Source organism: Podarcis bocagei (assembly GCF_964188305.1).
Source record: "Podarcis bocagei genome assembly, chromosome: 8".
In the NCBI taxonomy this organism is placed as follows: domain Eukaryota; kingdom Metazoa; phylum Chordata; class Lepidosauria; order Squamata; family Lacertidae; genus Podarcis; species Podarcis bocagei.
In genome coordinates, this window is record NC_138133.1 from 54,896,682 (window position 1) to 55,453,199 (window position 556,518).

General features: G+C 41.1%; 5 protein-coding genes and 2 long non-coding RNA genes across 15 annotated transcripts in view; 4 read left to right on the top strand and 3 right to left on the bottom strand.

Moving 5' to 3' along the window:
* Positions 1 to 1,525, top strand: part of LOC308592637 — a 2,465-nt gene extending 940 nt beyond the window's left edge. Inside the window, exons 2-3 of the long non-coding RNA XR_014010591.1 lie at positions 827 to 956; positions 1,217 to 1,525. This is a non-coding gene — a long non-coding RNA (uncharacterized lncRNA). The remainder of the gene's footprint in view (positions 1 to 826; positions 957 to 1,216) is intronic.
* A 36,738-nt stretch (positions 1,526 to 38,263) lies between these two features.
* Positions 38,264 to 53,399, top strand: UBXN2B (UBX domain protein 2B). 4 transcript variants are annotated; one of them, XM_081204924.1, is made up of 10 exons: positions 38,755 to 38,831; positions 38,871 to 38,915; positions 41,070 to 41,173; positions 41,734 to 41,784; positions 44,187 to 44,352; positions 45,964 to 46,050; positions 47,605 to 47,714; positions 49,457 to 49,594; positions 51,978 to 52,139; positions 52,309 to 53,399. In XM_081204924.1, the coding sequence occupies exons 3-10, from the start codon at positions 41,100 to 41,102 to the stop codon at positions 52,469 to 52,471; spliced, it is 951 nt and encodes a 316-aa protein (XP_081061050.1). In that variant the 5' UTR covers positions 38,755 to 38,831; positions 38,871 to 38,915; positions 41,070 to 41,099; the 3' UTR covers positions 52,472 to 53,399. The 4 variants fall into 4 exon arrangements, with proteins under 4 accessions (XP_081061047.1, XP_081061049.1, XP_081061048.1 ...); XM_081204921.1 differs by lacking the exons at positions 38,755 to 38,831; positions 38,871 to 38,915 and adding an exon at positions 38,264 to 38,664; XM_081204923.1 differs by lacking the exons at positions 38,755 to 38,831; positions 38,871 to 38,915 and adding an exon at positions 38,267 to 38,593.
* A 10,461-nt stretch (positions 53,400 to 63,860) lies between these two features.
* Positions 63,861 to 71,518, bottom strand: CYP7A1 (cytochrome P450 family 7 subfamily A member 1). Its single transcript, XM_081204748.1, has 6 exons — positions 71,385 to 71,518; positions 69,559 to 69,799; positions 66,401 to 67,017; positions 65,286 to 65,416; positions 64,721 to 64,896; positions 63,861 to 64,167 (listed from the first exon to the last, which is right to left on the bottom strand). Exons 1-6 carry the CDS (start codon positions 71,462 to 71,464, stop codon positions 63,868 to 63,870), a joined length of 1,545 nt encoding a protein of 514 aa, XP_081060874.1. The 5' UTR covers positions 71,465 to 71,518; the 3' UTR covers positions 63,861 to 63,867.
* A 12,199-nt stretch (positions 71,519 to 83,717) lies between these two features.
* On the top strand, positions 83,718 to 96,877 carry SDCBP (syndecan binding protein). 2 transcript variants are annotated; one of them, XM_081204972.1, is made up of 9 exons: positions 83,718 to 83,874; positions 89,101 to 89,166; positions 90,044 to 90,122; positions 91,061 to 91,170; positions 92,149 to 92,307; positions 93,205 to 93,380; positions 94,575 to 94,746; positions 95,619 to 95,710; positions 96,218 to 96,877. In XM_081204972.1, exons 1-9 carry the CDS (start codon positions 83,719 to 83,721, stop codon positions 96,270 to 96,272), a joined length of 1,065 nt encoding a protein of 354 aa, XP_081061098.1. In that variant the 5' UTR covers position 83,718; the 3' UTR covers positions 96,273 to 96,877. The 2 variants fall into 2 exon arrangements, with proteins under 2 accessions (XP_081061098.1, XP_081061099.1); XM_081204973.1 differs by lacking the exon at positions 83,718 to 83,874 and adding an exon at positions 84,501 to 84,583.
* A 716-nt stretch (positions 96,878 to 97,593) lies between these two features.
* NSMAF (neutral sphingomyelinase activation associated factor) lies at positions 97,594 to 136,109 on the bottom strand. Of its 4 annotated transcripts, none has more exons than XM_081204452.1 (31): positions 135,961 to 136,109; positions 122,560 to 122,649; positions 122,380 to 122,458; positions 122,220 to 122,287; positions 122,082 to 122,118; positions 120,955 to 121,005; positions 119,208 to 119,279; positions 118,047 to 118,094; positions 117,902 to 117,954; positions 117,069 to 117,198; positions 115,347 to 115,418; positions 114,649 to 114,757; positions 113,327 to 113,503; positions 111,982 to 112,061; positions 111,279 to 111,369; positions 111,128 to 111,191; positions 110,882 to 110,933; positions 109,609 to 109,729; positions 108,752 to 108,883; positions 108,377 to 108,419; positions 107,591 to 107,754; positions 106,855 to 106,963; positions 105,974 to 106,038; positions 104,559 to 104,626; positions 103,190 to 103,257; positions 102,780 to 102,903; positions 101,701 to 101,781; positions 100,531 to 100,681; positions 99,412 to 99,514; positions 98,418 to 98,527; positions 97,594 to 97,944 (listed from the first exon to the last, which is right to left on the bottom strand). In XM_081204452.1, the coding sequence occupies exons 1-31, from the start codon at positions 136,014 to 136,016 to the stop codon at positions 97,850 to 97,852; spliced, it is 2,763 nt and encodes a 920-aa protein (XP_081060578.1). In that variant the 5' UTR covers positions 136,017 to 136,109; the 3' UTR covers positions 97,594 to 97,849. The 4 variants fall into 4 exon arrangements, with proteins under 4 accessions (XP_081060578.1, XP_081060579.1, XP_081060577.1 ...); XM_081204453.1 differs by having other exon boundaries at positions 106,855 to 106,954; positions 135,961 to 136,108; XM_081204451.1 differs by lacking the exon at positions 135,961 to 136,109 and adding an exon at positions 135,480 to 135,865 and having other exon boundaries at positions 106,855 to 106,954.
* A 34,211-nt stretch (positions 136,110 to 170,320) lies between these two features.
* Positions 170,321 to 396,218, bottom strand: TOX (thymocyte selection associated high mobility group box). Of its 2 annotated transcripts, XM_081204731.1 has the most exons (10): positions 395,347 to 396,218; positions 281,328 to 281,393; positions 260,207 to 260,449; positions 227,877 to 227,915; positions 216,945 to 217,223; positions 211,138 to 211,368; positions 187,900 to 187,980; positions 181,556 to 181,942; positions 174,671 to 174,822; positions 170,321 to 173,219 (listed from the first exon to the last, which is right to left on the bottom strand). In XM_081204731.1, the coding sequence occupies exons 1-10, from the start codon at positions 395,479 to 395,481 to the stop codon at positions 173,183 to 173,185; spliced, it is 1,650 nt and encodes a 549-aa protein (XP_081060857.1). In that variant the 5' UTR covers positions 395,482 to 396,218; the 3' UTR covers positions 170,321 to 173,182. The 2 variants fall into 2 exon arrangements, with proteins under 2 accessions (XP_081060857.1, XP_081060858.1); XM_081204732.1 differs by lacking the exon at positions 227,877 to 227,915 and having other exon boundaries at positions 395,347 to 396,216.
* A 49,331-nt stretch (positions 396,219 to 445,549) lies between these two features.
* LOC308592663 lies at positions 445,550 to 460,226 on the top strand. The gene is made up of 3 exons (XR_014010610.1): positions 445,550 to 445,783; positions 459,402 to 459,460; positions 459,824 to 460,226. It is a non-coding gene; the product is annotated as an uncharacterized lncRNA (long non-coding RNA).
* The last annotated feature ends 96,292 nt before the right edge of the window (positions 460,227 to 556,518 follow it).

Sequence of the window (556,518 nt, forward strand, 5' to 3'; positions counted from 1 at the left end):
TAGCGTGGGGGGGTGCAGGGGGCCGGGCGCAACATCTGGGGGGCGTGCTCGCACTCGAGTGCTAAAATTCACGGGTTAGGGGGCGCAAATTACTTGCCTTGCCCCTGGTGCTGACAACCCACGCTACGCCACTGATGGCAACCATCCCAGCAGCTCAAGCTTTTCAGCTTGTCGGGCAGAAAGATCTTCCCCTTTTTTCTCCCACACACCGTTTTGTGGTTCTCCTGACCTACCCAAGTCACTCTCAGAGTGCATGGTGGGAGGAGAAGCTCTCTTGCACTAGTGGAAGTCCTTGCATAGGCTTCTGCTGGCAGGACTAGTTAGCTGAATCCTGCCCAAAACAATGACACCGAGAAAGTAATTTTCTTGAAGTTTGCTTTTTTAAAATAATAAATTAATTTTAATTTTAATAATTAAAATAATGGGATGGTATTCAGCTAAGTTTTACATGAATAAGTTAGGCCCATTCATTTCAGGAGGTCTGCTCTGAATAAAACTTAGTTGAATACCACCCAGTGGAAGTATACTTTTCCCCCTCTAATGTTTGCTTTTATTAAAAACAGAAGTCATTGTTTTAAATTCATTATTATTCTCAGGCTATATAAGATATCTCCAGCAAGCAGAAGTGTCTGAAATTGTCTCTTAATTGTCTCTAGGAAAAGTCCCATCTAGTTAACCTTTCCCAAATGGACTGCAGACTTGGAGGATAATTGCAGACGCCAAAAGAGTTTGCCAGGTATTAGAGATATGATTAAAATTTCCTGTCTCCAAAGAGGAGTCTGTCAGGTTTTTTTCTCCCCCCTCCCTTGCTGTCCCCTGGACTCAGCTTTGGTATCAACATATGGGACATGACATGCAATCCATTTAAAGATGGAAAACTTGAAAATAGATTCAAGCCCAATGTTGGTCTGGTGCCAAGATGAGGGGGGCAGAATCAGGAAAAGATACTGGGCCAGGTACTCGGGGTTTCTTTCTCTCTATCTCTTTTCCCTTTTTTGAATTTGCTTAACTGCATTGGCTTCAAATGAATGAAAGCAACATGCGCCAGCTGAGTGCTGGCTCCTTGCACTCAGATAACCAGCTGTTTGGGTCTCCTGCAAAGACTGCAGAGCTTCAAGCGCTGTCATCTCCACAGTTAAATCTGATTCCCAGACATAAATTAAAACCACATTGCTTTCTCGCTCCCACAGACTAACCTTTTTTTTTTTTTTAACAGATCTTATCTTCTCATTTTTCACGGACAGGCCCACATCCTCTGTGTTTTCACCATGGCCCCTGAATCCCACTCTGGTACTATAATAATTTATGAAGATGTTGAAAGAGGCTTGGATGCCACACCCACCCCTCGTGTTTTCCTCTGGGAAGGGATCGGGAGCAGTGGCAGGGGGAGATAACTTCAACGTTTGAAAGTTAAGAATAGAAGAAGATCGAGGGATAAGCTTACTTTTAAAACTGGTAAAGCCAAATGGGCAGTTGTTTGTGTTGCCACTGAAGCAGAAGGTAGATTGAAAAATGTGGGATCATTTTTAAGGCATGCTCTCAAATGTTACCAAAATGTTGCATCCTTCTTTTTTAAAAAAAGAAAAGAAAAGAAAGAACACTTTTTTAATGGTGAGAAGATGACATGTTCCATCTTGATGCGCCGGATTTATAATGTTGTGGCATTTATATTCTACTGATAATGAAGCTTTGATCTTTCTAGAAATGTATGGAGATAAAAGAGAGATTGATTCACTCTGAATTCTTACCCCCTTAGGGAACGGAGAGGCAGGGAGCAAGCTTGATGAGGGTTACACAAACACAGACCAGAGTACAATACTGTCAAGAGGGACTGTTTATACTGAGTGAGTGTGTGTGCATTGACTTCATGGGAAAGAACTGTGTTAAAAAATTCTCAGTCACAACTGCAGTAGTATATCCACAATGAAAGTATGGTCCAGCCAGTGCAAGCAAACTCTGAATGGGTTCTTGTGTCAAGAATGGTAAGAGCAACATCCTGGAGTTGGGTTTCTCTCCTTTTTATTTGCATTAGTTCTTAAGAGAGGGCAAATTGTCCATGGCTTTTATTCCTTTAGTGTATGCAGAAGGGTGGGAAGTTTGGAAAAGAGGAGAGAGGGAGCAAGTTGGTATAGAAGAATAATGTATCCACTCACAAGGGATTGGAGTGGGGATGTTTAGAACTAATAGGATGTGGTTTGGTCTACATTGTTAGATCAGTCTCAAGCCTGTGCTGACCTGCCGTAAACTGCACAAGAAGAGCCCTGTTCGATCATATCAGAGACTCATCTATATCTATAATAATATAATATAATATAATATTATTTATACCCCGCCCATCTGGCTGAGTTTCCCCAGCCACTCTGGGCGGCACCCAATTGAGTTTTAAAAACAGTACAGCGTTAAATATTAAAAACTTCCCCGAACAGGGCTGCCTTCAGATGTCTTTTAAAGGTAGGATAGCTACTTATTTCCTTCACATCGCCACTGCCGAGAAGGCCCTCTGTCTGGTTCCCTGTAGCCTCACTTCTCGCAATGAGGGAACCGCCAGAAGGCCCTTGGTGCTGGATCTCTGTGTCCGGGCTGAACGATGGGGGTGGAGACACTCCTTCAGGTATACAGGACCGAGGCAGTTTAGGGCTTTAAAGGTCAGCACCAGCACTTTGAATTGTGCTTGGAAACGTACTGGGAGTCAATGTAGGTCTTTCAAGACCGGTGTTATGTGGTCCCGGCCACCAGTCCCAGTCACCAGTCTAGCTGCCGCATTCTGGATTAATTGCATAGGATAGATCGTCATCCTGCTCTGAGTGGTCTCCAAACTGTTTATGGCAACCAGCTAAGATACCAAATTGTCTGGAAAAACAAGATGGCTAACATATAAAGGACAATAGTTAGCCAAGTTTTGCACAGTGAAATTAATCAGTTTAAATAGTTATGTTCCTTAATTTAAATAAGCCTACTATGAATAAAACTTAGTTGAATGCTGCCCAATGGTACCAGTGTTGACTCAGGGGGAAAAATGTGGAAGAGACATGCCACGAGCCCAGCTTAAGATGCCACAGTAAGGTGTGTTCACATTACTGCCTTAGAGCACAGTTAAGTTGTTGGGTTTCATGCCTTTCCCCACTCTCAGCTGTTCACATTAGCAGAGCTTCATTAGTGTCAGACCAGGAGTTGTTGACAGGGTGGGGGTATCTGTATCCTATGCAAATGTGGGATACACACCTTATTAAAGGAGAATTAGGAAGTGACGCTGGCTTAAGAAACACTGCATCAAACACTAGTAGAGGATACATATACATATTGGATAACATTGTGTGAACACAAAAACCCAGTAATGGAAACTCAGCGAGTACCTAGTAAGCAGGAGTATGAACACAGCCATAGGCAAACCACAGCTTAGCTCACAGCAGTGCAACTCCAGCAGGAAAAGTACAGTGGCCACAACCTCCTCTCTGAGAATCATTGGTAAGGTTGGCTCCCACCAAGGGCACAGACCCAGGAGTGTGTGAAAATTGCACCACTGGTGAGAGAGTGCAGGAAGAGGAGAAGCCGCTTGTCTCCTTCTTTCTTTCTTTCTTGCTTGCTTGCTTGCTTGCTTGCTTGCTTGCTTGCTTGCTTGCATTTATATCCCACCTTTTCCCTCATGGTGGCTTACATAGTTCTCCTGCTCCTCATCTAATCCCCACAACATCTCCATGAGGCAGGTGTGTCTAAGAGGTAGTGACTGGCCCAAGGTCAGCCAGTGAGCTTCCTGGGCAAGTGGAGAACTGAACCCTGGTTTCCCAGGCCCTAGTCCAACACTCTCACCACTGATGAGGGAAACAATCCCTTTTCATCTTGCCTTTATTTTCTATCTGTGGTGACGATGGTTCCTACTTAACAGAGAACAGCCTATTTGAAAGCTCTCCAGTTCAAGTCTGATTTAAACATAAGGAACACTTAAGAAGGGAGAGCAGGAGCCTTGAAGCTTACCATCCATAGTTAACAGCATCTGGGCAGCAGATCAAGCAACACATAAGTCACCTGGTGTCTCTTCACTCCTTACTTCATTTCTATATACATCTATATAATTAAATAGTTCTATTCAAATTATGGTACTTTTTCTAAATTTGCAGCTCTGCAGACAAATTGCCATATGCAAATGTTGTACAAATTGGAGCTCTCTTTGGTTCTCTTTTTTACCTGCTGAGGCAAATCCTCTTTTTTAGCAATGCATAACTGGTCACTCTATTCCCAATGTTTAAACTTTTATATGGAGCATGGTGGAAAGAAAATTGAACATCTACACACAAAGAAAGAGAAGGGCTGGATTGCCTACATGACAAGAAAAATTAAACTGGGATTTGGAGACTCCACTATCTCCCCCTCCCCCCAAACTCCTTGCAGAATGAAAAGCATTTAGTGTTTTTCTTTAATTACCTTCTTGTTCAACCTTTTATTTGTTGTCTAAAACCTTCAACAAGGACTTTTGTCTTCCTTTTTCTCCTGCCAGAAATCTCTTGAGTAAAATTGCTCCTTTCAGAATAGACTAGGAGACAATAGCAAGAAATTATTGAGGAAAAAGTTCACATAATGGTGAACAGCGTGGAAGGAAGAGAAAAGAAAACAAGGAAAGCATGTCAGGGAACATGTCTTCCTAAACTTTATCTCTTATCTAAAACTGGGGTCACCAATGTGGCACCTGTGAGGACTTTCCCTGGTGCCCATGAAACCTCTGAGTACCAACCCCTGCCCCATACCCTTTTTGTCATGAGGTAGGGAGTTGCTTTTTACTCCTTGAAAGGGACACAGAGGTGAAGGAGAATACTGGAAGAATGAGGCAGTACCACAACAAATGAAATATATTAAAACAGTAAAAATATCCATTGAAACATAATCAAAAACATCAGTACAACATGAGTAAGTACTGGCTGGTTAAAAACAGAAATTGATATTGTGAAAATCTGCCTAAACAATACAGTTTCTAAAAGAAGGGATGGTTCCTGCTTGGTGATCCCAATGTTCTCATTTTTTTTTTCACAGGTTGCCTTATAGAATTTTATATCCTGCTATTTCCCCCAAAAAAGAAACTCAAAAGCAGCTTACAACAATCAAATATACAAATGTTAAGACCGAAATCACAAATTATATTAAACCAAAACAACCAAAAAATAATAACATATTGAAGACAAAAACAACTCATACAATCAAGCAAACACAGCAAGGAAAACATCATTAACATCATGAGAAAATAAAAGTTCTTTAGCTGAAGACCTTAATAAACAACCTGGTTTGAGCTAAAAACGTAACAAGTGGCATTCAGTATGTAGGCCTATTGAAATTTATGGACCAAACTTAGTCATGCCCAATCATTTCAGTGGGTTTATTCAGACTAAAGTTTAACTGAATGCCTTCCAAAGTGTCAGGGATTGGTAGATCTCCTCTGGGAAGGCATTTCACAGAGAGAGCATTACTTTCGAAAATGCCCTTTCCATGTTGGTACCTGCAGGCCTCATACAGCCATGATATCTGGAACAGGGCCTCAGATAGTAAACTGAATTTCTGGAAGGAACATCCTTAAGATGATATTTTTGCTCACTTTCAGATGGTTACGAACTATGTCTGTTCCTGGCATTGTTAGACTTGGCCACAATCATACAGGTAACTTTAGTGATTATTAAGCAGTTCTTTAATAGTTCAAATTCCACATGCCGTTGTTCCAGTAATGTTAGAAACAGAAAGGGAAAGCCACTGGCTGCAATATAAAATATGATTGAGTACCAGGCCTTCTGGAGTTCATTACAACTTCGTTCTGGATCACTACTTGACTTCTTTCTGTTTGTTCATTCTCTAGCCTTCTGGTGTGCCAAATCACATCATCACCATAGTAAATATTTTGCATTGTAATACAACATGTTCTGCTTCTTGTATGTTAATTCATTTCTAATAATGACCTTCTTGGGGGAGATGTGTGCATTTTACACCCCCCAAAAAATAAAACAATACGGTGTAATGATGACACACTAGAAGTGTTTTAGCACAAGGAAGTTGAGTTGAGAGAGTAAATATTTGAAATCTGGTTTTGTGTTCCAGAAGCTTTGCCCCTGCTGTCACCTGCCAGCTCTTTGCTCCCTAATATGCCATAATAGGAGTAAGTGGAAGTTCTTTCAGAAGGAATTCTAAGCAGCCTCATCAAGGGCTCTATGAAAGTCTTCCCCAACATTGTCCTCTCCAGATGTTGCTCAATTCTAGCTCCAATCAGTCCCAGCCAACATGGCCAATGAACGGAGATGATGTGAGATGTTGTTCAGTGACCAACAGAAGAGAAGCAGTTGGGAAAGCCTAGTCTTGGATCTCTAAACCACCCCCTCTTGTTCCTGTTTGCAGGGCTCCTTGAGAAGTAGGGATGATTGAGGATGCAGTCCTATACACACTTGCTTCTATGTAAGTCCCATTAGATTCAATTTTACTTTCTTCTGATTAGACATGTTTAAGATTGTGCTTTAATTCAGTTTTAACTTGTTCGTGTAGGTATGGCCAGAAAAAATAGGTCCTGGTTATAGCAATCTGTTACATTTGCCTGGTGGGATTTGTCTCATTCCAGAAACTATTGCCTGAAGGAAGAGGCTGGAGTCAAACCAATGTTTTAATCAAGTATGGAAAATCCAGTATTTAAAGTATAAACACGGCAATTGCTTCTCTCCCTCCCCCACCCGTCTTCTTACTGAACATTCTTCAGTGAGGGAAAACATGCCTTATCTGCATGGTCGTATGAGATCAACCTGGTCCACTGCCAAAAGGGAAGGATTCTCACACAGGAAAGTCACTTCCCATTGCTGGTTCTGAAATCTTTCTTTAAAAAATGAAATGAACAACTGTTTTGTGCCTTCCATCTTGGTATTCTTTAGGAGGGTTGACAGAAACCAAGCAGCTGGAGTAACTCCCTCCCCCCCCCAATCTTGAACAGCCGCTTATTCAGTGGGAAAGAGGAGAGGAAACTGACACAAATCTGTGCATCTAATGATGAAGCAGCCAAGTGTATTTATGTCTAAGCTTTAAGGAAATTGCAGAAACCCTGATTCAGCCCCCCTAAGAAGATTCCCGCTGTAAGGCTGCCAAGGTCACTGAATGCCTAAATCTGATGAGAAAGCAGCCCGTGAAAGAAAGTGGCAATTCTTTTGAGCAGCTCAGCATTCAGTTGGCCAGATGCATTTATATTTTTTTTGCCATGTCCAAACTGTGACATTCCTGTGAAAACAAGGGATTTAATTCTAGCTGCCATTTCAAGGTTTTACCAATAGGATAGGAAAGCTTTTTTAATTTGTACTGCAGTGGTGGCTCTCCACAAGGAAGCCAAGTTAAGGCCTGGCATTTCCTTGCCTGTCAACTTGAGGTATCCTGGTATTTGATGCCTCTAGGAGGAATTCTCTGTAGCAACAAGTCATTCTATTCTGCTCACCCTTCATTTTTCTAAGTTCATTTTTCTATATACCATATTTTTTGCTCTATAAGACGCACCAGACCACAAGACGCACCTAGTTTTTGGAGGAGGAAGACAAGAAAAAAAATATTCTGAATCTCAGAAGCCAGAACAGCAAGAGGGATCGCTGTGCAGTGAAAGCAGCAATCCCTCTTGCTGTTCTGGCTTCTGGGATAGCTTCACAGCCTGCATTTGCTCCATAAGACGCACACACATTTCCCCTTACTTTTTAGGAGGGAAAAAGTGAGTCTTATAGAGCAAAAAATATGGTATCTTGTCACTATATCCTACTAATGGAAAAGCAACATCACATAGAATCATAACAGTTGGAGGGGGAGCCTTGTAGGTAATCTATTCTGAATTGGAGCAGTTCCCCCATGAGGAAAGATTACAACATTTGAGATACAACAACATGTGTTGTTTTTTAGGGGAGAAAACAAGCACGGTAGAGACATGGTAGAGGTGAATCAGATTGCGCATTTTGTGGGAAAAGCAGAAAGAGCACATTTTTTCCTCCCTCTCTCATATTACTAGTATTTTGAGCTAAATGGCAGAAGATTCGGGGGGGGGGGAGAAGCATTTTTTTTCACACAGCACATAATTGAACTATGGCATTTGCTCTCACGGGATGTAGTGATGGCCACTAACTTGGATGGCTTTACAAGGGAGCCCGACAAATTGACGAAGTATAAAGCTACTAGCCACAATAGTTCTGTGCTACCTCTGCTGCTAGAGGCCTCTGAAAACCAGTTCCCAGAAATCACACGTTCATGTCCTGCTTCTAGGCTTCCCGCAGGCATCTGGCTGACCATCTGCTGAGCTTCTGTCAAAGAGGAGCTACCTGCAAAGCTTACATCCCTTTCTAACAACAGCCTCGGTGTTGCCAGTCTTGGGACTGCTGTACAGAATTCTGCAGACGAATGGCTGGAGGTAAAGTACTCATTCCTTTGAAAAGAAGGGCATCAAAAGCATCCATGTTTTATCTTGCTTTCATTGGAGAGAAAAAGGGGAGAATGAAGGGGAGGTTCCATTTCATTGGAACTGGAACTTGTCAACACTGTTTAAAGTGATGTAGACAAAGTTGTTCGAAAAGGCCTTACTACTGTTTTCAGATTAGTATGGCTAAATTAAAGGGATTGGCTTTGATTTATTTTCCCGATCGCTCAGCATCAACAGAAGCACCTTTGGAGCATGTCAAGCATCTCCAGTGAGCAGATCAGCTGAGTTGCTGCTTTCTGCTAAGAGCTCATGCACAGCAAAAAATAGATAAATCAATAACAATGTGAAGCTTAGGAAGGGTAAAAGTGGTCTCTCATCTTGCAGGAGAAATGCAACTCAAAGTGAAGTTATATTTAGAATTGGCAGCTCCCTGTATTATTGTGCAGGGGCAAAAGGAAGTGAGGTGCGCCCATGGGTGCAATCCTGAATACATTTCTTTGTAAGTAATCCCATTTCAATCTGAATGGAGTTTATCTCCAAGGACATCGGTTTAGAATGAGGCTGCATACACATGGTTTCAGCACCACAACTCCAACAGAATAACAGGAATAACCTTCCACAAAGCACCCTTATAGCATTATTCCCTTGGTGTCCACTATTGCTAGCTTGATTGCTGGGCAAACGTAACAAGGTAGAATCTGACTGCAAATGAAAAGTGAGGCACTTACAGCCTGTTGTTATTTTTAATCACAGCCTACCAAATTCAGTTTAGGTAATTAAAGTTGATTTGGCGCTGTTGTGCAACAAACATCCTTCACTCCTCACAAGTGGACTTTTTGCAAGAAGGAAAAAGCACTGGAAAGTGTGGTAACAATTGTTTGATCATGCAATGTTATCTAACCTTATTCCATCCATAATCAAACCAGAATAAATGCTCAATAAAAAGTTGTTGTCTAACCTGCCTGCAAATTTTGTGCCTAGAAATCAGGACGGATACTCAACAAACAGGTTATCTGCTTCCTTTTTATTGCTCCCTAATGCATCATTGCAACCACACCAGTTTTTAAACATCCTGGATTTTTCTTCTGCATTTTTCTTCTAGTATCCTTATTATCTGAAGGCTTTTCAGGCAGACAAAACAATGAAATCTGAAACAGTGAAGCTGCTGTTCTTTGTATTATTCCTAGAATTCCAATATAAGTGACAAGAGGGGGGTGTCATTATGTGTTTGTTGTTATTTTTGGAAATTGTAAACTAGTCCAGTTGAAGAGCAGTATGAAAATACTTGTAATACGGTAAATAAATAATAAAGGGTGGGATCCAGTGGTCACTATCTGCTTATGGAGAGGAATCCATCAGCAGATAAGGGAGAGGAGTCATTCTGGAGTCTCCCAATCCTCTGGAGCAGATTTACGGGGGCCACTGCAAGGAGGAAAATAGTCTCACGCTCTGTTCTGCTGACTGATCCCCTCTTGCATACTGTGTTCCATTTTAAGCGGAACATTCCAAATTTACAGAAGCCAGTCCCAATCCCAGATGTCCCATCTTCAAATTCCCTTGGGTTATTTCTACAGCCATGAATTTAAAGCAATAAATTCAAAGCAAAACATATCATTATGTCTTCTGAAGCAGTAACATAACAATAAATATTACAAGTCTCAGGTAGTTAACCCTCGATTGATTCCTATTTCAAGAAATAGTTCAAGAACACATGAACTACTAACAACATCAGATCCTGTTTGCTGACTGACAGGTAAATATGACTGCTTCCCACTGAGAAATTATTGCCCTGAAATGCATTTACCACAACGAATATGCTTTTTAAAGGTTTATTATGATTTAGGGACCCAGCCATGCCCCCTAAGTCACTTAGGAGCTTTTGAAAATCCTTTCCCCCTAGTTTAACAAATGATAACAGTTTTATCACTCTGCAGACTTTTAGGATTAAGGAGATGTGGATTTATGTAGTGAAAGCATTCTATACCTGGTGCTGCAAGGTGCTTTGTCATAAAGAGATTTCTTATGCTTAACAATAACACCATTACCTACAGTATTTGCGGCCTTGCAGATTTTAGTTGGCATTTTTAAAATTAAGTAAATGCCCAAAAAGAGCTGGGTATTTTGAAAGCAAACCATATCAGTGGGTGTATATACCCTGGTTCCACAGTGCCACCATCTGAATTACTCTGGCCTCAGCCTGACTTACATATGTTGCAGCAGATCTGGGATAATTCAGATGGCAGTGCTCCTGCATACTGTGTAACTGTTCCATTTTAAGCGGAACATTCCAGATTTACAGAAGCCAGACCCAATCCCAGATGTCCCATTTTGGCTCCCGTGTTCTAGAGGGAGTTTTTTCATTCCACCCTGTGGCGTGAGTCAATTGGTTCACACCAGAGCATGGGACAAAAAACAAACAAACAAAAACAACAGAAGCAAAACTGAACTTGCCCCATACGTCACCACTCTTCTTCCCCCTTCTGCCATGGCCTTTCCAGCCGACGTACATCTGGAAGCCGCCACCACACTTGTGGAAGTGGCAGCAGCATCTGGAAGTGTGGTGGCAGCCATGGAGGCCACGGAGGTGGAGGCTGAAAGCAAAGGCAGTGGGTGAAGGTGCGAGGAAGTGAGGGAAGGGTCAGGCATGCAAAGAGGAATGAGACCAGAATGAGAGGGGGCATGGTCTCTGTTGAGGTTGTGTTCCAGTTTCCCTCACTTCACTGTTGGAGGGCATGCTATTAAGTACCCAATGCAAACCCAGAGCTCCACTCAACACTAGTTCTATTTGAATAGGCAGGGAACTTACCTGGCAATTTTTAAGTGGTGTGGGATGAGCACTGCTGGTGTGGGGCACAATACCTCTAGAAGAGCCCTCTGAGAGAAGCTTACCCAAACATGGAGTCAGACTTGAATAATAGCATGAATAGAACACAAGAAAAGGCCTCCTGGGTGTGGCCAAAGGCCCATTTAGTCCAGCATCCAGTTCTCACAGCAGCCAACCATGGTTATTAATTGTTAGAATGGTTAGAAATGCTAAAGATCTTTGCAAACCTGGTTAAAAAGAGTCACAGGCTTATCCAAAGAACTCCTTCCCTAATGTGCATCTTCTTTCAACTGGAGCGTGAGCGTCTATTCTACCATTAGCAATCTGTGCAAATTTCCCTTTGGTTGATTGGTAGTACTGGAGTTCAGGTGGACAATAAGGTATTTTAGCAAGGCTTTTGTTTCCACAAGTCCATCCTTAAGGCCGTGGTACTGTCTTTTGGACCTACATGCCCTTTGTCATCTTGGCTGTCCCACCCTACAATTTGTTGCCTACAGGTGAAGGACAAATGAACACTGCCAGGTGATATTCTCCTGTTCCCCTTTTTTCACTTATTTATATTACAGAAAACAGAACAAAACAGCCTCTTCCTCTCATTTTTATCTAAACACTCCATTTAAAAAACGAGCCACAGCAATTAAATCTTCAGGCATTTCAAAGAGAAATGAAGACCTCTATTCTACATAATATTTGCTCAACACTGCCTTTTATGATCCCACTTAGATTCAATACCATCTGGTTTACTCAGTTAAAATTAATTGAATTACTTTGTGGTTAAAACAACCACTACCCAACTGGCAGAACTCCAGTGCTACAATACATTGCAGTTGACAAATAAGAATGAAAGTGGGCTCAATCATCCCAGCCACTTGAAAGGTTTTTTTCCCCCTCAGGGGATCAAGAAAACCCAAGGACACATCCCAACAGCTGGAAACATCATTATCCCCAAAGAGCCAACAAATGTAGAAATAGGCACTAACCCTTTAACTGGCTGGAAGGTAACACTCAAGGGGTGGGGCCTCCAGTCAATAACTACCTAGACTTGCCATAAAACTCAGCCAGTTGTTCTGGGGCCTTCTTTGGCCACAGCAGCAAGAGTACTATCTCTGTGTATGACTCTCCCCTTGCCTTGGGAGCCAAGAATCCTGTACTTGGTGATAGGCATTCCTGTGGGATCATGACATCTTTATATGATCATAGTGATCAACTTTTCAGTGGATTTATCTTATGTGGAACACATCAGTTTTAATTATGTGAAGCTGCATTAAGATAAACATTTATTTTGAGAATTTGATATTGCATAGGTGCAGACAATACATTATTATTATTATTATTATTATTATTATTATTATTATTATTATTATTATTATTATATCAGGGCAGTGATATATAATTATATATAGTGATATATTATTATATATCAGAGCCAGTGTGGTGTAGTGGTTAAGAGTGGTAGACTCCTAATCTGGTGAACCGGGTTCGCGTCTCCGCTCCTCCACATGCAGCTGCTGGGTGACCTTGGGCCAGTCACACTTCTCTGAAGTCTCTCAGCCCCACTCACCTCACAGAGTGTTTGTTGTGGGGGAGGAAGAGAAAGGAGAATGTTAGCTGCTTTGAGATTCCTTCGGGTAGTGATAAAGCAGGATATCAAATCCAAACTCCTCCTCCTCCTCCTCTTCTTCTTCTTCTTCAACATTAGAAACACATTACAAAACATCAGTGGTAAATACATAAGCAAACATCAATGGTAGTTGTAAGAATTTGGCCACAAACTATTGCAATTGTAGGACAAACATTTTGATGGGCCTACACAAAATTCCCCTGAAAAAGATCAACAACTTTTGTGTCCAGATTTCTTACTTCTTGAAATTCGGCAAGGTCAGATGGCTCATCTAATTTCTGAAGCGATCTGAATTTGACCTTGCCTCCTCTCAGTTTGACAGCCAGGGAGAGCCACTGAGGATCCCTGGCCATCAAATGACAGCTTTGTGTGACAGCATGAAACATCTGAGGTAAACAGGCAGCATTCTCAAAACCACTGATGGCAGGAATTCCACCCTCTTAGATGTCTCTCTTGCCCCAGTGTCTTCCATTGAGCTCCTCACGCCTCAGTAATTCTTGGACATGCTGCCCTTCTACATCCTCTTACAGTCAAATCTTGTACTTGGCCACTTAGAAGTCAGTTTCATTTACTTCAATAGAGCTTACCCCTAGGTAAGTGGGTATAGGATATCAGTCTTATTTAAACTTACAGAGTGACATCATTATATTTAATAAGAGATTTAATGAAGCTATATTGGGCGGGGGGAACTATAGCTGGAAGTCTATCCTCCTGGATGGGTGTGGAAGTGTTTTTTTGGGGGGTGCACCCATCAAGCCAAATAGACTTGCAAGCCTGCTGCTTTTAACAGTTTCAAGTAGCGAGGAGTAGCCTTGCTGGGGTTTCCAAACAGATCAGCTTCCAGGCTAGCAAGGATCAAAGGACAGCCCCCACCCACCCTGGCTGCCTTTCATAGTTTTGTGCAGACAGGAGAGATCTGGCAGGGCATCTGCTGACTGAGGCAGATTAGAAGTAGCTGGATGGAAAGCAGGTGAACTGGAGATTCTTTTCCAGCATGGATTTTAATCTTAACTGCATATGAATTTAGGAGTTTCTAACACTTGACTCTTCAGCGAGATGAACATTACAAGTCCCCAAAGTTTAATTCTGAGCTCAGGCCTGGCAAGCTTTGCTGACATTTCTAAATTTAACAAAGTGCACAGAAAAAGGTAGTGATATAAGAGTAACTGTGGGTGGATTCATTTACAGGCAACATCAAAAGAGATGATTTAGTTTCCCTGAAACCTAAATAACTTTGTAAAATGCCGCATGCTGCAATCTCAGAGTTTATGAATTATGAAATTATGTTTTCATCGGTGCAATAAAAGTAAATAATGAATGATGCTAAGATTTTTTTTCCTTTTAAAATTTGTGCTCTTGTTTTTAGTTCAAAGTGACGATAAACTTTCATAAATCTCTCAAGCAAGGTAATGAATACAACAGTATAGTTTGGCAGTTCAAACTCTATCAGCGTTTAAGTGCTTTTTCTCTTAGGTGTTTTTGTGGTTGCAAGGTTTTAATAATTGAAAATGGAGAAAAAAAATATCTAGATCAACCTTCATCAACCTGATGCCCTCCAGATATTAAGGACTACAACTCCCATCAACCCAGATCATTCTGGCTTGGGATGATGGAAACTGTAGTCCATAACATCTGGATGGCATCAGGTGGATGGAGGTTTGTCTAGATTAAGCTTGGTTCTCTAGCTGTTTTTGGCCTACAACGCCCACCATCCCTAGCTAGCAGGACCAGTGGTCGGGTATGATGGGAGCTGTAGTCCTAAACAGCTAGAGACCTAAGTTTGGGAAACCCTGGTCTAGATCACAGATGAGGGGATACTACTGTATATCTGAATATGGTACCCAGAAAGCAATTACTTTCTGGAACACTTGTATTATATCTATGAGTGATAAAAGCTAACACATAGAAAAAATATCATAGTTTTATATTTTTTTAAGTGTTCTGATAGCACATATAACACATCTCAAATTATCAATGCAGATGAAAAGATTAACTATAAATGTATTTATTATACTTTATTATATACTTTCTGGCCCCTATTGACTTAGACTGAATCAGTTCCTTGGCAAAAGTATGAATAATCTATTCAAGGAACAGATAGGAAGAGGGAGATGGAATCCAGACTCCCATTCCCAAATGCAAATATTATTCTGCCTATTACTGATGATCTGGCTAGTGCTGTGCATGTACAAAGAAAGCTGTTGGATTGGTCTAGGAATTTATACAGGTGTTTCCTCATCTAGATCGGGATATCTGCACAGACCACTTAACAATGTACAGCCGGTGATGACATCACACCTTATTTTATGCCGTGTGGAGTTTTAGACTAGGCAAATTACCAGCTGACACCGACCTTCTTCCATTTAATCAGTAATAAACATGACTCATGTTTGATATGGGTGATTTCCATTATTAGAGTGATCATCAGGGAACAGAGCTCATGGAAATGCTGTGAATGATTAAAAAAAATACATAACATGCTGACAAAGTGCAGCAGATTTTGCCATTGGGGGAAAAGGTGGAAATCAGCAAACCTTTAATCTTGTCCTGGAAAACTGTGTAGAACAGGAACTGGAAATGTGTCTGGTGGCTATGGCTTTCCCTGTTCCCTGCTACACCCACAATTTTAGATAAACATGTCAGGCGTTTCTACACCTGCATCTCTCATTGCACAGTTCTGTGCATGTCTACTCAGAGGTAAATGCCACTGAATTCAAGTTAGTGTTATAGGATTGCAGCCTCAGTTTCCTTCTGTCCCTTGCTCAGGGGTAGCTCAGGGGTAGCATGATTTGCATGTTGATGAACACCGAACAGTCATTTTGCCATCCCAATATGAAAAATTTCCCAAAGGAATAATGAGATTAAGTAGACTGGGTAATTTACTTAGGTCAGGTTGTTGTTCCTTCAATTATAAGACACAGAAATGACTCTAAATGTACTCATCTAACCAGACAAGCTAGGCAGGGTGGAGGGGGCGGACATATGTAAGATTGTTGGATATTATTATCTAAATGACTTTTATGCTAAACCTTTACATTAGAGGACTTTCTGGGTATAGAGGTTTCATGCTAAATGGCTTCTCAGACTTCACTAGCCAGGGCATGTTCTTTGCATTTTTTAAATCTTTCAATTTTAATCCTCTGAAGCTCTTATTTCTTCTGTTATGCTTCATTAATCTATATAGTGATATTCACTGTCACTTCTGGCCATTTCAGGCATCTCCAAGTAGACAGCCTAATTCTTAAGGTGCTGTGGGACTCTGTCTTGTAGTTGTCACACAATATACTGTTCCAGAATGTAGCCTCAACAGTCCATCCTACCTCACCACTTAACTCTTGAGCATTCAGTTTCTCTTTCAGTTATGTGCATCCTAATCTTAGATGTACCTGCTGAGCATTCCTTTCCACAATAGAACTTAGTCTGCATACACACCACACATTTAAAGCACACATCTCCCACTTTTAAAAAGCCTAGTAACTGAAGTTTAAGGGTGCTCAGAATTTCTAAGGGTGCTTGAGGGCTAACCAGAGTTCTTTAGGGGAAGTCATGTGCTTTAAGTGTTGTCAGAGCTGCCCTAGGTCCCAGCTCACAAAGGACCAACGCCACTTCGTTGTTATATACAAAAGTCTTTATTGAAGTTCAGTTTGTCTTTCACATCGGCAGCGTGCAGCTCTACGTCTGAAACTCTAGACTGCCGAAGCTCTGTCTGAGTCTCCTCCCCCCACACACCAGTTTAAGACTCTAGCCTTGCTCCACCTCTTCCTTTGCTCTTTCCTCCTCTGGGTCCGCCTGTCAGCTGGGGTCTCGCCCTTCCTAGACTCTTCTGACGCTGAGTCTCCTGATTCCTCTCCCTGCCTCCGGCGGGCTTTAGGACCTAGTTCCCGATCTGGGCTTTCTGCTGTCCCGCGCGCCTGTACATTTGAACTTGGCGCGCGCGCCCAGCCGGCAACCTTCCTCCTGACCGTTTCACTGCTCCTGTCACTGCTTCCCCCTTCGGGGAGGCTAGCTGGACCTGACACCTGGGACTCTTCCCCCCCACTCTGCTCTGGTGGGGAAGCTGGTCCTGATTTCCAGCTGCTGCTTTGGGAGTCCCCGCTGGCCACTGTTTCTGGTGTGTCCCCCCTGGGACCCCTCTTGCCCTGACCATCGGCGCCTCCTTCTGGGAATCTTCTGATTCGCTGGAGAAGCTCATGGAATCTCTCGGGTCACTGTCATACTCCCCTATGCTGCCCTCAGATCCTTCCCCTTCGCTCTCCATCTCCTCTCTCCCCTGTGCCTCTGTCCCTGAGCCCCTGACAAGTGTATATTGAATACATGGGGTATATGCAGCTTTGGTCCAAGGAGAGCGTGCATAGAATTAAAGCCAAACTGCACATCTTTACATCTCACATTGTTCAACATTATTGGTGTCCAGAACCAGTTTGTCTATTACTGATTTTAATTTGGCCTTAATAAATGTCTCTACTTTGTCCTGCTGTTTAATCAGCCACAGATGTGATGATAATAATAATAATAATAATAATAATAATAATAATAATAATAAATTTTATTTATATCCCGCCCTCCCCAGCCAAAGCCGGGCTCAGGGCGGCTAACAACAATCAGATAATCCAACATTCTAAAAACATCTTATTCTAAAAATTAATTAAAATCAAATTGATGGCAACCGTTAAGCAAAATTCTGTGCAGATAAGCAACACATGCACACATTTGTAAATCAAATAGCAAAGAGACAAGATAAAAGACAAGGGAACATATTATTTGACCTTTCTGCTTTGTTTTTTTTTAAAAAAGATTGCCCCACAAACTTTCAAAAAAGCATTACAGTGGTACCTCGGGTTAAGAACTTAATTTGTTCCGGAGGTCCGTTCTTAAGCTGAAACTGTTCTTAACCTGAGACACCACTTTAGCTAATGGGGCCTCTCACTACCACCACTTGATTTCTGTTCTCATCCTGAAGCAAAGTTCTTAACCCAAGGTACTATTTCTGGATTAGCGGAGTCTGTAAGCTGAAGTGTCTGTAACCTGAGGTACCACTATAATATGAAATGTTTACAGTGTAATGGCTATATATGTGTAGATAATTTCATAAACTCCTTGGGAAAAGTTGTAATGTTGATATCTGTTTTGCCATAGTCCAATTATAAAGAGAATATGGTTTATTAAAAAATTGATTAAGAACAGGACTTCAGGAACTACCCAGGACTGTTAATCTTTCAGAAAAAAATCTCTTTCCAAACCTCTTGGCAGATTACTGGCTTCTTTCTTCATTTGAAAGTAGTCTTTGTAATTGGCCAGTTAAGAAAGGCTGAAAAGATGTGACGTTGATTAGGATTTAGAGGGGTGGGGGTGGGGGTGGGGTTTAAAGGAGAGACGGGGAAGGAAGGGAAGGAGTGTGTGTCTAAGCCAGGAGCTGCTAAGGAAAGTAGCCAACACATTTCAGGATTTTTTTGGCAGGTTTTGTCCTAATGAATTATAGTATTTGCTCTCTCTCCCACCACCATATCTTCTACTACCATCACCCCACCCCTCACACACGTTTCCCCCAATTCTGAATGATTTTGAAAAGCTGCAATTACAGAGGTTACAGATAATTTGAATCAACACAGCTGGTCCTGGAACAGTTTCAGCGCATAATCACCTATCATGGATGCTAATTCCTGCTATGATTAAAACCCATGCTTTCCAGTAGGGCCGACAGCTCCATTGTCAGATATGCCACCCCTTAATGCAGAAGTCTTGGGCTTGTCTCCACCTGGCTTGCAGGGTTTCCTATGTTGGGTATGATAAAATATTGGGGGGGGGGGGAGGTAAGCCCTGTCAGGCATAATCGATCACATGACACAGTGCATGCACACCATTTGAATGGCAATGTCTATCAACTTGGGGGGGGGGGCAGGCCTCCTCAAGTATTGGGGAGGCTAAAGACCTTTCAGACCCTAGGAGTTGGCTTCCTATGAATATGTATGTACTTTCCCCAAACCTGCTTATGCGTGGACAGTGCTGTTTGGGCTTCATCTGCTCCTCAGAAAAGAAGGGCATGGTAATTGTGCACAGTCCAATAGAACAGGAGCACAGGAAATTGTCTTATTGTGAGCCAAATCATTGGGCTATCTAGTTCTGTCTACACCGACTGTCAGAGATTTTCCAGGGTTTCAGACGGGGGGTCTCTCCCAGTCCCATCACAGATAGAACCTAAGACCTTCTGCAAGCAAGACATATGCCCTACCACTAAGCTGTGACCCTTCTGAATGTACATGAAGACAGAAAGAGAATACAAGATCAATGAATAAAAATGAACGGGTGGAAAATAAACTTAATGTGAGTTGAATTTACATTTTCAGTTTTGAACTCTGAATATGATTTTGTTTGTTGAATTTAATGCATATTTTCACCTCAGGCTTTAAAAAATAGATATTGGGAGGAATGTGGCATGAAAAAGAGAGAGCTGTCTAGCTTCCCATAACTTCTTTTATACAAAACAGTGTAACAGGATAAGCAAGAAATGCACTTCATTTTAAAATTAGGAAACCATAATCGAGATTTCCCTTATTCAGTTACATTTTCACATGAGTCTGCCTTTTAAAAGTGTGTGGAAATGTAGAGAGAAGGGGATCTCTCTTATCTTAATTAATCTTCTTCTCATCCTCCCCCCTCTTTGTGACAACTAAGCCATCGTAGGAGTTGAAATTACGTACTAAGAAAACCTGGAATTTGATGACATAAGTGTTTGAAGCAAAAAGGAGTTTTGCAGTATCCAACGCTGATGAATAAGCTGTCAGTATCTGCAAAGGCAGCAGCTCTCCCACAGTAAGATGAGAGCTGGCAATGCAACGTAAGTGAACAGCACCTGTGAACGAGTGTTGTTCATTTGTCTCTTCCCTGTTGCCCTGAGACAGTTGTTGTGGGGAACAACTACAACTCCCATCAGCTCCATTCAATATGGCCAATGGCCAGAGATGATGGGAGCTGTAGTTCAATAGCAGCCAAAAGGATTCCCCCGCACCTGTCCTGAGGTTTTGATGTGAGAAATGTGTGTGGGGAGGTGTTCCTGGCTGGGTCTTCTTCAGGTGGCATCTTGGGGCAGGGGTAGTGCTATTATTCGAGAAAAAGAGGTGCCAGAGCTCACCATAAACACCTCCTTTGTTCTCTTCTAATGGCATTGGTGCCCACCTGAGAGGTGCCGGAACTGAGTTCCAGTGATTTCCAGCTGAAAAAAACAACTCTGGGGAGACAGGACCTGAAGCCTGAATGCTGCACAAGGCTTCTGACACTTTGGGCGCCAGCAGGGAGAAGGCTGCCATTGCAGCTTCCCTTTCTGCAGTAAAATGTCTTGACTGGTTGACACTGGGAAGGAGGTTGTAGACTCTCCCCAAACCAACCACTTTAAGTTCATGAGGAAGGACAAGGCTCAGTGCTAGAGCATCTGCTTTGACTGCAGAAGGTTCAGTCCTTGGCATCTCCAGGTAGAACGGGGAGAGACTGTTGTCTGGAAAGCTGCCAATCAGAGTGGACAATACTGAGCTACATGTATCAATACTGCATTGCAGCACGAGGTAGCTTCCTATGTTCCTAGCACATGCCAAAGCATTCTCGCAGGATTGTTTAAAAGTGATTTAAATGGCCTTAATGTTGCATTTCTGAACCTACTGTGATTTCCTTTTACTTCCTCCCATTACTCCAACCTCGCAATTCTTCGTGGATGCTTCTTCCTTTCATCTGAAAAATGGCACTTCCTTTCCTTGGAAATGAATAATTCCCGCCCCCTTTTCCCACTGAACATTTTACTCCATTCAGCGGTTTGTTGTGGCTTTACTTTACATTACAGCCTTTACCGTCAAACTGGAAACATCTTATTTTCCAAAGTGGTGCTATTCATTTTTTTCAACACTTTTAAACATCTATTTCAGCAGCATTGGTTATGTACGCTTTGCTCAGCCATGTTTAATCTTTGGAGCGATCTGTTTTCCCCTTAGAAAGTATCTTTTTAAATGCACCTGAATGAATGTATTCATTCCAGCTACCACCATGGTGACACTTTAATACCAAGGCCTTATTTTGTTAACAGGCTGTGTGGCATTAAATATGAGTGCTGGAGCTACAGAAGTAATTTCGTCTGTGAATGCCTAAGTATGGCTGAATGGAAGCATAAGGTGCTATGACAGAACAGAACATCTCATCTTTCTATTTTGGATGGCACCATATGCTAAACAGTAGCTTTCCTCTTCCTCTCTGAACTTAGCAAGCAAAGCCATTCACTGTCAATACTAGCTTCAATTTTGTTTTTTAATTACTGTTTATATTTACTATCAGACAGGATGCTATATAGGAGCTTCAAAAATGTACAAGGTCCAGGTGGTTATCTCTGTCTTCAGATTAAGATTATGCTTAATTACTTATCCCAGTAAAAGAAAGAGAGAGACAACCCTAGTTTATAGATTTTAGTGCATTTTTTAAAAAAATCCCAATTATTTAAAAGTGAAAGTGAGTGAAGTGGAATTGGGGGGGACCATTTTAGTATACAGTGGTACCTCGGGTTAAGTACTTAATTCGTTCCGGAGGTCCGTTCTTAACCTGAAACTGTTCTTAACCTGAAGCACCACTTTAGCTAATGGGGCCTCCTGCTGCCGCTGCGCGGCCAGCGTGCTATTTTTGTTCTCATCCTGAAGCAAAGTTCTTAACCTGAAGCATGATTTCTGGGTTAGCGGAGTCTGTAACCTGAAGCGTATGTAACCTGAAGCGTATGTAACCTGAGGTATCATTGTAGTAGTTTACAAATTAGATTGGTGTTAAAGCAGAGTCTCATATCTGTTGTTTTTCCCCCTGTGGCTGCATGCACACCACACATACATTTAAAGCTCATTGCTTCCCCAAAATAATCCTAGAAACTGCACCATTCAGAGCTTTAAATGCCTGGTGTGGAAAAAGCAGGAAAGAGAGTGTGTCATCCTTCTGTTCTAGGAAATGCCCAACACTTCTCATGAGCACAAACTGAGAAGATGTGGGAGGAGGCTTTCTAGAACCCTATGGCAATTCTTCTGCCCACAGATGCCTCTGCCATTAGGGTTTCTGTTCTTTTTTAAAAGCACAATCAGTGCCCTAGGATCCACCATGCTACAAAATAACATTTCTCTAAAATGTAATCAACAAATGAAGTCCATCTAACCTGATTGTTTGCAATAACTTCCTGAGTTTTCACTGAAAGCTAGCAAGCTACATTTCTTCCATCCTCAACTGTGAGGAGTTCTTCATTGCGATGTCTTGCAAAATAACCTCATAAGGGAAAAGCAAATGAGTTTATTTTTTTTTGTTTATTTTTAAAATTTATATACCGCCCTTCATCAGGAGATCTCAGGGCAGTTCACAGAATAAAATACAAGATAAAACACAAAGTTTATATCTCAAGCTCATGCATTAATATCAATTAAGGCTACTGAAATCAGGATTAAAATCAAAATAAAAGGTTAATTATTGATATTTTAATATGTGCTAAAAAGTACCATTATGTCAAATTGCAAAAACAATAGCATTGTGTCTCTTTTTCTTTTCTTTGTTTTAATCTAATTATCCAGATTCCTAAAGATTTTCATTTCACAGAAAATGTTCCTAAAGTGAGCCTTTTGATGCACATCTGATAAGGCCATCAAAGTCCCTGTTATTATGCATTCCAATTGCCCTTGGGAGTATTTGATTAGAGCATTTGCTTTGTCACACTGACAAACTAAAAGTTATTATCTATCTCAGGGGGCTAACGGGAAGACATAGGAAATAAAAAGATTGGTTGTTATGACATGCACAAGAGATCTGAAAAGCTCCATGGATATCATGAAGTGAGGCAACAGAAATGCAAATTAGATTGGCTTAGCAATATTTGCACATTCTAATTATGTCACCTAGCAAAGGACAAATATATAAATAAATCAGGAGGTAAACATGACTTGGTTTCAGGAATGCTCATATTATTTCCTATGCCGTAGTTGACTGTGAGCAAAGGGGATTTGGGCATTGGGATAAAGAGTGAAGGTGTGGGATAAAGAAGGGACAGGTTAAGCCACATAGGAATCTGCAACTTACGATGATGCTCCATTCTCTTTTCCACAGCCCAAGCTGAAGAGGAAGGAGAAATGAGTTTTAGTATTCTCGCCAGTTTCTTCAGGACCAGAGAATGACTGAGCTTATCTATGCACAACATTTCTATACAATCTATTAACAACAACAAAAATATTTTTGAGATTCACAAATATAATTTAAACACATGGAGCATAAACAAAAGAACAAAGACGTATGGGGTGATGTCCTGCTAAGTCATGCTCAATATCAGCATGCAGCATCAATATCAATAAAATTCTAAAATTCAGGCGTCATTTTTTTTTTGGGGGGGGGGGTAGGGAACCAGTCAGTAGACATCAAATGATCACCAGGGCTTACTGGCCAAGTTGGTCTACTAGGGCCAGCAAGGAGACCAGGGAAGAATTTAAATGTGGAGTCCCAGAAAGGGTTTCTTCATAGAAGAGGAAAGGGAATAGAGGATCAGGCTAATTCAAATTGATGGCCAGGCGGAATAGCTCTGTCTTACATGCCCTGTAGAAGGAGATCAAGTTCTGCAGGGCCCTAGTCTCGTGGGACAGAGCATTCCACCAGGTCAGAGCCGTCACTGAAAAAGCCCTGGCCCTGGTGGAGGATAGTTTGGCTTCCTTAGGGCCTGGGACCTTTAAGCCTGGAAACGCCCCATTCCACACCCGCGTCGCCCCATTCTGCCCCTTTTTGTGACATTTTTGGGTCACTTCTGGGTTTGGAGCAATGTGCATATGCATGGTCGTGGACATATTGAACGCACATAAATGGGGGGGTTGCATATGTGTGGGGGGGTTTCATTATACTTACAAAAGAACTTTTTTAGTATGTGCTCATAAGCTGTCATAAGCTGTCATCTTAGTAGATATGTAAAGGGTTGTACCTGCCCTTTTCTGCAGGGCAGGTAAATCTAAGTGCCCATTAATTTTGGGAAGAGTGTGGAGATGTCTACCAATTCCACACTAGAACTGGTAACATGGAGTTGCCTGTTGAATTAAAAAAATAACATTTTTATTCATAACCTGCATTTTGAAGAGTTGACCATTTACAATTTACTGCAAAATAAGAAAGAAGTTGGAAATAAATAAATAATAGTTCATATTGCTGTGATTTTAAAACATACATTAAATGTGTCCTAAATATGAAAATGGTCTAGATTCCGTATATATAAACACCAATGAAAGCAACTTTATTTTTTCCAGGTTTTTAAAATTTGTATTCAAAACCTGTTAATCAGTCATCTCTCTGCTGCTCTTGATATCCAACAGTGCAGTAATCAGAAACTTTCTGGGTTCGCTTCTTGCTGTGTGCACTGGAAGTTTGAATATACAGCTGACTACACATCAGTTCTACATCTGCATATAATTTCTGTTGTCTTCTTATTCCAGCCATGTTATAGAACATAATTAGGGAAAGGACAACTGTTTGCAACAAATCAGAACTAGGAAAGTGAAATCTGGCAAGCTTGGTCCAAGCAGAAAAGTTATGCAAACGTTATGCATTATGGAAATATTAACAATGCAAATTTGTATCTTGGCAGATAATCATTGACATTCTTTTATTTCGAGTACAATTTCAAAAAGAAAGAAGAAGAAGAAGAAGAAGAAGAAGAAGAAGAAGAAGAAGAAGAAGAAGAAGAAGAAGAAGCAGCAGCAGCAGCAGCAGCAGCAGCAGCAGCAGCTAATTTAATTTCTACAGTGCTACAATGGTAGTAGGACTTGACAAGGGCATATTGGAGCATATTGAGGGAAGCCTTGGACCCACATGATCTCAGCACTTCCCATATCCCCAGCAAGGAAGCAAAAACTTGCCAGCCTGGGACTGGTGTGAGGTTATTATATTCATACTGAAACCAATGTATTCAGCCATGCCTACAGAGGAACCAATGGCACAACTTCTCAACTAACCTGAAACCTGTAAGCATAGAAGTCAAGATTGGATGACAACAAAGGAATATGGCATATTGCTGAGCAGGATGTAGCCAAATTGAGGTCCAGTTGATTAAATGGGAGTGTTAAATTATGTGCTTAAATTTCTTCACTTAAAGCCAACAGAGCCTCAAAGTGCTTAACTTAGGGTTGTGCTTATTGTTGAGTCAATGGAGCAACCAATCCACTTGAATGTAATATCTATCTTTCACATACACACCCCAAAGTTTGGAGGGGTCATCCAAGCTCTCCATAAGATTCACCTAACAATAGGAATTGGTATGGTCCAGATTGCCAATAAAGAGTTTTCTTTTAAAGAGAAAGTGCATGTAGAAAGTCCTGTCAGACTTTGGAAGCAAAGAAAACAAGAATGCTGTGTGACAGGCATGTTCTATGATTCCTTTTGCTGCTCAGTGGTTTGTATCAGTCCTGCATGCCAAATAGAGTGTTTCTGACAGCATCACTTCCCTTGGTTCCTTTAAGTTACAGGCTGCAGATATCTCATAAACTCACTTTTCCTTCAGATCAAAACTATAGCTGAGTGAACAGCTGCCCAAAAGGATGTACACCAGTTATATCTGAACAATGATAATCTCAGATCCACCTCTGAGTTTAGTGTGTGTGCACGCGCGTGCGCCTAGCTATGGTTTTTTTTAGCCTGTCCAAAGATATGAGGAACTAGCATGAAATGGAATTCAGCAAACAAATTGGTTGCAGAGGGGGATAGATCAATTGCGGTAGAGTTTAGAACTTCAGAGTTCTAAAAACTCTCAGTGGGTTTATTCAGTAAATCAGGAACACCCAGAAACACATACAATTGAATGGCTTCAGTGCTGAACAAAGAGAAAGATGGAGTGGTGGATAAACAAACTTCAGCAGGCACTTAAGCACTAGGAAATGATGGTTCCACAAATGATTTAACAGAGCACTATAGTACATAACAATATGCATCCTCAGGATGAAGATCCTTCTATGAAGCCAGAAATAAGTCCTGTTCAACAAAGATCCTCTATTACGTTAATTATAAGCTTTCTCCATGTGGCTTCTACCTGTTTGGCCTCATCCTTAACAAGTAGGTTCTTGATTGCAGCTTAATCATGCAATTCCTATATTTTTTAAAGCATACTGTATAATGATTGATTTTGTCTCTTCTGCAATAAAAAGAACATCAAAAAAAGACTAAGGCTGCAGTCTGAACCCCACTTATCTGGGAGAAAGTCCCATTGAATTCAATAGGACTTCTGAGTAGACATTGTTAGCATTGTGCTGTAAACCGGCTAAGAAACCAGTCATAAGTAAGGCTGAACAGGAGGCTATTATAGGGGCAGAAGTCACAAGTAGGAATATTATAAGTAAAGGCACAGTAGCCTTAAAAAAAAAAGCTTGATAAAACTTCGTCCATTTTCTGGTGGCAAAATATATTGAAAACAATTACTATAATCAGTAATACCTAATATCAAGTTTAAGTCGTCATAAAATGTGTTATGGAAGATGGGATTATTGGATTGTCTTTGTACTTATTTTTATTATGTGTTTTTATGTACTTTATTGTACTTTTATAGTGCGAACCGCCCTGAGATCTATGAGTATAGGGCAGAGAGGAAACACTAGACTCATCTATTTTTCACCAGCAAAAGCCTGATCATTACCATAAAAGGGGGGTGGAATCAGAAATGGTCACAAATTCAAGATAGATACATGTGTGGTAGAATATGTATAATTAAGGCACCTGCAATTTCTGACATCTGTGATATGGATTCTGTAATTTTACATTTGGTTTTTGATTCAGTACAATAATATTCAATAGGCTCTGGAACAGCCCTGGATATACATCCTTGTGCAAATTAATTGAAACAAACAATGTAGTTTATTGTACAAAACTCACATATACATGTACAAAACTCACATATACATACATTAGTAACGGATATGAGCTCCACTATTTTTAAGCAGCATTTGAACATGGTTTGGCATGGAGTCTACTTGTTTCGAACAGTCACTGTTGATTTTTGGATCCTTGGACCACACTTGATCCAGCCCACCTAGCAGTTTGAAAGCACGTCAAAGTGCAAGTAGATAAATAGATACCACTCCGGTGGGAAGGTAAATGGCATTTCCGTGCGCTGCTCTGGTTCGCCAGAAGCGGCTTAGTCATGCTGGCCACATGACCCGGAAGCTGTACGCCGGCTCCCTCGGCCAATAAAGCGAGATGAGTGCCACAACCCCAGAGTTGGCCACGACTGGACCTCATGGTCAGGGGTCCCTTTACCTTTACCTTTACCACACTTGAATCAGCGCCTGAATGAGCTTCTCCATAGTCGTACAGTCTATAGCACGGAGGCGACTTTTGCATATAGCCCACAAGTTCTCAATGGGATTCACGTCCAGGGAATTCCCTGGCCAATCAAGTATCTGTATTTGCTGCTCTGTCATGAATTTCTTCACCACTTTCGAAGTTTGGAAGGGGGCTAGGTCCTGCTACAATATCCCAGTACCATCAGGACACGTCTTTTCCAGCTCTGGAATAACTCTTTTTTCATAGAACCTCAATATATTGTGGCGTGCACATCATTCCTTCTATTGGCTTCAGGCTTCCAACACCATAATGATCAACTGACTTTTCGTGTTTGTTTTGAGTACAGGATTATGAGTAAGATAGAAAACATGCTTTGTTTCAATTAATTTGCACAAGGGTGTAGGCAACCCTATATAAGTATACTTACAATCCACAAATTACTTCTGAACAGAACAGTTGAGTGATTTCATATGATTACGGTATTCATTTGATTGGATTCTGTATTTACTTGTGTTCTGCATAATCGTGTGATACACCTACAGCTATCTCTGGCATTGCTTGACCTTTTTGCCTCCATACACACATATGCTGATCACACACACACACGCACACACGGATAGTGCTAGCTATAAACAAGAAATAAATCACACTTAACAATGTTACATTTCACCTAAGACTAAAAGCAAAACTGTTTCAGTGATCATAAAGTGTTTATGTAATACAACATCCAATTATAGAAGTTTAACTTTTGTAGTCTCTATTGCAATTATTGCCTTATGGCCTTTGTTCTCCATTGTGCACCATTCATTTTTAGATGTGAATGTTGTAAATTAATACAAAGTACACTGTCTGAATTTGTGATGTGCTAGTTTGGTAGATCAGTTTTTCATGGCTATTACCCTAAGAAACTCATGCCAAACTTCCAGGTGCCTGTTTCCTTTAAGACACCAACATTGGCAATGACCCCAAGAGACCTAGCCAATGGAAAGGAAACAGAAGAGTTTCCTCTGGTGCACATGATGAAGAATTGGCAGTCAGCTATTAAAGATTTTGCAGAGCATACTGTAATACTTCTAACCTGTGCTGTGAGCAGCTTTTTACTGGAAACCCATCACAACCAGAGATCAAGAACACCCCATCTCTGCTGTCAGGTTTGAATGTTGTCAAACATCCAATGATGCTTTTACACTGAAGAGTGAAAGCCAAGAATGGATAGATTCTAGATTAATGACCTGGAAATGTGAATCCTGGGAATCTTCTATAATTAGTTCCCCAAACCCCAAGCAGTCAGAGCCTCTGTGTTACAATAGCTACATGGAGATTGCTTTAAACAGCCTCCTCATTGGTACTGCTTCATGTGGCAACTAAGACATGTGCAATGTTTCAGTACATGGACTGTTCTCCATCAGAAGGAGAACCTTTTGGTGGGGGCTGTAAGTGGCATACAAATGCCGCTGTACCCAAGGGGGTCAAGTCAGGAAGATGCTCAGCCTGTTAAAGCAGCTTCCATACCAAAACTATTTCAGAGGTTGTCCATGTGGCCTTAAACAATAAGGAAACTTGTCCTGGAGGGTCATGCATGTTATATAGTTAGAGGCTGCTGGAATGATGTCTACAGCAGCATTGTGTATATCCTTATTCCTTTTCATCCTTTAGCACTGCTAATTTTATGGTCCAATGTGTGCCTTTGTGTTTTCTTCAGATTGTGCCAGTACGTCATTTAATGCAGCTGTTAATAATTGAATTTGCCCTGATATATCTGTGATCAAGAAAGTGCTACTTGCTTGGGGAGAGTTTAGTGAAGTTGGTTACTTTTGCAAATCCTTGATTTCTTGATATGAAATAGAAATGTTTCATTTCCATCATGTTTTTTGGCTGTGCACTGTCACTTCATTCTGCCTTCATCAACATTATTGATATTTTTGGATACATCTTGCTTTGCGATGCTGACTAGCTAGTAGTGACTTAATCATCCTGGCTTCCACCAACTGTTTTCTGTCTGCTAATACTGTTGCCCAACAGAACTAATGATAACATTTTCTACAGTCATCTCAGCAGAGACTGCTCCATTGCACATAAGTCTGCTCAGTATATAAAACTCCCTGACATATTCTTGGAAAGGAACAGAACAGATTACTGTATATCTTTTCTTCCTTTGGTGAATGAGGATCACTGACAGAGGAAGAGGAGTGCGGGGGGAGCGCACTGCCCCCGGCAAGGCGATCCTGGTGGGGTGCCATCATGGCTGCCTCCCACCCGCGCTGGGCACCATCCCCTGCAGGTGGTGTGCCATGTCCCCAGGGCACATGCCAGCCCCTCCCCCACTGTTCTCCGCCCCTCCCCCTGGTGCCGGAGCATGAAGCTCTGCCATTGATGAGGATATGAGTATTTACCGGTAGGTGTAGAGAAACAAACAAGTTTGGCTAGAATTCTGGGTATGCAAAAATCGGCAATTTGTTCAGAGTTCCATGCAATCTTGTTGCCTTGTTTATAGGGTTCTTCATCCATGAGTTGGCTCACAAATGCATGGCATTTGGATGCCAGTGGTATGGCTGCGTTCTGGCTACTCACTGGTATGTAAAAGCTGCATGAGTAATAGAGGCCCATTGTATGGGATGCAGGACTGTACAGTGGTACCTCGGGTCACATACGCTTCAGGTTACAGACTCCGCTAACCCAGAAATAGTGCTTCAGGTTAAGAACTTTGCTTCAGGATAAGAACAGAAATCGTTCTCCGGCGGCACGGCGGCAGCGGGAGGCCCCATTAACTGAAGTGGTGCTTCAGGTTAAGAACAGTTTCAGGTTAAGAATGAACCTCCGGAATGAATTAAGTACTTAACCTGAGGTATCACTGTATGAGACACTACTTATTATTTTATATCCCACTCTTCCTCAGAAGACTCCAGCGTGGGTAGCACTCAAAATACCAGAACATTAAAAACAAATATCACAAATTTTAAAAGCTCTATTCAATTTGTACACATTAGTGTACAAGCCATTTGTTTTAAACATTTAGGTGGCCATTCAGAAGAGGAGGCAAGTTTTCAGCTGGAAGTGAAAGATGGGAAATTTTGGCACAAGCCAGCATAAGTGATAGGACACTAGAAAACACACACATATAAAGCTTTGAAAAACCACAACAAAAATACTATGAGCATGTGCAGTTTCAAATTTTAAAAACTTACTTTACTCATCATTGGTTTTGCTCTTAGGGCCTTGGTCCAGTCAGTAACTTTCAGCATAACTAGAAGGAGCAATGGCTACAAAAGGGGACTTGGTCCTTGTACTGTAGACATCAAATTCTACTTCCTTTAACCAGACTGATGCATCTTTGTTCCATGTTTTTCTGTTCCCTACCCCCACAAAAAACAACTTCAATCAATCTTACCAGAATCCTATACCCAATTTAACTGAAATCAAAGCAAGCCCCATTAAAGATAAAGTGACTTCCTTCCGAGTAGACATATATGTTACTGTACTGTACTATAAGTTAACTGCCTGGACTTTATCCATGTAGAGTTTTTTGCATTTGCCATGAAGGGGGGCATTCTTAAACAACCACCCACATGTTGTAGAATCTTAGAATTGTAGCATTGTATGGGAATCCGAGGGTCACTTAGTCCAACCCCCTGCAATGCAGGAATCTCAACTAAAGCATCCAAGACAGATGGCCTTCCAACCTCTGCTTAAAAGCCTCCAAGGAAGGAGAGCCCACAACTTCCCAAGGGAGACCATTCCACCATCGAACAGCTATTAATATCAGAAAGTTCTTCCCAATGTTTAGTTGGAATCTCTGTTCTTGTAACTTGAATCCATTGATTGCTATGAAGAAAGGAAAGGCAATGGAGTGGGGGGGTAAGGAAATCTCTTTGGAGATTGTAAGCAGATACAAAAGGGGGGGGAGCAAGAAGCCTGTTGTTAGGACTCAGGGATTCCTGTCACCTGGTGTCCAAAGCAGTTCACTCATCACTGCCTTGTTCATTCATTCACCGAAGACATGCAGAAGGAATGGCCAGCATATACTTTGAAGTTTTTCTGGACATGATTTCCTTTTTTTTCCTTTACTCTCCAGAGACAGAATAGCTTGCTTTTGTTTTTAAACAAAAGCTCAGAGTCCAGCAGTCTACCACGGGCCATGAGTCAAACCACTGTAACACTGTGGCTCCAACTCCCATTTCACAGAGTCATTCCAGTCCAAGAAGATATCAAAAGCTGCATAGAAATCAAGCAGATTTATCAAGCTGTCCTTTCCCTGACACTGGTTATCAATCTGGGCAAGAAAAACGGTTCAGAAACCACCCCTGCCTGAAGCCAGAATGACATTGGTCTAGGGAACTGGCTTCTGTTTACAACACCAACTAACATTTTCAAAGTTCTGTCATTTTGTATATGAAGCAAATCTTTTGTGTTCAATTCAAGTTCAACCCACTCTCTTTTAACATCTACAAGTGAAATAGAACTTTATCCTTTGCTGTAGGAAGAGCCATTGTGAAAAGATATTGAGACAGCTAAACTGGCTTAAATTCAAGGTAGAATTCTTGGTAGGTCTTCAATGCTGAGTGTTTCTGAAAAGGCAATCCCTCAAATACTGTCAAGAACAGAATTTTCTGCCATTTGTAAGTATAATATATTATATGCCATCTCTGGTAGTGAGAAATCAACAATTTTTCCAAAGGTCTGAAAAGCAGTGTTATCTACAGAATACATGTTTATGAATTTAACACAACAGAGATGCAACAGAGAAACAACATCCTGTTTGTGAAACAATCTCCAAATAGACTTGTGCAAGTGCCCCCGTATTTCTGGGTTAGGTTATTTCTCTTCCAATAATATCAGTGGCCAATGTGTACATAGCCTTGCCAATCTATGCCTCAAAACCTGCTTCACTATGCAGTTCATACAAATATATTTAGTATGTATTTAGCTTACATTCTGAGCACCACAAGCTAAGGCTCCTTTTCATATGTTATATTTCTAAAAATCAGCTACACTGCTCAGAAATAGTCACTTCAGCAGTAGACTGTATATATGATTTGGCTATATTTCTAAATATACTGTTCATAGTATCTATTGGGAAGCTCTTTCGATTCTAGTTCTATAGTGAGCCTTGAAACAGCTTTAGAAATAAAATTGTTTCATTTCATTCAAACCCAATGAATGTTTAGTGGCTTGATTGAGCAAGTCAAACCTGTGGTGATTTAAACAAAACTATTAATTCTCTCCTTTATGAATAAGTTAATTTTCCCACAAAGGTCCAAATGTACCTCTTTATTTGGTGATTTTGTCTGATTAAAACAGCTAACGGCTTCTTTCCACCCAAACAAGATTTATACCCATTTGATTCTATTAAACCACAACAGGCACATCAATCCAAAGTGATTCTAGTTAATTTACATGTCCCTGCCCATTGGTCTAGAAAACTTTACTTTCTGTACAGAAAACCTCGACTTCCAAATTGAATCCTAATGCAAACTTCCAAGGTTCACACCAAGGCCACAATAGATTGCTTTGTAATTGATTGCATTTAGTTCAGAAGCTGTCTCAGTATCAAATGTATTACTTTGGAGATAAGCACACACTCAGCTGTGTTCAAATCTATTTTATTGCCTTGCTTTCTGAATTTGCATGCTGTCTATGCAGCCCTCCCTCCCTCCCCTATTCCTCCTCCTTCAATGGGACTAAAAATGCCTTAAACCTGAGTTCCTTGTTTTAAAAGATTGGTAGTAAGAGCTATCTTCTCTGTATCTCACTTATTCAGGTCACATCTTTGGATCAATAGAATATGACTTATGTTTTTATATATGCTGGAAGCTACCCAGAATGCCAGGGGAAACCCAGACAGATGGGCAGGGTATAAATAAAATCCTCATCATCATCATCATCATCATCATCATCATCATCATCACTAGGTTCATATCTCACAATGCTTATTGATAAGTTTCTGGTGTTCAGAAACTATGGTGATGTAGCTACTAGGATGGTGTGCACTGAATATAAATGGTCAGGCATTTGTATTTTATTGTTTGATAGCTCCCTGATTGAAAAATGATACCACATTTGTGTGAATATGAAATAATGAGTCCTGATCAGAGACACGTTTGGCAGTAGATATATCAATTTTAACATAAAATATACTTGCTAAGAAATGGTTTTCTCCCACATGAAATCCAAAACTATTTGCAGCATTAACACTCAAAAATGAATTTCTGACAGTGCTGAGCTGATCAGAGTCATACTTTTTGAATGATGGTTCAATTTCTAGAGCCAGAAAGAGAGAGAGAGAGAGAGAGAGAGAGAGAGAGAGAGAAAGGTCTTCGGTGTTACTGAAGGATTGTACAAAATTCAAATAACTTAGATGAGTAGGTTATAGATTCCAACTATCACAGTAAATCCCTTGTTCTATCAGTTCCCATAAAAAGGTTTCTTTGATTGGGTGATTCAGCACTGCACATGTTAATGTGAGCCCACTGAATAGCTCATGAATATATCCCAACCCCATTCAGGGCTTTACTCTGAGACTTGTTTTACTTAATCATGACCCAATATACAAGTTGGGGATATTTGAGTCCCCACCACTCCTTTTATTGAGGACAATTTTGCTCTACTGCAAACTGAAAATTATGACATAGATGCTGACTTGTTTAAATTATATTATTACATCTGAAGACTTTACTTTCACCCTTTAAACCTCACATGTACACAAACATAATGAATGAAGTCTGACCTGTCTAATTTATTCAGTCTTATAATACAGCTTTGCATAAGATGTTCAGATCAAATATTAGCTTTGTTTAGCAACTCTAGACCATGGTGGAGTACATTTTCATTGTTTTAAGATTTAAACAATTTTGCCAGGGGCACAGAAACCTCTCGATCTCGGATAGATCAGTTGTATTTTTGCCATCTTGAATTACGTCATTTCAGATGTTAAGGACAAATTTCAACTCACAAAATTTACAAATTATGCAAATTGGGAAGAAATGTACAGATATGGGGAAAATTTAGCTGTATCGTATTATAATTAAAAACAATCTTGACAATTAAAACCAACAAAACAAAATCCAGGCTAGAGAGATACGGTTCCAATTTTATTCCCATTACATACCAGGCAGAGGGCTTTCTTGGCAGTGGCACCCACCCTGTGGAACGTCCTTCCACCAGATGTCAAGGAAATAAACAACTATCTGACTTTTAGAAGACATCTGAAGGCAGCCCTGTTTAGGGAGCTTTGTAATGTTTGATTTTTGTGTGTGTTTTTAATATCCTGTTGGAAGCCGCCCAGAGTGGCTGGGGAGGTCTGGCCAGATGGGCGGGGAATAAGTAAGAAATTATTATTATTATTATTATTATTATTATTATTATTATTATTATTATTATTATTATTATACAAAGGAAGAGCCAAATGTGCATTTATAAAATAGGGAGAGAAAGTAGGGGCAGATGGGGGCGTGGCATCAGGGGGGATCTCAGGAAGGTATGGGGGGCTGGAGGGTAGCACGGTGGTTGCTGGGCATCTTGGGCACTGCAAGGGGTGGAGCCACTGCCTGTCCCTCAAAACACCAGCTACGGAAGTTTTGGCAGCTCTGCTAAAAATAGCACAAGACGTTTGGTGGCTCCCCTAAAACAAATTTGGTCCGACCCAGGCGCTAGCAGGGGTTGCTATGCCACTGCAAGCTGAAAAGGATTCCCCACCCCTAGTCTAGAGTGTGTAACAGATTCCAAACTGAATTTAGACCAGGAGTGTGACATTGTTGCCACTAATGCCATGACAGGGCTGGTGCAAAATCCAGTCACACACACACACAGTTTACATGACTGAATGCAACAACCTTAGTGCATGGGAAGAAAGCAGCAGAGTAGCCGATGCATCTGGTCCATCTGCCATGCAGAGTTCCAAAGTAAAACACACACGGCGGCAGAATTCTTCAGTAACAGTTTGCTGAGGTTTAAAAGGTTCACAAACCCAGGATCCCCAGGAAGGTTCACAAACTTCAGCTCCTAAGAGCATGTCCAGTTACAGAAGCAAAGAACAGGAAAACAGAAAGAAAAAAAACTGACTGATAAACTGAGCTCAGAGGCAGGAGATATATTACCCACCGCTGAGTATATGACCTTGAGTCTCACATGACTGGCCAGATTAGTGACCCATAAAGCTCACAATCCTTAACATACCAATCCTTAAGAACCCCACTGTTTCTTCTCAAGCGTGTGTGTGTGTGTGTGTGTGTGTGTGTGTGTAGACTTTGCAGCTGGCTCTGGAGGAAGGGAGGGCAGGTACATTTAGCCAATGGGGCCAGACATCTCCCCCGACCTAAAGAAGACCCCTGGGAATGATGCTATGTCATGACAGAGCCCTCAAGATCCCACCAATTTTGGCAGTGGTGGAAAGAAGAAAAAAGAAAGAAGAGCAGCTCAGCGCACTGGTGGGGATGTGAACTGCCCTCACTGGTCATGAAACTAATTGTTTGATGAGTGGGTGATAGTTACCTATTCCTGAGTAGATCTGCTTGGATCAAATGAGGGCTGGGTGGCTGTGCCATGCGTGTGTGTGCATGTATCATAGCCACTTCAGTTGCTCACACACAGCCTTGGAGGGTTGCCCAAGTGTAAATTCAGCCCTTATGTCAAGAAATGTTCACTACCCCAGCTTAGTTTTAGCATGGTCCATTTATGGGCATCATCTGCTATAAAGGAGCCTTCACAGTTTTTAATTGTTCATTTCAGCCTGAAGTGTCTGGAACATCTTTTTCCAACCCTATTGGGTAAGCTCTAAGTAACAGAGTCTGCAGTCTGAAATATTTGCTATTTAGCACCTTTGTAATATTCCACATAGAGTTCATATTTCACTTGAACCCGATCACAAATCTTGGCATTCTTAGAGGTAGATGACATGAAGAGTTTTGTGAGTTTCTGCCACTAGGTAAATTTGGTGTTCACTTAATGTCCTTTAAGCAATTCAAAAGGCAATTTTCCTGTAAAAGAATAAGGAGTAGTTTATTAAGCAAACAGAGTTGTGCAGATTGCCTCTTCCCAGGGTTGTTGCTGTGAATAAGACCGACGCATACTCTCTTTTTCTACTGTGTTCATTCTTCATCTAACCCATTCCCTGCTCTTGATTGTTTTGATACTAGCAGACAAACAATTGTAACCCACTATGCTTCCCACTATGGTTTGGGTGTTGTCTTGATGCAAATGAAAGGAGGCAGGGAAGTTACGGCTGTGTTTGCCTCCAGAGTGCTTAATGCATCAGAAAATAACATGTTCTGTCTTTGAAAAAGAGGCTCTAACATGCTTCTGGCCAATGTAACACTTCAGGACTTTCTTGTGATATAAGGTTAACATTTATCACACAGTTCAAGTCAAGCAACCTCAAGAATAGGTAAGCAGATCATCAGACTTAGGGACTTCTGTTTCCAAATTGATCATCTCCCAAACATTTGGAATACCACTGCAGATTGCTTATCCTGTGTTCTGATTTTAAGCCAAGAGGACATCAAATAAGATGCTGATGAAGCATTGGTAATTAAACAATAGCCTCATCCACCCAAGGAGTGAGTATACCTTCAGAATGGAAAGTAGCCCTGAGTGCTGAACAAGAGCCTATTGATCTTATATAAGCAAAAGATAGTAATGCAAAAAGAAGCTATCCAGACCTCTGCAAACATACGGGCAAGTAGCAAGTGAATTGTGCCTCCTCAGTGAGATTTGAAAAATTGAGAATTGAGTAATTCCAACATCTCCACAAGCAAGATTAATTAATGTGGTCCATGGAGATCACATAGGAATGTCTAACTAAAAGATGAAATAATCAAAGCATCTGGTAGCCAGGGATGAACAAAATCGTTGACGAAATAATCAAGAACTGTACTGTGCCTTATGTGATAAATTTCAGGTGATGTTCACAACCCCATTAATTCCATTAATTCCAACAAAACGTGGGAAATATTAGCTTAAGATATAATGGGACACTTTCATGACCAAGCTGCAAAACAAAGATGTATTATTCTGATGGTGATTTACTATTCCAAAGGGCAGAAGTTTCATTTTCTGACAAAACTGCTAGACGTAATTAAGTTTATGTCTGCAGTCTTTCCAGAGAAGGTCCTCTCAAGGAATTAGTGTCTGGCAAAGGTCGACAGCTTATCTCATTTGAAATGGGATACACTTCTGCAACAATGAAATAAAACACAGAATTCTTTTTATGTCTGAAAAGTGTCCCCATGCTAGTAGTATCAGCAAAGACTTATGGGAAATCAGCTATCAGTTATTTGCAATACAGGATCCACTATTTTGGGCCAATTTCCTCTGGGTTTCTCTGTCCCAATAATTAAATGCCTCTCTGTGAAACACACCCTTTCCCCTTTGCAATGTGTCCCTTCAATTTATTTTAGGAATGGAAGCCTCCATAACCTGTTGGGTGCCTATCTGAAATTATTCAGTCTAACAACATCTATAGTACAAACAGACCAGAACCAACATGGTGTATAATTCTGAAGCAGCCTTCTGGTATTGAACCACCAAGAATTTGATTTGGCAAATATGTGTTCTTATTTTCAATGAGCCATAGGAAAAACAAACATGGTAAAGAAAAAAGTAAAATGGGTCAACACCATCAGCCATTTAAGTGCTATTTCAGCACCACCTAGTGGCAAACCGTTTCTCTGTAAAAAGGGTTTTAAAAAGATACAGTAGATGAAAGATATTTTATTGGAGAGAAATGATAGCAGTTTACAAAAAAACAAAAAACAGCAGTTATCAATAAAAACAGTTAAAAATAACAATATAAAACATTTGCAAAACTAATTAAAATCAACGATCAGCTAAAAACCAGTTTATAGCACCTGCCAACATTCTGTGTGTCTGAATAGACTTGCCTAAACAAAAATCTTTTCAGCAGGCACCGAATACAGTGAGAGCACCTGCCGCACGTCAATAGTCAAGGGAGTTCTAAAGCGTGGGCGCCGTCACACTAAAAGATCAATTTCTTACAAGTGCAGAACGAATATTCTGTGGCACCTGCAGCAGTGCCAGTTTCGCAGATGCGAAAGAATAATAAATATCATTATCCCTTAACCGGAAGCAAGATTGGCCGCTGCACCCTTTCTTCCCCTTTTTTTTTTTTTCTGGCACCACCTGACCCGATGGAGAGGGACGGGGCAACGAACGCAGACTGCGCGTGCGCACACAGAACGGCATGGGGCCAGAGTTCGAGGCTTAGCGAGGGGCGCGCGAAGAATTGGTCCAGCTCCTGAGATCTCGTTGCCATAGCTACACGCGCTGCCGGAAGTGCTCCTCCATGGTCCCGCCCAGCTCCCCGAGCCTCTCCGTAGAGCAGAGCTCGGGCTCCTGGGAGAGACTTCTTGGCCGCTGAAGATGGCGGACGGCGGGGCGAGCGCCGAGCAGGAGCAGCAGCAGCAGCAAGAGAAGGCGGAGGACGAGGATACGGGACCCGGCACGAGCGGGATGCGGCGGGAGAAAGGGCCCCGTGGAAGCGGGCGGCCCCCTACCGTCAGGGACCTGCAGGTACGGGGAGCGGAGTGGGGCGGGCGAGAGAGCCCTCGGTGTCGCCTCCCCTTCCTGGGAGTCGCTCCGCCTCGTAAACCGAGGGTGGAGGTGCTCCAGAATGGCCAGCCAGGGTTGTGTAAGAGAGCAAGCTGGGAGCTGTCGCTTTCTGGGAGAGTTTATAGCAAGCAGGCATTATTTCTTGGCAGCCGCCGTGTGCTGTCTCCGCACCTTCTTTTCCTCGCAACTGATGGCGACACGCCTTGCCTTAGGTAAAACCTCCGCCGAGCTCACCGTGTTGCCAAACACGGGTTGTACCGGGGGGGGGGGGACTGTTAAATATAGGTTAAGAGCTGGAAATGTCGTTTCCTCATCAGTCTCTAGTGAAATGAAATGGCATGGGGAAACTGCTCTGACAGTGCATTCCTCTGCATGCCTTTTCAAAAGTAAGCGTCGCTGAGCTCAGTGGGGCTTGCTCCCGGTAAGAGAGTGCATATGGTTTTGGCTGGAGATATTTGCCTCAGCGATTCAAGTTTGTGTGTGCTTTTTTTGCACACCAGGTCAGACACCAGGAACGATTTTCCGAAATAAATCAAAGTAACCATATAGAGTTGCCTGTTGATGTCAGAATCTCTTATCTAAAGTCTCAAACTGTGATATGTTATTTGTGGCTTCACAATTCTATGGAGCATTAAAATGTTTATGAAAAACATGTTCTTGTCCTAAATTTTGTGCCCTCGCCCTGAAGCAGCTTGTCATTGAAATGGCATCTGGCCCTCTTCATAGAAATGATGTTGTTTCTAATCCAGATTTTAAAAATACATTGCAGTGAAACATCAATACTCAGGGAAACAAAATTAAACTATAATACTTTAGGTTTTCAGTGTAGAAACAAACCATATAGCATAATTTACTTTAAATTTTGCTTCTTATTCTTTGGGCCACTTAATTGATATTAATAAGATCTATTATGTAAATTACATGCAGCTTTTTTACTCTCACATCTTTGCCAAGTGCAAACCCACATCCACCATTCATTGAAAACAACAGAGAGGGCAAAAAATACACATGCAAAAATACAGCATGGACATCTCTGTGTACTTTAATAATCATGAAGTTAATCTTCATAGGCTTTAAATCAAAAAGTATTTTGATAATTGCCTAGTTCGTGAGCTGAGATAGCTCAGTCAGTAGAGCATGAGACTCTTAATCTCAGGGTTGTGGATTCGAGCCCCACATTAGGTGAAAGATTCCTGCATTGCAGGGGGTTGGACTAGATTACCCTTGTTGTCTCTCCCAACTACAATTTTATGATTCTATATAACAAAGCTCATAATATTTCTGCCTCTTGCTTGGACTTCAGTATATATTCTGTAATAATTGCTTAGACATATCATTAACTTCCACTGTGTCTACAGCAAGAAATGAAACCTGTGGCCCTCAGATATTGTTGGACCATTGGCCCCACCCAGCATAGCCAATGGTCATGGAAGATGAGAGCTGTAGTCCCCAGTTCCTGGTCTAGAAGTCAGTAGAAGTTGGCCTAATTTGCTTGTCATGTTAAACCATAGTTTAAAACAAACTATGCTGAAAACAAACCATAAGCCCAACGTTAGACAGCGGCACACTTGTGGTCAGCTGGAGTTAGAAGAAGCACCATGCACCAACATGCTTCTCTTTCATTTATATTAAATTAAAAATGGTTTTATGTAATACAGTGGTGCCCCGCAAGACGGAAAACTCGCTAGACGAAAGAGTTTTCTGTTTTGGAGGTGCTTCGCAAAACGAATTTCCTATGGGCTTGTTTCGCAAGACGACAATGTCTTGCGAGTTCCTGCTGTTTTTTTTCCCTCCCCCCCCTTTTTCTAAGCTGCTAAGCCGCTTATCAGCTGATCCGATCAGCAGATAAGCCGCTAATAGCGCTAATCCGCTAATCCTTCAATGGGCTTGCTTCGCAAGACGAAAAAACCGCTAGACAAAGAGAATCACAGAACAGATTCTTTTCGTCTTGCGAGGCACCACTGTATGTGAGCTAGATCATTGTGTCTAAGCACATGCTTCTTGTTCACTTATTACATTATCCTTACTATACTGTTTTATTCTGAAAGTAAAATCATGTTCAGTCATATAAGGAAAGGATTTATAGCTGTCATGAAGAAATGTTATTAATTGTTGTGCTATCAAGTGTTGCTCTTTTGTGACATTAGTAATTTTTACTTGGCAAACAGCTGTTCTTTCAGCATGTGATTGGGGAAAAAGGTTATTTTTTAAAAAATAGTTCTCATAACCATGCCTGCCCAGTGATCTGCATATTTGACCGGTATGAATTAGTCACCTCTCTTTTAAAAGAGAACTACATGTAGAATACATGTAGTTAGTTTTTTGGGTCTGTAGACATTGACTAAAGCATCTGGTGTTTGGTATAGCTGGCATTGGCTGGATTGTATGAAGATGAAATGAAAAGACAACCGTCTCATTCTGAGAAACCAACAGCTACAGTAAGCAGTCATCCGAGATTACCAGTGCAAAGGTAAATAAGGGCTTTTATTATTTTTATATGACACTGTCAAACAGTTCAAATTAACTGTGAACAAATTTCCTATAAGTGTGCATTTCAAAAATGCAAATATTAAGCAAGCATTTTAAAAATGTAAAGGAGTCTCTTCCTAAATCCCTGAAGACGCAATCCTATGTACACTTGTATTGGAGTAAACTCCATTGTGCACAGTGGTACTTTCTTCCAAGAAAATGTGCATTGGATTGCAGTGTGAGTTGCTGTCTTTCATCAGGGAACCAAAGGGCCATGGAGAACCTTCTACATAAGCTCTACTGAAATGCATGAAAGTTGATGAGCAGCACTAGGGCAAGGTGATTATAATATAAAATTTGTTGTAGACTGGTTCTCGTACAGCATTTGCATGCTATTCCTTTATTATAACAAGAGTCTTCTAACTTAGATTTGACTGTCACAACCTATGAACTCTACAGAGGTTGGATATCACAAATTTATTTTCAATATAAAAAAAATTAAGATTGGTGGTGTAAAATTAATGGAAGTTTAAATGAATATTTCTTGGCTGACTTCTTCAGAAGCTTGCGAAAACCAGAAAGAAGTATGAGTGATGACAAGGATAACAAAAGGTACCATAAAATAAGCATTTAATTGATTTATAATATTCATAAATAGTGTGTTTAAGTTTTTATGTTCCTTTCCCCCTTGAACTTTTCTTGTCTTTTTATTATTGTTGTCATCATCCCCAGCGGTAATAATACAGTGGTACCTCGGGTTACATATGCTTCAGGTTACAGACTCCGCTAACCCAGAAATAGTGCTTCAGGTTAAGAACTTTGCTTCAGGATGAGTACAGAAATCGTGCTCCAGTGGCGCGGCAGCAGTGGGAGGCCCCATTAGCTAAAGTGGTGCTTCAGGTTAAGAACAGTTTCAGGTTAAGTACGGACCTCCGTAACGAATTAAGTACTTAACCCGAGGTACCACTGTAGTTGTCATCCTCAATTGTTGCGGATCCTCTCACGTTGAACATGGGGTTAATATCATAAGCTAACATGAGAAGAGACAGTGGAGGTATAATGGCTTTGAGGGCCTCCACAAATTAGTCTAATCCTCTTCTAAAGTCATCTAAGTTGGCAGCCATCACTACCTCTTGTTTGAGTGAATTCCACAGTTTAACTGTGCTGTGTGGAAAAAGTACTGTCTTTTGTCTATCCTGAGTCTTCCAGCATTCAGCTTCATTGAATGGCTGAGTTTTCATAAATCATGCACAATTTTATGCCCACCCACTCCCGGCTTATTTGACTATTTTTCTTGAAAACAAAACAAAAGTCCCAAATGCTGTAACCTTTCATCATGGAGTTGTTACTCTTAAGTTTGACTGGGTGCCCTGCAAGACACCCTTCCAACTCCTTTGATTCTAAACAATGATGCTTTTTCGTTAGTAGGAAATAGTGACACGATATGGGGTTGTTGGCATCTGTCTGTGTTGAAAGACAATGGAGTTCTCGTTCAGGGGTGAAATCAAATCACTGGAGAATCGCAGCGCCCGCTGTGGCTGCAGAGACTGGTAACTTGTAACTGCTGCCTCTTGCATTGTTTTTGCTGAGTTAGCAAGCCTGGGCAGTGTGCATGGAGAGCCAGGGCTGCCCAGACAGCAAGGCCTCCCTCTCAGCCTCACTAATGTGGTCCAAAGGAAAGGAAAGCATTACATTTGGCACCAGCTTGGCTGCAGGGGTTGCTAGAAGGAAGCATACAAGATGCCATCCAACTGTCTTAGGAACTCCATTCCAATTTTTTTTAGAGTTTACTCCTTAGCCTGTTCTTCCTCTGAAGATGCCCCATAAGGCAGCAGGTAGAATAGGTTATACACTCAGTCTTTATTTCTAAAATATGCTTCCGTAAACCAACATCCAATATAAGATGCACATCTTACATGTTGAAGGTATAAAATCAAAATATGAAATAATTAATCTATTTTTTCACCTTTCTTCAGTGTTTTGTTTTTGTGTGGTTTTCGTCTCTTCGTCCCTGGGGAAGTTTTTTCAAGGGCATGTCTGTGGGCCATAAATGATATCTCAATTGCATCTTGGAACCTGACACAGGTGCAAACACCCAGTCGTGATTTTTGCATGCTGTCAGATTTCTCCAGTTCTTCAGCAGCAACCTGTGCCCAATCACTTAGTGTTGCTGAGGATCTTCTGGTCTTCAGAAAACTTTAAGGACGGATGGGGTTCAGGGAATTCCCTTGTGTGAAACTCCCTTCTATTTGCATCAGGGTTGTGTGAGAACTTAAGAGTAGTCCTGCTGAATCACAGCAAAAATGTATCCAGTGCAGCATTCTGTTTCCACAGTGGCCAGGCAGATGCCTGTTAGAATCCCAGAAGTAGAACACGCAATAGCCCTCTCCCATTTGTTGTCCCCAGCAACTCAGATTCAAAGGCATATTGAATGCACCCTATTATTTTTATGAATATCTGGACATCTTAAAGAAGTACAGATAAATTTGGAGTTCCTGACTGTGTCAAAACTCTCTCAATCTTTTAACAGCACATAAGAAGTAATGTGGTTCTAATCAGAATATGAAATAGTCAGGAAATTAAATAGTATGGGAGGGTGGCTTTTCTTAAAATGAAGATATTAACCAGAATAATATTTTTTTCCTAACATTACCTGGTAAGGTTCTTCCAAAAATATTGATTCCAGCATGAAGTAAAAATAATTCAAATATAAGGCATTAAAGAGCTTTAGGGATTAGATATTGTACGTAAAAATAAAAACTTAATTTCTAAATTTAAAACTATATTTACTTGTTGAAGTTATTAAATGTCTATCTTGCCCTTTCTTCCAAAGGAAGTTCCTGACTTAGAGAGCTTACAGTCGAAAGCAGGGTGGGACAGCCCAAGCCACTTTCCCTTCTGAAACAGAGTGCTGTTTCTGGCACTGCACAAACTAATGGACTTCTGTTTGAAAATTTCTTAATACTTATGACCAACAAATGCTGTTTGCTTTCTTTCTTTCTTTTTTAAAAAAGTTTTTATTCAGGTGATTCAGAATACAGAGGGCTCAGTGTTGTTGCCTCATCCAATAATATAGCATCCAGTAAAATTGTCGCTGAACTTTTCAAAGAAGCAAAAGAACATGGGGCAGTCCCGTTAGATGAAGTATCAAGAGCATCGGGGGATTGTCATAAAGCTAAAGTAAGTACATGCAATCATTTTTTTATGGGTAAAGCACAATTGTTTTAATGCAAAAGTGCTTTTATTTAACAAGTATAGCACTTGTTTCCTTTTTAAAAATTACTTTTGATTACTTTCATTACAAAACGTGAGCTGAATTTAAAGAGGCAGCGGGTAAAGTGTACTCCAATTCATAATATTTGCCTGCTTTAAACCACTTTTCTGCCAGACAGGAATTTACAGCAATTAACGCTAGATGGGTGGCGCTGTGGGTTAAACCACATAGCCTAGGGCTTGCTGATCAGAAAGTCGGTGGTTCAAATCCCTGTGGCGGGGTGAGCTCCCATTGCTCAGTCCCTGCTCCTGCCAACCTAGCAGTTCGAAAGCACGTCAAAGTGCAAGTACATAAATAGGTACCGCTCCGGCGGGAAGGTAAACGGCGTTTCTGTGTGCTGCTCTGGTTCGCCAGAAGTGGCTTAGTCATGCTGGCCACATGACCCGGAAGCTGTACGCCGGCTTCTTTGGCCAATAAAACGAGATGAGTGCCGCAACCCCAGAGTCGGCCACGACTGGACCTAATGGTCAGGGGTCCCTTTACCTTTACCTAATGCTAGATGCTAGTGTCCCAGGTTGGGAGGTTATGAGAGAGGGTCATGTGAAAAGAAAAGGTGCGGCTCCAGTATCTTTTGTATGAAAATAGTATGGAAACACTGCCTACAATTGAACACAAAGTCTAAACTAGTCCACATGATATGGTAAATATCTCCTTAGCAACTACTAGCCATTTCATTACATTGAACAAAATGAAAGCCACCGGATGTAGTAGATGGTGACCACCCCCAGGTTCATGTTCAAACAGTGTGTGCTGGCACATGTCCCTGACAACTACTTTTCATACTTTGCCTGACTTGAGCCATTGCACCAGCCCATACTATATGCTAACCATTATTTAGAACTCAAACCAGGTTGTGGATTTGATTCCTCCTACGGGCCATCTACTGCATTGCAGCAGTGTTGGACTAGATGATCCTCAGGGCCCCTTCCAATTCTGCTATTCTATGATTTATTAATTTCCAGATACCCAACAAACAAGCCATAGTTTAGAGCTGCTTGACTGCTTTTTGTTTTCTGTCTGCTTAGCACTTATTAAATCTACTCCTATCTCTGTGGAACAGGAACTTCTGGAGGTGGAGTTGACAGCTGGGACACTGGTTTGCTTTTCAATTTGAGCATCATGCCAGAGCATACTTTGCAATCCAACTTCAAACTATGCTTTCAGATCCTGTTTTACTAGTTGATCAAAACAACATCATTTGGCATGCTTGAGTTTTTCTGTGTACTATAGGAAATTACTTTCTGCTCACCAGAAGAGAAGAGTGTCACTATCTATAAAAATATTGTTTTGAGTTGCTTATTACTTAATTGTGTGATTAAACCAGTTGTCACTGACTTTTGCCAAATCTTCCCCCCTGTGAAGACTTTCTTTCTAAGCTGCAGGGTGCATTTTTTACAAAGTATTTACTTAACTAAACAGTGATCTGTTAATATTACTAGTAGTCAGTTGGTTTAAAATAAATTCAAGTAGTTACTGCAGCTCTGTAACTCAGACCTGTATTTTAAATATTTTATTAGTCATTTTCCGGTGGTGGATACAGATTGGGGAAGTCAACTATGAAGCGCTCTGAATATATCTATGGAGAAAATCAGTTTGGACAAGATGTAAGTATAAATACGATGAACATAATTTCCTGTTACATGCAAGAGATAATTAACTTTAGGAACCCTGTGTGCGTAACATATGACATACCCAACTGCAAGAGAAATTCCTGATAGCTTGTTCCTTATATCATCAATATATACCTAGATAATTTTATAGAACCATAAGTTACATTTGACAATAATAATTTTTTTAACTCCAGTGATGCAAAAACAAATATTTTAAAGGGAATGTAATTATTTCTGTACTAAGGACTCAGAGTGAGTTTTAGAGCGAGTTAGGGGAAAGGAATCAAGGTGCTTCTCTTATTGATCAGAGCTCCTATTTGAATAAAAGCTTCACTTTAAGTGATATGTCCAAAATATAAGATCTTAATCCTTAAGCCAATGTATATGAAGTGAAAGATACAAAGTGATAACCTCTAACTCAGGGGTCAGCAAACTTTTTTAGCAGGGGGCCGGTCCACTGTCCCTCAGACCTTGTGGGGGGCCGGACTATATTGGGGGGGGGGGGAGAGATGAACGAATTCCTGTGCCCCACAAATAACCCAGAGATGCATTTTAAATAAAAGGATACATTCTACTCATGTAAAAACACGCCCATTCCCGAACCATCCGTGGGTCGGATTTAGAAGGTGATTGGGCCGGATCTGGCCCCCGAGCCTTAGTTTGCCTCCCCATGCTCTAACTAGACAGCATGCCGTATTTGTGGTTTCTTCTGAATGAACAATAGAATACATTACCATGTGTTGCCTGACCACATCATGGTTGGCACTAGCAAATACCATCCCATTGCCGTCCTTGTTGGTTAGTGTTCCACAAGGGCAGTGTGAATTCATGTGTGAGAATTCCCACGCAGTGAAGAGAGTGAGGCAGTCCTTTCTCATAAAGAGCTACAGAGGCACAGCAGAGCTCTTCTGGACACTGAGTTGGAGCTAATGTGTCTTTGATTACATTCTGATGGCATAAATTCATAGGCAAATTCCTTTTAAACTGTGGGTTGTACCCAATGTTAGTTCTACACATAGTACGCATAGTAGATGCATTGAAATTAATGGACATAACTCACTTGGGTCCATTACTTTTAATGGGTCTACTCTTTGAAGGCAGCCCTGTTTAGGGAAGCTTTTAGTGTTTGATGGACTATTATATTTTAATATTTTGTTGGAAGCCGCCCAACAATATTATTATTATTACAGTGGTAATTTGGGATGCAAAAGGATCCGTTCCGGAGCCCCGTTCGCATCCCGAACGGAATGCATGATGCGACGGCACGTCTGCGTGTGCGTGGGTCTCATTTCGCCGCTTCTGTGCATGCGTGCGACGTCATTTTGAGCGTCTGCGCATGCGCGAGCGACGAAACCCGGAAGTAATGCACTCCGTTACTTCCGGGTTGCCGCGGAGCGCAACTCGAACACGTTCAACTCGAGGTATGACTGTATAGCTGAATAGAATGTTTAGTATTGTAATACTGGAAAACAAACCAAGGTGAATATAATGATCAAACATCTGGTGTTACTTTTTTACATTTTCAAAGTACATCTGATTTATTCATAGGTTCAAATTTTACTTAAACTGTGGAGGAACGGTTTTAGTTTAGATGATGGAGAGCTGAGATCATACACGGATCCAGTGAATGCAGAGTTTCTTGAGTCTGTTAAAAGAGGGTAAGTTTACGGTATTTGTGGCTATAGGAACACATTGCTTCCTGTGCAGTGGAAGAAACTGCAGCTGGAGAGGAAATCCAAAAAGCCTCAGTAGCTAAGTAGAAGTCCTAGGGTCAATTAAAGAGATGCTGCTTGGTTTGGAATACTCCCTTTTCCACAAGGTCTTCTGTTTTAAGTGATGGCCTTAGCAGTACCTAGGTAAGGCTTCAGTGGTACCCTAGACAGATCCATGCAGGAATCAGGCTAGATCATAAGACCTGAGCTCAGATATTGTTTCAGCAACCAAGTCTCAAATAGAGCTGCAGCTTCTATTTTGTCTGCCTTTGAAGAGAGGAGCATCTTTGCTGTAGTAGTAATTGACTCTGATGGAGCGTAGGAGGCTGTGGGTCCACTAGGGCAGAGGTTGGGAAACCTCAAGCCCAGGGGCTGAACGTGGCCCTCCAGGCCTCTGTCTCCATCACCAGGCCGTGTCCCATACCAGCCCCATTCCTAGCCGTCCTCAAGTACTTTCTCCTGGTTGAAATGTGGCCTTAAGCTATGATAATGCATCCTGCTTACCTGGATAAAGAGATAAGCCTCTTAGCTGCAATATAGCCTACTCTACAAAGGTGAGAGCCGCATCTGTTTTTTCCAGCCTCACCCACAACTGGGATGCAGCTCCTTCAAGGTTGCCCATGAGGCAATGAAGCTGTAAAACGTTCCCCATTCCTGCACTAGGTCTTCTGAACTGAGTCTGAGGAAGGCAACATGGTGTCCTCACCCCGTAGAGGTATTGGCACAACCAGCTCTTCTGGTGAAGTGTTTCTGTTTGGCTGTTTACATCTTGAACTGGGAGCAATTCTCTCCCCAAATCTCCAGCTGAACTGCTTGAAGAAGAGTTGTTTTTTTAAAAGTGAGAGATTGGTCTCAGGATCAGAGGGTTTAGCATTTGGAGCACTGGTCCAGTTATCGTCAAGAGAACGGTTCTAACTTATGATAAAATGTAGGCTGCAATAGACCATTTTGATAAGGAAAGGATAAATATTTAGGGAAGGGATGGTAATTTGCAACAAGCTGGCACCAAAAACAGCTGTTTCTAGATCAAGGAAATAGATCACAATTACTAGAGAAGTCTATATATCCCATAAATGACATGTGAGGAAGCTTGTTTATTATATATGTTGCTTTATGGAAAGGGTTGGTTTTGATAGAGGACTTTTTGTATTAAAAATGTACCAAAAAGGATATTCTGTTACTAGGGGCTATATCATCCTCAACCACTGAATAGGATATGAATACCCAGCCCTGTAACATGGTGATGACTCTTCTAGACAGTCTTTTATTTTCAGTCTGCGGCTTCAACATGTAGCAAGTGAAGTACATATAATTTTGCCTTTCTCCCCCCGCCCCTTCCTGACCATAATTTTGCCTGTAGCATTTCTTATGTATGCCTGATTAACAGCACAATACTATACATGTCTACTGAAATTAAGTCTCTTTGGTTCTTATTCTGTGGTAAGCGTGTATAGGATTATATCTTAAACAAGCCATTTTATCTGCATTGTGGAATGTATGTGCTGATAACAGAGAAGACTAGAGGATAGTGGATCTGAACTATTGTTGTTATCATTATTTCATATTTTAATGACGTGATCCAGACAAAATTGAATACTTTTCAGTTTCATCACTTGTTCTTTATGCTCTTGCATAAATCAATAAAACTGCTTAAATTGGATATTTCCCCTTTTGTTTCTGCTGTTAAGAGAGATTCCTGCAGAACTTCAACGTTTGGTGCATGGAGGCCAAGTTAATCTGGATATGGAAGACCACCAGGAGCAGGAATATGTAAGGCCTAGATTGAGATTCAAAGCTTTCAGTGGAGAAGGCCAGAAACTTGGAAGGTTAATTTTTTTTCTAAATCCTTGGTTTATAAAAATACAATTATCTTGTATTCTTGCCATTGATATAGTTGATGATTGGAATATAAAATACCAAAGGCCATTCTATTATCTTCCCCACCCCGCTGCTGAAAACCACATTAACTCAGAAATCTATTGGGGACTTTATACCAGTAGTGAACAGGGCTCAGAGCTACAGTCAAACCTCAGTTCCCATACTCCTCCCTTTTGGAACGTTTCGGCTCCCGAACGCCGAAAACCCAGAAGTAAGAGTTCTGGTTTTTGACCGTTTTTCATAAGCTGAACGTCCGACGGGGCTTCCTCTTGAGTTCAGGAAGCTCCTGCAGCCAATCAGAAGCCGTGCCTCAGTTGTCAAACCTTTCGGAAGCCGAACGGGCTTCCGGAATGGATTACGTTTGACAACCAAGGTTTGACTGTATTTCCCTCTTGCTCATGCAGACCCATGTCTGACATGCATTCATTCCATTTTCTTTTGCCCCTCTTTTATCTGTGTCTCTCTTCCCCAACTACATCCTCCTTCTCACCTCTTGTTACCCCATGCAGCAATTAGACTGGAAAAATAGCTTCCACTGGCAGCTATGAAACCTATTATTATTATTATTATTATTATTATTATTATTATTATTATTATTTAGCCTAACTGCCATGTTGGGAGGAGGGGTGGCTTAACTCTCTCCTCATTGTGTCTCCTCACAAAAGTCTCCCCCCACCCAACAAACACCCATTGCTGAGTGGAAGGGGAGGCAGGATGAAAGTATAGGCCCTGCTAGCCACATCTGGCCTACAGGCTGCAGCTGCCCCACCCCTGCTATAGGTCTTCTGCATGCTATGCAGACTATATGCTTCTCACTTGCCACCCCATTCCAACAGTTTGTTTTAATCTTTTAAGTTAATCTTAGCATTTGAGTTTGGTTACTCTACAAAAGCAATTAGACTAAGGATGCTCAGTGGGACTGAGTAAACATGCATAAGATTGGGCTGTTCCTCATTTGGAGCTTTTTTCCTCCAAGCTAATGGTAATTATATGCCTGGTATTGCTAAGTGAAATACATTTCAATTGCTCTGCTGTTTTTCCTTTATTATTGAAGGCTGGCAAGTTATGGATGTTGGGTTGGATCTAGATTTCCCTGGAGCAGAGTTCTGCTTCAAGGACACTCTGCTGGAGGAAAGGGACTAGGAATTTATTTTGTCAATTTCTTCTTCCTCTTGAAAAACTGTTCCAGAGGATTGGGGGACCCTCTGGAACTATGTTGTAAGTATAGTGGTACGTCAGGTTACGAACTTAATTCATTCCGGAGGTCCGTACTTAACCTGAAACTGTTTTTAACCTGAGGTACCACTTTAGCTAATGGGGTCTCACACTGCCGCCGCGCCACCACTGCATGATTTCTGTTCTCAACCTGGGGCAAAGTTTTTAACCTGAGGTACTACTTCCAGGTTAGCGGAGTTTGTAACCCAAAGTGTTTGTAACCCGAGGTGTTTGTAACCCAAGGTACTACTGTAGTTCTTGGAGCTGAAGAGGGAATTGATGAAAATTGCCTTCCCTCTGCTGGAATGGTAGTTCTTCCATTAACAGACAGAGCCTTTTTTTCTGTTTGCAGAAGGGCATGTCTGAACATCTTTTTATGGCTGTTGGAAGTTTACATATACTGGTCCAGAATATGCAATAGCACTATGTTCTCTTTGACTGCATTCTGTCAGTGTTGAGATTTCTTACTGCTTTCTGACATATTATACAATAATTGACACTGTGCTTAATTACAAAATGCAATGTTAGAAGTGTGGAGAGGTGCAAAGAAGAGCTAATTTGTCCATGGCTGGGGGCACAATTTGGATGGGGCGCAAGATCACCTAGCTATGGGTCTGGTGGTAGAGCATCTGCTTTGCATCCAGGACATCCCTGATTCAGCATCTCAGGGTACTGCTGGCAAAGGCTACTGGTTTGAAACCCTAGAAAGCAGCTGTATATCAGTGTACACAGTACTGAGCTAGACGGACCAGTGGTCTGACTTGGCATAACAAGACAGTTATGTATGTTCTTATTCTATTTTATTTTTTGTGAGTGTAGATTTACTTATAACCAGTCCCTTAAGCGACTGAAATGTTTTTAACATCCAGTTCAAATCCTTTTCTTTGTATTAAACAAATACAAAAGCACAAAATTTAACGAATTATGTTTCGTTGAATTGTATGAGGTACTGAGGAAGGCAAGAGAGCATTTTTAGAAGGCACCCTTGCACTCTGTTTGTAGACACATTCATTTGCAAGTAAGCCCCATTGACTTCAGTGGTACTGGTTGGCTTGTAGATAAAGTCTTTAACATTTCAGCTGTCTTTCAGCTGTTTCACTTGTTTCTTAATTTTAGCCTTACGCCTGAGATTGTCAGTACACCATCTTCCCCAGAGGAAGAAGAAAAATCCTTCCTTGATGCTGTGGTTCTGATCGATGACGCTGTGCCAACAACTAAGATTCAGATTAGGCTAGCAGATGGAAGTCGTTTAATACAAAGATTTAATCATACCCATAGGTAAGCTTAACTGTACTGAAATATTGGATCTTAGTTCCAGATTATCATAACTTGTCATCTGAAGGTTATTGCCAGTATTCTGAGCTGATGAGTGGTTTGTTTTTAAAGTGCAGAGCATATTGTATTGATCCAAAGACTAAAATATACATTGTTATACTTTTGTCAATAGGATTATAGATATTCGGAACTTTATTATCCAGTCTCGCCCTTTGTTTGCCACCACTGACTTTGTGCTTCTGACTACATTTCCACACAAAGAGCTTACAGATGAAAGCCTGACACTACAAGAATCAGATATTCTGAACACGGTGATTCTTCAGCAACTAAAGTAAATCTTGAGCCTTTCAGTGCAATATCGCTTCCGTGAATGGATAATGTTGCATATTGTTCCTCAAAAATGCTTCCAAGGAGGAAGGGGGGGGGGGGGAATGACAGAGAGAAACTAGCCGTTTCCCACTTTAATGGATCAATTGGCATTTAGTGCTGTTCTGTCTTCCAGCGATAATTCGTCTGAATTGGAATTCAGAGATATGCTAATAAATATTAATTGATTTTTGTATTCTTTCAAAACAGCCTGTATAAACTGGTGTGAATTCAAGTACTTCTTTTATTGGGTGGGGGTGAGGTGAGGGTTGGGGGTAATTTATAAGGGTGCAGAAGCCATTTTTGTAGAAAGAGAAAGGGCCTCTTTTCTGGTAAGACTTGAACTGTGGAAGAATTTTATGCTGCATCAGCTAACAGCCATTAAGAATTTAGGGTTCCAATCCTATGCTCCTTTATTTGAGAGTAAGCTCATTAATCTCATTGGGATTTTCCTCTGAATAGACACTAACAGGATTGCACTATTTTATCAGCTGAGATATGTGTATGCCCCATCGTATGAAATATTGGAAATATTCTGTTATATAGGTTGTCTTCCACATATCTAGCATAATATAAACACATTCTTTAATCTAGTGCTAGTGAGATATTTGGCCTGTTGCGCAGCTCTTATGTCTGGGAATTCAACAATATATGGTGGGACACCACTGTCTCTGCTTAAATAGAAGTCCAATTTGCACCTTATCGTATTCAAATATCTGGCCAATATGTTGCTTAAAGTAACTTAAAGTTTTAACATAAAGACAATTAGACCGATATCATTTCTATACAGATTGTTAATAGTTGGCTTAATTTGAATCCTGAGACTCTTTTTAGAAAAGTAGTCTTTTTAGAGAACCTTTAGCTATATATCTCATGCTCAGTATTATTTGAATGATGGCACTTCCAGTATAGCTTGTTGCTGTTTTTCAAAGCAAAAATGAAGAAGGGGGATACATGAAGAGAAGTGTGTCTTACGTCAAAATTGGTGTGTGGGGTTTTTTTAACTATAAATATTTTTTCTGACTAATTTTGTGTTGGTCAACCATGTTTTTTCCCTTGAAATTCACACATGTGTATGTGTGTGTGTATATATATATATATATATATACACACACACACACACACACACACACACACACACACATTTCAGAGTTACAAACATTTCAAACAAATATTTGAAAAGGTTTAGTAGAACTTGGGGAAAGATTTTGTAAATCTAATGTCTGCATGATTGAACCAATTGCAAATTCTCCTGTGGTAATCAATAAAAAGAATGTTTTAACTATATGGCTTCTACATGTTTTTTATATTTCATTTTCTTAAAAAAAAAAGTGGAAATGTGCCTGTGTCTGAGTATGTGCCTGCTTTGAATCTGAGGAACAGGTAAGTGGAACCACAAGACAGCTAATGGGTTTTAAGTTAACTTTTTGAAGACAATGGTGCTTGAGTGTAACCCAAGTGTTACCATTCAGATGAACTAGGTACATGCCCAAGATTCCATGCCCCAGGACCTGACACAAGGGTAGGACAATATTGTGTGAGTGTGTGTGTAGAGGTCTGAGGCATTGTGCTGCTGCTGCTGCTCCTAACATCACCAAGTAAGATCTATTTTACTCCCTCTTCTGCCCATCCTCAGCCTACTGGTGCTTCTAAAGTGGGTAGAACCACCACCTCTCCCTTTTGCAATTCAAATTCCAGCCTTGGGGCTTTCTGAGGTACTTAGAATACAGCCCAGGTGCAGACACTTATAGGCTTGTGCTGTAATGTGATTGAGAGGAAAAGAAAGCAATGATTTCAAATGGCTGCTTGTGAGGTGGAACTGAAGATAAATTTGGGTGGGATTCCTTAACTAACAAAGTGTCTGTTTCAATTGGGGTATGTTAAAACATTTTTTTAAAGCCCCATGCTAACTTGAGTAGGCATGGCCTGTAAAATGTTAGCAACAAGCTCGTTAACTTTTCAAACAGTAAAGCGGTGAAAACCAGTCATACTGGAGAATAGTCCCTTTAACTTTCCCTTTAAATTTTCGTCTCCACTCAAAGGCAGGTTAGGAGAAAGAAGCTTTTGTAAAGGGATGCAAACAGGTAAAAGCAGACAGGACAGAAGCACCTTTAACATTTCATTTCTACTACAAGCCAAGCTGTGTGGTGAAGGCTGGAGATGGAGGACAGTGCAGGTAAAGTAAAGTTTTTGCTTTACATTAACCAAAACAAAATCTGTTTTTCTAAGTCACTCACTAGATATTTTATTAATGTATTCATTTTGTTTAAATAAAAATAAGTGTGGTCTTCTTGGTTTAGCAGCCAGCAAGCTTCTCAAGAAGTCCTTACCTTGAAATAACCCTTGAGGCCTAACTTCCTACCTTTCTCGCTTACCAAAAGGGAACTTTACCTCATATGCCTTAAAGCATTTCTCCCACAGAGAGCCTCAAGGTCCATAAATAGCAACACCCTAGTGGTCCCAGGCCCTAAGGAAGTTAGATTAGCTTCAACCAGAGCCAGGGCCTTTTCAACTCTGGCTCCGGCCTGGTGGAACTCTCTGCCTCATGAGACCAGGGCCCTGTAGGATCTGATTTCTTTCCGCAGGGCCTGTAAGACAGAGTTGTTCCGCCTGGCCTTTGGCTTGGAGCCAATTTGATTCCCTCCCTCTCTTTCTTTTTTCTTTTCCTTCTCCTGCGATGAGGCATTTTAATGAGGCATTTTAATATTTTAATGTATTTTAATTTTGTTTTAAGTTGTAATCATTCAACTTGTTTTTATTATTGCTTGTTAGCCGCCCTGAGCCCAGCCTTGGCTGGGGAGGGCGGGGTATAAAAAAATATATTATTATAATTATTATAAATTCATTTTGAGAGAATATCTTCATTGTCAATTATTGTAAGGCCTTTTGTTTTGGTCAAATACCAAAATTAGAAATAATCCAAATTACAGCATTTGTGACTTGCAGAATTTGGTGTTCATGATTTCTTCTGAGCTAAACCTGGAGAAGATTAACTGATAAATCAGTTAGTCGGGGATAGGAATTGTTAAGTAGCATTGGTCCCATGATTAACCAGTACTGCTTTACTTGGATTTAAGCCAATCTACATAAAAAGGTGCCATCCAGCTTGGAGGCTGTTTTCAACCTTTAGTCTCTTGCAAAACCATTAATATAGATGAACACAGTGGTGGCTGCAGCCCTTGTTAGTGCAATGAGCATAAAAAAATTAAACAGAATTAACTTTAAATTAGGCAGGCTTTTTGGATAAGAAGGATATTTCAGCTGAATTCTTGCTAATTATTTAACAACTTCAGTAGAATGTTGCATATTACTATCAATTTCAGTTTTTAATAAAGTTGATTTAGCATTCTCCCCTGTCCAAGGGGCCTCTTTGACAGCTGTGTCACTGTGATTTCTTATTCCTGCCACAGTGCTACAGTGACATGAGAAGTTACGTCAGCTGATCACCTCTCTGCCAAACACCTATTAACCATGAAACTCTTTAAAGCCACTGTCTGGGTACTTTAAAGAAGCTGCCTACTAATGATGGGCTATCATATGTGGCAAGTATGACTCTATCGGTGCTCATTCAAAAACATCCAGGAACTTAAGCTTGTGCTTTAAGATTGTACATGAAGCGCATACACAGGAATAAATAGCACGAGAGAGAGAGAGAGAGAGAGAGGGAGAGGGAGCAATGCTTATAATTTCCTGCATGTCACTCCTCCTTGATATTATTAGGTGACATGAAATGGCAGAATTCATAATCAGATTGGTGTGGTGCAAGATACAACACAGATTACTTAAATGCTTTTGATACTAGGAAAATTCATGAGGAATTTAAAACATTTTAGCAATCTTTATATTCTCCAGTCCCTACAAATTAATCTGACATAAAAAAACTTATATCAGTTACTATCTACAGAACAAAATATCTTCCTAAATTCTAGAATTACTGAAGATGAAATCAATAAAACTTGTGATATGAGATCATCTCAAATAATTTACAAAATTGTTGTCAACTCTTATAGACCATAGCTGTACAGTCATATCTCACGTTACGTCCGCTTCAGTTTGCGTGTTTTCGTCTTGTGTCCCGCAGCAACCCAGAAGTACCGGAATGGGTTACGTCCAGGTTTCGCCGCATGTGCAGAAGTGCCAAATCGCACTGCGCACCTGCACACGTGCGGCGCTTCGAGTTGCAGGCTTTTCATGTTACGGATGGGCCTCCAGAACGGATCCCATCCGTAAGACAAGGTACCACTGTACTTGCTAATCACTTGAGTACAATCCTACCATCATTGGCCCATCAAGATCAGGTGTGGTACATTAAGGGTAGGCAAATATCAGATCCAATTCACAGACTATTAAATATTATATGGCATAGCAAACAACATGGAATACATTTAGCTATTTTAAAATTACTGTAGATGCATTGAAAGCTTTTGATTCATTAAACTGGTCTTTTAAACTGCAGCATTAGAATGGTTTCATTTTAGAAGTATATTCTTAAAGACTATTCACAAGGTATATTATAAAAGCATAGCCAGCATTAGACTAAATGCCTTTGAAAATGGCTACATTAAAATTGGAAGAGGTACTAAACCAGACTGTCGTCTTCCTATGGAACCTCTGGCAACAGCAGTGAGGTTTCATAGTAAGAATTCAGGCATTAAGTGTTCTGAAATGGTTGGTGTACAACAGGGATGTCCAACTGGTCGAACGTGATTGACTGGACAATCCCCGGATGATGATTGCAGTTGATCGTAGGATCCCTATTGATCTGCAATAGTGATAAGCGGCGGAGTTTAAGTGCCTCCCCCCCGGCGTCAGTCTTTTCCTCCGTTGTTTCAAATGGGTGTTTTGCCAAGTAGTTTGAAAATGAAAATAGTCGTTACTGTTGCATCGTTGTTTTTTTAGGCGAGCAATGTCTCTCCCCCCTTGTAAAAAAAAAAGCTCCTTCTCCCTAAAAAAAAGCACAACAGCTTAATGGGTAGATCACTACTGGGAGTAGATTGCAGTCTTTTGAGAGTTGGATGTGCCTGGTGTACAACATAAAAGTTTGTTTGCAGTTTATGTAGCTCTTTTGATTTCAGATCCAATTTCATCCATCGCTAAGATTAAAACTTTATTAATTCAATATGTACATCTATCTGGTTTCTCAGTCAAATACTAAGAATTCCTCCATTTCAATCACCTGGCAACTACGTGTGGCTCAATAATCAAGATCTTTTTATATCTGTAAGGTGTTGCTTATATCTCTATTTCTTAACGTAATATATTTTGTACTGTAATATTTCTGGGCATCTATTTAATGGAAATGATTTCTGTTGTTCAAAGGTTCAAGGATAATTGATGGTTCCATTTACTATACAAGTGATTAAAGATACCTGGAGTACTGAAGGCCCTTGACCAGTGCTAGTCAAGGCTATATTTTCAAGGCTGACTGTTTATACTCAAGGCTGACTGCTTATCAGCTAGCTACTTACAATACAACTTATCTGGTATATTGTAAAATACGTGTTCTTCTGTAAAGCTGATGCTGATAGCCTGAGGCTCAAACTACACATGACACGGTGGCAGATTTCTATGTTCAAACTTGAATCTGCCCCAAGCACATAGAAAGCAGAGTTGGGAGAAAAAGCAATGGGGCCTTCCTCACCTGAGGCCTCACATGTCTGATCCCAGAAGTGAATAAATCTGGGATAAAAGCACATAGGCAGAGGCGCTGCAGAGGCTTAAGCAGCAAGCAAGGAGAGTGTTCCTCACATTTCACCCACAATCCCCCTTTCTGCTCTTTAAATTGGGCTGCCTATGCCATTGCAATAGATTCAGGTTAAAAGCATGTGTAGTTTGAGCCCGAGTTAGGGTGGTGTAGTGGACAGGGTGTTAAATGTACAGCCGTACCTTGGTAGTCAAACGCCTCAGTTGTCAAACAAATTGGCTCCTAACGTCGCAAACCCAGAAGTGAATGTTCCGGTTTGTGAACGTTTTTGGAAGCTGAATATCCGACGTGGCTTATGCAGCTTCTGATTGGCTGCAGGAAGCTCCTGTGCCTTGGTTTTCGGACCGTTTCAGACCGTTTTGGGAGTCGAACAGACTCCCAGAATGGATTAAATTCGAGAACCAATGCACTACTGAACCCGTGATGTGAAATGACAAAGAAAGCTAGAGTACTTGGTTTTAAAGGAGAATGTAAGAACAGTAAGCTGTTGGAATGGAGAGAATCTTTTGGACAGGGCCAGCCCAATACATTTTGGCACCTGAGGCAGACCACAAAATAGTGCCCCCCTTCCCACCAGGGAAGAAGGGTTGAGGGAAAATACACCAGGAACAAGCAGGGAAAGATCTACATTGGGATCTGCTGCCCCTGTGGATTCTGCTGCCTGAGATGGTCGCCTCACCTTGCCTCCTAAGTGGGCCGGCCCTGCATTTGATACAAAGTCTGTGACAGGGTGTGGAATCGTTTTCAGCCAAAGGCCCACAGCCCCTCCTGGGGAAGCTTCTGGGAGCTGCATAGGTAGGCAAGGTCAGAGGCAAAAGTGGGTGGAGCAGTAGCCTTTATTCTGGTCATCCTAAAGTCAGAGGTTTCAGCACATCCAGCCATGCCTGGATCACATGGAGATCCAGGCATGCAAAAGGCATTATCACAGTTCGGGAGCATAACCTAGCCAAGCAAAACACACAAGGAAGGTGTGAAGCAGGGCCAGCAGTCTGGTGTGGCCTGAGTGGGAGAGGTCTGCAGTGAGTCCCCTGAGCTGGCTAGAGAGCCCTGGAGGGTCATGTATGGCCCCAAGGCCTGAGGTTCCCCACCCCTGACATATAGGAAGAGCAGGGAAAATGTACTGGGTCTACATATACTACAAATTGTTCCTGGGATGGGAGAGGCTGACCCCTTTAGTTCAGGCACTGGGGACTTCAAAGTTGGATTATTGCAATGCACTGTGTGTAGGGCTTCCCTTTCACTTGGCCTGCAAACCCCAGTTAGTGCAGAATGCTGCAGCCCAGTGCCAGGCCTAATTTAGTGTGTGGGGTGGAGGTTCCCATTGCTGATTGAAATAAAACAAGGTAGGGTGCTTTAACTTTTCCACCACAGGACATTTCAAAAGTTGCCTGGGCACACGCCATTCAGCCACTGTAAAAAGGCAGTACATTCAAGTGTTTCCTGAGTTCAGATTTTTTCTGAAAAATGTTTGCATACTGTATGTCCCAATTCTCTTGAAGAAGCAATGAGCCCAGAGATGGCTTTAATGTTTGCTAGTCATACTTGCCATGTAGTGTTTGCATTCAGATAAAGACTGCTTGATAGAACACCTGCATAGAACAAACTTGCAAAAGGCATGTTCCAAGTTTTCACACTGTGTGTGCTCTGAGGCAGTTCTTGTAGCCTGTTTACTGTGCTGAAGTCCACAGGGGGTTGGATGGATTGCGCTCCTTCTCACTGCACATAGGTCCAGAGCACCTAAGTTCCCCACTGTGTGGTCACAGGAAGGTCATGAGATAGCAAAGTTGGTGGAGCATTAGAACATGGGACTCTTACAGTTGTGGGTTTGAGCCCCACATAGGGCAAAAGATTCCTGCACTGCAGGGAATTGGACTAGATGACCCTTGTGGTTTCTTCCAACTCTACAATTCTGTGATTCTGTGAGGAAGTCTCTAGCCAATCAAAACTCAAGGCCAGGTGACAGAGCTGACCCTCGTCAAAAATGGTTGTGATGTTTCCCAGGAAATGTAAATTTAGATTTAATCCCAATTACGAAGAGTCGGACACGACTAAACGACTAAACAACAACAACACCCATGGATGGAGCTTTCTGTTTCTTTCCCAGAGTTAATAGCTAGCTAGTGGTATATGCTTGCATTAGTTATAGTAAAGGTTCTGTAGACTTTTGTGGTAGACAATTTCCTACTGCTGTGGGAGGCAGTTCAGACAGTGTAGCTTTTCCTGGTCCCTTTGCAATTCATTGCTCAGAGAGCAACACATAGTTGTAGGACATGTGCAGTAACTGAGCTACAGGGCAAACTGGGTGCTCCCTGTGGCTTTGCTAAATCTGACCACCCCTGGCATATCTAGTTATTGCTCCTGTTATCTAGTTAATATGGCCTGCCAGAGGTTTGAAGGAAGTCCACAAGGAAGTGATAGCTCTCCTCCAATGTTTGCCAAGTGGTGATTGTTATTAATTAGCTAAGCAGAGCTTGCAAGTTCTGAGGCACTTCTCCTATAGACAGACAGTGAATGCATTATGCACACAAAATGGCACCATCTGCACACAAGATGGAGGTACCAGGAGGCTTTGGAGGTGGGGGTGGAGCCCCAAGGTTTGCAGGAGCACAAAAAAACATGTCAGGGTGGAAAACTCAAGTGGAGCAGGGGAAGAGACCAAAACCAGCTTATTGAGGACAGAACATGGTCCATGTGCATGGAATGCTGACTGACTAGGGGAAAAATTGAAGAGGAGGAGGAGGGATGTAATGGAGTATTCTGGAAGTGGGTGAGGTTTGCTGGCTGTAGCCCTGAACAGAAACTATCCACACTACAATAGTACCTTTTCACTAGTGCCTTTTGAATATCAGGTGGTAGGGGGCAGAAAAATGAGAAATAAATACAAGCCTGCTTCTGTGTTTCCCAGAAGCATTGGCTTGGGAATGCCGGGAAATAAGAAACATAACCCACGTACAAGGCTTGGGAATTTTCCTTCCAGTTGTAACTGGGGAAGTCAGTGTCCAGTTGAACTTAGGAAACATCTATGTATCAGTAACTAATAAGCAGATTATTATGGCCTATGTTGCTACTTCATAAGTTAAAAGATGAATTTGACACTGTCGGTCGTCTTTTCATGAATTGCACTGAAAAATCCTTTGTATGTTCTCGGGTAATTTGGACAGAAGAGCCTTGTAAACTGAAGTTATTGCAGGTTAAGTAAACAGGAGGGTTCCGTTCTTCATATTAGGCAAACTGGTGTAGTTCTGTTGACTTTAATGATGAAAGGGTCAGGTGCCAGATGGGAATTAGCCAGAGTGGGGTTACTATTGTCTATTGGTACTCTAGGTCATAGCTGTCAACTTTTCCCTTTTCTTGCGAGGAATCCTATTCGGAATAAGGGAGTTTCCCTTAAAAAAGGGAAACATTGACATCTATGCTCTAGGGAGAGAACATGGTACATATTTTTAAAATATTTTGCTGTAATAGCGTGCTCAGTTTCTTGTAATATCTAAGGTCACTTGCAGATGGGCAATTTCGGTTTGGTGGCTTTCTCACTTTACCAGTTTTAAATTCCTGTTTCTGTGCTTTGAAACACAGCTGCGGCCATTGCCACCAGCCGAGCAGCTTTAATGAAAATTAATCATTTCACTGCAATGTCTTTATTGAAACTCGTAAGTTTAATAAACACATTTTTGTATGTGGTTTTGACAAATATACACATTTTACAAGCCATTTGGAGAGTGACAGTTTTGGAGGAAGACTGTGTTTTAGATCATAATCATGTTTTGAAAATTGTGAATTAGGTAGATTTGCCTTTAAATACAAACTGAGTCAAATTTGTTCTCCATCTCATCTCCATCTCCATCCCATAAATAGTAAGCCTATTTATTGAGCATTTCATCTGATTTCAGTGCATCAAGGAACTGTTATACCACACTTTCCAGTGCTTTTTCTCATCACTTTCCTTATCGCAAAAAAACCATTTTTTTGAGAGAGAAGTGGATTTGTTGTGTGAGACCTCAAAATCAACTTTAATTGCACAACCTGAATTTGCCAGTAAGTGGTTGAATCCCAGCCAAAAATATGGTATTTTGTAAGCACCCTGTTTTTTGTTCTCTAACAGTGTTGCTACATGATTATAAGCAAAACATCCCACCAGCTGTTTGTTCATGAGCAAGGATAGCGCTTTTTCTGAGTTTCGCCCAAGATCGTTATTTGCATCCCCATGGCTGAGTTATTTATTTATTTGCTCGCTTATATATTTCACAAGATTAATCAGACACCTTTGAAAAGTGATTGAGATATTTTATTGAAGAAAATGTAATGAACAGAAATTAACAATGCACACATACACACCTCATTTGGATAAATGTGAAGGTTGGAACATGATACATTTAAGAATCTCGAATGCCAGCATATAGTAGCCTTAAATAAGCACCATCCCTGCCTGCATAAGCATTTCATCCTCTTCCAAAGATCAGGACAAGTTTTGTACCAGCTGCCCTGATGACGCTAAATCATAACCCCTTTTTGTCTGTTTGTCTGCAAGTTTTGTTTGCGGCATTATGCAACCAGCTTCTACAGAAAGAGATAAAGTAACCTCTCCGTCAGCTCAGAAGCTTGGTCACTTATTTACTTACTTGCAATACATATATACATATATTTAACCAAATACCTAAGGTAAAAAACAACACAGAACATTCAAACAGATTAAACAACCATTGGTTTAAGCAACAGTTCCCATCCCATTTTTCACCTGTTACAGCCCACTCACTCCCCCTCTGCCTCTCACGCAAGGGGGGTTCCACTCTGTGACAACAGACTCATGCTGGGACTTTTGAGCAACTTAAGACCTTTCATCCCTATTCTGCAATCCATTCAGGCTCTCATCCCGAGCAGTATTTTTTAATACTTATGAATGGTTGCCTACAGGTATCCACAGCAAGAAGCATCTCACCCCTTGTCTATACAGTGGTGCCCCGCAAGACGAATGCCTCGCAAGACGAAAAACTCGCTAGACGAAAGGGTTTTTCGGTTTTGCGTTGCTTCGCTAGACGAATTTCCCTATGGGCTTGCTTCGCAAGACGAAAACGTCTTGCGCTTTTTTTTTAAAACCGCTTGAAGAGGCGCAGTTGCGACGGACCATGCTTCGCAAGACGAAAAACATCACAAGACGAAAAGACTCGCGGAACGAATTATTTTCGTCTTGCGAGGCACCACTGTAGAAGCAACTGGGCAAAAAAGCAAACACAAAATAAAGAGATGGTGTCAATAAGGCCCAGATGCTTTTTCTCTCCCCTTCTCAATCATGACAAAAATCACAGGCCTCAAAATCAGTAGTGGTATATACAGGTGGATTTGCTGGTCTCTTCCATCTCTCTTGTCCTTACTAGCCAGCACAAAACTGTGTTCTCCGAACACACATTCCTCACATTGACACCCCTACTATGACTCAAAAGCTCCACTGGAGACCCAGCAGTAGCACATAGAGTAGATATGTATAGTATTTCTTGTTATTTTTGAGCATATAAAAAAGGAAACATTTTCTATACAACCATATTAAGCAACATAGTTTCTCCCAGCCCTCATTATTCCTCCTAATGCATCCCATTGCCATCACTGCATGAATTTTTTTACCCCTGTGGGGACCAAATACACAAACAACATTTTTCTTCCACACATTCATAGGCATTTTAATCTGTACTTGAAATCAATGTCACTTGCAGGTTGTAAAACACCAAGTCCGACCCGCGATTGGTCTAAAGACGGGCATGTCACATTCTTGTCAAGAAGCTCCACTTCAAAATAAGATAGCAATAAAGTCAAAAATTGTTTAATTTCATGAACGGCCAATAATCTTCCAGGACATTTTGCAAGTCCCATTCCAAAAGGCATATAATAATATTTTAATTTGCGACCATTGTAGTAAAAAGTGGTCTTTTCCTTTCCATTTTCCTCAAGATAGCGGTCATACTTGTATGTCTGCAAAAAAAAGTCCAAAATAATGCAGTTTTAAACTCAACATCATTTAGGAAGCATAGGATTATTTCAGATTTGCAAATGAAATATTAATGTGTGTTCATCTTCCTTAATACTTTAAATTGGATTTGTATACGAGTTCCTCCAAAAGCTTGAGTTGCCAATGTTCTACCATTCTTTTTCAATAAAGATAAAATAAATTCATCTCAGTTAATTATTGAAATACAAAATAAATTACAGCTAGCAGTTCTGTAATTATTAAAGTATTAATCAACTCTTTTGTGCTCATGAAATTGGAAAAGGAGAGGGAACATTTTTAATCATAATTTTTTTACCAAAGTTTCTGCTTGTTTGGCATACAACTGCTGCTGCTAAATGTTCCTTCCTTGCTTCACTCCAGAATGCCTCTTTTAAAGAGCTCTGGAATTTATCTAGCAAAAAACCAGCACTTGTGTGTAATAAGAGGCAACAATATTGATGTCAAGTGGTTGGCTGCAAGCACTAAGGCAATTCTGCTGATGTGTGCAGTTTTGTTTTGAAGCTGTCAGTTACTCACCAGGGGATCAGAGTAGATTTCTGGATCAAAATGCAACAGCTGGGAATAAAGAGCTATGGTGTCATCTTTGCGGATATTGTAGGAGTTGCTGTCTAATTGCAAAACGAAATCTTCCTTAGCAACTCTGACTGTCATAGATGCACTGGAGAGCCTTATTGCTTCATTGATAACACTATCTGTGTAGGAAAGAAAGAAAGAAAGAAAGAAAGAAAGAAAGAAAGAAAGAAAGAAAGAAAGAAAGAAAGAAAGAGAAACCTTCAACCTAGATACAGTATACACAGGTGTGCTGCTGCTCAGATTGCAAAATTCAAAGTAATGTGATTGACACAAATAAAAGAAAGTCAATGGGGAGAACAACAAAATTCCTTGGAATTTGTATGCTTCCACCAAACGCTATTGTAGTTAGAAAGAAACTGATTGTTGTCACATATTTAGGATAACGTGACTGTAACTAAGAGCATTAGAGAACTGATCAGTTTCAATCATATAATGGTTCCTAAATATTGGAATATGTTATTTTATCGTTAGTATGTAAAAGTAGAGGATTCAGGTTAAGCAACTATACCTAATATAGGCATGTCATCCAGCTGTTTGCGGTTCAAAGAAATAGGTTTCTTGGTCGAGTCTATCTTTATCTCAGCATCTTCTAACACCCGTTGCACCTCTTCAATAGCTGCTTCCATTGCTTTTGGATTCCTGAAATTAAAAAAGTACAATTTTTTAACTTTTTTTTTTACTTTTACTTTTTTACCTGAAACCGTAGTACAATTATCACTATAATCTAGTCCATGCAATTAGTGCAAGAAAAAGAAAGTGCAAGTCATTGTCTGCAGGTTCATCCAAAAGCAGGGAAGAGTTGCAGGCAGGCCTGAATTATCAAGGATGGCATGATCATCTAGTTGTATCTTGGAGGCTTTGAGAGATCCAAGCTGGGATTGCCTGCTCTAGGTACCCTGGCCCTAGCACTGAATGTTGTCTTTCATACCAACTCAGTATGAAATGACCACTTGAACCACACCCTCCAAACATGTAACACCTACCTAAGTAACTTGCTTTTGGCCGAACCCTCATGCCCGTCCCCACTCCTGGGAAATATACAAGCAGGACATCAGGGCAATAGCCATCTTCAATTACAGTTGTACCTCGGGTTATAGACGCTTCAGGTCACAGACTCCACTAACCCAGAAATAGTACCTCGGGTTAAGAACTTTGCTTCAGGATGAGAACAGAAATCATGTGGTGGCGCGGCGGCAGCAGGAGGCCCCATTAGCTAAAGTGATACCTCAGGTTAAGAACAGTTTCGGGTTAAGAATGGATCTCCGGAACAAATTAAGTTCTTAACATGAGGGTACCACTGTATTTGTTTGTCCCCGGAATCTAGTTTTTAGATGTGCATCGCTTCTGAACATGGAGCTACCATAACTAAGGACAACTCTGGGATAGCAGAGGGTGAGGTAAAAAGAACAAAAGAAATAAAGGTGCAGTCTTCATCCCACTCACCTGGGAGTAAGCCCCATTGAATTCAATAGGACTTACTTTTGAGTAGACATCATTAGGCTTGCACTGTCCAAGACCAGTGCAGGGAAATGCAGCTCATGAGCAGCGACATGTCCACCATGTTATGTTCCATCTGGTAAATGGTAAGCCAAAGTCTGTAGCATGGGAAATGTAGCTACTTACCTAATAAGAAAGAATAAAGTCCAAAAGGTTGCAGGTATTGTGTTAGACTGTGAAGCCCACAGAACTGCAAGGTGGGTCTTTGCTTTTTCCTTTTCATCAAAAGTGGAGAGAGTATCATTGAAGAACATGCGGAGGGAAATGAGCTCAGAGATGTTGTGTCTTTTTTTAAGGGTCTTGTGGAGCAGAGCATCAGCTAGCTTCTCTCGTGCACTGTGGGCACTTTTGAACAGGTGGATTGGTAGGCCTGCCACAAGGGCCGGAAAGACTTGGTCAAATGCCTTGAAGTTCTCCAGGGTACTGAGGATAAATGCTCTGTGGGCTTCTTGGTTGGCAGAAAGGCCCTTGTCATGGCCCACTGGGTTAAAATCTGTGCCAAACAGTGTTAGAAACCCAGCTTCAAACATCACACGGCAGCAGAATTCATAAAGTTTATCAGTTACCCAGTCACTGGAGTCAATTCTCAATGCATTTGGTTCTACCATGACATAGTGCAGGTTTTCCATCATGGACTCAGCGAGAAAGGTTAATGCATTACCCTGCAGGTTTCTGGTGAAGGTCTGGTGTATATTCTCAGTGGTGTTTCCATCATCTGGGTCAATACTACGATGTCCAAATGCCTGTTGTGAAAAAATGGGGAATGTTACAATTTATTCACAATTTATTATTTATCCGATCCCTTCCCCCTGCCCACACCTCTGCCTGCTGGCATGTGGGAGCAAAATAGTTATTCAGGCAGGCAGGCACAGCCCTTTGCATCTCATAGGGTAATAATAATAATAATAATAAATTTTATTTATATCCCGCCCTCCCCAGCCGAAGCCGGGCTCAGGGCGGCTAACAACAATAAAACAGTACAAAAGTACAACATAAACAACATTCTAAAATCATTCATTATAAAAATTAATTAATTCAAGCCACTGGCAACCATTGGGCCAGAGCTCTGCGAAGATTGCCGAGGGAGGGAGTCAGGCTGTGCCCTGGCCAAAGGCCTGGTGGAACAGCTCTGTCTTGCAGGCCCTGCGGAAAGATGTCAAGTCCCGCAAGGTACCATTTATGAAAAGCATTCCACCTCTGAGGGCCTTTGTTGGGAGGCTGCACCTTGAGATACAGCTGAAAAGCTGTGTCTAAGCAGAAAACTGCCTGCAGCGCTTTGGATGCTGCCCTAAGTGAAGAATAATTTACAAGTGAAATCAGAGGCAAAATATTTTCTCCATAATTTAGTACAGGAATAGAAATCATTAAACATGGATGTTGATGGATGTTGACAGATAAAGTATGACCACTTAGAACCCCTATCCAGTATCCATTTAAGGCTTTGTAATTGTCTCCAAGAGGAGTTGGAACAGGCTGTAGTTTTGCCAAGGAGGATGGCAAAATGATATTAAGTACTAAATTTGAGAGTAATCCTAAATCTTTTCTTCCAGATTTCGAAATCCATCATCTTAATAGCTGTCTGGTGAAGACGGTTTATGTTTTAAGGAGGACAGTGAAGCCAATTAACCGTACAAACTTGCTGTTACCAATACTGAGCAATGCACGCACAAACACACACACACACCCTGTAGAAATGTACTTCAGCTTTCATAATAACATTCCAAATTTCATAGAAGACAATAGATAAGGCTTGGACACTGAACCAGTAATCCAGAGCATACTTGACTGGAAATAAGTACCACTGAGGGCACCCTCTTTTCCATGCTTACTTTGAAGAAAGCCCTACTGGACTCATTGGGCCTTAATCTAGGTTAGCATGGATGGAAATGGAGCCTGAATCAATCAGATTTAGGTCATGGTAAGACTCATCTGGTGGAACGTTAATCTGTGCATTGTTGCTGCCAATATGTATTCATTTACTTCAAATTAAAATAAAACTTACCTAGACATCAAAACAAATCAATTCATAGCAACTATATTGTAAACTAATATCTATTCCAGCAATCTGTGGTTCACAATCCTATACATGTTACTCATGAGTAAAGCCTAGGAATTTAAATGGGGCTTGCTTACTGCCAAGTAAGTGCACAAACACTGCAGCTTGATTTTCTTAAATGGACCAATATTGATTCATTTAAATATGTACTTAAAATCAATTTTCATGTACATTAAGGAAGGATTTAAGGCTCATTGTGGAGACAGTTATATTATTGAGATATGAATATTAAGGGAAACTAATTACAACTTAATGAGAACCTTGGGCTCCACTTCCAATTGCACTTTAAAAAGGTAAGAAGGATCTCCCTTAGCTCCATTAGGATCTGGCATGGTTTGGCAGCCCCAGAAAGAAGAGGAGAAGGAGGAACACGGAGGAACAGATGGGGAGGGGAGAGAGCTGAATGGCTAACATGACTCCACATGAGAAAGAAGGGGTAGAAGATTGGCTGGCTCTCTCCACCATCCCTCTCATGGAACACAGAGCTTCAGCAGGGAACTGGGAAGATTTGACCAGTCAGAGACAGAGGCTGATCAGGGCAAGGTGACATTGAAGCTGGAGACAGAGGGGCAGGACACAGTCTTGTCTCCAATAACCAGGTGCCACTATCATAGGTGGGATCAGGCACATCTGCACAGATGGATCATCCGTGTGCAGACATGGTAGCATCATAGTGTGAGATAGTCTTGTGAGAGAGCTCACTCCAGATCTTTAAAAGTTGGTGGGAGGAGCACTTCAACTGTCAGGGCACGTTCATCGCTTCCATTCAGTTATAAACTTCTGGTCTCGCTCGTGTACCTTGGAAACTTGACTTCTGGAGCTTGGGCTTGCTGCCAAGCCTGCACTGTTACTAGTCTGAGTAAAGATCATTTCAAGTAAGAGTCAATTTCAATCTGGTGGGTGAGGAACTTCCAGGCCCTAGGCCAAATTTGGCCCAGCAAGTGCCCCAGTTTGGCTTGTGACGCAAACTACGTCTCACTTGTAATGTCGACTCAAATTTGCTGTTTGGTGGCACAACTTTTATATTGGGTATTTCTCCCTTCTTGGGGCATTTTAAGTTCAGTAAGCTGATATTTGTTTAGCTTGCTCTGTTGTTTTAAGATGCCCAATAGTCTATTTTCGCACATATTTTGTTGCTGCTGATTTTATTTCATATTCCATAATTCTGGTGTCTGTATAGATGAAGGATAGACCATGAATATTTTTAACAGGTAAAGTTAAATGCTACCTTTGCAGAGATTGCAAAATGGAACTTTTTCCAGTCCAGGTGTCTTCCGTGTCCCACCACTGCATGATATGAAAAGGGGTCAGTGAGAAAATGAACATATTTTCCAGCCAATTTGCAAGTAAAAATGGGACCATATTTTTTTTGTCTTGTCCTGAGGAAGTTGAGAGGATTGGCACCAAACTGCAAAGCACAGCCAAGATACGGCAGTAGCCCATTCTCCAAGGGTGGCTCACTTGGACGTCTGCAAAAGGCAATATATACAAGGTGAAGATTATGGCTGTAAATTAATATACGACCTTCAAATCTGCTGCGCAAGAATCTATTTATTACACACATCCATCACTGCTAGAAGGAATTGTCCTCCTCTGAGTAATAAATGCACTAAGAAGGCAGTAGATAACTGGCAAATAATGAGTTTGGTACAATACAGAAGCTTCTTATTGCCCTGATAATGAGAATGCATCAGACACACTGTAAATCAAATTTGATGAAATTTACCTTTGCTTTTAAACATATCACTTCTACCTTGTTTACTCTTGGTTGGTGTGTCTCTTTATTTTAAATAGAAATTGTAGTTCATGGCAAACTATGTTTACCTGGATAAGTTTTATTACCTAATGAATATTACAGAGCATGCATGTGTGTTGGGCAGAGTTGAGATATAAATACATATTTTTAAATGTATTTTCTATGTGAAAGAAGCCACCTCTGAGAGTCTGCTAAGCCCAGACTTGGCAGCTGGTTTGCTGCAATAGATGCAGTATCTGTTTGGTTTGAGTGCTCTGCCTTGTTTGCTCTTTGGAACAATAGATCTACTAGTATTGCTGCTGTGTGTGCGTCTGTGTAGAAATCAAGCCTGCCAGCTTTAACTGTGTTGACTGTTCTGCATATCTGCTACTCAACTGCTGCTCTGATTTCAGAGCGAAGATTCTTGTGCAAAAGCAGCTGCTTGCATGTATAGCCAATGCACATGTCCACATTCACATTTTATTGCTAATTCAAGCCTCCTTGAACAGCCTGGTTGAATCTTTAGAAGCCTACACAGATGTGTTCTCTCCCACATCCAGTCATCAATAGTAATGCACATGTAAAACAGCAAGTAGGGAAAATTTAATGCAGTATTGTGGAACGTTACTGATCATTAATCTCATGGGCAATCAAATAATCTGAACCCATCAAAGAAAGATAAACAAATTATTGTTGGCTTCTTTCACACTTAGAGCTTCATATTTGAACCAAGGTTGTAATTTGGGGCAAGGAACGGAAAGCACACGCTGAATTGCTATGTCTTTGGATATATTCCTCCATTTGGATGTCTGCTACAGATTACATTTTAGTAGTACAACTTCTTATCGTTCAGTAGAAAGCACACACATATAACATTCATCTCTCTCTCTCTTTAATCTAACGAGCAAACAACAGAAACAGTATAATGACAATGTAGGAAAAGTCATTAAGCATCCTGTTTACATTATGCAGACCAAACAAGCAACAGTGCTAGCCGCTTCTGATAAATTAGACATTATGTGCCTAGTTTAAGTAACTGGGAGCATCTCACCTTTTTGGGAAAGCATGTACACATAAAAAGTGAATCATTAAATAAATAAATAAACAAACAAACTAGATACCACTAAACCAGACTGTTTTTCTTAAACATACTAATTTTATAAAATTATACATATGTTATATAATTATACACATTACTAATATATGAAAATATAATATATATCATTAATTTTAATTAACAAACACAAATGTTAATGTATTGTGATTTTAAACAGAGAAGAAAACTTCATGAAATAATGTATGAAAACAATCCTTCTTACCTCCTCCTTATTCCCAGAACAAGCCATAGCATTAAGCACAGAATCACCACTATTCCCCATATCAAAAGCAATGAAACCATTTCAGACAATTATAGTGAAATGTCAAGTATGAAACAATGGTTTACACTGAAGCCCGAGACTGATATAGAAGACGACAAAGGGCCACTTTTTATATTCAGCAGGAACACCTATTCACTTAACTGTACTTAAGTAACCCATGTAAGCTATTAATTAACCAATTCTGGACAAAATTTCTGTGCCTGCTGTTGGACCAAAATCTATGTAAAGACCAAGAGAGAATTGGATTAGATATCTGAGATGGTGGCCTTGAGCTGATAACCACAGTGACAGTGAGTGGCCAAAGTAATCAAAGAGCTTTAATAACTGATAATGTAAAGGTCTCTCAGACATGTTTTGATCTATTATGTAGATTTAGCAAGTACAGTTTACAGTTCAGTTTTAGCTGTAAGTGAATTAGCTGTTTAATGACCTTGCCTCTGTTGTGTTGCCAAGTTTTGATTTCAATTTTTTGTTGTTATGGAAACAGGAGTGGCTAAGGATAAAAGTGATAGGTTGGCATGGGTCCAAGATTCAGTTTGATGAGTCACAGGAGGAGCCTAGCTGAATTGCTGATGCACTGAAATACCAAAGTCATTGCTAGATTAATGCTGATGCAGGAGAAAAACATTCTCATGTAGCCAATAGTGCTTATCCTGTTGAGTTTGTTCAGCTATTTTTTTCTGATTAATTTCTGGAGGTGTAGTGAAACTGAGGGACGCGGGTGGCGCTGTGGGTTAAACCACAGAGCCTAGGACTTGCCGATCAGGAAGGTTGGTGGTTCGAATCCCCGCAACGGGGTGAGCACCCGTTGCTCGGTCCCTGCTCCTGCCAACCTAGCAGTTCGAAAGCACGTCAAAGTGCAAGTAGATAAATAGGTACCGCTCTGGCGGGAAGGTAAACGGCGTTTCCGTGCGCTGCTCTGGTTCGCCAGAAGCGGCTTAGTCATGCTGGCCAATAAAGCGAGATGAGCGCTGCAACCCCAGAGTCGGTCACGACTGGACCTAATGGTCAGGGGTCCCTTTACCTTTACTTTAGTGAAACTGATGCTCATCATACTAGGAAAATATCTAGAAGCAACTAGGTAAATTATGATTACCATGAGCAATTCTCACTCCTTAGCATGCACAAACTTAGGAAGTGGCCATATTGTGGGGGTAAATATGAACCGTTTGACCCATGTGTGTGTGTGTGGGGGGGGTAAAATAACAAAAGAATTGGATAGGTGCCTGGATTCAAAATGCGGGCTAAACTCACTGTCCAGCAGAAGAGAGCCGCCAGTAGCACAGTTTAAACTCTCAAAAGTTTAGCAGTATTAGAACATGGAAATATAGGTTGTTAGACCCTTTTATCCCACTTAGTTGCATAAACACTCCCCTCTTTCTGCCTCTCCTGCAATGAACAGATCACACATTGTTAAGTAAGTTTAAAATTCTTTACTTACAAAACATTCCAAAGGTCAGGTTCATGCATTTATCTAAGCAGCAAGGAGAACACAGGCAGAATATACAGAAATATAGCGTCAAACATGTGGTCTGAGCTTGCTTAGACATGTCTTCCTTGGTCAGTTACAAGATTGGGAAACTAAGATGACCTTAGAAATCCAAACCCAGGTGCAGAAATTGAAAATATTGCTTTTAAAGAGTGATTTACTTACACAAAAAAAACAACCCATAAGCTTTACAGACAAGCTTTTTAGGAAGCATATAACCCTTTCCCTCACATTGGTTCCAATACAAATACCACAACACACACACACACACACACACACACACACACACACACACACACACTTGGGGGGGTCTGGGAAAGAGGAGGACTATTCAGTTGACTAAAGAGATTTCTAGAAGCAGAAATGCTTCTCCACTTTCTGCTTAAAGCTAAATAGCAATTATTGGTTGTTGCTCAATTGTTCACATCTGGGAACAGCACCCTAAGTAACTGAAGTAGTATTCCCCTGTCTTCGTCTGCCTTCATTTCCCACTTCCTCTGTAGTCTCACATGCATCTTTTTTCAATATTGTGAGCCCCTTTGAGTACAGACTCGCATTCTTTGTAAAGTACCATGTACATTATTTCATATACAAACATTTCGAAAGTCAAATGGTCTTTCTTCCGGAACAGATTACATTTGGCAACCGAGGTTCCATTGTATATGAGACAGTTACGGTTTCATAAGCAGTCATAAGCAGTCAGTTGAAGAGATATAATCTGTAAATATATGGTCCCCAATTATATATTTGGAGAATGATACTTCCAGCCTATAGACCAGGTATAGCCAAAGGTGTCCTCCCTATGTTGCTGTACTACAACTTCCACAAACCCATAGTTACAATTTCTCAGCCTAACTTGCCTCACAGGGTTGTTGTGAGGATAAAATGGAGAGGAGAAGAAATCGTGTCAGCCACCTTGAACTTTTTGGACGAAAGACAGGATATAAATGTAATAATACATAAAATAATAAATAACCCTCTACCATAGGCCATGGTGTTTAGAGTCGATGGGAGTTGGAGTCCAGTAATATCTGGGGGGTGGGGAGTGCCATATATTATACTCCTTTAAAGCCCATCAAATATATACAAGGATTTACACATTACACATACCACATTTATTGTAGGGTGGAGATTAATAAGTGAGAACAGGGTACATATATGTGGGGGAAATGAGGACAATGAGCCAAATGTGTCATTGTTTCTGTTGTTCTATATTTTAAATAATAAACATTCCTTCTCAGGACTTAAATGTAGTATGGAAAGGGTGGACAGCTGAAAGTTTTATAGACAAAAGAATTATGTGTACCTCTTCCAATTTCCAGAGATCCCCTCATATTTTTCTTTCATTTTTTATGTAAATGAACAGCTATATTGAATAATAAAAATGTTCCTTCAAAGTTAAAGTTTTTGAATTCTTCTTCCCCTCCAAACTAGCCCCTCTAGGTTCTACGAATGCATTTTCGATGGTTCCTCGATGAGATAATGAATACTAATGAAGCTTTTACTTGAAGTCTATTTCTTAATTCCCAATACACACTCCACCATCTGCCAAGTGTGGCTTATATTTTTAAATGATTTTTACTTTTCATAATTAATTTCCCATTAATAATACAGAATAACTAATTTGCATCTGATTAAGCAGCATTTTATTATTTATCATTGTGTGTAATTCACATTATGTAAGTCAAGCATATTCATTTTCTCAAATATTCATTTTCTCAAATATCAGATAAGACAAAACCCTAATCTCCAAGCAGCAACAGACTCCAGGGTGTCAAGCACTTACTCAGGGCACAACCTGAGTGTAAAATACCCCCCCCCTCTGGATATTGCTTTAGTTTACCAGGAAAGCTCCAAACCCCAGCACAGAGCAATACATGTCTTTATGTATCCAGCTTCCAGCCTGCTTTCAGCGCACTTGCACACAACTCTCACTGTTGTTCTTTTACATAGCAAGTAGGTAAGGGGAAGTGGAAGAAAGACCAACTCATAAGTTCTATGGCACAGAGCAACTTCTCTGGATATGCTAAATTGTGGCACTTAACTAGCCAGTCAAAGCCATTACCTTGACAACGGAATTGGCTTGGCAAGCTTCAACATTACACATTCTACCCTCACAAATACAAGATCACAAGGTTTGAAAGGAGACCCAGAGTTTCATCCAGACTGCCCCCCCCAAAAAAACCTCATAACACTAAACACTAATTAAACACAACTTTATTTACCTGCATTGTCAATGCTTTAAGGACATTTCCACATGTTCCCCTCCTGTAATATCATCAACTGACAGATTAAAGAGCAAGGTAAAGGAATGCTGCAATTCTCTCTATGTGAGCTGAAAAATCAATTTGGAATTTTATGTTATCAGTCATACACACACATATATCAAATAGCATGAAAAAAATGGGAAGATGTCAAGCTAAGATGCTACACACACCATAATACTAAAATATAATCTAAAGAATTCCAGTAGAGGCAGGCAGAACCCTAAGTGTGCCTTACCATCATGATCACTAATTTTATTTCACTAGCAGCTATTGGCCCCTTGGTCTTGACACCACTGTTGCATTTCCTGTATGCAAGTATACAGTGTCAAGCAAAAGGGAAAGGAAAATGCTTTACAATTTAACACTAAAGTATTTAGGAACAAAATTCCAGCAGTTAATAATTAAGCATTCAAAATTCACTGTGAAGAAAAAGGAAATGAAATCCCAGTGCTGCATCACTTTCTAGTTTCTAGGATTTCCACTTTGCATACTGCAACATGTGACTGCTTGTGTTGTGCTTGCTCCAGCAGATGGAGCAAGAAGTCTGAAACAGCCCTTTAAAAGCATCCAACCATGTATTTTAATAGAAACAGATTAGCCCATAGCTTTCAGTTTTAATGCTGTGTACGGACAATTTGCCTCTGTAACTAGCAAAGTTGTATCACAATACTGTAGTTTTAATTTATAGAATGAAGGTTGGAAGGACCAAAAATACTGGAAAGACCAAAATGTTCCAATACAGGAACATTTTGGTATTGATAGCTCAGTTGGTAGAGTATGAGACTCTCAATCTCAGAGTTGTGGGTTCAAGCCCCACAATGAGCCAAAGATTCCTGTATTGCAGGAGGTTGGACTAGACTGGGGTCAGCAACCCTTTTCAGCTGTGGGCTGGTCCACCAACCCTCAGACCATGTGGTGGGCTGGACTATATGGGGGGGGAATGAATTAATTCCTATGCCCCACAAATAACCCAGAGATGCATTTTAAATAAAAGCACACATTCTACTCATGTAAAAACACCAGGCAGGCCCCACAAATAACCCAGAGATGCATTTTAAATAAAAGGACACATTCTACTCATGTAAAAACACGCTGATTCCTGGACCGTCTGTAGGCCGGATTGAGAAGGCGATTGGGCCGCATCCGGCCCACGGGCCTTAGGTTGCCTATCCCTGGACTAGACATTCCTTGTGGTCCCTTTCAACTCAAGTCTACGATTCTATTTTTCTTTTTCAGCAGTGGCTATGTTCAAACATTGTTGCAAACCATATCTTGGTGCCCTGCCGCATCTCCTTCTCGAACACAGACTTGAAAGTTAACTAACCTCACCCCTGTCCACAAGGTCATTATAGACAGGTGAACCATTCCGTATTGGTTTTGTTTGATCCTGCATTGTTAAAAGTCAAAGTATTTATTGTTTTCTAAAATATTTATACCCTACTTTTCTAGCTTCTTTAGTTTCATGGTCTAATTTAGTCTTTAATGCACACCCCACTGTAGTCTTTTGTTTCATGGTGTTACAACATACTCTCATGGCCAATCTTTAATAAAATGAAAGTCAGCTTCTGTTTTGGAAATATAGTTATTTTTGTTGCAGCCTGCCATGAAATATTGCTTGATATCTTCCAGATGCCCGGGGGTGTCTGGCTGAACTCTCACGGAAGCAGAATGCTACATTCTATGAAACATGACCTGATCTGGAAAAGCAGTGATGTTGTTCTTATAGTCTTATATTATTAGATTAGGTGGGTTACTTAAATAGGAAACTAATTAATACTTGGCCCAGTAATTTTTATCATACTATGTTGAGTATCTTTGGGAGCTGAACTAGTGAGATATAAAATAATCAATCGATCAATAAACATGAAGTTCAAACATGCAAACAAAAATGTTAAGAGACAGGGAAGAATGATTGCGTAATCCCATTACTGTGTCTTGAGGTAAAATTCCACTTGAGGTTTTAGTTACGGTAATAGCATGTTTGCTCTGCCCACTTCCTGATAGGCCTTTCCTGTCTTTGATTCTCTGACAGGGTCCAAATTCCTGTTTCTTTTTATAGTGATGCAGAAAGCAGCAGTAAGTGCATTGTCATGACCTGCTGTGCTTTTCCTTTCTTTCCTCAACATGCTGTAATTTCTCTGCTGTGTGGCAGATGGAAACGGCAATTCATGACTATATAAATAATAGTTTGTGGGTGATGAGAAAGCCACAGAACAAATGAGCTATCATTGCTCCTCTGTAATAAACACCGTGAAGACAGGTCCACAGGCTTTTAGGTGCAGCTATGGTTATAGTAATTTAATTGACCCACTTTCCTAAGTTAAACAGCATCCATAAGCCTTCAGGAGCAACCATCTCAGTCCTGAACCAGTGCTGGACATTTGTGGACAATTGGATGAGGGAGAATAGACTAGGATGTGATATAGACAACATGGAGGTACGTAATACTGGTAAGGGCAATGTGTATTTTTTTCAGGGGGTACTGAAAAGGACGCAGTACTGGCACCTATTTTGGTGGTGTTGTTAAATAGTGTGGCATTTATTGTAACAACTTCATGGTGAGTACCGCCACCTATTTTTCTAGGGGAAAAAGCACTGGGTAAGGGAATGTTATGCACCTGATAGAAGCATGTACCTGATTCATGGAATCTCTGTGATCTTGATCAACCAAAGAATCTGGGGGAGCATTGAAAACGAAGTTAATGTTGTTCTGAAGTGTATCTTCTTCCATCTTTGGCTAATAATAGTCCCCTCCCCCCTTCTCCCTGCCAAACTTTGTTACACTGGTTCATGTATCTGTATATTCCAGACTTGGTTACTACAATTCACTCTGCATGGAGTTGCTGCACATTTCCAATGTGCTGGGATGCAGGCACATATTCAAACCAGTTTGTGCTAGTTACTCTGGTTTCCAATTTGCTTCTAGACCCAGTTTAAGGTATTGGTTTCAGCTTTCAAACGTTACACAGCCGGGGATGCGAACACCTAAAGGACCTTTTCTTCTCAAACGAGCTCACTTACCAAACCAGATGGATATTTCTGGGAACCCTGGACTTAAAAATGTGGTATCCTACAAAGTCATTGGATTTCAAACTTTTTTCTCTGGCTACACTTTCAGAATGAAAATTTGCTCGTGCCACACTGATTTATTATTATTATTATTATAGGAAATACATTTGGAAACAAAACAAAGAAAGAAAGAAAGAAAGAAAACAACTCCCAACAGTGGTTAAAAAGCTATCTATCCATATTCTGCAATAATTTTTTTTATATACTATTCTACTATACTATACTATACTATACTATACGTTTCAATGTTCCTTTGACTGTCCTTGAATCTTCATGCCACACTTGCCATCCTCTCCTGGCAAACCCTTTGAGAACCACTGTAGACTGTATCACAGTAGACCCCCTATTTGGGGGGAGGGGGGGAATACATTCTCAAAAAAGAAAAGGAAAAGACCAGGGCATGTGGTGCAGCCTGATTTTCAATTGGCTAAAAGAAATGAAGTGAATGCGTGCAATTGTACGAAGTCATTATTCTGATGTTCTTGAAGTACGAGAACTGAGGGTGCATTCCGACATGGAGAATATTGGGTTAGTTTTCCTGTTTATAGGGCTAGCACTTCTGTGCTAGCTTTCCTTTCACACTGCAGTTGACCTGCTGCTTTATGGAACTGTGGCTTTTTGACAAGCATAACAGCATCTTGCACTAAATTTCATTCACAACAGTGGGCGTGATGTGACACAACAACAAATATCATTGGCAGTGGTGTGCGGTCAATTGACTAGGGGACTAGGTTAGCCCCCTAAAGGGTCCAAGAGCACTCCTGCCACCTCCTCAAAGCCCGCCTGGCTTTGGGAAGGTGGCAGCAGAGCTTCAGCATCCTGTCAAGTGGCCTGGTACCTCCTTCCCAAAGCCCAGGAAGCTTCTGCCCGTCTTAGGGAGGGAGGTGTGATGCTCACACATGCAATGTCTGCCCCCAACTCAGTCAGCCTTGCAAGCTGCTGCCTCTGGCCCTAACTGTTCCCCTACAAAGAAAAGTTCCCCGCACACCACTGCTAATAACTTTCACTCACATATAATGCACATATAATATATGGGCAGCATTATCGCTCTTTTTATTGCTTCATAAATAGAATATTTTGAGTATTCAGTTGTGTTTAATATTAGTAGTTTTAACAAGGCCTAGTTTTAGGACAGCATCTAAGTAAGTTAGCTTGAGGAACTGTATACTTTTGTGTAATTCTTTTCATAGAATCATTATCTGGATTGTCTTAGAGACCTAGGGTTATTTTTGGCCTTTTCTATGTATGAATATCCAACAGCATTGTTCTTTGTTTAACACTGTATTTACATTTCTCTCAGGTTGCTAAGTCACCTGTCCTTGTGCAAATATTTTCAAAGCCTACATGATAAACGATTGCAAGGAAAAGGTAGCGGAAGGTAGTGCAATGTCTACCTCCAGCCATTTTTGTTCCTCCACTTTTTCACGTTTCTTCCTGTCTTCTTGTACACTTAATGCCAGGCCAAAATAACATTAGAAGCAATTTAATGGAAACAGAAACTAATTAAGAAAAGCACAAACTATCCTACCGCTGAGTGTATTTTGTATAGGTTAAAAGGTAAAGGGACCCCTGACCGTTAGGTCCAGTCGTGGCCGACTCTGGGGTTGTGGCGCTCATCTCGCTTTATTGGCCGAGGGAGCCGGCGTACAGCTTTCGGGTCATGTGGCCAGCATGACTAAGTCGCTTCTGGCGAACCAGAGCAGCGCACAGAAACGCTGTTTACCTTCCCGCTGGAGCAGTACCTATTTATCTACTTGTACTTTGACGTGCTTTCGAACTGCTAGGTGGGCAGGAGCAGGGACTGAGCAACGGGAATCTCCGTCATGGGGATTCGAACCGCCGACCTTCTGATCGGCAAGTCCTAGGCTCTGTGGTTTAACCCACAGCGCCACCCGCGTCCCAGTTATAGGTTAGTGAGTGTATAGGTTAGTGAGGCCTAAAACACAAGTAATTACCGTAGGTTCTCTGTGACTCACAGCAACAGACAGGGAAGACTTGTTCTGTGAGTGGAGCTAGAACATCAAAATGTCCCCTATAGCAGTCAGACTATCTAGCCATTGAGCACAGTATTGCCTACTCTAGCAGCAAGCAATCCAAGGTCTCAGAACCAGCTCTTTCCTGCTTTCCCCAGGCTGGTGCCCTTCAGCTCCCATCATGCCTGACCACTAACAATGCTGGCCGGACCTCACGCGAATCCAACATCTCAAGGATGCCAGCTTGGGAAAAGCTGTATGATCCTGGAGATGCCAATGATTGAATCTGGGGTTGCTTGCATGAGTTCTAACATTCAGGTTGTCTCCCTGTCCCTGTGGGTAGATAGGGAAGAAACAATTTGGCATAGATCCTGTTTGCATTTGTCCTTGATGTTTTTTGTTTCAGTGTTTCCAGCTTCAGGCTGAAAGTCTAATCATACACCCAAAAGTCTCGTTGAAAAAACTGAGATTTAGCAAATTGAGATTTGCCTGCAATTTTTTATATATATACACCACACCCCCTCAACAGTATTTATAGGAACTCAAACACTGAGATCCTGCTCTGTTCCAGTAACAAGAAGCCGAAAGCACCAGCCTGAAGATGACGAGTGAGACCTCGTCGAAACGTCGCCTAGACACCCCAACTCTTACACGGGAAGACACCCGAAGACACCAAAACCTGCATATATATATATATATATATATGGAATATATATGTGTTATATTGTGTTCTTTTTCACAAGAAACAGCAGGCTTTTGTTGCCCACCTCATTTGCATGTTGTTTATATATAGAACACATCTATAAATTTAGCATGTAGCTAAAATATCGAATAAATATTTACACAAGCCTCCCTCAGACTGTGGGTTTACTAAACAGACTTTTAAAAATAAACCATCTACAAGTGTCCTGAATTCACTTTTGTGGTGGTAGAATAGTTCAAATGTGACATACTCAAACCACAAATGTTACAATGTGTCGGTGGTGCACTCAAGAGCTGCAAACTCATTGATGTGAAATATTTAACAGAATGCATTATTAAATAATGGGAATGGAAATAGAAACACCAGAAATTTCTTAAGCAAAGAAAACTAGTTTCAGAATCAGAAGGAAAGAAAAGGGGTGACAGGACACAATAAAGAAGAAAGAAAATATGTAAATAGGTATCAAATTGAATTCCACAAGACTTATAGTATTGAAGAGCATGTAAATACCAAATTCTTTCTGACCAAACATTCCCAATAGATTACGGTAGTTCAGATTTTTATCATGATGATGATGATGATGAACACTACAGTTTCTAGTGTGACAGAGATGCACTGTGTCAGAGGTTTCTGAAGGACAAGAAAGATGTTTAGAGATACAATTTCAAGTACTGAAGGCAGGCAAGCTAGTTCTCAGGATGAGTCACTAGGAAGGCTGATCATAATGAAATAGTGCAGTATCCAGCAAAGTCATCCCATCAGCACAAGGACTTCCGACTGTGCAACGGAAATTCCTTTCCTCTCTGTGTACCCTCTTCCACATCTGTTCTGGAGAGTTGGGAGAACCCCAAGAACAGAATTGGGGAGTGCACAGGGAGAGGAAGCCCCATTGCATGATGGGACAATTTCAATGGGTACAACCCAGAGTTCCGTTTTTGTAAGAAAAATCCAGATTCTTCTAAGAAAAATGTAATTCTGTCTGCAATATCCAGTAATGGATTAACATAAATAGCATTTTCTCCTGACCCTCAAAATTGAATATCATCACTTCGCCATCAAATACAACTGATATCTCCTGCACAAGAACATTGGTGCCCCAGAACTGTGATATAATTTGATCATGAAGGAGGTTTATTTATTTATTGAATACACTTCTACAGCACCTTTCATTAAATTGATTCCATGAATAATACAGAACAAATTAAATAAAATCTGCCATTAAATCTAGAGGACAGCAGTATCTACAATAACCAACAACCATCAAATGCTTGGGCCAAGAAGTATGTATTTTAGCAAGCTGGTGCTTATCTTCTTTCCGAAAGGAGAGGATTCTACAAGCTGGGCAACAACTCAGAAAAGACCCTGCTCAATATGAACATCAGCAATCTGCAACACAACAGGAGGGCCTCATCCAAATCACTTAATGAATGGAAAGATATATCAGGGAGGCGCCCAAGTTGTTTAGGGCAGATGTTTTCAACCTTTTTTGAATCCACGGCTCCCTAGACCAACTACATTCTTTCTGCGGCGCCCCTGTGGGACTCAGGAGCCCAGTTATGTCACCCCTTGCCTCCAGAGCTGGCAGCCTCTCACCCTTTTCAAACACCCTCCCTTGTGGAGTGTTCCCTCAGCCTCCTCTCCCCTCTTCTTGGGAGTCCTCTGAGCTGTCCCTCCTCCGTTGCCCCAAATAGAGGCTCTCTCAGAGGCACCATTCGCCTGCAGAGCTTACAGCCAGGGCTGATGCAATAAACAGCTGTGCAAGCCTTTGAGAGGCAGAGATGCAAGAGGGTGTCAGGAGGGAGGGAAGGAAAGAGGGACAGTGTTGCTCATGGCATCCCTGACCATCATTCAAGGCACCCCAGGGTGCCATGTCACACAGACTGAAAATCACTGGTTTAGGGCATTAAAAGTCAATAACAAAATTGTAAACTTGGCCTGGTAGTAAATTGAGATGCAGTATTGTAAGTATGAAATCAATTTTTTGTTTCATGTGTGAAAAAGAATTATCTAAAATGGCTATACTGTGGAGATGAACTGACATCAACAGTGGGCTGCTTCTAGAAATCCATGACCTTTAGAAATCAGCTGCTGTTATGAAAGTTCTTATTTGAATGATGCATAACACGCATGAAATTTGAGGAACTTTGCCGCTTGTCATGAGACTGCTTTATAGAACTTATGGGAAATTGCAGAACCTTAGTCACACTATTTTTCTAGTGAGTGAACTTGCCAAAGATAAATGCTGTTCAAAATATATTCATGTGATTCAAAGACCAATGTTGCTATAAGGTCCCCCCCTTTCTTTATGTTCATGTACACCTTTATGATCTATAAAGCAAGTCCATTTCTACATGGGGCACATTCATCAGCTGAAGTGACAAACTGTGTGTATGAAAGAGCTGAGCCCCAGTTCAGCACTCCATTGGCAGCTAGACATTCACACAGGGCCAGCCCACCCATGAGACAAGCTGAGGTGACTGCCTCAGGCAGCAGTATCCACAGGGGACAGCAGATCCTAATGTCAACATTCTTTCCTGCTTTGTTCCTGATTCCTCACCCCTTCTTCCCTGGTGGGGATGGAGCTGCAATTGTGCCAAAATGTCTTGGGCCAGCCTTGCCTTAACACACATACACAAAGTGAGTCCCGTGCTTCGAGATAGCTGACTTGTGCTTGGGGGGGGGGGGGTGCCCCCCTGAGTCCAGCAGGCCTGATCAAACAAGCCTGCCTAAGACAACCACCAGCCCGTCCGCCCCCTCCCGCCGCTGGTGGCGCATGCGCGCAGGACTCTCCGCCAGCTGGCTTGTGTTTCCCCGACGCCGCCTCCTCCTCATAGAGGAAACGCCAGGACCCGAAGCAAGAGCCTCCGCCTCACAGCCAGCCTTGCGCTTAACGGTCCGGGAATCGAAGCCGTCGCACTCGACTCGTTCGGTGAGCATCTCATCTTTTAGGACACCGTCGGGGGAGGACGCGGGAGAAGCGGGGCGGGCGGGCGAGAGGCCTGAAGCAGGCTGGCCCGGGCCCTCTGTTCTCCCTTGGCGGCTGGGCCGGGGGCGGCCCTGAGAGGCGCTGAGGGGGCAGCAGCGTCTCTCTCCCTCGGTAAAGCGGCGCGGGGGCTTCGGCCAGGCCCGTTTGAGACGGAAACAGCCCCCTCTCCTCTGGCTCCGGCTGAGCGGGGCGGGTCATGGGGAGCGCGCTCTCCGTATGCTCAGAGGCGCGCCTCGGGTCAGAAAACGGGCTTCGGGAGGCGACGCCCCTGGTTTCTGCGCGGGTGTTTCGCCCCCCCCCCCCACGTAACGGCGGGGGTGGCGGGGCGGGAAGCCTCGTCGGAAGCGAGCCCCTTTCCCCTGAGTCTCGCGAGGGCGAAGGGGGAGCAGCAGCTTGGCGGGGCTCCCGGGCTTTTGATCGGCGTTGCCGTGGGAGGGAAGGAGGGCGGGCGGCCCACACGGACCTCCGTCTCCCTCGAGGGGCGGGGAACAAGGTTGAGATTGGAGGGGAGGAGTCGGGCCAATAAAGGGCAGGGGGTTTAGCGCGGGGACGGGGAGGGTTGTCTTTTGGCTCAGAGAGCGAAGTTGAGGTCGGCGGAGGAAGCAAGACACGGGTCCATTCGGTTTCGTTACGTAGACTGTTTACTTTAAAGGTGGGAGAAGGAAGTATGTAGTCCTATTTCTGTGAGTGGCGCAGGGCTCTTTCCACTCATGTGATTTACATCCTCTGAAAGTCGGGATCTGTTTTGATATTCACAGCAAACACTACAGGTCTCGAACCTTTATTTTGCGTTACAGTATTTAATACCTACCTTGTTCTTCATCTGCGTGTGTGTACCCCACACGACGACAACAACAAAACAAAGTCTTGAGACATTTTGAAAACTTAACAGATTTATTGTGACACACAATAAATTTTCATGAGCCACAGATATGTTGAATTTAGTGGGTGTTGCATTCTGATGGGATGTACTGTAGTCCACAAAAGCTTAGGCCATAATACATTTGATTGCCACGAGACTCCTTGTTGGGTTTACTGCAGCAGGCCAACACAACTACCCCTCTGGAAAAATGAATGGGAATTGTTTTCTTTTTGAATTCTATCTAATACAGTCCTATATGTGAAAGTGTGTTTTTAGTAGCTAACTGTTTAGTATGAGTGTTCAGGATTGCAGCTTTAGAGGATCTGTGCTTTCTGTTCCAAATGTATACTTAGATGAAATACACATACAGTCTTTTTGAATGAAGTTGTACTTCATATTTTGGCAGACTTTTCTTCTGCCCATAACCCCACTTTTTCTCTCTCGATATAAATTGACACTTTGGCTGTATTTGTTCAGTCATTTTTTAAAATATGCAAAATCCAGCATCCTTCTCTCACAGCAGCCAACCAAATGCCTGTGGGAAACCTGCAAGCAGGACCTTGGGCACAAGAGCATTCTCCCATCCTGTAGCAACTGATATTCAGAAACATCACTGCCTCCGACTTTGGAGGCAGAGCATGGCTATCATGGCTAGTAATCATTGGTAATCTTATTCTCCATGAATTTGTCCAGTCTTTTTAAAATCATCCAAGTTGATGGGCGTCACTGTCTCTTGTGGGAGTGAGTTCCATAGTTTAACTGTGTTGCATGAAGAAGTAATTTATCTATGTTGAATATGCATGCACTCTTGTGATATGAGAGAAAGAGGAAACATTTTCTGCTTTCACTTTCTCCATACCATGTATAATTTTTTATAAACATCTCCTTCATGTCATTTCTGCTCAACCTTTCTCTAAAAAGTCCCATATGCTGCAACCATTTATCATAGGGGAGTCACTCCACGCCTTGATCATTTTGGTTGCTCTTTTCTGAACCTTTTCCAACTCTACTGTTTTACTGATTAATTGATTGATTGAGGTTAGGCGGCCAGAACTGTCCACAGTATTCCAAATGTTGTCACGCCATAGATTTGTATAATGGCACCATGATATTGGCAGTTTTAATTTCAGTTTCTTTCCTAATGATCCCTAGCATGGAATTTGCTTTTTTCACGGCCTCTGCGCATTGGGTTGCCATCTTCATCAGGCTATCTATTGTGACCTCAAGGTCTTGTTCCTAATCAGTCGCAAGTTCAGACCCCATGAGCATATATGTGAAATTTAAGGGGTTTTGCCCTGACACTTTACACTTGTTTACATTGAATTGAATTTGCTATTTTACTGCCCATTCATTCAGTTTGGAGAGATTCTCTTTTGAGATCTTCACAATGTCTTTTTCTTTTAACAACCCTGAACAATTCAGTGTTATCAGCAAACTTGGCCACTGTGTTGCTCACTCCTTACTCTAGATTGTTTATGAATAAGTTAAAAAGCATACATCCCAATACTGACCCTTGAAGGACTCCCACTTTCTACACTTCTCCATTTGGAGAATTCTTCATTTATTCCTACTTTCTGGTTCCTGCTACTTAACCAATTATTGATCCACAAGATGACCTTTCCTTTTATTAAACAACTGTTAAGGTTACCCAGGAATATTTGGTGAGGTAACTTGTCAAAAGCTTTTTGAAAGTACAAGTACCCAACATCAACCAGATCACCTCTATCTACATGTTTGTTGATGCTCTCAAAGAATTGTTATATGTTAGATAGGACTCACCCTTGCAGAAGCTATGCTGGCTTTGTTTCAGGTTTGTTCTTCTGCATGCTTGGTTATTTTATCTTTAACAGTATTTTACACCAGTTTTGGGGGGGGACAGACGTTAAGCTAACTAGCTTTTAATTTCTAGGATCCTCTCTCCCTGCCCAATCTGTTTTTTTTAAAAAGTGTTACATTGACTACAGTCCTCAGGAATGGAGGCTCATCTGAGGAATAAATTGCATACATTTGTTAGAAGATCAGCAATTTCACAGTTGAGTTATTTGAGAACTCTTGGTTGGATGCCATCCAGACCCAGCAATTTGTCACTTTTTATTGTGCCAGTAAGGGTGAGAACTTCATCTCTTGTCACCATTATCTGCCTCAGTTCCTCAGACTTGCCTTCAGTAAAAGTTAGTTCAGGCACTGGGATCTGTCATATATCTTGCATTGTGAAAACAGATGCAGAGAGTTCATTCAGCTTCTCTGCAATCTTACTATCCTTCTGTAGCACACCACCTCCCTAGACTCTCCTGCTACTGATATATTTTAAGAACCTTTTGTCTGCTTTCACTTTTTTGGTCAAAGTTTGTGTTCCTTTTTGTTCTCTTAATTTGGACGATACTTAAATTTTTGAAGGAAACCTTCTTGTCTCTAAGCATGCTGGCATCCTCTTGGTCCTTGTGGTACATTTCCTGATTTGCAGCTTCTAATATTGAGCTTCTAATATTGTGTTTTTAAACAACTTCCAAGGTCTCTTACGGGGGCGGGCGGGGTGAGCGCGCACATAATCCAAGCATTTAGCTACTGGCTAATTATCTCCTAGGTTACATGCAAATCCTGAAATATTTTAGAAGCTTGGCTTTTAGTGTGAATTTTTTGTGTTTCTTTTCAAACATAAGTTGTTAGTAATGTTAATTGAACCAAGTAAACCAAGCCAATATTTGTCCATATCCTGGGGTATGTTGAGGGCAACTCTCTTTTTGCTCCAACCTAATAGGGAAAGGGGAGGAATAATACTTCCTAATAAATGGTTGTAAAACTTATGTAGAAAAGAGTAGAAAAGTAGAAAGAGAGAATAATAGAATCATAGAATTGTAGAGTTGGATCAAAGGTTTTGGAATTATTAGTTCACATCTATTATAGTCATACCTTGGGTTGAACGTGCTTCGGATTGAGCGTGTTCGAGTTGTGCTCTGCGGCAACCAGGAAGTAACGGAGCACATTACTTCCTGGTTTCGCCGCATGTGCAGACGCTCAAAACGACGTCATGCGCGGAAGTGGCAAAACTCGAGCCACGCAGACGCACAGTCGCGTCTTACGTTGCATTCAGGATGTGATTGGGGCTCTGGAACAGATCCCGTTCGCATCCCGAGGCACCACTGTATACTGTCCCTTTGACTCCCAGTGCAGTCAGTTTGTATTGGATGAAAAGATGGAGAGGAGGGAATCTGTAAAATTAACCCATTAAAAAGATGGATTCATTTGTAGCTCAAATTGACAACCTTGGCTACTATTCAGAAAGTGAGGATTCCAGTATGCAATCAAATATTCCCTTCTAGTAGGGTAGATGGGAAAAGATAACAACCTGAACTGTAAAATAGTGTTTTAAAACAAATTTCAGCCTCCCCAGTGCTCTTTCAGTACTCTTTCATCAATGACAACTGATACGATTTCTGCAAGATACATTTGTGCCTACAAATGGTGACTAGCACTCAGAACATCTGATTTCTGCTGGACTGCTGAAGAGCTGCATATTTGCATTAGATATTGTAATGGAAAGTGCATGTTTCTAGTGTGATATTCATTCTAGGATAGGATAACCAACTATATATTAAAAAAACTGAGGCTCAATTTACTCAAGTGTAGGTGCAAAACACGTATGTGAAGGAATCCCAGTGGTTACAATAGAGCCTTACTTTCTCCATACAGTCATACCTACATGTTGCTTCAGGTTGAGCATTTTCAGGTTGTGTCCCGTGGCGACCTGGAAGTACCGGAAAGGGTTACTTCTGGTTTTCACCGCATGCGCAGACGCGCAAAATGACGCCACACGTAGAAGCGGTGAATCGCGACATGCGCACGCAGAGACGCGGGTGGCGTTCCTTTCAGGTTGTGAACGGGCCTCCAGAATGGATCTGTTCGTAATCAGAGGTACCACTGTACTTTTGTCAGTGTGAAAGCATATTGGTATGCATAGAGACAGCATAAGAGGGTCTTGCAAGGAATGGAAAGGCTATTCTTTCCCCTGTGTCCATCAAGACTGTCTTGTGTGCCATGCAAGTTCCTTGTGCTGTAAAGCATAGGTAACAGTGCAGTCATCTTGATGTTTACCTGGGAGCAAGACCTGTTTTATATTGCTGAACTTGCTTTTGAGTAAGTTTGCATGGAATTGTGCTGTAATTTGCATGGTGCACAGATATGACTTGAAAAAAGTTAGTTTCTGAGGGATTAAAAACATAAAGCTATGCTAGGCAATTCTGTACCCAACTTGCATATAAGTGCTACTTCCTCGTTCATTTTAAGACTTTTTGTTTTATTTCTTTCAGGCTAATTCTGTGAAAATGTCGCTGTATCCTTCCCTGGAGGATCTCAAGGTGGACAAAGTAATTCAGGTATGTCAAAGTATATTTTATGGGGGAAACCAGTGTTTGCTGAAGGTCAAAACAGTAACCATTTGAAAATTCTATTTCTGAAAAACATCTTTCTGTATCTTGTAGACCAGCACATAAAAATATATTCTTGTATAAAGATTAAATTTTAATTATGTGCAAAGTTTCTGCTGTTATAATAATTATACTAAGTGTGAGCTCCGACAGTTTAGGCCTCTCCAAGTATGTGTGTGTGTATGGATGGATGGATATGCAGGCATCCTGTGAACCTTTCTGATGCAATACTTGAATTATTTTTGCTGCGGTTCCAAACACTGTCACAAATTGCCTTGAAATTCACTCTGTTTGAAAAGTAACTTTACCATGCACTGTTTGAATGGGTCACAAATCCAAAGCCTCTTAGGTGTATGGAACTAATTCTTTAGTATAGTTCTTTAGAGCCTGAACTGTTTTTATTTATCAGATAAATTTCCAAATTTGTATTAAGGAAACTCAAAAGTAAAGCAAAGGATAAAGAATAAAAGTATTTGTAGTACACATTCAATATGTGTTTTGATAAAAGTAGCTATTATAGAATAAGGCATGTGTTTCCTCGGCATTAAGTCCCACTCCTCAAACAAAGTTACTCCTAAACAGGTTAGAAAATTGTTTTGAAAATAAGTTCCCCATTTTGAAATTCACATATTTTTGTGAGCAAGCAAACATTGTAATGTAACTTGTTACTCTTAACAACTGGAACATATTGGCTTGTAACTAAATATTTATGTAACCTAAAGGCATAATTAAAAGTTTTTGGCTATGCAACCCACATGCCTCTTGTATTATAGAACTATGTCTGTTTATAAACTTTAAAAAGTTTTTACTTTATCTTCCTGTGCAGGCACAGACATCTTTTGCTTCAAACCCAGCCAATCCAGCAATTTTATCTGAAGCCTCAGCATCCACCCTTCAACATGGAAGTAAGTTACTTTAGTGCTAAGAAAATATGAGGTAGCAGAAGCTAAATATGTATAGCACAAAAAAATACAACCTTAACAAAAGTCAATAGACATAACACAAGTTCTAGCTAAACTATTTATTTCACTGGTTTGAAGTGAGAAGTTTTTATTGATCTCTGGAAATGATAAGGATAGGCTGTATAAAGATAATTGCTTTAAAAAGAATTAAATGGAGTCGGGTGCTTGTAGGGTGCTTGTCAGTCTAAATCTATTTGAATTACTTTTGCATGTGTTCATAAGGATTTCTGTTCCATTCTCCTCCTGCATTAAATGTGTGAAATTATTATTTTTTGGAGGGGGGAACCCTGCACAATATTGTTTAAAAGTACTTATGAAGCAGCCTGAGGACTGCCTTTTAATGAATGTTGTCTTCTTCTTACCTATAATACCCTTTCCAAGTGGCTAGAAAGTCTGGCTGCTGCTGCACATATTAACAATGGGAGCCTCAATTGCCCCCGGGAGCATTGGGATGTGATGACAGGGCAGGGGTGTTTTTTTTGCATATGTTGTTCCTGGGAGGGAAGGTATGTCACTGCTCCCAGTGGCATATGAAACCCTATTTTCAACATACCTGGCATCAGCTGTGCTTTGTGGCCGCTTGAAGCAGCTATTAACTTTTTTGAAAAAGTTTTTTTTTCCTTTAAAGGCAGTCCTTGGGCTACCTTGTAAAATCCTTATGTGGATTTTCTAATCTGAGAGCTGCTGGTCAGTGATCCTAATAAGCTTTCAATATGTAAATCCAGTAGCTCCAAGTGCAGTGGTAACTGTCAGCATGTTCTAAGGGAGGATAGGATTGCTCCAGTCTGATACTTGACTTCTCACCTGTGAAATTAAGAATCATCTCAACAGGCTCTAAATAATAGTAATAGTTTAACATTATTTTTGTTTACTTTCTATAGACTTGTATCCCAAACTGTATCCTGAACTTGCCCAGTATATGGGTCTAAGCCTAAATGAAGAAGAGATACAAAGAAACATGGCAATGGTGCCTGCTGTAAATTCTCAGGGGGTAAGTATCAACCATATAAGTAGGACTAATTTAGGTTTCCTTGTGTTTTGTGTTTTGCTTAAATAAAAGAAAAGAAAAGATGCATGCTGCTTCTTTGGGGTTCTTTAAAATTTCAATCTTCTCCATATTTAGAACATTATAAAAGCAAGAGCTGAAATATTAGGGGTGTGCATCCTCTCTGTACCCCAAATGATGATACAAATTGGGGTGATTCAAGTCCTGAGTCAAATTGTGGCCTTAATATATATTAAGTCATAGCAGGGGGCTTCAAACCTTCCAAGAAGCACTGTTGCAACATTTTTTTTAAAAAAAACCCACACACACCAGATTTACCAAGCTTTTCTGAGAAACTAAACCAAACTGACTGAGTAATCACCCAGAGCTTTGAGGAAAGTGGGGAGATGGGAGATACTTTGTTTGCTTTTAGTTGCAATGAATTATTTCCCAGTTTGCTTCAGGGCTAAAGGAATCCAACAACTTTGAAATAAACCCCCAATCTACAGATTGGTGTGCATCAAATGAGTCTGCCTTGGAAACCCAGTTTGTTGGATTCTGCTCCCATCAATACCTGTGATCCTAAGGATTCTAAAATAATATAACTTTTATAAAGCACAAAATTGTTGTCCTGAAGTCAGTCATGGGTTTGTCCCATTTAAAAAAAGGCCTATACAGTGGTACCTCTGGATGCGAATGGGATCTGTTCTGGAGCCCCGTTCGCATCCTGAAGCAAACGCAACCCACGGCTGCGTGGGTCGCGATTCGCCACTTCCGCACATGCGCTTGACGTCATTTTGAGCACCTGCGCATGCGCGAGCTGCAAAACCCGGAAGTAACGCGTTCCGTTACTTCTGGGTCGCCGCGGAGCGTAACCTGAAAACGCTCAACCTGAAGCACATTTATCCCGAGGTATGACTGTAAATGAGACTTGATTCTGCCAGTTTGTAAGGTCTACTTATTTTACGGTCTTCTAATTCTCAGCTTGTTGCAAGCCCTTCTGCAGTGAATTACATGGTGGCTCCAGTAACTGGAAATGATGTTGGAGTTCGCAGAGCGGAAATTAAGCAAGGAATCCGTGAAGTAATACTGTGTAAAGATCAGGATGGAAAAATTGGACTTCGTCTTAAATCAGTGGACAATGTATGTATGATAAATCTGATTTTTAAATTATTATTTTTTTAAAGTGACCCATTAATTTCAGCTATCTAGAGCTGAACACAGTCAAGTTGCTATATAATTGCTAATCCAGGTGTTAATTTTATGGCTGAATCTGCATGTTTCACTAAATGTTCTGTTTATTTTTATTTCTTTATTTGGTCATGTTAAAACTGTTAATCATATAAAATATTGTAAGATGTGCAAATAAAAATATAATAAAAAACTTTTCATTTAAAAACATCGAAGTATTTTAAATAATCAAAATACAGTGTGGATATTTATCAATTTGGATCATTTCTCAACATTGAGCATGTAGGAAAACAGATTTTAAGCAAGACATACAGGGTAAGATTCACCTAATGAGCCCCATCGACTGAAGCCATGCACAAATACCATCTACATAAGATTTTAGCTTGCCAGATGAATGATTCCTAATCTAATACATACTCATAATGCTGTGCTGAAAGTATATGGCAGGTGTGGAAAGCTGCCTGCATGTGGCTGTCAACATGTTGCTGAACTTCAACTCCCATCAGCCTCAGGAAGCGTGCCAAAAATCATTGGCATTCTTAAACAGAGCCCTTCCACAGACAGTCAACTTTGCAGTTTACTCAACTTTCTTAAGAGAGTCTAATATTGGCTGGCTATCTTGTTTATTAATTATTAATTATATTTCTAGAATAAAATGAATGTATGTGCATGTTAATTTAAACCACAACTGCCCACCCACCCCTTTTTTAATGGTAGCTGTTGCCAAATGTGTATGTGATGCATGTGTTCCGTTTTTCACTGTGCTGCTCTTGCATGTTTTCTCTAAATGCATTGGAAAGATACTGGATGTTAATTTACTTTCATATGTGGACATATCTTTGTGTTTAGGGTATTTTTGTCCAGTTGGTTCAGGCCAACTCTCCATCATCACTAGTTGGCCTGCGGTTTGGGGACCAGGTTCTGCAAATTAACAGCGAAAACTGTGCAGGTTGGAGCTCTGATAAAGCCCACAAAATTCTGAAGCAGGCACCTGGAGAGAGAATTTCAATGATCATCCGTGACAGGTAAACCCTCCAGAAATGTTACACACCTTCTTAGACATCTTTGGAGTTTCATAGTTGTTAAGGAGTGCCTAGTTGAATGTGTTGCCCCCCCCCCCCAAACCTCAGTTTCCTAGTGTGACTAGCTTAAGGTCAGGGCCTAAGGTTGTGCACACAAAGGTGTGTTAATATGCCCATAGGTCACACATATCTGATTTTTCCATGTACACATTCATCTGCCCAAGCGCTTTCCAGTCCACACAAGTGACTGGTGCTTGATGGGATTTGCACTATGTGTTGTCTCCTCCCCGAAATTAATATTTACCCTCCCTCCCTGAATTCCAGAAAACTCAGGTCCATTGTGGGCATGTGTTCAGATATTTGGTTCCCTGTGCATTCGGCCAATTTTATTTCCAAAATACCAGACATGCACAAAACACCTGATAAAACTATTGTTTTTTTAAAAAGTCATGGGTCATACCTGGCTCTGCCAGCAGCCTACCAAGTAGTGCCTTGCTAACAGAAGTAGGACGTGTGGCGATAGATAGCACCCAGCAGAACAGCACACACACACAGACACACACACACACCACACACAAAAAAGCCCAACTGCCCAATGTGCTTCAGTATGTCTGGATTATACATTGGATTACAGTGGTACCTTGGTTCTCGAACTTAATCCATTCCAGGAGTCCATTCAACTCCTGAAACCGTTCGCAAACCAAGGTGCGACTTCCGATTCCTGCATTCAAGTGGAATCCGCGTCGGATGTTCAGCTTCTGAAAAATGTTCGCAAACCGGAACACTTACTCCCCTGTTTGCGGCGTTTGGGAGCCGATTTGTCCGAGAACTAAGCCATTCGAGAACCAAGTTGTTGTTGTTTAGTAGTTTAGTCGTGTCCAACTGTTCGTGACCCCATGGACCAGAGCACGCCAGGCACTCCTGTCTTCGGAGAGCCAAGTTACCACTGTGTATATTAACTACAGATAGGGGGAATCCAGATTGGATTGTTGCTTGGATGATGAGAGTGTCACATGGATGACACAAAAGGCATGTACACATGGGATGTATTGAATCTACTTTAAACTGCCGTGTCATAGAATCATAGAATCGTAAAATTGGGAAGTGTACACAGCCTAATACCTTTGGATACAGGTTAGTGATGTAGGACATTAAGTAAATACTCCAAACAATAAACTGTGAACGTTTTTCTTACAGGCCTTTTGAGCGAACTATTACCATGCACAAGGATAGTACTGGACATGTTGGCTTTATATTCAAAAATGGAAAGATAACTTCAATAGCAAAGGACAGTTCTGCTGCTAGAAATGGACTTCTGACAGAACACAACCTCTGTGAAATAAATGGTCAGAATGTAATTGGCCTGAAGGTGAGTAACATGCAAGATAACACACACTCAGCAAGTAATGCATTTTGAAAAGTGGAAGTGATATTGTTCTAAATGGGCAGAAGACACATGCAAAAGCTTATCCATATAAATTTATTTGATTGATAGAAAACAGGACTTGCAATCCTGTGGTTCCTGGGAGTGTGTGTCAGGGGTCATTGCACCTTCAACCACCTTCCATGGATCTCTGGGGAAGAGAGATTCAACAGCAGCTAAAACATCCTGATCCTTTTGCCCTACAAAGTATTCTTGCTGCTAGACCTGCATAGATCAGGCTCTCTTCTTTCAAAAAGGTTGCTGGTTCCTCAGGCTAGTGAAAGGAAATTAAACAGAATTATACATTCACTTCCCTGTTAATGACATTAACACATAATTTTTGTCTTACTAGTTGTTCTGCTGCTTGGAAGAACCAGTAGCATGTAGTATGAAGGCAATGATGGCAGCAGTGGGATAAGCTGTGGGTCTGCTATAGGTGATTAAGTGAGAGCTTAGACTTTTAATTTAGCAAACTACATTTCAGAATATAGTCCATCTTTTTATGAAAGGGGCTGTTTTACACTATCTGCTACCTCAGGGAATGGGGAACCTATGGCCCTCTAGATGATGTAGGACTCCCATCTGCCCCAGATGGTATAGCTAGTGGTCAGGGGTATTGGGAGTTGTAGTTTAGCAACATCAAGAGAGTCACACATTCCCCAGACCAGCTCTACCTGTATATGTGTATAGAATTTATCACCTCAATAGTGCTTAAGACAGCTAATAACAATTAACTATTGTGGAAGCTACATCCACAATAACATCCGTAAGTGCCAAGTTTCAAGTCAGAATTCATGACTTTCTATCTTGCTTCATAGGATGCCCAAATTGCAGACATACTTATATCAGCTGGAAACGTGGTGACCATCACTATCATGCCTTCTCAAATTTTTGAACACATAATCAAGAGGTACGTGTAAAATACTTCTCCATTTAAATTAACAATCTCTTAAAATAGGCATGCTTTGATTGTAGGATCTTCAGAATAAATATCAACAAATGTAATATGCATGTGGTGTTAAACTCTTATACAAATGTGGCTAACAATGGCAGAGAGTCTGAAAATCTTTTAACTATTCTTGTCAAGCTGCTTCCTGAAATTTCAAAACGAAAAGGCAAATTTCAGCTTAGAATGAAGCTTATCAATGCTTCATACCATTATTGATTTTAAAGTGTTATTGGCACTAAAAGTAATTGTAGGAGTGAAGGAATGTAGAACTTAATTTTTTCTTTTGCTGCCCAGAAATGGGTTGAGAAGCTGCTGCAGTAAACTTGCCCTCAGCTTTTGAGTTTACAGCATATGGTCTTGTGCCTTGTAACAAATGACTCAAATGTTGCACTCCTTGCTGTGATATTTTTGCAGCTTTGGAATTAATCTGCTTTTTACACATTGTTAAAGATTCATTATTATTTTCAGGATGGCTTCAAGCATTATGAAAAACCTGATGGATCACACCATCCCTGAAGTCTAGAAATCTGTTTTTGGGTGCATCTGTAATGAGAACCACGCTAAACATGGGCTACTTAGTCTGCAACTTTTATGTTCTGCACATGAGCCTTTCTTTAAGCCCAAAGCAGATATACTGCCTTGAGTATTTACATTATTATGGCTGGGAATGTCACAATCCAACATATTACCTTGCTCAAACTATGAATTTTGTAGCCTTATACTTGTCTCACAAAAACCAGTATAACTCTTTTTCATAGAGTTATACTGTTTAATTCAACACTTTATATAAGCCATTGGAATGAAAACTAATGTATCTTGTGTCTTTTGCTATCTGTGATCCAAGCACATTGCTGTCCTTTGTACTTTTTCAGACGAATTAGTTTTTCTACTACCTTCTGCTAGGAAGGATATTTACATTTATGACTTGTAGTGCTTGTTAACTGCTGATTTTAGTGTTTACAAAGCATGCCAGTTAAACTGAGCATAACGTATCATTCCATAGACATTTTAAATAGCACAGGTGAGCATTTAGGTTTTGTCTTACTGCTGCTCTTTTACAAGTTGTTCTAATGTGCTTAAATTATGTTGCCTTAACCATGTTAAACGGAAATAAAGTCTGAAAAACAAGGTTTTCCTTTTCTAACTATACTGATGAAGGTCCCTAAATTTCTTTCCCCCTCCCCCTTCAAAAGCCAATAATTTAATTAGTAGCGGAAAGGGGGGTGAGCTGTCTTGAGGTGTGGATCCTAGCTTGGAACAGTATGTACAGTAACATAATTCATTTTACTTTTGAGAGTGTGTTACCTTAATTTCTTGCCTTTCTGAATTTTATTAGTTTGTGTACAGCTATTTGGCAACTGACATTTTCTTTGAAGGCTGCTGCTTAAGACTTTAAAGCTTTCTACAGTGGTTGAAGTTGTTTACATTGCTGGTCCCTATTACACAGCCATTTCAGTCTGCTGGTGAGGAGTTTTAGAAGGTGGGATTCTATAAACACAAAGGCCTTAACCCCCATTTTTACAGGTAAGAATGCTGCTATGTTCCTATTAAAAAGTACTTCTCTACATAACTGAATCCCGATGCTTTAAAAGGAGCATTAGAGCAGGGCTTGCAGATGCCGTTGGACCAGCCAGCAGTCCACATCTACATGGTCAAAGGCCAAGAATGATAGTTGTAGTCCAGCATCTGAAATGGCAGTGGTTCATGCTGTATGTAGCAGCAAGGATACAAGTAAAGAGATAGGATACACTTGTATTTTGGCTAAGGCCTGAGGTTTATCTCCATTTTGTGGAAAAATATAGACAAATAATGTTAAGTAGATTATCATAGAATCATAGAGTTGGTTGCAAGTTAGAACTGCTTTGGTTACTGAAAAATAAGTCTTTATTTGACAAGCATTACAGGCAATAATAACATTCATAAGGAAATACAAGTGCATACTGTAGTTCAGCATTGTAATATTTGCAGTTTTCAACTAAACAGTGGAGCTAGACCCAATCTCAGCTCTTTGAACTTCAGCAGGCATTGCTACTTGCGAAGAAAGTCCTTTAAAAAGTTCACTTTAAAATATCCATATGTGTTTGAGTGAGAAGGCACTTCTTAGTATTGCTGTTTCCAGAACATGATTTGTCTGTCTTCCCCTCCTGTGATTATGCTGCTGCATCGTTCATTCATCCACATACATGTTACAGCACCTAGGAAAGAGACAGGTGTACATCAGATACTTGTTTCACTTACCATTTATTATCCTCATCTTTAAATCTTGGTCTTATTTGGTCAATGCATTGCTAGATTTGCCCATAATCATCTAGAACTGACTCCACACTATTGCAGCTATGCACATATATTATACTCATAGGCCGTGATCCAGAGAGCATCAAGTCGCACATCACTGCAACCAACTTTCAGGTGCCATTTCAGATTCTAGGGCCACAGCTATACATCCATATTCTGATGAATTCTGGCCCTTTGTTTCTCAAGCTGTTGCAACGGAAAATATGAGCAAGCTCAGTTCTTTAATACTTCACATTAAGTTCTAAGGTATAAAACAGAGCCCCAGGGTATGATACATTCAAACACATCCTAACCAGGATCAACATATTAACCCACTACTTAAAAGATTTCAAAGTATGCTTGCAGATTTTTAAAAGTTAAGAATTTCACATACCAGTATGTGCTGCAATTCTTTCTATTATCTTCCCTCCTACAATATCCCAAACCAACAATTCTCCTGATTGACTTCCTGATAAGATGGTGTTGCCATCCCATTTGAAACATCTGCAAAAAGCAAGTTGTTAGATCACAAGTGAGTCAGACAGTGCTACTTAACACCAACCCTCACCCTCGTTTTTAGCCAAGCAGCTGCTGTGTGCCCAAGTTCAGGAAGACATTTTTATAAAGACACTGATAAAATTCTGTATCTCATAACCAAAAGAATCAGTTTTCAAATTACATTTTTGTAACCCACCCTGTGCCCGTTAGATGAAGGGTAAACTGTATTACTATTTGTACATAATTTGCTTTAGGTACCCATGTATAAGAAGGTTAAACCCATTATAAATACACTTGGTTACTCAAGAATGCAAGTCAAATTTTGAGTACTTGAAAGATTCCAAATGAGAATACTTTTAGCCTATCCCTTTGAGATGAATAGACTACTTAATTTTGATTTCCTTGATTGGTCTTTAAGAAAATACTATTTGCCCGTTCTGCAGTTTGCTGTGAGCACCACTGTCAGAATCAGAATTGTAGAGGTGGAAGTAACCTCGGGGGTCATCTAGTTAACCCCCTGCAATTTAGGAATCTCAACACATGGTTTCCCATCCAATCGGAAACCATACTGGACATATTACATTAAACCCTTTGAGCATATGCTACACACAAAATTCATTCTTATGTAAGTATCCATGCATGCATGTGCACACACACACACCATCACATAAAGTGATGGAGCTCTTTGGAGTAACTTGATCTAACACAGGAGCAGCCAACTTAATGCCCGCTAGATGTGCTGGATTACAACTCCTACCATCCTTGTCTATTGGCCATGCTGCCCAAGACTGATGAAAGTCGCACAGAATCTGGAGGGCATGCATGTTGATGGCTATCCATGATTCTACTGCAAATCCCTATATGAAACAGAAGTGCATTCCAAAACTTACCTTTGGGGTTCCTCCGAGCGCATGGAAGAGATGATCATTCCAGTTTGCACATCTGTCACTTTAAAGTAGCCATCTTCTCCTGTGCTTAGTAGGTGCCGGCTATCTGTGAAACAAGGTAACTGCTCTGGATTATTTAAGCCAACCCCACAAAATACATGCAGTCCATTCCCATGCATATTTAAAACAGGCCCCATTATGTTCTATGGATAGCTACTAGTGAGCAAATCCCATTGCATGGCACAATATAGGCTGCAATGCCAAAACTCAACTCACATGGTGCAACAGGAGGCTTGTTCACATAGTACACTGAACACAGATACAAGTTGTCTTGACACATGAACAACTGTTTATATGAGTGTACATTGATTTGTACAGCTCAATGGTTGTACACAATAAAACAGACTCTACACTTGAACATTACATGGTAATAACTGAGTGTACAGTTCCAGTATTGTGTTTACAGTTTCACTAACACTCTACTTGCTCAATGTTATGTATGAATACCCTTTCATTAAAATAGGCAGCTTTATCAATTACTTGCTTGAGTAAACAACCAACCATCTCCTAGGCATCAGCACAATTCCTCTTAAAATAATCTAAACTAGCAGTGTTTTATTCTTATTTTTAAACTACCATAGGCAACTGGATGGATGCTTATAAATCCAACTTAGCTGGTGGCTTGCTTTACCAAAACATCTCTACATGACTTGGCAGAAAGGTTTCTTTAAGCAAACAAAATTATTTGGATGGCTTTTTTGTTTCAATCCAACAACGCAATACAAATAATTTAACATTAGGATGTTTTGGTAGGCAAGCTACTCCCAATTTTCATGGGTTACTTCATTTCCGGTCTTTTGTATGACTGCAGAGTGAGGGTGGATACACACTAAAATTACAAAGCCCTAATCAGAGGGGAGCAAGTTGGTTGCAATCCTACACACACTTTACGTAGGAGTAAGCCCAACCGAACACACTGGAGCTTGCTTCTGAATAAACATGCATATGGTCACACTGGATATAGTAATTCAATACGAATATCTCTGAATTATCTCGCAGCAGACTGAAGTATTTTTCTCTTCACAATGTATATATTTTAGAAGACATTAACACATAACATACCGGGACTAAAAGCAGCATCAGAGACAGTCCCTGAATGGCATGGAAGTTGATGCAAGATACAAGCAGTAGTAACATCCCAGATACTAATGGATCCTTCTTTTGTTCCTGATGCCAGCAGGGTATATGCAGCATTCAAGTTGATTGTATTTACCTAGGTAATTAGGCATATGTATGAGATGATTAAAGAAGTAACAAGCACCATGAAGCAAGAAAGGCAAGCAAGCAAGCATCTAAAAGGCAGTCAGTCATGACTAGAGCACTTAAACATTCAAGGCAATATGCACAGTGGCCTGGATCCTATGGTCTTATAAACAGTCAATGTAATGGCTTTATTGTAATGTATTTTTTTGTTTTTATCCTTTGATTCTTAATTTTTTTAAAGCTGCTTAAAGACTCTTGTAATGAGATGCTAACAAGTCAAATAAACAAATCTTCTACATGGTCCTTTTTGGCAATGCTTCGGGGAACTATTACTGAATTCTCCTAGTGTTACAGATCTATATTCCAGGAATACAGGCATAATTTGTTAAGATGCAGATAACTGCATTTTCAAAATTTAAGCTCAACATGTAAATGATTAAAAAAAATATACATTAGTTTTTCTTCATGAAGATACATTGCTGGGTTAATCTAATCTAGATACACTTGCTTTATGTATTAAACAAGTCCAAATATACAGACACTGCCAACATACCTATGCTGAAATCATCAAGAGGAGTGGCTTTCATATTGCTTTTTGAGACCGAGATTGTAAACCCATAAGAACCTGTTGTCTCATTCTACGTAAAGCAGCAGATATATAGATGGTAGTATGTAAAGATAATCAAACATAGAGCATTTTCCACAAGTGGAAAACTGAAATCAAGTTTTCATTTAAAAACAGGAAAAAGGCTTCTCATATATGTGTGTATGCATGTGCACATGTGTGTGCCCCTCTTCCTACTTCCCGTGGTTTCTCAAACCTATGTCTAAATAATCACTGGAATATGAAGAAAACATCACATTATATTTGCAGATTGCTGTTACCAATTCTGACCTTTCAGGCAATGGCAATACATCTTTAAAATAAGCCTTCACACAGACTTCCCTCCCGCCCCACCCCCAAAATTTGTTTTGCTGAAGTTTGATTTGAAACAAAATATATGTGCACACAAATATCTTAATACTCACACTAACATCATGTTCCAATTCAGCAAGCAATTCAAACCGCTTCTTGGTGCCCAGTAAGTCTGCAGGAATGCACTGCCACACCTAGAACACAAATATTTGAACTGACGTAAGCTTCTCCTTTGGCCAGATATGACAATTTAAGTAACCTAAAAGTAAGAGCTAATTTGTAATATTTGGGATGGAGAGCTTGTGGCTTTCCAGATGTTGCTGGACTCCCAACTTCCATCGGCATCGGCCAGCACTGCCAGTTGTCAAGGATAATGGCAGATTAAGCCAGCAACATGAGTCAACGGTGTGATGCAAACCAAGCCTTACAGTTGGGGGAGTTGCATATGTTTGGCCTGGGTAAGAGGAGACTGATAGATATTTGAAGATGGCTATCAAATCTCCTAAGGGGCTGTCACACGGAAGATGGAGCAAGCTTGTTCTCTCCTGCTCTGGAGGGTAGGACTCAAACCAATGGCTTCAAGTTACAAGAAAGGAGATTCCAACCAAACATCAGTGGGAACTTTCTGACAATAAGAGCTGTTCCATGGTGGGAGGTTGTGGACTTTCTTTCCTTGGAGGTTTTTCAGCAGAGGCTATCTGTCATGGATGCTTTAGCTGAGATTCCTGCATAGCAGGGGGTTGGACTAGATGACTAGAGACCTTGGGTCTCTTCATCTATAATTCTATAACAGCAGCATCTGGAGGTTGCCCAGCCCTGTTTTAAAGTCTCAGCAACAGCAGCATAGAAAAAATGGGGAAAATTCATGGATGAACTACCCAACAGGCACTACAGGAAATAACCACCACATAGAGATTATTTTAAAATATTTAGCCCAACGCTTTGAATCTAGGGATTCAGGCAATTCTTTTGTTAATTACCCTACAATGGTGATCCTACTGTATTTTTTACCCCATGCTTCTCTCACTACTTCCAAATAGTTGGAACAGTCAGTCCTACCACCACAAACAGGTGACTTACATGGACAACCGGAGCAGTTTCTGACAAATCTAGGATACAATGGCAATCCTTGATCAAATGATTAAAAGCTTTCATCACAACAAATTCATATCAAGTGGAGAACTCTACATACTTTTACAGTTGAATCCCAAGATGCAGAATATAAACGATCATTGTGCCAACAGATCTTGCTGACAGCATCATCGTGTCCCATTAATGTATCCTGCCGCCTTGCAAAAGCTATTGAATAGAAATAGCTAACAGAAATAATAAAATAGATATCAATATTTTAAATACTTCTATTTCAGAGCACACATTTTTATTCAGTTCATTTATTTATTTATCAGTCCACGTTTCCAACTTTGAAACAGTGCTTCCAATATAAAAAGGCCTTTTCGGTGGTAGCTCCCAGTAATGGAAGTCACCTCCCCAGTAAGGCAGTTAGCAGGTGAAATATATTCATTTTTAGCTCTTTAATATAAAAGTATAAAGCAGCTACCAACTGGTATTATATACAATTGGGTACAAGGTAAAATTACATACATATTGTTGTCCCATGAAGAACATACGACAGTAGTATCGCCCGGTAGGATTAAACAAGATGACAGAGCCTATGACAAAAAGATGACAATGTTCAGTTTAATGATAGACTTGCAAGAACACATTAGTACATTACAAGCCCGTCTCATCGCAAGCACCATCTGTATCCTAGGAGCTCAAGATCTGATTGTGCAGCGGCACAAACCAATTGTGCTATTGCGAAAAAGAAGAGAAAATAAACACATTTGAACAAATATCTATTACCAGAAGCTTATAACACAATTTGTTTGTGTGCAGAGATGAAGCTCTAAGGTAATGGAGCTACAGAAGGAGTAGAAAGCGTTTTAAGCTCTGTTGCACATGCATGTTGGTGGGTCCGGGGCTGCACACAGAGGTACAGCACACATATTCTTACAAGCCTCTCCCTTTCCCACCCCCACTATATTGGACTCCTGAGTGATGCTCTTCTGTCTCCCAAGTTAAAAAGAGAATGGTCATTAACAGAGATTGCCCTGATTCATCCAGGGTGGAGAGAAGAGGTGCCTCCTTTCCCCAGAAACACACTAACATACACACTCTCCAGCTTCTGTTCTCAGAGACTCTACTGCAGCAACTCCAGCTGGTATATCTGAATGAAGTATTTGCCAGTCATTCCCCATCCCCCAACACCGCACCCTGCCACTATTGCCTTCCCAACGCTTCCGTATCAAATGGTACAGCTTCAGTGTTCAACAACAGAGTACACAACACAAAGAATCCAGAAGATGCTACGGGAGCCTATGACCTGAATCTTGTTGGACTTCCAACTCCCTATCTTTCCAGATCTCTTGTCATGCTGCCTGGGGCTGATGAGAGTCGGGAGTCTTAACATTATCTGGTTGTTATGAGTTGCTGTCAGAGCATGGAAGGAACCTGCAAATGGACAGGGAAAGCTGCAAGATTGACTGCAACTGTGGTAAATTTCTGTAGGTTGACGAGGGGTTAACAGGGTTAGGTTCTATTTCAATCATGTGCCCTGCTGTAGGCAGGAACAATGATTTGTGGGAGGTCAGCTTGCTCTACTCAGTTTTTTCCTCCTGCCTAGATCTGCTCCATCATCAACTGGGGGACAACACAAGGTGAGAAGCACATATGGCTGTGCGATATTCACTTGCGAGTTATAGGTTTACTACACAATGTCTGTTAAGAGTTGGAAGTAGCTCTCTAGACATTTGAGCAGCAAAAAAGTCCAATTATAGCATACCTGCTAGAATTAAACTGGTAAGCTACAGTAGATACCTGGGGGGCGGGGCAGGGAATACGTAGTAAATTATGGAGACATTCCGCAAGATCAGCTGCAAGATTACCATTATACAAGCCTGGAAGTACTCACCATGTTTGAAAAGGATATACTCCGCTGCAGCATTTTTGATTCGGCAGAAAACATCTTCAGGGTTGAATCTAATGCAGATTTTGAGAGAAGAATGGAAAGCAGCACCATATCAGTGATTTCCAAATTGTTTTATCAAATCAACAAGATACAAAGATCCCATCAGCAAACTGCTGGAGTATATTTCTATGCAGAGCCAGACTGAGCCATGTGTGAGGCCACACACACTGAAACTACACATGGAACTGCTGACACATGCAAAATTAATCTTTGCACTATGCTTTTATTTCCTTTGCACAAGGAATGCATCATGGTTCCCCTGAGGCAATCTGTCCCCAGTTACCAAAAGAACAGCAGCAGAGTGCTGCGGGCAGCCAAACAACCACTAGAAACAGCAGCAAAACTTTTCCCCCCTATTAGAGAAAACCTAGAAAAACAAACTTTGGCCACCCTGTCTTCAATGGTAAGCCCATCTTCCACCCAAAAGTTATTGCATTTGCACCTCTCCCTGAGAATCACCATTGAACTCCACTTTTGTGGGGCTGAATGGTGCTGCAATGGGTAGGATATTTTGCCCAGCCTGAGTATAAACACAAGTCCCCTCCCCACAGGGGCAAAAAAAATTTCTGTCCTCTGGATTGTCCCCCACGTCTCTCTCTCTCTCTCTCTCCATCTCTCTCCTGTGACTGAGCCACAGATCAGGCCAGCTGTCTGAGCTTTCAAAGAACCTCTGCAGGTGGAGGGGCTGCCAAGAGCAAGGAGAAGCTGCTCTGGAAGGGATGTGCTGATAATAGTGTCCCTTCCTGCCCAGTTCTCCTCAGAACAGAAAGGACACTTTCTTTTTAGCAACATAAATATCAGCACTCAGATTGATTTTGCTATTAGTATATGTGCATGAAAACTTGCATAGATCATCCTGTTCTGCATAATTTATGCTGTATTTTTTTCCTCCCGTCATGGGGAGAGGCAATAAACAATGTGGGATACTAAAATTCAATTGCCAACCTTTTAAAAAGTTGCTTTGTAGAGCTTCCCTAGCATATGAAATGTCAGTAAGCATTGATGTGAACTGGGAACTCTGTCACAGTAATCAGAGATAGAAACATGATGTGGGATACTTTTTTAAGAAAAACATCAAAAGCTGTTTTAAAAAGAAGAAAAGCCAGCCAGCTTCTGAACGCATACCATACATACCCTATGCTTTGTCTGCACACAACCTACAACTCTGACCCAAGGCTTCTAGGAATATAGTGTGGGGAAAACCCACCACAAATACTGCTTTTACAGATCATAGGTCTCTGCTGAGTCTATTCAAAGAGGAATTCTATGCTGACCATTGGAAAGGGGCTACACAGTGTCACTGAATAATGTTCATATTACTGAGGCTTGACAGCAGCCAGCCAAACAACACGACTCACCTTGAGATGTAGTGAAAATAGAAGACTGGTTGGAACTGTAAGGCACAGCAATTCCAGTGATTGCCCTGTTCAAAACATAGCAAGGAACTGTGATTAATATCTGGCAGTGTAAACCTAATCAGGTCTACTAAGTATTAAGTCCCGCCAAATTCAATGGTCAAGTGTGCTGTTTGCATCCGAAAATGTTGATATACTTTTACACAGTTCTGGAATGGCATAAATCACAAAATTCCAGCAATCTGTTGCCCAAGACACCCCTACCGAGGCAAGTAGAATATTCTGATGTCAAACTAGTAAGTCATCTGTGCTTCCTGATGGTGGCTGGCTAATGCTGGTATGTCGGCCATAACTATGTTTGGTATCTGTGCTGGCTACGCATTTGTTTCCAGGCTCATCTAATATGCTGGGTTTGGGCTTTTAAAGTCTTAAGCTGCCTGGGTCTAATGCGCTTAAGATGCCCACAAGGCTTCTCTTTCCAAATAGGCATTGCCTTTTGAAATCAATATTTGACAGCAGCTGCTTTTGTATTATTTTCAATCTTGTAACTGAGTATCGTTTTTTAATATTTGATTATTTAAGCACTTTAGTTTATGTATATTTATTTGCTGCTCTGAATATTTTATAAGAAGTCGGGATAAAAATATGCAGTAAATAAAAAAAACCCAACTGATATCAATAAGGACAATCATGTCATTTAGCCTAATCCTTGCATTGCACATCCACATATTTGACCCCTGCTCCAACAAAGCAAAATCCCCCTCCCTCAAAATATTGCGTTTTTCTTCCCATTGACTAGGCTGCACCGTGTTCTACAAGGTTCAAAGGGTTTTACTGTCTCTTTCTAGACCCCTCCTCTGTATGCTGTATGCTACAAAGTTTACCCTCTGTGAATCTTGTGTTGCCCATCTATCTTTAATCTGGTCATGTGGTTCCAAGCAAGCGTTATACTTTCTTCTGTTAGGTCTTCAAAAGATTCTTCACCTGGAGAAACTAACAGACAATCAAATATGTCAACTAATAATGAATCCCTCCCCCCCAACGAAATACAGTAGCAGGGAAGAGATATATTACAGATTTCATATAGTAAGCCAACTACAGTTTATTCAGCCTCTTTCACATTCCCTTCTGTCTCCGTGTTGCCAACTAAAGAGCATTTTATGATACCCTACCAGTTTAACCAATGTGGAGTGTGTGGTGTGAGACATGGTTGAAACAACGGAAGGCCACACTAAGTTAAAGTGCCAAAAGAGCACCAAAGCTTAAAAAGTAGACTGAAACTTGAGGCATCAAATTAAGAAACTGTGGTTTTTTTCCTTCCAAGGAAGGGCCAATTTATCTCTACATACCCCCTTCCCCCCGAATTGCAACTTCCTAGGCAATAATAACAGCATGCAAAAGGCCCTTTCCCACTCTGACTGCTGGAAGGGATTTTTGCAAACTGATACACCACTATTTTTCAGAGCATCTGACCTAAATCTTTATATTGAACTTGTTGGACAAAGAAACACAATTAAAGTCAGCTGCATTATCAAATACAGTACATAGACCCTCAGGGCCCCTTCCAACTCTGCAATTCTATCATTCTAACAGCAATATCTGTAGCCCCACCAAATTTACCTGGAGACTCAGGCATCGAAAAATCGTGACTGGATGCTCGAGGAAAACTTTTGAACTTCGGGATAATCCTCCGAGGATGAGGGATTGTAAATAACTGTTTTGGAGTCTGTCCAAACTCTAGGATTTGTGTCAACAGCGCTACTCGCTCATTTGGGTCCATAATACTTCATGGAAAAAGAGAAGAGAAACGTATGGATATCAAATTTGGTTATACCACATTAATCCATCAAGAACAGGAAGTATCTATAACTCCAGTTTATATGTTATGACAACGACAGGCATACATTAACCAGAACTGCTTTTTCTCTTACTTGTGTACGCAAATGGATTTTATATTAACTCCCCAAATATGTCATGCATGTATGCAGTAAGCATCGTTCCCACTGACATGCACATCAAATTTATGGACCTTACAGAACAAAAATGGAAGCCACAAGACAATTGTTCAAAACAGCTGACAAAGCTACTTTATCATGAGTACATAGTAAGCCCTTAGAGAAAGAAATGATGCTTGTAATGAGCTGATAGGGTACAATGTTCCTATTTTCATAAGCATTTTTGCATTACCAGCTTATGTACACTAAGTGTTCAAAATAGAGGTTCCCGGGAGGTTAAGACGGTAAAAGATAAAGGACCCCTGAATGATTAAGTCCAGTCAAAGGTGACTATGGGATGCCTTGCTCATCTTGCTTTTCAGGCTGAGGGAGCCGGCGTTTGTACACAGACAACTTTCCGGGCCATGTGGCTAGCATGACTAAACTGCTACTTTACCGTTAACTCAGTTACCTGTTCAAGTCTACTCCTCCTTCATAGGTTAATGGATGAAATACTAAAAAGAAGCAGAGAGCAGACACACAAAGTGAAAATGTTTCAGATTACAGGACTGTTGGTTCAACAAAACAATACCACAACACTGTGTCATTCTCACAACCCTGTCACCTCATACATAGTAAATTTCAACTAAATTGATTTTTTCAAAAATTCGCACATCTGGCTTTATTATGGCTATAATTTACAGCATACATAGAAGAATTTCCTAACTGATATGCTCTGCACACCGTGTTCCTTTATGAAAAACACTGATATTACCACCACAGAGTTTAACAGTTTAAAGTAGCCATTTGCATTTTCTTTTTATAAAAGTGAGGTAGGGGGAATCACCGTTCTGAGCTGCAATGGCCTCGTTTCCCTTCTGCTTATAGCCAAACACTAAGTCAATCCATTCATGGAGATGTTCTGACACATACTGGCTTTCTAAAGCGTCTTGGCTCTTCTGGAGAAAATCGTCAGCATCTGAAAGAGATGGTGCCAATGTTTCCTTGTTAAGTGAGAATAAAACCCCCACTCCCTCTTCCCTCTCAGCTTTTTTTTTAAAGAAAGCACTCACTAGAAGCGTTGGGTGATAATACTAATCAGCACTTCAGACATGTTTTGAAGAATTATTTTTCAGGATACAACAACTTTTTATTAAACGCACCTAGTGGAATCCTTTTGGTGGCTTTGCAGTAACAGAAGGATTTTTAAAAATGTTTTTATTTATTTTCATGGTACAGAAGATAAATTTTGAGAAAACAATTGTTACAACAGTAAACAACAAATAACTTGTCCTGACAAAATTACAAACTTTTATCATGCCATGTGTTAAAGTTTCATTTGATTGCTCTTTTTGATCCAGTGGACACCTGGAGGAAGGGGATTCCGGCTAATTTGCCCATCGTCTTCCCCCCTCCATGTCACCTTCCACCCTGATGGTTGCAGGTGGGAGAGGGGAACTGGCAAAAACTGCCTCTTTTTTTCTGTTACTGAAGTCATCAGCTAGATCAAAAGATCCTTCTGTGAGTGCAAAGGCACAAACCGGATTTCACCCATCGTATTTAAATTATGAAAAGAACTACTCTGGATACATGGGAGAAGGAATGGTACAAATACACCGACTATTTCCTAAGCTCTTGAGATGAATGAAAGCGGATCTCCAACGCAGAAGTGAGATTATTAAGTGCTTCCAAAATTCTATTTACCAGATGCCCAAGGGGGAAGTTCTACATTGTCCACAATCTTTCCTCCTTGCGTCTTCCCCAAGTCCAATTTCAGACTATTCAGTAGGAAACTGGAATCATTTTCATAGAACTCAGGAATCAACTAAAAATAAATAAAAAGTGTGGAACAAGATTGTGGTGTTATTATTATTACTGCTGCGGTACTTAAAAACTATAATCGGTGTTTCCAAACTTAGCACACGGGGGAGGGGGGATATTCATATTGGATGTGGTCACATAACAGACTTCAGTGTTTCAAAAGGTATCTCACAGCTTGACTTACGTTCGCTGCTCTGGGTTTTGATTTGAAAAACGAAACAGAAAACCTACGCATCAAGCAGAACTGGATGACTCAGCTCCCTTGCCAAGTACAGACCACCACTTAAGAGGAAACAAGCATCAGCACTGGCCACTATCCAGAACCTAATTGGGTCCCATTCAGCATAAAGGTTGCCTTATAAACATGGACTGGAACTGCAGATTGTGGGCAAAATATGACAATGCTGCCAAAGACTGCATCCCTGGCAAGTTCTTCCCGTCTCCTCTGCAATATTTAGGAACACTTATTGATGACACATTGCACAAGTTTCCCACTATAGTTCACTGGCCAGCAGGGAAAAGTATAATGCAATGCCACAATACAGGTATGTACTGCTACAAATTGCGGAGGAAAAATTGATGTCAAGATGCCCTTATATTGCTGCTGGTTTGCGCTCCAGGCTCACCTGGTCATAAGCAGACACCTAACCTAGATCCTGGAAGTGCACTCAGACCTAAAAATAGATTCCAGGTGGCCTGCATGGTTTTGCCAGTGAACCTACCAGAATCTAGTAGATTAAAGTAGTCTAGAAGGCTTATCATAAACAGCAGCCTACACATAATATGTCAAAAGACACCACTGAGATCATGAAGGTGCTCTGCCAGGTTTCAGGTTTAAGCAGCTGCGTTCTGCCAACTTGGGACACGTGTCCATGTAATTCAGTATTATTGTCTGACTACAGATCAGTCATGAAGACGTCCCACATAATCTGATCCTTATAACCAGAAATGCTGGGATTCAACATAGGACCTTCTGCATTCAAAGCATGCGTTCTACCATTGAGCTGTGGCCCCATCCCAATGGTTCTGATAAGGCCCTGAACTGATTTATTGTAAATTGTTTCTGGATTCTGTACTTTTAAAAATGGAATGCTGCAAACTCTCAGTAGGCAAGAGAGAACGGTTAACATAAATGGAAGTATTGAAGGCTCTTTACCTCTTTGAAGTCTGTTGCTCCATCTAAACAGTTCTTCCAGGTTTCTGCAATACTGGATATGAATAGCAGGAGAATAAAACAAAAATAAAAAGTTTCAGATATGTCTTATTTCAGAGCAAGATTTTGGTAGCAAAATAGGTTATTTATTTATTTTATGTCACCTAATAAGCTAATCTTTTAGGAGCCAGTACTAACTTAGATACTCAACAAAAACACAGCAATGCCATTAAAATACAAGAAACAAACCTGTTGAACATTCTGTCAGGATGATCGAACTTTCCATTTTGTAAGCAAAGCATGTATTCTGGTGCTGTGGAAGCAAGACAGCTCAGATATCACACCAGATGAGTCAAGCTTGACGACCACAAACTCAGGAGAACCTTGGCAGGTGACTTACCAACTCTGACAAGATAAAACAGAACGTAACCTGGTGACGAGTAGTGGCTCCCATACATAAACTTTGGTTCTGGCATTTCCCGATAACGTATCTATCAGCAGAGAAAGAGAGAGGGAGAAAAATTGCTCAGTGACAATTTCCTTTGGTGGTTTGTTCAGAGGCTGGGAATCAGGTCCAGCCCAATACAATTTGGCGCCTGAGGTGAGCCACAAAATGGTGCCGTCCCCAGCCAGGGAAGAAGTATGAGGGGTGTATGTGAAGCTCTACACTGGATACAGGGGTGGGAGGTGAGGAGTTGGCAAATCCAGCCTCCAAAGAACATGTGGATGTTATTGCCACTGAGGGAGCAGCAGCGGGCGATGCATCCTTGGAGGCCGGAACTGCTGCCTCTGGATCCTGCCACTCTTTGTGCAAATGTCAAAGCATGTCAACATTGGGCAAACACTTAATGCTGTTTAGATCCTGCAGTTTGATAGGAACAGGTGGCTTAACTGCTTTGGGTAGACAAGGGAAGGGAAGGGTCAGAGCCAAATAATTCTATATACTAAGTTGCAGTTCAATGGGAAATACAGGGAACTTTACTGAAACATGAAATATTTCTCATCCATTATAACATAACTGTCCATATTTAGAAATGCACTAGATCGACTGTGTTTTTTTAAAAAATACGAAGTGTAAAAAACCACAGAAAACAAATACATACCAACAGTCTTTCCAGTCTTTCTTTATTTAGTGCACCTACTGGCTTACTGAGGTCCCGAAAGGTTTCTGGCTTTGTCAAGTCTACAAAAAAAGTTCAAAAGAATTAATCTTCTGCAACAACTACACAGCAACGGCCAGTGATTTTTTTCTCTCCTTTCCAGTGCATTTGGAAAAGTACTACCATGGCAAATCTTACCCAACTGCCAACTTTCTCATATTAGCCCTTAATCTTTTAAAATCACAACTGCAAGTTTCATTTTGCAGGAATTGGGACAAAACAAGACACACATGTGTTCACTAACATTCACTCACTGGTTTGACTATGAACCGAGAATAAGGATCCACTTTTACCACAAAATGGAGTGCAGTGGAATGGGAGCAAAAATATCCCTCTCTCCCGCTTTCTCTGCTTTTGAAGACTCTCCACCCCACCAAGTTGATGGACTCCTGGAATCAGAGCCAGTCTAGAGAGAGGAAAGACTGAAGCAGCAGAGTACCTGAAGATAAAGGGAGGAGGGCAGGAGAAAGAGGGCAGATTCCACTTTCATCCGCAGCATACTCCATTTAGTGAACAAAGGAGATCCCCACACTTCTGCTTTTTGCCAAACTTGCCCTCAGTGGTTTGGCTATGCATGCGTACATCTGGGTTTGCCTCAAGTTTACCAAATCAGGAAGGCAGAGAAGTCAGATACTCATGTTACTTTTGGAGCCATTTTAGTTCTGAATGGTAGCCTGTCTGTGAAATTGTAAACTCAGTTATGCTTCCTTCAATATCTCAAAATAGCATTTATATTAATCAAGTTAACAGTTCTCCAAAATGGTTTGGCAATTGTTGTACTCTTCCTGAGATAAGCAAATTGAGGCAAAGGCAGATCTAGCTTAACATACATGCTTTGAAAGTTATACACACAGGTATCCCCAAACTGTTGATAATGATCTCAAACTCCACTGGATTTTGTGCAAGCCTCGCCGAATGAACAGAGGCTATGCAGCAATGTTTATTGGATTACTCAAATTCTGTTTAGCTCCATGTACTATGATCATTAGCATTTGACCCTCACCTTTTCGCTGATTCCGTTTCAAATTTTCATGACACAACCTGCATATTCCTTATATGAAGTACACTAAACCACTGAATGCCGAGCAACCACTTAACTGAGTGCTATGCACCACTGACACCATGGACAGATGAATGCAATGCAACGAAGAGGCTGGAATAAGAAGCAGCCTCTGGCAACGCAAGAATCAGAATTCACAAGAAGCATGCTCTGCACCATCCTACTACATTCACTCTTGAAAAAGAAACTAGCAATTCCTTGCTCTTGTTCTTCTACACAGGTTCTTACCCAATTCTGAACTAGAATAATCAGCTATGATCCATGGAAACACGGGATACTGGGAGAGGTCATTGCAGCTCCGATCAGCCAGATTGTTGAGGTGAAGGAGATACTGGTAGTTGGAAATATGCCCTCGTTGCCATTGTAACATGTAACTTTCTGCTGTGTGCTCTGTAACATGATTCTCTAGACACCAGACAACAGAGAGCAGAGGAGAGATAAAGGCCACTTGAAACGACTCTTCTGGAAGCATTGCATACCTAACGGGCATAACGGGTGCACTATTAGTTTTCTCTACACTTATCCTTCAAGGCATCTAGGGCTTTCAGTCATCACTCATGAAGCAAGGCAGACCACCGGCCTGACAAACTGTTCACTGGCCACCAAGATGAGTAGATTAAACAATCTCCCTCAAATTCACTAGCAAGTCTTTCCTGGTCTTTCTATAGCATGTGCGCCCAGTTATGAAATGGGGGCAGGGAAGAAAGGAACCATGACAGTGAGAACAATATATTGTCGGACAGTGATTCCACTCCCTTAATTTTTTTTTTGCAAGGGCTTCACAAAGTAGCATTTAAGGGGAGCTAAAGAAAGCAGACACAGATAGGCTGAGATGGCAATACTTAAGGACAGAAGAGAGAGGGATAAAAGGCTACAACAGGGAACAGAAGCCGGGGGCAGCACTCTTGCAGGACAATACAAGTGAGGAGTTCTGTATGTAGGAACATGTTTGTTGGTGATGAGTAAGGGAGTTTTTCCACTTTCATATGTTCATGGATAACAACGCATGACAACTGCAAATAAATATTAGGCAGGCTTCGCATTATCAAAGTTTTTAGCTTTGTTTATGTTTACTAAATACAAGTAAAATAAACATGCTAATTTTGATCATTCTCTTAGGTAATATGCACTGGGGGGAAATCGGTTTGCATTGGAATTTTTTCTGATGCATACTACCCTAACCTGCATTTAAAAAAATCAAATGCAAAATTCTCTATGAAACCCACATTACTGTCACTTACCCTGCAACGTAAGGCAGCATTTGACCAGTTGCAAATGTCCAATTGCTTTCTACTACTTATCCTACACATTACTGCTTTAAGGTGGTCTCTGAATTTTCAGTTCTAGATCTCCACAAAGCCAAAAACAACTTCTAATTCAACATGTTAGCATTGATTTCATTGCAACTTCACATTCATTCCAAAATAATACACACTTAATTTTCCCTCAAGTTTAAATCTATACCAAAACAAAAACAACAACAACAACAAAACGGGAGACAAACTTTATCTCACACATCCCAATTTGCCAAAGAGAACAGTTATTTATACCTAAATATGTTGCCATGAAGAAATAGGCATTGTCTCTGTCCTGAGTGTTGTAGAACTTCAAATAGATGTCCGAACACAAATTGTTCTCAGTGCAAAATACTTCGAGACCCTTTCAAAATTGGAGAGAGACAGAAGTGAAAAAGTTCATCAGGCAGCTTTATAATTCAGGATACTAGCACAGTATAGTTCAGGTAAAACAAAGCCTCTGGTATTTTTGTTGTTGTCCTCATAATATTAGAAGCTGTTTGTCAGAGGAATACAAGCTATTCTCTATACACCAATGAAAGGTACAGCATATAGCGTAGTTTTAAACCTACTATGCTTTTACTAGAAGGACAATTGTTGCTACTTTCAATTTTTTTCTGTCAAATTTTCTCTGCCCAACACATTTGTTCACAAGAGCTATCATAGGTTTTATAGAAATGTGCAAGACAGATATGAATGTTGCAACATGATATGACGTGTTTTAATCCATGATAGGACTTGCTATGCCATAAACTACTGAGCAACTGCACTGTAACCAGGTACCTTTATTCCCCACTCATACGGCTGACACAGGTAAGCCAACATGAATGTCAAACTGGAGCCACAGTTTGAGGGATGGCACAAACAGTGTTCTTCTTGGAATGTCAAGATGCAAGTTTAAACAACGAAGCACATTTGTGCGACCAAGGGACAAGAGTAAAATTTAATCTTACCAACGGCAATAGACCGTGCCTTCTTTTATAGATACGTCTGACACTATGCAGCATCACCTGAACCACCGGCTTCTGTAACGAAACGCACAGAACAAAAATATATATAATACTCCCAATTTTCTGTATGCATTGTTTATAGTAGTGGCGGGGCTGCCTTTCCACCACTCAAGCTTCTAGGGGCCACATGGGTGGGGCCTGAGGCAAAACTAGGCAGAGCAACAAATGTGAATTTGGGCTTTGTACTGTGTAATCTAGGTCCTTAATTATAGAATCATAGAGCTGGAAGGCACCCTGAGGATCATCTATGTAATGTAAGAATACGCAGCTGTCCCATATAGGGATTGAACCTGAGACCTTGGTGTTATCAGCACCATGCTCTAACCAATTGAGCTAGCCAGTTCAAGCAAGAAAATACTATTTAAGGACTCATTTGAAACAGGCAAAAACACCCAAGGAGGCTGCAAAGCAGAACTGGTAAGGGGTGTGGCCCGGGAAGAAAGGCAGTGGGTGTTGTCTGGGAAGTCCCAGAGGCCTGGCAGAGAGGCCTTGAGGGCTGCTTCTGACCCCTGGGCTTAGGTAAACCTTCTCCATTTTACAGGATTGGGAATTTCCCTCTATATTCCATTGTTATCCAGAGCCGATTTTACATGCAAAAAATAAATAGCTGAATTTAAAAATCAAATCAAAATCAAAGCCTATTAGTTGCAAAGGAGTTGCATTTGTAATTAATTACCTAGGTTACCTATATGCATTCCAAGAAAGGCCAACTTGAAATAGTTTGATGGATAAGCTGTTTGTTGGCTGGGGAAATCAATCTTGTGACTAAGGATTAAGAATCCATTTCCACCATTTTACACAGACTCCAAATCTGACTGTAATTTATGAAACACCCAATGGAATAAGAGAACAGCTCACTACACATACTGATTTGAAAACGAAGAAACAAAGCACAGTGTGCCTCATTTATGAGGAATTGTAGTATTTTATAGTTTGCTAACAGTCTCAACTTCTTTAACATTCTGGTTGAATCAGTGAACATCAACGACAGACAAATAAAAAGTTGCAGGTAATGTTCAATAGTGAAGCATCTGAAAATGCGACATTTCAAAGTGGATCCTGAAATCTATATCCTAATTTCAACTAGTAGTAACCCAACTCACAGCTCAAATAGAAGCCAGGGGTTTAGGATTCCCCACCTTTGCACACTGCAAAAAGATTCAAAGGGTGGAGGAGAGACAGGGAGGGATGAACTTCAGTAAGCCACCAGTGAGTGGCAGAGCACTATTTGCCTCCATAGTGGAGAACCTTTGAGACTCCAGATGTTGAACTCGCTCCCATCACTGCCAGCCAGCATGGCCAACGATCATGCATGCAAGGCATAGTTCAACAATATCTGGAGGCTCAGAGGGTCCCCACCCTTGTTCTGCCTGAAATATAATGCCTGGTATGATTCCCCAACTGGAAATTCAAAATGGGCACAGTGACAGCTTTCATTGGAGAAACTTAACCCTGGCATGTGAATTTTGAATTATGGAGAAACAGAACTGAGAAGTTGGAAACTTCTGCAGAGACTCAAGCTAGAGATCCATCAAGGTTGCCCCTGATGCTCACTTGTGTGGCTCATAGGAAAACCTCACATAAACACTTTGAGACACTTTAGACAGTTATTTGCTCATGGTTCAAAGAACAGGAGGATGGAAATGTTTAGTGCAGGTTACTTACAGGGTAGCCATTAAGAGGCTGGAAATACAAGTTTGCATCAGTGATGCATACAAGTCCTGGATTAGTCACCAACGGAGTGACCATTTCAGCTTTGCATTCCATATGCAACGTTTCAGAAACATTTTGAAATCTAGAAGAGGAACAAACTACAATTATTTTGTTCAATGCAGGCACCTGCTAAAGGTTAGCTGGGTTATTTCACACCTCTTAATGTGTTTTTTAAAAGACAAAGTTCACTTCAATTTTCTAATTTCTATTAACAAATAATAATTCTCTTTACCTCACCTTTATAATCTGCAATAACCCTGAAGACTCTTCGGCACATAATGCATTGCAGAATTTATAGAATTTTTTTTCTCCTTTCAGAATAAAACAAAGCAACAAGGATGCCCCACATTTTTCACATTTAGGCATATTTGGACATTTTCTCTGGTATCAATAACTGAATTATTTTACTCCAGCATTCATAAGAAATTTGTAGAACTTAAAAAATATTGAAAGAGGGAAGGGGAACAGAGGAACTCCTAGGGCAGGCTTCCTCAAACTCGGCCCTCCAGATGTTTTTGGCCTACAACTCCCATGATCCCTAGCTAGCAGGACCAGGAGTCAGGGATGATGGGAATTGTAGTCTCAAAACATCTGGAGGGCTGAGGTTGAGGAAGCCTGGCCTAGGGTATAACTGGTTAGGGCAGCATTAAAGGAAGCAGATGACTCCTGCTGCTAGTACACTATTTGCCTTAAATCATCCTATGCAGATGGTTTCTAAAAACAGGAAATGAAATTCAAAAGGAAGGAATTTTTATGATGTGAATTATTTATATTAAGAAGCATACCTGTTCTTATCAAATGGTGTCCTGGCCAAACGTGACTGCAATATAGCAGTTATCTAATTTGAAAAAAGGAAATAATATATTACGTTTTGGACATGAACCTAAGACATTAGTTTCCACTAATACAACATCCATAGTATATATTTACCATAGCAGCCTGGTCCCCCAGTTTGTCCAGGTGAGATGCCCTGTACAGCTGTTTAAAAATAAAAGCAAGAAGATTAAAAAAGAGTTTCTTTAGATATATCTAATGCACCTGAAGTCCCCAGGGATAGGTCAGGCCTATAGAAAAGCATTCTGCACCAGATTCATTTCCACCTCCAGGCATCTGTCTGTGGAACAGCTGCCCCCACAACCACAGGAGTCACTATTTAATACCTATATGAATCCTCTGGGAGCGCTCATTCTAGGTTTGAAGGCAAGGCAGCATAAGTAAGCTTGTGACACTCAGCTTTATTTCTCTTTAACATCTGAATCAGGAGACATTGTCTAGTCCAGGGATGGCCAACTCCTAAGAGACTGCAATCTACTCACAGTTCAGGTCAAAGTTGTTCAGCTTTTTTTAGGGAGGAAAGTCCTGGTTTTTTAGGGGTTCAGGGCAAAGTTGCAGAGCTTTATTAGTGAGAAACAGGAAAAGCTGCTCACCGAAAGATCGCTAAGGAAACAATCAGCCTAAGAAAACTCCGTCTTCTGTTCTGGAGATCGTGCAACAATAGAGGACAGTGCATGGCCGGATTCTATTTTACCACCGCTAAGGAAAGGGAGTCAGCGATTTACTGCGATCTACCAAAACCTCCCAGAGATCTATCAGCAGATCGCAATTGACCTGTTGGACACCCCTGGTCTAGTCCATGGGCCAGTGCTTCGCTGCATCTTGGATGCAGTGGGGAGATGGACGAGGAAAACAACCTGAGATTGAATCCTGGTAAGAATGAGGTACTGAGGGTGAGTGGTCCCCATTTCCAAGAAATTGGCCAAGTGCCTATTCTGGATGGGGACCCACCTTCCTTGGAGGTTTGAAGTCTGTAGATAACTTCTGGATCTAGCTCTGTCAGTGGAGGCCTAGGTAGCCTCAGTGGCGAGAAGTGCCACATACAGCTGCGGCAATTTCCTGGACCAGGAAAGCTTGTAGTTCAAGATTTGGTTATGGACAAGAACAAACTTGAGCCTTTGCTGAGGAAGAACTATTTGCACCTGTATGAGCTATCTGCTCAATTTTTTTTTACTACAAAGGGGATTTTATGCTCCTTTGTAGGTACCAAAATAATGCACAATTGCCATTTGCCATCATGTCAAATTGAATTCTCACCTGGTGAAGGGTATGCAGAACATCGTCAACTTTCCCAGCAACGTCCAGTTGAAATAGGTATTCAGTTTTACCCTAACAAAGAAAAGTGAACCATTAAAAATTACACTGAAACCCAGGGGGCACACCCACTTGCTGCACTTTTAAAGAAAAACAACTGTTAAAATAGGCAAGGACTACAGTGGTGCCTCGCAAGACGAAAATAATCCGTTCCGCGAGTCTCTTCGTCTAGCGGTTTTTTCGTCTTGCGAAGCAACCCTATTAGCGGCTTAGCGCTATTAGCAGTTTAGCGGCTATTAAAGGCTTAGCGGCTAAAAGGCTATTAGCGGCTTAGCGGCTTAGAAAAAGGGGGGAAAGCGAAAAAAATCGCAAGACTCGCAAGACGTTTTCGTCTTGTGAAGCAAGCCCATAGGGAAATTCGTCTTGCGAAGCGCATCGAAAAACGGAAAACCCTTTCGTCTAGCGGGTTTTTCGTCTTGCGAGGCATTTGTCTTGCGGGGCACCACTGTACAGCTCAGTGGTCCAGCACGTGCTCTTTATGAAAAAGGTCCCAGGAATCTGCAAAGACTCCTGCCTGAAATGTCAGAGAGATGCTGACACTCTAGATAGAGCAGGGATAACCACCTCGGTGCACTCCAGAGGCTGCTGGACTACAATTTCCATCACCCCTGACCACAGGCCATGCCAGTGGGAACAATGGGAGTTTGAGCCCATTATGTCTAGAAGGCACCAGCTTGGCCATCTCTGCATAGACAATACTGAGCTAAATGGACCAATGGTCTGAGTCTGTCTATTCTTTTTAGAAAAGCATGCTTGTCCTCCAGTCTGTGAACTTGTTACACTTGCACAGCAGTGATGCTACCCACTGCATTTGCGAGTTAAGGGCTGCCCTCTTCTGAGGATTTCCAGGCCGTTCACATTAGGATATGAACTGCAAAGCAAGAGTTTTCACGAGGTTGCGTATGATGTCATACGCATAAATACCCCTTTGCAAGTAACCTGACATGAAGCTGACTATGCCATTCAAATGTCAGAGAATGGAAGTTTCCGGATGAGAAGATGTACAAGGGACTCGTATATCAGCTTTCTGCACTTCATGCAATAACAGACAGAATGGGGAAGTTACAAATATCACCTTGTGGGTAACATGAACTGCCCTTAAAACTGGTTCTAACATATTTGAAGGTTTTTAAGGAGAGGTTGGGTGGGCATCTATCATGGATACTTTAGTTAAGATTCCTGCATTGGAGGGGTTGGACTAGATGACCCTTGGGGTACCTTTCAACTCTATAATTCTATGATTTCAATTCAGATAAAGCAGGCACCCAAGTCACCTTCTATATTTCAGTGTAATATTTTTATTTCCCTGAACAGCAATATAGGATCTATATTAGCTGTTTTACCAGCCCCCTAGTTTCTTCAAACTCTTTCTCATGCTTGCAGTATTTGGTGAACAAAACAAATGCCTTTACAAACACCATTCATCTATTTCCCCAAGAACATTTTTTTTAAATAGGCACCAGCATCTGTTTAAATTTCATATTGTAATTAATAAATTAATATATAAGAATTCACAAAGGCAAGTGCCATCTAATGCTACATATCTGCGTTCTCTCTCGCTCAAACACTAGTCTTTGCTTTCTTTTAGTGAACTTCCTCAAATAACTTACTGCTACTGTTCTTTCAGGAACAACAGGCTTTATGACGTTAAGATATTTGCATGCAAGTAGCAGGGTAAATATATACTCACTCTTTCCATTTTAAAGGGTGCAATGACATTTTGCTCTTTCGTAAGAAAAGCCTAAGAAAGAGGATAGTTTATTGAGAGTGCCTTTGGTTTTTTGAATTTTTAAAAAACTATATTTAGAATAAATTTTCGTATTTGTCTTTCTTCGTTGTTCCCCAAATGCTACTGTTTTCTGTCCTTAAATGTTCTTTCATCTTTCTCTTTCGTAATGTAAAATTACATCCATGTTTCAACATCTCATCCCTCCCCCCCCTTACCAAACCCGATTGTTTTATTATGTTTTTATACGTGTTGGAAGCCACCCAGAGTGGCTGGGGCAGCCCAGCCAGATGGGCGGGGTATAAATGTATTGTATTGTATTGCATTAATTATATTTATTATAATTATTCCTCCTTGAATTTTTCCCTTCCTATTACTTGAAATGCACCTCCCATCACCTATCTTCTTAAAGCCATTTCTAAAACCCATCTAATTCAGAAGTTAAAATTGAAATAAATTTAAACAAAACTTTTAAACCATACCTTTCCTTGTCAAGAGACCATCTCAACAGGTGTTAGCCAGTTGGTTATTTTCCTCTTGAAGTCTCATAGCTCAGGGGTGGAGCAACTGCTTTGCATGCAGAAGACTTCCCATGTCCACCCCCACATCCTGCCACTCCTGCTCAATCTCCTCCCACCCACCATTTTTGTTTTTCAGTTATCATAGTATTAGAAGACTTTTAATGGTTACATGAACTGCATTTTTTTTGGATAAGTCATCTTACCTGTAGCTCTAATGTGTGCCCTCCCATTATTCACAACCACAATTTATCTGATATCTCTGTTCAAATATATTTTCTGTTAGGTTTATTCAGCAGCAGAGTAAACTCATTTGTATGTCAATGTTACCTAACAGCTAACACCCTATCATTAAAAACATTGCTACGGGTAGGTTTCCCCACAAATTAACATGATGGACTGTGATTGCAATATACTATGTATATGTATTTTTAAAGCCACACAACAAGCAAGTCCCTGGTTAGGCTGATTTTCAACTAAATGAGTTTAGGTGCAACAGAATCCTAAACTAAATGAGTTTAGGATTCTGTTGCACCTAACCCTTTACTAAATTCTGGAGAATGAGGAACTTACCTGATTGGATAAAATAGAAATCTGTCCAGGGAGTGGCCTAAAACACAGATGTGAAAACCAATCACCACACCAATTAAAACCACAAGCTAAAAAGAAAAGGAAAAATTATCTATAAACGCTTTCAAAAAAATCACATACCCTGCATAGAAATCATTTGTATCACTATCCTCTGGTGCTTCTATTTTAATGCAGTCTCTCAATGGAATCTATATGAATTTACATAAATATACATTAAATTATTTTGTTTTGAAACTGAAGCTGACCACAATCCATTGTCATCACTTACTAATGTACTTACTTTAATAATGGGGTGGCTTATTTCATCAGGTTCAAATATCACTGATTTTGAGCAGATTTTTAATGACCCCCTGATTTTCCTAAGAGTCGAAAAAACATTTAAAAGTTATTGCAGAATTCTAAGCAGATGTAACACCATAACTTCTCCAGTCTTCTCAGTTCTATGGAAGTGCTATTGTACCTTCTTTCTCTGCCATCCTTGTTAAAAATGTAATTAGCTGTATGCTGTTCGAAGTAGTATTCCTCCAGATTAAGGAGTAGCAAGGAAAACCTGCAAACAATAAAAGCAAAATTATTATTATTTGACTATCACAGCACTTTACGCTTTACTAAAGGAGTGAGGAACCTGTGACCTTCCAGGTGTTGTTGAACTACAGTTTCTAAGATCCCTCGCCACTGGCCATTTTGCACAGGTTCCCCACCCCAATTATTCAGACAATATTTACTTTGTCCACAACTTTCATGCAAACATGAAGAAAAATGTTTTTAGAGAAAGAGCTAATCTATAATTTAATGGCATATCTGTTTCGTATGCATTTGTTAACACACACACACACACACACACACACACACACACACACACACTGTTACCCCTGGGGCAATGGATTCCATAACTGTGAAGTCCTCTGCTAATGGGGGATGCCAACCTCTGGCCACTCACGAAGACTTGACGAAATATACTTCAGACCCTCAAATCACCATTAGCAGCCTTGCGCTCTCCTGATATCTTTTTGCCATAATTGCCATCGGCCCCAGCTAGCTACCACATTTCAGAAGGAGCTGGTGGGAGTTACAGTTTTAAACATCTGGAGGGCACCAGGTTGGCAAAGTCTAATCTAGAGAACAGAGCAGCTCCCAAAAAACAGGAGCAGGGCCATCCTTCAGTCACATATACAAAATTAAGCCAGGCAAGTCTGTAAAAAAAGAAAAGCTTGTAGTTAACCACTATCTATGATCTTCATAGGTGGGGAAAGTCTATTGTCCTTTTGATCCCTTCCCATTATGGCTGGTAATATCTAGTACAAAGGGCTTGACTGGATGGGCACAGGGTATAATTAATGCAGTCATGTGAGGGAAGTAATTCTCACTGCCTTGAAAGAGGCAGAGGTGCATCTTCCTTTGAAGAGGTCTGTGGGAAAATTTATTGGCATGTAAAAACCATAATCCAGAAGAAGTCACACAACCATTTCTGCAGATACAGGAGCCCATTTGCTGTAAATAAGTCTGATGTATTGCTCCTTGTACTGCTGAGTCAAAAGTCCAAGCCCAATGAAACGTGGTGACACAGATGGGATGGTTGCTATTAGGAGGCAAAACCCAAGCGATGCCAGTCCAGCATTTTCCCCCAGGGAAAAGGGGGGCCAATGCAGTAGGGGTGAAGATGGCCTTTCAGCGTGCCAGGAAACACTGGAACAGCTGTGGAAGAGCCTCTTCCATTGCAGAGGTGACTGTGATCTTGTCTGCTGGATCCTTATGTCCTTTAAGGGCAGAAAATAGTGGAGACAAAGTGGAGGTGGGCAGGTCCAAATAACTCTTTATCCGATTCAGCTGTCCAAGAATTTGTTGTAAATCCACCAGTCTAAGATAACCAGGAAACTTTAGTTGAGGCGTAACTGGAATGGCTGCAGATACTGTCAGCTTGTGTCCCAGGTATGTAATAGGTAAAGTCCGCTGGATTTTCTCTTTAGCCACTGTCAATCCTGCTTGCATCAGAATATGGATTAGGTCCTCGAGAAGAGCGTCAGGGATGTGTGATGATGAAATTAAAATATCATCCATGTAATGACAACAGATGACCGCTAGGTGGCGCTCACGGAATGGTTGAAGCGCCTTATCCACAAAATACTGGCATAAGGTCGGAGAATTTTTCATACCTTGTGGGAGAACCGTCCATTGAAAGCGCTGGGTTGGCTTGGAGTTGTTCAGGACCGGCAAAGTGAAGGCAAAACGCTGTCTGTCTTGTGGTGCCAAAGGGATAGAGAAAAAACAGTCCTTGAGATCGATGACTGCAAGCTGATGGTCTTGTGGCAACATGTTGGGATTTAGGATGCCAGGTTGCAAGGTCCCCATAGGGTGCAATTGGTTGTTAACCTTTCGCAGATCGTGCAAAAGACGGTATTTTCCAGATGCCTTTTTTCTGATGACAAAGATGGGTGTATTCCATGGGCTGGTGGAAGGTTCAATATGCCCCAGTTCAAGTTGTTCCGCAATTAACTGGGCTGCCACTGCAAGCTTCTGTCTAGGCAAAGGCCACTGATCCACCCATACGGGGGTGTCTGTGGTCCAGCAGAGAGAAAGCGCAGTCCGGGGCATGGCAGGGGCAGCCCTCAGCATAAATTTGTAGAGATTGTAGTTTCCGCTGCAGCGAGCAGGTCTCGCCCCCAAAGGGAGACGGGAATGTCCAGAACCAGTGGTAAGATAGTCATTTCAAAGCCTTGTGAGCCTTGAATCAAAATAGGGTTCCTGCTGCGCTGGGCAGCTGCAGCGCCACCAACACCAGTGACAGAAGAAGCTGGCTCAAGTGGCCAGGCGGAGGGCCAATCCTTGATAGCAATCACAGAACAATCTGCCCCCGTGTCCAAGACCCCTTCAATTGTGCGACCCCCAAGGGTCATCTGGATCTTTGGACGCTTCTCTGTGACTGGGAAGGTAGCAGCAACAAGGGGGTCATGGTCCTGGATTGGCCTTGGGACGCATATGAGTTTTGCTATAGGAGAACCTGATTGCAAGCGTGCCTGTCGATCAGAGAATACAGTCACATAGGGGTCATTTTGTTGTAATCCATGTAAAACATCTGGGACGAGGTGAATCCCTTGTTGCAAAACCTCTGACAGTGGAAAAACAAGGCACTGTGCTGAAGAAGAAAAACCAGCCCCTATTGACACCCTTACTTGGTGTGGTACATAGGGGACTGGCAGGTATAAATCCTGAATTAAAAGGAGGCGAGGCAAGGCCGGAGGTGGGATGGCTGGAGAATGCGCTGGATCCCCTATTGTTGAGCCTGGGCCCGGGGTGGGCCCGACTGCCGGTTTCCCGTCGGCTGATTTTGCTGGTTCTGCTGAGGCGTGGCGGCGCGACACTGATTGGCCCAGTGGAAACCTTTTTTGCAAATGGGGCATTTTTTGCTAGGACGACATTGCTCTGTATTAGCTCTGCACTGTGCACGAAAATGGCCCACTTTGCCACATCCAAAGCAGGTTTTATCCTTTGCAGGATTCTGGGACACAGTGGAGGACAGAGTCGCGGCTAGCAAGCGAGCCTTATGCATCTCAGTCCCCACCGATTGGCAGGCTTTAAGCATATCTGCAATGGCTATATTGGGAGTTGTCAACAGAGGACGAAGAACTTGTTTACAGTCCTCATTAGCATTATCAAATGCAAGCTGGCGTACTATCACTTCCTGGGCTGCTACGTCCAGAACTTGCCGTTTAAGAGTGTTATACAAGCGATCAACAAATTGTCCATAGGGTTCTGTAGGGCCTTGTCTAACGCTCCCCCATCGGCCATCGCGCTCAGTTTTGTCATCAGGGACAGAGGCCAAAGCCTCTTGGGCAGCAGCCGTGGTGGCCTCCCAATATTGAGGATCGAGAGTTAGCTGTTGGGCAATAGTAAGAAAATTGCCTCCTCCCGTTAACCCATCGAGGACATCAGCTTGGGTTAACATGACGGGGGCTGGGGGTGGGGCGGCACCAGCAGCGGCAGCAGCCAAAGCAGCCTGATGATTAGCCAATGCAACATTATTAAGATTATTCCGAATCCCATCAACACGACGTTGGCAGGCCCAGTGCCAAGCTTGTATAAACAAAATCATTTGATAAGGCTGCATTACAGTGCGGGCCAACAGCTTAACATCCTCTGGTATCAAATTTTGTTGAAAAATAGTGCCAAACAAGCCCAGGGTGTAAGGAGATTGTAAACCATTGTCCTTGACAGAGGAATGCAGTTCCTTTATGAATCTCAAATCAAACTGTTCGTGCCGGGCTGGGCCTCCCCCTGGCGCGGCAGGAGCAATCACAGGGAAGAGATTAGGAGTTACACAGTCAAAACCCAACAATGGGGCAGCGGCACGGAGAGATTCTTGGAGAGGAGTAGTAGAAGCGGTGCCAGAGGCCTTGGGTGCAGGAGGTGGAAGAGCGGGAGGTGCTGAATGCGAAGATTCTTGGAGAGGAGTAATAATGGGAGGTGCAGGAAGTGAAGAATGCGGAGAATGCAGGGGAGGGACGACAGGAGGAGCCGAAGGGGAAATGTCCGGCGGTTTAGGAGGTAGGTTTGAGGCAGGCAAAACAGGTACCGGGAGGGCGGGCGAAGAAGCTGTTGCAGCAGCCAGAAGAATGTTTGAAGGAGTTAAACACGACATAGCTTTGTAGACGTTACCCCAGGCATGCAAAACCTTGACATCAATTTGTGGATGATTTTGAAAGAAGTGTCCAATTTTTTTCCAATCGTCTAACTCCCAATTTCCGTCCTGGGGGAACCAGGGACAGTGAGTGTCCAGGGCTTTTATAAGGGACTTAAGGTCAGCTTTCCGAACAGCAAGGTTGTTACTGGCCAAAAGGAATTTAAGGTCTTTAAAAAAAATTTTCTGTGGTGCAGAGAGAGACTTTCCCATGATTGCAAGAGTTGCAAAAAGAGCAGGGAGCACTTACCGAGGGATCCTTAGGAGGATGAGGGAGGCGCCTTTTTGCCCTGTCTGGGCGGAGATAAGTGCTGATAAGTCCGTAACGTAGTCCAGAATCACATTCACACGGGAGCTCTCACCAGGGATCCACTACGTGGATGAACGACGCGTCTGCAGCCCTTGCGGGGCGAGGTGAGAGCTGAACGTTGTAAAACAGCATGAAGTCCGAAAGAAATCACACGGGAGCACTCACCAGGGATCCACTACGTGGATGAACGACGTGTTGGTGAGTGCTGAATAATGAAAAACAACGTGAAGTCCGAAGGCAGTCACACGGGAGCACTCACCAGGGATCCACTACGTGGATGAACGACGTGTTGGTGAGTGCTGAATAATGAAAAACAACGTGAAGTCCGAAGGCAGTCACACGGGGCACCAAAATGTCGAGTTGCAGCTCGGCATCCAGGGAAAAATCAGTCTCACACCATGAGGGGTTCCGAAATATGGCTGCTCCTAGGGCTAATGCAGCACAGCTTTTATTGTGTGAAATCAGAAAGATACAAAATACAAGCCAAGCAATTTGTTCTAGCCAGCAGATAAGAACATTCGCACTAGACCGTGCGAGCAATCAGGCTATGTTAGTTGACCAATCATGTAGGACAGCACGAGCTGTTCACGCGCTGTTCATGCTCCAAGGATGCTTCTAGCTATGAGATCACCCTGCAACAATAAGAACTTTGCTCATGCTCTCATGTACAAGCAATCATTTTCCCACAGAGGTCTTCTCTGGATCCAGAATCATAGAACTGCAGAGTTGGAAGAGACCCCAAAGGTCATCTAGTCCAAGTCCCTGCAAAGGTCCATTCTGTCTCCAATGCTATTCAAGATCTATATGAAGAAATTGGGAGCAGACACATCTCTCTCTCTCTCTCTCCATTCCATCTGACTCAGGAGATGCTCCAGAGCTGTTAGAATTGTCTGAATCCTTTGCTCTTGTCTTTCTTCTCAGGTCAGATGGTGTCCCATAAACACTGCAAAGCTCAGCTTTGGATAATTTGAGCAAGAGAAAGCAGAAATTGAACAACATGGGTTTATAATATGACTGAAGCTTCTCTCACTTCTAATCACAAGATGAATAGACAATAATAATGCAAGGTACTGAATAAATCATTGCATGGTAACGAAGAGTAGCTTGCAGAGAATCACTAAGTGGTTCCTCCATTTATCTGTGTGGTGAGATGCTTATCCTCTCTTGAGATTCTTGGGAACAAACACCCTATCAAATTACTTGAGGAATTATTCAGCACTATGTTCCTAAAACACTAAAATGACCAAGTCTTACTACCAGTTGAATTATCATCTTGCCACCCGGTGATCATCGTTCATTAAATTTGCTTCCATCAACAGACATATCATTCCGTTGCAAGAAGATGAATTATAATGACAGGCCCATTAACACAAACTTCAAATAACAGAACTATTACGAAAGTGGCAGTAAACATGTGATAGATGAGATTACATGAATTAGTCTTAAGGCTTGTAGAATCAGAAAGGTGAAAGGTAAGGAAGTAAGCAAATGTTGGCCAAGTCTGGTCTAACACCAGACCTCCTCCCAACTCCCTCTCCTCCCCATGCTGATCATATTGAGTTTCAAAAGTCCAAGCTGTACCAAACTACTTCAACTAAAAGCAAGATATACATCAATGGAAAACATGCATGGATTTTAGTGGAACCAATTTCCAACCGTGCTACTTAGCCTGCAGGTAAACTCAATTAAACGAGGTACACTTCAATAAAAGCTAGGCTGTGGATTGGGCTCTTGGCTTTAATTTAAATGTTAATCAATATGCAGAATCTAAAGCTTCAGTGAATTATGAAATTATCTTCATCCATCAAGTCTCCTTCCTTTCTAAGGCCTAATTTAACACGAAGTATTATTTCAGATCTGAAAATTGGACAAATCCAATTCTCTCTTTTTAAAGCTGTTTAGTATGAGCCAATATATGGTACCTGCACTTAGGGCCATTCTCAAGATTGCATTCCAGTTCTGGCTTCTTAAAGACATGAGTTATAGAACCAGGTGAAAATACTATGGAAGATGAAGTGCATCAGAAAGGTAAAACAAATATGATGAACTCCCTTGATTTAGTTTAGCCACATTATTTATTTAAAAAGCAGATTATGATGGAAATTTTACTTTCTATACTACCAATTTCTTGTCATATGTCTTGACAATAGATTTCTGAACTTCTGTTCATGGCATTAGGTATGGATGATGAAGTGTGCATGTACACCAGCCTTGTATTTAACACACATACCCAATAGCCATAGGCAATAAGGAAACTCATGCAGCCCAAGTGAATGGATAGGCAAAGAAGGGACAAAACACTTTGTCCCTCCTCTGCACCCAGCAGGGAAATGTAGCAGGCTGCTGGAGGAGGGATGGAGCTCTCCATCTCTCTTCTGCCAGACCCCAGCAAGCAGGAAATATCCATGCCATATATATAAAGGACAGAGCTTCCCTCAAAGAATCCAGGGAACTAACTATAGTGCTGCGTGTTGGGAACTGTAGTTCTGTGAGGGGTAAATTATGGTTCCCAATATATATTTTTTCAGGAAAACGGTGGAAGCCATGTACTTTAAATGTGTGATATAGATGTGACCCTATTAAGTTTTGTGGGCCTGTTTACAAGGCTGGTGAATGCATGCACACACACTCACATTGTGCTTTGCCTTTTAAGGAACAAGTGGCACTACAGCTGCAACACTCAACGTGAAAGAATAAGCCGTTGAGGTTTCTAAACAGGAAGCAAAGCAGCAGCACGGACCAGTACAAGTTAATCTGAGCACGGCACAATCGTTTTTCATTCAAACCATAAGCATAAAGGAAACAATGACTGCATAATATTATCAGTTACATAAATATACAAAACGAAGAACTCCATTTGATGGATTTAATAAAGCAAATCTCTTAACAAAGTATGTTTTTCAGGATACTATTCACTGCACTTACAGAATTTCCAGGTCATTTTAAAATTTGCTTTTCCAGTTAAACTACCAATCATCCAAAGCAATAAACCCTTTAGGGTAGACTGAGATAAGGCTACCTGCAGCAGTACTGGGGCCTCCAAGAAGTTCTGACTCTCTCTATCATTAGCTAAATGAACATTCAAGGACACAAGGACAGTCAGGCCAATGGCCCATTTAGTCCAGCATCCTGTTCTCACAGTGGCCAACCAGATGCTTGTGGGAAGTTTGCAAACTAGGCAGTATTCAAAAGCATGATGACCCTGACAGTAGAGAGGTAAAACATAGCAAACTTGTCTTCCACCCACTGTTTCCATACCATGAAAGGAACAGTAAAAAACCAAATCTGCACATTGGACTGGAGCACAACTTTCACAAGGATCTGAGATTATAGATCAGGCATCCCCAAACCTTCGGCCCTCCAGATGTTTTGAGACTACAGTTCCCATCATCCCTGACCACTGGTCCTGTTAGCTAGGGATCATGGGAGTTGTAGGCCTAAACGTCTGGAGGGCCGCAGGTTGGGGATGCCTGTTATAGACGCATGGATCCACATCCTAATTCAAAACATTGCTATGTTGAACTGACACAGCAATTGGCAAGTCATCCTCTAATTGCCACACATTGGCACATGAAGTATTAAGGAAGCAGCTAGATCAGGGGTTTCATGGGGTTTCAGCAGCTGACTACTTCGCGCTGAACACTGGGTGTTGTTTCTTTTAAGCAGTCTGTTGCCAAATGTCCATCCTGCTCAAATATAAAAACTTTCCTCCACCAGCAACCAGATCTTGAAATATTATGATTAATCTGTCAGGAAACAGAACACAAATTACACCATCTGGCAGTGATAATCTATCGTTAGTGATCATGTAAGAGATTTAGAGGGGAAAGTGTGGTAGCCTATTATCATAAAAAAAACCTGTGTACAGCCGCAAAGAGCAAATACAAAAAAAAGTATTCTAGACTAATAGACTTATTATGGTATAAGCTTTCATGGGTAGAACCTGTATGTGCATGCTCACATGCGAAAAACTGTATACCAACACATTTCTAGGTGATACTTATTACTGTTGTTTATTAAATGCTCTCACTGCAAGCAACTCAAGGCACCTTTACCTACAAGCTGTATATTTATTAATATGAAGTCAACTATTTTGGGTTCCACCAAAGGCTATAGCACCTCCACTACCTTTGATTGCTGTTGTTTTTGAGGATACTATCAGGGGGAAGAATGACTGTAAGTGCTCCCTAGGGAATGCAAGTGAGCACCAGGGATGGGAAGTGTGTAATTTTGCCCCACCTTTTATTGTGAGTTTAAACTGGATATAAAACAACAGCAGAAGTGAGATTGCTACTGCTACTTACAAAAGGCAGGCTTGCATATTGGACGGGCAGGGATAGAAGTCTCTGCTTTCTTTCTTTAAGTCTGCTGGCAGTTATTATTAATTATTATTATTATATTATTATTATTTTAGTATATCTTTATGTTTTAAGAGCATCTTATCTGATTGTTCCATGCTGCTTCAAAATGTGGAATTTTTGTTGTTGTATTTTTTTGGCATGTTTTATAATACTGTAAACCACATTCAGACTTCTTTGGGGCATAAAGCAATACAGAAAACCACCTAAACAAATAAATTTTAACAGTGTGTATATAAGGCATCTGAAAATCTCAAATATCGGATTTAGCTTGCCAAGTAAGAATTAAAAGGACAGCCCTCTAGGCATTTGTGGCTACACAGACTCTATTACTTCCAAGGGCACGATTCTTACACAGGTCTGAAATGTTGCTGCATGGCCTCATGCTCTCTATTTGATGATTATGATTTGAAAGTTCTTCACTAGATATTATAGGTTAGGTTATGGATGTACTGAGAGCAGACTAATTCGCTGAGTGGGCATCATCCACACAATAGTAGGGTACATGCCGTGGCTTGGGGAACCCCTAGGTTTGAAGAAGTACAAAAATATGTTGGAGTGGTTTTTCTAAGGAGGGACACACACACACACACACACACACACACACACACACACACGATAAAGAGGGTTAAGCATGTTCAGTGGCCATAGGATGTTAAAGGGGAGGAAATGAAAAACGATGGATGGTAGGGAATAGAAGGGAGCTTTCTGGAAAAGGGCACAACTGGTTAGCCCCAATGCAACAGGCTGCTGCAGGTCACATATGTATGAAAGATATACAGCTGGCCGGACAGTGCCAATGCCCAGTTCATCTTAGGCACTTGGTGACCTTAGGCAACCCACAACCCTTGCAATAGGAAGATAGTAATGCAGGGAGCTGTTGTAAGATCGTAAATGTAACAAACACTTGAAATACATTGCAGAAAATGCAATTAAACTCTGCTCAGAGCATTTTACTTTCTATACTCTAAGATATGTAAGATTTCAAGCAAAATAAGAATTTTTTTCAGTCCTAAAAACTTTCATTTAAAAAACCCACAACTGTCAATAACTTATGGCTCTTTCCAGAAGAGATCTACTAACCCTTAATCCCACCCACCCCACCCCATAGTGTTTTCTTCTGGAGTTGGGTGCAGAAAATTAAACACATATAAAAGGATAGCCCACCCCCAAAGCAGACAGCTAACTTACTTTTCATAATGTTCTAGCTTCAGCCTACCTATCCTTTTCTTCCTCAACCATTTCCACTGTCTCATACCCATGTGATATTTCTTCTAAGGTTGAGCAGCTGGTGACCTCTGTGTTAACGCTAAGAATGCAGAGATGCTTTTGCATCAGAAACTTCATCTGTGAAACATTTGCATGTGACCAGTGCCGTCGCCTCCTCCAGCATGATTGCTCAGAAAGGAATTGCAGGGAGTATTGGAGTCTTCACACAAAGGCATTCCCCAGCGTAGGTGGGGAAACCACAAACAGTGAGGCCCAAGCTACAAACTGCGATCTGCAGTGAAAAATCCCCCTTTAGTACAACTATGGAATTACCCACAAACAAAACACGAAAATTCAGGCTTCAGCCAGAGTACAGATTTTCCTTTTAGTCTGCATAGATTCATGGAACAGAGTTTAGGCAGCAGTCTATTCAAGTAGTCAGTAAGAAGTAAATGTGGTCCTAGGAAGCTGATTACAGAGTCAGACCATTGATTTATCTACTTAAGCATCTACTTTAAGCAGTAGCTTTGCAGAGTTTCAGACAAGAGTCTCTTAGAAATGGCCCTTCTCAGGACTTGCTCCAATGGTTCCAATTTCACCTGGGACAGAAGGGGCTTTCTAAATCCCATCCTTGATAGCCCACTGCATTACACAGTGCTTCTTACCTTAAGCACTGAACCATAGAAGGAATGTTTGAAATTCGCCAGGCGCCAGATGTATTTTGCACCTATTGGCCACTTGCAACCAAGTGAATATGCCTGGGCGCCATCGTCTGGAGGTGCATGCCTGAGGATCCTTAGATCTTGACTATTTTCACACACTAGCTACATACCTTGTAGAAGTCTATCTGTTATATTTTATCTGCACAATCAAAATGAATTTCAGGAACCAAAAAGTCATATTGAAAATACAGTAAGCCATGATGCAAGATACAAATATGGAGGATGTGTTTGCAGTTAAGGAGCTAAGATATATGTTCGTACTTTGGGGTAACCTGAAGTTTGTACAGAAGTATGAAACATACTAAGCTTGCTTTTTAAAGAGAAAGTGGAAAAGAAGAAAGTGCGGTAAGGGAATAAATTATTCCATTGTACCATTTTTTTATTATTTTCTTTAGAAAAACATCATAGATTAAGCATGACTTGGAATTACACTATCTGCTCTGGAAGCCTTGCATCTTAAATAACCAAAGCATGTTTATAAGGCCCATGGAAGTTAGTGGGACTTACGTACTTGCAGGCAGAATCACATACCAGGCGCTGGGAACAGAACAATGTTGCATAGTAGTGAAAGAGACACACAATTAAGACTGCAACTGCGTGCAGATTTCGAAGTCCCATTAAACTTCCAAACAGCTGCAAACCTCTATCATTATACCATATGCTGCCAATTATGCAAGCGGGACCTGCAACAAAGAGTTGCAGTATGGAGTGCTCCTGTTTAGGGTCCCACCACCATGTCAGCCGACATTTATTTAGCTATCTACTGATTGCCCATTAACCATGCCCTGTGGGTGGTTCACAAACATTAACACAAGAGTCTAAACTTTAAATATTAATATAGCATATAAATATTAACACGATAAACATAAGATCATTCTAAAATACGGTTTAAATCCAAGAGAAAATACCCTATCCTCCTGTGGTGCAAGTGGGTGTGCCTGGCTGTTAACTAGAAGGCTGGTGCTTCAAGCCCACCCAGGGACGGCTGTGGGCAGGATTCTTGCATTGCAGGGGGTAGGACTTGATGACCCTTGGGGTCTCTTCCAACTCTACAATTCTAAGATTCTTTTTTTTTGGTCATAGTATCTCGGGTATGAGAAAATTCAGACTGAGGGAGCGGGAAGTGCAGGAAGGCAGTGATCCGGAGGTGAATGGAGAATTAATGGAGGTACAGAAAGTTTACCATCCCCGTTAAATGACAGTATGTATGAACCCTAAGAAGACAGGAGTGCCTGGCGTGCTCTGGTCCATGGGGTCACGAAGAGTCGGACACGACTAAACAACAACAACATGAACCCTAAATGCCCAGTTGTGCCTGGCCTGTGCCTGGTTCTAACTCTCCATTCTCCAACTAGGGCACACTATGGACCCATCTCCCTGACCTTACCAGACGGTACCAAAGCCCTACCCAAGTTCTCGGCTATGGGAATAATTGTTTCCTCTATTCATCCATGAAATGTTGAGAGGGTACAATCAGTGCCAATGTTTTGGCCAGTATGTGCAATCAGGTCCTAGAATAGCCGACAAGCATTGGGCAAATATTTTCACACTTATGAAAAAGGTAATATCCAATACAACTAAATGTCCTAAGCCTGATGTTTCAATCTATATTTCAGCTATGGAAATGTATCCGATCCTCTCATGCCCCTCACCCCAAAAATGCCTGCCTGTGAGCCATGATCCTAAGTTTATAACACAAGTTGCAGCAGCTACTCAGTGACGAGAGGAAATGCATTCTGCACATGCTCAAATGCTTCACATTCCTTGCATGACAGTCCCGGTTACGGAAGTCAGGTCCGGCACAAACTAAAGCCGGGGAACAAATTGATCACACCTGGAGCAATACAAACACTCAAAAGCTACACCAGTAAATACAACCGAAAGTTTATTGGCCTGTCACTTTCTACTCAAAGCACCGCCGGGAACACCCGTCCCAAACGATAGAAAGTGAGAAAGTTGCTCTTTTTTCGTAAGCAGAAAAAAAGCGAAGGCGAGTGGGCGGAATTTTACGCGGCCGGGGTTTGCGCGCGAGAAGGGAAGCCTATTCCAAACACACCGCGCCATCCGATGCCCTTGCAAACGCGCCCCCCCTTGCTTTCGCCGCACCTTGCGCATCCTTTGCAGCTCTCGGAGCCGAGCCGGCAGTGAGCAGGCACTGCGGTGCCCCAAGAAAAGCAGCCCCGCTCGACTTCCGCGTCGCAGGGCCGCCTTCGCAGCGATGCAGGACCAGCGGGCGCGACGCGCCCCTCGCAGCTCTGCCCAAGCGGGCCGCTTTCGCTCGCCCCAAAGGAGGCAGCCCTCCTCGCCGCCCCCTCGCATCTTGGTCGCCCCCCATCTGAGCGGCCGGGAGGGCGAGGCCTAACCGCGGGGCAAGGACCGAGGTAGCTCTTCTGTCGCAGGCGTCCTACCCTCGCCAGCCCGGCTTGAGCTTTACTGGGACTCCGAGGCGCTTCTGAGCAGCCGACCGGTGCGCGCATTACGCCCGAGCCGCCCCCCGAGCTGCCCCCTCCAGGCTTGCGAAGGGCGGCCCCGCTCCCTGACAACGGGCCGGGGGAGGAAGCTCGCCCCGCCGGGGCGCTTCACGCACCTCTCCTTGGAGTAGAGCTGCTGCTGTTCCTGCCGCCGCTTCCGAATGAAGGCCATGGAGGCGAGTCGGCGCCGCTTCCGCTGGGCAGCTCCTTTGTAGCGCGCACGCCGCGCGCTCACCGCCAGGGGCCCGCGCAGCGCCAGCGCCGGCCATTTATACTGCAGAGGCCGCCGTCCCAGGCGCTCGGCTCGGCCTGGGCTGCTGCCAAGCGTCGCCTGCCCTCTCTCGGCCGTAGCGGGCCTCTCCGCCTCCTGGGCCGCGCGCGGGGATTTCAAGGCAGCCACAGCGTTGCGCTTTCTCTTGGCCCTCGGAAACCAAGAGCCCTCCGGTGGGGAAAGGCCGGAGGTGTCTCAGCGTTACGCTGTCGCTGCGCCCTCGTCTTCCCCCTCCGCCCTGGCCAGTGACTTTAGGCCCAAGCGCTGCGCTCTCCAGAGCAATTGGGAAGAGGCAGGGAGTGATCCTGCGAGCGCAAATGGAGGCACGTCGGGGCAAAAAAGAACACCTGTTTCGCATACAGGTTGATGAGGTCTGAAATGGCACTGGCTGAGCATCGGGGTCGCAGTGGATGGCGCAATGAGGATGCTGACCCAATGTGCTGCAGCTGTGAAAAGCCGAAATTCCAGGCTAGCGGGTGTTCGTAAAGGAATTGAAAATAAAATGGCTGATGTCATACTGCCCATACACAAGTCTGTGGTGCGACTGCATTTCTAATGGTTGGGGCCCAACAACATCCGGAGAGCCACAGGTGCCCTGTGTGCTAGGCGTGTGTTTACAGACAGGTGTATTTTCCAGAGCTCTGGCTACAAACCAGCCTGAAGGAAAATGTGACCTCTAGTTTCTTCATCAACAACTCATAAAACGCTGTTCTAGAGCACAAATCATTTACTCTGGTAGAAGGAAAGTTGTTATTCTATAGTATGGTGTGTGGGTTGCATGCAGTCATGGACCATAATTAAACTACCCATACTTTTGAACCAACAACGGTTTGTTGGTTTGATTTTAATGTAGAATAACTTCTGTTACAAGAAAACATGTTAGCATGTTGAATACACACGAAAAACCCAGATTTAGAGCTCCTCCTTGTGGTCATGTATGGTTACAACACATATCGTCCTTAAATTAAACACAGAGCAGGTACTTCATCTTGAAGTTATTTAATTAGAAAGTTAGTTCAATAAAAGCACTTCATTAAGGATTGACTGCCGCAGAAACAAGTTCTCTTAAGCAATTAAAATTGGTTAGCTTAGTGGCTAATTGAAGACAAATGTCTCCTTGCAAACAGAGATTACTTGTTTTTCTTTACAGTCATAATCCATTACCATGAGATCATGGGTTGCTGTTGGCTTTAGTTCAGTTCCCTTTTTAACCTTTGGTGATGGAGGAATCACATGTTAAACAATCTTATGAATGTAAGAAGATGCCATAATTTATTTTTAGTCTAAGATGCCCAGGGCCATCTTTACCCGGGGGTCAGTGGCGTAGCGTGGGGGGTGCAGGGGGGGCCGGCCGCACCGGGCGCAACATCTGGGGGTTAGGGTTAGGGGCGCAAATCCACGGGTTAGGGGGCGCAAATCCACGGGTTAGGGGGCGCAAATTACTTGCCTTGCCCCGGGTACTGACAACCCACGCTACGCCACTGCCGGGGGTGCAAGGGGTGTGGGGCACCCGGGTGCCAAATTTTTTGGGGGGGTGACAGGTGCCCACTGCTGAAGCAGCCTAAGCGTATTGTATTGAGCTGCTATGTGGCAGCGGGGTCAGAGGCACCTTTGACATGACTGATCTCGCTCTGACTGCCTGCCACAGAAAGGCTGCCTGAGATGGCTCTCCCACGCATGCGCACAATGCCCGCTCGTCCCATCTTTCAGGCACCTCCCTACAACCGTAAAGTGGAGTATTTATACCAACTCCCAATGTGTTCTATGTCTTCTTTAGAAAAGCTGGTTTTAAACAAACAAACAAACAAAACCCCTCCTTTTGGAGCCGTGCAGGCATGAGCACTATTTATCAAATGATAATAGTGACATAAGCATAATAAAAGTTTATTTGGGGGGTAAAACTAAATTTGGGGGTGCTGGGCAGATCTTTGCACCCCGGCAGCCTATATGCTAAAGACGGCCCTGAAGACGCCACAAGACTCTGCTGATTAAAAAGTTATGTGAATGACCAATCTTTGAAGATTTCCATGTGTGGTTCTGCATGGAATCACTTTCAAAAGGGAAGCATTGGTGAAAACCAAATGTCTCGTTGGAACATGACCACAAGACAAATCCAGACTGTAACCCTTTTAAAGTGACATTTTGGTTTGGTTTGCTATACTAACAGTGCAATCACATGTGCACATATACATTCACTGGGAAGCAAATTCCATGGGATTTACTCCCAGGTAAGTCTGCCCAGGACTGCAGCCTAAGACCACAATCCTGAACACAATCACAAGGGAGTTGGTAAGATTTGTTTTTGAGTAACCATGATTAAGATGGCAACTGCACAGCGCACTATAACATACTGATTTTTCTAGATATATATGCTATCCTTATAATGTTAGCTATCTAACATTTCAATGGAGGAAACAATGAATTGTTGTGAAGTAGTACGTGCTGAAGACACCCAAACACCTGAGCTACATTTTGACTGGATGCAGCCAATGGAACCATAACACTTGAAAGGCATAAATAGCTTTGGGTCGCAGCAGGAGCACTTCCACCATGCAACGACAAGGTAAAAAATGAAGAAATGGGTTCCCAAATGCATGTTTGGGTTGGAAAAGGTTGAAGATCCCTCATCTACTGTAGGTCATTATTGATTACGCTGACTTGGGTGTGTCTCTCCAGGATTTCGGGCAGAGTTCTGTCCCAGTCCTGCCTGAAAGTGCAGGGAACTGAATCTGTGACCTCCTGCATGCAGTGAATGAATCTTTATTTGTGTCAGCCATCAGCCATAGCAACAAAACAGCAATGCAATATACAAAGAACAGAAATAAAAAGTCGATTATATAAAACACACTTTAGGGTCCTGAATAGTGGACCTTATTCTGATTGCCCCAGCTGAAAACCTTGCAACCTTTGCAATGTGCCAATCTGCATGCAGTGACACTGAGCTACCCCTGTTCCCCATGATCAGTACAGTTTTGTGGAGGCATACAAACAAGCACACAAGTTTCCATAGCCACACGCTGGTTAAACTACATCAGTGGAAAAATATTTATTTGCACACATGCTGATATTGGCTGGTAAAGTAGCTGAGGATGAGTTAGCATCATAGCAGGACCAGAATCAATGTGGCGTCAGGGTCACCAGGGATGTCCATGGGAATAAGGGCAAGCTTGCAGCTTCTGTTGGAAGGAGGCTGAGAGATCAATGCCTCCACAGGCATGGTGTTTTACAAAGAAATATTCAGAGCCTTTTCTCATTTCTGGACACTTGATGGCACTAAACTAACACAATATACATCTTAATACAACATTTGAACGTGCTATGCCATAATGTAAACTGGTAATGTTAATGTTTGTGTTTCGTGTTCTTTGGGGCTAGATTTTGGCAATGGAAGAATATACTTAAAAATTCATCAAAATACAGCAGGCAAGTCCTAATCGGAAATGAATGAACAAATTACAAAACCTCCACCAACCCCTTGATATCGACATGCTTAAAAAACCTATTTGCTCAGTTTTTGTATTGTTAATCTGGTGAAGCCTCATCTTGTTTCCAGCCTCGTTTCTTTTTAACTCCCTCGTACAAAATTATGTGAAGACTCTAAGCAACAGCCATTTCCAGTGTCCTGCTAGGCTTCTCTGGCAAAACTGAAGACGGAGCACAATTCTTGTGCTGCCATTTCCCCTCAATCCCATTTAACAACATTTCTGTCTAAAGATATATAATGGTGGCACCAGGCAAGCCTCTGGTGGCGGATTTTGGGCTTTAAAATTTCAGAAGCACCCTGTGCAACACCAAAATTTATTTTCCCCTCACCTTTTGTTCTAGGCCATTGTTCCAGTGGCCCTGCAGGGCCCTCTTGGCTTGGTGCCCAGTGCAGGTGAACTGGCCATGCTCCCATAGATCTGCCTCTGAAGCCCCCCTGGGGAGAGCATTTGACAAGCAAGGAGCCAGTGCAGAAAAGGCCCGTTCTCATGTTGCTACCCTCTGGACCTCTTGTGAAGAAGACACATGAAGAAGGGCCTCAGATGACAATCTCAGGGTCTGGGTTGCTTCATAAAGGGAGAGGTGGTCCTTGAGGCATTGTGGTCCTGAGCAATTTAAGGCTTTATCGGTCAAAACCAGGAATTTGAATTGGGCCTGGACACTAATTGGCAGCCAGTGCAGTCAGACCAGGATCGGTGTAATATACTCAAACCATCTTGCCCAGTGAGCAACCTGGTTGCCAAATTTTGCACCAGCTGAAGCTTTCAGAACATATAACATGTTGCAGTAATCTCATTTACAGGTTACCAGAGCATAGACAACAGAAGTTAGGCTATCCCTTTCCAGCTGAATGTAATGGAAGGCCACCTGAGCCTCAAGCAACAGTATTGGATCCAGAAATACCCATAAACTACATACCTATCAACGGACACAGGTGGCGCTGTAGTCTAAACCACAGAGCCTAGGGCTTGCCGATCAGAAGGTTGGTGGTTCGAATCCCTGAGATGGGGTGAGCTCCCGTTGCTCTGTCCCTGCTCCTGCCAACCTAGCAGTTTGAAAGCGTGTCAAAGTGCAAGTAGATAAATAGGCGGGAAGGTAAATGGCGTTTCCATGCACTGCTCTGGTTCACCAGAAGTGGCTTAGTCATGCTGGCCACATGACCCGGAAACTGTCTGCAGACAAACGCCGGCTCCCTCGCCCTATTGAGCAAGATGAGCACCGCAACCCCAGAGTCATTCGCGACTGGACCTAACAGTCAGGGGTCCCTTTACCTTTTTACATACCTATCAAGTGTAATCCCATCAAGAGCAGGCAATAGAAACATCAACAATCTGGCATCCTTTATTGTTTTATTTGATCATGCTTCAGTGTGACTTTAGGTTGTCTATGGCCAGTTTATTCTTAAACTGCTTTCCCCTCTCAGCTTCTGCGATGATGATGTTAATTCAGCATCAATCTCTAGAGAACTGTCTGATCATGTTAATGAAAAGAAGAAGAAGAAGAAAATCTAAAGCTAAGTGTTTATCGGGAAAGCAAGATTTGTTTAATATGAAAAATCTCATGGGAAGATTCCAGTATTGTCAAAGAAAAGAAAAGAAAAGAAGGGGAGGAAATATTTTGTACAAAAGGAAAGAAAGGTCTTTTAGTATCGTTGTTTTTGGAGTCCCAGTAGATTATGAGCAAGGTTCTATTTGCTCAAAACAAACTCTTTTCCCCTCCTACCTTGCTGCTTCCTATAATATGTTTATTCCCTTTCCTTTACTGCCTTGCCATAGGAAGCAAGAAGGTCCAATCAAAAAACTGGGAAAGGAAGGAAGAAAATAGGCAGTTTGGGGATCATTTTAGCCCCACCCCTCGTTCTCCAGGGAAGCAGCGTAACACAGGAGCTGTGCTTTTACCATGCTTTATGAAGCCATCAGAAATCATTAATGTCTTATTTGACTTGGTAGAATTGGACAACACAATTACACAATGAGGATATCTGGAAACTTTTTCTGAAGGTATGTCATGCCTAATATTAAGACACACTCCTTAATGGGCTTGACTTCGTGTATGGTAGCTCTATTCTTTGCATGATAATGATTGATAACTGACTGTAATTATCTCAATGCTTACGTGGCTATAAGGAGGGTGAATCGATCATAGGCTAAATTGAGTCTGGTCTAAGTTGAAATGAAACCATGCAGTTATTTCTCCCCACCATAGCTGTCAACGCTTCCCTTTTTAAAAGGGGAATCCCCTTATTCCGAATAGGATTCCTCGCAAGAAAAGGGAAAAGTTGACAGCTCTGCCCCCCACCCCCCATTTTGCTAGGAAGTGTTTAAATCCTCTTGTGATGGAACTTTTACATTAGCATGAACATTCCTGCATCCAGATTAAATATAAAGCTCCTTTATTCAGGAGTAAGAAGTATTTATTTGGAAGAACCTGGAAACATGAGCTCCACCAACTGAATATTAAACTACCTTCTATCTGCATGGGTGGTTTTCCTTTGAAAAGGACTGGACAAGTGAATGGGATAAGAAAGCTGGTTTTTATTAGCCCATAACTTTCTGTTCCAACTTCAACTCTCAAACAGTTTTGTGAAAAACTTGACAAAATGCACATGTTTTCCCCAATATGAGTCAGTCTGGTTAGAAGGGTCTGCACTAAACTGAACATGAAAGACAATCACAATACGCTGATAATGTTATTGCTTATTCATTTGTACTAGGCAGGAATTTCAAACACCATATCATCTTTCCACAAGTATTTGTGAGCATTTTGACATTCCAAATGGGAGATAACTAAGAATCTAGCAATAAGATTTGTTGTTGAAAAATGAAAGATAAATTTTTTAAATGTATCTCTATATTTGTTTTTAAAACAGTTGGTTTCATCAGTATTTTAATAATTTTGTTATGCCTACATATTTTTTAAGTATGTTGATATGGCTGGTATTTTTATGATTATATATTACATTATGTAACTATTTAGAGGCTTTCTAAATTAAGTGTTATATAAATCTTGTTAAATAAATCATGGGAATTACAAGGCGGAACAGAGTGTGACAAAAACATGAATTCCTCCTCCTTCCTCTTGCTTTTCCTCAGTAATGTCTAAGTAAAAACTTGTGAAATCATCCCCCAAAGGGGCAGCCAATAAAGTGTGAAAAAACCTTAGATCAGCAAATGAGGCCCTCCCTAATGATCCCTGCATTGGATGAGAGAGAAACTGCAGGTACCCAAGAAAGGGCCTTTTCAGTGGCGGCTCTGTGTATATTTTAGATTTTCTTCAGGAAACTGCTTGCACTCCTGAGCTTTGACAGCTCTCCCTCCACCCCCATATATTCTGGACTCCTTTTTTGTGCTGTAGTGAACACTTGAGCAGATCGGAGCTACTGTTTCATTTTTCCACAAATGCTCCAAAGTGGCACTACATCAGAGAATGGGAGCAAGAAGACTCAAAGCTGGTGCTGTTCCAGTGGGAGAGAAAATGATTGGGTTGTTTCTTCTTCTAACAACTAGCTTGGCCAGTTTTTCTTTCTTTGGGAAGGCAATGGTAACTCCAATTCAAAAGTGCAACTTCCAGAACAGGGATAGAGAACTTGTGGCATCCTAGACTCTCATCAGCCTCAGCCAGCATGGTCAATGGGGAGGGATATTAGAAGTTGTAGCCCAACAACAACTGGAGGATCACGTTCCCCAGCTCTGCTCCACTCTAGAACATGCACTTGTTTTCTCTCTCTCTTGTTCACTATGGTGAAATATGAAGCTCGACTGCTTCAGGTGTACTGGAGCCTCACCCATTCTTCTCACTGCCCAGCTGATCAGTGGGAGGGTTTGTTGTGCCCCAGGCAAGGTCAAGCAGTAGGTTAGAAGCAATCCAAGTGGTGCAGATTGCACACTTCTGGACTAGAGGTAGAAAACAAGGGCATGTTTCCTGGAGACTGTGCATACTGACTAGATAACATGCTTGGAGAATGTACAAAATGCAGTTGACATATGCACCCCCCAAGGCTTTCTTGAGATTACCCAAAGCCTATTGAGGATTATTCATAATGGTTGCATAACCTACAAAATTCAGTTGACACATGCACATTCACCAAGAGCTGTTGGAAAGCATGTATACAGATCAGGTGATATACACAATTTCTTGGACAGATTTCATGCACGTTGTTCATAAGGCCTGGTGAATGTGCACAATGACCAGCTGTTATGCACCTTAACCTCTCAATTTACATTGCCCCTAATTTATGCACTGTTTGTGGTTCTTTTGATAATTTATAAGTTTCACCTTCATGCAAAGGTGGCTCAAGTTTGTAAGAAAAGGATAATCCACAACTCAGCAGTAATGGGGTTTGGGAAAGTGACTGAAACGGAACCCAAGCTGGGCTAACTCTGCTGGCAAGCTTTAGTTGAGATGGCTTAGCAAAAAGGAAAAATGAAGCTTTAGAGATTGTGCGTGTTTCCCTTTTAGAGAAAGAAACACACACACACAAACACACACACACACACACACACACACACACACACACACCCTCTAAAGCGTCTTTTTTCTTTTGCTAAGCTATCTCAACTTTTAGAGAAATGCTGCTCTCTTGAAACTTGGAGCTCTGTCAAGAAACCAAGTCTGGCAAGAGTGGTGCATAATGTTTACATGTCTGTAGTGTTTAATTTATAAGGAGAGTTGCCAGGGCACAAAACTGTCTCTGTTACTCAGTGGTTACTCAGTGATGAAGCAATAACATACTGCTGATGCTCACAGGCACACTGTTTGCTAAGGTTTCACATATAATATCCAGAGCTGATCCCTGGTCCAAAATTACCGATATGTATTTGGCCATTAAAAAAACCCCTATCAAGTGGTCTTGGTGCTAATTTTACTAGTGCACTGGTTCTCGCTCCCACCCTCGCCCCAGGCCACCTGAAAATTGCTAACCAGAAAAGGACTACTTAATGACTTCCTGTTATAGCAATTGTAATGTGCTTTGCTAGATTTAATTATCAAATTGTAATACAATAAAATGCAATATAGGGAATTAAAAAAAGCAGTAAAATACAATTAAAATCAACATGAGTATTTAATGCAATGGACCTGCCATCTCCCATCTTCAACCACAAATCCACTGACACACCATGGATCCCCTGAATGAAGATCATGGACCACAGTTTGGGAGAAGCTGTGTTAGTGTATTAATTGTAGCATTGTTGTGAGTATGTTGTTGCTTAATGTATCACTATGAACCATATCAGGTGTTTCTGCTTATTGATGAAGTGGCGAACTTTAGTCCATGAAAACCTATGCCACAATAAAATTGGTTAGTCTTTGAGCTACCACTCACTAGAGTCCATGTTGCATTTTCTGCAGCAGACTAAGATGACTATCCCTTCGGAAACAGTAAGGGTAGGGAGGAGATTTTTATCAGGACCACAGCACAAGGGGGTGGAATGTTTTACCCTTCCCTCCTCAGCTGCAGTCTCCAGGAAAATAATCCTCCCCACCTCTGTGATGAAATCAGTGGTAGGAAAAAAGGCCCTGGTGTGATAGAGAAGAACAGATTATATGTATTGAGTTTATTTTATAAATGCATGCCCTGCCTTTTGATCAAATTATCTCCAAGGCAGAATACAACAAATTACAACCATATCAACAACAACAAACAAATGCCGTAAGAGCCCTTGTTCCTCTGGCCATTGCCACAGGCTAGGGTTATCTTCCCATTGCTTCTGTGGTCTCAGGGCCAGAGGCAGATTTAGGACAGCACAACCAGTCCCGTCACAAGGAGTACCGAGCATAGGGGGCGTTGCAGGGCACCGTAACTATGACATATTCATAAGTATTCATTGTGAATTGAGCAGAACAGAAGGCCTCACACTGGGCGCAGCTGAAATTTGGAAGACCAAAGTCTACCCCTGGCAGGGGGAGCCAGAGTTGTTCTTGCTAGGATGGGGAGAATGGAGCTTCCTGCGGCTGTTTGTTCTCTGCTTGGTGGATGGGGCCAGGTTGACCTTTTCCTTGCCATGATGCTTTTCCAGGTAGGCACAACTTTCCTATGGTCCCATGATCCCCTGGCTGAAAGCAAAGTGTCCGTCCTATACAAAAAGCTGGTATAGCAATGGTGCAATGCTGGTAAAATGTTTTACACACAATTTCTACTCCCTCTTCTCATAATCATTAGTATTTTTGAAGTCAGAGCAGTGGAATGCAGACATCTGTAGCATCCTATAATTGATCTCTAGGGACATTGCTACATTTCATTTCTTTGCAATGCCTTCTAAATTATATAACCTAGAAATGGGATGAAGAGATAAAAGCTGCTTAGCAAAGCCATTCTCAGGTTTGGGGAGGTGGGACTCGACATGTATCAATGACATTTGGTGAAGTCTTCTCTGACCAAGTGATGTTATTCGCCTGCAAAGGTAATCATCTGGATTTAATTGAAGTTTCCAACAGTTATTGTACGGGTGGGGAAGAACCTAACAGTCCAATCTCATACATGTTTACTTCGTAGTAAGCTCCATTGAGGTCAATGGGAATACTACCAAGTAAGTGTGGATAGGATTGTAGCCATAGAATCAGGTCTCTCACCCATGAAGGCTTAGCATTACTGTCCACCAGGAAGTGAGGTTCGCTGCCTCTTATAAACAAAGATATACCCACTATGCAAGTTTGCTTTAATAATACAGATATGAAGCAGAACAATCTACTGTACTATCTATTTTACAAAGTTATTTGTCTGCTCTGCATTTGGACTTAAGACATCACATTTGCACCGCTTAAGATATCACAACCAAATTTTACATGATGTTTCCGAAGACCAAGGAGAAGTTCTTCATCTATGTTTGGAAGTAAATGGATGTCCTGAACCCCTGGCCTACCTGGCAGCAAGTCCAAAGTTCAAAGTCTGAGTGTCAATCCACACAAGCAAAGGCCAGGAAATGCAGTCCAGGGTCAATCCAAGTAGCTAAGTCTGAAGTCCCCCAGTCAAGATACAGTCCAGAGTCAAACCTAAAGAAGAGTCCCCTAGAGGTGCAGGGGCATCTGAGTCAAGGTTCATCAACATAGGCCGTTGAGCAGATACAGCACCTCAGCTCTGTGCCCCTTCTGTACTCTGCATGCTGATTGCAGCACCTGGGCTTGATGAGACATCTGACCCTCACCTGTTCCTAGCCAACTCCAGCTGAGGAATCACATACCTCCTCCCAGAGCTAATGAGCCCCACCTGGCCCCTGCTTGTCTCAGCCTCCTAGAGTGCTTCTCCTGCTGCTCCCTATGCCTTGGAGTCTGTTGTGTCCTCTGGTGATGGGTCCTGCTGCTCTGGTTCCTGTGCACTGAACTCCATCCCCATGCCATCCTCCACCACCCTGTGAGTATTTCCTCCCCCATCTCCTCGCCCCAATGTGTCCCAGTCCCGGTTACACCCTTTGCCGGGATCCTCTTCCTCCTCCCTGCCATCGTAACAGTGAATGCCATTCTGAATCAAGATGGAGAACTGAATCTTTCAAATATGCACTGGTTTTCATTGCTGATTTCAAAACTGCACAGATTTCTTGGCTTCTTAGAATTCTCAAGCAAGGTTGGGTGCAAGGCTGCTAGTGCAGAACACCAGTAAAAAACACAGTCTCTCCATGTCTTTCAGAGCCAATTGCTAAAACAGGCTGAGGAAGCTGCTGTCACTAAAGGCATAGCTAGCTAGCTAGCTAAGTTACAGCTACAGATCCTATCAAAGACTCTGAAGTTGACTGCTGCTGAAACAACTCTTGTCCTTTTTTTCTTATGGCACCTCTGGCCTGCATCCTGCATGGATGTGTCTAGGGTGCTATTGAATCCTCAAACCTTTGCCATGCGCTAACCTAACACACAAATGTATATAACACAATCTCATGGCCTTCTAATTTTGTAAAGAAGAAATTGTATTCAGAGGGTAAATTTTGATTGTGGCTATTCTTGTGTTGTGTCTGAAAGCTCACCCAAAATGCATTTCTTTATCTTCATGGTATCAAAGGGCACCTTTTTCTTCTTTAAGAAACTAAACATGGCTATTCTTTAAGAAACTAAACATTTCTCAGGTGACAAATCAGCTCAACCTGACCACATGCCAGAAACATTGTTGAGTAGACAGGATTCAAGTGTTATTGGAGAACTGTAGTTTATATTTCGGTCCTGTTTGACATTTATGAGCATTCAGTCTGTTATATTTTAATGTGTTGTTGTGACCTGTCCCAATCCTGCAGACTAGAGTGCTATAAATTGGCAGATTAACAAATAAAGATCTCTATAACTTGTGATCTGTGCAGCTACCAGCAGTCTTGATGTTTGGGAGGGAGGGAGGCCCAGGAGAGTTAAGGCGAGCTGTGGAAAAAGAGCCTGTCTGGAAATTAAGGTGGAAAGAGAGGTCCTTAATATTAGAGAGACAATTACATATTTGGGATAACTACTACTTATCTTTCTCAGCCAGAGACTGTCCACAGGAAAGCTTTAAAAGCTTCAAAAACCAAGGAATCTCTACTTTTAAGGGGGGGGATCTTTATATTCTTTACTGTCTTCTTCTGTCTTATAATTCTTTTTATTTTTAATAAAGAATATAAAAATAAAACAAAAAAACCCAAGGCACCTTCTAGTCAACAGGCCTGTTAAAACCATCTTATAGTACATCAAACCAACTGAAGCGATGAATCACAATGTGGGTCGAATTCATCAATATTATGAGGCAATAAAAAGGACATAAAATGCTCTTTTTCTTAATGATCAAAAGAAGTTCTATTAATAGATGCTGAGCAAGATGAAACAAGGGCCAATTCTCTGATAATTTCTGAGAAGAAGTGTGGCTTGAATTGGAAGGGGGTGGGGAAGGAACCCAATATGATATGAAACGTTCAAGAGAAGTAACAGCCATCTGAAAACAGCAGGCATTATCTTCTTTTACTTAACAGGATAATACTCAAGAAACTGGGAGAGCAAATGAGCTGGAATACTATGAAAATGGCAGGTGGTTCTAGAGAATTGTCCACTTTGATTTGATTTGAACCCTGGTTTTCAGAGTTTCCAGAAGATTTCTCTGCGCAGTGAGACAATTAAATCTCCACATTCTGCTGTTGTTAAGAGTCTCTAAACTTAAATCAAGAAATGCCATAACTGGCCCATGTTGTGCAGTTCAGTATGGAAGAGAACTGCCAAAGGCCTCCAGGTGGCAAGTAATCCATGTCCCTTTGGAACTCACTCACGTTACATATCAAGCTGGTGCCATCTTTGTTGTCATTTTGGCATCTAATGAAGATTGTCCTCTTTCACCAAGCCTTCTGAGTGGAGTTTTTTGTTTTTTGTTTAATAGATACCTCAGAATTTCTATTGCTGGGGGGTTATGCCTGCAGTTGTTTTAACCGTTTTATAGTATTTTGAATCACTTCAAGGTGCTTCTTAGGAAGAAATTCATAAATGAAAATAATAACAACCCCCCCCCAACCTGTAGGAGATAATTATTATTTGGGCATTCTTTACACTGCATCCAGCTGTCCTCAATAAGTCCTCCAAACCATACAAGCCCAGACATTTGTGCAGTGCAGCAAACTGTGTTAGATGTTATAGCCACAAGATGGATTATTTGCCAGGTTGAAAAACCAAATAATTTAGATAAATTCCAGTGATAATTTTTGCTCAGAAAGGAATATTACATAGCTTTGTGGCTTACTTTTTGATATTTTTGGAGTTGGAACCAGGGAAACTGAAGACGTAGACTGCAACTAGAGATGACTGGACTCCATATCTTTACTGGAATTTACCAAACAAAACTTTGATTTCATGCTTTAAGTAGTTATAGATGCCATAGGTGAGTGGTAGGGCACCTGCTTTACATTCTAAATTTCCAGGGTTCAACCCCCAACATTTTCAGGTAGGGCCAGGAAAGACCCCTTTCTAAAGAGAGCCACAGCCACTCAATGTACACAATACTGAGCTAGACCCAAGTTCCGGCTCAGGGGCTCTGTTCACATGCAAGTCAAACCATGGCTAAGCATGAACAAGCAAGCATGGAAGTGCTCAGAGCAAAAATCACAGCTGCTTGGCTCCTCCCCTGGCCTTGCTGCTATGCTGCCTGGAGCTAAGCAATGGTTTGGCTTAGTGCTACACCTGAGCCCAAGCTTGTGGTTTATTTTGTTCTTGGTTACACTCACTATTTATAGTTAGCCATGGGCTTGGCTTAGTGCTATGTGCAAACTGAGGCAGTATAAGTCACCTTTTAAAGAAGATAAGGTAACTTCATGGATGATAAGGCTAACTCTGGCCATTAGCCATGATAGGCATGTTCTGCCACCACTGTTGGAGGCAGTGTGCCTCTGAAAACTGGTTAATAAGGAACAAAACTGTGGAGAATAGACTTCCCCATGGCATCTGATTGTCCTCTTCTCCTCCTTCTGCTTTCCTATAGGGCCAACACATTAAAAAGACTTGCTGCACCATTCAGACACCAATTTCTGCCTTCATTTTTCTCACTCTCATTCCACACATTGTGCTGCCTGAAGTAGGTACATTTACCCTCTGCATGCAGACTCAGCTCTGTACATAAGGACCTATAAACATGTTTTTTTCCACCAGACAAAAACCAGTGTGCGTGATGAACAGTCATATTTAAGAACACTAAATCTTGACCCAAGAGAGGCTGGAAATGTTGCCATAAAATGAGGTCAAATTAATATTGAAGGCTGAGTAATAGTAAATATATTCTGAGGATAATTTTGTATATTATACATATGTAACATTTGACTTTTATCTTCTCTGATGTCTCAAGTATATATATAACCAGATGTACATATATATATATATATATATATATATATATATATATATATACCCTCTCTATCAGTGAAACAGATGGTTTTGGGGAGTAGAAGGAGACCAGAAGGTGATATTGCAGATTAGACAAAGGCATCTTTCCAATAATAATTCCCATATTGCCTATTTTTTGAAAGTATGAAACATTCTATAAATATTGAAATTCAGTTTTCATAAATAGGCTCTGCATGTTAGAGCATTATTATTTGAAATCAGATATAATTATCAAAATTTAGTGCAGCTTTTATGAGAGCGGTGCATCTGCTGGGTCTATCTAGGCCTAGCATCTTGCCTTCAGTATGGATAATTTCTTGTTTGCTTCTAGGAAATATATAAAACACAAAACAAAAGCCAAGGCATGTGGCACCTGGCCAATTACACTATGTCGACTTTCTAAAAGCAAAACTAACAAAATGAACACCCTCAAAAATATTTAAGGGGCAATCATTGCTTAGCAAATATATCTTTATCCGTGAGAGGGTTTGTGTTAGATTGAGATGTCTCCGAGGACATAGTAAAGTCTAATGACCAAAGTCTTGTCTGAGTGCTACTTTTAGATGTTTCCTTACTACACATCCTGTATTCTAAGAATGCAACCATGTAGCAAGCTCGGTCCTTTCCCTATGGTTGCATACACAGCTCTTACATTTTTGAAGCTCTCTAGCATCGTTCTGTACTTGACCACTCCCATAAAGCAGCAGTTATTGTTTTTAATACTAATGATGTCTGCACTATAGTTTGGAGGCGAAAGAAAGCTCTTTTAGTCCTTAAGCAATTACCAGATCCCACCTTTGACAGCTGTTAACGGCTATGGTTTTGGTTCAAGCATGTTTTATACCCCAGAATAATCTATATTTAGCAGAATTTGGGGCACTTTTCAACTAGAAGCACCTGAGGTGCAGAAACACGTTCACAAGGCATTTTTGCTTTCTGGGGAACCTCCAGGCTCTCCTACAACATTCTCCACCTGCAGGATGAAGTTCTTGGCAGTTGCACCAGCTACAGCACATCACATAATTTGCTGCTACATAAAACAGCTATCACCTATTCTTCATGGGTGGTCTCTTTCCAGATCGGTCCTATAATGACTCTGGTTGCCATCCATTTTATCTTTCATCTCCTACCACACCCTGCTTGGCAACAGTTTCCTCGCTGTTCACAATGCTGAATTATTGCAGAGTTTCCTTAATGATGGGCGTGGAGGCAGTAATGTCCTTTTGTGTCAAACTATTCCTGAACATTCATGATGAGAAATGGTTCTACTGCATAAAATATTCTTACTGTGCCAGTTTTTAGAACTTCATTGCTTCTAATTGCTTCATTCTCTCCATGTTAGTGCCAGTGAACAATTCTTCTCTGTGGCAGTACTTTATGTGGAAGCAGTAATGTCTAAAGATTTCTTGTGGCTGCCCTAATTCATGCCATGCAAGCCCTGTATTTGCTGGGCGTGTCACTGGCTCTGGTATAGCATGGCCCAGCAATAAGGTTTTGCATGAAGAGAATAACCCAAGAGTCTGTAGCTGCTCAGTTGGAGCGGTCACCATTGTTTTGGGCTTCCTCCATGTGAATAGGAGTCCACTTTTTGAATAATAAGGATTATATGCATTGGGGAGGAGGGCAGCAGGATTTTAGAGATGCTTAGGTGGGACATGGCCAAGAAAAGGTTGGGAATCACTGGTTTAGATAGAAAGGGGCAGGCTAGCAACGAGAATTCTTTGGCGATTAAGGAGGACAGGTGGGGAGGATGTTTCTAAGCCTCAGAGGCTTTCAGAATCTAAATTGAGTGGGGGAAAGCTCATCCATCTCTAGTTTGAATAGTGTTTGGACAATCATAGGCTACTTCAGGTATTACAGTTTCCTTACATGTGAATGCACAAGTTGCAGGAACCCTGTGCAAGTGTAAGCACTCACCTTGATAAATGTGTGGTTGTGCCTGGCTGGAGATCTATGAGCTTATATCATTCAGCCCGGACAGTGCCGGACAGTGAGGTCCAGCGCCGACGGCCTTCTGGCGGTTCCCTCGCTGCGAGAAGTGTGGTTACAGGGAACCAGGCAGAGGGCCTTCTTGGTAGTGGCACCCGCCCTGTGGAACGCCCTTCTAGGAGATGTCAAGGCAATAAGCAACTATTTTAATTTTAAAAGACATCTGAAGGCGGCCCTGTTTAGGGAAGCTTTTAATGTTTGATGCTGTATTGTGTTTTTAATATTCGGTTGGAAGCCGCTCAATAATAATTCTTATTCTTATTCTTATTGTATTATTATATTTGCATCTTACCAGGGACCCTAAACTCCCAACACGTTGGATTTGCACATTTCCCTACATATGGATGTGTTTGTATAATCTGAGAAGTTGCCCTCAGTTCTGCGATGGTGCATTTTGTTCTAGTTAGCAGCGATGCAATTAACACATTTGGTGACGATGCTTCTCTACTAGCATGAAGTTCATTAATCTCTAAAGAATGCAAATCCCTTTATTTGGACCTGATCTGGATTAATTTATCAAACCAAGCAGACAGAGCAAGTTGTTATCCTTTGTGGAAGCTAGCGATTAGATCTATATGTATGGGGGGGGGGTGAGGGCTGTCTAATCAGTCTCTTTATACCACAATAATAAATATTATAACCTTCTTTGCTGTATGTTTTTCGAGCTGTGCAATCTGTCAACCAGTTTATCTTCACTAATTAGGCTGAGGGCTTTGGGGGATTTATGTACTGTAACTCCTTAGTCTCTTTTTCCTATTAGCACCACATTTACATTCATGAATCGCTGCTGCTAATATATTTTGTGTATTTTTGCTTATAGGCTATAGTTGTGAATCAAACTATTAGAATATGTATCCACTTACAGTAAATTCTGATGTCATCTTTTTGAATTGTACGCTGGGGCACCTCACTTCTCTATGTTTCTAATACTGATAGTGATTGAACTAAAGTAGATCATTCTTATATTTACTCATCATGTATCATTCTTATTGTTCACATTACTGAAAATCCAGTATACATGATAGAGGGGCAGGCATATCCATGGTCCTTCCCCTATATCTACAAGGCAACCCATGAGGAGTAGGCCTATTCTTGGAGGATCTCATTATTATTATTATTATTGCATCCTTTCATCTAAAAAAGTGTGTTAGTGGGAGGGTTGATGGATATTTAAAAATGGTTCCCCTGGTGATTAATTTCATTAGTTGTATCCAGTCTTGTCTGTCCTGTAAAGCCATGACTATAAAGGCCTGGGTCACCTGACATTAGTGGATTCAATATGAGCTAAAACAACTATTGCGGATATTAATATTGTTCAGCATGAAGCAATTGGATGCATAAAAACTGAATCCTTTTGGAATAAAAATTGTCCAGGCCCATAATTATTCTTCAAACCCGAACTTCTTCAAAAACAGGCACAAAAACATCAATGACACATCTAGAAAGTTGTATAAATCATATGCATATGGAAGCATAGATTTTTTTTCTTAAATGTATAACATAATTATGATCAGAGCTGAAATAAATGCTCTGTCTCTCCCATAGTTTGCATTAGCCTGTATCCAGCCTAAAGCGATGCAGTTCCTGGAGAGGCATCTTATCACCTCTTTCTCTGACTGTGCCTTTGAACAAAAGGCAAAGGCAACTACTTTCAAAACGGTGAATTTGTGAATAAAAACCTTAGTCACATGTTCTAAGGTTAAACACTCAAGTGAATGCTAGCAGAGAACACCAGTGGAATTTTCCACAGTCAAACCCTTAGCAACATACATACAGGAATTCTCCATTTCTGTGTGAAATTAAACAATTATACTTAACAACAACTTCATTTGGGGAAATAGGTATCATTGATATGCATTCTGTCCAAAATTTCATAGGCATATACTAGTGTTACATGTATTGTCTTACCAAGATATGCTGTGCAAGGCGCTACCATCTTTGAATAGTGCTGAAGGTTCTACAGCTCTGTCCTATATTCATTACCATGTCCTTCAGTGATTAAACATCTAAGCAGGCAATGGTGGCCCTAGAGTTTGGGAGCCCTTGGACAAGAACTCATTTGGGACCCCTTAAAGGTATTAAAGCAAGTCAGGCATAAAATTTCACTTAATTCTATACAGGAAGCTGCAATGAAAATATAGATAAATGCCCCACAGCACATTCTTTGAGGTCATTTTTTATTGCACCTGGAGTAGAGAATATTACTGAATACATTCCATCAATACTACACTGTAAATATATGAGTACAAGTCATAAACAAAAAGAAATAACTCTGGAAATGGGACTGAGACCTCAACAATAAATTTTGTAACTTCAAAACTGCACCTGACATTTATTGTGTCAGTTGCCCTTGAGTTCAGTACTTTTCTCCCTAAAGTTTCCAGCACAGGAGGAGCAGCTGGTTCAGGACCCTGTCAAGTGGTGGGTAGTAGAGGGGCTTTGGCATGGGGCAGAAAGCTGCCAATGCCCTCCCCCCACCATCTACATCAGCACAAGAGCAGTGGGGGAAAGTTAGATGTCAGGTGGTTGAAACATATGCAGCTTGAGTTGGGTAATTTTTGAATTTGAAGCCTTTTTCTGTCTCTTGGGGTGCGTTCCTGATTCTTCCTTTGCAGCCACAGTTTGAATTCCTCTTATGAACTTTCTCGTCTTGTGCACACCTGAAGTCATATGATGGTCAAGCATAGGAAAGGTGGATTTGGTTCACCAAGGCAGCCTGTTGGCCAACCACAAAGGCTTGGCTGGCCTGCTTTGGCCCATGGGCCCAAAGTTGCCCACTACCGATGTAGACTTGATACCTCTAGGGCTAGAGAAGAATGGTCCACATTTTTAAGTGACCTGATCTAATTCAAACTTTCCAGGCAAATGTACAGATCAGAACATAATTAGCCTTCAGTTTTCACACTTCCCCAATTTTGTGATACAGTTTTTGAATCAAGAAAGTACCAAAAAGCGTTTTAAAATTTTGTATTTAGGATAAAATAAGTTTTTAAAGCATTCACATTGAGATAAAATGGTATATTTAAGTACATATTTTGTGATAAAATGGATATTTAAGTACATATTAAATACAAATTTAAATATGAATTCCCAAATATATATATTAAAAATTCAAATGGAAAAAAGAAATGGACTTATGAATAAATACATGTGAAATTGATGTGGACCAGAATAAACTGACCCTTCCATCCCTAGAAACCATTCATAAGTTTTTGATGTTGTAGAATTCTTTGAACAATCATTTGAGTTTTCACAAGCTTCCATTCCTTGTATATTGTCTCTTTCCTAATTTGAAGCTACCTTTCTTTGTGAGACGAAAAAACAAAACAAAACCTGTTCTCTCTTAGATGTTGGACATACGGAAATGCATGTGGTTAGTATATAAACACCTCTAGGTTATAAGAAACATACAATTAAACCCTTGAATGATAATGAACAGATGCTTCCCTTGCACAAATTATTTTCTGTACCAAACATAGGCTGGCTTGAAGATTTTATCAATTGTAAGAGTTTATCATTAAATTGAGAGAAAAATGCAACCTACCTTGACAGTATCCCATCTGGTTATCTTCTCTTCTTGGTGTTTACCTTTTGTGAGCTGCTTGCTTATTCTATTTAACTGATTCCCTCCCCGCCGGCAAAGGGAAAACATAAAGCAACATGGGCATGTGGCTTCTTTTCAGTCTTATAATAAACAACCAAGGAATGATGTGCTCCTGATACAGAATATTCTCCAACCAATCAGAAGTCTCTTTCATCGTATGCTGTTGTAAGGCCAGAACTACTCCGGGATTAATGGCACATAGGGCTAATCTTAGACCAATTTCATGCCTTGTGTATTTGACAGAACACATGGCTAGCTACCATTTACTCAGATGGTAATGTAGTGGCATGAAGCCAGAGCAACCTATTTTTCTTCTACTGCTGCATGGCCATTTTACTAATACAGTTGCTGAGGTTTCCAAGCACACAGAGAGCTATAGGTTACCAGATTTCAAAACAGAAAGGGCTTCTCATCATTTAGTGCTCTGAAACTGAGCCATATTTCCAAGGAAGCATTTCCCCTTCCATTGCAACACAGTAGCCCTATCCATGAACTGGATATGGAACAACTGATTGGTTCAAAATTGGGAAAGGAGTAAGGCAATGCTATATATTGTCCCCCTGCTTATTTAACTTATATGCAGAATTCATCATGTGAAAGGCTGGGCTGGATGAATCCCAAGCCGGAATTAAGATCGCCGGAAGAAATATCAACAACCTCAGATATGCAGATGACACAACCTTGATGGCAGAAAGTGAGGAGGAATTAAAGAACCTTTTAATGAGGGTGAAAGAGGAGAGCGCAAAATATGGTCTGAAGCTCAACATCAAAAAAACGAAGAACATGGCCACTGGTCCCATCACCTCTGGCAAATAGAAGGGGAAGAAATAGAGGCAGTGAGAGATTTTACGTTCTTGGGCTCCATGATCACTGCAGATGGTGACAGCAGTCACGAAATTAAAAGATGCCTGCTCCTTGGGAGAAAGGCAATGGCAAACCTAGACAGCATCTTAAAAAGCAGGGACATCACCTTACCAACAAAGGTCTGTATAGTTAAAGCCATGGTCTTCCCAGTAGTGATGTATGGAAGTGAGAGCTGGACCATAAAGAAGGCTGATCGCCGAAGAATTGATGCTTTTGAGTTATGGTGCTGGAGGAGACTCTTGAGAGTCCCATGGACTGCAAGAAGATCAAACGTATCCATTCTTAAGGAAATCAGCCCTGAGTGCTCACTGGAAGGAAAAAACGTGAAACTGAGGCTTCAATACTTTGGACATCTCATGAGAAGAGAAGACTCCCTGGAAAAGACCCTGATGTTGGGAAAGATGGAGGGCACAAGGAGAAGGGGACGACAGAGGACGAGATGGTTGGACAGTGTTTTCGAAGCTACAAACATGAGTCTGACCAAACTGCGGGAGGTGGTGGAAGACAGGAGTGCCTGGCGTGCTCTGGTCCATGGGGTCACAAAGAGTCGGACACGACTAAACGACAACCACAACAACAGCCCTATCCATCCTTTTGGGGCAAATGCATGTGGCCATAAAGTTGAGAGAGGCTTCATGAAAAGAAGCATTGTACCCAGTGTCCCAGCATGCACTGGCTCCACTTCAAGTCTTCCTGTTCACAGCATGGGAGGCTGAATATGCCTATATATGTTTGACTGCTAATGCATAGCATCTTCTCTGTGGCCAGGTACCCTGACAACAAAGGGTTTCTGATTGCTGGAAGGATTCTAAGTGTGATCACCTCAATACATTTAGAAACGCCTTTGGACTTCCATACTGAATGCAGGTAGGCGTACGTGGAGGCAGTATGTGCTAGGACATTAGTGAATAGGCTTTTCAGTGGCCTTTAGCCATGCTAACTCAATGGACTCTCCATATTCAGAAGTTGTGTACCTCTGAATACCAGTTACTGTGGTCAATCATTGCCTTCACTGTTGACTTCCCAAAAGTCTGGTATAGTGGGAACCATGATACTAATGCAGGTGCCCTCTTGTTTTGATCCAGAAGACTTCTCCTTATGCTCCTGCTGTGACTACACTGACCATGTGAAAGCACCATTAGTGTGTGTGGACATTGTACGTACTTGCAGCTCTTATCCCAAATTAAAGTGACTTTACTCCAAGAGTCTAAAGTGGTTTCCACTCTTGTTTGCTGTCGAAATGGGCTAGATTTCAGATGTTCTTACTTACCAGTACAGAGTTGCTTTCAGCCACAGCTTAAAAATGTAGGGTTGTATATATGTAAATTCAGGTGACCATTTTACAGAATAACAGAACGGATGGAGCAAATTTGTTTTCTGTTGCTCTGCACCCAAACCAATGGATTCTAATAAAAATAAAAATTCTTTAGACTAAAGATTAGGAAGAACCCTCGGATGGTATAAGCTGTTTGACAGTCGAATAGGTTGCCTCGGAAAGTAATGGATTCTTCTTTATTAGCTGTTTTTAGGAACAGCAGCTGGATGACTGCCTATCAGGATGCTGTAGTTGCTGTAGGTTTCTCACATAGGCAAAGGGATGGACTAATTCCAGCTCTATGAATCCAAGTGTAAAAAACAGTGAGCTGAAAAAAGATAGTTTCTTGTGTTCCATGGGCCTTAAATACTTAATGATCCCACCAATCAGGACTTAGGTTTATTTATATGCTTCTGGACTGGACCTAAAGTTTGTAATGTCTTTGATACACACCACTGTATGGCTGCTTTATACATTCTTTGGAACACACAAATATACCGTATATGTCAAACAACCATATAAACTGTTATTCCCACCAGGGCTGCAATGTGATACCCAGGGTGGATATCTCAATATCTCTTATTTGGTCTGTGGAGATATGCATGCCATTGCTCAGTGCAACCAAGTACAGAGTAGTTTTATATACGAAACTGCTGGGCTAAAGCAATATTGGGGCAGGCAGGTACGCAATCATAACATCTTTTTAGATTTTATATGCAGGGACAGCTTAAGTTATTTTGCCACCTGAGGCAAAGCAGAAGATGGTGCTTCTTTCCCATTCAATGTATGGAAGCTGACCAGATTGGTGCTGCCACAGCACCTGCGGGCAACAGGCAAGCTTAGAGGTCACAAGCCCAGACCACATGGCACACACAGCTCCGTACTCCAAGATCTTGTCACCCCTCAGCAGCTGCTGCCTGAGGCACCTGCATCACTCTACCTAATGGAAGGATTTGTATGAGAAGCCTATGGGTTATGTTTCACAAGAAGGGTACAGGGTGAGAGTGGAAAACTTCCATTTCCCAAACATAACCCTGAGCTCTACTGCGTTAGAACAGATTTGATTTTAGCTTCATGCCTATAGGCTTAAATACTCATGAACTAAATAAGAACATAGTTCAGGCAGAATAGAAGAAAGTGTCATGGCAATAAGCCAGCACACCTGCTACCTCTGATTCAAAATCTACTTACCCTGGGAATAAGGCACAATGAATTCGATAGAACTTACTTCTGAGTAGATATGGCTGGGGTCAAAGCTGAATTCTATGTTTCACTTGATTGTCTTCCAAGGCACAGCCTTGATCTGTTTGCTTATTGAGATCAAGTTCCTGGTTTTTCCTAAGAAAGCAAACTTCTGAAATCAAACATCCATTGGTATTGAGAGGATTCTAACTTTGAAGTGACTTATCATATATAATTGTGGGGTGTGGTTTCTGTCTTATAAGCCAGATCAGTGATAGAGTTGACCCTTGCTTGCTTAACCCAACATAGTTACTTTTAATGGAATAAATATAACACCCTCTCCAGTTTTAATGTAACACACATTAAGCACATTGAAATCAAGATAACTCTAGACTAGTAATTCACCATATGAAACACAGTTTAAATCAGAAATTACTTAGGAGCTGCATAATTTATGTTGATCAGTTTTCAAATATATCCTTTTTCATAATACAAAATGAAGCATAACTAATATGAAGACAATCCACATGACTGAACATAAGTGATATTGATTGTAATAATAATGTACAGCAAGAGGAAACTGCCCTGGTGCATATCTATTCTATTTTCCCACCAGATGCTTTAGTTTATTCCAACCAAGTTTTGTCTAGCATCGGTTCCATCAAACAAAAAAGTTTCCATACACCTGCATAACTGAAGAGTTGATATCAAGGTTGTAATGCCATTAGGCAGGGTGAAGTGAGTCACCTCCTGGCATTAGATAGGGTTGAAAATAAAGGGCAGCAAATATCAGTTGTGCAACATCAGGCATGCACATGCTAGTGCCATTTTGATCTTCCAACTCCCACACTGCAATCCAGTGCATATCTACTCAGAAGTAAGCTGCACTGATTTCAGTGGGACCATCCCTGGCTATTGGGCATGCTTGCTAACTGATGCTTGCTGGAGTTGTAGTTCAGCAGCATATGGAGGGCTAAACGTTCCCCACATCTGGGCAAGAGGTTTTCTAGCCCTGTACTAGCTTAGTAAGTAAAGCTATGTTATGTGGGATGAAGCATTTTGTCTTGGTACAGTAATAAACCCATCCTGTTTTGTTGTTTTTTGTAAAATGCCAATTTCCTTGAAAGTTTTTGGACTCCTAGAATATCTGTTGCAGAGCAGGATTTAGAGTCAGCTTTCAGAGCCTCTTAAGTCATTAAATTCTAGGATACAAAGGCAGACACAGAGCAAGCCACTAGGAGGCATCTGATTTCAAAAATAGCAGCCCCTTCTAGGAAACTGATAGCCAGCTATGATATCCAAATAACATCCATATTTGAAATATTTTAAAAGTCCTGGCATATCCATCCATACAGCATCAATGATCTATTCCGTATTTTGAGTACAGATAGTGGGAAATGTTGCTACTCTGTTCACACATTGCTTGTTTCCTTTTGACATTTAGAGTTCTGTAGTTGCAGCTATTAAAATCCCAGCTATGCAATTCTAAGAAGAAGGATGTTCTTCTCATTATAGGGGATTGGAATGCTAAAGTAGGGAGTCAAGAGATAAAAGGAACAACTGGCAAGTTTGGCCTTGGAGTTCAAAACGAAGCAGGGCAAAGGCTAATAGAGTTCTGCCAAGAGAACAAGCTGGTCATCACAAACACTCTTTTCCAACAACACAAGAGACCAGTGGCGTAGCGTGGGTTGTCAGCACCCGGGGCAAGGCAAGTAATTTGCGCCCCCTAACCCATGGATTTTAGCAGGGGCAGAGAGCTGTGAGTGCGCCCCCCGATATTGCGCCCGGTGCGGCCGGCCCCCCCTGCACCCCCCACACTACGCCACTGCAAGAGACGACTCTTGGACATCACCAGATGGGCAGCATCGAAATCAGATTGATTATATTCTCTGCAGCCAAAGATGGAGAAGCTCTATACAGTCAGCAACAACAAGACCTGGAGCTGACTGTGGCTCAGATCATCAGCTTCTTATAGCAAAATTCAAGCTTAAACTGAAGAAAGTAGGAAAAACCACTGGGCCGGTAAGATACAATCTAAGTCAAATCCCTTATGAATACACAGTGGAAGTGAGGAACAGGTTTAAGGATTTAGATTTGGTGGACAGAGTGCCTGAAGAACTATGGACAGAGGCTCGTAACATTATACAAGAGGCAACAACTAAAACCATCCCAATGAAAATGAAATGCAAGAAAGCAAAGTGGCTGTCCAACGAGGCCTTACAAATAGCGGGGGAGAGAAGGCAAGCAAAATGCGAGGCAGATAGTGAAAGATACAGTACAGGAAACTGAATGCAGATTTCCAAAGAATAGCAAGGAGAGACAAGAAGGCCTTCTTAAACGAGCAATGCAAAGAAATAGAGGAAAACAATAGAATGGGAAAAACCAGAGATCTGTTCAAGAAAATTGGAGATATGAAAGGAACATTTCGTACAAAGATTTCCATAATAAAAGACAAAAGTGGAAAGGACCTAACAGAAGCAGAAGACATCAAGAAGAGGTGGCAAGAATACACAGAGGAATTATACCAGAAAGAAATGGATGTCTCATACACCCCAGGTAGTGTGGTTGCTGACCTTGAGCCAGACATCCTGGAGAGTGAAGTCAAATGGGCCTTAGAAAGCATTGCTAATAACAAGGCCAGTGGAAGTGATGATATTCCAGCTGAACTATTTAAAATTTTAAAAGATGATGCGGTTAAGGTGCTACACTCAATATGCCAGCAAATTTGCAAAACTCAGCAGTGGCCAGAGGACTGGAGAAGATCAGTCTACATCCCAATCCCAAAGAAGGGACGTGCCAAAGAATGTTCCAGCTACCGCACAATTGCACTCATTTCACACGCCAGCAAGGTTATGCTAAAATTCTACAAGGCAGGCTTAAGCAGTATGTGGACCGAGAACTCCCAGAAGTGCAAGCTGGATTTAGAAGAGGCACAGGAACAAGGGACCAAATTACAAATTGCAGTGAGAGATTTTACTTTCTTGGGCTCCAAGATCACTGCAGATGGTGACAGCAGTCACGAAATTAAAAAACGCCTGCTCCTTGGGAGAAAGGCAATGGCAAAAAAAAAAAGCATCTTAAAAAGCAGAGACATCACCTTACCAACAAAGGTCCGAATAGTTAAAGCCATGGTCTTCCTAGTAGTGATGTATGGAAGTGAGAGCTGGACCATCAAGAAGGCTGATCGCCGAAGAATTGATGCTTTTGAGTTATGGTGCTGGAGGAGACTCTTGAGAGTCCCATGGACTGCAAGAAGATCAAACGTATCCATTCTTAAGGAAATCAGCCCTTAGTGCTCACTGGAAGGACAGATCGTGAAGCTGAGGCTCCAATACTTTGGCCACCTCATGAGAAGAGAAGACTCCCTGGAAAAGACCCTGATGTTGGGAAAGATGGAGGGCACAAGGAGAAGGGGACGACAGAGGACGAGATGGTTGGACAGTGTTCTTGAAGCTACAAACATGAGCCTGACCAAACTGCGGGAGGCAGTGGAAGACAGGAGTGCCTGGCATGCTCTCGTCCATGGGGTCACGAAGAGTCGGACATGACTAAACGACTAAACAACAACATGCAATTCTAAATCACTGCCCTGGATTTTGTTAGTTCTTTCTACTTCGTTTTCTACTGATGAACTTTGAAATTCGCTAATAGCAACCTCATCATGAACATTTTTCCCTTTGGAGAATTTAATACAAACAAGCATGCTGATGCAGGGGACTGGGCTGGTGGTCATGGGGATGGAGGGCTCTGCATTTTCTTCTCAGAGGCTCCTGTTCTAAGCCCATTGAGAAATCCCGTTTTCCCCTATAACCTACTCAAAGCCCTGGGAACAGTTCAATTTAGAAAATGAATAAATGCAATTTGCCTATTTCCCAAAGAAAACAGGCATCATCATGCAAGCACAAGTTGCCATTGGGGCTCGCCTGGAAAATGTGCGTATGTGCAGTGGCGTAGCGTGGGGGGTGCAGGGGGGGGGGCCCAGCCGCACCGGGTGCAACATCTGGGGGTTAGGGTTAGGGGGCGCAAATCCACGGGTTAGGGGGCGCAAATTACTTGCCTTGCCCCGGGTGCTGACAACCCACGCTACGCCACTGCATATGTGGCACATTCTGGCAGGGTCTGAGTAGCTGCTCACTTGGTGATGCTCCTGCCATAGCTTTGACTACACACATCAGCAGTTACTACCATTCTGTCTGTGAGGAGACAGGTCCCTATGGCAGTTGCCTTTCAGACCTGGACATCTGAAATCCACTTTAATCCAAAGGTACCTCTGATGGTGGAGAGAGAGGTGAGACTCCCAATAATGCTTACCAGAATTGGGAAGCAGTTGCACACGTGTTCAATTGTCCATTGTAATCTATCTGATTTTAAAGCATTTAATTGCACCTGTAATCACATCCGTAATGACAAATTCAGTGTGTGTGTGTGTGTGTGTGTGTGTGTGTGAAGGCTGTTGAGTTATAACAGCTACAGTAGTGTAATATCAGCAGGAATAGAAAAGTCGGTCCCATGTGGTAAATCCTCTGGCCTTGGTGTTTTTGAGCTCCTGCAGAACACAGTTCAACACCCATAAAAGCCATACTTTTGCTTTTCATGGCAGCTATCCAATAGGCTACCTTGTCAAGAAAGGACTCAGAGATGTTGGAAGTTCCCTTAGGAGTAATTAGGTTTCCCCAAGCAGTCTTTTCCCCAGCTTTCATTCACTGATCAGATCCTTCCCAGCAATGACACTTTTTTTTAATATAACAACAACAACAGCAAAAGAAGAACTTGCCTCATTATGCTTGACAGAGCAGATACTAACTTATTCTGAAGCAGAAATGATCATAACAAAACTGATGGGAAATTGCAAACATGTAAAAGAGTGTGTGTGTGTGTGTGTGTGTGTGTGTGTGTAAGACACATAAATCAAAATGTACAAAGACATTTTAATGCCCTTTTAAAAAGCATAAATTTCCTTTTAGAGTCCCCGTCTGTTACAGAAGCCTATTATCTGATGACAGGTATGATGATTAACATAATAGACACTAGTAAAATTTTCTCCAACTTCTTTGAAAATGTTAACTTACAGCTTCAAGCAAAATGTGGTTTTTAAAAACTGGATTTTGTTTCTGGTATGGGACCATTTGCCCAAATGAAGTTAACAGATTTGTATCTAAACCATCTGTTGGTGCAAACGCATTAGAATGTGAAGTCACGTATAGGAAGCCTCAGAGACATCTTCTGACTGCTATACATAAAAGAAAAAGAAAAAGGATGCTCTGTCTTTCCCCTCGTCTGTCTAAGGTCCAGCTCACCAGAGAGCCAATTCAGACCAATTACCTTGTCTTTGTCAACAAAAATACTCTAGTTTCCAGAGTTCTCTGGGCATAGAGGTTAAGGTCCCAGAAAGACAAAATAATAAACAAATTCATTTCAAGAATCAGAGTTGTGTGCTTGGCTGGGAGGATATGTTTGAGAAAGGTTATTTCCTTTTAGATAAACCTCCACAGGGAATTACACTCGCAGCAACATCCACTTTTGCTTTCTTTTTAAATGCAAAATCCAAATGGAACACACTAAAGTTAAAAAATAAAAATAAGCTAATGCAAATAAGGTAATGACCTGCAACTACAATTCTTTGAGTTGCAGGATGTCCACTTTGGATAAAAATCTTGAATACAATTTCAGAGTTGGTACAACTTTGGACCAAAGTAGATGTGATGTTTTGTCATGTAGTTTTGTCTTGCATAGTTGCTTTTTCATTAACCAATAGCTGGCCTGGTGTGTGGGGTGGGGTGGGCGGGCATCGCCAACAAACTGGATTGCTCCATGGTCCTGATTGGAATCAGATCCCCCCCTCCATGTACAGACACACTTGCAACTTGTAGTGGAAAGAAATCTCCCATTGCAAACAATATGGATGGGAAGTGAGGGGTTGGTTCCATTTGGGACTATAGCAAGGGCAAAAGTTCAAAGCTTTCTGCCTTCAAATCATAGTCCAGATCCAGCGATTGGCCCTGCACCACTGTTTTTCTTTAACCAAACTATGTGACCAATCACATAGCATGTCCAGAAGCATGTTGGGTGAATGTGGAAGGGAAAGTGAGCTGTGTGGCCTTGTTTTGTCTCTGACATCTTGTACAGCGACTAGTGCCATCCACTGGTGTTCATGCATACGTACAGCAAATACTTATCATAGTATCATTAGTGGTCAGTTTGGTGCATCGGCAGCTGCCCTTCCAACACTGGTGTCCCTGCAGCTTACTTGAATGGGGACTAGGGTGGGGTAGTGGTGAAGTTCGGGCTGCACAGACGCACTGATGGCAGGGCTGGATTGGTTCCACTGGTGCGTCCAGGTGACCAAGCTTCTCCCTAGAACCACTTAGATAAGTTGCAGTGACGCTGGTGTCAGAAAGGTGTCTCTGGCCCTCTACACTAGCCAGGGCCGGATTTAGGTTTGAAGAGGCCCTAAGCTACTGACCCTTTATATGGGACCCTTTATATGTCCAGTTGTTCTTTGTCAACAACAAATTGTTGCTGTTTTTTGTGTTGAATATATGCTATATGGTAATTTATGGGCCTAATAGGTATCTAAAGCCATTTGCACATAACAAAATATGATTTTTATCAAAGTAATTGATACAGACATGAGCAAACCAGTGATATTTTAGGGAGCAGGCTAGCAGGTGGGGCCCATTACTTACATCACAGGAGCCTACACAACACAAAGCACTGTTGCTATAGGTAAGTTTTATTTTATTTGTTTTTTATCTTCTATTTTGGAAATGTACATCCAGGTTTTTTTTCCCTTTAATTTTTTTGGGGGCCCCCAAGAGAGTGGGGACCTAAGCTGTAGCTTGTTTAGCTTATATGTAAATCCGGCACTGATACTGGCTGATTCCACTTAGGAAGCAAACTTGATTTAAATTTACCCCTCTCCTGAAAATCTTGTCCCCACCCGTTTCCAGCATCTTGAGACTGTAATCAGCACATTATTCAGATCTATGCAGATAAAGGGGGCATTTTTTCTTCCTGTGGAAATGGTACTGCATGGAGATCAGCTCTATCAAAATCGTACAAACCAAATGTTAGAATGGGATGGGGGAGGGAATAAGGAGAAGTGAAGCTTGACATCCTCATTGAAGGCTGCAGTTGTATACAGTGGTACCTCGGGTTACATACGCTTCAGGTTACAGACCTGAATCCAGAAATAGTACCTCGGGTTAAGAACTTTGCTTCAGGATAAGAACTGAAATCGTGCAGCGGTGGTGCAGTGGCAGCGGGAGGCCCCATTAGCTAAAGTGGTGCTTCAGGTTAAGAACAGTTTCAGGTTAAGAACAGACTTCCAGAACGAATTAAGTTCTTAACCCGAGGTACCGCTGTACTCATTTCTCTGGGACTAAGCCCCATTCAGCCTATGTAAGTCCTTTTGATTTCAGTGGTATGCTTACAATTGTAGCTCAACCCTGTGCTTGTTTATAAGTTTCAGTGGGCTTAGTTACAATTATATGCGTAAGATTGCAGCCTCATTTTTGGCATCTGGTGGTGGCAGCACTTCTCTTCTTCTGTAAATTTCTAAATTCTGTAATATAATTCAGGTTTTTCTGCCTAAAGGATTTCTTACTTTGTGAATTGTTGCACAGAGACAGTGTTTGAATTATGGGGTTAAAGGTATGGTGGGGGAGCTTTAGTGAAAGCCACAATTTCCACCCAATTCTCCCTAAATTGAGTCTAATGAATTGAGCTTCCTAGACTTCCAAAACTACATAATAGGTAAAAGATCTCATAACAGGGCCAGGGTACCCCCCCTCAAAAAAAATTCATGGAGATATGATAATGCCTGTGTGTTGAGATCTCAGCCATATTACAAAGATATACAAGGGAAAATGTCTCAGTGCTGCAGAAGGAAGCAGTCATCCAAGGTAAACACATCCACTGTGCATCTTTCTTTTATGAAAATTAAAATCATTATCATCTTTTGACATGGAAGGATTTTGCTCCATGGCTACAATTATCAAAATGTCCATGTCTGATGCATTCATCTGCCAGGCAATCTGGAGAACATTGGCCCTCTAAGGGTTACAACATTACAATTGTTCTTTGCAAATAAAATTCACATCTGTTCTGACAACTTATTTCAGCCTGATGCAACTTGAAAAGGTCGAGATTAATCCCAGAAAATCAGACTTCTATTGGAAAGGCCAAATCAACTTTAATTGTAGCACATTGCTATTTATATTGACATTTAGCCACAGTGGAGCATTATTCTTTTCATTGCTAATGTTTGTTTTACTCCAGAATCTCTGTGATTGCTTATATTTGATGCTAAACTGTGCTTTATGTTGCATAACTTAGCAGCTTATATACCGGTAGTTTAAGGTTAGTTTCACTGACTGAGGATATTCTATGCATATGTTTAAGAAAGATCTGTGCCTGGCTTTTATATGCTGTGTGCTGGTAATACAGTACCCACCTGTGTTTAACTTTGCCAATAGAGTGTACAGCAGATGGGTACGTTCTGAGAAAGCATAAGGTATATATGAATATATACCTTAAGGTATATATGAATACCATCAAACTAGTTCCATAAGTCTAAGGGGCTTTAGATTTGTCCCCCCCCCTTGTTTGTTGGCAATCTGCTTTAGAAACTTGGGGAGCAGTATGATCCTATTTACTCAGAAGTAAGCCCCCAAATCGGTGAGGCTTCATTGCGGGTAATAAGGCTGCACAGGATTGCAGTCTGAATTTCAAAAGCAGACTGTGAGTGTGTCAAAAAGAACAAAGAAAGTGTCAAAAAATGCAGTAGCTTTGCTCAAGTCCATTGCAGCTCCATGAATCTCAAACTATATGTTGTTATTGCTTTAAGCCCCTTCATGAAACAGTTACTGTGGTTTTTCTGACTTTTTAAGGAAAGAAACAGCGCAACCACATTCAGCAGAGGCAACCTGAGTTTCAAATACCATCCTAACCACCTACTGGCTTCCGGTACTTGTTATCAGCTCAGCCATGAACTGAAAGTTTAACTTTCGGTCAGATAAAAGACTCTCAGTTGGCAATACCTTGCTGTTTAGCCTGGAGAACAAGAATACTCAAAATGGTGTAAGGGTGCTTTAAGTAACAGCTGGCAAGCAACCACGTCTGAGCCTTATACTCTGATATGACATGCACTTGCAGGAATGCTGCCAAATGCAGCTGCTAGACAGCCTTAACAAGTCAATTCTAATCTTAGCAAGTCAATATTAATCTTTGCCAAATTAATATTTGCCTTGACAGCCCACCAGGACAATTATGCTTGGTTTCAATGTAAATTTGAATTAAACGATGAACCCTTTGTTCTGGAATAGACTGGAGCTACGTACATTTGGGAGCCAATGTGGTGTAATGGTTTGAGTGTCGGACTAGGACCTGTGAGACCAGGATTCAAATCCTCATTGAACCATGAAACTTACTGAGTGACCTTGGGCCAGACACTGCCTCTCAGCCTAACCTACGGTACCTCACAGGGGCACTGTGGGGATTAAATGAGGAGGAGAAACCATGTACACCAACCTGAGCTCCTTGAAGAAAAAGATGAGCTATTAACATAACAAATACACCATAAATGCACGTTCCCTTATGCTCTGCCTCATGTTTGCTGGTTCAACTTTTAATTTTCTAAATCCCTTTTAAAATGTAGCATATCATGAATGAATTGATGTTCCAAGTATGAAGTCCTTGGCAAAATGCGATCACCAGTTAATATCAATTTGTGCTGATGTACATAAAAAGTGGTGGGTTTCTTTTCATTTAGCAGCAACCTTGACAGAATTCTAAAATGCCAACAGTAAAGTTTGGGAATTTTTCTACTTCCATAAAAGGACTACATTTCACTTATGATTTGGCATGTCTGAAAATAGAAAAATAACCCTGCCAAGGAGGATACACTGTGCCATTTGTAGTGATAAGATTACAATTTTTATTCTTTTTGCCAGAAGTCCTGTAACATTATACCAGTGCTCTAAGATAAGTGATGAATCTTGATGAAATCCTTTGCCAGCATTGGGTAAATGTTTTACTGGTTCCTGTGCATTCCTGCCCATGTTTGCCTTTGGTGAAATGAACCACATGTGCTGCTTCACACCTGGCAGGATACTGCATGAAAACCCCCAAAGTCTCAAGTTGTCAGTGTTGATGACAAACATTTTTATCTCTCCTTACAAATGTTCTGTTCTAGCATGGGGGGGGGGGGAATTTCCACACCGGGTACCAGCTAACCTTGCTACGCCACTGCATGTTGGGTCTCTTTCTTTGACATGCATATGTGTAGCATTGGGTACCGAAATTTGAAATGGTTGCTAGCTTCTTTTATAATTTGTGGATATCTTTCATATAACTAAACTATTTTCATGGTTGCAGTTTGAAATATATGTTTTAGTCCTCCACCTATCATTTAAAATATTTTACCAGTGATGCAATATTTAACATGCAAAATGCTTTAAATGCATGGTGCTTTCCAGAAAGGATATCCTAAGCTTGATAACATGGGTATGGCTGCAATCTTATACTCACTTCCAGGTACATAAACTCAGTAGGACTTATTTATGGGTAGATAAATATAAGATTGCACTGTATAGAAATCATATTTAAAAGTGGTTGGTGTGCAAATATGCACTTAGTCGGACATTTAGGTGAGTATTCAGAATGTTATTATAAGGGCAGTTGATTGCTCTAGGCAAGTAAATAGCTACTCTCATTTTCAAGACTGCAATTTTGATCTCTAGGCTGGACATTTGCCTGTGCAGTTATAATGTGAAATAGCACATTGCACTAATCAGGCCAAATTTCCACAGAATGTGTGTTAGGGAACAACCACTCATGCAGTTATGTAATGTCCATTTGCTCTATGGAAACATGACTAAAATATCTCCAAGCAGTGTAAAGGTGTGAGGTTTTAACCTCCAGTATATACTTGAACAGCAACACCACAGCAACACCACACAGAAATTCTTTAATTATGACATACATTTTATTGACATTGATATTTGCTTCTAGTTTGAACCTTGGTTGGCTACTGAAATTAATAAATGGTATTCTGTGACAGCACAGCCTCTCTAGCAAAGATATTGATAACACAGCACTCTCCCATCAAATCCTGTTGAAGCTGATTCCCATAACTGCCAACTGCTTCTCTCTTTGTAGAATTATTCTGAGTGGGAAATGAAATTTTACTATAACAGAATTTAATGGGAAATATTAGCTAATTGTTAGTGCTGGTTTATTTCTAAAGTACTCAACATAAAGACAATAAAACCGTGAATGTAATTGCGACTTCCTATATGGATTCAAGACAAGAAAATTAGAACTCAGCTATAGCCATTTGAATAATCACATCTGATCTGCATTATTTATTAGTTATTACATGCTCAAGTGATTCAAGTTTGTACATTGCCTAATTTCATTTCAAAGCAAACATAATGTACTTTTCAAGCATTTTACATCTTTTTCTTTTGGATTGGATTAACACAATATCTCTATTTCACATATGAAATAGAAGCCAGCTGATTCGCAATTTAACCAGTACAAGTTTGCCACCCTGAGCATCCCTTAAGATGAGAATACTAGATTTTCCCAAACAGGAGATATGAATTGCCTGGCAGAGCTTGTAGCCAAGAGTAAGTGGACAAAAGGAAACAGAAATTGCACCAGCTTTCTCAAAACATAATTTGATGCTCTGTTTAGATGAGGAGAAGGAGAACTCTTAAGGAAACAAAGATAGGGTCCAAAAATTAAGAGTGCTACCTTCAATGTTAATTGGAGAATGATTGGTTAACTCTGTCTCTGGCATAGTCAATATACAGATGGGAGAACTGGCAGTGTTTGACACACCTACAACATCCCTTATTCATCCCTTCCTAAGTAGGCCCATTCCCATTTGGAGGACCGTGGATGGATTCATCTCAGAATGGGTTATTCATAACTATTCATGTTCTAAACCAAGGGGTAGCCAATGTGGTTCTTCCAGATAGTGTTGGACTACAACTTTCATCATCCCCAATGTGACTAATAGTCAGGGTTTATGGGAGCTGTGGTCCAATATTATCTGGAGGGTGCTATGTTGGACTTCCCTTAATCTAAGTGGTAAAAATACTCAGTTTTGGCCTCTCTTAATCACTATTCTACTCTTGGGCCATTCAGTGGTTACTGAAGAATTTAGCCCTGTTCTTGCTACTTCCTACTCATAAAAATTATGACCTAGCCCTTTTTGCCTTCATAACTGAAGTATTTTTTGGTAACTTTACATTTTGGTTTCTTTTTTCCATTATAATTCACCTTTGTTTTTGGGGGCAAATGTTCTCTGAATGCCAAAGGCATCCATTTAAAACAGTGGCACTGCTCCAGCTGCCCCAATACATTATATGGAGCTGCACTTATGTAGGGGCTTCTTTGCTGTTGCTTGTAGGCACAGGAATGACCTGTGCATGTAACACCATTCCTACCTATGTGCAGAAAGCTTCCCTTCACAGAAGAGAATGGGGAAGTCCCTGTGCACATCAGACTTTTGACATACTCTATATCTCCTTATTTAGTCTTCACTAGTGTGATCTAGGTAACTTGTGACTAGAGATACAGGGAAGTTTGTTAAGGATTTAGCTCCCCCCCTCTACTTTTTTTTTGTCACAGATCAACTTAGGAAGTATAGAATAAATGTTGATTACCTTCTTTTTCTGTCATGAAAAGCTGGTTTGGCTTTATTCATATCACTGTAAAAACTAAACTAAAAGTATTCACACCAGCAGCAAATACATTGATGCCAACAAAAGTAGTTTTAAAAAAATCTTCTTTAAGATGCTAACAAATTTACTTACAAACACCTATATTTATTATTTCATAAATAGGCGCAACAGCTTCCATAAAAAAGATTAAATACAGACACAGTATGAAGAAACAATAATACATAGCTGTATGTAAAGGTTATAATTTAGATGTTTCCAATCTGTTTCAGCATCTAATAAAATATCAAGAAAGCATTTGGCCATTTTATACATAAGAGGACGTAAATGACGTTTACTAACCATTACACATAAAGTGATAAAAAAGCAGTTTTAGGCAGTACAAAATAAATGTGTTTGCTCTTTTCCCAACACTAAACTTTTTTTTTTGTATAACTAATGACAGAAAGCCAATTTCTGTTTAATTAAATTCATTTGGGAATAATTTTCCTTTTTTCTTTCAAAGAGTTTGAAAATATAGAACTATTAGTCAGTTGCTTAAAAATGAAGTAAAAATATGAATGTTTGCCAATTTAACCCCCTTTGTGAAATCAATAAACTGGAATGAGCCAGTTTCAAATTACAATTAGCTACAAAAACATTCACATTTTATACTCTAGGAGAGTGTAACATAGATGCTATTTACAAACTTGCTATGACTGCTACATCAAGCCATTTAAAAAGTCTTTAGTAGTTTCATATAAACACCCATTATGAAAACCAATGGAAAATCCAGGACTTTTATCCAAGACATCTACAGTTGCTAAGGCAGTTACTAGCGCAGCACTTCACAGCAAAAATAAAAACCAACATAAAATCTGAATGGTCCAAGCCTCCTTCCTAAATGAAAGAAGAAAAGCAACGTCCATTTAAAGGATGCTGAAGGAGAAAGAAAAAGAAACAAGGGGGTGGAGGAAGGAGCAAGACTATTTCCCCCTCCCAGAGTGAATGACCCACCAGCTTAAATAGTCCTAAGTGCTTAGCAACTTATATTTTCTAAATAAATGCAGAACTGCCTTGACTGCATATAGCAATCTGGGATGAAAAGACTTCCCTGCATTCCTCAGTGGAAAGAAGAGGCGCTTTCCCAAACTGTTCAGGTAAGGTACAAAGCTTTGTCCCTCTGCATGGCCCTGTTCAGAAAGAATTTGGGGGAGGGGGAGAGAAAAGAGAATTACATTTAGTGTTGACATTCAAAACCACATGTTAAGCCTTGAGATCAGTGTTTTGATATCTTAAGCAAACCAGAAGTGTTAGCAAAGTCCCCCAGTTTGGGCCAAAGACAGGCATGCAATTCTATCCAAGAATCCAGGGAGCACCTCAGCCCAGCAGAGAGTAAGCCTGTGCCCCTTTATAAACCAGCCTGTCTGATTGCCCCTTCCCATCGGAAGTCTTTGAACATAAATGCTCTGGACACAAAGCATCTTTGCTTGGCTGTGCACATGTAAACAGAAAAGCACAGGCTCTTTCTAATGGTGGGGAAACTCTGGCCCTCCATATGTTGTTTGGACTAACACCCCCATCACCCCTGACCAATGGCCATCCTGTCTGGGGTTGATGGGAAAAGCACCCTGGTCTGCATTTAGGAGAGTAGAGCGTCCAACAACGTCTAGAGGGCTACAGCTTCCCCATCCCTGTATTAGATATATTTAATATTCTTCCTTAGTTAAGCAAGTTGACCAATATCCCAGACACCCTATCGCTTTAGAGGCAGGGATGGCTGCTGTGAGGAGGAAAGGGCCATGAACCCCACCAAATTTGTAGATCTTCATTTACAGTGGTACCTTGGGTTACAGACTCTTCAGGTTACAGACTCCACAAACCCAGAAATAGTGCCTCGGGTTAAGAACTTTGCTTCAGGGTGAGAACAGAAATCGTGCTCCAGCGGCGCGGCGACAGCAGGAGGCCCCACTAGCTAAAGTGGTGCTTCAGGTTAAGAACAGTTTCAGGTTAAGAACGGACCTCCGGAACGAATTAAGTACTTAACCAGAGGTACCACTGTATTGGATAAGGAGTGTGTAGTCTGCGACCACTAGGAGAAGTGCAGAGAGAAGAAACGCCATGGTGCATCTGCAGCAGCACAACTAGGTGCCTTCATCTGCCCCAGCTGAAACAAAACATGTCTCTCTCATATTGGTTTCTACAGCTACTGTAAGCTTCCAATGGGTTGACTTCATCCCCAAATGTTCACTCCTTCATTGTCCTCCCGAGACAGACAGCTGCCAACAAGTATATGGCTATCAAGATAATATTCTCTTCTGTTAACTGTAAGTGGCTGACACAATTTTCCATTTCTCTCATTGATTTCAGTGGAGGGTGAGTCTTATTTGCAATTAATTATGTGCAGTACTGCAGCCCTTGTTCTCTTAAATAGCAGTCTCCCTAATAGTAAAATATACTGGTCTGATGTAAAGCAAGCCACTGCTTGTTTATTATTATTTTCACTAGACATCTGTTAGTAACCAAAGGCATCAGAACCCTGTAATCTGAGCTAGATGATAAATATAAAATAGATACCACAATTGTTGCCCAGCTTTTGTCATAAATATTACTCAACACAAGGTGGCATTCACTGGCTGCTCACCCATTACTGCAGTAATCATTATTCCAGTCCACACTCTGTGCTGGGGGATTTCTGCACCCTGAACGAACATACTCCATCGCTTGGGTAACAACTTGTGCAGCTGTAGATGTTGGGTTGATAATATTCTGGTAATCAGGCTGGAGAGTAAAACCCTAAAAAAACAAGGGGGGGGGGAAAGAATTCAAAATAAGGTTTGCAGATCGAAGTTAACCTCTTAACTGAAAGTTCTGACAAAGTACCAATGTTGTACTTCTACATTTTCAAACTTGAAAAAAGAAAAGAAAATAGAAGGATGCTTGTGCTTTTCCAAAAGGGAAAAAAACCACACATTTTTTTTAAATTGGTTGAGAAGAAATGCTAGATAACACACTGCAATAGTGTAGAACTCGGAGACAAAGAACAGAGACATTTTAAAGCCATGAAAAACAACTCATTCAACACGGGAAAATAAAAGAAAGGTCTGTGTGTTTCTTACAGCTCGTATTTCGATTCAACCCAAGGATACACTATTAGTTAATTCCAAGAATATGCAACAGAATCTTTTTGAAGGATGCAGGCAGCAGGTGGCTGAGTGTTTTATTAGACTACACCTATTCACAATTATTGTTCTCAAACCCCTTTTATTTGGTTCAGTCACAAAAGGACCATCTGCTCCTTCTTTTATTTGCACTTCTTTCTCAACTACACAAAAATTCAGCTAAGGCTTTTTAACAGTTGTTGGACTAATGTAGCAAAAGCAGCATAAAAACCCAACTTGCTGTTGTTTTCAGCCAAGAGTGAGAATGCCTAAATGCTGTTTGCCAAAATCAGCAGAGTAGATCAGATTTTCAAGAATGGTATGCAATGATTTGCAGTACAGTACTTAGCTTAAATATACAGAGAGCATTGCTGAAAGGTTAGAAGCACTTTTTGCGCAGAAACACTATTATACACCCACCAATTTTGACTAAAGAGAACAGAGATGAACATCAGAGGTGACATCAGAAGGAGGCACACTAACTAAAATAAAGGTTTCATTTTGCTACGTAGAACCTATCTGGTTGAAATAGTACATTTTATGACCTTTGTTTGCATTTGGCAAATACAATAAATGCCTAGTTCAAACCAAGAGGTTAACATATAAATGGAGAGTTGTTAGAACACTCTTGCTTTTTCTTTTGAAATCCTATTATTTAAGCCTGTGTGATGTAGTGGTTAGAGGAGATGGTAGACCAGGGCACAAATTCCCATGGTCAGTCACGGTCTCTCACCCTAGCCTACCTCACAGGGTGGTTGTGAGAATAAATTGAGAAAGGGAAGAAATATATGCAGCACTTTGAGATCCTTGGAGACAAAGTTGAAATATACATGTAATAATAAATATTTAAAAAATAAAAAGGAGTTCATTATTAACAAACTTGGATCCACTTTTCTCCCGTAAGTTGAAATCTAATGTTGCTACCTAAAATATAGGATTGGTGCAGATGTAACTGTGGTTCCTAAGCGATATTCAGAAACCATCGCTGAGAACTAGCACTCCCATTTCGCAGATCCTCACTTCCCTTGAGCAAATTCTCTCTTAAATAGTTCACTGGCACTAAAGTCAAAGTAACGTTATGGCTGTTTATTTATTTAAAATATTTTTAGTCCCACCCTTCATCCAATGATCTTAAGGCAGGTTATACTTCTGTTAAAATCACAGTCAATAAAACAGAAAGTGAAAAGAGCAGATAAAAGCAGCATAACAGAAAACCTCAAAGAACATCTCATTAGAAGCCGCCATTCTGTCTGACCTGGGTGGCTTTCAAGGGTTTCAGACAGGGAATCTTTCTCAGCCCTACCTGCAGATGCTGGGAACTGAATCAGGGACCACCTGCATACAAAACAGATGTTCTACCACTGAGCTATGGCCCTTTTCACTGCAGTGCCAGACTAAAATGCCGGAAAGGATTTGTGAAAGAGATATATGTTTACATGGCACTGGAATGCTAACAAAATCAGCACCCGTTGTGCTTCCAGGAAGAGGGCATTTCACAACCACCACAGAAAAGGCCCTATCTCATGTCACCACATGGTGTATCTTCCTTTGGTGGGACTCTAATGGTGGCACCTGATAAAGGAGGCTGATAGAGGGAGAAACATGCCTTCAGATATTTGGGTTCCAGTGCATTTACTGCTCTACATGTTAGCACCAGCAGCTTAAAATCAGCTCAGAAACGTATAGGCAGGCAATAAAGATCTTTCAGTATTGGTGTTACATGGTCCCTTGTGGTTGTCACAGACCACACTCTGCCAGACGTATTCTGCCCTAATTGAAGTTTCCAGGTCATTTTTTAACGATATCCCCATGTAAAACACATTACAGTAATCCAGATGGAAGGTTACCAGAGCATGAGTCACTTTGACTACATTATCTATATTCAGGAAATGCCATAGCTGTTAACCAGATTTTCCATTTGACCAGTTTTTGAGATTGCTATCTGAAGTGGGTCTCGGAAAACTATGTTTCTGAAGTTTTCAGAATACAAATCTGCCTATCTCATAACACACTAATGTCTTGCAAATTGAATGTAATTTGTCTGAGAAGTCCTCTTGCAATTCAAAATGTAAAATGAGATTCTTCACATACACAAAAAAATGCTTTCCGTTTAGTCTAAACCCTGAGCACTAAGTACTGCTCAGGCAGAGCTAAGCATTGTCTCTAAAGGATTATTTTTTAGGATTTGGGGTGGAGGGCTGTGGCCTCAACCAAGTACATGGAAGCTCCCGCAAGCCTAATGACCTATAGATACGCCTTCTCTCTCTAGCCTCTATTTTCTCCATCTTTTAAGCTTATGGTGAGACCAACAGATCCTTGCTGGTCCAGAACCCTATTTCCCACAACAGCCAAGCAGAGGCCTCTGCACATATAATCTAATTGCAACACTTGCCTTTCCCCCAAAGCACCAGTACTTCCCCATGATTGCCCATAGTCCAGGAAAAAACACCCTTTGCTTGCTTTGTCTAAAATGTCACTAGTTCACAGGACATGGACACTAGTGACATTTTAGATAAATGAAATATTTTAGATAAATGAAATAAAACCAAGTGTTCAGGCGGTTAAGGCAAAGCCAACATTATGGGTCAATTGAAAACCCTTTTTTTTTTAAAAAAAAAAAATCAGTTTTAAAATATTCTCCAGTGACCCTATGGAACCAAGTGTATGGAATACTTTGTCCAAGGCTACAAATGAAGTCAAATGGACTAGTAACCTGATCCAATGATTCATTGCTTCAAAATAAATCCCCAATTTCAATTAGGCCTTAAACATGCAGAAGATACAGCCTAAATCAGAATACTATGCTGTCCCTGCTTTGTTGACTTGTCTACAAGCTTCTACATGCTCATCTATAAGCTTCAACCCTCAGACAAACAACTGTCTCACTAAATTGTGATTTTAGTATTCTTAAGTCAAAGCATGTACTAAAGCTGACAATGCAAATGGAGCCTATATTTCGTATAGTATAGCTCCTTCAGCTGTCAAGTGTGTGATTTGATGTTTATATTGGAAGTGCTTTGGAACTGTCTAATTTGAGGCTTATATTGGAACTGTCAGCTCTGATTAGTGGCTTTTCTTGAATTTCGACTAATGGCTCTTTCTTTCGTTTGTTTTTCCTATGTACAAAAGCAGTCACAGTTATGGATACTGATTGAAAACAACAAGGAACAAAATATGTCATACCATAATTAATAGTTCTTTGAACCTTGGGTTATCAGGATTCCTTATTAATGAAGGCTCCCTTCTCCCCTGTTACAAGCCAACAGAACAGATGTAGGAGCTTCCCACAACCCAGGAAATCATGTTGCTGTTCTAATATTTGCTGTAAAGGTTTATGCCAAAGCTAACAAAATATAACTGAAGAATTTTAGAATTGCAAAGCTAACAAAAGGCCAAATTTCTTGGCTACTGTTTCAAACAGTCTATAATATTCACTGGACGCTTGTGCCACTCTGATGCAGAATGGCTTAAATAGAATTTCATGTAAGGGTTTTGCAAACAACAATGCAATAAAAAATATCAGAAAATGGATGCTCTGTGGGCTAATGAGACAATGCCAAATGTTTTGCTTTGTAATGCTCAAGATAAAATCAGCAACTGTTTTGCAACATGCCTCGAATTTTAAGTTTCATTTTCTTGCGCCAGATTGAAATAAAAATAGGGGACTTGATAAAGATTAATTTGATGTCAGACGGGACATTTGCTCTTTAATTAGATTTCTGTATCCCTAGCTGGGGTTTTTGTGTGCGACTGTAGCAAGTACTAAAAAGCCTGCAGCAGAACCTAAAGTGCGATCCTCATCTCTACACTTTACCGGGAACTAATTTCATTTCCTGCCTGTCTGGAGAGGTATTTTCAACAGGCATCAATGTTTTTGTCTTCACAACTGATTTATTCATCAATCTCAATGTGATGTTTTTTAAACCTTTAAATTGCATCCAAATCCTAAAGCATCTGTTTATTACACAAGGAAATTGAAAATATGTCTGTGTGATATCATACAAAGATTTTCCCTTAAGGTTATAAGGACAGTTGACAGATATTAATGATTCCCTCTCCCCATGCCTGTTAGCCACATTCAGAAACATGGTACGTGGGGGGAAATGGAGGGCAGGGGAAATAATGAGTGGTGAAAATGCAGCATGCCCGAGAACTGACGGGATAAAAACAGATCGGAAGAAGTGAAGCTGCAATGTCTGAAAAGGCCACCCATGTGATCACATTGCAACGGAAGTGATAAAAATAAAGAACGGAATTGCAGGCCTTCTATCATGGCAATATAGAAAAACAACAGCTTAGTAGATCGGTACTTCTATCTCTTGTTCAACAGAGCCTTCCCCAAGCTGGTGACCTCTGGATGGTTTGGAACTACAAGTTCCCTCATCCCTGACCAAACTGGCTGAGGCTAATGGTGGAAGTTACGGACCAAAACATCCAGAGGTCACCAGCTTGGGGAAGGCTGGTGTGACAGAACAGGAGAATGAACAGCATACTAGCACTATGAGGATAGAGGTATGTGATAGTTACCACTCATGTAATAAATGACAAAAAACTGTATGAAAGAAGTCTTTCGCAGGGCAGGCAGGCAGTTTGGTCTTACTGGGATGGGTGAGAAGGGAGTTGGCTCATAGTCAGATCCATGAACTTCAATATTCTAGGAAGTTAACCAGAGTACTCGTAAATCTTTGCAAACACACAGTAGACATTCAGTAGGTAGACTTTGGGTTCCCTATACACGACTTTTGTTCTGTTTTATTGAAAACAGCAATGGAATTTCATTGGGACTGTTGATTCGTTTTATGAGTATCTATCACTCATTTTAGGAGTATCTGTGTTACCAAAAACCAGACAGTTACACACAAAATGGCAACAATGTTTCTGTTACCAAATTCTCTAGAAGATGTGGGGAAATGGTGTGGTGCGTGTGTTTTTTTTAAAGAATTGTAGTGCTTTTTGTTTTCAGTGTGAACACAAAATTCCTGTATAAATGTCTTGTTAGCCTATGAAAATCAAAAGAAATGTGACTAATTTAGCTAGACTTCATTTAGGTTGCATTTTTCTAATGAAGCTCATGATTTAGAAGGTAATATCTGACAGGTGACCTGTGAGAAACTTCTGAGAGGGGCAATGAATCTAAGTGAATGAGCAACATAATGGGTTCATTATAACATACATAAGTTAAAGCACATTGGGGGAAATAATTGGGGGAACCTTCATATATTGAGAATCTAAATTAACTGACACCGCTTAGGAAAAAGCTCTGGTCACCTGAGTGCACACTAAATGAAAACATCTGAATAATGCCTAGCACTGAGGGCGGGGTCACAAAAGTCCACAAACAAGATGCTACTGATTTCATACTGGAATTTAAATTGATGGTATGCCTCTTATAACCTGTCTTTTAATGTTAAAAAAGTATCTCAGAAAGAAAAGACTAAGAGAATATTAAGTGAAAATAATGGAGTTCTGTCATTTTGGGACCAAGGAACAAGTACTTTGATATTCTAGTTGAAATAACACAATGCGTAATAAGACCCATCTGAACTCTACTATGCATTTCCCCCTGACTTGGTGCTTTCCAGAATTTTTGAATTTCAGCTGCCATCAGGCCCAGCTTGCACAGCCAATGGTCAGAGATATGGGAATTGTAAGCTTAGGGGAAGACTCCTCTTAAGTGTTGTTGATGAATAAAAAGAATAAAACACAGTACTGGAATTCAGAATGATTAATGGCATGAATTATGGCTCTAATTGCCACAACATTTCTCTCCTTTGTTTGCATAAGCTCTAATAGCATTCACATACACACCAGAAATGGACAGGGGAAGCAAGAGCGCAGAACGCCCTGGCATCTCCCTACTTCTATGCAATGAACTAGCTCACTTGTTGCTATCACAAAGGAAGTAGCATGGTTGTGGGGCATCAGGACTTTGGTACATGCATTGCATGCAGAAAGTCCCAGGTTCTGTTCTTGGCATCTCCAGCTGAGGGTCTGGAAAGGCACTGCTAGTCACAGTGAGCAATACTTAGGTAGACAAACCAATGGTTTGACTCAGGCTAAGGCAGCTTCCTGTGTTCAACAAGGCTACGAAGTGGCCACAAGCTTGGAAGAAGATAGGTTCACATACAATAACCAGCTAAGCTTCTGCCTTACTCATGCTAGCTTGCAAGTTGTCTACACGTGTGTGACTTTTTATATGGTTAGAGAACAGGAACCACCTGGTTTTCCTACATAGGGAGAAGCAGATTTCTGGGGATCATAACTCGTAGCTGCAATATGAAACCTGGAACTCTGAGCCAATGCAAAAATTGAAAGTAACACAAATATTAATGCATCATCAGAGATTAAAACACATAGGTAGGACTTACTTGTTGCATTGTAGGTGAATGCAAAGCAGACTGGACCTGCATTGGTAGCTGGTTCCCAATGGACTGCTGCATTGTAAGTGGCTGGTGTTGTTGTATACTGAGGTGCGGGTGAAGAGGAGGACTCATCTGAAGGGATGGAGGTGGAGACACAGCCATATTGGCTATGGAAACAGTCACTGGCATTTGGCTGTTAGGCTTAGGTGCTATATTCCTAGGAATATTGGGATGTATGGCTGTTATGTGAGGATTCATTCCTCCTTGTTGGTGGTAATGGGAACTTAGATACAATGCCGAATGAGGCTGTGTAGATCCATGGAATACTGACTGCTTTGTGTTCATCATCTGAGGTTGCTGGGATACCTTAACATCCACAGGTTCATTGTAGCTCTGTTCAGAAAAAACAAACAAAAACATAAACACCAGACAATATTTAAAGGCTGTTAGTGCTGTTAACATTATAGCCAAAGTGAATGAATGCATGACATGGTTACGAATGTACAAAGGGCCCTGCTGAATCAGAGCAAAGGGCCGTCTAGTCCAGCATTCTGTTCTCACAGAGGCTAAAAAGATGCTTATGTAAAAACTAAAGCAGGACATGACTGCAACAAGTTCTTAGTTTCTTCTGCTTGCCCAAATATAAAATAATAAAAGACACAGCAATGGAAACCTAAAGGCAAGTCAAAACAAGAAGTGGTACATGACCTTGAAAACAAGAGCCAGGAATTAGACAAACATTTTCCTGTCATGAATATGTCCAGTTATGTAACATACCACTTACTGACTTGCATGCATGATGTGGTTACTACCTCTGGGAAGGCATGCAAATGCATCCTTAATACCGTATTTTTCGCTCTATAACACACACACGACCATAACACGCACATAGTTTTTAGAGGAGGAAAACAAGCAGAAAAAAAAATCTAAACGAAACAGTGGATGTATGATTTTTGTGGTTCATGCTGTGGCCACAGACATGTGATCTGACGGTGAGTTTGGGGTAGCCCAATGCAAAAATCCTGAGGATCCATGTGGATCCATGCTTTGCAACCACGTTTTTGCACCACTGCGGCCCCAGGCAACAGTGGGTGCATGATTTTTTTGGTGCAAGCTGTAGCCATGGACATGCTATGTGATCTGATGGTGAATTTGGGGTGACCCAGTGCAAAAATCCTGAAGATCCATGTGGATCCGTGCTTTGTAACCACGTTTTAAGTGGGGAGGGAAGGAAAAGCACTCAAGGGACAAGGAGCACGCGTGGGGTTGTGTGGAGAAGGATGCTGCTAATAATGCAGGAGAGGGGTTTAAGGGGAGAAGGAACACGTGTGGGGTGGGTGGGGAAGGATGCTGCTAATAATGCAGGCGAGGGGTATAAGAGGAGAAGGCTCCTCTCCTCTCCCGCTTTGCTCCTTTAAAGCAAGCAGGCTCTGCTTCTCTCCCACCTCCCCGGCTTAGCGAGCTGAAAAACTTTGCTGCTATTTAGCCAGCTGAGTGGGGAGGAGAGGGACAGAGAGCCTGCTTGCTTTAAAGGAGCCAACCGGACAGGAGCCGCTTACACTTGTGTAAGCGGCTCCTCTCCTCTCATTGAGTTGAAGTCTTAGGGCTCACCCATATTTCTGTTTGTGCCGAGCCTAGAAAGCACAGGTCTGAGCAGTTTTCTGCTTGAGCCACACTTTCTAGACATGGGTCCGAGCAGTTTCCCCTTCTCAAACTCCCTCTTTAATGACAGATCAAAACAAATGGCAATCTGGAGAAAACTGGAATAGCTGTTTGCTCTGACTGATCACTAAAGAACAGTTTTCCCTGGGAGAAAGCAGTGGAATAAGAGGAGGCATGGCCAAGTCCTTACTGTTGTTTCTACAGTTCTATAGCTGTTTTGCATATGAATCCTTGCTCATTCCAGATGGCCCATTGAGAGGTATTGAGTGGTAGATGGAAATGAGAGAAAGGGTGGGACAAGAGCAGATGAAGTGCCTAGGTGAGCATCTCCTCCAAAGTATGGCCAAGGACACTGAGAAAGGAGGGGCACATGGCTTTTATTATTATTACTTTGAAAAGAAAAGTAATGAACGACTGTTCAGTAACTATCACATCACTATTTGTGAATGACATTGTGATACTGACTACACTACTGTTTGTAGACCTCTTAGAGGTTCTATTTAGAATCAAGCAATATATAAATTTTGTTAAATAAAACAAACAAACCGAGACTTGTGTTTAGACGGCTTTTCTGCAGCTACACAGAAAATGCATGACCGAATGCATGTGGAACTGATATGGGACATGGGACCTGTGGCCTTCCAGGTGTTGTGAGACTCCAACTCCATTGAGCCCAGGAGGATGGGAGTTGCACTCCTCATCTCTGCCTTAGAGAGAAGTCTATGCAAGGTCTCAGAAATTACCTGCAGCAGGCTCAGCTCTACTAATTCTAGGTCATCAACCCAATATACATTTATGAACACAAAGTTATCCAGCAACATTTCTTTAAAAAAGAAACTTTTTGGAACAATCAGTGGATAACTGTGTTTCCTAATAACTTCCATATAACATATATATATTTAAAAGTTTATTTACATCAGTTTTCCCCACAGTCATTTCATCAGAGCTGACTTATAAACTAGATGTGCTCACATAAATGCAGCAAAGAGCAAGAGATTAACTCCCCCGGGGCTTGCCAGTGGATATGTACCTGAATAATAATTCATCTCTTAGGGAGAAGTTGAATGAATAACTAGTGGAAGGTGAAACATGCCAGGGGAAAAAGAGAGAGATAAAATGTTCCTTTGAAAGAAGGCAGTACTATGTCAAAACAAGAGTTGGAAGATGCATATATGCCCTTATTCTATAACCTCCATGTCACATTTCCTCCATTTACAAGTCAAAATAAGTTTAACGTTACTCCAGGCACTCTGGGGTCACTGGAGCCTGTGAAGAACCATTTGTATTCCTTTTGATGTATGCACCATCACCACCAATCAGCCAATATGCACATTACAGAAATTGGTTCATTATGCGCAATGATATACAATGAAAAAGATGATAACTTCATTTGCCCAAGTCAAGCTGTAGTAATGATGGCAACAAAAACGTATTTTCTCCAGTAAACTGAGCAAAATTAAATGGAAATGATAAAGGGAATTCAATTCTCGGCGCATAGGTAAGAATATGCGTTCCACCTGCACCCAATGTGATATACTACTCCACTTGCACACAGAAAACCCAAACACAAGGCAATAGATTTAAAATGTAGCTCTCTCTTATGTTATTATTATTATTATGGTGGCATAAAAGAAAAAAGAAATGTTGGACCTTACTGAGGGGGAGTCATTTTCTTTCTCAATGTGAAGGGTTTTAACGTTCTCTAAAGCTCTCTTAAACTGGATGGGGATTGACTAATAGCATTTTTTCGCTGTTCCGGTGTTATGTACCCCACTAGGGCGGGGAACCTTCTTCAGCCTCAGAACTGCATTCCCTCAAATGCAACCTTATTGGTGGGGTGGGGGCACGCACTTGTGGTGGGTGTGGCAAAATAGGCGTGGTCAGACACACTCCACTCTCCATACAGGCAAGCAAGAGTAATTATCACATTCTAGCCAGGTAAAAACACTAGAGGAGGAAACAGGTGAGGTTCAGTGAAGAGTGCAGCCTGGCAGAGGCGTGGCCTGGGCAGGGTCTCAGGGGCTAGAGCAGGCTTCCTCAACCTCAGCCCTCCAGATGTTTTGAGACTGCAATTCCTATCATCCCTGACCACTGGTCCTGCTAGCTAGGGATCATGGGAGTTGTAGGCCAAAAACATTTGGAGGGCCGAGGTTGAGGAAGCCTGGGCTAGAGATAGAGAATTACCAGCCTGCCTGGTTGGGGTTGGAGGTTAATTGTTCTCTGTGTGCACTGCAGGAATTTGGACAAGATGACCCCTGGGGTCCCTTCTAATGAACCATTCTATGATCCTAGACCTCTGCCTCTGTTGGCTGCAGCCAACAATGCAGGGCTGAAGAAAAAGCAGGGAGTGGTGGTGGTAGAGAGGAGATGGGGCTAAGAATCCAGACTACCGGAGCTGGGAAGTGACAGATTAAGGATGCTGGGACCCAGGCATTGGAAGTGCAGCATCAGTGATGGTGTGAGGACGTTTGTTTGAAAGCTGAAAGGTTTTACCAGCTTAAGGGGAAAGACTTCAGTGGTTCGGAAAGTGAAACTTGTTACTAAATTTGGAAGGAAAGACCTGTCTGGTTTATTTGTTCTCTGTCTTTCAAAGACAGTCTAATATTTGTAAAGTGTTTAAAATATCTGTGCCAAGTCCTGGGATATCAGACTTGTAGACATGGACAGGGAGGCAGCTCTGGCAAAAGGACAGTCATAATAACAAAGTGCAAGACTTAATTAATTCATATTCTTTAGAGGACATATAGTAATATTTCCTTATATTTTTAGCTATCTAAATACTGTTATGATAATACCCTTTATTCAGGTTTCAATGGGTATTTTTATGTGTCTGCAGATTTGAATAACGATAGGGTTTTACAAGGAATGAAATTATCTACATACATGCTTTTATAAACACTGGTTGATTTATATTTTTACCTGTTTATATCTTGGATCATCTCATATATCTATTTTCTTTTATTCATAATAATATATGTAGTCACTTATGTAAATATTTGAATAAACAGATTATAATATTTTTAAAAGAGACTTGATGCCAGTTGGAGTGTGGACTCAACATCCTGCACCTGAGTCCCAAAGTAGCCCCCTAACAAATGTAGCTGTTCTCCAAAGGAGGAGGCGTAATGCCTAAATCGTTCATGAAATGAATGTTACATGTTAGATACTATATTTGATTGCATGTACTGTAGAAGGGCCCCCAGTCTGATCTAAATAGCACATTATATCTTTTGAAATAAAATAAGCCATGTTTTATATCCTAAGCTTCTAGAGCTGCCTCCATAAAATACTTTATAAATATCGACTCAACAGGTAAACTAACATATCTACTATCAGCTTGAACACAAAAGTGCCATGTTAAGCAATAAAAGTGCTTGTTTTTTTAAATTCAAAATTGCAATTCACAGCATTTTAAATAAGGCTATACAATTTGCTATACAAACTACTAGCAAAAGTAGTAAAAGTTGCAACTAAGGGCAACGCAAAAGCTTAGTCAGTATTATAAATAATATCATAATCTGAATAGCATTATAAAAAAAGCTTTGTAATGTGATTTTTTACTTTATATATTTATTTCCACACACATCAAACAGCTTGACTGTAGCCCCATTAATTTCAATAATTCTAAGACAGGAATGGGGAATAGGCTTTGAGAAAAGCTATAGCAAACATTGTAATATATTTAATGGAGACTAATGTACATTTGTATCATCAATTCCAAGTGAACAGTGGTCACCTTTTGGCAACTGGTAATCCTAACAAATAAAATAAAATAAATCTAGAGTATTGAAATATCAAATTTTAGACTCATCAGCATGAAAACACTTCTCATTTCAAGCCACTGTAGTTGAATATATAGGACTTTCAAATATGTTGTTAAGACTTGCTGCACCAGCATAGGGATGCTTACAATGGGTTACATAGATAAAGGATAACATATGGGTACATTTATGGGGGGTGAGGGAGGGAGAGCGAAAAAGAGAGAGAGAGAGGAGAAAAATGGATTGGATCCAAACTGGAAACACAGCTTCTCTTGTACACCAATCCTCCTCTATATACCCTCTGCACCCCTACTCCTGAAGGTCAAGGAACCCTTTGGAACAGCATTGGAAAAGGCGCAGAGGGCTGCAGCAGGAGGAAGGTATTGGCAGAAACTGAAGGGTGGAGAAGCTACCTTGCCTTTTCAAAAGTGGCTTTTCCATTAGTACAAGGCACTAATCCAAGCCCACGCCATATACAACTAGTCCATTTGTCACCTACAAGGTGGTGCTCATGTTGTACAAGTACACACAAACTACTGGAAATCAAAACAGCCAGTTACTGGTTGCGGTCCAACTTTCCATTGGCAGATGTAAGATTTATCAATAGTCAATTTTATATTTCATTTGCGGTCCTGCTCATGCCTCTAAGCTATGGAAATGAAAGGGGGATAGGGTTTGCCATCTAGCATAAACAAACAGCTGTTTGTATTAAGCAGCAATTCCCAGAATTAACTTAAAAGCTTAGAGAAGCAATAGTTGTTTTTACATATTACGCAGCTGGACAATAAAAAAATATGGATGGAACACCTATAACCCACCCAATGCCTATTTATTTATTTATTTATTTATTGTTAAGGTTTACACCCGGCCATTAAAAAAACAACTTATCAGGGTGACTTTCAATATTAAATATTAAAAACATGTTACCTTGGATACAAGGCTTGCTCTGTATGCAGCTAACTGCTTCAGATATTCCTTCTTAGCAGCTTCAGTTTTCTTTTTATACACCTGAAAAAGAAGGAAGAGTGGCAAATCAGCAACCAAGCTTGTTGGGCTATAAATTAAAACATCATAACCTGCAATGTTTACACAGCAGCAGCAAACTTCCCTATTCCCTTTATCATTTTTACCTTGCAAACTTTTGCTTGTTTGTTAACTAAGCAAGCAAGATAGCAGTTGAAATGTGAAAAACAATGCTCAACACTATCCACATGACAAAAACACCATGCCACATGACAAAAACACCATGATCCAATTAAAATAATAATAATAATAATAATAATAATAATAATAATAATAATAATAATAATTTATTATTTGTACCCCGCCCATCTGGCTGGGTTTCCCCAGCCACTCTGGGCAGCTTCCACAGAAACAAAAAATACACTAAAAATAAAGCTAAAAAATGAATGGAGAGTGAATAATTTTTTTTTAATGTGGTTGATCAAAGCTACTATATTTTGAAAATCTTTTATTACATTAGGATGAACATAATGTTCTCATATATTTTTGATGTATATTACATTCTGTATTATGTATGCTTTTGTAGTTCGCCTTGAGACATTTTATATTGTAAATGATGAATAAATGCAGTAAGAATAATAATATGCAATTAGGATTAGTTTCGTTTACTCAAACTCTGCTTTTATGTTACTGTCATCTTGTAGAAGCTCCTTGAAATGTTTCCTGCATGGGAGGTGCTCTGTGGAGTGGCAAGAGACACTTGGGCTGACCTACAGTTCACTCTGATCACTTGGAGCATGTATGTTTTCATGCCACATATTCCTGGCAGTGGCCGGCACTGGTATATGGCCATATAACCTGCCACAGTGAAGTATTTCCAGCAATTACTATATGGTGATCATAATGAAAGAACCTCTCTTGGGCTGACCTAAATTAAACAAGTCAGATCCTGACCACATTTAACCTCACATTTAGTCCTACATAAATTTCTGGGATGGATTAGTCATGACTAAATGAAGTCCTATTGATCTCAAGGGGACTAATGTGTAACCAGCTTGGTTACGCATCCAGTGAGATGGGGTATGACATGTTGACTTGCAAAGGCAAAGAGGGGAGAGTTCACCATGTCTCTGCACCTTCTTCTTTCAACAAGTCAGAACAGAACTAGCTGCCCTAAGCACCATTTTGAGATGCTAATTAAAAAGTGGTAAGATTATCACCTGAGGTACTCACTCATCTCCACAGAGTGGGTACTGCACCCATGTAATAAGGAAGCCATGGCTGTTGATCTATGGTAGCTATTTTGCATCATAAGTCACCTATCTTATAAAAATAGCAATAGGAGCTGCTAATGTCAGAATGAGAAACGTCTCCAATCTAATTAGAAACTTGCAAATCATAATACTGAAGTTATCTGTGCCAATTTATGTTGGAACTTAGTCATGGCTATCTCCTGGTTGATTTTCATTTATTGGCATTATCAACATGTAGGACCTACAACAAACTGTTGCAGTGTACAGAGCTCCTGATCAGTGATTCAGCCAGCCAGCAATGCCCTCCACCAGACTCCATTCCACTCCTTCTCCCATACATTCCTGTTTTCCTTCCACAATAGACAGTCAGAATTCTATGGCCAATGAGCTTTTTACTGTACTTTTGTAAATGTTTGTATTTCTTAGAAACTCCCTATTGTGTAGGGATACAGTGGTACCTTGGGTTACATACGCTTCAGGTTACATACGCTTCAGGTTACAGACTCCGCTTACCCAGAAATAGCACCTCGGGTTAAGAACTTTGCTTCAGGATGAGAACAGAAATCATACGCCGGCGGTGTGGTGGCAGCAGGAGGCCCCATTAGTTAAAGTGGTACCTCAGGTTAAGAACAGCTTCAGGTTAAGAACGGACCTCCAGAACGAATTAAGTTCTTTTTTTTTTTTTTAATAAAGTTTTATTGCTTTTTTCCAGGGTAAAAGAAAGGTATATCATCCATAGCACATCAAAAGCAGTTTTACAGAAAAGAAAAGAAGTTATAAGAGAAAAAAAAGAAAAGATTCACATTTTTCACATCCATTTTCATGATCGATCAGACTTCCCCACGTCCCCCATCCCCTGTTTTCTTTACAATAAAAATAAACAGCAAATTAGTACCTTATTTCATATGTTTTTGTGTTTTCCTTTAGTTATATAGTCCACAATTTATACATTTCGAAATCTTAACTTAATTTTCAACATTTACCAAATTCAATACTGAAGCATGTTTTTCCAGAACATTTAGCAAATTCTCAACATTCATATAGCTTATAATATTTTTGTAAATAGTCCTTAAATTTCTTCCAGTCCTCTTCCACGGCGTCTTCTCCCAGGTCTCGGATTCTGGCTGTCATTTCAGCTAATTCCATATAGTCCATCAGCTGCAAGTGCCATTCTTCCAGCGTGGGTAACTCCTGTGCCTTCCAGTGTTTAGCTATAAGAATTCTTGCTGCTGTGGTTGCATATAGAAAGAAAGTCCTATCTTTTTTTAACACTCTCTGGCCCACAATGCCCAGGAGGAAGGCCTCTGGTTTCTTGTGAAAGGTGTATTTAAACACCTTTTTCAACTCGTTATAGATCATTTCCCAGAAGGCCTTCACCCTCGGGCATGCCCACCAGAGGTGAAAAAAGGTTCCCTCAGCTTCCTTACATTTCCAACATTTATTGTCAGACAAATGATATATCTTTGCAAGTTTGACTGGGGTCATGTACCACCTGTATACCATTTTCATGATGTTTTCCTTTAAGGCAGTACATGCCGTAAATTTCATACCGGTGGTCCATAACCTTTCCCAGTCTTCAGACATAATGTTGTACCCGATGTCTTGTGCCCATTTTATCATAGCTGATTTAACTATCTCATCTTGAGTATTCCACTTAAGCAGCAAATTATACATTCTTGAAAGCACTTTCGTCTTCGGTTCAAGTAATTCTGTCTCTAATTTTGATTTTTCCACCTGGAAACCAATTTTTTTGTCTTTTTTAAAAGTCTCTAAAATTTGGGCATAATGAAACCAATCTCGCACCTTTCCTTTCAGTTTTTCGAAACTCTGCAACCTCCAAGTGTCACCATCTCTTTCAATTATCTCACAATATTTCAACCAGCCAGTCTCCATATTACGAAATTTTACGGCCTTAGCCTCTACCGGTGATAACCACCTCGGAGTCTTACTTTCGAATAAGTCTTTGTATTTAGTCCAGACAATAAGTAGAGCTTTCCTGACAATATGGTTTTTAAACAGTTTATGAGACTTTGCCTTGTCGTACCAGAGATATGCATGCCAACCAAAAGCATTGCTATGCCCTTCCAGATCTAGGACATCAGTGTTTTCTAACAAAAACCAATCTTTCAACCAGCAGAGGGATGCAGCTTCATAATACAGTCTTAGGTCCGGCAGGGCAAACCCCCCTCTTTCCTTTGCATCTGTTAATATTTTAAATTTTATTCGGGGCTTTTTGCCCTGCCAGACAAACTTCGCAATGTCCCTCTGCCACTTTCCAAAACATTCCACTCTGTCCACGATCTGAAGGGTTTGAAACAGAAACAACATTCTTGGCAATACATTCATTTTGACTGCAGCTATTCTGCCCGACAAGGTAAGTCTCAGTCTCGACCATGTTTCTAAATCCTTTTTGATTTCCGACCAACATTTTTCATAATTATCTTTAAACAAATTCAAATTTCTCCCAGTCAGGTTAACCCCCAGGTATTTCACTTTTGGAACAACATTTAATTCTGTTTCCTTCTGAAACCCATCTATTTCTGAAGGTGTCAAGTTTTTAGCCAAAACCTTGGTTTTTTGTTTGTTCAGCTTAAATCCCGCCACCCGACCAAATTCAGAAATTAGTTCTAAGGCTCTTTTTGTACTAGCTTCTGGCTCCTGTAATGTCAAAACCAGGTCATCTGCAAAGGCCTTCAATTTGTATTGTTTTTCCCCGACCTGTATTCCTTCCACCCGCTGGTCCTTCCTAATCATATTCAGCAACACCTCCAGGACAGAAATAAATAACAAGGGTGATAAGGGGCACCCCTGTCGTGTCCCTTTTTCAATTTTAAACTCCTCAGTCACCACGTTGTTTACTATCAATTTAGCTTTTTGCTCTGAATAGATTGCTTCAATACCATTTTGGAACGCCCTTCCCACTCCCATCCCTTCCAAATTTTTCTTCATAAATTTCCAAGATATGTTATCAAAGGCTTTCTCGGCATCTATAAATATCAAAGCTGCCTTCGTGTTCAGATTTGTCTGTAATAACTCCAAAACATCAATGATATTCCTAGTGTTGTCAGACATATGCCTGCCAGGGAGAAAGCCTGCTTGGTCTTTATGAATTACTTCATTCAAGACTTTTTTCAATCTGTTTGCCAAAATGTTAGCAAAAATTTTGTAATCCACATTTAGGAGTGAGATAGGGCGATAATTCCTGAGTTGAGTCTTTTCAGATTCCAATTTAGGAATCAAGGTGATGAATGCCTCTTTCCACGATTCGGGTGCCCCCTTTCCTTCCATAATTTGGTTACATACCTCCATTAATGGCTGAACCAAATATTCCTTCAATGTCTTGTAGTATTTGGAGGTAAGCCCATCTGGACCTGGAGATTTGCCTAATTGCATGTTCTGAATGGCACTTTCAATCTCCTGTTGTGTTATTTTGTAATTCAGGGCTGTTTGCTTGTCTTGTGTTAATTTTTGGAGGCCATAACTTCCTAGAAAATTATCTATCTCAGTCTCCACTTGGGGTCCTTGAGTAAACAATTTTCTAAAATATCTCTGGAAGCACTTTCTAATATCTTCTGGTTTCTGAATACATTCTCCCTCAACCTCTAGATTGGTAACAAAGTTCAACTTTTGTCTCTTTTTCAGCTGCCATGCCAGCAGCTTCCCACATTTATTTGCCGATTCGAATGATCTTTGTTTCATTTGTTTAATTTTCCATTCAACTTCTTGATTTATCAATTTTGCATATTGTGCTTGATGGAATTTTATTTCTCTTAAAACTTCTTTTGATTTTGGGTTTAGTCTCAACTTTTTCTCGCCATCTCTTATCTTCTCCAAGATCTTATCCTTTTTACCATTCCAGAGTTTTTTCTTGATAGAGTTCTGCTGTATCAGAAATCCTCTCATCACAGCTTTACTTGCGTCCCAGATTGTTTTCTTTTCCACCAAAGTATTCAAATTTATTTCGAAGTAATCTTTCAGCGTTTTTTGGGCCTTCTTCACAATCTCCTGATCTCTAAACAAATAGTCATTCATTCTCCATCTGAAGGATCCAGCTGGTGCCAGTCTTAAATCTATTTTCAAGGCGTTGTGGTCAGAGCAAGTTTTAGGGCAGATCTCGACTTTTTTTGTCTTAGGTGCCAGTCCTCTAGATGTCCAAATCTGGTCGATTCTTGTCCACGAAAGATGGGCCTCAGAGAAAAAAGTTCCCTCTTTACCTAGAGGGTTCTTTGTTCTCCAGATGTCAATCAAGTCCATATTGTCTGTAAGTTCAAAAAAAGTCTTTGGGAGTCTGCCATCTTTGGTCAAGTTCTGATTTTGAGACTTATCCATATGTGTGGAGACAACTCCATTCATATCACCCATCAGGATGATGTTAGTATAGTCAATATAGTCCAACATTGTCTCATGTAGCTTCTTATAAAATTCCGATTTCCCATCGTTTGGTGCATAAATTCCTACAATCAAAAATTTCTCTCCTTGTGCTTGAATTTCAATCGCCAAAATTCTTCCTTGTTCATCTTTAAAGATCAATTTTGGTGCTAGAGTCTCCTTTGCATAAATCACTACTCCTCTTTTTTTTACCTTATCTGATGAGATAAATTCTTGGCCTAGTCTCTTGTTAATTAGTACTCTCCTATGGAGCCTAGTCACATGCGTTTCTTGAAGGCAAATAATGTCTAATTGTTCTTTTCTCAAAATATGAAAAATCTTTTTCCTTCTTTCGGGAGAATTTGCGCCATTAATGTTCCAACTGAGAAGCTGTAGAGACATCTTGGACTAATTATTTACCTGCTGGGGTGTCTCCTTTTTCGTTTTTGTCTGGAGGTGGAACCGGATTCAATCCAGGCGGAGGAGGTGGCCAGGCACCTGCTATTCCTTTCCGAAGGTCTTCCCCGTGGTCGTTTAGGAACTTTTCTTGCTCCTCTGCTGTTCTGATTCTTACCCTCACCCCTTTCAAGGTAAAAGATAATCCTTGAGGGAATTCCCACCTGTATGGGATTGTGTTGTTTCTCAGTAAGCTTGCTAGGTCTTTATATGTGGCTCTTAAGTCCAGAAGTTGTTTTGGTATATCTCTAAAAATTTCTGCCTTTTTTCCCTGGATCACCAATGGATTTTTAAAATGCAAGCCGAGTATGGTTTCTTTTTCTTGCCTAGATCTGAAAATGATCAGGCAATCTCTTGGTTTATCCTTCCTAGCCACTCTTCCTAGTCTGAAAGCGGTGACAATTTTAAAGTCTTTTTCCTCTGCCACACCCCAGAATTTGGATAATTCTGTTGTCAAAAATCCAATCAAATCCTCCTTTTCTGATTCTGGAATGTTTCTAATTCTGAGGTTATTTTCCCTATTTTTCAGCTCTGCAAGGGACAGGTACACTTGTTGTTCAGTCACCTGTCTACTCAGTGGTCTGACTTCGCCTCTTAATTCCTCTATCCTCTTTTTATTTTCGTCTGCTTTTGTATTTGCTTCCTGTGCCAGTTTCCGATTTTCTGTTGCAGTCTTTTCAATATTATCTATGGCCTGAGAGTTTTTAGAAACTTGGTCTGTCAATTTGTTAATTGAGGCTGTTACCTGGTCAAGTTTAGCAGCTTGTTCATCAAACCTAAGTGCTTGTTCATCCGCTTTCTTGTTCAGTGCTGCCAACTGCTCCAATATTTCTTTAGATACGGAGTCTATCCCTCCAGCAGCCATCTCTCCAAGAGTAGGCTGTATAGCTTGTCCTTCCTGCAGGCCTGTCACAATTGGGACAGATGATCTGCGTGGCTGCACAGGCAGAGTTAATTGCAAAAGTTCAGTTTGTTTTGCTTTTTTTTCTTTCTGCAGCCCTTGTTTTTGCTGTGCCACTCATTCCACAGCTGTCCCAGTATCAAGGTCAAATTGTAAATCCCATGGGAAAATTAATTCCAGAAAAAATAAACATCCGGGCAGGAAAATTCCAAGACTAGTAGCAGTTCTCAAATACTATTAAATCCACAATCCAGCAGGGGGAGCTCCCTAAAAATTAGGGAGAAGGATAGGAAATTTCCACCAAAAGTTCCCTTTACACACAAAAGAAAAATATTATCCAAAACAAGGGGGGGGAGCCCCTCTCCTTAAGCTTAAACTGCAGAGAATAAAAGTTCTTTACCAAGGTGCTTGCAACAGTTCCTTTTCCCGGTTACAAAGTAGCCCAATGTTACTTCTAACTTTGTCTACAGTTACTGCAGACCGATGTTACTTGTATCCAGTCAGACCGAGAACAGGGTTTCAAAAATTTGTAATCCACAAGGTAAAAGAAAGAGGAACATAAAATTGTCACTTATAAAACTGTTATGTCCTTTCTTTAACTTTTAATCAATCAAGGTCGAATTTGCAGATAAATTCCAACTCTTTTAAGATTCCTTTCAGCGCTTCAGCTTTAAAGGGGCTTTGCTCAATACTTTAAACAGAGCCGGGAGACTGACTTCCTTTTTAGCGTCTCCCGCTTTCAGCCAAATTTCTCCAAATTTAGTTCGTACAAAGCTTCAAATTTCCTACTCACGAGTAAGTTGTTTCAGTTCGATTGTTGAAGGAAGAAAGGTCAGCGCTGATCAGCAGCAGCCGCGCGGCTTCACTTCCGCGGAAAGAGCGATGGATCCACAGCACCGCTACCCCCTTCACGTTCCGAAACCCCTTACGGGGTCCCTTCTGCGTTTCGGAGGTCGCTCCTGGTGCCCGCCGAATCCCACGGCCACTGGCTCACTCTACCAGTGGTTTTTCTTCATGGGTCGTCGCTGTGCCGCAGCGCACGACCCTTTTCCGCGGAGCCCCTCTTCAGCAACTGAAGAGGACCGCCATTGCTGAGCGCGCCGCCTCCGGAAGTCCCAGAACGAATTAAGTTCTTAACCCAAGGTACCACTGTATTGCCATTTTGGCTATATAAGTCAGAACATTCGCCTCTGAATGTCAGAAACAGAGTGAACTATTAATTATTATTAATATTTACTATTTCTACTAATATTATCATTTATGCATTACCTTCAGTGAACACAGATTCTTACCGAGTTACATGGGCAAAAAAGACAAGTCCCTGCCCCCAAGGAGCTTACAATCCCAAAGAGATAATAGGGCAAAAAGCAGAATGAAGGAACAGGACGCAGGCATAGAGACCGAAGGATGTGGGCAAATGAAGCAACCTGTACTTTATTTCAGTTGGGAATGAGAATTAAAGGAACAGGATACTTCATGTGGAAAAATGGAGTCGGACAATGTGGAAGAAGGGCCGTTATCCTGCTTACCTCTATTTGTTACTGGAAATAAAGCAACAGAGCTCTTTCTACATAGTTTGGGGGTAGGGATAACAACCTACCTATTGATACTTCCAGCTACACATCTTCTCTAACTAATTATTCCCAATTGTTTTGAATTTGATGGGAACAGTGAATTGTTGTTGGCATTCATCTGTCTCATGAGACAATGGAGTGTGCCCATTGGGCTAAAGGCAAACCACTATGTTAGTAGCATTGAAGTGAGCTCCCTGGGATGCAAGCCTGAGAAGTGTGTATGGAGGTACTGGGCTGTTCAGATGGCAAGACACACACCCTCTTGGCCTCGCTGATGTGGTCCAAAGGAGCACAATCATTTTGTGTGTCCAAAAGAAGGTCATTGAAGAGGGGAGGCAGTTTCATGATCTCCACAAAGACTATAGTGTTCCCTACTCATGTTTTAGAGTAAGCACAATTCCTGCAATTTTAAATTGATCCCTTCTGATATTCTTATTCCATATTATTTTAATATAGTGCATGCATACATGGAGTCAGAGAACTAAAGAACACCTGGTGGATAAAAAAACTCAAGAGATCCAGCACTTAGCAGGCACTCATGATGCACAGAGTTTCTTTAAAGCCACAAAGACCATCTATGGGTCAATAAATCATGGCATATGCCCCCGATCCTCAACAGATGGTACCACACTTCTAAAAGATAAGCTATTGCATGAGCTGGAAAGAACATTAACAGCATCTCCTTAACTGCTACTCCCCTATAGCTGCTGAGGTCTTCTCACAAATTCCGCAAAAACAAATTAGAGATGAGCTTGCAGTATCTCCAGATCTGGGAGAGTTGTGTACAGCTATTAACCAATGAAAAACAACAAAGCCAGTGGACCTGATGGGATGCCTTCCGAAGAGGGCAGAATTAAACGTACACAACAACTTCACAAGCTCATAAAAAAAATCTGGGAGATCCCAGCAGACTTTAGGGATGCAAAAAATATCAATTTCTTTTTTAAGAAAGGTGATAGAACAGATTGTGTAAACTATTGAGGCATCTATTTATTAGCTGCAGCAAGCAAAATTCTGGCAAGGATCTTAGCAAACTCTCTTCCAACAATATCTGAGGCTATGCTTCCTGAATCCCAAAATGGTTTTCAACCTTCTAGGGGGAACAGTGGACATGATTTTCACCACTCGACAGCTTCAAGAAAAATGCAGAGAACAAAACCAACCCCTGTATATTATGTTTATTGACCTGACTAGGGCCTTCAACACTAAATTGTAATGCCCTGTGGACTCTCCTTCTGAAATTTGGCTGCCCAGATAAATTTGTGAACATCCTTCAGCTCCTTCATGATAATATGACAGCAACAATCGAAGATAACAATGGCTCTCAAAGCAAACCATTCACAGTGGGATCAGGTGTTAAACAGTGTTGTGTTATCGCCCCAACTCTATTTATTATTTTCATTGCCATGATCCTAAATTTTGTAGAAGGAAAATTCCCCACCAGACTAGAAATCAAACAGATGGAAAGCTCTTTAATCTGAGTGGGCTGAAAGCAAAGAGTAAGGTTACTATAACTTCCATCATAGAATTTCAGTATGCTGATGACAACGTAGTGTGTGCACACTCAAAGGAAGACCTCCAAACTATCCTAAATATATTCGCAGAAGCTTATGAAAAGCTTTGGCCTATCTCTCAACATCCCAAAAACCAAAGTGCTGCACCAACAAGCACAAAACAACCGCTCTGCAGCGCCACAAATCCAACTCACTGTTGTAATGTTGGAAAGTGTTGATCATTTCTCCTACCTGGGCAGTTATCTTTACACAAGGGCCGACAATGATGCTAAAATCCAGCATCGCCTGAGCTCTGCGCATGTAGCTTTCTCTCAATTGAAGTATAGAGTGTTTGAGGACTGGGACATTCACAGGGAAACCAAAATGTTTGTTTACAAAGCTATTGTACTACCAACCTTACTATATGCTTGTGAAACATGGACCACTTATAAATGCCATCTCCAACTCCTCGAAAGATTCCATCAACGGTGTCTCCGAAAAATTTAACATATCACTTGGGAAGACAACCAAACTAATGCCAGTGTACTGGAAGATGCAAAGATCACCAGTGTTGAAGCAATGATTCTTCAACAACAACTTCATTGGACTGGTCATGTTGTTCAGATGCCTGATTATCGTCTTCCAAAGCAACTACTCTATTCTGAACTTAAAAATGGAAACCGTAATGCTGGTGGTCAACAAAGACTCTCTCAATGCAAATCTTAAAAAATGTAGTATAAGCACTGACAATTGGGAAACCCTGACCTGTGAGCACTCCAATTGGAGAACAGCCTTTACAAAAGGTGTCATGGATTTTGAAAATGCTCAAACTCAGGACGAAAAGGAGAAATGTGCTAAGACGAAGGCACATTTGGCAAACCCTCACCATGATCAACTCCCATCTGGAAGCCTATGTCTCTACTGTGGAAGGATATGTGGATCCAGAATTGGCCTCTACAGTCACTTACAGACTCACTGTTAAGACCGTGTTCATGGAAGACAATCTTACTTGGCTACGAGTGATTACCAAAGAAGAAGAACACATACATACTCCTAAGTAGATTTCTAAACTGCAAAATTATTTGTGAAGTGGTGCCACATTATTCCTATGAAATGTGCTTTATTTTATTCCATCAAAGCTGTGTTTTCAAGAGCATGCAGGTCCCTCTGATCTCTGCTGGGAAAACCCAGAGGTTGCTTAAAAGGATTAAAGATTTTGCATCCCAGGGAAACATAAGATCATAATGGAGAAACAGGCATCCTAGGATACTAAAGCTGTAAATATCGAGAGAGGAATAAATATAATAGATTGGTTCTAGCTGTGCAACGGCATGTGTGCATTCTTTTGCAATTTCTTCAGATTACAAAGCTGAGCTCATTTTGTTTCACAAAGGATTTATAACAAGTTGCGTTTCTGAGTTGATTGTTTGTGGTTATTGCTAAAACGTATTGTTTGTTTCAAGGAAATGAAACACCCGTTAGCTGACAGGTTTTTCCCCTCCCCAGCAGCTAAAATTAAATTTGCCTGACCTGAAAGAAGAGGCAAGAATGCAAATTGCACTCTCTGTTTGAATACATCTGCATAATTGTGTTATTTCATTTTCAAAACAAAAAATAGAGCCCAATAAGAATAAAAGATCACAGAGATTTATTCCTGGCATTTCTCATTTTGTAAGTCCAATTAATGGCATTTCTATAGAGCTTTTTATGCAAGCATGATTATGGCACCCTATCATACAAACATAGTGCCATTTCCCCTATCCAGTCATGCACAGTCTTAGGTGCTAAGCATTTCTAAGCACCTTCTGGGTTTCTTTTAAGATTGTGGTGCAATAAAACTAGTCTTAGTCTTATAGTTTAAACAGGACAACCGTGACAGGAAAATATTATGACTAAAGTGGAATAATCCTGTAGACACATGGTAGGCTCAAGTCCCAAGATTTAAATATCATGTGAAAACTCACATTTTACCACACAGTGGCGGCTTTATTTTGATACGGGTGCAACATTCACAATAAAGGGCTATTGACTATGCAGAGTTCAGTTTTGATTGTACTTCCATGTGGTTTTGAATTGAAGGAAGTTAAAAAAAAACTGTTGAGTATCAGGGGCCTGACAGTAACTGCATTAGAAATTCAGACTTGGGAAGCCATCTCCATTTAGCTATATCCATGTACTGCAAGCATTAGTAAAACATAAAGACACGAGAAGACCAAAGGCTGATCTAGTCCACCATCCTATTTCCCACAATGGCCACTCAGATACTTATGAAAGCCCAACAGCAGAATATGAGCTCTATATTGCTTTGCAACCGCAGTTTCCCTGCAACAGGTATGCAGAGGCATACTGCCTCTAATGCTGATGGTAATATACAGCTGTCATGTCACGTAGCCCAGTTTGAAAGCAGCTTAGTTTGGTGGCCATTACTTCATCTTCTGGAAGAAAATTAATTATGAGCTGTGCAGAGAAGTACTTTGTGACTCGTGGTCTATCCTACCTCATTGCATTAGCTAAATCTTGCTTAGTGTCCTTATACAGTGTCCTTAAACAAATAATTGATTTCACAAGTGCTTTCTTGTCTTTAAGCAACTATGATGGACAGATCTATACTAAGTTAGATGAACTAGATCCAACTAGTTTCAATGGGAATTACAACTTTCCTCACTGATTTCAGCTAATTTAGCCTGAATCAAACCTCAAATCTATACAGCAAAAATGAATGTTAGAAGTTAGAAATGAATAGTTAAAATTTTTGGATTACGTTCTGAAAAGGCTCAATTCAAATATAAACTTGGGTGCTTTAATTAGTGTAAAAACCAATTAGCTGTTAAAGTTGCTGAGGAAATATATGAACCAGAAGATTTAGATCACTAGTAGTTGAATCACGATTCACACTGTCCTGATTTAATCCAATTCACCTTAAGGTAAAGGGACCCCTGACTATTAGGTCCAGTCGTGACCGACTCTGGGGTTGTGGTGCTCATCTCGCTTTATTGGCCGAGGGAACCGGCGTACAGCCGGCCAGCATGTGGCCAGCATGACTAAGCCGCTTCTGGCGAACCAGAGCAGCGCATGGAAACACCGTTTACCTCCCTGCCAGAGCAGTACCTATTTATGTACTTGCACTTTGACGTGCTTTTGAACTGCTAGGTTGGCAGAAGCAGGGACTGAGCGGCAGGAATTCACCCCGTCGCGGGGATTCAAACCGCCAACCTTCTGATCGGCAAGTCCTAGGTTCTGTGGTTTAACCCACAGCGCCACCCACGTCCCCACCAATTCACCTTAACCCTCCCCAAACAATTCCCTTCTGGAGCATAGTTCCTCTTGGCAGGCTAAACCATGTTATCCATGGATACAACAGTAGAATCAATTGAGTTTAGGGCTTACTAGGCCATTTGCAAGCACCCGGGTAAAGGTGCTTGAAGAATTTCTAGTGTTATGTCTGAGCTGCAGGTGGGAAGTGGTTGGCTGTATAGGCCCATCAAAGGGTTGGTATGTACAACCAATATTGACTAGAACACAAGTCTGAATGGGAATGCAGTCTGTTGGCAGCAAAAGCCAGATCTTCACCTTTTGCGCCAGCCTCAGCATGCCCCATAGACTGCAGGCAGCTGGAGACACAAGATGGGTGGCAATTGCAGCACATAAAATACTTACGAAAGACAGTGTGTTCCACCCATATTCTTTTTGCAGATGCCAAATATTACAGCCCTTTAGGCATAAATTGTAGATTAAAAGACTTGCAGGTGAGAGATAATATTCACAACTGCACTTTATCAATGTGAGAATGCCTCCTTCCACTTTTAGAGAGGCTAAGCACAACCATGGCCCATTAGTGTTGTAAAAAATAGAGAATTGGAAAGACAACTAGTTAAGGGCAACCCAAACACTTGTTCTTCTCTTACTACATATGGAGTTCAAGCAGCCTCCTGTTTTTGTTTATCATATTACTCAGAAGCATGAAAGTGAATACATAAGTTATTTGTTCTGCTTCTTTTTATGTGCTAGGCTAGATGTTTTGCTTTTAATATTTATTTGTAAGTCACTTTGGGATGCCTTGGGCAAGATAAAACGACTAACTACTACTACTGTACTACTAATTTTAACTAACATAAAATGTAGCTCCTAGTCATTCCACATGCTGCAAGTGGGAAGGATTAGGAGTTTTTTTGGGGGGTGTAAAATCATTTCTCAACATAAAGGAAAATCTGTTGAATCCTGTAGTTCTTCACTACAACTACTCAGGTTTTCTGGAAGGTCTCCAATCTCTCTATCTCCCTCCTGACCTTTATCTGAGTGGTTTTTGTGGAGAAATTTTGTTATGTAGCTTTGGGCTAACACTCTTAAATCAGGGAGGTATAACCTGTGCTCCTCCAAATTTTGTTGCACTCTTAACGCCCATCAGCCCTAGTCGACATGGTCAATGGTCAGGGGTGATGGAAGTGGTAGCCCAGCAACATCTGAAGGGCCACAGGTTTCCCATTAGTGTCGTTGATGGTTAGGATTTGATATCTGTATTCTATTTCTTGGATAAACTGGGCACTATATACAAACCATAGGGACGCGGGTGGCGCTGTGGGTAAAACCTCAGGGCCTAGGACTTGCCAATCGCATGGTCGGCGGTTGGAATCCCCACGGCGGAGTGAGCTCCCGTCTTTTGGTCCCAGCTCCTGCCCACCTAGCAGTTTGAAAGCACCCCTAAGTGCAAGTAGATAAATAGGTACCGCTTTCTTGTGGGAAGGTAAACGGCGTTTCCGTGTGCTGTGCTGGTGCTGGCTCGCCAGAGCAGCTTCGGCACGCTGGCCACGTGACCCGGAAGTGTCTCCAGACAGCGCTGGCCACCGGCCTCTTAAGTGAGATGGGCGCACAACCCTAGAGTCGGACACGACTGGCCCGAACAGGCAGGGGTACCTTTACTATATACAAACCATAACCACATGCACTGCAACCATATACAGTTGTGCCTTGGGATGTGAACAGGATCTGTTCCAGAGCCCTGTTCGCATCCTGAATGGAATGTAAGATGCGCCGGTGCGTCTGCGCGTGCACGGGTCATGTTTTGCAGCTTCCGTGCATGCACGTGACGTCATTTTGAGTGTCTGTGCATGTGCAAGCGGCGAAACCCGAAAGTAATGCACTCCGTTACTTCTGGGTTGCCATGGAGAGCAACCCAAAAGCGCTCAACCTGAAGCACATTCAACCCGAGGTATGACTGTATACTATAATCACATGCTCACACATTATTTGCTGCCCCTCCCATGAATATGATTTAAAAAACAACAAAAAAACCCTCTACTTTTGTTTCCCTGACCTCCCAAGTCTAATTTTGTGTGTGTGTTTAATTATTCTGGAAAGTTCAGCTACGGAGGAAGAATTCATCCTTCCCATCTTTAATCTTCAAGAATATTGGGGGGGGGGGGAGCGCAGGCAGGGAAGCTTTCAACTGGAGCCAATGGAAGGCTTTTTCAAGCCTCACTGCAGCAGCAGAGAGACATTTTAAGGGGATATAGCTGAAAAAGGAAGGGTTAACACCCAGCTGCAACCCTCGGCTGATACACCTCCGCTCCTGAACCACAATAAGCTGTGGATTATTTTTTTTAAGCCTCATTATGGTGAACCCGAGAATTAGGGCCTGGCGAAATGGAATATGAAGGCGGGACTCTTCTCCATGGGATCTCACCAGGTCTCTCATGGGAAATTAAGCTGCAAGAAACTTTAAAAAAATTAAATTGATGTTCATAGTAAGTATGTTAAGACAAATCACGTTTCACTTATTGGTTCATACAATTTAACCATGCTTACTGCACTTGGTGAAGCTACTAAAAGCAGAGTCAGTGGTGGTGCCTTAAATGTGAGTTGACTAATGAACCTGATGGTGATTGATGGAGAAATTGCACAGCAGTCTCACAAAGAGCTGAATTCTCCACACGTCTATTCAACACAGAAATTTAATAGGACAATTTGGCTCTTACTCAGGCAACAACATGACTTTTGGGCTTCTTAAATACAGAGACTGTGTTTAAGGAAAGTCATCCAGGACAATACTATCTTTCTTGTAACCTCTTACTCTGCTACTACATTCAAATTCAGAGGGTTTGGCAAGCTTTCAAAGACAGATAGCAGCCCCTCATGCCATGGCATTCTTGAGGGTTGTCAAGTGCTAAGAGTGGATTTTCATGGGGCTGCAAAGGAAAGGAAGACATTTGGAGAAGAAAGCCCATTCAATGAACTGAGTTCCACTCAGTTTATGGAACTGAAGAGTTTCCATAGGCTAGAGTTTCCAGGCAGTGTTCAAGGAAATGCTTAGACCCAGGCCAGCAATCTTGCTCAATCATGCTTTGAGACATGTAGATAATTAATATGCTCTATATTGGATCAATAAACTAGAAGGTATTGAGGCTAAATATTATACTTGCTGTGTGATATTATTGAAGAAACAGATTAAGAAGTCAATACATAATTTTAAAAGGGAGATAAATGCTCACTTTAATAAACACATTACTTCATAGCAAGAATCAGCAAGTGATTTGTTGATAGCACCAGGATTTTGCATCAATGGTGTTGGGGTGTAGGAAGTTTCAGACAGGCTAAACATAACATACTTATAATAATAATTTATTATTTATACCCTACCCATCTGGCTGGGTTTTCCCAGACACTCTGGGTGGCTCCCAACTTAAATGTGTCATCTTTCATGGAAACTTATTACAGGTGGAAAGAGTTAACTGTATTTTGATAGACATTTGAAAGAAATATGAAAACAAATCTCAAATGTAATTGCTCAAAATTGCTGATAATTTTCAGTCTATGAATCCTCTTGTAGATGTTGAATCTGACTCCCACAGAAATTATTGGGAACATCACACAGGACCCAGTGGGAACAAACTTAGTTTGCATAGAAGACTTCAGTATTGATATTTAGGTAAATATGCTAGTATCTCACCATCAGTTGACATTTTATCAAGCTACTTGGGTTGCAGTTCATTAAGCACAGTTGCATCCAAAAGAGTAGAAAGCAAAGCAGTATGGATGTTTTTGTATCTAAATGAATGCCGTTTAGAAAAAGTGGTTTATTAAACTATTTTATCAGAAAGAAGTCTTCTTGAAATAAAATATAAACAAATGATACAGCTTCCTCTTGCCCAATTTTCTGTGATTGCCTCTTCCCACTGCAACCTCTCATGCCAGGCCCTTCCTGATGTATGGACAAGATGGATGCAAGGCTTCTCAGGGCTGGCCTGGGAGGGAGGGAGAAAACATATCGCACAAACAGATTTCAATTCACACAATGTTTGGACACAACTCATTCTTATTTCCTGTGTGAGTGTCTGAGAAGATATAATGCTTTCATTCTATGAGCAATAAAAATAATAATTAAACGTGTTGATGATGAATAAAAAATGAATAAATGTCCTGGAAATGAATATTCATAGTTAAAACTATGACTGTTGTGTCAGTGTCTGGCTGGTTTTTACTAACATTATGTTTTACTGTAGTTTATTTTGGTGCTGGTTCTTAGGCTTTTAGTATTATGACATTAGTATTCTTAAATGGTTTTGCTTACAACTTAGCCTCTGCACACCAATATCTTTCCTTGGTCTTTCAGGCTCCATCCAGATGACTGGAGGATGATAAGTCACACAGTTTTCTTGGTCCTGTTTTGCTGTCTGAGCCTTAACTGTATTGCTAGAGGAATCGCCCTGTGAATTTATCTATGTCTGAACATCAGTAGCTGGCTTTGGGGAGCTTGATCCAACACAAGGTAGCCTTAGCTCTGGTCATAAACCATAAGGTGTTTTTTTATAATTGAATTTCCATGGTATTTAAAAATGAAATGGATTAAATATATTAAAATTTTAAAGAATACTATAAAATACAACGGATTAATAATATATTAAAATATTAAAAACTATTTTAAGATAGTGTTTAGAAATTCTGCTATATGTGCTATTTACCTGCATGTGTGGGAGCGGGGCTGCAGAGACAGGTGTTGTGAGGCAGGGAACAGGTTGTTTGTGCCCAAAGATAGGTCACCCCACATCTAACCAACGCACCACACGGTCATATCCCATAACGAAAGGAGTAAGCATTACATATAGCCTCTACCAGAAGGTCAAAGCATCTATTTTTTAAAATAATGCTGTACCTCCGGCCACTTTTAAAATTTGGCACATTCATAGACCTCATCAGGTAAACCATATGACAAATTTCAAGTCATTGACTCAACAGGTTGTCATTGTTACAAAAAATAGAATAATATATAGAAAAATAATGAATGGGGTTTACCCCCCCCCTTGTACTTGTTTCAAATAAAGGTGCATTCCTGTACTCCTTAATTACCATCCATCAATATGAGCATGTTTTCAGGTTGCATGTGTTTACGCAATATGAGAAATGTTTAGTAGCCATGTTTCAAACCATTGTAAGCTTCTAGTTTGGTAAAGAAGAAGCAGACAGCAACACGAACGTTGACAGTATCATCAAAATGCTTTTGATTTCCTTAAGTATTGGCAGGATAAAATCTGAGTTTCATCCAATGATACAGAATAAGCTGCAGCATTTGTCTAGTGGGTGTTTGAACACCAGCGAGGAGTAAATGATTTGATTTTGTGGGCTCAGAGGATTTGTCAGCTGCCTCAGAAGTATAATTCTAGCTCTTCATATCCCTGCTGCTTCTAATTTAGCAGGACAGGCTCATAATTGAAGCAAATTAACTATTTACACTTGCCACTTCTACCAGGGGGAAAGAGGACATATCAGCAGGAAAGACTGAGTGGGAAATTAAATCCTTCCCACTTGTGTCAGATCTGCCCTTATATAAACACATTAACAGTAATTTCATGAGGCGTCAAACATAGGAATAAATACTGAGGGATAAAATAATGAGGTGTTGCTATTGAGCTGAACTGTTGCAGCTAATATTACTGAGAACAAATTATGCAGCCTGTAAGAAAGCATATGTTACAGCACTCCAACGGTTCCCTGGCATGTCTTATCTGATCATTAAGCAGTGGGTCCCTAGGAACATAGACTGGTCTTCCTCCTACAAGGTCCACGTACAAGGTTTAAATAAACATACACGTGCAAATGCACATATATTGGGACCAGGCCATTCCTGCTTTGACTCAACTGACAACAGTGGCATTACAAATAAGAGGTGAACTTTGCGCAGCACACTTTGGAGTGGCCATGCCGTTCCATTTTTAGCATAATGGCATGTTTTACTGAGCTCTTTTGGCTGAAGCCATGAAGTCAGTTATATTAATGTAAACAAGAACATTTTGTTTGTAATTTGTTCATTCTATTATAGCTTCACTGGGTCTCCAATTAGGAATTTAAGTTTCATTTTACATTTACATCTGGTTTGGATTTAAGTTGTTGGTTTTTTTCTTAGACTCCCAGAATGGGGAAGAAAAATTACCTACACTGCCTTTTAACTCAGATTTCTGTCTGAAAGCCAAGGAAAGCTCCATTTATCACAATACTTTTAACTCTTAATTGCCACGTGCATGTTTTCCACGAGCAGAGAAAAATGGGCAGTGTAAGTTTATTTAGAAAGAAGCCAAAGGGGCACACCAAGTGATGTGGAGGGGGGACAGAGGGCAACATTCCTAAAACCAAACCACAAGTGGCTAAAAGATTCAGTGGCAGAGCTTAGTACCCATGTCGTACAAAGAAATATAGGGATAAAATGGGGGAAAGATGACCTAAGCCAGTCTTGTCTTGCTCAGAGATGTACATGGAAGATGCTAACACCATAAGAGTTGCAAGCAATATTTCTTTCAAAAATAATGCGGGAAGATTTTATTTTATTTTATTTGTTTAAAGTATCTTTAGGCAGCTTGCCTGTCCGAACCAGTGTATAAATAAACAAAAGATTAAAAGCCATAGAAAATTTAAAACACTGCAAATCAACACTTGAGTTTAAAAAAATGCAGAACAGGGGAGAACATAATTGAGTCAGACTGTCACTCAGCTAACAAGCATCATGCCTGGAAGGGCAGTTGGAAAAGATTCCTTTTCAGGGCCTTCAGAAAAGCCAGCAGCATAGAGATTTGGTGCAGGTCCAACAATAAGGAATACCATAGTCATGGTGCCACCACAGAAATGGACCTTTCTCTTGTGGCCACCCACTTTACTGACCATGGGGATGGGGACAGCAGGAAAGTCTACAAAACAGATCATAAGACATGGACAAGGAAATATGAGTGCAGGTAGTCAAATAAACAGCTTGCAGGGAAACAGCTTAGGCCCTTAAAGGTCAAAACCCATGGAATTGGTTCAGAAACCCACTGGTAACTAGTGCAGCTGATATAATAAAGTTGTCTAATAGTAGTCAGGCAGCTTCATTCTGAACCAGCTGAAGTTTCTGAACCACCTTCAAAGGCAGCCTCCAAGTAGAGCACTTTGCAGTAGTCTAGCCTGGACAGGACCAAAACATGGATTGTGGTGAAAAGTAATTATTGCCATATGAAAGCCCATCCAAAGGACCTGCAGATTCCTCCCAGATCCTACATCCAGCAAGGATATACAAAGGCCACTCACATCTTGGTCTTGACAGATTGTCTTTTCCGAAGGAAAATATATTTCTGGAAAAGTTTTTGAGGCTTCTTGAAGTTCCATGATTCTATCATTTTAATGCTGGCCTTGGGAGAAGAGGGTGGGAGATTAAGAAGGCCACAATTTATTTTGCTCCTGAGCTTTAGTCTGAACACAGCATGTACTTTAGAAGCCTGAAGCAAGCAGCCACTCACATGATACTGAAATATAATATATTCACGTATTATAGAAAAAAATCCTGTATTGAAATGGACAAATAGTCCATTCAACCCAGCATGTTACTTCAAGCAATAGACATTGCTGTATACATTAGAGTATTGAAGGGGGGGGGGGATCCTTCCTTAATGCACCTGGACAAGCTATCCATTGCCCCAGTGTTTGGCCCACTAGCCAATTTAGTTGTCCTTATAAGCCACACATAAATAATAATGATGGCTAAGAAGAATAACCTTTCTCGACAGATTCCTAGGGCAAAATCTTGTTTTGTTGAAGATAATGCCAAAGTGGTCACTGACTTGAATTAGGCTTGAAGGTTTAAGACTTACATGACAATAGGTAGCAACTTTTCAGATGGCTGTACTATGTGTTCTTTAATGGAATACACATTGGTTTCTCTGCAATTCACAAAGAGAAACTGCCAAAGCCAAGTGATTAACACAGTTTTCCTTTAATAATTTGCATGCTCCCATATGCTAGTCAAATAAACACAGCTGGAAAATGAGAAACCCCTGGATGTTTCCGTCAATTAATGTAACATGTCTGGCAAATACTCAAAAGAAAATAATTGTATGCAACCATTTCTGTGTAAATTCTAAACAAGGGACAAATTTGTTCATCTCAGCTGACTGGCTTCTTGTTGTGAATTCCCTATAATGGGACAGGAGAAGGTTTTTTTTTAAGGGGTGGAGGGGAGTGTATTCCTAGTAGTTCTTGGGCTTCCACTACCTTCTGTCTTTTCAGATTGCAAGATCTCTGTTACCTTTCCTAGGGGAACTAAGGAGGGATATAGCCATGGCCTGAGGATGGGACAGCATTGTATGGTGGTGGTAGTGGAGGGGAATTAATTCTTTCTGTGAATGGTAACAGGGACCTTCTCTTGTTGCATTATAAAGTTGTGAGGAACCTGTGGCCCTATGAGTGGTGCTGGATTACAGCTCCTATCATCCCTGGCTGGGATGGATCATGCTGGCTGGGGCTCATGGAACATTAATATCATTTATAGCCTGCCATTCACCATGCAGCCTCAAGTCGGGTTTCATTCAGCTTAAAACAACAAATAAGCCACACAGTACACAGCAAAACTCGACTAAAATTTTAGACTGTGTCAAAAAGCAAGCAGAACCAGCAGCAACAGTGCAGAGGGAATAGCTAAATAGCAGACATGTGATCAAGAAATGCATTTTTCTTCTGTATATGGAAGATACTGTTTCTATTTTTAAGTTTTTTTAAAAAATGATATTAGGAGTCTAGAAATTGTTGTATTCCTTATCATTTGATTTCACAGGTCTCATTTATAGTTTCCCCTCACCATTCACTTGAAGAAAGTCCCAAAGTGGTTGGAAGAGACAATCGGGAGGAATATAAAGAAGTGCTGAGAGTTCCTTTTTGCATTTGTGTTAAAATAATACCCCCCCCCCCCACATCTGAAACCACAGACTTTCACTTCTCTTTTCCACAGAAGGGCTACATTACAAAGGTAGCTGCTAATTCTTTCAAGCCCAAGACATGGCCTGGGCCCTTCTAGACATCTTTTTATTATACAATAATTTCACAGTTATTGCAAAGTAATCCAGATATCTTTTCTTAAAGGTTTCTTTTGTGATGAGGAAATCACACTTTCCTACCACTTAAACAGAAACACATTGTCATTTGGGAAATGCAATTTTCTCAAACAATAGCCATTCCAAACACTGTCTGGAATGGGACTGCATGTGTATCATGGGCGCCTATTACTTCTCTTCTGCTGACAAGGGCCCAGGCACACAACATATAGATATGTTAAAAACAGAATAACACTTTGCACATCAGTGTGCTACAGCAATCATATTCTGCTGGAGCCAGAAGAATATCAGATATTACTGGGAAGGGCTTCCTTTGATGGACGACTGGCACTGACTAAAAGGGAATACAGGCTCTCCTATAAAAGAGCAAAGTGCACGGCCAGTCATATGGAAGGAACATGCAGACCCTCCTTTGGTATGATCCTGCGGGAATTTTCAAACCAGCAAAGAAGGATAGGCTAGAAGAGGCAAGTCCTGAAAAGATCAACAGATCAGAATCAACTTCTAAGGTGGAATGTGCCTGGGATGAGCACCAAAATTGCAGCTGTTTGGTCATATCTGTGCCAAAACTCTCCTAATATAACAGCAGTTGAATCTAGGCCCAGAGCTCGTGCAATCACAACAACACTGTCAAGATATAGGCAAGGATGCCAATGCAGCTGATCCAGCTTTCCTCTAGCAAGTTTTCCTTTTGTGGCTCATATTCTGATGTGGCACATTGATTCTCTTTGGAATCAAAGAAACACAGTAGCCAATAGACCCATTTCTAATGGAAAGTTAAATCAACTTAACATATGTATATGTGTATTGCTGTACCTGTTTTTGTTCTTCTCCCAAGCCATCCCACATGGAAGCGACAATTTTAGAAACTTCGCCAAAGGTAGCATTTGGGTTTTGGCCTTTGATGGCAGCCTGAGTATCTCGGAAAAATAATGCATAGGCAGAAACAGGTTTCTGTGGCTCATTAGGGTCCTTCTTCTTCTTCTTTTTGGGAGTTTTGGGCTTCTTTCCCATATCGGAGGCAGGTCTTTTTTCTCCCCCATTGATCTGCAAAGAAAGCAAAGACTATATTACAATACAAACTATCATGATCGTAGAACAAACTAAATCCCCATTTCTCAACCAATATGCATCTGGGGTTCTGCTGCTTGAAATTGTATTTTAATTAGAGTGCTTTTCATAATCCAAATTGTTGGCATCTTACATGATTTCATCTATAAAATGCATTTTAGGTATTTTTGGTTATGTAATCTTATTTTGATAATTTTATTATACATTTACAGTTTGCTTTCATTTCATTGCTGCATCTAAGTTCTGGCTTAGCTTTTCATCTTTTTCAAGTCTTACTGCTAATGGCATGACATCACTGCAAAGTGTTTCATAACACATTATACACTGGCTTATAGTTCAACCACAGGGGCAATCCATGTGCAGTAAAAGTTACATTCTCTCTGATGGAGATTTCTTCCCTCCCTTTTTAGTACTGGCATCAATTGTATGCATGCTTTAAAAAAACACCTAAGAATCAATGTGTCTTCCTCCTGATTTAATAGGGATGGGATTGGACATGAATTGTATATGATTGCAATTCAGCTGTATCGAAAACCATGAAACTATTTTTGAAATCTTGTTTGTGTAACAGTATCTGAAGTTGGATACTTAAAAGAATCTCTATTATGTGGCTGCTGATCAACATAACTGTATGGCCAGGGGTATCATTTTTTTATCACTTTGCCTTTCAAGGTCAAATGTCTATTGTGCTTTTCCCTAGAGGTTCAGTTGCCAGACAAGAGAACAGAAAACAGCTTTATTAAAACTTTGATACTGGTGCTGGGGTAAGATAACTCCAACAATTCATTTAGAAGCACAATGTTATTTATGTTCTAAATGCCACTCCCACTGAAGCCAAGAAAGAATCAGAGAGCAAGTATAAAGATGGTGTTGCTGACAAATAGGGAAAATCTTCCATATAATTCTTCTTCAGATCTTCAAATATCAAAGGTTTAGTGAGAAGCTTTTGAGTTTTCCAAAAACATTTCATCAGACTGGTTATTAAGAAAAGCAATGTGTGGGGTCGAGGGGGAGTGGAGAAGAGAGACAAAGCAAGCAAGCAAAAAGCTGGCTTAGACCATAAAGTCTTCAATGGTTGCAGTCTTAAAATAGTTGTCACTGTAGCCAATATTACACAGGCCCTGTGAACTGTAAGCTAAGAAGCTGGGGCACACAGTTTTGTTGCTTCCAGTTTGCTTCACACTGCGGGAGGCATCATATGTGAACCCGGGATTGTGGTTTGTTGCTGTCTAAAAAATCAGTAACCATAAACTGTCAACAAATATGACTTAAGTTTGGCAGGCGTTCATGACTAGATAGAAACAAGTCATGATCCTGAGTTTGGACTAAGTGCCCCCCCCCCCGGTTTGTTTGCCTGCTTGCATCAGAGGGGGAATGAAATGGAAGTACTCAAGCTGCATGCACAATATATTAAACCAAATCTGTTTGCCTACCATTACCAAAAAGTGGGAGAAACCTCAGGAAAAAGAGCAAGGCTCATTCTGCTTAAATCTTGTGGTTTAAATCTTCCATTTTATGCCGCAAATTGATTACTTATGTAATAGCTGTTTCTGGTCTAATAGCAGCATTGTAGTGGAAACTATGCAAGCCTAACAATCTATCTGATGTGGTAGCTTTTCACCTGCTGGAAGGTTTTGGCCTGGGCAAGCACCCAAACATGTGGTCTTTTTCAGCCCTTAGACTCATAAGAACATAAGAAACCTGTTGCCAAAGGCTCATCTGATCCAACATCCTGTTCTTACAGTGGCCAAACAGATGTCCATAGGAAGCACCATAAGCAGGTCATGAGTGCAACAGCACTCTCTGCACTTGTGCTCATCAGCAACTGCTACTCAGAGGCATACTGCCATCCAGAGTGCAGGTAGAACATAGCCACCTTACCTAGTTGTCAGTGACAGCTTTATCTTCCATGAATTTGTCTAATTCTTTTGGTCAATCCAAATTGGTGGCCATTACAACACCTTGGGGTAGAAGATTCCATAGACTGTCTGCCCCCACCTTATCCCCTAGCACTGTGGGAAGCAGCATTGGTGATGTAGTGGTTGCCCCACTGGAGCGAGTTGGGATTGTTCCCTAAATACCTAAACACTAGAGTGCTTTCACAGTTGTCAGGCTGCCATCTTCCCATGTACAGCTCCGAAGCATTTCCCCTGCTGGAGTGGTCGTGTTCAGATGGCAACGCATTATCATGCCAGAAATATAGCACTAAGGGGCAATTCAACTTTTTCAAAAGCATCTAAATAATATCTTACATATTTGGGCTACAATTATAACTCACTGCTTAGCCTTGTGAGTAACTTTTAATGTTCACAAAAGGTTAAGTATGGAAACGGTTATTTGTGGTTCGAGGACCCGATCCCTGCAAAGTGGAATGAATACACAAGGACACGTGTTATAAGGTTAATGGGCAAGAAAAGGCCACAACTTTATTGATTACAGCAAGTGAAAAGGTATTGACTTAGGCATTGGATTACGTCAGCTGACTCCACCCCCTCAGAGAGGGGTGAGTCTAAAACAAGGGGGGGGTTTATTCACCAGTAGGTGGAGCCTGTTGATGCTAATCCAACTATAGGCTCTCCCCTGATGTCACCGAGGGTCGTGCCATGGCCTCCCGCCAAGCAGGCATCGGACAGAATACACGACCGCCAGATTCCTTTAACGGAATACCCAAAAATTGAAGGCATAGGCGATGGCCACACCTAGCCCTTCGACACACCACAACACATTATTCCAATGCCTAACCTACCCACCAATACCACGAAAGTTGTGACGATTGCTACGAGGTAGGCGAAAAACCCAAAAAGCCTAATGCCAAATGGAAAAATTCCTACCAGGCCCCCCGACAACCAGGGCGACCAACCTAAGGTCCATAGCAAGGCCAAAGAAAACTAAGACCCTGAGCTCAAAGGGAGTGGAGGGTGGGTGACTTGCGACAGGACGACAAAGAGTGAGGCCGAGGAGGGGCTGGCGCCGCAGCATTTAGGCTGCTGTACACGTCCCCTCGGAGGCACCTGGTTGGGTGCCTGCTGATGGGCGTGGGCGCCAGCCAGGTGAGTGGGAGGCAGAGGGCAATGCCCCCTGCTAGAGGCGGAGCTCGGCTCCCGCCCACAACCACTCCCCTCTCTTCCAGGAGGAGAGTCTTTGGCAAATTGAACATCTCTGAAGGAGTTTAAATGATCCATTGGCTTTGACTTGTTTCTCTACCACACTGCAGAGTGAATATTCCTCGGGGAAATTCTCTTCTTTCTTTTCTTTTTTCTTTTTATAACGTGGAAATTAAAAAGAATTCCACAACTAATAACCTTGAAAATAATGGGGATGATGTTCTACCTTATGCTTACAAGCATCTAGCAGTTACACAGACTTTTCTGCTAACCACCAAAACAGAGACAGATGGGAAATAATTAAAAAAAATCCTCATACTTATTCTGCTAAGCATAGACTTGTGCTTCAAAATCCCTAGAGGTGTAGTTAGCTCATGGTAATCCACCTCCTGTCAGGCCTTATTGCTTAATTATAGTGATGTATTTAACTTATTTATCACAAGAAAGCAATAGTCTCTCACTTTAAAAATGTGTGTATTAACCATGTTGCACAAATAATAGATCACAAGGATATATAGTAGAGGATTTAAGACTATCAAATAAGGCACATTGTTGATATCTAAATGTCCCCTGAGAAGTTAAGGAACGCCTATAAGCATATTTAAAATAAACTGCAATAGTTCCAAGGCCTTTAATGGCAGTAAGAGAGCTGTTTCGTTCACACTATCTCGCAGTAATCACCATAGTTTAAAATAGATTTTAATCAAGTACCATCTGCATAATAGACTGAACAAACAACATAAAATTCTACTTATAACTTACCATATAAAGTAAAAATGGTAAAGCCTCTGCTACATAAACAGAATAGGCTGCAGTAGTACTTTAGTGATCATGTTTCAGTTAGTTAACATTTGCTGTTTACAGTCCTCTCATTACTCTCTGTTCTCTAAATTCCATGAAATCCTTTCATAAGTGAAATTCAAACAACCATGCAACACACAGTCATCTGTCTAGTTAGGAATACGGATTTGTGATCATACAAAGCATCTAATGTGTCACAATTATAAATAGCAATACAGTGGTACCTCGGGTTAAGAACTTAATTCGTTCTGGAGGTCCGTTCTTAACCTGAAACTGTTCTTAACCTGAAGCACCACTTTAGCTAGTGGGGCCTCCAGCTGCTGCCACTGCATGATTTCTGTTCTCATCCTGAAGCAAAGTTCTTAACCCGAGGTACTATTTCTGTGTTAGCAGCGTTTGTAACCTGAAGCGTCTGTAACCCGAGGTACCACTGCACCAGAAATATACATGTTTAATGAACCAATAGGATGAATTGTTACATTTAACTGGAAGGCAGTGCTCACTTAAGTGGTCAAAATAAATGTGAAGAAAATGGGGAAAGTTACATTAAATAATCTCAAAGGTACATAGAAGTGGCAACTGCAAAATTCTAGTTATTGCTAAGTCCTAAAGCTTCATCCATCACTAACAAAAATGAATGCAGCAGAATTCTTTCTTCTAAGGACTGTGCTTCTAGGGAAAATCCCCAAAAAGGGAAATTTGGACAAATTTGGGCTTGTATCCAGCCTTCCATAATTATCAACATTTGAGTCTCTCTCTCTGTGTGTGAAATTTACCGTAATTTTCCCATAAAAATACTATTTTGTTGTTTGAGTTGTGGTTTAACAACTTAAGCTAATCAGGTAATAATAGTACTACAGTAATGCCTTGGAAGTTGAACAGAATCCGTTCCGGAAGTCCGTTCGACTTTCAAAACATTTGAAAACCAAAGCGTGGCTTCTGATTGGCTGCAGGAAGCTCCTCACGCCGCCGCAACTGCATGTGGGGGATCCTCCGTTTGCAGCTGCAGCTGAGAGCAGAGGATCCTGGCGCCAGTGGCAAACCGCTATGTATTGTGCGGTATTGCCCACATGTGCTGTACGTAACGATGACACACATGCGCTGTACATAGCGGTTTACTGGCGGCACCGCTCCAGTGCTGTACGGATGGCGGTGGGATCCCTCCGTCTCCACTACAGCCGCATGTAGAGAATCCTCAGTTTGTGGCTGCAGCCGCAAGCAGAGGATCCCGGCACATAGCAACGCTGCACGTGTGCCCTACGTCGTGATGCCCCGCCCCAGGTGTCACAACGCCTTCATTCGCCCCTGAGCTGGTGGCCATCATTACATATTGTTCGCGTGAATTCACATTCCCTTTCTGTGCTATTCTCCTGTCCTCTTCTGCTTCTGTCAACATGTCCCCATGCTCTCATTCATTAAAACAAACACATCGTAAGAAAAATCTAGAATTCTTTCTTGCTTAACAGCTCTCCTGCCATACTTCTTACTCCAGCCTTGAACCTCATCTTTCTTGTTAGCGCATTTCAGAAATATGCTGTTTTGATGGAAATAACTTCTAAACAATATCATACAACTATAGAATCGCTTACACTGTGATGTTCTGCTGGTTGCAAACCTTGAAAAACAAAAGTATGTTGCTAGTCATACCTTTGAAGTATCATCTCCTTCATCTTCATGAACTGAACTGGATGGTGAAGGAGTTGCAGACTTGCTTCCAGGAGGAGATGGGGAGTTATGTGGAACATTGTTTCCACCCATGTTCAAACCGAGCTGAGCACTTAGTTGTGACTGGTTAATGGTTGTCAGCTGACCATGTTGCAGCATTCCAGGCTGCCTCATATCTCCGGGTTGAACCGTTGGTCTCATGGCTGCTATCTGGGGGTGGGAACTATACTGAGCTCCTTCTGTATTCCGTAATTCTTGCATCTAAAAGAAAAAGGAGAATTTGTAAAGTGAGAGTGTATCATTATTATACCACTATTGAAAGTATTCTGTCTCATTAGGAGTTTGAAAATATTTTGCTTAACCTTTAAAACAACATTGCAGCATTTAAGAACAACAGTGTTTAATAGCTCAGTGCTTAAGGAAATTCTAATGAGTTCAGTGAAGAATATCCCTTCATGTATCATGCCTTGAAAAACACTCCAAGCACAGAAAAATTATGAGCTGCAATTGTATAATTAGATTTAAATCTTAACTTTTCCTAAATCAATGGGGTTTAAATATGAGGCCTGCAGAATTCTTCAGTAGATGGTATTGTAGTTCTAATATACCCCAAACTGCCTGAGGAACTATTCTGATTTCAGAAATGCTATCATTGAACTGACTAATCATAAATGAATGCAAAGAGCTTTAAAGTTCTGAACCCAACTGTCAGAGCTGCTTCAAGATCCTAGCTCACAGAGGATCACGCTAGCCAGCGGTCATTAAGTAAAAGTCTTTATTGAGTTACAGTTTCCATTCCCAAGCTGCTGCGTGCAACTCTACGTCTAATGGCTAGATCGGCGAAGCTCCGTCTGAGTCTCCGCCCCTTGTGCACCAACTTAATATCCTAGCCCTGCTCCACCTTTTCCGCCTGACTGCTCTCCTCTGGGTCCCTCTGCCCCCCGGGGTCTCTTCCTTCCGGGATTCTTCTGACGCCGACCCCCCGGAACTCCCTGTCTCCTTGCGCCGGGCTTTAGGACCTGGCTCCCTTTCCTGGCTGCCTACTGCGTCACTTTCCTGTGCATTTGAACTTGGCGCGCGCGCCCAACCTTCCACTTTCCGTCTGACCGTTTCTTCGCTCCCCGATGGAGGTGTGGCCACTCCTGACTCGTGCCCTCCCCCCTGTTGCGAGCTGCCAGCGCTTGATCTCTGGCGCTCTTCCTCTTCCCTGCTCTCTGGCTGTGACGCTGGTCCCGATTTCCAACTGCTCTCCTCGGAGTCCCCTCTGGCCCTATCTTCCTGGGGTGTCCCCCTAGGCTCCCCCCTTGCCCTGACCACTGGTGCTCCTTTCTGTGAATCTTCTGATTCACTGGAAAGACTCGGAGATCTCGGGTCGTCGTCATCACTCATCTTTTCTTCTGCCTCCTCCCCCTCGCTCTCTGTTTCCTCCCTTGCCCTTGCCTCTGCTCCTGAACCCCTGACATCCATCCCCCCCTCGAAGCCCCCCGTTCCCTCCTCCCCTCCTTCCGGTGCGGGAACTGGGTGCTGCTGTGTCAGAGGGACGAACGTCGGATACAGTTCGCTTCCCGTGGCGGGCCTCCATCTGAAGTCTCCCGGTTCTGCCTCCCTGCTCTCGTCGACGACGGTCACCTCCGCTTCCATCTCTGTGCCGCCGTGCTCGAAACCAGGGTCGTCCCCGAAAACGTCCATGTCCGTCTCTCCCTCACTTCCTCCTGGCGGCGTTGCTCGTCCTGGACCTTCCAGCCACTTCTTGCGCCACTGCTCCTCTGGTCTATCGTCCCACCAATACGAGGGTTCTGAGGCAGATCCCGAGGGTGACCCCTCCGGGGAACGGGCGTCTCGTATCGGGTCCTCGTCCGAGTCGAACCCCCGGAACGTGCTGGCAGAAAGCGTTGGCGTGAAAAGCCAGTCGTCGAAAAAGTCTGCTGGCATTGGTCTATGTGGGAAGAGGGCATGAAACTCGTCTTTGAGCAGAGGTTCGTCCAAGGCGTAGCCCGGCACCCAGCTGTTCGCACTGGCCGGGGTGCCCTCCTTGGCGAGAAGGTATTCTACCCCTTCTTCCCCCCATCTGGAGTCCAAAATCTCCGTGACTTCGTTGATGCGTTCCTTCTGTGCCACTCCCGCGTGCCCGGTTCCTTCTCTGAGCGGACTCGGTGCCGTTCCGGGTTCCTGAAACCTGTGCGGTGCCTTGTAGGGAGTGAGCACCGATCTGTGGAACACCGGATGCATTCTGGAACCCTCCGGAAGCGCCAGCCTGAAAGCCACCGGGTTGACCTGCTCTTCGACTTGGTAGGGCCCCAGTTGCTTATGCCCCAGCTTCTTCTTGGCCAACGACCTGGCCGGCACTGCGTGGGCTGCTAACCAGACCCAGTCTCCCACATGGATCTCTTCGCCAACCCTTCTGTGTTTGTCCGCTTGCACCTTGTATGCATGTTTGGCCAGCTCCAGGTGTCGCCGCAGCTGATCGTGGACCTCCTGCAACTCCGACGCGAACGCATCTGCTGTCTGCGGCTCCCCCTCCCCCATCCTTTCCAGTCCCGGGAAGGTTCTGGGGTGCCTCCCGTTGTTAGCGAAGAACGGCGTGACCCCCGTGGACACGTGCTTCGTGTTGTTGTAGGCAAACTCGGCGAGCGGCAGGTAATCCACCCACGTCGCAGGCTGTTGATTCGCATAACATCTCAGGTACTGCTGCATGATGGCATTGACCCGCTCCGCCTGCCCGTTGGTCTGCGGGTGTCTCGCCGACGCCAGCTTGATCTTGACGTTCAGGAAGCCCATCAGCTTCTGCCAGAAATTCGAGATGAACTGTCGCCCCCGGTCGGACAGAATAGACCGTGGCAGACCGTGAACCTTGAACACGTGGTCTATGAACAGTTTGGCGGTTTGCTCCGCCGTGGCCACCTTGGCACACGGAATGAAATGTGCCATCTTGGAGAACAAGTCCACCACCACCAGCACGGCCGTCTTGCCCCTCGAGCTGGGCAGATCCGTGACAAAGTCCAGGGCCACTCTCTCCCATGGTTCGACCGGAGTTTGCAGCGGTTCCAACAGTCCGGCCGGCGGTTTGTGCACCGGTTTGGCCCTCTGGCAGGTGTCACACCTCGCCACGTAGTCCGCGACCTCCCCTCTCATTCCGGGCCACCAGAAGTCCCTGGCGACTAATTCCACCGTCTTCTCCTTGCCAAAGTGCCCGGCAGTGGGCGCGTCGTGCAGCTGCTGCAGTACCTTGGCGCGAAGTTCGTCTCCCGGCACGTAGATGGCCCCTTTACGGATGAGCAATCCATCTCTCAGCTGGAACTCGTCGGTCGCTGCCGTGCCCCTGTGCACCTCTGCCATCTTCGCTTGCGCGAAGGAGTCATCCTGCAACGCTCGCCGCACCGCCTCCAGGTCCACTGTTGCCGCAGCGCACGCCCACACTGTTGGTGCGAAGATGTGCATGGCGGCCGCTGGCTTGGCGTCCTCCAGATATTGTGGCTTACGAGAGAGAGCGTCCGCCATGATGTTGGTGTCCCCCGGGACATACTCTATTCGGAAGTTGAAGTTCGCAAAGAACTCAGCCCAACGTATCTGCCTTTGGTTCAGGAACTGTGCCGTGCGCCAGTGCTCCAGATTCTTGTGGTCCGTGCAGACCTGCACCGTGTGCTTGGCGCCGATCAGGAAGTGTCTCCATGCTTTGAATGCTGCATGAATGGCCAGCAACTCCCTGTCCCAGATGGTGTAGTTCTGTTCGGACTTGCTGAGCTTCCTGGAGTAAAACGCTCCCGGCCGCCAAACCCCCTGCGGGTCTTTCTGCAGCAGGACTGCTCCCACGGCTCTGTCCGAGGCGTCTGTCTCCACCCTCATCGGCCTGCTGGGGTCGACATGCAGCAGCTGCTCTTCCGACGCGAAGAGACGCTTGAGTGCCTGAAAGGACTGCTCCGCCTGCTCTGTCCAGATGAACTTCTTTTTCTTGGAGCTAAGCGTGTCCGTGATGGCCGCTGTCTGCATAGCGAAGCCTTTGATAAACTTGCGATAGAAGTTCGCGAAGCCGACAAACCGTTGGACCTCCTTCCGGTTGCGTGGGCTCTTCCAGTCCAACACCGCTCGAACCTTGGCGCTGTCCATGGCGAGCCCCTTGTCAGACAATTTGTAGCCCAGAAAATCCACCTCCGTCACGTCGAATTGGCACTTCTCCAGCTTGGCGTAGAGCCTATGCTGCTGTAGCCTGCTTAGCACTTCTTTGACGTGTCTGTCATGCTCCTGCTGCGATTCCGAAAAGATCAGGATGTCATCTAAGAAACAGACGCACGTCTTGTAGAGGAGCCCTGCTAACACGTGATGCATGAACGCTTGAAAAACGTGGGAGCCATTTTGCAATCCAAAAGGCATAACTCTATATTCGTAGGTGCCCAGAGGCGTGAACATGGCCGTCTTCCACTCATCCCCTTCCCGCATGCGAATGAGGTTGTACGCCCCTCGCAGGTCTAACTTGGTGAACACGCTGCCCTTCCGTACCTTTGCGAGGAGGTCGTCGATTCGGGGCATGGGGAAGTCCGATGGCTTGGTCACACTGTTTAAGATGCGATAGTCCACCACAAGTCTTTTTTGGGGCGTGTCCCGCTTCTTAACAAAGAATACAGGACTGCCCCCCGCTGCCTTGGACTCCCGGATGAAACCGCGCTCCAAATTATGATCTATGAACTCTTTGAGTTCCTGCAGTTCGTCCTCAGACATGGAATACAGCTTCCCTTTAGGCAGCGCCGCCCCCGGCAGCAGGTCAATCTTGCAGTCATATGGTCTGTGGGGGGGTAGCCTGTCTGCCTCCTTCTCGCAGAAAACCTCCAAAAATTCTGCGTACTTGTGGGGAATCGCTTGCAGCGTGCCTAGCAGCAGCTGTGACTCCTCTTCCTCTCCTTCCTGCCGGGGAACGATGCAGTGTTCAGCACAAAAGGAAGAGCCGAAGGTCAGCTGCCTCTGGTACCAAGCCAGCGTTGGGCTGTGCTTGTCCAGCCAACTCATGCCCAATACAATGGGCGTGTCCGATAGTTGAGTGACGTTGAAGCTGATGATTTCCTTGTGATTCCCAAGGCGCATCACCATTGGTGGCGTCTGCTTCACCACTTGCCCCCCTAGCAGCTCCCTGCCATCCACCGTGACCACCTGCAGGGGCAGCGTGGCCGGCAGCAACTGTATAGCGTGCCGGTCTACAAAGTCCTGCCCTATAAAGTCCGCATTGCTTCCCGAGTCAATGGTGAGCGGCACGTCCATGGTGATTCCATTGGGCAGCTGGAGCGATGCGGTGAGCCTCACTACTGGTTTGGGCGGGAGGGGGTCCATGGGCTGTGAAATTTCCGGGGACTTCTTCACTGACACGTCTGGCTGGGCCCCATTGCCTCTTCCTCCAGCCAGACATCGTCGTTTCCCTGCTGTGGTCCTCCTTGTTGCGTTGCTGCAGTTACCATTGCTGAGGCTGCAGTGTGCTTGTGGAGCCTCCGGGGACACTCTTTCGCCATATGCCCTGGATCCTCGCAGATGTAACACTTCCTGTTCCCTCTAGGAGGCTTCGCTTTCACTGTTGTCGGTGCTAGGGCTCTGGCTGCTGATTGAGCCCTTGCACTTCCAACCTCCATAGGTTCCACCCCTCCTCCTTGTGGAGGCGTGGATTGCGCACGCGCTGCTTCTCTGGGAAGGAAGGAGGAGCCCCTGGCTGGTTCGCGCCCTCCACGCCCTTCGTCCCTGCTCCACGGACGTTCTTCCAGCCGCACCCCCACGGCTAGCGCCCTCTGAACGATCTCCTGCGTGGTCCGGGGTCTCTCCCCCCTCGCAATTTCATCTTTAACAGAGCCGTGCAATCCCTCCCAAAACAGGTCTCTTACAGGAGCCGAATCCCTGTCCCATTCCAGAGCACTGACCAAAGCGAAAAAGCGGGCATGATACTGCCTTACGCTGGCCCTCCCTTGTTTCAGTCCATGTATCTGCTGCCGAGCAAGATCCACGTCAATGCTTGATAAGAAACACCCATCCATCGCTTTAATAAAGGCATCCGCATTTTGGAGCGCCGGATCCTTATCCCTCCACAAATTGCGCAGCCATGCTTTAGCTTCCCCATGCAAATGGGACATGATGAACCCCACCTTCTCTTGCTCATCTCTAAAGTCTTTTTTCAGCAGTTGCAGTGCGCACATTACATCTGCTCTAAAGTTGGGGTACTGCTGCAGGTTCCCATCGAAGTGAGAGACCAGACCGCCTGTTTGTCTCGCCAACCCAATTCCCTCCTGTTTGGGTGTCAGTTGCCCGTGCTTCGTAAGCATGTCCAACCTGACCTGGAGATCCCTGCAGGCGGCAGCTGCCTCCTCCTCTCTCTTCCTGGATGCGAGAGCCTCGGCATTCAGTTGTGACACTGCTTTTCTGAGTTCCTCTATCTGCTGCTCAGCCGTCATGTTGTCTGCCGTTCGTGAGCTAGCTAGTGGGCACCTGCTTCTCTCCTCTCCTCGAGGCTGTAGATGCCCACAATTATGAGACGGAGCTTACTGTCAGAGCTGCTTCAAGATCCTAGCTCACAGAGGATCACGCTAGCCAGCGGTCATTAAGTAAAAGTCTTTATTGAGTTACAGTTTCCATTCCCAAGCTGCTGCGTGCAACTCTACGTCTAATGGCTAGATCGGCGAAGCTCCGTCTGAGTCTCCGCCCCTTGTGCACCAACTTAATATCCTAGCCCTGCTCCACCTTTTCCGCCTGACTGCTCTCCTCTGGGTCCCTCTGCCCCCCGGGGTCTCTTCCTTCCGGGATTCTTCTGACGCCGACCCCCCGGAACTCCCTGTCTCCTTGCGCCGGGCTTTAGGACCTGGCTCCCTTTCCTGGCTGCCTACTGCGTCACTTTCCTGTGCATTTGAACTTGGCGCGCGCGCCCAACCTTCCACTTTCCGTCTGACCGTTTCTTCGCTCCCCGATGGAGGTGTGGCCACTCCTGACTCGTGCCCTCCCCCCTGTTGCGAGCTGCCAGCGCTTGATCTCTGGCGCTCTTCCTCTTCCCTGCTCTCTGGCTGTGACGCTGGTCCTGATTTCCAACTGCTCTCCTCGGAGTCCCCTCTGGCCCTATCTTCCTGGGGTGTCCCCCTAGGCTCCCCCCTTGCCCTGACCACTGGTGCTCCTTTCTGTGAATCTTCTGATTCACTGGAAAGACTCGGAGATCTCGGGTCGTCGTCATCACTCATCTTTTCTTCTGCCTCCTCCCCCTCGCTCTCTGTTTCCTCCCTTGCCCTTGCCTCTGCTCCTGAACCCCTGACACCAACAAATTAAACTACTGCGTTATTTGGGTCACTGATTTTAACCTTAATGGACTTCTGATTTTGTTTTTTTAATTCAAGCAATGAATCCAAACTTTGCTGAGATGAGGAGTAATCAATGGACAATGAAGTGCTTTACTTCTCCAGAAGACAAATATACTTGTCCATGGATATCCCACAATGTCCTACTGTAATTCGCTGGCACAACTGACTTCTGAGCACGCAGCAGGCCCTCCTCTCCTGTCACCTCCAGAGCATATTCTGTGGGCACGCAGGGGAAGAAAGGAAACAAGTCCTGTTCTACCAGTGAAACTCTGCTGGCACAGCATTGGACACAACCCTAGAAGTTCTAGGAGATCCAAGTAAACAAATCGGTGATGTAAGTAATGATAGAAGTGCTTCTGTATTTGACTATATGAGGATAGAAGGCTGGAAATTGTAAATGTTTTTATTTTCAAGTGTTGCACAATACAGAACAGCTCTAGATATTTAATGAAGGGGCACAGTCTGGAAGTCTGCCCAACATATATAGCAGAAAGTAGTAATGTCAGTCTAATCATAAACTAATTATTGCAAATAATTAAATTTTCTCTCAGATTTATATTTTATCATAATATTTAAATTCCAGGAAGTTTACACATTTGGTTATGAAAACAGAGGCCCAGTTTAGCTGTGAAGGAGCCACGTTTCCTGCATGAGAATGAAGCATGGAGAGCTTTGGGCTTGTTTACTTCCCTCTGCTTATTCATGCACCAGAAGCTAACCACAGTTCCCTATGATGTCTGAGTTTGGGAAAGTGAGCTTTGTTTAAAACTTGAATTGAGAACAAGCCAGGGTCTATAACCATGATTTTACCTTGGCTTGATCTTAGCTCATAATTTTAGCAAATCACAGTTCCCCAAGTTTGAACATCATGAGGAAATGTGGATAGTTTAAAATCAAAAGCATTAAATTTCATCTGAAAGAAAGGAGGGAAGGAAGACGGAATAAAGAGGGAGAAATGGGGAGCCTGAGGTTCACTGTGGTTCAGCATCCAAGCAGGAAACATTTCTTCCAACTATGTCTGAACTAGGTTGGACACAGACATGCTTGCATCTCATACAACCCTTAGAGATCATCATATTGACGACAGGTAGGATATTCATTATAATATTGTAATATTTCCATCAAGAACTAAAGACTTGACTATCGGTTATGAAATGCTATGGAGATTAGGTTTTGATCTGCTTTATTTTAATTTTTTTGGCATGCGCATGGATTGCAACACATTCATGCCAGCTGTATCTAGAAGTCCCAGAACATGCACTGTAGTTTTAATTTTCACCCAAACATTTTAATGTGGAATACTGCAATATGAATTATCACTTTTAACAGGCTTTGTACAGATTTGTGTAATAAAATTTCTGGCATGTGTAGAATTGATACTTAGAGAGGGGGGAGGGGGAAAGGAAAGAGGAGAGGGGGAAATCAATGTATACTGTCAACCAATGGCTTTCATTTGAATCTTGAAAAACATTTTGTGATTGTTACTGGCACTTTAATCTCTTCTTTCAAACACCAGCTCCATCCTAGTCAAACATATTAGCCTTGAAAGCTATCATTATCTCTGCCTCTAGCAGACAATCTATATCTGAACAGTTGTACACATAAAACTCTAACTACTTCTTGGCTGTATCGCTTCTGATCCAGCTGTTTTGCTGAATAGCAGTTGGTGAATGAAGAACTCGAATATGGGCAGCCCTGAGGCCTTATTTGCTAATGTTAGTCACCAGCTGCTGCTTTCTGCGGTGTTAGCAGGAAAGGCCTGGAAGTGTGCCAGATGCAGCAAGAACAAGGAGAAGTGAGGCATCTCTGAAGCCCTTCCATTTAGCCCTGCCTGCTATCGTTTGACCCTGAACGCTGGAGAGAGTTTTCCTCAAGGCTACTGAAATGCATTGCAGGAGTTAAAGTGTGACTAGAGCTTATACTGTACAATTACTCAGCAAAGTATTTCCACCCACCCCCAGCACTTATCTACAGGGCCTTTTGGATACATTGCAGGGGCACATTATCATAGCATTTTTTATTAATTTTTTTTTAAATGAGGCAAAGTTAGAGCTGAGTTTTGTTAAAATAGATAGCTGAAATTGTAATCCACACCTTAACACCACCACATCCTGTTTCCTGCAATTACAAAACAGTACAGGTAGAGAATGTGTTTGTGTGGAACTTCAGGCCCCAGGCATCTCTATCTGGCCACCTCTCCAGCCACAACTCCTTCTCTCAGGCCCTTTCCCCCGTGGGCCCTGCCTTGCATTCTTACGTGGCATTTCTGGCTGGCTGGAATGTGTCAATGAACACTGATAATGCTTCTTCTTTTCCTGGATGAAGGGCAGTGTGTGTGCATGTAGAAAGAAGCCTACTGTACAAAGGTAAAATTAGCAGTCTTTTATCCAGCCACATTTGCTTATTGCCCTACCCACCACTAGCACCTAATTAGAAAACTACCCACGGCTGGTATCTGTGCAGTTGAAACATAGCACCATAGTGAACTAGAAGGAAAAAGGAGCTTGCATGTAGAGGAAGAGGAAGACCACACTGTGTAAGAAATGAGTAAGACAGCTATTGGGGCAGCGAGTGAGGCAGTTTGTTAATAGGTTCAACCTAGTAATGCTGATAAGTGATCAAATATGGAAAGAAATACTGGCAGCAAATCTCTATGGCAGTATTTGTTTGGGACTGCAGTCAGCTGTTCTTAATTTACATAAATATGTGAAAATGTCTTATACTGAATTGGGTCAATGGTCAACCTAATTCAGTATAGTCTACATTGACTGGCAGCAGCTCTCCAAGATTTCCCAGTCATACCTGAAGATTCCAGAGATCGTTTGCATGCAAAGTACATGATCTACCACTGGGCCTTTGCCCAGCCAATTGTTCCCATTGCACAAACTGACTGAATCAAGAAGAAAGCATAGAACTACACAAGGATCAGATAAGTATGAATTGTGAATAACTATGGCTTTAATGACATTAGTTATTAGAGCAAAGAACAACCAAACTTGTTCTTTTGATTTAGATCGCAGTAATCATGCTTACATGAATCATAATACCTTGATTCCAAAGAAAATGGCTTTCCCACCCCTTCTTCCTTACTGCACGTCTCTGCAAATACTCAAATGCCACTGCCAATTGTTGGGAGACATTCTTGAACAATGTGAGATGTAGTGTTGAGCTTCAATGGAAGGAGTAAATTGGTGGAAATTTGGGAGTACATCTTGTGTGAATTCAGGTACCTTTCCATTTCCACAAGGCATCCAAGTTAGAGGTGGGTAATGTTTGGGGCAATTTGTCATGAACCTCACATCAGTTGTGTGTGGGGCCAAAACTGGCTGTTGGTGAGGCTAGAACTAAAAATGGACACTTTTTCAACACCTTCTTTCTCACTTTTCTTCTTTACCCAGCAGCTGCCAGGGAGGAACAGATGGCTCTTGTCATGAGGTCTGACCTGACCACTTGCAGAGGGCTTCTGAATTTGGTCAAGGACCACATAAAATAAGGCTAAGGGCCACAGGTCGCCCACCCCTGCTATACATGCTAGCTGAAGCAAGATGAAAATTAACCCCAAAGCCAAGGGAAAAGACAGATGTAATATAAAAACAGAGCTCACAGCAAATTCTTCAGCTGCCATGTTAGTCCAGTTTCGCAGCTGAAATAAAAGACATGCCTGTGATTAGTTTTGCCCTTCTGTATTCTCCAGGTGAGCTATCCATCCTTTAAAGTTTTTAAGTGCTACATAAGCATTCCTTTAAAAATCCATTTGTTCACTCCTTATTAACTTTTAAAAGTTGCATGGATGGCTAGTGGCAGGATGTGGTAGGACAGTTTTCAGTAATAACAACAGGGAATCTCACTGTTCAGCACTGAGCACAGCAAGCTTCTTAAAACAGGCATCCCTACCTCCCACCCAGACCTTGACAAAGAGGTCATATGGGCCAAATGCAACAAAGAAACTTCCACTGCTCTAAGAATGTCATGTTTTCACCCAAGGCTTGCAATATTTTTCCAGATCAACAGTCCTCTTGTATCGAGGAAAACACTTTTTTGAAGGCCCCACAAACCTGCCTGTGCATTTTAGTCACAGCAGTAATGATTGAAATCTGTAGCTGAATTTTGCAATTTGGTCACTTGTTACAATGGACTGCAATAGAATAATTCAAAAGGATGAAATAAAAAAGTGATCTGAATATGATAATTAAAGATGCCCATGACAGGTGCAAAATATACCCTTAATATAGGAAATATTCATATATTTGTTAAAGGAGTTAGTGATTTACTGATAAAGTTTAAGTAACAAAAGATGTACATTGCCTGGATCTCTGGTTTATAGCATGCTGCAGTTTAAATAACCTCATCTGCTTCAGGCTAGAATCAAAATATAATTCTAAGTTCTCATTTGATGAGAAACTAATCTTATTCTTAAGTAACTGAAATTATAAGGCTTAAAATAATTTTCTCAGTAATAAAAAAACAAGAAAAAATAACATTCAATTATTGGTTTCTACTATTAACACTGGGTAATGCTCTCTTGAAGGAAGCCATCTTGTCTTTCACCATATCAGCTCTTGTAAGTGACCGTAAGCTTCTTTAAAACAATTAAATACTCAAATGTTAACGGCAGGTTTTTTGAGCATGATCATGTAATGACACAAATGTACTAGCGTAACATTTCTTGGTACACACTTAATTTTGTGAATATTAACATTCTCTTCTACTTGATGTGTTAATAACCTTTTGAGTCACACAGGGCCAAGGTCTCAAAACTAATAATAAAAAACACACTGACTGCTATTCACTCTAATATAATAACCCTTTATTTAAAACAACCTCCAATAAATTTCATTATAAGAAGTTATTAAAAGGGTTAAAACCTATTAAATGTCAAAGAATTTGCCTGACTCAAACTTCCAATAAAGGAAGAAAATAGGCTTTCTTTCTGAATTATTTAAATCTTTACTGACTGTGCACTGAACCATTAAATTAGAAAAGTGTTATTAGAAGTGTTCTCTGGTTTTTATAAAAGTTGCAGCCTGGAATGTATCAAGCCACAGCCTTTAACCTGACTAGTTAAAGAAATAGGTTTTTAATCCCAAATACATGGTTTTCCTTGATATATAAAAAGAGGTCATAATTAAAAGTCTGGCCTGCAAGCTGAAGATAATAAAAGTATTATTACAGGAGCATACATGTTCATTTAGTATATTCTTCATGCATGCTTCCATTTTAATTTGGACAGATGCCTTTAATTTAGTTTCATCTTTCAGGGTCCACTCATTTGGACCCTCTTAGCAATCAATAAAACTTCTAATTGTGACTCATTTTGAAGAATTAATGGGGAATCTTAGAAAAACCAAACCCAGTGCATCCTAATTCTAATAGGTTAATATTTTAATACGTGAGCCTATATACTAGCATACTTGCCTTTATCAACACTTTACACTTAATTATAACTTAAGCCTGAATCACAGGTGAAAAGGGAACTCCTTATTTCATATTTTAAAATCACTTTCCTAGAACTCCTAAGCCAGCAGTATATTGCATTATAACACCAAATCAGGTATCCTTCATATATGCTAGAGCTGCTTCATTCGGCAGTCCAAGTATTTAAAGGCTTGGCACCATGTCAGAAGGACCAGTCATGCAGCCCCATTGAACCATCGCCTATGGTTCAATATGATGATACAATGGAAAAGACATTTGTCCTACCGCATAGTGCCAGGCCTTTCAATGTTATTGTGTGTTCAGACCCAGATACCTCCCCCCTAAATAAAAACACAATTTGACTCAAATTTTAGTTTTGGTTTTTGGCAGAATTTAGGCCACAACTTTATTGATTACAGGAAGTGAGTGGTTGCATAGGCTCTGGTTTGACTAGCTCCCTGCACCCTTGCAAGCAGCGCTGACCCAGGGCACCAGCATAGGTCAGCCAAGGGTGAACACCTGGGTAGGCAAAAAGCCAGGAACAGACTATGGCTCTGGTTTGACTAGCTCCCTGCACCCTTGCAAGCAGCGCTGACCCAGGGCACCAGCATAGGTCAGCCAAGGGTGAACACCTGGGTAGGCAAAAAGCTAGGAACAGACTATGTTCACCCTCTAGATGCTCCCCTGGACTCAACAAACCAGTTGAGTCCCTGGGTTCCTTTAACGGAATACCCTTCACATAGGGATGGCGAGACCATTCTCCCATCCCTATCACCTGAACCAGTGCCTATCCGCAACCTTACAAGTTGTGATGATTTGCTACGCGGCAGGTGAAACCCAAATGGCAACAGCCAATCAGCCAAGCAGGGGAAATTCCTGCCGTGCCCCTGTCCCAACGACAGACGACACACGACGGCATAGCAAGGTCAATTGCAAAAAATGCCCTAAAAGTAGGGAGAGGTAGGCGGGTGTTCCGAATGCATGAGCCGAAAGAGGAAGCTCTGGGTCACGTGCATGGGTATATATAGGTCCCTCGATCCGTTTGGACCCATTGGCCAGATTAAACCCAACATCAAGAGACCTACCAATTGGGTGTTGTGGCTATCCAATCTTACCCACCCACAACACAGGAGGTCGGTCTCCAGGTCTCACCGCAACACGTGTCCTCTTTTTGGGAGGATACGATCTGCAACAATAGGGGTGAAACCATAGAGAAGTAACTCTGAAGCACCTCCTATAGTATGAAGATGCATTTCATTAAATACTTGAGAAGAAAACATATGCAAGACCATTTTGCTTTTTATTTTAAGCAAGTTATCAAACGATTTAAAGCTAAATGGCCTAGTAACTGAAGTTTCTTTCTTAAACGTATTGATTTAGGAGTACTGGTTATTTCATTCATCAACATTCCACTGTCCAGTGAGGTGGTGGGAAATTATGGGCACTATAAGACTCTTCAGAGTCATCAAGGGGGTTTATGATTAACTATATAACATTCTATAATTAAACTACATAAGAAATCACAGATATTATTACATGTAACAATACTAAGGTAATTACATTTCCTCCCAGAATTATTAACTGAAAACAGTGCTCAAATACTTATGAGCAATAACAATACCCTAAATGTCTTAAGTTGCAATCTTATACTTGCTTACCTAGTAGTAATTCCCTCTGAATTCAGTGGAACTTGCTTCTGAGTAGACACGCATATGACCGTGCTGATATTAATAAGAATAGCAGCAATTTAAATATTCTGACTATGTCTTTTTATGGCAAAATGAACAAGCTACCCAGCATCCCAGTCAAATGTTGTGCCTTTGTCAATTTCATATATGTATAATTATAAGGCAAGACACTTCTAGTAAGTGATAAAAAATGGGTTTTGCTCTGGGGACTAAAGTGGTTTAATGATATGCTAATAAGTCTCTCTTTCTCCTGTATTATATTATTTACAACTTTGTCTTATTAATATATGCAGGATAATAATGTGACTGCAGTTTGCCACCCCAAGCACTGTATATTTAAAAACAGGAAAACTTAATGATTTGGTTTTGCTGTATTTGGAAAAGAAATGGCCACAGTCTTCAAAGAATAAGGGAAATCATGGCATATCTCATTAAACAAGAGGATATGAAGACATTAGGTTATTTCATACGCATTTGCTATTCACAAATTATATATATATATATATATATTATGATGCAAATAGAGATTCTTATTATCATTGTCATCTTGCTGACATTTTACAAATGACCCAACGTCTCAAAAAGAATGTACCCATTTCCAATTAACTGATATTGTGTTGAAACCAGTTTTGTAGCACTTCCTTCATCCTCTTGCATCCCGTACAGTAAAATCAACCATTCTTAAGATAAAACGCATCTCCTCTTTATATGTACTGCCAAAGCCTAGCCCTGTGAACTACAACTGGAGAAATCTAACAAAAAACTAGCAGAAATATTCTACCCATCATGTGGATAAGATGTGCTTTAGTTTTAAAGTGAGACTGGGGTACTGACAATGAGTTCTGAAAGAGGAGCAAGAAAAATAAGAGGTTGCAGAATAAAATAATTTGAAGCTTCAATGGCTGGGGACAGAACAAAGAGGGAATAAAAGACAAGTAGTTTGGAACAGGAGAGTAAGCCAATGTGAAAAGGTTTGATTTCAGAACGACGCACTGAAAGATCTGCATTATTAAAATAAAAACAGCTATTAGTTACATAATTGAAAAAAATCAATACACAAGGCCAAACACAGATTACTTATTCATTATATGAGAGGAAAACCAGGATTAAGCTTGCAAAGCGGGCCCATACCTCAATGAATGTGCAATAAATAAATAAATCAGTGGCTTTTTGAGCCAGTTTTGGATATGGGGTGGGGGTGGGGAGAGAATCCCTTTCAAGCCTCATAATGAGCAAACGGTATCACCACAGCAACTTGTTTACAGCTAGCAATGTCTAGCTAACATCACCACTGCCAATGTGTTTCAATGTAAGTCTCTATCAACAGGACAGATAGACCAATATTCCCCACAAATGCTCATTGACAGAGTCCAACAAGGAAACGAACTACATATAGACATATATATCCTCAAGATTCTCATTCACAGCTTACAGCAGTTGGGAACTCCATGAACATTCCATAACCAAACCAGCAATGGCAATTCTTCTATGCAAGAACACAGGCTTGATTACCAGAACCACAGCCATTTAAGGGCAAGTTCAAATCTTTGCTATTTGGCCCTCCCACTTACTTATCACCCCCACTTTCATGCAAATCAAGCCCCATCATTCACCCAAACTTTCCCCTTGGAGAAAAATGGCTAAATTTATTGCCAGAGCAGCTTAAGGCTTCGGTCAACGGGGCTTACTTCTGAGCAGATATGTATAGGATCACATTGTAAAACAGATAAAACAGCCCATGGCGATCTAAAACAACTTATCTAATCTCAAGTGACATTTATGCCTGTCTTAAGAAAAAAATATACTTTGCTCATTCAATGGCTCTCTGAAAGAAAATGTATCAAAGCAATTCAGAGTGAAAATAAAGCAAGGAATGTCAACCTTGGGCAAGCTATTTAAGAACAACACTAGAATTGAATATATAGGTTAAAATGATAAAACAAAGAATACACTAACATACTTAGAAAACACACTTCAGTCTAGAGTGCCCTATACTGCATACATAGCTCTACTTATAAATCTTAATTCTCAGTTTTGAAAAGCTGTTCTCTCCTGGGCTTATCTATATGGAAAGGTATCCCTGTTTCTAGGGCGCAACCCACAGTAATGTTGTGTGGTGATTCTCTTCACATCACAGTGTACTCATTTCAACCCAAACACAACCAATGTTTCCTAGGTGACAATGTAGGGAATCTAAACTGGGATCATATACATGCTTCCTGGCAAGAAGATCTCAGAAGCCCCAAATGAGAATTCTGAAAAATTCAGCATGTCAGAAAGAGAGAGAGAGCAATCTCTTCATCTAATGTATCTATTTATTCAATGGCTGATGCTTAATCTTCTTGCATGATAGGTAAAGGTCTTAATCCTTTCTTGACATCACTTGCTGTAGTTTCCTTGCTTGGCTACTTCTTCTGCTCCAATATTTATGTAGCATCTCTTTTCCTGCAATCCTTCTTCAACCTCTTTCTTAATACTTTGTTCACTCATTTTTTCTAATAAGTCCAGCCATGTAATTTGATACCTGTCAATGACAAGCAGTAATTGCAATGTAATATTCAGTTCTAGCACTGTTCCAAGAGTGACAATTCCCATCACTGCAGTATCTCATTTTACTCTTGCTATGCTAAGTCAGAATCTGAAAGAATCTGTCCCCACCCATGCTCTGCCCTCAGGTGCAGTTTCTACGGGGAAATGCAGTGATGTGCCATTTCAGATGAATGCACCACTCACTCCCCTTTTGCCTTAGAAAGTTTATACAGTATCTAGTATTTCCAAAGATTTTTAAAACCTTAACATTTTCTGCATGTCCATTCTCTTCAGACCAAACTAGCCATCTGGTACTCTGCAATGGTTTATTAAAGCAGATCTTGAACGAACGCCACACCATCCTCAGGTTCACCTTGGGCCCCTAAGAATCACTAGAAATAATAAATCTGTGTTGCTGTGCAACAAAGGCAAGGCAAGAAATTTGTCTTTTATTCAGAGGTTGGACCCCTGAACCCTTTGAAACTCTACAATTCTATGTCATTTAAAAAGAACATTGTATAATTCAGCAAGAAGCCATCACTTATACATTATAAATCTCTACAGGTCTTAGTAGTATCAATGGGGTTCCAGGTTGATGTAAAACTGAAACAGTTGTATTAAAACTTCTATAGTTGCTTAATGATCAAAAAGATTAAATCATTATGCTTCAGTTTTCCTGAAGAAGGGCCACAGAATATATGATATGCATGCAGAAGGTCCCTCGTTCACTGTTACAGTTGCAAGATGTCAGGATGGTAGGTAGCACAAATAAGAGTACTCTGAAACAAGAGTAGAAATGTTTTACAATGCTTTCAGTCTGATGCCCAATTTGCTGCTTTACCCTGCAACAATGAATTTGCTTCACAATTGCTCTAGTATACCACATTTTGTAGCATTTTGTGTACACATTATATAACTGCAGGTTGTTTTCTTCCACAGCATCTGTGAAACTGTAACACTGGCTAATTAACTTGTGAACACATGCCAAATCTGATCTTGCTCTTCATGTTATATATCAAAAGTCTAACATCACTGAACTGTGCACTGATTAAGAAATCAAATTATTTTTCTTTTCTGCTTCCCAGCATTATTGTGCTTTTTGAAGCTGCATCATTCTGGTATTTCCTCCACATGACAGATGATGTGATACTATAAGTATAGCTTTTGTAGTTGTGGAAGAGTCATAGTAACAGATACGTAACAAAGAAAGTACCGTAATATTTAATTCCACTTATCTCAAAGGTCAGAGCTGGAGAAATGTAACCCACAAGTTATCTTCAAGACACAATGGGCCAGTTTCAACTAATGAGTCCCGCTAGCAGAAGCCACTGCAAGGACTTCTGCTAGCACAATGGAACTTCCCCCTCTCTCCTTCCCCATGCTCCCATCTTCCACAGATTGTCTCAGGGTGGTTGGGAAAACCTCCAGAACAGAGTGCAGGGAGAGGAGGGAGAGGAGACTATTCCATCTGGTAAGCTGAAATGTTTGCACTGACAGAACAATTTCTATAGCACTATGTTGAATTCCTCCCAATAGGTCTGATGTACATAATGAGTGGTTTATTTTTATTTTTTTGCTGGGCAGATCCATAAATCCAGGAAAGATACTTTTGTAGGCTAACACATTTTATTCCCTGTGAGCACGAACACTGCATCAACTTATGATGTTTCCTTACATCTCTCAGCTGAATAATAGCAGCAGACCATTTCTCTAACAAGTCTTGGCCTATGGAACAGTTCATAAAGGGTAATGCTGCTGCCTATTCTGTACAAATAACTTTAAGTCACACAAATATCTAAACGTGTGGTAAGGACTGGGTGCATCTGCAACTACCATGGCCCAAGACAGCAACATAACAGGATGGATCAACTTTCTGCATGCCAGTCAGAAAATGTCATTTGCACATGGACATAAGAATAGCCCTGCTGGATCAGACCAAAAGTATATCTAGTCTACCATTCAGTTTTCACAGGGGTCAACCAGATCCTTATAGGAAGCCCCTAAGGCAACACATGAACAGCACTCCCCATTCATCCTCCTAAGCAACTTGTATTCAGTGGCCTCTGTCGCTGGAGGCAATGCCAGCAGCTGCTAATATTCCTACCATCTACAAAGCTGTCTAACCCTTTTAAATCTGTCTAGATTGGTGGCCACCATGATATCTTGTGGTAGCTAATCCCATAGTTTTACAATTCACTGTTGCAAAAAGCAATTCTTATTATCTGTGTTGAATTTCCCAATGTTCAAGTTATTTGGTGAACCTTGTTTTTTTTAGTATTATGAGAAATGGCAAAAAAATTATGTAAGTATATGCCCACAAACATATATAAGTATATGCCCACAAACATCATTGCTGCTGAAATCTGGACTGACCTCAGCTTTCAAAAATTCACCAACAGCAGACTCATGAAGAGTGCATCGAAGTAACTGATAATGGAGGAATGAGTGATATGCCAGCCTGATGCAATCCTGGCCACTGCTGCTACCTGGTCAAATGTAAAGCTGAATCCAGAAGAACTCCCAAGTGGAGTAGAATTCCATCCAAAACAAGTTCTGTTTACAAGCCTGTATTCCTCCAGAAAAGGAGCACATGTCTTGTTTGGAGTGAACTTCAGTGTGCTATTCCTCATCCAGATCCTTACCCTCTTGAGGCACTGGTTCAGAACCCCCAGTAGCTTACTGGTATTAAAAAAAAGAGGGGCAGATATAGTGGGTGGCACTAAGTAACAAACAAAAATAATAATGTGGAATCCATGCAGAGTAATATGTCCACAACCATAGTCACACAATCACTTGCTACTAGTGGGTACAGACAGCAATTACAACTCTGCAGATGGCTGTAGGATTCAGATCCATCTGTATTCATATCCCATATCTAGGTGTGATCACTTTCCAGTAGTAAACAAAAGAGTCAAATAGAGCACACAGAAAAGTTCTAGAATGCTGTTCCAATGCCAGTATTTTTATCTTTAGTAGATTACAAATCTGTTTCCTTTAGGGAAACAAGCCACCAAAACACTGACTGACTGAATTCCCACCCACCAAAGATGTAGGTTATTCTGTAAATCTCAGAGGCAGAACTAATGTTTTTATTTGCTTCCAGAGGCATTGTTCACATACAGAGCTGAGAACATTTTATCATCGACTGCATAAAAGACAAGTCTGATATATTTATTAATTTAATTGGAGAAAGCACGAATTTTGCATAATTAAATCTCAGAACTCTACTGCAGAATGCACTCTAATTGCTAACTATAACTTGGAAAGTAGTCTGAGTTGTTCATCTTTGAAGTGCTATAAAGGGCCAGAAATTGTAATCATGGGAATAAGAAAACTGATGGAGTCTTAAAATGACAAGATTGGCATGATTTATAATTGGTTTGTTTCTACTTAATCTACATTAATGTAAACAATAAATCTTCACTCACACCAAGATTGTGTGAATCTTCATTTATCTTTTATGACAAGAGAGCAAAAGGGGATAGCTTAATGAATGGAAAGCAGCAATGAGGTCATGTTTAAAAGCTATGCAGGTCAAATGTCTGACATTTTGGAACACTGGAAAGCAAGCAACATGGTAATAACTATTTTGGTCTAGTCACTGAGGTTTATTTGTGACACTCCAAAGGGAAGAAGAAGAAGAAGAAGAAGAAGAAGAAGAAGAAGAAGAAGAAGAAGAAGTTGAATAAGTAGTTAACTGTATTCTGAACAGTAGGTAAGGACAACTGAAAGGAACATTTGACAATCCATTTATTCCTACAGCTACAGAAAACACAGTCCACAGGTAAACTCACAATAAACATTGGGAAAACACCACAGAAGATTTCATACACTAGAAGTACTTACTTTAATGACTTTGTTTGAAATTACAAATCTATATGATCAACAGCATTGATAGGAAACAAAATGCTGGGAAACAAAATGCTGCATTGATTCTTTCTCTCTCTCTTTTTCCTGCCCAAATGGAAGACCTCTGTCATCTAACAGTATTGCTCATAGATCAAGAAAGCTGGCCAGAGTCATTAATAACAAAAGTAAACTGATCAGGCAGTCCAACAAGATTTGACAATGGCTTTTTGTCAAAGTAGATACTAATCTGTTGATGCCTGTGAAGTTCATTACAGCAGTAATAAATCAACCACTGGTAGCTTCATAAATGTTCAGACATAATGGGGGAGGCTTGCTGCAGGCGAGAAAGCTTGTTAGTTCATTTTTTTTCCTAGTTTCTAATTGTAGTTGTTTCTTTTAGTCCCAAGCACCTCACTGGAGTGGTGAAATCTGACCAAACCAGAGTTGGAAAAATGTTCTGTTCTATCAATTTCACACATAAAGGAAATCAAACTATATATACACTCTAATCACCTTGCATTTAAACACCCTTTTCACTGACTTTAAATATGTATGAATTTTTTTAAAGAAAGTATTTTGTACGTGGAAGATAGGTATGCATTTCCTCCTTATAAACCGTTTCCAGAGTCATATCCAAATTAGCTGATGCCTATTGCAGCAAAGCGGGTCATAATTTCAAGAAGTGAGGCTCATTGGAGTTTTTTCACCATTCTGGAAAGCATGAAATTTTAAAATGACCAATAAAACCAGTATGATTGGAGATCAAGATGGGACACACACTCAGTATCTGTATCTTGAACAATGATAGCTTTACCCTTGCAAAATCAATCAATCAATCAATCAATCAATCAATCAATCAATGAGTCAGTCAGTCAATCAATCAATCAATCAATCAATCAATCAATCAATCAATCCATCCTGCACCACCAACCATGTGTGAGAGAGAAAGAAACCACACAGGTGCACAATTAATATTTATTAATAAAAAGTAGAATCTGTGGTCCTCCAGAGGTTGGTGTGTTCCTGCTCTCATCAGCCCCAGTCAGCATTGCCAACAGTCATGGATTATGGAATCCACAACAGACGTTCTCCATCCCTAGTATAAAGCATAAGATAACTAAACCAGGAAGAGAGATTTAAAAAACCTTCCTGACACATGTAAGGGTACCTTAGGGGATTGCTAAGAACTTTCTCCAGTTTAAATGATGATGATGATGATGATGATGATGATGATGATGTTTATTTATACCCCACCCTCCCCGGCCAAAACAGGGCTCAGAGCGGCTAACATCAAATGTATAACACGTTAACATAAATTCATACAATCTTTTAAAATACATCCTAAAATCAGATCAGGATCAGAATAGTCAGATGACAACCCACAAAATGGGGTTGGGGACCTTAAATGCTCAGGGTATGGGCCTTAGAAAGGATTTAAAACGTAAGGTGTGCTGGTAATTCAATAAAGGACAATGCCAAAGGCAGTCTTGTAAGTACCCGCACGAGTGTGAGAGATGTGCGGGGGCTCACCCAGCCACAGCGTGTTACAAAGGGAAGCGGCCCTTTTGGGGAGGTCAGGGCTTCCACCACTCTAGTTCCAGACGAGCCCCCACAGCAGGGAACCATCGATAAAGTCCTTCTGGGTCTAGCATTTTCTCCAATTCAGCTTTCTCCTCTCCTCAACCTCTTGTCTATCCAAGTGCAGCATCCTATCTTTGGAAGGGTTTCTCAGAGGGTTGCAGAATCCCAGTAGTGGCTCCTTAACCGCGAAGGACTCTCCTAATCAGAAGTCAGTAAGGGGAAGGACGCTCGCCTCACCCAACGGGTAGCTACAAAATGTATCATTCCATAACACCTCATACAGGAATTATTTATTTATTTATTTATTTTTCCTGGGTAACCTGCCTTTTCTCCCAGATTAACTACAAGAGCAAGACCACAGCTTTAACAAAATGACAGCCCAAACAGGAAGACACATGGGAGCAATGGTACTGCTTTGAAGTGTTCCAGATCCATTTCCTGTTCTCCCAATGAGCAGGGCAGCTGTGGGCAAAATTGCAAAGAAGTACAATAATGATTTAGTCCTTAGTCCTATAATCTAGTAAGCCTTTAAGCCCAACAGTCGAAATCGCATAATTTCAATGCTTTAACTATATTAGGGAACATGTATAGTTAGTAAACAAATTGCTAGTTTGGTGAGAAATAACACTTCACTGAAGTGGATAACGCTTTGGCCAAGAGCTCATCTTTGGCAATCTTCTAGAACATGTTGCATATGTAGCAGTTCTTTCTAGCTTGAGTGAAACTCAAACCTGACATTTACAGTACCAGATAGAAGTGTTCTGGAATGTCCTGGCTGAGTCTGTAGTACAACAGTTTTGGGAAATCTGTAGGAGAGCATCCCACCAATCTCTTGTCATACTAACAACCGTGTTATCAGCTAACAATCAAAAGTGCTAAAATTTTAGCTACATTGGCAACAGGATGTTGGCTAGAAGCAACTGGTTTTCTGAAGCTAAAACTTACAATTTTGTTCTAGGAGTTACTTGATCACAATATAGAACTATTTGTTTATTCATTATAAGTTTTACACATGATGAAAACGTATACTCAAGCGGATATTTTATAATCACTGTACTATACTATGATACAGTGCATAATGAACATCCACATTCAACTAGTCTGTGTGCCAGCCCCCTTCAGATTCAGCACAGAGAGCACCAAGTGACTCAGAAACAAATCAGAAGTTTAAAAGTCATGATACAAAATGAGGCTTGCGGCCTATGTGCATATCTAACCTTAAAAATAAAATAAAATAACAAAAACAAACAAACAAACAAACAAACCGCACCACAGGGTAAGACTCCCAAAATCAGTTAAGACAGACCTTGAGATCTGGATCACGTTTCTGCAACGCTTCAATGTAGTCTCCTTATGGCAGGAAATCCTCAACCTGTCCTCAAATTGCCAGGTTCACTGATGCCACTGGGTCCTTGGGCTTCAGTTTATTCTTTAGGGGACGCTGGGGTGCTCAACAATGGCCAGCAGAGGAGCAAGGCGAAGCTATCACGTGGGATCTCACTTTTCTGGAGTTTTTTCCCCCTTAGTTGTGGCTGTTCACATTTGGACTGAGGAGTTCCAGAATCGCCGGGTGTGCTTCAGATCTGAAAACCAGGCAGTGGTCAACATACTGGCTAAACAGTCATCGCGTTCCGAGAGGGTGTCGTGCCTACGCCAATCATTCGTCCTCCAGTGCCTCGCTTTGAGCATTAGCTCCCAGGGCTCAGCCACTGCCAGAACCCGTTCCGGAGCACCTGTGGAACCTTGGAGATGTGAAGTGATTAAGGGAGTATTAGCATCTGTCGCACCCTCTACGCTTAGATCATATAAGAAGGTCTGGTGTGATTTCATGGGGTTCAGGTCCAAAGTATCTTCCCTTTCCACCAATGTTACACCCTCCACAGAAAACGTTCTGCAACAGTATTAGCGTCTGTTGCACCCTCTACGCTTAGATCATATAAGAAGGTCTGGTGTGATTTCATGGGGTTCAGGTACCTGGAGCACAGCTGTTGACCGAACCCTTTCCGGAGCACCTGTGGAACGTTGGAGACGCAAAGTGATTAAGGGAGTATTAGCGTCTGTCGCACCCTCCATCCTCAGGTCTTACAAGAAGGCCTGGTGCGATTTCTTGGGCTTCAGGTTTGGGTCTTCGGGGCTTTCTGCTAGCGCGTCTCCCACCATCGATGACGTTTTGCAATACCTTTCACACCTTGATGACCTAGGGCGCGCACCTAAAACATTAAAAATACATGTAGCCGCCATTAGCTTCTTTGCTAAGGCCACGTTCTCATCCGATCCATGCAGTGACTTCCTGGTCCGTAGAGCTATCGAAGGCTGGGGCAGGTTACAACCCCCTAGGGTTCAGGGCCGTAAGCCAATTTCTTACGGGTTGCTCTCTCAAATACGCAAAAAACTCCGGTCAATTTGTTGGTCCCGGTTTGAGGCCCGCCTTTTTTCTGCGGCATATGCCATCGCCTTTTTGCCGCCCTAAGAGTGGGCGAGGTCGTAGTCAAAGGTAGTGCGAATGGTGTGATGCGGGGCCTCCTTATGGAAGATGTACAGCTGTCTGAGGCGAGCATGTTGGTATGGATATGACAATCCAAAACTGATCGGGCCGGTAGGGGTGTCCTTCTAAAACTCACAGCGTCCGGGGGGCAGGGCCCTTGTCCGGTAAAGGACACCAGGCAGTATCTTTGCCTCAGACCACCTGGTCAGGGTCCGCTTCTGCTACACGAGGACGGGTCCACCTTACTGAGACACCAATTCACCAGGGTACTCCGCAAAGCTATTGATGCTTGCGGTTTAGCTTCCCGGGCTTATGCCGCCCACTCCTTTAGGATCGGTGCTGCCTCAACTGCCGCGTGCCTGGGCTTGCCTGCGGACAAGATTAAAGAAATGGGCCGATGGAAATCCAATGCTTATAAGGGTTACATACGTTAGTTTGCGCTCCGCTACACTGAATCGACTTACCCGCTTTCTCCTTTCTTTCGTTCTCAGCTGTTTCCGGGGGCACCGTGTGGATTTGCGGCCACAGTATTGTTCATTGGGCCCACGTTCGGGCTGTCAGCAGCGGCCTTACCCATCATCTTGGTTTGCCTCCTGGGATACGAGTTGCCTGGTTGTCGCGACGCGGCATGCGGTGGGAAGAGCTTATGCCATTGCTGATTGACAGAGTTGCCATGTTTGGCCCTCCTGACATCCTTATCATTCACTAGGGAGAGAATGACCTGGCCAATAGGTGAAGCGGGGATTTGTTTTGGTGCATAAAAAGAGACTTGGAGTCGATTGCGGCCTTGTGCCCTGGAACAATGGTGTTCTGGTCCTCTTTCTTGAAAGAATTGTCTGGCGCGGTGCGCAGAACTGTATGGCCATTGAAAAAACCAGGAAACTCCTGAACCGGGCGGTAGCCCGTTGGGTGCGCTTTATGAATGGCCAAGTCATTTGTTGTGGCGCATAAAAAGAGACTTGGAGTCGATTGCGGCCTTGTGCCCTGGAACAATGGTGTTCTGGTCCTCCTTCTTGAAAAGAATTGCCTGGCGCTGTGCGCAGAACTGTATGGCCATTGAAAAAACCAGGAAACTCCTGAACCGGGCGGTAGCCCGTTGTGTGCGCTTTATTTATGGCCGAGTCATTTATTATGACCGTATCCGGATTGGCGACCAAGCCATGTACCGGAATGACGGAGTTCATCTAACGGACATTGGGAATGATATTTGGTTGGACAGTGTCATTAGCAGCATTAGGGATTGGTTGCAGCTGTGAGGGTATTGGCGGCGAGCCCCTTTGCGGCTCGGGTGGCGGTTAGGCATTGGATTCATGTGTTGTGCTGTGTCAAGGGCTAGGTGTGGCCATCGCCTATGCTATCTACCGTGGGTTATTCCGTTAAAGGAATCTGGCGGTCGTGTATTCCGTCCGATGCCTGCTTGGCGGGAGGCCATGGCACGACCCTCGGTGACATCAGGGGGTGAGCCTATAGTTGGATGAGCATCAACAGGCTCCACCTACTGTTGAATAAACCCACCACCTATAGTCATCCAATGCCTAAGCCAATACCTTTTCACTGCTGTAATCAATAAAGTTGTGGCCTTTTCTTGCCCATTAACCTTATATCACGTGTCCTTGTGTATTTATTTCACATAGCGGGGTCGGGCCCTCGATCCACAAAGACTCTCCTCCCTGGAAGAGAGGGGAGTGGTTGTGGGCGGGAGACCGAGCTCCGCCCCTGGTAGGGGGCATTAGCCCCCTCCCCTCCTACCTGGCTGGCGCCCACGCCCACCGGAGGTGGCCAACCAGGTGCCTCCGGGGGGCGTGTGTAGCAGCTTAATGCTGTGGTGCTAGCTCCGCCTCCTCCTCATTCATCGTCGTCCCTCAGCGAGTCACCCACCCTCCACTCCCATTTAGCTCAGGGTATAGGTTTTTGGCCTTGCTATGGACCTTAGGTTGGTCGCCCTGGTTGGCTGGGGGGCCTGGTAGAAATTTTCCCATTTGGCATTAGGCCTTTTGGTTTTTTCGCCTACCTCGTAGCAATCGTCACAACTTTTGTGGTATTGGTGGGTAGGTTAGGCATTGGATTCATGTGTTGTGCTGTGTCAAGGGCTAGGTGTGGCCATCGCCTATGCTATCTACCATGGGTTATTCCGTTAAAGGAATCTGGCGGTCGTGTATTCCGTCCGATGCCTGCTTGGCGGGAGGCCATGGCACGACCCTCGGTGACATCAGGGGGTGAGCCTATAGTTGGATGAGCATCAACAGGCTCCACCTACTGTTGAATAAACCCACCACCTATAGTCATCCAATGCCTAAGCCAATACCTTTTCACTGCTGTAATCAATAAAGTTGTGGCCTTTTCTTGCCCATTAACCTTATATCACGTGTCCTTGTGTATTTATTTCACATAGCGGGGTCGGGCCCTCGATCCACAACAGAATATTCTTATTGTGTTCATCCTCTGAAGAAAATGTACCCTTGGAACAAGACAGGAAGCTTTTTATTTTTCTTTCTTTTTTTAAAAAAAAACCTCATACCAACTTATACAGGCCAGTTTTTCTCAACTTGCTTCCCTCCAGCTGTTTCGGAACTACAGCTTCCAATGGATGTACCAGATGGGGGTTGTAGTTCAAAACACCTGGAGGGTGCCAGGTTGGGGAAAGGCAGTTTAGACAGTTTTTGCTTTATAGAGATAATTACTAATCCTGCACCTGTGCAGTTTTACACATCATACTTTTTTTTCTTGCTTATAATTCTGTCTCCAATCATCTGTATACCATCTTTATGATCATTGGCTAAGCAAATTGTTAAATTGCAGAGATCAAGTGTTGCTCTGTGATTATACCTGCAGCCAAAAACTGCATACTGTAACTATGGTTACACTTTGAAAAGGGGACCTATTAGAAGTATACAAAACTTTTCTTTTGTTGTGTTGGTAAATATGTGAGCAAATCCATCTATGTCACATGAAGCCTAACCCTAAGTAAGTATACCTGGAACTGAGTTTCACTGACCTCAATGACACCTACTTCCAAACAAGTTTGATTATTTTAGCAGTGTCTTAAGCAGTATCTGCTTACTTCTTAGATGTTTTGACTGTGCATTTTAATATGTTGTGCGCTGTGACACTGTTAGGGGATGGCCCAGTGAGGCCTGAGCAATGGGTCTCTTCTGCTGGGTTCCAAGTTTCTTGCTACTTCCTCCATTTTGTTTTTTAAAAATAAGCTTTTTAAAAATACTTTGCTTGTAGGGTGGCTCCACATTGCCACAAAATGCAGTGCCAGCAAGATCGGCATGCACTATCTTCTCAGAAGCACACATGTTTATCAATTCCATATGAATTAGTATTTGCAAATTATGCACAAATTTGTGTAATAGCTCTGGACACTGATTCTTTTAAGTGTCTAGCATGTTTGGGAATAAGTTTACTTTGAGGCAGGAAATAATTTTTTCGCTGCCCCCTTCTCCATGCCTCTCTCTTTGCTTCTGTTACTCTCTGAATGTTGAAGGTACTGTATTAATGTAAATAGATAACAGACCATTGCTCCATCTAGCTCAGTACTGTCTATACCAGGGGTCAGCAACCCATGGCTCCGGAGCTGCATGTGGCTCTTTTACACCTTTGCCGCGGCTCCGGGGCGAATACTAGTGAGGGGAGGAGGCGCATTGTGCGCCCCAACACTCCCCACTATAGCGGGTGCTGTACTGGCTGTGACATCGCATGGGGGCGGTGTGTGTGTGTTAGTCACGCACCGTCCCAACATCACCTTCCCACCCGCCCGCCCGCTACATTGTAAGGGGCATGTACGCTGGTCACTGCATTGAAAGGGGGCATGTACGCTGGTCACTGTTTTGAAGGGGAGTGAAGAACACACACACACACACACACACACACACACACACAAAGGTAACTTGTTAATTTAATGTTTATTTCTATGAGGAGTAATTCTGAGGGGTCAAACAAAGAAATAATAAAAAAGTGACAAAAAAGTTATTTTTATAATGACGAGTTTTGCGGCTCCCAGTTGTTTTTTTCTTCGGAAACCGGTCCAAGTGGCTCTGTTTGTCTTAAAGGTTGCAGACCCCTGGTCTATACTGACCCTTGATTGTCAGTAGCTCTTTAGGGTTTCAGACAGAGAGCTCCTCCCAGCCCTACATGGAGATGCTGTGGGGTTGAACCTGTGGTCTTCTGCTTACAAGGCAGCTGCTCTACCACTAAGCTACAGTCCTCAATAAATAATGTTATAGTATACATTCATTTCTAAAAATACCTAGGTATAAGGGATTCCATAAGAACTTAGGAAACAATCTAGTATCAGCTTAGGCAAATGTTCCTCAACCTTGAGCCCCCAGATGTTGTTAAGACTGCCATTGCCATCAGTCCTGCCTGTTGGCTAAGCTGTCTGGGGATGGTTGGAGTTGTATCCCAACATCTGGAGAACCAAGATTGAAGAACACTGGGCTACTAGTTAGAACACCAGTACTATCTGCTCTGACATGTAATAGCTCTCCAGGATCATTGAACCTGGAGCCTTGTGTGTGCAAAACATGTGCCACTGGGTTATGATCAGTGGTGGAGGAAGAGGAGTATGGGGGGAGCGCACTGCCCCGGCAGCGTGATCCCGGTGGGGTGCCATCATGGCTTCCCCCCACCTGCGCTGGGCGCCACACCCCTGTGGCCGGCGCGCCATGCCCCCAGGACTTATTAAGAAATTATTTTTGTAGTGTTTGTTTAATTTTGTTGTGTATAGGAGGCATACAAATAAAATGAATGAATGATGAATGGATGAACAGTATCTGTGTTAGTATCTATGGGAGACTTGGAACTTGAAAGAGGACCATGCTTTCTGCTTTAAGTGCTATACCTGTACCTGGAAATAAAGGTAACTGGTTTCAGTGAAATTTACTTCTCTCAAAGTGTGGTTTGGTTCTGAGGCTCAGAATTCAGTCCTGCATCCGATTATGAATTTTTCAGGCTTAAAGGGTGAAAAACAGCAGGTTCTCTGCCCTTGAATACTTTCCTTTTTTTTCTTGGTGATGTAGTTATGTGAACCAGATGCTGCAAGGTATGCTCCCTTAAGTTCCTGCTACATCATAAGCATTTTTTTCAACATTATGTATAAAGTTTATTTCCTGATCTGCCTTATTTTGCACACAACTCTTTGCAATATAACTGAATAGTGTAGATTCTATTGCAACTCCTTTAGTTACAGCGCATGATAATGAACAACACAAGAGACAAATAAAGATTTGGTTCAACAGCATGCTGCATACTGTCATGTTGTTACTATATTATCTGTTTTGGCAGACCCATTGTTTAAATTTGGCTGTGGGTAGTGTTTATGTATCTTTGTTTCCATCTATTAGGATGAATGTTTGAGAAATACTTACAACCACATTTAGCTATTTCTTTACACATTTTTATCTACCATATGTCTCATTCTGACTGTACACTCCAGAATGGTATTTCTAGCCAATTCTTTAAAAGACTTGGCTTTGATAAATAGAATAAATGAAACAAAAGGCATAAAACGTTTTGCTGAAATCAAAGCATTCAAACAGCTTGGTCAGTTGGTTTGTGAACAGCAACAATAAATAACCATGTGGACAAAAAAAAAATTCCAGCGATTTCTGATCTTATATTCATGGTTTCTAAGTCATGTAGAAGTTAAAGTAACCCAAAGAGCCCCTGGCCCCATATCTATGAATCAAAACTGTATGCAACCAGGAAGCCCTTTAAAAGCTATTCTTCAGAAGAACATATGCATCATATTATATATATGCATTGTCAAATGGTAACGTACCGGAAAACAAGCCACATCATTTTAAATGAGGTGTTCTAATTTAAACTTAGCTATTGCTATGTAGGTTTTCCCATACAAAGTCTTATGCCTTTCCAAAAAAGATTCAGAATGCAATGAAACACAACAAGTAATAAATAATGTTATGGTTAGCAAAGCATTGGAATCTTCAGAAAAAATGTTATGAACATCTGTCTTCTGTAAGGGGGAAAAACAATGAAACAGCAAATTAGTGTGAAATGACTTCATCTAGAAGCAGTATTATTAATAAACTAGAGCTGACAGAATAATCTTCTTGTAACACCTTAAATACTAATAACATAATAAATTATCTGTTTAAATGGAATATTTTGTTTGCAATCAGTATCAATCTGTTGCATTGATCCACAAAGTTAATAAAAGGTCCAGTACTAAATTACAACACCTCAGCATGTAACCTAATGAAGAACTGTTTCAAAATGGTTTAAAATAAATCACACGCACTTTATCTGTCCTTTATAATGTGACATAAGACTAAACAATTTCCACTATGAAAGACTGCAATCCTATTAGTTTTCCCTTCCTGCTGAATTCAGTGGAACTTAATTCTGAATGTATATGCATAGGGAAAAGGACTTTAAAAAGTTAGAAACAGGATCTGCCAGCAATTGAAGTGTGTTGCAGTTATCTGTTAAAGTAAATTTTTTATTGAATATTGTTAACCAAACTGTCCAATAAGACAATCCAAGCCTCCTCCAAACAACAATAGGATGTGACAGCCTGGTGGAGCCACCACCTCGTTCACAGCCCCATTGCTCATGTCAGCCAGGTTGGAAGCTTGGGGAAGGCAAACCACTGTGTCTGCCTGGAGGTGGTGCAATAATTTGGGATACAACCTACTTGCCCCTTTGGTGGGCACAATGGGGAGCTCTGTACCAGTGGAGTGATGCTGTCATCACTTTGTGGGTGAAGGTAGGAGGACTGGGTAGAGAAACACCTCCAGGCAATGCAAACCCCTCCAGTATGGTGCAAAAGGGGGATCACAGACGAAAATATCAAATTTTGCCTTAGTTGTTGTCTGATCTATCATTGTATAGCATAAGCCTTTCTTAACCTGCAGAAATTATCTTACCTTTAATTGCAAGCTACATTATTTTACTTGTAAAATGTTATGTACTATTAATAGTTTTCAGACCATGAATTCCCCCCCCCTAAAAAACCAGGATGAAGCTTGGACATCAGGAAATGGGACTGGAATATATGGAACTGAGTATGATTTAAGGAAGACATAACAAGCAAATAAGTATGTACTATTACATAATTAAGAGCTGTTGGAACCCTTGGGGAGAAATCCGTCATATTGGACCAGAGAAAGACTATTTTGGACACTTAATGACAAAAGAACCATAGAATTGTAGAGTTGGAAGGGATCCCCATCTAGTCCAACCCCCTGCAATGCAGGAATCTCAGCTAAGGCGTCCCTGACAGATGGCCATCTACCTTTGCTTCAAAACTCCAAGGAAGGAGAGTCCATAACCTCCCAAGCGAGACTGTTCCACTGTCAAATAACTGAAGAGTTACTTTTGGACTTTTTCAGTGGAAAAGGATGCCCAGCAGATTGAGAAAAAGTTAGACACTAACACAGCTAGAGTTTTCTGGAGTGCACACTTTGAATATAATTAACTGGCATATCCTATTTTACTTCTTTTTTATTTCTTATCTTCTTTTTCTATAATCATCTTTTTTTTTTGCTTTCTCTCTATATTTATGCTTTGTTTTTTTGAAGTTTCCTATCGTGGATTAATGAAGATACACACAGGAGGGTGAAGGGCCCTGCGTGAGAGGCATGGTAGAGAGGATCTCCAAGGGTGGGAAACTGGGGGGAAGAGGAGGAAGCTCACAGGTGAGAGCTGGGAGGGTTCACTTTTCTGTGTGTGGAATAAGGATTAAGATATAATTGTGACAGAAGGCCCCGTGTTTATTCTCTCTTCTTTATACTCTCCTCTTTCTTTTTCTTTATTCTCTGCTTATTCTTGCTTCTTTCCTATTTATCTTCTTTAGACTAGTTTGACTTTTATTGTCTCTTACACTGAAAATTCTTAATAGAAATTGAAAGAGAGAAAGAAAGAGAGAGAGAGAGAGAAAGAGAGAGAAAGAAAGAAAGAAAGAAAGAAAGAAAGAAAGAAAGAAAGAAAGAAAGAAAGAAAACAATGTAATGTTTACTGGCAACTAAAGTCTGTATTCTCTGTTGTTGTTGTTGTTTAGTCATTTAGTCGTGTCCGACTCTTCGTGACCCCATGGACCAGAGCACGCCAGGCACTCCTGTCTTCCACTGCCTCCCACAGTTTGGTCAAACTCATGCTAGTAGCTTCTCTACCCATGCTTATTAGCTTGCAATCCAAGGTCTAGACCCTGTACCTATAGTGATTCTATGAACTTTGTCAAGGAAGGAAAGGGGAGAAAAGTTGGAGCTCATGAGACTATTGTAACTTCCTATGCCACTTGCTAAGGGCTGCTAGACTCCTAATACAGGCATAAACTCAATCCCAACCAGGGACCACAGGAAGAATACTTCTTCCCTATTCGAGGCCAGCACTGCCCACTTGCTACACACAGGATGACTCTATGGCTATTACAGAGAAAGTTTCTGTTTGTGCCATGACTGCTACAGATGTTAGATAAACCAGATACAGTAAGGGAAAACAATATAATTTAGAGATTATCCTAACATATAATCTAGTATAGGTGCAGCCAGTGATGTTGATCTACAACTCCCTCATCCCTGCCTACTGGCCACTAGGGATTGGGAATTGTACCGCAACATCCAACAACATATGGGGGGCACTAGATTGGCTACTTGTATCCTAATAAAATGCTTAAAAGAAAGCTGTTCATATTTTATATGCTATGATTTACTTGTAATAGCTAAAACAAAGCCTATCTACCAGATGTCATATCCTCTCTCTCTCTCGAATACACATTTCTCCAATACTTATGGAAATTTAAGATAAAAATAAGCATTAAAGTAAACTGTAGACATGAATAATAGTCACAACTGTTTCTTTATTTCAGGCTTCTATAGAGACTGATGTACCATGTAACGAAGCAAAATCAGATTTTCCTCATGTCAAACCTACAACAGAACTGTTTGCCTTATTCACCACATATTGCCTACTATGTCAAACTTTGTCCCTCAAAGAAAAATCTAAAAGTTTACTTTTGTTGCTACTTAATGTCACTCTTAATTAGAAATAAGTAATTGCATGCCCGATATAAGATTTTATTTCTTACTTCAAAGAAGCTACCTAGAATTGTGCGGTGTCTTTACTTTGAAGAAAATGTCTTTTATCACTTATTTTAGTACAACACATTAAAATCAAATATCTCCTGTAGCAAAATGATTCAAGTCTCTGGAACTCAAATAATTTTCTAATAAAAAATGCATGAGACAAATAAATGCACTTTATGTTCCACAAGAAAAGGCAGTTTCAACAGGCTAATGCTCAGAGAAAATTCATTTTATCAACCAGCCATTTCATTCTGTGGTGCTGTTACAAGCTCTTTCCTGTTGCTAGGCAACCATAATTCATAGTACCTTTTAATGGATACTCTGCTTCTGCTGAGAACATTAAGGTGAAGAGAATAAATGCCTTGGGTGAATCTTGAAATCTTTCATTATGCATGTCATTCTATTTTTGTAATGCTATAATGCTGAAATGTTTCTGTGGCAGGCAACTGAGTTGTGGTAATTGCATATTCCACTCATATATGTTTTGTAAGCAGAGCAGCACGTACTTGTCTAAAATGAGGTATTTCAAACGTGATTGAAATAGGACTTTTCTACTACTAAGGGTAGTAAATAAGCCCCCACAAAAGGGGAGGGGAGAGTATGTCTAGAGTAAGTCTTCAAATTTCCAGTAAGGATCATATAACATAAACTGAAAATAATCAGAAGCTTAGGATTTATTACAAGGGTGCAAGGAAGTACAAAATGTAACACGTAAACACAAAACTATTCTACTGTACTTGGCTGTTTGGTCATTTCTCTCTCTTCCTGTGTCTCTTTCCTGCCTAGATTTAGTATTGCTCAGACTAATAAATGGTACAGTAAGATCAGCCATATCATTGCCTATTTGGACCCGTATAAATTTGTCAAATTCAAAGCCAGGATCCAAAGATCTATTCATCTAGTTCACAGCACATTGATGCATGCTAAACAGCTTTGTGATGTGGCAACGAGGAGTGAGTAGCTGTTGTTTAAAGAAAAAGGTGAAGCCAAGAATCCTAGTGACTGAACTCAAGGCCTTTCATAAGCCTAAAGTAGCTTTATAGAACCTGGTTTATAGAACATACCGGCTTGTCTGGGCAGTGGATAATGACTGAAAGTGAATAGGGTAAATATTTCCAGCTGACATACATGGAGCTGCCTCATATCAAATTGCTGGTTTATTAGCTTCGTACACAGACTGACAGTGGCTTTTGAGTCCTTCCCACTTAAGCATGGAGATGTCAGGGACTGAACCTGGGGCCTTCTCTATCACTGAGTCATAAAACCATAGAACTGTAGAGTTGAAAGGGACCCCCAAGGGTCATCTAGTCCAACCCCCTACAATGCAGGAATCTCAGCTAGAGCAAAGTCCTTTTCCTTATTCCTCAATGCTCCAATCTGTGGGTCTTGGGTTAATAGAACCAACAGGAACAGATAGGCCAAGCAAAGTCAATAAGCTATTGGGAGTTGTCAGGGTTGCAAGTTGGAAGTCTTTGGTTGTGTTTATGTTTGGTTGCCCATATCAAAACTGCTGCCTGCCACATCTCCCTGTCTGTATAGTAGTCTAAGGAACCAGCGCTGCATCTGCAGCCCTGCCATTCACAGGTGAATGGCAGGACAACCAGGCCTGATGTTGTTGTGCGGCAACAGTGGGACCAGCTTTGGATCAAGTGGACCCTGCACTGGCTCTCATAACACCCTGTTTCAAGACTTTCTACTTGCGCCTGCCAGTGAGGAACTGGCCAGTGGGTCTGCCATCCATTGCCAGGAGGTCAGCTGAGCCAGGAGAGTTGGGCAGAAGTACTCCTCTGCCTAATCCACCCCCTGGACTTGTTGGGATGGTGGTGGTTGGATCACCATGTTAAGCTCTACACAACTAGGCTGGCAATTGGACATTCATTGATATTTCTGTTTGTGCTGGAACCTTTTTGGAGCAACAATGTCTTCACCTCTATGACATGTTTCCATGCATTCTTTAGCTCTGACTATTGGCTTGTTCCCTTTCCTCTGGAATCCCTGGTGCAACTCCTGCTCCTGGTTTGTGGCTCCTGGCTGAACTTTGAGTGTTGTATATGGCTCTGTTATGGCATAAGCACATGCAACATGAGCCATAGTCTCCCTGGTAACCTGTGATTCAATGGAACTGCCAACACTTCATTTCAGATCTCCTTTCACCAAGGAGTAGTAACTAGTTACCTTTTCACAAGCTATTTTATGCCTTAACATTGCAGGTCCTATTACATGACCCATGGTGAAAGTAAAGCCAGAGAAAGCAGGGCACATAAATTAAATACCTGCCTTCATTTTAATTCTTTTTATATATGCTAAAAGCAAACAACAGGTGGCTCATCTTGCCAAACATTACGGCTGTACCATAGATCATTTAAATACGCCTCAAAATCATGAATCTTGCAGAATGGGATGGCTTGACATGTTGTTTTCAGTCTCCACTCTTCATCTGTACACTGTGGGTGCTTGCTTGATGAGAATGCTTGTTTGAACTGGATGAAATAAAATAAATGACCAAGATCCGAAGAACTGAGCAACTACCTCTATATGCTGAAGAATGAACTACAGGCAACTCCCCATTTACACAGGAGTTACCTTTCAAGGCATCATGTGTTTAAGTGAAATTGCATATATTTCGAGCAACACTGAAAATATCTGCAAACACTCCATTCTGCCCCCGCCACTCCCCACCCTTGCCCTACTCCACCCCTTTTTCAGATGTTTTTGTGATTTTTTGGGTCACTTCTGGATTTGGTATGATGCACATATGCATAGTCATACACATATTGAAGACACATAAATAGGGGGTTGCCTGTATTCGCTAAATAGTTTTAATTGATCGTTGTTGTTGTTGTTGTTGTTGTTGTTGTTGTTGTTGTTGTTGTAACTGACCCCGGGACTTCACGGTGAAGGGCAGGTAAGAATACTGACATTCCAGGATCCTATTCTCATTGTGGCCAACCAGCTTCCTATGGGAAGCTAGCAGGATATTTGTGCAACAGCAATCTCCCTACTTTGCTCCGCAGCAATTAGTATTCAAAGGCACAGTGTTTAGTGCTGGTCTTTCATAGGTAGTAGTTCCCCATCAAATGAATGCAGAGGGCAGGGGAAAGGAGGCCCAAAGAAACTGAAGCTGGCGAAAAGACTAAGCAGGTTAAGGATGCAGACCAACGAATAAAGCATGTGTGGCTAAAGCACATGTGAATTCTAGATTTTTTTCTCTTGATGTACTCACTCAGAATTAAGATTGAAATGCCATTCCAGTTGGCTTCTACATGTGGAATCATGGGGTACCATCTTATCCTTCACCCCAGGCAGCAAAATGTATTATACTGGGCCTGCTCTCTCTTCTTCCCACATATACTAACTTTTCTTAAGAAATGTATGTGGTGATCCAGAAATAAGATGTCTATATCAGTACTTTGGATCAAATTTTCCACTGTATAGTCTCTATAACACAAACCCACAGAAAAAAATAGGTTTGTATTTATTCAGAAGGCAGGATATAGAGCTACAACTCAAGCAGTTCTTTTCTATAAAGATCATCTAGCAAGATACATTGCCTTAAGATTTCTGAAATGTGAGCTCTCTTGCTCAGTGTGTGTGTGTGTGTGTGTGTGTGTGTGTGTGTGTGTGTGTTTATTCTCCGAAGTATCCTTCACTGAGTGATATTAAATGATTTCCTAAGTTGAGCCCTAACTGCTATTTTTTCCTATTACTCTTGAGTGAAACAGATTTAATAGCAAATTGGATAGAACCTACTATTTGCAAAATAAATCCAGAACATTAATTCTACATCAAGAGAATTCAACATTTCATTTCGTTTGTTTTGCATGTTCCACTGTAAGGGTCAAAAGGATCTAATGTAGACATGCTATATTTTCAAGTGCATTGTGAGGCAGGCAGAGAGGGAGAGAGACAGGATGCTCAATATCATTTATCAAAGAATGAAAAGAGCAGCAAACAGAGACCCATCCAGTGGAAGGTCACAGCCAATAACATTTCTGCAAATAGAAAGGGGCTGCAGAAGCATCAAATGCAAATTACTGTTTGCTGGAGAATTTTAATGGAGTTCTACGTCACATTATAAAATGTTTAATTGTAACCCCCTTTTTAATAACACCATCTGATTAAATGAAAAGATGCCCTGCTGATGGCAATTACAATCTGTCAAATAGCATATTTATTTACAGTTTTGTTTCTAAAGCTGCAAGATAAAAAGGGAACTCTCTTCAGCTTGTCAACGAACTATAATTATTGTGTATCCTTCTGTCAGTTTGCTACATAAAACTTTTGGTCCTAAAATGGATCTAATTATATCTACAGCAACAATTTTATAAATGTTTGGTTTCTCTTTTCCTTCAACCTCTATGGAATCTCTGTTAAGAGGCGAATAAAGCACCATATTGCATTAACATCAGGCATTTCTTAGATTATTTCATGATATTTTGCAGCAAGGTTTGGGAGAGACAATCAGATGGGTGGGTTTCTTTTCAGTTTTCAAAAACTGAAGAGATTTTGCATCTACATATCCTTCCTAATATTGCTGCTTGAATGAAGTGAATATTATCTAGGCAGTATCATCCCATATTACCCAGTTGTACTCCTCCATTACTGAATGAGAAACTGTGAGTGTGTATATACCTGCACATGCGTGTATTTTTGAGGAGGCAACTTTGTTCATTACTTTTTGGTGGGTTTCATATGTGTGTGTGTGTGTGTGTGTGTGTGTGTGTGTAGACTTTCTATGGACTCCATGAGGAGGGACATCAGTATTTTCTTTTTTCATATAGTGTTATCTCAGCATAGAGAAATAGCTTCCAAATCAAGTCATCTGGGGTAGACAGTTAAACTGGGAATTATATATTATATATAGAAAGTGCCTATATATAAAGCACATTATATATAGAAAGTGCCTTTTGTATCATTTGGTGGTTTTGGTAGTATTTTTAGGGTGCAGTCCTATACACCCTTATCTGTAAACACACATATCTGGAGATACATTCCACTGAAATCAGTTGAGCTTCATTCAGAATAGATATGTATAGGGTTGTGCCATTGGGCAGAAATTAAGTCTAAGTATGGTCAATTGAATTCTCTCTCACATGTTATTCACATTATCCTTGTGCAACTATTTTTTTGCTCCCTCTATCTACGGCTACCCTCTATCACTCTGTTAAAGTTTAGACTATAAGCTTTGTGTGTGCAACTCAGTAATGTTCTAGTTCTGGAAGAATACACAGATGGGTCACAGCAAGTTCTGCATGTGGGAAATTGCAGTCAAACATAACTATGTATGAGTACTAGTTAGTGTATGATGGGGTTGGGACAAAAAAGCTGGATACCTAGACTCGGCTAGGTCACATGCCCTCTTCTCTGATGAGGCAGGAAGCGAAGCTTTCTCTTCCTGTTCCTTCTCTCTCCCCACTATGTCAATGACAAAGGAAGACGTATCTAAGCAAAATCCAAGCTTAGATCACTTGTTTGAAACTATCTTTATTTTCTACCCAAGCGTATTCTGCCTGTGTTCTCTTTGCTGCTGCTTGGATAAATGCATTAATCTGCCTTTGGAATGTTTTGTAAGTAAAGCTTTTAAAACTTACTTTACAGTGTGTGGTCCTGTTCATGCTAAGAGGGGTAGAAAGAGGGGAGTGCTGTTTGCAAGACTAAATGAGATAAAAGTGTCTAACAAACTATATTCCTAATGTTCTACTTCTGCTTGACTTTAAACTCTGCTACTGGGTGCTCTCCCCTGCTGCAGAGTTCAGCCTGTGTTTAGCCCTGTGTTTTGAATCCAGGCACACAGCTGATTATTTTGTTATTTACCCCACACATTTGGGTCACAGGGATTCTGTTTTCTCTCACACTGCAAGCCCTGGTTTTCAGCATGACACAGCAATCAAATGTAATCAGCCAACACCAGGTGAAGGTATAAAGCACTCAGAGTTCAGCTCACACTTATGTGACACACAGATTCGCTTCACATGAAGTGGTGGAAGATGAGAGAGAGAGAGAGAGAGAGATAGTCAGAAGTTTTTGATGTGTTAAAGGGAAAGTGGTACTGAGAAGGGAGAAAGTTAAAAATCCTTCTGAGTACATGCAAGCTGAGATCCACAAGTAACTTGAGCTTAGCTCAAACTATAAAAAATGCTGCTGTCATTACAGACAGCTGGCTTTTCTTACATAAGGTTCACTACCACCAGTTACAAAAAAATAAACATGTTACATGATACAGAAAAATGAAGTAGAGGTGTTCCATTTCCTCCAGTGTTTTGTAAGATGCTTTCTTTAGTCCTCTCATGAAAATAAAAAATAGGCTTCAGCTATTGGTGCAGAAATGTTATATAACAGTTTGCAGCCTTTATTGCAGCCAATATGATGGAACGCTAATGCTGTGATATTGAGTTTTTGTATGAAGAAACTGAATCCCTATAATATTTATTTTATTTTAAATAAAGGATTTTGTTATTCTGAATCTGGTAACTTTATCTGACTTTGGTGTTCTATAGATTTTAAAAAAATCAAATAACATTCTGACATATTGAAAATTTTATATAAAATAAATTAATGCAAACATTTAAGAATATTTCAGAAATGGAAACAACAATGGTCCTCTTTGAAAGTGGTATTATTCAATATGTCATTCTTTCCTGTAAGCAGTAAATTGGAAATGCTACAGTGAAAGCATTTGAATGTATTGATATGCTGCATTTGCTACAAACGCATAGAAACATTTCTACTTTAGTTTCATGTGTCCTCTGTTCTACCTATTGATGTAATCATTGTCAAAACACTTGTTCAGTAGCCTTTAGAATGCAAAGGGAGCTTTGAATATATGCTAAGCTAGATAATAAACCTGCATTATCCCAGCTTTTGTTGCTAGTACAAAAAAGAGCATTTCAGAAATAAATCCATCACTTTTACTGCCTTTTACTGTCTTTTTTCACTTTAAACTTCACAATTTAAAAATTTAAACCACTCAGATAAAGTGAAATCCACCTTATCTTTTCCTTCTTTAGTTTCCAAAATATGTCATAATGTTGAAAGAATATGTGCTCTATTTTAACTGCCATGCAGATAATAGACCTTTAAAAGAACATAGATGTTCTTTGGTACAAAAAAAAATTAACCTTGGTTTCTTACTTTACAATAAAAAAAAACCCCCAAACCAACCTTTTCCAAAACAACCATTGTCAGTGAATGAGGTCTTATCTCAATACAATCTAGTAAGTGCTATATTGAATTGATCTGGACTGATGAGCTCCCAAGAACGAGCTCAGACTGCTAAAGAAAAAGGAAAGGTGTGATGGATGATGGATTCGGGACCTAGGCGGGGAAAATGAGGTTTAGTTTTAGGCAGTATAAAAGAATTTTAAGATATAGAAGGAGCACTTGCTGAAGAGGTCAGCTAGGTCATTGGAGACTGTAAAGAAAAAGTGTGGAAGAAAAAAGTTCCGCCGCAAGTTTGGCCAGGATACAAGAAAAAGAGTAGTGACAGAATTGGGGCTATAATAGTTATTACGACTCAGTAGTTGGCAGCTAATTGCCTACTTCATCTCTGGATTCCCCCACCCCGCATAATTAATCAGATGATGTGGGGCACACAAACCACTTGAATGGCAATGCCCATCAACATTTTTTTGGGGGGGTGCTCAATTATTTTATTTGGGGGGGGGGGGGCAAAGGAACCTGGTCCCCTAGGAGTTCGCTCCATACAGTTTTGTGTGTTATAATTGGAAAGGAAGTTGCTTGTGTGAGTCACTGATGATTCTGCCTGTACCCTTTCCCGTAATATCTGTCACTAGTTCCAGGGGGCTAGTCCCTATCTCCACTGCTTGATTCCTGCCTGGATGACATTCTCGTTGATGTCCACTGGCCGAGACTGAGGTTTTAGCCTTCTGAGAAGTGTTAAGGAAGGGCTCTGATGAACACAGAGAAAGAATGAATTAAACAAAGATTTTGCTGTTCTACATTTTATTTATTGTGCACCGCCTAGAGATTGACTTAATATGAATGATTTGATCCATTTCCTAAAATAAATAAATACCCTGTGATGAAATAACGATGACAACACATAATTCAAGGGAAAACAAACTATTTGAGTCTTATTAAATCATTTTTCTCCCCTTGAGTTTTGAGTTTCTCTCTGCCCGGCCTACTTTAAGATCTCAAAAGAAGGTTGGCTACTTGCATCCCTTGGCCTCGCTCTCCTTTCCCTTGCTCCAGTTGCTCAGTGCAATGATCTATAAGCTCTCAAAGTTCTATTGTTCCCATTTCTTTGCAAGAATCAGATATGAAGCTTCAATACTTAAGGGAACACTCAGCTTCCAAACTCTAACTTCAGTACAGAAGAGGTCATATCCATGAAGCACTGCTGGAGCACTTTGTTGAAGTGTCAGATGCTTACCCTTACCTTCTCTGGGTACTTTTACTTTTTTATTTTTAAGACCCTCCATATAATTCAGATCGCTTTCCTTTATGTAAAGCTGGGGTAGTTTATTTTATCTGTAAGTTGAAACTGAAGCAAATTTGAAGTAGTTCCCAAAATTACTAAAAATAACCTTTCACCCAGTAGAATAGAAGGACTATGGTCAAGCTCTGACCTCAAAAGAGAACAGAAAATTCAATGGACTGTCTAGTCCTCAACTATTTTCCAACACTGGAATGAACAACACAACACGTGTGATAATAAGAAGCAAGAAAAAGCAGGGCCAGCTGTGGATTTCTTGCCACGGGTACAAATGTGATCTACGGTTTTCTACTGTAGATAACTACTTTGGACCATATCCAGTCAAACTGAAAGAACTCTACTTGTGTCTCAATGTAGGTTTAAATCTAAGCAGGTGATGTAACCAAAAATTTTACAAGCCTGGTTTGGAAACTATAAATATTTCCAGCTCACAATGCTTAGCTTAATTATAAATCAAATACATTTACCTTCAAAGGTTCCACTATGAAGCCTAAACCAGGGTTTTCCCTCCCTCTCTCCCTTGTGTTACAGGTACCAGGAAGCCTAAGGAATAGCTCTCTACCATATACCCAGTATATTTGAGGGAAGGAGTGGGAGGCCTGATATTTGGGCCTGATTCTGCTCATCAGGAGAGCAACACACCCTAAATGTTTCTGGACTCAGGAAGAGAAACAAATATTTTCTGATTCGAGTCTAATTCTTAACTGAATCAAGAAGAGTTCACCAGCCACTAGCTCAAACCACTGCATATCAGACATAATCTATTAAGAAAGCTACATATGCAAACCACAAAACAGTACTAGATGTTTAAATCCAATTACAGAAGGATATAAGGGCACTTGAAACATGCTTTGAAAAATATGTAGATAAAAGTCTTACCACCGACAGTGAATTTGAAAGCAGTGTTCCATCTTGGCCAAGCATATTGGAGACTGTGATTTCAGGTAGGTCCATGTTTTGTGGATGGAATGGAAGCAGGCCATTATGGTTGATCGGGTGACACAGTGAAGGATAACCAGATTCTGTGTCATTCAAATGTACCAGTGAATGGTCAGGTAATGAAGGTGGAGTGATGGGAGGTATGTTAAAATCTTCACTTTCTAGACTTGGGCCAGGAAAAGACTGTGGAAAGATGAAAAGCAGAGTTTCAGTTAAAATGTCATGAACCTTAAGATAGGGTTATCCTTAAGATAGGCAGCAGATAAATAAAAACACCGCAAACTTTAAACAAAATGAGCATATTCCCTTTTCAAATCCTATAGAGTATTAAGCAGTCATTTCTGCATTGGAAAAGAGACCATTTTAAACACCCTTACACTGTAATAAAGCAATTGCACTACTGTGTGTAGAATAAAAATTGCCTCAAAGGCATAAAACCTTTGATATTTTCACAGCTTCCATTAGATAGAAAACCCCCTCCCCAGCAGCTGAATTCAAGGACCCCATTACAATTTTCTCAGAGTCTTGATCAGGTTGAATACCTTTTTCATGGGAACTTTGGAAGTGGAATGCAATTTATGAAATTAACATTGGATCAAAAAGACCTCATAAGATTCCCTGCCACTCAAGCACTCAAGAACAAAAATAATAGAAGGGAGGGGGGGGAGAAATATTGTGCTTCAATGTTACTCTAAGATGTACAAGAGGAGAATACATTCATTCTGCTATACTAGAAGAACCAAATTAACCTAGAAACAGAATGTAAGTCTGTTTCTGATACAGTTACATGGGTATCTACAAGTAGATTCAGCTCTATGCACAGTTGTGGATGCAAATGTTAACCTTACACACATATACAACAATCAAGACTGTTAGTGATATCAACTTGGTCACCCAGGGCCTACAATCTGTGAACCGCCCTGAGATATTATGATGAAGGGTGGCATATAAATCAATCAAACAAACAAACAAAAAACAAACAAACAAACAAACAGTTTTGGGAGTGAATGTGAATGGTGTTGACAGTACTACCCATTGTCCACCCAACAAATTAATGGTGCTGGCAGCTCCTACCATCTGTTTGGAGCAGTAGCTCTCATGACTTTCAGTCCAACAACAGAAACTGGATGCAGCCTGGATCCATGTACAAAGTACTGCTTCCATGCCTGCATTATCCAGCTGGATCAAGTTGTATATTTGTAACCACATTCCAAATTACAATTATTATTATTTTTACATACAAATTAATGTAAAGTCATCCACCTAAACGATAATTTGATTGCATAAGGTTTTTTTTTCCTTTTCTTCCTGCTGGCTGGTGGTGTTAATTAGGCAGATGGTAAATATCCAACAGAAGCAGAGTAATAATTTTCTAAATAACAGTGAACCAACTGAATTATGCTGGATGTCAGCAAGACAAAGGAAAACTCGTTTCTTTTATTCTTCAAGTGTTCAGAATTATGCTGTGTTTGTTTTCATCAGCACAAAGTCTTGTAAGTGTATTCTTATAACTGAACTATTTTGTTAAAGGGGCTTGTGCATGAGAAAGAGAGTTGGGTAAGACAGTAGCCTTTGAAACTGTTGTAGCAGCATTAGAACACCTGAAATTATTCTCCCTTCAGGAGCATGTTTACTGAAGCACTGTTTAAAGCAGGCTTCCTCAACCTCGGCCCTCCAGATGTTTTTGGCCTACAACTCCCATGATCCCTAGCTAGCAGGACCAGTGGCCAGGGATGATGGGAATTGTAGTCTCAAAACATCTGGGGGGCCGAGGTTGAGGAAGCCTGGTTTAAAGCCACAGCAACGTGGCTTATAATGCTCAAGTATTCCTGAATGACTAGAAGAACATATACAGGTATAATTTGCTTTCTCCTTTAATTCTCCTATAATACTATCTCCTTTGAATCTCTTGCTTCCAATCTGCCTACTTTGTTTCTATTCTGGCCATATTGTGGCCAAGGGGAAACTGCAATGGGCAAAGCACTCCGATACCCCACAGAGGGTTGTTGTTATAATTGCTCTCCTTTACTAGCTTAGAAGGAAATAATAATAATAATAATAATAATAATAATAATAATAATAATAATAATAATAATAATAATAATAATAATAATTTATTTGTACCCCGCCCATCTGGCTAGGTTTCCCCAGCCACTCTGGGCGGCTTCCATAGAAACCAAAAATACACTAAAATATCACAGATTAAAAACTTCCCTGAACAGGGCTGCCTTAAGATGTCTTCTGAATGTCAGGTAGTTATTTATCGCTTTGACATCTGATGGGAGGGCGTTCCACAGGGCGGGCGCCACTACCGAGAAGGCCTTCTGCCTGGTTCCCTGTAGCTTTGCTTCTCGCAATGAGGGAACCGCCAGAAGGCCCTCGGCTCGGACCTCAGCGTCCGGGCAGAACGATGGGGGTGGAGACGCTCCTTCAGATATACTGGACCGAGGCAGTTTAGGGCTTTAAAGGTCAACACCAGCACTTTGAATTGTGCTTGGAAACGTACTGGGAGCCAATGTAGGTCTTTCAAGACTGGTGTTATGTGGTCTCGGCGGCCGCCCCCAGTCACTAGTCTAGCTGCCGCATTCTGGATTAGTTGTAGTTTCCGAGTCACCTTCAAAGGTAGCCCCACGTAGAGCGCATTGCAGTAGTCCAAGCGGGAGATAACTAGAGCATGCACCACTCTGGCGAGACAATCCGCGGGCAGGTAGGGTCTCAGCCTGCGTACCAGGTGGAGTTGGTAGACAGCTGCCCTGGATACAGAATTGACCTGTGCCTCCATGGACAGCTGTGAGTCCAAAATGACTCCCAGGCTGCGCACCTGGTCCTTCAGGGGCACAGTTACCCAGAGATGCATTTTAAGTAAAAGGGCACATTCTACTCATGTAAATACATGCTGATTCCTGGACCGTCCGTGGGCTGGATTTAGAAGGCGATTGGGCAGGATCCGGCCTCTGGGCCTTAGTTTACCCATGCATGCCTTAGATGCTCTAACGGGGGGGGGGGCACCACTGAGCTATTCTCCAGAAATTTGTAAGCAATACTGTCAAAGTTGCAATGGGAGAAGGAAAATACATGTGTGCCAAGTTCTGGGAATACATGTATTCCAATCAAAAAAGAAGAAACTAGGATATCCACGAAAGACTGAGAATGCCTTGGGAAAGTCCAAGATCCCCACATTCTGGAAAAGAGAATTGGTCTTCTGTGGGTCAACAGGAGAAGCCCATCAATCCTACCTATAAGGTACAAGGTATGGCTTCAGTATAAAGTATGGCTGCCAGGTTTGACTCAGATACTTGCTAGTAAGTTTGGAGGTGAATTATCAGGATATTCTACTGAAAATCTGTTATACATGCCTTGGATGACTGAGTGGCTTGGAGATTCTAACCCAAACAACCCTTTGCCAAACATATAATCAGTTTGCTTCTTACTGAAAAAACAGCAGGGAAGCACAAGGAATTCTTAGCAACTTGCACTGTATATCAAGGTGAAAGAGCAAAATGACAACCTTAACATTGTATCTTTTTTAGAGCTGCCTTATGGCAACATAGAACAAACTAAACCACAAGTTTTAATGCTCTCAGCAAGCTACCTGTGACTATCTCACCTTCACCTTGCTACATGTCATACAGGGCTGGATCCTGAGAATGAGACTCATTATTGGAATGTAGAAAATGAGGGGTATAACCTATTCAAAAGGAATAGACCAAACAGGAAGGGAGGAGACCAGGGGAAAGAGACGGCGGATGAAGATTGGAAGAAATTCAAAATTTATCTTAAGAAATATTGTAAAATTGAGGAATGCTAAAATGTTCAGGTTTTAGAAAAAAAAGGGGATTACAGCTGTAAAAGATTAAGTAAAAGAAATTGTCAGGGGTTCAGGAGCAGAGACGCAGAGAAGGGAGGAGACAGAGAGCGAGGGGGAGGAATACGAAGGAAAGATGAGTGGGGATGACGAACCGAGATCGCCGAGCTTATCCAGTGAGTCCGAAGATTCCCAGAAGGGAGCGCCAGCGGTCAGAGCAAGGGGGGAAAACAGGGGGACACCCCAGGAAGAAGGGTCCAGAGAGGGATCAGAGAGCAGCAGTTGGAGATCGGGACCCACGTACCCAGCCGGGAGCAGAGGGGAGGAAGGGGACCAGATATCGGGTTCCGGAGGCTTTCAGAAGGAGGGAGAGCATGAGTCAGGAGTAGTCACGCCCACCTCGGGGAGCGACGAAACGATCAAGAGGAAGGTGGAGAGTTGGGCGCGCGCGCCAAGTTCAAATGTAGCGGAAGCTGGCGCAGTAAGCAGCCCAGAGAGTGAGCCAGGTCCCAAAGCCCGCCGCAAGGAGGCGGAAGGGTCAGGGGGGTCCGCGTCAGAAGAGAGTAGGAAAGAAGAGACCCCGGGGGGCAGAAGGACCCAGAGACGGAAGGAAAGGCGCAGGAGGTGGAGCAAGGCTAGGATATTAAGCTGGTGTGCTAGAGGCGGAGACTCAGACGGGTCTTCGCCGGTCTGACCTAGAAGAAGTAGGGCTGCACATTGCAGTTTGGAAATGCAACCTGTAATCCAATAAAGACTCTTTTAACCTGAACGCTGGCTAGCGTGGTCCTATGTGAGCTGGGACTGAGTGGCAGCCCTGACAGTAAGACCCGTCTCCTTAAAGCTTCGGACACCTGATACCTCGCAGCGGAGGCAGAAGCAGGGAGAGGAGGAAATTGGTGTTTGGGAGCGAGCTCACAACGGTTGGCAGAGATGACGGAAGCAGAGAAAATTTCAGCGCTGCAACAGGCAGTGACCCAATTGAACGCGGAGGTACAGGCATCCAAGAAAAGAGAGGAGGATGCAGCAGCCGCCTACAGAGATCTCCACGCCAGGTTTGAAGCCTTGGTTAAGCAGGGGCAGCCAGGACCCAGACCGGAGGGGGTTGGGTTGGCACGGAGAGCAGGAGGGCTTGTGGCTCACTTCGATGGGAATTTACAACAGTACCCCAATTTTCGAGCAGACGTAATGTGCGCACTGCAACTGCTAGCGAAAGACTTTAGAGATGAGGAAGAGAAAGTGGGGTTTACACTATCCCATTTGCATGGGGATGCGAAAGCGTGGCTACGCAATTTGTGGAGGGATAAAGATCCGGCGCTTCAGAATGCAGATGCCTTTATCAAAGCGATGGATGCGTGCTTTTTATCTACCATTGACGTGGATCTTGCCCGACGGGAGATTCATGGACTGAAACAAGGGAGGGCGAGCGTACGCCAGTATCACGCCCGCTTTTTTGCGCTGGTCAGTGCCTTAGAATGGGACCGGGATTCGCCCCCAGTCAGAGACCTCTTCTGGGAAGGTTTGAGCAGTGCTGTTAAAGACGAAATTGCGAGGGGGGAGAGGCCCCGGAGCACGCAGGAAGTGGTCCAAAGGGCGCTGACTGTGGGGGTGAGGCTGGAAGAACGTCCATGGTGCAGAGACGAAGGACGTGGAGGGCGCGAAGCAGCGAGAAGTTTCTCTTTCGTTCCCAGGGAAGCTGCGCGTGCGCAATCCACACCTCCGCCAGGAGGGGGAGTGGAACCTATGGAGGTGGGAGGCGCCAGGGCTCAGTCAGCTACCAGAGCCCCTGCACCGGCGGCAGTCAAGACTAAACCTCCTAGAGGGACCAGGAAGTGTTATATATGCGACAGCTCTCAACACTTGGCGAAAGAGTGTCCCCAGAGGAGCTCCAAGCACACTGCAGCCTCCGCAACGGTGAAAGCGGCCACGCAACACAGCGAACAACAGCAGGGAAACGACGATGTCTGGCTGGAGACAGAGGCACTGGGGCCCAGCCAGACGCATCACTGAAGCAGTCCCCAGCAATCTTGCAACCCACGGACCCCCTCCCACCCAAACCAGTAGTGCAACTCACAGCATCTCTCCAGCTGCCCGATGGCGTCACTATCGAAGTGCCGCTTTCTGTGGATTCTGGAAGCAACGCAGACTTTATAGCACAGGATTTTGTGGAGCAGCACGCTATACAGCTATTGCCGGCCACTCTGCCCCTGCAAGTCGTCACAGTGGATGGTAGAGAGTTGCTGGGGGGGCAGGTGGTGAAGCAAACGCCGCCAATGGTGATGCGCCTTGGCAACCACAGGGAAGTCATCAGTTTTAACGTCACCCGCCTGTCGGACACACCCATTGTGTTGGGCATGAGTTGGCTGGACAGGCACAGTCCGACACTGGCTTGGTACCAGCGACAGCTGATCTTCGGCTCCTCTTACTGCGCAGAACACTGCATCCTGCCCGAACAGGAGGGAGAGGAGGAGGAATCACAACTGCAGTTGGGAACGTTGCAAGCAGTCCCCCACAAATACGCAGACTTTCTGGAGGTCTTCTGCGAGAAGGAGGCAGACAAGTTACCACCGCACAGGCAATATGACTGCAAGATTGACCTCCTACCAGGGGCGACGCTACCGAAGGGGAGGCTGTATTCCATGTCGGAGGATGAACTACAGGAACTCAAACAGTTCATAGATCACAATTTGGAGCGCGGTTTCATCCGGGAGTCCAGGGCAGTAGGGGGCAGTCCTGTTTTCTTTGTGAAGAAGAAGGACACGCCCCAAAAAAGGCTGGTGGTGGATTTTCGCCTCTTGAACAAGATGACCAAGCCCTCTGATTTCCCCATGCCCAGGATTGACGACCTACTGGCGACGGTGCGCAAGGGACGCGTGTTTACCAAGTTGGACCTGCGAGGGGCGTACAATCTCATCCGCATGAGGGAGGGCGATGAGTGGAAGACAGCCATGTTCACGCCTCTGGGAACCTACGAGTACAGAGTGATGCCGTTTGGATTGCAAAACGGTTCTCACTGTTTTCAAGCTTTCATGCATCATGTGTTGGCGGGACTCCTCTACAAGAAGTGCGTCTGCTTTCTGGATGACATCCTGATATTCTCCGAGACGCAGCAAGCGCATGACCAGGATGTTCGGGAGGTGCTGGAGAGGTTGCAGCAGCATAGACTGTACGCCAAACTGGAGAAGTGCCAGTTCGACACGACGGAGGTGGATTTCTTGGGTTACAAGTTGTCGGACAAGGGGCTAGCCATGGACAGCGCCAAGGTTCGAGCGGTGTTGGATTGGAAGAGCCCGCGCAACCGGAAGGAGGTCCAGCGGTTTGTCGGCTTCGCCAACTTCTATCGCAAGTTTATCAAAGGGTTCGCGATGCAGACGGCAGCTATTACGGACACGCTAAGCTCCAAGAGAAAGAAATTCATCTGGACGGAGCAGGCGGAGCAGTCCTTTCAGGCACTCAAGCGTCTCTTCGCGTCGGAAGAGCAACTGCTGCATATCGACCCCAGCAGACCGATGCGGGTAGAGACAGACGCGTCCGATAGAGCAGTGGGAGCTGTCCTGCTGCAGAGGGACCCACAGGGGGTCTGGAGGCCGGGAGCGTTCTACTCCAGAAAGCTCACCAAGTCGGAGCAGAACTACACCATCTGGGACAGGGAGTTGCTTGCCATTCATGCAGCCTTCAAGGCGTGGAGACACTTCCTGATCGGCGCCAAGCACACGGTGCAGGTCTGCACGGACCACAAGAATCTGGAGCACTGGCGCACGGCGAAGTTCCTGAACCAGAGGCAGGTACGTTGGGCGGAGTTCTTTGCTGACTTCGATTTCCGAATAGAGTACGTCCCAGGCGACACCAACATCATGGCGGATGCACTGTCCCGAAAACCGCAATACCTCGAAGAGGCGACGCCAGCGGCAGCCATGCACATCTTCGCGCCAGCTGCGTGGGCGTGCGCTTCAGCCACAGTAGACCTGGATGCGGTGCGGCGGGCGTTGCAGGACGACTCATTCGCGCAGGCGAAGATGGCCGAGGTGCACAAGGGCACAGCGAAGAGCGACGAGTTCCAGATACGGAACGGCTTGCTCTTACATAAAGGGGCCATCTACGTGCCGGGAGATGAACTTCGCGCCAAGGTACTGCAGCAGTTGCACGACGCACCCACGGCCGGGCACTTTGGCACGGAAAAAACGGTGGAATTAGTCGCAAGGGACTTTTGGTGGCCCAGACTGAGAGGGGAAGTCGCGGACTACGTCGCGAGGTGCGACACCTGCCAGAGGGCCAAACCGGTGCACAAACCACCGGCGGGACTGCTGGAACCGCTGCAAACGCCGTTTGAACCGTGGGAGAGGGTGGCCCTGGACTTTGTCACGGATCTCCCCAGCTCGAGAGGCAAGACAGCTGTACTAGTGGTGGTGGACTTGTTCACCAAGATGGCACACTTCATACCGTGTGCGAAGGTGGCCACGGCAGAACAAACAGCCAAACTGTTCATAGATCACGTGTTCAAAGTGCACGGGCTGCCGCGGTCTATACTGTCCGACCGCGGTCGCCAGTTCATCTCGAATTTCTGGCAGAAGCTGATGGGCTTCCTGAACGTCAAAATCAACCTGACATCAGCGAGACACCCGCAGACCAACGGGCAAGCGGAGAGGGTCAATGCCATCATGCAGCAGTACCTGAGATGCTATGCCACTCAACAGCCTGCGACGTGGGTGGATTACCTGCCGCTCGCCGAGTTCGCCTACAACAACACGAAGCACGTGTCCACAGGGGTGACGCCGTTCTTCGCCAACAATGGGAGGAATCCCAGAACCTTCCCGGGACTGGACAGAGTGGGGGAAGGGGAACCGCAGACGGCGGACGCTTTCGCGTCTGAGTTGCAGGAGGTCCACGATCAACTCCGACGGCAGCTGGAGCTAGCGAAGCACGCTTACAAGGTGCAAGCGGACAAGCACAGGCGGGTTGGCGAAGAGATCCGAGTGGGAGACTGGGTCTGGTTGGCAGCCCACGCAGTGCCGACCAGATCGTTAGCCAAAAAGAAGTTGGGGCACAAGCAACTCGGTCCATACCAAGTCGAAGCGCAGATCAACCCAGTAGCTTTCAGGCTGGTGCTACCGGAGGGTTCCAGGATGCATCCGGTGTTCCACAGGTCGGTGCTCACTCCCTACAGGACACCTCACAGGTTCCAGGAACCAGGAACAGCACCGAGTCCGTCTCAGGAGCGGACGGAGGCGGGGAGATTGCCACAGCAGGACCCCATCAACGAAGTCACGGAGATTTTGGACTCCAGATGGGGGGAAGACGGAGTGGAATACCTCCTAGCCAGAGAGGGCACCCGGGCCAGTGCTAATAGCTGGGTGCCAGACTACGCTTTGGAGGAACCCCTGCTCAAGGACGAGTTTCATGCCCTTTTCCCACACAGACCCATGCCAGCAGGCTTCTTCGACGACTGGCTGTTCACACCCACACTTTCCTCCAGCACGTTCCATGGCTTCGACTCGGACGGGGAGCCCGCACAGCGCACACGTTCCCCAGAGGGGTCACCGGAGGGTTCGGCGTCCGACACCTCGTATTGGTGGGACGATCGGCCAGAGGAGCAGTGGCGCCGGAGGTGGCTGGAGATGCCAGGTCAAGCGACCGACGCAGAGACTGACATGGACGTGTGCGGGGAGGATCTCGGTTTCGAGCACGGCGGCACCGAAATGGAGGCGGAGCAGCTCAACGTTGACAAACGCGAGGAGGAAGACTCGGAGATCTTCAGTTGGCGGCCAGCGACGAGGAGCGAACTGTATCCGGCATTCACTCCTGTGATGATGGAGCACCCAGCAACCACCCTTGAAAGCGGGGAGGGGGGAAGGGGGGGCTTCGAGGGGGGATGGATGTCAGGGGTTCAGGAGCAGAGACGCAGAGAAGGGAGGAGACAGAGAGCGAGGGGGAGGAATACGAAGGAAAGATGAGTGGGGATGACGAACCGAGATCGCCGAGCTTATCCAGTGAGTCCGAAGATTCCCAGAAGGGAGCGCCAGCGGTCAGAGCAAGGGGGGAAAACAGGGGGACACCCCAGGAAGAAGGGTCCAGAGAGGGATCAGAGAGCAGCAGTTGGAGATCGGGACCCACGTACCCAGCCGGGAGCAGAGGGGAGGAAGGGGACCAGATATCGGGTTCCGGAGGCTTTCAGAAGGAGGGAGAGCATGAGTCAGGAGTAGTCACGCCCACCTCGGGGAGCGACGAAACGATCAAGAGGAAGGTGGAGAGTTGGGCGCGCGCGCCAAGTTCAAATGTAGCGGAAGCTGGCGCAGTAAGCAGCCCAGAGAGTGAGCCAGGTCCCAAAGCCCGCCGCAAGGAGGCGGAAGGGTCAGGGGGGTCCGCGTCAGAAGAGAGTAGGAAAGAAGAGACCCCGGGGGGCAGAAGGACCCAGAGACGGAAGGAAAGGCGCAGGAGGTGGAGCAAGGCTAGGATATTAAGCTGGTGTGCTAGAGGCGGAGACTCAGACGGGTCTTCGCCGGTCTGACCTAGAAGAAGTAGGGCTGCACATTGCAGTTTGGAAATGCAACCTGTAATCCAATAAAGACTCTTTTAACCTGAACGCTGGCTAGCGTGGTCCTATGTGAGCTGGGACTGAGTGGCAGCCCTGACAGAAATGAATAAGGGAAAAATTTGATAAAACCATGGGCTAGGATTTGCTGAAATAAGTTTGGAAATTGGGATGTAGAAAGGGGAGGTATGGGGAAGTCGGTGAAGTAAGGTTTAAGAAAAAAGGATATGAAATTATACATGTTTGTTTGTGTGTTTGTTTGTTTGTTTGTTTGTATTGTGTATTGTGTTTATAAAAACTGTGAAAAACCAATAAAAAATTTATATTAAAAAACAAACAAACAGGAAGGGAGGAGAAGCAGTATTATATGTAAAGAATATGTACACCTGTGAGAATATCCATGATTTGAGGAATGGAGGGCAGGTTAAGAGCATCTGCGTAATACTTAAAGGAGAGTGAAATGATGGTGACTTCACTGTGGGAGTCTCACACGCTCACTTATTACATGAAACTCAATCTATGTTTTGCTGGAGATGGTTTAGACATAATGGAACTGTGTTATAAATATTTCTCTCGCAACGTAATAGTAAATAAATGTACACTATGTGGAAACTAACAAATTAGATAATTTCTATTTTTCCAATGCTCACTGGAAGGACAGATCCTGAAGCTGAGGCTCCAATACTTTGGCCACCTCATGAGAAGAGAAGACTCCTTGGAAAAAGGCCCTGATGTTAGGAAAGATGGAGGGCACAAGGAGAAGGGGACGACAGAGGATGAGATGGTTGGATAGTGTACTCGATTCTACCAGCATGAGTTTGACCAAACTGCGGGAGTCAGTGGAAGACAGGAGTGCGTGGCGTGCTCTGGTCCATGGAGTCACGAAGAGTCGGACGCGACTAAATGACTAAGCAACAACAACAACATTTTTCCAACTGTGTCAATGAACTTATGAAAGCCAGAACCCTACATCCCACCACTAATTTAAAATACAACTGAGATATGTCAATGTATCTGCCTACAATGTCAGGTCTTGGGACAGAACAGTATGCTATATCCTATAGGATCCAGTCATTTACCTTTTAACAAATTATCAGGTTCCAGTATGTACTGAAGGTCAGCAATGTGAGTGAATTGCCTGACACAATACCAGCTAAGTGAGTCTAAACTATTGTCTCTTAAATGGACTGTAAAATATGGCCAGTAACACTTCATGGCAAAGCATAGAGCATGACTTAATAAGTGAAGCTAATATATAATAATTATAATGACATCCTGACTATCATCAAAGTATTTGAAAATGAAAAGATAGCAATTAAGTATAAATATATGCCACCTTTCTCCTTTGGGTTACATGGAAATGGCTTTGTTTCCTGATGCTTGTTCAGTGACTAATTCTAGCTTGAATTCAATCACTAAAATTTGACTGCTTTCCAGCAGTTGCGGTCCACCTCTCTTTCCCCACAAATCTATTAGACACGAATATTATTGACCATACTTTACAGAAAGAATGATGATCTTAATGTGGTAGCAAAATGCAACCTATTCATTAGTAAGCTATTTAGCACCTTCATTGGGTCAAGCCTTGTAGCTTATACCCAATTACACATGCTTACATCATAGTGACTTTAATGGAAATGAGTATTTTTGTAGCTAGGAACAGACTACTGTAGACATAATTTGTTAAAACAGAGGGAAAGCCACAACATGCATCTTTCTGAAAGTTAGGAGTATTGAAGAACCAGCAGTGGTCAACATTTTTCTACTACACATAAACTAGGATAGCGTGGATCTAAAAAATCAGGGTTGGGGAATCTATGGCTCACCAGATGTTATTGGACTCCAGCTCCCATCAACATGGCCAATGGTCAGGGATGATGGGAGTTGTAGTCCAGCAACATCTAGAAGGTGACAGATTCTCTTCCCCCGATATAATACATTACTGTACAGCACTTCAATCTACTTTATAAATCATCTTAACACTCAACAAAAAATGTCCAACAGCATCACTGATATGGCTAAGTCAATGATCCTGTAAAGAATTTCTTATATTTCTTTACTGAACAGACAACAGCAATGTCACAATCGTTTAAAAACACACACAATAAATTAAGTCAAGCAGAAGTCATCAAGAGCATATTGTTACAGAAGGTACATTTTCCCTGTGAAGTGTTCATCAGTTTCTTTAATTCACATTAGATAAAGGGCAGTGCTTCAAGCAAAACATTATTCTTCCACTACAAGACCAGGAGAATGTTGACTGCTGCATAACTGATTTTTAAAGCGGCAAATTCAGAGTCCCCTAAAAGGAAATAGGTGTTTATTAATTAAACATGCCATTTGAATAGCTTCCCCAACTATTTTTGTATAGGTAGTGACCCAACCTTAAACTGGTTCATCACAATCCTATGCATGCGTATTTACAACTATGTCCCATTCAATTCAATGGGGGTTACTGCTCGTGTGTATAGGATTGCTGCTGGCAGCAAAAGGAAAAAGCCATGCCAACAGATAGAACCCCATTTCCATGGAAATTTAAGGCAGCTAAATGGCTGAAGATGCAATAATCTATTCACTGATTGTACTAGGTAATTAGTAATTGTTCCTCAGAAAGTAACCAAGCAGCATCAGCTCCTTGTGGTCGTTATTACAACCCATGTGTGAACTGGACCCCTCACCATGCCCTCATCTTTTCAGTGTCTGATGAAATACCAGTATGGTCCTATTGCTGCATATGTGCTACCTCTCTCCAAACAGCAGAAAATGCACACTATTGACAAAGATACTAAAAGGCATGTTTGAGTCTTGTGGCACCTTAAAAACTATCAAATGTCTTAAGCAATATATACATATTAATATCAGATTTGTATCCATTTACTCCTTTGTGCAGAGACTGGCCTGTTTGTCCAAGACAGAATGCAGAAGGACATTGCTGCCAGATGATGATATATATCACATTGGAAGATGAACAGGTGAATGAGTCCTTGAAGTTGTGGCTGACATTATTAGGTTCTGTAGTAGTTTTGCCCAAGTAGGTAAAAGCAGTAATGGCCACTGGGGAGCACTGGGCCCACAAAGCTGCCTCATAGCAGTAGTAGCAGGGTGGGGTGGGGTGAGATTGGGGCAGTTTGACCTCACTGCCACTGTGCCCTGCCCCTCACTGCTCAGTACATGTCAGCAACACAATGTCAGGTGATTAGATCTGTGGTCCTCTTTGCTTCTTCTTAACTGTGATTTTTGGTTGTCTTTTATTCTATATTTAAAGAGATCAAACTGCATCCTGTTAGAACATGTGAGGTTCATGATGTTCCACTCCATTCCGAACGTCCTTTTTTTTACATTTTAGAGTATTTTCCCCTCCTCCTCTTTTCTTTAAAATCTTTACTTCACTTTTCACCTATCAAAGTGGCACATATAGATAAAACAAGATTTTAAAAACCCATTGAAAATGATTTCCTTTTGCTCCTCTTCTTCTTTCCTTACATCAGCCATGCAGTCTGCCACGCATTACTTTTATATTTTAGTGTTTGTGAAGCATAGAGCTTTAGTATGAAAATAAATGTCCAAGTGATAATTTTCATCCCTCAACCCTGAACACAAGTACTTGAAAGTACCGGTAAGTTTTGCTGGAATCAATGACGCTTGCTTGCAAGTACTGTTTTATAGACTCGGTTGTCAGATAGCCTAAGTTATACTGGAAATAAACGCAGTAGAATTAATCAACGCCATACCATTAAAAACAATGTAGCAATCAAACTGCAGCATAAAAATATGTCTTAATATTAACATTGCTACTACACAACAATGTATATTATACACCACATTTAACCTGTCAGATGCTTCATTAACATCTTTGATTTTAAAACTGGCAATGAAGATGCTGTGCTTTTCATATGTTCTCATTACTGTGATAGTCTTAGGCTGCAAACCTAAAGTCGCTTACTATGAAAACATTCCGTCACAATGCATATCAGAACACAACAAGGTGTACTATGCAGAAAGAAAGGAAATTGGGTTTCCTAGGGTGAAATCCAAAATTACTCTTACTAATTCTCTATTAATTTTTACAGAACCTATTTTCTAGCTGAATTAATCTGATGGTGGGGGAGGGGGAAATGCACACCAGTATGTGAATAGGTGACTCCCTAATATGACAAAGACAGCTGTATTTTAACACAGTCAAATTTTGCTTAGTATTATTTCCCTTTTGAATCTACCTCTATTCTACTATATACAGTAAGCCTGCAAAGTACACACATTTAATTTGTGCGCTTTCAGTTTTACAAGAGTAGCATAATAATAATAATAATAATAATAATAATAGGGGCGGGCGGATATAAAGGGTAAGGAAAGAGACTGGGATTCTGGAGAAAATGACTTTGGTAAACCTACTCCCCATTTAACCCAATGTGTTTTGACTATACACAGTTTTAGCTTTAGGCATGATACCATATGTAAATTGGGGCTTACTGCACATTAAAACACACACACACACACACACACACACACACACACACACAGAAAAACGAGTGTTGGAACTAAAGGTGACTTTCCACTCACAAACCTTCCTATCCTGACAAAAGGGGCCTCTGAATGGAAAGAGTGGGGGCGACTGTCACCAGTTCCATCTTCCTTTGTAATCCCACATGTTACCTCTTATGCTGTTTTTCGGGGTGAGGGTCATATGAGCTGCAAGCAGGAAAGTAAATCAGTAAAAATCTCTTTCCATCTTAGGATGCGACCCATTAATCCAGAATTAGAAGTAAAACTGAGCCAAAAGGATTCAGTTTTCATTCTGCTATTGTCAAAAGAACTTCCATTTTCTGATTTTGACTGCTGCTCTATACAATTCTGTTGTATTGCTTCTCCACTGAGCACCACTCAAAGGGAGCTGAAAAGACTACTTAAAAACAACAACAACTCAAGGTGGCCACACAGTCCCAAGCACCTCTTGGAGGAGAAGGAATCTGGTCTTGGGGACACAGTTATTGGAAGGAGTATTCAATTTAATCTGCAAAATTAGGGTGGATGGGAAAATAAATAAATCAATAAAGACTCACAGGATGGGTAAGCCTTGTGTGAGAGTCCAGAGCAACATCTAACAGCTGAGACTTAGGACTAGATATGCAATCATTTGTACTTACAGTATATAGACTATTATGAGTACCTCTGGTAGCTCTTCAGACATTTTTATAAACTGCAAGAAATATGCGAGCTATTAAAAGATATAATTCTGAAAAACAGACTGCTGTGTGAGCCGCCAATTTAAGGCAACAACATAAACAATAGTAACTTGTGTGCTCAAGTGAAGCATCTTTTTAATTTTGAGTAATGAAGATGTCAAGCCAAATGCTAGAGTAGTTTAACTTAATTAGGTGTCCTATTTTTCCAGGCAGCCTTTCATTTCCCATTGAAAACTCAGCTTGTATGCAAGGCAGCAAGAGCAATTTTGTCTGTAATGAATACCTCTGGGATTGCACAGAGTAATCATTTGAATGCTATGCTGAAGATGGGTTTGAGTAACTAGTTTGGGCTTGTTGAGATGCCAGACATTGTGAGATTAACTAGATTAATTTGTATCCTCCTATCATTATTGTTTCACTGGGTCAAGGGTCAACAGGTCAAGCTCACTTTACAGAGGGAGCCTTTGCAACAAGGAACAGGTCCATAGTTGTTTGCCTAATAAGTTGTTCAAAATACTTTAATGCCCACAGATAGACCTAGATGGTCATCTTCATTCAATATTCCCCATGGTTGTTTATCTTTAAACTGCTGCCCTAGAAAGTTTCCTAGAAAGGAGCCTACATTTTATGATACCTGCAGGGTACTTTTTACACCTGAAAAGGAGCACATACAGTGCATATTTTAAGGGGCATTTTATACTGGGTATGAACCATCCAAGGGTATGTTATCTCACGCAGAAAATAAAAGCAGGCATTATGAGCTGGGAGGAAATAACCTGAGCACTTTCCTGAAAATGTATCATTGGATGATTGATTTTCTGTTTGCCTTCTGGAAGATAAAATAATAGCTTTTGTTATTTTTGTTTTATTGATTAACAGAGAAACCAGCTACTGCAGCTGATAAAAGTTGTATAACACATTATAGCTAGCATACAGTGTTTAAATTAACATATCTTTTTAATGAGGTATAGCCTTGCACAAAAATTAATAATAACTGTAATCCAGGCTTATATTTAACTATAAAGGGAAGGCACCAGACTGCCAATATCAAAGCTGTTTAGGATAACAAAAAAGTGTGAAAAATAAAGGGGTGCAATATCAGGCCCGGAAGACCAATTCATCAACAAAAAAATTAGAAAGCAAAATGCAAAGGTCATGTCCTATCACATGCAGTGGGGAAAAATAAAAAGGAATTTACCCCATCTTATCAAGTAATTATAGAGCCTTTCAGATGTGTTTCACTGATTTAGAGGCTGGAATTGGTGGAAATTAATTCATAATCTCAAATATAGCCATCATTATATGTTAAAGCACTAGATCTTAGATACTTACGGAAACAGGCAATGCCCATTCTGTAGGGCATCATGTCTGATGTGTTCTCCAGGGTGATTATTCCATAATCACAACCAAGGGACTCTTGATAAAATACTATGGTCATCTTTTCAAGTTTCTAGAAAATACTCAACTCTAAGAAGTTCCATGATATGTCACATGGAAAATACTATCAGGAGATGCACACATATGACCATGGAAGATTGCCATGAGGCAAAGGCAAAAGAGTCCCTAATGGGTGCACATTCCATGCTATTTTAAATATTATCACACTGAAGTTCAATTATTAATGAAAACGTCATCATTTACTGTGTGATAATGAATATCTGAGCGTCAAGAATATTTTAAAAGCTGCCTGGGATGCATAACATTACACCAGATATTTGTCACCAAGAATACAATATTTACATATATAAAATATACACAAGCTTAGCAGCATCAAACAGTCTTTTGGGACAAACTAAAAGAATATCATTATTTTTTATGGTATAGTTATACTTCTGGCTCATTTCCAAGAACGGCTTTCTGTGGAAATCATTTCAAGTCTGGAATTATGCTGTTTGCTTGCAGCAACATCACAGGAACTGTAGTGAGCCATATGTTGCTACTTAGCAACTTAGTACATAAGTCCCAAAGCATGTACTGATTTGAAAATTGAACAGAAATGATAATTGTCAAGTGATGCTGTGAGGCAAGTTGTCTTGGATTACCAAGATATGCAGATGTTTGATGTTATACTTTTTTCCTGATTGACAGTTGAGTTTTTACTTATGTTAGCCTAAAGGTGATGAATTGACTTTTAAAGCCTTAGAATAAGGCCCTAAGATGCCTCCATGAATATGAACACATTCTAGTGAACATAAGGAATTTGAAGTTCAGCTTTCTTAGTACATTCATCTTATTTCTTGTTGTGAAGTATAAATTCATGAGAAGCAGCATAAACATTTTTCATCTGTGGAATTTTCCTATTTTGAATACATGTATTTAAAGTTTAAAAGTATAGACTGTAGACAACATTAAGTCGTTTTCAGAGTATACCTGCTGAAAACAATGCACATGACAACCTCAAGTCTACTAGTTTCAATGGATCTACTCTGAATAAAATCAGAAATATAGATTAATCCTACAACCAATAAAGAGCATTTTAGCATCCTTTTGGTAAATATTTGAAATGGTCCTGTGGCATAAAATGTGTAACCAACTTCTAAAAATACTTTAAAATACCCCAAGGAAGTGATACCTGGTGTTTTAATATGCATAGTATAGACATATCAGCAGAAGGAAAATGGCTCAGTTGGAAAATGTGGAGGTACATTCTTTGTTCAAAACTATTTAAGACAGACATAATGATTCTCTGAAAGGTAGCAGCTGCTTTGTAACAGCAATCATTCAGAGAGTTTGTACTTCTACAGTTTCAAACAAATTCAATTAGCCCTTGTGCTTCAAAGCCCTTAAGGCATGAACAAGATGATGCCTGGTTGCTTTAATCTAACACAGTACTGCTAAACTTGTCAAGACAGTTTTTTGGATGTAAAGGTTAAAAAAGAATATCCCACCCCCAATTTTTAATCAAACAGTTCTATTCAAAACTACGTGCAGAGTTTATAGCAGTCTTAGCCAAGCAAGTTCAATCATAGAAGTTCCAAAAGGCACTCTAAAATGAATTCAACAGGCAACTGGGAAGTAATCTTCTGGGAACACTCTCTTTTTAAACACAGCTTTAAAAAAAAAAATATTTAACATCATGGCCCAGTCATGTTAAAGTTTGTTTAATTACAGAATGAAGGGTATGTGGGTGTGTGGTAATATATATATATATATATATATATATATATATATATATATATATATATATATATTTGCTTTCGTAGATTTTCACGGGTACAGGAATGCAGGTTTTGGTGTTTTCGGGTATCTTCCCGTGTAAGAGTTGGGGTGTCTAGGCGACGTTTCGACGAGGTCTCACTCGTCATCTTCAGGCTGGTGCTTTCGGCTTCTTGTTACTAGAACAGAGCAGGATCTCAGTGTTTGAGTTCCTATAAATACTGTTGAGGGGGTGTGGTGTATAGCCTCCAACGTTCTGGGCAGAGAGGAAGTTCCCAGGTTATTGTGCCTTTTCTTCTTTTGTTCATTAATTACTTGAGGGATATCTTGAGTGATTTCTTGAGTGATATTCTGAGTACCACTTAGGAGGGTCATTAGGTGTGGATTAGTTGCTAAAGCTTTCGTGTCTTGACCTCTTGAGCTTGTGAAGAGTTTTTCTGAGTTTTTCTGAGAAGAGTTTTTCTGAGAAGATGGCTGTACTGCACTTAGTTGTGCTCTGGCTTGGCTTCGTGTATAGGGGCGAGCTGTGGTTTTGTGCCCTGTGCCAGCCAGATCTGTGTAGGGATTGCAGGGGGGTGCAGCATCCGGAGGTGCCACTATGGTTTGGCTACTGGATGGTATCTGTAATTTATCTGTGGAGAGGGTCTGGGTTTGGGTCTGGTGTGGTTGATTGGAGATGGCGTTCTGTGTGCCTCTGGTTCTGGTGTCGGTTTTTGTGGGGAGGGCTAATTTCCAGATGTCTGGCAGGCGGGACGTGTCGTCACGCTTGTTCATGTTGTGAGGGTGTTTCTCTATCTCGATGGCTTCCATGATTATTCTCTTGTGGTGATGTTCCATGTTAAAGAGCAATTTGGAATCTGCAAAATTAATTTCGTGTCCTGTTTCTTTCATGTGTTGGTAAAGAGAGGAAGTTTTTTCTTCTTTTTTGACGGCATTCTTGTGTTCTGCGATACGTGCATTTATTCGTCTGTTTGTATGTCCAATGTACGTGGCTGGGCAGACTTTGCAGGGTATTTCATAGACCCCTTGGTTTTCTAACTGGATTTTATCTTTTGGGTTTCTGAGGATATTGGCTATTTTTTGGTTGGTGCAAAAGGCTGTTTTGATATTGTGTTTATGGAGGATTTTGCTAATTTTATCTGTGGTGCCCTTGATATAAGGAAGGAGGGCCATGCCATTGTTTTCTTCTGTGTCTTGGTTTTTGGGGGGTGTTTCTTTTTGGATTAGCTTCGTAACCCTGTTTTGCTGGTATCCGTTGGCGATTAACACATTTGAGAGATTCTGTAACTCAGTTGTCAAGTGGTCTTCGTCAGCCAGGCGTTTGGTTCTGGAGATGAGAGTCTTGGCTACGGAGTTTATTTGTGCAGGGTGGTGGTGTGATTGTGCATGTAAGTAGCGGTTGGTGTGTTTTTTTTTCCGGTAGATAGTGTGTCCTAGGGAGCCATCAGGTTTTTTGTAGATTAGGACGTCAAGGAAGGGAAGTTGGTTGTTGGCTTCTATTTCCATAGTGAATTGTATTTTGGGGTGTAGGCTGTTGAGATGTGTGAGCAGCTGCTGAGGGAGTAACAAGAAGCCGAAAGCACCAGCCTGAAGATGACGAGTGAGACCTCGTCGAAACGTCGCCTAGACACCCCAACTCTTACACGGGAAGACACCCGAAGACACCAAAACCTGCATATATATATATATATATATATATATATATATATATATATATATATATATATATATATATATATATTTCCATACTAGGTTACAACATATATATATATACATATATATATATGAATGAAAGTTGTAACATACTATGGATTATTACCTGCCAGCATCAGAAACAAATGTCTGGACTAGCCAGACCTGATTCCACATGAACTTTTGTTTGCTTTTTAGTATTTTATTGTCTGGTCTGTTTTGTAACTCTGAAGGTCTAAACAGGCCATGTGGTGGGTTAGAATTTATTGGGGGGAATAAGGTGCCCTTGCAATTGAATACACCAGTTCTTAGACCAAACAGACCTGAACGTGATAAGTTAAGCAATTTGTGGCACCTGTGGCTTATAATGATGAAGTTGTCTGTAGTCAGATAAACAAATAGCATGCACCTGTAAAGAGGATTTCCTAAAGGTAAAACAACTGCTTGGGAATGATCATGCTGGCAAAACAGCTGCTTGCATTCTGGAGAGCAAACGAGGTAGTGTCTTCAACAACTGCCAACTCTGGCGTTTTATCAGTGCTATCTCATTAGCTGGAAACAAGGCTTAAATGCTTTGTTTATAAATTATGATTATTTCTGATTGCAGCAGTTACTGATAGTGCCACTCATTTGCAATGCAACTCTTTGAATTTGTTTAATTACAATTTGAAACAAGGCAGAGAAGATTAATTAACCCACCTGGCTGGCTGGCACGTACTCCTGGCTCGGCTCTGACATACTCATATACATGTTCTCACCGTCAAACTGCAAATGAACAAGAAATAAATATACATTTATTTATCTATCTATCTGTGGATTAAAAATTAGCAACTTTGAATGCTTCTAGCGTCAAGTGACAAACGGTCGCCATTAAAAAATTATAGCCTGGTTTAAAAGATGTGTAACTGCAAGTGCACGTCTTGTCTTTGATGTTCCTGTTGTCATCCTTATTGACCCTGGATGCCAGTGATTAGGAGTAATTAGTGCTCTAGTAATTACAGCAGGCAATGAATGGTTTCCTTTCATCTGCAATCTGATTTAAAACAAAATGGCTCATTTTGTGCACCATGTATACTTATTGCAGTAAGCGGTAGAGAAAAGCAGAATAATGGAAAAGTTTAAAAATGGCTCTTTACAGAATCTATGTTTCAGTACTGATAAATAACAACTTATAATTAAATATATTAAATACCCATTTAAAAATAAGGAAAAATCTTTAGAAATTTAAGGTGGTAAATATATGTAGCTAAACAAAGACATGTTAAGGCAATAGTTGACTTGATAGAGTGAAAATAAATTACTCTCTGCTACCTTAACTGAAATTACCATCCCCAAACTGATAGAATAGATATACATTTCATGTTATTCAATACAGTTGTGTGATAAATCTCTTTGACAGTGTAACATTACATAACCTATTATATAAATACCACCAAGTACACAGAACTATGAAATGAAGACACGTTTTATCGCCAAGTTTATTTCATATTTTATTTATTTCATACTCTTAAGTATGCATCTAAATGTGCATGTAATTCTCATTGTTTTCCTACTTAACTTTAGAAGAAGATTAAGAGACAAATCCTGAGAATTGTACTATGCTTGTTAAAATTGTTTCTCCAAGGTATTGTTGGGTATATTTTGTGCAATTTACTCACAGGTGTAAGAGATCATATAAAGTTAGAGCAAGGAAGTAATGAAGTTTTTGTTTTGTTTTTTAAGTATATAACAAGGAGCCAGGATTTTATCCCAACAGCATTCAAGTTACAAAACCTACCTTTTGTACCAAATCACTTTCCTGTATCATGTTATTTTAGAGTACTAAACAATGCAATCCTATACAGTCTAATTAGCATTAAGCTCCATTGAGTTGACTGGAGCACAGTTCCAGGTGAATGTGGGTAGGATTACAGTTTTAATTAAACTAGGTTTTTTTGGAAGCCTCTCTGGCTTGTTGTATCCAGTGTTTGACTTGTGCAAAGCTAGCCTTTTTAGAATGCAATCTTATACCCACTGACCTGGGAAACACCACTGGACTCAATGGGATTTGCTTCTGTGTAGACATGTATAGGATTGCCCTGCTATCATCCTTGACAAGAATTAAAATGACAGGAGTTAAAATTGAACTCTTTCCCAGCTTCCTCCCCATCCTTGTTCACTTACACTTTTCCTGAAAACCATTTGCAGTAGGAGAAAGTAAAATCATTTTAATCTGCTGTATCTACAAGACAATAAACTGCCTACTACAAAACACATCCCTAGACAGCCCAGAGAAAGTCCACTGACTCTGGAGTGAGGTTTTCTGACTCACAATTGTTTAACAATAGCAACAATAAAAAAATTCCTTCCAGTAGCACCTTAAAGACCAACTAAGTTAGTTCTTGGTATGAGCTTTCGTGTGCATGCACACTTCTTCAGATACACACGAAAGCTCATACCAAGAACTAACTTAGTTGGTCTTTAAGGTGCTACTGGAAGGAATTTTTTTATTTTGACTATGGCAGACCAACACGGCTACCTATCTGTAATAGCAACAATGTCTTTTTCCTACCTAATCTACACTGTTGAAATGAAGGTAGCCAGGAGAGAACTTTTGTGTGAGAGAGCTGTGAACTCAGTTCTAATACTGAATAAAATAATAATCCCTGGATTTGGAATGTGCTCAGAGGCACCTAGTTCTTCACTTCTAGCTGTATGTCTTTTGCACCACACTCTGTTTGGTAGATCCTGGATTTCTAAAAACAACAACCCCAAACCCCAAACAAGCCTGAAGTCTGCCCATATATAAATGTTCAAATTCAGATTCTTATGTGACATTCTTAAGCCAAAAACCATTCCACTGGATTTAATGGAATCTACCTCTCAGTATGGGACTGTGCTGTTAATTTCCTAGAATCAACTCATCAGCCAAACAGATGTCAATCCAAGAATATTTATAGTCCTCTGGCTTAACTGGTTTGACAATCCTTTCTTACTTAGCCTGAGCTTATATATCTGGACTTCCAAGTGCCATGCTAAGGCTAGTTGAAACCCATTGTTATATGAAAATTAATATGATACTTCAAACATGATAAATTACTTCTGACAAATTTTCTTTTCACATTAAATTGGTACTGCATGAGCAGTTGGGTGAAACCAACAAGAAGAGGAAGAAGACTGCCAGGATTCTGTAGCATGATTCCTAGTATGACTTGAAACGAATGAAGGATTCTATACACCTTGTAAATGAAAGAAGTAGTATGCAGTTAACACTGTACCCTAACATTGCAGTAGGATTTTTACCTGAAATTTGTATGGCAGAAAGTAGTCAACCCTTTCTGCTCAAATCAAATCACTAAATATTTAATGTGGCATAGGAGTGGGTGGTTGTGTCTGCAACTTCGATTAAAATATTATGCACACTAACCCAGTAGCTGATTTTTATCATGGTGCAAACCTGATCCTTCACAAATTGCCAGCACGATGGCACATGGGAGGTGGAGCCTCAGAGCTGCCCTCCTGACACCAGAGTCACTGCTGCTTAGCTGGATGGGCCTAGGGCAGGATGGTGATGAGGTTATGGCTATCTCAGTGCACAGGTTGACCACTGCAGAGATTCCTGCCATTACACTCATGTAGTCCTCTTCTTGCTGTGTCTCTGCCCTAGCCCAGCCCTGCCAATGTCAGGAGGGTGACTCCACCCCACCACTGCTGGTGAGTTGAATCAGGTCATTAGCATGAGAGGAACTGAACTGCGCCTCCTCAACGCCTGCAATTTGTTTGTGTCTGGAAAGCTTCCTTTTACTCTGATGGGACAATTTTGCCAATCCAAATTGTTGGTGTGTAGGTGCACAATCCAGATTGGAAGCACTCCGGGGGAGAATAATTAAAGCCTCCCTACCCTCACTGGTCCCATCACCTCCTGGAAAATAGAAGGGGAAGAAATGGAGGCAGTGAGATATTTTACTTTCTTGGGCTCCATGATCACTGCAGATGGTGACAGCAGTCACGAAATTAAAAGACGCCTGCTCCTTGGGAGAAAGGCGATGGCAAACCTAGACAGCATCTTAAAAAGCAGAGACATCACCTTGTCAACAAAGGTCCGTATAGTTAAAGCCATGGTTTTCCCAGTAGTGATGTATGGAAGTGAGAGCTGGACCATAAAGAAGGCTGATCGCCGAAGAATTGATGCTTTTGAATTATGGTGCTGGAGGAGACTCTTCAGAGTCCCATGGACTGCAAGAAGATCAAACATATCCATTCTTAAGGAAATCAGCCCTGGGTGCTCACTGGAAGAACAGATCGTGAAGTTGAGGCTCCAATACTTTGGCCACCTCATGAGAAGAGAAGACTCCCTGGAAAAGACCCTGATGTTGGGAAAGATGGAGGGCACAAGGAGAAGGGGACGACAGAGGACGAGATGGTTGAACAGTGTTCTCGAAGCTACAAACATGAGCCTGACCAAACTGCGGGAGGCAGTGGAAGACAGGAGTGCCTGCCATGCTCTGGTCCATGGGGTCACGAAGAGTCGGACAAGACTAAACAACTAAACAACAACAAACCCTCACTCCCCAAATGCTAGGTTTTCAGTCTGAATCTGATATGGCAATCTCTTAAAAGAAAACAATTGTAGTCAAGGGCAAATTATATGATGAATGTGTCATGTAACATGGCTGTAAGACCCTTTAAGTACTGTGGAACATCCAAGCAGACATGCATTAACAGGATATTCCTCCTATACATGCCTACTCAGAAGTACCATTTAGTTCAGGGAACTGTGTTGAGAACTGTGGCCCAAAACAGGCTGCCAAACCAAGTTATTTGAATTAAAGACAATTTAGTACCATGTAATCAATGACTTGATTAGATTGTGCATTTTTGATGTGTACAAGTCCTTTAGAATATTATCCCCTCTAAAAACAACTAAAAACAAAATTAATTAAATAAGAAAAAACAGCTAGTGAGAGAAGCACTACTAATAGCAATAATCCTTATCTGTTTTCAAAAATAGTGTGTCTGAGAACTAAAATCCAAACTGAGCTATTTATATATTTATTGAGCAATTTGAATGTACCTGGTCAGCTAGAATGCTACATCTCAAAGACTTAATAGAAGAAATGTCAAGCTAGAATGTGAAGGACATGAAAGGTCTGCATATACTAAAGCTTCCTATAATACAGTCAAGCAGAAGAAAATTAGGTGTAGGAACTATTACAGTGGGAGACCACCCACGGAGAGCAACAGAAAATAAAGTGTAAAACCAAGACTGAAATAAAGAAAGAACATTATGAGCAGAATAACACTTAACAAATAGCTCTAGCATTTTTCCAGTTGGAAGTTAAAAAAAAAGTTGTGTGGATAAAATTTAGGGATTTTGATTGCTATAGTAAGTGAAATTCTGATACTTTGTGCAATCTTGCCTTCTAATGGTTCCACCAGCTCAAGTTTTCAGGATCTGCACCAGAGTTCCCCCCCCCCCAAAAAAAGTTTCTGCTATTTCTCCCCCATCAGTAAATTTTATTTCACTTCCTTGATAAAAAGGTCTAAAATGCTCAATTTGGGCTGCTGATCATTTTGCCAAACTGCAATATTCTATTATCAATGCTCTCCATTCACTGCCAGCTAAGGGATCAGAAAAACTTCAGTGAAAACTAAATGTGCCCATTTGTATTACATGCTTGTTACTAGATCACCAAACAAAGGATTTACGTTTGGCTGACCAACATAGGCAGGCTAGCACTTACCCAGCACAAACATTACTTAAAGGATGCAAGTATCCTACCAAAGACCTTGCATTCCTAAAATGTACAAAATGCCTTTTCAGTGGCAGCCCATTTGTAGAATGCTCTCCAAAAGGAGGTTCACTTAGCATCAACATTGTCAGCTTTTCAGCACCAAGCAAAAATGTTGTTGTTCACCCAGGCATCTGGATCTTTGTGTGGTTTTTGGGTTGTTTTCTTTTTGGGGGGCTATTCTTGATGTTCCTTTAGTTCGGTGGAGAGTGGTATTTTTCTTATTCTTGATTACTGCTGGATGAACACTTCTAGTACAATGCATGCTTTCATTGCTTTTGGCTATGTTATGGAATCTTTGCATTCTCAACTTGTTATAAGAAACTTTGAGACTTTTTTCAATAAGAAGTGATTAAATAAAGTTAATAAATAATATATTACCCTTGGTTGCAGTGCCAAATGGGAGAGGAAAGCCAACATTAACTCTCAAAGACTCAACTCCTACATCAACAAATGAAAGAATATTTCAATTCTACCTGAGCTAGAATTATCAAGGTCACATATCTCATCAAGACTTTTCCCTTTTCACTGGCCATGACAGCTGAAAACTATTCATTAATGTTATTATGGTGTTGCATTTGTGTTTGTTTGTATTATTTGAGTTGTTGGAACCTGCCCTGGGACCTTAGAGTGAAGGATGAGTAAAAACCTAATACAAATAATGAAAAAAATACATTGTTACCAAGGGTATAGGGGATGTCAGGTTCATTGAACAGATGTTTCTCAGCACTGTGATAGATAGGATGGAGATAGTTTCTAGGATGCTATGACAAGGGCTGTGTAGTTCCATAAGTTGAGTAAGGTAAAAGGAAAATAAATACAGTGGTAACTCGGGTCAAGAACTTAATTCATTCTGGAGGTCCGTTCTTAACCTGAAACTGTTCTTAACCTGAGGTACCACTTTAGCTAATGAGGCCTCCCGCTGCCACCGCACCACTGCCACGTGATTTCTGTTCTTATCCTGAAGCAAAGTTCTTAACCCGAGTACTATTTCTGGGTTAGCGGAGTCTGTAACCTGAAGCGTCTGTAACCCAAGGTACCACTGTAAGGGTAATTGTAGGATTATTGTCAGAAGGAAACATAAACTGTGATGGCTTTCACATCTCTGAGGAAGAATGTTATAATACAGCAGCAGGAATTCAAAGGTTTGTGAATGGTATTAAGGATGGGAGGGGGAGATAAACCTGAATAACTCCTGTGACACAAGAAATATGGATGTGGAAAACATTAGCAGTAGAAGAATTAAGGGAAGGTACACATGAGATCCAGCTGGGTTGAGATATGTTCCACCTGGGTTCAGACACTTAAGACTGGAATGGCCTATAAGTGAGACTCCTCACAATGATTGTGATGGAATCAACAGGTCCTGCAAAAAGGTCTTCCCACGAGAGAAACTGGCAATTTCACTGTGAACAAAGCTATAGTGGATGACATCTCATTTGGCTGTCCACACCACTGAGATAAATACAGTGGTATTCTTATGTTATTTTAGACCCCGAGCTTAACAAGGGAATGGGGCTTCTTTTGAAATGGTAATATCTCTTACTTCACTTACTTAAAAATGTGTTAAGGGAGCCCTGTGTCTTTGAGGATCCTCCTGCTCTTTATGCAGAGTGGGAACCTAGATGTCAGCCAGGGCACTTACCCTGCTGGAACTAATGGCCTCCCAATTTTATATGTGTGTTCCTATTCACTGGAAGTAGGACAAGAGAGGTGTGAATTGGGAAGGTTCTCTGCCTGAGTTCCTGTTAGGTGGGATTAACTATTTTCTTGTGTATTCAAGCGAAGTTTAGCATCTGACTTGCTTTGCTATCATGAAAGGGTCTTTGTGGAGAGTTTAAAATTCTTAAAGAGACAGAAGGGTATGAGCTGGCTCTCCTTTGCACATACAGTATTGTCAAGTGATTAATGTTGATGTGACAACTGGCCCCAAGCACACAGGTTCTCCTAAAAGGTCACATTTTCTTCTCAACATAAAGTGATCAACTTCCATTCTGCAAAGTTGCTATAGACATAGAGCAAGCAACTCAAATAAACCTATTTCCTGGAACATTATACTTTTCCTTTTATTTTATTCCTCCTAGGATATTCTTCTTTAAATGGCTTAAGAATTCTAAACAGTCAGCACATTTTGATTGCTTATGCTGACCAAAAGTAGCCATTTTCACAAGTTTTAGACATAACTACAATTTTTGGCCTTCTAGCCAATATTATATTTTGATTTATTAGCTGCATATAATTTTCTTTAAAAGAAACACAGGAAAAATTTTGTTCTATAGTGCAATTTGTTAGGAAGCACAGCATTACAAAATTCAAACACACACACACACACACACACACACACAGAGAGAGAGAGAGAGAGAGAGAGAGAGAGAGAGAGAGAATATGAACCATAACCACTTAGTGATCCTTTGTATTTTAATGTGTTTGGGGAGGGTTACTAATGTTTTTAACCTATATTTTCTGTAAAACACTAATCCCCAAAAAGCTTTCAAAGTGCAGTCATTTAAAAAACAAACCCAAAACCCAGATCCAGAAAGAGCAATTTCTAGGGTTTGCTAGTCAGAAATGGAAAAATATGGATGAAGCAAAGGTAGATTACAGAAGTAAATCATCTACTGATTAGGCTAAAGGGGAAAAATTGATCTTGTTACAGAAACCATTATAGCTAAAAACAGAACGGCTCTGTAAATGATATGTCATTATAAAACTGAAACAGAATCTTCTCCTAACTTGGCAATACTTCATGTGATTTACACAGCAGCATGAAATTTCCAAGTGAAGGTAAACAAAACAAACAAAAAACCCTAAAAGTCATGAGATGTATTGTTTCTGACAATACATCTATATCTATCTATCTATCTATCTATCTATCTATCTATCTATCTATCTACCTACCTACCTACCTACCTATCATCTATCTATCTATCTATCTATCTATCTATCATCTATATCATCTCCTAGGGTTCATCTTAAAGGAGAAGTGCCACTGTATACAACTCTATGTGCTTGGCTTTTGTGCCGTATGGAACCCTGATCATGCAAAGTTCAGATGCCTGTGCTCATTGTGTGGAGGGACACATTATGCCTTGGGCAAGGCCAGTAGTGTAGACTCCATTCCCCTTCTATTCATGGAATGCTCTTCTCCTATAACACACCCTAGCCTACCTCATGGTGCTGTTGTTGTGAGGATGAACTGAAGTGGGGGAGAAATATGTTCACCACCTTCAGCTCCCTGAAGGAAAGGTGAGACATAGATGCAATTACCGGTAATAAATCAATAAGCCAAGACTGCTGCATTTCCCATGTCTCATGACTGAGGCATGTGTGATTGGGATCTTTTCCTTTTTCTTTCAGCATTTATCAATTTTTAAAATTTCAGAAAATGACTCCAGAACAAACATAGAGTCTTTTCTCAGGAGCATGCTTGTGAAAAATAATATTCAGATTAAGAACCCAATCTCATGTTCAGCTGCTCCACAAAAATAAAGATGTATATTTAATAGTTTTACATGAATTTAAAAGCACATATACATTTTGATCATTAAGTAAATTGTTGTAATGCTGACAAAATTCTCCAGATCTAAACAACATGATCCAATTTATGGACTATCGATACTATTGCTCCGCCATACTTCCATTTTTATTGTGGTTGCTTTTTAAAATTAAAGATCTAGACTTCTGAGCAAATACAAATTATATACATAGCATATAATTTACATATTTTTCTTACAGATTACCATTATGTATGATCATGTATGTGCATTAATTAAAAACAATCAGAAAAAGGAATCCTGATTCAATATTAAAATCATACCAACATTCCTTTTTGCCTTGCAATTTAATCACTTGATTATGTATACATAGCACAAAAAAGAATAATAATCTCCTGAACTGAAAGTGATCACCAGTGGGATTTTACCACTGGTGCCAGTTATATGGAAAATACCGTAGAAGCTGCTTCCAGTCAACCACAAAGGTCGTATTATAGCACTGGTGGTGAAAACAATCCTTAAGAAACATAAATATTATTTAAATTATGAGTGTTTATTTCTCACTTAATTTGTTCTTATAGTACCTGTGGAAATATAGAGGAGTTGAATGTTTGGTTAAATGTGCAATACAAACAGAATGAATTTTGAAGCCATAGAACAGAGGTCAAGCCTCCATTTCATTCATTTCTTGTACCTCTGACAGAAGTTAATGCAACACTTTAAGAGAGGTTGTAAGTCTGTTTAGCTTTCTGCCTTGAGCTGCATGTGTCAGTGCCTGGCTGAGTCTCAAAATTATTGTCATCTCTCTCTGCAGTGAATGAAGATGCAGCACTGAGCACAGCAGGCTAGCAAAAGCAGGATCAAACTAAGTGGTGGAGAAGGAGAGTCCAGACAGAGACATGGTGAATATACCAGACACCACAGGGTGGGCTACCATATTGCTTAGTGTAAGGCTGGGGGCATGCAGAGGTGAACTATGCACCCTCTCTGTGGGATTTCATCTTCCTTTGACCTTGTGGGTTAGATGCATTTTTAAAAGACCACTGAAATCCTGAAACACTGAATAAACTGTTTATTGAATATAGAGATGAAAGCAATCAGACACATCTGAAGAGGACAGGGAACACTGAAGCTGCCTCCCAATTCTGGCAGATGTGCTCAGCCTTTCAAGGATAGATTAGTTTTGTAGAATCCAAAAAGCACCTTGTTGTAAACATCTTAGAGCAATAAATATGATCATTCATTTAAAAACAGAATTCACGGGAAGAGAAACTATTGCATTTTAAATGAGCAGCTTTTTTAGGTCTGTAAGTTCTGAAAATAAATGACAAGGACTGTTCCTCCATCTTTGCTTGTAAAACTAGGACCTGCTTCATGGTACCATCCATCTGTGTAATGACAATTGGCTGCTAGAAGGAGAACCTTTTCTGCTATGGAACAACCTCATTCTGGAGCTGAGCAAGAATTCTTCTTTGCTTGTCTATCTGGAAGGAATGGGGAAACTTCTGGGTTGTGTGTGTGTGTGTGTGTGTGTGTGTGTGTGTTTTTTCCATCTGGCATCTGGGATTTCCATTCAGGGGCATGGCTTTCAATAGTATTAGTTCTTTCATTTATCTTAGTATCTTAGAAAAATAATCACAATGATGACTCTAGTATTACCCCTTCCCCCAGTTGTGAACCATTTAGAATAGTCATACCTCGGGTTACAGCCACTTCAGGTTGCGTTTTTTCGGGTTACGGACCGCCGAAACCCAGAAGTACTGGAACGGGTTACTTCCGGGTTTCAGCGGTCGCGCATGCGCAGAGGCACCAAAGCGTAACACACGTGTGCGCAGACGCGTGTAGCAAACGCTGCGGGTTGTGAATGTGCATCCCGCATGGATCACATTCGCAACCCAAGCGTCCACTGTACATGGTGGGAAAAGTGGATATGCACTTCAAGCAAATAAAAAATAAGTCAGTGATGGATTAATTAAATGCTCTGCATCTTGGACCAACTTGTTATTTTCTTATATCACCTCCTTTTGTGGGAGATATCACCATACAGGAAAAAATGTGGGTGACACAGAGAGGGACAGAGGCAGCCACCAACCTCCCATTCACCCAGAAGCAGAGGCCCATTTACAGCAAAGAAAGTCTGCTTGCAGAACATTGAGCTTTGTGGTAGAGACAGCCATTAGCTTCCCAGCTGCACTAGCTTGCAAGCAGATATACCTAGATAGCAGTGGTCATTCTGCAATGGGCCACCGCCATTGGATAAAGTCAACTCACAAGTATGCAAGTAGGGAGAGGCCTAAGTTATGGACGGCACCTGGGTGCCACCATCAAGGGCAGCCTGTCCAGGTTCCCCCATGCCAGAGCCAAGTCTGTGTTAAACCAGCCAGATTACTCGCTGCTTTTGCCTTTACAAGATCTTTCCCTTCTGTGTATTGAATTAATAGAAGGATTTCTTACAGATCTACAGTTCTGGGGCTTCACTAGGATCCTCTTTCAGACTACTGTACTACACGCGCTGGGAACAACTCAGAAAAAGATAGAAATCCCACAGTGGCCTAATATTGTCTTACACATTTGCAAGCAATATGGGGGGTAAAGCAGAAACAACAGATTAAGCTGCTGTGTCCTGACCAACAACAGGGGGCCATTTTAACTGCAGCATTTCACTTTTTCCAGGTCAAGGCATTCTGAATCATTTAGATTTTTTTAAAAAATGCTGCAAGCATCTCTCCACTAACCAAAGTGTTGAAGCTTAGCGTCAAGAACTCTCATTGTATCTCATCCCCACAAAAGTCTAAGTATTTCAACAGTCAATAACTGTGTGTGTGTGTGTGTGTGTGTGTGTGTGTGTGTGTGTGTAAGCACAAAGCTTTACTTTGCCAATTATCCATATATCACTTCTGTCATTTTAATCCAGAGTTTCAGGTTTCTGTGCCATCTGCTGATTATATTCATATTGATTTGGAAACGGCCATAACGTAGTAGCAGTGCACATGCAGAAGATCCAAGGCTGAATCTCTGGCATCTCAAGTTAAGAATAAATAAATGATGATCGAGTAATGAGAAGGAACTCTGCCTGAGACTCTTGAGAGCTGCTGCCAGTTTGAGTAGATGGTACTGGGATAGATGGACAAATAACCAGACATAGTATAAAGCATGTCAGATTATCTGACATGTGAGAAGGAGAATGTAATCTACAGAACATCCCCAAGCTACTCCACTTTCCTGAATAAGTATGCAAATCTGGTACCTCATTAAAAGGAGGACAAGCTTGTTCAATGGTTTAGGATAGATGTCTAGCAGAGTCTTCATGTGGGACATTAGCTTGTCCAACATCCTTCATTAACAGAGTTAGCTTCTTTCCTTTAACTGTGAATTTGTACCACGTTCGCGCAACATGCACCTAGATGTCTAGTAAATTTTACACACTTATTTATTTTAGCAGAAGCTGAACCGTCGCTTTCTAATCCGCCAAAAGTCAAAACAACCTGGCACCAAGCATCCTCCCTTGGCACTTTGCATTATGTTTTAGGGGAAAGAAAGTTCAGTGGTCACATGGTAGATGAGAACTCTTTATGAGTGAGAACTTCTTCATGCTGCCTATACTACAGTCTGGGATTTAATGAATGAAAGAAAAATAATGAATTTAAGAAACGCCAAAGGAAGAGCAGGCAATGTTTTGTTGAGAATAGCTGAGCTACGTCTTTCTTCTCTTCTAGATTTTTATCTTCTCACAATCCAAACCATGGGAGAGGCTACAGCCAGCATAGTTCTCCCTTCTGTGCAAAAATATATTGGAGAAGGGTTTTTTTTGGTATTTATATATTTTAATTAATGTTATGTATTTTGATATTTTTACACAATGATAAAACCTATCTATGTTTATGTTTTTAAACGTGTTGCAGGTTGCTTGGAGACATTTGGGAAACCAAAACCAGAAAAGTCTAATAAATAATAATACTTCACTATTATGGAAACTACATTCTCCACAATCTCAAGTTTCTCCACTGCTACATATTTTTTTTCAAAAGAGTAAACACAATGTACAGGTGCAATTATGGCACACTACAGTTCATGGGTGCACTGATATTTATTTCATAGATTTATATTCTGCCTTCTCAATCTGCAAATTCAGGGTGGCATACGTAGGATTCTCAAGTATGCATCTGTTTTCTCACCAGACTTGGCTTGTCAGTTGAACCCGGTGGCTGCATAAAGTACGTTGAAGGTCATATACACATTAAACAATTTTATCTTTTGTATGCAAAAGTGTGATGTAGTGGTTAGACACTTATACACTCCCCCCTGCCATTTAAAATGTAATAAACGCAGCGATATATTGATTAAAAAGCTACAGTATCATAAAGCAACCATTAACACAATATATAAATTGTGCAGCAGCACTACCGTTATAACCAGGAAAACTAATGCAATAATCCTGTCTGAAAGCACCCTCTCTTGGGTAGATTCCTTGAATTTGGTGTTCCATTAATATCTTTAACTGACTCATCATGAAAGTGAATTTGTTTTTGTTAGAGGATGAGAAATGAGAAAAGGCTGAGGAAGGATGCAGTTCAAATGACCTGCTTTCCCCAGTATCTATGTGGATAGTTAGTAACACAGAATCCATCTCACTAATTAAAACTTAACCACATACATGTATCTAGTTTCCTAACTTTGGGTTTTTCAGACACTTGAGTTAGCCACAATGAGTAGGATTTCTTGCAGACTGGCCAATATGCAGGGTAGCAGCCTAACAAGGCCACAGCAAGAAAAGTTCATATTCTGGCTTATTTTCCATTGGAAAGTCTTTCTCATCCTCAGTTATGAACCAAGAATGGTGCAAAGTCTTTTTTTTTCTATTTTCCCAGAGGATGTGATTACTTCACCTAGAAAAATAAGACTGTTCTCTAGCATTGTCCTACAGCTTCATTCAATGTGACCTTCAAGTGCAAGGGAAATATATTTCTGAAAACAATACACATTTTGAAATTCACAGAATTAGAATATATAAGTACTTGACCTCCATACAAAAAACTACAGAACCTGCATGGTTCTATCTAGGAAAAAGTAGTTCAGCAGTCACGTTTATCTCTGAAGCAAGCCTGGCAAAGACTGCTCATGTGACAAGTATACGCGAAGAGTTCAGTTTCCCTGTTCTTTCCTCTCTCTTTTGGACCTTGCTTTTTGAGGTTCTGTAAACTGTGGTCATACCATTTTGTGGAACATGTAACAGTGACAGGTCAGTGAAATATTTATAACTTAAATATTACTAAAGGTCTGAATAAACAAAATGGTTTACACTAAATATCAATTGGTGTCACTATCCATCAACAAGCTTGATGTGACTTTTTCACAGAAAACAGATGTACATCAGCCCCACACCAGGGCTGGGTGATATATCGTCCGAAACCAGTTTCAAGTCCATATCGTGATGTTGGTTTCATAAATTTTGACCTGGCAATACATCACGAATCATGATGTGTGAGAGTGCTATGCAAAAATCACAATGTGGGAAAAACTGTGAAGCCAGCCAATGCCTCTACATAGCTCCATCCTTATTTCAGATATTGTGTATATTGGTGTATCACGATGTTTAGCTGGTGATATATTGTGATGTTGGAAACCAGATATGACCCAGCTCTATCCACCACCAAGAAAGCTCTACCATATACCACCATAAATCTTACACAGTTCCATAGGGGAATCTAAAGCCGGGTCCTCTTCTGAAGACCTCAAAGGATCTCCTTCTCCCCCTCTCAAGTCCCCCTCTCACTACACTTCCTTAGCAGACAGTTAAGTCACACACTCTTTTTTTACTAGTTTTATCGGAGAAGATGTGAGGCTGTGGCTCCCAGCAATGTGTAGTTCCGCTTACAAACACCCATCAAGTTGTGTGAGACAGATTTCACAGATAGGTAAGAACAGAATCCATCATGTGCTACTTCAGTACAGTCTCTAAGTAAATGGGGCTTACACATTTGGCAAATTGTCTTCAGTTTGAAGTCATAAAACTTGGAAGATTCAAGAAGGGTTCCCTACTTAAGCCTACCAGAGGCAGTTCACTACCTAATTCTGCCTTAGAAACATCCCAGAAAGATAATTCGCAACTTTATTGGTAACTTATTCTAGACTAAGGTCCATTATTTATATTTTGAGAGCTAAACTAAATTTTCTTTGTTACAGATTGAGCCCTCTAATCTTCATTTCCTCAGATACTGTGATAAACTGTCACCTTTTCCTTCTTCATAAGAACCCTCTGGATACTCAAACTGCCTTCTTTCTTCCAGGCTAAAAACACCTGTTTCCTTTGCCTCACTCAAATAGTTTTCAGTAGGGTGACCCTTTACAAGCCAGAACAGCCAGAATACTGATTTAAAAAGCTAAACAGATATTCACCACATTACAGGGCATCACAGTGGAACTCTAGGTAATGCAGAAAGCAGTGTGAATTATGTATCTGATTTTATTTCATGCTGCCAGACACAGCCCACTGAAAATGCGCAACCAGGTTTCTTTCAGGAATACAAAGTAAAAGCAATGTCATGTATTATGCTACAGCAGGAAATTCTGTGTCTTACACAGGATTAGCTGACAGATTTATCAAGCAGCCTCCAAGGAACATGGAGTTCAAGACTGAGCTCATCAATAATACATAAATAAACTGAGCAATTAGGTACAAAGTGGCTACCTTGTCAGACAACTTATTAACCAATAAATGGTTCATACGGAGCTCTGAGTGGTGAGTGAAGACCTAGAAGGAAGCCCACAGGAAAGAGTTGCACAAGAACATAGGAATGTATGAAGAGCTCTCCTGGATCAGGCCATTTAGTCCAGCATCCTGTTCGCAGTGGCCAACCAGATGTCTATGTAAAGTCCAAAAGCAGGACCTGAGCACAATTTCCAGAAACTGGAAAAGGCATCCTGTCTCAAGACTTTACCCCCTGACCATCAAAACAATGTCCGAGCAGCAGTCATGAGGATTTTTTTCCAGGAGGCAACTGTAAAGCTTGCTTGGCAGTCATTGCCAAAACAAAAAGCTTAGCAAGAGTCAGCTAGGAGGAGGCTTTTTGCTCTCTTAGCACATTTGGGAGGAAGATGGATAAGGCACAAACTCACAGCAAAGACCTGACTTCTATATCCTTGCAGGACGACCCCTCAGTATCGTCCCAGCTGAACAGGAGCACCAAGAACCATCTGATCATAGTATCAAGAATGATAGCATTTTGCCCCCTGAACAAGATGTACACATAGCTGGTCTATGTATTTATGAGCTTTTTGCTCATTAAAGTATGGGAATAATACACACTTAAAGACTAAGTTGAATACCAAAGGGGCAAATTATTAATTAATTATGTTTCTATACCACCCTTCTCCCAAGGCTCACAAGGCGGTTTAAAAAATAAAAACACAAAAATATATAACACAGAAACAAATAAAAACAATGCACGAGTAGCAAAACAGAAACAAAAACCTACCATAATAAGCTTCAAAACTGTATAGATTATAAAAATGGCACCCATTGAGCTAACTTAAAACTTTACAGACGTGTACCTGACAGGGTCCATGAATGTGCCAGATTTCAAACACATCCAATAAAAGTTAACACAGATAGAACAAGTTAAATAGTGCTTAAAGCTGACATGTTGGCTCCCAGTTTATTCATTTTTTTAAACTGGCAAATTACATATTTCTTTTTAATTATGGGAGAAACTACTGATGTAATTCTTTGTTCAGTCTTTGACAGTAAGGCAATTCTTCATTGGTTTAGTAAAGATCTGAGCAGTTGTTTGAACATTATTAAGATTGTCCTGCCCCACTGAAGTCTGTGGCAGCAACTTCTGGCAAAAAATGGTAGTGCATGCACAGACTCATTTTTGAAGCAAAAATGTTGCCAGAACTACAATACTGACAGAGGAAGCCATCTAGTGGATGACATACACAATGCCTATTCCTTTAATTATTGAATATAACAGTATGGTACAGTCGTTAGATGGGGGGTGGGGTCTGTGACAATTTTAAAACAAACAAAAAACTTGAGAAACTGTCATGGGCACCCTGCCACCATAGAATCACACACGCCCGAACCATACTACTACACACAAAACCCACCAACTGCAAAATCTTTGCAACCGCAGTCACAGGCATGTAGTCTCATCAATTTATGTCAAATTGATTAGATTCATAAAGATATGGAGGTGGTTTCTGCAGTTGTATGCAATTTTTAGAGGGAATCCGATGCAAAAACCATAGAAATCTCAGAGGAAAACTCCATCAGCTCCAACTAGCATGGATGATGGAAGTTGTGCTTCAGATTAGCCACAAATGCTCTAGATTGTTCATGAATGTGTTTAAAAGCACAAAGCCCAATACAGATCCTTGGGGGAACCCACTTCTTACAGTCCTCCATTATGACAACTGCCTATTTAATTCCTACTCTCTGCTTCCTGCTGTTTAACCAGTTACAAATGTGTAAGATCTGCCTCTTATCCCATGATTGCTAAGTTCAGGAGCCTTTGGTGAATAACTCTGTCAAAACCTATGAAAGTCCCAGTTTACAGTGTCTGCTGAACTACCAGTATCCACACTGACTTTCCTTCAGACCTATTCCATAAAGTGCACAGCAGGCAAGGAAGACTGATTATCTCCTTTATGTGCAGAAGGTCCTAGTTTTGATTCCTAGCATCTCCAGGTAGGAAACCCTGGAAAGCTGCTGCCAATCAGTGGAGAAAATATTGAGTTGGATGGACAAATGGTCTCAATTGGTATAATGCAAGCTGCTATTTGGGGAAAAGGCCTGTAGCTCAGTGGTAAAGTCTTACATGTAGGTCCCAGGTTCAATCCCTGGTGTAAAGGTAAAGGTACCCCTGACCGTTAGGTCCAGTTGCGGACGACTCTGGAGTTGCGTGCTCATCTTGCTCTATAGGCCAAGGGAGCCGGCGTTTGTCCACAGTTAGTTTCCGGGTCATGTGGCCAGCATGACTAAGCCGCTTCTGGCGAACCAGAGCAGCGCACGGAAACACCGTTTACCTTCCTGCCGGAGCAGTGCCTATTTATCAACTTGCACTTTGACGTGCTTTCGAACTGCTAGGTGGGCAGGAGCAGGGCCCGAGCAACGGGAGCTCACCCCATCGTGGGGATTCGAACTGCCGACCTTCTGAGCTGCAAGCCCTAGGCTCTGTAGGGCTGGGGAAAACTCCCGTCTGAAATTCCAGAGAGGTGCCACCAGTCAATATAGGCTTTGAAATAGAAAGGTCTAACTTAGCATAAGGCAGCAGCCTTTGTTCCTAAGTTTATAGGACTGTGCTATGATGAACAGTGAGAAAAAACCCTGAACAGAAATATTGCAGGGGTCAGATTTGCTGCCAGCTCTGAATCTGAACACTAAAGTTATAGTGTTCCTCTTCAAAGTTCAGTGGGAAACCACTGCAGCAACTAATTGTGCTTTAGTACCATTGCACTGTAGCACTAAGTTCTGCAGTGATCCCTTTATTTCTATGGCACTCAAACTGGTAAAGCACTGCTACATCTTCTTGTAAGTAATACTCTGTTTATAAGACAAGGTCAAATCCTTCAGCTCTTGAGAGCTTCCCATCAACATCTGGTTGGCCACTGGGAGAACAGGATGCTGGACTAGATAGAGGGACCACTGGCCTGATCCACCAGGGCTCTTCTGACGTTCTTGCTAGGAATTGTAAGCTCTAAGAAGGGACACTTACTCATCTAACTTTTCTCTTTATAGAAAGAAATATGGGATAGAATTTTATGATAGCAAAAATCTTTCACTTCCCCCACCCAGCAGTAACTGGAGAAACTCCTTTGCTTTAGCCTATACTGTGCACGATGCTGCACGATCTTTGAAGGATGCTTTGCTCTTTGATACCTGGGACACAGGAGACCTTTTTCCTTGTTTAATGCCTTGGGCAGGGATATCCCTGACCCTAGAATTTCAAATTTGTACCCTTTCGCTATCATTTTCTATGCACAAACTAAGGTAAAATTGGGTCCACTATAGCAGAACCCAAACTGAATCCTAAAACCAATGCAAACTGTAAAGAGCATAAACCCAAAGAATTTTGGTGCAGTGAAGCTAAAGGAAATTGCTTCATACAGAACTAAGAATGCGATAAAAAGAAAATTAAGCATTGGCCCTGAAGCTCAAAAACAGAGTAAATCACTTAGCTCCTCAAGCAGAAAGGAAGTCTAATTTTTTTCTGAATAAACTCACATAAGTGTTAAAGCCTTCAAAGTACTGGCATGGAAGTACAAAAATGAAAAACCCAACAGGAAAGGCACTTTAAAAAATAGAAACAAATATAATCCAGGCTATGGAAAACTCAGATGCTAAATTGCACTTCATAAAAACCTGATTACTTAAACAAAACCTGAATTCATGCAATTATTTGAAGCTTCCACATAACCTGCTCTACTTTCTCTACTCTACTGTTCCCCCATGTGGTATCCTCCGATGGTTTCAACTGCAGCTCCCATCATTCCCGAACTGATGGGTGTTGCAGTATAAAACATCTGGAGGGCACCAGCTTGGGAAAGGCTCTTTACATAGCTGATGGATTTATTATTTTAACATGGAATGTATCAAAGCTGATTTAAAATTTCACCCATTGTATATATGCAAATGAAATTTTCTCTCTCTTTTTTTTTACAAGCTGTAAATACACATAGAAACGGGAAAGTAATTGATACCTCTGATACATATTTACATCCTGCAGTCAGGTATGTGTCCGTGTACATTTATCTGTGTGTATTTATCTTGCATCAACAAATGTATTTTCATAAAGCTTGCCTGAACAGCTGTACACATCACTAGTATTTACTAAAGTGGTGCCTGGAGCCTTAAGGAGGGTTAATGCACTTTGAAATTGTAATCAATGAAAGGAACATGATTTACAGAATCTGTGCTCTTCCACCAACGTTTTCAGTGTACAGGATCTGTTTGCCAGAAGCAGCTTACTGCATGATGGAGATGCTGGAGTGCTTGTTACACTAGTTGTACCTGGCAGGCCTTGCTGTTTTTGAACAATGATAAAATGAAAACTCTCAGGACAACCTCAGGCTATCTTTCTGGTCTGCTCAAGAAACTAGCTTGTAGCTTATTTAGAAAGACTTGTTTTCAAACAGAACATAAAAGGCTGAAATGTGACAGGTATAAAAGTGCAAGAAGTTAAAATAAAAATGGTTACAGGAAACATGGAAGGAAACCTCAGGAAACAGAAGTTTGAGCGGAAGAAATCAAAGTAACTTTTTATTGTCTCAACTTTGCATTCTGTTTTCACACACACATAAAACTTAAATGTGTTTTTTAAAAAAAACTGTTATAAGGACAACCTATATGTCAACCTATATTCCATATCATAATCATAAGCCATGTATTATTAATTTTTAAATAGACATAACATACCTTCCATACAAAAAGGACAAATGTTTCACATCTATTTCTAGCACCATAAGTCACTGTAAGAGAGATAGGAGCCAACTCCTAGGCGCTGTGGGGGCTTCGACCCCCACTATAAAATATTTGAGGGGTCGGGCTCCCACAAAGTTGATGGCCATTGCCATTCAAATGGTATTTGTGCGCACTGTGTCATGTGGTCAATTATGCAGGGTGCGTCTGACCAGGGCCCCCGCAATATTTTATTCAAGTTGACATCCCTGATAAGACACTAGAATATAAATGGTGATAAAGCCCACTGGGCTGTAGTGAGTTGTGTCTCTCCAGTGATAAAAGGCTGTGATTCAAGCAGAGGCTTCTATGAACAGAAAGCTGCTCCTGAATTAAGATTGACAAAAATTTCCAAAGGTTCTCTCACACTTCTGGAGCAGACTGCAGAGAGGTCACCCAGACAACTACTTTCTGAATCCATCCTACAAAGAAATGCAAAGTATCCCACATTTTCAATACCAGAACTACAGGGACCTAGTGATATACAGTATACAAAGCCACTAACAAAGTCATATTTCTCATGCCCATTTCCAAGACAGAATGGTATCACAAGTGGTTCTTCTCACCTTGTCCACTTGAAAGGATATTTCTTGCCTTCTCTTTCATGCAGTGTGTAGACCTGGGGCTAGACTGGATGTGAGGCAGTTAGGTTCAAAGCTTCACATCTGTGAAGCATGATGCATGATCTTCAAAAACCATTATCTTTCAACCTAATCAACAGGTTGTTATACAACTATAACATATACAATCATAGGTATGTATCCTTAGAAGTCTCATTAAATTCAACAGGACTAAATAATATATATATTATATTATATTATATTATATTATATTATATTATATTATATTATATTATATTATATTATATTATATTATATTATATTATATTATATTATATTATTATATTATATTATATTATTATATTATATTATATTATATTATATTATATTATATTATATTATATTATATGCTGCCCATCTGACTGGGTTGTCCCAGCCAGGTAAATGTATATAACATTGTAGCCTCAAATTTTGAGGAAGGGCATTTAATAAAGATCTGGTATCTAGGAAAGCCCAAATTTCATTTCATTCCATTCATACGGTGTGCTTATACAGGGAAATTCCAACTTCCGTGGGGATTGCCTTCCGGGTTCCACACAAGTTGGTGCAGCGCACATAAGCCCGCCCTGCTCCACCCCTGTTCTGGCCTCTTCTGGGTCCAAAACAAACCATGCATCAGCGGCCGTGCATTAACTGAACACAAACAAAATGGTTGCCACCAGTGCTTTTTTTAAAAAAAAAAGTTAAGGGGTACTCTCATTTTGACTCAAGAAAATCACCATTTTATAGTTCAAATTGGGAAAAATAAATACAGTAAATGAACAAAAGTACAAAGAAACACTGCTTAGAACAATCTAGCACTGTTGTTCTTAACCCTGGTTCCCCAGATATTGCTGGATTGCAACTGCCACCATCCCTGACCACTGGTCCTGATAATTAGGGATGAGTTGCAGTCTAACAACATTGGAGAGTCAAGGTTGAGGAAGGCTTATCTAATCTATTACCAGGACATCATTCTAGCTGTTCCCACTCCCCCAAATATGTTATAGATGTCCAAACATTTAAAGGAAATGTTCTCTATGTGTGTTCAAAGGTGACATGTTAAACCATAGTAAAGGTAAAGGTACCCCTGCCCGAACGGGCCAGTCTTGACAGACTCTGGGGTTTGTGCGCCCATCTCACATCTATTGGCCGGGGGCCAGCGCTGTCCGGAGACACTTCCGGGTCACGTGGCCAGCGTGACAAAGCTGCATCTGGCGAGCCAGCGCAGCACACGGAACGCCGTTTACCTTCCCGCTGGTAAGCGGTACCTATTTATCTACTTGCACCTGGGGGTGCTTTCGAACTGCTAGGTTGGCAGGCGCTGGGACCGAGCAGCGGGAGCGCACCCCGCCGCGGGGATTCGAACCGCCGACCTTTCGATCGGCAAGCCCTAGGCGCTGAGGCTTTAACCCACAGCGCCACCCGCGTCCCCATAGCTAAACCATAGGTTTAACCCCATGTTAAACCATAGCTAATGCTTAACTATAGTTTAATTTAAACAAGCAGCATGCTTGGCACACTCTTCAAAAGTCCCTCATTTGCTCTTTTTCTGCTGCTGGGTTTACTATAGCAGCAACAGCAAAAAATAAGCCTTACTTAACATGTTGTCCAAACCCTGACTCATGGTTTGTTTCCCACATAACAATGGGAACAAATAATGTTAGTTGATACATGCTTATAGAGTATTAAAAGAGTCCTTTCCTATCTTCTAATTAATATAATTCAAAACTAGCTTTCTGAAGGTTATCTGGAGGTAAAAACAGAGGAAGTCTCCAGGCCCAATGTGTTTCAAAGAAATCATTCATTGGGGGCCACTATAAATGACAGCAGCCACGAAATTAAAAGACGCCTGCTTTTTGGGAGAAAAGCAATGACAAACCTAGACAGCATCTTAAAAAGTAGAGAAATCACCTTGTCAACAAAGGTCCGTATAGTAAAAGCTATGGTTTTCCCAGTAGTGATGTATGGAAGTGAGAACTGGACCATAAAGAAGGCTGATCGCCGAAGAATTGATGCTTTTGAATTATGGTGCTGGAGGAGACTCTTGAGAGTCCCATGGACTGCAAGAAGATCAAACCTATCCATTCTTAAGGAAATCAGCCCTGAGTGCTCACTGGAAGGAAAGATCATGAAGCTGAGGCTCCAATACTTTGGCCACCTCATGAGAAGAGAAGACTCCCTGGAAAAGACCCTGATGTTGGGAAAGATGGAGGGCACAAGGAGAAGGGGACGACAGAAGACGAGATGGTTGGACAGTGTTCTCGAAGCTACCAGCATGAGTTTGACCAAACAGCGGGAGGCAGTGGAAGACAGGAGTGCCTGGCATGCTCTGGTCCATGGGGTCATGAAAAGTTGAACACGACTGAATGACTAAACAACAACAATAAATGTACAAATGCATATATAGCAGATGAGACAGTGAAATGCAGAATGTAATACATTCTTATAATACTAAATGAATACAAATTAAAATAACTGAGGAGTTTGTAAACAATTTTAACAAAAGCTTAGTAAGAAAAATGGAACTCCTGCTTGTAATCTGACTATTTTAAAAGTAACCTATTCCCATTTTGTCACTTAGGGGTTCATCTTTCAGTAGTTGTGAGGTTATAAGGATTTCAGAGGTCTGCTATTGGCTTCTGTGGAGTAAGAAATCTACAATCCAATCTATTCTACTTTCTCTGGATCAATTTCACCTATTAATCAGTTAAATTCAGATGTAATAAATCAGCACCCAGAAATGTACCAGTTTTGCGTCATTCATGTTCCACTGAAACATGACCAAACACAAGTGACCATACTACAAATGATGCATTAAGCCATTAAGGCATAATGACCAACTGTAAAACACCCACACCCCAAAACCCTTGTAATGTTCTACATTTACCGGTAATTGCTTAGTTCAACTCTTAAAAATCCCCACAGCTACTCATGATGACTGGTTTACAGCAAATGATCTACTTTCTTAACAGAAAAAAGCAGCTCCTGAATTAAGATTGACAAATCCAGCAGAGTTTCTTCATTCCTGATAAAAGCACATCCTTAAAGAACTTGTTTCTCAGAGAGATAATAAGTTTGTCCCCCACCCCATTATTTATAGACAGGAAAGCATTCCAAAGAGGTCTCTTCTACTGGTCAGTGAATGGCACCTCCAAATGAAAAGAGGAGGCACAAACACACTTTTATTGTAGTGCATAAAGCAATATGGAAGTTGCCTTTCTGAAAGCATGTAAAAACAGAGAACAATGCTAATAAAAGCAAAGCAACCAAAGCCTCCATATTATGTTATTTCTAAAGACGAACGATGTAACTTGCACAAACTACTGTATTGTAAATGTAAAGCAATTAGGCTACCCAAATGCTACTGCTTTTAACCTGCTCAACCAGTTGAGTTAAAATCAAATAATCTCCAAGAATAGGGACACATTAAAACTGTACCAATGTGATTCATAAATTGTTTCCACTCAAGTTTAATTCAAAATTAGCTCTCCCTGCATGATAAGGATCAGAATTAAAATTTATGCCATGTTATTTATTATTTTCTACAGTGGCTGCACCATAGATCTAGACCTATTCAGATTGGCTTTCAAGTTTTCATGCACTAAAACAATGCCGCAGGTGTCTAGAAAGTTTATTTTCATGCTGAAAAAATTAAATATTAGAGGTAATTAAACTGTCTCAGCCAGAGGCCAGTAAACTCTAAATCTACAATATAGGAGCAGAATGAAAATTAAAACACACATTTAGTTCAGTACAGAAAGCTGAGAAGAAACTCATTTTATATCTCAAATATGATAGCTAAATTAATTGACTATTACAAGAACAATCAACTAGTAATTAAAACTCATGGTAAATTATATTCTTATAGTGCTTTGTGCCTGTCAGTTGACAGATGCTTCTGATGAACTTCAGGAAATCAAGATTGAAGGATAAAAGAAGTGAAAAACAGATTATTTAACTATGGGTTTGAATAATAGATATTAATACATTTGAATATTCACATACAAAAACAGCTGATTTTTACATGCTATCCATTTCCCTTAACCTGACAAACATGCATCTTCATCTGTTGGGCTTTCCATTTTCATCACTGAATTGGCAGTCATTCATGCTTTGATCAAAGTTTCTCCTTGTTCCACAGTGTATAAATTAACAGGAAAAGCTCAGTGCAACTAAAAGCACTAAACCTGCTAAGAATAGGTGTAAAAGTCCCCTACAGTGGTACCTCGGGTTACATACGCTTCAGGTTACATACGCTTCAGGTTACAGACTCCACTAACCCAGAAATAGTACCTTGGGTTAAGAACTTTGCTTCAGGATGAGAACAGAAATAACCACTAACCCAGAAATAGCCACTAACCTAGAAATAGCACCTCAGGTTAAGAACTTTGCTTCAGGGTGAGAACAGAAATCGTGCTCTGGCGGCGCGGCAGCACATTAGCTAAAGTGGTGCTTCAGGTTAAGAACGGTTTCAGGTTAAGAACAGACCTCCAGAACAAATTAAGTACTGCTTTATATATTGGAGGGAATGGGAGCTCTCTCCTGTGTTTAAGGTAGCTAACACCACCAAAAAATATCTACCACATACACATGTAAGAACAAGACATGTGTCCTGGTAGATTGCTATATGTAAATCTTATAGAATATATCAGTGAAGATCAGTCTGCATCTGTGAATGACAATTTTCCAAGAATTTGCTGTCCTGCCCATTTTTGTCCCTCAAGTGTAAAGCTCATAAATAAACACAACTCTCTTCTACTTACATTCTTTCCCCATTTCTATCTTAATGATTGCTTATAATTCTGTTGAAATCCTGCTACATTTACAACATACCGTATTTTTCGCACCATAGGACGCACTTTTTCCCTCCTAAAAAGCAAGGGAAAATGTGTGTGCGTCCTATGGAGCGAATGCAGGGGGGAGGCAGGCGGGAAAAGCCCTCAAGAGCCGCACACAAGCTTCGTGCGCTCCTGCGGGCTTTTCTCTAGGAGGGAGAAGGGAGTGACTGGCTGCAGCAGTCCCTTCTCCCTCCTGGGGGAAAAGCCCCCAAGAGCGGCACCCTCTTTAAAGGCTGCGCGGCTCCTGCGGGCTTTTCTCCGAGGTGGGGGAATTCCCCCACCTCCCAGAAAAGCCAGGAGAAGTCGCACAGCCCCTTTAAAGAGCGCACGGCTTCTGCGGGAGGTGGGGGAAGCTGCAGCAGATTCCCTCCTCCCGGGCTCCCTTTGAAGCGGCAATGTGGGAGGGGAGCAGCTTACACTCGTGTAAGCAGCTCTTCTCCCACTTTCCTGCTTCAAAGCAACCACGGAGGAGGGAAGGAAGGGGACCATGGATCCTCTTCGCTGCTGGAGGCTTCAGCGGATTCCCTCCTCCGTGATTGCTTTGAAGCGGCAATGTGGGAGGGGAGCAGCTTACACTCGTGTAAGCAGCTCCTCTCCCACTTTCCTTCTTCAAAGCAACCACGGAGGAGGGAAAGAGGGGACCCATGGATCCTCTTCGCTGCTCGAGGCTGCAGCAGATTCCCTCCTCCCGGGCTCCCTTTGAAGCAGCAAAGTGGGAGGGGAGCAGCTTACACTCGTGTAAGCAGCTCCTCTCCCACTTTCGGATTCCTCCTCCGTAATTGCTTTGAAGCAGGAAAGTGGGAGGGGGGCAGTTTACACTCGTGTAAGCAGCTCCTCTCCCACTTTCCTGCTTCAAAACAACCACGGAGGAAGGAAAGAGGGGACCCATGGATCCTCTTCGCTGCTCGAGGCTGCAGCAGATTCCCTCCTCCCGGGCTCCCTTTGAAGCAGCAAAGTGGGAGGGGAGCAGCTTACACTCGTGTAAGCAGCTCCTCTCCCACTTTCCTCCTTCAAGGCAACCACGGAGGAGGGAAGGAAGGGGACCATGGATCCTCCCCTGCTGGAGGCTTCAGCGGATTCCCTCCTCCGTGATTGCTTTGAAGCAGCAAAGTGGGAGGGGAGCAGCTTACACTCGTGTAAGCAGCTCCTCTCCCACTTTCCTCCTTCAAAGCAACCACGGAGGAGGGAAGGAAGGGGACCATGGATCCTCCCCTGCTGGAGGCTTCAGCGGATTCCCTCCTCCGTGATTGCTTTGAAGCAGCAAAGTGGGAGGGGAGCAGCTTACACTCGTGTAAGCAGCTCCTCTCCCACTTTCCTCCTTCAAAGCAACCACGGAGGAGGGAAGGAAGGGGACCATGGATCCTCCCCTGCTGGAGGCTTCAGCGGATTCCCTCCTCCGTGATTGCTTTGAAGCAGCAAAGTGGGAGGGGAGCAGCTTACACTCGTGTAAGCAGCTCCTCTCCCACTTTCCTCCTTCAAAGCAACCACGGAGGAGGGAAGGAAGGGGACCATGGATCCTCCCCTGCTGGAGGCTTCAGCGGATTCCCTCCTCCGTGATTGCTTTGAAGCAGCAAAGTGGGAGGGGAGCAGCTTACACTCGTGTAAGCAGCTCCTCTCCCACTTTCCTGCTTCAAAGCAACTACGGAGGAGAGAAGGAAGGGGACCATGGATCCACCGCTGCTCACGGCTGCAGCGGATTCCTCCTCCTTGATTGCTGGGAGTTTCTCTGGGCAGGAATTCCCTCAGCTTAAGTGGGGTGGGGGAAGTGTGGCAGGTAGGGGGGTACAAATTGGGAGTGGGCATTGTGTGAAGTGGCTGTGGATCTCCTGCCGCAGAACTGTAGGACTGTATAGAGTTGGGAGGGCCACCCAAGGGTCATCTAGCCCAGCCCCCTCACAATGTAGGAATCACAGCTAAAGAACGCCAGGCAGATGGTCCCCCAACCGCTGCTTAAAAGCCTCCAGTGGTGGAGACCCCAAACACCTTCCGAGGTCATAGAATTGCAGGGTTGGAAGGGAACCCCAGGAGTCATCTAGTCCAGCCCCGGTGGACAGCGGGCGCAATCCATCCCATTGCGCAAGACTAAAGATGCTGCGCAAGGCTAAAGAAGAAGCCAAGGCAGTGAGCGGGATGGATCGCGCTTGCTGCCTTGTCTTCTTTAGCTGCACTGGAGAGGTTTAGCTCCTGGCTGGAGAGGTTGCGCGGCCATGGATCCCGTGCGCTGTCTTGGCTTCTTTGCTCTTTGGGGCTGGGGGGGGTAACCCGGGCTTCCCCCGCAGCCCCGAGAAGCTCTGGGAGAAGTGGACAGGCTGCATGCAGCCTGTCCGTTGCTCTTTGGGGCTGGGGGGGGGGGATAATATTTTTTTCCTTGATTTCCGCCTCTAAAAACTAGGTGCGTCCTGTGGTCCGGTGCGTCCAATAGAGCGAAAAATACGGTAGCTTACTGCATCAACAAGGAGGACTATCAACATTGCTGAAGTAGCAACTGGTATGGTACCAGGGGGTTATTTGTGTGTGTGTGTGTGTGTGTGTGTGTGTGTGTGTGTGTGTGTGTGTGTGTATGTTTTATAACAAAATACAAATGTCAAAGCATATTGATACAGAATGGAAAGAAAGACTGTACCTTCCCTTCAAATGGATCAAGCTTCTGACAGTTCTCTAGAGATGTCAGGAGAAGGGAAACCAGTTACAAGATCATGGGTTTGATAACAGCCAACTCTTTTCAAGGGTTAGGGAGCCAACGGCTTTACAAGCGCAGAAGAAAACCACCTAGATCAAACACATTCAACGACAGAGTTTAGGCTAACCACACAAAATCCAAGGGGATTATTTTTAGCTCCTCAGTAATGAATGTGCTGCCTTCAAGAGACCTCATCAACTGAGCAAGATGATGGGGATGTGATAATGGCAAGCAATGTAACTTGTATCTAATGCGACTGGACAAGTTAATAGAAAGGGGGGGGGAGAGATCTATCCATCAACCCTCTAAAACTTCAGACTCCCAAAAGAACAGAAGGGCTCAACTGACAGCAATATTCTAGTAGTGCTTACTCATATCCAGAATTTGCCAACAAATTCTGTAGCAGAATTCAGACAACAATGGGTGTGAATAGGTAATGCTGTTTTAGCTTATGGCCTCCTTTTGGGCTGTAGAGCCACATTTAATTTAAATTACAAATGAACTCTCCTTCTTCTAAGTCAAACTATTTGTCCATCTTGCCCAGAATAGTCTACTTTGATTGGAAGTAGCTCTCCAGGGTCTTTATCAGAAATATTTCATATTTTTTAAAAAAAAACACTACAGTGGTGCCTCGCAAGACGAAAATAATTCGTTCCGCGAGTCTTTTCTTCTTGCGATGTTTTTCGTCTTGTGAAGCACGGTCCGTCGCAACTGCACCTCTTCAAGCGGCTTTAAGAAAAAGGCGCAAGACGTTTTTGTCTTGCAAAGCAAGCCCATAGGGAAATTCGCCTAGCGAAGCAACGCAAAACCAAAAAAACCTTTCGTCTAGCGAGTTTTTCGTCTTGCGAGGCATTCGTCTTGCGGGGCACCACTGTATAGATACCAAAGGCGGAATCTGGAGCCTCCTACAGACAAAGCAGATGTTCTACCATTGAACCATGTTCCATCCCCATAAACAATTCACAAACATTCACATAATCCCAGGAATGTGCAGCTTTTACTAACAAGTAATGTAATCAACATCTTTGAAAGGTCTAGAGCACTACTTCTTCTATAGCTGGGGAACATTTTTGTATTCTTTCACATGTGTGCATCTGAGAGATGGGAGTGGTGACTCCTCATCCCCCTTTTCCCTGTCACATAGATGAGCCTTCTATATCTTGTGATATGGCCATTTCTCAGATGCAAACATGTGAAAGAAATTTTAAAAGAACAGAAGAAAACCAGCATAAGATAAGACACTTGTTCTACTTTGTACTCATTGGAGTGAGCTGTTCTTGAAAAGCACTTGCCAGTTTTGAAAAATGATGTGGGCTCTGTACTGGAAATAGGGCAATTCCAGCAATTCTGACTGTGCATACAGGATATTTCTTTATAATGGTCCCTATTTGTAGTGTCATGCCCCTAAAGTGGGCAGTTCTAAAAGAAGATTGAGTCCAACGTCATAGGGGCCATTGATGGATTTATGCATAGGTTGGTGGAAACTATCGAAGCCTTCTGCAGGGTAGCCTTCATTATTCTAGCTTTATACCAATTCTACAGGGCTAAGGGACTTGCAGTAGCATGCCTACTGGCAGATGTGAGGCCTAAAAATGTGTTGCTTGGACACAGCAACAGCAAATCATTAAACATTCCCGTTATGGCAGGCCATGACATGCAAGAGTGTTGTGCATCAAATAAAAACTGACAGAATGTTAGCTACATTTGCACTCAATAAAAATAGGTATTGTGTGCTTAATACTGTGGCCCACAAATTTCAATTTCAATTTATTTATTTAGGCATGAGTAAATCGTGAGGGAAAATCTATACTCACTGTCTTGTAGGACAGCTTCTGGAAAACAAAAGGCTGAGGAGTAAGCCCTACACAGTAAGGAATGGAGTCCCTAAGATGGCTGGATGACATCTTGTATGCCTCCTTCTGGCAACTCCTGCAGCCAAGCTGTGCAAAATGTATTGTTCTGCTTTCCTTTGAACCATATCACTGAAGCCAAGAGGGGGATCTTGTCGTCTGGACAGCCCAGGACCTCCATACACACTGCCCAGACTTGTGCCCCAGGGGAGTTGACTTTGGTACTGCTAACACAGCAAGAACAACATAGGAGGCAGCAATTACGGATTACCAGTCTCAGCAGCTACAGCTGGCACTGTGACTCTCCAGTGGTTTCACTTCACTCCCAGAGGAGCACTCCATTGTCTCTGGAGATAGATGGATGCCAACAATATTTTTACACAAATAATAATAAATTACCAGACTAAAAGCAGCATCAAGGGCAAAAAAACCTCAATAATAATTAAATCAAATTAAGGAAGGAAAGGACCCAAAGCTTGTTTAAAAAGAAAGATCATCTATTGCCAGCAGAACACAAATATAGAAGGCAACAACCTCAGATATGCAGATGACACAACCTTGATGGCAGAAAGTGAGGAGAAATTAAAGAACCTTTTAATGAGGGTGGAAGAGGAGAGCACAAAATATGGTCTGAAGCTCAACATCAAAAAAACCTAAGTTCATGGCCACTGGTCCCATCACCTCCTGGCAAATAGAAGGGGAAGAAATGGAGGCAGTGAGAGATTTTACTTTCTTGGGCTCCATGATCACTGCAGATGGTGACAGCAGTCACAAAATTAAAAGACGCCTGATTCTTGGGAGAAAAGTGTTGACAAACCTAGACAGCATCTTAAAAACCAGAGACATCACCTTGCCGACAAAGGTCCGTATAGTTAAAGCTATGGTTTTCCCAGTAGTGATGTATGGAAGTGAGAGCTGGACCATAAAGAAGACTGATGGCCAAAGAATTGATGCTTTTGAATTATGGTGCCGGAAGAGACTCTTGAGAGTCCCATGGACTGCAAGAAGATCAAACCTATCCATTCTTAAGGAAATCAGCCCTGAGTGCTCACTGGAAGGACAGATCCTGAAGCTGAGGCTCCAATACTTTGGCCACCTCATGAGAAAAGAAGACTCCCTAGAAAAGACCCTGATGTTGGGAAAGATTGAGGGCACAAGGAGAAGGGGACGACAGAGGACGAGATGGTTGGACAGTGTTCTTGAAGCTACCAGCATGAGTTTGACCAAGCTGCGGGAAGCAGTGGAAGACAGGAATGCCTAGTGTGCTCTGGTCCATGGGGTCATGAAGAGTCGGACACGGCTAAATGACTAAACAACAACAAAAACCAGACAAACAGAAAGCCCTCATGCACTCAGGTGGCGTTGCTGTCTAACAGCAACTAGGAGCATTCCGCAGTTCCAGGGAAAATATTAAACATGGTTACTGCTGACCTAGAATGAATGGTGGAAATTGAAGGGAAATGTATTTCTGTTAAGCATTAGGAGAAACTTTTTAATAGTATGAATTGTTTTGCATTGGGAGCTGGTGGAACATATCTATTTTCATTGAAGGTATTTAATCAGAGACTGGACAGCCTTGTGTGAGCAGTGATTTAGTTGTGTTCTGCATTGCAGATCCTGCATTATTGGACTAGATTATTTCCAAGGTCTCTTACAGTTCTATAATTCTACTGTTTTGCATTGAGCAGCTAAGACTTGGGATATATATATAATATATAAATAATGTTGTAATGTGAATACATGGGCTCAGTAGGACTTCAGTTGTGGTCATTCATTTTCAAGTCCTTCAACAGTAGTATGTATACTTATATATGGGGAATTTATTCTCAAAATACACGTACAGGTGGTATGAGACTGCATTCCTTGTGGGTCTTTACTTCATTACTTGTCCAACTGTTTTGATCTCTCTCTCTCCCAGCCCTCCAATCTCTCTCTCTCTCTCTCTCTCTCTCTCTCTCTCTCTCTCTCTCTCGGAGGGAGGGTAGGAGGGAGGGAGAAAGAGAGAGAGAGAGAAGTTTCAGGCTCAAAGCATTTTCCATTTAAATGCAAATTTGTGTTTTTGTTCGTTTAAGGGACTCAGCAACTTGACCTAAAATGCTCAGATAAAATCAATCTGAAAAAGGGGAGGGAACCAGAAGAAATAATTCTATGTATATTATTTAAAGGCAAGTCCTGTGCATGTTTACTCAAAAGTAAGTCTCACTGTGTTAAATGGAGCCTACAACATTAAGTTCAGTACTGCAGCTTTAGCTTCTAATCCTATGCACACTTACATGGAAGCTAGTCCCTTTAAAATAAAAAAACCTTATTTTTGAGTAAACTTGTTTAGGTTGCACTGTCTACTTTTAACATTGTAACAACCTTAATGTAGCCCTTTGCTCAGTTTGTATTGCATTTTATCACTCATATTTGTAAATGAGTGACAGCATATATTTAATGTCCCTAACATAAGCAAAGCCAAGGGTAAAAATAGAGATTTCATCATTGGTTCCCTAAGATAGAAAAGAATACATATTTCACAAAATAAAAATCTAGTTCAGTACACTTGATTGTTATTAGTAAAACTGGGGTGGGAAATGAAAGTTCATTATAGTGATAGTATTCCCTGTGTGTGTAGTTTATTATGTCCCCCCCCCCCCCGCCGGGGGGAGATCTAAGAAATTGAAATTGCTACGTTATATTGACTCAAGCTCAAAATCTTCAAGCATAACTCATCAGTGTTGATACTTTCAAATACATAAAACGTGATATCTGTTACTTCCAATGCACTCTACAGGCTGTAAATCATCAAAAGAGAAAAACAGTTCAATGTCATTTCAGCCACTGTAAGCTATGGTTTACAACAGAAAGATAAAAATAGCTATACTGTTGCTGACATCTAGACCACTTTTCTATTGCAGTATTTCTGTGTTCTAATTTATCTTTGTGGTTGAAGAACATACAATCAATTGTAAGCAACAAGTGTAGTTTGATTCCAGTCAACAGCAATTTTCTTCAGCTCTCTCTTTTCTTTAACAGCACTAACATTAACAGCACACCCTTTCAAAGTGCAACAGCTTCCTGGAAAAGATCTGCAGATTTCGATTCAAAACTAAGAAAATAGGTTGAACAAATACTTGGCATTTATTATTTTAGTGGGTCATTTGCAAATCTTTATGGACCAGTAGAATTCAAACCACAAGAATATTTTGTGAAGCATTATTTTAAAGTCTGGGAAAATGCCTTATGTATAGAAACAAATATTCACATTCTAGTTTTGTGTATAGTGTATACATAGGCAGAAACAAACCAGATTGAAAATAGAAGGCCTTCTCAGTGGTAGAAACACCAACTATGAAATGCTCTCTCCAAAGAGGTCCACCAGATCCCTCCTGTGTTGTCCTTTCAGATACTGTCCTTTTCAATTTTCCCAGGCCTTTTAAACATGGGCTGGATCTAGACACATCAAAGAAGTGTTGTAAATTTAAAAGGGGAAAACAAGTACAGAAAAATGGGATTCCATGTCGCCATCTGATGTCACAATGTTATATCGCACATACAACACATATAAATTGCTTTTTCTTTACTGGTCTAGCTGAGGGGATAATTGTACCCCTCTGATAGTTTTTATCTGGATCTGAAGGTCTTTCTTTTGTTTGATTTGTATTTTAATTGTGTATTTTCTTCTTATGTATAGTGCCCTGAGAATATTTAAGGAAGGATGGTACAGAACTATCCATAATGAACAAATAAAAGTTTTCAAGCATCTTTGCTAAATTTAATTGTTTATATGAACATGGCCATAATTATTATGCTATGGCTTGGTTCATATATATATATATAGAGAGAGAGAAATTGTAGTTTGACACTACATAAATGAGCTTGATTTAATGCACTCCCTTCCCCCTTTCATGATCTGACTTCTTTGTTTGTTTGTGGCAAACCATAGTATGTTGCAGAACGGAGCTGACAAACAATGGGTTGACCTGCCCTACAACCAACATTTCAAAGCATCAAGCTCTGGTCTATCAAACCTGGTTAACACAGGTTGCTGGTTCAAATGTAATTTGCAAGCTATAGCTTGCCGTAAACCAGAATGGCAGTAAGGACACTGCAGCACATGAAGAGAAACTCATGATCCAAGGTTCATTCATGTAGTGGCGAAGCATAATTTGGTGTTGCCTAGCATTCTAAACTTAAACTTAAGTGGCAAAAAAAGGTAAAACATCTTTAATAGTCGCCAAAAATTGATTATGTATAAACTGAAAAATGGAAGATCACTGTCACACAATACATTTTAAGGTACAGAAAGCATCTTAAATTCCAAATTACGTTTTTTAAAAAATATAAAGGAAAGGCTGCTGAGTTAAAGACACTTATTTGTAATATTCCTGTTTGCTTTAGTGGTCAACTGTGCAAGTAATGGCGATGACAAGAACAGAATCATGTGCATAACGACTACAGAGGAGTGCTGTTAACTGCCCCCGTGTTACAGAGGCCCAACTGGCCTTATCCAGAACTTGGGCATTTAGTGCCACTGGTTTCATCCTGTGGAACACTATTACAGTATGGATTTGGCAGGCATTCTCACTTTGGGCTTTCAGGGGTGTCTTTAATACATTTTCCGCCAACACATTTTCTTGAGTTGCCAGTCATTTAAATCATTGTTTTATGTTGCCGTGAAAGGCTGTTGTGCAAAGTCCCGATATTTAGTGAAATTTTGTATGATATTTGTGGGTATTCCACTGACTTCAGTCAGGCTGTGCACGGGGAAAGAAGTGAAGCAACAACCTTTCCCATTCTAGTCACAGGTTTCTCTAGCACACCATAGCAAGCCTTTCTCCCCCAAACATAAACACTTCTCCTTGCTTAATCACAGCACAAGAGTACATAGCTTTTATACAAGAACAAGGAAGTCATCCAAAAACTGCCAAACAGAATATTTACATATCAGGCAACCACAGATGTGAACTGACAGAGACATATTCATTGATTATTCACTTCAAGAGCAGTGCTGGAAATATGCCCAAAGAACTGTGCAGTGTGAGCGGCAGTGCATGCCCAGATACGTTGTCTGGAGTGTTCAGGGCAAGATAAATCCTGCTGTTAGCACAGGATGATACACTTCGGGCCGTCTCAGTCTACTGGCATTGTTAAATGCTTCAAGGAGCAAAACATGCAAATATATTGGTACTACTGTGTGCTGTCTGTAGATGGCAGCATGGGTGCTCCCAATGCACGGGGCTTAACCTTCCAGCCACATGTCCGAAACCTTAGCTCCATTAGGTTTGAATATCTATGGTACTACTAAATCCATATGCACAGCACACCTTATATGGTTTCAGCAAGAACACTGTGCTGATGAATCTTCATTTAGCAGAAATTCATGAAAAGTTTTTTCTTATTTCTTTTAAGGATTGAAGTCCTGACAATCTATTTTTAAGAAAACTGAACTGAAAGCTTTCCATTTAAATTGCACTACCTCACTTAGTTATACATTCAATAACCACTTACACTCTACACAGTTAGCAAGTGGGAGTATACAAACAAACAAGATTTCTTCCATTCCCCAGATGTTTAGTTTTCTCCACAATATGGCTGATCCACTTATTTGCCCAGAAACTACTATGCATCCCCCCTAGTCTTATGCATACTAGTCTACAGGTTAATACCCAGAACCACAAAGGTTACTTGTAATAATAATAAAAAAAAAACACAAGGTGTCTATAAATAGTTGCTACAGATTGAATATAAACATCCTGAGCAAAAGCAATCTTTCATTTTAATAGTCTGCATGAAGATGTGAATGAAGAGGCCAGTTCAGGGTTGCTTTTTAACCATTTAACATTTTGTGAAGACTTCAGGCAATAGCTTTCTGATCTGTTTCTTTGCTTTGTGCCAATTACTGAGATTAAGCAAATAAAACGAATGCAGTGTTTACACAAATTTCCATAGGAAAATAGGTTAAAGGTATAAAAATGGTGAATGGAACAGAGACAATAGGGCAGGGCGAACCAAACTGTACCAACACACCCTGTGGAACAAGAATAGCCTTCAAATGATGACCCATAACATAATAGTACTTAGCATTTTGGAATTTAAGTAATTAGAATGCCATTGAACTAAAAAAATCATTATGGAATTTATTAAGTATGTGAGTTTTTTCAAATGTTTATGAGACCTTGCTGTTCACACTTGCAATTTGGTCATTTTCTCTTGAGCTGTAATCTCTAGAAATAAAGAACAGTCCAAAATGTGTTAGTGGACTGACCTTCAGTCATGATTCCCATTAGACTACACTTTAACAGTGCAAAATATGAGAAGAGTGCTTCGTCAATACATTTTCTGTTCAATTATTTTATTCTAAAAACCCTTGTATTTAAATATTACAACACTACCCATGCTGCTTTTAACTAACTTTGTGAGGTTATCTGTGTAGATACCTTTCATAGATATTTGAATGGATATGCAAAAAAGCAGGAAAAACAAACACATTTGAAGGAAATTTCCATTCATTTTAGAAGAAAATCCCTGCACCTGCAACTACAGTTACCATTTGAAATTATCATATAGGTACTCAACTCTATGTACTGAATACAGTGTGAGTTATTTCACTTATTGTACATTTGTTTTTCTCCTTGTTCCTTTACTGCTCCATCTACAAATAAAAAATAGAAAGCCGGGGCCAAAAAGTGGGCCATTTATATTGAATACTAGCTTTGCCCTTTTCAATTTGATCTACACTTTAATATTGGAACTTAGTTCAAACTCTGTCCTGATATTTGGTTTGTTTGGTAATCCCACCTTTTTTACATGATGATTCCAGTTGGCTAGCAATATAACATAGCATAAATAACTTACAATTCAAAATAAAACAAATTGAGTTAAAAACAAAAAATTAAAGTGAACTTCACAGAAGCAAGAGTTACTATCAGCAGCATAATTCTAAAAAATCATTGTTCAAACCCCAAATCCTCAACAACAAAACAACATTTAACTTATATCTAATTACTTTTAAGGGATGCGGGTGGCGCTATGGGTTAAACCACAGAGCCTAGGACTTGCCGATCAGAAGGTCGGCGGTTCGAATCCCTGCGACGGGGTGAGCTCCCGTTGCTCCGTCCCTGCTCCTGCCAACCTAGCAGTTCGAAAGCACGTCAAAGTGCAAGTAGATAAATAGGTACTGCTCCAGTGGGAAGGTAAATGGTGTTTCCGTGCGCTGCTCTGGTTCGCCAGAAGTGGCTTATTCATGCTGGCCACATGACTCGGAAGCTGTACGCTGGCTTCCTCGGCCAATAAAGCGAGATGACCACCGCAACCCCAGAGTTGGTCACGACTGGACCTAATGGTCAGGGGTCCCTTTACCTTTACTAAATACTTTTAAAGCGAAGGCTAAATGAATATTCCCCTGGGAGGGAGTTCCATAAGCAGGGCACCACCATTGAGAAAGCCCATCCTACTCACCATTGGAGCTAACCCATTGCAGTGCATGGTTTTGAAGGTACAGGAAGGGGCTCCTTCACATACATCTGTCCAAATCCTTGAATGGGGCTGAGTGGTTCTCGGGCAGTTCTTTCAAGAATCAGAACCATGTGATCCCTTCTTGTTGCTCCCCATAGCAATCAAGCGGTGCCATTCCATTCCAGTTGCAGCTCCTAAGCTATCTTCAAGGGTAAACCTATGCAATATATACTGCATGAATCTATCCAAGAGGTCATCAGAGCAGTATCTTTCAATTCTGGAACAGCCGGAGCTGCCATTGGTGTGCCAATGTTGCAAATACTTTCTTCTGTATGCTATTGCAATAGCTTCAAAAAAGTGGTCCGATTACTGCTATTTCACAGACGGAGAAGTGAAAAGAAATCAAGGTCTCATTGCAAGTCCATATTGCAGGTGGAACTAAAACTTTCATGCACAATAATTATGATTTAACAATTATATCCAACTGCCCCTCCCTCCACCATATTGATCACTGGGTGGTTAGAATGGTACATTGGTGCCTCTCTGTTGGCCTCCATTGGCAGAGAGGAGTTCTGCTGGTGGAGGGAAAGAGAAAATCTGTCACAGTGCAGGTGCACTCCAGAAGACTAAAGCTAATCACCCGCAATAGCCAGTTTTCTCACCAGCAATAGCAAGCAACAAGCCTTGACATGTGACATTTTGAGGTAGAACAGAAACAGCTTTGAATTCTCTCTATCCCTCAAGGGGTCAGATTCTTGGACCTCTCAGCTACGCCGTAAAAACATAAGAAGAGCCTGCTGGATTAGGCCAATGCTCTTTTGCCTTTAATAGTAGTATAAATTTAAAATGAAGAATAACATGTGACCTCGATGTCATGAAAAGTGAATTTGTGGACCCTGTTCACAGATAATGGTAGATTTATGAACGAGGAATTGAGAAAAAAGAGGCAAATAGCACAACTAAGAATCATGAAGAATCATGAAGAATCACAACAATCATGAAGCTGAGGCTCCAAGAGAAGAGAAGACTCCCTGGAAAAGACCCTGATGTTGGGAAAGATGGAGGGCACAAGGAGAAGGGGACGACAGAGGACGAGATGGTTGGACAGTGTTCTCGAAGCTACAAACATGAGCCTGACCAAACTGTGGGAGGCAGTGGAAGACAGGAGTGCCTGGCGTGCTCTGGTCCATGGGGTCACGAAGAGTCGAACACGACTAAACGACTAAACAACAACAACAACGTGTGACCTCACCATAATCTTCTATGAGATGAAACATTTGTAGCAGCAGATAATAATATGAGAAATAAAGTTATGTCTTAGTCTTGGATAACTACAGTTTTGCCTGCTCTGTTTTGTTTTTAACCCTGGCTATCACAGGAAATGCCATACCTTTCCTGCATGTCCATTGTTTATGTTTTTGTATTGTCTTGACAACTAAGCTTTCCCAATATTAACACATTCCTAATTGTTTTTTTCTTTCATTCTCTAAGTAGGATTAGAAAGCAGAACAACAGATTGTTGGCCAGACAAAAATAAAGTAAATCACAACTCAATTGGCAATATGTGGGCAAAGAAATTACAAATTAATATCAGACTCATTAGATGTAGTTCAAATTATTAATTGGGCAAAAATAGTAAGGCACCACTGGAATGAAGATGTTATCTGCCCTGCATGGTTTGATGATAGGAAGAATATTGCTCAAAATTTAAGCCGTTTGAGTCTTGTCTTTTGTATTTCATTACCATTCAGTGCATGTCTGGGGGAAAAGATTCTGTTATTAAACATTATATTGCAAGGCATGGATGAATAGTGCTACAGTGCTTCTGATTACATATTCACAAGTATTATAAAAATTAGTACTACTATAGTTACCAAAGGGGGGGGGGACCAATTAAAGAAATAACTGCAACAAAATCATACGCAATCCAAAACAAAAAGGCAACTCTGCAATCTAATGAATCCTTTTATTATTAATTACAGATTTTCGAACAATACACTGGCACAGCACTCTCGGAGATTTCAGCTTACTGTTTAACAGTTTCTGACTAATTTTATTAACCTGTACATCTGAGAGGATCAACCCCCTCTGGGTTTAATTAGAAGAAAATTCAATTTAAATCTAAATGTCAACAGTGGTTACTAATTATGGCAGGGCCTGGACGAGACAGTCAGTCTGTAATCAGGCAGTTCTCTGGTAACAATTAAAGAATTTCTTTTTTGAGTTATGAATGTGTTAGGTTTTTTAAAAACAAAACACAAATGTGATTTTGGACGGGACATAGCGGTAGGTGCTCTTGGTATGAGCTCAGAGCAGACATGCAGAAAAAGTTGCCAAATTAAATTACAGAAAGAGCTGAAACATATAGCTGAATAATAAGCAGCTACAAAACTAGGTCAGGGTCGCAGCAACAGACCACTACCCCTCCCCCCAGCATGCAAAATAAATATTCCCCCTATCTCTGAATAGAAATCATTCTTTTGTTATGCCCTTTGTCAAGAACACATTATTGCAGGGGATATTTATTTCCACAGTCTTCACAGCTGTGAGCAGGACTAAATTAATCTTTCTAGAACAGACTTCATTTGCAATTTCATCATTATAAAACAAATTCATTGATTAGAAAGAAAGAAAATGAAAGTAGGTTTGTATGTGTATACACTGTTAGTACTTGGCATTCCTTTTGCTCTACAATAATAATATCTGGTGGGGAAATCAAGAATAAAACTGGAAGATCCCCAATAAAATATATTTTAGAATAGTATCCCTGATAGTCTTTGTTGGAGAGGTGACAACAAAAGGGACAATCTAATCAATTCAACATACATAGCAGTGTTTGTACACAAACCTGAACATAACTGCCGCTCTCCACATTTTACTGACCTGGCCACTACCACATGACCACCCAACTACAAGTTATTGGGGGCGGGAGGTTAGACTTGTGAGCGTAGGAAGAATGTGGCTGTGCAAGTGTTCAGCCATGCTGCAAACACTTTTGACGCTGAAGAATTGCCTGAAGGGGGTCGATATTTTCACCAGCTGTAAACAGTCTACATGCAATATGTTACTTACAGGGCTACTGATAGCAGTAGCCAAATCCAACTTAATATTTCTGCTCAATATCCAAGGATGCTGCACGTTTCCAAGAAAATATCACTTGATGGCATATTTTGAAAGTGAAAATAAACTCCAAACCATCCATTTCCATGACAGGAAACAAATATGGTGGATAGAGTGGTGGTACTTGAAATACCACTGCTATGCCAGTGCCATATATGGATCGTCCTCACTGTCCAGCCGTAAGTGCCTTCTTTCATCTTCATCGGTTCCCCCCCCCCCCAGGAAAAGCCTTACCTCAAATTAGTACCATTATCTGTTCTTGCAGCCAATAAGCATCTTAGAAAAGGTAATTTTCAGCACAAAAACAACCAGTGGGAATTGAATTTCTTCTTCCCTGCAGGTTTCCCATTGCAAACTGCAACCTCTGTGGATGGAGGCAAAGCTTGTAAACAATAAATGATGGTCACCCACAGTTTGGTCCCTATCATGGAAGGCTTGGAATACATGGAGGACACACCAGTTAGGAAGCTAGAGGAGAACATTATTCTTTCTCCAATAAGCCAAAGGAAACACCTGACTTCACTCAGATACAACTAAACTCAGTGCCATCTTGCAAATAAATTATGTACTGACACTATCTACAGTGCCTTAGCATGAACTTCACACAATACTGTTATGATTTCATAAATAGAAAATGTGGTTTAATTAAATTAAATGTTATGATCCAACCCATTAAAGCTTTATTTTCATCAGTTTAAGTTAGTTCAGTGGTGTTGGTGTTGAGGTCACAATGACCTTTACCAGCACCAATAAAATCATTTGAAGCCTATTACCAACACAGTATTCTGCAGCAAGATTTCTGCCAAGTCAGCCAAGTTAAATGCTATTTGACATGCTGAAGAGGCTTTGGAAGGGTAGACTCAGTCAGAATTTCTGATTTTATGTTTATTACGTCAGATCAATGTCTTCATTTCCAGTCAAATTCCCTTCTGTATTATTATTATTTTTCTGTTATTGCAACAATACACCTTATAAGGCAATTATTTCAGGGCAATTATCAGACCTTCCCAAGTGGCAAAGTTCATCCATCCTGTGGCACTTGTCTTCTTACTCCAGTCTTGTAATTATAGTGTGATAATCCAGCTAAGGCATACTTAGAATAGATCCACTGAAATCAATGGATTTATGTCCAGTGTGTGGAAATCAAGTAAGTTTCACTCAGAGTCAACTCAATGTAATCAATGGAGCTAACTTAGTCATGTTAATTAATTTCAGTGGGTCTACTCTGAGTAAAGCTTAGTTGAATGCCACCCAGTGCTTTCAGTAGATGTACTAACATTGGTATCACCCATACATCTTGTGCGGTTATGCAGTTTTACTATATTTACAATGAAATTTTGTACCTGTCAGCTGAGAAGTAAGTCCTATTCAGTTCAATGGAGCTTACTCCCAGGCCAATGGATAACAGCCTTAATCTCTTGGACAGCACTGCTATGTCATAATGCGACACTTTCAGTTTTATGAAGTAATCCACTTTAAAGACCACAACATTTATTTATTTATTTACTATTGTTTTAAACACTTTTTTTAACTGGAAAATATTTTTTATGAATGTTACGACTATTTTATTAACTAAAAGAGGAATGCAAAATGCACCAGTCACTACACTTTACATGTATATCTTGGCCTTCCATAATCAATCAAGCACAGGTACCTCTACGTTGTTTCTTTGTGCCTGAAACAGTTTGGTTATTTAGCATATTTAACTGACATTTAGCTGAGAGGTTTTGATAACAGAAAAAAGGAAGTTCATGTAACCACAGCTCAGTAATAAGGTGAATGGAAAAAACTACTTGGTTTCCCCTTCTACTTCAGCTCTCAATAACTTTATTTTATTTTTCATTATGACCACCACAAAATAAAAGAGCAAGCAGAAAAAGTTGTTTTTACACTTGTGCTTTAGGTGCTATGTTCCTAAGATGTCTAATTAAGCCAGTTATTCACCCCTTTTATATACACACACCCCATGCACTAAGTAGTTCATAGGCTACCTACCAGGCATAAACTAGCATTTCAACCTACTAGTTTTATTTTGCTAAAATGCTTGCTCTATAGATTAGAGCTTTGCCTGAAGCAAAGTAACTTCCACACATAGTTTAAATTGACACTCACCTACTTTTGAGTTTTGTCCCATAAGAGTGCACACTCCAGCCCACCCAATTTTGCAAAAAACGTCAACAACTGAATAGGACAAAGCAACCTATTTTCACCTCAAATTACTGTTACTGTTAAATGCATAATCTTACTGCTCTGTATCCTTTATTCCACTTAACAATTACACACTGCTAGGGTTTCCAGCTTGTTTTTCCTGGCAAAGCTCCTGTGACAACAGATGGATGGGAGGGAGACAGACAAGAGCAACAAGGGAGTAAAGAAGAAATGTGTATTTTCAGTTGAGGATGGAGAACTTCAACCAGCAAATGTAGAATGGCCTTGCTGTCAGCCAAAATGTGGCCATCGCCAACTCTCTTCCCCCCTCCCAAAGTCCCCATCACTGATTATATGCTCTTGAGGCTTATCCTGCAGTTAAAAATATAAGAAGAGCCCTTCTGAATCAGGCCAAAGTCCCAGCTAATTTAGCACTTTGCTCTTATAGTGGCCAACCAAATTTTCAAGGGAAGCCTGTACGTAAGTAGAACCTGTGTGCAACAGCATTCTCCACTTGTGGATTATACTTTGAAGGAATTCCAAAAGAGGTGTTTCCTGGTGCCTCTAAAATTCAGCACAACTGAAGGAACAATCCTACCCTCCTCTTCTCTTAGTTTCAGGATGGGGGCAAGAAGATCACACCTGCAACCACTAGAAGAGTTGAAGACACTTTGAAGTCCTGTCCTATTTGATCTGTAACTGTTGCCTGCTTGTTTCTGGGTTCAATTCAAGTTGCTGGTGTCCAAGCCGTTAAGTTTAGGTTGGAACTGGATACCTGAAGGACAACCTTATTTCAGAAATTCCTCCATGTATGTTCACTTTATCCTTGGAGGCTCTACTTAAGGTTCTTAGAGGCTGGCAGCTACCAGAGGCAAAGTTTAGCGGAAGTGGTACCTGCTCTCTGTCAGCTGATGTTCTTTCCTCTTCACTGTTTTGGGAGACCAGTAAAAACTTGGTTATTTAAAGAGGGCTTTGGCTGGACATTTTTCCTGTTTAATTTGAAAGGGTTAAAAAAAATTATCCCTAAGTATTGTTTCCTGCTAACTATATTGTGTTAATATGTTTATTTTTAATATGGTTTATAGCTTTTCTTGATTTGTTAGCTGCCTTCAAATCCTTTGGAGGTAAGATGAAGCCTGGATGAAGGTATAATATTTTAAAAATAAAAATAAAGACATTGCAGAGAGACACCTCCCTTGCCCTGGGAGAAAGACAGAGGTTCTTCAGCCTTGCAAAACAGCTCAGTTTCAGAGGTACCCCAAAGCAGTGTTTCTAGTTTTTCAAAGTCTAGCATATGGTCAGTGATTAACCCCCACCTAGCGCTTGCCACAAGATGAAAAGTGAATTTGTGGACCCTGTTCACAGATAATGGTAAATTTATGAACGAGGAATTGAGAAAAAAGAGGCAAATAGCACAACTAAGAAGGAGGGTGTCCAAGGTACAATGGACACTGAGGAGAACAAATAAGAACTGTTTAATAAAAGATGGGGCCTTTGGGCTGATGAAGTTGGAGAAGCAAGGTCAAAAGCAGGGATGTATCAATATATGACCATAGACAGATGGGAGGCAAGGTTGTAAAGAACGTTCAAAGTAAGGAAGTAGTGCCTTCAGTAAAAACAAGCGTTTTAATGAAGGGTAGCCAACATGCTGATCCATGCCTCCCATGTTCCCTTAGTCACCTGACCACTGGGAGTGCTGGCTGGTGCTAATGGAAGTTGAAGTCCAACAACACATGCCTACATCCTACATATAAACTATGTGGAGACATGAAGGGACAGGCTTGCTTTCCATATCTTCTCAAGGATTTTGGGAAATAGTTTTAAATATTTTCTGAAAGTTAAGTAGGATGTCAATGTCTGCTAAAAACAAAAGACAGAGAGAAACGAGCTTGTATAGTTTTACTCAATTTTCAAGCTCAATTGCCTTTGCACTCCAGTCAGTGGTAGCACAATTCCACAGTTAGTCTTAAAATGATGTCTGTGTACATTAGTTAAAACACCCAATGTGTAAACATTTAAGCCTTGATCAAAAACAGTAATGCGGTTTTTATCCAGGCATCAAGTTTGCTTCCATTTTTTTTAACAAAGCTATGGTATTATTTAGCAGAATCTACATAAACTATGCTTTTTAAATGTCAACGTGAATTATATTCATCTATTACAGTGCCCAAGTACTGCCCCAAATAATGTAAATCTGAGGTGATAAAAATCTTTAAACACCATGTAGTCTATATCCAAACTAAAATCTGTTATAATAATTAATTTGAACTACCATGGGACAATGGGAGAAGGACAAGATAGCTAATGTTTAGCACATGTATTACATGTCCATAAAGTCAATTCCAAACTCATGTACTTAAAATAATCTCAAGGCAGAAGACCTATCAAATACCATGGAGCAGTCATCAAGATATAGATAGATATATATATTACACTGCATATATTTTATGATTGTAAGGATTTCCTAGTGAAGCTTGAAGCAGCAGATAATATGGTGGGTTGGAGGGTGCTCAGCTGCCCTCCAATCAGTTGTTTTGCTGCTGCTTACTAGGAGGTAGAGGGGGCAAGGGGGCAGTGAGATGGCTGGTGGAGCCAATCTGGTGTCCCTGCAGTGTGCTTGCTGTGCATGAATGACACTGTTACCTTACTCCCTCTAGCTGCCTGGTAAGCAGCAATGATGCCACTAACCAGAGGTTAGGTCAGCCCCACTGCCCCAACACCATCTGCTACTGGGTGGTTGTAGTCTACAGGTGGCCTACAAAGCCCAAACTAAGATGTTATCTATGTTTTTTTGCCGTGTTTTACCTAGGTAAGGCTATCCAGTGTGTATATGTTGTGTCATCATTCATATCTGATGAAGTCTTGAAGGCATAATCATGTATATGAATCACTGTCTTTGGCTTTGGAAGAGCAAGATGAGGCAGACAGGTTGAATTTACCTGAGGGTTCCACAGTCAGCCACCATCCTAACGTGGTATCATAAGTGCAATGAATTCCATGCACTTGAGCCAAATCTACCATCAAGGCAGGAACTAACGAGATCCAATTTATGCAGAAGCCCTTGGTGGCTGGTGCAAAAATAAATGTAAGCTATAATAAATGAGTGTATGAAATAGTTTTGAAGATTGTATGCTGCCTATTCCAGTCCTAATCCATCTTCACTGTTATTTTTAAGGGAATATGTTTATAAAATACTTTATTATGAAAAGTAAGAAAATCAGTTAGCTGCACTGAACTTTCAATGCTACACAAACTTACTGATGGTTCCTGCTTTTGTTCTTTTTAAAAATTCCAATGTCCCCTATTTACTCATTTTAGAGGTTCACTTAATATTTGAAATTTGCCACATAACCTAAATATTTTTTTTATTTGAAACACCAAAACGGCAATACTTACTAGCCTTTAGAACAAATGAGGCTCTTATTTTAACAGGAAAGAAAAACTACATGTGATATAATTTTGGCCTTTAAATATATACTCTAATCTATTTTACTAAAAAGTGGTGGTTTTTTATTTTGTTTTGTTTTTAAATAACTTTGTTGGCTTTCAGCACAGAGCCAGGTTTTATTAGGGAACAAGCAAATGATACCCTAAAAATCGATAACCCCTGATCTTATTGAAATAATTAGAGAAAGTTTAATATCCCACAAGGCATAGAGAGTAAAAAAAGATGGAGCAGCACAGAGAAATAATGGAGTAATGAAAACAGACAGAAGTAGGCCATTCATCCTACCTTACTTCATGCATAAAAGTCACTGTCGAAAGTATGAAAATTTTAAAATGATTGCTTGGCTAAAATATATTTCAGCTCACTCTCTTTCATTGTGCCAAATGTTTAAAATCCTTGCAACATCCTAAAAAGTGGGGGTAAATATGTTTTAAAAACCATATAATATTAGGGTGATAACAACTAAGTCATATTCAGGGTTCATTTCAATGGGTGCACTCTGAATATGACAACCTGATATCACTCTTGGTTTATATATATGGTAAAGTTTTTGCAAGCTACAAAATCATTAAAATCTAAAGACATGATTGTGCTGCTGAGAATCATAGAATCATAGAATCATAGAATCATAGAGTTGGAAGAGACCACAAGGGCCATCGAGTCCAACCCCCTGCCAAGCAGGAAACACCATCAGAGCACTCCTGACATATGGTTGTCAAGCCTCTGCTTAAAGACCTCCAAAGTAGGAGACTCCACCACACTCCTTGGCAGCAAATTCCACTGTCGAACAGCTCTTACTGTCAGGAAGTTCTTCCTAATGTTTAGGTGGAATCTTCTTTCTTGTAGTTTGGATCCATTGCTCCGTGTCCGCTTCTCTGGAGCAGCAGAAAACAACCTTTCTCCCTCCTCTATGTGACATCCTTTTATATATTGGAACATGGCTATCATATCACCCCTTAACCTCCTCTTCTCCAGGCTAAACATGCCCAGCTCCCTTAGCCGTTCCTCATAAGGCATCGTTTCCAGGCCTTTGACCATTTTGGTTGCCCTCCTCTGGACACGTTCCAGTTTGTCAGTGTCCTTCTTGAATTGTGGTGCCCAGAACTGGACACAGTACTCCAGGTGTGGTCTGACCAGAGCAGAATACAGTGGCACTATTACTTCCCTTGATCTAGATGCTATACTCCTATTGATGCAGCCCAGAATTGCATTGGCTTTTTTAGCTGCCGCGTCACACTGTTGGCTCATGTCAAGTTTGTGGTCAACCAAGACTCCTAGATCCTTTTCACATGTACTGCTCTCAAGCCAGGTGTCACCCATCTTGTATTTGTGCCTCTCATTTTTTTTGCCCAAGTGCAATACTTTACATTTCTCCCTGTTAAAATTCATCTTGTTTGTTTTTGCCCAGTTCTCTAATCTGTCAAGGTCGTTTTGAAGTGTGATCCTGTCCTCTGGGGTGTTAGCCACCCCTCCCAGTTTGGTGTCATCTGCAAATTTGATCAGGATGCCCTTGAGTCCATCATCCAAGTCGTTGATAAAGATGTTGAATAAGACCGGGCCCAAGACAGAACCCTGTGGCACCCCACTAGTCACTCTTCTCCAGGATGAAGAGGAACCATTGATGAGCACCCTTTGGGTTCGGTCAGTCAGCCAGTTACAAATCCACTGAGTGGTAGCAGAGTCAAGACCGCATTTTACCAGCTTCTTTACAAGAATATCATGGGGCACCTTGTCAAATGCCTTACTGAAATCAAGGTAGGCTATATCCACTGAGTTCCCTTCATCTACCAGGCTTGTAATTCTGTCAAAAAATGAGATCAGGTTAGTCTGACATGACTTATTTTTCAGAAATCCATGCTGACTATTGGTGATCACAGCATTCCTTTCTAGGTGCTCACAGACTGTTTGCTTAATGATCTGCTCCAGAATCTTCCCTGCTATTGATGTCAGACTGACTGGGCGGTAATTATTTGGGTCCTCTCTTTTCCCCTTTTTGAAAATAGGGACAACATTTGCCCTCCTCCAGTCTGCCGGGACTTCGCCTGTTCTCCAGGATTTCTCGAAGATGACTGCCAGTGGTTCTGAGATCACATCTGCCAGTTCTTTTAATACTCTTGGATGCAGTTCATCTGGCCCTGGAGACTTGAATACATCTAAACTAGCCAAATATTCTTGTACTGTCTCCTTAGTTATTCTGGGCTGTGTTTCCTTTGCTGAATCATTTGCTCCAAATTCTTCAGGTCGGGCATTGTTTTCTTTATCGGAGAAGACTGAGGCAAAGAAGGCATTGAGGAGTTCAGCCCTTTCTGTGTCCCCTGTTTGCATTTCACCATCTTCTCCTCTGAGTGACCCCACTGTTTCTTTGTTCTTCCTTTTGCTACGAACATACCCATAAAAGCCTTTTTTGTTGCTTTTAACCTCTCTAGCAAGCCTGAGTTCATTCTGTGCTTTAGCTTTTCTGACTTTGTGTCTACACGTGCTGGCTATTTGTTTGAATTCCTCTTTGGTGGTTTCCCCCCTTTTCCATTTTTTGTACACATCCTTTTTTAATCTTAATTCAGTTAAAAGTTCTTTAGATAGCCACCCTGGCTTCTTTAGGCACCTTCCATGTTTCCGTCTCATTGGTATTGCCTGACGTTGTGCTTTTACTATCTCCCTCTTAACAAACTCCCAGCCATCATGAACTCCCTTTCCTTTTAGTATTGCTGTCCATGGGATCTCACCCAGCACTTCCCTAAGTTTTATGAAGTCGGCTTTCTTAAAGTCAAGAAATTGAGTCCTAGTATGCTTGGCTGCTCCTTTCCGCTGTATAGTAAACTTCAGAAGAGCATGATCACTCGCGCCTAATGATCCTTCCACTTCTACCCCACTAACCAGGTCATCAACATTGGTTAGGACCAGATCTAAAATGGCTGTTCCTCTTGTTGCTTCTCCCACTTTCTGGACAATGAAGTTGTCTGCAAGGCCAGTGAGGAATCTGTTTGACCTTATGCTCTTGGCTGAGTTTGACGTCCAACAAATATCCGGGTAATTGAAGTCCCCCATTACTACTATCTCCCTTCCTTTTGCATGCTTGGCCATCTGTTCCAGGAAGGCATCATCTATGTCCTCCGTTTGGCTTGGGGATCTATAGTAAACTCCCACAATGAGGTCTCTGTTATTCTTCTCTCCCTTAATTTTGACCCAAATGCTCTCACATTGGCTTTGAGGTTCTAAATCTTGGATCTCTTCACAGGTATACACATCCCTGACATATAACGCCACTCCTCCTCCTTTCTTGTCTGGTCTGTTTCTCTGAAATAGATTGTATCCCCCCATTATTACATTCCAATCGTGGGACTTATCCCACCAGGTTTCAGTGATGCCTATTATGTCATATTTAGTTTGCTGTACCAAGAGCTCAAGCTCATCTTGTTTATTTCCCATGCTTTGCGCATTAGTGTACAGACATTGAAGTCCATTAATCATTCCCCCGTGTCTCTTATTTAAGGATTTTTTCCTCCCACCACTAGGTCTGCGTGCTGTTTGCTCCATTTGGTCTATGACATTTGGATGATCATCTTCATTAATTGATAGACTCCTACCTTCAGGAGCACTGTCTCCCTCCCCCACATTAGTCAGTTTAAAGCCCTCCTGATGAGATTTCTGAGATTTTTGGCAAAAACATTCCTCCCAACCGTTGTGAGGTGCAGCCCATCACTTGCCAGAAGTCCATCTTCAAGAAACTGCAGTCCGTGATCTAAGAATCCAAACCGTTCCTGTTTACACCATTTGCGAAGCCAGCTGTTCACTTCCACTATTTTTCCCTCTCTCCCTGGGCCACGTCGTTCAACTGGGAGGACAGACGAGATGACAATTTGTGCATTTAGTTGCTTCAATTTCCTGCCGAGAGCCTCGTAGTCTCTTTTGATCTTCTGGAGGCTATTGCTTGCAGTGTCATTGGTTCCCACATGAACCAAGAGGAAGGGGTATTTGTCAGTGGGTTTTATGATTCCTTGCAGTCGTTCAGTTACATCTTGGATCTTAGCCCCGGGGAGACAGCACACTTCCCGAGACATCTTGTCAGGCCCACAGATCACTGCTTCTGTTCCCCTCAGTAGGGAATCCCCTATCACCACTACACGCCTCCTCTTGGGTTTGGTCGGGGTTCTTCCGTGAGCTGTCCGTTCCAAGGTCGCCTGCACATTCCCTGAGGACTGACTTTGCTGCTCGTCTTCATATACCTGATCGACTGTAATGAGGGAGAGATCCTCAAATGGAGTCTGCTCTTCGTCTTCCATGCTAGGGGAGAGGACCTCAAAGCGATTGTGTATTTCTAAACAATCAGAGTGAACCCTGGGCCTCCTACTTCTTTGAGTCACGTTTCTCCATATATCTGGCTCCTGTGTTGATGAACTAGCCTCCTTCTCAGGGGAGTCCCCTGTCTCCTCCTTGGTGGGGACGGTGTGCTCTGTTGCTTCCAAGAAGAGCTCCAGCTCTCTAATTCTTTGGAGCGTAGCTACACGTTCCTCCAGTTGCTGGACTTTGTCTTTTAAAAGGGCAATCAACATGCAATTGCTGCAGGTGAAGCTGCCTGCAACCTTTGGCAAGATGGCAAACATTGCGCAGGAATCGCAGGCGACTGCAGCTGTTCCCTCCCCTTCCATCTTGAGATCGTGTTGTTGGGGGTGGCTACAGAGGTCCTCCATCATAAAAAGCTTGAAGACAGGACAAATAACTTCGCCCACAAAAAAAACCCTAGGTCTCCCCCAACAAACGTTTGAGACTAGCTCCCCTAAATCTAAAAGATGGATATAACTGCGCGCGCCGCTAGGCGCGCGCCGCTGCCCTACAAACTCTGATAAGCTCCTCCCACAGATAATCCCCTGCCTCAACAGAAACCCTGCCCCCTCTGACCTTTACACAGGGAAAACAGCTAATCAGCCACAAGAAACACACACACAAGAAAACCCTTTTTGCTCCTTCTTCAACTGCTGCCCTACAAACTCTGATAAGCTCCTCCCACAGCTAATCCCCTGCCTCAACAGAAACCCTGCCCCCTCTGACCTTTACACAGGGAAAACAGCTAATCAGCCACAAGAAACACACACACAAGAAAACCCTTTTTGCTCCTTCTTCAACTGCTGCCCTACAAACTCTGATAAGCTCCTCCCACAGCTAATCCCCTGCCTCAACAGAAACCCTGCCCCCTCTGACCTTTACACAGGGAAAACAGCTAATCAGCCACAAGAAACACACACACAAGAAAACCCTTTTTGCTCCTTCTTCAACTGCTGCCCTACAAACTCTGATAAGCTCCTCCCACAGATAATCCCCTGCCTCAACAGAAACCCTGCCCCCTCTGACCTTTACACAGGGAAAACAGCTAATCAGCCACAAGAAACACACACACAAGAAAACCCTTTTTGCTCCTTCTTCAACTGCTGCCCTACAAACTACAAAAGGGAAGAGGAATCAAAAAAGTCTTTAGCCTTTTCTTGCTATCCCCCCCCAACTTTCCCAAGAGTCTTTGGCAGGAGGAGAAAGCCTTGCTGCACGGAGGTTTACAGCACAAAGAGGTAAACATATCCATAATGCAAGAAGCCCCCTTGTCTTCATCTGCTGCCCCCACCAAAATACAGTCTCCAATACTGTAGTTCTGACAGCTTTAAGCACCTTCTCAACACCATAAACTGCACAGACAGTCACAGACTGTCATGTATGCTTCCATTCTCATTGCTTGCCTAACCCTTTGAGAAGGAGTGGCACATAAACATACATACATTCATTTATTTCATATAGGTTCTATCTTTCCTCCCAGCGGCTCAAGGTGGCAAACATAGTTTCTCTTCCCTCTCCATTTAATCCTTGCAACAACTCTGTGAGGTAGGTTAGACTGAGAGACTGTGAGTGGCCCAAGGTCACCCAGTGAGCTTCACAGTCAAGTGGGGACTAGAACCCTTGTCTCCCAGGTCTTAGTCTGACACTCTGCACTATACCACACTGGCTTTCACACACAGAATTTTAGATTTAGGACCCCTAACAACCTAGGCTGAACTGCCTGATTGCCAAAACAACCCATTCTTATTGAGAGTTAAGCATTCAGCATAGTAAGGCAACCCATTATCTCCCTATTTAGAATACATGGTTGACCCTCAATTAAGCCTACATGCTTTAGGGTAATGCACTTGCCAGCAAAGATGGGCTGGATCTAGACACACCAAAGAACTGTTTCAGTTTGTTAAACGCGTTTGTTAAACTTTGCATGAGTAATTCGATTAGCAAAAGTGGGACTCCACAGCACCATCTAGTGTCACAGTGTTATAATACATATAACACACAAACACGTGTGTGTGTGTGTGTGTGTGTGTGTGTGTGTGTGTGTACTTTTTGTTTGCCAGTGTAGCTGAGTCCAGGAAGTGAAAATCAATGAAACTTCTTCACTAGACCCAGATCTGGAATCTGCTGTCATCATAACGCATGTACAGATAAAGTTCAAGCCACTTTAGCCCTGTGTTTGAGAACTTAAAACATCATTGATCCCTTTGGGATCTTCAATAGTACATCTTGAAATTTGTCATTTTACCATATGAGAAGAATTGTCATGAATCTAAAACACTGATGTCCAAAAACAAATCTACCATAGAAGAGTGATTAGGGGGTGCCACAGGGTTCTGTCTTGGGCCCGGTCTTATTCAACATCTTTATCAACGACTTGGATGATGGAATCAAGGGCATCCTGATCAAATTTGCAGATGACACCAAACTGGGAGGGGTGGCTAACACCCCAGGGGACAGGATCACACCTCAAAATGACCTTGACAGATTAGAGAACTGGGCAAAAACAAACAAGATGAATTTTAACAGGGAGAAACGTAAAGTATTGCACTTGGGCAAAAAAAATGAGAGGCACAAATACAAGATGGGGGACACCTGGCTTGAGAGCAGTACATGTGAAAAGGATCTAGGAGTCTTGGTTGACCACAAACTTGACATGAGCCAACAGTGTGACGCGGCAGCTAAAAAAGCCAATGCAATTCTGGGCTGCATCAATAGGAGTATAGCATCTAGATCAAGGGAAGTAATATTGCCACTGTATTCTGCTCTGGTCAGACCTCACCTGGAGTACTGTGTCCAGTTCTGGACACCACAGTTCAAGAAGGACACTGACAAGCTGGAACGTGTCCAGAGGAGAGCAACCAAAATGGTCAAAGGCCTGGAAACGATGCCTTATGACGAACGGCTAAGGGAGCTGGGCATGTTTAGCCTGGAGAAGAGGAGGTTAAGGGGTGATATGATAGCCATGTTCAAATATATAAAAGGATGTCACATAGAGGAGGGAGAAAGGTTGTTTTCTGCTGCTCCAGAGAAGCGGACACGGAGCAATGGATCCAAACTACAAGAAAGAAGATTCCACCTAAACATTAGGAAGAACTACCTGACAGTAAGAGCTGTTCGACAGTGGAATTTGCTGCCAAGGAGTGTGGTGGAGTCTTCTCCTTTGGAGGTCTTTAAGCAGAGGCTTGACAACCATATGTCAGGAGTGCTCTGATGGTGTTTCCTGCTTGGCAGGGGGTTGGACTCGATGGCCCTTGTGGTCTCTTCCAACTCTATGATTCTATGATTCTATGATAAATAAACATTAAATGCCAACAGAGAAGATCATCACAATGTGAAGCACACGTTTACCAAAAACACTTATTAGAAGGATCTCTCAAAGATAAGAATACAGTTATATGCTTTCCCTCATAATCAGATGCTTGTATCATCCAACAGTAGCTCAAAAAATATGCAGATTTAGATTTAGTAGTAACATCTAGTTAGTTATATGTTTCTGCAGCATTAATGTATTATCTCCAACTGCAACCTCTGTCCAACAAGTCCAATGCATCAAAATATTTTAGACATCTTCTACGAACCCATGAATCCATAGAGCTCTGTTTTTAATCGTACACTCTCTCAACACATTCTGTAGTAGAATTTTAGTCCCATTATTTTGACCAAACAGGGAAACAAGAAAGCAGGAGACAAGGTTGGATGAACTGGGTCACATTTATTTAACCTATTTAACAGCTGTGTGTCCGCCCCCCACAAAAAAGCTAATTAAATCTGCCACCCAATCAATACAGAGTAGGTAGAAAAACACACTAGCAAGACCAATCAGCTGGTAGCCAAAAATTCCTACTTGGACTCCAGCAGCAACCAACAATGCCTATATGTGGGTAGGGTGGGTGCTCAAAGACAGGTTGATGGAGAGGCAGGGCAGACTTAAACCGCCTCATGCTTCCTCTGCCTAACATCTGCAGAGTGTGAATTTGCACGGAAGCTCAACACCTAGTCACCTATTCCCCAGGACCACAAAGGCCACTCACCACCACAGCTGGTTTACAGACGCCTTCTATCAACTCAAGTACTCTACACTCTCTCAACATATATACTATTAGAGATTTTTAGTCCTATTATTTACTGTGTTGGAATCCACCCAAGCTAATAGCTTCCTAAGCACTCACATCTAAATCCCAAAGCTGAAATAAAATTAAAGATACTCTGCCAACTTCAAAGATGTCTTGAGAGTAGGCCATAATCCTACTACTTTTGTTGCTATGAACCCATAGTATTAGAGGTTTATTTTGCGACAAACATCTTCAACAAGACAGGGTCAAGTAACTTGGTGTCTGGGCTTATGTTTTGAGGAATTATGTACCTGCACACTGAAAGAAAAATCTGCAGAATGCTATTCATATAGTTTCAACATGTTTTTCTGGGCAACCAGATCTTCCTTTCATACATCGCTCCTGGTATCTGACACAGGATCCGTCACACAAATATAAGAACCGCTATAATAAACCAAGATCAAAGGTCCATTTAAAACAGCGAACCTTCCCCAAAACTGTCAGCTATTTCAGCAGAAGTGTTGAATTAAACATTTATGGAGTCAACTCCACAAAAATATCAATCCTATAGCACAATTTATAGGTTACTTAGCATCTGACATATGGGAGGTAAAGATGGAGAACAACTGTATTTGTCACATGATGCACATGGTTCTAGTTTATAGGTGTAACTTTTATAGCATGGGACCAAACAATGCAAGAGTGACTTAATACCCGCTAGCAACTCACTGTTGAAAATCAACATTATGAGAAGTAAATGAAGAGCATATGTACATTTCTGACCAATGTGGCCAACAAGGATCTTTAATAAGCACAATGACTTTTTAAATTGATGGTTTTATTTATAGTTTTAAATATCATATTATTATTATTATTTTAAATGTTACCTTTTATCCGTGTGCTTTAATGAATCTTTTGGATTGCCCTTTGTAAACAGCTTAGAGATCTTCTGCCTAGTAAGTAGTATGTATGTTTTGCAAAACATTCAGTAATTTGAATACTTCCTTCATAGATCCGTTGTTATTCTTACCTCTGCTGATTCTCTTCAAAAAAGAAACTGTAATTTACAGTTTCTTCTTTGAAACTGTTTCCAAAGAAAAAACTGTAATTTACACAACATTGCCTAATTCAGTTACTTTCTTTTTTTATTTGTAAAGAAACAGGAGATTTGCTTTAAAACTAAGAGCAAGATCTGACTGACACCCACACACATGCTTCTTTAGAGGTTAAAGGTCATTTCCAATTGAAAGCAAGGATTAAAAAATACTGAAAGGGTGTTCGAGTGCACTGCCTTTCTTGGAGTTTAGGAAACAAGCCTAAGAAATAGTTCCACAGGTAATGGCCAACATACGTCGTTAAAGATCAGTCTAAATAACATGAATTTGACCTGGAAGTAACAATGTCAGTGAAGTTTTTGAAGAACTGGGGTAACCTGTTCCCTATGGCTAATGCTTCCTAACAAGATTAGAGACTCGGTTTTTCCCGTATGTACTTTTCCAAGCTATCTTCCAAGATAGCTACAACTGAAATGCACTGCAATAATCTAAACCGAAAGTCAAGGTGGAATAAATTACAGGAATCAAGTTGATGTATTAAAGAACAGACAGACCACCAAACAAATCACTTGTGTCTCTATGTTGGGTAATCTGTAGTCACTCAGTGCAATTATATTTGCTGAAGTTAACAATAAACATACATTATTTTTAAAGGTTTCTCATTGCTTCCTGTGATTTAAATGGAAATGGGATGGCCACCTAAACTACATTAAATGCAATGCTGTGATCATCACTCTATACAGTGGTACCTCGGGTTACAGACGCTTCGGGTTACAAACTCCGCTAACCAGGAAGTGGTTGCCCCAGGATAAGAACGGAAATCGCACGCCAGTGGCGCAGCGGCAGCAGGAAGCCCCCTTAACGAAAGTGCGCCTCAGATTAAGAACCGTTTCAGGTTAAGAGCGGACCTCTGGAACGAATTAAGTTCTTAACCCGAGGTACAACTGTATATGATATCTGTCAGAAATTTCAGTAACCAGTGTCTGATCATTTCTATGGTCAGCAAATTTATCACCTATAACCTTTTTAAGGGGTCTGAGTTTGTGAACAGTGCTAATCATCTAGGATTAGAAATCAAACAAGGATGATACAATTTACCATGTTATAAGAACTTACAGAGCGCACAGAAAGAACTAGAATAAACAATACAACTTTGCATCTGCAGTCCCTAATTTTAACAATAAGCTCTTTGTAATAACTGTTTCATTTTAAGATAACCACAGATACTATTGACTGTGCATTAAAAGCTGTTCACGAAATAAATGTTCTAATTACATCTTTCAACAAATGTGAAGATAAGCAAATCACCAGGCATTACAAAGAAAACGGGGGGGGGGGGGAATTCTCACAGTTAGGCAGCTGTTCATAACCATGGTTTGGAACAGTGAATCTTTGTCTTTTAGTAGAGACATTGTACATTATGGTGCTTATTTTAATCAAGTTCTTCAATTCTGTTAGACAAATACAAGATACAGACAATGACACATATTTTGGCAGTCATTCTTCTATGAAATGCTTGGTCAGGCAACCCCCCTCCTACATCCATCCACATGTGTTGGCAGGTTACAATATTGGCCCTGATACCCTAGTTTTAAGCGGCAGGCCCATTTTAATATGGAATGTTAATACTATACATGCAAAGTACAGGGTGATTCATAATGAAGTACAGTGGTACCTCTAGTTGCGGACTTAATCCGTTTCGGGGTGCCATTCACACCCTAAAAAGTCCACAACTAAAACACCTCTTCTGTGCATGTGCATGGCACGATTGAGCTCTTCTGCGCATGTGCGCAGATCGCTTCTGTGCATGCATGGGTGGCAAACCCAGAAGTAAACACTGTTTGCAGTGTTTCAGCATTGATAAGCTGAAAGTCCGTAACAAGAACATTTATAGTCAATGGAAACTGTATACTTCATTATGAATCACCCTGTAAATTATGAGGAGCTGTGTTCCTGGATGCACTGTACCATATGGCTTTCTTAACCATCCACACTGGCTCTTGGTGGTCTCTTGTCAGTCCATATTCTTAGGAGAATTTCTATGTGCATGGTTGCTACAAATTAAAGCTTATATATGTAAAGAGCCTCCAGAGATCAAATGCCACAGGCACATTCTTCTTCTGAACAGGCATCATTTGAAACATAATATTTTTCAATGGGAGACAACTTCAATTTTCAGCTGCATGTCATCAGGAGCTGAAGTAATTTAGTTATGAATAGGCTTGTGAGAATCAGTTCTTGCATTAAATGATGAATTGTCTATGAACGAACTTCAGTTCGTAATCATCAACAGATTCATCCTTAGATAAATTTTGCCTTTTCTTTCCCAGAAGGAAAGCTAGAATAAGTGGGATCCCTAGTTACAGATTATGGTGCAATAGCAGAGCATATACTCTGGTTGCATATTACCGTAGCTTCCATAAATAATACTGTAGTTAAAATAATTTTAATAATCAGTAAGTTGAAATTTAAATAATAATTAGTAAAAAAAAAGCTGTCTCAATTATTTTTTATAATATAAAGCTGTACTACTATAATTAACCCCCATGGCTTTCAAGTGAAAAACCACAGGCCAATCCAAGCACAGTAGTGCCTGAATATTAAGTTGCAACCATTGACCCTTTTAAAGGTCCTTTTAGTGAATTGTTTTGAAGTGTCTGTCAATGTGGGACTTTGGTACTTAGGCCGCTGTGGATATTTTTGAATTTTAAAGTGGTTCTGGGTTTCTGTATTGCTGGTTTTTTGTCCTCATGTATTTGTTTATCCCATAGATACTTTAGCCTGCACATGCTGTAGACCAAGGTTGCAGCTTAGTACAGGTTAAACTAACAGACGTGTTTAACACTTAATAGTGAGGAAAGGGCAGGCACTGTTAGAAGAAGCCAAAAAAGGACAGGGGTTTCTCCTCTTCTACCAACTGAAGGGAAAGCTAGCCAATATAGAGAAAACCAATTGGTTTTAACTGTAGAATCGGGGCTAGTGCCCAAAGATCCAAGCAAGCCACAAGGGTCATTATGCAGATGTCATCCCCATTCACATATAAAGCAAATGGCTTACTTCTTCCATTCAATGAACATTTGGCAGAGAGTTACTGATGGTTCTTGCCTGCCTCTTGCACTTTACATCCCCCTCCATCCCTTGCCCGAGGTTCTTTTTTCCCCTGCCTGATGAAAAAATACCTCAAGCAACAGGTTGAGGTGAACTATGTAGATGTGGACCACAAGTTAACAGATCAGCCAATAGCCACCTATTATTTGCTCACAGTCAGTCAGTTTATTTTATTCCAGTTTACAAACCTTCCTTAATGGTTAGGTGTATTGAATTTATGTATTGCTTCCCACAAAAAGGGGTCCTGATGCAATTTAAAACAAGAATAAAATCCAATAATAAAAATACCAGTAAATCATCCATATGAAACCACAAATACAACTGTGCTGTTGGCAGTGTACCTTTCTAATTTCATTATGGTGTCATTTATTTAATAGGGTAGGAATGGGGGCTCCTTTATTTTATTTATTTTATTTTATTTATTAAATTTCTATACCCTTGTCCCCCCACCCCAAAAAAGTGTTTGATCATTTCACAACAGTTAACTAATTCATTTTTTGTAATTAATATAGGTATTGAAAGATAAAAGTATTTGTTTTTAGACTTCTAGTAAAGTTAACACACAAAAAATAGTTTTTTGGGGGGAAATGGGGGTATATATTTTTGACCAGCCCTAGAGGGAAAGCATGGAAAGCCCTAGAGGGAAAGCATGGAAAGCCCCATGCTCCTGCTGCAGCTGAATAGCAACAACAACCGCCAATCATTTCCAACACTTCTGCTTTGGGACATCTTAATCATTAACCAGTCTAGTCTTCATTGTAAGACAAACCTGTCTTAGATCACAACTCTAGCAAAAATTCAGGCACTTTACAAACCCAAGGTGGGAAAAGGATCTAAAGAGTCCCTATTATTTCAATCCAACTAACCATGAGCGGTAGCCAAGCTTCGCTCTTGGCTAAAGTTGGAGGCTACTGAGGAGAGTTTAGCCATGAGCCCAGGTTCAGTTGGCATGCAGTGCAGCAGTAAAGGAAACTGGGGCTATGAGCAAAGTGGCTATGAGCTTCTGTCTCTGGGAGCCACACATTAACAAGTCCTGGCAAGCCATAGTGTGGCTTACAGTGCCATGCCAACCAGGCCATTATCTCAGCTATGAAATAGTAATTGGGTTAGATAAAGTGAAGCAACAGAATTAATAGGTGGGACACATTCAACAAGTTATGCTGATGCCAAATTTAGCTAACAGCAGCATACATCAGAGGAAGAAGAACCAGTTTCTTCCTCAGTTGCCAGGCCCATGTTTTTAGGTACCAATAGGTACTGGGTTGCTGGAGACTGGCACCCTTGCTCCTCACATGTTTAATAGCTTGCAAAAAAGAAAAAGCACAGGAAAATCATTCTCAGCTAGAGAGAAGACATAACCTGAACTTACTTGGATGACCTTATACTGATTCTGATGAATTGCAAAACAGGAAATAGAACTGTTCACAGATAAGATGACCCATAACAAGTGTATGTTAACTTATTAAACAGCTGGTTAGATTTTCTACAGCTCACAGTCTGTGTTTAGCTGGGCAAGGTATCTGTAAAATTGCTGGAAAAGCCCCCCTCCCAGCTTTATAAATGATGCATGCAAAGAAGAGTTTCCTTGCATAATCATAATATTGCATATTTTGTGCCCTAAGCTATTTTCAAAATACAGACAGAAAATGAAATGTGTTCATGATAAGGAATTTCTATGGACAACTCCGCAAGTAATAGAAATGTTAGACTACAATGTGAAAGAAAGATACTACTTTGGGACAAATGTTAGCTCCCCTCATTTCCATTTTACAAATATGAAGGGCAGAAAAAGACCCTTTATCTGCACAGTGCTCAGATAGCTTGCTAAAACAATAATATTTTTTATCCTGCTAATAGAGTAACATGATCTATGTGACTGCATGTTAAATATATTTAGTTGGTCAGTGGTATTTCTTATGGCTACTTGCCAAGGTTAAGCTGTGTAACTATATCAACCAACATTTGCTTATTCCCCACCCCCATCCCATCCCTTGTACTGAGGGATGAAAACTAATTTACTAATGTAAGTTCAACAATGTTAAGAGAACTTGGTTATACATTTATGGCCATACACTTAAAAGAAATGGTAGATACGTTGTATGCACAATTTCCTGAGTTATCACTTGTATGCAATTTGATAAGCAAACAGTATCGTAGCACACCCTGAACTTTACAAAGATGTGAGACTCTGAAATAAAGCTTTAGAGAAGATCTTTTTTTATTATCGCTAAACAAATAGATAATGGCTTGTTTTTGGCAGGGATTCTTTAAAGCTAAAGTACTCTCCCCCTTAGGGAGCTGTACTGTCATTTGTTTTTATTTTCAACATGAAAACAAACTGCATTGTAACTCCTAAGGGTGAAAATGACTTCAGTGTAATTTTCTGTTTCCCCCCTGCACTCTCACCTAGCCAGTTTTTTAGTAAAACAGACCATGGATACAGAGTTCCTCTCTTCCTTTGCCCCCCTCCCCACTTTCTATTGCCACAAAATGTATTCACGAGCTATACAGTAATTAACAGCTCTTGACTGGAAAACTGCCAACATGTACAACGTGACACTCTCTCTTTGAACACTAACAAAGTGCATAAGTAATTTATGTTGGATTAAATATCCCTAACAGGGACCCTTAAGTAACCCAATCACTTTAAACAGGCTCCACATGTATGCTCCTGTACATGAAAATGTCAGACAGTGATAACCCACTAATAGCACAATTCTAACTAAATTCCAGCCATTAGCATTTTATGTCATCAATCCTCATTAAATGTGGAACAGAGGGGTGGGGAAAAAGAAAGAAAGATACTGATATTTCCTAGTTTTGCAGCTAACATGGAAGAGAAATAGACAAAATGTAGACAGGTGTTTTCTCCCCTCCCTCCATTTTCCTCTAAAAAGGGGGAGGATTAACATTTTTTAAAAAAATGTAGTTGCAATTTTCTGTTAGTACCTTTGTTTGCATTGAAAGAGGGACAACAAAGAGGTAAGGGCTACAAGGACCTTGATGGAATCCAGCCAAGAGTGGAAGAAAAGACGGGTATTTCAGCCATTGTGTTCCTTGCTAAAGCACTGTGCCAACTCATCTTCCAACCCGTTATATGAAATTTAATTTAACCTGCTATGCAATTAATTCAGATGTTCAGCCTATTTTTCTCATGGCAGAATCCCTCACACAATGCCTTATTTAAATATTAATCAGTCTTCTTTCAATTAGGACTAATTTGCTTCACAGGGTTTCTCTCATCTTCTGATTGCAGGAAAATGGAGGTAACTTGCAACGTTTGAGGATAATTAACATGGTATTTTTATAATACTGATACATCAAACGGGACCTTAATGAACCCCGCTGATTCCATTTAGTAAAGCATGCCTCAAAGTTATAATCAAGAGGAAAGCCACTGCCATCTGCTTAAATTGTTGCTCCTTTAGTATTTTAAACACAGAATAGTTATTTCTCTAAATTGTCTATTGTAGGGGTCTTGCAAAGTCATTTTGTCATGCAAACTAATTGTACAGCATTTTAATTTGAACCTTTTATAACACATTTACAAACAGTGACATTCTACATTGCAGAGACCCTCCTTAATTAAACACTGACAACTGTGGCTATGTGTAATGTCTGTTAATGTTCATTTTAAAAACATGCTGTGCAGTTGTTGCAAAGGCAATACAGGGAAATGTTACTCCATTCTAATGAACATAATATTTCATGTTACAACTGTATAGTGCTTGGAGGATGCAATTTTAATAACATCTATTTCCAGCCTGTGCAAAGCACAGGGCATATGTTGTGTCTTTGTTAGTTGCTAAGAGTTAACATTACACATGACCAGTTGCTCACTAAATGTTCCATCTGCTATGAAGGAGGTCAAAGTTCACCATTCTAGTGTTTAGAATCAATCCAGTGTTCCTAGGTAACCTATAGTTAAAATCCATGCGACCGAAGATAGCAGGCCCTGCCTCCATCCCAAAAGGGGGGGAAACTTAGGATGAAGAAACTTGCATAAAGCATACGAGTGGAAATTCTATAAACATTCCAGAAAAAAATGATATGCAATTTCAGCTTAGATAGATATAGAATATATGTACAGTAACAGAATTATGGATCTAGTTTATGATAGAAATTATTCAATCATATTATTCTGCTACCTCTTTGAAATGAGTACTCAAGTTATTAATGTGAAGCTATGGAAACAAAAACATGTCAAAAAATGACTGCATAAAAGAATAACGTAGAATGGTTTAAATAAAGAAAAAGAAACTTTCTCACCATGTGCTACGCAAGTTCCTGGAGCATAATCTTTCAAACAGATAAAAGACTAATGTGGCTGTAGGGATGACTTGGTTTCTCAGCTTTCCACTGGAGGGATATATGGCTATGGGCAGCAGATGGCACACCTGGTAAAGGATATATTCCAACAATCTTGCTAATGTAAAATGGTCCAAAGGGGATAATTTCAGTCAATTTAAGTCAAATAGTATGTAAATGCACAACAGATACCCTCTGGATTGGGAAATAACTGATGGCAGGAGTAGCACAAGTTCAGTCTATCAAGTGAACTGCACTTATGTGAATAATGTAACATGTGAACTCAGCAGCTGTGACTCTTAGCGCATTGGCCTCAAACATCTAGAGGCAAATTGAAACAAGGATGGGTAGATGCCTTGTATAAATAATTTAATCCAAATAATTCCTTTAAAAACATACTCTTCCCTAGCAAAAGCCTCCATTTTCTGCACTGTACCTTAAATATGAGGGACCTGCTACCATTCTATTTGTATGGACACAAAACTGAAGATTCCTTAATTTCTGGTCAATCAAGCCAAGCCTGGACACCCGCCAAGGTCCCAAGGGACTTGAGGGGCCCCGCACTGGCACAACTCCTGCCAGACCCTGGGATGCTTTTAAGGGGCAGGTGCTGGTGCTGGTTTTAAATTGAAGTGAAGTGAAGCTCCTATCGGTGGTGGCCTCCCAAAATGCTGAGTTACCCAAAATGTGAAGATCTAGCCCTTACATCTATGAAATTTATTGACCCTGCCTTTTTCCCTGACAGGACTCAAGGTGGCTGACAGATTAAAAACAAACCAACAAAGAGAAAACTATCATTGAAAACCAATTAAACATTGATAGAATTAAAATGATATACATATATAACATCTATTAAAACCATACAAATAATTACAATAAGATGTCAATGATTTTATCTCTTGGGGTGTTATTGCCTAATCCTCCTCCAAATAAATAAACTTTCTTTACAATCCAACCAAATAAGCTAAGCATAGGAAGAGGTGGGTTGCATTAGCAGGCAAGGCTAAGGGTTAAACTGCCCATTATTTTGGAATATTCCAAGGCCTCTGAGTCCAACAGAACTTTTCATCAAGTTGGATGTTAGACAGAGCAGTGGTTGAAGGGGGAAAGCAGGCTTGTTACTGAAGAAATAATGTCTGCACTGGTCAAAAATGCACTTTTGTTATATAGTCTTACAAAAGGGCATGGCTATGGGTACCTGGCTATGGGGTTGTCAGGAAGAATGCCTGCACTTCAGAATTTTTCACTACGCCACAAGCTTGTAATAAGCCCAAGCAAGAAATTGCAGTTATGGATACAGCGTACCTTTCTATCATCTTTGTTTAGTCATAAACAATACATGATATATATGTTATGCTCTCATCCTTAAACTCCTTCTGCCCCGCAAATCTTTTTCTGTGTAATATTTTTTGCTGAACCACAGTACTTAACTTTTAATGTCCTAAAGAGCACACTTGATGTATCATTATTCATGAACTTGCATAACTTACATTTATGAGCACCTAGTGAAAGTAGGTAGACTTGGTAAATGGTGTGTTTCAGTTTCTGGCTTTAGGCATGTAAGAAACATGTTTTAATTGTGATGGAGAAGCATACCCACCCGCAAGGCCCCAGAAAGCAAAACAAATAACAAAAACACCCTAATAATGTTATAAGCAGCTCATCAAAATGGTCATCACAGCCACCAATCATGTGTGAAGGAAAACAATTCTGCAGAAACTGTGAATAATTAACACATTTTGAAATAAGCAGCTTATGCCAATCACTCACATTTGGCAGCCAAGAAGTGTAGCTTATGTTTGATAGCTGCAACATTTGCCTTCCAATAAACCTGCCTCATTTCAACAGTACATGTAACAGATATTTGGGGAACAGAAAAAAAAAATGTTTCCAATCTTTATAGCGCCCTCCCCATCTATAGCAAAAAAAAAATTAAAAAAATCTTACATGGTCACTGGCCGTTTAAATGAACAGAAGTGCGGGATTTCCTATGTACCTTGAGCATTGTGAGAAAGAACGAACGCTGGCATACAAAGCTATTTCAGTATGTAGATAACAATAGTTCTCCATTTTAAAGAGAGACACAAGTCTACTGGTAGGAATGATTCTGAAACGGACAATGTCAGTTAACACCAATCTGTAAGATCAGGCCATGAAGCTATTTTTCGTAGGTGTAATGAGGCAGAGAAAAACAGGATAATGCCCAGTCAAATAAAATGGAGAAATGGTATAAACAATTAAGAAGAAGGGTTGGAGTGTTAAAACTGCAATTTTTAAAACAGTGTGTATATTACACTTGTGGGAGGCAAGGCAAACAGACATTATCAAAATACTATTCTTTATCTTCTCTGGGTTGCTGACCTACTGATGACCCTTGGGAAGTTCTAAAGCTCTTTTGTTAAAGTGGGAATACATTCTATTTGTTGAAAATTCTTTTTGTTCCTTTATACTCTGGGTTGTTTTACTGTTTCTTTTGACTCACTAGATATATACACACACATCTTGTGCAACATTACAGTAATTTACTGTGAAATAAACATGGTGTAACTAAGGGCATGTCTTAATAGTTAGGCATTTCCAAAAATATAGTATGCATAGGATGAATTTGTTATTACTTTACTTTAGTTCTGTAACTACATTTTTAGAACTTTAATTTTTTTTTAATGATGAAAATGTGGTACTTAAAAGAATGTGTAAAGGATTCTGCTTAACCCCACAGTATTTAAAAGAATGTATAAATGATTCTGCTTAGCCCCACAATGCTGATGGATGGGGTGCCCAGCAAAAAAATAAATGCATTTCCCCCAACACGTTCCAACCTGACCAGCACAAGCAGAAGGGTTCTGGGTGCTGTGTGTTGGCATCCTTCGAGGGTCGAGAAGCCAGCTGGCTAGCCCCCAGCTGGATCATGCCCTTCCAGTCATGATGAACCCCCAATCTCTGGTGCGACGTAAATCAGTGACTCAGACTTCAAAGCCTGAGCACACTATATCAGCAGAGCATACTGCGCAAACAGAAGTGGTGTGAAGCTTGTAGAAGCATACTAACAAGCTACAGATTTATTAAGCATAAATCAGGACAAAGAAAACATGTTGTCTCTCTTTCGTCTCCTCAGAGAGAGAGAGGCAAAAGCAAAAGCTATACAAAACAGAAGTTCCCAGCAAACTGTGCTGGAATGTAAACATACTTGTGACACGTAACAATCCCATGTCTGTTCCTTAAGGTGGAATGGAAATTCCCAACACTGTGGTGGATCCAACACTCTGTAACACACCACTAATTCCAGTTGTGGGTTTGGACTACTTCACCCCAAAAACAGGCCCACAGTCTATGGTCATTATGAACAGGACAAGCCTGTTTTCTGAAAATGGGCAAATTAAATTTTATAGCAAGACCACTCTTTCACCCCAGCTATACCACTGTATCTCTGACCCCAGCCATCAGCTAAGGCCTATGTTCCCCCAGTGCTATAAAGTCTCCCAGCCATCCTTGTGTAATTATGATACTTCTGGGAGTAACATGCTCTGATTTACCACCATTAGGTAGGTTTCTAGGTAACACCTATACAGGCACCTGTTCAACCAGACCTTAGGCTGATTAACATCTTATTTATACCCCTTTAAAAAATTGTTAGGAGGAGAAGGAAGAGGGGGAGATGGGAGGTTTATTGGTTTGTGGGTTTTGTTTTTATCGTGTATTTTGTGTCGTAAAATGCCCTGAGATCTACAGATGAAGGGAGGCATACAAATTTAATAAACAAGCTTAGCTGACTTCACCACAAAACAAAAGGCATGCCTAAATCTTCATGGGTCTAATAACTTAAATCTTTGAAACAAATACTGACTTCAAGGTCAGAAAAATAGATGGACTATGGCAGACCTGAGAGTGAACTATTGGAACTGCATTTGTGTTTTCCTGATAGCAAGAGCCTGAGCCAAGGGTTCCAATGACATTCAGCGCCTTAATCTCTTGATTCTCAGAAGTCAATGGCAGTCCCAAGGAGCCTCCCTGTCATATTCAACTGGCCTTTCCACTATGACAGAGACTCCTGTGCCCAAACACACTGCATCCTGAGATGTTAACATTAGAACCTGATGGGAAATATTTGACAAGAAGATGCCCTGAACATAGAAACACATATTTCACCATAGAATGGATCGTGTAGCAGGATTTAAGCAAAAAAAAGTTGATTGTTAACATAGGTGTAATGAAAAGCTAATAAACTGCCATTGTCAGGACTTTCATATTTTAGCAAAGATTCATAATTATTAAAATTTTGTTTACTTATTATTTATTAAATTTGTATACTGCCCTTTCTACATAGATCTCAGGGCGAATCACAGAATAATCAAATCCGAACACTGAAATGCTGTATGTATTTAATAATATATGTGTTTATCTCCATATTTTTTCACACAGAAAACCTACTTTTATAAACCATGGATCCTCAGCACAATCTCAGAACGTTTATGCTCTTAAACAGATTTTAATCAACATTTATATGGATTGGAATTCAATAACACTGACCACAAATCTGCAAAAAGATTTGCCATTTTTCATAAGTGATGGCAGTTATTCAAAAAATCCCAGCTGTTAGGAAACATGTTGCCCCAAAAGGAAAGTAAAATGATTTTATATATTTACACACAGGGAGAGTATGATGTTAAATAGTTCTTAACAACTGTTACTCTAGCTATGCCATGAGATTATGTACTCACATGGAGAATCAATGGTAATTAAGTAGCTGATCAATGACAGTAACTTGTTAAAGTGTAAAAGTCTAAAAATGCTAATCCAGTTCCTAAGTAAGATGGGGGAAATCCAACATGTTTACTAAAATCTGTAAACCTTTCCAGATAAATGTTTTAAAGGGTATTTGCATTTGTAATACATACTAGATACGCTAAGAAATATATGCTAAGAAATATAAAAGGCATTTGTAGATGAGTCCTTCTACAAGATGTGCCCTTCTACATCTACATTTGTAGGGAAAGAAAACCACTTTATCTTGTGTAAAATTACTGAACAGAAACAGATTTAGAGCCAGGCAATTCTAGAATTAACTGCAAGTAACAGCAGAATAGAGCTCACCTGGGAACCAGGTACCATAATCTACAAATTACTTTAGATATCAATAACTTCCGTAGTGTTTCAACAGTAGCCTGAAACAGTTTAGGAAAAATTCTACTGCATCTCAAGATGAAGTTGATAAGTATCTCTTACACATTTCCTCAATATATTCTTAGTCTGTTGCCAAATAATTCCTGAATGTATTTTAGCTTCATAATATTTCCTGCAGATCTTTTCCATGCTTCTTTTGTACCCTTCCCAGAAATAAGGAAAGGTAATACAGGAAGTTTGTTTGTTTGTTTTTATTTATTTAATAAAATAAAAGAAATTTAATAAAATGTTTTTTTAAAAAAATTAAATTTTATTTTATATAATAATTTACACTTACCTACATATTTGAGAGGCCCATTTAACATCTACAGAGGACTTCTTGGTAGTGCCCATATTGTAGTTGAGCTATTACATACCTTAACAACACAATGACTATTCAAAAAGTAGGTACAGGATTGCAGCCTAAAGGGTGGCATGAAAAGTGCTTGTAACTTATCTTGATCTTCAAATATTTTAAGCAAACTGCCTTGGTGCGCAGTTTCACTGCTTTGGTCACAACATACTAATAGATTCAGAAGAACCAAGCATGCAACTCACAGTCATAGCGGATTGCCTGTGTTGGGAAAACAGCCAAGGTAACCGGAAAACAGAAGCACACCACTTCAACATCTTTTTTTAAAAAAAAAATTCCCCTGGATCCCAAATGCACATGTGTGAAAACAACAATGTAGGCTGCACTGTTTAAAACCTGTTGCTAACATCAACCTCTACAGATACACACACTTACACAATATAATCTGGTTTTAGTCTCTTCTCAATGTAAGAGCAGTGTTTGCAAATCCTCTTTTATTACAGTTAATTTATGGGGAGTAAAGGATCACTTGGCATTCATTTGTACCCATTCTTAAAAAACCCTTCATGCTGCTGTACTGTCAGACTGGGCAGGTTGGTCTAAGAAATGCAATTGGCCTTCGCTGCCAAGGAAAAACATAATCCATTAACCATTCTGGAAAAGTAGGTTCAAAAGTAGCATAGTTTATTATGTTCAATATCATTATTATTTATTAAACTTGTTAGTTGCTTGTTACACAAAAGATGTCCAAGAGACTTACATAATTTTATTTTAAGGATTGTGTATGTGGGTTAAATCACAGAGCCTAGGCCTTGCCAATCAGAAGGTTGGCGGTTTGAATCCCCGCGACAGGGTGAGCTCCCGTTGTTCTGTCCCTGCTCCTGCCAACCTAGCAGTTCGAAAGCATGTCAAAGTGCAAGTAGATAAATACCACTATGGCGGGAAGGTAAACGGCGTTTCCGTGCACTGCTCTGGTTCGCCAGAAGCGGCTTAGTCATGCTGGCCACATGACCCGGAAGCTGTACACTGGCTCCCTTGGCCAATAAAGCAAGATGAGCGCCACAACCCCAGAGTCGGTCATGACTGGACCTAATGGTCAGGGGTCCCTTTACCTTTTTATCTCAGACTACTTTACAGAAGAATCATTGCATCAAACGACTAGTTTGCTTGTAGGTTATGGAGGACAGGAAGCAATCTGTGGGTGTAATGATAAAAGGAACATGACCACGTATGTATATGGATTAACTTTTACAGCCAGTATTCACGGCTGAACAACTTTCAGCTGAGAATAAGGTGCACAAGAGCCGAGCTTAACAGATAATATGAACAGTATCTAATAGCACAGCTTCTTATTTATCTTGATCAATAACCTTTCTAGCTCTGCTGCATAAATGTCAGAAAGTGCTCTGGTTGTGAACAATACTGCCAGAACACTTAAAGCATAAAACATAGAATTGTAGAGTTGGAAGGGACCCCAAGGGTCATCTAGTTCAACCCCCCACAATACAGGAATCTCAGCTAAATCATCAATGGCAGACGGCCATTCAATCACCACTTAAAAACTTCCAAGGAATGAGAGCCACCACCTTCAGAGGGAGTCTGTTCCACTGTCAAATAGCTCTTACTATTAGAAAATTCATCCTGATGCTTAGTTGGTATTTCCTTTATTGTAACTTGAAACCATTGGTTTGGGTCCTGCCCTCCAAAACCAGAGAAATCAAGCTTGCTCCCTCTTCCATGTGACAGCCCTTGAGATATTGGAATGGCTATCACATATTTTCTCAGTCTCATTTTTCCAGGCTAAACATACACAGCTCCTTCAACCGTTCTTCATAAGGCTTGGTTTCCAGATCCTTGATCATCTTGGTTGCCCTCCTTTGGTTGCCCTTCCAAATTGTCAACATCCTTTTTAAATTGTGGTGCCCAGAATTGGACAGAGACTTCCAGGTGTGGTCTGACCAATGCAGAATAGAGTGCTACTATTACTTCCCTTGGACAATATACTTCTGTTGATGCAGTCTAGAATAGCATTTTTTGCTGCCGCATCACAGATCAGGACCCATAGAGTCAGTCCTTTAAAAAGCATAGAAAGACTTGGCCTTTAAATAAATTGTATAAATTTTCAAATATTTACTCATTACACTTACATTTCCTTTTCTTTTTGACCTCAGAAATGATAATAGATTGCTCCAGATGCAAACCACTATTTGATCAAACAGCTGGGGCTTCTGTGTTTCCTATGCCCTTTATATAACCTAAAGCCCTACATGGCTTTATTATTTAAGCAAGCCTTAACTTGCCATTACTTCTTAATCAGCACACTTATCTTCATGCTTGCCCTCCAAACTATGATTTCTAGTTTTGGTTTGAAAGACAACTGCAAACCATAATCTGCTGATTCAGATATAACAACCAGCCACACTTTGCCCAAACAGCAGATCAGAGGTGAAATCAGACCTCATGGGTGGAGGGGAAAGAGTGGAATGGAGCATAAAAGTTAGAAGTTTGAACCAGCCCAGAAATTCTGACAAGCTCTGAAGGTTTATTCTCCATTCAAGAAATTGGACAAAAGTGTTGAAAATGGAAATCCTAGGTGTAAAGTGTTATTGCTCTATTTAATATTACCTCATCTCTTAGTCAGTGTGTTTACAACTTACCATATAAAAACAAAATAGCAAAATGCTCAAATATGATTTAAATAAATGATGATGATGATGATGATGATGATGATGATGATGATGATGATGATTAAAGTGGACTTACATTTCTGGTGCACAGAACTAGGACACCTTGTTATAGTTCAACACACAGCCTTGTTTCCTTCTGCTCCTTCTTAGCATTTAAACCCTTTAAAAAATCAACCAAAGAGATTTTTGAAAGCCACTGGAGCCCTGCCAACACTGCTGACGCTCCTACCACCACTTTGTTCCCAGGTTTAAATGTTACTATGGATCCAGTCATTCATCTCTACCTGCCTGTGGGATTTTTGCCTGGATGCTTCATTCTCCTCTAAAACTCACTATGTACACAGACTGAGCTTCTCATCTTTTCTCCCAAGCCCAGCACCCTGCTTTCCTCACTCCTCTCCCTAGCTATTGATAATAACTGGACACCCTGGATTACCAGACATGAAGAAGCTTTGACTCCTTTGCTTCCCATACTCAGAATGTTGCCAAGTCACATCACTTCTGACCCTTACGATCTCCTGTTCCCATCTGTTCCACACAATAAAAGGTAAAGGTAAATGACCCCTAGATGGTTAAGTCCAGCCAAAGGTGACTATGGGGTGTTCCACACAATAGTTACCTCTGGTCTTTCCCACAGCTATCCAGTACTCTGCTGCCTAAACTGTTCACTTCTTTCATCCTTCTAAGCATGCAGGACACCTCACATGAGGAGAGGGGTATCTGAACACTGGGGAGGGGTAGAGAATATGGCTTACATGCAGAAAACCCCAGGTTCAATCCCTAGCATCTCCAGGTATGGCTTGGAGAGACCCCTGCATGAAACTGTAGATAATACTGAGCTAGATAGACTAATGGTCTGACCCAGAATAAGGCAGCTTCTTATGTTCTATGTTCTTACCTCCTTAAATCCCTGTTCATTTCCATAAACTACATAAGCTTCTTGTGTTTATCTTAAAAGCTCGTCATAGCTTTGTACTCTTTTATCTCTCTGCTCTCATATTCATATTCTTTGGTTCTCCAAAGACTGGATGAAATCCTCACCAGAATAGTTAACATTGAGAAACAATTGGATACTAGTTCCTCCCCTTTAAATGCCCAAGGGATGATAAGAAATGACTCTGTTAACAACTCACCAACTCAAACTATGGATGAAGTGAGGTCCTGTCAAGTCTTGCAAACGAACCAGATAATGCTTGAGATTCACCGATACACTCATAGGTGGATGAACCGCAGACAAATTACTATGTCCTTGTCTCAGCTCTTGAATTACCATTACCGAAATGTAGATCTAGAAAATTTCCACTTCCTGCCTACCTTGAGAAACACCATGCGCCTATTTATGACCTTTAGGTCATCAACCCTCCCATCTCGACTCATGGAGATAAAGGATACTCTATGGTGGTCCCACTCTCTCCGCCCAGTGAGGGTATTTAAAGACGAAACAAGGAGGCAATTGGTCCCTTGCATAGAGTCAAAGCTAATGCGGATAAAGGAAACCAAGCTCAACACTAGAAATACTAATTGCCCGAAGGAAGAAAAGAACTCTATAAGCCTAGAATTACAAGACCTGAAGAAGAGGCTAATGAGTATAAAGACTGAGATTTCTACCCAAAATATAAGGACAGTAGAGCCTAGAGCACAATATTTAAAGACGTCCAATAGCTCTTTATCCCATAGAAAGACATCAGTGCAACTCCCTGTTCCCTTTTCAAACGACACCAAATTAGATGAGGAATTTGACACCTCCGAGGCTGGCATAGATGTGATCATGCTCCCCGCTGTGAAAGTGCCATGGTCTGATCACTACGCTTTAAAAGCCAAGATTGACTTCCCGCTCCTCCCCGGCTCGGGTGCCGAGCCTATTTGGGCTCGTCCGCGAAAACTGATGGATCCTGATAGATTCCGACAAGCCTTGCGGAACCCTGCTCCTCCTGGCGACTCATTAGATGACCTTGTTGAGGACTGGAATAACCGGCTCTTGGCAGCCATTGATGAAATCGCGCCTAAGCGCCCTCTGCGACCCCGTCGAAACCGGGCCCCTTGGTTTACTGAGGAGCTCCGGAAAATGAAGCGGGATCTCAGACGGCTAGAGCGAGTATGGCGACGGACTCATGACGGAGCCTCAAGAACATCTTATAGGACGCTTATGAAAGCCTATGAGATGGCTATGAAAACTGGTAAGAAATCTTACTTTGCAGCTTCTATTGCATCCGCTAGCTCTCGCCCGGCACAACTTTTTAGAATAATTAGGTCAATAACGTCCTTAGGAGGACAACCAAATTTAAGCACAAATTCGACCCACAGCTGTGAGGCATTCGCGAGCTTTTTTGCGGAGAAAGTCCTGTTGCTCCGCCGTGACCTCCCTGCCAATTTAGATACAGTGACTGAACTGGAGGCCCCTCGAATGACTTCAGGTCCAGTGTTGGACCATTTCGATCGGATACTCCCTACTGATGTGGATAGATTCCTCCAAGTTGGTAGGCCCACCACCTGCCTCCTTGATCCGTGCCCGTCTTGGCTGATTAGGGAGTGTCCAGATGTTGCGCGGACCCCCCTGGTTGAAATTATCAATTTGTCCCTTGACACGGGGACACTCCCAGGGGAACTGAAGGAAGCAGTGGTGCGTCCACTCTTAAAGAAAGCTTCATTAGATCCCTTAGACCTATCCAATTACCGCCCAGTTTCAAATCTTCCATACCTGGGTAAGGTAATTGAGAGAGCGGTTGCTGAACAGCTTGGTAGGTTTCTGGAGGAAACATCGGCATTAGATCCATTTCAGTCCGGTTTCCGTCCTGGTTTTGGGACGGAGACGGCTCTGGTTGCCCTAACAGATGATATCCGTAGACAACTGGATCGAGGCGGGTCAGGACTGCTGATCCTTTTAGATTTGTCAGCAGCCTTTGACATGGTCGATCATGATCTTCTGGACCATCGCCTTGCAGACGTGGGGATACAGGGCATAGCCCGTAACTGGTTGTGCTCTTTTATCTCTGGTCGGGGACAGAGGGTGGCACTAGGGAGGGAAATGTCGTCACGCCACTCCTTGGTGTGTGGAGTGCCGCAGGGCGCAATTCTCTCCCCAATGCTTTTTAACATCTTTATGCGCCCCCTTGCCCAGATTATCCGGAGCTTTGGGCTGGGCTGTCATCAATATGCTGATGACACTCAGCTCTATCTACTGATGGATGGCCACACCAACTCGGCCCCTTACACACTGACCAGATGCTTGGAAGCTGTGGCTGGATGGTTTCGTGGGAGCCGATTGAAACTAAATCCTTCGAAGACAGAGGTTCTATGGCTAGGTCGGGATAGCATGGGGATGAGGGACCAACTCCCTTCTCTTGCGGGGGCCCAATTAGTGCCATTGCCTTCCGTTAAGAGTTTGGGTGTAATCCTTGACGCCTCCCTTTCCATGGAGGCGCAAGTCACAGCAACAGCCAAGGCGACATTTTTCCACCTTCGCCGCATCAAGCAGTTGGTCCCTTACCTTTCCCGCCCCGACCTGGCCACAGTGATCCATGCGACAGTCATCTCCAGGCTTGACTACTGTAACTCGCTCTACGCGGGGCTGCCCTTGAAGCTGTCCCAGAAACTCCAGCGGGTACAGAATGCTGCAGCGAGGCTCCTCACAGCGTCTCTGCCATGGGAGCATATTCATCCAGTGCTTTTCAAGCTGCACTGGCTCCCGGTGGAGTACAGGGTCAGATTTAAGGTGCTGCTTTTGACCTTTAAAGCCCTTCACGGCCTAGGACCCTCGTACCTACGGGACCGCCTCGCCTGGTATGCCCCACGGAGAGCCTCAAGGTCCATAAATAACAACACCCTAGTGGTCCCAGGCCCTAAGGAAGTTAGATTGGCTTCAACCAGAGCCAGGGCCTTTTCAGCACTGGCCCCAACTTGGTGGAACGCTCTGTCTCATGAGACCAGGGCCCTGCAGGATCTGATCTCTTTCCGCAGGGCCTGTAAGACAGAGTTGTTCCGCCTGGCCTTTGGATTGGAGCCAATTTGATTCCCTCCGCCCCCCCTTTTCTTTTTTCTTTTCCTTCTCCTGCAATGAGGCTCCATTTTAATATTTTAATGTTCCATTATTTTAATGTTGTATTTTATTTTTGTTTTTAAGTTGTAATCACTCATCTTGTTTTTATTATTGCTTGTAAGCCGCTCTGAGCCCGGCCTTGGCTGGGGAGGGCGGGGTATAAATAAAAAATTATTATTATTATTATTATTATTATATCCCAATACATCTTTGCTCATGAGCTCTGCTCCACCAGCCCCTTTATTTGCAGCTGTCAAAAGCTCTCCTTCTGCCTCCAACTTTTCTCCCATTCTGCCTCTTCTGTTCGAAACGCCCTCACCTATGTGATTCTACCTCCTTTGCTTCTTTCAAACCCTTTCTCAAAACTCATATTTGATATGAAGCCATCCACACAAGCTGTACATCTCCACGTACTATTGTGAATAAGCTTAAGTATGTAATTGAAACTAATATTATTGTTTTTATTTATCCTCTGAACTTGCACTTGACTATGGTTTGTTCTTGATATATACTTTGATATAGTATCAAATATTATATAAACATATAATATATGTTTGAGCTTTTAATAAACTTGACGATAAAAATAGATAAGCATGAAGTTTCAGGCTATAAAGACCTACAATTATTGGATGTTACGATGCTACGTTCAGACACAGTGTTTATTTGCAAAACTATAAGCTTAGTTAGTGGAATTATACACATTTCAGGCATAACTTTGGATGATTACACACAGCAGTAGAACAAATCAATTTTTAAATTTTAAAAATCAATTTAAATTTATTGAGTGAATGTATGTATCTAAGTAATACAAAGTCTTTAAATGTTTTAAGGCCAAATAACAGTAATTTAAGTAAAGTAAGATATATTCTATGATAATTTCTAAAGGCTAAAAATATCTCCCTATTATAGATCAGATTTGATGTTCTTTGAACATTGCTTTTCATATGATCAGTTGAACACAGAAGTGAACATAATCTGTTTTCTCAGTTTCCACATTGGTTTTTTTTTCAAATCTTTACATGTTACCAACACACAACTAGATCTTGTGAAGGATACAACCTTATCCTAGCTTCCCAGTTAACCTGCACTGTGCACTGTGGAAGCGATGAGACTTGGGTGGAAATAACAACGGAACTGAAAGAACTGTGGAAATGGCTGACCACTTTCTTTAAACAGCAACCTGAACATGCTCTAACATGTGTGCACATGCACATGTGTGCATTTATGTGTGTGTTCATGTGAGTATATGCACACATACACACATGCATGCATTTGGGGACTAAAAATGTTTTATGCAATATTGGTTTGTTTCCTAAATAATGCCACTTAAATAACGCACAAAGCCATTCTACCATGGTGCAATAAAGACAGATTGATATTTTGATGAAAATGGAAGGTTCTGAAATGTTGTCCAAACATTAAACATTATCTGCTTCAAATATTGCACTTAAGAGTATAAGCCAGAAGGAAGTGATTGACATTTATACGAGCCTTTTGTGCAGATGCCTTCATTATGTACCTTTTTTTTGACAGTAATAGCATTTTATTATACTCCACAGCACCTTAACATACTCTTACAGGCATTTAAAAATCCCGTTGAGCAAAAGGAAAATTAACTCTCTTTATTCAGAGGGATTTCAAACCCTGTTAGTTTAGTATAGTAGGGTTTTTTTCTTCTTCAATTCTTTGTATATATAAAAGTTGAAAGGAAGTATTCTGATGTTAATTTGGATCAACCTCGCAAACATATGAATCCAGGTCTCTAAAAGGAGGCCCACTTGAAGGAGTTTTAAAGCTGAACAAAAAAAAAAAGAGCCCTGGGGCTCTACAACTCACATTTAACCTACTTTCTTCCAAAAGGAACTGCTTTGGTTAAGAATAAACTTCCACTAGCTCAGGTTCAAACCAAACATGCCAACATATTAGTAAGGAAATTAAAGAGCAAATAGTAAGCCCTTTCATACCTTTAATAACGCAGCATTTTAAACTGTGACAAGAAATAAACTGCATTTTCAGAAACATTTTTGTAAGAGAAGAAAAGAAAATCACAGCAGTTTGAAACACAAAATGAGAACACAGTTTATTTGTTATCTTTCCATTCTGCTCTCATTTGAAGGAATTCAGAATATGATTCTGGCTATAAGAAATGTCTTTTATGTAATGAGCCAAAAGAAACCTAGTCAATTAACTTTTTTATGTGCATGGGAAGATGGGGGGGTGTCACATGTCAATAGAGTCAACATGCATCACTGCTATAGTGCAATTATCTTTGCTTTTGTCTATCTGTTGTACTTCCAAAACAATATTATTAAGCAGCTATGACAAAAAAGTATGCTTAATCAACAGTACAAGTAAATACAGGTTGGGAGTCATGATTCAGAAGCACAGCATCACATTCACTATCATAGTAGTACTTCTTAGACCCAGTTCACACAAGCAGCCCCTTGACTAGAAGACTGCCTTAAACAAAACTACACGAGCCCAGCTCAACACACAGTAAACTCTAAGCAATATTTATTCAATAGGAATATCCTTATAAAAATCCCTATTCTCATACCAAGGACTCCATCAGACATTGCTGAAGACTCTAGTTCAATGATTCTCACACCAGTGATGGTCAAAGATGGACATTCAGGTGGTCCGCAAAGGTTGAAGATTCCTATATTGGGCCTACATTTTATTTCTTTGTTCCTGACAACAGTATCAAGGTCATTTTGACCAGGACAGGATTTTATCAAGCAGATTAATAATTAACCAGAGCTGATTATAATAATAATAATAATAATAATAATACAGTACTAGTGCAATCTACAAATTCTTCCCTAAAATGCCGTAAGCAAAGGGAGTCCTCCTCACTATCAAAGAGATTGATTCCAGCTTCAGACTGAAACATCCTTATACAATATATACAACCTAAATATTTTGCCCTATAATTGTGTGCTTTAATTGTTCTGATGTCTGCGCACCCCACTTTGGACCCAACCCAATGAATTAGATTCAACTTTCATTCCAGTATTTTCAAAAAAAAAATTAAAAACCCGAAACGTATCCTTAATTAAAATTCTTTGTTTGTAAAAATAAACACCATAATAGATACAAAACTGAATTTTAAAATGCTCAGTTTACGAAAAAGAAAGAAAGAAAAAGAAAAATAATATTCCCCCCTCCCACAATAGAGGCAACTCTCTCTGTAATAAGATCATGCTCCAAGTTACTTTTATACGTAAACACAGGTGGAAATCATTATTTCACAACTTTTACATTGCCATCTCCTTTTTTAAAGCATCTTCTGTACAACAGTAACATTACTCTAAAAATAATAGTCATTAAATCAGCTGAGAAATAAGAGTAGTATTAGACCAGCACTCTTAAACCACAGCACCTATAGAGCTCAGCACCTCATTTTTAAAGCCCTCAAGTCCAATTAAATGCCAGGCCAGCTCTTTTGTGTTCCTAAAACACAACAATGGTATGCATATCTGTACCATATATTCAGAACAGCAGCCAACAGGAGTGTACCCTATTTAAACACGGTTTATAGCTCCCCTGTACATGACACTTTCCCGCCACCCCTAGGAGGTGATGCACTATTGTCTTCCATTTACCTGGCTGAATAACACTACTTTACCTTTATGATTCAGGGCTAAGAATCTTCAGAGTTGTGTGCCTTACCAAGGCAGGGCCCACACTATTTCACTACTCTTTCTTCTCTGCTCAAGAGTTTGCATCCTTATTCCACAATAAAAATGAAACTATCCACTTTGATTCCCCCCCTCTCTCTTTTTCCTGACCCTTTTCTTCTTTTAGCTTTCCTCCCTCTTACATACCCTCAACCCTCCTCCTGCCATCTCATTCAGTGATGTCCTTGTGTAATCCCTTACACGCTCCCTTGACCCTATCTGCTCCCAACTCCCTGTCACTATCTCCCATGACAGTATCCCTCCTCTCAAGCACATAATCACTCATCTGCACTCATCTCTTCTTTCCTACTACATTCAAAAACATCTTATATTACACAAAATCCATTGATCCATTCTCCCTCTCCTGTCTGATTTTCCAAACCTTTGCCACCAGACTCCTGAAATATGATGTTTCTTTCAGCTGACTCAACTTTCTGACTTTCAATTCATCTCTTAATCCCTATGATTAGGCCTCTTCTTACTGCCCTCCAAATCACTGACAATCTCTTCATGTGAAGAAACACAAACTCAGGTTAAATTCTTTAAGTGCAACATCTAGACCAGCAATGCTAATGAAGATTTTGTGAACTTCACTGAGGATCTCCAGATCCACATTAGTGAGAACTAAGCCTGTATTTATCTGTCAAAACTACACCATAGCCAAGTCAAGATATATTGCCAGGTAGACCCACTCCTAAAGCCTCACTGTAGGGATCACGCATAAGAACCCTCTCTTTAAGGCACTTGCCAATGCCATCATATCTTAAATTAGAGGATGATCTGACCTTTGTTTTGTTAGATCCTGCAGCGTGGAACTTGTTTCTTCCAAATGTTTATCCTGGTTTTCATTCTCACATTTAAAAATCACTTTAAAACAAATCTATACTAGTTGTGCATGCCAAAGGCCTACATACCCTTGATGGGTGTAGAGGAAGGGACTGTTTAATTTGTGCTGATAACTACAGCAATGTTATTACAAGGTACACAAAGTAACCACAACATATGCTCCTATGAACTTTTTTGGGGAGTAGTTTAAAACTTTCTGTGATTCTCCCCACTCCCCCTACAAACAGTTACCGAAATCTGAAATTGTAGTGCTTACTCTTAACCTCACTCATTTGTCACAGATTTCTGTTTTAAAATTTTCTGTTCTGTTTCAAGGTCACAAGAAACCACCTAGTCTCAAGTCGGAAAATTGGACCATCTAGCTGTATTGCCTACACTGACTGGCAGCCACATCCCAGTGTTTCAGGCCGAAGAGATTCCCTGTCCGACCTGATAATGCTGGGATTGAACCTGGGATGTTCTGCATACAAAGCAAATGCTCTACCACTAAGCTAAAGCCCTTCCCCAAAATGTGAGTGCATATATAGCCACACTTTTCTCCATAATAACATTCACCTGATATGAAAATATGATTATATAATGTAAGCACTGAGTTTACTTCACTGTATTTTGAAAAGCACCTAGAGGACTAGGTAGTGAGCGAATGCTATATAAATATTGATATTCATTTCTACTGAGCTCCAAACCCTCACAAAGGCACTTCGTTAAATATCTGAAAGAAACACATTCAGCTTTGTTCTTTTCTTCCAATGAAACTTCATGTCTTTTCCCTCTCTCCTCCTCAAGTAATAAATATTCTCTCTCTCTCACCGGTACTGACAATAATGTGGGTGAACACTGTATACATCTGTCATTATTAATGACTACAGCAGAAAGGAGCAATAGCTCACTTCTAAGAATGCTTCAAAATATATCATTCACATTTTCTTATTTAAATATATTTTGCTAATGTCTCTCCAAAAGGCACAGAGATGACTCAAAGGATAAAACTCTGTGCTTAACCTAGGCGTAGAAAATTATTTATTAGAAGACAGGGGAGTTGTTACTTCAAAGGTCTGATTTGCTCATTGTAATGCAACTAGAACAAATGGAGAAAGATTTTTGTTGTAAGAAATGTAGGCATTTAAAAATGATTGCAGGATGGCTCAAACAAGGGAGAGTAATTGGGGCTTCTCCAACTCCTGTGTGCACTGGGGAAGCCTGCTGCACTAACAACCTTTCCATGTTGAGCAAAGCTACTAAGTTTGTTCTGTTGTATGTATATACTTATATGCTTCCTGCAATCAAGAACACTGCATTATCAAAATAAAAAAAATCCTTCCAGTAGCACCTTAAAGACCAACTAAGTGGTCTTTAAGGTGCTACTGGAAGGAATTTTTTTATTTTGACTATGGCAGACCAACACGGCTACCTATCTGTAACTGCATTATCAGACAGGGAAGTTTCTAAGCGTGTTCACCTATGCTACTGTTCCTGCAGAAGTCTGAAAGGTTGGAGTGGAGTGGATGCATCCAAACACTTGCTGCATCGCCACATGTTCTTTGTGACCACCTGAAATGGGCTTGCCTCTCTATGATTCAAGTACTGTATATAAAAGGGCATCACTCTCACTAAAACAATGGATTGTTTCATAAGAACACACTATTCACTCATTTCATTATAGAAAGAAAACAATGATCTCTCTTTCTCTCCATGGAGACTTGCCATGGCCCCAGCATTTTTGAAAATATCAATACTTTTTTTGATGGCATGATGCTGTGTAAGTTGGCAACAAATCAGGTACTTTGAAATCTGTTACATTTTTTAAAATATAAATTTAATGACCTGGAATTTTTGACTGAATTTCAAATTGATATTTCACATTTTCAATATATTGTTATTCATACAGGATTTTAAAATTGGGACTACAATAATTGCTAATGGAATTAACAATGATATTGGCCAGGATCAAAAGAACTTCATCAAAGAGAAAGCTACAAACCAATATCCAAAAATGCCCTTGATAATGTGGAATGGGACTTTTTATACAGAACAACACTTGTGAAACATAAGCATAATACTTGTGATTTAATATGTGTGCTGGATAAGCAGCATTTTCCAACCTGAACCACTGCATTCCACTCAGGTAGCAGTGTACAAAGAAGAAACTCTCAAGGAAAATAGATACTTGGGAAAAACCTCTAAGCATAGCTTTCTGAGTCAATAATGAAAGTACAATCCTGGGTAGATTTTCTTAGAAGTAAGTCTCACACAGTTCAATGGGCCTTACTCCTTGCTTAAGACAGTATCTTTGAGTTCCCATTTTAGAAATCCTTGTTCCATATGCTCATATGTGCTTGTGTTACATTAATTTTACCAGTGTTGGGCTAGAAAAAGCTTCTCAATTATAGGCTCTTAAGCAGGCATAGGCAAACTCAGTTCTCCAGATGTTTTGGGACTATAACTCCCATCATCCCTAGCTAACAGGACCAGTGGTCAGGGATGATAGGAGTTGTAGTCCCAAAACATTTGGAGGGCTGAGTCTGCCTATGCCTGCTCTAAAAGCTTTGTTAACTTCCTTTCAAAAGCAGATTGCATGAATTTAAGTGTCACTTTTCCCTCTCACACTATTCCACCAGACCCTCCAAGTGTCCTATTTTCCTGGGACATCCCTGATTTAGAGAAGCTGTCCCAGTTTCTGATTTGATCCCGGAATGTCCCACTTTTACTTAGGATGCCCCTATTTTCATTGGATAAATGTTGGAGGGTATGGAGTTATCCAACCCCCAAGCCGTCTGAAGGCAATCCTGTATAGGGAAGGTTTTTAACAAATGTTTAATGTTCTATTATGTTTTTATATGTGTTGGAAGCTGTCTAGAGTGGCTGGGGCAAACCAGTAAAATGTATGGGGTATAAATAGTAAAAGTATCATTATGGAACGGGACGTCCCTATTTTCATCAAAGAAATGATGGAGGGTATGTCCCACCAATCTACCAGACCAAGACTAAATGCTGCATCCTAAAGAAAATTATTGGTTTACAGGGCTGATAAATAAAAAAGTAAAGACCATCAACACAAGCAATTAATAATTTCCTATTACGTGATTTATGAAGAAGCCAATTGGTACTGCTGTACTGTATTGGAAAAGATAGGAAAGCAAGGATGGTAGATTGCAGGATCCTGTACCTCTCATTGTTTATGCTCCTAGAGAGAAGAACAATACCTTTCTCTGATGATTATCTCCCACACCACCGCTAAGCATCAGAATGCAACATGAACACGAACACAAGTATTGCTTCTGATACTGTAATCCCATTTTATTTCATTAAAAGCAAACTAAAATGCTGTAAGTGAGCCCCTAATATACATTTATATTATGTGCAATTAACTTTAAGCTAGTATCAGCACCAGCAGCAGAGGTAATATCTTATTAAAGATAATTCAGACTGATAAACCCATTACCAAAAAAAGAGAAAAAGATATGAAACAGAAATACTAAAAAATACATAAATAGTATCACTAATTATTAAAACTGTACTGGATTATTGGTGTTATATTAATATTATTCACAGGGAGCAATGCAAAGCAAGCCAGCCTTGGTTGATGTATTTGTATATAACTTGGCGATCCTGTGTAGAAGTGCAGATTTCAACAGTCTGCTGACAAAGAAAGTCCAAGCCTCAATCCATGCTAGAACACTGGGATCTATTTTACTGGATCACAGAATTAGTCCACCACCTCCCAAGGCAGTCTGTTCCAGTGTCAAACATCCATTAGGATGTTTTTCTGATCTCTAATCAAAATCAGTTTCTCTGCAGTTTCCACCCATTAGTTCCAGTCCTGCCCAGTTCTGCTCCATCTGATGTTGTATAAGCTTTCAGGTATTTGAAGCAACTATCATGTCTCCTCTCTACCTTCTCATCCCCATACTAGAGACACCCAGCTATTCTAGCCATTACTCGCAGGACTTGTTTTCCAGGCCCACATCATTCTGGTTGCCCTCTTGGTATATTTCAGTTTGTCAATGTCCTGTGTTCAGAGCCTGGCATCACCATTTGAATGGTTTGCAGTAAAACTGCTGGTACACAGCTGGCAAAAGTTATCCGCCTGAAGCTTCAAAGAGCAGCTGCCAGTCAGATAAGACACTTGACAACATAAGCCAATGTTCTGCATTGATAACATGGTTTCTATTTGTATCTTACATTGCACTAACCTTCAGCCTTTAGTGGGGGGAAAGGAAACTCACAAAATAAAGTTGATGTATACACATGATTCAAAGCCTCTGTCGGCAACTATGGGATGCCTACTTCATGTCTTACTTGTGCCTGTCCACCCAGAGAAGAGGTTGGAAGTGGCAAATATGGGGCATATATTAGACCTAAAACTGTGAACACTTTCTGTCTAAATTATCTCCCCTCTAGCTTTAGCTACATCAGCCTCTTACAGTTAACCTTTTTCTTGAGTATTCATCCTGATTTGTTCGTGTGGAGGTTATATGAAGGTGCATGAAGCAACTATTTCCTCATAGTTTCCAGGACATTTTGCCTTGGATAGTGTAGCATATTCTAAATGTAATTAACATATCCAAACAGTTGCATCATAATAGTTTGCCACAGCACCAGAGACGAGTGGCTTCACAGAAATATCACTGTCCTTGAAGGTATTTCTTTACACAGCATAGCTAAATCAATTGCACACTCTACAGATGTTTCATTTCCTTCCATATTTCCTTCCATATTTCCTTCCATCAGCAGCAGAAAAACTGCAGAAGTTATGTTTTCTCTGGAATCTAATAGTCAGTTGGTTGTTTTAACAAGATGTATTTAATCCACAAGAGTACTTAAAAGCAAAAGACTACTGTAGTGTTGATAATGGCAAATGCCCACAAAGGGCCTATAAACGTTAGTCACTTATGAGGTGGCAAAGACATTACACTCCGTGTTTTCCCAAGTCTGTAGTACTTCATGGGCATATTATTCTATTTCTAACCAGTTCATAGGTTATAACTTTATGTTCACACTCTACATAAGCTATGCTCTGTAAATAACTGTCACTTTTCTTTAGCATTTTATGTTTATAAAAGTTGTCACAAAGGTTATTTTGACTTACTAAAAATGGGATTTTCCACAACATAAATTTTAAGGCTTAACTAGATTGGGAGGCCTCTGTTAAAACCACTAATATGTTCTGTTAAGTCTCTCTTGTCTTCACTCAGACTCCCTACAATGTTTTAAACAGTTTTATTGACATGTGAAATTCTGGAAATGTCAGCTCTTGGCAGCGCTGCAGTCTACTACTGTTATATTAGCAGACTAAGATCAAGTATAATATCAGTGGACGTAGAAAGTGCAAAATAATATTTTATACAGCTTTTTCCTTCATAAAATCTTTCAGAATGGGTATATTCACAGTCTATGGTCAGGAAACAATCTCAGTGGCTTCCCAGTTGTACCCTATTGTAAAAATGTTAACAAGTTGGGGATTGTTGCAATCCATTCCACATGCTTCCAACTGTTCATGATAAAACCCACAAGAGATATGACACTAGTGATGATACAGAGATGTTGTTTATGAGTATGAAAGCACCAGGTTCAATCATTTCTAATCAACATTTTCCCAAGTGCCCTTTAGTAGATCCTGTACTCTGCTGGTGGGTCATGAAAATGGACAGCAGCACCAGAAATAACACAAACCAGTTGGGTCTAAAAGCCACCATTAACATTTTTTTAGTGCCCCAGAGCAAATCATTTAGTGCCCCAGAGCAACCAGACAAGTCCTTTTTTCCCCTAGAGGGGGCTCCAGGACAGACATAATAGTTGCCCCTGCTAGGACCGTGGCAACTCCTCTAGGACAGCATGTCTCGACTCCCTCCACTACTTTCAACAAGCAGTCAAAAAAAATTCTCATCCTGCACATTTGTAAAGACTTATTCTAAATCTGCTAGCTCTAAAGCGGAGGGCTACTAGTATGCTGTTCAACAATAGTGGACGCATTAGAAATAAAATGCAAGTCAAAGGGCTGCAGCTACATATTGCATGTAACATATTTGATTATTGTTGTCATTAACATGGTGGATTCCCTAATCTAGTTGGTATGACACTTATCCTGCAACACTCTTCTGAAATTGTTACACTCAAGTCAGAAAAAAAGTCAGGTTTCTGACATAGCAGAGTACTCAAACATGGAACACATGGAAAGGATGCTTTCAGATACACATACAGTAATATAAAACAGACTAAGCAAGAAGTTTTGTTAAAATTGCTATGTATTTTTATAAAACAAACTTCAGAACTACACAACTTATCCATTTAACAAACATTGTATTATTGTCATGTGATAGTTGGCATGCAAGAAGACTGCTACATTTTATTATTAACAAAATATGACAGAGTAATAATGAAAAGGCTCTAAACCAAATTTACCTTAAAAGTTTTTTTTAAAGAAACCCCACTGTATCTTTAAATAGTCAATAACCTCAGCCAAGCAAATTAGTTGGTTCAAATAGCAAATCTGAAAAAATGAGATCACTAAATTCTTGACTTGATAGGTTAGTAATAAATAATGTGCACCTATTCAATCTGTACATTAAGTATTTTATGTGCCCTTAAGGCATTCTCTTATGGCTGTGCCCATTATAGTGTAGCCATAGAAACTGACGCATTTATTTCTTGGACTGAAAATATTAATATAATGCAGCAAATGGGAATTTAATCTAATCTACTGATGGTTGGCTGAAGTCAGGAGAAGGTTGTGGTGCTTTTATAGCAAAAGACATATTATATCTGTTGAGTACAGCTTGTTATTATTGATTAGAAAGTTCAGTTAACAGCTCAGACATTTTATGTTCTTTCCACCTCTAAGTAGACTCACTGGCAAGTGTCAGCTTTATATCTTGTTTTCTTTTACTAATCACATAAAATTACAGAACTGGAGTAAACGGAATTCATTAAATGCACTTAATGTCCAACAAATGAAATCATTGCTGAACTTGGCAAATAGATGCATAGTCTAGTTGCAATAGTTTGCAACAATGAAATTGACAACTGTAGGCCACCGTTCTGTCCTCATTAATAGTGTACAAGGTAAAGATACTATAAATGTACACACATGAAAACTGAATATTTTTATGAGCCTCATCCAGATTTTGGAGGTGGTAGAGGTGGTGCACAGATGAAAGTCTCCCTGCTATATGACAATTGTGATTGTGAAAAATGCATAGAAAACAGAGCCTCCCTGGCACTTCCCAGATGCACATATGGCAGCCTCAACGGCCAATGCACATAGGTTCCACGATCTCAGTCTTGGATTTCCAATATGAAGAACTGCCCCCACCTTAGGGTGTGTACTGTAACTGTTCTGATTAGTGGAACCAAGAAGAACATTTGCCTTCTTTCATCTTTTCTTAGCCTTTCATCTTTTCTTAGCCCAGGTAAAGGCTGATTGCCATACAGTAGCTAAGAGCCAAACAATACATTACATTAATCTCATAGTTTGTCTTTCAGTGCAGGAGTTTTCTTCCAGACAGGATCTAGATTGGAACTCCAGTGTGGGTATGGGTATGGGGGCTTTAGCCCTTTGTGCCCCACTGCATTCCCAATCCTCCTCACAACCCAATGAGAGCTTACACCTCCATGCAGGAGCAGTCCAATCCTGATATGGAACAAAGCAAAGGACAGTGGACAAAGCTCTAGAGCCCTCCCCCCCCAGTGTCACCCCCTAAGTTGCCACACACACAAATGTTGCTAAACAGATTACATTATATTACATTATCTATTATACATTAAAATACCCACCCAACATGAACTAGAGCTGGCATGGGGCCCAGGCACTGCGCCAGGCAGTGGCGTAGCGTGGGTTGTCAGCACCCGGGGCAAGGCAAGTAATTTGCACCCCCTAACCCGTGGATTTGTGCCCCCTAACCCTAACCCCCAGATGTTGCGCCCGGTGCGGCCGGCCCCCCTGCACCCCCCACGCTACGCCACTGGCGCCAGGGCATGGCTGGAGATCACATGATGGAGCCACCTTGCTGAAACTAAGCAGGTTTAGGTCAGGGTCAGTGCCTGGATAGCAGACTGCATAGAAACCCCATATACAGCTGTCTTGAGTTTCATTGTGAAAGAATGGTGGGATATAAATGTACAAAAAATATATAAAGACTACTATGCTGAGGGCAGGGGACAATTGTTATATACTAAATTTGTAAAAATGATACACAACATCAGTACACAACTCTATACAATAAAACCTCCATGCTATATTGACATAATGGGGGGCAACTATATAAAGGTTGTGTGAACTGCAAGAAGCAGGAGAGATCTGCACTTTTGCTAATTTTTAGGCCTAAACAAAGCATTCATAAATATTCGGTTCTATTCCAGAAGACCGAATTTTACTAAGACTCCTAATAATAATTCATAGTAGTCAAGACCTGACTATCCTTTACACTGTGGTATACTGCATAAATTCACAAGATATATTCTGACAGATGAAGCATTGTTGAAAAGCAAGTAAAGCACTTTGTCCTTGAAATGTTAACATGTAATGCCATAAAGTATTCAAATAATAATTTACTCTATCTTTCAGGGTAATTAATTAAAATGCTCTGGGTGTTAGAGGAAAATCACCTTGAGCTAAAAAAATTGGAAAGTCTTCTCTTTTCCTCTCTGCACGCAAGCTGCTCCAATGGACTTGCCACATGCTTTTCCAGTTATGGTTTTTGATTTCAGCAGATAATAAATAGCCAGGATCTAATTTTGCCATGTCAAAAGCGATTATGTTTCACAAGAAAAGGTGGAGTGCTTACCTACCAGATGAAGGTGAAATGTAAAACCACTTTTATTTATGCGATGTGTCCAAATTCAACTCAAGCTGGCACTCGGTACTGGGAGTGCATAGACTTTAACTGCCATGTGGATTTATGTACCCCAGGAAAATGTCAAATATAAACATAAATTTAATCAAGGGAATGAAACCTTTATTATCCAAGAAACAAACACAGTTTTTGACAAGTAATGTAAATTATCTTAATATATTTTTCATGAGCTTTTGTTTTTGCCAGAAGGTCAAAGGAGGCAACAAAAATGCACTGCTGATGAAATTGCTTTAAGCAAAATGCTGTTACTGATATATTCCAAAAAGAAAAAAAGAAAAGAAAGAAAGAAATCTCTACTCTGTAGCAATTGTACTACAACTCAAATATCATTCTGGTCTCATTCATTTCAGTGGCATAAAACTGAAAGCTTACAACAACAGATCATTGAGAGCTATGTATTATTCTGTGGTTCTCCTCAGTTGGGTCATTTCTGGATGGTATTTTAATGGTTACAAAGAAAATTGTACATGATGAATAAGGATGCCATTCTCAATTAATACAGACAAAAGATCACAGCCGTATTTGGCAAATGAGGTAGTTTTTGATGTATGCAAAGCAAGACAATTCAGAGTCATTGTCACATACATCACTGCCTAGAGATATAAACAAGTTAATGACATTTTTGTGCATTTGCCCAACTACATGACTGCACATTTGTCTGGCAAGCATTTATTAACCCCAAATTAAATAGCATGGCTGCATCATATATTTACTTTAAAAATGTTATTAATTCATGCAGCACTGAATATTGATACTCCCAGTATATAGAAACTATTAAATAACTGTGCATTCCTTCTAAAATGAAAGAGTAGGCAGTATTTATATTCAATCTACAGTCAATTGAGATCAATGTAAACATTTTCATTTATGTCATACAACCACAAACAAACCACATCGCCTATAAAACCTGTCTGCATGAATATAGGCAATGGACCAAGAACAACTACTATAGGGCTCTGCTGTTGGGCCAAAATGTATTTAGTGACTAAAAGACCAGGAGACCTATAAATTTAAAGGTTAGTCATTTAGCTCACATGGAGCACACGACAATATGAATGTGATTTGGGAAAATGCATGTTGTGCTAAAAACATGCAGAGAAGTAGCTGTGTTAGACAGCAGAGGGACCTTCCAGACAACCTGTTCATTCTGATTTGTCTCCAGGAAGGCTAGATTACAATGTGTTATCCCACACTGCCCAGCAAATCTTCCAAAACTATCCTTTTCACAAAAAGGTCTCTCTCCTTTTTTTGCAGGATGCAGGTTTGTTGTGCAAGGTCTCTTAATCAACAATGACTGCACAACCTGAATTTGCCGCTACAGTATGTGATTGAATTCCACCAGAAAATACAGGAGTCTCCCGACTTACATGTGACTGACTCACGTGCAACCACATATGCATGCAGTGCTGGGAAATAAATGAATAAAATCATAACAGGAAATGGCAGGAGACACCTGGAGAGTCCTTGTGGCTCATGAGGAGATCTTCCCCATAGCCAGAAGAGGACATGAGGGTGGAAGAAGCCCAAAAGAGACTGGAGGTACAACGGAGCTTTGTTTAAACTGCTCAAACTCCCTGCCCAGTAGCTGACATGCAGGGTAGATTTTTTTTGGTCTGGACTGAAGAGTGAGCTGGAGACCCAGAAACAAGCGAGTATTTAGAGGCATTTTATAGGATGCTCCTCACTTGAAAGGTAAAGGACAGTTCAGTCCAGTCGCAAATGACTCTGGGGTTGTGGTGCTCATCTCGCTTTACTGGCCGAGGGAGCCAACGTTTGTCCACAGACAGTTTTTCCGGGTCATGTGGCCAGCATGACTAAGCAGCTTCTGGCGAAACCAGAGCAGTGCAGGGAAACACTCTTTATCTTCCCGCCAGAGCGGTACCTATTTATCTACTTGCACTTTTTGGCATGCTTTCAAACTGCTAGGTGGGCAGGAGCTGGGATCGAGCAATGGGAGCTCACTCCGTCGTAGGGATTCAAACCACCGACCTTCCAATCGGCATGCCCTAGGCTCAGTGGTTTAGACCACAGCGCCACCCATTCCTCACTTACGCTATTGTAACTTATACGCATGGGGCCCCAGAACCTAACCCCTGTGTAAGTGGCAGGAATGCCTATAGTGACAGCCAGAAGGTGCCCAGAGAATCCTGTAGTGCTTTCAAGACCAACAATTTTGGATGACATAAACTTTCATAGACTTGAGTTCCAGGCCACAAAGTTTATGACATAATAATTTCGTAGTGGACCCTCAGGTTACGTTATCTTCGGATAACATAACTTTTGGGTTGCGAATGCGACAAACCTGGAAGTGTATACTTTTGGGTTTTGCCACACACGCATGCACAGAAGCGCTCTATCGCACCGTGCACATGCACCGAAGCAGCGCCTCTAGTTGCGGACTTTTCGGGGTACGTACGGACCCCCAGAACGAATTAAGTTCATATCTGAAGGGTCCACTGTATTATTATTTCTTGAGATGCTAAAAGACTGCTTCACTGGAAGTTATGGAGATTTCTTCATAGATAAATTCATTCATTCATTCATTCGTTTTTTAAAATACTATCTTTATACTTTTAGTCTTAACAGCAGCTGTCAAGATATGAAAACAAAAATTACAAAAGAACAAAGAACAAAAAGTAGTCATATGAGGGTAACAACAGAAACCATCAAGGAAATTCAAACAAAAGTCATTAAGTGGCATGGTCATCAATACCATAACAACAAAAGCAGTTATTTATGATCCAATAAAAACAGCTGTAATAAAACAAACCCCTAAATTGTAAGAACTGGAGAAGGAACAACCTATTTAGCTATAGAGGCCTTATAAAACAAATAATAGGAATGAAAGAAGAAGGCATTCATAAGATTTTCCGTGATTTGAGAATTTTCAGATACTACTAGAGTATCTGAGAGCAAATCATTCGTTAAGGGAATGAACAGAATTTGAGAAAGTTATTTCAAAGACTGAAAAATATGAACTATCTAAGATATATAAATTGCTGTTGAAATATGAAAGCTAAAATGAGCAAGTGAAAGAATAAATGGTAAAATGAGCACAAGATGTTGGATGTAATATTTCCAAGAGAGTCTGGGAAAAACTCTGAAATAAAGCCCTTAGGTTCTCATTATATATTAAGGTGTTGTCAAGCTGGTAGCTAATTCCAGTAACAATCAATATAATAAAATGTACTCTTCAAAAACATGTTGGAGGCGTAGGAAACAACCAGGAAGCTAGCATTGTATGTGTTGGAAATGTAGTACAGTAGTGGTTCTGAAACTCCCTCCCCCCCATGGACCACTTGAAAATTGCTGATAGTCTTAAAGAACCACTTAATGATTTCTCCGCATTTGTTGCAGTTGTAATCCACTTGCTAGATGCTGTTTGTTTTGTATTTTTATTGCTTCTTTTATTTTGTATCCTGTATTTTATTGAATTACAATGTGTAATCCGTAGAATTAAAATTGTAATACAGTAAAATACAAGATACAAAATAAAAGAAGCAATAAAAATACAATTAAAAATCAATACTAATATTTTGTTTTATTTACAAAATTTTATCTTCTGAATGATAACCTTTATGTAATAATATTGAATAAAAACATTAAAGTTATAAATAAACATTTTAATTTAATTTATTTGTACAAATAGATTTTTTTCTCTTTTTAGAGCAACAGACAGATATTGCCTTTAACAAACCAAAAATGAATTCATAGTTTATCATGAATGCCTCCCTAAGGCTTTCAGAACTACAAAACCTGACAACCTATTTCATTGACTCATAGTTTTGCTTTTCTCATAGTTCTGGACAGATATTTTGATGGATACAAGTATTCTGAGGAACCTGCCTTAGGCCTGACAGTGGGATTAGTTGATCACTGTCTGCTCACGGCATCCATGTTTTGGTGCATTATTCATTTCATGTCTGCACACACACAAGTAGGACCTTTATATTAAAACCGCTACACACAGCAGAAGCTCCTTTCTAAAGTTTCGCTGGCAATTCCAAGAAATGCCTATTAAGGGATATAAAGAAATCATAAATTAATGGGAAGGCTTTCCATCCTCTGCTGCTAATACAGGTAAGACAGAGATGGTTTTCTTGATCATGCAAATTGATCCATCCTCTAGGACTAAGTCAAGCTGACAATGACAATCCAATGATGGGTGTTTTCAACTATGTCATGCTCACAGTGGGCTCACTGAGGTTAATTGGGTTGTGTTAGGATTAAGTTAAATCCATTTGTTTCAATGGATCTAGTCTGACTTAATCAAATACCACCCAGTGCCTATCACTAGCTTCTGGTCCTCAGAATTATACCACCTCTGAATATGCTTTAGTAGTAGTCACTGATAACGCTGTTTAGTGTCCTTGTAACTGCAGGAATGTGTCAATGAGGTTTACTGGCTTCATGGACCTGGTGCTTGTTGACTATGGAAAAATTGTGGTTTAACTCTAGTGGTGCAGTTCATCTCACTGTGGCATGGGAAACTAGATGCCCAACAACACTAGCACCTGCATAACAGGCATAGGAATTCTGGGAAAATATTTTTTTAAAAAAACCAACATTGGTCAAACCTCCCTAGAAGAAAGCTACAAACTCTTTGCAGGTTCCAATAAAGCATTCATTTGCCAATAACACTTTGGTCACAGGTTCAAGATATGACATTAAAAAAATTGCAGTATTTAATAATTTAATAGAATCCTTAATAAGATGTGATTTACGCGTTACATTAAATGTGACAATGTATGTTAGGACACTATGCCTGCTCCTGAATAAAATTAAATTCTGACAAAATAAAGGAGCTTGTAGACAAAAGTTCCTTTAATATTTATGAATAAGGTCTTCAGGAAGAAACTTGTGACATTAAGATGTACTATTACTGCTAAGTTTTCTAAAATCCCAAAGCTATGATGAAGCCAAGGAAATGGCTAATATAAAAAACATGACATATACTCTGCATGTGTTGTTGCATTTAAACATATTGCAATAGTGCAATCTGTCCATCTCAGCAACACGCTATTTCATCTAAACAACTAAGTGGACATAACCCAGAGCAGAGAGCTTTACACTAAATGCAATTATAAGAAAGGAACAAACACCACCAGCACTTTGGAATGACTCACCCAAAGATTGCCCTGCATATGAAAGGCAAATTTTAAACCAGTGAAGTAAGAAAGATGTTAAAGAGGTAATTCTTAATTCAGAGATGAATATTAAAAACAAGAAACGGGCACACGCTGTACTGAAACCATCCTCTCCCCCCTTCTTTTTGACATGAAAAGTAGTTTCATTTCTTTTAGTGAGCCAACAGCTCTAAAGACATACATAGCCTACCAAACTGTGGCTAGCATTGTGTCATTTTCAGCTATTTTAAGTGCTGGAACATTAAAAATTCAAAAACAAAGAGAAGAAAGCATTTTATTGGCGCTGAACTCAATTTAAAACACATGAAGGTAAAAACGGAGAGATGAGATTGTATTAAGGAAGAGCTACTGACAGCCATCAGTGGTCCCAAGCAAACAGAGTGTTTAAAATGCAATAAGAGCTCCCGGAGTGTATTTCAGTTCTTACAATAAACCATTGTGAAGGTGTAATCATAATCTAATTGCATACCATGTTAAGAAAATATAGGGTTTGTTGAACTATTGTAAGCAAGGTTGGCCATAATTACTTGCAAATATGTTTTGTCAGGTAATTGCTTTTTAAGTGGACTTCATCTTTTGAAATCAAGACATAAACTACTACTAAATTAGGCAGGCTACTGTGAACAGAGCTTCTTCTAAAAATATACATATTTTAAAAATAATAAATTATCATAAATATTATCTATAGATGAAATAAAAAATGTGTTAAAACAGATACTTCATCAGTGAGGTATAATAAATAAATGTTAACTTTCAGTTGTATTCAATTGGGCAAGGGCTTTTGATTCAGTGGAGAAGATGTTTTTGCAGATTCCACCTGTGGTGCCCAGGACTCACAAGAAAATCTGGCAGATTGGAAAACCCTCTAGAACAGATTTTTGAGGCCATGGAGGGAGAGGTATTGCAAAAAAAAAATATGTCACCATTAGGGGACACCTCTACTGGCACAAAAGCCCTAGGACAATGAAGTGGATTTCACTACTAGTGAGCTATCTACAAGCTGTTACAGAAGGCATTCCAAGGATACTGTATTTACTGTTGGAATTCTTGGAAAGGTCAGTGTATGGCATCTCACAATAAAGAATGGACTTCTTCTTATTCAGTCCTATAGACTGGATCCCTGAATGCATTAGGCTTTTATGATTGGATACCACTAGAGTATGGAGGAGAAACAATTCACAGCATACCATGCATGGTATGCCACTGATTTTGAGACACATGTTGCAGTTTTTTAAAGAATGATGGGGTATTGGTGGTTGGTGCTGGGAGTAAGGTCACTCACTTGCATTGTTTTGGGCAAATGGCATCTCAAATCCCAGCCAAATGCACAAGCAGGGAAAGAAGGCAACAGCATACTTGAGATATTTACCCAAGAATCTAGTATTCAGAAGTACAAGCGCGAACTGCAACAGAATGCTACAACACACGAGTGCTTCCATTCAGTGTTCCAGTCAGAAGACTTCACATGAAACATATTTCCACGTACTTTCTTTTAGAAGGTGCTTTTCCATGCTATAATTTCCATCACCCACTTACAATAGTATATCCAACTATATACTTGCAAGTATAAACAGTTTACAAGCACTGACTTATGAAAGTCAAATTTCCTCCCAGCAGGCCCAAAATGACTTGTATGAAATTATTAAGAGTGCTGTACTGCATCCAACTCTTCTGGTTCAAAACCTTGACTCTCTGACCAATAAACAAAACTATACTGTTGTATTAACTGGATAAATATGAGATTGTAACAGCGTTGTGCTAAAATAAATACGGGCTAACTTCAGCTTGCAACTAGATGGCTGCAGTTTTCAGCATAGACTGACTGTCACACTGGAAAGCATTAAAAATGAGCCCTTTTTGCATCAAAGTCAGGGGATGCCATGAAAGAAAGTGAAGACAATGAGAGTATGCTGTAAAAAGCAACACACATTTAACTGAAGTTTCTTCACTAATGGTAATTTTACCTTCTGTATATTTACCTCAGCTTGGTGAGAACACAGCACAAGTTAATCTGACAGCATTCTCCTGAATGAATCACCCAGGATTATTCCCAGGAACACAGCTACACTGCAGAATGGTACAGTAATTCAATGGGTTTCATGTTTTGTTTTGTTTTGTTTTGTTTTGTTTTGTTTTGTTTTGTAACAATTTGTGATGTGCTGTGAGCCAACCGTGTCATAGGCTAGTTTCAGTTTTTCCTGCTGGGGATTATACATAAGCAGAGTACAGACCAGAAGTTTTCATCACAGAGAAATAAATAAGGTTAGCAATGGGATGTGACATCCCCCTTTCCTTGCTCCTGTATTTGTAAACAAAATTTCTATTTTTACACTTGGAATATAAAAAAGAAAAAGCCAAATAATAATTGGTTCATTCACTTGCAAAGGCTACATTCCTTAGTCAGACGCAAGCATCATTAGGCAAAACTAGAACACATTCCTAGAGTCCAGGACTGGTCAAACATCAACAAAAACTTTACAGTGGTACCTCGTGTTACTTACGCTTCTGGTTACAGACTCCGCTAAGCCAGAAATATTACCTTGGGTTAAGAATTTTGCTTCAGGATGAGGACAGAAATCGTGCAGCAGCTGCGCAGCAGCAGCAGGAGGAGGAGCTAAAATGGTGCTTCAGGTTAAGAACAGTTTCAGGTTAAGAACAGACCTCCAGAATGAATTAAGTACTTAACCTGAGGTGTTCCAATTATGTGTTAAGTTATTGTGTGAGAGAAAGCAGTGTGGAAAGCATGCTAGTTCCTCCACCGCCCCGTACGTTCTAGTTGCCCTCTGACTTGCATAATTCCTGACAAAGTTCCTTCTGGATCTAGTTCTTACTTTTCTGAACTGTCTGCTGACATTCCCCAGCGTCCCCTGACACCCATTTCCCTGGCCTCAGTATCAAATCTCATTCCCAAAAAACATAGAGAGTCAAGATACAACAAATTAAATTACAGACATGTTAAGACTATTTCTAAATTTGTACCTGTAATTTGTTTCATCAAGACCCAAATCTACCTGTTTTTCCTAAGGGAAGTACATGTTGCTCACTAAAGCCCAATATCCTAAACAGGCCTTGAGTCAATTTCTTAGGCAGGGTCCTATACAGCTACAACCAGGTCTTAAAGGTCTTCCAGTGGAGCTAGCTTCCTATGTTCCCTGTCCTTACAGCATCTACTGCTACGTGCACAGAAATAAAGACTTTAAATTCATACCTACCACCTGGTACTATGGACCTCCTGGTGCTATGTAAGATATTTATTCAGTAAGTAAAACTATTTTTAATCAGTTGATATATCATATCCATTTAAGAGCAAGGTAGATAAATTCCATCTGAAACACAGTGTCATAACAAAACAAAAGTACAGATAAAACCCATGAATAACACCAACAACCTTAAAACACCAGAGTGTCTAACAACTACAAACCATGCTGAACTATTACAAATCTCTAAAGACTTAAGGGGGGGGGGGAAATCAGATCTTACACTATACTTAAATAAAGACAGGGTTGGCCTACCTCCCTAATTAACAGCCAAGGCAAGCAGAGAGAACTTTTTCTCCACATTTCACCCGACTGCAATTAAATGTTCAATGCATTTTTTTAAAAAATACTGTACTTTCACAGTTAACATATACAGGAGTGTCTGATCCAGGTAAATGTTTTTTCCGGCCTGTGTTGATGTTGTGTTGCTCATGAGCAAGTTTCAGAGACAGTGTGCCAACCCTGTATTAGGGTCAGCCTTGAAGATTGGAACCTAAGCACCCTAATGAGATTTCTACTACCTCATAGTATGCAAGCGTTTTACTGTTTGCAGCAAGTGATATCACCTATTGATTCCTCAAATATCCGAAGGAAGATCTAATCGTGAGGTAAATCCAGTTGACTTTCTGGGGTACTAAGAACAGAACCGGGGTAAAGATGATAAAGGCTACAGGGATGTCACAAATTCCTTTGACTTCTGCCCTGTTCAGTCTACTTAAGGACAAGCTACACTTTACATGAAACATTGTGATTGGATTCTCTGACTTCTTTTCCCAAACTGAGCTGTTGGAAGCTGCCAATCTTTTTGGAGTGGGGCCAAGTTTCCCTTTTTCAAAGGGCAACTGCTGTTTGCCTGGTGGGGTATTCCCTTCATAAGGCAAACCACAGTGGGCAATATGAGTAAAAACAATTGAGAGGAGGAGGGCAACTTCAACACCACCATTGCAAACTAGCTGGCAGCCCCTCTCCCAATAATAGGTTCATTTCAATTTTAAATAATGTTCAGGAAACCACAGTACTCTATTGATTTTCAATGTAATATGTAGTTTAACACTTAGGCCATGGGTAGGCAAACCAAGGCCCGGGGGCCGGATCTGGCCCAATCACCTTCTAAATCCGGCCTGGTTCGGGAATCAGTGTGTTTTAATATGAGTAGAATGTGTGCTTTTATTTAAAATGCACCTCTGGGTTATTTGTGGGGCATAGGAATTCGTTTATATTTTTTTTCCAAAATATAGTCCGGCCCCCCCACAAGGTCTGAGGGACAGTGGACTGGCCCCCTGCTGAAAAAGTTTGCTGACCCCTGATTAGGCTTTATGCTTCCTGGTTAGAATGTCACTTTTCAACACTGTTATAATGCTTAGTGCCCTTGTGGTATAAAACGAACATTAAATCATCACAGAAAGGGCAGCTAGCTCTAGATGTTTGAAACTTTAGGGAGAAACAAGAAAGTGGAGTAATTCAAGCATTCTGCTTCCTAATACAAACCAGAACTTCCAGATCTCCTCCCATGCAAGAGGCTTGCACTATATTCACATTTGTAGGCATCTCAGCTGAGAGTGCACATTGGTTCTAGAACCTTGTGCATTTTTATTCAAAGTCATCCTCACTTTGTGCAATCCTAGGTAAAATATCAGCCTTAGATTCAGGCCAAGTCAGGTCCCATTCAATCATATGCATTCCTATTTATTGATTTGTGAATCAAGACTGTAGAAACCACGTTACTAAAGGAGAGTTGGCCTCAGCTAAAATTTTCACTGGCTTAGAAAATAAACCTAGTTTTGCGATAGCTATAAATTTTTGCTGAGCAAAGGCTATAAAAAAAAAATACATCCTGGCATTCTCTGGTCACTTTATAATGAAAATGAAGGTACTGTACATACTACTGGAAGCAACCCAGTGGCTGGCAGGATCTTTAAGCAATATATATATAATATAATATATATATAAGAAATATATATATATATATTACAGTATTTTTGCATGTTTGACCTGTAAAGATGTAGCTAAGTAGAGTCAGTGAATTCACTCACTCTGATATACACACATGATATACAATTAAAATCTCTATTCACATTCCTACAAGGCTATCACTCAAGAGAAAAGCCTTTTTGACAACATTCACTGAAGCGTACCAACTAACTGCTAAATGAGAACTTAAACAGTAACAGTTTTGTTATCAGTAGGAAGAGATTTTATCAACATTGGGTTCAGATTCTTCTTCTTTTTTTAAGTATCAAATGTAGAGGACCTTTTATTAAAATTAAGAATGCACCATAAAGGTTTTGTCTTTCACAGGAGCAATATCTATATGTAAAAAAATCTAACAGAAATAAATTAACCTATTACTTTTAGAACCATAACTACGAGGGAGTTTGCAGGGGTAGGGTGGACATATAAAGTTTTTCTAATTAGATCTTGATCATATTGCTATGTACAATAATAGTTTTTTCTTTTTTAATTTAAAGGAAGATTTTGGCTCTAAAATATTAAGTGAATATAAAATCAGTGAAGCACTCCAAATAAATAATCACTGGCAGACTATATACTTGCTGCTATTATTTATATATATGTATTCATGCATTTTAATATATGATTCTAAATAGTGTTATTCTCAGAATATAGATAATACTACACCCATAACTTACAGTTCCTGCTTAACAACTAATCAAAGAATGCCTACCCTTTAATGCCTTTAATATACTTTATGGGGGGGAAACCTATAAAAAGCAGAGTCGGGGAAACATAGTCCTGTTGATGTGCTGCTGGTGCATGCATCTTGAAGCAGTTAACCATGGATTACAATTCAGTAGAAGTTAAGTTCAGAAATGGAAATATTTGCCTTTGTACCTATCATGGTCAGTGACTGAGGAGGAGAACAGATGCATTCTGACTATTAACAGTCATGACAAATTGCCTTGCTAATGAATGTTACACACTGGAAATGCCACAACTGATTAAACAACAATTTCGCACTACCAGATAGCGAGAGATACTTGGGAACCCCAGCAGTGGACAACTCTAATGTTCTTCCAACAGGCCTTCAGGGCACAGTGCGGTACTTAGAAAAACACACTGTGAATTCCACACAGATATATTCTAAAAGACTGGGCAGACACACAAGTTCTGCAAGACATTAAATGTAACAGCTTATGTCCAAAACTGTTGAGCCACATGAAATGAATATAATTTAACCATTTTGGTATCATTTAAATTATACGCTGCCTTAAAGAATATTTCTTTTGGAGTTTTGCTACTCCTCTCCCTACAAAACATTTCTTGCGCTTTGCATTTCACATAAAATCTTTCTTTTGTCAGTTTCTTTGTTGGTGCAAAATTGGCAGCAGTTCAAATTCAAAGTACTCCTATTCATTTACTGACCATTAAACCAATGTCATTCTAGTTCACATCAGCCAGGGAGCTAAGCTCTAAAAAACATAAAAGACTTGCTTCACCACTGACGAATAATGTGTACATTTTTACAGAGCTTAAACCTTAATGCTTTGCCTGAAACTAACAATACAGTATATCTTATCATTCCTTTTTCACAAGCAAGCAGCTGCTGAAACGCTTGCCACTTCAAAATATCAATTGCTTGCCAGAGTTGTCCTCAACACACCCTGTCAAACTCATGTATATTGTGCAATGAAAATGCTGCAGCACTGAAAGCTAGAAATTGTGTCAAAGTAAGGGGATGATGTGCAAAGAACAATGTATGACAACCGTAGAGACCACGAACAATAGGAACGGGGCCAGACACTACATATATCACAACTGTGCCTGCACACATTTTATTGTCTGTATTATATATTTAAACCATGACAAATGAACTGTTGTGTGCTGTGTACGGCACAAATACAACTCCTTCAGTTAGTCAGGCTTTTCTCATTTCTCTTGATGATAGAAACACAGTTGAATCACTCTGCTCTCTGAACATTTGTTTCCAAATCAAAACAGGAGGGGAGAAATGCAAGGTTATCAAAATGAGTAACAGAAAACATGAGACAATAGCACATGATATGAAAATGAGATTTGTTCAGTTGCTTCTCTCCAAGGAGACATAACCAGGGTTACCTTAAAGAATGTTAGGCTATGGAACACAGAGGAAAAAATATTGCTATGCCCATAAATTACAGTATACCTAATTTCAATGCAGATAAGTGCTGGCCTATTGATTTGCATGTTTCCTTGGCAAAATGGAAATCCCATGTGAATCCTCTTTGTCTGGAGAAAGTATATTTTATAAAGCCTTTATGAATACAGCAATCCCTGCCTTTTAAAAGGGAATATGTGAGTAACAAATAGGCCATGGACATACAGCACAGAGCACTAAACTAAAACTTAAATAAGTGTACTGCACAAACAGATGCAAGAAACTCATCCACACCCTACTCATGTGTGCCTGGCCACACACACAAATTAACGTCACTACATTTTAACTATGATTACTGTCAGCCAGTCTTCAAGACTGTGTATTCATTTATTTTTTTACTTATTTAATACTTTTACTAGGTGCCGTTCAAAATTCAGTATTTTCCCCGAAAGCTGGCAACTTTTAAAACAATTTAAAACCATATAAAATGTAAACAGCACCATGGTAACATTTCATATCTTTCTAGGTGATTGGATTTCTGTCCCTATAATACAGCCACCCAAAAGACTAAAAACAGGGACTACTGCCTATTAAAACCCCTCATTAAAAGCAATCCTAAACAAAAATGTTTTCAGAGGCCACCTAAACACTCTCAGGGAGGAGGCTGCTTGTACATTTCGGCACGGGGGTTCCATAGCTATAGGGCAACGGTAGAAAAGCCCCTGTCCCTCATCCCACCAGCCTGATCTCTTATCCTATGATCTTCAACTAAGCCACCTAAAAACTAAGCATTACTACTAAGCAGCATATCTAGTTAATTGTACAACGCCAGACCAGTCTTGACATACTGCACAGCTTGCTAAAATGGACAGGGGTGGGGGAAGGGAACATAGCAGTAAAAGATTACCTACAACACTAACATATGTCCACAGTACAACAGAGGAGTCAAAAGCTTTGATACACAAGAAGCTATGAGTGTCATTAACTCACATACAGTTAACGAAAATGAATAGATATGCTTTTAAGGTGTTAATAAATATTTTGGATAGAAAATAGGTATTTTAGGTGCTTAGGGTGATGACCTTTGCTGTGTTTATTAGTGGGACAATGATGCATTATTAACACACAGCAGCTGTACCTGAACTGCTGCCACAAACATAATAGCCTTTTATAGCCATCAGGGGAGTGAGAGAGGAGGCCTTTATTAACCACTAGACATGATTAGCACATTATGCAAACTTCAGTAGGCAAATTATCTGTTATTGAAATATAGTGTTGGTTATAACCAATTATCAACATTCTTTAAAAAAAGAACCCACAAACACCCTAGTCCAAAATGAAAAAATGGTTTCACTACTGGTCAGTTAGTTATGGGTTGGAAATTTCTAAAAAGCTTTATATTCCAACCCCTTCACTTAAGCAATCCGCTAGAACATCTACAGCTTCTGCACAGAACCTAACGCCACATTTAAGACTTCCACTTCATGAATATTAATCTCTAGAATATAAAACTAAACATAAAATGAAACATTTCCAACATAATTAACTAACCTGGTTAACGAGCAAGGAACCTGATGTTTCTAAAACACATTTCCATTAAGGATACAAGTAGGTCTTGAAAGATTAGTGCTGCAATAAATTTTGAAGAGTTAACTTGAAAAATAACAGCATAATATACTTCAAAAAAAGCTTAATTTTGGGGAAGATTATCCCATTATCCTTGGCAACTGAATAGAGCATTGAGAGTCCATTATGAGCAGTCTTTTATGCCCTAGCAGAAAGTCATTAACATAAAATAAATCATTAACTATGATGCTAAGCTCTACTATCTGTAGGTTTCTATGACTAATTTTAATTACTGCATTTGCCAAATGTAAAATGTACCTTTGTTGAAAGTTTTTCTTGTCATTTTATATTTGCTTCCCCCCCCCTTTTTAGCATGCTACTTGAGGCTGATATGCACAATGGGTATCAGCTTAATTTTATTCTTTGCCAAAGGGACTTTGTAACATTGGAAGCCTCTTCCATGGAAAGCAAGTCTTGTAAACAACAAAAACTGGACTGATCCAGAAATAAATTGACAAGCTTTACAATACATGTATCTTTGTGGGGGGGGGGAGGGGGGAGAAATACAACACATTAAACATTTATTGTCAGATATAAGGATGGCCTTGCCCAAAGTGGAAGAATTATAGCCCATTCAAAAATTTGATTGCATTCGCAAAGGGTGGCTGTGATGGAATATAATACTGAAGTATCACAATGCTAGAACTTGAAAGAAGGAGAACTATAGTGTCATTTATTATGTTCACAGCTGAAAACCACAGAACTGGTAGTTTATTTTCCACTATTAAATGGGCAAGGGATATGGATTTTTAGGAAAACATCTTCAGTAGTTATAACATCATATACTAACGGGGTGAGAAGACATACAGATATAAAGATTTGCTTTCTTGTGGAGATGGGCAGAAGATAGACTGTTCAGTTTCTGGAGGAATACTAGTGTGTGAGTGTTGTTAGGATTCTTCCAAAGCATAGGCAAGTAACTACTTATTACTTATGTTCTTAACCCAGAGAGGATTGCTCAGTATAGATCAGGAGTAATCAACATGATGCCCTCCGTATACATCTCTTGGACTACATCTCTTATCATCCTTGGCCATTGGCCATGATGGCTAGAGCTGATGAGAGCTATAGTCCAATATCATCTGTACGGCATTATGTTGGCTACCCCACACAGATTAACTATGCCTTAACTGTTAAGAGACCCTGAGTATGAAATCTTTAAGCTTACAAAGTGAAACTAACTAGTGAATGAGAGGACACTCTAATGGATGAGAACACGTAGGATACCACTCAGCCTAACCACAATATATAACACAGAAACCTGTAAAATGATAGTTCTTTTCTCCCTTTACGTATGTTTTATAACTATAAATCAAATTCTACATGGATTAGACAAAGTGATCCTCCTCTGTGTGTATGTAGAGGAAGAAAGCAATAGCCTGCTCCAAAGGAATACCCAAGAACATGGAGCCTCCCTCTGAGCAGCTACTGAGCACAAGGATTTGCTTTGAGTACCAGAAATAAGCTGAATTCACAGTCCTTTCACATAAAAATCCATTCATGGTTATTCAAATCTTTTTTTCACTTCAGCAGTCTAATTTGGAGAAGGATCGTTTTGGTGTATTGCTCTTGTTTAGCAATTAGGGGGCAGAAATCCTTCCATTCTATTGCAAATTACCCAAAGTTCTACCAGTAGGCGATGATCCCACTGTATCTTCTGACCCTCGCTGCCCTAGATGACACACCAATGGATTACCTCAGCACTGTCCACAGCAGAAAAAAGAAATGAAATTCATGTTCTTATACCAAATCCCTTTTCCCATCTAATGACAGCAGGGACATCAACTTCTCTTCGAGCACAGCAGGAAGACTAGCGTCCAAAAGAATCAAGTAGGCATGCTAGATATGGATAGCGTCCTATGCTCCTCTATTGTGGAAAACAGTGAGAAAGTGAGCACAGGTAGAGAGAAAGCTGGAATGAGTGAGGGGAAGCCTTTGATCCTTAGCACAGACAGACCCACCATATGCAGGATGCCTATACCCTGGTATTGCTGTTTCCACACAGTGTATCCCTCTTTTGATAGTATCAGTTTCAATAAGGAAAAGGAGGAGGACTCTACCATTTGCCCATCACATGCACAATGGAGGCATTTCCTCCAAATATTGAGAAACCCATTACATGAACAACAGTATGCACTGGCAGTGGCGGAGAGCTGGCGGGGGTGGGGTGCACCGCCCGCAGGGGCAGGGTGCGTGTCCTGGGGGCGGGTCACGTCACCTGCGGAGGCGGGGCGCCCAGTACAGATGGGGGAGCAGCCGTGATGGCACCCTGGGGGTTGTACTGCTGGGGGCGTTGCGCTCCCCCTGGACTCCTCTTCCTCTGCCAGTGCGCACTGGCCCACCTTGGACACATAAATCCCTGTATGTTGCCAGTACCTTATATACCTTTGAAAACAATGCTGAATTGGATATAATTGACTTCAACAAATTAAGTATACAAATAGTACACAGGTTGTTTTGGTTGTTCTTGTTTTGCCTGTCCTATTTCCCTCCTACCATTTGTGCCCCAGAGAGGTTGGGGTTGTGTGGAGTGAGGCATTTTCTAGGAGGTTAGGTTTAGCTGAGGAAATACATAGCTTAGAGACAGGATAACAATACCAGGGAGAAGATAGGAAAATAGAGAAAACTTCCAGTGATGTGGGCTTCTTTTTAGAAGAATTGGATCCCCCCCCCATGCATCAGAAAAGAATCAGTTTGCGCACAATTTTTCCCCGATGCTCTTGATGTTATCTAATTTAGCATGTTTATTGTAGTTCTAGTTAGTCAACAAAGTTAAAAGCTTCCAAGCTTGCCCAATATGGTATTAGATATTGACAACATTACTAATGAATTTAAGAAATGGAAAATTTCCCATGGAAAATAAAAGTACTAGAAAATTATCTGGCTTGCATCATTGAAACCTTTACACAAGGCTCACTGCAGGAAAGGTTAATGCCAGTGTAAGCTGCCTGTGGCCCTCCAGATGTTGTTAGACAACTCCCTTCATCCCTGATAGGCATTAGACCAGGGTTCAGCAACCTTTTTCAACCATGGGCCGGTCCACTATCCTTCAGACCATGTGGTGAGCCAGACTATATTTGGGGGGGGGGGGTGAACAAATTCCTATGCCCCACAAATAACCCAGAGATGCATTTTAAATAAAAGGGCACATTCTACTCATGTAAAAACATGCTGATTCCCAGACCGTTCGTGGGCCGGATTGAGAAGGCAATTGGGCCACATCTGGCCCATGGGCCTTAGGTTGCCTACCCCTGCATTAGAGTCCAATGGCATCTGGACCAGTTGCCCATCCATAGCTTATGCCGCTTTGAGGGATAAGATAGGAAGGACAGAAGTGCTGGGCAATGTCAAAGCAGAGGGCCAAGAAGGAGGTTTAAAGTCAGGATGTGGTAGCTGAGAAATGGAAGACAATTAACTGAAAAGCAGAGAATGTTGGGCAAAGGAGACAGAGGTTGTGTAAGCACCACACATTCAAAGCACATGACTTTCTCAAAGAATCCTTGGAATTATATGTTGTTAAGGGTACTGGGCACTGTAGCTCTGTGAAGGGTAAACTACAGCTCCCAGTGGTTTAAATGTATGGTGTGTGCAGTCCTGAGAAAGGCCTATGTATTGAATAAACAAGGTGGCAGTACTGAGGGGAGAAACTGATACAGGGCTTCTCATGACAAGTTGCTGTTGTCTTCAGTGACATTATGGTCTATGGGACAAGCCAGCCAAAGAAGTGATAGGGACAGGAATGACTGATACTTTTATTCACTTATTCCAAAGATTGCCTATATTGCTGTTCTGTCAAAAGGCTTTCAGATTAATTCATGCTACGTAGTTAAACTGCTGACCAAAAAAATTTGATACAATATGAACAACAACCAGTTGTACCTTAGCACAACCACCAAATGTAAAAGGCCTGAGGAAATAAAACTGTCTTCACTTGATAAAACAAAAAACCCCAATGAATACTAGGACAAAGAAGCTGCCCTGGGGATACTGTTCATAGGCGCCGACTCCATGGGGCCTGAGGGGGCCCGAGCCCCCTCAAAAATTCGTTTGGGGGGGCTCCGCCCCCCCAATAATCTCCGGCGCCCCTCCAGCAGAGCGCCATCGCCGCCCCTCCCCCAGCCCAAAATGCACAGGGTCGGGCTGCATGCCTCCTGCCCTCCCTCCCGAGCAAAAGCTCCACCCAATTTCCTTCGGAGCTGATTAATAGGCGCAGCACGCTCTCCCCTATTCGCTCACGAGGAGGCGGCGCCACTTTATTTGCATATTCATGAGCTTATTTATTATTCATGAGCTTTCCCGGCCCCCCCCCCAATATTTTTTATAAGTCCGCGTCCCTGATACTGTTCCATAATTGAGTCACCACCACAGAAAAGGCCTTTCAACAGAAAAGGCCAGACCATCCACCATACCTTCAAAGGCTGGGGACTCAGAGAACAAAGCCAGTCCCAAACATTTTGCTGTCTGAGACAGAACAGGATATAGTATGCTCAAAGGTACACACAGCCACTTATTTTGGCAAGCATCTCTCCCCCTCTTTAAAAATAATAATAATAAATTAAATAATTTGCTGCCCTTTCGTGACAGCCAAAATCAGATGCCTGAGGCAGCTTAATGTCACTTTGTCTAATGGCAGGGCCAGTTCTGTGGGCAAAGGAACTCCAAGGAGAAGTTCACCATTCAGGCAGTCCATGAGGAAGAAGGCAGTCCTTCAGTACCATCATGCCAAGTTGTTTGTTTAATGGCAGTAACTAATTTGTACTCAGAAATAGACCAGGAGACAATGCAGTTGTTTAAACACTAGTGAGATGTATTGCACACAGCCAATAGCTAAAATATATATGTATAGTGTGTGCATCAATTTAAACAAAATTGGCTAATCGTTGGCTACTGGTTTCTAGTGTGAAGGTAATCCAACATGTTTCATACACAAATATGGATATGCAAGCTATTCAGAATCATCTGAAGACTGGTGACCCAACAACCAACAAAATCAAATGGTTGGACAAGAGGTTGGGGCACAGCAATTATACAAAAACAAACTTCACTTGGTTTATACACTAAAGTAGATTTGAATAAAGTAACTATATATCTATATCTATATATTTGCATATATATGCAAAAGAACATGAAAGGACTACATACAAACAGACATTTAAAATGCAAGTACAAAAGATGTATCTTCAGCCCAGAGCATTTATCCACTTTACGCTGAACAGTGCAGCACAGACAACAAACTGAACAGAATTTTTTGTCTAATCTGTTGCCAAACTGGAATGTACTTTTCATTGCAGAGTATATTACAAGGTTGCCATTTTCAAGCCCAATGTTGTAGGGGGAAAATGTTACCACCAGAAAAACTCATTTGGGTTAAGCAAATTCCATGTCTCGCTGTCTATAATTAACTGTTTATTGGCACTTGCATTGAGAACCTCATTTACTGATCAGCTTATAACAGGTTTCTTAATGAATAACAATTCCTTAATGAAAACATCCACACAGAGCAAGCATCACTTTTGTAAAAAAAAAATAATGTCAGAAATTGCCACCGTTATATGTTTTGACACAAAGAGCATGGATAGAAGAGAATGGACGCCTACTTTCTATTAAAAGTTTGTGAAACCCTGATTGAAAGGGGAAAGCTTGTGCTAGGAGTATTCAGTATGTGCTATTGTGTCAGCCTTGGATATAGAGTTTCAGGAATTCTGGTCTCTCACCTAATGCAAGTATTCAGACCCTAATCCTAAACAGACATGCCTCTGAGCAAAGTCTATTGGAATCAATGGCATTTCATTTACTAGGTTTGTATCCTTGGTAGGGAGCCTAAATATATTTTATTATGTTATATTTTTATTATGTTATGATATTATCAAAACTTCTGTGGTTTGTTAAAAAAAGTAACTGTGAAAATAGCTCTGTGCTATCTAATACTTTTTGGTATCAGAGGACACAAGCCTTTCACGATCAGGACATAAGAGCTGGAAAATCTCAAACCATGACAGGTCAAGCTGCACAATATATCCTGATTTCCGCACATCAGGGTTTGGGAAACCTGTGAGACTCCGGATGTTGCTGGACTACAGTTCCCATAATTCCTGACCACAGACTGGCTGGAGCTAATGGGAACTGGAGTTCAACTGCATCCATGTCCTAGTTCAACATGGTCAACACAGCAAATATTTCAGCTGCATAAGAATTGCAATGAATGGGAATCTAGAGCTCCTGCTGAATCCATTCACGAGAATATGTTTCGTGCAGGCCTTTCCCAATAGAGGACTGGCAGAAGTCACTGCTTATAGGTAAAGTGATGGTCTGAGCCACTCATTATTACACACAGATTAGAGAATCTAACTCACTATGTCAGGGGCGGCCAACTCCCAAGAGACTGTGATCTACTCACAGAGTTAAAAACTGGCAGTGATCTACCCCCTTTTGGGGGGTTCAGGTCAAAGTTGTTCAGCTTTTTTTAGGGGAACAAAAGTTGTTGAGCTTCTTTGGACTACTGCAATCTAATTTGTCCACAATAAGTAGTGGCCATTAACTGGTACCATAAAATGTATCAAAGCTTATTAAAAACATCAACACAACAAATCAGTAATACAAGCACAGTTTCTCTCTCTTTAAGAGTAAAAATGGAGTAAAAATGTTTTGCGAGCACCCAAAACTATCCCTTCAAGAAAATAATAAAGAACAAAATTTATTCAACACCCAATTTATTCCACACAGATGTTGAAATTTCTCAAAGTATTAGATACGTAAGCACTTTAGAGTTTTCCTGAGGGACTCTCCTAGAATTCAATGGGGAGTAGGAGTTTGACTATCAGGCATCAGAAACAAAGCATGCTTGTGAAAGAGATACACTTTTGGGACATTTTATAAAGAGCTCAATTTTAGTTTTGGTTTGGCATGATAAAGATACAATAGTAAAATAATCACTATAAACATTTTCCAAGTGGTAATTGTTTTGCACTGTGTTGTAGATTGCAACATAGATATCGAAGAGTCTTATAGCTCTTTAAAGACTAACAAGAATCTTTGTTGTAAGTACGATGGTTTTCTGACTATGGAGTCACAAAGAAGTTTTAAAATACTACTTGCCCACAAAGAAGTTTTATGTACTCATTTCCTTATGTTGCATTGCTCCCTACCCCCATTTTGTTTAGTCTAGGTTTTTCTCTCTCTCTATCTAATCAGCTTGTATTTTTCCACTGCATTGACAAGTATAAAGAAGTAAACAGCAAATGAGCCATGGGCATATATATATATATTTACCAGTAACTCTCAGGGGGTGGGAGAAAATCCGTACATAATTTTGCAATGCTAGCTACTGGGAGCCATAAAGGCCATTATGCCCCTCCTGTTGTTGGCATAAGTCAGCATCTCTGTTATTACCAGTGTCAAAACAAAATCATATTAAAGCAGATACTTAAACAGTTCAGCTGTGCTCAAAATAACAGCAACTTTACAAAAATTATAAGCAACCGTCTACTCACAGTACTTAAGAAATGAGTATATGTAAGGAGTAAATACTGGTTTTTATGGATATATCTTCAAACTAAAGGCATGACATCTCTAAACAGCAGAAGGCTAGTGAGTTATTTTACTGCTGTGCTCATGCCCTGTGCATATAACAACAGAATTGTTTCCAGGGAAATTTAAGTTATGAGGATCTAGGCTGCCATCCCTAAACAGCTCTCCTGGAAGTTTCAGAGGTAAACCATATTACCTCAAGTCTAAATCTGCCTGCCCAGCCTATGAGCTTCACTATGTTATTTCAGAGGCTGACCTATATACAGCAGCATACCATCCATTCTCTCTGTTTGTACAAGAGATACCTCACACAGTTGCCATAACCAACATTGTTTGCATTGTTCTTTCACTTTTCTCCCTCTGAGGTTTTGATGGGAAAGAAACATGATCCAATACAATATGTACAAAGCACACTATGCAGAAAGGCAAAACATGGCAATGGCCAACTAAAATGTTTCGGGACATTATTTTTAAGTTTATAAAGACCTCAGTCATCTTTTGAAACAAAGACAGCCAACAGAAAAATCAGCAGAGCAGAAAGATCTATACTATTGTATGTTATTTAAAACATGGCCAAGGGTGATTCATTTTAACTTGCGCCACAAACGTATGTGGATACGGCCAACTCTTATACTACACATGAACTATGACATTGTATGTCAGAAGACCTGCACCCGAGGATCACTGATTGATTGCCAATCATTTCAAACAAGTTTAAGACTGTGATCCACTCTACTGGCTTAAAAGGGATCACTCTGAAGTAAATGCAGCTTATAGTACAGTTTATACAAAGCAAACAAGTTTGCCCTGCAATGTCTAATCAGCTTGAAAGTTCAGAGGAAACGGTGAACACAGGCATGTCTGCTATTAGTGTTTTAGGCTATAGGGCTTCCCATTGCATCTGTACTCATAAAATCTGCTAAAGATGATGCAGCATTTAGGGGGGAAATTATCCAACAGCTGTTCATAAAAATGTTCTTTGTACCCAAGAACAACAGCACACATAAAGTTAAGGCTTTATAACAACGTTAATCAGCCTGGATAGATAGGGCTGAGGGACTGGAGGAAAATGAGATGTTCAGTCAACACATGCCTCATAGGGGCCCAGCCAGCAAAGCTACTCTAAGTCCATTTTCTATAATCAATGGTCATTGGCAGGGCTGTTTGACAGAGATATACATTGCTTGAAGAATGTTGTTTTACAAGAAACATTCCTGGTATGTCATTCCTAAGCTTAGAAAAAGAAAAAGAAAGAAAAGAAAAGAAAAGAAAAGAAAGAAAGAAAGAAAGAAAGAAAGAAAGAAAGAAAGAAGAACAGAGCAAGTCTTACAACTGAGCATTTCTGAAATCCATTATCAGTCCTGACTTAAGTTAAATAGAGTGCCTCATTTTCAGAGTCAAAAGAAGTTTGCTTCTTTATGCTTGGACTTAACCAGGTTTTTTTTTTTGGGGGGGTGGCAAATAAAAAAACTGACTAGGAACATAGGGCAAACAGAGAAGGGGGGAAGCTTTCTAAATTAATTTATTCAATCAAAAATGATAGCCACCCAAAATGATTTAAAGCACTTAATTGGAAAATGATTTAATATATTAACGTAATTCCTGATTTTCCAAAGCATTTAACTTTTAAATTAAATCTGGCTCACCATCTTGAGTATGATGATCGAAATGTGTATTCAAGTCATTACCTTCTTTTTGACGCTTTAAATCACTGATAGATTTAATAACCGTTCGTCCAGTTTTCATTGCCAAATGGCTCTTCAGGCACTTTGGCGCTTATGTCATTAATTCTACCCAATGCTTCTTTACTTTTCAGCATGGCAGGCTTACAATTCACAATAAAAGATAATCGAGATTATATTTTATAGTGGCAAGTCACAGAGTGAAAGTAGTTCTATAATCATCATTGCTCAATACTTAAGAAGCCTCAGTACATGAACAGCCTGGCCCTATACAGGGTTCATTCCTGCTATCCAAACTTCAATCTTTTCTTTCTTTCTTTATAAAAGAGGTAACTTTTTCAAAAGCAAGGTTTTACTTGATTGTAACAATTAAAAGCCCAAGTGCTGCAGCCCAGATGATCACTGTACACAAATCTACCTAATGAATTTCTGCCATCAAGCTCCAAGTTTAAGATGTTAGGACACTCTTAAGTCTTGTCCTCATCAGGGTTCCTCAAATAATGAATGACAGATGATATCATGCAGGAAATATTTCCTGAAAAGTGAATGGGTCTTTATCACAGTGCAACAGTTTGTGTTCTTAAAACAAGCAGCAAAACAGAAATCTGTATTTACAGCACTATGTCTAGGTGCAATTTGCCTTAGACAAACACTTGAAATAGCTCCTAAACACAAACACACCGGTGACAACAGACAAAAACCCCAGGGCTTATGCCCACACTCCCCTTTCGAACATAAAGTGAACACACTCCCCTTTTGTAAAAGGGCATCTTTAATGCCTTCTCTGTTGCAAATCAAACCAAGCACAGAATCACCAACAAGCAAGGAATAGCCAGATGCTGATTAGTCAGATGTGGAGTTTATATGGCACATACACAAAAAGATCTGGTGCTGCCTGCAAAAGCTCCAGCCTTCCAGCCTATGCGCTTAAACAAAAGCTTAACAGGCACCCAGGTTTAAACAAATCTTACTACCAATGCTTGCTCGCAGTTCTGTTCCTCTCCCCTCCTGGGGGAGTGTTTTGGAAAGCTTGCACTTCCTGATTATTTCCTATGGCCAGCACTGCCCATTCTACAACAGAGGAGGGTGGGGGAAGTTGCACATCATGCATAGTAGTATTAGCAGCTGGCCGAAGCCAGGGAGAAAAAAGAATGTGGAAAATAAGGAATCAGTGGCCCTGAAGTTCTGAGGCAGAAGCCTTAAGCGTTAAAGATTGTAGCACAAAACCAGACAGGAGAAAACGACGACCCGGACTGCAACCCTATGCACACATACTTGGAATAAGTCCCGCGAAACTCTTGAGCAGTACACTCCACTCTCTTTCTGCCCTGCCCAGGGCTTTGCAAATTTCGCCTCGTCTTTCCTACTTAGGAGAAAACTTGTTCTGATGGCGCTGAATCAAGTTATAAAGGGAATGGATGCAGTTTGATTCTGGGCTTCCTTCTAGTCGATACAAAACTTGCCACGCTTCTGCAATTTGGAAACCCCCCTACAGTCCCCCACCCACCCCAACCCTGTCCAGCCTGCGATCTGACCACGCTTTGTCCTTCGAGTCTCCCTCCCCTAAAGTAACACCCAAAAGAGGGGTGAATTTAAATCTCCCGCATGAGCATCCCAAGCGTGGAGGGGGGGCACTCGAAAAAAGACTTTGCGCTTAGGCAGGGCTGCAGTCCCGGGAGCATTGCCCTACGTTGGATTCTCCATAAATTGCCATGGGACTTACTCACGAGTAAGGGCTGCGAGCCCGAGGCGGCTTTCTCTCTCCCCCTCCCTCCCTCCCCCCCCCGGCCAATTCATGGATTTGCATTTTGAAGGCGCCCAGGGCACCCCACACAACAGGCCGAGAGGGGCTTCGCAAAAGCGCCCAGTTGCCTCCCCCACCGTCGCGCACAACACAAACATTGCACAACGGCAAGGCAAGCAGACACACACACACACACACACACACACACACACACACACACACGGCGCTGGTGGTGCCTTTGGCTCCAGCCTGCAACCTGCCCCGCTCCAAGTCTCGCTCAAGCTGCCCAGCCATCTGCCAACCAAGCCAAACTCCCTTCGAGGAAAGAGAGAGGGTGGGGTGGGGGTAGCCAGGGCCCCCCCTCACGCCGAATCACCTTGTTGCAGTAGTAGGGGTCCAGGCAAGGAGAAGGTCCCAGGCAAGGGGTCTCCGGAGCGGCGGCGGACTGCGAGGGTGGCGGCGGCTGCTGAGGCGGCGGCTGAGGCGGCGGCGAGTAAAACCGTACGTCCATCGCACTAAAACATCAAGCAAACTCCTCGTCTTCCCGCTTCGTGTCGGCGTTCAGGCAAAACAAAACAAAACGAGAGAGCGAGAACGAGAGAGAAATCGGGGGGCGGGGAAACCCCTGAAAACTGAGGTGCCTGAGGAGAAGCAGGAGGGGGGTGGGAAAGAAACACCTTCCCCGCCTCACATCCGTTTGCGGTTCGTGAAAGAGAAGAAGGGCTGGTGGGAGGGAAGAGAAACTCTTCCCAAAAGCACCGGTCTTGCCGGGCGCGGCGACGGCTACCTGAGGCAAAAGCCGCCTCCTCTCTCTCTCTCTCACGGCCGGGCAGGTAACTTCGAGGAGTTCCGTTGTCCCCACACGCGCCGCTCGCCGAAGCAGCCCAGGACCGCGCTGCGCCTGAGGAGAGTTGGCGCCCTCGCCTCTCCCTGCCCAGCCCGCGCCCTCTCGCTCGCGCTCTCCGCTCTCTTTTCAGCGGCTTTATTTCGGAGGTCTTTATTTCCCTGCCTCGAGAGGAGTCAAGGGAGAGAGCCGGAGGGGAAAAAGCACCAGCCCCCGCTAGCTACCGTCGAGCCGCTGGGTTTCGGACTGAGGCGGACCCCCGGCTCCGGCAGGGCTGCCCCGCGTCGCTGGCGGCAGGGCGGAGAGGAGGCAGCCGGCGTGCGCCTCGGCCGCTTTGCTGCGAGTGTGCTCCACACAAAGGAGCTCGCGAATCCAGAGCCATTTGCTGCTTTCGCCGCGGAGCGCGCGCGGAGCGCAGACAGGGGGCGCTGTGGCGCCCGCCAGCCGGGCCTCCCTTGCCAACTCTCCTCCTGCACTTCTGCCCTTACCCGGGCTAGTTACTATGGCATCTCCGCGCTTCTGTAGGAAGGAGGAAGGGGAAACGAGGCAAAAGGGCGGGCGGCGGGGGAGACAGGAGACGATTAAAAGAAGAGAGAAAATGTGGGTGGGTGGGTGCCAGGACTTTAAGATAGTTTGAGCAAGGCCGAGCCCCCATTTCCTGCCTGTCCCCAGTAGTTTAGCTTTGCTCTTGGACCCTTTGAAGCAATGTGGAAGAGAGGGGGAGCCTCTGAGCATGTGCAGAGTTGAACTTCTTCAAGGCAGCTCCAGCCTGCAGGTTAGAAGTGTAGAATTGCAGAGCTGAAAGGGACCTCGAGGATCAGTGAGTCCAAGCCCCTGCAATACAGGAATATGCAGCTGTCACATACAGGGAGCAAACTTGAAACCTGGGCATTATCAGCACCATGCTCGGACCAATAGATCTAGCTAGGCTTGCAGTCACCTGCAAGTTCAGGGCCATGCCTCACCAGGGAGCTGGTGATGTGAAACTGTCTGAGATCCTGAACGGGTCATGGCAAATACAAGGTAGAAATGGACTAGGTGGTCTGGTGGTCTGACATTGTAAAAGGAAGCTTCCTATGTCCAGAATGCAAGATTGATGCTTCAAGGCATTTTGCACAAAAAATCTGCCTAATGTCGAGGCAGACCATTCATTAGTCCATCTTTCTCAATATTGTCAACACTGACCTGCACTGGCTGTCCTGGGTTTCATGCAGGGAGTGTCTCCCAGCTCTACCTGGAGATACTGGTATTGAAGGCGAGAGCTTTTGCATGCAAAGCAGACGCTCTACCACTGAAATGAGCCATTTTGAAATTAATAGCCAAGATGAGGATTGAGAGAAGCAATTCAAAGCTTCGCTGGCCTGGCCTACTGCACACCACAAAGAGATTTTGAATGCTCACAGAGCAGTAAGACAATACGGGGAACTTCCCCATGCACTTGGGAACTCCTAAGGCATGTGACATCTTTCCCTCAGCCATATGGGTCTCAGTTGTCCAGCACATAAAATGGGAATAATGACTTCAGCCACCTGGATGCAGTGGTAGTGGCAGGACTGGAGAATGTACAATTTTAGATGATGTATACATCTTGCAAACATAGCCTTTTTGTTATGATTATTTAGGACAATGAAACTGGAAAGTGGCATAAGAAAGTAAAGCAAAGCTTTGAAAAGTAGTGTGCATGTGGGGTGGGGACAACAGCAGAGGCCAAAAAATGAAGAAAACACAAAACATTATTTTTACTATTGAATTAATTGCATTTGTATCCCACCTTTTTCTCTAGGGTGCTCAAGGTGGTGTTTATGGTTCTCCCCCTCATTTAATCCCCTCAGCAAACCTGTTCTAGTTTTGTTGTCATGCAAATTTGGCCAGTTAGGTTTGTTTAATTCAAGAATTGGTACAAGTATGTGGTTCAGGTGTAGTCAAAATTTATAAAAGTAATTTATAAAAGTAATTAAATTCATTTAACACAAAAGACAACTGAATGTGCATTAATTCATGGGATTTGATAATAATCATTTAGCTTAACTGATCTATAAAAGCTTTTATTTTAGAATATATAATTTTAGTGCTCTAGATACATAAATAAGTACAGCATGTGCAGGGCTATCACAAAGGATGCTCCTGGTCCTATAATTTTGGAAATCAGGTAGAAAAATCCCTACATGTAGAAAATTCGTCAGCCTTTGTCAAGCTGATTGTAAGGCTGAATTCCTTGCAAGCTTGGGCAAAACCGTTGATGAGTCTCTGCCCCTATAATCATACATACAAAAACCACATGTTCACAGTGGCAGATTTACATGTATGCATAGTGTGTTTGGGATTAGAGCCCTGTACAGCACAGCCTGTAGGGACGCGGGTGGCGCTGTGGGTAAAACCTCAGCGCCTAGGACTTGCCGATCGCATGGTCGGCGGTTCGAATAGCCGCGGCGGATGAGCTCCCGTCAGTCGGTCCCAGCTCCTGCCCACCTAGCAGTTCGAAAGCACCCCTAAGTGCAAGTAGATAAATAGGTACCGCTTTCTAGCGGGAAGGTAAACGGCGTTTCCATGTGCTGCTCTGGTGCCGGTTCGCCAGAGCAGCTTCGTCACGCTGGCCACGTGACCCAGAAGTGTCTCCGGACAGCGCTGGCTCCCGGCCTATAGAGTGAGATGAGCGCACAACCCTAGAGTCTGTTAAGACTGGCCTGTACGGGCTGGGGTACCTTTACCTTTACCTTTACAGCAGAGCCTACTCCTAGTTATCAGGATACAGTATGTGGTTAACTGAGGGGATGCCTCTGAAACACAGTTACAATGAATCACCATTGTTGAATTCTAGTGTTTTAGTTTGTTGCATTGTTTCCACTCTTCATTTATGCTGCTTTTTGATTAAAGTCAGTGGAGTCTGGTCTGTTAGGGTAACTAAGGCCCAGCCCTGCCCAGTAAAATGTCAAGCATTTTTAATGTTTTTCTCCAGAATCGCAAAGTTCTACTCTTTTCTGTCCCACACATCCTTCCACAATCCATCTGAATACAAAGAGACTTGGAGAGACATTTCTGTCAATCTCCCATTCCGTTTGCCTCAATCCTTAGCATTGTGTACAACTCTGTCAAGGTAGTTTCCTGAACCCAGATGTATTTACATGGACGTAAATCCCATTGATTTAAATGGAAATTGAGTTACTTCCAAGTAAGTGTGCTTAAGTTTGAGGCCTAAGCTGGCTTTGCTCCAAATGCTTTCTTTAAAACAGCAGAAGCTGTGGCATTTCAGAATGTTTAACTCTCTTCTGCACATACCATATCTTCTTAATCAAACAACCCACCCATTTTGAATCACCTTTGAGATAAAGTCTGGCTCCATACTGTTCTCTTTGCACATGCTGTCTCTCTTGAAATAGAAAGCTCAAGGTCAAGTTGTCAAGCACAGATAGAGGTGGTTAAATTGAAAATGAAATCAGGAAACCCTAAATGAACTTAGCAGGTTTTCTTACTGACAACCCACCAAGATGATTACTGTTTGTCACTAGTAGCTGCAGAATAAAAAAAAAGCGAAGGATTTGAAATTAAGCAGGTAGCTTGTTGAGCTTTGAAACCATAAGCAGTAAAACAGTTAACAAAACTGAACAACACACGGGAAAGCAAAAAGCTCATAGCTTATAGGAGGGAGACAGACAATAAATTAACTAACAGTGAATCAACACTTCTTTTTTTCTTCAACATTTCAATTCCAGTTGGCTTTCCTATAAACTCAAATGAGATATGTAGATCAAGCAGACAGTACCTTCAGCTAGTGGGGATTCTACAAGCCCTGCTTATGCTGCCAGGCTACTACCACCACACCTTCCCTAAGTCCCACCCACCCAAAGTCTCTTCTACATACTACACCAGTGTTTCCCAACCTTTTTTGGGCAAAGGCACACTTGTTTGATGAAAAAAATCTCGAGGCACACCACCATTACAGCCCCGGGACGTCAGCGCGCAGCGTCACGCCGGGAGGGACGCACGAAAGTGTAAGTTTCAATTTTTTTCCCTCCCCCTTGCCGGGGAACCTCCAAGCTTTGAGGGTGGGGGGGGGAGGCAGCAAAGCGAGGCAGGAAGGAGAGCGCGGCTTGGCTGGGTGAGCTTTGGCAGGGGCAGGGAATGAGAGCCGCGAGGCGGGCGCTGCGGACGGAGGTGCTGCCCGCCGAGCTCGCAGGCAGCCAGGCAGGCAGACGGCGAGAGCCCCGCGCTGGGCGGCCTCTCCTCGCCGCCGCAGCCCCGCCTCTCGCTGCCCGACTCGCCCGCCTCCCTCCAGGCAACATCTCGCGGCACACCAGGCAACATCTCACGGCACACTAGTGTGCCGCGGAACAGTGGTTGAAAAACACTGTACTACACCAATGGAAGCAGCTCCTATCAGTACAGGTAGCTGAATAACATCTTCATGTCAGAGGCAGCATCTCTCTAAATGCCAAGCTCTGGAGGCCAACAACAGGGCAACAAAGTTCTGGTCTAGATGGAGACAAGTGACTTGCTTAAGACCGCAAACTGAGCACAAAGCGAAAGTACATAACCAAGCTCCAAACTTTAAACCCCACATATCATTTCCCCTTCAAAAAATGACTTTCCCCAGTTTCCCCCTAAAATCTTTATTTTATTCAACTTAAATACTGCTCTTTATATACAAAATGGAAAAATGCCCACTCAACAGATAAAAATAAAGCATGACAGTATATCCAATATACAGAAGACGAATGCTATAAAACAACATAATCCAGAAGCAGCAGAATCTCCAGTGCAATATAAATTCACTGAATTGCCCACTGGGACCTGTGGGAATTGGTTTCCCATTTACCCCTGTGGCCCCCCTAAAAAAGAAAATTCCAGCTTTTCTTGCTTAGCCTTATAATGTATGAAAAAGTGCAAGAAAGTGCAAGAAAACTGCAAGCCGAACAAGCATGTAGGAGCTAGGAGGATCCTTTCCCTTAAACAGCTGACTTGTTACACACAATGCACACCCACATTATCTCATTAAGTATCTGGATTGGTTTGCATCTCCTAATCCATAATGAAAGATGTATGCTACTAGTTCAATGGGTCTGGGTGAATTATTTTGGTAGTTTATATGCCACTCTATATTTCAAAGAAGCCTCTGAACAATCTACAAAATCATCACAAATAAATACAAAAAATATAAAATCCACATTTTAAAGTGTAACAATTAGATAATATAGATAACCTTTAAAGTCCGATATGGCCTAGGACCCTCGTACCTATGGGACCGCCTCTCCTGGTATGCCCCACGGAGGACCTTGAGTTCTGCAAATAACAACATCCTAAAGATTCCGGGCCCCAGGGAGATCAGATTGGCCTCGACCAGAGCCAGGGTCTTTTGGACCATGGCCCTGGCCTGGTGGAACGCTCTCTCACAAGAGACTAGGGCCCTGCGGGATTTGACATCTTTCCACAGGGCCTGCAAGACAGAGCAGTTCTGCCAGGCCTTTGGTCAGGTTTCAGTCTGACTCATTTTCTCCTTGTATAAGACCAAGCATGAAGGAGGTTCCCAGCCCGCTCACAGGTGCTTATAATATCAGTGGAAACAGTTGGAAACAGTGTCAATTTTAACCTGAAGATGGCCACTTGTCCAGTTTTAATTTTAATTTGTTTGAATTAATTGTGGGATGTATCTTAATTTATTGATCACTTGTTTTTATGCATTGTCTTACTTGTATGATGTTAGCTGCTCTGAGCCTGGCTTTGGCCGGGGAGGGCAGGATATTAATAAAATTTATTTATCATTTATTATTATTATTATTATTATTATTATTATTATTATTATTATTATTATTCCAGAATAGAATAGAGATAAACTAAAACAGCCAATCTAGCAGATCCAAAATACAGAAATAAAACAGAGGCAACCAACCCAACCTACCAAGTATATAAACTACCAAAATAATTCACCCAGACCCATTGAACTAGTAGCATAATCAAAGGCAAATGGAGCAATGCCCTCACCAACTTCAGTCTGCCCTGTGCCAGCCCCCACTTGCCTGCTTTTCTACTTACAACCAGTTCCGGGGGTGTTCCTGTCTGTCAGTTTCCTCCTTAGTCTGTTTTGTTCTTCTTTAACTCTCCAAAGGGGAATATAGTAGCAGAAGTAGAATTGGCTCTGGCTCCACCTGTCATAGGCTCTGGCTCCACCTACTGTTGGTCTCACTGACTTCTACCCTACCAGTCCCAATGGGCGCAAGCCCCCATTGGCAGCAATGCACTCACTTTGGCTCCCCCACTCAAGCTCACACTCAGTGATGGTGCAAAATTGCACACTCCCTGGAGCTCACTGCTGTCACTAGGGAGCAACCGCAGTAACCCCTACCTCTATTCTACTCTTGTCTGCAATGTAGATTCACATCTGTATTCCTGTTGTTTGTTTGCACAGGACTCTATGCAAAGACCTCTCTTTCTGGGGTTGGGTTTATTGGCCAAGGTGTTATAGCTTTATCTGAAATCATTTCTAGCTGGAATTATTTTAAAACCATTTTTAAGAAATAGATTCTTGGCTACTAAAATTTGTTTGCACCAATAGCATTGTGAACAAATCTATTCAGCCCCACTCTCTTGTCTCCAAAGACATTTGTGGGTGGTGTTTTCTGGAAACTGCCAACAGCTAACAAAAGAAGGCTTACTGTCAACATGGGTTGATTGAAGTAGCTAGGAGTACCTTTTTCCACCTTTGGTTAGTAAGATAGCAATGACCATTCCTGGGGGTGAATAGGTAGATTTCACTCAGCTGTGGTAGAAATAAGTTTTCACTTGTTGGCAGTCCAGGGAGCAACCATTACTGATTTATCCACAATACTAACAATCTGCTGACATGGTTTTTGTTGTACTCATTATACGTGTGTGTGTGTGTGTGTGTGTGTGTGTGTGTGTGTGTGTGTGTGTGTATTCATGTATTGTAAAATGACTTCAAGATCTTTGGATAGTAAACAGCCTAGGAATAGAAGTAATAAATTAATAAAACTAATTTGTTTCATTTCTCATTTGTTCAATGCACCTTTCTCTAATGGAACATGGCAATCTCAACCATAATTCTCCTTCAGAATGTTTGGGCATCTGTTCTAAGCTCCAGCAGCTCAACAGAGAGGTCTGTCTACTTTTTAAAAAGAGCGTCAAAGATGACCTTGAAAATTGTGATTTCCTGAATCAGCACTTACAGAGCACATCAACAACCTTGACAGCAATAAGGAAATAAATTTTAACAGAATTGAGCTGTACTTGAACAATTTCTCTATGAAGAATTAGGCAGAGACACATCGGCCCTCTTTCTTACAATATACAGTGATGTGTCAGTGATGCATGATCTTTCCATTATTGTTTCACTGAAAAATGTTAAAGCTTGATATGATACTCAACATTTTTATAGAGTACCGCAAATACATTAAGCCTTTTTTGAAACTGTATCAAAATTTGGGTGGTGGTATCACATGTCTTAATGCTTCTTGGGTTAATAATAATAAAACAACAATAACAACGAACCCTCCTGGTCCATGGAACCCTAACATGTGAGCTTTATTCCTGACAAACATGTTTTCTAGGTTTGAATGGGGGTGTCTGTATTTATATGGGAGAAACAGTCATGCAATCCCGTTCTCTTAGAAATTTCATTATCAGGATTAATGCAGGAATATTCAGTATTCATATTAGAATATTCACAATATTACAGCTATTCAGAAGACCTTCTCCCTTCCACCCCCAGTTCAGATATGTGGACTCCGTTCATAAGAATATAAGAGAAACACAGCTGGATTACACCAAAAGGTCCATCAGTATTCAGCTTCCCACAGTTACCAACCAAATGCTACCGGAAAGGGGGGGGGGGAGTTTCCCTATTTTTGTCCACAGCAACTGTTAATGAGAGACATACCTCCCATGAATATGAAGTTTCATCATGGCTAACAGACTTTTCTTAGATTAATTTATCTAATACCTATTTGAAGCAATCTAAGTCATTCTGTGAAGAAGCATTTAAGTTTATTTATCCTGATTTACTGTCAATCGATTTCACGGGGTGATACCATGATCTGTTACTGTGGTAGAGGAAGAAAAACCTCTGTCTACTTTCTCTACACCAAGCATAATTTCCTAAATCTCTACCATGATCTCTTTTGCTGTGTTTTTTCATAACTAGAGACAAGTCCCTCTTAGTAGAGATCTAAATTGTAGTGATGCCCAACTGGCAGATCACAATCTACTTGTGGACTAAGGGATGCTTCATTGGCCTACAAATGATGAGGACCTTCAACATCCAAATGTTACTGGAGTCCAACTCCCATCAGCTCCAGCTAGCAGGGCCAATGACCAGAGATAGTGGAGTCTAGCAACATCTGGAGGGCCACAGATTCCCCTCCCTGTCTTGCCTGCTTTGAATATTCAATTACATGGGTTAGCAGTTTTTAGAAGTCATCAGCGGCAACAATAAATGAGTCTTAAATATATGCCTGCTTTGATGAGGATGTTTGTGATAAACAAACAAACCAGGAGACTCTCCAAGTACCCTCTTATTTATAGAGTGTCCAGTTTAAATAATGTTTTTATCCACTTTTCCAAATCTTTTCCACTTTTCCAAGATCCCAAATACAAGAATATAGAAAGTCTTGTCTTGTATGCATAGTTTCATCTTCACACAATTTGCTCTGACCAGATCTCCCACCATTTCAAGTGATGCTGTGTACACTGCGTACATTAACATAAATGGAATATAAATTGCTATACATTGAAAAATTAATATACATTGCAGTGTTTGTGAAAAGAAAAACCAAAGGCCCCAATATGCCACCAATCCATTCCAAGTTCATTTCAAAGCAACTTGAATACCCACTGAAATGCACAAGAGAACTAGTCACCTATGGTATTTTTCATAATAGCACTATGCGCAGGTGTGAGTACCTCTGGAAAGCAGTAATTGTAGATACACCATGTACTGAGCACTATTTATCATTTGATTACTGCAAGATCAGGTGATGACTTATATGTATAAGTGAGTCATTACATGTACGCACCCCGTTTGAAGATGAATGTGTGAACTAGGTCAGTGCCAACCTTCTAGACACTTAACTATCAATCTACTTAAGAAAGGGTCAATGGTGCGTAGACATATTGACAGCACACAATTGTTTCACCCCCCAGAATGATACACTAGGTACTATAAGAACCCAGAAGAGCCAATGGATACAGAAGATCTGGTGACTGTGGCTCTAACATCTTTCTTCCAACCCTTGTGGATATAAAAAAAAATAAACCTGAAGAGATACACTGTGCTGAACCAAACAGGGATGTTTGGAAGGTGGACCGTTCTTCTATTTGGCAAACTCGCACAACTGGAAAAACCTACACAGTTCAGTTCCTTAGCAGTGGGTCAGGTATACCAGAGCTGAGAATGGACATTCTCCAAAGCCAGCAGCAAGTGTGCATGCAAAAGCCCAGAAGTTGCATGAATGTCTTCTGTTGGAGCTTTCTACTTAAAAAACACACACCAAAAAACCCAAGCGTTAAAGGGAATTAAAAGGAAACTGGGCATAAACTAAACTTTCTACTTAAACATTCTTGGCTTGAATCATTTTGACAGGATCCTGTTCACCTTCAAAAGAACAAATTTTCTCCCAAAATATTAAATGGAAAAAAGTATAACAAGGAAGAAGTGAAATGGAAAATTGCTAAAGTCTAAGAACATAGCATACAGAAAGACAGCTTTCCCCCCTGAAAGCTGCAAGATGATATTAAAGAAAGGGAAAAGGTGGAGGGGGGAGCTTTCAGTTTGAGGGTGGAAGAACTGAGGCAAGGCAAAGCAGAACTGAAACAGAATATGAAATAATTGATTTTCTTATGGAAAGATTGAAAAAAGAATTATATGTCGGAGAGAATCTAGAGAGGCAGTTGCAATACCATAAATACCTTTCTATAAACTAGATTTTCCATAAAGTGCTTAAACATAATTGGACTGGTCATCTGTTAGTGAGCTGGATTTTTTCCAGCTCATCTTTACCATGGACCAGGGAGCTGCATATTTCCTTTTCTTTTGCCCTAAAGAGCATACCTTAGTTTTGTGAGGTTTAAATTCATGAGATGCTGTGCTATACTGGGATGGTGGCAGGCCAGGAAGAACTTTGGTGCCTCATCTTTCCCTGTAAACGATTTTGTTTAAAACTTTTTACATTTATGTTTGGGAATATTATTAAAATCATTACATGTGATCCCCCTGATTTTAAATTAATCAGTTTGAATACCAGTTGTGCTCTAAAGAGTTCAGGAAAACACAAATGTGCAACATAGGAAGTTGCCTTATAATGAGTCAGACAATGGGTCCATCTAGTCAGTATTGTCTACACTGGCTGGCAGCAGCTCTTCAGGGTTTTATGCAGGGGGCTCTCCCAGCCCTACCTGAAGATGCTGGGGACCTTTTGCATGTAAAGTGGATGCTCTACCGCTTAGCTATGGCCCTTGCCCAGTGTGTGATCCAGGATATCCTGATAACAATTCAGAATTCAGAGTTGAGTGAGGCATACAAGAATAACATCAGATGCCTCTTCCTTGTCTAGCTGGATTGTCTCTCCTATGGAAAGGAACCCAGAGAGAAAGGGATGGGAGAGGCAGGGAAATGCTATGGTCAGATGGCTGTTCCTGCTGGACCACCCCTTTGCAAAGCACAGGCAATCCAAGACCAGATGCCCAGTGGGAAGGACCAGGTGAAGACAAAAGCAAGTGCCTGTTCCTACTCAGGCTGAACTGTCTCCTCTTCCATCACCTGCCATCCATTGCCCTGTGTGAAGGATTCAGAGAGAAAAAGGGGGAGGCAAGAAAAGACAATGCCAGGCCTGTGCCCTGGTTCAGATAGTCTGGCATTTGTATTGTTTGAAATTAATGGTTTGAAGTATATCCACCACAGTTTTTATATGTTGTGAGCCACAGTGAGGGCTTTCAGTTGAAAAGCAAGGTCAATAAAACAAAGAACTTTGTCCTGCAAGATAAGCTTGGCGTGAAACTTTGCATTTCCTCCTCCCGCCGTGAGCACTATAAAGCTCTTGTTCCAGGCTAGCTGGAATACTGAACCGGAACACTCTTCAAAGAGGCTGGGAGTATACGGCAACACTTGTTGCAGATTTCATTTCTTCCGCATAAAACCACAACACTATCAAGCCCTGTTGATAATAGTTAGTCCTTGTCCTTGAGACGAAACCCTGCAAAACACTCTTCCTTCACCTGCAAAGTATATTTAAACTAATATTCATTTCCTCTTCTGTGCTGGACATTTAGATTACTTTCTACTCTGGATGCTCTGTTCGGAGGACTCCTACCTAATTAGCAGTGCTCAATGGTATTATTCCTGTTCAAAGAGGAGATACCGTTTGAATGCCCTCTTTTCTCAGCACATGCTACACTTTTACCAGATGCAAAGCACAAGAGACTGTAGCAATATCATTTTACACTTCATTGGCATATTTTGCATCTGCTACTGTGACTGAATGTTGTGGTCACAAATCCAATTCCATGTCAGATCAATCTTTAACTTCCAGCAGGATATGATGCCCAGATACTGAAAGTCATCAGTGTGTTCCACTGTCTCCTCAGATTTGGCAAATCTTCACCCTCCCAGCAGATTCAAATGTCACAATTTCCTTACGTGTGCCATATATAAAGGCAATTCTCCTCCTTTCCCTACCAACCCCCCCCCCCCACATGTTGCTCAGCCTCCTGCTACCATGACCACTGGGTGAAGACAGATTGTGGGCAGACCCTTAACCTACATTTAAGGCCAAACCCATGCACATTTAAAGCACATTACTTTCCTGTGAATTGTAGTCCCCATGACCTACAATTCCCAGTACCCTCAACAAACTACAGTTCCCAGGATCCTTTAGTGGAAGTGATGTGCTTTAAATGTGTGTTGCATAGCCTGCCCTGCTTCTTGACAGCTTCAAGAGGTACATAGCACACATATCTCTCATCATGAATAAGGAACAACCTGCTTGTTTTAGGCTGAGTATGGATGTTTCGGATTGCGCAGTGAGCCTTTTGAGAAGATAAAAGCAATTACTGCAAGTAGATGGTTGGCTAGAGCTTGGAATTTGTCTTAAGGTTTGTGATTCCTTTTGTTTACATGAGTAGGGAAACAATCTGAAATATAGTGGTACCTTAGGTTAAGAACTTAATTCGTTCTGGAGGTCCGTTCTTAACCTGAAACTGTTCTTAACCTGAGCTACCACTTTAGCTAATGGGGCCTCCCGCTGCCACCGCGCGATTTCTGTTCTCATCCTGAAGCAAAGTTCTTAACCTGAGGTACTATTTCTGGGTTAGCGGAGTCTAACCCAGAACCTGAAGCATCTGTAACCTGAAGCGTCTGTAACCTGAGGTACCACTGTATTAAAATCAGCAGCAGCCCACGTGATAGTGTGGAACCACCCTCCTGACACTCATGTCCCTGCTGCTGATCTGATCTGATCTGGGCTGGGCATGGCTGGGCTGGGCAGCAGTGGCAAACTCAGAGCTGTATGGATGTACTGACAGAGGCATTCTGGCACACTCAGTGGTGCACAACCCTGCCTGTGCCACTGCCCTGCCCAAGCAGATCCCCACACTGGTAAGCTAACAGCATTGCTGGTGTCAAGAGAACAACTCTGCTCCATTCCATAGGCACAAAATACTTCAAGAGCCTAAGAATTATATGTATGTTCACTTAAAAGAGCCTAAGAATTATGCTCACTTAAAAGCAGTGCTTTTTTCGGGGGGAGGGGTGCATACGCCTAAACATTTTGTGAATCTAAGTCTGGCCTCATTGAGGAGCAGTATTTCAATATGAGTAGGAAAATGAGAGTACCCCTAAACATTTTTTTAAAGAAAAAAAGCACTTCTTAAAAGTAAATTCTGTGTTGTGCTTGGTGGCGTTTACTCCCAGGAAAATCTGAGTCCAAAAGTACTCTCCTCTCCTGTGGTTTCCAGCAACCTTTAGTGTAAGGTTATGACACATATATTGAAGTCTAGGAATTTTGTGCTTCTGCTACATATAATTATATATGAATTAGAAGTCTTGACATATGGCTTGGTTTCCTATTAAGTATGACTAAATTAGTACACTGAAGAAAGGGTGACCACCCCAAACATAGTCTGCATGCCATTTTTACAATGTATAAAACATGTGGCTTGGAATATGCAGCTTAGTAAAGTCATACTCTGTCTTCATGGCTGAATGGCTTGAAAAGTTGCAAAACTCAGTAAGCGTGAAAATTCTGCCTCATAGTTGGGCAAGGCCAGTTACTTTATCCAATTTGTAGTCTATTTGATTGTGGGGAAGGATGAGCAATTTAGGAATAACAGCTTATACATCAGTCTCCTGAAATTGAGTAGAACTGTTGCAGACTCCTATGCGAAAGCGAAAATTCCCTTGTGTGGAAGACAACTCTGCTGGAGAAGAAATGATGGTAAAAAGAAATGCCAGAATTCTTTAGGATTACAGTTCTTTTTGGCCAGACTTCAGGATTTTAACAAAATAGAAAATGAGCCATGCTGCAGATACAAAACAGAGAAAACAGAGACCACTGACAGGAAAGCTACTCACAGTTCTGGCACAGAACCTTATTTATCTTGTTTTTGTTTAATAGCATTTCTATCTTACTTACTGTTAAATGAAATCTCAAAGTGGTTCACAACAGGAAAAATACAAATGATGACAATTTGGAACAGAGAAACCAAATCACAGATAATAGTAAGGCAGAAGAGTGCAGTGCTACTGCTTAGAGAAAGTCTGAGCAAATAGATAGATTTCCCCCTATTTTTATAATGATAATATATTACCTTAAGGTCCCAGGGGGTTACAACAATTAAAACACAATATTCAAAACAGTTTAAAACAACTTAAAACCACAGAAATAAGGCAGGTCTTAAAAATAAAATGAACAATTGTAAGTCATTATTTTAAACCATGAACACACTTGAGAGCAATGGCAGAAAGGCAGTATCTAAACGTAGCAAATACATAATAATTCCTAACACTACATAATTCCAAATTCTCTGTTACACTCAAGCCACTGTAGTGTGACAAAACAGAACCCAGAATGAAGCTGTACTAATGAAAGGGTAGGTCTATGAAGATAAGCAACAGCTTGATGGGCACCAGAGACAGGGAACAGGTTAAGCCAGCCTTCTTGCTGGTGCACTCAAATACACCTCTTCATATGGATACAAGTGAATGGTTGCCATTGATTCCTCTGGAGCAATGAAATATTCATCACAAAGTGACAAGTCCTTATGCATAAAGGAAAATATGCAACAAATATATGGCTTATTTATAGGAGTCTTCTTGTGTTTAAAATACTTTGCACTCGCTGACCATGCATGTAGTTTGATGCGCACATAAAGACAGCCTTTTACAACTTTGAGCAATGCTTCATGTAAAATCGTATGCAAGTGTTTTTCAATAAAATAAAAAATTGGAACCAATTTGTACAAATTCAAACACTTTCCAGTATTAGAACATACATTTATATGGTGCCAAAAATTTATATTAATATAGCATATTCCTTCTGAGAAACATCAGTCGACTGCACAGCACACAGTATATAATTGTAATTAGTCTCTTTCTTCATGCAAAAAATAAAATAAAAATTAATGTTATCCATACCAATCAGATTAACACTGAGGAGATTATAGATTATATATATATATATATATAAAATCTCCTCCTTTCATAAGTGTGGCCTGGCTTACTTTTTTCAGGGGAAATCCCTTGTGGTTGTATCCATGTAAGGGGAGCAGACTTCTGCTCATATGTGCTCCCCCAAATCAGCTCTGGGAGTTCCCCCAAACATATGAAACAGATTTGGGGGCACTTGGCGGGCTGGTGTGGAGGACTCCCTGGTCCTGAATAGGGTAACTGTGCCCCTGAAGGACCAGGTGCGTAGCCTGGGAGTCATTTTGGACTCACAGCTGTCCATGGAGGCGCAGGTCAATTCTGTATCCAGGGCAGCTGTCTACCAACTCCACCTGGTACGCAGGCTGAGACCCTACCTGCCCGCGGACTGTCTGGCCAGAGTGGTGCATGCTCTAGTTATCTCCCGCTTGGACTACTGCAATGCGCTCTACGTGGGGCTACCTTTGAAGGTGACTCGGAAACTACAGCTAATCCAGAATGCGGCAGCTAGACTGGTGACTGGGGGCGGCCGCCGAGAGCACATAACACCGGTCTTGAAAGACCTACATTGGCTCCCAGTACGTTTCCGAGCACAATTCAAAGTGCTGGTGTTGACCTTTAAAGCCCTAAACGGCTTCGGCCCAGTATACCTGAAGGAGCGTCTCCACCCCCATCGTTCTGCCCGGACACTGAGGTCCAGCGCCGAGGGCCTTCTGGCGGTTCCCTCATTACGAGAAGCGAAGCTACAGGGAACCAGGCAGAGGGCCTTTTCGGTGGTGGCGCCCGCCCTGTGGAATGCCCTCCCATTGGATGTCAAGGTGATGGACAACTACCTGATATTCAGAAGACATCTTAAGGCGGCCCTATTCAGGGAAGCTTTTAATGTATGATATTTTAGTGTTTTTTGGTTTCTGTGGAAGCCGCCCAGAGTGGCTGGGGAAACCCAGCCAGATGGGCGGGGTACAAATAATAAATTATTATTATTATTATATTAGGTGTTGTGGTGTGTGTGGAGGGTGAGGTGTTGTTGTTGTGGGAGTGGAATCCATCCTTGATGTATATTTCACACTTTAATGAACCTAGTGGGAAGAGAGAAAGAGAAAGAAAAAAAATCAAGCTCTCAGGATGAGTGAGACTTCTATTTCTTACAGTTAAATATATCCCATTCTATTCATCCGAAGACTTTCAGAGTAGCTTGTGACTTTAGAATAGTTCTAAAAACAAAACATAAAACATAAAATGAAACACATAAAATATTTGAAAGCATTAGTAAAATCAATTAAAACCACAATCAACTCTGGAAATGGGGGGGGGGGACATCTTAAGGATGAGACCAAAAGGCTGGGGCAAATGAATAGTTTTTCATTTGGTGCCAAAAGGACAGTAGGGTTGGTACCAGCTGAAGATCTCTGGGCAGAATATTTTACAAACAGCTGGGGAGACATAACAAGAAAACACCATTTCCTTGATCACCACCTGCATCAATTTATACGGTGGGGAGAATCTGGGGAATAGCTAATGAAGATGATTTTAATGCTCATGCAGGGGGGCATGTTGCTTTAGAAGCCTGGATCCTAAGCCATTTAGGACATTAAAGGGAAGGACCAGCACTTTGAATTTATGAGTCAGTGCTGTTGTGTTAGGCATAGCAGCCACCAGCACGCCCAGCTGCAGTTTTGTGATGTTGAACAAAGCTGTCTTGGAGTGGAGAAGTGGGTTAGGGGAATGTTATGGTGATGACAGATGGGACAGGAGCAGGACTAGGGTGTGTCAGTTACACGGTGCTCTAGAGGAAGCCCAAAACCAAAGCCCACACAGGGAGGCAGTGAAAAAACAAAAACAAAGAGGAAGTATAGAAAGATGGGGATTCAGAGGACAGAATTGTATAACGTCCATGAACTAGAAGCAGCCATGGTAGCTTCAGTACAGCCAACATAACTCCATCTGGATGGGTTGAGCTTGAAAATGTATTTGACATCAAATGACTAGAATACAGCCAGGAGTTTGGATAACCTTCTTTCACTCAGATATGCTGACGAGAGGATTTGCTCTGATGATGTCCCTGACATGTTCAATTGGATGGCTTGTTTTTGGTGTTGTACTATCTGATACTATCTGAGTTGATGTTTGCTTCCTCCTTCTATGGTATGTGACTTTGTTTTAGTCATCTGGAGATAGTAGGCTTTTTAAAGGCATGTTTTGGTGGCATATCTGTTGTCTGCCTTGTCACAGGATGGTTATAGTGGATGCTTCTGCCTTATGGCAGAGCGATGAACTAAATGCGACTCGTTCCAATTCTATTCTAAGTTTTTTAAACACCATCCCCCCGCTCTTTTTGCATAAAGTGTTTATTTTAAGTGGCATGAGAGGGAGAACTAATTTCACATGCAAACAAACACTGACGCCTGCTGCAGAAAAAGTTAGATTTTATTAGGTCATGAAACAAATTGGGTAAACTGTGTACATGTAGGCATTTTAAAAGAGAGTGAGTGTAGAAAGGGAAGAAAAGAGGCTTGTCCTGAAAATGTACCAAAAGCAGTTCTCTGATGAAAGATGAATTCTTTCATCATCTGAAGCAATAATTGGTTGCTTGTGAGTGGCTCCTCAGAGAATCACATTCTTGCAACAATGTCAGAATAACATGGTTTGTCACATCAAAGAGACAGGTGGATATTTTGGTGGTTGAGAAAAATGACTGCTATACATGTTTATATATTCTGGTGAAATCAGATACGGCTAGGTTTTTTGTGTGTGAGAGAAGAAATAATGAAGTAAAGTAGAGAAAACAACAAAACTAGCACAGTCAAAAAGGAGTATTGTAATTGTTCGTTGAAACGCTCATATGGACTTTGTACAATTTATTTTCCTTTGGGAGGGGGCATTATAAGCATGACATTGCAAGTGATTCACATTGTCCTGAGAAGACGGAAAGAGTCAGGTCAGATTATGCTAATATGGAGATGATGTTGTGAAGATAAAATGCCCATCAGTAATTTGAAACGTGGCTAAAACCACACCATATGCTCTTTTTTAGAAACACAAAAGTTGGGGCAAAAGTTAAAAGTTAAAAGACTGATTGGCATGTGAAATTTTATAGTTCATTGTAAAAAAAAAAAAAGAGACATCCAGTTTGACCTAATCATTAAAGATGTGAATGAAAACATTAAAAATTACCCTTTTATGTACACTCACCAGTTCATCCTTTCCAGTTATGTCAGGTGAAGAATATAGGAAGCCCTGCTCAGTCCCTGACAAGTTACTAATATGTCATCACATAGTGCCAACTGGGGATTGGACGCAATAGGGCTCTAAACAGGCAGTTACATCAGCACTGCTATGTCCCATCAAGACTCAAGATTCACAGAGGAATATGTCTGCAAGAGAGACACTTACTGATATGACAGCCATGTGAAGCATGGAAGAGTCGCACCGAGTAAGGAAGAGTCACATGCTGCAAGGCAGAAGCTTTTGGGACCCTGGAAAGAGCACTTTGGGTGATGCTGTCTAGTGTATACAAGGAGACCTGTTGTCTTGGCAAGGTTCAGCAGCCTTCAGGATCCTGCTGTTGGACCTGCTTCCACTGCAGAGCTGTCTCTGCTCTTAAGGTGCCATTGACTAGTTCTGCAGTCAGATCCTTTGGCATAGAGGTGATGATGATGTCACTGAGGGTGTGTCTCAGGTACTCAGAGGCATGCCCTCCCTTGCTGTGTTGCTCTCCACACTTGAGAAGGCCAGGGAACCTGACAGGAACCTGACCACTGAAATATCTGCTTTGAAGAATGCACAAAACCCTTGATTTGGGGATGCCTTGCAAATCCTAGCCATTTCTAGTCAACTTAAACCTGATGCATGTGCTTGGGAACATGAGATATAGTACAGAGCACAGATACATTTATCTTGAGGTAGTATAACACACACACATCCCCTTCTGCACATATTTCATAATGTGTGCTCAGTTTGATGGGGTGGTTAAAGTGGTGGACAAGAACTGCAGAGACTCATATTTAAATCCCTTCACCACCACGAAGCTCACTTGTCTATATTACTTTATGGAATTTTGGTTTTGAGTTTTAATATGCTACATTCCATGATTAAGGGGAGGAGGAAAAATGGCGACGGAGGTAGCAGCCTAGCCAGAACCTCCCGCCTTCAATTAAGCTTTTAATTAGGTTTTAGCCATCTTCTGACCCTATGTTTATATTTTTAGTCGTCATTTTGTTTCCTTGCTTTTAGCCCAATGGTTTATTGTTTTACTGTTCCATGATTAATCTGACCTGGAAATTCTGTTCTTGGGCAGCCTATAAATCACTATGGGACGCAGGTGGCACTGTGGGTAAAACCTCAGTGCCTAGGACTTGCCGATCGTATGGTCGGCGGTTCGAATCACCGTGGCGGGTGAGCTCCCGTCGTTCGGTCCCAGCTCCTGCCCACCTAGCAGTTCGAAAGCACTCTTAAGTGCAAGTAGATAAATAGGTACCACTTTATAGTGGGAAGGTAAACGGCGTTTCCGTGTGCTGCGCTGGTGCTGGCTCGCCAGCTGCAGCTTCGTCACGCTGGCCATGTGACCCGGAAGTGTCTTCGGCCGGTGCCGGCTCACAGCCTCTTAAGCGAGATGAGCACGCAACCCTAGAGTCAGACACGACTGGCCCATACGGGCAGGGGTACCTTTACCTTTTATAAATCACACTATATATATATATATATATATATTTGCTTTCGTAGATTTTCACGGGTACAGGAATGCAGGTTTTGGTGTTTTCGGGTATCTTCCCGTGTAAGAGTTGGGGTGTCTAGGCGACGTTTCGACGAGGTCTCACTCGTCATCTTCAGGCTGGTGCTTTCGGCTTCTTGTTACTAGAACAGAGCAGGATCTCAGTGTTTGAGTTCCTATAAATACTGTTGAGGGGGTGTGGTGTATAGCCTCCAACGTTCTGGGCAGAGAGGAAGTTCCCAGGTTATTGTGCCTTTTCTTCTTTTGTTCATTAATTACTTGAGGGATATCTTGAGTGATTTCTTGAGTGATATTCTGAGTACCACTTAGGAGGGTCATTAGGTGTGGATTAGTTGCTAAAGCTTTCGTGTCTTGACCTCTTGAGCTAGTGAAGAGTTTTTCTGAGAAGATGGCTGTACTGCACTTAGTTGTGCTCTGGCTTGGCTTCGTGTATAGGGGCGAGCTGTGGTTTTGTGCCCTGTGCCAGCCAGATCTGTGTAGGGATTGCAGGGGGGTGCAGCATCCGGAGGTGCCACTATGGTTTGGCTACTGGATGGTGTCTGTAATTTATCTGTGGAGAGGGTCTGGGTTTGGGTCTGGTGTGGTTGATTGGAGATGGCGTTCTGTGTGCCTCTGGTTCTGGTGTCGGTTTTTGTGGGGAGGGCTAATTTCCAGATGTCTGGCAGGCGGGACGTGTCGTCACGCTTGTTCATGTTGTGAGGGTGTTTCTCACGACACGTCCCGCCTGCCAGACATCTGGAAATTAGCCCTCCCCACAAAAACCGACACCAGAACCAGAGGCACACAGAACGCCATCTCCAATCAACCACACCAGACCCAAACCCAGACCCTCTCCACAGATAAATTACAGACACCATCCAGTAGCCAAACCATAGTGGCACCTCCGGATGCTGCACCCCCCTGCAATCCCTACACAGATCTGGCTGGCACAGGGCACAAAACCACAGCTCGCCCCTATACACGAAGCCAAGCCAGAGCACAACTAAGTGCAGTACAGCCATCTTCTCAGAAAAACTCTTCACTAGCTCAAGAGGTCAAGACACGAAAGCTTTAGCAACTAATCCACACCTAATGACCCTCCTAAGTGGTACTCAGAATATCACTCAAGAAATCACTCAAGATATCCCTCAAGTAATTAATGAACAAAAGAAGAAAAGGCACAATAACCTGGGAACTTCCTCTCTGCCCAGAACGTTGGAGGCTATACACCACACCCCCTCAACAGTATTTATAGGAACTCAAACACTGAGATCCTGCTCTGTTCTAGTAACAAGAAGCCGAAAGCACCAGCCTGAAGATGACGAGTGAGACCTCGTCGAAACGTCGCCTAGACACCCCAACTCTTACACGGGAAGATACCCGAAGACACCAAAACCTGCATTCCTGTACCCGTGAAAATCTACGAAAGCATATATATATATATATATATATATATATATATATATATATATATATATATATTCTCAGCCTTACCTACCTTCTGAGCATTAAGTGGTGGCTGCAGAACAATGCACAATGGAGAAGTTTAGAGAAAAGCCAATATATAATTTCACAGAAATTAAAATACACAAGGGGGTGTTTTGCATGCCTGCTAATATGTAGGCAAGCAGACAATAGGGGAAAATATGCTTAACACTGAACATTGTGATCAAACATTTTGTCTAGTTCAACCATATATCTAGACACCTGCATGGGAATTAATGGGATAGAGAAGTTATCTTCTCTGAAAGCTTAAGGAGATTTAGGCCCATTACATCCCACCCCCTGTCCCATTGTCATCTGCCACTTTCTGAAAACCCAGCAATGTCAATCAATCATTTTATTTGTATCCTGCATTTCCAAAGTTAAAACCATGCTTAATGTGGCTTACAACATATCTATCTATATGTAACCTTACAACATAACATAACTAAAGTAGTTGGAAACAAAAACAAACCGTCAAGAAGAACACAACCAAATGCATCAATTTCCACATAAAGATCCAAAATAAAGATCCCAAAACCCAACAGCAACAAACCCCACTAAAGAATACCCCAGCCCAATACCAGTAACAAAACAGAAACCCGTAGCATAAATGTCTGTTTGCAAAAAAACAAAATTTATATATTGTGAAGTGCTGTCCATGGCCAATAACAGCAACAGTGAGAACTTTACATTATCATTTAGGTTTAAGCCTGACAATAAATCCTGATTTGTCAGCTGAAGTGACAGACCCATCAGTAAAAATGCATCAGAAAATAATTATCTGCTGTGCTACAGCACACTATCAAGATGAAATTAAGTAAGTTATTTATTTTGGAGGAAAAGAGCTGCCATAAAAAGAAAAGAAGCGCTTCATTTTTAATCACACATCAAAATGAGATAGTTTTTAACCTTTAGTATCCCGATTGTATCAGAATGAGTAAAGATAGTAATAATGTTGACACACTGCTACTGGCAACCCCTTTGCTCCAGAGTGGTCTTCAGAAGCACTAGTCCAGAATAAAGGCTAATTCAGACAACTGTATGGTTGCATGATAGCCGGGTAAACATAATGCACAGGCCAAGTTCCAGCCTTTTTATAATCAGTCATGCACACATATCATTTTGTGCAAAGTAGGATGCACTGATTCCATGCTGAATTAAGATATGTACGTATTGAAGTGTGTCATGCAGGCAGAAAAAAACTTGGGGGGGGGGGGACTAAATGATGTTCATTACTACAAATGATACAAAAGGAAGACCCAGATTGCTCAAAGGAGCACAGTTCTCAACATATCACAGTGATCTTACACCGTCTAGATTCATATTCAGGCTCAATTTATGCTTCCACAAACCTTTAAAGCTTTAATTGGCATGAGACCACAATATTGTAAGGCCTGCCTGATCCAGCCCCTGAGATTGGCTTTGAGGCCCTGCTCTCTAGACTGTCCCTAGGCTAGGTGGGTTTCAAATGGAGTGTACCAGGGCCTTGTAAGTAGTGGTGCCACCAACAGGGAATTCCATTCCTGCTGAGATTCATCTGACAAACATCTAGCCCTATATGTGATTTCAATATTCCTTTGTTCTAAATTATTTTATGCTAGTCTTCATAATATTTTTTTTACTGCAGCAAATTATGCAAGTTGTTAATCAAATGCATCTATTTTATTGCTTTAATGTGATGGTTTTTTATTTTATATTGTGCATTGCATTATTTTTTCTTAAACAAGATAGAAATAAATTGAAGTAGTGTCCATATTAAAGAATTGGTTGAAACTTCTGTTCAGATCAATCATGAGGAGGTTGGTACCAGCTTATTGAGCTTCAAGCTTTCACATCAATAACACAGGAAGTAGAGCACTAAGGAATGACAGATTTCAGGATATGATATTAACTGAGCCACTTTCATACATAATTATCAATAACAGATGCACTATATATTCAGGGGATTCCCCTCACCCTAGAATAAAAATGGGAGTGTTTAAAAGCTGCAAATAAGCAGTTTCTCCATCCACCAGCTTGTGTAGGAATGTAAACAAAAACAACAACAACAACAAAAATACTACTTTAGCTTGCTGGTATGACAACTAGTAGGGACTTCATGTATTGTTTAAACCACCTGTCTTCTGGCTTAATATTGGAAGCAAAATGCAGGTATGAAAAATGAAAATAAATTACATTTTTCAGTCTACATTACAAAATATCTGGCAGAAACAGTGCTATGTACCCAGACTTGGTGATCCAGGTGAGAAAATCTACATCTTGTTCCTGGGGAAACAGTGATTCAAATACTGATCCTGGTTTTGTCAGATATAGTAGTTTATTCACCTTCTTTATTAATTTCATCACTGATGTAGGCTATCATTTAGCATGAAAATGTGGGACAGAAATATTTTATATAAATATTTATAAGACCTAGGAAAGGAACCTTTTTAATCATTCTATTTGGGGGGAAATGATTTAAAATGAGGTGTGGTTTCTTCATACTGTAGACATAGCAACCAGTAATAACTCTGAATATTTTAGAAATAAAAATCTAATAAAAATCCAGAAGTGATATTTTTTAACATGAAAGAGCCTTGAGATATTTAATTTTCTTACCAGCACTCTGAAATGGGACAGTCCAGCAGCAGATACATAAATCTGCTGATTATGTAGTTAAGCCCTCAATCCATCCTTATTTCTATCTTTGTCACCATATAGATAGTATGTGCATTATCATAATGAACACAAAAATACTTTTCAAAACATACTTTTCAAAACTTCCTAAAAATTCTGCTTGTAGTGTTGTGACTGGATCCAAAATTATATTGGGCATGCTCACTTGAATTCAAACTGGATTTCTCTAACAACTTTACCTGCATGACTAACACATTGTAGCTGCTCAGATGAACTGGTTACATTTTCAAAATCTGATCAACAGGAGGTTCTGTCACTTAAGTTGTCTGAGATACAGGCCTTCTTTTGGAAAGACTTTGATGATGTTTTAGGAAGCATCTTTCTACCCAGGTACTCTGTGTAGTCGCAAATCCAAAAAAATGTAGTACAGTAGAACCTCGGTTGTCAAATGCTTCAAAAGTCGAATGGTCTTTCAGAATGAATTATGTTCGACAACTGAGGTTCCACTGTATATACACTGACAACTGGGAAACACTGGCTGCAAGTGGACCAATTGGAGAACAGCCTTTACGAAAAGTGTCATGAGTTTTGAAGACACTTGAAGCCAGGATGAAAGGGAGAGACGCGCTAAGAAGAAGGCACGCTTAGCAAACCCTCACCGTGACCAACTGCCACCTGGAAACCTATGTCCCCACTGAGGAAGGATGTGTTGATCCAGAATTGGCCTCCACAGTCACTTACAGACTCACTTTTAAAACCGTGTTTATTGAAGAAAATCTACGGCTACGAGTGATTGGACTGCAAAATAAATAAAAAAAATCAGCATATTGTAAGATCCTATGGGAATGAATTGTGTTGGTCCTGTTAGCGTTATTGTTGGTGCATGCCATTTGAGAATTAATAGAGATTATTTAAGCAGAAGAATTTAGTTCACTAATAAAAACTGCCTCCTTTAACTTGACATTTCCCTTTTAACCATTGGGTGACTCGTACTCAGCTTATTGAGACTGCCCATTTCACTTGTTCCCACCACTCTCTTTACAAAGCCAGTTCTGCTCTGCTAATATTTATAGTCAAAGTGTAGTAGGCAGAAGCAGGCAAGCTGTTGCCTGAGTCATCCTTTACACTTTCATTCTGATTAAATAATTTACAAAAAAACTTTCATTTCTCAGGAAAATTGCAAAAGAAAGTATAAGGTTCCTGTAACTCTTTGGTTATTGTGAGCCTTATAATAAAGTTTCTGTGAGGTTTTACATCCATTGTTGGCATCACACTGTGCTGAGACTGCAGAAGAAATGTACAGTCAGCACAATGATGCCTGTGGGGTTTTTAATGCAGAACTCTGTACTGTTTCCTATCTAGTAATAGGGCAAAAATAGTACTTGTATGACAAAAATGCATATTGTAGAAGACTGCCATTGGTTTGGGAGCATGTATCTGAAAAATACTTAGGCTGCACTGAAGTGGGAGATGTGAGGTTCCATCAAGCTCCTCCCTTTCTCAAGCAGCAGCCATTCCATCAGGCTACAGAGGAAGAGAAGGAAAGAAGGGCCATTTCATTGATTCTGCTGAGAGACCAAAGCTATGTACATATTAGTGGCTTGAAACACAGAGAGGTTGTTTCTCCCACCCACCACTGCATTTCAAGTCACTTTTTGATGTTGCTGTTCACACCAGAGAGAAGATGGGGATATCTTTATCCAATGCTCATTACCTGATTTTCTTCCCCACACTGAATGCCTATTAGCTGAAGCTGTCCTGTGCACATGCTCAAGGGCTTCCTGAAATGTACACACCTCTGCTTAAGTGTAGCTTCCATTTTCTAATTGGATGGCATCTGCTTTGAGGGAAAGCCCATCAAACAAGATTATTTGTCAAGAAGCTCATGGATTTTGACCAACATCAAGTACAGATGCCGGGGGGTGGGGCGTGTTGATTAAGTTCAAACCTATCAATTTTGCCCTTCCTGAAACCATATGAGGACCAAAAGACAGTCATCCTGCAATTGATTGGAGGTCAAGTGAGCACCTCTACCCCACCATCCACTACTGGCCAGCAGGTAGGATAAGCAAGTGAGAATAGTGGGCAGCCTCTTCTCTACAAATAGGTGCATGAGGGGCGGAGCTATATTATGTGAGGAAAGTTCATATTCGGGTCAAGGAGAAACATCCTCAAGGGATGAAGCAGCTGACAATGTTCTAGGATTATAAGTGTGAAAACCATTCCTAGCACTGAAACATTTTATCCCGTTTCTCCTCCTCTTGCCATGTATCCATGTGGCTGATTCAGAGATTTCATTCTGCAAAAGCCCTACAGCCAGAGCTTTGCAAAGCTAGTAATAGGTCCAGACCAGATTGGAGATGAAGATCCCACTTCAATACTCTTTACTAAAGGGCCCCCTTTTGCTTCTACCAGGGGGACTCAGAGTAGGCCCCCTCAAAATTTTACCCCACTGACAACTGGCTCGCCTGCCCCCACTCCTCTCTTCTGGCCTGCCTGCAACCTCCACTTCAGAGCAGAGAAATCAACAGCACTTTATGATTTTTCTGCTGTTGTCAAAAGAAATCCTGAACATATGGAGACAAGTGGAAACAGCTTGGATGGATTATTTTGCAAAGCAGGGAGCACAACATTGTTTGAGCAACTATTAATTTCTTCTGGACAACTTTATTATATGTGTTTCACAAGGTATTATTTCAAACATTTGCTGTGGTCACTAAAAGAGGTTTGCTGTGCTTTAGAGATTATGCTCATTTTGTCGGTATGGGTGTCTCTCAGAAGCTAAACAAATAAAAAGCAACCACCCACTCTTATTTACCTTGCAGCAGGTGAACAAATAAGGTGAACGTGAAATAAAGAGGAGTGAAACAGTACTTCGTTTTTGCTGTTTGCTTCTAATGTAGGAGGAAATTATAAAAGTGGATAATATGTCAATGGTGAGGCCAGCTGCATATGGAAAGTCTGAGTCAAGTTCTTCGATGAAACATTGTGGGCTTCTGTTGTTGTAAATACAGCTGCCGAATTAACCTTTCTTATAATAAGTTGTACAAAGGCCAAACTTTCCTGGATCTAAGAAAACAGAACTGAGTGCCTCAAAGCAGATAACATTAACAGCAATTGTGCTAAACGGATAAATACAACAAGAGTTGCTCTGTAGCAACTGTCCATATCATGCTCACTGTATTTTCAACAACGAATGCAATAAATTTAAAGTGATATTTCTTAAAAAGATCAGTTAGAAGTCCGGATTAGAATTGCCCACCCTAAAAACAGTGATGAAGTGAAATGGAATAAGGTGAGGTCATGTATGGAAGTTGCTCACTTAAATGATTTGCGTAAGTTGATCAGCCATTGCAGATCGAAGCACAGAGATTTAACATAACTTAACATCATGTCATGATCATGCTTTTCATACCTCAAGGGTCACTGAGTAAGTGATTGTGATGCAATATATAACTACATGCATCCAGGGGGGAGGAGAAGGGAAAAGTCCCATTGCACAAGCAGTAGTTGAATACTGCCCAATGAGTCTACCCTGAATAGGACAAGCAATGGTTAAACTATAGTGTTCAAGATAAAGTCTCCCTTCTCCCGTATTTCCTGTGCCACTACACATCCTCTGGGCTAAACTGTAATACATTCTTAAACATGACAGGAGTTTATGCATGAGCAGGCTATGTTTTACTAAGAAGTTTTACTAGTACCCATTTTAATTATTGGAAAGCCTGATCACATTATGCCATTACTACCTGGCAGAGACCGGCAGGGCTCTGACAAGGGTGCAATGGAGGCAGGACCAGAGGCTGATGCAAGAGAGAGCACCAGTGTTTTATGGGGGTTTGATACCCTCATGAGGCAAGAGCCAGGTCAGCAGGAAGGGAAAGGGTCCAAGCAGTCCGAGACAGAGGTGAGGGCACAGGACGTGCTGGAAGCAGAGGAAGAGGCTGTTCAGGTGAGGGGTGGACCAGTTGAATTCCCTCTGTCCCTGCCCCAGTGTCTCCTAGGACTAGGAGGGGCTTGAAGAGGGAAACAAAGCAGTAACTTCCATGTTGGAGAAGACAGGCTGCATTTGTGCGTTCCATCAGGCGAGGGTACAAAAGCCTGGGGAGGAGCATGGCCCCACTGTTACTTCAAGTGGTCCACTGGGCATGACCTGGAAACGTTTTTGCCAGCTACACAGAAGTGCATGCGTGTATCTTGTGCACCTCACGAGCTACTGTAAATGTATGCTTTTGTCATTTTTTATTTTTTATTTTGCATTTCTTGATTTGGTGCACACAGGACACTACCCTTCCTTAATCAGGGCTACATGTAAACCTCCAAGACTGGTAGATAGCCAAATTATTCTTAAAATACTTCACCAGTTTGCTTACCAGAAAAACAATGCCAGCCTAAGATACTTTGCTGCCTAAGGCACAGCAGGAAGTGGTTGCCCACCCAGTTCCTTTCATACGCAATCACATACAGCCCTCTCTCATATGCAGATAAAAACTCTCCTTTTTTTGTTGCACCACATGCACAGTTGGATATAGTATTAAAAATATGTTCATTATTTAAAACATAATTTTCACTTGCTAGATTATGGGAGAAAATGTGAACCCATATCCACCAGGCTGAGCAATTTAGGATCCAGATGATCTCGAGTTCAACCAGTCTATGCTGCCAACCCCAGCTCAGACAGAGATATGCCAACATAAGTCCCAAATCCCAGTTCAGCTGGCTAAGCCCAGCCCAGCAAAAGGAGCATTCCAGGGGAATGGCAGGCCAGGGGAAGGTAGAATTTATGCTGGATTCTAATCCTGCTCAGCTCGGTCATGTGACCTGGCAACCCAGTGTCAATTAAGCCAGCAAAGAGAATGATGTAACTGAAACCATACACTTAAAGAACATATTTTATCTGAAAATAGCTAACATTCCAAATCTCACAGCCACCCAGAGTGGCTGGGGCAACCCAGTGAGATATTATTAGTGAAAAAACCATAGAATTGGAAGGGATCCCGAGGGTCACCTTGTCCAACTCCCTGCAACGCTTCAGATTCTCTCTCTCTCCCCCCCCCATTTTTACTGCCACCATCAATTTGGCAAAGCCTATATCCCCTTGTGTCCTGAACCCCTGGCCTACCTAGCAGGAAGTCAGTATGTCAAGTCCCCAGTCCAGGGTCAATCCATGTGTCCAGTCCAAACCACAATGCCAGAATGATCCTGGAGTTTCCAAGCTGAGATCCATCAACCTGGGCATCTGAGCAGACACAGCACCTCAGCTCTGCTTCCTTCTTGTGCTTTGTATGCTGATTGCAGCACCTGTGCTTGACGAGGCATGTGACCCTCACCTGTTCCAAGCCTACTCCAGCTGAGGAATCACACCCTTCCTCCCAGAGCTAGTTATTATTATTATTATTATTTAAAGGAGCTATTTTTTAAATATCAGATTTTTTTAATTGTCAAATGCAGAATCCAATCCAGCATTTTCCATCTTCACACTGTTCTGTGAAGAAAAGATCTGATCTGTACACCATCCTGGGATCCTGCAGGAAAATGGGTGGTCTAAAGTTTACACACACACACACAAAATAAACAGTGGACATTTTATTTTCTTCTCCAAGCCACACATCACATCTTGGTATATGGTTTCAAATTCTTTATCTGCTATTTCTGCTATAGTTTGCACCTCTTTGCAATGACACATGGGATAATTGTATTGACTTAAACTTCTTTTCAATTAGCATGCACAGTCCATGCATGTGTGGGAATCTCTCCTTATCCCAGCTGCCTTCTGAAGAAACAAACAGATGAAGCAGGGTGGGTGGCCATCTCCTTACATGAAATGCCCTCTCTGCATTATAAGCATGATTAATCTACCCCCATTCACTCTGAGCAAAGGAAAAAGGACAGAAGCCACCATCCTTCTGTGCTGCTAGCCATTATTACTATTAGTCCAGCATCTAACTAAAGCCCTCTTATGTACTCTGAAGCGCATGCCTGAGGGCAGATTCCTGTTTTTGCTCTGGAGCCATCTTCAGTGCCTACCTGTGATCTAGCAAACTAGCAGGAGTAGTTTGCAGAGGCACCCAGTGTGGGCAAACCGGTTGTGCTCCCCTAAATCTGCCTCTGCCAGGAGGCCAGCTCTTGGAGAGCTGACTCAGAAGCGTAGCCTGGCTGCAGGAAGGTAGTTACCACCCTGTGTAGGCCCCCAGACTTCTTCAAGGATGAAGTTTGCTTTGCCATTAATTTAGCTTGTAGTGAGTTCCTACACAAACATATTTACAAGATGTCTGAAGCAAATAATTGATGGTGCTCAACCTTCCACACACACAGCATTCCAAAGTGTAGGGGCAACAGAAGAAAATGTATTTGGACACTGCCCTATAATATTCTGTTAAGTATGGCGCCAGAAGTAAAAAAAATCTCAGGACTGGCACCTAAGACAAAAAAAATAGAGACCTGTCCTAAAACTTGCTCCGACCATAATGCTTTGAAAATGGACTTGAGACTTACACCAGCTGGATCCTTCAGATGGAGAATGAATGACTACTTGTTTAGAGACCAGGAGATTGTGAAGAAGGCCCAAAAAACGCTGAAAGACTATTTTGAAATAAACTTGAATACTTCGGTGGATAAGAAGACAATCTGGGACGCGAGTAAAGCCGTTATGAGAGGGTTCCTGATACAACAGAACACTATCAAAAAGAAGCTCTGGAATGGTAAAAAGGACAAGATTTTGGAAAGAATAAGAGAGGGAGAAAGAAAATTGAGATTAAATCCAAAATCAAAAGAGGTCTTAAGAGAAATAAAATTTTATCAAGCACAATATACAAAATTGATAAACCAAGAAATCGAATGGAAAATTAAACAGATGAAACAAAGATCATTTGAATCGGCGAATAAATGTGGGAAGCTGCTGGCATGGCAGCTGAAGAAGAGACAAAAATTGAACTTTGTTACCAATCTGGAGGTTGAAGGAGAATGTATTCAGAAACCAGAAGAAATTAGAAAGTGTTTCCAGAGATACTTTAAAAAGCTGTACACCCAAGGACCACAAGCAGAGATTGAAATAAATAACTTCTTAAAAAGTCATGGCCTGCAAAAGCTAACACAAGACAAACAAACAACCCTGAACTGTAGAATAACACAACAGGAAATTGAAAGAGCCATTCAGAATTTGCAAATAGGCAAATCCCCGGGCCCAGATGGGCTTACCTCCAAATACTACAAGACCCTGATGGAATATTTGACACAGCCATTAATGGAGGTATGCAACCAGATCATGGAAGGGAAGGGGGCACCAGAATCGTGGAAAGAAGCATTCATCACTCTGATACCAAAATTGGAATCTGAAAAGACTCAACTCAGAAATTATCGTCCCATCTCACTCCTAAACGTGGATTACAAAATCTTTGCTGATATTTTAGCAAACAGACTGAAAAAAGTTTTGAATGAAGTAATTCACAAGGACCAAGCAGGTTTTCTCCCTGGTAGGCATTTGTCTGATAATACTAGGAATATTATTGATGTTTTGGAGCTACTTCAGACAAATATGAATACAAAAGCAGCCTTGATTTTTATAGATGCGGAGAAGGCCTTCGACAATATATCCTGGAAATTTATGAAGAAAAATTTGGAAGGGATGGGAGTGGGAAGGGCGTTTCAAAATAGTATTGAAGCAATCTATTCAGAACAAAAGGCTAAATTGATAGTAAACAGTGTGGTGACGGAGGAGTTTAAAATTGAAAAAGGGACACGACAGGGGTGCCCCCTATCACCCTTGTTATTTATTTCTGTCCTGGAGGTTTTACTGAACTTGATTAGGAGGGATCAGCTGGTGGAGGGAATACAGGTCGGAGAAAAGCAATACAAACTTAAGGCCTTTGCAGATGATTTGGTTTTGACACTACAGGAGCCAGAAACCAGTACAAAAAGAGCCCTTGAACTAATTTCTGAGTTTGGTCGGGTGGCGGGATTCAAGTTGAACAAACAAAAAACTAAGGTTCTGGCAAAAAACTTGACATCCGCAGAAATAGATGGGTTTCAGAAGGAAACAGAATTAAATGTGGTTACAAAAGTGAAATACCTGGGGGTTAACTTGACTGGGAGAAATTTGAATTTATTTAAGGATAACTATGAAAAATGCTGGTCAGAAATTAAAAAGGACTTGGAAACTTGGTCAAGATTGAAACTTACCTTGTCGGGAAGAATTGCAGCAGTAAAGATGAATGTATTGCCAAGAATGTTGTTCTTGTTTCAAACCCTTCAGATCGTGGACAGAGTGGAATGTTTTGGAAAGTGGCAGAGAGATATTACGAAATTTGTCTGGCAGGGCAAAAAGCCCCGAATAAAATTTAAGATATTAACAGATGCAAAGGAAAGAGGGGGGTTTGCCCTGCCGGACTTAAGATTGTATTATGAAGCTGCATCTCTCTGCTGGATGAAAGACTGGTTTCTGTTGGAAAACACTGATGTCCTAGATCTAGAAGGGCACAGTAATGTGTATGGGTGGCATGCATATCTGTGGTACGACAAGGCAAAGTCTCATAAATTGTTTAAAAACCATATTGTCAGGAAAGCCTTACTTATTGTCTGGACTAAATACAAGGACTTACTTGAAAGCAAGACCCCGAGGTGGTTATCACCGACGGAGGCCAAGGCCATAAAACTACGTAATATGGGGAGTGGCTGGTTGAGATATTGTGATATAATTGAGAGAGATGGTGATACTTGGAGGTTGCAGAGTTTTGAAAAATTGAAAGGAAAGGTGCGAGACTGGTTTCATTATGCCCAAATTTTAGAGATTTTCAAAAAGGACAAAAAAATTGGTTTCCAGGTGGAGAAATCAAAATTAGAGACAGAACTACTTGAACCTAAGACGAAAGTGCTTTCAAGAATGTATAACTTGTTGCTTAAATGGAATACCCAAGATGAGATAGTTAAATCAGCAATGATAAAATGGGCACAAGACATTGGGTACAACATTATGTCTGAAGACTGGGAAAGGTTGTGGACCACCGGTATGAAATTTACGGCATGTAGTGCCTTAAAGGAAAACATTATGAAAATGGTATACAGGTGGTACATGACCCCAGTCAAACTTGCAAAGATATATCATTTGTCTGATAATAAATGTTGGAAATGCAAGGAGGCTGAAGGAACTTTTTTTCACCTCTGGTGGACATGCCCGAGGGTGAAGGCTTTTTGGGAAATGATTTATAATGAGTTGAAAAAGGTGTTTAAATACACCTTTTGCAAGAAACCAGAGGCCTTCCTCCTGGGCATTGTGGGCCAGAGAGTGTTAAAAAAAGATAGAACTTTCTTCTTATATGCAACCACAGCAGCAAGGATTCTTATAGCTAAATATTGGAAGGCACAGGAACTACCTACGCTGGAAGAATGGCATTCGCAGCTGATTGACTATATGGAATTAGCCGAAATGACAGGCAGAATCCGAGATCTGGGAGAAGATGCAGTGGAAGAGGACTGGAAAAAATTTAAGGACTATTTACAAAAACATTATAAGTTATATGAATGTTGAGAGTTTGCTAAGTGCTTTGGAAAAACACGCTTCAGTATTGAAATTGGTAAATGACAGAAACTAAGTTTTAAGATTTTGAAACGTTTAAATTATGGATTATATAACTAAATGAAAACACAAAAACAACTGAAATAAGGTATTAATTTGCTGTTTATTTTTTATTGTAAAGAAAGCAGGGGATGGAGGACGTGGGGAAGTCTGGTTGATTATGAAAATGGATCTGAAAAAGTGAATTTCTTCTTTCTCTTTATAACTTTCTTTTCCTTTCTGTAAAACCGCTTTTGTTGTGTTACTGATGTTGTATTTTTACCCTGGAAAAAAGCAAATAAAAAAACTATTATAAAAAAAAGAAGTAAAAAAAATCTCTGGATCATAAGGAGTGGGGAATCTCATGCCCAGGAGACCAGATGTGTCTGTCAGGACCTTGAGACCCTTCCTAGGTCAGGCCCTTCACTGTACCATCCTTAAGTTCTTTTGCTTAGCTAGAATGTGTCCTTGAATTTTGAAAACATATCTTATTTTCAGGATGGGAGATTGAAAGGAGTGTGTGTAATAGTGTGTTAAAGTCTGACTTTTGCTTGCCTAGAATATAGTCTGTATAAAGGAAAGTGCCTCTTGTTGTGCCCAGTTTTGACTTTGGCCCCACCCACCACTGGCATGCAGCCCCCCCTAAAGCTTCCCCATGAGAAAATGTGGCCCTTAAGATGGAAAAGGTTCCTCACTTCTCATCTAAGTGATCCTGCAGGTTTACACAGGGGCAGGTAATGCTTCGCGCAATGTAGTTCTGAGTAGTTTCAGGGCAGCTAGTGCAGTTCCCTCAGCACAGGTGTTCCAGCCTACCACCTGGCAACAGGGTTCTGCATCAAGCCTGAGCTTGGTCCCAAGGGAAGAATATTATCCATAGTTCCATCATGAAGATACCATTGCATGCATCACTTTAGCCAAGCTATCCTTGTTCAGGAAAGGGTGTGTGTTATGTACTGAGTTGAATAGGATCCAAACTGAAGCAGTCTGATTGGTCCTAGAACAATAGGATCCAAATTGCAGCAGTCTGATTAGTCCTAGAACAATAGGATTCAGAATGCAGCAGTCTGATTGGTCCTAGAACAATGCAGCAGTATGATTGGTTGGCAGGAACCACCCAATCCTGCTCCAGATAGAAGTGAATCCACAACCTGATTGGCTTACAGTAGAATTCCAGAATTAACCAATCATGTGCAGCCCATTGTGTAAATAATGTATATAAAGCAGATACTGTGAGGGGACTTCCATTCATTCCTCCTCACCACTATGAGCTGAATAAAGAGCATGAAGTCACTTTGCGACTCTGAGTATATTTCAGTGTGGTTGACACATACCAACCTAAGCTAATAAGAGGCACTCCTTGCCATGGAAGTACCTAGGATGACAGTATTGAATCTAGGAGCCCCCACAAACTATGTACCTATTCCATCAGAGGGAGTGCAACCTCATCCAGAGCTCCCCAGCTCATTGTAGGTCTCCAACTGCTATCAACCGGTATGACCAATATTCAGAGATGATGGCTACAGGTTGCTCATTTTGTGGGGGCCCGTTCTATTCTAGCATCACAATAAGCCTGAGATATGGGCTAGGCTGAGATATATTGAGTGGCTCGAGGGTATCCAATGAGGTTTATGCAGAGCTGAGAGTTTAATCTTCTAGTGTAGCACCAGTGCTCTAGGCAACACCACAGTAGTCCTGAACCATGCCGACAGATCAGCACACCACATGCAAATGGGTAATAGTCCAATGAATAAATGAATGAATACTACCAGCTTAGAGATGGAAGGAAGAGACCACCCTGACCAGAGAAGAATGGCAAATCAAGTTGATGGACTATGCCAAAATGGCAAAATCAACTGGGAAGCTCAGGAACCAAGAAGACAAGAACTTTTAAAAAGAATGGGGAAAGTTTATAATTTATATAACAGATCATTGCAAGCAGGTTAAAACATTGGCAGGATTTTAAACACACTTGTAATGTAACAGAATGTACGGATAATGTAGAAAGACTAAAAATTTGAGAAGTATTGATATGCAGTGGAAAATAGTATCAATAGGACCCATGGAAGGGATGGGAGGAAGTCAGGAAATTCAGAGCAATCTTGATATTTGGATTCAGAATTGATTTTGTTATATGTATATTTTCTTGAAAATCAAATAGAAATTTATTTCAAGGGCAAGAGACCAATGCAAGCCTATCTGTGCTATATGTGTCTTGTTGCGTGGCATATCTGACTGTAGGAAGAGGAAGAAAACCAGTGCAGACTCTCTTTCTGGCTTATTTCAGCACTGCTCCATAGGAGGCAACACTTTTTAAAAAAAGAAAATCCCGTTAAGAGACATCACACATTTGGTTTCTGCTGCATATTATTTACCACCTTAAACATTACCCAACAATCACATTTCTGGATGATGGGTGCTTTATAGCATTTCTGTAGCACTTCTCTATGACGCATGCTAAAATTAGAGACTAACCTCAAATATGGTACTGTTAGCACCTAGCATCTTCGGCATAAATTTGAAACTGTACAGGGAAACACCATACGAGGAAAATAAAGTCTTCCACAACGACAATGAAAACATTAAATTGAAAGAAATGCTGTGTATATTTTCACCGTCTTGTTATATTGTAGCATTTGGATGCTCATAAACAGTTTTCAAAACCATGCCGCCCACACCGCAGGATCTTGCTCCTCTTTAATTTTCCCTAATTTGTGTAGTGAATAACCAAATACTCATAATGCAATTAGAAGATAATCAGGCTTGTAATTATGTTAATTGCTGGAGACTTACATCAATCCTCCAGCAAAGTGATAGGATTTCTGGGGAACTATTAACAAGGCGAGACAGAGAGAAAGAGAGAGAAGGCAAGTGAAAGAAAAATGGGGGAAGTGTGTAAATTGATGAATGGCTTAGGCTTGTTTCATTGAACAACAATGGTAATACAATGGTACAACAGTCCCAAAGTGTCCCAAGGGGAGGAGATAAAAAATAAGTTTTCACACACCAGCACGTCAACCTCCTTTGTATGCTCCCTGTTATAAGTACTCAGGTTAAATCTCTATATGTATTGAAATATTCGCATTACACACAAATCAGATCTTGAATTCTTTCCCTGAAAACCTTGAGCGGAGACTCTATGCTGGCAAAACTAGAATGCGGTGTTCTTTATTGATCTCTTAAACCAGGGATGGGGAACCCATCAGCCCCAGTCTGCATGGCCAAACAGTGTCCTCAGTTATAAAGGAAAGCCTAATTTAATTATTATGCCATGTACTATTATTGGGGGGCATGGTCTGGGAATTTCCATTCTTGTATGCAGAAGGCTACAGATTCAATCCCCATCAATACCAGTTAAGGAATCAGGTAGCAGGTGATTATTCTACATTCACTTCTTCCTCCTGTGACAGATTCCTTCCTTATTCTTTCTTTCTACTCCCACTTTGCCCATCATCATCTACTGCTGCTGCTACTACTACTACCACCACCCTTTTATTTAATTTCTACTTTCCCTTCAACATTGAAGGAAATCTTCCTTTCTTCCTGCCCGCCCCACTTCTCTCTCTTCCAGCATCCTTCACTCAGAAGGCAAAGAGGTGCTGCTGGTGGCTCTGGTCCAGTGAAAAGGCTATGGTATGGCTAGGAAGCAGGACCAGCAAGAGAGGAGGTCCCGGGCAGGCTGTGGTGCTCAGGTGCACTTGAAAGTGGCTGAAGACTCTCTGGTGGGTTCTGTCCCTTTGGTTGAGAAGCACTTTACATGGAAGGAAAAATAAAAATTGGCCATGTTAATTCTCTTCTCTTTTGCCATTAACATTTTTTTTTTAAAAAAAAAAAAGTTCTTCAGTTTTGTTCTGCCGAACAGATGGCCGGGTGTGTATGTGGCTTCCCTGGGGAGGCTGCTTCTGCTGGTGGGTACTGAGTCCAACAACATAAAGTGTGCCATAGATTTCCATACATTATTTTTATTTATTTATTATGTATTAAATTTGTATCCCACGCTTCTTCTCAAATGAGCACAAGGTGGATCAAACAACTTCTCCCTGAAATCTTTATAAACGTTACAATCCAGCAAGACTGTTTATATTTCTTTTGCGACACAAGGACATAACTATCAGAGTAGGACAACTCCCATCCAAAGAAGCTGAAGGTACCCCATTGAAACATGCAAGAGAGAATGCCTTTCCGCAAAACTTTCACAGATCTTTGCTTCCATTTACTAGACCACAGAATTTGGCTCTACTTAAATAGACCCCCACTGATTTAATTTCACTACCAGCCTCCAGATCACCATTGGGTGGATTTTGCCTGTACAGCTGGCACTTGTTCAGCAGACATGCAATATGCATAGACCCCAGGGCATCCAAAAGAAGACAGAGATCTCCTAGTATATATTTGCAGCAAAACTATGTCAAAAAATTAATAAATCATCAGCACTGATTTTTCTCTACACAGGGGATTATCCTGATAAAGAAAATTCAGACGATTCTCGGAGTGCTCAGATTATAGCCAGCTGTTTGCATGTGACCTGTCTGATAATCACTTTTCTTTCTTCCCCAAATCCTTGAAATAGTCTCCTCTGGATTTGTAGTGGTAGCAGATGCTAAAATAAAGAGAAAGCTGGGAACAACAGGAAACACAACAAGAATAATAATTTATTATCACAAATAAGGCCCACTGCCAAGCTTCAGTAGAATTATAATCAGATTATCTCAATGTTTTTTGACAACATTTCCTATTAACTGTCTATTTGTCTGTAGTGCCAGATTTTCTCCTGTGCCAGCTTCTCACTCATGATGCTGGTTAATCTTTCCATGCATCAAATGATTCACACCTGATTTGTTCGGCTTTGCATTGCAAGAATGGAAGGGCACAACCAGCTTGCTGTGCCTACAAGCCAGTCTGCTCCCTGAAGGTTATTGGCTGAGCTTTGAAGTTCTCCTACTTACGCCTTGTACACAGTAATCCATTTGCATGCGGTTCAAATGCCTTTTTGTCTAGGTCTTGTGTCTGATTACAGCCACAATAAACTTAAAAACCAGACCTAATACATTACTAGTTACACACCCACACACCTTCTGCTCTTGACTGGCGCTAACTACCATGTTTCTCAGTGTTTCCACTGTGCATCTACCTTACTTCAAAATTATATTTACTAGGGCTGCACACCAGATTCGGTCAAACCAAATCAGGCCAACTTGGAAAGAAACAGGCTTTAGTCAGTTTGGGTTGAGATAGCCCCAGATTGCCTCAGGCTGGAGCAATCTGTGGCTGCCAGAAGGCTGAGGCGTCAGGAAGGGGCAGACTTCAGTAATCTTTCATAATATGGCACCATGTGCAAGACCAAAATTTGGCATCCCCAAATGGATCTTCTCAGTTATGGATCTTCTCCATTCTGTGCACCCTCGGCTCAGCACCCTATGCAGGGAAATCACCCACACTGCCCTAAATCTGGCACTGGGGTCAGGTGGAAAAGGAGAGGCAGGCAGCCTCCGCAAGCAGCATAGGGGGATTTGCAAAATGGCTTTCAAACAGCCCCACACTGCTCTTTGGCTGCACAAACATGTCCTCAGCAGGGGAAGGAGCATGCACAGCCAGAATGAGCAGAAAGGAAAGCTCCACTGATGAGTAGAGGGTTCAATCCTGCTGGCTGCAGGGGTCTGCTTCACCACCGCATTTCCCACAATCCTGCTGGCTGCAGTACAATCAGGCAGTGGGGAGATGCAGTATGTCCTCCCCTCATCCCTAAAGTGATCTGGGGCCAGATTTGGGTTGGATTGGTCCCAGATTGGCCTGGTTCTGGACTAGGCCCCTGTGAACGTCCTATTCTTTACATAGGAGCGTGCTTTGTACTGAGTCAGACATTTGGGCCAGCTAGCTCAGTGTTGTCTACACTGACTGCCAGCAGCTCTTGAGGGTTTTAGACTGGAGTCCCTCCCAGTTTGGCCTGGAGATGCTTGGGATTAAACCTGGGACCTTCTCAAATTGGTGAGCATTTCTGACAGAGCTTTGCTTTTCTGTTGTAGTCTTAAATAACTAGCAGAATACTGTTATTTATTAAATTTCTCTACTGCTCTTTATCTGAGGATCGCAGGGCAGTTTACAATATAAAAACACAAAAATACATAGCATAGCAGCACACGCACGCACACACACACACACACACACACACACAATTTTAAAATATCATAAATGGTTTTATTAGCCAAAGGTCAGTGAGAAGATGAATGTTTTCCCCTGGTGCCTAAAGATGTGTAATGAAGGTGCCAGGTGAGCCTTCCTGGGGAGAGCATCCTGCAAGCAAGGAGCCACTGCAGGAAAGGCCTGCTCTTGTGTTGCCACCCTCCGGACCTCTTATGCAGAAGGCACATGAAGATCACAGGTCTGGGTTGGTTTATATGATCTGGGTCAGTTCAATATAATTCACACGTGGGTTTTTAATTCCATGCTTAGCAGCCTCATTCTAGGAATATACTGCTGTGACTTGTTCTCATTGAAGTTGCTATCCTGCTGTTCTTTTATAACTGATTTGGTTTCTGAAAGCAACAGATCCTTTGGGTACCCAGGGTTTTCTGCTTGGAGCTGCATAGCACTCTATTGTTCTACAAGAAAATTAGAACTGATCCTGAAAGTCTTCTACTCACAAAATTAGGAAGGTAAAGGAAGAGGAGTGCAGGTGATGCACCACGCCCCCAGGATGCCCGCCACGCCCCTGTGGGCAGCGCACCACACCCCCGGGATGCGTGCCAGTCCCACCCCTGCCTGCTCTCCACCCCCCCGGTGCCGGATCATGAAGCTCTGCCACTGGCTACTCATAAAATAGTTGAGTTCCGATCTCAATCCTCATAAAATAGTTGGGGAACAGATGAACATCTGAACCACTCACACAAGGAAATAATCTTTGGGTTGTATTCATAGAATCATAGAATCATAGAGTTGGAAGAGACCACTAGGGCCATCGAGTCCAACCCCCTGCCAAGCAGGAAACCCCATCAGAGCACTCCTGACATATGGTTGTCAAGCCTCTGCTTAAAGACCTCCAAAGTAGGAGACTCCACCACACTCCTTGGCAGCAAATTCCACTGTCGAACAGCTCTTACTGTCAGGAAGTTCTTCCTAATGTTTAGGTGGAATCTTCTTTCTTGTAGTTTGGATCCATTGCTCCGTGTCCGCTTCTCTGGAGCAGCAGAAAACAACCTTTCTCCCTCCTCTATGTGACATCCTTTTATATATTTGAACATGGCTATCATATCACCCCTTAACCTCCTCTTCTCCAGGCTAAACATGCCCAGCTCCCTTAGCCGTTCCTCATAAGGCATCGTTTCCAGGCCTTTGACCATTTTGGTTGCCCTCCTCTGGACACGTTCCAGTTTGTCAGTGTCCTTCTTGAATTGTGGTGCCCAGAACTGGACACAGTACTCTAGGTGAGGTCTGACCAGAGCAGAATACAGTGGCACTATTACTTCCCTTGATCTAGATGCTATACTCCTATTGATGCAGCCCAGAATTGCATTGGCTTTTTTAGCTGCCGCGTCACACTGTTGGCTCATGTCAAGTTTATGGTCAACCAAGACTCCTAGATCCTTTTCACATGTACTGCTCTCAAGCCAGGTGTCACCCATCTTGTATTTGTGCCTCTCATTTTTTTTGCCCAAGTGCAATATTTTACATTTCTCCCTGTTAAAATTCATTTTGTTTGTTTTTGCTCAGTTCTCTAATCTGTCAAGGTCATTTTGAAGTGTGATCCTGTCCTCTGGGGTGTTAGCCACCCCTCCCAGTTTGGTGTCATCTGCAAATTTGATCAGGATGCCCTTGAGTCCATCATCCAAGTCGTTGATAAAGATGTTGAATAAGACCGGGCCCAAGACAGAACCCTGTGGCACCCCACTAGTCACTCTTCTCCAGGATGAAGAGGAACCATTGATGAGCACCCTTTGGGTTCGGTCAGTCAGCCAGTTACAAATCCACTGAGTGGTAGCATAGTCAAGACTGCATTTTACCAGCTTCTTTACAAGAATATCATGGGGCACCTTGTCAAATGCCTTGCTGAAATCAAGGTAGGCTACATCCACTGCGTTCCCTTCATCTACCAGGCTTGTAATTCTGTCAAAAAACGAGATCAGGTTAGTCTGACATGACTTATTTTTCAGAAATCCATGCTGACTATTGGTGATCACAGCATTCCTTTCTAGGTGCTCACAGACTGTTTGCTTAATGATCTGCTCCAGAATCTTCCCTGGTATTGATGTCAGACTGACTGGGCGATAATTATTTGGGTCCTCTCTTTCCCCCTTTTTGAAAATAGGGACAACATTTGCCCTCCTCCAGTCTGCCGGGACTTCGCCTGTTCTCCAGGAATTCTCAAAGATGACTGCCAGTGGTTCTGAGATCACATCTGCCAGTTCTTTTAATACTCTTGGATGCAGTTCATCTGGCCCTGGAGACTTGAATACATCTAAACTAGCCAAGTATTCTTGTACTATCTCCTTAGTTATTCTGGGCTGTGTTTCCTTTGCTGAATCATTTGCTCCAAATTCTTCAGGTCGGGCATTGTTTTCTTTATCAGAGAAGACTGAGGCAAAGAAGGCATTGAGGAGTTCAGCCCTTTCTGTGTCCCCTGTTTGCATTTCACCATCTTCTCCTCTGAGTGACCCCACTGTTTCTTTGTTCTTCCTTTTGCTACGAACATACCCATAAAAGCCTTTTTTGTTGCTTTTAACCTCTCTAGCCAGCCTGAGTTCATTCTGTGCTTTAGCTTTTCTGACTTTGTGTCTACACGTGCTGGCTATTTGTTTGAATTCCTCTCTGGTGGTTTCCCCCATTTTCCATTTTTTGTACACATCCTTTTTTAATCTTAACTCAGTTAAAAGTTCTTTAGATAGCCACCCTGGCTTCTTTAAGCACCTTCCATGTTTCCGTCTCATTGGTATTGCCTGACGTTGTGCTTTTACTATCTCCCTCTTAACAAACTCCCAGCCATCATGAACTCCCTTTCCTTTTAGTATTACTGTCCATGGGATCTCACCCAGCACTTCCCAATTAAGTGGTAGTCAAAGCAAACTGATTGGAATTGAAATTAGTGAGCATAACTTAGTCATGTTCATTAATTTCAGTGAATCTGCATGAAGCATAGTTGAATACTACCCCTTTTATTTGATCATATAAATTCTGGAATCACAAGTATGTCTGTATTTTACAAAGGAGTCCTCCTTCTTATTAGACCTATTTTGTCTAATGTGACTTTCACATAATATCAAGTATATATATATATATATATATATATATATATATATATATATATATGAGAACCACATATCCTGTAGAATGTAACCCAAGATTTTCCCACCTGGTCACAGGAGATTTTGTTGTTTTTTTACTGTTCAAGTTAACTTTACCACAATGTTAGGCTGCGTTTTGGGTTTTGATGATCTGAAAGACTAATAAGCCAGCAGGTTCTTCCTCTCAGCTTACACAGCAGGTGTGAGCCCCCTTTCTTTAGGTATACGGCGGCTTCTGACAAAGCACACTGGAACTGACACTACTGTTCCTTATTACACTCAAGATCCAACTGATGTTCCTTTTCAGTAGAAATCTAATAGAATATAATGACTTACCCATTACTATGAAATATTATGAAATATCAGAAATTACATCAAAGCTTCTAATTTTCAAATTCCCTTACATAGCTAGAGAACATTTATATAGCTAATTCTTCACAGGGCTATTCCACAGACAGATGTATTCAGCAAAGGCATTACTGATTTTACTCTGCAAGAACAAAAGGCATGTGTGTAAAAAATGTAATAATACTTGCTGATAAATAGCCAATTGGAATTAGGGATATATACACACTATTTTAGCTACAACAAAATGAAGCATTCTTCATACTGACCTCCCAAGCCAAGAACTTTTTACATTACAGAGCTGACATGTTTTTATCTAATGCTTGGTCCCTGAAGTATGAGGTAAAATAATGTTTGAATGGTGTATTTAAAATATTTTACTGCTGTTTAATATCCAACATACACATTGTTCTAAATAACTAATTTCAACATTAAACACAGCTGGGCAACACAGCGCATGTGTTTCTTCAGCATTAAACAGCTGAAATGCTTTTGCTGTTGAGCAATGGCTGAGATGGGAAGCAAACTTTTGTCATCCAGATGTTGCTGTACTCCAGCTACCATACTGGTTGGGACTGATGGGAACTGGAGTCTAAAAACATCTGGAGGGCCACAAGTTCCCACTCAACAGCACTTGGGGTGCAATCCTGTGGTGCCTGAAAGAGCAGCCCAGGTTGCATAGGATAGATTGGCTCTACTTCTCTGATGTCAGAGACAGCTCCAACATCAGAGAGGGAGGTCAACTCTTGGTCGCTGCTTCCCTGCCAGATCTGCCCTAGCCTTGGCTCAACCGACATTGGAGCTCTGACTTTCATGGCCAAAAGGTGTGTGTGCAGGGAGTCTGGCACAGCAGCTTGGGTCCAAAGCTGTTATACATGCCTAACATAACCCAAGTTGAAGAGTGACTTTTTTAAAAAAAGAAAATGAAAAATGGACAGAGGAACACAAGATTGTTTGTCCATCCTTGCTTCATCCCTGCTGGTTTAGGCCTGGTAATAGGCCTTTGCATTTCACGCCCCTTCCACCCTCCTAGGATTGCTGCATGATTTCCAGTGCTATGACTACTTACCTAGGAGTAAGTCCTATTGAACAGCATGTAGGATTGCGCTGCTAGCCTACCATTTACTTACATCCTTCTACAATTCTCCTTAATACAGATCCACTGTTTATTGCCTAATGTGCCCATATGCAATTTTTTTCTTTATTAGGTTAATGCAGTTATAATAATGAAATACAATAAATATGGTGTTCAAACTGCCTCTCATATTTACTGATTCAAAACAGACAGTTCCATTTTCCACAGTGGAAGAACAAGGCACTTATTAAAAGGTCATAGGAAAACTGAAGAGAAATGTCAGGCCCACAGACTGACCTATTCAGAATACAATCAGCCCTTCTTTGAAAAGACAACATCTACATTATGAACAGTGTAGATCTTACTATATTCTTTGTATTTCATTAATGCTGTTAGTGTGAATAACATACTGAGAGAATCTTACCCTTCAAGAAATAGAGACGGCTTGGTGGTTTATTACGTACCGTGGCATTAAAATATAAAATATTATTCAGCCGCTATGTCTCAATAAGAGTTTGTGCACAAGAAGAAAACAAACAAATAGGTAACTTACTAGAAGTTAACATTTTTGTGTTGAAATATATATGACTGACAACATGAAATATATTTTCCACTTAATAGTTTTACACAGCTGATAATGATTCTTTCACCCTTTTCAAGCTCATGGATCTCCCTTCGAATCCTAAACCATACAACCTTTGCTTCTCCATTTCCGATTCCGATTTGAGTTTGCAAACATTTAAAATGTGAATGGGCTGCTTAATATCCTCAGCAAAATAAATATTGTCTATGTAAAGTTGGACATAGAGCTTGGGTGCATAGAAGTTGTCATGTGTGACCAATGGTGCTTGCACATGAACACATGAGCCTCCCTCTTTTTTTTAAAGTAGGAAGGATTAAAAGTTAGAGGCAGGCACGTGACTTAGTTCAACAAAAGACATAACAGAATTAAAACAGGGCAGCGTTTGCTCCTCTTCCAGTATATTTTCAATGCTGCCCATCAAGGGTATAACACTCATTTTAACAGCTGTGCACAAATCTTTGGTTGTTGGATGGACAGGCATAGCTGGAAAGAGGTATGGAATGTTAACACAGAGTCCTATTAAGTATACAGATGCAATTAGTGTGTGCATGTGTTTTTAAAATGCTATTACAGCATTGCTCCAGGAGCATTATGAGATTACATAGCAAGACATTCTTATGCAAAGAATACAGACACATATATTGTTAAGTAATTCATAAAATGCTACATAATGCTTTCATAAAGTCACTTGAATTGCAGAAAGGAGTCACTAATATCCACAAATACTGACAATGTATGCTATGGACCATAGTTTGCAAAACTTTTCAGTTAGGGTCATTCCAGATCTTTCTTTTTCTATTTTTGCTACAATGAATTCACAGTAATTTCTCAGTAGTTATGCTGATACAGATATCTTCCCTCAAGGAATCAATTCTGCTTTAAAGAAATTCCATTTCCCAGTGCACAAAATGCAAATATAGCTTGGAAAACGAGATTTCCCCTCCTCTTCACTATAGTGATTCTAATATGCTAGTAAGTATTTTGCAGAATGTAGTTATCCAAGGCCACGGGCCGTGTCTTTTCCCAGGAAATTTCCAATGACCTGCTGGCCCTGTAAGCTTCAGCAGGAACACAATAAAGTGCACAAGCTTTAACATCAGACTCCCTCCTCTGATTCATGGTCTGTTGGATATTTGACCATTAAGAGATGAGCAAGGAGCCAGCATGCATAAGATGCCACCCAGCCCTAATAGTGTTTGCACCCGGTGTTACCATGCAGTATATTTTGTACTGGTGAAGGGCATTTCTCTTGGGCCTATGGCAGGCCCCACTAGAAGAGCTAGAGGTAGGGTCAGGCACAGCAGAGTGATCAGACCCTCCGAGTGTCCCTATTTTCCAGGGACGTCTCTGATTTAGAGAAACTGTCCCAGTTTCTGATTTGATCCTGGAAGGTCCCACTTTTCCTTAGGATGTTCCTGTTTTCATCGGGAAAATGTTAGAGGGTATGGTAGGATGTCCCAATTTTCATTGGAGAAATGTGGGAGAAATGTCTGAAGGCAATCCTGTATAGGGAAGTTTTTTTAAAAAAATGTTTAATGTTTTATTGTGTTCCCCCCAAAAAAATGTTTAATGAGGGGAAATGAAGCTTTTTTTTATGAAGTGAAATTACTCAAATCCCAAGTCAAATTGGGCAGCCTCTAAAACACTTTTGACTGAGGCTGGCTATTTTCCAGACATTCCCTACACGATATTAAGTGGTATTTACAATCTGCATTTCTGCTATATCACATCCGTGTTGTAAATGAAAGCTATAATTTGCAAAGAACGGCAGAGCAAGGCGCTGATGGAATAATTTATTCAAGGTTTTTTTTTTACAAACTGAAAAGTTAGCATGGCTCAGGGTTAAAAAGGCACCAAATTTAAGAGAGGCTGGTCACATTTGTTAAACTAAATTAAAACATCTGATTAAAATTTAATGCAGAACCATTGTAGAAGCACCCAGATATTGTTACGCAAACAGCCCTAAAACTATTTGTCCATCTTTATTTTTCCCCTTTCCCCCCTTTATTTCCTTGTCATAATGTGATAAAAAAAACTCATTGCAAATGGCTGTGCAACTGAAAGCATTTAAGATGCCCAATCATACTGTGCATTCCTTGCAATATATTACACGATACAGCACAACATATTCTGCAGCAGATAACATTATCCAGTGGATGATGACAGCCACAAAATCTTTTCACTGTCTTGTCTAGGCATTCATCATATTATTCATGATGTCTTGACGACTAACACCCCTTCATGCTTGTAAAATATATATATAAATAACCAACTTACAGAAGCATTGCATCAAAGCAAAAGCTTTCAGCATAATTGAAATTGGGAGTCACTGGAAGTAAATGTAGATGTTAATTAGAGAAATGTATATGTACCAAGGAAAAATTGGTTAATAATAATATTCCATGCACAGTTTGGCTAGGTGATATTCCGATAGATTCTAAATGTGCATTACAAAGATGTCTGTAAACGTGACATCAAGGCTGGCAACATTAACCCCACTATATGGGAATCACTTGCAGACGATCACAGGGCCTGGAAATAGACAGTCAGGTTCCGTATCCTGTATCCAGTGACCACAGGAGGAATGACTGCAGGGAGGGGCACAGAGAGAAGAAATGTCATGGTGCACCTGTAGCAGCAAAACCATATGCCTTTGTCTGCCACACCTGCAAGAAAACATGCCCCCCCTACAGCCACAGAAGGTGCTGTAATTCTACAAAGGTTTGACTTTACCCCTAAAGGCACACTCTTCCATTGACTCCCAAGAAGACAAGGATGCCAACAAGGCGAATCCTATATATCAATTGCACTGGGCTGGACCTGGGAGATGCTGCAGCTCTGTCAGCTGAGTGACTGCTGAATTGCATATCCATTCAGTTGAGGAAACTGTGCCTGAGTCACCAACACCACGGCACACACCCATGGCGGGAGTCAGTGAATTCATAATGAGTACACCAAGGACACAGGTGGCGCTGTGGTCTAAACCACTGAGCCTAGGGCTTGCCGATTGGAAGGTCGGTGGTTCGAATCCCTGTGACGGGGTGAGCTTCTGTTGTTCGGTCCCAGCTCCCGCCAATCTAGCAGTTCGAAAGCATGCCAGTGCAGGTAGATAAATAGGTACCGCTCTGGAGGGAAGGTAAACAGTGTTTCCGTGCGCTGCTCTGGTTTTGCCAGAAGCGGCTTAGTCATGCTGGCCACATGACCTGGAAAAACTGTCTGCGGACAAAACATCAGCTCCCTTGGCCAGTAAAGCGAGATGAGCGCCACAACCCCAGATTCGTTCGCAACTGGACTTAACTGTCAGGGGTCCTTTACCTTTACCTTTTCTACACCAAGAATATACTCCCAGCTAGGGATGGCAGAAAAAAATAGATCATGTTCACATTTAATGTTGAATTCATCCAATTTGCACTTTCTGAAACAATATCAGAACCAAATCAGAGTCACATTTGAAATTCTCAGTTATTCAAATTTTGTGATGCCATTCTCCAACCAATGCTTACGAAAATGAATATACTAGGTAAACATGGGCATAAAAATGATATATAAAGGAAGGAATACATTAGAGAAGATAACATACAAAATGCACTGTATTAGGAGACAGTGCTTGCAAAAATGTGTACTTTAGTCAGTTGTGTATACAAACATGTGTTTATTAGATGTATTCTCATGAGGATTTGCAAAATTGCTGCAGAAATGTGAGAACCAAATTTAAGATTGGACAAATGAGAAACTGAGAGAACTGTGACAGATCCTTTTATCTCTACTCCCAGCACACCTCCCTGAATCAAAACACACTCAGTATTCAAAAGGATATCACAGCACCACTGAGCCGTCAGGAGCTCAGGGAAGGATGATTTTGGAGCTACCAGTCTTCATGCATCCCTTGAGGTTGAAATCCCATTGTGCCCCTCACAAGCACCAGTTTGGAAGAAAGCACAGAAAGGGTGGAAAGAGCATGTAATACAACACTTATATAGCTCATCTAGAACACACACAAGTTCCTGGACAAGGATTTGAGAGCCTCTGGGGAAGAAAAAACTCATTTTGGGGCAGATGCAACAAGAGGCAGCCACAGCCACACACCAACAACTGCAACATTCAGGGGCACCTCAGACAGGACAGAGACTGGGATGCAGGAGGCGGAAGTCTTGGAGTAACATGGTCCCACTCATATTTGCATGACTGGCCATAACAGAGGGTGCTCCCAGGGTTCCCATATGATAAGCTCCACAGAGCTGCTCCCTAACCACTGCTCCCTAACCACACAAATGTAAAACACCATAGGATAGTTTTCTTTACTCCACTCCCAGCCAAAGGTCCATAGACAGCAGGAGCACATGGGCTGTAAATGGAATGTTTTACCTTGTTTCACTATGTGTTGTGTGTATGTATGTGTCTCAGGGGACCCCAAGCTTGAATCCAGGGTATAACACCATACTCATAAATGAGGAGAAACCAGACTTATCTAAGTCAATCAGGAGGACTGTTGCAAGGACCATTTGACTGATCCCAGCAATGGCCAGGCAGCCCTTTTGTCCAACTCATCAGCACATGTGACCAGTCCCTCCTCCATACACCCAACCCACCCTTGAGGGGTAGCCTCCTGGCAGGTCTCATGCCCTATAGTCTTTCTCGTTCTTCCTCCATTACTCATCCCGTCCTCACCCCCCACCTTCTCCCCAACTGACTGCCTCATTCTGCTGCCTCCCAACCCCAATTGATTGGTGTCCTTCCCTCCATGGAAAAGCTATACTCCTGTGCACCTGAATGCAGGTAGAATTCCTTCCCATGCCAGCTGGACATGAAGATGTCAAGGGATGGTGAGATGGAGTAGTGAGTGAGGCTACTCCACATGGCCCCACAACTTCCTCCATGTTTTCTTTCAACATGTGTAGGAGTTTCTTTGAAGACCCAGAGAGTTTGGCCTGCTCCCAGAACCTGCTAGGTGAGCCCAGCAACTCTAACCCCAGAAAAAGTGGAGGAGAAGAGAAGAGAAGGCTGCACTCTGTTTAATTTCCTTTGAGCCCCGCTTCTCTGTGGGTTGCTTGATGCCCCTTCCATCCTGCAGTATCCTAGTGGTAAATAATGAATAAGAATGTAAAATATTAAATATTAAATTCTCGTTGTCTGACATGAATGCAAATGAAACGTTATTATTATAGTTACTCAAAATACCCTTCCTAAGAATTTCCTTGCTCTTTAACGGTACAAATTCAAATAGCAGAGTGCTTTTATTGAAGGAGCAGAGTGCTTTTCTTGGCATCTGGCAGTAAAACATGAATGCAGATTATTAATAACCTTTACAAAGTCTATCATTAATGTCTGTGGGTGCGGTTTAAGGACTTTTCTTTTGGCATGCCAAACATGTTAACATGTTAACTGACTTCTCATATGGCAGCAGCAGGAAAACAAGCCAGAGAAGGCATTTCCTGCCAACACTGAAGACAAACCTTGTAAATGCCTTTCCCCCTCCATCTCTCTGAAGTGCTTAATCATCTGTTAATATATATTTTTTGAAACATGCATAAAATCAGAGACCCTGTGACTATTTTAAGTTTAATCATAGTATGAATGCAAATGTTATTTTCCCCAGAACGATTTCTTAAATTGCTGATTCTAATAGTAGCTACTGGACGTAGCAGAGAAGTAATAAAAGCAGTGGCCTTTCATAAACAAGTGAAATGGGTCAGTGAAATTATTTTCCTGTCTCCTTCAGTTTTGCCCATTTTGCGACCAGCATTTGATAGACTTTGATGTGTACCTGTCTAGTTTGAGGAACTGATGCAAAGCTGGGGGTAGGGCAAGGGAACTCTGGAAAGCTAGATTGCTGTTTCTGCTTGCTATTAATACCCTGCATAGGTAGCCAACATGGTGCCGTCCGGATGTGGGACTATGAATCTTATCATCTCTGACCATTGACCATGCTGACTAGGGCTAGAGGAAATTGCATTGCAGAACCTGGAGCATTGCTGCAATGCAATTTCTGTGGTCCTCTCTCGCTTTAGAGAAGGGCATGAGAAGTGCACTGCTGGATCAGACAAAAGACCCATCTAGTTCAGCATCCTGTTCTCACAGTGGCCAACCAGATTCCTATGGGAAGCCTGCAAGCAGGACTCAAGCACAACAGCGTCTTTCCTACTTGTGGTTGCCAGAAACTTTTGTTGTCAGAGGTATACAGTGGAGGCAGAACACAGATATTAGCCACAATTTTCATAGTTTTCATATGCTCTGGATGAGGAGTGATCAAGACAGAAGAAGAAGAAGAAGAAGAAGAAGAAGAAGAAGGAGGAGGAGGAGGAGGAGGAGGAGGAGGAGGAGGAGGAGGAGCAGCAGCCTTTCCTTGCCTGCTTGCAATTTCCCCACTCCAAAGCACTTTCTCCTGTGGAGTTCCAAACATAGGCAGAGGTGCTAGCAGGGAAGGACTTTAGAACAGAATTCAAGGACTCCATTCAGCAGAACAAGCAAGGCAGGCTCTCAAATGCAGCAGAGTAATCTTAACACACATTGGAATGCACAGTCATCTAAAGGGCATAAACTAAGTCAAGCATCTAAAATACACCAATGAATGTGGGCAAATTTGCACCAGAAACACCACAGATAAGTGCATAAATGGCTGAACACTGCACCAAACTCTTATCCTGAGTTTCTGTCCCGAAGCAATTCCCCTCCCTCACCCCCTCACCGCCCCCCATTCTGTTAAAAGGAGTATTTAAAGGACCATTACTGCATGTAACCTTTAGTTTTGCCCTAAGGCAGCCCCACAGGGAAGGAGTGCACTACAGTAGTCTAGCCTCAAGGTTAGGCAGACATGAATGACAGTTGCTACGTCCAGATTGGACAGCTTTATTATGAGATCGAGGTTGTGTAGAGCGTACCAGTCCTAACAGCACAGGCTGTAGTTAGGAGCTATGTATCCTGAAGCAACTCATGACTGGAGGTATAGTCCTTGTGTGTTTTCAGACACGGAAAGGAGATGTGATGGAGCTCTCATGGCCTTAGGGCAGTGGTTTCCAAAGTCCCTCCGTCAGGGCCCAACTGATAATAGATTGTGATCTTGGCAGACCACATAATGATTTTTCTGCCTGCAGTAGCAAATGTAATGCACTGTGCTAGATGCTGTATGATTTGTAATTGTATGTTTATTTTCAGAAAGGAGAGGTTCAGAAAGGATGCTCGCCTATAAAGCCAAAGAACCAGTTTCCCTCTACCCATTTTCACAAGTAGTATTATGCCAGCAGTGTCCTTGCAAGGGTGTATTCCACATCACCAAATTAAACAGTCAGTGAGCAGTAGGAAACAGACCTGAAGGAGCAAACTAGCTGTGACAAGAAAGCACACATTAGAGATTGCAACGTCTCTTTCTTCTCTCATGTCTTAATATTTATAGCAAGACTCAGATATGCTAAATAAGGACTGATTTAAGGAAATGCATTCTTGAAGTCTCAATTTTAATGCAACTGGAAGAACAGGGATGTAGAAAAAGATGTATAATTTTAATGTTACCTTAAATGTATAAAGAGTTAATCTTATCATATTACACTTGGCTGAGTTTATATAAGATAAAAATCACAAACAAGTAATGCACAGTTAGTTGTTACATATTCTTCCCATTACAGCTGACAGGTTCATTAATCACACAGCGTATTTTACTATTAGGAGCTGTAAGGGAGATCAAATCTCCGGTAATTTCTCTTCTTCTCTTTCATTTGATAAGTGTGTTTTTTCAGTATGCAGATAAAATATTGTGTCAGTCATAAACAATCCCGTGAGGTTTATACTTCTCCAGTTTGAGAATTTAAAACTTGCAAAGTTGAATTCCATGGAAAATGCATCATTTCCTTGACCAATAGCTTTAAGTAAATTACATGTTCTGGGATACAGAAGAGAGGTCACCCAGAATGAAGTGTCTGTGGATATGAGCATGTTTTAGGAAGCATCATTATGCAATATGATCAAACTACGTGTGTCAGATTGTGCAGTGGTCATGAACTGCCTGTCAATAAGGAGAAGATCACTTATGTTTGAAATCAGGACTGTGAACTAATAATGATTCTGAAATTTTGAATATAAAACTTGCATATTCCTACCAGGAAAGTCTAATGGTGACTCCCACCCTCCCCCCAGCCGATGCATGCACCACACCTTTTAATTTTCATGAATAATATTCAAACCATTTGGCAGTTCTCCCCATTTTTATTTTCCCAGGTTGACATTTAACACTCAGCTCAATAGCTGGGGCTGTGTATACCCCATACCTTTAGAGAAAATTCTTTCCCCTGAAGAATTCTGGGCATTGTAGTTTACCACTTACAGTGTTACTTTTTCCAGAAACTCTTAACAAACTACAGTACCCAGGATTCTTTGAGGCAATAAGATGCTTTGAACATCCTTTAAAGGTATAGTGTGTACACAGCCTGGCTCTCAAGCTGCATGATGTAATCCCTAGGGCATTTTTTTAAAAAAATGTGAACTCTTTTTTCCATCAATTTCTGGAGGGCTCTGAATACTGTGTGTTCAAGTAACAGATCCAGTTAAAACAGCAATTCAGATATATTATATTTCATTAATAATTGCTGAAACAACTTGGGTGGGTATCTAACTTTGTGGATGGAAGTAACAGAGAACTGATGGGATAAAAACCCTATTGTTCAGAAGGCAAAAGGAATAATCTTCAACCCTTGCTAGGTCTTATACTTGCTTCAAATAGTATAGAGAAAAAGTGGAACGTGCTACAACTGTTATTGCAATTGATACTGCTTTCTTCTTATCTTGTTATGGATTTCCTTCTTTCAAACATAGCCTGCTCCTAACCAGTACCACCCACCACCATGTTTGAAAAGGCCTGTGAACTGAGCGCAGTAACAGTGCCTGGAGGAGTCATGTTTTGCAGTACAGGCATTGCCTGTTTATTTGTATTGGATTAGTGTGCACAGTGCGGTGCACACTGCAAGAGGAAAGGTCCCTGCCCCAAGGGAGTTGCAACCTAAAATTCAACAGCAGAGGGGATGGAAGTCAGGAGTAAACAAGGGAGGAATATGAAGTTGGTTACATATGCCGAGGTTCAGTTGCATCTTGATTTTTATTGGGTTTGATTCCTTGCCTTTTTCAGTTCCAAAGATCTGAAGGGGATGACAATAAATGATAACAAGGGGGACTTGCAACAATATGTGGTAGTGTGGCGTAGTGATGTTCAGGATTCCAAGTGCTCCTTCCCATAGTTTCCCCACCACCCTCAATAAGCCTTCCATGGGACTGAACACCCACAGTTCCATACCATCCAACTTTTTCTGATGCAAAACCATCCTGTGTCTTCCAGAAGGCATTCCTGGGCAAGTCACGTGGCCTGTGCCTTCCTCTCATCCTGAAAAAGTGCTTTTTTGGCATGAGAACGCACAGGATCATGGCATCCAAAATGGCCCCCCAAATTTTCTGTGAAAAAACAGGATGTCCCATTTTTCCTGGGGCACTTGGAAGGTGTACTGTTCTGGTTGGCTGTTTGGAAGGTTCCTGTCGCCCCCTGCCTCACATATGTTTATACTTCCACAAAGCTTGTGATTTCCTCCAAGTCTGCTGATATCAGTCTCTCATACACAGGTGGTGCTGTTTTGGTGACATAACCAAAGCATCGGAAGCAGAATAAATGATGAAGCACCAGCTATTGAATTAATCTCCATTCCTTTCTATAGCTTGGTCTATCCGTCTGACCTCTGTTTCCCTCAATGGCATAGATGCAACCTATCCATGAGACAAAAATTTATATTTCTCATTGTAGTCTCTGTTAGGGGTGACCAACCTGTGGTTCTCCAGATGTTGATGGATGGCAACTTCCATCAGCCCAAGCCAGCAGATCCAATGGCTAAGGTCTGATGAGAATTATCTGAAGGGCCACAGGTTCCCCACTTCTGCTCTAAGTTAATTCAAAAGCATCTAATTAACAATGTCACCTGTGCAAAACATTTTGAAAAGAGAGAAATACAAGCCGTTGCTCCATTACATACTTGAACATCTTGCATTGGAGAAAGTAGAATTTTTGGGATCTGCAGTAAGTGTACACATGCCTGCTGAAAACTGTCTGTATTTATATTCATTATATTTGTGTTTTATTAGGGTGTCATCATGATCTCAATAGAATGAAAACTCACGTTTGTGCTGCAGAGACTAGGAGAATGATATTTTTTGTGTCTTTTACTCAAAACTTGAGAAACCTCATAATACCACCTGTTGTTGTTTAGTCGTTTAGTCGTGTCCGACTCTTCGTGACCCCATGGACCAGAGCACACCAGGCACTCCTGTCTTCCACTGCCTCCCGCAATTTGGTCAAACTCATGCTGGTAGCTTCGAGAATACTGTCCAACCATCTCGTCCTCTGTCGTTCACTTCTCCTTGTGCCCTCAATCTTTCCCAACATCAGGGTCTTTTCCAGGGAATCTTTTCTTCTTGTGAGGTGGCCACAGTATTGGAGCCTCAGCTTCAGGATCTGTCCTTCCAGTAAGCACTCAGGGCTGATTTCCTTCAGAATGGATAGGTTTGATCTTCTTGCAGTCCATGGGACTCTCAAGAGTCTCCTCCAGCACCATAATTCAAAAGCATCAATTATTCGGCGATCAGCCTTCTTTATGGTCCATCTCTCACTTCCATACATCACTACTGGGAAAACCATAGCTTTAACTATATGGACCTTTGTTGGCAAGGTTATGTCTCTGCTTTTATACCCCAGAAAGAGCAAGGAAAGCCAAAATGAAATGCAATGGAAAGGCGAAGCTATATCAGCTTCCTCTTCACATACTTGAAGCAGCCTCAGATTGTACAAAGGAAAGATTGGCATTGGTAGCCAAAAGTGCAAACTGGAAAATGGGACATGCCAGGCATGCGTGTGAATGGAAGCATGTGAGCTCTCTGGTTTCATATGTTTAGGTTTGCCAGTGCCAGCTATAAACATACTGAAAGATGCAGTATATACCTAAATATAAGTAAAATTTCAATGTATCTATTTAAGATGATAATATTATCTTGGTATCCCTTTTAAAATCCCAAATCACTGCATAGAATCTGACTGATCCTATCAATGAGATTTTGCTGTGACATGTACAAAAAAAATTATGATCCTTTTCACCTACAGTATTCACTGAAATACATTATGATGGAAAAACATACACCTTTCAGTAAGGATAAAGTCCAGATGTTATTACAGTGTATGCTGCATACTAAGGGTCTCTACAGATGATATGGAAGAGAGGTATGTCCACCAAGAAGTGTCCTTAAATGAACTCCTCTACCAGGAAGCTGATGCTTAAGTTTGGTGAATAGTTTAATTAGTAATCCTTCTCTGGATAGAACCTCTTCCCACTGGGTTTGATGTTTTAAGCAAATTGGCTAATTACAAAACATTGAATAGTGTTCTACACAGGATCTCAGAGCTAGGTTGCAGTATTATGTTGAAACTGGGCGTAGCTATTACCCATTTCTCCTTCTTGCAAAAACAAATGAAATTCTACTCAATGAGAATTATGTCATAAAAAAAGAATAAGTTAATCATTTGGAAACCTTTAAGCAATGAGAACATTTTCTCAGGTATCTAATGATGATAGGAGGAGTAAAACTTTTAAATGTGTAAAATTAATGAAGTGGAAAGATTCAAGTTAGAGAGAGAGAGAGAGAGAGAGAGAGAGAGAGAGAGAGAATGAGAAAACAGAAAGAGAAGGCTTTATAGAACACCTTTGCTGCAGCTTATGAGTTCTTCATTATCCATTTCCTCTGTACCTGGGCAGATTGAGGTTTTAAATAGGGGCATTAGGGCAGTCCATTAAATCTGACTGGAGCCTGCCCAGCTCAGTAAGAAAGCTTTGTAGGAACAAAAAGTCACCTGCAGATGGTCAGCATTTTGCAAGAGCGATTCAAGTGCATACTGGAAATTTAGGTTTGCACAACTAAAGCAGACTAAATCACTGTGTCACCCGAGTGCAACAATTCCACTTTACAATGGAAACACGTTATTTTGCAGCTAGTGATAAGGACTTTCACTGAACAAATGATTGATGGACTTTACAAACAAATCAGGGTGCATGCTGATTGTTATATAATCTATCCACAGACATATCGGAACAAACGCTAAATAAAGACTAGACATAGCCTAACAACCACATAAGCAAAGCAGGATGAATGTTCAATAATGTTCTAGATCATGAGAACTGCTGTCCCCATAGAGGCTTCTGTGTTGTAGACATCTGAGCTGAATGCATGGATCCCAATGGGTGGGGCAGGCCAAAGTGCCTATTGTTGGGGATGAGGTTATTAGATACAGCCTTGTTCACTGTTCATTCATTGATAGAACATGGCATAATTTGAAAGAGGCTTATGTTTTGTAGCATTTAACATTTCTGTTTTCTGTATCTGAACATCAATATGTCAGTCAGTATAAACCAATGTTTGCATATGTTTTAGAGCACTCATTGACATATTTAGTGAAAATTGTCTTTTCCCTATGTTGCCTGAAGAGACAATTAAGAGGTGACATGATAACCATCTTCAAATATCTAAAAGGCTGTCATATAGATGATGGAGCAAATGCATTTTCTGTTTTTTCCAGAGGGTAGGACCTGAGCCATTGGCTTCAAATTACTGAGTGGTGGGGTAGGATTTAGACTAGACCTAAGGAAGACCATCCTGGTGATATGAGCTGCTCAGTGGTGGAATAATAGAAGAATGGCATGTGGTCCTCAGATGAAGGGTGGTATAGAAATTTTAACAACAACAATAGTGATAATAATTAGAATAATAGTAACGGTGGTGATGATGATGATGATGATGATGATGATGATAATAATAATGCCTTTGAAGTACTTAATGACACTTTTTCTTATTTTCCAGGCTAAGAATTTCTAATTCAGTATTCCTTTTAGGATTTACTCTCTCATGTCCTGATTCTGAACACATAAACATGGAAATAAATCCCATCTGTATCAATAAAAGTTAAGTCCAAAGTTATCTTTTTTTCGGATTGCACCTTTAGGCTGTGATCTTCACACTACTGCACCACTGCCAGCTCCATTTAGTTCAATGTAGCGTGAAAGATTGGACACTTAACCTTCTAATGGCTGGTCCATTTGTTGCTCTCAAAGTTGAAGAGGGAAAGAAAACAGAGCACATACCCTGTGGAAATCAATGGGAAGGCTCCTGTGAAATTTAATATTTCATTAGATGTGGCTTTAAATGCAACCCTGGCATATTAAATGAATTTTAAACATTATATACAGTGGTACCTTGGGTTAAGTACTTAATTCGTTCTGGAGGTCCGTTCTTAACCTGAAACTGTTCTTAACCTGAAGCACCACTTTAGCTAATGGGACCTCCTGCTGCTGCCACGCCGCCAGAGCACGATTCCTGTTCTTATCCTGAAGCAAAGTTCTTAACCCAAGGTACTATTTCTGGGTTAGCAGAGTCTGTAACCTGAAGAGTATGTAACCTGAAGTGTATGTAACCCGAGGTACCACTGTATTTACATTTTACATCTACTATCAATCTACTGATCTATGTACATATATCTCTCCTACCTTTCCATGGGAAAATATTAAAGGTGGTTGAATTCATACGAATCACAATTTATTTGGTCTAGCCACAATAATTGAAGAAGGACAAACTTTGGTGGTTTCATTATACTCTTTCCCAATCTCTGTTGCTATATTTCAGATTTATGTTTTAATCTGAATCATATGTTTTCATTTCTTTATACTGCCATGAGATACGTGACTGAGCATTAGAAGTTAGATTTACGATGAGTTGGAGAATTAGTTTACCACAGTTGTGTTACTGCTGTACACTTCTCATGACCTGCATCGAAATGCAAATTCCACCCCGCATAGTGGTCATTTTCACTCCATCATGGCACACGCATTCACACTATCTTAAGATTCCATTCACTCGCATGACATTAGGAAGCATGGTACTTATCATAAAAGCCTCTGGCTTATCAACATGGACTGAAAGCCAAATGCTATGCTTGGTGGTAGGTGTACATAACTGGATTATCAAGGGCTTGGCTCTAGCATGATCAGACTTCTCCTATGGCCATCATATGACCTCAGCCACTCATGAAGAAAGGCCTGAATGATGGTGCCTCTTCAAAATTAGCTGTAGTGTGGTTGCTGTGATGCATATAAGATCCAGATAGGTCAAAATTATATGTGGGAAAAGAATTCCAGAACCAAAAAGAGACTATGAATGCTCTGTCCTCCAAGCAGTGGCAGTCCTTGGGGTCTCAAATTCCAGCAGTGCCCTGTGCAACACCAAAAATTGTTGCCTCTCCACCTCTCACCTTCCATTCTATGTCATAGTTGTGGCAACCCCTGCAGTGCTCCCAAGGCTCCATGCCCAGTGTGACCAAACTAGTTGTGCTTCTCTAAATCTGCCTCTGCTACAAGCTATTCATTGCACATGCACACACAACCACCCCACTCTTTTACAGTAGGAGAGAATGTAATATGAAATCTCTCACTATAAAACACAGACTTTCAGCTTCATCTATGCATTTGAGAGGTTCTAAGGTTTCTGTTTGAACTGGTTACACGCAAGAGGAAGAAATCAGAACAAAATAACCAATCAGAGATTCATTTTCAGGCTTCTATTCTATCCATGATGACTTTTCTTGTCATCATAGATAAAAAGTGAAGATAGTGGAGCTGGTGTCTGAACAACTGCCTTTGTGTGTACGTGCTTTAAATGGTGGTGTACCTAACTTGGAACTAAGCTTGTGATCAGACATGGCTCAAGACATTTTGATGTGTGAGACAGAAAATCCACATGGCATGTTCTTCCTCTATCATATATTCATTCTCTCTCTCTCTCTCTCTCTCTCTCTCTCTCACACACACACACACACACACATATATATTGTGTGTGTGTGTGTGTGTAAATTTTCAATACTTTGTGGCCCTCTAATAATACCTCAAAATCTGCAGCTTGGAGTGAGTCATCTGGCCTAATGGATGGGCCAGCCATGCTTGTGGTAAAGCACTTAAGCGATCACTTGCTTCACCACCTCATCATCATCATCATCATCATCATCATCATTATTATTATTATTATTATTATTATTATTGTGGTGCTTCATGATTCATCACTTTGGTGCAATCTGCTATTGATTCTTTTAGCCTGATTCTTGTCTCCTACACCCAGGGCAAAAGGGTGCTTTGCTTTAATAACTCTGTGAAGACTTCTCCCAATCATTTTTATGTGTTCCTAGGAATAGCATTCCGTCTCTATCACTCAGCAACATGAACCTGATCCCCCTAATAATTTACAACAGATGTAATTTTCTTTTGCTTCAGACCTCCTAGGGGCTGCTCAGGTGTTTAAGTTTAAACATACTCATAAGTAATTCCAGAATCAGGGCCAATACAAGCAAGACATGAGAAAGCAAACATCTGAAGTTTTCATTTCCTTTCACTAATTCTTTTTGCTTTTCCAGAGAGAGAGAATTATTTTTTCTGCCATGTTTCATTTGACTACCTATTTAATTTTATTTTTTTAAAGAAACTCACACACCATTTCTTAAAAGATACAACAGCCACAGTTCTGGCTTCTGAAGACACTATGAAACCCAGAGATATGGTACCCATAATACACGACTGCAAAAAATCATCTGGAATTCATTGACATACTGAGAACTAAATTAAACCTCATATGCCCACTAAGTCAGACAGACAGTTTGGGTTGCTATTTATAAGTTGTGATTTTTCAAAAGAGACTTGTTCTATTTGTTTTGCCTTCCTGCCCAATTTAAATGAATGTCCTTTATTTCTTTACTTTCAAAGACCGATCCCTGTAATATAACATCAAGAAATATGGTTTATATGTATATATGCATTTTAGACTGTGGTTTCCTCGTCTGCCAAAATTTCAGCTAGACAATGTGTATGTATAATTTCTATCCACATAACTATTTGCGACTATGTTATTTGCTGGATCCTTTGCCTGATCAAAGCATATAAAGATAGTGGGCTTCATTCTGTTTTGGGTGGGGGACAGCACTTATCAGAACACCACAACAAAGTGACGCAGTGATAAAAGCTAGTACAGTAGTGGCCACAATCAACAAGAAACGAGATAGAGAGATTATGGTCACCTGACTGGTCTGTCAAAAGTGCTTACCCTTTCTCCTGGCAAACATCATGTCATGATGACATGAACACGGACCTGACAACTTTGTATCCAATGTCACAGAATAGAAGCACCCATGGTAGATTCCAAGTAGAAAGGCACAATTTATGCATTGTGCTAAGTGTGTGGGTGCCAGGTGGATTTGTTGGAAGTATTTTCAGGTACAAGGGAGTCAGACCTTTGAGTGACAGTAAGAGAAACTTCATCGTTTTGGTGAGTTTGTTCAGTCAAAGTACCTATAAGAGTATTCTAGTAGGTAGGTGTTGTTGTTTTTTAATTCTCTTAACATTCAGCTCTTTTAAAGGACAATTTCTTTCTCATAGCAAATAAAAAATAAAAAAATTCTAGCCCTCAATAGTAGAAAGACATGTAAGCTTAACTGCTGAAATAACTCGAAATTAAGTGCTACTTAACTTTTTGGAAACAAGTGAGTGAAAGTATGTAAGAGGTATGCCTGTTTTCCACTTTAGATCCCCCCCCCCTTTATGCATCATATTTATAAATATTTATCTGAAGTAAGGTGGCCGCTTTCACATTGCCGAGGGCAAGCCAACCCAGCTTTAAGGTAAAAAACATCACTTTTAATTTCAAGTCCTTCAGTCTGAAGCTGTCGTGCCAGCTGCCTGGATGCAGGCAGGGAGAATATCCCAAGTTTAGGAAGGATGACAGATATGGCCTCAGAGAGTGAACAGTTGTCTAGGGAGACACTCTCTCTCCTGGGAGCTTGCTGTTTAAAGGGGTCTGTGAATTCTAACCAGCATTTGGAGGGGAAAAGCAACACATAGGAATTTCACCTCTCTAGGAATTTTCCTCAGTCAGAGCTGACAACACTAACCATATCCAACACTGTGAATACAGAGTTCTATTTGGGCAACAGGACATCCCTTCCCCTCCTCTCCCTGTGCACAGTCAGAATCTGTTCTGGAGGGTCTTCCTATCCTTTGGAAGAGATTTTGAGAGTGTGCAGGAGGCTACAGGGGATAAGAGAGGAAGGGGGGATCCATTATGCAAGTGGAATTCTGCTGCACTAGCAGAATAGCAGCACTGAATGCAACTCCAGGTATAAATGCAAATTTAGAAATAAGTGTTATAATTTAAACAGAAATATAATTCATTTTACCTGAGGAGGAAAGACTGTGATCAGGTGATCTGGGTGCTGGCTCAGTCTCAGTTAATGGACAACTTCAAAGCTCCTGTTTGCCCTTGCTATGGTTCTTTATCTTAAACCAGACTTGGAATGGGACATGGAGGAAGCGGTTAATTTCCTCCATGAGCATAAATCATCCCATGTATGAGATAAGCCAACAGGTGCAAAGTCAGTAAACCAGTTGCTATGGTAATGGCCCAGTGCCCCCTATACAGTGCCTGGTCTGTACTTCTGTCCATGAGCTGGACATACTCTGTGTTACATCTTGAAACTGAAGCAAAAGAAATATTTTGTGCTTGTATATATCTCTATCTTTATCTATAAAGCCTGTGTGTGTTTATAAACATCCAGCACTGCATTACTGAAGCCTAATGTTCTACAGCAGTAAACTATTTAGGACCTTAAGCTCTCTCTGTGTTGTGACTGGATATGGGAGCAACTTCCGCTTTGTGGATCTCTTACCTCAGATTCCCAACGTATACAGTCCTTGAAATGTTGGATACCTTCAAACAGAGAACTCTGCCCTGTAATGTAGAAGACATGTTCACCCAAATCTTACATTTGAATATCTTGTTTCTGACCAAGTCAAATGCAACTCGCCAGCTTAGTATACAGAGGGTATAATAAAACTGTTTTTGCTGCCAGCCTGGGACTGTAAAACAGGAGATACAAAACACTTAGTAGGCTATAATATCTTAATGAAGGACTACCTCTGGTGTGATGGATCACAGGTTACGCAGGCCTGTTCAGGGCTAGGAATCAGCTCCTGATGCTACAGCTAAAACACAATCTGATGCTTTGGAAGCGGGGCAGAACTCACCAGTTTTATTTCTCCTTTATTGTGTTGGTTATTTAAGTTTGTGCTAATCTCATAGATTGTGGGGGATGCACAACAGTGCACCATTCCAGGGCACTGTTCATGTAATGTCAGTGGTGATTTTAGGATAGTTAAAGAATGGCTTTAAAGTTCCTCTGCTTTCTCCTAGCAGTATAGTATCGCTCATTCAGGATCAGCTTGTTAGCTGATTTGTTTGATAGGGTGAAGGTGATTGCTTAGGGATGGCATCAGTTAAGTTATTCTCTAACATTCTACCAATGCACTGGCTTTCGTTTGAGATTTTTGCTAGAGCTGTAAGTGGAAGTATGATGTTAAAATGGGTCATCTTCTCACACTTTATGAATTCTACTCTGTGCATGGCGGGTAGCGTGGTGAGAAGCCCCTTGATCCCTTCTAATTCTAAGGCTATATGATCTTCAGAAACAAAATTTTAAGAACCCAGTGAGGCAGTCTCTTGACATTTCCATTTCACATGTGGAGACCTAAAGCTACCAATATCACTCGTTGACTTGTAGCTGAACATATAAAGTTCCTCTATAAAATGGCACAGTAGGTACAGTGCTATCTAGTGATGTGAAAGCTCACTCTGCGACACTTGGTCTTTGATAGCTATTTCACACATGCATGCAGCTGTGAATTCACCTTGACATTCAGAGCTATAATGTTCTGATGTTCTGAAGACAAGCTGGAATGTGTGCAGAGGAGGGCAACCCACACGAGAAAGGGTTGGGAACTAAGCCTTATGAGAAACAGTTGAGGTATGTTTAGCCTGGTAAAGAGGAGACTGAGAGGAGATATTATAGCCATCTTAAAATGTTACATGGAGGATGGAGCAAACTTCTTTTCTCCTGATCCAGAGGCTTGGACACCAACCAGTGGCTCCAAGCTACAAGGAAGGAGATTCCAGCTAAACATCAGGAAGAACTTTCTGGCAGTATGAGCTGTTCAACAGTGGAATGGACTCCCTCGGAAGGTGGTGGACTCTCCTTCCTTGGCAGTTTTTAAGTAAAGGATGGATGACCATCTGTCATGTATGATCTGGTTGAAATTCCGGCTTTGCAGGGGATTGGACTAGATGACCCTCAAGGTCCTCCCCAACTCTAGAATTCTATGATCCTTTGTCAACATTTTTCATTCCATTTATATCCTGTTCTTTTCCCAAGGATACTGGAAGCAGTTTATTTGGGGTCCATTTGATCTCCACAACATCCCTGTGAGGTTGGTTATGTCAGGGAGAGGCAAACGGGAAAAGATGAAAGGACAGAAACCAGCAGTTATAGAGAGCCTAAAGAGATTATCAGCAGCTTGTCGTCTAACAGTCAGTCTGACGTAGAGGGGGAGGAGGATGAGCCTGGGACAAGTCATGCTGTACACAGAGGAAGTAAGGGGAGCAGCTTTCGCAGACTTGCATGCTGGGTGCGGAAAAGGAGGAAGTAACATTAGAGGGAGCAACTGTGCACAAGGGGAAGGAGGTTAATGGAAATGCTGGACATTTGAACTTTGTCAAATAAATCAATTGTTTGGAACTGGCTGGGAGCCCGGAGTCTTATCTATGGCCAGCTGGACAGCCCCAAGCCTCTGACAGGTTATACACAGCAGGTATTTGAACCTGTTTCCCCTATACTGTTGTCCTCAGATGAACCATGCAGTACTTTTTGTTGGGTACATGGAGCACAGTGAAGAGGTTACTTCATACAACGGTGGCTACTGGGCCTAAAATGTCAAAACAACATAGTAAAGAAAATCTAAGTGACTTTTGAAAGGTATTTTATTAAAAGATCTTATTTCTGTTTATTACTATTGACCTTACATCTGTTCAGATCAAATGAAAATTGAGGTCCTTTCCAATTCTATGATGTCTTTTTAAAACATCCTCATCTACAAAGGGGGATGGATGCCTGATTCTGTGTTAAGATCTACAAAGCCTAGAAGCAGCATTATTCATAAGCCATTTTAAAATATTTAAAATGAAAGTAAAAAAAGGAGAACAAAGACCATAACTCATTGTAAAAAAATGAGCAACTTTCAATGATTTCGGTATGACAGGCCTGCTACCAATTTACACCCCACTTGTAATATTAAAATTATTGCAGTTAAATAAATCACCCCCTGCACTTTTACATTTTTAATTACCTTTTACTGCACTTGTGCTTTTGTTTACAATTAACTAATAAAACATTTATTTTATCTTGCAAATATAACAGGGATTTTGTATTTTAATCAGATTTTACCCATAATCTTCTGTCCCTTTTTTAAGCATCTTTTTATGACCTGATACACTACAGGATGTTGTTTTGTAGAAAACCTCATTATTTTTTAATGCATGGCTATTTATTAGTGTATTGTGTATATAAACAGACTGTGCATTGCTTTGAATTGATGAATACATTTACATTCATTTGATATTACGAATTGCCTTATCGGTTAATCTCACATATTTCTGGCTGTGAGGCCAAAAGAATATGAAATTTGCATGTTTTAAAGTTGGGAGTCTCAACATGAGAAAGTCAAAGGATCTGCCAAAGAAATGTTTATAAATGTATGGATTCATTTTCAACTGGGGGAAAGTGCAATCATGGAAGTGGTGAATCAGAGAGTCCTCAATCACTGACCTCTTATTATTACCCCGACCCAGTACACTTTGTATTACATTTTTCCCCCTGAACCCTGCAGGACTCTAGATTAGTACTATGCCAGAATCAGTCCTCCAGTTTCTCAAAGGTTTTCTTCCTCTGTGAAAACAGGCTTCTGTTTTTTTGCCTCATTCTCAGGTCACTTGAGAATTTCTGTGGATGTGGGGTTTCCAGCTTACCTTGCTGTGGTGAGGCGGTGTGTGTGTTCTTCTATGCAGTAACCATCTCTCCAGCACTCTGCAGCCTCCCCAGCTGCCCATGCTTCCTAATCAGAAAAGGTCCGATGAGAAGAGTTAGCTCACAAGGTCTTCCGCTGGGCTTTCATCAGAATGCAGGCACCTGAAAAGGCTGCAGAAGACACTGGTGAGAATATCTGCAAAATGGAAGGAAGAACACTCACAAAACACAACACATACCCTGCACCATACCCATGAGGATTTCACAAAGAGAAATTTGGTAATTTCTGAATGCAATTTCTTTTCTCACTAATTGATAGAGGATCAAAAACCCATCTGATTAAGGAGACATGTAGTAATGGGTGTCTTCAACTACCTTCACATAGACTGGCTATATATGTGTTCTAGTCATGACAAAGAGGTAAATTTTCTAGATACCCTAAATGTCTGTGCCCTAGAGCATTTGGTGTTGGAACCAACCAGAGGGGTTTCCTCAGGCAGAAACACAGTGGGAGATGACAAGAGAGAGGCCTTTTACATGGTGCCCCCTGCTTATGGAATGTGCCCCCAAAGTGGATCACATTGGTGTCCCATCTTTTCAGAGTCAGGTGTAGTCCATTCCTTTTTCTTATACTTCTGTGTAATTTTAAACAACAATATTCCTGTTGTTGTTAGTGGTGGGTTAATGGTCAGTTTTATAATGGTGTTTGTATTTGTGTTAATAAGGGAGGTGGTTTTGGTTATTGTGGTAACACTGTTTTAGTGGTTTGTCTGATTCTGTTGTTTTTATTTTTTATATATTCAGTTTATTGTTACTGAAGTGAATTTGTTTTTTTCTGTTAGGTGACCTGAAGACATAAGGCTATGAAATACTACTACTACAAATAGCAAAAATTCCATGATTAGTGACTGGGAATATAGAACACATCTGTAATGGTAATGTTTTGTTTTTAAAATAAACATGGTTATTCATAGTTTTTAATTGAACTGTCATTTATTGTTAATTATGACAATGTTTTCTTTTTGTCTCATATTTATTATAGCTAATAATGTATTTATCCTCCGTCCAAAGCTGTCAGGATGATTAAGTAACAAATGAGAAATTACACACGGGTAATCTCCAGTTTGCTATGAATCACAGTGGCAAAAGATTCTGTACTGAAAAGGGACCCATGATATTATGTAGTTGCACATCTGAAATGACAACAGTTGAAAATATGTGTATGAATTATGTAGATAATTTTGAAAGATATGATTAATCTCACACAATTGGTGCTGAGTCATTTAATCTCATTCCTAGTCCCATCACTACCCTACAGAAGCTATTATTATGGTGCAATAGTCAAACTGAATTTTCAGTGATGACACTGTAGAAAACATTTTCTCTTCTCTTTCCTCTGCAGGAATAAATGTCCGGTCTTATTGCATGCTTCTTCATGATAAAAATTAATGTATTCACGACTTCCAGACTTTTGTTACAGTGAGCTGCACTAATATCCCCAAACGTTCCAATCTATTCAAATGCTGAAAGAATCAAAGTTCCATGTGGTCCATACACATTACATTTGTAAAGGCAAGAATGTAATTATGTGAAATGAATCATCTCCATTTTCCATGCAAGAAAAGCAAGACAGAGAATATGTCTTTTAAAAAATGTAATTCATATCTCCATGTGCCTATTTTCAAAGGCTTGCAGGACATGATTCTTACTCACTATGCACATTTTCTATAGATGTACATGACTCACCCACTATCTATGAAACTATGCTTATATTTCTGCTATTATAACTCCACAAGTGTGATACTGAGGACAGTGTTTAAAGGCATGTGCCAGAACAGCTGTTACGTTAGTTTATAGTGGCAAAAAGAAAAAGAGAGGTGTGGGACATGAATTGATTTGTTGTGCCATTAGCTTTTTGTGGGCATAGCAGATTGATACATGAAGACCTCAGAAGACCTCAGTTCCCATATGAGCAACTTTTTGAGATCTGCAACCAGGGGGAGGCTGTTCTGTGTGGTGAACTACTGGTGAGTAATCACTTGCCATGTAGAGCCACTAATTTTTTACTATCACAACTGCCTTTGTAGTGATTTGCAACAGCATGCTGAAAACTGGTAGATTACTATGTGAATTAGCAAACTTAATGAAAACTGCTAATATATTAATATAAATATACCACAGTCATATTTATAATTATACAGACAAAGGTCCGTATAATTAAAGTTATGGTTTTCTCAGTAGTGATGTATGGAAGTGAGAGCTGGACCATAAAGAAGGCTGATGGCCAAAGAATTGATGCTTTTGAATTATGATGCTGGAGGAGACTCTTGAGAGTCCCATGGACTGCAAGAAGATCAAATCTAACCATTCTGAAGGAAATCAGCCCTGAATGCTCACTGGAAGGACAGATCCTGAAGCTGAGGCTCCAATTTTTTGGCCACCTCATGAGAAGAGAAGACTTCCTGGAAAAGACCCCGATATTGGGAAAGATTGAGGACACAAGGAGAAGGGGACGACAGAGAATGAGATGGTTGGACAGTGTTCTCAAAGCTACCAACATGAGTTTGACCAAACTGCGGGAGGCAGCGGAAGACAGGAGTGCCTGGCTTGCTCTGGTCCATGGGGTCATGAAGAGTTGGACACGACTGAATGACTGAACAACAACAACAACAACCACAGTCATAGCAGTTAGAAATTGGATACAGAGGGCCTGACTGGGGTGTGCATGTACAACAGCTAGCATGCATGTATCACAGTTGTGATATGCAGGCACAGTATCTCTAGGGGTGCTGCTGATCTTTGGAATTGCAGCAGGCCTGTCTTTGTGCTGGAGATATGTTTATGTTCTGAGCCAAAATATAAGTTCTTCCCAACCCTTTCTCTTTCTCCAAAACTTACCTTCTGACAGCAATGAGACAAGATCAAAATCACATACAAGGGGCCAGTGCTATATATAACAACCATGAAAAGGTGCTGAAAGGCACAGGGCTGTAACAACAATATACTGATAATGTCCAGGGATGGGGCGGGGCATGGGAGACAGATAGACTATATGTCTGTTGTACAAATCATACAGGTTTGCCTTTTCCCCAGTCCAGAGTGAGCAGCCTGGGGCTTCAAAAAGGAAAGACAGAAGCTTTTAATTACAATGGCATAGTGTCCTATTGCATATCACATGTATGCAGCATCAGGTGTTGTTCATGTGCCACTATTGGCTCCCATGCCAAGCTTCAACCAATCATGCAATCCACTTTGTCACCTGTCTTATAACAACTGGGGAGGTGTGAATGTATTTTCTTCTAACTGACTTTTGGATGCAAATGGTTCTCTTGACACAGTTGCTTCATTTTATGCAGAATGAAATTCGCAATCTGCAAAACCCATAAGGACATTTGGGTGGAGAAAAGCACACAGTAAATGGTGTAAATGCACTCTGCACCCAAGTCTGTGCAAGCTGTTCCAGAGAAATGCGGTGTGGGTGGAGAGAGGAGAGCCTTTATAAAAATTCTGTGACCCTGCTTTTTGCCATCTGAATGGTCATGGTTGATTGGAAAATCAATGAAGTGCTGTGAGAATTGCACCTCAATGTTGCAGACAAGCCACACAAAAATCCAACTTTTCACATGAGATGAAGATTGCCTTTGGTTCATTTACTCTCTTAAGACACATTAAAATCAAATCTATCACCCCATTTGGCCATCTGTCAATTCTCACTACACAGTAAACGGGGAGACTTTGTTCCTCCATCAGCAGAATAGCAGAATGTTTTGTTGTTTTAATAAATGGTTTTAGGCCTTAGAGACAGAAATAAATCAAACCAATTTATAAAGTTGGGTCTGAAAATGTTAGATGCACTTTTAAAAAAAAACTACTACAGAGGATTATGTATGGATGAATTGCAATAAAGAAAGCACGGCTTTAGCAGCTTGGTAAAAAAGAAGAAGAAATGGAGATAAAGAAAATTAACGCATTGTCCTCTCTCCTTAAATACTGAATAAATGGAAGATTAAATTGCATGTCAAAGGTACAACTATTCTAAAAAGTTCATGATGTATTCACACACAATAAACTGTGCACGGCAAGTATTTACCCAGTAAATTCATTTTATCACTGTAACCCAGGCTCTGAATCTGAAGAATCTTTTTCTCTTAATTGTTCAGATCTTTATTAGCAATATAATATGCATCTTAGCTATTTATTCTTGTTGAATGTTAAGCCTCTGAATACTGCTTTCTGCTGGACACAACTGATAAAACTGTGTGAATGACAATTACGCAGCCATGTCATTGTCACCAGTGTCTTTGCAGGCTCAAGATTGCCCCCTTCTCTTGCCCTCGATCTCTAAATTAGTCGTGGAAGCATGATCCTATTCTACCCTGCTACCTGCTGTGGTGTAGGCAGAGGCATTCTGTGAGACAGACCAAATGGTACCCCACACTAAACATGGGCAAAAGAAGCATGCAGGTCTTCTCCACTTGCTTTTTAAAGTCACCCCAAATGCATCTTTAAGCTCCTTTGCTTAAATGTTTTGCTAGTGCCAGGTTGAAGTCCAAAAATACCCAGAGGGCCACAGATTCCTCACTCGCAATTTGGACTATAATCCCCTTCATGTTTAATTTTAGCTACCCGTGCAACTACTCCAGAATTAGTAGTTGGGCAATGTTGGTATAAGACACCCAGTAGCCAAAACAAACTAAAGCAACAACACAGGGATATGACAGTGATTATTCTTGACACAGTAAGGCATGTATGAATGACAGTTGCTGAATGACAGATCATCTGTTTGGATCCCCATTTATTCTGTAAATGCAATAGTAGGAAAAGAGTGTGCTCTTTAGATCAGGGGCTCCCAAACTGTTGTGTGCGTACCATTGGTGGACCACAAGCATTATTCGGGTGGTCCATAATGTGTCTGTGAAGAATAACAGCTGGGAAGAACAGGCACAGTGCATTCAATAAATTGATTTTTAATTGTATTTTTGTTGCTGCTTCTTAGAGAATTTTGCCCTTGATCCCCAAAAGATTGCCCACCTCTGATTTAACCCCTGCTTCCATTCCCCCAATAGGAACCACCCTACCCCACCTGAAGCTGCTGTTTGCTGCTGTTCACCCTCTTAGGGGGAGACTGAAAGATTCATTCTGGTAACTTCCCTCCCTCCACATACAAACAAGATGCTGATTAGCCAAGGATGTATTTCTACAGAACTGTTTTGATTATGTACAAAGTTTCACTTTCCTTGCATGCTGCCATCCTACCCTCCCTATATATATGGCGCGTGGGGGGGGGATAACATTTTGGAAACAATATAATTGCAAGAAATGGTTTTTGGCTATTTTGTTCGTAGTTCTCTATCAACAATAGCATTTTGAAAAAAGCAAGAGTAAAGAAGACAGAGAAATAGAGAGAAGGGGAAGAAAATGCCAGAGGTTCTATTTTATGAAGCGAGTAAGTCTTTTTCCTGTGACACTTGACTCATATTTTTTAACATGATCTCTTTTCCGGTTAGTCTAGCATTGAGGCAGACATAAGTGTCCTGCTGTTCAGTGAACTAGAACAAGGCCGAGAAGATGTCGCGACCCCTTGCTATGGATGGCTCTTTGTTGCCCATCCAAAAATTCTGTCATCTTCATACTCCATATTTTGCTTTTAAGAAAAAGGAGCTGTCAGTCTATCCACTTTCTTTTTCCCTACCTTCTTTTCATCCCTGCCCCACCTTTGTCCCATTTTATAAATCTTTCATTTGAAGTAAACAAAAAATAAAGACATGGAGAAGAGTTTCCCCAGAGACCAAAAGAGTGACCTGCACAAGGAACCTCTTTAGTATTTCTGAGCTCTTACTAGTCTCCCAGTAACCTCATCTTTCTCTCTCTTTCTTTCTTTCTTTCTTTCTTTCTTTCTTTCTTTCTTTCTAACAGCTTTCTATCTAAGAAGAAAATGAAGAATAAATAGTTGTAGTGAGTTTACTCTGAACTCCAATATCCACAGCAAACATGTGTTGCCCATCTCTCTTCTTTGAAAGTTATTATTTACATTTTTATCCCACCTTTCCTCCAAGGAGCTCATGGTGGCATATAGTGGTACCTCAGGTTAAGTACTTAATTTGTTCTGGAGGTCCGTTCTTAACCTGAAACTGTTCTTAACTTGAGGTACCACTTTAGCTAATGGGGCCTCCCGCTTCCACTGCACTGCTGGAGCACAATTTCTGTTCTCATCCTGAAGCAACGTTCTTAACCCGAAGTACTATTTCTGGGTTAGCGAAGTCTGTAACCTGAAGGGTCTGTAACCTGAAGCATCTGTAACCCAAGGTACCACTGTACTTAGTTCTCCACCCTCACCCCCACCCCAATTTTATCATCACAACAACCCTGAGAGTGAGTGTCACTCACAGAGCTTCATGGCCAAGTGGGTATTTGAGCCCTGGTCTCCCAGGTCGTAATCCAACACTCTAACCACTACAACACAATGGCTGTCCCTGAAATTGGTGAGTACCATTCTTGGAATGTATATGTGAGGCATTTATTTCAGTCCCACCAGACACATGCCAACCCCTTTTTCTTTTTTCTGCAATTTTGCTCTGTCACTACTATAGACAAGGGGTGGGAGGATATTGCTGTGGATGTTTGTGGTCCACAGTCCATAGCACTTACAGTAAGAACCTGGAAGGGTTGGAGAGTTGGGTTAAAAGGTGTTAAGTTGCTCAAAAGTCACTGAATGAGAATATTCCGCCAACTTCGCTTCCCTGATAGCCCCTCTTACCCCATGACTTGAATGACATTGACAGTTTATAATGTAGGGACTCTCATATAGCTGGCTAGGCATGTAATGTGGCAACCTTGCATTTTTGGGACCATAAATTCCACTGAGTTGTATTTGTGACGTTTTCAAATGTCCCAAGACTTATTAGATGAAAATAAAATACCTTAAACTTCTATTTATTTTCAGAAGAATGTAGGTTTGCAACTGTCGGGTTTGCAACTACATGTCCATGTGGTATTGTGGGCTCAGACCAAAGATATTGAATAATGGTCAAACAATTTGAGTATTTTGAACAGGGATTTTAAATGTCTTTCTCCTTCCCCATTAACTCTACTCTGACTCATTTGGCTTCTCCTTCTCCTAACTCATCAAAACCTGCCAAGTTGTACCCCTCAGACTTTAAAATCATGGCTGGCTCCAGCACTTGGCATTTGCCAGGGCATAAGGATAAACACCTGGCAGGGCCTATTGCTAGAAGCCTTCAGAATGGAGTTGCCACCATGGGCATTATGGGTATGTATCTTTTGATGAAATGAGTGGAAGCCTATGAGTCATGGAGGTGGAGAGAGTGCTTAGTTTGCTTTTGGTTGTTAGTTTGTTAATGTCGTTAATATTCTTTTGTGGATTATGAGTGCTGTAACACTTTGCGAAGTTTATAATATGACATTTCTTGTGGTGATGCTGTTTAGTCTATAGTGCTTTATAGAAGGTGGTTGTTTTACTGATGCTTTGTTAATTATTTTATATGATATATAGTGTAAAGGCGATGTCCTACTATGTTCTTATTTGTTGTATATAACCTGCTATGTGACTTGTGTGAGTGAAAAGTGGCATAGAAATATAATGAATGAATGAAAGAAATGGGGGGCAGCCCCCTTAAATATTTTATTTGGGGGCCAAAGGGACCTCGGCCCCTAGGAGTTGGCTCCTATGGCCCCAGCCATTTGTCTTCGGGCAGGATTATTCTGGTGCTGAAGTTCCACTGGGAACAAAATTCAGTGGCAAGGAAGGCTAACTTTTGGGACAAGTGCACGATGGTGAAGTGTTCAGCATCCCTCACCTCCTCATCAAACACACGTAGGAAATTGGTATTGTGACAGACATGTCTGCCAGCCTAACACCTCGTTTGACTTCTCTGAAAGGAGCTCAGAAGCACCTGTCTTTAATTTCTTGTTCTCTTCTCTCCCTTACCAGCTGAACTGTGTACTAATTAGTTATGCCTAGGTCCCAAACTGAGAGTGCAAAAAACTGCAACACATTTTGAAGATTACTTCTCCTGTTTCATGTTGGTGACAAGTGCAATATTGCTGGCCATTTGTATCATTAAAAATAGCTTTCTAAAGTCCTAGGAGAGCATGTACAGTATGCGACTTTATAGATGCATAGAAGTGTTGGGCTCTAATAATCATGCATTTGTATGATAATAAACTGAAAAAATAACCACTAGATGAGAATATGAAGCATGTATAAATGATAGCAGGGCAATAGATACTTTCAGAGGGACAATAGTTCTATAATAACTGCAGCATAAAACACTGAATGTAGAAACAATCATTGCAGTATGCTTCTGCTTCTGAGTGTGCCTTTTGAGCTTGTAATAGCAGTAGTGAAATGATCACATATATCCAGAGGGGACTATCTTGCTGTTAGCCCATTAGTTCAGCAATATATTTAAAATCAATCTTCCTAAAATCTAGCAGTTTGGCTTCCAGATAAAATATGGACTTCTTGTTGTTTGCATCCGTCTGTCTTGGGAGACAATGGAAGAGGGGTGAAGTCAAACCGTTGGAGAGTTACAGTGCCTGCTGTGGCGCTGTATCAATAGAGACCAGTACAGGAGAGATATGTTTTATTGCAGGTGGGGCAGATTAAAGTATCCCGTTTTGCTGCTACAGTTGCACCATGGCATTTCATGAGAGCCAGTGTGGTGTAGTGGTTAAGAGCGGTAGTCACGTAATCTGGTGAACCGGGTTCGCTTCCCCGCTCCTCCACATGCAGCTGCTGGGTGACCTTGGGCCAGTCACACTTCTCTGAAGTCTCTCAGCCCCACTCACCTCACAGAGTGTTTGTTGTGGGGGAGGAAGGGAAAGGAGAATGTTAGCCGCTTTGAGACTCCTTCGGGTAGTGATAAAGCGGGATATCAAATCCAAACTCCTCCTCCTTCTCTCTGCACTCCTCCCAGCTGTCATTCTATGGAGATAATTTCCCCACTTCAGCGAAGCTGCCTTTCTGCCATCAGCTGAGATCCAAAGAACCATGGAATGAATCCTTATGAGCCCAAGCAACCCACACCCTGACTACCAGGACACATGGCATAGTTTCTAGAATAGTCTGCACAAAGTAAGGGAGTGGGGAGAATCAAGAAAGTCTGCTGTGTACACAAGTGTTTGGTCATGCCTAAAGTAGCTCTTTGAATCCCTGCCACTGAAAGCACTTTTCTGCACTCTTAGTGGAGCACTATAAATGTGGCCAAGTTAAGCTTGCGGAAAGCCGCAGTCGTTCCCTATGGCATAATGATCTTTCCTGCTTTGAAGTATATGATGGAACCCTGTTCTTATTTTCCCTCTTTGCTTCTGATTAGTTCCTTTGCTGTTGCTACTGTCTCATAATGGTTCCACTACTACTACAGTGGTGCCCCGCAAGACGAATGCCTCGCAAGACGAAAAACTCGCTAGACGAAAGAGTTTTCCGTTTTTGAGTTGCTTCGCAAGACGAATTTCCCTATGGGCTTGCTTCGCAAGACGGAAACGTCTTGCAAGTTTGTTTCCTTTTTCTTAACACCGTTAATACAGTTGCGACTTGACTTCGAGGAGCAACTCATAGAACGCAGTGTACATAGTAGCCTTTTTTGAGGTTTTTAAAGACTTTGGTGATTTTTGAAGCTTTTCCAAAACTTCTTTTGCAGCCATTTGGTAAGTTAAGCTTTTAAATCTTTTTTGGGGGGTTTTGGATTTTGGGTTGGGGTGTTTGGAATTCAAGGACTTGGTGTTGGGGAGGGGTTTGCAAGAATCTGGAAGCTTGTGTGTTTTTTTCTGCATTTTTATGATTTTTTGTGACCATTGGGGCACTCTGCTGTTTTTTTTAAAAAAAATTCTGGGTTTGAATTTCTGTGTGCTGGGTGGCTTGGTGAACAGTTGGGGAGGGGTTTGCAAGAATCTGGAAGCCAGTGTGTTTTTTTCTGGCATGGAGAGGCTGCCAGTTCTGATGTTTCTGTGGCTGAAGACTTTGCAGCGGAGTTCCTGGAGGTTGTGAAGACGGAGGGCTACGTTCCACAGCAGGTCTTCAACTGTGACGAGACCAGGCTGCTTTGGAAGAGGATGCCCAAAAGGACTTTCATCACACAGGAGGAGCCCAAGTTGCCTGGCCACAAGCCCATGAAGGACTGTCTGACCCTGCTCTCCTGTGCCAACGCAAGCGGCGACCTGAAGATCAAGCCCCTGCTGGTGTACCACTCGGAGAACCCACGGGCCTTCAAGAAACACAAGGTCAACAAGGAGCGGCTGAGTGTCATGTGGCGATCCAACAGTAAAGCTTGGGTCACACGTGTGCTGTTTGTGGACTGGGTCAATCATGCTTTTGGCCCTGCTGTCAAACAGTACCTGCTGGACAACGACCTGCCGCTGAAGGCTTTGCTTCTGATGGACAATGCTCCTGCTCATCCTAAAGGCCTTGAGGAGGCCTTGTTGGAGGAGTTCAGCTTCATCAGCATCATGTTCCTGCCACCTAACACCACGCCACTGCTCCAGCCGATGGATCAGTAGCTCATCGCCAATTTCAAAAAGCTCTACACCAAGGAACTTTTCAGGCGATGCTTCGAGGTGGCTGATTGCACCACCATCACCCTGCGGGAATTCTGGAAGGACCACTTCGACATCGTCACTTGCTTGAAGATGATCACCACGGCCTGGAACGGGATCAGCCAGAGAAATTTGAATTGCGCTTGGCGCAGCCTGTGGCCGGACTGTGTGGCACCAAGTGACTCTGATGCACCAGAGTCAACAGTGGTGCAGGACATTGTTGCATTGGGGAGGACCAAGAGGTCACAGAGGAGGACATCAGCGAGCTGGTGGAAGAGCACGACCACGAGCTGACCACCCAGGAGCTGGTCGAACTGCAGGCAGAGGCTGCGCGGGAGCAGACCTCGCTGGAAGAGGAGGAAGCAACTGAGGAACAGCTGTCCTCCAAAGAACTGAGGGACATTTGCCTGAAGTGGAAGGAGGTGCAGGCTTTTGCACAGCGGCACCACCCTGACAAGCACGTGGCACATGACCTTGTGAACACTTTTGATACGAGGGTCATGTCGCCTTTCAGGGAGGTGCTAAAAAGGCGGATGAAGCAGCAGACCATGGACAGGTTCTTCAGCAAGAAGCAAAGAGTGGAAGAGGAACCTTCTTCGAGTTGTCCCCCAGAGTCTTAGAAAATGTACTGTACACTTTGTTGATTTTTAAATGTTTTTCTGTCATGTTTAGAAACTTACATTATTGTTCCTTCAGTTTTTGAAATGCTCTTTACAGTATGTGTGACTTTAAAGAGCAGTTAATAAACTGTTGTTGTACCAAATTTGGCTTTGTTTGGACTTTTTTTGACCATAGGAACGCATTCATTGATTTTCAATGCATTCCTATGGGAATTCGTGATTCGCAAGACGAAAAATTCGCTAGACAAAAAAACTCGCGGGACGAATTAAGTTCGTCTTGCGAGGCACCACTGTACTACTACTACTACTACTACTACTACTACTACTACAGTGGTACCTTGCCTTACAGGCGCTTCCGGTTACAGACTCCACTAACCCAGAAATAGTACCTCGGGTTAAGAACTTTGCTTCAGGATGAGAACAGAAATTGCGTGCCGGCGGCGCAGCGGCAGCGGGAGGCCCCATTAGCTAAAGTGGTACCTCGGGTTAAGAACAGTTTCAGGTTAAGAGCGGACCTCCAGAACGAATTAAGTTCTTAACCCGAGGTACCACTGTACTACTAAATCATCATCATCTTCATCCTTTAAATTGGTCTGATGTTGCTCTTCTTGTGCTTCTTTGTTTGGCTGGTCTTGTCCACAGTTCCCAAGGTAAGTTTGTTTTGTCCTCATCGTTATATTTTGGCCAATCATAAAGAGCTTTCATTAACATCTAGGTTTCATAACTGATTTCATATGATTCAATGCTGCTCATGTGAGTTTCTAACTGCAGTTATTGTTTGTCTTCTGATACTGTTTCATGTCACCTTTAGGCTCTTTAGGGTTTTTAATTTTTAATTTTATTATTTTTATTGTTTTTAATAGCGAAGTTGATAGCCACCTTGGCCTATTTTCTTAAATGAAAGTAATCAACTATTGCATCTTTCCAAAAAATTGTTCCTATCTTTCTCTAATACTTATTCTTTATAACTTGTCCCTTGATGTTATCTTGCATGGATTATTACGGTATTTTTTTTACTGGTTTACTAAAAAAATTGTGTTCATTATTATTCTTTTCCATCTGAATATGTGATCATACTTTCTTCTTTCTCTAGTGACTACCCTGTCTGTTCAACAGTGAAGTTTTTATGATATTATTTTCAATTAATCGCTCCACCTTATCTTTTATACTTTCATTATGTTATCTCCCCCAATATTCACGGAATTAGAATCAGATTTTTAAAAGAAAGAAAGAAAATAGATTAAAATGGCACCTAACAGCAATGAGTGCAATTCTCTATTCCTCTCCACCCTCTCCTCAGTTGATGAAAGGGGGAGCTGAGTGGGGATTTGAACCCAGATCTCCCAGGTTCTAGTCTGACACTTTAACCACCACATTCTCTCCCCTTGCAGTGGCAAAACCAACAATAAAACAAACCTTGCTGCTCCTATATCTTTAACCAATTGCACAATAATTACTTTCTCCATGTGCATCTATTCAAATATGGATGATTTTGTCTCCTGGTTAGCTCAGGAAAAAAAGAGTCCCCTAAAATGGCTGAGGGGTATGTAGGAAAGTGACGATCAGCATGCTGACTTTCCAATTCAGCTAAGCAAATTTGCCTCTGTGCTTCTTTTAAACTAAAGAGACACTTATCGCATCTCACTTGTTTAAATTAAGAAGGAATTTGAGCTATGGAGGGCATACATGAGGAAAGCATCTGGCTCTTGGCTGGTAATTTAAAGGGTAATTTGGTTAAAACACTGAAAGACATTTAGGCCAAGGCATTATCGTACAATATCAATGCAGAGCAGATCTCTTCCCAGATAATCAGGTCTTGGGTTTTTTGAGATTTTTTTTATACCCATAATAATTTATTCCCATTTTCTTCATACTTCTCCCTTAAGTCTTTAAAATATTAAAGCTGTGTCTTAATTTCTTTATGCCAAAACATTAGACCAAATATAAGTGGTGGAGCCTGTAGAAATAAACAGTGTTTTAATATACAAAGAGCCTTGATGGATAATAGCTCCTGAAAGAAAGATGACGCTAAGATTGGTTTTTCTCTTTTTTTAAACTCAGACTGGTATTAATCAGGCAGCCCAGTCTGCTTTAGCTCCTAGAGTAGCTCAAGCAAAGTATTTCACTTAAGCCAGTAAAAACAGCAGCCTAAGCAAGGATGCCAACTTAAGCAATGAAGCACCCCAGTTTCCCATTGTCTCTACTTAAATAACCAGCGCTCCTCCAATCACATAAAATGACCTTGATACAAATCTTTAGAACATGGGGAGGCAAACTAAGGTCCGTGGACCGGATCAGGCCCAATTGCCTTCTGGATCTGGCTTGCAGACGGTCCGGGAATCACCGCTTGGATCACCAGCGCGCACGTTCTTTCCCTCTCCCTCCCTCTCCCTCACACAGCAGTGGCGACAGCTCCCTTCCTCCTCTTGGCTTCTCCCTGCCCTGTCTAGAGGAGGAAGGGGGCTGGGCTTTGTTGGTGCCAGCAGCAGCAGCACTTGAGTGGCCACCATTTTAAGCACCTCCAGAGCCCTTTTGCGTACCGCTCATTGTCCCTCCGCCGCCGCCAGCCCCTGCTGCTCACAAGACCCAGGTAAGCAGCCACGGGGGCTCGTGGTGCTCTTGCAACTCCCCCCCCAAAAAATATAGCCCAGCCCCCCACAAGGTCTGAGGGACAGTGGACCAGCTCTCTGGTGAAGAAGTTTGCTGGCCCCTGCTTTAGGGAATGCTGTTATCCTCTTTTGGCCCTTCAGATCTCACATGTGTATTTACACATGTCACTCTGGAATTATTGCCACAATGAAGTGCGGGTAATGGTAATATATGTTTTTTAAAAGAAGCAAATATGTTAATGATTAAAGAGGGGGAAAATTTCCCTCCTCTTGAAAAAGAAAAACTTAAAGAGTGCAGCTTTTTTTCAGCGAGCAATGGAATATTCCCAGTATCCCCCCCAACCCTTGACTTCCTCTCATGGGAAAATGGTAATATATGTTTTTTAAAAGAAGCAAATATGTTAATGATTCACGTATTAAGCATTGCTTATTCTTTTTGCTGGTTTGATGTTTGCTTTGTATTGTTTCACACATCCCTGCAAGAGATTCCAGGGGTGCTGGCATTGACTAAGGGTTCAATTTCCTTGGAATGAGTCCAATGGAGACAGTGGCGACTTTAGGATATATGGTGTTATTTATACATACATACAATGTGAGCTTAGGATGGAGGGGTGCACAGCATTAACACTGTTCCTTCCCATTAGGTTCCCAGGGAAATCCCTAAGCCATGGCTTTGGCGTCCATCATGCAGCAAGACAAGCCTCTGTGTCCCCAGCCAACCCCACTGCCAATTGGCAATTGTCCTTCTACATCACAAAGTGATATCACTTCAAACTAGATGAAGCAGAGGCGGAAAGAGGGTTACCTCAATTTGTCTCTGTGGCAACAGGACTACCTCTTCAGACATGTAAATGGAGGTACCTAGCTGGCCAGCTTAGGCCGTTATCTTTCACAGAAGTTTGTCTGACCAGTTCAACAGCTTGTTCTAGTAGATTCTAAACTTCACTGTATACAGACTAGGAAGGAGCTCACAGATATCATCCAGACTGACACCCCCCCCCAAAAAAAATCTGTAACAGGATATTAAATATGTTTACATCTGCTTTGTGAGGGTTTGTAGCATGAAAAATGGGGTGGGAATCTGTAAAACAAAATAACAATTAATGTGATCATCAGGATTCCAGGATGCCAGCATTTTTGCTGCTGCTGTTGCTGCTCTTTTTTATTATAAAAAATACAGTTCAGAATGGCTCATTTTCTAGAATATTTTTTGAGCCATTGCCATAATGCAGAACAAAAAGTTATACTGAGGTGGCTGAATTTCGGAATGTACCACTTCATGCAAGTTATCATTAGAAATTCTGGTGAATCTTGCTGGATGCAGGCCGTGAGATCACCACTGAAAGTCATACAAACAACGAAAAAGAGGGGGGAAATTTCCCTCCTCTTGAAAAAGAAAAACTTAAAGAGTGCAGCTTTTTTTCAGCGAGCAATGGAATATTCCCAGTATCCCCCCCAACCCTTGACTTCCTCTCATGGGAAAATGGTAAATTACTTAAGAGTTAAAAGGTATGGATCATGACCTTTCAAGCTCTCCCCAAAGCTGCACAGCCACTGATGGGGGTGACATGAAAAGCTATTTCCTTTATAATGAGATACCAAGCAGATCTGTCTTCTTTTAGGATCTGGCATTTAAAAATACATTTACTTCTATTATGGACTGGCCTAACCTGCACAGACTATTGCTTGTGACATATTACCACAGCAGATGTTTTAGACAACCTGCTGGCGTAACGACAAAAGAAGGAACAAAGTTTCTTTCATTATTGACTTAATCTCCACAAACAGTTGTAAAAGTTTTCTTATCTAAGTGATTTATTGCAGGATTTGCCAATGATTTACCCTAATGTAAATTGTCTATTATTTCCCCCACCCCACCCCACTGTGTAGTTGAGTAGAGTAATATGGAGAAGTGGAGGGGGGGAGAGACACCTTGATTCTTCCCCCCACAGGACATCTGTTCACCTTATTTGAATCTTTTACAGCCAATTTGTCTGTCACCATATGGATAAGATCAAATTGGGGAAAGGGAACAGGAGAGGAAAGAAAGAATAAGAGGCCAAAAAGGTTAAGGACACCTGTGTGTGTGTGTGTGTGTGTGTGTATGTGTTAAATAAACCAGAGGAATAAATACAACAAACAAGAGGAAAATTGTAATGCTGTATTACAGGAACATGGGATGCTGCCTTATACCTAGTAAGAAACTTGGTCTATCTAGAACAGTATTGTCTGCACGGGACAGCTATGGCTCTACAGGGATTCAGGATATTTTCCAGCCCTACCTGCAGATGCCAGGGATTAAACCTGGGGCCTTCTGCATGCAAACCAGATGTTTTATATATAAAATTATATACACTGAAAACTGCATAATTCACTTAGAGGTGGAAATAGTATGTAGTTAAATTCTGTAATTGTTCTGAACTTATTTTTTTTAATGTTTTGAGCAACTTTTATTCACTTTTCTCCTCCTATTATGACCTTTCCCATAGTTTAATATCAGCAAGACATCCCCAGTTTGTTTTAAATTCCATTAGTATGTTTAAAGTGGAAATATACAGCATTATGTTACATACTACATTTGAACGTTTACACCCCTGTTGGAAACATTTCCATATTCTCCGTGGGCTTTCATATTGCCAAGGCAGATATCTGTTTTACAGAATTCCCTTAATTTTATTGACACATGGCATGGAAAACTCAATTTTACTTTATCATTCTTATGGTGAAATCCTATATGTGTCTACTCAGGAGTTAAGTCATCCTGAGTTCTATGGGGCTTGCTCCCATGTACGTGGATATGGGATTGCAGCCTGAATGAATCAATGGGGGAGAACAACCTGGCACAAATAAACTCTGGTGACCTCCGCCCTGTAGAATGCAGCATTTCAAAGTTCAATGCCATTTATTGTTTCTTTATAGTATTTGTGCATATTTGCCACTAATTCTCCAACTACTTATGCAATGCTTGACGTCTAGAAAAAGGGAATTGTTTCATTCACTGCTCACATTTTTATAGAACTTTGCACGACCTGTTAGATCAAACTAAGAGTTTTGTAAGTAAAGACAATTAGATCCTTTATTTTTTAAAAAGGACACAAAGAACTCAGTTGCAAGCAGGGGCGCCAACTTGAATAAAATATTGTAGAGGCCCAGGTAAGCCCTGCCGCACATAACTGATCACATGATGCAATACACACACACCATTTGAATGGGAATGCCCATCAACTTTGCAGGGTCCCAGCTATGTGTGGAGGGTTTATTGTTATTGTTTGTTATTATGGTATGTATTTTTGTGTTTTTTAATTGTCAACCGCCCTGTGATCTTTGGATGAAGGGCAGTATAGAAATTTAATAAATTATAATAAATTATCCTCCCCTCGCACTATTTCCCTAAGCTGCCCTAAACCTAGCAGGAACGTCACGGCAGAAAATGCACAGGCAATGTGCAGGAACCTTTCCCCTCTGCTTCACATCTTTTTCTTTTTTCCTGAAGCAGCTATGAGTGCAAATCCCCATTACATCTGATTCATCCCTAAGAATGTTTTTTATATACATCCTGTTTTCAAATCTTGTATCAAAAATGGCTCAGAAGAAGGCCTCACAAAAGGAGCACGCAACAGTAATACTCCTGGGGCGTGTTTGATGTAATCCTTTCACTAGGAGAGGATAACTGGGATCGGTCAGATGGCAACATGGAAAATAAGGCATTGCCCTCTCTCTGACCCCAAATTAATGCTAATCATAGAGACCGACGATGAAATGGTTGTGGGTTGCTCACTTGGGGAAACCATTTTCAGGCCTTACAGTGTGGTGCACAGTGCACCTGGAAAGGTACAGGGGCTGTTGCAGTAACACAAATAACTACCCCTCCCTTCCAGATTATTAGGGCTATGCATGCTTACCTTGGAGTAGCTCCCATCAAACCCAAGGGAGCTTACTTGGACCTGCATAGGATTGTGTTGCCGGGTTGCAATCCTCTGCAAACTGTCCTAGGGTTAAGCCAGTGGGACTTACTTCCAAGTCAGCATGCATAGGAATGCACAGTTGGTTGTAACAGAACCAACTCACATCCCAAACAAATAATAAAACACTCATTTGCCATTAAACAGTCTATTACATGGATGCCTCGATAATTATCTCAGTCTTTCTGTACTAGGGCAAATGAGGCCACATTCCCCATTATTGATCTCCTCCCATTTGCAAACAAGGATTCAATTTGCTGTTGGTTTGCATCTGATAAATCCATAGTTATTTGTTCTTTATAACTCAAATGTAGATGGTCCTTATTACATCTTTATTAGTTATTAATTAGAAAAGTATATAATTTATCCTAGATGTTTTATTGCCGGGGTGACTAATCCTTAGTTAAGGGACCTCATTTGGACCCTTGTGAAACTGGCAGCAGCAGCAGTAGCAGCAAAATGGGGGCGGGGCGGGGAATAAACTAGGATAGAGCCCATAACTCCTTTGGAAATGCAAATTGCTCCTGTAGAACACCTGATGATCAAAGAGAGGGCAATAACATCCCCTCCTTAGAATGGATCAGCTGGGGAGGGGGACACTATGTTTGTGTCTGTGCACAACTGCATGTGTGTGAGTGCATACAAGAGTTGGGTACAACTACTGCTGGCACATATGGCATCCAAAGAGTTGCCAGAGGATGAAAATGCCACTCTAGTCAAAAACAAGCATGCTAGTAATTAAACAGAAATCATGTACATTCATTGAATCCAAAGTTACTCATATCCAATTTCTATTCATAGATAGCATGCTCTGTTGGAAGTACAGGAAATGGAACCACAAAAAGTTCTATGACTTGGTTCTTGAGCTCCCACTGCTTAAGGGATGCCCCGACTGGCTAAGATTCAAACCTTTAGTACTCAAGAATGGATGAATGCAGTGAAGAAGCTCACATTAAATGAAATTAGTTGACTACATAAGGAAAAATCAGAAATTATACATATTAAATGCTACTTGGGCAGGACTTAGGATAAAAGCAGTTCTATGACCGGATAGGGGGGAAAGAAAGAAAAAGAATATAAATTTCCAGTTAAGTCCACTATTTTTTCTTCACAGTTATGGAAATATGAACCAAACTGGCCATAAATGTGTTGCCCATATCTGTGAATGAAAGGATGTATAGAGAAAAATCCTTAGTTGCCGGTGCCTTCCAAGTGGATACATACAGGAAAATAAATAACACAACTGGGGTATGGTATGAACTACTTAAATAAAAATAAAAATAAAGGACTATGCAATGTAAGAATTATATCAGCAATGTTTTCAACCTCTTATCTTTCACTATTGAATTTTTAAAATGTCCACTATTTTGCATGTTTGATTTGATTAATACTCAACAAAATATTAGCTGCTGGGCATAAGAACTGCTTCCTCTGATTAAGTGTCCTTCTGCTTAGTGGTAATGAATAGATTTTCCTGTCTTCCCTAACTTGTTCCTTTAAATACTGCAGGACATAGGTTAGGAAAGGTAAAAGAAAGGCATTATTTTTGCTAAATTATTGGAAACACATAGCCTGGCAACATGGGAATTGGTATTTTGATTTCAGGCAAAGTGAGTAGACAGCGAACAAATTAAAAATAAATAAAATTTGCTTAACATTGAGACAATTTAGCTTGACATTTCTTGCATCCTGGAACAGCTGGGCCCCGAAGTCCTTTGTTTTAAACCCTTTTACTCTGAGTACAGTGATTTTTCTGATACTTCCTGTCAAACACTGCTTTCTAGAGAGAAAACACATTTAGGAATGCACTGGGAAACAGAATTTCTGATTGACTGAATTTCAGCAGAGTGCTCCGTAACTTGTAAAGACATTTGATTTGTATGCTTTTCATTCTACATGAATACTAGCGACCTTGAAGGCAAAAATAGAACAATTTTTTTATGGGCAAGTTGTTTTTCTTCATTAACTAATAGGCAGTTTCATAACTCCTTGTAATGGCACAGATTGCTTTTGGCAGGAGATACCATTTCAAAAACCCATCTCAGCCAAGACAAAAATGGGGACAAGAGCAAAGACTCAAGAGTCATTTTCTCTCGTAAGTCTGTACTCCATTAATTCACATAGTAGATGTATTAAAAACATGCATATGGTTTTCTGCTTCCCACCTCCATAAGCTCATGACAAGCTTCTACTTTGTCAGTTTCATTGTGCAAAAGAAAGGAGTGGAAAATTATACTGTTATTTATAATAGCTTACATCCCCGGTATAGTTGGTGGAGAAATGGCAGTCACCGGGAGCAGCCACTGGTGTCTGCCCTGTTCATACCACTGTCACAAGAGGTAAGAATTTTAAAGGGAAAGAAGACAAGGGATTAGGTAACCTCTAGCCACCCAGCTACTCCTGGACTACAGCTTCTACCATCCTTTTTCTCCAAGGAGCTCAGGGTAGTGTATTTGGTCCTCCTTCTCCTCATTTAATCCTGACAACAACCCTGTGAGGTATGTTAGGCTGGCTGGCAGATCAGATAAGCACCTCAGCCCACTGACCACCACTAAGGGGTCTGCTGTCCATCACCAAGTGCCAGTGATTAACAGCAGCAGCAGCAGCAGCAACAACAACAACAACAAATCCTGACATGACTGAGAGCTCCTTGTTCATGTACCACAATGTAACAGTATCTTCCATACCATTTAGAATTTTCTTTCCGGGTCTTCAGTTGAAAGGGCCACATAGTCACATCTGGCATAAGTACCCAACTTTTTATGAATGTGTCCTGTTCTGGCAGGTGTATTCAGGGTAGACCCCAAGCCTATAGAGTTTAAAGATTAATCAATCAATCGATTGATTGATCAACATTAATAATGATAATAGATGATGGTGATGATGATAGAGGTTGCCACCTTTTCAATATATTCGACATTGCGATATGGATATAAATGAGTTAGCCTTACTGCTTAGGCTGAAGTCTTATCTCTGCTTATCTAGGAGTAAGTTCCATTGAATTCAGTAGGACTTCTTTCTGCGGAGACATGGTTTGGGCTGCATTGTTACTTTCTTCGGAGTAAAAACATGCACATACAAAGGGTGTGCATTCTTTTGCATGGTCATGAGTTTGCTTAGACTAAGCTGTCAAGCTGATTACCAGACTTGTTTTTGTTATGTGCTTGCAGATGAAATACTTGCACTTGTGGTGTATGAAAACTAAATATACTATTAAACTGATGGAATTTCTGACAGATTTGGGAAGAAATCAACACAGCAGTTGTGGTTTCAACACAGAACTGATCAAGTCCAAATAACAGCAATTCTCCTTGGAATACTTTGCACTGATCAAAGCAGGCTTTTAAGAAGACCCGTGTGTAAGCTTGCAACCCTGGTAATTTCAACCTTATTTGTCTCCTTTCATAATGTTTAGTTCCCATTATAAAGTTCTCTAAAATCTAAAAGGGCTCATGCATACATGATTGAAGAGTACATACAATGGAGCTTTCACCAAGGCAGATTCTAAAGCCCAGTAGCCCAATTTATTAGTATATGGCAGTGCAGTCCAATAGGGGTTTGCTGGATCCAGTTCAGGGTCCAAACAAGACAATGGTCTTGTTTCAGCTCACCAAGGAGTATTCTTAGCAGAATGCTTTCAGAATTAATTGGCGGAATGCAATGGTTTACAGTACGCAATATGTATGTTATTGAAACAATACAATCTCAACAATTTTATCATTGTATTCATCTGGAATCTGTCAACTGCGTGCAAAGCCCTTTGGCCCATCCTAGCAAGAGAAAAGAGTAGGTGCTACAAAAATGAAAGATTAATTCTAGATATGTGGGTGACTAAATATGCATAAGAAAAATGTATATTAAAAACAATTATTTTCATAACCCAGCCTCATTACTACAAACAGTATAATGCTGCAAACTAGATAATCCAATCTGACTCATATGGGCTCAGTGTGGGGCTGATGGAATAGAATATTTTCAGCAGTAGAAATGCCACAGTAACAGAAGATCAGGAATAGGAATTCCTTTATGACAGGGGATTCTGATGACAATGACGCTACTAAATTAAGCAGGGGTGAATTTGCCTCTCCCTCAGCTGGAAGAGACTCAGGTGGTATATGTCAAAAGGAGAGGTTATTTAGGTCACATGGGCAAGAGTGCCCAATAGGAGGAGGTGAACCAGCCTGGTGTATAAGCTTTCTCTGTCCCCTCTTTGTACTCCCTTTTTGGTTGCAGCACTCGCCCTTCCTCCCTCTACAGTGAAGGGTTCTACTGAGTGCCTTTTATGGGGTCCAGCTGAAATTTTTGGGGAGTCATAGAATCATAGAATCATAGAGTTGGAATAGACCACAAGGCCCATCGAGTCCAACCCCCTGCCAAGCAGGAAACACCATCAGAGCACTCCTGACATATGGTTGTCAAGCCTCTGCTTAAAGACCTCAAAAAAAGGAGACTCCACCACACTCCTTGGCAGCAAACTCCACTGTCGAACAGCTCTTACTGTCAGGAAGTTCTTCCTAATGTTTAGGTGGAATCTTCTTTCTTGTAGTTTGGATCCATTGCTCCGTGTCCGCTTCTCTGGAGCAGCAGAAAACAACCTTTCTCCCTCCTCTATGTGACATCCTTTTATATATTTGAACATGGCTATCATATCACCCCTTAACCTCCTCTTCTCCAGGCTAAACATGCCCAGCTCCCTTAGCCGTTCGTCATAAGGCATCGTTTCCAGGCCTTTGACCGTTTTGGTTGCCCTCCTCTGGACACGTTCCAGTTTGTCAGTGTCCTTCTTGAACTGTGGTGCCCAGAACTGGACACAGTGCTCCAGGTGAGGTCTGACCAGAGCAGAATACAGTGGCACTATTACTTCCCTTGATCTAGATGCTATACTCCTATTGATGCAGCCCAGAATTGCATTGGCTTTTTTAGCTGTTGGCTCATGTCAAGTTTGTGGTCAACCAAGACTCCTAGATCCTTTTCACATGTACTGCTCTCAAGCCAGGTGTCACCCATCTTGTATTTGTGCCTCTCATTTTTTTTGCCCAAGGGCAATACTTTACATTTCTCCCTGTTAAAGTTCATCTTGTTTGTTTTGGCCCAGTTCTCTAATCTGTCAAGGTCGTTTTGAAGTGTGATCCTGTCCTCTGGGGTGTTAGCCACCCCTCCCAGTTTGGTGTCATCTGCAAATTTGATCAGGATGCCCTTGAGTCCATCATCCAAGTCGTTGATAAAGATGTTGAATAAGACCGGGCCCAAGACAGAACCCTGTGGCACCCCACTAGTCACTCTTCTCCAGGATGAAGAGGAACCATTGATGAGCACCCTTTGGGTTCGGTCAGTCAGCCAGTTACAAATCCACTGAGTGGTAGCATAGTCAAGTCCACATTTTACCAGCTTCTTTACAAGAATATCATGGGGCACCTTGTCGAATGCCTTGCTGAAATCAAGGTAGGCTACATCCACTGCGTTCCCTTCATCTACCAGGCTTGTTATTCTGTCAAAAAATGAGATCAGGTTAGTCTGACATGACTTATTTTTCAGAAATCCATGCTGACTATTGGTGATCACAGCATTCTTTTCTAGGTGCTCACAGACTGTTTGCTTAATGATCTGCTCCAGAATCTTCCCTGGTATTGATGTCAGACTGACTGGGCGATAATTATTTATCCTGAATAGAATTATCCCTGATTGACTCTCTTCTGTTTCTGTCTATTCAAACTGTAGGTCTTCCATTTGTTGATTTGGCTTTTTTGACTGTCCAGCATTCAGTGGCGGCAGATTAGGAGAGTAAAGACCTTATGTGTTGAATGATCCACTTGCCTGCACTTTATGACTTGGTTTAATTTGCAGATCATTTGTTATATTTAATAAATATAATTCTCTCCCTCTATATGAATAGTGTGATAGTCTTCTTTCAGGGTGTGGGGACAATGGTTTGATCTGTTAGATTAACAATTGAATTCATGATCCAAAAAAGAAAAATAATATTCTTGTTGGTTGACACACGTGATTTGACATATTTAACTGGGATGTTTGTGCTTGAGGAATAAGAAAAATACATAGCTGGTTCTTCTTACTGATTATAGCATAGAAATACCGGTACATAGAATTGCATGTTTTAAATGTAAATATTATTTTTTTAAAATGTACTTTTGTATTTAGTGAAAGCTGTCAGTGCTACATCTTGTAATCATGTTCTAAATACTAAATAAATTCCCATTTTCTTCATATATTTTCACTGACAGTCTATATTATCTGAATTTTAGCACATAGTCAAATATCAGCCTTGACATATGGCGACTTGAAGAAAATCTGGTACATGTTTCAGCCGACCACATGGTAAATTTTCTCTCCCTCTTTCACTCTGTCACCCATCCAGAGCACTTTTCGGTGGGTGATGGCCCGAGGATTTTGTTTCTCTTGTATGCTGAGCATATGATGGAACAGTCAAATGACTGATTAGCTACACAGCTAGTTGTAATCCTCATTGGCATTGCTGTACAATGTGTTGTTGATTACGAGGCCTGGCCCCAGAAGCCTGAAACAACCATTGAAGTCAATGACAATTTTGCACATACCTTGAAGATTACAGAAAACTTCATTTAGAGGCAATGGTTTCATCATTTATTTATTTTTTAAAGGTCAGCTGTGGTCAAAGACTCATTAAGAAAGCCAAATGCCAATCCAAAGTTTTGACTCCAGCAGCTAAAATGGTACTAATACTAATACTGTTGCATATCCAACAGGTGCTATTATCGTTTGGGGACCTATTGAAGATCTTCCTTTTATAACTAGCCTTTTATGTGGATATTCTTTATTCGAGCCTCTATCTGTTTTTATATATGTTGATACTGTTGATATTTTTATTGTTAAATCACTTTCGGGAAAGTTATTCATTTGTTCATTGATCAATCAGTCAATCAAATAATACTTATTGCTGCAAAATTCAGCTTTCATTGCTCATATTAGGGATGCACAGTCATTCATCTCCATTATCTGAAAATTAAGCAGGGCCATCAAGCATCCTGCTTGAATCTCAAAACCCTTTGCTTCAAAGTACATTAGAAACCCCAGTGGGGTCCAGTTACCAGTGGCTGACTGAGAAAGAATACAGTTCTCCCTCCTTTGTTTAACAGCCTGCTACATTTTATTCTACTACTACTAGCAGAAAAATGCTAGTGTAGAAATTTGAGTTTATTTGCTGCATTCTGTGCTAGGAAGCCTCCCCTACAGACAGAGCAAGGAAAAGCAAACTGCCTTTCCTGGGCGCAGCACCTTGTCTTCTGCTGCTCCACAGGGAGGAAGTCTTTCACCTATGCAGAATGGTAAAAAACGAATGATGTGTGCATGTGTGAATATTCAGTGTGGTTATGCACACTTAAGGTTATGCACACTTGAGGTTAGCTTTGTTTTCCAACCCAGTTCAGCTCATAGATCTCAAAGAGGGCTGTTCAACTATACAGAGCAGGCCTGTTTGGTTTCTTGTGACATTCCAAATTCAGATGTGAGCATGCAGACCACAGAACTGTCCTCAGCAGATTCAGAAAAGTCTTAATTATGCTTTCCTTTCCACATTTGTGGTTTCAGTTTTAAATAATAATAAATAATGTCATTTATCTGCACAACAACCCTTGGAGGTAGGTTAGGCAAAGAGATGGTAACTGGCCTAAGGTCACCCAATGAGCTTCATGACTGAGTGGGGACTTAAACCCTGGTCTATGCGGTCCTAGTCCAATATTTTAACCACCATGCCAGACTGGCTAAAATGAAGTGATATTTATTTTGGTTCCTTCTTGTCAGAAGGACTCAGCAAGTGTGCACATCTCTAAGCCCTCAAGAAATACAAGTAAAAATCTACTAAAACTTTAAAAAAACGTTCCTTTGACTGATGGCTGGTAACCTTTCTGAGTTGAGAATCTGCTTCCCTTGTTTGAAGTAGATATGGGCCGCAGTGGTCTACTTCTTTCCTCTGACATAAATGTTTCTAGTTCAGATTGCAGATCTGATCATATTACTCAAAATACAAATATTTTTTTCTCAAATCCCTGACCTTTAGTGTGCTCTTTTAAAAGATAAATATGCTTTCCTCTGTTTGCCGTGTTCTAGCGAACATATTGTTTGACAATCCATATGGAAGTTAACATGTTCTTTCTTAAACAAATGTGTAATACAATCCCTTAAACTTCCCTTTGTTGTGGCGAGAAAAGCTGCATGTTAACTTGCTATCACCAAGAGACTTTCTGCTCCAGGCTGTGCTAGTCCTTGTCATTGAATCATCCTTACGGACCTTTTCATAACCCAACTCTACCGTCTCCTGGAGATTTATAGACACAATTCTATTGTGCCTTTTAAAAAAAAACCTCATGTGGATATAGTCAAGAGTAACAAAACTGAAAGAAGATGCTGTATGCTACACTGGGTTCAAACCATTTGTCTGGTACTTTATGAACGTCAGCATCATGGCTCTCTAAAAATGATAATTCTGCATATATTATGGATACCCAAAATATCTGTTGGGGCCTATATATATATAGGCCACAACAGATATATATATATATATATATATATATATATATATATATATATATATATATGCTTTCGTAGATTTTCACGGGTACAGGAATGCAGGTTTTGGTGTCTTCGGGTGTCTTCCCGTGTAAGAGTTGGGGTGTCTAGGCGACGTTTCGACGAGGTCTCACTCGTCATCTTCAGGCTGGTGCTTTCGGCTTCTTGTTACTGGAACAGAGCAGGATCTCAGTGTTTGAGTTCCTATAAATACTGTTGAGGGGGTGTGGTGTATAGCCTCCAACGTTCTGGGCAGAGAGGAAGTTCCCAGGTTAGTGTGCCTTTTCTTCTTTTGTTCATTAATTACTTGAGGGATATCTTGAGTGATTTCTTGAGTGATATTCTGAGTACCACTTAGGAGGGTCATTAGGTGTGGATTAGTTGCTAAAGCTTTCGTGTCTTGACCTCTTGAGCTTGTAAAGAGTTTTTCTGAGAAGATGGCTGTACTGCAAATAGTTGTGCTCTGGCTTGGCTTCGTGTATAGGGGCGAGCTGTGGTTTTGTGCCCTGTGCCAGCCAGATCTGTGTAGGGATTGCAGGGGGGTGCAGCATCCGGAGGTGCCACTATGGTTTGGCTACTGGATGGTGTCTGTAATTTATCTGTGGAGAGGGTCTGGGTTTGGGTCTGGTGTGGTTGATTGGAGATGGCGTTCTGTGTGCCTCTGGTTCTGGTGTCGGTTTTTGTGGGGAGGGCTAATTTCCAGATGTCTGGCAGGCGGGACGTGTCGTCACGCTTGTTCATGTTGTGAGGGTGTTTCTCTATCTCGATGGCTTCCATGATTATTCTCTTGTGGTGATGTTCCATGTTAAAGAGCAATTTGGAATCTGCAAAATTAATTTCGTGTCCTGTTTCTTTCATGTGTTGGTAAAGAGAGGAAGTTTTTTCTTCTTTTTTGACGGCATTCTTGTGTTCTGCGATACGTGCATTTATTCGTCTGTTTGTTTGTCCAATGTACGTGGCTGGGCAGACTTTGCAGGGTATTTCATAGAACGCCATCTCCAATCAACCACACCAGACCCAAACCCAGACCCTCTCCACAGATGAATTACAGACACCATCCAGTAGCCAAACCATAGTGGCACCTCCGGATGCTGCACCCCCCTGCAATCCCTACACAGATCTGGCTGGCACAGGGCACAAAACCACAGCTCGCCCCTATACACGAAGCCAAGCCAGAGCACAACTATTTGCAGTACAGCCATCTTCTCAGAAAAACTCTTTACAAGCTCAAGAGGTCAAGACACGAAAGCTTTAGCAACTAATCCACACCTAATGACCCTCCTAAGTGGTACTCAGAATATCACTCAAGAAATCACTCAAGATATCCCTCAAGTAATTAATGAACAAAAGAAGAAAAGGCACACTAACCTGGGAACTTCCTCTCTGCCCAGAACGTTGGAGGCTATACACCACACCCCCTCAACAGTATTTATAGGAACTCAAACACTGAGATCCTGCTCTGTTCCAGTAACAAGAAGCCGAAAGCACCAGCCTGAAGATGACGAGTGAGACCTCGTCGAAACGTCGCCTAGACACCCCAACTCTTACACGGGAAGACACCCGAAGACACCAAAACCTGCATATATATATATATATACACACACACACACACACACACACACACACATACACACACACACACACAGCTTCATTTATTCATTTAAGAGCACTAGGTCCTGCCAGTGATTAGAAAATGAAATCAGTGACCACTTGAAATCAGTGCTTCACATTGGCTATGTTGTATTCTCACTCCTGAGACAAGCTCAGCCAGTTCGTTAGAAAGTCCATGGGATGACATATTTCCTGATATACTAGGGTTGCCATATTTCAAACAGTGAAACAGTGAGGGTTTGTTTTGTTTTGTTTTGGTCAAAGTTGATGAGCTGGGGGGGGGGAGGAAATTCGCCAAAAGCAGCACGGTTGACATGGATTGCCATACGTCCAGATTTTCCCAGACATTTCCACAATATCCATCTGGGCACTGCTGCCGAATGCAATGTCCAGGAAATTCCAGACGTATGGCAACCCTAATCTGAGCACTCAATATGTAGTGCTCTCACACATAGAAGAAGGAGCAGTGCCTCATGGCTGGCCCTGGCCCTAACATTTCATGGTCAGAATTCTGATGAGGAACCTCTACCTGTGAGGGGCTATTTATCCATAGATGTTAAAATAGTGTTGCTATTTTGTTATGGATCATGATTGTTGAGGTAGGAGTAGCTAAACCAAACCTTCTCAACTTTGAGTCCCAAGATGTTGTTGGACTACAACTCCCATCATCCCTAGCTACCATGGCTAGTGGTCAGGGATGATGGGAGCTGTAGTTTAAGAACATCTGGGGACTTCAGGTTGAGAAAGGCTGGGCTAAAATGTGGCCCTTCAGATGTTTCTGGACTACAACTCCCATAATACCAGACTTTTGGATATTCTGGCTGGGCTGATGGCAGTCATAGTCCTGCAACATCTAGAGGGCCACACTTTAGCCAACCCTGTTTAGTGTGAAGTGTTTATAGTTTTGCTCTTCTTGTTCTAACCTGTTTAGGTCTATATCTAAAGTTGCTTGAGACTTCATGATATCTTTGGTATTGACACTATACTTAATAGTTGCCCTGAAGACATCCACACTCAATGTATGGGTGTCAGGCGTGAGGCTAGCTTGATATCAAGTCCTGAAGTACAACCCTGATCCTTCTTTGTATGATCACCTACACGTGAGTAATGAGTTACTGTATTTGCATGATTGATCTATTCATAGCAGGATCCCTAGTCTATGCAGTTTTCTAACACCAGAACAATACATTTCATGTCTCATGAGGTCAAGAGAGATTGTTTTACTGTGTATTTTAATCATGGATGTTTATATTGCAAACTGTTTAGAAGCCTATTTTGGCATTAACCAAAACAACAACAACACAGGCCTGTATAGCTTGTGACACAAAGCTGTGCAGCCCAACCACTTACTAGCTTGATAATCCCAGGAAGCCACAAAAACAGGTTTATCAAAGCTCCAAAGCTGCCATATCTGTTGTCTATTGAACCTCAACAATAAGATGCAACCGCCACATAAATGTTGGTAACTTAACAGATTTATTTAAGGTTAGACATACTGGCCATGCTTCTAATGCAGGCCTGCAGGATGGATTCTTTTGAATAAGAAAAGAGAAGAAATGGTGAGTTTGGAGTTTGGGCTTCCCTTAAGGAATACTACACTTCTTATGTGGTTGGTGGGCTGGTACCAGGTTACAAGTTGCTCAGGCTTATATCAGGTGCCACCAAGCATTATCCCCCTTTGCCCACTCTGCATGGGGCTAGGAGCTGGCATGTTTTGGCATTTTTGTGATGAATTCAAATGTTGTTTTGCCCACACAGACCAATAACTTTCTTTTGGTAAAGTGATTTCTGTACAATTGCAGTATTGAGCTAACCACCAATCTTAGCTAACCACTGCATACACTCTTGGATTTAAAATTCAAAATGACTGCCGTGTGACTATGTGCCTGTGGGGAAGCTAAAATAGGGTTTCTACTTGGAGAGATGAAGTGATTGAGTTCAGTGCCTGAGGGCACAAACCTCATTTTTGTGACTGTTAATATGTAGAACTTACTGAAAGCCAGCTTGTGAACTGCTACATGCATTTTCTTCTTCTTTAAAACCTAGCATTACACATTCTTCTCGGGGAAACTTGTTTTCTTTTGTAGGAGAAAGTGCAAAGCTGCCAATTGAAACATACAGTGTTTCACACAATCAAGGAGAGAAATGCTTGCAGGAGAGAATTGTAGTAATATTTTGAAATCTTACTTCACAGCCCTTTGTGGTGCTACAGATAATTGGCATGTTGTTTAAGCCTTCTGACTATACCTGCCCCAGTAATAATACATAATGCTAAGAGATAAAAGGCCTTGCCTTTGTTGATTGCTCAGCACCACCCAATGAAGCAGAACTTTGAATAACAGTTTTCATAATTGTAAAGAAAAATTATATTCAACATTTTCCAATAACCTTTACACTGGGGGGAGGGGTTCTTTTTCAGCTCAAGAGACCTATTTGCCTGGGGGCTGTGTGCTAGTGATAGGCATGGCCAGAGGCAAAAATTGAGTGGGGCAAAAGAGGTGAATCTTAGCTTTGTACAATAGTGTACCCTATAGTCATTTACATCCATCTTGGCTACGAGTCATGGAAGACCTGTTCCAGGTCTTGCAGGCCTTTTCCCACCTGGTTTGGGAGGGCAGCCCTGACTGACTCCAGCTAAGGATGCCAAAGCGGCCAGAGACCATCTTGGCTGTGAATCCAGGAAGACCTGCTCCCTGCCTTGCAGGACTTTTTCCACCTGGCTTGTGGAGGTTGGCCCCTGACCGACTCCAGCTACAAAAGCTAAACAGACTCTAGGGTTGGGTCAGAATACAGTGGTGCCTCGCAAGACGAAATTAATCCGTTCCACGAGTCTCTTCATCTTGCGGGTTTTTCGTCTTGCGAAGCACGGCTATTAGCGGCTTAGCGGCTATTAGCGGCTTAGCGGCTATTAACGGCTTAGCGGCTTTAAGAATAAGGAAACAAACTCGCAAGAACTCGCAAGCCCATAGGGAAATTCGTCTTGCGGAACGACTCAAAAAACGGAAAACTCTTTCGTCTAGCGAGTTTTTCGTCTTGCGAGGCATTCGTCTTGCGGGGCACCACTGTATTGTTTGGTTTTTGGGGAGGCGGGGTGGGGTTGTTGCTGTTATCAATACTAATTTTTTGTATCTTTATTTTTATATCTTATTATGATTTACGTGGAAATGGTTTCAATTTGGCTATGTACTTTTTGATGTGTTTTAATCATTTTTGTTTACTTTTGTCATGTTTGTAATTTTGTAAATCTTTTCATGTTATAAGCCACCTTGAGCATGGTTTTAGCTATTGAACAGTGCTTCTCAGAGAAGTGGTCTGGAAGTATAAATTAAAGCAGTCAGGCATGAGCAGTGGAGCTTGCCAGGGTTTAAGGACCCAGGCAGTTGCCCAGTGAGGCCAGCACTGGGTACAGGGTTTATATATTATCCACATATGAAGTTGCCTTATATTGGACAAGCCATTTGCCCATTTAGCTCACCACTATCTTCTCTGACTGACTTTGGTGATTCTGCAAAATATCAAGCAGGGCTCTTTTCCAGTCCTGTTACCAAATACTGCATAATTTTAACAGGAGAAGCCAGGGATTGAATCTAGACTCTTCTGCAGGTAAAGCTTATGCTCTCTCACAGAGTTGCAACCTCTCCTCAATCATTACCTTGAAGCAGGCCGCTAGGTAGCATAGGAAGGACTCCAGCACTAGTCATATTCAAGGAAATACTTTAGGATCCACTTCCAGTTTATGCCAGAAGGTTGTGCTTTAAGTGATGGAAGTGAAATACCCATCCCAAAAGAGCAGTCCTAATTTTCATGTATGTGCAACAGTCATTTGTTTTAACTCACATTCAGCCATCAAATTTTGTGGTGGGCTATAAACTTGTTGAGTCATTAGCCTGCTTGCTTAATGGAGGAAAACTAAATTCCTGTTCCTGCATAATGACACTTATTCACTGTAGACATTTGCATCACTAGGAAACGATAAAACCTCATTCTTCATAATGAAGTTCTGAGCTGACAAAGAGGAAAATATACTGTGGTGGGACAACTATGAATATAAAACAAGCTTAATAAAGAAATAGTGACAAATTATATTATGCAAAATACAATGCAATAAAAAAGCATTACTAACTCATTGGAAATGTCATAAATAATCTAAATAGCTTTTGACTGTCAAAGCCATGAAAAATATATTTGCGAAAATTGAGGTGCAGAATACATGCCACTTTAATTGCTATCCCATTTTGACAAGCATGGAGACCTTGTCTTAGTAGATTTGCTAATTTTGGCTTACTTGTACGTGGAGAAATCATGGTAGGAACAGTTTTAGACATTTCAAAGCTTTCCCCTTTTTCTTTTACCAGTTTAGCTAGTCTAGTTTATTACTGTTTTTCAGTGGGGATTTTTCTTTAAAAAAAATCTCAGGTACATTTTAATATCAATGAAGAAAATAGTAATTTGGCCAGTTCAAGCCAGAGGATACTTGCATGCTCAAACATGCGCACCTAAAAAAACTACAGTATATGCAAAAGCCAGGTCTTCTAACTGTCCGTCTGCATCTCACTTTCTCTCTGTGTGTGTCACATTCCTACAACATGATCGTGGCTCTTACTTGAGACCTTTATTCACGCTAATAATGGTACAGGCTCAGCAGCAAACACAGGGTCCAGAAGTCATGATTCTAAAATACATGAGCAAGGTAAGAGATCCAGAAATGAACAAAAGCAACAAAAATGCTTCAACAATTCCCAGGTCCATCCCGCCAAACTCTTAAAGACTAGGCACGGTGAGCACACTCATGAGACTGTCTTTTGTTATGAGACTGCCGCGAGTGCTAATGTGCATCAGATCCCACCTATGGGAGCAGCGCCTGGATCTCAAGTACCAGCTCCACTGCCATTTCCTCCAGCTCAGCCTCTGCCACTGACTGGTTGAAGTCCTCCCCCTTCTGCAATGATGCTCAGTGGAGAGAGCCAACAGATCTTCTTCACTATCTCTGACATCTAGAGTTGGAAAGGGGAAACTTCAGACCCTCCAAGTGTCCCTATTTTCTGGGGACATCCCTGATTTAGAAAAGTTTCTGATTTGATCCTGGAATGTCCTGCTTTTCCTTAGGACAGCCCTACTTTCATCGAAAAAATGTTAGAGGATATGGAAGGATGTCCCCATTTTCACTGGAGAAAGTTGGAGGGTTATTGGAGTTATTTGACTCCCAAACAGTCTGAAGGCAATCCTGTATAGGGAAAGTTGTTTTTTTTAATGTTTAATGTTTTATTGTGTTTTTATATGTGCTGGAAGCTGCCCAGAGTGGCTGGGGCAGCCCAGTAAGATGTGTGAGGTATAAATAGTAGAATTATCATTATGGAATGGGACGTCCCTATTTCCATCAGAGAACTGTTGGAGGCTATGGAACTTCCATCCTCCTTTCCTGAGTGTCAGCCTTCAAGCTCCTTCCCCAGCCACCCCGAAGCGGGGTGGGGGGGTGGGAACACCTGCCCCAGCCACCCCGCTTCGGAACGCTGCTCCGAAGCGGGGTGGGGGGGCGGGAGCACCTGCCCCAGCCGCCGGGCTTCGTAGCGCTGCTGCGAAGCCGGGCGGGGGGTGGGAACACCTGCCCCAGCCACCCCGCTTCGGAACGCTGCTCCGAAGCGGGGTGGGGGGGCGGGAGCACCTGCCCCAGCCGCCGGGCTTCGTAGCGCTGCTGCGAAGCCGGGCGGGGGGTGGGAACACCTGCCCCAGCCACCTCGCTTCGGAACGCTGCTCCAAAGCGGGGTGGGGGGGCGGGAGACCTGCCCCAGCCGTGGGCTTCGTAGCGCTGCTGCGAAGCCGGGCGGGGGGTGGGAACACCTGCCCCAGCCACCCCGCTTCGGAACGCTGCTCCGAAGCGGGATAGGGGGGCGGGAGCACCTGCCCCAGCCGCCGGGCTTCGTAGCGCTGCTGCGAAGCCGGGCGGGGGGGGGTGGGAACACCTTCTGAAGGCGGGCGGGGGGCGAAAGTCTTTGCCCCCCCCTGCCTGCCTTCCCAGGGGCTTTTAAATCGCCCTGGACAGCGGAGAAGTCCTCCGCTGTCCGGGGCGATTTTAAAATGCCGCCCGCCAGCATTTTAAGATCGCCCGGACAGCGGAGAAGTCCTCCGCTGTCCCAGGGTTTTTTAAAATGCTGGGGGTGAGAAGAAAAGCCCTTGTCCCCCCCCCCAGCCTTCAGAAGAGGTCCGGGGACAGACTGTCCCCGGACCTGGTCTGAAGGCGGTTTCCCTAGGAACGCATTAATTGATTTTCAATGCATTCCTATGGGAAACCGTGCATCGCAAGATGAAAAAACCGCAAGACGAAGAGACTTGCAGAACGAATTAATTTCGTCTTGCGAGGCACCACTGTAGTCTTTTCCACAAAGGAATGCTAGATCCAAACCTGGACTGGAAGACAAAAATTATTTTATGGTACCTTCTTTGCTTACACATTGGGTTAATGCTTACCCTGACAGAGCTGGTTGTCTGGATGCAAGCAGGCCGTGAAACAAGTGGTCAAGCCAATGGAAGGAGGGATGGGGAAGCCTAGAATAGTTTAATCTATGCCTGAGCAGTTAGTTGCTCAGAACAAGGTCAGGGCCGGTAGCTTTTTAGGCTCAGGAGATTCTATTGGTCCCTGGTGTCACCTGATCCCCATTTTGTTGGCAGCTGCAATACCACCTTGTCATTATCTTCAGTGATGGTGCCATAGTGCAACAGAAAGCAGGTTCCCAGCTGCCCACTTTGACATACTGTCATGGTGCCACAGAGAGTAAATCGGTGGGGTCCTACTGCTACTGTCTCTAGTGCCTACCCCTTCTGAATATCTTCAAAGCTGTGGCCCAGTTTAATGACAATGTTTCTCTTCAGTCAGGTGTAGGAATGCAGTGTCTGTATCTTTTATTCACTTTTATTTGCCTTGATCCATGGGCTGCTGTGGGAATCTCCATCACTTCATAAATAAATAATTTCATATTAAAAATGCTCATCTGAAATGAGGCTTCTCACTTTGTGTAATCAATTGCAAATGCCCCATTATATTAATGCGGTCCAGGAACAGACCCGAGAGCAGGAAATCAACATCTCCTGTCATAAACTACTATAGGTGTAGCTGCTCTAGATGGTTGTTGACAAGATTGCTATTTATATGGTCTTATATCTTGAGAAGCCGGGGGGGGGGGGAGGAAATTCTAGGGAATGAGCATCTGGTGAAATATAACTGTATACACTTGTCATCAGAACAGCAGTCTCCCAACATGTTATTTTTATTTTCACTAAAACAGGACCACAGTTGTGATATAAATCTTCTACTAGGTTTTCTACAGAAATTTCTGTTTTGTATAATCCATAACCATATTTTATTAAATATCAGAATGCAAAACAACTGTTCACACAAATTGCAGTGCCTGTCCAAAAACGATTGGCGCTTCCCCCCTTTTCCTTTACTATTATTGTTACTGAATGCTCATTTTTCATCGTGCACAGAATTACTAATTTTTCTTCTAGCTCAGATCAAGAAAGAAAACTGACTTTCATCGTAAGGTGTTTGAAGTTCCCTAGAAAGTTGTCTTCAGCATCTTTTTTCTTGGCACAGATTTTATAACAATTATCATCAGATGTTTACAACATTTGAAATATTTCTACTTATTTCTCACAGTTACTCAACTTTCTAAAGTTTAATTGAAAAGGAAAAGCTTGTCCCTTTAGAGCTGCTCAAACTATTTAATCTTCCTTTTAGCTGGACCTAATTATGTGATTCTTGGCATGATACAGGTAATGTCTCTGACACATATTCACAGTAACAGTTATATGAAATAAAAGGAAGTTATAATGATTCATAAGGTTATAAATTGCATGCAGGATGATTAAGGAAGAATCTGAAGTCAAACTTAAAATCTATTTAATACAAAATGTTACCCTTCTGAGTGTCTGGGCTCCTGTAAATCCTTTCCTCCATCTGCAAAGGCTTCACTTTCACTCCAGTAGAAACACTAGTGGGGGCACAATGCTTTTGTTCAATTTTTCTGGCCATTTATGGGGGTGGGTCAGAGGTGAAAAGGAATCTCCCCCAAATCTGGGTGAACTGGGTTGGGAATTCTGGGCAAGGGCAGATTCTCTGGTGTACAAGGCTTTGGTGCATATTTGTTAACCATTCATGATAGCCAGGGGATGTGTGTGGATTCTGCCTTTTTAAGCATCCATGCACTGCTCTCTGCTGGGGATGGACAAATCTGTCAGTGTTGGTTCCTTTCAGTTTATCAGCTTTCCAGGCCTAAATTCAGTTCGCATTTCCATATCAGCAATTTTTTAATTTTATTTTTTTAAACTTCATGGAAATTTGTCAGCAGTTTAGCGGACATTTTCCTCTTGTATGTATTTCTAAACGCAGTTTTGCCTGAAATACACATTTTTGCAATTTCCTTAACATAATGCAATTTTGCAGTTGTTTTCACTAACATATGCATTTTATTTTGCAAACTTCTCCCTAATATATGCCCTTTTCTGCACAATTCTTTTGGTCGGAAAACTGCATTACAAAATTCAGAGAGTTCAAATTTTCATGAATAGCTGAATTTTGGTTTGCATATTGTTTGGGGAGGTGCAGAATGAATTTCTTCTTCATCCCTTCTCTCACCTGTCTGCCTAGAAATGCACATGGGAGGAAGTCATGTCATGACATTAGAAACACAGACAACCATAGAGACTGTCTGCAGTGTATATAAAAGCACCACGACACGGCTTAAAAAAAAAAACTACTTCTAAGAACATAAGAAAGCAAGATGAGCCTACTGGATCAGGCCAATGGCCCATCTAGTCCAGCATCATCTTCTCATAGCGGCCAAACAGATGCCTATGGAGAAACCTGCAAGCTGGTTTTGAGTACAACAGTACTCTGCCCAGCCATGATTCCTAGCAGTTAGTATGCAGAGGCATAAAACCTGAAAATGACTACTGTGGAATGGCTTTATAGTGGCTGGCAAAACCCAGCCAGATGGGCAGGGTATAAATAAATTATTATTATTATTATTATTATTATTATTATTATTATTATTATTATTATTATCTCTATTACTCTCAAGGCAGTCTGCAGAGTGCCTGAAATTAGCACAATTGTTTTCTCAGGATCCAGAGAGACAGCAGAGTACCAGAGAATAATTAAACAGGAATTACATCCACACTCAGTCTTTTTGCAGCGGTAGTAAGTTTAGCTCGAAAGCTCTGCACCCCATGCTGCACATGGAAAGGACAAAAATAAAAGTACCTTGAGTTTTGTCTGCTGCCAGAGAGTGGTTCCCAACTGCTAAAAAGTAGAACTCGAATATTTCTGACATTCAGTTTGAAGTGTCAAAATAGCATTTTAATATGCTAAAAAACCAGAAAGTTGTAAGAGCCAAGGATTACAAGCAATATTTATTGGGGTATTACTTATAAAGCCCATGGCCCACTTGCAAAGGTTTCACGACCTGCTTGAGGGTCAAGAACCACAGGTTAGGAAACATTGCATTTGTTTGGAATAATAGGTAGGTTCTCTATTGGATGGAAATTATGGTTTGTCCTGAACACTTCCTGGTGTTTACTATCTATTGAAGAACTGAATTGTGATATCCTCAGGTTTTGTTGTTCGCATCCATCCGTCTAGGGAGACAATGGAGGAGTGTGCCTTTAGGGGTGAAGTCAAACCGCTGGAAGGTTGCAGCAGCTGCTGGTGGCTGTAGAGACTCATACGGGAAAGACATGTTTTGTTGCAGCTTGGGTAAATTCAAGAGAAAATACCAATGTCTTTAAGCTTTACTTGTTAGAATATATGTATTGATATTGTTTTAATAAAAATGTTAATAATTAAAAATGAAAGTAGTCTAATTACTGCAAGCTTATAAAAATACTCAACCAGCCTCATCTAAGCTGATCTCAAGTAGACTAGTATAAGATGAAATTAGAAGCTAATTTGTTGCTGTGCAATGTCAAGAACAATCAAAGCTGTCTAATGAAACCACAGAAAGAACATTATTCCTAAAATAAAACACTCTGGCAACAAAAGAACCATCTTTGATGTAATTAGAAAAATATAAAGACTGAAGCCTGACTCTCTCCCCCTCTCTCTCCACATGAACACTACATTGCAAAACAAAGATTTTATGCACAATAGTCCAAAAGAAATCAATAATTATTCTTCAAAATGTTCCTGAAAATGTAGCTATAAATAATTCTTTCCAAAGCCATCACTGGCTCCGAGTTCTTTTGGAAATGCATTCAAAGTGCTGGTGATTTTCTTTAAAGCCATGCACTGAGTAGACTTGCTCCTATAGCAACCAACCATAGACCAAGGCCAGGAGTCCCCTTAATTATTTTATTTATTATTATATACTGCGGTTTCATAAGTAATATTAAAATTATTTTTAAAAAATCACACACACAAACACAATTTAAAACCTCCCATCTGAAGGCAGGTGGCAACCAGAGAAAAGGTTTCTAGGATACGGTGCCCCAATTATGGACTTTTCTCCCCAACAATTGTAGGCTGGGATTATTGACTACTTTGATGATGCCAAATTTCCTCTACATCTGCATGGCAGAAAAACAAAAAGAGAGAAGAATACATTCTTTTCCTGTTCAAATACACAATGAATTCTTAGGGACACTGAAACAGCCCTCAGTTACGAATTCTTGTAAAAGTGCATTCTGAAGAAAGAGATAAATATGTGCAGTGTTTTAAAAATGTAGAAAATCTTCCAATGTTTAGGTGCATAGCATCGCTGAGGCAGCATGCAAATAATGCTCCATAGGTTAGATTTTGCACAATGCATTAGCACACTGACTTCTTTGGCAAGAATAGTAAACCAGATGCCAGACCTTGGGGACTGAACCAATCTGACTATAAGACCACTAAGCTTTAAAGAGCTATTGCCTGTGGTAGACCCCCACAGCTTTACAGAATAAACATTCCCCTCAGGTGAGCTTTGACACTAATTATTTGAGAATAAACTTGACTGATTAGTAAAACAATTCACTGTTCTTTTGAGACAAGGAACAATTGACCAAAAGAAACACACACAAAAACCAACATGTCAAACATTGTTGCTCAATGCTTCCTGCTGTTCTAGTTTAATATAGATCCAAATCTCTTTAGGGTCCAAAGAGATAGTATGCCCATGAGTTTGGACATGCACAGTGGAACTTTTCCCTTTAAGCTACAGATCCCCATACCATAGAGGTTTCCTAGTGTTTTGTGATAGCTGTTGATATAGTCCCATAGGAAGGGCGAAGAGAGTGTCCTCCCACTGCCTCAGGGCCAGCTGCCGCTAACTGCCCTGTAGTAAGTATTCCAGGAGGTATATTATTATCATTATTATTTATTAAATTTGTATTCCACCGTTCATCTGAAGATTTCAGGGCAGTTCACAGCATAAAAACACAAATGCAAAACGCAAAATACATAGTAAAAACAAAAACAAAAGCTGTACAGTGGTACCTCCATTTGCAGACAGGATCCGTTCTGGAGCTCCAGTCAGATCCCAAGGTTTTCACAACTAGAGGTGCCTGTTCTGCGCATGCAAGCAGTGTGGCAGAGCACTTCTGCACATGTGCGCAGGGCAGTAGAGCGCTTCTGCGCATGCGTGTGCGGCGAAACCTGGAAAAATATTTCCAGGTTTGCTGCGTGCGTAACCCGAAGGATACATATCCAGAGATGCACGCAACTAGAGGTACCACTGTATAAAGGAGGCCCCAGGCCAGCCTCCCCCGAGAGAGCATAGCACAAATGAGGAGCCACGACAGAGAAGGCCCGTTATTGCGTTGCCACCCTCCAGATTTCTTGTGGAGGAGGCACCCAAAGAAGGGCCTCTGATCACAGGGTCTGGGTCAGTTCATATGGGGAGAGGTGGTCTTTGAGGTTTTGTGGATAGATAGAAAGGAAGGTGAGATGTGCTTGTTCCTGTTCCTATTTCCACACAGAACAAAGCAAGCTAGATGAAAGGGTGGGATTGAGTCTAATGACTCCCGTTGCATACAAATTTAGGTTAAGGATTGAAGAATCAGTGCCTAAGGCCAGTATTAAACAATATAGGTTTTGTGAGGCTTTGACTAGAGTACTGCACTTTCAAATGTGCAGAAGCACTGCTCAGTTTGTAGACAATGTTTGGCTTGGCCAGGAGCCACAAAAGCTGTTTATTATACAACAGATTGCCTGTCAGATAACTGTGAGCCATAGTACCAGACACGTTTATGAAAATCATATATGTTCCCTGGCTGAATCTGATGGTGTTGTGCTATACAGTTTCTTTCTTTGTGGGTGACATACTTGCTTTGGCAGATAGAGATAGTTATGTGTCTGGGAGTAGGGGGAGAAGAGACTTAATTGTTTCAGCCAGGCATAGAATTACTCATTTCACTATACTGGAATGGGGCAGCTTAGAGATGTTTCATATGACCAGAGCAAGTGCTATGGTATTTGCTTGCTTTTTACATGGTGAGAAATGATAATATTCTTTCTCTTTCTCATACTGGCACATCATAGAAGTGTCTATGCTTCTCAACAGACATCTGGACTATTTTTAGATGTACAGTTTCATTTCTATTCTTGACATTACTCATTCCTTTTTTGCACATAATGAAATCAAATCCTCATTTGGTAGAGACTAGCATGCAGTCAGCAGAGTTTTCCTTAACTATATGAGGATCTGTATTGAGCACTGGATAATATCTCTTCACTAAACAATTGGCAAAGTGAATACACATTTTCTCAACTCTTTCTATAACAGATAAAAAAAAAATATTGTCAACATCATTTGTTCACACAGCACTACTTCAGAAAGTAGTCAAAGAACCATGAAAAATTTCTGGACAGCTCCTCACATGGTGTTAGGGGAGTTTATAGCCTACAGATTTCATTAGGCAACATATGTCCAGATCATGTACAATCAAATATTGTCTTGTGGATGCCTTGAACCTTAGTCAGCTTTGGATGCAGGCCAGGTAGTAATGGAGTGACCGGCTTTGGGGAAAATGCAAACAAAAGGGAAAGGGTGGGCCCTTGACTGCGCTTAGATTTCCATCCAAAAATATTATGAAACACCAAAAACTAGTAATATATTGAAAAGTCTGTATTAAGAGCTATCAAACAATATAAAGCATCACATTTATAATCTGTCAGCTATACATTTCACAAAGATGAAAACAATCAGTTACTGGAACAATATATCCAGTGAGCGGCATTGCTGTCCTGAAAAAATAACTTGAATTTATATACTCTGTGATTGCTTGAAAGCTCAGTATTCCTTTTCTGTTTCTAAAGAAACACTTGAAGTTGCTCACAATTTAAAATTTAAGAACCATCAGTCAGCACAGCTAATAGTGTAGTCACTGTATTAATAGTAAAGGCAGGGATAACAGAAAATCATAGAATTTTTTTTCGGGGGGGGGGGTATGCAACAAACATCAAGAACACAATAGTTCAAATGCCATATATACATACATATACAGTATATATATATATATATATATATGCAGGTTTTGGTGTCTTCGGGTGTCTTCCCGTGTAAGAGTTGGGGTGTCTAGGCGACGTTTCGACGAGGTCTCACTCGTCATCTTCAGGCTGGTGCTTTCGGCTTCTTGTTACTGGAACAGAGCAGGATCTCAGTGTTTGAGTTCCTATAAATACTGTTGAGGGGGTGTGGTGTATAGCCTCCAACGTTCTGGGCAGAGAGGAAGTTCCCAGGTTAGTGTGTCTTTTCTTCTTTTGTTCATTAATTACTTGAGGGATATCTTGAGTGATTTCTTGAGTGATATTCTGAGAAATCACTCAAGATATCCCTCAAGTAATTAATGAACAAAAGAAGAAAAGACACACTAACCTGGGAACTTCCTCTCTGCCCAGAACGTTGGAGGCTATACACCACACCCCCTCAACAGTATTTATAGGAACTCAAACACTGAGATCCTGCTCTGTTCCAGTAACAAGAAGCCGAAAGCACCAGCCTGAAGATGACGAGTGAGACCTCGTCGAAACGTCGCCTAGACACCCCAACTCTTACACGGGAAGACACCCGAAGACACCAAAACCTGCATTCCTGTACCCGTGAAAATCTACGAAAGCAAATATATATATATATATATATATATATATATATATATATATATATGCAGGTTTTGGTGTCTTCGGGTGTCTTCCCGTGTAAGAGTTGGGGTGTCTAGGCGACGTTTCGACGAGGTCTCACTCGTCATCTTCAGGCTGGTGCTTTCGGCTTCTTGTTACTGGAACAGAGCAGGATCTCAGTGTTTGAGTTCCTATAAATACTGTTGAGGGGGTGTGGTGTATGAGGCTGGTGCGACCTCGTCGAAACGTCGCCTAGACACCCCAACTCTTACACGGGAAGACACCCGAAGACACCAAAACCTGCATTCCTGTACCCGTGAAAATCTACGAAAGCAAATATATATATATATATATATATATATATATATATATATATATATATATGAAATCACTCAAGATATCCCTCAAGTAATTAATGAACAAAAGAAGAAAAGACACACTAACCTGGGAACTTCCTCCCTGCCCAGAACGTTGGAGGCTATACACCACACCCCCTCAACAGTATTTATAGGAACTCAAACACTGAGATCCTGCTCTGTTCCAGTAACAAGAAGCCGAAAGCACCAGCCTGAAGATGACGAGTGAGACCTCGTCGAAACGTCGCCTAGACACCCCAACTCTTACACGGGAAGACACCCGAAGACACCAAAACCTGCATATATATATATATATATATATATGGATTCCCTGGCAGAGAGTTCCAAAACTTAGGTGTAACTACTAGGAAGGAAGGTCTTATCATGCATCAACCGTGTATCTTAAATTGAGACTCACAGGAAAAATTATCCAACATATCTTAAAGCATAAGAAGAAGCAGTCCTTTAGATAACCTGATCCTAAGCCATTTTTGTTTTTAAAGGTAGTAACCAGCACTTTGGATAAATTTATACAGAGGTTACTTGCTTTGACAGCAGAGTAAAAATGGTTCCTTTAATACACAGTGGATTAGTTAAGAACAGCACAGGTGTTCCAAATGGGTGAAGACATGCTATAAGCATGAGGCCATCATTCATTATCATGATACCAAGTAGTAAAATGGTTAAAGAATCAAGAAATTAGATCCTGACTAAATTAGTTGCCTGAAATTCCCTTTGAGAATGAAACTTAAGTAATGTAACTTTTCACATTAATTTCTATGGGACCTAGTGTGGCTAACTTAGTCAAGATGTCTTCCATAAATATGGAAGTGCAAGAGTCGAGAGCTACCAAAATTCAAGAGCCACAGTAAAATATATTTTCAAGCAGTAGCCTGGTCAACACTTTCCTTTAATTAAAGGAAATCAGTGATCACCCCTGATAACATTTCCAACCACACAAACATTCTTAGAGTTGTCTTCCCTCCTACATCTTCCTGTTGACAAGTACATTATGTCCAATATGAAGCGGCCTTCATGAGAAGTAAAATTTTACCACTTTGCAATCATCTATTAAAATATTTGGAAACTATAGTTGTATCTTCTCATTGATTGCATACATCTGTTGTTGTTTTGAACACACATAGTGGCATATTGACTGGCAAAGGTTCCATGCAGCAAGGATGGCAAAACCATGGGCCTCAAGATGTTGTTGAATTCCAATTCCCATCAGGTCCAACAAGCTTGACCAATGGTCAGGGGTGATGGGAGCTGGAGACCAGCAACATTGGGTGGGGGCACAGGTTAGTCAAGGAACTAGCTTGAGTGCTGGGAGAATATTTCATAATATGATACTTTCCATTGACATGGAAACCATGGATCAGGGGATCATTGATGTGCCCCTCTCTGGAGAGTACCCCATAGTACCAAATATATGCCAAAAATATATGTCAAAAGATCTTTTGCTTCCTCATATTTCCTTCTTGATTTCATAAATGTGTGCAACATGGTTACCACAAAGATGTTTCTACACAAACTTTTATTGCACTAGCCAAAGGGCATAACATCATCCAAAGAAAGGAAAAAGGAAAAACCAGCAGTCACTACATATGCAGTAAAATCACGATCAAATCCACCAAAATTTATTGTTACACAGAATAAAAGGAAATTCTCAAACAAAATGTGCAAATAAGATCTCCGAGTACCCTTTGCAGTTGACCACTAGCTCATCCAGTTCTTTCCTCCTAATCTTCCTAGCTACCAAGGCATAGAGAGCTCTTTTGTGAGAACTACTTATGTCACAAAATCATCAGTATCACTCAGCAGCCATTTCACCCTCTCTGCCTTGGTTAAATTTGTTTCCTTCATGAACGGGTTTTATAAGTCAGTTTCTTGGGTCTGTATGTAGTGGACATTGCAGTAAGAAATGACAAATGTCTTCTACCCATGGTTGCCCACAGAAAACATTGTACCATCCCTCTAGGACTGCTGATGGCATCAATTGGAAGCGTAGTTCTGCAAAGGCAACTCTTAATGAGGCACATGAAAGATTTGTCAAATATCTGGCTTGAAAGTGCATTGTTTTAATAAGCGGAAAGCCCTTTGAGGGACAGTCCATGGGTGGTGTGAGGCCAGTAGAGGCCCCTGGTGTGCTAGGACCATGTCTTCTTGGAGTTGGGTTACCTGGGAATGCAGCCCAAAATGGGTGGTAAACTTCATCTAAGGCTAAATATGGGCACAAGACCAATAGTCAACAAGTGCTGTAATGGAAAGTTGAAAAGAGCTTTGAAGAGAGTGTTCAGTGATGTTTCTGGTAAACCCATAAGTCCTCCTTTGGGAGCTGCTGAAAGGTTTTGTTAAACTTTCTTAATTACTTGAATTTCTTCAAAAATTAGGCAGGGTGCACATTTATATATTACATTTATAAATTGTTGTTATTAATTGGACTTGTTATCCGCTTGTTACCAGAAGGTCTCTGATAATGTTGTCTTTAAAATTAAATACTTTTGACTTGTGCATTGCATCTTTGGGAGCCCTTGCCAGAACATTTTTGTGATTTTTTTGTGATTTATTTTTTTTGGGTAGGGTGAGTGGATATAGGAACACCTCTCTGGGTGCTAGGATTCCAGTGTGGTCCCCGTACAATGTTTGTGATAGGACTCAATATATAATAACATTGTTGTCTGAGGACCAGTAAAACTTAGCTTTTGCTGTTTTTCTTTTTAAAGGGGTTTGGGAAATGTTCATCTTCAAAACCATGTCTCCCAAGCACCTTGGGCAATTGAAAATCAAATGCCCACATTAGCCATTTTACTGATGTGCAGTGATTGGGAGATATGATTTGAAGAGGTGTGCTGTTCCTAGACCTTTGGGTTGATAGAGGTTGAATAGTATTGGCCTCATGCTTTTATGGAAATAAAATAGCCCCTGGGTTGGATCTTTGCACTTGGCTGCAATATATATCTATATATCTATATATCTATATATCTATATATCTATATATCTATATATCTATATATCTATATATCTATATATCTATATATCTATATATATACACACACACATACATACATATATATATATATATATATATATATATATATATATATATATACACACATGTTTGAAAGTTTTTCATTTTTAACCTTTTCATTTTTTGTTAAAAGTCCTTCTAATGCAGCTTCTTTTAGAAGCAAGGGTCCTCATTGCTCCTGAGTTGGACGGGATTATTTATTTCTCATTTGGCTTCACTCCCCCCTCCTCATCCCCTCTCAAGAAGAAGGTATTTTTTTAGTTGTTTAAAAATGAAGAAAAAACAATGTTGTCAGTATCAATAAATCAGCAGCTAGAGAGAGTCACTTCCTATCATGGTTTCAAAAGTGCTTCATGGTTTTCTGATCTCCTGTCTCTACTAATCATCACTGATGTTTCACGTATGCACAGTAAATGAGGCTGGCTTTTAGAAAGAGCTCTTTACTACACACTTTAAATATAAAAAAGGGAAAGAACAAAAGAAAACCACATATCACTCTGTTGAAGATGCATATGGAGAGGATTTTCGAAGCATCAATTAGGGCTGGGTACCAAAAGAGTGCTAAAGGGGGGACACCACTCTTCTCCAAGAGCAGAATGAGAGGAGGAAATGGCTTTATCTTCTGTGTGCAAAACAGACATATAGTTGTCATTATGGAAACACCACTCATTAACACTAGCATGGACCGACTGATTCAATTATAGTCTTTAGGGCAGATCTGAAGCACCCTTCTCACCATCTGTCCAAACAAACCCATTTCTCTCCTGGAATGAGCTATAAAGAAACTAGTGGTGGTTCCAGGTTCTTTATGGTTGATGGGTTTTCAGTGGCTCCCTAACTTTTTTATAAAATAGAGGGGGGAACACTACTGTTGGCCAAATGATCCAGAGATACAGCATTGCAAAACAATCAACATTATCCAAGATCACATGCAAAAGCATTAGGATAGGATTTTGTTGCTACAGCAGTAAGGGCTTTGGCTTTGTACTATTTGTACAAGTAATGCATCCCTACCAGCTATTCTGATTATATTCCAGATTCCGAGCCCTGTGTAAATGGAATTATTCATTTATCTAAACTGCAGCCGAGACACGGAACATGACACTGTTCCAAAAATTAACAGTGTGCTGGAGGTGTTCCTAAGTAGCTGTAACCTGAAGAGTCTGTAATATGAGGTGTTACGCAAATAACAATAGTCACAAACTAAGCACCCTCTGCTAGAAGCCCAGAGCATGAATTAAATATGGTGCTGCTACTGTATTTCATAATTGTTCACTTCTTCTTAAAAGAAGTAGTAGACTTGGGGAGGAACAGCTTGTTATCAGGTCCCACTGATTTAATTTTCACATGCTGTAATTTGCCAGGGATGGAGTAAAAACAGTCATTTTGCAGGGCTATCATAAGCTCATTAGAAGCGTACTGAGAAAGCTTAATGGCTTCAAGCACATAGCTCCATGTATCCCTTTAACTGAACTCTCTTCCCAGTGAGTTCACTGCAACACATTCTGAGCAACTGCTGGGACTCTAGATTCACGCACACATATATGAATAACACTGCTTAAAACAGAGCCAGCATTTCATGGGTGCTGTTAAGACAGGAAAGACTTTGTGCACTGCTCAATATGGTGATGCTGGTGAGCTGCTAAGCACTATAGAGCACATCTAATAATAATAATAAAAACCTAACACAATAGAACAGCAATAATTGCTATCTCTGAGCTCTTATTATTTCCTTCTGCCTTCTTCGGACTAATAAAAGGCTTAATTTTAAGTAGGTTAAATGGCAACGCTGCAAAGAAGTGCAGTTTTCCAATCATTGCTCTGAGCACCATCAGGTAAACTACATAAAAGATTTTTATTTTAATGGGCCAAACGAGAGCAGAGCACAAGCAGACTCTCGATTTCTATTACCTTCTGTACTTGCCCTCTTTATGATCCTCTCTCACAATAAGAAACAAAATAAAAGAAGCTTTGGAAACAAAGAGATAGTCAAGATGCTGCAAGCAATTAATCCAGGGCTGCTGTTTTTTGTCTTTTTTTTAAGAGGGTTTAGTTTTGGGAATGAAGCTGAGTAAATCCTGTGAATCTCAATAGAGCTGTGTTGAATTGAGAAGCATGACAAAGGAATCAACTCTGGATTGTGTTCTGTGCCCCCAGCTATCTCATTTTTGTACACTGCTCCCATTACTGTGCTATCTGATTAGACGTCTAAATGTGATCAAGAAAAACTTTGCCTGCTACCTTAATTTCTTACCACCTACCTACCAGAGTTAGCTATACATGAATGATGGATGCTACCATTTAATTTTAGAAATGCCTCCATGGTGTAAATGACCCTGTGTAGTTACAATTCCATCCTCTACATGGTGCAAGGAAAAGGGTATATTTTTCATATCATTCCTCACAGTCATGCTGGTGTTGCTTTGCTGATTGTCACAGGATGCCACTCTAACCCTCTAGTTACAGATGCCCAAAGGCTGCTGTTTCTGAAGAGGTTGAATTAACATCCAAAGACTCTTACATAATCAGAGCGCAACTGTAGTTTGTGGATAATTGGATGATAGCATGGGATATTTTTAGATATGTGACATTGGCCAATTCACTCTTCCAGTTTATGCAAATTCAAACAGGACCATGATGTGACAAGTCTGTGGTTAGATTATTCCGTTTAATACTGGAGACTAACATTGTCCTCTTGCCCCTGGTATTGTTACAGCCGAAGATGGAAGGGATTAAGCCTGGAATGCCAAGCACGCAAAGCTTAGCTACAGAGCTATATAAGGGAGCTTCATGTTTTTTGGTCTGTAATTAGGGGTTGAGGGCCCAGCCACATACAAGACAACATAAGATGCAACTGACTAGCATATTGCCTCCTATAGAAAAATCTCATAAAATAAAATAAATTCTTAGATGCCAAATTTGGGATCTGCTCAGAGTACAAAAGAAACCAGCAAATTTGACTCTGAATTTAGCTGGATGGAGCCTGCCTGTATACTACTACCTTTAGCTTCACTACCAATAATGGCAGACCAGAAATGAAATAAATACCCCAAAGAATAACACTTTGGCCTGGCATGGGGCAGTTATTACAAATCAGATCTGAAGCCCTTTGCCTAATTTCCATTTGCTTTAAATAGTGGCAAGTTATTCAACACAATAGAGAACCAAAAGGCAGATACGTGCTAATGTGTACTTACTTGGGAGAAAGCCCCACTGAACACAGAGAGCCTTAAATAAAGTAAATCTGAATAGGATCGGGTTGAATGTCTCGCTTGCATAAGAAAAGGAGCTAACCAATTCCTCATATCTTCATGATAAAATGTGTTGACAATACTCTGAACCAGGACCAAATTTGATTGGTCTTTATGCAAGCGCTTATCAAGCCCACCATACGAAGCATGTACAAGCAACTATTTCACACAAAATGGTGAGTTGCAGACACATAAAATTTTTGTGAACTGGGCTGTAAAATTTCTGATGCCATACTCTCTATCTAACTTGACAGCTGGTATCTGATCTGAAAATAGCATATTTTCCCTCAAATACTAGTCACCCTGTCACTTTGCATTGCACAGATATAAACAAATATATGGATGTGGAAAAAATAGCAGGAAAAAACCCTTCGTTAGAAATTGCAAAAAGGGGTTTTCGTACTCTGACTTTCTAATAGAGAACCAGAATGCTGTGGTTCATTGACTGCAAAGACAGCCCCCATTTCCCAGCACAGTAGAACCGCAGTGGCAGTTTAGTGCATAGCTGCTTAAGGAATGGCCCTTCCTATATAGAAGAAGGCTCTATGGCAGAGCATCTGCTTTGCAATCAGAAGGTTGCAGGTTCAATCCCTGACATCTCCAGGTAGGACTCGGAAAATTCTTCATCTGAAACTCTGGAGAGCTGCTGTCAGTCAGTGTATACAATACTGAGATGGGTGGACCAATGACTGTCCCTTGTTTTCCTATGTATGTCTGTGCTGTTATCAGCCCCCCTATAACAAGATCTTCAGGAAACGTTAATGAGCTTGAGGAATGAGGAAATATAGCCATGCAACCCTGGAAGTAAAATTTGAATTGTTGCTAAGTAGGACATTAAAATCCAGGCCCTCCAAGGTAGCAAGGGGTTGAATTTGCTAGGCACCAAGGAACACTCTAGGACAACTTGGGCCTGTACAAAAGGGAGTAGTTCCTCTTGAACCAAAATGGAACCAAGCTACTTGGGAAGTTGGTATTTATATATTAATATTATAAAGCAAGATGGAGGAGAACAGAGATGTAGTGAGCACAATGCAAGCCTGGTAGAATGGAGAGAACCAGTAGGATTCAACAATCTCTGGATACAGGCTGTAGGGAAGAGTGTACTGGGGGTGATATCACTCAGTACATCCAAGAGGTTACAGAGCCAAATTAGGAATCTCAAATGGGGCAGACCCAGTGGCTGTTGGTAGTGGCTGGATGTAGGATGGTGGTGGACATGGCTGCTAATGAAATATAGAGCCAATAATTTTCTGGAGGCAAAGCCCTGGTGGGCACCAGAGAGAGAGCCAGCTTGTTTTGTTTTTCTCCTCATCCTGCTTCCTTTATTTCAGAACATTTATATAATGCTTGATTGTAATAAAATGTCAAAGCCTTTTTACAAAAAGAACAAAATAATAGAAAGGGGGCGGACAATTCAAAGAAACTATTTAAAACATTTAAAAGAAATTAGTATCAGCAGTAAGGTAAAACCAGATTAAAATATTGGGGGGGGGGGTTAGCAGGTGCCAAAAATGGTATAGTGGAGGAGCCTACCTGGTGTCAGTAGGCAAGGAGATATACCTGTAGCTTCTAACCAATGTGGTAATCAACATGGTGCCCTTCAGATGTTGTTCTGCTGTAACTCCCATCAGCCCCCATCTAGAACAACCAATAGTCTGGACTACAGCTGTAAAGATTAAGTTAAAAGAAAAGAAAAGAATACAACTAGATAAAATTAAGGGTGAGGATTTGCTGAACTAAATTTGAATTTGGAATGCAGAAAGGGGAGGTATGAGGAGGTCGGTGAAGTAAGTTTTAAGAAAATAAGGTTTTGAAATTATACTTGTTTGTTTTTGTGTTTGTTTGTTTGTTTGTAGTGAGTATGTTTATATAATTTGTGAAAATTCAATAAATATTATTATATAAAAAAAAATAGAACAACCAATAGTCAGGGATTATGGAAGCTGTAGCTCAGCAGCACTTGGAGGTTACCATTTTGGCTATCCGTACTCTAAGCAGTGTACAACAGCATTATAAAAGATAAAATCGGTTAAATTTATAAAATCAGAAAAAAATACTTAATATACTTGCTGAGAAAGTTAAGATGGGTTTAGCATCTCATGTTTGCTAGTTTCCCCCAAAATTGTTGCCGTACACTTGGTAGTTAATTATCTGTTCCTCCTTGCAAAACCCATCTATAACATTCTTTTCAGTTTAACCTTCAATTCCACTTTGCATTCCAAGTCCTTCTCCTTACATTCAAGTACTGTATCTTGGTTTATTTAGTTTTCTTCTAATTAGCTTCCTCTGTGAGGCCTTCTAGGAGATAATTTAATGTTGATTCAAGCAAAGAAAATACAAACAAAATATTGCCTTTTCATCCAAATTCTAAGAATATTTCATTACAATAAATGGAACTCCCATGTAATGTGTTTACTTAGAATCTATAAATGTGATCCTGCTCAAAGTAAGATTGCTTGAATTCCATGTACAACAATGGGATTTAAATAGCTCCTTTATTCCGAAGTATCTAACAATGCAATTCTATGAATATTTACCCAGCAGTAAATTCCACTGTGTTAAATGGGGCTTTTCTCCTTGTAAGGATGTTTAGAGCTCATCTTAAAAGAGCAAACCTACATTACACTAGGATAAGAGATTGGCAATTGGCAGAACAGCTGCTCCACTTAATGCATGCTCAGTTCTGGAGGAGGAAAACACAAATTTAAAAAAGAGAAAAGCAAAAGAGGGGGGGAAACCAGTGTGGGAAATGACAGACACATCCACACCCCTGGAAAAGCTGGCAAGATCCACCAATCAATAACTATGTTGTTGATGACACCCTTAGGGAGGGAGCCAATGAATTAAGAGTGACAGGTGCCGGCCCCTAGCAATTACTCCTGCAACATAACACATGCAGCATTCAAGACAAGACTCTACTCCATCAGTCACAGTAGCATAGCCAGCAATGACCCCAGTTCAGCCAGTTCCCAGGCAGATGTTCGAATCCCATTATGCTTCTCATGAACACTGTCTATGAGTGCAAGGAGCACTCCAACCTGGACAAGGGTTCAAGAGACCTGCTAAGGGAGGGGAAAGATCCTAAGGAGATGCTCCAAAGAGAGCCAGAGACATACACCAAGACCCTTCAGCAGCTCCCTCCACAGCATACACAGCTCATAAATCGGCTATACCCTACCAAAGGGAAGCTGGGGAAATGTACCAATTCATAATTTACAGGCCTGGCAAAAAGCTAGTCATGTCCAAGACAAAAGAGTAAAAGCTCCATCTGCACTGATCCACAGATCAATTCTGTAAAGACTCAGTTACAGCAGGAAACAGTGATCAGACACTTCAGGGGGCATCTGTTCAAACCGCCCACCCCCTTCCTAAAGTAGTGCTGCTGGGTTCCATGAAGAGGTGGTCCAAGTATTTACCCTACTATTGATTTCCTTTTACAGGAACTGGCTACCCAGGTTGAAATTGTTGAAAATGTGCTTGCAGCTCCACCTGGAAGCAGTGGGATGCAATGACCTGCCATGTGTCTTGGAGAGGTTGTATGGGGAAAGATATGGTTGTGCTCATGGATCCACGGGAGGCAGGCATTTTTACTTCTGTACAATGTCTCCGTTCAGCTCTCATGGTGCCCCTTTAAGCTTAGTGGCATCTTGCATCATCGTGACCACCTCCATGGATCTACAAGGGAGAGGAATATGCAAGGAATATGCAAGAAACAGTCAGCAGGTAGAGCACCTAGATTCACAGTAGGTGTTTGGGAGGGAAGGAGGTAGCGATGCTACCTGAGTGCTTTGCCAGTGCTCCTGCTGTTGCAGCTAAAACAACAATACTTGAAATAAGTTACCTGAACCAGTTAGGAGGCAACAGACAGAAAGACAACCTATTCTTCCATCACTGATTCCTTCTCTTCTAGTAGCTACTTGTTGGCAATGTAGTTACTTCCACTCAGGCTTTACCTCCTCCTTGTTTCTTCTCCAGGTTACTTAGTCCAAGTATGACTTAGCATGTGCTACTATGAACTTCTAAACTCCATGTAAATCCTATTCTTAGAATGATTTAGGATGCCATCAGTAATAAACCTTAGGTTTTCATTATCCTTTCTGTCAGTCTTACTATACTTCGCAGCCTATTTCTTTCTGCAATATATTTGCCAAACTCAGACACACCCTTCAGCCTCAACTAAGTTCACATTTAAAGGCAAACTTACCTAATTTGCACTTACTAAAACAATATCGGAACTGAAACACAGCCATTCTTCAAAATTCATACTTCTTTGAATTTTGCAGTGCAATTTTCCAGCTAGGTAATGTGTACAGAAAACATATACAGGGGTAAAGTGTGCATAGAACTGCATATATTAGTGAAAATAACATACAAAATGCTTTATATTAGGGAAACATATGCAAAAATGTGTGTGTTAGGCAAACTGCATACAAAAATGTGTATATTGTGAGAAATTTGCACTCAAATGCTGATTAATTTTCACGAGGATTTTTTTTTAAAAAAATGCAAGGAAATGTGAAGGACTTAAAGTTTGGAAAAACAAGAACCTGAAATGGATATATTTGCGCACATTATACAGCTACAGAAGGTAGCTGTATAATGTGAAATATGGCGGACCTAGTCTTGCTCTTAGCATTATCAGCCACTTTGGTGCAGTTCAACACATCACTAAGCATGGTGCAGTACCGTACCAGTCCAATTCCTAAGTGATAAAATGTGAATAAGGTATCCAGCACTCTAGATGACAAATTGATTTTTCTATTTGTCTGTCTGGGTCTTCCTGCAAAAGATATGTGGCCAGTTGTAATCTGCAGTTAATTTATACAGTGTATTTTGTGGAAAATAACATTGTAAATTACACATTAACCTACATTGACCTTTAGTTTGTTTTTAAATTTTGCATAGCAATGATATAGTGGAAATATTAATGCAGAGAAACATAAATCAAATTATTCAAGAAAGAGAACATGTTAACTTCTTTATAATTACCAGCCCTTGAAGCATTTAAGCTCAAATGAAACCATCAGTAGTTAAATAACTTTGCTTTAATTAAGTTCCCACATTCTGAGGTTTTAGGCAGAGGTTTTTGGAACATTTAACTCAAACACTGAAGGTTTTTTTCATTATTTCCTTTGTGTGTGTGGTATATCAATTAGGACATTTTGTCACAAACAGAGAGTAGGAATAAAACTATTAAGTTGCACCAGACTTTATCCAAGTAGCTAAATAAAACACTTCTGAGTCCTGTTGATTTCTGTGATTGATGAGAAATCAGAAAGAAGAGGAGAAGACACAATAGAGGCAACTCACTGAGAAGAAAGAACAAGACAACAAAAGAGAGAAAAATCAGAATACAATGGAGTTCTCTTTACATAAACGAAGACTGAGGAGAAAAGGCAAAAGAACCATTTTAAGATTTTTGATTGTGGTGAAACGAGAGATTAAAATGCCATAAAGTGAGTTGTAATGCTATGCTTAGGAATATGGATGTCAGAGAAATGGGGACAGGGATGAAAATTGCCACAATTCACATGTTTGCTCTAGTTCAGGAATGGAAATCAAAAAAGTGAATATGAGCAGTAGGCTCCATAGGGTTTGGGGGGTTTTTAGTCCACAAACATTACACAATTAATTACATTATTCTCTGGATTGTTTTCCATGCTGCCCTTCCACTGAAATACATTGAATTTAATTATGTAATTATTGACATCTTAGTGAATGGAAGTCTAATGGGAGTGTAACGGAAACAATGCTGATTGCAATGAACACAGGATGGGCTAGAAATAATTGCCTCCACTGGGGTATGCTTCTGAATATAATGCACATAAGATTGTGCTGCAACATTAAAAGCAAGGTGCAGAATGTGAAGATCGTGAGAATGAGTGGAAACAATCTGAGGTTGCTGATGTGCTGCTCATCAACAAATAACTATACCAAAAAACTAGATCTGTAGGTCATATCAACAAAGCAAGACATGCAAATATTGGTTAGTATTGCCTTATTTGTTAATTAATACAAATGAACGAGGAAGAAACAAAACAACAGTCACATTCTGTGCACACAATGAGTCTCTCACACAGGGAATTCCCCACTCTGTCTTTCCCATTGAAACCCATTCCACACAACAAATGCTTCACTTGACAGCTGAAGGACCCTCTGGAAATGTCTGGAACATGGGGAGGAGGGTTTCTTTTTGGAGCACAGGTACATTTATAAGCAGCTTAACTTTTCTCTTAACTGAAGAATGTGCATGTATGGAACCTGTGTCTTCTTTTAAGACCTACAGGCTGCAATCCTTTATCCACTTACTTGGCAATAAGCTCTACTGAGCTTGATGGGATTATATTAACAGTCTGGTTCCTTAAGCAGCAATCTTCCTACAGTTTTGTTTCTTAAGCATCTGAAGCCCCCTTCAGATGTTTGTCTGAACCCTCAAGGGTTAAAGGTGTGTTTAGAGGCAGGGGCAGTCCCTGCAAGTCCCAGCACACGCATGAACCTTTTAGACCTTCATAGATGGAGCATGATAGTCAGAAGGAAGATTCTACATGTGTTCACCTACTTTATGTTTAGATGGTGCTTCTTCCACCCAGACCAGCCAAGTAGAAGAAGAAAGTGGAAAGATAGACGACATGTTAATGAATGTGCTGTTATTGTAGAATAATAATAGGGAAAGTTACGTAGAATTTGTACCTAGAATTTTCACTCTGAAGAATTAAGAAAAGATCTAGAAAGTGGGGTCAGAGGGCAAATCAGTGTTTTGTTTGAACTCCTCTCCAAGCAATTGTTAAAACAAAACAAAACAAAACAAAACAAAACAAAACAAAACAAAACAAAACAAAGGTTCAGTTCAATCTTGAGAGGATTTTTCTTTTTTGCTTGCACAGTACAATAATTTGTACATTACATTGCATAATAAAATGATCTAATCATGCACTCATGGGAATTACAAAAGAAAACAGAAACATGTTTAATCTTGAACCTGGGAACTTTCTGAACTAAATATAAGTAGGGTTTTTTCTGATGAATAACTACACACTGAAAAAATAATATTGAAATAAGACAGTGTCTGGAAGAAAATGCTTGCTAATAGGATTTTAAAGAGGTTACTGGATGGAAAGCAAAGACAGACTGTACAAGTTAGAGAGAGAAATTTGAGCTAGAATCGTCTTATAGTTAAACAGTTATATAAAATCTGAAAGAGAATGAGTAGTAAAAGGAACTTCACTGGTTTTCTGAAGCTTAATATCATCCAGAATGTTATCCGCAGTACATTCACATGAGAATAAAACACATAAAAGTAATGGGGGAAATGGTAGGCTAAAATACATGAGACAGAAAATTGATCAGAGTGGTCCCTAAGAAACATATTGTAAAATCCAATGACATTTTCAATCTAAATTTTAATTCATTCATCTTTCTAAGTCTCAGGCAGCTTGTAAGAGGTTTTTGAGGGTTGAACATCTGTTTTGAAAATCAGCTGAACAAATATTTGGTACCTTTCTTGCAGGTGCAGAGGGATGATATAGCAATTGGTGCCTCTTACCACCCAACTCTGGTCATTAGAAAAGAATATACATTCACAGCTGCTTAGGGGCTCCTTCCATGTGGTATGCTTCCATACCTCTGGGGAGAATATTTGAATTAAAGAGCCATGTGGGCAGGGTCAGTTGCTTCCACTTCTTCTGCCCAACCGGCACCATGGACCACACCATATAGGAAATGTTTTCTGTGTGTGTGTGTGTGTGTGTGTGTGTGTGAGCTTACTCTTCAAGAGTGGTACCAAACATGGCGCCTGAAGCAAGTCTACTTTGAGCCTCAGCAGAGTGAATAGGAGCTTTTAAAAAATAATAAGGGGAAAAGATACACTCCCAGAAAACAAGCTTATATCTCAGCCAGATAAGGATAATTGGACCTTGTACCTACCCATATCCAAAGTCAACTACTGATGCTTGTCTCCATAAGCTCCTTCCAGCTGAAGCTTGGAGGATTGGCACAAAAGAGAAGAAGGGGGCATTTTTTCTTGGTGGTTGCCTCCTGGTTAAGAAATGTGCCCACATGACTGTTTTTTGGGCAGCAGCTTAAAACCTTTCTGCTCTCCCAGGCATTTTAAGATCTGGTTTAGTAAATCGCTCTGATTTGGTTGAGGGTATTACTCCATATATTTGACAGCTTTTAAAGTAATGTGCTATATATGCAGTGCTTTATTTTATAGAAACAGTAGGTGCTGGTACTCACCATGAAGTTGTTACAGTAAGTGCCACACTTTTTGACAATCACAAAAGAAGTGTTGGTGCTGTGTACCCTTGCAGGCTGTTGTTTAAGCTTGTTGTGGCTTTATTGTAATATAGTTTTCACTGGTACATCACATTTTAAATCCTGTCACCTAGGGGGAAAAATGGGGGAAGATCTCATAAGTAAGTAAGTAAGTAAGTAAGTAAGTAAGTAAGTAAGTAAGTAAATAAAAACTCAGAAGATGACTTTACATTCTGAGTATAAATGAACTGCAAATGTCACCTAAATTATGGCTTCAAATGGTCTCAGACAGACATTGGTTTACTACTGGTCTGTGGCAGGCTTTGTTGTGGCCATGGACTGTCTAGTAAATACAGTGGTTGTGACTGAGCAACAAAAGTGTATATTGGTAATGAATTTGGCCCATCAAGGTTCAGAGTTCTTGCTATGCATAATTCAAATGTGCATTTTCAATTATGTTGTTAATGAGAGTTTTCATGATAACAACAACTGAACCTGCAATTAATCTTCAAATTAAAGCACAAGTATTGCTTCCATATATCAACATTTTGTGGGACAGGAGGCATCAGGTATAATTACAAGAGGGGTAGTCTTTTAAAATTAGGAACAGGTGGCAACTTTAATTATTGATGAACTCTCTCTTGAAAGATGAGAATTTCCATAATAAAATGCTTCAGAAACAGCATCTTCACCAACTGCAGTTTCTCAAGTGTTTATCCTGTAGCTCCCTTTGTCAGATCTGTTCTCAATTTGGGTAGCGGAAGATGTAAGCGTGGACGTCAACAGAACAAAATACTTTGTGAATGGCAAAATTCTGAAGTTCACTTCCTGTGCGTAGATTGCTGCATTCTTATGGCTCTTGGGGAAATACTTCCAAATTTGCACCGTTCTTGGGGAGGCAATGGAAGAACGGAAGAACACTGCATTCAGCCAGCCAGAAATGTATTCTATGTTTGCTGCCAAAGATTGCAGTGAGAGCAGGCTGCATTCAACAGGAAGGGCAGTGCCATTATGAAGCACTTTTCATTGCAAAAGCTTGGATTAAAGTACGGCTGGTGACTCTTGCTGAGGAAGGAATCACTGAGGATATTTATATTATATATTATATTATATTATATTATATTATATTATATTATATTATATTATATTATATTATATTATATTATATTATAATTTTAAAATTCATAAATTTGATTGTAATAAAGCCTCTAAATGGTTTGCAAGAAACAACACACACATTAAAATTATCAATTAAAAATGGTTAGAAACAGGAATATAAAATATTCAAAACATAGTTTAAATCAGCAATAGGCTAGTGATTAAAACACATGTCAACTTTCTACATATCTGGGTAGGCTTGCCTAAACAAAAAAGGTTTTAAGCAGGTGTCAAAAGCACCATAGCCAGGCTGCCCACCTGATAGAGGCAGAAAGTTCAAAAGTGTAGGTGCCAACTCCCTGGGGCCCACAATTCCTCATGAAGTGGCCAGGTAATCCACAAATTTTGATGCCAGGGCCATGCATGGTGCATGGCACCTATGGCCCTGGGCACCTGCAGTCACTGGGTCAAGTTGGCACTGCTGACACCGAACACACATTTAAAGCACATAACTTCTCCCAAAGAATCTGGGGACTGTAGTTTGTTAAGACTGCTAGGAATTGTATCTCTGTGAGGGGGAAGCTACAGTTTTCAACACGCTTTGAGGGGTTTCATGTGCTTTTAGTGCGCACTGGATGTGATGTAAATGTATGGTGTGGCCCTGCCCTAGGTGCTGCCACACTAAAGGACTGATTTGTTAGAAATGCGGAATGAGTATCTTGTGGCATCTATAACAGTGCCAGTTCTGAGTGGTAAAACGATCCCAATTTATAAAAAAATTGGCATATATTTGCATATGTGAGCATTTAAAATGGCACACAAGCCTGCAGATTGAAAGGGGAAAGTCCATTCAGTCACAATAGGATTCTCTCTATCTCAATAGCCTTCAGGAAGATCAGGCTATACAGCTGCTATAATGGACTTCTATTGGGTGATTTTATCATTCAGGAAAGGTCTCCAACTCAGAGAAGGTTATAGGCAAGAATAATTGTGTACACGGACAGAGAAAGTGGTGGTGGTGGTGGTGGTGGTGGTGGTTTCCATGATGGTACCAAGGTTCTGATCTACCAACTTTCCAGCTTCACCTGGAGAATTTCTAAAATGAATTTTGGAAACTGAGTATGTTTCTTCGTTTTTCAGTATACATCCCCCCTTTCCAGGTTACTGATGTGCTTCAGCACATATGCACATTGATTTAAATCACTTGATCGCAGTTGGATTCCTTTTATACTGTAAGTTAATCAATGAGCAGATGTGCAGGAGCAACTTAGCAACTGTCAAACCGTACCACCCAATGTCAGTTGCACTAACTCTCATCACCAGAGAGGAGGTTATGACAGAATGTGTTTTGTGCAATGGATTCATTTGCCTGACATTTGAGAAATTCTTTATCTTCTTTAACTCTTCCTACCATTCTGTAGCCATACTTGTATTAAATCACACACTTTCAGTCTAGCTCTCCTTTGCCTTCTTATGTTCTCTTCTCTGAATGGAGATCATCAGTAGGTTGATGGGCTTAAAGCTGGTGCTAGAAGCTAGGGCACAGTACAAAGGCAAGAGGAAAGAGAATATTGCAGCAACTATCTCTTTGCCTGGAGCAGTGCAAACCCAGTTGAAAGCATATAGATGTCGAAGTGTGAAAGACTCAGAATGGGAGATAAGGGACTTTGCTATCTTCTGACTGGGTAAGCAAAATTGTACTGGAGAGTTGCAGTACAGTGAAGTGGGTGGGGGATCATTTCAGTTTACTTAATCAGATGGTCATGAACTTTCAGGCTTTCATTGCAGACTAGAGCTCAAATGTTGCATCTGTTCAGCATTTAAAAAACGAGAGGGCTTCTAAAATGTAAGCAGTACTATATGTAAAATCTGGAACATAATATGAAAAGGACTCAGAAGAAGACCCCCCCAAAAGCCCCAATATAGTTCAAAGATCTGAAAAAGCAACATGAGTGAATATCCAAGGAAATATATCAATATTTTACTGAAGTTTTATGTAGATTTTTGGGTCCTGGAGATTAGTATTATAGAATGCAGAAACCCTATTTGATTTTGTAGCTTCAAATACACACAACTTGAAATGCAAAATTTTCCAAGCTTCAGTTAAAATTAATTTTGCATGTTTGTTAAAAATGACATCAGTGAGGATTTCAAGATCATTTCTAATTTCAAATGATACATAGATATGCTAATGTGTACATTTATTTTAATATTTGATGTGTACCTTAATGAATGCACATTAATGGCTACATATTTATTTTATCTGCTTAATAAATATATTGGGTGAAATCCAAGCTCCATTAACATAAAATTGATAGTGAAACTCTGAAGGCAGGATATCAGTGGGTAAATGAATATTTCATTAACACCCATTGACAAATTCTATGATGTGACATTTTAAAGTCCTTGCACATTTAAGCCATCAATGTGTCTTGGCTTGCTGTTGATCATAGAGTTCTGTAAAATCTTTTCCTGCAGGCTGTTTGCTTTTCAATAATATTTAAGTAAAAGGGGGCTGGCTGCTTAAAGTCATGAGAGCAAACTTGAAAAGGCTTTTTAAAAAGTCATGCTTTGACAGTGTTTCTTTGACCTTCAGTAGCAAAGCTTATGCCTTGCAAATTGATTAATATAGATACAATATCAAATCATTTTTCATACCATTTTTTAAATGTTTGTTAAATGCCCAAGCAGTATGTAAACAGAGTATTTGGCATTTTTATTAGGGTGCGGAACTCAGTCATTTCCTTTGCAACAACATCCCATAAACTATTTTGACAGTCTAATAAACTATAAAAAGCTGTGGTAAAAACTAGCTCTGAATGTTATAACCGTACAAAATGGAAAGAGCAAGAGAAAACATCTATCACTGAGATTATTATCGCTGTTGCTATGGCAACCTGGTTGCAATGGCAATATCTCCATGGTTCTGCTGTTTGTTATCATCTTTCTTGATTTTACATCATTGAAATTGTAGTAATTACACTCTGCCTGATGAAAAATGCATGCTGTCATGGCAACTAAGTCAAATATTCTTAATCATTTCACCTCTTCAATCCAAAATGTAATTGTTTGTCAGTTAAATAGGTTATACTGAAGGCCTTGCCTTCTATACGGTCTTACAATCGCTTTAAGTGTTTTGCAAAAATTGTGCTTTTAGGCTGAAGACCCTATGTTAAACTAATGGCAAACAATGACTCATTAGAGTAAGTGATCAGTGTCTGTTAATTTTTAAGTATCAGTGTTTGTGAGATGCATTGTTATACTCTGCATTGTTTGGAAACTCAGGTGCTGAGTTTAACATTTACAATATTGTAGGAGTCCTAAAGAAAGGTTCTTTGGCACAAATTTCACATTCATAGAGTAATATCCAACTAAGTCATACTCAAAGTAGACCCACTGAAATCAGTGGACTTCTATTTTAATGGGTCTGATCTGAGGATGACTAAAGTTGGATATCACCCATGGTAACTGAGCTCACGAAGACCTGGAATATTATGGCCATAATACAGAAATCCTCATGTGCAGCAGTGGAAATGCATACATGTGGTTTCTCATGATAACTTCCTTCATGAATTTCTTTTGCCAGGATCAATTATGCAGTTGCTTCCTTTCAAGTAAGAGATCTGTCTGAGATCTGTGTTCCATTTCTAAGGCCTACCTTCTTGTCCTCTCAGCAACAGAGGTGAAGGAGAAGGAAATGAGAAATAATATTGCTAATTAATTATTTACACCCCGCCCATCTGGCTGGGTTTCCGCAGCCACTCTGGGCAGCTTCCAACAAAATATTAAAAATACAAAAAAAGAAGAGAAAGGGACACCTAAATTTTGGAAATGCCCACCAATTGAGGTCTACCTGGTCCTCTCTTTGCACAATTTTAAATGGGTTCCTAAGACCATTATATCCCACCAGTCATTTTTAGTCAGAGCTTGTGCTTACTTGTTTTGTTTTTCTGTCTCCTGATACATTTTCACAATCTTGTTTCATTGCTGCTGTTTGTCTCTTGTTCTTATTTATAGGGTTGCAAAATTTATTTGTTGATTGCTGTTCATATCATATAAGGTGTCAAGGGTATGATATATTACAGAAAGGTGGAATATAAATGTTTAAATAAATAAATTTGACTGATGTTAAATTTGTTCGGCCCTGTGGACAGAGGCTGCTCTTACGTTCTGTAAAGCACTTTCCACATCGGTGTCACTATACAAGTCAAATATCAGTACTACTAATAACAGTGAATCATTTTTGGAAATGCCAAGCTTGTGCATATGAGAGAAGCTACATTTGGATTGTGATGGAATCATTTTGTGGAAGATTTCTATGGAAAAACCCAATCAAATTATGGAGTGTCCAGTTTGGGACGACCGATTCCTTACAGATGACTGAGAATCTAAAATATTTGAAAGCAATCATATTACCCTGACAGTTATTAATCTCATGCTTGACATGGCCAGTATCAGCCGTCAAATGCTTGAGTAAACATGAATTTCTTCTGAAAGTCAGTAGTGAGGGAGACACATGCACCTCACTGAGGAGGGTGTTCCCCAAATGGGAACCCATCACCGAGAAGGCCCTGTGCCAGCCAGGAAGCAACCAGACCGTTGGACTTCAGAAGGCAGATATTATTATTATTGTTGTTGTTGTTGCTGTTGTTGTTGTTATTTTATACCCCGCCCATTTGGCTGGGTTTCCCCAGCCACGCTGGGCAGCTTCCAACAAAAGATTAAAAATACATTTAAACATCAGTCATTAAAAACTTCCCTAAACAGGGCTGCCTTCAGATGTCTTCTAAAAGTCAGATAGTTGTTTATTTCCTTGACATCTGATGGGAGGGCGTTCCACAGGGCGGGTGCCGCCACCAAGAAGGCCCTCTGCCTGGTTCCTTGTAGCTTCGCTTTTCACCAGAAGGCCCTCGGCGCTGGAGCTCAGTGTCCAGGTTGAAAGATGGGGGGAGACGCTCCTTCAGATATGGTTATGAGGATAAAATGGGGGAGGCAGAGGAAAGATGTGATATAGTTGTAATAATTAAATAAATCAACCAACAGGTGTCCTGTGGTGGCTGGCTCTTCAACACCTCATGAGATCTGCCATCCCCCTTGCTCAGAAGACTTGATGGGCATAGGCCAACTCTGTGGTGGTGAGCACAGGCCAACCCTAACAGTTGCTAACTTCTGTCAGCGGCTGTTCTAGAACATTCTACATTAACTGCGGCTTCTGGATCAAGGGAAGAGTCACTCAGAGCATATTGCAGTAATCCAACCTTGAAGTCAATATCTGCACTCCTTTGGTCTGACTGTGATCTAGGCAAGTAAGATGCATCATTGATTGATTGATTGATTGATTATTAATTTATAGACTGCTTACCAAAATGACTTCTAAGCAGTTTGCAAGAATAAAATAAATTGTAAAATCAATATTTAATTGAGAGGTACAATTGAATTTTAACAAGTTAACAGTTAAAAAACACAGCAATTAAGACAGTTAAAGAATGGAAACAATTTGGTCAAGAAGTTCAAGTTCCAGGAAATGCTTGCTTAAAGACGTGCATCTTTAGAATCCAGCAGAATGTCAATATTAACAGGCCTTCTTGGATTTCAGCATTATCACAGTTTACTGACACTGCAGCTAGGCAAACCTCTCCAGGATATGCTCCCCCCTCTCTATCTCTATCTTTCAGTGTGGTGTAGTGGTTAAGAGCGGTAGACTCGTAATCTGGTGAACTGGGTTCGCTTCCCCGCTCCTCCACATGCAGCTGCTGGGTGACCTTGGGCCAGTCACACTTCTCTGAAGTCTCTCAGCCCCACTCACCTCACAGAGTGTTTGTTGTGGGGGAGGAAGGGAAAAGAGAATGTTAGCTGCTTTGAGACTCCTTAGGGTAGTGATAAAACGGGATATCAAATCCAAACTCTTCTTCTCTCTATATATAGCCTGCCTTTGAAATGGTACAGGTTTCTTATAAGGACAGCTGGGATAATGGATGTAAAGTATATTTAAAACTTTTTCTTAATAAACCCTTTATAAATTCTGAGCATTACTCTATTCTTTTCCTCTCCCTGAAACATCCTGACTATAATAAGAGAGTGACAGTGGATAGTTTGGAATTAATTTGTTTCTACTTGCAGTTGGGCCTCATTAGCTATTACTTAAGGTAGTCAAACGCTTTATTTTAAGAAATGAAACCCGAATGAGTTCACATCTGTTAAGAATCCTTGGTTTGTTTCCTGTTGTCTACACATTTCTTTAGCATTTGAACATTTCTCTCAGCCCTTGGAGTGAAAGAGGATACTGTGTCAGCAGAGATGATGGTATACATTTATCTAAAGTTTCCATGGGTCTAAGAAACAGAGCAGTGCAATGAAAAACAACTCTGATGGGAAGTCTGCAGGGCTCTGGGCTCAAAAACCTGTAAAGGTCAATCTGAAAAATAAAGCATACAGTGCTCTTTTTGGCTATAGCCGCATTCTTATCAGTCATTTATTTGTATGTTAACCTTGCTTCAAAAGCAGCTATGGAGTTTTAAAGGGCCAGATCTGGTGAAGATAGCTGTGGACTCCCTGGATTTGCATTGAGGACAGTCACATTGCAATAGATCACAACCTTCATTTTCCAGAGTTTGGTTATCCAAAGTTTACCATTACCCAAAATTATTATCTACCTCTCCATGCATATATCTGCCATTGTAGCACCATGTAAACACCACTGTTGTTTATCTGAACAGCTGATTTTGTTAATACTTTGAATGCTGAGCTTTTTGGGGGAAAGCTCTCCTGAAAATAGTGATTTCAAGCTTTGGGAACTGTTTCTACTGCTTTTTCCATTGCATTGTCATACTTCCTGTGAAACAATGCAAAGTAAATGAGGTTGTGGATCTTGTGCATAGACTCTTTGGTTGCAGTGTTGCACACAGCTGCCCATTAGTCCTCGGATGTTTCACACTATTCTCATAGTTTTGACCATTTGCCTGACTATACCATCGTACCTTGGTTTTCAAACAGCTTAGTTTTCGAATGTTTTGGCTCCCAAACACCACAACCCCGGAAGTGACTGTTCCAGTTTGCGAACTATTTTTGGAAGCCGAACATCCAACGGGGCTTACGGGCCTTCCAATTGGCTGCAAGAGCTTTCTACAGCCAATCAGAAGCCGCGCTTTGGTTTCTGAACGTTTTGGAAGTTGAACGGACTTCCGGAATGGATTCTGTTTGACTTCCAAGATACGACTGTACTAATTACTACTGGTATACAGACAGTAATGACTGTGATACATTTGTCTATTATTATTATTATTATTATTATTATTATTATTATTATTATTATTATTATTTTATTTATACCCTGCCCACCTGACTGGGTTTCCCTAGCCACTCTGGGCAGCTTACAGCACATACCGTATTGGCCTGAATATAAGCCTCACTTTTCCCCCAAATCCCGACCGTGAAAAGTGAAAGTGTAGCTTATATTTGCAACCTTACAGTATGTAGCCAGGAGCATGGCAAAGCAGCGCCCGCCCCACACATAGTCCACTGTCCTCTCCCCCAAGGGTGGGAAGAGAGTGAGGAAGCGGAAAGGCCTCCAGCAACACAGTGCGGCTTCTCGCCCTCCGCCCAGTATACAGCCAGGAGTAGTGAGGAATGGAGCAGCTTCTATTCGGGTTTTTTTCTTTTTTTCTTCCCCCACTCCAATTGTAAAGGTGTGGCTTATATTCGGGTGTGGCTTTTATTTGGGCCAATACAGTATAAAATATAGCCAGTGGCAATTAAATTTGTTATACCCATGAATGCAATTAATTATATGTATTATGATGATGATTATGAAGAAGAAGCTGACAGCCTAAGGCATGTTGCCATCATGTTAAGATAGTATGAGTTCTTAAAATTAAAATGTTAACATTAACATGATGTGTCCTATCACTAAGAAATTTGACATGAAGCTTCACTGAGTGAGAAGTCAAAATTTTAGAGAAATGTTATGAAATATTGCTGTTCCAAGTAATATGTTTGGAGGTAAAAAAAAATTAACATCATCAACATCATAATATTTGTCATACTTTCTTTTTGAACTTATGTTGTGTAAATATAATGTTGAGACATTTTTCAATTCTGGTGTCCACTAGACATTTTAGCTGGTGCTCACTTGGTCTTGCATTCATCATCTGAGGCCCTTTGTGTGCCCTCTCAAAGGGATGAGCAAAGGATGACAATGAGAGAATGGACCTTTTCTGCCATGACTCCCTAAACATGGAATGTTCCTGCCACAGAGAATTCTGATCATGACGGTTGCTTGAAAGAGAGGAGCATGTGAATGTGTGTAGAAATTAGTCTACTGTACAAAGTAAAATTGGCATTTATTGTGCCAGCCATCATTGGCATATGGCATCTGGAAGGTTGCCTAGTAAGAGGTGGCCCACCCCTGATCAAGGTGGCAGCTGCTGCTCAAACTGTTGCTTTCTTCACCCGCTTGGACAAACAGCTTACTGCCTTCCATATGAAGCTGTTGGCCAAAAATGACATGAAACAGAAAAGAAGATAAAATAATCGGCCGGCAAACAGAAAGAGCGAAACAAGAGGGAAGCCAATGTGAAAACCAGGTGGGATACCACCATGGACGTAGCCAGAATTTTATTATTATTATTATTTTGGGGGGAGATTTTTGTTAGGAGCGAAGGACTTTTGTTGGGGGTGGGTAGAACCAACGTGATTGGCCAGTTACTTAAGTATTTCTATTGGTTTACTTGATCAGGGGGGCAGCCCTCCCCCCTCCCTTGGCTACACCAATGGCTACCACCAGTGCTCATCATACTGTCCATGCGCTTTCTGATTGTTTTCCCCCCAGGTTGAACACTTTAACCATTGCACCACACTGGCACTGCCAATTCACTCAGTTCATTCCTGCCTTATCCTTCTATGTCATTTTAGCCATTTCTTTACTCTTCCTGGTGCCTGTGTTACTTAGCGGAGGCCTGCGTGCCAGGAAAAAAAGCCTAAACTACATTTTTGTCTTTATGAAAAGAGCCCATTTAACGAAAGAAATGAATTTTCTTTTTCAGAGAATGCGCAGCTTTTACCAGGTGTTGCAGCTAATTGCCAGGAATAATGAGATGCTGTCTCAGAAGGGTAAGTTATAGCAGAATGGCTCCAATTAAGCGATAAAGACCAAGGTCACAATAACAAAGATGGCTAGTTCCAGAAAACCTCCAGATACTTCCTATTGCAAAGCAATCCAAAACAGGTGATAGATCCTTTTTCTCAAATACAAATGGTGACTTGCCATTTACCATAAGGTGCTAATTTTTTTAGCTTTGTGTTTGCACCATCTTTTGAAGAAACCACAGGAGTCAACAAACACCTCCAGAGGATCCCTGTATTTAACCAATGATAACGACATCTGGATGACTCAATAACATGGTTAGGCAAACTAAGGCCCAGGGGCCAGATGCGACCCCATTGCCTTCTAAATCTGGCATGCGGACAGTCCGGGAATCAGCATGTTTTTACATAAGTAGAATGTGTCCTTTTATTTAAAAATGCATCTCTGGGTTATTTGTGGGGGCTGCCTGGTGTTTTTACATGAGTAGAATGTGTGCTTTTATGTAAAATGCATCTCTGGGTTATTTGTGGGGCATAGGAATTCGTTCTCCCCCCTAATATAGTCTGGGCCCCCCCCCAAAGTGTGAGGGACAGTGGACTGGCCCCCAGCTGAAAAAGTTTGCTGACCACTGCTCAATAACTACACTGAACATGGAATATTTGTAAACTTTAACAAATTAGCTTGATTTGTCTAGCTGGTATTATGAACTTGGTTTGTGTGGTTAATTACGCCTCTACTTCTCTGCTGGCCCATCTATCTGATAACACCTGTAGGATTTGAAAGAGCAATTTGAAGGAAGAGAAATGGCCCCATGTACATGTTCAAGGATGTAGTTTCCTACACAGGACAGCAAATTAAAGGAATCACAGTAGAGAACAGGAGTCTTTCAGAAGGCAGAGGGAATTAGAGCTAGAAGAGTGTAAGTTGTGGGTAAGAATATACTGATAAACAATTGTATATAGAGGGCAAGGCAGTAAATAATCTGGTTGTAGGCAACATTAGTCCTACTTTGAGGAGACCCATTAAAAATAATGGGCATGTATAACTTAGGTATATTAATGTCAGTGAATATAATCTAACTGAGTTGGAGATAACCCACAGAAAGGCAAGAATACATTTTTGTTGTTTTTAGATTTTATTTTATTTTAGAACAATTATATACGTCAGTGTGAGCAACACGTTCATGTATTTTTCTTTTTCTTTCTTTTGACAGAGTAGTGGCATTTTCATGTCAGAGAACAGGCTTCCTCAACCTCGGCCCTCCAGATGTTTTGAGACTACAATTCCCATCATCCCTGACCACTGGTCCTGCTAGCTAGGGATCATGGGAGTTGTAGGCCAAAAACATCTGGAGGGCCGAGGTTGAGGAAGCCTGTCAGAGAATATATTCATAAGGATATAACCAGCTTTTTTCCAAATTAAAGAAAGAACTTACCTTCTAACCATGCAGATGTACCTTGTCTAGTTTAGGATCAGCCATGGTTCTTTATTTTGGTGTATGGTTCTGGCAGCAGTGGTCTTGTGCATCTCTTGTATATAAAGAAGATGAAGTTATTACACTCAGTAAAGGATGTGCTAGGAGAACATTTGTTCAGGATGCAACATTTGTGCGGAATATGGAAAGGTTTACCTAGGAAGCAGGCAGGGGCGTTCCGGGGAGCGGGGGCGGGGGGCGGTCTGCTCCAGGTATCAGTCCAAAGGGAGGGTGACAAAATGCCAACCTCCGATCGGTGGCACCCCCCAGGGCACGCACTGCTCACCGTGCACCCCCTGGGACACGTGCCACGCCCCTGGGACAAGCGCTGTTCCGGGTACTGGAGCATGTTGCTTTGCCTCTGGAAGAGGAAAGCACTCTCAGGAGATGTGTTATGTAAGAAGAAAGAACAGAAGAATCTGCTGGATGAGGTCAAAAGCCCATCTAGACCACCACCCTGTTTTCACAGTGGCCACCAGATACCTATGGAAACCCATAAGCAGAACCCAAGTGCAACAGCATTCTCCCTGGTTGTGATTCCCAGCACCTGGCATGCTGTGTCCAAAGGTTGAGGAAGATTATAGCCACTGTGGTTAGCAGCCATTGATTGTATTTTTCTTCATGAATCAAAGAGACTGGTGAGAGGTGAGAGTTGCTTACAAGAAGAAGGAGGGCATGAAAAGAAAGTGCTGCTTAGGAGGCACAGAGTATATTTTCTTCTCCAGCACTGGTTAATTGCAAGAGAGTCTTCATATATTAAGAACAGTTGTTGGTTATTTTAGATCAGAGAATATTGTTTCCAGTGTATAGCCATAGCTGCCTCCTTCTCCTCCACTTTATCTGAACTTAAGCAATGCCAAGGAGTTCCATTTTACTAAGTTGCTTTATGCACCTTTAGTTCTTTTTCAGTTGTGTGCATTACCAAAACTATTTGCACAACTATTTGCTTAAATACAAAAATCATGGCAGTGCCACTGCTTTTCGATAATGGAAGCAGAGTTTTACTTCAATACATCATCAGTACTTCACTTTATGAATTGTAATTTCCCACAGAATATTGGAGGATATTATTGTGTAGTCTGACATGGTTTCACTTAACACATCAGTGATGAACAATAGGTCTCTAGTAGCTCTAGTTTTGTTTAATTCTGAATAGTTGCAGAAGCAAGATTGAAGAATGATCTTAATCGGTCAAGTTAAAATGGAAACATTCTCAGAGGACACACAATTGTGCTATTTAGCATAAAAAGATGCTAAAAGGTGTGAGAGAGATATTGTGTAAATGGAGTGCTTGAGAGAGAAGAAACAGAAAAGAAAACTCCAAACTCAGCTGCAAAACAGGAAAGTAAGATTCAAAAATAAATGTTTCAGTGCAATCAGTCACACTTGATAATAACAGCTGAATAGGAAGATGAGTACACTTAATACCTGATGACTCAATACGGGATGGAAATCTTTAATCATTAAATGGGCTCTGCTGCTTTTGAGTAGTCCCATTGTGGTCCTCAGGGTAGTTGAACAAAGACATGAGTAACACAAAACAGATAGGCCTTTAAAACCTTCAATGAATTTCATGCCAAGAGAATAGTTTTCTAATAGAATACAGGTCTGGTCATGCACACACTTTCCCTATGCAACACCATTTTCATGTTTCTTTCCAGTTTCCAGTAAAGATTGCTATTACCCAAGATCCAATGAAATAATTTTTTAATTGATATTACTGTGAGTTAAGTGTGCATAGCGCCTGCAGAAATATGCAGCCTGGCATGCCAGTCCTAACAGCCTTAGGATGACCACTTTTGCATCACCAAAAGAAAGGACAAAAGAGAACACAGATTTGCATAACATGTGTGAAGGCTTATGTAAAGTGCTATTTTTCTAGAAAAAGAGGTAGTGGAACTCTCCATGAATGCCTCCCTTGTCTTATAATGGCAACTGCATCCAGCTAAGAGGTGCTGGAACTAGATAGCACAGTTGGTTTGAGTGTGTTCCTGATAATGCCAAGGGATCGATCCTCATATGGGATAGTTGCATATTTCTGCATTGCAGGGAGTTGCTCCAATCAGCTACATCGGCTATCAGAGGCCTTTTAAGTGTCAAATTCTCCTTGCTGTTGAATTTGACTGGACTTAACCATCTAGTGGTCTTTCACCTTTACCTTAACTTTTACATCAGAGATCATTTGAGACGCCTCTAACTAATCCTTAATCCATGTCACTTCAAACAATCTTTGCAATCAGTAAGTAGTTTGGTAGCTAGCAAGATGGGTGCAGTTGTGAGTAAATAGAACTGCACCCATTGACACCTTGACAAGTGCCAGAGCACACAGAAATGCCGTTTATCTTCCTGCCACAGTGGTACCTATTTATCTACTCATGCTGATATCCTTTCAAACTGCTAGGTTGGCAGGAGCTGGGACAAAACAATGGCAGCTCACCCCATCACGGGGATTCGAACTGCCAACCTTCCGATCGGCAAGCCCAAGAGGCTCAGTGGTTTAGACCACAGCACCACTCTGATGTAGTAGCTTTCTAAGGCAAATCTTGACTGCCTTTTCCTCTGCCAGTTAGTTTGCTGTTTTGAAAAGAACAAAGAGGGTCACTGATTAATTTCTCGTTCAGCAGATAAAACTAAAGGTTAGATTTTCTAGTGGGATCATTTCTTTGGAACATTGTTTGGATGATGATGATGATTATTATTATTATTTCTCAGTGAAAGGGCTTAATATTCATTATCTGGCAACTTTGTTGCAGCTGCAGAAGTATGTGGGAGCCTTGGTCTCTTCTACAACCCTAGAAGAGCTCAATCTATGCAAGGGGATCCCCAGATTTCTTTCTGACTGGAGAATACCTGAGCACTGAAGGAAAGGGGCTGTCCTTGATTGCACATCATGTTTTTTGCATGGTGGTGAATCTCCTGAAAGTTTTTGGATTGTTCCTTTCATCTTTTAGCTCTGTAGTTAATTAATTGACAAACTGTGCTGATTAATCAGTGATAGCTTTCCATCCTACCATCTGCAGCTTCCTTTTTACTGAAATATGTAAATTTATGTAGCACAACTAATTAAGACAACATAAGGTATGGAACAATTTTCTGAATGGATCCTATCCATATGGAACCAAAAATAAGTCTTAAACAGTTTTTTTTTTCCTAAGGGCTAAATCATCTGTTGCTGATTTCAACGTTACAGATTCTGACTACAAAAATCACTACAAAACTCACTCATTGCAACAACTCTGGTATATTTTCCCCCACATGTTGGCTGGCTTGTTTTTTGTCTGCTGCTTTTATTATTTATATTTCATGGTTGTTTAGGTATCTTTATATTGCGATGATCAGTTGTCGCGTTTTGTTGCTCTTGGGATTTCTCTTTCTGCCTCTTTCTTCTTCTTTTTGACACTTTCTGGAGCTTGTCAGATGTTATCCCAATAACAGGTGCTGTCAGATCCCTCAGTCCAGAATGTGTCTTCCTGTCAGTCAATTTCAACACTCTCCAAGAGGATGCTCTCAAAAAGAGGGGTGCCATCCACCCAACAATGCTGTGCAAACTCCATTTTCCCAGATTGCTTTGGCTTTTCCAGCACCCATACGGGATATTTTGAAGCATGCCTTCCCTTTGCCCTTCTGATCTTGACAACACTCTGGATTAATCACAGGAACCAATCACACCAATCACAGGAACAAAGAACTCAGCCAACCCTGCTTGTCACTTCTAAGACTGGAACATTTCTTGTTAACAGCCAGAGTAATATATAATCTGTTGGGGGCAAAATGCTGTGACCAGCCTTTTATCATGTTTTTTTTCAGATAGTACACTCTCACTCAGCCCTTAGGCTAGCCTTGGGCCAAACCAAGTTAAATGGGCTAAGACAGAGAAACCTAGATGTCATTATTGCTTTATGCAAGCGTTCTGTGATATGCATGCTCGCTGCAGGTTTTGTATGTATGCGACCCCGAAATGTAAACCAATTTTACACTGGTAGATCTACTTTGACAATGGAAAGCAAGCAAGACAATCATCATTACAGTATTGATTGTGTGTGTACGTGTGTGTTGGGGGAAGAGCCATGTATAAATAAATATTACTTTTTCTCCCCACATATTTTGTCTTTACAGTGTGGTTTCACATTTCATTTAATGCTAAATGGTTCATTACACTGAGTAGCAACTTACTTCTCTTATTATGGTGTTATCGTTCACTTTGTCAAAATATGTCTACTTGATAAGAAATCTGACAGAAGTTGCTTATGACGGGATCACTAGCAACCATCAGTTTCTCTCTAGCAAATGAAACTGTAACCATGGAAACAGCCTTTTTTTGCCAGAATGAAAATGAGACAGCACTCTGCTGCAGCCATTAGTAGAATACACAAATGTCCCTCAAGGCAAACATCTAAAGCAAATGGACTGCAAAGTAAGGAGCACTAATTTCTATTTATTTAGGATTTGTAAACCTAGCAGAGCAAGATATTAACAAAGGAACAAACAAAGGAAGGTTAAAAAAATGTTTGTGTTTTCCTCTTCCCTTTACAAAACCATATATATATATATATATATATATATATATATATATATATATATGCCTTGAATCTGTTTTTTAAAAGCTTAAATTTAAAGAAGTATCTACATTCCATTGCAAACATTTAACTTTGGCATTTAAAAATATTTTGTACAGGACATGGGGATAATATCTATGTTGATGGAGGAGGCTACTGTTCAGATATTTAAAATGATCCTGTTGGTGAAATATAAAGAAAATATTCTAATTCTCTAAGTGTTCTGTTCATGCCAATAAGGAAAAAGTAGTCTGCAGAATAGACATTATCAGCAATCAGCTACATCGGATGTCAGAGGCCTTTTGAGTGTCAGATTCTCCTCACTGTCTTCTTTACTTGCAACTGCACCCATCTTGCTAGCTACCAAACTACTTACTGATTGCATAGATTGTTCGAAGTGACACGGATTAAGGATTAGGTAGAGGGGTCTCAAATGACCTCTGATGCAGCTTTTTAAGGCAAATCTTGACTGCCTTTTCCTCTGCCAGTTAGTCTGCTGTTTTGAAAAGCACAAAGAGGGTCACTGATTAATTTCTAGTTCAGCAGATAAAACTAAATGTAAGATTTTCCAGTGGGATCATTTCTTTGGATCATTAATTGTTTGGATAAAAAAAAAATTGCAGAGAGCTTTGCTCTGGAACAGTATATAAATTTAATGAATCAGTGAATTCATAGAAGGAGATGTTTGGAATTGTCATCCTAGTCACTTCATATTTTATGTTCCTTTATGTAATAGAAATCTGCATATTCCTAAGAATATTCCTGAACAACAGCACATCATAACAAGGCACTGTGCTAGAGAGAGGAAGCAACACAAAACTTTAAAAACAAAAGCACAATTCTATACGAGCATGAAATCTGCTTCTCTCTCTCCCCCCCCCCCTTTTGGATTCACACACTTCGTAAATTGTATTGTTTGGATAGCATGTCATTTATTTAGAATAGTTCCCTGGCTGCACACAACAAAGGTTATTGGTGGGTGGGGGTAAAGAAGACTCATAAGATATGCATTGTTTTGTTTAACTCTTGGCACACTGGAAAAAACTGAGAAAGAAGCAATTTAGGGTTTCCTGGCTATCCACTGGAATCCAGACATGACTCTCTGCTTGTAACTTGCTGCAGGGAACAATGATACCAGAAATATGGCAGCAGGGGATGGTAATAACATTTTCAAAAAGAAGGGGTTCCTTCAGCAGCTCATCATAGGCGCCGACTCCATGGGGCTTGAGGGGGCTCGAGCCCCCTCAAAAAATTTTTTTGGGGGGCTCAGCCCCCCCAATAATCTCGGGCGCCCTTCCAGCAGAGCGCCGGGGGCGGGGGCTCCTGCCTCGCTGCTTCGCAGCACCACCGCCACTGCCAAGGCACTGCCGGGGGGAATTTCCTTCCTCCTGGCGGTTTCAGCCCCCGCGAGAACAGGGGAATCCCGACTGGCCACACCTCCCAGCCAGCCAATCGGCTGACTGGGGGCGTGGCTTGCCCTATTTAGGGCCGGAGCCACTTTATTTGCATATTCATGAGCTTATTTATTATTCATGAGCTTTCCCGGGGCCCCCCAATATTTTTTATAAGTCCGCGTCCCTGCAGCTCATTTGCTTTTTCTTCTACTTGGTAGAACCATGGAATTCATGTGTAGTGTGGTGTAGTGGTTAAGAGTGGTAGGCTCGTAATCTGGTGAACCGGGCTCACGGCCCCACTCCTCCACATGCAGCTGCTGGGTGACCTTGGGCCAGTCACACTTCTCTGAAGTCTCTCAGCCCCACTCACCTCACAGCGTGTTTGTTGTGGGGGAGGAAGGGAAAGGAGAATGTTGACCACTTTGAGACTCCTTAGGGCAGTGATAAAGCGGGATATCGAATCCAAACACTTCTCCTCCTCCTCCTCCTCCTCCTCCTTCTTCATTTCAGTATACTCATGCAATTATGTTATATGGGAGGAATATTCAAATGTTACGTCAGCAGTGTGGGAGCTGCTCAAGGAAAAGCAATTCCCATACCCTGTGGCCATCCAAGATGTTGTAGAACTTCAACTCCTATCAACCTCAGTCATGGACAATGATCAGATCTCCATGTAGTCCAGCAACAGCTGGAAGGCCACAGGTTCCCTGTCACTAGTTAAGGGCCCTCTGCTTATTTATGTATAATGACTTACTTCTTCACATTGCCACTGTGGGTGCCATAGACAGCTACGTACCTTTGAAGTAAATCACACATGCATAAACATATCTGTACCCATCAGAGTATTATAACAGCCCTAATGTCAGGGACCGTGCTGAGGAGGGCTGCACTGAGGAGGCATGGTGGGAGCCACCTCCCCCTGCTCCTGAATCTTCCCAGGAGCAGGAGGACAGTATAAATTTGGAACAGTGGTTTGCAGAGGGACATAGTTCAGAAGGCACCCTGCATTCTCACAGAGAGAAGCTGTTTGCATCTTCCATTTGTTCAGAATAGGTGATAGCAGCCAATGAAATGCAGACATGTTTAAGCAGGGGCAGTGTTCAACATAGGAGGGGCTGAGCCAAGCAAACAAGAACTGAACAGGAAGACCAAATGTTCTGTTGTGCATTGTGGATTTTTGAGATCTTTCATGGGCACCATAGGCGCTACTGATGGATATGCCATGGTTCCTGGGGGCACCATGTTTGTGACCTTTGAGCTTTGTGTTTTTACTCCACTAAGACAGTTGTCATCAACTTCCCACAAACAATGCATTCTTCATAATCAACAACAGCATCCTCATCAATCTTTCATTCAAATCAAAGCATTCAGTAAAGCTAGCATAGAGACATTCTTAGGTTAGTTCTCCCTCTTCCATAGCACTAGCCCCATTTTTTAAAACAAACAAACAAACACACACACACACACACACACACACACACACACACACACACATTCCACCTGGAGATTAAATGTGTGTTCTCTTATTTCTGCATTAATAAAAAAATGTAGAAATATCAATACATTCAATAACTGCACAAAATGAATTTATGCCTTACTCAGCAAAAAGTGACTTCTAAAAGCGCTGTCTTTTTAGAAGCAGTACTAAAAATAAATGAATGCTAGGAAAAGGGGGGGGGACGATGGGAGCATTCCACTGGAATATTCTCTGGCCGTTCCCCACTGAAGTTGAATAGGAGATGTGCAATGCCTTGGTTTGCACAGGAGAATGTTTGGCCGGATTGGGTGAATGTTCATTCAACAGGGTTTACCTTTATCAGTCTATTGCTAATATAAAAGCTACATCTAAATTTCCTACTTTGTCTAGTCACACAGCTGCATGAATAATACATGGGCATACAAATATGTGCAGTATTTTAAAATGAGTGGCAAACGCTTCAGGCAAAATGGTGACCATTTTACACTCAGGCAAATAAGAGCACAATTCAGCCAAAGGCAGGATACTGACTGCTTGAAATACCTCAGGACACCTCCTAGCTCACCAGGACAGAACTTGCCATCAAATAAAACCAACAAAGAATCCAACTCTAAGGCCATTGTGACAGTATTTTTCAGTACCTTTCTAAGAAGAAGAAGAATCCCTCTTTGACCATTTATTATCCTTCATATCAAAGTTATTCTGTTTTTGATAACAAGGTGGAGGGGGGATACTATTTAGCTGTGTAATTGTCAGTAACAGGAATAGTATAAGAATTAAATAAGGCTGATTCAAAGAACTATCCAAGTCGTTCTTGAAAATCCAGCACTGGCCTTGACCAGCTGGCCCTTAGAAAATTTCATTTTTCACTGTGTTCCAAAAAGCAGCCACACCAGACCCACAAAAATCATCCAAACCACCCCCATCCTAAAAACAACATGCTCTTAATGTTTTTAAATGCTTCAAAGTGGTGGTGTTGTTTTTAACTGTACAGTTTTGCTACTTTGTTGTTTCCTACCCTGAGTTTCTTTGAAGAAGGGTGGGATAGAAATTTTAATGCTGTTGTTGGTGATGATCTCTAAGCAGTGCAGTCCAAAGGGCCACCATTTCACGATATTGTGTATGCATGGTGGGAAATCAATTATTAATAAAGTATATACTCTAGGTGACTCCTCACCTTCAAGAAATGAAATCTGCACTGCATCAAAACCAAGTGTTGATTTGTAGGATTATATACTAAATAATAGCTCCTTTCAGTAGATTACATCAGAGTAAATTTACCTGTGAAATAATTACTTTTATTCAAGGAAATAAGATTATTTCATCCTGTTCCACCCAACTTATCTTCTTAACGGACGGTATTCACATTAGGCAGAAAAACAAGAGAAAATCTAATACTTAGCCTCACTGACAAAAATGCTTAGGTTTGCAAGGTTTGTGGTTTTTGTCTCATTATCAGCCTCAGTATCTGTATCTGCTATATGCTTGCTTGAGTACTTACAGAATCATAGAAACACATAATGAGAGAAAATAAAAGCAACTTTAAAAAAAATAGTATACATAAAAGGGTCTGTGATTCCTATATTCAAAATGTGATTTGCATACAAGTTCTTCATTTGGTTGCATTTATAAGAGCCCTGTTATACACTGGCCTCAAATGTGTAAGCCAAACTATGGTTTACTGGGACTACACTAATGTGCTACGTCCCACAGAAGAGGAAACAGCCTCTTTGTTCTTCCACAACTATTTAAGCACTGCACAGCTCAACGCAGGTCTCTCCATTTTAAAAGTGATCTGTAACCACTGTGGAAATCTTGGCTGCAGACTATTGTTAAGGAGGAGAGACCTTAAGGATGATCCTGAGTTCAGACAACACACTAAGCCAGTTCTTGGTTTAGCTGCCACACTGTGCTGGTGCTGAAAAGGACCACGGAGGAACAAAGTGGGTTCAAGCTCATCTCTAGGAGCCAACATGTTAGCACCAGTAAGCCATAGTTTGGCATACTATGATGGGCAAAGCAGACCATCCTGTGACCTCTTCAAACTGGCACTGTTAGCATGTAGCATTGTAGCAAGAACATGTTTGGTGGTTGGAGCATCCTACAGCTGGGTCATCAAAACCAGACATCTCAGATGTAATTTTTATTTATTGATTTTCCATACCACCCTTCATCCGATAATCACAGGGTGGTTTACAATATTAAAACACAAAAATATATAGCATAATAACAAACATAAACAATAACCTCCACCCACCCACAGTTTAAAAGACCATAGATTGTTTGATTAGCCAAAGGCCTGGAAGAAGAGGAATGGTTTTGCCTGCTATCTAAAGATCATTGCTACTTAGTAGTGTCATTGATTTAAAGAAAAGTTAATCCCGGGGAAGTGTGTAGCATAAACATCAAGTCATATGCTTCCAAACCATTAAAAATGTTGTACAGAAGCTCTTTATTTGTAGATGACCACACAAATGCATGAACATCAAAGGAAGTAAGGTCAAGCACCTTATGCTGGGGGTATGGCCAAGAAGATCACAATCCAGCTCCCTAATTCTCATGTGATGCCCCTTTTCTATGAATAATACGTTAAGGCCAACATATATTCTTATACTAACTACCACAAATTCATGTGTGTGTTTATGTGTGTGTGTCTTTAAAAAAATGACTTCAAAATTCATAGACTTTCAAACATCATAAACAGTGCTTTTTTCTTTTAAAAAAAAATGTTTAGGAGTACCCTCATTTTCCTACTCATATTGAAATACTGCCCCTCAATGAGGCCAAACTTAGATTCACAATTTTTTTAGGGGTATGTGTACCTCTGCGTCCCCCCCCAGAAAAAAGCACTGATCATAAACAAACAAAACTCTTCAGTCTGGCAATAGAAGATACTTAATAGTGAAGAAAGAAAACATTTTTCTTTCTATGGAACAAAAGAAATAGAACTAAGCTGTTTCTATGCATTTTCATGGCTCCTTTTGGCAACCCAATGGAAGCCATTCCGCCTAATATTCTAGGATAATGTGCTTCATTATATCGGCTGATACAGAAGCACAAAGAATGAAAGGATGAGTAAAGCTATGTCTGGAAACATGGATGGCTCTGTAGCCTTCAGCAATTTATTTAAGAGAATGAATGTTCTTTCAACACTCTAAGTCCACATGGTGAGTAAGTGCAGTGCCCTTGATAAATTGATCAAACAGTCGTACTGATCTAGGGTCTACCCCATTTGTCCTTTGAAACATTCCACTGCTTTTGGATTGAAACGAAGGTTAGCACTCCTAGGCTTTCAATCATTGTGAATCCTGAAGCAAGTGGTTCTGTTGAGCATTCACTTTTACTTTGCCCCAGTAAGAACTGCAAGTCCTGCTCTAAATTAAGGTAGAGGCAGCCCCCCATGCATTCATTCCAGTTGATGAATACCACTTGCCATGCTAAAAAAACAATTATGAAGACCCAGCATGCGAACAGGACTTTGCAAATGCTATGACACAAGTAGAGGCTGTGCTGCTATTTTGCCTGACATCTGTGGTACTGGATCTTTTTGACTGACTGTTCAAGAATTTCTTGATAGTGTATATGTTGTCTATTCCAGTTCTCTCTACAGCTGTTCTATTGGGCATGCCTGGGCTGGGAGTACCACCACACTGCCACTCCTCCCAAATGCATTCAATTAACCCCATTTTACCCCGTATGAACTATGATTGTGTGCAGCCCTCCCCGATGCACACCAGGGTCCCAATTTGTGGTTCACAGATCAAGCCAATCTGCCCTGTGATTCCTTGTAGACTACCCACTAAACGTTTTTGAAACCCTATTTGAACATAAAGTTAAGCCAGTAAGCAGCAGAATCCAATCATGTGGGGGGCTGCAGTTTGGCAAGAGTGTTCCCTCCATGCAAGGGAAGCAAACCACTTGCAAACAAGCAGTGGCCTGCCCCAAGCTGGCAGGGGTCACACATGCTGCAGCTGGCAAACTTTGACCCCCGCCCTTAAAACATGGAAATAAATCGGGTTTGGTGTGCTTCACTATTCACAAATCCCCAGTTTTGCTCCCAAGGTTGTTGCTGTGCAGTAATCCCTAATTTTAATGGCATTCCTCTGGTCCTCTAAGGACGCTTACTTAAAGTAGCTCAGGGGTCCTAGATCTTAATTTAAAGTACCTTATCTGGGACCAGGGATGGAGATGAAGGTAGATTTTGTTGGCATTCTAATGAGAGATTATCTAATTCACACTTCCCAAACCAATAACTGAACCAGACCAAATAAGTATTGTTTTCTTCTAAATCTACACTTATCTGAATTTTGCAGTGTTGTTCTCTAACTAAACAGTATGTATAAATGTACATGACAGGTGTGTGTGTGTCAGTGAAAATTACACACAACATGCACTATATTAGGGAAATGTGTTGCAAAATGTGTATATTAATCATAGCCAAATACAAATATTGCTTATTGGGAGAAATTCTTATGAAAATGCTGATGAATTTTTATGAGGATTAAAACAACAACAACAACAGCTAAGTTGCTGCAGAAACACGGAGAACTGAATTGAAGAGTGGAAAAATGAGAACTTAGAGAACCAAAATTGACAGATTCTTCCATCTCTACCTGGGACCACATTACGCCATTAAAATGTGTCCATTAAAGTGGGAATCCAATTAAAGTCTCAAAACTGTTCAAGTGTCAATGCTTCATAGAACCTGTTTTGAACCTATTTGATATTCCATTCACCATTTTCTTCCCTGTCAATGTATCTGTAGGGATCTGATCGTGATAACTCTCCCCCCCCTTCCTTTTGCAGTTCAGATCAAGTCGAGCTTTACTACACACAGTTGTTGAATAGCTTTTCTCCATAAGAAAAGTCAAAGGCCAGCCCAGCACAGCAGGTTATCTCATATCTGTCAAGAGGAAAGGTTGGGTTGTGCTGCTCGCAACACTTTATGAATTTTGTTCCCTCCTCTTTTCAGAGCTCTCATATTAAAACTGTATCCTGTACAGCAGAAACTACTGAGGTCCATTTAATGAATTGCTGTGATTGCAAGTTTTGTTAGGGGCTATAACTAACGTGTATTCATTTTATGTAAATTGTTTAGAAGGAGTGTGTGTGTGTGTGTATGCTAAATAAATGGATTACATTTATTTATTCATTATTTGTTTATTTAAGAAAATTTTATTTCTACCTTTTCAACCAGGTGAATGCAAGACAGTTTACAGCAATCAGCCTCATAATAACATAACACCATCATATTTTAAACAACATATCAAGACATACAACCCATAAAAGGGAAGCATTAAAATAATGGTCAGCCATTTCCCCCTCCCTGAGCATCCATGTTTTTACAAAATGCCCAGAAGAGTACAGTTTTACCTCACATTAAGAACTTAATTCATTCTGGTGGTCCATTCTTAACCTGAAACTGTTCTTAACCTGAGGTACCACTTTAGCTAATGGGGCCTCCCACTACTGCCGCCGCGCCGCTGCCGTGTGATTTCTGTTCTCATCCTGAAGCAAAGTTCTTAACCCAAGGCACTATTTCTGGGTTAGCGGAGTCTGTAACCTGAAGCGTCTGTAACCTGAGGTACCACTGTACTCACCTGGCAGAGCATTCTGCAGGGTGGAGGCTGCTGCTCCTAAGTAGTTGCCCATCACATCTCAGATGACCAAGGGACCTGGAGCAAGGCCTCGGAAACTAAACACAGTGTGTAGGGAGGAATACAATAATGTGGTCCTTAAGGGTAGAACACCTGTTTTGCATTCTGAAGGGTCCAGGATCAACCTCCAGCATCTCTAGCTAAAATATATTTGGGTAGTAAAGGTGAGAAAGACCTCTAAGGCACAGACACACATACAAAAGGCTTAGAGATGCTGAAGATTGAACTATATGACATCAATCTGCATGAACAGTAAAAAATGCATTGTATTTGGGAAAATTGTTTTCCAAAAATGTGCATATTTGCATATGAAAATATGTTGTTGGCATTCATCTGTCTGGGGAGACAATGGAGTGTGCCCTTCAGGTGTGAAGTCATACCACTGTGTTAGCAGACCAAAATAGAAAGAGAAGATCGCACTAAAATGCTGATGCATTTTCATAAGACCTTTTTTAAAAAAATCACATACCAATGTGGAAATGTGTAGAACTGAATTTAAGATTTGAAAAAATGAGAAACTGAGAGAAACGGCAATGGACAGATTGGCCCATTCCTAGTTAAGACTAAATTTTGCTTAAAGTCCTTCATTCTTTTTCCTGGGTTTTTTCCCCTCAGATGAATCTCTATTTCTCCCCACTTTCAGATATCCTTCCTAACATCCCTAGTTTGAATGAATGAATGAATGAATGAATGAATGAATACTCCTGTAGAATCCAAGGGAAACAAGACCCAAAAGAAATCTATTTCTGATACGGTGCCTTTTCTCCACTGATTAATTATTCCTTTAAAAGAAACAAAAAAACACAACATCAAGAATCTTGATGTGCTTGCTGCAATTACTGTTTTAATGTTTTGTAAAGTAACACTGAGATTTTAAAACTACTTCCTCATATCACTAATAACCTGCTAGGGTGCAGTTTGTCTCAAAATGAGTAACTGTGGTGTTAAATTACATTACTTTTCTGTAAGAATTCTAAAAATACCATGCAGCTGAACCACATTCTCAGTCTTTTGAAGCTTCCCCACATCCCTATTCAGCCAGAAAAATGGCACGAGACTATAATCAAAAGAAGTTTAGAAGACTTTATCAGCTCTTCTTCGTTTGACATTTTTATAAAATCTGTTGTCAAGATTTATCAGAAAATTCTTGGGAGAATTCCTATTTTCCCTTTGGGACCATGACAGAAGTCAATAGTTTATAGAGATGTGGATGTGAGCAAATGTATTTTCTGTCAAGTTTTAATTTAGCACCAACAGACCTTTTGTCAGCATTTATGCTTATTTCAGTTCATTGGTATGTCTCTTTGTCTAACATCAAGGGGCTATTATGCTTGAAAACCAAAACATTAATACACAGAAGATTCCGTATAAATATAAGATGCTTCTGGGTAAGCATTTGAGGAGGTTTTCTTACATAATATGATGTAGAGGCAATGCTTTGTCTCAAAAGCCTTTCAATTTGCCTTTTCCGTAAATTGTTTATTTTGCAACAGCTAGTTCACATACATCATGACATCTCCCAATTATTTCCATCAGCAGAAAGGCTAAATATAGGCTGCAAAGAAGAAAGCAACAGTTTCCTTCATTAATATAATTACACAAAAGAGCAAACATGAAGCTTAGCTCATTGTGCCCTATATCTGGTATAAATGATGACATTCCTAATTAAACTAAAATCCCAACAGTACAAATCTGAGCTTAGCAAGAGTGTTTATACAGTACTTTGAAATTGCTGTTAGCCTCCTTGTAACAGACAGGAAAAACAAAGAGCACAGAGGATGTGGGTATGACATTTTCTGAAAAGGTGCTGCTTTTCATGCCCAGGCAATTTTGTCACATTTGCAGACAAGATGAGCTTTGGAGTTGATCTTATTCTCTTACAGCTTGTAATGTACTGCAGGAATGGACAAATTCCCTTTGCATTCTGTCTAGGAAATAACTGGCAGGCGATGCTTTGTTGTAAACAATTTGACTTCAGTGCTGCTGGAAACTTTTAAAAATGTAAAATAAGAAGAGGATAAGTGCAAAAGATCAGGGTTGTCCTCCCACCCCCAAAAAAGACCAGTAAAGAATATGACGGATTAGTCCAGATGCATGCTGTTTGTAGTTATATAAGACTATTAAAGACTCTGCTTCTTCGAGCTTTTATAATGCCATGTCCTACTTTATATAACTCCATCTATTGTGAGCAAAGAGAACAAATAACAGAATACTTCATATTTCACTTTGTCAGCAAATTTGATGGGGTGAGGAAGTACACAGACTTAACAGAATAGACACCATACTTTCCATATATAGAATTGACTTAATTTATTTTTAAAAAATCAAAGATGCCTAAGAGGGACAGAAGGTTGAGAAGATCCCCCCTCCTCCCCCCCCCTACAATGAGCAGATGTGCTTGTTACTGGTGATGGACAAGCTTATACTTTTACATCAATTAATATCAACAGCAAGCCCATCAATATGGAAGCTTGTCCTGACGCCTTGATTTTTTCTCCCATCTGACAGGTAATAGTAGGGCTGGGAAAATGTCACAACAATTTAGTCATGCCTCAGCAGCTTTAACTAGTTCAGTGACAATGGGAATGCATCATGCTAAGATTTCTTATGATTCATAATGGTGCTGCATTAGTTCGCTATTGCGGGGAATTTAAACTAGTCTTTGTCAATTAAGGGTTTAAGGTCAAATCCTCTTTATGGGTGTGTGTGTGTGTGTGTGTGTGTGTGTGTGTGTGTCCCATTTTGTGCATTAAGCAAAAGCGACTTAAAATATTTATGAATAGCACTAAAATGTAGAAACTTTCTTTAGGAGCTTGTCTTTTCCTATTGAGTCATAACTGAAACCAACTGTGTTTGACAGAGAGAGGCTATTTCATCACATGGTTGAGCTGATCCCTCCCCATTTCGAAATGTCTCAGCTACACCCTGCTAGGCAGACTGAGAAAAGCAAGCAGGCAATCGGTGCACACATTTTAGAGGAACGTGAAAACGCACCTCAAGCCTTTTGAAAAATGAGTATGGGTGTGATACTAACATTCGAAAGCAAGATGCCAGGTGACATGCCATAAATAAAAAAAAGGGGGATTTAGAAGCATGTCAGAAGGAGCAGCGCAGACAGCGGAAACACTGGTGTGTGTGGGGGGGTATGTGTGCGCATGCATGTGCGCTTTTCCATACATCAGGCATGATGAACTTCTCACCTGCTGGCCACATTATTTGGCCTGCAAAGCTGTTTTTCCCCCAGCCACCACCCTCCATGCTTGTATTTATATTTTATTTATTACATTTATATCCCACCAAGGAGCCGAAAGTGGCATGTGAAGTTCTCCTCCCCCCCCCCCCCGTTTTATCCTTACAGCAACCCTGTGAGGTAGGTTAAGCTGAGAGAGAGTGATTGGCCCATGGTCACCCAGTGAGCTTCATGGCTGAGTGTGGATTTGAACTCTGGTCCACCAGGCCCTACTCCAACACTCTAACCACTACACCACACTGGCTCCATATGATGTCAGGTCATATAAAGGAACAAGTGGCCAAGGGAGAGTCCCTGGGAAGGGCATCAGGATCACCTAAGAGCTCTGGAGGTCAGTAGCATTTTCTCTTCCAGGCAGATTTGATATTAGTTGATGCCAGAGATCCACATATTCATAATATTTCCTACAGAAGGCTCCTCTCTGCCCTCTTAACAAGAAGTGCATATTGAACCAATAATGATTGGGGACAGCCTGACAGCTTTCTCTTCTGCCGCAACCCGCTACATAAACACAACCTGGATACTTTATATCAATTTTCCCAATAAGTTAATTGTTCTGATGAATTTTAAAATGCTCTAACACATTAGCTAGGTCACGACAACCCTTTATTAACAGTGGAAAGAATTGCTCCTGTGTCAATATGGAGAATAATCTATACTACATTTGATGAGTCTCACGAGAAGGTTTTTTCCCCCTCCATTGAAAGCCTTATCCTGTGTGGTGTAAAATTCAACAAGGGGTGTGTGAGTGGTGGAGCGACACTTTCCCAGTTGCAACCACAGCATGCTCATGGAGAGGGGGATGAGGTGACCCCCGCTGACCCAGAGCTTGCCACTGTCTCACCCCACCCCATCTTCATCCTGGCAGGCGAAAGGCTTGAAACAGCTTCATTTGTTAGCTCCACAAGATCTCATGTTTTTCTTGTGATGAGATGGATTGTGCTAGATATCGTTTACTTGGCTTTAGCATGCATTATTATTTGAGATTGTGATTTTATTTTAAACTGTCTATTTTCACTTGTCAGTCACCCAAATAATGTATGTTATAGGGCAACACGAAAAATATGATAAATAATAAAAGATCTGGCAGCAAACAGAGCTGCTTCTTTCCTCTTGGAGCTGATGAGGTCCTGGCAAAGTGTATGCAGAATCAGGCCTTGCCCTGTGTGCTTCCTTTCTCCACTTCCTTCACTGGATCTTGGTCCTCCTCCTGACTTCCTTTTTGAACCAATACTCAACTTCTAAATCTCTGGATTCTTATCCAGCATAGGATTCAACAAAGAATAACATTGGGTGCTGCTCTGCTGATGCATCACTGAAAGATTTCATACAATTGCCAACACGTTGGAATAAATATACATGAAATTGTTGTTAGGATATTTCCGTTCCACCTTAAAAGGGAGCAGGCTTTGTGAGTCACAGAGTCTGCGCATTTCCTGTTCCCAGGATGTTTATGTTTTCTGTTGCTTTCGTTTCTCTCTGTGTCTGGAGACACTGATGCAGGCAGTCATGTTTTTCTTTGTTCTGATCAACGCAGAATAAAACTTGTAAATAATGCTCTCCTGAGTGCGACTTCTGCTGTGCATTATCTGCTGATAGAGAGTGTGTCACTAATTGCTGATACTGCGTGCCTACGGGAGATCGATGGATCGTCCGGCAGCCGGCTTGGTGGCCATGATGGACTTTATCTCCCTGGCAGTATCCCAACAATTTTTTCATCTTGTTCTTCATATATACACGATGCAGATATAGGATGTGCATGCAGTTGAAATAGCATGTTTGCATGTTCAGTACAAGGTGCTGAACAGATCTTTGCCATTACTGCTGTCAGTTATCAGAAGTTGTTTGTTTTCCCCATAGTGGAAACCCATGAATTCACAGCACACATCTTTCCCATAGGCCCGGAATGGAAACTCAAGCATTCGAAGTACACATTCTAATTTTCCATGGCCCCAACTGTTCTAAATAAACCTGTTCTAAACAACAGTCAAACTTCAGAAAGGGTTTCTGTGCTTTTTGGGTTTTAAAGGGTTACCCATGCTTCTGCATTTGGTTGGAATAAAAATGGAACTAAATAAATAAAACAAATCTTAAAACCAATCTGTAAAGCATTGAGCAGTTGTAGCGGTTGGGAGGGGGTGAGCTTTGCGCTATTTATGCCAATATTATGTTTCACTGACTGCCTGGCATTGTGCTACAGGTACAGTAGTTTTCACTTCCAGAAACTGGGAATACTTCCAGAGGAATGCATCTGGATAACATTTGCCTGTTACCTTCCCCAGAAAAGAATTAGTCACCAAGGGCCCTATTCATAAAAAGTAATTGAGGCCATTTCCACATGAATATTGCATCTTTTAAAGGAAAAAGTGTGGTGTGTGCTTTTCTTTCTCTCTTTTCACATAAAGAATACTTTTCTGGGCTTAATGGGACCCTTTCCCTATACTTGTCGTAAGTAGGCACTACACTATTAGAAACTAGAGAAAGGGGGGCAACTTATTGGAGGGCTCATTTATATTTAGATTATACTTAGTTCTGAATTGTATACATCATGAGGGTTTCAAAATAGACAGTGTTTATGATGCTTCCCTACCAAGTACATATATTTTACAGAATTGCAGAATGAACCAGTTTGGTTTTAAAAAAATAAAATGCACTGGACTGAATTTTAAAAGCACATCTTTTCCTATTAATTCCTTGGAGCTGACCAGTATAATAAGACTTTCAAATCTGTATTATTTTGCTTCAGAAAACCTTAATTCCCAATATCAGTGGGTTAAGCTTCACAATGTAATACAGTTTTAATCTGTCCATAAGGTTGATAAATGGACTTGAATGGAATCCCGTTATTACCATTTGGATTTGGGTAGAATTTTTACTTGCCACTTAGCACACATAAGATTTATGGCAGAGTCAGTTTATGGTTTTCTTTTGACCGAACGCTTATTTTACTGCCTTGTAATACATGCTAGACCTTGCTTACTGTTCAATTAGCACTGGGACACAGGGTCTTAACATATAATGTAAGTTCATCATTACATTTCACACGAGATGCAACAGATAACAAAAATATTTTGTTTAGCTTCAGGGAGAAGGAATAATTTTATTGGAGTCATTTAATGTTACAGCTGCAGCTGCAGAACACTGCTTACATATGCATAGCTTGGTTAGGGTTCCCATACGTCTGGAATTTCCCGGACATATCCAGAATACTGCAGTCGCAAGCAATGTCTGGGCAGAAATTGGCAGCTGATGTTGGCAGTGTTGTTTTTCCTTATTTCCCTCAGGAATAGCTAAACAACACCCAATTTCTTTGCAATTTTGCAAAAAATGCTCAACAACTCTTCCGTATGGTTTTTCACGTTTTGAAATATGGCAACTCTAAGCTTGATGGATCTAAATCTCTTCATTGTTTTAGCAAGGAAATATCCAAAGAAGTTCAATTGCAATTTTCTTTGGATTTTCTAGATCATATTACTGGTTTGGAAAATGGAAGGAACGGTTAAATCAGACTACAACAGTGGGGGAGGGAAGCAGGGCCATTCTAAGGGCTGTGTTGAGAAAGTAACTCCACCAGGCTCCAGGCTCCCTAAACTGCCATCTTAGCTATAGCTATTCCATCAGGCTGCAATAGAATCATAAAATCAAAGAGTTGGGAGGGACCGGTTCCTCATCCAATCTGAAACCATACCGGACCCTGCTTAGCTTTGCAAATGTGCTAGAAGTTTTATTGCTACAGGGCTGCTCTTTCAGCTCTGCTGAAATACCAGCACCGTTTGGCTCCACTTCGCCCTGAACTTTAATTCCAGCTTGTAAGTCAAAGAACTACTGTGTAAGTATGTAAGAAATAGTGCCTGAATTTGCTTTCTTTCCTCTGCCCTCCTTTCCATTTGTGTCATGGCATCTCATGTGTCTGGTTCATTAGCATCAACTGTACCTGCAGAAAATGGATTATCTGGACCCATTTAAATCTGGCTTCAGGCCTGGTTTGGAACTTTAATGGCCTTGGTCATCCAAAGCAGAAAATAGGATCCAGCCATCAGTGGCAAAAACTCAGGACTCTCTTAATTCTAAACACACTTACCAGGGAGTAAGCCACATTGGAACAGTGGGGTTTACTTCTCAGTTAATATAAATAGGATTGTGCTGTTAATGCTTGAAATAATACTTCTAATGCCTGATGGAAGCCTTTTGGGAATATAATTGCTACGTACCAAAAGTTTGAAAGAGATGAATAAATTATGAACTGTCCTAATATTTTAATACATCATCGTAAACACTGTAATTAATATACTTCCCTGTATGGAATGTTAGAACTATGCTTTGCCTAGAGTGAACATCACCCTCTTTACTAGCAGAGGTCTGCAGAATGTTAAGCTGTTGATGACTGAGAACTTAAAGCGAAAGCTGACTATTTGCAGAAAAATCCTTGGCCCTCTGCTCTGAATTTGCCTTTTTGAGAGCAAGGAATCTTTATGCTGGAGGGCATATTTAGTGATCATTTTCTAACATTATAGAGACACCAGAAAACCAGAAATAAATGGACCATTCTTGGGGCAATTAGATTAGCTCGAGCTCTTTCCACATGCAATTGGAGATGATCTAATTGGCCTGTGGCAGTAAGTAAGTTATACAGAGTGTTTGAACATAATGCATGTATGTTTACAACAATAAGTACATTAGATGTAGTTTTGTTTCTTCGTCCTCCTTTTAGCATACTTTCCTTTTAATGGGAAGTTTACATAGGATTTCCCATGGCAAAATGAAATACTAATGTCCCATTTACTATTAATCCACTATATTTATTCTACCTGAAACATCAGTACTTTGAGAGCCTCTCTCTTTTCATAGAGTAGTGGAGCTTTCCTTATTCTTTATAGAGCACATATGTTCAGTTCCTCCACTAGCTTGAAGAAGCATCAACCAGTTCCTTGAGTTCTGCTTTTCTTGCTGGTGATAAATTAATGCTTATGCTGACTCTTTTTGAGTACTTTAGAAGAACTGAGCATAAAGAAGTATAATTCCTATAGCCCTCCAAATGTTGTTGGGTTCCAGCTCTCATAAACTTGTATCTAAAATTGAGATTTGCTTATTTATTTTTTTGCCTTGGCATGCATCACTTTACACTTGTTTGCACTGAATTGCATTTGCCATTATACTGCCCAGTCCCATAGTTTGCAAAGGTCTTTTTGGAGCTTTTCACAACTCTCAACAATTTAGTATCATTAGTCAGCATGGTCAACTCATTGCTCACCCCTAACTTGAGTTCATTGATGAATAAGTTAAAAAAACAGAGGTCCCAATACCAATCCTCAGGGGTCTCTGCTTTGACCATTTCTCCATCCAGATAAGCTCCATGACAGATAAGCTTACCCAGGAGTCTTTGGTGTGGAACCTTGTTGAAAGCTTTTTGAAAGACCAAGTACAATATCCACCAGATCACTTCTGTCTATATGCCTGTTGACACCCTCAAAGAACTCTAATAGGTTCTTGAGAAAGGACTTGCAGAAACAATGTTGGCTCTGCGTTAGCAAGGCTTGCCTTCTGTACGCTTGGTCATTTTACCTTTAACAATACTTTCCTACAGTTGTCCTGGGACAAACATTAAGCTAACTGGCTAAGTTCCAGGATTCCCCCAAGGTGAACCATTTGCCATTCCTTATGTGTGAATAATGGTCAAGGACTATCACACTAAGCCTAAACTAGTTGGTCAAGCATTCCCAGGCATTTGAAGAAACCTTTATACTTTTTTCAAAGTAATCATTATATTTAAGTATGCTTTATTTAAGTCAACCAGCAAATATCCTCAATTTCCTATATCCTAACACTTATTTTCACACCTTTGAAAGCTTCACAGAAATATATGAAAATGGGTTATATTAACTTCATTCCCCGCCTCCTTAAAATAATTCCATTAATTCAGTTAAAGAAGAGGGGCAATGCCCTATCATCCTAATGACAGAGATCACTGTGCTCATCTTTGGCAACATAAGAAGTGTTATGCCTGTCTGACCTGAAGGAAATTGCTTACTCATCGTAAATAATTATATATCCAGCACCAGCTTCCAGAGACTGTGTGTTACTAGCACTCCCCTACTGCTATACTTTCAGTGTGAGTGAAGTTTTATCTGGGCAGATTAAACTGCAGCCTGAAGTGCCATCATGTTTCCAACAGAAAATGAACCAATTTCACAGTATGAAGGTAGCAAAGTGTTTCGGGGAAACAAGCAATACTACCATCATTACTTTGTGGGATTCCAGTAAATGGGAGCGTTCTGAATCGCCATCACATCTGCATTGCTTTTGCATTACTACATCTAAGCAGTTAAAAAACAACAACACTCAGCTGCACTCGTGTGATACCAAGAAGTCCAAAGCTTTGCCATTTCACCTCTTGCATATTTATATGCAATCTGCCATAACTGAGCATGTGTATATTTTGGGCCATTGCTGATTTTGCACATGAAGGAAAATTGAGAGAGCTCAAGACCAAACAACAGGAGGAAGCTGGAGTTGCAGAAATTGCTGGCACCATGGGTTTTGTTTGTTTGTTTGTTTGTTTGTTTGTTTGTTTGTTTGTTTGTTTTTAAGAAAACACTTTCACATCCACATACTGGATTCTTAGCCATATTATCAAATCCCTCCTGGTGCCTTGAGTACCTCAGTGCTCTTCATAAAGAAAGTCACTCTAAGGCATGGGTGGCCAATTTTGCCAAGATGCTTTGGGCTACAACTGCCATCAGCCTCAGCCATTATGGCCAATAGTCAGGGATGACAGGAGTTGTGATCCACAGCATCTAAACAGTACTACCTTGACTACCCCTACTCTAAGGTTTGCCACTTTGTTTTCCCATCCCACTCAGCTCCTCACTTAAAATTTTGCTGGTGTGGTGTCTAAATGTCATGCTATTGGGGGTATTTAGAGCACATTGATGGGAACTTATTTTTCAGGGCTGGGGGAATGCACAGGAGAAAGCCTAAATCTGTCTCAGGAAGAGAAGGCTGCAATCCATAGCACAGGGCAGGTGTCGGCAGCTTCTGTGCTAAATGGTTTCCCCAGTGGCATGTCTTGCCCTTAGGTGCCGCTTCTTGAAATTGTAGAATATGGATGTCCTCCTCCTCCAAGTTTATCCTATTCCTAGGGCATCTCTGAGTGGAATGTGACATAGGGAAAAATAGTAATATGTGATTGTGTGCACATTCAGTCCCATCATCTAATAATTTTGTGTACATCCACTTCCACTGGTGACTGTATAATTACTGACTTGCCTACAAAGGTAACATAAAGTAAGTTTATCACTTCTCTCGTCAGCCTTAGAAAATATATGACCTTCCTTATGTACTCTTTCACAGCAAAACTGAATAGAAGCAATCACTTCTTGAATAACTGCTTGTCGTTTATAAAACTGGTTTCATCCGTCTGGCTCAAAAAAGGATTTTACCTGCTGAATTTGGCCTACCAATTTCAAAACCTGTATAGAACAAAACATTATTAGTAGTGTACACTACAAGTGTTCAGGGATGGAAATATGATAGCTTTGAAAAAATAGGGGGTGTTTTATCTGACTAAGAATAGAGCCATTGGAATGCATGGGCTTAGGTTACTCAAGTCCATTGATTTCAATGGGTCTGTTCTGAGTCTGAATTAGACCCCATCTGCAGCATACATTTAAAGTAGCAGCATACTGCTTTAAATAGTCATGGCTCGCCTTCAAGAATATTGAAAAGTGTTGTTTGTTTAGGATTCACAGAACTGCTAAGAGATCCCTGTTCCCCTCACAGAGTTATAATTCATTTTCATACTTTCAGTGCTTCACACTGAATTTTCCCTAACCACACATCTGTGTGCATGCACACACATTTCCCTCTTTAAACAGCCATGTTCCCTATCACCCAAAAAATTAGATAAGCTCCAAGAATATCTAACAATTGGGGACAAAACAAAAAACAAATGTATATTTCACAGCTGCTACCTACTAACATGTTGACAGTCCCTGGCAGATGTGGCTGAATTATATTTAATGTAGATGTAGAGCAGCTGTATTTCATTTAAATTTAATTTACAATGGAGTGGAATCATAGATTATCAAATAACATATTCCAACTAAATCCAAGCCATACGGGACATAATGGTTAAGTCAACCTGTGGGATGCAGTACGTATTATTCATTGTTAGCAAGCAGAGTATAGAAGCACTTACTAGAGAACCTCCAGAGGTTGACAGGAGCACATGCTTGGAGGAAACCAGAATTTTGCACCACTCATGGTAAAGCTGATGTCCTATAAAATGCTGAAATTATGTGCCTGAGAAATAAACCCCCTCCAAGTGATCAGGAGCAACTGAATCTGAGGGTAGCAGGCAGGAGCCCAGTGAACCTACTTCTAACGAAGGAATCTGCTTTATAATGAGATCATTTGATCCATCCACCCCAGCATTATCTACAGGACAGAGAGTGGCTCTGTAGGGTTTCAAGCAAGGGTTCTTTTACAACCCAACCTGGAGATGCTGGGGTTTGAACCTGGGACATGCTGCATGCAAAACAGATGTTCTGTCACCAAGCTACTGCCCTTCCCTCTACACCACAGGGTGCAGAGAACTGGAGCCAGTACTCTCACAGATGCCTTTCCCTGGGCCTGCAGTACTGAGTGCCTTCCTCTCACCAGTCCAACAGTGCATGAGAAGCGACCATCTCCAAGCCAGAGAGTTGGACCTTTCAGAGACTCTAGTTCTCAAAAAGTGGGTAGAGAAAGGAAGAAGTTGACAGGAAGCAGGAGCTTGAAAGCAATGACCTCACTTCCAAGCCCTTGTTGGAGAAAGTTTCTCACTAGGATTTCTCCTTGCTTGATGGTGCAACAACCATCCAACATTGGTGCCTTACCCTGTGGGTTCCTGCATTCAACAAGAACAAGATATCAGTTTAGTAGAATGGAGAGGGAAATATTGAAAAGCCACCCACTCACATCACCCTGACAGAGCCTAGGATATGATGTAACTCGTGGCCTAATCCCACATCAGTATATAGAGTATATAAAGCTGATGTTGGTCCCATTAGAATCTGGAAAGCATGACACACTCTCCCTGGCCAAGTGATCTTACACATGCGACTTATCCTCTGTCTCAAGGCTGCTACTTGATGCCATAAGTAATACAGCTGGGATGGAGATTTCAGACATGCTCTTCAGAATTCCGATCAGCACTGCCGGGCCACCTCCCCTGTATACACATTCAGACTTGTCATAATTAAGACAGTGGGCCAAGGAGCTTGGCCATGCACGCTCCAATCGCCACCTACTTCATTCCTAGCTGGTCATCAGCATGGACAGGTGAGCAGCTAGGTGATCACAATAGTGATGGGGGCAGTGAGGCTGGGAAAGGTTGGCCCAGTCAGATGTAGCATTGCCCCAGTATGAGATGTATGATTTTGAGGTGCAAAACAGTACAAGGAAAGACTACAAATATTGACTCTAATTCTGAACCACATATAGTGAAAGGAAAACAGATGCAGGCATTAGACATGTGCCAATTTATTTTAAAAACAACAGCAACAGCAGGTAGACTACACATCTTTAAAAAAAGAAAAAGTCCTAAGTAATTTTTGTTTGTAAAACCAGGAATGTTTCTGAATTGATAGTAAAGCCAAATGATATTTTTTTAAATCTTAAGCTCCTCAAACTCCAGAGGGGGACTACTATAGAGTAATATAATATAGTTTTACATCTTAGAACTGATAGTATGATAGGATATAATATCATATGAAATAAATCAGCTGAACTACAGTTCTTCTCTAGATTTAACAGTGATCTATAATTAAGTGGCTGATTGTTAGTTTGGGGTCTCTTCCCAAAATGAACTTCTTTGAGATGTGTCTGCAGTGTTTTCACAATCTGTCTGTACATAATGGACCTCACCAATCTGCAACTCAACTTCAAAATGTTGAAAGGAATGCAATGACTTCATTACTTCTATGTATGATTTCTAATAGCTTCGCATATCATTGTCATGCCATCTGTCTTTTGGCATCTTATGCCATTTGTCTCTTGTATTCTGTGCCCTCTGCTATTTTTAAATGCTTTGCATCACTTATTTTGCTTCCATTAGTAATGGTGAAAAGAAGCAACTCTACAAGGAATTGAAGGGAAGCAAAAGTGGGAAAGCTTATTTAACAACTCTTTGAGCTCCTGAAATGTGACTACACATCTTCAAGCCCATCTTCACAGTGAGATGGGTAAGAAATGCATCCCTTTTAAGAGAGCTGAGATTTTTCAGAAGCTGGATTCTGTAATTAGAACATTCTGCACCTATGTGGAATTGCAGAATTAATGCTCAGGGCACTGCTAAAATGGCACATAAATAAACTATTTATTTCATCTACAGAAGATCTTGGCATGATCTGTAATTTGTAATAAAAAAAGTTAAGCTTCAAAGGATAATGTTAGGGAGGGATTTCCTTTAAGTAACTTGCAGTTTAAGATATGAATGATATAAATGTTGTGTGAAAAAATGCAAATTGAATGCACATTGAATATGAAATGTTGAGTAGCTTGACTTTATTTCAGATAATCCAAGAAGCCCTGACACACTGATGGGCT

Coding starts and splice junctions, on each gene's coding strand:
- UBXN2B (XM_081204921.1), top strand. CDS start 38,515: ATGGCGGACGGCGGGGCGAGCGCCGAGCAGGAGCAGCAGCAGCAGCAA. Junction 38,665..41,069: donor CTACCGTCAGGGACCTGCAG/GTACGGGGAGCG, acceptor TGTTTGGTATAG/CTGGCATTGGCTGGATTGTA. Junction 47,715..49,456: donor CTTGAGTCTGTTAAAAGAGG/GTAAGTTTACGG, acceptor TCTGCTGTTAAG/AGAGATTCCTGCAGAACTTC.
- CYP7A1 (XM_081204748.1), bottom strand. CDS start 71,464: ATGGTTTCATTGCTTTTGATATGGGGAATAGTGGTGATTCTGTGCTTA. Junction 65,417..66,400: donor ACTTTATTCTTTCTTATTAG/GTAAGTAGCTAC, acceptor TTTTAATTTCAG/GAATCCAAAAGCAATGGAAG. Junction 64,168..64,720: donor AAATCTACTCTGATCCCCTG/GTGAGTAACTGA, acceptor TTTTTTTTGCAG/ACATACAAGTATGACCGCTA.
- SDCBP (XM_081204972.1), top strand. CDS start 83,719: ATGCGCGCAGGACTCTCCGCCAGCTGGCTTGTGTTTCCCCGACGCCGC. Junction 83,875..89,100: donor CGTCGCACTCGACTCGTTCG/GTGAGCATCTCA, acceptor TATTTCTTTCAG/GCTAATTCTGTGAAAATGTC. Junction 92,308..93,204: donor GTCTTAAATCAGTGGACAAT/GTATGTATGATA, acceptor CTTTGTGTTTAG/GGTATTTTTGTCCAGTTGGT.
- NSMAF (XM_081204450.1), bottom strand. CDS start 135,850: ATGCGCGCACCGGTCGGCTGCTCAGAAGCGCCTCGGAGTCCCAGTAAA. Junction 117,955..118,046: donor TGGGGGACCAGGCTGCTATG/GTAAATATATAC, acceptor TTTTCAAATTAG/ATAACTGCTATATTGCAGTC. Junction 97,945..98,417: donor AAGAATTGCAGCACATACTG/GTATGTGAAATT, acceptor TCTCTTTCCTAG/GTGCTGTAACATGTATGTGG.
- TOX (XM_081204731.1), bottom strand. CDS start 395,481: ATGGACGTACGGTTTTACTCGCCGCCGCCTCAGCCGCCGCCTCAGCAG. Junction 260,450..281,327: donor AGTACGTGCCAGCCAGCCAG/GTGGGTTAATTA, acceptor ATCTTTCCACAG/TCTTTTCCTGGCCCAAGTCT. Junction 173,220..174,670: donor AATGATTACTGCAGTAATGG/GTGAGCAGCCAG, acceptor CTTTCTGAACAG/GGCCATGCAGAGGGACAAAG.